Source organism: Chrysemys picta, chromosome 10, assembly GCF_011386835.1.
Source record: "Chrysemys picta bellii isolate R12L10 chromosome 10, ASM1138683v2, whole genome shotgun sequence".
Taxonomy (NCBI): domain Eukaryota; kingdom Metazoa; phylum Chordata; order Testudines; family Emydidae; genus Chrysemys; species Chrysemys picta.
The window spans coordinates 64199718-64711860 of record NC_088800.1 but is presented as its reverse complement, the minus strand read 5'-3'; the positions used below and the strand labels follow the sequence as shown (position 1 = coordinate 64711860).

Sequence of the window (512143 nt, the reverse complement as noted above, 5' to 3'; positions counted from 1 at the left end):
AGTTCTAAAATACACAAGAGAAGAGGCTTTCTTCAACTCCGTCTTATACACAACAGAATAGCTACTGTTAGACTCACTTTTGAGAATTATGTAACAGTGACCACAATATACAGTAGTTAAGTTCAACTTCTTAAGGGGAAATAAGATTCCAGAAATTGATACAGTAACTCTAAACTTTAGAAAGGGAGATTTCAAGATGGAGAGGGCTAGTCAAAGGTACTAAAGTAAAATTATTGGACTATTTTATGCTTTTCTTAAGTCAAATCCATACCACATCTAAGAAGGCATGCACACTACGAAGCAAAAAAGAGACAGCCACACAAGAAATATATAACTTAACGGCAAGATTGAAAAAGTTATTCAAGAAAAACAGATCTTTCAACATTTGAAAATCAAATCCTAATGAAGCTAATAAACAGGAACAAGTTACAGCAGCAATACGGTATCTCAGAGGGAAGTTGGGAGGTATAAAATAGATTCTGAAGAGTAAACAGCTAACATGATAAAATAAACAAGAAATTATTTAAATATATCAGAAGCCAAGAGCCTGCAAAAGAATCAGTGCATCTGCTGGGTTTGCAGGGGTTAAAATTAAGGAAGCTAAGGACCTAGCTGCAAAGCTAAATGTTATGGGTTGTTTTGTTTTGTGCCTGTCTTCACCACAGATAATGATAGGGAATTACCTACCCAAAACTCTTCTTTGTTGGTTAGTAAGGAGGACCTGGAACAAACTGATCCAGATTATATGTATCCAAGAGTTGTGAAGGAGTTAATCTGTGAAATGACTGAGTTGTTAGCAAAGATAGGTCATTAAAAAGAACTTCTATGCCACAGGAGTGGTAAAGTAGTAAGTGTTGTACCTGTATTTTAAAAGGTCTCTGAGGGTGTTCCAGGGAATTGCAGAGCAATAAATCTTACATCTTTAGCTAATCAACTAGTTAAAATGATGATAAAAAAATTTCAAAGGGACACAATATTATGGTAAGGTAGGGTCTAACCAGTATGGTTTCTGCAAAGGAAAATCATGCCTCACTAATCTGGTAGAATTCTTTTAATGTGTCAATGTAGTATATAAAATAGAAACTACTGATAATGTAGACTTTCAAAAAGTATTTGACAAGGTCTCTCATAAGAGACTATATAGGTCTGAGGTGACAAGCAAAGTATTGCGAGATAAAAACAGAAAACTGAACAGATGCAGAGAACACCCTCAGTGTAGCTAGAGCTCTATCATTTTACCTGATCAGGCTGAAGTCATTCAGGAGCAACCCTAAGCTACTTCTTGTGTTGAAGACAGAATGAGGGATCAAGCAATGCCTACCCAAATACTGTGTTAATGGGTGCTTACTTGTATTAAATCTTGCTATGAGTTAGCAAGATTAGATCCACCCATGCAGTTTAAAGTCCACTCCACTAGGGAGTCAAGCAGCTTCTGCAGCTTCCCGGGAAAGTATACCAATCTCTGAAAACTGCACGGCAGCTTCACTGTGATCTGGCCACACATCTACACAGTATTATTCCCTAGCCACAGTATTGGGATCCAATGTCTGGTTTGGCAGAAATTCAAATAAATTGAGCACCCATTTCCAACCTACAAAATCATTGCTTTTGAGTCATTAGAAGTGGAATACATGCAAACAATCACCCAAAAGAAAATGACTGTGAGCTGTTAGGTTGTTGAAGCAAGCTCCCCATCCCAAGGTGGGATGTGCTGCAGCCATGAAGAGATAGAAACACCAATTTTGGGAGAATTCGCTTTTACGTACGTGTTGTCTGAACTTGACAGGTAATTTATTACCAACCAATGTTATAGTGTTCTCATTCTGAGATAAGCATATGGAAGAATATATTACTGAAACCATAAGGCCTATCACTGAGGAAGAATATTACTGTTGGTTGGAATTATCTTGATGTTTGAGAATGGCAGACTTGCCTCTGGAAGGAAAGCCTTTCTTGCTTGAGAATCTAAAAATCACCCAGATAAAAGACTTTCTATATAAGGTAAGATTTCTTTCAATTTATTCTGAGTCCCACTTTCTCAAAACTAAACATATATGAGGACTTCTGTAAGGCCTTTGTGAGCCAGTCATACAAATAGGGATAAATCTAAATAGTCTGACACTCCCCATGCACTGCCAAATTCATTGCTGGATTTGACCACATTGTTCTGGCAGGTTGTAAAAGTCCTTTTAATGCTGGTAGAATGATCTTGGAATTAGAAGAGGTTCCCAGAATATCAAAGTCAGAATGAGCGATAACATCAGTTTCTGTGGAAGTAATCTTTTCATTTAAGTAGAAGCCCTTCTAGATACCATCTCATGAAATTTTATGGCATATTCAGACAGGGAAGACGTTGCAGCAATTCCACTGTCATCTGGTGATGTCTGGTCACCAGGCTTTAGATCAATGTCCTGAAATTCCACATTTCATAGATGGTTATTCTGATAAAATGTCTGGGACAATCAAAGGAAAACATTCTAGAGCATCGGATCTGGTGAATGGGGCTTCCCCTGAGGTCTTGGGGGGAATGACTCCTCTATAAAGGCTATTCTCAACTTCCATATAGTATCTCAAAGAAATAGTAGACCCATCCAGACCAAGGAGGAAACTGCAAGACACCAGAATCAGGTTCTCTGTCATAGAACCTACCATGATATAGGCACAGTCTGTGTCTGTTTGGACTATGTGGAACATTGGTCTAATATCTGCTCTAAAACAGTTTTTTGTCAGGTGACTGGAACTGAGGTGGTAGAATAACTTGCCTGTCCCTATCTGACTAATCAGACCTCAGATCAGAAGCAGCAGATAGTGGTGAAAGGTCTTGGCAACCTTAAAACTGAAAAGGGGGAAGTAATTTTCCCTTGTGAGTCCATAGAGATTTAGGACAGGGAAACTGGAGAAACTTGAATATGCTATACAATCTTTTCTCTCTCTCCACCCCACATCCCCCACAGGAGAAGCTATGGTCTTTCTTTTATCACCTATATCTTTCCCTTCTGGAGATACCGTAGTCCAAGTATTTTCTGGATCAGTTACTAGAAGCTGAACAAGCAGTGAATTTGTGCTACTGCTCCTACTGTTAGTTGGCGCTGGGGTGGAGAAGCTATAGGATCCTAAGAAATTTTATTTATTTATAACTTTGAACAAAACAATACAATTAATCCTAGCTAGCTAACTATGACTAAAACTAGCTAATGCTGTTGTCTTGCTTGAAGAGGTGGTTCTGGAGAGGTTCTAATCTAGTCCATCCACAATCCTGGCTGGAATGAACTGAAGTTTCCTGAGTGCCATGCTTTTATATAAACTCATCCTCAGAATGCTCAAAAACAGTGAGGGAAAAGGCAGGAGAGCACTCCAACAGGCACTGCTAGAAAACATTCCACCACTCAAGATGCACCAAGGGCACAACCCAAGAGTGGGAATATGTAGAGGCCATTCAAAGAACAGCAAATTATTGCAACAAAATGATCTTTCAAGTTGTTTTGTTAGAATTTTGCCATCTTTTAAAATACCTGTAGGTATATATGAAAACTTTTAATACTGAAAGAATCAAACTTATTGGGGTTTTTAAATATTGTGAGTAACCTACATAACATGATTTAAACTGTACAAGAAAAACGTACGTTGCTTGTAGTTTATTATTAAATTTAAATTAATCCAGGTATTGACTATTTCTTTATATATTTGCTGTAATGGACACACTACAAATATCACTGAATTCATTTCAATATGCATATTTACATAAACAGAAAGCCAACTGTCACCACACTGTTTTTGTAATTAATAATTTTGTAAACTAATATTCTAGAACCATCACTAACCTAAGTAATGGGTCACCTACCGCTTTGTGGCATTCTCAAATGTCTGTCTGGATGAGTAATAACTACCATAGTACCACACCTAAAGGCAAGTGAAGCCTCTTTAATACCAGAAGATACAAGCAGGTGAAGTACTTATACAGCACTGGAAAACATTTATTTATAAACACTTTAATCAACTTCCCCAGAAACTTAATTCTTGCCCAAAATGGGTGACAATGAAACAATCTCACTTGGTGTTCCTTTACAATGCAGCATCTCTAAAAAGATAATGGTCCAGCTGATTGTCTCAGGTGATGGTAGTATTTAAACACTATAGTTCCTGTATTATTATCATCCCCACTACAGAGACTTTCATCCTTACAAGCATTTTTCAGAGGCTTCAGAATAATGGAGATGCTCCTGTAGTACTGTAGGAGTACACAAGTACAAGAACTAAAACCTTCCGAAAGCTTGTGCACCATTTAGTGAAGGAAATGGAACACAAAAAACCCACTATCTTCCCCAAAAATACAAAAAGGGTGAGCAAAACACCACAAAAAGTTCATGACATATTAGATTTCTAATCTCATGATCGTCATCACAATTCAGAGTTACCAAGTAGAAACTTTTATTCCTTTATGTCCCAAGTACATCCTACATGAAAGGAATGGGAGGGGAAGGATTGAGAAGGAAAATAACTAAACTAAACACAGAACTGAAATTAGTTTTATAAACAGAATTCTCAGTGTCAAGTTATTAGAAACAACTTACAAAATGTATAGAACAATGCTCAGAATATAAATAACTGATAGTTGGCATGATAGATAAGAAACAGAACTGAGTGAATACAGTCTGTGGTACAATTAATTCCTTGGCTCTGGATTGTTTACAAGTAAAAATACAATATTTCAAATTGAAACAACCGTGTAACAGTTATTGAGGTAGCTTATGAGTTTTCCAGAGAAATTAAAGTAATTGATTGTATATCACAAAACGGTCCATAACGTCCACATACATCTTTTGATTGTATAGTAAAGTAGTACTTCTTGGAGGCTGTAAATTGTGATAAAGAACAAGCCATTGGTAGGGGCAAAGCCTTTATTTCTCCTATTTTCTTCCAGTGTGGTACAGTACTGTTATTGGAGTGTTCATGGTATATGAACAAGTGATAGCTCTCTACAGGAGCGCACTTGGGATCAATCTCTGTAACAGTCCATGAGAGTGCAATACCTTTTGGATTTTGCACCTGAGCCAGTTTTAGTTCAGGCTTCTGAGGTGGCACAGTGTCTCTGAATCCATCCTTGAGTTCTGGGTATGGAGGTATCCTTGGTAGCGGAGGAGGATGTGGAAACTGTTCAAGAACCTAGGGAGCATTAAAAAAAAAGGGGGTGAATAACTTAGCATTACTGTAATATTTCTGTAATATGAACAAATCAACCAGAGTGTGCTAACTTTTGATTCAGATTAAGTGTTCCCATTTTAGGAAACAGTTTCAAAAGTGTTAAGGAGTTCATTGTATCAGCTTTACCAAACAAGGTTTTTGTACTGTGGTAAAGAATGCTGCATTAGTCTCATTTTAGGTATTTCTTAGTTCAGTAGTTCTTAGAATGACTCTATGGATAAGAATACTAAATTCAAAACAAACAACAGTATTTTGTTAAATTGTTTTGTTTTCTGGTATGTCATGCTGTAATGCTTTATTTACTGAATTTATGTTACTTTACCACTTTTAAAAAAAAATCCTTCCAAAGACTCCCTCTAAACTAGCCCTATTTTACAGTCTCTAAGAGGTCAACAGACAAGAACAGTCACAGGAAATTATCTATCGCTGCTACATAAACGTTTACGTTTTGCTAACAGATTTTATTTTCCATAAATCCAATACTCTCCCCCCGCAAAAAGCAGAAGACACTACTAACAAACATTGTATTAAGATTATTTTTGGTTGTCCCAAAATGAGTGCTGTAGAGGTCAACATTATATCTAATTGAATTGTGACGATGCAAATCTATCAGTGTTCTGTTATTGCACTCTGATAACATTTCCAAAAAATACCTAGAGATTCAGCCAGACAGCAGCACATCCATAGGACGGAAAGGTTTTAAAAAAGTAAACTTCACCAATATGAATAATACTATAGGTATCTTGATCAAGTTTAATTATTATTAGGGAATTTTGACAGCCATCCTGCAATCAGATTGTTCTGTACAGATATCATACAATGTAAGACGCTGAAAGAAAGAGATTATGTTCCTATCTCACTGGCAATTATCAGAGCAGAAAGCTTGCACTCTATGTATAATGAAAAGTTTCAGAGTAGCAGCCGTGTTAGTCTGTATCCGCAAAAAGAAGAACAGGAGGACTTGTGGCACCTTAGAGACTAACAAATTTATTAGAGCATAAGCTTTCGTGGACTACAGCCCACTTCTTCGGATGCATATAGAATATATGTTCCATTCTATATGCATCCGAAGAAGTGGGCTGTAGTCCACGAAAGCTTATGCTCTAATAAATTTGTTAGTCTCTAAGGTGCCACAAGTCCTCCTGTTGTTCTTTTTGCACTCTATGTAGGTCTTCAAAAAGAAAGAAAAGTTAAATTGACCGATCTTTAAAAACTGCTGCTTAAATTCGATCTCAGAAGAAATCCAATAAGGCAGCTGTGAAGCGAGTCTGTCATAGCTATTTTAGAAGATTCATTCTGGTTTCATAGCCTTTTGAACATCCAGAAGAACAGAACAATAAAAAGCAGGACTGACATAGGGGTTCCACCCTCCTCATAGTACTATAGTCAGTTAAAAAAATCCCAAACCATAGAACTGCCTTTTCTCCCTGTACATTTTTCTTTTTGATAGTCAATTACCCCTGAGGATATATTGTAGACAGTTCTGTACATCTATTAACAAAATATTTTAGGCTGAGAACAATTCACTGCTCCTGGAAGCATCTGTACTGTTCCATTAAAGATTTATAGTCCTGACAGGTCACAAGATAGATCATAAAATCCTGTTACCACATTTGGTTTTATGCTTTTAGCACAAGATGTGCAAAAATTTCTTGGGTGGATAGAAACAGATTTTTCTCACACCCGGATGTCCCTGGCATTAGTCAATCCCTTCCCTACTACCATCAAGCTCTTCCAAGAATCACATTACCCTTTTTTCTTCCCCATGGTGCTTCCTTAGAAGGATTCTGGACAATCTCTTTGAGGTGAAAAAGACAGAAAAATGATTGGAGTCTCCCCTTCACCATGTGCTGGCACCTTCTGCAGATACCACTCTCCCATGGCTCCCAGCCCTAACCCAACGGAAAGCTCTGCAAGTCATACAAGTCACTTTCTCAAAAGTAGGGACATCATTTCAGAAAAATTCAAGGGAGCAAAGCTATGTCAGCATATACAATACTATATGTGACGATTGTGACACTGCACTCCATATTCTTCATAGTGATATTATGATAGGATTATGATGTATTTTATGCAAAATAAGTCATGGGAGGGATCATTGGAAAAGTTATGATTTGCTGAATATGATTATCCTATTTGTATGCATGTATCATTTTTGTATCTGAAGTTATGAATATTGGCTATGTATCTGTATTTCAAATGTAGTTATACTTGGGTAACATCCACTAGACAAGATGCTGTCAGTCTAGATAGTAGGTGGGGAAGGACCTATTCAGGGCAATGGCCCATTAGGAAAACAATAGGCCTTAGGAGAAGCTTATCTCCCACCTGGGGAGCTTTCCTGAAAATGCTACAGACAGCCTCCAAGTAATGGCTGCTGTGACTATACAATGACATGTGATTAGACCACATGTCTCTGGACTCCATCTTGGGATGTCAGTATTTTTCCACAGACTAGTCTGGGAACTAAGCTTTGGGAACAAAAAGGTTCCCGCCATATGTGAAAGCTATATAAGGTGGGGAGTGACATCATCTGGTGTTCTTCACTCCCCACTCAAGAAGACTCCTAAAAACATCCATGGAACAAAGACTGAATGGAGGGAAGTGCTGGACCCAGGCTAAAGGGATTTCTAGCCTGTGAATGAAACACCTGGGGATTCCAAGTTGTAAAACAGGTGAAGCTTGCCCCGTAAGAATCTGCAGCCTACTTGTATCATTTTAGGGTGAGAATCTGCTAGTCACGTCCAATATATTTAGTATATTAAGCTTAGTTTGTATTTTTTGTTTATTTGCTCAGTAATCTGCTTTGATCTGTTTGCTATCACTTAAAGTCTCTCTTTTGTAGTTAATAAAGTTGTTTTTGCTTTATCTAAACCAGTGAGTTACAGTAAAGTGTGTGGGAATCTTAACTCAGGGGAAAAAGCTGTATCCCAGTTCCAGGTGGCACCCTGGATGGAACCCATCACAATTATTATATAATATTCTAAAAAAGGGGACAAAAAGAGAGTGAGATAATCGAGCATATAGACCTATGGGGGGTGGGGTGGGGGGGGGGAAAAGAGGCAACTGTCACCGCTGTCCTATAACAAATGATGCTCCTGTCCAAGAAGGGAGCGCTCCATCCAGAGTTATATTTTCAGTCTCAGTGCTCAGAAGCCATCCCCAAACCCTTCAATAGAACTGAACTAATATTATTTGTTTTAAGATAATGGGCAGAATATGCTAGGCATAAACACAAAAGAAGACAGTACCCGTCCTGAAGAGCCTGTACTCTACAGAGCCAGGCTTCCTTTCATCCATAATGTGATGCTGCAGTTAGGGAGAGGCTCCAGCCTCTCACTTGTCATACTTCTTGTCCAGCTGCTGTGTGGGTTCCCTATAGATATTTAGATAGTTTTGTGTCTCCGCAGTGGATGGATGGGTGGGAGGCAGATGCTCAAATGTTATTAGGAGGTAAAGAAGAAACAGATGTCCCTTGCTGATGACATTTTGATCTGTCTTGCCTTTACAAAACTGAAGGTGCTATGTGGTGTACCCTTTATAGTGGCATGCCCAGGGCTCAAAACTGGGCTAGTATGCAGCAGTATGGTATACCAGCTCCTCTCCCAAGTTGCTATTACATATATATAATTTAAGAGACGAGTTAGCGGTTATGGTTGAAGAGAACCTTGAAAACGAGAAGTAACCAGTGACACCTATCTGTGTCTGGAATAACAATTCCAAGAAATGTGAGGTGACCCATACATCTCAGTGGGATGTTAACTCACATGCCCAATCATGATACTTTAAAGTAAGTATACCATTGCTAATTAAAGCATGCAAGATAGAAGAATGGGGTGGGAGTACAGACTGCAGATTTGCACTATCCACAGTGAATGATCTCTCGTTTTGGTACCACGAGTGGGTGATGTTTTAGAGATGCCATTGGTTTTTTGGTTTGTTTGTTTTTTGGTCCCCAATCAAAGAGGAGCAGAGCACAAGAAGCATCACAGACCCCAGTAGGGCATCTGAGCCCCACCACGGCTAAGCCAAGCCAAAGCAGCTTAGTAGAACCCAATGGAATATTCACATACCCCATATATGAGACAAACTCCTGGACCCCAGAGACCACACATGATCATGTTTTAACATTTGCACAGTCGATTGTGAACAGTACTTCATTCTGGCAACTCACATGAGTGGAACAGTAATAAAACATGCACATTTAGATACTTGACCTTTAAATTACTGCTCCCTCATTCTAGCACTCATTTTTAGACACTGGAGTAGGACTGAATACAGAAAGTCTTGGTCCCCCGATGGGTGAAATTTTCAACCCCCTTTTCACTCACTCAATTTCAGAATGGTTCCCTCCCCCCCTTGACTGAAATTTTCCTTGCTGGTCTTTGCCCCACGATAGATTTTCCACTGCAACATTTTCTACAATAATTTTTAGAAAAAGTTCATTTTAGCATGTAGCAATTCCTATCTGATTGATGTTCTTGCTTCAATACTGCTTCTTCTAATATTTAGATTTTTGTTAGAATCCCCACCATTTTAGGAGCCATTATTACAGTAAAAGTATTTCATGGTCACTGAAGACTTTACTACTTTTCATAATACAATACTACCTCCTTGTGGCTCAAAGGAGTAAACTTACCTTTGCCAAGGAATCTAGTTTAAAACAAATGTAATGATAATGTCTTTCACCGAAAATGTCCTTTAAAAGTCTGTTTTAATTCCCATTACGTTGTATATCATAGATTCATGAAGAGCCAGTCAGTTAGAATTTGTAAACACTCCAAATTTAAAAATAAAAATTGTAAAAAGCTTAAGAAAAAAAAATTACCTGATGTGATGCTTGTGCTGGTGGCTCAAGGCGATTTGATTTGAGGCTTGCTTTCTTTGAATTACTTTTGTTTGACACAGAATTTTGGTCTTCTTTTAACTTACCTGTAAACAAAATGCAAGTTTTAAATACTGTAATTTTCCAACTATTGGAAGTGAACTGGGTTAAGAATCTTATTTCACAGATTTGTGGTTTATGTTTACATACTGAGGATTTCTCAGGATTGTGCAAGGTTCTAGATCAGGGGTAGGCAACCTATGGCATGCGTACCAAAGGCGGCACGTGAGCGGATTTTCAGTGGCACTCACGCTGCCTTGGTCCTGGCCACCGGTCTGGGGGGCTCTGGATTTTAATTTAATTTTAAATTAAGCTTCTTAAACATTTTAAAAACCTTTACATACAACAATAGTTTAGTTATATATTATAGACTTATAGAAACAGACCTTCTAAAAATGTTAAAAATGTATTATTGGCACCCAAAACCTTAAATTAGAGTGAATAAATGAAGACTCAGCACACCACTTCTGAAAGGTTGCCGACCCCCGTTCTAGACTGAGGACCCTGGAGAATGAAATCTCCATTTACCTACAAAACACACAAGCAGTAGAGTGCAAACTTGTTCACACTATTAAAGTGCTTCAGCTGGACATGTATGGGCTATCATTAAGTGAGAGTAAGGGGGATAGTTCAGTCTTCATTTCATTTAATTGTCCAGCTTGATATTTCATCTTGATCAAAACAGAATTAGATAAGTTAATGGAGGATAGGTGTATCAATGGCTGTTAGCCAAGATGGTCATGGATACAACCCCATGCTCTGGGTATCCCTTAACCTCTGATTGCTAGAAATTGGGAGTGGATGACAGGGACAGATCACTTGATAAATTGACCTTTTCTGTTCATTTCCTCTGAAGTATCTGGCACTGGCCACTGTCGGAAGACAAGATAGTGGGCTAGATGGACCATTGCTCTCACCCAGTATAGCCACTCTTATGCTCTTACTTCCTATTCACACTACATGCAGACCACCAACTCAGTTAACAGAGTTTTAGCTGAATATCTCTAACTAAGATCTTACATTAAATACATCATCTTCATCCATTCCAAAATGATTTCTGAGTTTCACATATTTTACAAACTACTACACAAATACCCACCACTAAAATGCAACATTGTCTTGGTGGGATGCAAGAGCCTTTTAACAGGACAGGAACACTAACATGGCAGTTTAGAAGAAGAACAAAAAAGAAACCTGCAGGAAGAATTTAGGAAGTAGTAACTTATTTGTTCCAACTGGAATTTTTTCCAAGATACTGCCTAACAGCTATTCTATTGCAAAAAAGTGGCATGTGATCTTAAATTATTACAAAGATTCTGATCCAGTTTTAAAATTCATACAAAACACAACATCAACAACAGCACAGTGCTTTTTAACTCCAGGATAGAGCATTAGTTTTGTACACAGAAAGGAAGAAGGTAACCTACCAAGCCAGCCACTAATACTGTTTCCTGCAGCACCCTGAGTTCTCCCATCCAGGTCTTGACCTAGAACAAATACTGCTTAGTTTACAAAAAATTTATGAGATTACAAATCACCCCAAGGCAGTATATCGCCAAGTAATAACTTTTACTGAAACCAAACTACTTGAGTTCAAATCCTGAAGCTGGACAATTATAGATGATTTATAGCCAAAAGAATGTTATTTACCAGCAACTAGAGTTCTCCAAACATTTGACCCATGAAAGTCCATATTATCTCTCCCTTATCCTTTGTTACCACACTTCCTCCTCACCTAAACATAAAACACTCTGCACCTAATTGGGGTCTTCTCATTGCAGGAGCAGTGGTAGGCAAGTAGCCAGCTCATTCTGTGGTGGGGAGCAAGTCTTCACCCACACATGGATGAGGAACAGGAGTCTCTCCTCATTAGGGGGAATATTTAAGAAGGCAAATCAGGCTGTATTGTGACTAACTGGCTCTGGGTTCCTGGCTCCTATTTCAGTTGTTAGGCAGGTGGGAAGAGATTGGTCTGATGCAGCCTTCAATCTTAGTGAAACACCAGTTAATGACTGACATCTGCTTGCATCATTGAAGAGAGGGACTAGGAACAGTTGCAGTAACAAGGTCTTATATCATTACAGCTGGGACACTGGATCCATGAGTCAATAAGCATACATCCCTTAAAAAAAAAAAAAAAAAAAAAAAAAACAACTACTTTAGAACTGTTCTTGGAGTGCAAGGTACTCTACTACAGTGGAGATATGCAGAAGCAGTTCCTTTCAGGAGAAAGTTTTTTCTTTTAAGGAATGGGTCCCAATCTCACAACTCCACAAGATTATTTTCTCTTAGGTTTAAAATAAATTACTATCATTCATTCATACTAAATCAAATCATTCATACTTACACCTATTACATTTTAAGTTCTCATTTTCAGCATCTCTATAAACAAAATTATTTTTTCTTTCACCTTTATCAAAATTGTGCTTTTCTTCTTCTGTTAGATCAATCACTGCAGATTTTGTTTTTTCTTCAGTGCACTGTAAAAACAATGGCAATTCCAATTAAATTGTTTCTACAATGGCTTAATTATAAATGTGTGTATAAATACTTCTGTTAAAATTTATGAACTGTATGCAAACTTACTTGAAAATTAAACTACCAGAAATGCTCATTTTTATATAAAACTTCTTGTAGATGTGAAAAACAACAGAAATAAGTACAGTGTATAAGTGTCAGTATCTGTAAGAACTCAGACATTAAAAATATACTTGATAGATCACAGTAGATCACCTAGCCAATCAATCAACAGTACGAGGACAAACTATGAAAGATGGATTTTATAAACATTAATGCATCTCAATGGTAATTATACAGGTCTTGGCTCACTAGTTTCCTTCTAAGTAGATATGCTTTAGGATAAGTTTTCAGATAGCTTGCCAATGCACAAGACTGCCAGTAAACTTCTTATTTCTAGGATTTTCTGAAATAAAGCCTTTTTCCCCTCTTGCTAAGGGAAGATGTAGAATTGTTTATTATTTTATTAAATATAGTAATTCAATTGTAAACTTAAGGAATCATTTAATGTAACTAAACAAGTGTTTGTATAGTGGTTTTGTACAGATTTTAAACAATTAGGTCTTATATACACTTATATACACTATCTTCCCTTCCCCCCCACTAATTCCCACAGTTGTTCCCACTGGTGCAGTTCCACCATTGGTAGCAGAAGTATAGTGGGAAGAGAGCAGTTTTTCCACCACCATCTTGTCTAAATATTCCCGAGCAGGCTTATACTACATGGTAGTAAAAATAAACACCAGGTGCCCCATATATACCAGTGTTTGCACTTTTGATACCACAAGTCCCACTTTTCATTAACCAAAGCAGGGATTTTTATTTTTTATTTATTTTTTTGGGGGGGGGGGGGGGAGGGGAAGAAGAGAGAGTCAGGAAGCTTTGTGTGTAAACTGACCATTAAAGTGATTTAGAACAATCTGGACACAAACCATCAACAACAAAAAATGGATATAATTTGAACATGTTTTGTTGCTAAAGTCTAACCACAAGCTTAGCCTGCTTAAATAATATATTTACAAATTGGCTTATATAAAAATATTCTCTGATTTGAACTAAATAAGAAATGTGGTTTTGAATAGCATTTTCAAACTATGTTATGTGAAAGACTGGGTGTAACATTTAATCTACATTTTGAAAAGTTAATGTTAAATGAAAATCTTCAGTGATGAACCCAACCTAAAGTACTTCTCTACACAGTGGGGAAATGCACTCTAAGGAGATGTACTGATCATTAATTGGTCCACATAGACCTGCTGGTGCACACTAAAGATTCCCTAGTGTGCTTTAACATGTTTCAAATGGCACTATGTTAAAGAGCATTAGGAAAGCTTTAGTGTGCAACAGCAGAATCTACACTGACCAATTAATGCGTACCACAAATGACATGATTCAACCATATTAGAGTAGGAAAAAATTCCAGGAAAAAATGGCTAAGGTGAAGTTAAGGTTGAGACTATACATCAGTAATGTAAGAGCTAAAATCCTTATGTTAAAGTTTTTGAAGAATAAGTTCACAAGTCTGCTTTAGACTTTAGAGACCACTCTTGTTGGTCTCTTGTTGTGCTTTAGACTTTAGAGACCACTTTATCTTGGCAAACAATATGGTTTCCTAGTCCAAATTTTGCCTGCAAGATGAGGGCCTTTTGTTGGGTCACCAGTCCCATAGGAACACAGCCTCCTGACAAAGTGAGATTGAATTTCACCTTGCTTATCAAAAGGGAACCAAACATTAAAATATTTAATACTTGTTACATAGGCTTGGAAGGATTAGATTTTTATTGGTAAATGTCAATTTCATCGTGTACACACAAAAAGATGAAAAAATATTTCCATTGATGATGATCAAAATTTATAGACAGGAAAACAAAAATGCTGCTTGAAAACTTAGTAAAGTTTGATTTAAAGATATTTACTTTGTATATGTTGACACGTGATGTTGACAATTTGTGTTTTAATGGGGGTAAAGCTTTAACTTTTTGAATACCAGTGTCTACTATTATTAAAGTGTCAAATCCCCTCCATAAAAAAAAAAGCTTTAAAAATAAACAATTATCTGTCAAAATTATAAGCAGCATCTAATTCTGCCAAGTACACAGGAAGAGAGGAGGGTCTGCTTCCCCGATCTTTTCCTTCCTTAGCCCGCTTGTACAGCAGATCTCCTAGGAATTTCAAGAATAGATATTCCATCTGATGAGTTTTGTGTGTGTGTGTGTGTGTGGGGGGGGTGAATGCAGAGTCCTTAGAAGAAAGCAAAGAGATGAGGGACATATTTTCTGTGTGTTCTATAATCCAGTCGATGTTAAGGGTTATCTTTTTTAAGAATGCTAAAAGCGACTGCTACAGTTTTATGTAGGGAATACTTTCTGCTTTTAAAAGGTGACTTGTACATAATTATTTTAATTGGAATTGCACTTTATTTTGTTTCCTTCTGATGTATGAAGAGGGCCTAAAAAAGTTCCGCTTATTTTTTCCACATTAGAAATATGAATAATGTCAAGCCTCGTCTTCCCTGATTTTGCTTAGAGATCTCAAAGTATGCTAATGGTGAGCTCTTACTTCAGGGATGGCGGTGCGGAATTTTTAAAAAGTTATCCTTTACCCAAACTATTATTCACTGAAGTTGAATAGGTGTTTACAAAAAAACAAAGTTTTGGAACAGAGAAAAAATTCCTTCTCCCTTTCATATGCTGAACTTTTCTGTCTCTTGTGATCTCATCATTTCACCAGTTCTCCAGGTATTAAAGTCTTCCGGGTAGACAAGAACTACAGAGAAGAAGAAGGCAGCACAAACCCAATATTGTTTTCATTGCAGTTCACCTTTAAGATGTGAAAATGAGACAACAGCAATGTGCACAACAGTCCCTCCTTCTGCAAGGTGCCAAAGAGGAACCAGAATGTGCTGTATCTGCACAGAATGGTAAATGACCTGAAGTAACGACCATCACCACCACCACATTTGAAAAAAAAAACAAAACAGGCTTTGTTTCAATATTTTATGTACAAACAATTAAATTTAACTTTAAGTTTTAGCAGATGAGCATGAGAAAAACTCTTAACCTACCTTGTTTTTGGATTGAGCTTTAGTGGAAATTTCTGCTTGTGTAGAAACTAGTTTTTTTTGAATATCTGAAACAATTTTCACAAAAGATTAAAAAATTCAACTTTCAATTAATAAACCTGGTTGATGCAGGATGCAAAAATGTCCATCTAATAAGTGGAATGCCAGAAAATTACCAAATAGACTTGTAGGCATACATGCGGCAATCAGCCGTAAGTGAATGACACACGGACTCACTGAGAATGCCCAATATTACCCTCTCTGCCCCAATGCAATGGTCTGGCAATCAAGTCAGACAGCCAAGATTTCTTCTAGAGGGGCCCCTGAAGTCCAAAGACACCTCTGTAAGATTAGGGAGAAGCCTCTACACTACATATTTAGGAATGCTCACAGACAGTGGGCCAGCACAGATGTTAAACTCTTTTTCGACTGGATAGTGCTCTCAAAAAGCGCTAATTGTTAGTGAGAAAAATTTTCAAGCATGGTTAGTGAGACAGGTAAAGCAAATGGAAGTTTTAATCATAACTGATGGGTTGCTCTTACTCTTCTTAAACAGCAACCAAGGAAAATTATATTTTGATATAATTAAAAAGAGTAAAAGCATTACTTGTAGGCTACTATGGTAGTTTAATTATAGTAATCAAATCTGTTTGGATTAGGATGTATACATGCCAAGGTTAGTTTTGGATACCTGAATTGTTTGCAGTTGTTACTGTTGTTGAATTTCTGCTTTCCACAGAAATCAGTATAACTTCATCAGAGCTGACAAACAAAACAAAAAATTTATTCACCAAAATCAAAACGTTAGAGATGCATGAAAACAGGCCCCCCTCTCCTCTAATGTAAGCTATCAAGAACTAGCTACAGCACATTTAAAAGCCAGGAAGTTCAGATAGTTGATTTAACAAGAAATCAAAAACAAAATAAAACAAATGCATTTTATAGCACCCTGGCTAGCTGTAAACTCCAAAATAATAGAATAGGAATCATTCAAATAAAGAGCTCTCCAAATACCATGACTCAATATCTAATTAGGCAGAAACTTTTTAAAATCCCTTCAGCTTTGCATTTCAAAGTACTGATCTGACCATTACTGTATCTCCATCACATAACAGCAGAGAAGGTAAAATACTTCAAAAATGTTCATGTTCTAAGATCCCATTTAAAAACAAACAAACAAACAAAAAAAACCCTGGTTGTTTCATCTTAGAAAAACTAAGAGATTGGGAAGTCTATCCATTTCTTTATGGCAACAATCACCCTAAACGAACCCACAACAGAATAAATGTGCACATGCACAGACGTGTGGGTATCTGAAATTTGCTTATCAATTAGACATTTCTATGTACATTTTGAACCTGTAACCCTCAAGCCTCCCACACTAAAACAAACAAAAAAATCAAACACCTTATTATCCCAAGGTCCTGACCTATGATATATATCAAATATCCACTGTCCAAATCCCTTATCTCAAATCCCAGAGTCTTTTGAATCCCCATTCTAGAATCCTCTTTGCTTCTTTTAGCCAAGGATGAAAATGCTGTAATACATTATTTATATCCATTTTTCATTTTGCCATAAAGCTGAAGTAGAAAAACAAAGCTAAATATGATAATGTCACATGTAAAAAGAAAAAAGCATCATTTATACATTCATATTGAAAATTTCATGAGTTGCACATTTCTGTGTGTTTTGAATTCCTGGAGGATTACTATCAACCTAAATAAAAGTCACACTTGTCTGAAAATGTTAGAACAAAAAGTATTTAAGATTACTATAAAACTGAAGGCATATGGAGAAAAATGTTTGTTTTTTCAGGTTTACAACTAATACAGTCAGGTTTACTGCTTTCCTTATATAGTCAATTAGTTCCCTGTGTTCTTTGTGTTAATCTTTTATGTGGCACCAGAGGAGAGATAAAGAGTTTTAAAAATAAAAATAGGATTTTAAAAGCACAAAGATCAATACGGGAACTCAGGAACATGTATAGTACCTAAAACTACTATTCATGTTTTTTCAAATTTACTACGTTTCATGTTGACAGTGTTGCGTGAACACTGGACACCATCCAACAATATCATAAGTAGTTTTACGAAGTTCATATTAAGATCTATATTCACTATGAAACATTTCTTATATTACTATTTGGATGCAGATTATCTGTTTGATATTACAAACAGTAATCAAAATATTACAAGAATATATTAATTCAATTTCACTTACCTGATATTTTCACCTCCTGTGACTGGATCAATACAGAACAATCTCTGGGTCTGCCCCTCCTGCCTGGGAAAGGCATGCAGGATTGACCATCAATCAATCTGTAGCATGCTAAAGCCCTCTACACTCTCTCTTGGAGATCAGTGGTTTGTTCTTCCCCCCACAGTGAAGGAAAAAATGTGACTATCTTATCTCCTTAAATTATACAAATCTCCCTCCAGGAATCAAAATCCATGGGGGGGGGGGGGGGGGGGAAGGGGGAAGGAGGGTTTCTGTGCTGTACTGACCCAGTCATGGAAAGCAAATTAGCACCTAAGTGGAATTAAGGTTTGCAGTTTATAACCCCATTTATTATAGCACAAGCTTTGTGATCTGAAAAGCAATACCCCAGCTAGCACCCTGAGTGAGAAGGAAAAGAAAGACTCTAAGTAGTGAAGAAGGAGGAAGCCTCAGGAATGTGGGAGGAGAACTCCATTTCCCAGTCACTCCCTTTGAAAGATGTCTAAGTACTGATCCAATTACTTTGCAATTAAACGCTGCCTCAGCTGACAATTTTGCATTCAGATGATGACACTTTCTAAAAGGTACGGAGAGAACACCACGATTCCTTTGCAAAATCATCCAGTGATTCTTCCCCTCTGTGTCTAGAAGACAGAACTGTTCTAGTGTAATAGCATGATTCTATATAACAAGAGATTTTGTATGCCCTGATGCAGGATTTATTTAATTTGCCAGAGACAAATTTTTGAAACATTTTAGATTTTTCAAACATGATGAAAAGAGACTACTTTCCTGATGTTAACATCTCTAATTAACATGGTGCTTACAATTATGGCGGCATATAGTAGGGCTCCCAACTTTAGTAACAGTAAGAGCTGAACAGGTGATAGCAACAATGGCATATTTTTAAAATAGTTACCAGTGGAGACAGGTCCAAAAGGTTAATGGTCTAGAGGGCCAATGATAACCTGTTAGAAATATGAAGGAGAAAAAGAAAGAGACTGCCCTAAGAATTCTAGTGGGGATGCTCTCACTATTTCCACCGATCTATGGAAGGCATTAAAGGTTGATGTTTGTTCTGCCATTAAAGACTACAAGAGTCAGATATCAACAATTTTCTCTTGGAAGACATAGAAAGTAATTAAAACCTTAATTTAACACTTCTCTAAATCCCTGGTAGAAAGCTAGCAGAAACAGTCTGGCTGAACTTAGCTTGAGGGAGTTTATAAATAGTCCTTCTCTTCAGAATGCAGCCCCAACACTTACAGGCTGTACACACAGCGCCCATCCATTCAGACTTACACCAACTATTCAAAGATTATAAAGCTGAAAGGTACCACTATGATCATCTGCTCAGACCTCCTGTATAACACAGGATATAGGGTTTCCCTCAATTAATTCCTATTTGAACTAGAGCACATCTTGATTTGAAAATTGCCATTGATGGAGACTCCACCACAACCCTTGGTAAATTTTTCCAATCTGTTAATTACCCTTACTGTTAAAAATCTGAATCTTATTTCCAATCTGAATTTGTTAGGCTTCAACTTGCAGCCATTACATTATGTTATAACATTGTCTGCTAGATCGCAGAGCCCATTATCAAATTTTTATTCCCTGTGTACACTTTTAAGCTTCAAGTCACCCCTTAATGTTCTCACTGATAACTTAAATAGATTGTGCTATGTGCATCTTTCACTATAAGGCATGTTTTCCAATTCTTTTCTCATTCTCATGGCTCTTCTCTAATTTACCAACATCTTTCCTGAATCTATGACACCGGAGCTGAACAAAATATTCCACCAGCAGCTGCATCAGTATTAAATACAGAGGTAATATAATCTCTGTACTCCTACTTGAGATTCTCCTGTTCATACATTCAAAGATCACATTAGCCCTTTTAGCCACTGCATTGTAGTGAGAGCACACATTCAGCTGATTATCCACCATGACCCAAGTTATCACTTTGGATCCCCTGGATTATAAAAGCTGCCAGCGTAAAACTACTCTATCCCCAAAAAGGGAAGTTAGAGGTTGTTGATTACTCTGCATTATAGAGATACATTAGGTGGGGAAAGGAGTTCACTGTAGAAGTTGTTAGCATTTAGGCCAAATTTCCTAAAGCTTTGCGCAAACTGTGCTAAATGGAACAATAGAAAAGTATTAGCAGATAAATCTTATACTGCTAAGGGAAATTAGAGAGGCTATCAAAATTAAGAACTCCATAATAGTGGGGGATTTCAATTATCCCCATATTGACTGGGAACATTTCACTTCAGGACCAAATGGAGAGATAAAATTTCTCGATACTTTAAATGACTGCTTCATGGAGCAGCTGGTACGGGAACCTACAAGGGGAGAGGAAACTCTAGATTTAGTCCTGAGTGGAGCGCAGGAGCTGGTCCAAGAGGTAACTATAGCAGGACCGCTTGGAAATGGTGACCATAATACAATAGCATTCAACATCCCTGTGGTGGGAAGAACATCTCAACAGCCCAACACTGTGGCATTCAATTTCAAAGGGGGGAACTATGCAAAAATGAGGGGGTTAGTTAAAAGGTACAGTGACTAAAGTGAAATCCCTGCAAGCTGCATGGGCGCTTTTTAAAGACACCATAATAGAGGCCCAACTTCAATGTATACCCCAAATTAAGAAACACAGTAAAAGAACTGAAAAAAGAGCCACCGTGGCTTAACCATGTAAAAGAAGCAGTGAGAGATAAAAAAGACTTCCTTTAAAAAATGGAAGTCAAATCCTAGTGAGGCAAATAGAAAGGAGCATAAACACTGCCAAATTAAGTGCAAGAATGTAATAAGAAAAGCCAAAGAAGAGTTTGAAGAAAGGCTAGCCAAAAACTCAAAAAACACTTTGTTATTACCTTTGAAGTACATCAGAAGCAGGAAGCCTGCTAAACAACCAGTAGGGCCCCTTGATGATCGAGATACAAAAGGAGCGCTTAAAGACGATAAAGTCATTGCAGAGAAACTAAATGGATTCTTTGCTTCAGTCTTCATGGCTGAGGATGTTGGGAGATTCCCAAACCTGAGCTGGCTTTTGTAGGTGACAAATCTGAGGAACTGTCACGGATTTAAGTGTCATGAGAGGAGATTTTGGAATTAATTGATAAATTTAACATTAACAAGTCACCGGGACCAGATGGCATTCACCCAAGAGTCCTGAAAGAACTCAAATGTGAAGTTGCGGAACTGTTAACTAAGGTTTGTAACCTGTTCTTTAAATCAGCTTCTGTACCCAATGACTAGAAGTTAACTAATGTAACACCAATATTTAAAAAGGGCTCTAGAGGTGATCCTGGTAATTACAGACCGGTAAGTCTAACGTCTGTACCGGGCAAATCAGTCGAAACAATAGTTAAGAATAAAATTGTCCGACACATAGAAAAACAAACTGTTGATCAATAGTCAACATGGTTTCTGTAAAGGGAAATCGTGTCTTACTAATCTATTAGAATTCTTTGAAGGGGGTCAACAAACAGGTGGACAAGAGGGATCCAGTGGACATAGTGTACTTAGATTTCCAGAAAGCCTTTGACAAGGTCCCTCACCAAAGGCTCTTATGTAAATTAAGCTGCCATGGGATAAAAGGGAAGGTTCTTCCATGGATTGAGAACTGGTTAAAAGACGGGGAACAAAGGGTAGGAATTAATGGTAAATTCTCAGAATGGAGAGGGGTAACTAGTGGTGTTCCCCAAGGGTCAGTCCTCGGACCGATCCTATTCAACTTATTCATAAATGATCTGGAGAAAGGGGCAAACAGTGAGGTGGCAAAGTTTGCAGATGATACTAAACTGCTAAAGATAGTTAAGACCAAAGCAGACTGTGAAGAACTTCAAAAAGATCTCACAAAACTAAGTGATTGGGCAACAAAATGGCAAATGAAATTTAATGTGGATAAATGTAAAGTAATGCACATTGGAAAAAATAACCCCAACTATACATACAATATGATGGGGGCTAATTTAGCTACAACGAGTCAGGAAAAAGATCTTTGAGTCATCGTGGATAGTTCTCTGAAAATGTCCACGCAGTGTGCAGAGGCAGTCAAAAAAGCAAACAGGATGTTAGGAATCATTCAAAAGGGGATAGAGAATAAGACAGAGAATATATTATTGCCCTTATATAAATCAATGGTATGCCCACATCTTGAATACTGCGTACAGATGTGGTCTCCTCATCTCAAAAAAGATATACTGGCACTAGAAAAGGTTCAGAGAAGGGCAACTAAAATGATTAGGGGTTTGGAATGGGTCCCATATGAGGAGAGATTAAGGAGGCTAGGACTTTTCAGCTTGGAAAAGAGGAGACTAAGGGGGGATATGAAAGAGGTATATAAAATCATGAGTGATATGGAGAAAGTGAATAAGGAAAAGTTATTTACTTATTCCCATAATACAAGAACTAGGGGTCATCAAATGAAATTAATAGGCAGCAGGTTTAAAACAAATAAAAGGAAGTTCTTCTTCACGCAGCACACAGTCAACTTGTGGAACTCCTTACCTGAGGAGGGTGTGAAGGCTAGGACTATAACAGAGTTTAAAAGAGAACTGGATAAATTCATGGTGGTTAAGTCCATTAATGGCTATTAGCCAGGACGGGTAAGGAATGGGGTCCCTAGCCTCTGTCTGTCAGAAGGTGGAGATGGATGGCAGGAGAGAGATCACTTGATCATTGCCTGTTAGGTTCACTCCCTGTGGGGCACCTGGCATTGGCCACTGTCGATAGACAGGATACTGGGCTAGATGGACCTTTTGTCTGACCCGGTACGGCCTTTCTTATGTTCTTATGTTATGGTAACTTCATTATTCAAGTTTTGACTGATGGTGTTAATGCAATAATATAATCAATTGTTGATTCCGTTCCATATTACTGGAAATTTATTAAACCAAATTCCACTTATGATTTTGATTTGATAACTGTGTTGTTTAAACTTAGTTAAGATTTGTAATAGTTTTAGTTAGAAGTTTGTCTTTCAAAATTTCTTAAAACCCATAAAAATCATAAAGCCATTTTTTCTTTCAAAAAATAGCAACAAGGGTCACAATATCCTCAATCTGGGGCTGAAGGTCATTTGGTCAAATATCTCAAAGCTCCTTGGCTCTGTTCCTAAATTAATACCGTTATCCTCACACCTAATTTTAGGAGACAAACCAGTTGTCTTTGTGGAAGCCAGCTTCAAGTCTGCGGACATGCAAACTCTTTTTATGTTTATTTGGACCAACAGATGATCCCCCCCCAAAAGTAGTTTCTTGGCTTTCCAGTCCTAAGAACAAAGGCAACCCATTAGTATCCAAATTATTTGGTATAATCTCAAACCAAGTCAATATGACATCAGTTATTCCCAGTCCTCATGATAACCCTTCTTGCTGACTCAGGTGGAGGTATAATGAGACAGACTTTGTCCTTCTCTAAGAGACCAAGGGTGACAAGAAAGCTAAAGAGGACATGAACAAGGCTTAGCCTTCATACAGAGGCTTCCTAGGAAGGGCTTTATGGAAGACTGCAAATAAGCCACTAAATGCCGTAAAAGTATAATTATGAGGAGACTCACAGGGAGCTTCTCTCTGGCTTTAGCAATCTTCAGAAATCAGTCTACATCCTACTTGTCCGTGTTTTCATGAAGTACTGGCTTCAGGAAGCAACGGATGGGCTATTCAGGAGAATCTGCCCCAGTGTCCAAACACCTCTGTCCTCTTATGCCTGAGCTATTTCCAATCATGTGCCACAGTGTTTCAAACTGCAGCACTATGGCATATGACATGCAGCAAGAGCAAAGAAGGCTCACAGTACACACAGAATGTGTCCTCTGTACTGGAAACACAGCACTCTGTAATATGGGTGACCAGATAGCAAGTATGAAAAATTGTTGCCTATATATGACAAAGCCCTTAATAGCGGGACATCTGGACACCCTACTCTGTATTGCAGAAAGTGGAGGTTTTCGTAACAAAATTTTATAGTCTCCAAATTCATGCTGCTTGAAGAGACAAGGCAGCAAATATATGAGGCCAAATGTCTTTCAATTCCATGAGAGTCAGGAATCAACCTGGGAGCTCAAAGGGGGTAAGTGTAATATAAGCTGGCCATTAAGCCTGCCTGCCTGCTTGAGAGAGGAGGTAAAAACTCTGGGTATGTACTATGGCAGATATAGTCACAGTAATATTTAATTTTTTAAGATATGAGAATCCCCAAAAGCTAGTGGGCAAAAGTCAAAACGTCTACCTACAAAACTATCCACACAATGTAAATACAATATCTGTGTATGCATTTTCAGAAGCTTAACCAAAGTTTTTTAAAATTACATATTGAACTACTGAAAAGTAGGTGTATATGTTATATACATTCTACAACACAGAAATTCAAAATAAATTGTAATAAGGTGCCATATATTTAAAAAACCTGGCCAGAGCAGCAATTTACTTTTAAAATGGTTATTTTCACAAGCGAAAAAGACTAGAAACAAGTTAATATAGTAGTTTCGGTTCTTATTGATCTAAGAGAACCTTATAGAAAGATTCATGACTAACAGAACATTTATAATCCCCCCTGACATGATAGCTAGAGATTGCTGAATTTTAGAATAAATTTGATTATTTCAGGACTACTGACTCCTCCAACCCCTTCACCATTATTTCCTGGCTTATACAGCTGGGCAAATGTTACATGAACAGATACTAATTTTGTGAATTTCAGAAAAAACATTTCAAGTATTTTTATTATTCTCCCAGCTCTAATTATGAAGAAAGATGTGAACTGCTACATTAGCTTATTAGTTGTTCCTTCACTATGTATATCATACATGAATTTCACACAGCAGATATGCCACAAAACACTCTGATAACTACACAGGAGGTGTAGATAGATATAAAAATCAAGTAGCAGACCAGTAAACAAAATTATTGTGCATAGAAAATTAAAGTTTTGGATGCAACATATATCTGCCCACGTCCAATGCACGTACATTAATTGCCATATATTAAAAGACACCAATGTACTCAAATTATAGCAGAGATCGCAAAACAGGAAAAAATTCCTGATCGATGCAAAGACTTTCTAAAACTACAAGCACAGAAACTCAATGTCAAATGTAAGATATCTTAAAATTTTCAACTGGAACTTCACATCTCTGTTTCAAGTCCTCCAGTTCAAAATGTCTGGTTGATTCTGTTTGTATCCAACACACAGTGAAAATGTAGCCAGCTAATTACTGCTGCCCCTCTGGAAGAAGAGGCCCCACTGACCCTCATTTTCCCATGAAAAGGGCTTTCCTAGTTACCAAAAACTAAAGTTTATAAGGCAGACTTTTGGACTGGTGGACCCAAGAAAGACAAGACAAAAGATTAATCTACCCTTCCTAAAGCTTTAACCCACTGTTCTGCAGTAATTCATCACAACCGGGAGGTGCAGGGCCACATGGTGATGAGGGAGGGGGTGCAGAACTATACAGGGACAGTGAAGTGACTGGTTGGGGGCACAGAGACACATGGGGCGGGGGAGAGGGTACAGGGACACATGGGGATGGGGAGTCTGAGTGGGGGTGGACGGACACATGTGGACAGGGGATGTAAGAGCACATGGGGGTGCAGAAACACATGACTGAATGGCAGAGGCTAGGGGTCAGCCAGGGTCTGCCTGGGAGAAGCTTCTTAACACTCCCTCCCTGCCCCCCCAAGAAAACCTGTTCCGTACTTTTTTCACCCATACCCAACAACCCTCCAAGTTCACACCCAGGCTCCTTCCCAGCAATTTACTTCCCTCTCCCTCAGTTCCTCTGTTACCCCTGACTCCCCCAAGCCTTTGCACTGCTTCTGAGGAGTGCGGGAAATAAGGGTCTGTATTGTAATTTAAATGAATTACTCAGAGTTCTGTATTATTATGTCTAGTAAGGAATTTATTTGTCAAAAAACATTTCCTGAATCTTTTTTTGTTGTCTGTATTGTTACAGACATACTTGCTGACAGGTATTTTGAAATAAATGACCAAAAATAATTGAAACTTGTGTGATTATACTGTGTTAGTTTGACAAATAAAATATGCAAAATTTTAAAATACCGAGTGCAGAATTTTTAATTTTTTTGGTACAGAATTCCCCCAGGAGTATCCTTTTTGTATATAAGCAAGATCTTCACTATCCTGTTTTTCTTGGAAAAACTTTATGGACTGGAGACCTAGTCATTTGCCGACATGGAAATTAAGAAATGGGTGTAGTGTGTGTTTTCAATGGAAGGAGGATCAGGCCCTTGATAAGAAAACCACAGGAATCTATACTATTGACATCCATTAAACTAAGTCTACTCAGAATTTAGAGTCTTCAATGAGAATGAGTCAAATATGTGAGATTGCCTTGAGAAATTTAAGAATAGTAGAGGCACTTACTAGAAAATACCAAAATATAACCGTTACCTCTTAAATTAGTAGTCAAAGCAGAACCCTCAAAGCTCTCATCCAATCTTTCTTTAAAATCTAAGGGCAGTACTATCGGTCTTCAATTGGACAGTGAGAAGTGGATCTGCTCTACACCAGAGATTTAAAATAATACTTATTCAGTTGGTTTCACATTTTGCCTGCCATCATTCTGCAGATTTTTGGAGTTTACAAATGCACATACTAGCTATAACCAACACTACAGAAAAAACCCTCAAAAGACAGGCAAGCAGGATTGATCCCTAAGAGAATAAAAGTTGCTGTACCTGTCAAACTCATTCGTTATGGATATATGGACTGAAGGAACAAGCACAGCAAAAGTAAGGGCATATAGACAATAATTCAGTTTAATCTATATATGGATGACCCAATTACTAAACCAAACTAGCACCTTTAGGAAAAGTAAAATTTGAAGAAAAAAGTAGATTCTTCCAACTATACAGAATTTGTGGGTTATATTTATTGATTTTTTTTTGTGTGGTCATTATAGACACCTACCTTACATTTTCTTCTGCAACAGATTCAGAAGTGGAACCAGTTTGTCTATGGGATGATGATAAATGTTTAACTGAAGAAACTGATTGTCCATTTATGTTATCAGGAAGTGGTGGAACAGATTTGGTTCGATTAAGTATCGCATTTTGCGAGTTTGCACCTGGAAGATTTGCCTGAGAAAAAGAAAAGTCACAAGTCATGGCAAAGTCGTTCGTGTCCAAAACCAGTGCTGAGTTAGTCAGATGTCCTGGATTTCATGCACACCTTGTTTTCAGAGCAACAGATGGCATTTTTTGCCTCTGGGTGATTTGTGCCTTTTTAACCTCCCCCTCCTCTCCATAATTTACATTATAGATGTAATTGTTAAACCAGGGCCTATCTTTACAATAACAAGAGATTACTATTTACAGATTCACTAGACACAAACAGCTATTAAATGGAAGAGACACGGATAGGAAATTAAAATTAAATAATAAATTAACATGACTGTCAAATATCTAAACCACACAAAACCTACCAATCCCTTCTTATTCTGTGAGAAATAGTTAGTTCCACTATCGCCAATTTTGAGCTTGTATGAATCTCAAAACTGCCCTTGTAGACCAGACATTGAGGGCACGCAGACACACACACACAAAAATAGAATTACAACCTTCTTCCTGAATACTTCCCACTCCCTGCCATGGGGACTGAGTGATAACTGTCATCTTATTGTTGGATGATGTCACCTTTCATCACTCTCCACACCCTGCCACTGTGTGTTAGTAGCTCACACAAGCAAAGCACTCATTTCTTTCCCCAACCTAAACATTCCATTGTCTTCAGAGCAAACACTTAAACATATTCTGGGCCTAAGTTCTATTACACACATTGGTTCTTTTAGTTAATTAGAGAAAAACAATCTAGGTCAAATGTAGTAGGGATATAAGCATGGAGTAGCAGCAGACAATTCATCTATCAGGAGAATGTAAGAAGTCAGATTTTCAGTATCCATTACTACCAATTTTGCTATTTTCCTGCTAAACTCTCTTGTTGTGTAGAGTTACTTGTTTCTTACAGCCACTGAACGTTAAGTCAGTACAGAAACACTACTTCACTGTACATGAACTTTTCCAATTAACATTACATTATTTGCACATCCGGTCTTATGCTATGTTTGAATAGCTGACCTCAGTAAGGTATAGCATCTAATAATAATTTGGTTTGAAGAAGTTATCTGCTGTAATCTTCAGTAATCACTCATAAGTACCTTACTTGTAAATGATGATTTCCCTCTCTGCCTGAAGAATGTAAAAAATGCCAGACTGTGACCTGGTGCAACTCACCACTGCGGTGCCTTCTCAGTGACACTGCCCTCTGGCTGTGCTACACTCTATGCTCCCCCACTTCTGGGGGTCCTGCAGTCTACTGTCCGGCCACTCCCTTCTGTGGCAAACTGCAATCCACAGTCTAGCCACTTCCCATGTGGCTCCAGCACCCTCTTTGCCCTTGCATCAGGGCCTCAGACTGCAGATCCTTGCAGCCTGCCAAGAGCTGCCTTTAGCTCTCTGCCTGCAGCACTGCTCTGTCCAGGGTGCTTGCTGCCCTCTGCCTGCAAGGCAGCCAGTCCTCCTCCCTTCTCAAGCTCCAGGGAGTGACTGAAAAACTGTTCTGTTCTGCAGCCCTCCTTATATGGGCCAGCCTGGCCCCGATTGGCTGTTCTTATAAGCCTGTCTGTGATGCGCAGCGTCCCTAGGGCTGCTTTTAACCTCTTTTCTGCCAGTGTGGGGCAGACGCCCCATCACACAGACATAAAACCAGTTTTACAACACATTGGAATATTTACAATAAGGGTGAGATCTTATATTCAATGTACAAACAATTCTTACTTAAATTAGACTTTTGCATGTGGAAGAAATGTAGACTTGGACCCAGAGTTGGTTTCAGAAACCAGACCTTTTCCTTTTACACAAGCACATTTTCCCTAAAAATGAATGTGATTTCCTAAAAGATGCATCATACAGAGAGTCAATATAAAGCAAAGGAAAAAAAAAAGTGATATTTGCTATTCCCTTCTTCCCAAAGTTTAGCAAAAATCTTCAGCATGACACAAACTATTTTGCTAAGTGGTAAGCATTTGGCATTAAGGAAGTTTTTTTATTTGTATATAATATTTAATCTGAGTTACATTTTTCTAGAATACCATTGTGTAACAAAACAGTTTCTGAAACTTTTTCAGAAAAACACAACCGAGAAGCAGAGTAAGATATTTTTGCAATGAGACCTTTAAACCATGATTTTTAACATTTGTCATTGCATAAAGTTTATACATTTAGATAAAAAGCCAATTGTTTTATCAAAGAAAAAATAACTATGGCTCAGGTACATTTGACTAGTCCTACAATCTTTACTCAAATCCTTGGGACAAATCCTCATCTGTTTTAAACTGTCATAGCCCCACTGCAGTCAATGAAGCTATGACAATTTACACTAGCTAAGGAGCTTGCACCCACCCTTAACTTTAAAAGCCTGCTAAGGGATCTCAAGCCACCCCTGAAAACAGTCTGAATTAGCATCCCAAGCAGGTTTACACAAAGCTTGGCACAAGTCTAAATCGTGGGTTTTCTTGGCCAACAAATCTTCAATTTTATGCCAAGAGATGTTGTCCATGAGGAAGCAAAAATCCCCATACCTGATATTTTCTTAGGCTATCATTCTGGCAGTATCGTATCCAGATCTCCAAGTGAAATGCTTGTGTTTTATTGACTATACTATTGAGGGTCTAAAGTACTCAATCATCTATGGGAAGGGATGTCAGCTGATACCTCAGAGGCTGCTCCTCCTGTCAGAATAGAGGCTGCTTACCTATGACCTCTGAAGCGATACAAAAGAAAAAAATAATTGTATTTTATTCTACTGAAAAACAAAACTTCTCAATGTAACAACTCAATTGCAAGTAAATAAAATTCTTTTAACATTTTTTGAGTCCCAGTACCAGGTGTCTGTAGGAGTTCAGGTTTTTCTCTGAGTTGCTATTGTGTAACATAATACCAATACAATACAATCTCCTCCAAATCTATTTTGTTACGTTTTCATCTTGCACGTATTTAGTATAAATTGTTTGTAACTGCCCATGAGTTCATGACTAATTGCTAATAGAATCCCTACGTTGAAGTATTACGTATTATACTATACCTTACTAGTGACCATTTTCGATAATATTTTCTTCTGAAATGCTATCACAGTATTAATACGTCTCTCAAGCTTAGACACTTTCTTCTACAAGGAAAGAAAAAAGAGCATCACTAAGTGTTAACCTGAAATAGTACACACATTTATATATTTCCTACTCTGCACATATGATAAGCAGTAGCAAAACACCCCCAAACTGCAACTGAGATTTGCGTGCCATAAAATAAAAAAGTAACAAAACGTGCAGCCTCCAATTCATATTTTTCTATGAACGAACAGAAGTGTAATCTTCATGCCAGTGTAAGCAATTCCAGGGCAAGTTATGTACACAATGTAGGTGCAATTCTGAAAATTTAAGATCTTCAGCAACAAATAAATTCACACTTTTAGGATACGCACAATGCAAAGAAACTTACTAGAAATGTAATAGCTATTTCTTCATGTTTTTTTCGACATTGTGTTTGATCAACTCTTCCATTTAAACTTTCCAGTTTATGGTTAAAGACATCATTATTTAAAATATCCACACGCTTTTGAATCAAGTGTTTGACCTATAATGGAAAAAAAAAAAGCTACATTTCAAATCTAGAAATCATTCATTGCTGAGGTAATGAAAATATACAAATAAATTAATTTTTTTTATTTTAACAGTTTTATTTTTAAAAATATTTATAAATTTAACTGATTCACCAATCTTCTGTGAATTATAAATGTAATTTGTAAAATGTAGTATTTTGTGCTTTGGCATTCCCCCTCCCTTATAGCTCACCCAGTCTAGTGCAAGTCAACTGTTTGCAAGGACAATCATGCCTTCTGAATCTTAAGATACGGTTTATACAAAATTAATGATTCTCAATGTGGTAATGGTAACATATTGTAAATATTTCTCTAGTTCAGAGATAGCCATGGTTATAGTTGAATCTTACATGGATCTAGAAGAATAGTTCTCAAATTGTTTTTTTGTAGTGCAATAGACCATCATATTTGGGTCATAATAGGATTCCCCCCCCCTTTTTGTGGGTTGAGGATCAAAAGTGCTGAGGGGCTGCTGCTGCTGCTGTTGTTGTTGGGTAAAGAGAATTGATACTGCTCAGTGAGTGAAGATTGTATTCCTGGGAAACAAGCCTTTCCCCCACAACTACACATTTTACATTATATTAGCTTAGACAAGGCCAGGTTTACACTAAAGAGGTTTGCTGGTACGGCTATTCTGGTAAACATTTCTAGTGTAGAAGAGGTTTATAACAGAAAAAAAATGCTTTTGCTGATACAATTTACAGCTTCCACTAACAAAATGTTATGCTGGCAAAACAACTTTTATGCCAGTATAACTGTGTACACACTAATGACATTTCTATACCAGCAAAACACTAAAAAAATTACACTGACATTATTACAGTGACAAAAAGTTTCTAGTGTAGACTTGGCCTGAGTATGTTACCTGAATCAAATTTGTGCAGAGAGTAAGTCACTATATTTACGACGACAAATTAAACATTTGTTTTTCTTGCTATTACCAAATTGTAAATTCATTATTAACATCCTAAACACATGCAGTAGTCACAACAGATAAGTGACAATACAGCAGAGAGAAAGAAAGAGAGATTTAAATCTCTCCTTGATATTCTATTCCAGGACAAAAAAATATACATTAAAATAGGGTTAAAGCTGAGAGCATGCATCAGTAAGGTAGGGTAAAAAACCCCTAAACTTTATAAAAACGTAAGAAAGCAATGAAGCTTGCCTGGCAAAAATCTGTTACAAGCCCGTGCTGATACTAATTTTATGACTTAGTATCAGCACGGGCTTGTAAGTAAGTACCAGATTTTTACCAGACAAGCCAGAATTACTCTTTTTCTTTAAGATCTGTACTGAATCACTTCTGCTTTTCTTGCAGTCCTGCCAATTCCTCCCTCCCTTTTCAACGATTCTATTGCAATTGGTTTGGAAAGTTCCTTTAACATTCAAGGATGAACTTCTTACTGTAAATGCTGATTTTCTTAGCAGATCTTTATCAAACAGCTGTTTTAGGCCCAGAATCAGAAAAGCTTAACTTGAAGTCAATGGAACCGCTTTACTGAATTAGAGCGTTAATATCCTAACTTAATTGTCCAAACTCTAAATCATCTTGTTGCAGTCAGATAAGAAAAAGGAATTCCATTTCTCAATCATTAATTTTATCTCCTGTTTATTAAGAAGTCTACTTATTCCTTTAGAATTTATTTGTTCCTTGACATGATTCTAATACAGTAACTCCTCACTTAAAGCCGTCCCGGTTAACGTTGTTTTGTTACGTTGCTGATCAATTAGGGAACGTGCTCGTGTAAAGTTGCGCAATGCTCCCTTCTAACATCATTTGGCAGCCGCCTGCTTTGTCCACTGCTTGCAGGAAGAGCAGCCTGTTGCAGCTAGCTGGTGGGGGCTTGGAACCAGGGTAGACTACCAGCCCACCTATCAGCTCCCCGCTCCTCTAAGTTCCCTGTGCTGCAGCCGCCCAGCAGCCTAGCAATTGCAGCTATCCCTCCCCCCACTGCCATGTGCTGCTCCTGCCCTCTGCCTTGGAGCTGCTCCCCGAGCCTCCTGCTTGCTTTCCGGGGGGGGGAGGGGAAGGGAAGGGGAGCTAATGTCAGGGTGTCCCCCTCCCCCCTGCTCCTACACCCTGCTTACCCGTTCTCCAGATAGAGCAGGGTGGGGACACTGATGGAGAGAGACAGAGAGAGCCTGGGGCAGCAGCTGCTGTCTCAACTTCCTGATCCACTTAAAAAGACAATGCATTTAAGAGTGGGTCAGCTTACTTAAAGGGGCAGTGTGCATTTCTCTCTCTCTCTCTCCCACATACAAGGTGTGTCTCTGTCTGCAATGCTATCTCCCTTCCCCTCCATTCCTGCTGTCTTGTAGAGTGAGAGGCTACATTAACAACGTGTTAACCCTTGAGGGCTCAGCCGAGTGCTAGTTCATCATTTAGCACAGGTGTTCTCAAACTGGGGGTTGGGACCCCTCAGAGGGTCACGAGGTTATTACATGGGGGGTCACGAGCTGTAAGCCTCCACCCCAAACCCTGCTTTGCCTCCAGCATTTATAACGGTATTAATATATATAAAAAAGTATTTTTAATGTATATGGGTGGGGGGGGTCGCACTCAGAGGCTTGCTATGTGAAAGAAGTCACCAGTACAAAAGTTTGAGAACCACTGATTTAGCAGCAAGACATTCCCTGGGAAATATCCCACCCTCTTCCACCCTCTAACTTCACCACCTCAACCAAGCTTCACAATCATCATAGCTGTGAACAGTATTAAATTGTTTGTTTAAAACGTATACTGTGTGTACATCTATATAATATATAGTTTTTTGTCTGGTGAAAAAAATTTCCCTGGAACCTAACCTCCCCTATTTACATTAATTCTTATGGGGAAATTGGATTCGCTTAATATTGTTTTGTTTAAGTCACATTTTTCAGGAACATAACCACAACATTAAGTTTAGTTTCCCTTAGTCCCTTTGGATAGTATTAACTTATTCTGCACTTTTGCTGCTGTGACCCAAGGACCTCTTGGTGCCAACTGGCAGGGTGCACAGGGTTTTCCTGGTATCTGCAGTGTCAGATATATGAATAGCTGTTCACCAAAGGGTGGCATGTGATGTTTCTACCAAAAGCCAATAGCCCATTAGTCATTATAATCTTTCCAAAATGTATGTACAGATAATATTTAAGAAGTTCTGTATCTGTAATGTAAATTATGTTCTTAAGGATTTGGAGTTAAGGCTTGGTACCAGGTGGTGACATGTCTCAGACACAGCCTTGTCATGCAGGAAATAATTGTCATTACACTGTATTTCATATTCCAGCAGACCTGTGTACAGCATCAAGCAAACAATTTGTTTTGTAACCACTTAGCTTTCAGCTGAGTCCATTTTCAGTAGTGTCAAACATAGGTGGTTTAAAATGTTTTGATCAATTCACTAGATTCAGACAGGAAGTATAGTTTCGTGGAAGCCTTTTCAGTTTCAGATTTCAAAGCTTAATATGCAGTGTCATAAGCAATAAGGTATCTTTGCATTTTCATTTTCCAGTTACGATTATAACCAGAGTGGATTTAATTTAAAACAAATTGATTTAAATCACTAGTCAGGAAGACTCAATTTAATCATGGTTTCTACATAAAACTGCATTCTTGTTGGTTGTTATAACCTTATTACATATTACAACTCAGAGATAGATGTAGGTTTCATTTTTAGAAGGTACACACTATACATTTTTAAACAGTGATTTATTTTGAAATTGAAGCAGATATTTATGAAGTCATTGGGAGGTGAACTATCTCCAATTCAACAGGTTAATCATTAATATTTGGAGGATTTTCTTGCCATTCTGCATTAGGAGAAGAACATCACCAGACAGACATTTAAATTGTTTTATTTAACTAAAACAACAACGTTAAGTATTCTGGATTTTTTTCTTCAATAGCAAACATATAATATTTTAACAAAACAAACACATGTCCCTCACTTCTCACATTTATCTCAAGACTTCTTCTCCTTGTCCACATCTATTCCAATCCCAATAATCTTCTATTCATTGAACTTTTTGAAACTTTGCACTTTTGAGAGAGGTAAGTGACTGACTCTGTGTACACAAATTTGCAGAGGGACAATAGAGTTGAGGTCTGTTATTTCTCACTTCTATATATTATTTATTTATTTAAAAATATTTTTGCTGCTAACAAGCATGTTACCTCTGGAGACACAAATTCACAGTTTGAAAACTGCAAAACTAAGCATCTCTGATGGTATCTTCTAGATAGAGCACTGAGTCCCATTGGGTAGATAGAAAGATTAACCTAAATAATTTATACAGAAGCCTGTGGAACTCCATAAGATTGGGTCCCTAATCCATGAACTTTTGGAACTCATTTACAAAACTTTTCTTAAACATTACATGAATATATTGTCTCATACTATAGAATTAGAATTTATAATATGCTGTCTCATACCATGATGAGATATCTTTGAGCTATAATGTATCTTAATTAAAACTATCTTTAGATCAGATTTTTTTGATAAAATGCTTTTTGAGGGGGAAAAAAACTATTTAAATAAAAAAATTGGATTTTTTTTTAAATCATTGATTTTTATCCACCCTGATTAGAACAGTTAGAAACGAGAATTCCACCAGCTATGTCTCATGTCGTTTAGTTATGTGGAGAAACAAATGTTACAGAAAGCTCAAGGTTTTCAAGCTTTTGCCATTAGAAGCAGCTTTCCTTGCTTTCACCATTATGTTACATCACACTAGCAAGGCAAAGTGCTCCTCAGTCAGTTTTCCAGACACAACTTTGTCGCTTTCACAAATTAATTCGTACAAACCAACAACATTTTCATTCATATTCTCTCTATTCTCAGGTTCATACCCAAAAATCTCAGGCAGTCTCTATTTTTCTTTTGTGTGTTCTGTACCATTCCTGAGAAGAGTTCAGCTACTCCCAGTCAGCAGAGAGGCAGAACACAACCATTTGAGGTCATATTTTCACATGTAAAGGTCTAACTGTTTCTCTAGCAGGAAGAGAACACTATCCCGTTTCCACTGAAACCAACGGCAGGTTCCAATTAACTTCAATGATGTAAGATTGTGTCCCGAAATCCTATGGTATTTGAAAAAGGACAACACATGAAAATAGCTGGAGTTCAAACCACAGTTTATGATTTTTATCTGTTTTCTTTGAATTTCATGAAACTGAAAGTGTCAGGTGAAAGTCTACCATACGAATTGGGGTGAAATCTTGGCATCACTGAAGTCAATGGGAATTTTTTCCACTGACTTCGATAGAACCATGATTTCACTCTGGGTATTTCATTGTCTAAATACATAAATACATAAATAAATAAATGGCCTATCATGTTCTGTCTGAGCCACTTAAATTCAAGAGATGACTTTTTCTTGGTGGGAGTCGACAAGAGTTCAAAGTGAGCAACTTAATATATCTGAGGTTCTATGCTTTAAATCTCTAGCCCACCAAAACCTAGCAGCTAACACGGACACATTCAACTAAAACAGGAATGAAACAACTCAGATGAAACTTTCAGTTAGCAACTCTAATGGGAATGAAGTCACAGCTCTGATCAATTCTGACCACAATTTTTATCTTCTGGAAGATAGGACTGTGCCAATTTGTCTAAGCTATTTTAGCAAGTGAAAAAGGAAACACACTATCTGAAGTGTTCTCAGGTCACTCAAGAAGTTAAGTAAACACTGAGTTTAAATGAATGTTACTTCATCTACTAAGACGTGCAAAAATTGGGTGTATTTATAAAGTAATCCATTTTATTTATTTGTCTTTATATGGCAAGGAATAATTTTCAAATTTCCAGCCTAATGGAGGAACCAATTTAGAATTATTAAAGTTCTTAAGTTTCCTCAAACCAATCTGAATTCTGTCTAGAAAGACAATTATTCACATCCATAAAATTTGGCTTAAGTAGTTCAGCACAGTTGACAATTATACTGAAGTTAACATAAAAACTACTTTCAACAGGACAATAACAAACATTTAATGCATGAAAGATTTCAGCTTTAAGCATATAAAATAAAGCAAGTTACCTTTCCCAAAAATTTTTCCTCTTTTTCTGGCACTGTACAAATATTCTCTTTTTTGTTTTCATCAGCAGTTTTGAAGCGTTTACAATGACTGTCTTCCTTGCTTTCTGAACATACCCTCTTCCTTTGAACATTGTCTTAGAGAGGAAAAAAATGACAAACATTTACCTCACAAATTAATTTTCTTAACACTGCTATGTGAAGAAACAAACTTATAATTAATGTCTTGGTAATGTACAGTACCATTCAAAGTAGAGGTTACATTTGTAAATATGGTTCTATTCCTTAATTACATTACACCATAGTTTGGTCTTGGCATTGAGTGGGAAGAAGAATCTTACTACTTTTTTATGGGAGTGAGGGGGAAACCATGAGCCCAAGTAAAATGGAAAAGGCAAGGTCACTGACAGGGTGCCAGCCAGACACTTTTCCATAGCCAAGTGCTAAGATCATTTTTAATTCTCAGGATGCCTTGCACTGGGACAACTGCCAGGAGCTGGCTACATCTCCCTTTCCCCAGTAGTGATAACATGCTGTCTGCTACTCCCTAGAGACAAACAATTAAGAGAGAAGAATACGCTGCTCCTATTGCCATAGAAAAAAGGTAGATGAAGGGCCACTTCAGGTGACCAAAGGCTCTTTTCCCCTGCATTACCCTAGATAAGTGACAGACAGCCTGTTATCAACTATACGATCTCTACTTCTCAGACAGATGATTCTTCTCCACAACAGCCACTGGACCTCCCTACATTTTTTAAGTACAGAACTCACTTGCTTCTCCAAGCCAGATTAATTAAGAAATGAGGTGTGGGGGGAGAGAGGGAGGAATTCTGAAGCGTTTCAGTGAGTAGAGTAGTCGAGACTTATGAGAGTCTCTTCTTTAACTACCTGGAATTTAGAGGTGGATCTTCGAGAGAAGGGATCAATTCTCCACTGATTTATGAGATCGCACATGGTGTAAATAAATGTAGAATTTGCTTCAGATGCGTTGGAATTTCCATTGAACGTCTCCTATCTTCGCTTTGTGGAATTATAATCGCCCCTCTTTTTTTAGTTTCAAGATAACCAAAGGGAGCCTCTAGCTCAGCCTGACCTTTATTATATTTTCACTCTCAAGCTATACAGAGTCTGGGTTTTGGAGACAATCCTCCTGGAAATGTTGAGTGGAGTTGGGAAATATACATTTCAAATTCAGATCATAGACAGCAGCTCCATCTTTTAAGGACAATACTAAAAAAGTCAACATTTTTTCCTGATTTTCCTGTTTCTTTCTATCTCCCCGGATAAACTCAAAACATTTTCTCTCTCTCAGATCCCATCTCACCTAATAATGCTAAAAATAAAGTTTTTTCCCCCCTGGCAATTTTTTCTCCTGAGTGCTATAATTAACATACTGTCATTTGTTCAGCAGCTACTCCTAGACTTTATACCAGAACACTTGGAGAGAGAATTTTAATAAGTGAATTCTAGCAAGTGTTGAGCGCTTCCTTTTTAGCGTGGGAGAGGCCCACAGACAAAAGGGGAAACTGACTTACTAGACATGGGAAACAGGGAAAATGATGAGACACAAAGTGATGTCAAATAACCAAACTAAAAAAAAAAAAAAAAAAAAAAATCTTCTGGTTTGTTCCTCTGAACTTTCAGTTACAGCTATATTAAATGTTCCTTCTAATCGGGGGGAGGGGGGAAAGGGGGCGGTGGGAGGGGGGGGGAGGGTACAGATAGAATTGTGATTAAGTTGGCAATGTCCTTGTAAAAAAACAAAGCCACCCATTTTTCTATTTTCATACATTTTAAGCCCAGAAGGAACCATTTGATCCTCTAATCTGACCTGAAACATAACGTTCCAAATGCGACATAACACAGTACAGGTTTCCTGTGTCTGCAGAGACTGCCCAGGTTTTCCCAAGCTGAAGCTAAAATTTAACCAGAGTCTGGTCAGTTTTATTGGTGCTATTCTGAACCTTGACTATGAGGTAAGAATTGTATGCAGTGTTGTTGTAGCCATGTTGGTCCCAGAATATTAGGGAGACAAGATGGATGAGGTAATATCTTTTTATTGGACCAACTTTTGATGGTGACAGAGACAAGCTTTCGAGCTTACCCATAACTCTTCTTCAGATCTAGGAAACTTTACACAGCTAAATACAAGATGGAACAGATTGTTTAGTGTAAGTAGTAAACACATATTTCAAGGGACCATTCAAGGTGAAGTGGTCTATTAACACCCCTTCAGTCATAGGGAGGAAATGGGGGGGGGGATGGGAAGGAGATGGGGAGGTTGTTAGTGGGTTATAACAATCTATAACGCTCTATTTTTCTTTTTCCCAGCGTAAACAAGACTCTCTAACCATTTTTGTGGACCGGCCAAACGAGTTACCTCATCCTCCCAGCTGTTTGTTTAGTACACTATAGAGCATACTGCCTAATAGGTTATTAATTCTGCTCTGTGTAGGTGTCCTCCAACCACCTTACAATTGCTGAAGCACTATCAGACAAATCCCCAAATTTTCCCCAGAATGCACCCATGCGAATATGGCAAAGCAGTGGGCTAGATGCAGATGTACAAACAAGACTGTGATGACAGAAAAGTTGCTATGTGAATACAAAACTAAACCGTGTTATTTGTAACCAGTTAAGAGGACAATGCCCCTAACTGTCCTCTTAACTGGTTACAAAAATAAAATAAAATAAAATAAAATAAAAAAATGTTGAAGTGACACTTGTGGAGGTGGGCTTTAGTTTAGGGAATCTTGAGCACATTAGTAGTTATTATAGTTGTGAAATAACTGTTAAGCAGTTCTAGGAATTCCATCACAGTTATCTATTCCATACAAGCCCCAGAGATCCAAGCACCAAAGCCAACGAAGTTTATTAGGCTTCTTTATTCAAAAATTCTGCATAGGGCACCCTAACACAATCAGGGTTTAATCACAATTAGTGACAATACTTCAACACCATTTATCCTAGTCTATGTGTTCAGCATCATGTCAGCTAACATGGTTGTTAAACATGTTCAGACATGGTAACATTTCACAGTATAGGCCAGGCCTAAGTAGACAGAGTGAACTGGAAATGATATAGTAAAACTGTTTGGTCACAAGAGGCAACGCGTAGCCTGCAAAGGTTTAAAACAAAAAAGAAATAAAGAAAAGAGGTGCCTATGAAGTTGATTAGGCAGGATCACCTAACAGTTGACAACATACCAATTGGATGATTTACTTAAGAAAAAATGTCGTAACATTTTGATACATCCTCCTCTTCACCTTTGTTTCATTCTTGTCCCCTCAGCCCAGTGTATTCACCTTGGATAGGGCAGGCCAACCTCACTGCATTGTTTTTCCCTTCCACTTATTGATGCCTGAGCCTGCTTTTCTCGAACAATTACCTGTCCTATATTAGACAGCCTAGAATAACCGCTTCAGAATGGACTTGCTCATTTTCCTGTGTCTCTTGTTTTCTATTCTGAGTTTTCAGTAACCATTCCGTTCCATTCCTTCTCACCATTATCTATCTTATTTTCTTTTTCCATTTATTCCCGCCTTCCACTTTTCATTACTTAATTCACTCTTTGGTTTGGGAAGAGGGGAGTGGAAGAGAGGAGAAACCCAATCTCCTTCCTCTACTGCATATCCTAAATCTGTTACATTTCTCCTCCTGTTTCAACACAGAGTATGAACACTTCAATGAAGCAGAGAAAGTGGAAATGCTGCATCTGGACTAGTAGTGCTTAATCTATCCAAGATGCTTCAGCACTGCACATTGGCAGGTCAGACAGACTAAAACGGCACCAAGAATGGTGAAAGAAGAGAGAATGTGTTTGTTCAAACACACACCCACACCCAAGACCTAAAGAATTTTTATAACAAGATTTCTGTAAATTTAAAAGCTAAAATTTAAGAAGTTATCTTGGAAACAGTCAAATTTATCAATCATTAGAAGAAGAGAGTGCTTACCACCAATACTATATCCAGGCGATGTATCCTGCAGCATAACAGCAGCTTCCACATCTGGTGAAATATTTGGACTACCATTTCCATAGGATGTTTTACTCTCCGAACCATCAGCTAGTCTATCTGTCCCAGGCAGTGTGGGGGTAACTGAATTAGTAAGGTTATATTTGTGCTTCACATCATTTGAATCAGATATCACGTCTACCTTTTTTAATATGGGAATAACCTCTTCTATTGCACTATTTATTTCTGTTGTTGTGTCTATCTTTTCTAAAATAGGAATAATCTTGTTAGTTCTTTTTTCATCCCCAGAATCACTGTTAATTGGATCGTCTAAACAAGCACTCTCTTTTAACTGGTCAACAGGTAGGTTATTTGGTTTTGAATACAAATGCACTTCAACTGGCTTGGAGGATGGTGTATTTAGTTCATTTTCATACCATTTATGCAGTATATCTTGTAAACACCCAGCATTTAGGAACTGTTTTGCATCAGAGTTTTTGTTACAAGATTTCTCATGGAGAGGTTCTTGGGATTCTTCTTGACAGTTTTGATCAAAATTTTTGTCATAAGAACATTGTTTTACTTCTTCATTTACTTTTGAGTTAACACTGAACCCCTGTATTGAGGCTGTTATTTTTTGAGGTAACATTTCACTTTTTTCAGGGAACGTATCTGTTTTTGACTCAGTTAGTGAGCTTCCTGTTCCAGAATCATTACTTCTGCAGTTTATGTCCACCGTATTTAACTGAACATGGTGATCCTCAGTATGCAAGCCATTTAGAATCTTTCCTTGTCCTGAAATATTCTTTGTTTTACTCAGCATTTCCACTTGTTTTCGACTACTTGGAGTCATTGTTTTTCTTGCTCTCAAAGGCTTGTGGATGATTGTATTTGAACTCTCCATCTTTCATGCCTTAAAATAAGAAAAAAAAATTAAAAACAAGAATCAATCCTCTATCCAGTGTCAACCTGAAGCCACTGGAAGACTTTTGGCAGTTCCAGCAGTAAGCACAATAGCCACCTCTACAGTACTGTTCATATTTGGCACAAAGGAACTACCTCCCAGCTTTTTCAACATGTAAGTGAAATGAGAAGCTGGATGAAAAGCAGCAGGCTATACTTAAACCCAGGTAAGTCCATAGTGATGCTAGTAGGAAAAGAGAAGTACTTTGAAGAACGGGACTCTCTGCAATATCCCCCATTATGAAGGCCATCTGCCCCCAGATTTTTAAATCAGTCCATAAGCTAGGATTTCTTTTGTACTCTTCAATGCTACTGGATGTCCGAACAGCAGGATTGGCAAAGTGTATTTCCTTCCATCTGTAAGTGGTTGGGAATTTTTATCCCATCCTACTGGATGCAGCCATGGCTATGTTGATCCATATAGTCAGAACCTCCAGGCTTAAATACTTGGTACATGCCCTCCAACACAGACCTCTCTGAACAAGCTCCTATGCTTCAATCTCTAAACTGGTTGCCCACAGAATATAGTCTGGTTCAAAGTCTCTGACCTGATATTCAAAGCCATCCACAAAACTGGCCCTAGCTATCCAAAATATCACTTCTCCCTCCATGACTATGGATCTCCCAGGACAGTTACATTTCCCTGGAGCAATGAAACTGTGAGTCTCGTGAGCTTGAGACACAGAATTTCATGGGAATATTACTTTTAGACAATGGATTTCAATTCCACAGATTACAGCCACCACAGGTGTCATTTCATTTTATGAATGAAACAACTCATTTCTTATATTCACTTTCCTTCAATAAGTTTTTCACTCTTTCCTTCATCACACTCGCTTGCATACAAACCTAAAAATCCTTTAAAATAACTACTTTATCCTATGATTGGAAAGGGGAAAAAAAAAGACATATATATATATATACATACACATACACACACACACACACACACAATCAGAAGAAATGAGAAGGCTCTTAGGATCAATTTCTAAAAACTTTTATTCTGAAAACAGAGTACACAATATATTACACACACACAAACACACACACACTTCAAACCCAGGTTTAAATCAATATCTTTAAACATTTTCAAAATCATAAATTATGTACTCTGTTTTCAGAATAAAAGTTTTTAGAAATTGATCCTAAGAGCCTACTCATTTCTCCTATGATTTTTGGTTGAGAAAAAACGTTCTCAGACCTCCCACAACAAATGTGTACAAAGTCAGTAATTGACTTTTGTTATACAGAGCAGTGTGGGGAAAAAGAACTAGGTGGCCTTCTTTAGGACAGCCAAAGTAACACCGAAGGCCCAAATTCAGGCCCTCTGACAGAGGCTGACTATATAAACGGCCTTTACATAGAACAGTACAGGCCAGGGCCTGAACAAAACTAAGCTGTACAATTCCCTGCCAAATACGGTCATGGGCTATGACCAGAGGAGGGAGGGAAAGAAAGCAATGCGAAAGGCCTTAGCAACATGATAACCGCTTGTTGATGAAAAACATGATAACCGCTTGTTGACGAAACATAACAACGGCTTATATGAAGAAATTACTTCTAGTAAAGGCCAACTTCTCCTATAGTTCCAGCTATCTGCCAACCAGCTAATCATATATCATCTTTGGGCGTCCCGTAATAAACCCCTATGACCCCGGAAAAAAAAACAATATGTACCCTGACGAGAACAACACTCCAACTGGTGCCAAGTACCACCCATGTCGGAAACCACCAAGAAACCCCCCCACCCAATAGGCACCCAATTCTCGTAAATAATGAGGAAACTGCCAGGAAAAAGGGACAGACCCCAAAACTCTTATTTTCGCATAAATGACATATTATTTGTACTATACTTGCAGTTTGACGGAATAAAAGCAGCCTGCGTGCTGTGCTAGGTGTGGTAGTTTTCAGACTGCTACCCCAACGCGTTGGTATGTATTGCAATAAACTGGCCTCAGGCTCGAGTCTGTGAACTAAAATCAATGCGTGGGTGACTTTTTCCACGACAGCAGCTACAAAACATAGCAGTCCCCACGTTAAGAGAAAAGCTCAGTTTCCCTGTCCTATGCAACCAATAAGGCAATACCTGCCTCCAAACCTAAAAAGTTCTATGCTGATACCTACAGCCCATCAGATGACACACCTTATCACCAACATCCTCTTTTCTTCATGTCACTGAAAACATGCTAGCCAAGTCTGCTGAAAATTAACAATTAGCTACTTAGACCACAGGGTGAGATGATCTTGATCATAATATGGAGTGAAGTTTAGAGTCATACTGAGCCCAATTCTATTGTCCCTATTCTGTTGGTCTACAGCAGACTGGGAAAAATCCAGAGTTTTGGATTGATTAGATGTGCCAAACACTACCAAGAAAAGAATTAAGGCACTAGAGGTTTAGATCCATACACCAGTACAATAATTGTGGCTTGAGAGAAAAAAAAAGAAAAGAAAAAAAAGCCGGTCTGCTCTGTGATACAGTGACTATTTTTGGTACAAAAAGCAATGCAGCACTCTCACTGACAAATCTGCAAGTGTATTTAAGACCAAAGAGAAACAGCCACTACTGGAGGTAGAGGACAGTGACAGCAGTCATGACGTGGATCATGTTATCAAAGATGAATAGATTTTTTTTTTTTTTTTTTTTTTTTTTTTTACACACACATTTAAATTTACTTAGTAATTAAAGAGACCTCAGATAACTCAGCTTAACTGAGTTTATTAAACAACTGTTAGTCAGCAAATAACAAAGATATACTTTTCCAAGATGTATAGAACTGAGCATGCAGCCAATGACTGTTTGACTCTGATGCTGCCTGGTTGTTATAAGCATATTAAGCTGTAAGTAAATACTAGAGTTGTTCAGTTTCATTCTCATTATTTCCTCTTTTTTCCATACAGACATCTCTTATTTTTGGTATATTTATGGTTTTCAGTTACATAATCAAACATCTGTTATTTACTTATGTCTTATGTCTTTTTAGCAGGTACGTCATATGTTGCTAAATTAAGGATGTTACTTCATCACTAGAAGTATTAACAATTCTTACAAAGGTTCCATCTTTCTGGTAATTCTAACAAGCTAATATTTTTCTTCTTCTTAGAATAACTGCAAAGCATTATGGAGTCTGTCTCACAGACAACCTACAAGACTTTCACATCAGGTTTATAGGTCAACAGTATCAGCCTTGAAACTTTAAATTTATTTATGGTGATACTTAATTATGAGCAAAGAAGCTATAAGTAAGGCATCCATGAGTAAATTTCTAACTTATTATTAAAGTCATATAAAGGTAGCAAATAAAGCATCATAGGACAACAATTAAGAGGAGCAATCATGGGATAGGAACTATTTGCAAAAAGTTGCTGGTTCAATTTAGATTACTGATCAGCAAGACATCAAACCCAATTGAGCTTAGTTATCAGTCAGACAGACCAGCACAAACAGAAAGGTAAAAGTTAATACATCACCAACCTCAGGAACAGGTTGCAGCTTCACTTCTGTTCCAGCTTTTTCTCTAAGCAGGGTTATTGTAACGGTTTTTTTACAGTATTTTACTTGCCGTACTTACATTATCAATTCCTACACTGTCAAATTTGAAGGTAATATTTCCTATTTGCCAGCAAGATGATTCATGTCCACAGCACATTTCCATTTTATACATGATACAAAGCTCATTTGTGAGTAATTTTCCATGAGCTCACTTAGCATAACTACACAAAGCTTTTGGGAGTCTGGTTCAGGTTTGGTACCTACCTTAGTTCCTTCAATTACGTTGTTTACTACAAATCAGACTTCTTATTTCTTTCTTGTGGTTTTGTTTAGTTTCATAATTTGTTATTCAGGTAGCAGAACCAAAACACATTTTACTTAAACACATTTCTTATTTGTTAGACTGTGTCCACGTGGAGGGCCACTCACCGGTTTGCCAGATCTTGTTGCAGATCTTGGTGAGTACATCTATTACTACTTCTCCTCCGAATTTCATTAGTTTGTCTGGGATATTGCCAATACCTGTAGCCTTTCCGTTCTTGAGTGATTTCACAGCTGTCTCCACTTCTTCACGCATTATTGGAAAGTCATCCTCCTCTGTTGAATCTGGGCTGTCTAGGACACAGGATCTCCATTTGTCTGGTGGTTGAATAGATCAGAGCAGTAATTTGTCCACCTACTGATGATGTCCTTTTCTTCTGTGAGACTGTTCCATTCTTTGTCTTGAATTGCGTTAGCTTTGGTCCATCTCTCCTTTGTCAGATCTTTTACAATCTGGAAGGCTCATTTACTATTTTTATTATTGACACTCTTCAATTTTAGAGCATAGTTTTTCGATCCATATCTTCTTGGCCAACTTCATTCCTTTCTTGATCTTTCCGCCAATTACTCTGTATTTATCAGCTCCCTCCATGCTGTTCTTATCTCTCGAGTTCTCTTCTAATGTCACACATTTGTAGTATTTCATTTGTGACCCAAAGTTTTTGTCTTCTGACGGTGTTTCCCAAGGATGTCCATTGCTGCCTCTTTCATTACAGTGTTAAAATTATTGGTCATTGTTTCTACGTCTTCCTCTAGAGCAAGCAGCGGAGCAAATTTTCCACCAATCATTGCTTGGAATGACTCCGCAATGCTGCGGTCTCTAAGTCTTTCTAAGTCAAACTTGATTCTGGTGAACTTTGGCCTGACGATTTTCTTTAGACGCAGCCGAAAGTTTAGTATCACAAGGTCGTGATATTTCCAATATCAGCACCGGCAAAGTTCCTTGTTTTGCACCATGATGTAGTCAATCTGACTGTGATGTAAACCATCAGGTGCATGCCACGTTGATCGTCTGGATGCTTTATGTGCTCCTAATGTGTTTGTAAGAACCAGATTGTTAGAACTGGCAAACTCCAAAAGTCTCAGTCCTCTCTCATTGGTTACTACATTACAGAAAGGGCCTCAATAATCTCGCCAATCTGCCTGTGCGTCAGTACTCACTTTAGCATTCCAATCTCCCTGTACAATCATGATATCTTTCTTGTGTACCTTATCAATGTCTTGGAGCGTTTTTGCTTTTTCAAATGCAGTCTGTCTGTCTGTCTAGACTTCCTGTCATGTCTAAAAATGCAGTTTACAGTTTCCTGTCTGAACCACAAACACCAGAGGAAGTCCTCACTGATGTGAGGGACTTGCTTAAAGCTATATTACCAGTTGTATTCATGCTTATGAATATGTAATCAATATGTAAGGAATGAGTGAGATAGTGTGAGTGGAAGAAACCAATTGCAAGGCTTGAACCGAAATATTACCATGTAAGGATAATCAAGGTGTATATGGGAATGTATACAAACCTACGTCAGTAGCGGCCAGAGAGAGATGTAATCCACGACAGCAAGAACTCAGGACCGGACCAGAAGCAGTAGAGTCCTCCCGCAGACCTGAAGGGGCTTTGGGGACTCTCGTTGCCTAGCGGTTCAGTCTCTAGGAATCTGGAATCTGGCCAGTCTCAGTCACCTAAGATTGAAAGCAACATCCTCACCTGCAGTCTGTCACCAGTACGCATGGAATGTGTGTGTGAGTATAACTGTGCAAATAAGGAAATCAAGCAATAAATCAGCCCTCAGTACTGCTTTAATTCAACCTCTGTTTGTGATTCCAGGGAACTGGCAACAATATCTGCCTAAACTGTGTAGCTATACACCACATCATGATTTTGAGGTTTCATTTGCAATATACAGTGTGTGTCCAGAGTAAGCGGACAAAAGATAAACATTAGCAAATGGAAAATGAATGTAAGAATTTAAAAGCTTGTTCAGCCCTTTCAGTTATCATGTTACCTGTCCTTGGGACTAGCCAAGGAATGAGTCCACGCAAAAGGTGAACTTGAGGAGCACTGAGATTTGTTTATTGGTGTGAGCTGAGCTTGTCTAATACAGCTATACTCTCACACATATCACATTTATGCTGGCCGGCTGCAGGTGCGGGCGTAGATGGATTTAGATTTCGCAGGTGGCTGAGGCTGACCAGGCAACAGCTGCCCAGAGATCGTCCGCAATCCGCGGGAGGGCTCTACTGCTTCCAGTCCGGTCTGGAGTTTAGCGTGCTGTTACATTTCCTTATTGGTACCCCTGACCTGGCCGCCCATCTCGAGGTTTATACCTTCACCAAGATAATACCATCGTTCCATAAAAGGTGATATTTGCCTCTTTGTTTTGCCATTGGCTGTTACTCACACTATCTCACTCATTCCTTACATTAATTGATTACATATTCATAGGCATGAATACAATTGATTATATAGAGCAATGCAGCTTTAAGCAAGCATCTAACATCATTGGGAACTTTCCGCTGCTTGTAACGGCATAACAGGAAACTGTGCAGACTATACTCGAAAGAGCAAATTGGGAGGGAGGGGCACGTCCAGCTACAGAGGATGGAGAGTCTCTTATCTACTAATTTGGTTTCTTCAAGCCCCTTTAATTCGACAAGCATGAAGTCCCCTCACCAGCAGTGGGAGACGCGTTTAAAAATAAGGCTTTTTAAATGCTACTCCAGGGGACTGGTTATCAATAATCCCTGACTGGAACTTGACAAGAAATAGCAATGTAACCCTTCTGCTGATTGTCATTAGCAAGAATAAGGGCCAGGTAAATAAAATACTTGGCTTGAGCCCCAACCTAAAAACCTTATTCTTTCCCAGGCATTAGGAACTTAAATTTAACCCCATCACCTTTGCAGCTATTTCTTCCTGCTCACAAGGACTCAGGAGTCCCTGGGAATATAAAACCACAAATATTTTTTTGTTTTTTGAGGGGGGGGGGGAACATTTAAATAGTTAGCCAATTTCATGTATTTCCTCGAATGTCTTGTACTCATGCTAAAAGCTTTATTTCAAAAGTTGAACTGTTGTAGCTTTTGTTCTTTTTATGTGCAGAATATGTCAAAAACAAGATATGCTATCTTCTGTTGAGGCTTGCCAAATACGAACTGTGTGCTAGTTACAGTTACCACACATGTGTCTACAGTCTACTGATATCTGAAATGTTATGTACAAAACCTAGATAAGAAAAGGTGTGTAAGGGTAATATAAATATGAGCAAAACTGAGCTCAAAATTTGGAACAGAGTGAAGATATAATCACTGCAAGATGGTTCTCCAGATGGGTAATTTATTAATTTTGCCGATCTAACTTTCATTAATAAACTAATTAATTCTGGTTATCTGACATCTTATCAATAACCAAAACCCTCACAACTTAAAAATAAAATTAGCAAAACCCAAATAGTATATGAAGGGGTATCGCTGACCCAGTTATTAGTTGCCTGGCTTATTGAGGCAGCTCTGGAGTTTCTAATAATACTGTTAAACCAAACAACTCACTACAGCCTTACCTTTTAGATCTTAGTTCCTCTTTGCTGCTCACACATTGGGCACGTTACCCCGGATTTTCTTAACACAAAAGTATGGTACCTTATATTTTCCTATCTCCAGGTGGATTCAAGAAATAAATCAATGGGGACACAGCTCTTCTGTCTGATAAATGATTGGTACAAAACAAGAGTGCTTTCACCCAAAAATCTTTTTTATTGAGTCTAAAGCACACATCTAAAATAGCAATAGTCTAGAGAAACCCAGATATAGCAACCCAAAGTCCGAGATGCTATTGAATGGTCAGTGGCAGGTTTTTGGTGGCCAGCCTTCCTCCTAGCCGCTGGGGAGTTGGATGGCAGCCTCTTAGCTCAGAGAAAAGCTCTCCGAACTTCTCCAAAATTACTCACTGACTAATCTTTTTATAGGTTGCTCAAAACAAAGCTAATAACTCATAGTAACCCCTTGCTAACAATTTTCCTAACATCAGCAAGCAACTCCTAATCATAAAATCAGTAAAAACTCAGAATCAGTAACACCCAAATCCAAGATCAGCCATCCACGCTTCCACCCATTCTCATGAGTCTTCCAATTTTACTTTCCATCCTTATCAGCAAAACTGCAACTATTTCATATGCTTATATAACCCCCCCCCCCCCCCCCCCCCAGAGAAGGAAGACATCCGCGATGGACCCTGGGCTGTGATTCATGAAGGAGCAGAACAATTGACATTTTCTGTTGCTGCGAGTGGCGAACAGGTCTATCTGGGAAGAGCCCCAGATTGAGCTCGCTATGTCCGGCCAGAGGGACCACTTGTGGCCGTGAAAGGTCCGGCTGAGACTGTCTGCCAGCTCGTTCTGCACTCCTGGGAGGTACAACGCCTGCAGGTGTATCGAGTGCTCTACACAGAAGTCTCACAGCGCGAGGGCTTCCCGGCACAGGGGAGAGAAACGTGCACCCCCGCCCCCCAGTTGGTGATATAGAACATTGCCGAGGTGTTGTCCGTGAGGACTGAAACACATCTACCTGCTATGTGGGTTTTGAAAACCTGGCATGCCAGGCACACCGCTCTCAGCTCTCTGACATTAATATGCAGAGCAAGGTCCGCTTGAGACCAGAGGCCTTGACTCCTGAGGGCTCCTAGATGAGCTCCCCAGCCTGGATCCAAGGCATCTGTCACCAATGAGAGAGATGGCTGATGGCTGGCAAAAGGCACTCCCACACAATCCACTTGCGGGCCGAGCCACCACAGAAGGGAGTTCAACACCGGGTGGGGCAGGGTTATGATGCTGTTCAGAGTATCCCAGGCTGGCCGATACACCGACACCAGCCAAGACTGGAGTGGGCGAAGTCTGAGTCTGGCATGCTGCACTACGTAGGTGCACGCAGCCATGTGCCCCAGCAGTTTCAGGCAGTTCCTTGCTATGGCCGTGGAGAACTGAGGCCCCATATAATGTCCCCCAGTGAGTGAAACCTGGTTTCCGGGAGGTATGCCCCTGGCTTGAGTTGAGTCTTGGACTGCTTCTATGAACCCTATCCTCTGCACCGGGGACAGAGTGGATTTGGCCTCATTGAGGAGACGACCTAGTTTGAGGAAAGTCCTTCTTATGAAGTCGACCTGATCCTCCACTTAGGCTCTGGAGTGGTCCTTGATCAGCCAGTCGTCAAAGCAAGGGAAAACCTGTATCTGGCGCTTGCGCAGAAACACTGCGACGACTGCCATGCATTTGGTGAACACTCGAGGAGCTGCTGACAGTCCGAAAGGGAGGATGGCAAACTGTCAGTGGCCACTGCTCACAAATTTGAGGTAGCGTCTGTGATGTGGGACTATTGCAATGTGGAAATATGCGTCCTTCAAGTCGAGGGCAGCGTACCAGTCTCCCGGATCCAATGAGGGGATAATGGAGGTTAGCGAGACCATGCGGAACTTGAGTCTCTTTATAAACTTGTTGAGCAGCCACAGGTCCAGGATGGGTCTGAGGTCCCCCTTGGCCTTCGGTATTAGGAAATACCGGGAGTAGAACCTCTTCCTTCCCCCTTAGTTCCTGAGGAGCCTCCTCCACTGCACCCACCGAGAGGAGGGACTGCACTTCTTGAATTAGAAGTTGCTCATGAGGAGGGTCCCTGAAGAGGGACGGGGAAGGGGGCTGGAGGGAGCACAGAATTGGATGGAATATCCCCTCTCTACCGTGCGGAGCACCCAGCGGTCTGAAGTAATTTAGGACCAGGCACGGTAGAAAGGGGGTAGACATGATGAGAAGGTAAGATGGGAAGGATCCACAGTCCGTACTGGTGAGCCATCCTCGACCGCACTTTCAAAAGGATGGCCTAGGCCTGGGCGGAGGCTTGAGCTGGCCAGAGTTTTGCCCCGAGGAGGGATATTGTCTCCTCCTACCACTTCTGCTCCACCTACGCGGAGCGTCCTGGTGGTTCTGCGGCTGGTAAGGCCAAGGGGCAGGCTGAGGCCTAAAATGCCTGTGCTGGGTAGCCGGTGTGTGGAGCCCCAGAGAGCGGAGAATAGCCCTAGAATCCTTCAAACTCTGAAGTCTCTTATCAGTTTTTTTCCAGAGAAGAGGGAGGACCCCTTGAAAGGGAGGTCCTGTATGGTCTGCTGGACCTCGTGGGGCAGTCCAGAGACCTCCAGCCAGGAGCCTTGCCTCATCACCACTCCTGTGGCCAGAGTGTGCGAGGCTGCATCTGCCACATCTAAAGCCACTTGCAAAGAGGCTCATGAGAGTCTTGAGGCAGGAGCTCTGCAAACTTAGCTATCGCCGAGCAGGTGTTATGTCCATAGTGGCTTACAATGGCCTGCTGATTGGCTATGCAGAGCTGCAGGCCCCCGGTCGAATAGACCTTCCTGCCAAATAGTTCCAGCTTTTTGGCGTCCCTGTTTTTAGGGGTGGAGCCTTGGAACCCCTGCCGCTCTCTCTGACTGGCCACATCGACCACCAAAGAGTCTGGGGGATGGGGTGGGTATAAAGGTGTTTGTACCCCTTAGACGTAGGAAATAGCGCCGTTTGGTCTTCTTGGCCATAGGGGTCAGAGAAGTGGGGGTCCCCGCCACAGATTTTTGGACATGTCCATTACTGTCTTAATCAGTAGCAGAGCAACCCTCGATGGGACGGAGGGAGCGAGGATGTCCACAAGAGGGTCCAAGTCCTCCTCCACCTCCTCGGCCTGTATCCCTAGGCTTTGAGCGGCCCACCTCAATAGCTGCTGGAGAACATGATTGTCCTCGAGAGCCGGGGCCATCGATGTACCCGCGACCGCTTCCTCAGGCGAGGACGAGGATGAAAGGACCGGCAACAGACCCTGCTCGCTACCCTCAGCTCCCTTGGGGTCCCTCGGCACATGGTACTTGAGCTACGGTGCCGGTACTGATGGGGGATTCGGCACTGCAGCCAGTACCGGGGCTGATAAGTCTGGCGATGCTGAGCCCAACGGCACTGGCAGGGTCGAAGCTGGAGCCCTCAGCAGCATCGTTGCCTGAAGAGATGGTGCCGGAGCTGGTTGCACCAACAGAGCCGCTCCCTCGGACGACAGTGCTGGTGCTGTCTGTGGCATGAAGGATGCTGAAGACACCAACGCGACCGTGGACTGTGGAGTAGACCCTTGCTCTGGTGGTAAGTCCAGGGTATCCAAAAGGGCCATTGAGCAAACGGCTGCCACTGCTGCGGCCATGGTGCCGGGTATGGCTGGTGACTCCGTCATGACTTGGACCTCCTGCTCCATGATCTGCTGGAGCGATAAGAGTCCACCTCCGATGTCTCAGAGTAGGAGGACCACTGCTCACCAGCGAAGCCAGGGAACAGTGCAGCCCTTCTATCTGTGCGGGCGGTGCCGGGGATGGAGAGCAGTGGGCCATCATGGCTGGTTTGTCCCTGGAGTGGAACGGGGGACAGGTGGTCACCGGCAACTTCTCCTTCCTCTGGGGGGAGGACGGCACCGGGAGGCGCATCAGGTCTGTGGCCACCTCAAACGCATCCGGCGTTGACGGGAGCTGTATGTCCCTCTGGTGACCGAGGAGGGTTAGGGCTCAACTGGACCCCGGCTGGGGCAGGAGTCGACGAGACCATGGGAGGCTGCAGGGAGGGGGCAGTCTGTCTCGATACACTCGTGGATGCCACAGACCCCTTAGGTTTCGAATGAGGTGAACGACCCCTCTCCAGTCCTTAGTTGGTGCTGTTTCGGCCGCTATTGGCGCTGGAGCACTGCGCACCGATGAGGATGTACTCGGTGCCGGTTTGGCTGGTCCTGGGTCGGAGTGTGGCCTCAACGCCGCCTCCACCAACAGAAGTTTTAGCCTCTGTTCCCCGTCTTTGAGGGTTCTCGGACGGAAATCCTTGCAGATGCGGCACTTTTCCTTCTGGTGACTCTCACCAAGGCACCGCAAACAGGAAAAGTGAGGATCACTCTTGGGCATAAACTTGCCACAGTCCTCGCAGAGCTTAAATCCTGGAGACCCACGCATACCCCAGGAGAAGAAATGTTGTTGATGGGGGGGGGGGGGGGGGGGAAGAGACCCCTCCCCCCCAACCAACTAACTACAACTATAAAGAACAACTATTAACTAACTGAGAAACTATATACATGGTATGCTATCAGACACTGCTAAAGTGTTGCTATAGGAGTGAGCGAAGTTCCAGTTAGCTGTCACCGGTGGTAAGGAGGAACTGAGGGGGTGGAGGGTCAGTAGGGCCCACGCCGACACTATGGACGCTGCTAAGGGAAAATCTTCTGGCTGGCATGCATGCAGCGCGCACATACCTGGTTGGAATGGACATGAACAACCACTCAAAGAAGAACCATGTTTATCTTGCCTGCATCTCTTCTTTGTCTTTTTGTCCATATATTGCATATGCCTCTAACACTTCTACCCGCGTTTTGCACTGTTCCTTTTTTACCTTCAGTGCTGCCCATTCATCGATCACTGCCTATGTTCCAGATGTAATCCAAGCATCTTTCTTCTGCACTCTTCAGAGGACCACTACTTCCTCTGCTGTCTCCATACATTTTTCTTCCAGTTTGGTCCTCTGTCTTCCACACTTTTATCAACCTGGTCCTGTAAAACACTGGTACAGTTGCTAAGTGCAATCTGATCTGCATTTCTTTGATTCTGAACTTATCTACAGCTATAACACTAAATAATAATGATCTGAGCCAACATTGCTTCTCTGATGACTGAGACACCCCACAAAAAAATTCCACCTCTTAGATATACACCCAGTTGCATTCACTGGTGATGTCCTTGTGAGACTGTAAAACCTCTTGCTGGAAGAAACTGCCTCTTATCTTTAGAGTGTTTGTACCACAGAGATTTATGAGCCATTATCAGTTCAGATGCCTTCCGCTGTTGAGCTTATCACTCTTTCCAAGTCAACAGAGTTGTTGCCAATTTGTGCACTGAAGTCACCAATCATCAATTTGATGTCATGGTTAGACATGTCATCCAATACATTCTATGAGCAGGTGCAGCAAGTATCCTTTTCAGTATCATCTACTGTGTTTGTTGGTGCACAGACAAGGATTATTGTATATTTGAAAGGCCTTATTTCCAGCTGGCTGGTACTATTCGGTCATTCACTGGCTCCCAAGTCAACACGGTCTTCACTGTAATGTTATGCAGAATAATTCCTATACCTATTTTGTGCATTCCTCCTCATCAATAAGATTATAGTGCCATCAGACACCATCTTGCTACTCTCTGACCTTTTCATCTCACGGATGCAAAGTATCAGATGATATTTTTTCAATTCTCACGTAACATGTGCCAGCTTTCCATATATTCCACGTCCCTATTCTTGTTACAGACTTGGTCTTCAGGATTTGATGTCTCAAGATCTCAGCTTTCATTGAGATGTGACTACTTGGGTTTTGAGCTCTACCTGCACCTACTCCCCTCAACTTTTGGTTTCACTGAACTGTTTCTGGTGCAGTAAGGTTTTACATGAGTGGGTAGCAAACCCAGCTGCAGAATCCTCCTCTTGTATCTGGGCTTGGGTCTGGCATTGTTGCTAATCATGGCAGCTCTTTAAAAAGTAAAATACAAATCATCCCAATTCACAAAATACAGAATGGGATGTTATCGAAAGACTGACAACAAAATAGTAGGTAAAAAACCTACAGTAGAATTTTATCTGTATATTGTTAACATTTATAATTTGCACACAAATTACCTTTTCCCTTCATTTCTCTAATATTCAGTAGAAGTCTCTGTGAGGTCTCAAACTATTAACAGTTTACTATCTTTAAAATAATGTGCTTAAATTTACTTGTATATTACAAAATATCAAAATTAAATTGTGCCATGACTGCCAAATTATTGAATTTTGTGAACAAGGAAGTAAACAAGCATGTTTGTTTTCTAGGGTTTTTCAGTCAAAGTGCATTAAGAAGATTTTACTATGCCGTTCTCTGAACCAGCCCGGACACTGAAAACACCAACAGTACTCAGATACACAGAACTGTTTCCCGCCCAAAAGGCAAGTAGTATTAATGAAGCACAATGCAGAGGACTGGCTGGCCAAAACTGAAATCCCTGTCAAATTTGTAACAATGTGAAATGATGTAAGAGAACGTCCAAAGGGCTGCCTTTATAATTTCATAGAATTTGGGCATCCTTTTCTCAACCCAAGTTGTGGAGAATGCACTTGAGGAACAATCATCAATGGAAGACTTTTTTAGTCCATGCAACATAGATTTTTAATGCAGTCTTATACCAAAAGACACGGAAGTCTCAGAAGCTGTCTATTCCTTGCATCCAACTGTGATGTTCTCTCTGGTGTTATCTGGACCTGTGATCTGCCATGTCACTCCAATCCTTGACTCTGGGAGCCAGCCTTACCCTGCTCTGCTGTGAGAACCCTACTCCTGGGCTGTTGATGCACAGCCTCTGGAATGTAAACTGCTCCTAACTACTTGCAACCGAATGATACTAGCCAGTATCTTCTGTCCCAGACACAACCCTAGGAACCTGCATCTTTGTAGTATCCAGTTATGCCCTCTGGAGGCTGCAAACTTATATAAGTTTGTCAATTTAAAAAAGAAATTGATATGTCCCAGGCTTGTTATCTCAAGGGGAGTCACTGACACACTTCAAACCAAACACACAGCTTCGGGTAGAACAAAAACAAATTTATTAACTACAAAGATAGATTTTAAGTGATTATAAGTCAAAACATAACATGTCAGATTTGGTCAAATGAAATAAAAGCAAAATGCATTCTAAGCTGATCTTAACACTTTCAATGCCCTTACAAACTTAGATGCTTCTCGACACAGGCTGGCTGATTGCTCTTCAGCCAGGCTCGCCCCTTTGATCAGTCGCTTGGTGTGGTGTCTGTAGGTGTAGGTGGAAGAGACAGGAAGAGCATGGCAAATGTCTCTTCCTTTTATCATATACTTTCCTCCCTCTTGGCTCCCCCCCACCCCACCCTTTTAGAGTCAGGTGAACATTACTGAGTCTCTCCAAGCAAGGTTGAGCAATTCCCCAGGTGAGTCATTGCATTGTAGCTCCCTTGCTGGACAATGGCTGTTGATGGGTTGTTTGACACCCCATCAAGGCATTGGTTACTTTCCTTGCTGTTGCCTCTGGGGAGCCAATATCTGGCTGATTCCCCCAACTTACAGCATGTTTCAGTGACAACCGTATTACTCAATTCTCATAACTTCATATGCATTAATGATATATCTATATGGGTAGAGAAATGACTTTCAGCAGATCATAACCTTTCCCCGATACTTTACAAGGCATACTTTATACACAAGATCACGATTATATGAAAATGAGGAATATGGGGATTACAGCACACTCCCCCAAGGTATAGAATGTCACACCAACTCTAAGAAAATCAGGGCACTATCCTGTAATGCTTTACAGAAAGGAGAGGTAGCGTGTTTAGCAGATATGCACAGAGCAGCAATAAGTGGGGCAATACATTCTGGATGTCCTAGCAAAGAGGACTAGTAGGAAAGTCAACTTGCCTATCTGGTTATGTAGGCAGAAGTAGGAGCATCATTTATGCCTCAAAGTAAGTATGATGACCAAGTTACTAGCTAACAACCATGTGACAGCCTAGGACATTTGCAAAGTAGACAGGCAATTTTCTAAAGTTAATGCATATTAGCCAGGTGGGTGGCCACAGACTGTTAGTTGACAACAAATTATTAACTGGTTACAAACCCTAAAAGAATGAGGTGCTCAACTCCCACTTACTTTCAATGGGGTTTGGACACCTAAAGCCCACAGGCTACTCTGAAAATCCCAGCCTAAGAAATTGTATCTCTTTATCCAGAAGACATTCCTCCGCATTTTGCTGTGACAAAGGTAACCACATAAGAGGAATGTGGGGGAGAGGAAGGAAATATTATTCTAGCTCATGCCATTTTAATTCATGACGTAGTATAAATAGGTTATGCCACCTATAAGCAAATCTAGATCTAGACTAAACAGTCATTTTTCAACATGTTAGACAGCAAGTTAAGTTTCAAGGAAGAATAAAGATCCATAGATTCCAAGGATCACCTACTCTGATCTTCTGTCTAACACTGGCCAGAGAACTTTCCAAAAATAATTCCTAGAGCAGATATTTTTAAAAAGCATCCAATATTGTTTTAAAAATGGTCAGTGATGGAGAATCAACCACCACTCTTGGTAATTAACTTGGTAATTAACTGTTCCAATGGTTAATTACCCTTGTTACTCTGAAAATGGATGTAGGGTCCCCATAGAATATAACTAAATCTGTTCTCATTAGGTATGGGTCTCCAGGGTGGCTAAGGAAATACTTGGAAGACATGGATATAGCTTTCCGATAAACGACGGACACAAACAGTCACCTTTTTATTGGTGTAAACATCAATCCCTGACACAATAACCAAAAAACAAATCCCTTAAAATAAATTATAGAGCACCCCAAATAGCAACAACATACAGTTGAGATTATCCTAGGTAGCTGCATCTCACTTCAGATAGCCAATCTTTCACAGGTCACTGAGAGCAGTTCTTATATGTTCTTTAAGGCTTATATATGTAAATTCTTCCCACAATTAACACACATTCATACAACTTTATTAATGCCCTCACACACACATACACACTAACACTATAACAATGACTAACTTTGTCTGACAGACTTTCTCCATTTACTGCCTATGCTGCAATGTCTCTCCTGTGCTCGCTCGCTCTCTGTGCTACTGCACATCTCCAATTAGTGGTGAAGCTGAGTTGGCAACGTTCTGTGCAGGTGATCAGTCTCCACAGGAAGTTGATGGCAGCAGTTCTTCTCTCTCTCTGCTCAACTCCTGTGACAGGTCAAGACTCCCTCTGCTGCTGTTTTTCCAAGAGTATTCTCTTCTTAACTGTCAGCTATCAACTGACACACTGACCTTTATACCATTTCTCAATTCTGTTTTTAGACACATGATATCATCCTACTTGTTTACCTTATTGTGCTGTCAGTTCTATTTTTTAGCCTGCCATTGTTATTTACCTCACAGTGGCATGACCTACTCGATCACTGGTTGTTTCACACCTTTTCCCTCACCAATTTGGTTTTCCTGCCAATTCTATATCTAGTGCTCTGTGACCTGCAGCTTCCATCTACTAATGGAATGACTCTTGCTTATTTAAAATGGAAACCAGGGATCTAGGGATTTTAAAATAGAGTTTCCCTCGTATCGCCCTCACTGTCAATAATTTACGACTGATTTCCAGTCTGAGTTCGTCTAGCTTCAACTTCCAGCCATTTGATTGTGATATAAGAATAGAAAACTGAAGGTGTACTATGACTCACTGAGAGGGTGCTGTATTTTCTCATGGCTTTCTCATAAAAATTCAGCAGGTCACACACACACACACACACACACACACACACACACACACACACAGATCTAAAGAGAATGTTCCTCCTTGAAGGGGAATAGGAGTCAGATAATGTGGCTTCTATTTCCTAGTCTGCCAATTACTTGCTACTTTGACTTGGAAGTCTATATTAGTGACTTAATCTAATGTGTCCATGTTGGAATTATTAATATTTGAAATTAGGGCTGTCAAGCAATTAAAAAAATTAATTGCGATTAATCGCACTGTTAAACAATAATAGAATACCATTAATTTAAATATTTTGGATGTTTTCTACTTTTTCAAATATATGGATTTCAATTACAACACAGAATACGAAGTGTACAGTGCTCACTTTTTATTTATTTTTGATTACAAGTGTTTGCACTGTAAAAAGACAAAAGAAATAGTATTTTTCAATTCACCTAAGTACTGTAATGCAATCTCTTTATCATGAAAGTTGAATTTACAAATATAGAATTATGTACAAAAATACTGCATTCAAAAATATAAAAAATGTAAAATTGTAGCGCTTGCAAGTCCACTCAGTCCTACTCCTTGTTCAGTCAATCGCGTAGTCAAACAAGTTTGTTTACATTTGCAGGAGATAATGCTGCCCCCTTCTTGTTTACAATGTCACCTGAAAGTGAGAACAGATGTTCTCATGGCACCGTTAGCTGGCGTCGCAAGATAGTTACGTGCCAGATGAGCATGCTTCAACCACCATTCCAGGGGACATGCATCCATGTTGATGACGGGTTCTGCTCGAAAATCATCCAAAGCAGTGTGGACCAATGCATGTTCATTTTCATTATCTGAGTCAGATGCTACCAGCAGAAGGTTGATTTTCTTTTTTGGTGGGTCAGGTTCTACAGTTTGGAAGGCATTTCAGATTCTTAAATCTTGGGTAGAGTGCTGCAGCTATCTTTAGAAATCTCACATTGGTACCTTCTTTGCGTTTTGTGAAATCTGCAGTGAAAGTATTCTTAAAATGAACAACATGTGCTGGGTCATCATCTGAGACTGCTATAACATGAAATATATGGCAGAATGTGGGTAAAACAGAGCAGGTGACATACAATTTTCCCCCAAGGAGTTCAGGCACAAATTTAATTAATGCATTTTTTTTTAAACGAGCGTCATCAGCATGGAAGCACGTCGGTTGGAATGGTGGCCGAAGCATGAAAGGACATACAAATGTTTAGCATATCTGGCACGTAAAGACCTTGCAATGCTGGCTACAAAAGTGCCATGCAAATGCCTGTTCTCACTTTCTGGTGACATTCTATATAAGAAGCAGGCAGCATTATCTCCTGTAAATGTAAACAAACTTGTTTGTCTTAGCGATTGGCTGAACAAGAAGTAGGACTAAAGTTTTACGTTGTTGTGTTTTTGAGTGCAGTTAAGTAACAAACAAAATCTACATTTGTAAGTTGCACTTTCAGGACAAACAGGTTGCACTACAGTACTTGTATGAGATGAATTGAAAAATACGATTTCTTCTGTTTACCATTTTTACAGTGCAAATATTTGTAATCAAATTACAACACAGAATACAAGATATATATGAAAATGTAGAAAAACATCCAAAATATTTAATAAATTTCAATGGGTAGTCTCTTGTTTAACAGTGCGATTAAAACTGCGATTAATCGTGATTAGTTTTTTTGAGTTAATCGTGTGAGTTACCTGTGATTAATCAATAGCCCTACTTGAAATTGATATTAATATGGGAAATCACCAAACTCTAATGTAACCATAAATTCCTTTGTTAAATCCAATTGCTCTAAACATGCCCCCAACGCCTAAATAATAAGCAATTTACTACATCCAAACAGTAATAAAACATTTATAAGCATTTGATCAAGATACTTACAAACAGCCTAAACCCAGGGCTGCTTAGATCCATATTGGTTGGCTCCCAAACAGTCAGGTAGGTATTAGCAATGAACCCTTTAAGAATTTACTTTTTATACCCTTTAACAAATGATGTCATTGCCAATTACTGGCTTCAACTAAAAACCAATGTGAGACAAATAACCTTTATTTCTAATCTTAATCCAGATAAGATTTACAACCTCCTTTCTTCCCAAGGCCTTTCCTCCCTATCTCTTCCCCTCCTTTTTGCTGACCAACAGAACAGTAGGAAAGTTTGTGCTTGTTTCTTTTAAGACCGTTTTTATTTGTCTTGTTACTGTAGATCTTTATTTTACTAGTTACTTTTTGAACCAACATCCTTCCCACACTGCAAGTAATACTACTTATTATTATCTCGGCTTTCTTTTACTTGCTGATTGGGGCTTTCCCCTTACAAGCCACAAACAATAAGCAGACATTATTTTCTTAACCAAATTTAAGATAACTTTAATTCTTTTAATTTCATAACTATCCTTAGAGTCAGTTTCTCCATCTGTTAGGATATGGAATAATAATATCTAGTCACTTCAGAAGAGTTTGTAAAGTACAGAGATCAGGGAGATGAAAGGCACTACAGGAATGAAAAGTATTTTTAAGAGTGGAAACCAATGTACACCTGTTCTTACATAAACATGTGTTATGGTGATTGCATGGCAATTATTAAAACATTTCACAGGCTCTTCTGGAATAGGCTTACATGAGACGTTTTGTTATCTAACACTCCAAATTGTAGTCTAATCAACTTCAAGTGCTACACCTGCTGCTGAGCCCCTGTCAATTTTAGTCATTTGAAAACCACATTTTTAATTTCCTCATTCTGTGGAAATCCTATGCACACATGTTGACACATCTGTTAACTAACCAACTATCTATGGCAGTGCTGCTCAAAGTCAGGCCGCCGCTTGTTCAGGGAAAGCCCCTCGCGGTCCAGACCGGTTTGTTTTCTTGCCGCGTCCGCAGGTTCGGCCGATCGCGGCTCCTACTGGCCACAGTTTGCTGCTCCAGACCAATGGGGGCTGCGGGAAGCGGCGCGGGCTGAGGCCCTTCCCACAGCCCCCATTGGCCTGGAGCAGCGAATCGCGGCCAGTGGAAGCCGCGATCGGCTGAACCTGTGGACGCGGCAGGTAAACAAACCGGCCCGGACTGCTGGGGCTTTCCCTGAACAAGTGGCGGACCGGCTTTGAAAAGCACTGATCTATGGGGATGGGGAGGGAAATCATTGAAACTAAGTATACATAAAGTACTGTCAAAAGCAAAAATACCAAAATAAAATAAAATAAAATAAATAAATAAAAAAATTTCTCTTCTAATCTTAGGTGCAACCTTTAACATTAAATTACTCCTGGGGGAATTCTGCACCACTGCACATATGCAGAATTTATGTCCCCCGCAAAAGCAGTGATGCAACCCTCCCCAGCAGTATGTTTTGGGTGCCCAAGGCAGCCGGCAGAGAGGTAAATCACTGTGGGGCGGGGATGGGACTGGGGAAGACACGGCTGGTGTCTCCTACCCTGTGCTGGACTCAGCTGCTATTCCCGGCTCGGCTGGGGAGGACAGGACTTCCTCTTCCCCTGCACAGCATCCAGGGCCGGGTCAGATCACACCCAGATTTCTCCCCGCAGCTGTAGAAAGCTCTGCAAACTCTCCCCCCAGCACATACATATCCAGTGCTTCCTGCATCCATCACTCCTCAGCTGCAGGGGGAGGTATCTCTGTACAGGGAGCTGCTCCCCCATCCGTCCAACCCCTGTGCATCCAGACTTTCATACCCAGACCCTCCACCGAGCCTCACCCACCCCACACCCAGAACCCCCCCGACGATCCCCACTCACCCTGCACCTGGACCATCCCAACAAGCCACCCACACCCGGATCCCCACCCTACTGAGCACCAACCAGCTGAACCTGGAGCCAAACCCCACTGAGCCCTACTCCCCCAGCATCTGGCTTCCCCCACTGAGCTCCCCACACCCAGACCCCACTGCTGAGCTCTATTCCCCCCACACTCAGACCCCCCTGTTGAGTCCCAACCACCTTCACCTGGACCCCCTGCAGAGTCCCCTTACCGTTGCACTAAGACTCCCCCCAACAAGCCCCTGTGCAGCCACATCCCCCACACACACTCAGATTCCCCACTGAGCCACCCACACACAGACTGCCCCACACAGAACTCTCTCAACCCACACCTGGATTCTCCCCACACTAAGCCCCTCCACACTTGGATCCTGCCTTGCTGAGCCTGCCTGTCTACGCCTGGTGTACCTGGCACCGAGGGGCACGGCTCTGGGATGTTCCTGGAACAGGCCCGGTCCTTGCGCTGTTTCAGGGTTGGGTGCAGCCTTACTGCTGAGTCCATTTCCCGGGGGGTAGGAGGAGCTGCACAGTGATCTCCCACCTCTGTGCTCCCCAGTGCCATGCTGAAGCCTCCACATTTATTTGACGAATAAAATGTGCAGAATTTTTGCAGAATTTAAAATATTGTGCGCAGAATTTTTAATTTTTTTGGCACAGAATGCCCTCAGGAGTAATTAGTATGTAAAAAATTTCAAACCAAAAGCTAGTTTTAACCAAAAGCTGGTTCCTTTTAAAATAATACCTTAGGCCCTGAACCAATGAAGTGTTTGAGGCTACCATTAAGGTTTTGCATTAGAGAGCAAGTTGTCTTCACTGATGTAATAAAAATCGGTAACTTGTGAAATTGAAATTGAAAGCTAGAAAAGTACTTATCAGATGCTGAGTAATCAAATCCCAGGATCTTATAATTTTTTCCCCCCAAAAGTATTTAAAAAAAAGGAGAGACTCCCAGCCAAAAATTAAAAAAAAAATGTTTTTTTTGTTTTTTTCATATTATTCTGTATGTACCACCTCAAACTGCATCAATCCAGTGTGAAAATTTAAACTATCTGAATTTTAATTTTTATGTTCTCTTTTGTCACATTTATTTCATTTCCAAAAAATAAAAGTTTAAACACTCTTGTCAAAATGAAAGCTTTGCTTTAACTCTAAGATCACTGCCACCATTATGATTACAATCAATTTCAATCAATTTGAATAGATTTTTTTCTGCAGTTAGTAATGTAAATTCCATGAATTCTAACTTGTAGAAATATGTGCTCTATTAATAAAAAAATCCTGAATGAACCTAAAGGATCTACAAACTGTATACCAGAGGTTCTCAACTGTGGATAATGGACTACCAGTAGTTCACATTGCACTAGCTGTCTTCCTTCATTCCTGCTTCCAAACTGAATGGATACAAGCAAAAATGCCTTAAAAACTTAACCTTTCCATGTAAGCAATTAAAACACTTGTCACAGAAATGTGGCATAATCTTAAGTAGGAAGAGAGATGGTCCTCCACAATCTCTGTATTAAAATGCAAGCTACATTATGAAAAAGTTTGATAACTGCTCTATATGAAGTGCATTGAATTGTAGTCACATGGAGTGGTGAAAACTAGCCAACTGGTACATCTTGGGGAGGGGAAATTTTGTCTGAAGACAACAGGGCATACCAGTCCTCTTATAAAAAGTGCTATTGGATGTTTAACATCTATACTAATCAACCTCTCAATTCAATGGGACTCTGGCATTAGACAATGATCTAAGATGGACACAGGAGTACACAAGAGTTTCCATGCCACAGAACTATTTGAATGTGACCTGCAAAGTATTAAAAAAAATAAAATGGGGCTTGTACCTTACTTGCTTCCTTATGACCTAAAAAGAACAAAAGTTTTATATTGTTCTTTAAAGATAAAAAGCAAGCAGGAATATCAAGTTTAGTTTCCCACAATTTTAAGGAAGGACCTCGGGAAAACCCTACAGATGATTGTAACTTTTAACCCATTAATTTAAAGAGCAAGGGAGCTGAATCTTTAACACACGCTATCATAACCACAATACTAATTCGTTGCTGAAGTTAATGGTTATTATTATCCAGATCTGTGAGACCAACTGGAGTCACCAAAAATTGTAGATATTTATTATATTAACCATTAATATGGGTTAACAAATTTTGTATCATTGGGAGGAAGTGTATAACAATATACCCAGTTAAGGGGCAGATAAAATACTAATTAGCACAACATGATGTCATTTGAAATAGGATACGAAACTGCTGTATGAGTCTCTGCTAAAGTTACATTATTGTTTGATTAAATTTCTGGATTTAACACGTCTAATGATCAGGTGGTGGTTTATTAGTGGACATTAAGTGATTTATCGGAATATAAGGTTGAGAATGTTGAGATCAATATCTAAAGAAGGGATCACATCTGGCTCACAGAATTTTTAGCAAATGTGACCTAAGACACCATGATTTTTCAGAATGACTACACCTGGATATTATTGGACACTTGAATGGATCTATGACAGAAGTTATGCTTCTTCATCCAGGACTCTGGAGGAGACACTATGGACAAGCAACAGAAATCCTCATGGATAAAGACTATTTCCAAATGCCAAAACAATGCACCAGGACATCGTGTCTTGAGCTAAAAACCAAGATGTTGCTGTGATCACATCACTTCTGAGCCAAACACCCCAGAGAAAGATTGGAATAATAATTTTGGATGTGACCCCTGACGTATTACTAATCCTTTCTCTCAATGTTCTGCATGGAGGAAGTCTGCCAAGGAGATCCAGAAATAACACAGCATAAAAAGATGTTTACAGAACTCTGAACTGAGTTTCTACAACCAATTACTGCCAAACGCCCCCAACTTGAGCTGGGGAATACACTTCCATGCCGCTTTTGCCTGGTAAGTAGAGATGCTCATATATGTACTTTCTTTTATTAAGCAACAGCTCAATTAACTTAAGTTAAATGTTTTGCAGAAAGTAAGTCTGTGCTTGTCTATAGCAAAGATAATTTTTTTGTCAATATCTGCGACTTTGGGTTCCATGTGTGATGTGCCCAAGTGAGAGAGTAGAAAGGCATGTCTATGAAAATTGTTACCTGAAAGAGGTAATTCTGAATAATATAATATTTTTAAAAAGTAAACAGTCTACATTCCTGATTACAACTTTGGAATTGTTTGGTTGACACAGTGCAACCAAACTTTATTAGTGTGAATGACAGGCTAAAAAGAACCTGTCAGAGTTTATGTTGATAACAACATTCCCTTTTGTAAATATGTTAAAGTGATTCAATGATAAGAAGTATTGTGATAAGACATCGATAAATTAAACTAATAAATCAATTCTCAATAACATTTCTGTATTTCCTTATATTCATTCTGCTATAAACACTATTATTTAAACCATCTTTATTTTCTGTTCTGTAACTTCTAGAAGTATCATATTTGCTTTTGTTTAATAAAATGTATAAATTAATAAGAATTGTCAAGTCTGTACTTTAGCTAAGCCAACTGAGATCTTCAATAATAAATGATAAAGGTAGTTTATTTGTTACTTTACTTAACCAACATTTGTTCAGTCCCACATCTACTCTGTTGGTTCTTACAAAGAAGAAACAAAACAAAAGGTTATAAAAGTCTGGCAAAAAACAAAAGCACCCTGCCCTTGTCAATTTTATTTTTTGACTCTTGTGACATCACCATTTCACTAGCTCTCCTGTATTCAGAGAATCTTTCTGGATATACAGGACCTGAGGCCTGGTAAAAGCTCTACTGTGGAGGCAGTTATACCAGAACAAAGGTGACAAAGGCCTGTTCCCCACTAAGCCCCCACTTCGGACTAAGGTACGCAAATTCAGCTACGTTAATAACGTAGCTGAATTCGAAGTACCTTAGTCCGAACTTACCGCGGGTCCAGACGCGGCAGGGAGGCTCCCCCGTCGATGCCACGTACTCCTCTCGCCGAGCTGGAGTACCGGCATCGACGGCGAGCACTTCCGGGATCGATCCGGGATCGATTTATCGCGTCTTAACCAGACGCGATAAATCGATCCCAGAACATCGATTGCCTGCCGCAGGACCCTCCGGTAAGTGAAGACATACCCTTAAACTGTTAATTCCAGTACAGGAATAACTACGCCAGTATAAAGTACCTTTATACCAATGTAACTGTGTCCAAACTAGGAAGGGTTTTACTGCTTTAGCCATAGCTAGTACATGGTACAACTTGCTAGTGTAGACAAGCACTTAATTTTGAATGTTAAATAAATACAAGCCAAATCCCTTCCCCTCACTCTCTCCCTTTTGGGGGAAACAAATAAAATTCAGGCTTGGCACTTTTGAAAACAGTGAAATCCTGTGGCTCTTACTGTGGCAAGCCACCCATTTACCACTCTATGTATGGTGCCCCCCATTACAGTATCTTCAAGTCACCCTGAACAATTTCACTCTCACAATTTTGAGTGGCGATGATTTGCAGCGTAGGAGGGAGCTCCAGGTGCACACAGGGCAGGAGGAAAACACAGGGAACAGCTGTGCACGCTGCAGCCTGGGCATCACGCCAGGGGGCGGAGGGAGGGTGCTCCCCCTAAACACACCTAAGGAGCAGGGCTGCACGTGCGCCCCCTTGAAACACCCCGTCCCTTCAGGCATCCACTCCCCAGGGGGCGGGGCACAACGCTTCGGAGCGAGGCTGTACCATGGACTCGGAGGCCAGTGGCTGCCCGCGGGGGGCAGGGCCCGAGTCAGCCGGAAGGAGGGAAGGGGAGGAGCGGGAAGGGGGTTCACACGCCCGAGAAGGTTTAAACTCCCCCAAGGCCGGCGAGCGAGGCCCCCTGCGTGACCCACGCTGGGAAAGCCCCGGGGAGCAGCCTGGGCCGGGCGCTCCCCTGGGGAGAGGGAGAGGTCGGGCGCCCTCCAGGGACACCCCTCCCCCCCCGGAGTAGGGACGGGCTCTGCGCTGCGGGCAGCCTGATCGGCGCACTCACCGGGGAGGGGGGAGGGGCAGCAATGAGCCGCTGCTCCGGAATCGCCGCACAGCCCTGCACCGGACGCTTGCAGCAACACTTGACCGCCCCGCAGCGCGCGACCACACGGAAGGGCAGGATTACCGAGTGCGGGGCACGTCAGGGTGCGCCGCCGGCCAATCAGGGCCTAGCGACCGCCTGGAGCGGACCCCAGCGCCTCCGAGCCTGCGCCAAGCTCGTCCCGCTCAGGTGGCGGCGGGGACTCCCGCAGCGTAGGGAGAGAAGGTTCCACAGACCTCAACGCTTACCTCAGTAGAGAGAGAGGGCGGGAACTCCCTGCCAACTTTCGGGCAATAAACAAACACCCTGACTTTTGCACTAATCCCCAAATCAAGCTAATCCCATTTCAAAACAAGCCGATCCCTAAGAACCCCAAGGCTCTATGTGCAGTCTGGGACTGTGGTGGGCCCGCTGTGCACCCCGACTCTCTCCCCTGCTTGCCCCCAATTGCTGGAAGCTGATTAAAAAAAAAAAAGAAGAAGAAGCAACAAGCTACAAACCAAAAACTAGCCAACAAGCAACTCACAAGCCCATTAAGCCAAAAACAAGCCCAATTTCTGTGTTTTTTTCCCACAAGTTTGGCATGTCTGCTCCCTGTGTCTTTGCATGGGAGAGCAGCTTTGGGCGTGCCTCGTGGAGAGCAAGCTTCTGGCCCTGGGCCCTCCTTCCTGAGGGTTCAAGCTTCTCCCTGTGCTGAAGGGTTGTAATGTTGCTGTGTACCTTCAAAATCTCACTTTATTTAGTCATGCACCCGGCTCCCCTGTAGGTCTCCCCGTAATGCACCCGCTGAATGTGTGTGGGGTGCAGATCAGGCCTGCACTAAGGTGCTGCAGTACACTGGCCCAGCAGCGTGCAGCGTTGGGCCCAGGATATGAGCAAAACAAGGCGGATGGGGTAATATCATCTATTGGAGGGATGAACTTCGAGAGAGAGAGAGAAGCTTTCAAGCTTACATACAGCTCTGCTTCAGGCCTTCCCCATCTTTCCCCAGATCTAAAGAAGAGCTCTGTGTGGCTCAAAAGCTTGTCTCTTTCACCAACAGAAGTTGGTTCAATAAAAGTTATTACTTCTTCCACCTTGTCTCTGAAAGTTATGGGCTCATTTAAAAATCGAAGGACAGGGCCTATGTCCAAGAGTGACGTTTACAGTAGAATCTCAGACTTATGAACTGGCCAGTTAACTACACACCTCATTTCGAATCAGAAGTATGCAATCAAGCAGCAGCAGAGACAAAAAAAAAAAAAATTATAGTACTGTGTTAAACGTAAACTACTAAAAAAATAGAGGGAAAGTTTAAAAAAAATTATTTACTAAGTAAGAAAACTGTTTCTGTGCTTGTTTCATTCAAATTAAGATGGTTAAAAACAGCATTTTCCTCTGCGTAGTAAAATTTCAAAGCTGTTTTAAAATTTCAAAGTCGATGTTCAGTTGTAAACTTTTGAAAGAACAACCAAAATGTTTTATTCAGAGTTACGAACATTTCAGAGTTACGAACAACCTCCATTCCCGAGGCATTCTACTGTATATAGGCAATGTTTTTGTTGTTCTTATTGTTGTTTTTAAGTGCCTCCCTTTTCCTACCAGCAAAAAAAGTGTCTTGAGCAATAATGGCTTGAGCAATAATCATTCACTAGTAATGTTGCAAACACTAGGTGGACAAATATAGCAGCCATTACGTTATCTGCAGTAGAAGTTCTATGCAAAGCTTAAAACTAGGACTGTCAAGCGATTAAAAAAAATTATTTGTGATTAATGGCACTGTTAAACAATAATAGAATACCATTTATTTAAATATTTTGGATGTTTTCTACATTTTCAAATATATTGATTTCAAATACAATACAGAATACAAGGTGTACAGTGGTCACTTTATATTTATTTTTTATTACAAATATTTGCACTGTAAAAAACACAAGAAATAGTATTTTTCAATTCACCTAATACAAGTACTGTAGTGCAGTGTATTTATCCTGAAAGTTGAACTTACAAATGTAGAATTATGTACAGAAAATAACTGCATTCAAAAATAAAACAATGTAAAACTTTAGAGCCTACAAGTCTACACAGTCCTATTTCAGCCAATTGCTCAGACAAACTAGTTTGCTTACAATTTGCAGGAGATAATGCTGCCCGCTTCTTGTTTACAATTTCACCTGAAAGTGCGAACAGGTGTTCACATGGCACTCTTGTAGCTGGCATCACAAGATATTTACATGCCACATGCACTAAAGATTCATAGGCCCTTCATGCTTCAACCACCATTCCAGAGGACATGCATCCATGCTGATCACAGGTTCTGCTCGATAACAATCCAAAGCAGTGCAGACCGACGCATGTTCATTTTCATTATCTGAGTCAGATGTCACCAGCAGAAGGTTGATTTTCTTTTTTGGTGGTTCTGTAAAGATTTTTTTTTTCAGGCCTATCTGATCAGAAGACTTCGGGGAGCCTTACAGTTTACCTCCCATCGAGTCCCCCTTTTAGCCCATCTATCAGAGCTAGTTCCAATAAACACCACACACAAATGAACCACAATACTTGGTCCCACAGGACCCTCTGTTGCTTTTTACAGATTCAGACTAACACGGCTACCCCTCTGATACTTGACACAATACTTTATTTACTAAAGGGAAGGGAAAGGAGGGAAGAGGGATGGATTAATGACTCTGGAGATTTGGAATTAAATACATACACACGCACACATACACTTAATGATACAAAGATGTTCTTGTACCTTTTCCAGGGGCTGCCGATGGAGAGGCTTCAGGATCCGAATCACCGAGATCAGCCACGGACATCAACTGTGGATGGCAGATGGAACAGACGGGTACATAGCCCTATCTTAACCCCCACCCTATCCTGCTTTGCGTCGTCTATGAGTGTGAGTTTATACTAACTAATCGGACGAGGTCCATGTGTGCGAGTTTGCTTTCCCAAAATAAAATAACCAATTAACCCAAAACACTTACTGAGTGACTACTGCAGGCCAGTAGTCAGTGTGGAAAAGTATACCACACCGTCGAGAGAGAGTCTGGGACCTTCCAACCACTCCAAACTCCAAGGAGGTCAAAAGGAACCCCTGGCTCCTCCCTTCATCCACCTATATAGGGGCTTGTTGCCTAGCAACAGCAGGTTCCCACTCTCCCTGTTTCCCGCCTTTTCTTGGTGTGGGGGATCAAGAACCTGACACAAAATGTTACCGAAGCATGAAGGAGCATACGAATGTTTAGCATATCTGGCAAGTAAATACCTTGCAATGCCAGCTATAAAAATGCCATGCAAATGCCTATTCCCACTTCCAGGTGACTCTATAAATAACAAGCAGGCAGCAGTATCTCCCGTAAATGTAAACAAACCTGTTTCTCTTAGCGATTGGCTGAACAAGAAGTAGCACTGAGTGGACTTTAAGGTGCTAAAGTTTTACATTGTTTTGTTTTTGAGTGAAGTTATGTAACAAAAAAAATTACATTTGTAAGTTACACTTTCACGATAAAGAGATTGCACTACAATACTTGTATGAAGTGAATTGAAAACTACTATATCATTTGTTTATAATTTTTACAGTGTAAATTTTTGTAATAAAAAATAATATTAAGTGAGCACTTTGTATTCTGTGTTGTAATAGAAATCAATATATTTGAAAATGTAGAAAAACATCCAAAAATATTTAATACATTTCAATTGGTATTCTATTGTTTAACAGTGCGATTAATCGCAATTAATGTTTTTTGAGTTAATTGTGTGAGTTAACTGCGATTAATCAACAGCCTCACTTAAAACATAGTAGTCGTTAAGGCTACGGCTACACCAGAGAGCTGCCAGCGGCACAACTGCACCGCTGCAGCTGTGCCACTGTAAACTCTCTACTCTAGCTGCTCTAAGCCGACAGGAGAGAGTTCTCCCATTGGCTTAACTACTCCAGCCCCGGCGAGAGGTGGTAGCTATGTCAGCAGGAGAAGTTCTCCCACTGACATAACACTGTCCAAATCGGCACTTATGTCGGTGTAACTTATGTCGTTCAGAGGGGTGGTTTATTCACATCCCTGATGGACATAAGTTATGCCGTCATAAGCAATAGTGTAGACATAGCCTAACTTGCACATGAGCAACGATTAGAAAAAGAAGCTGTGCTTAAGGCTCGGTCTACAAACTTACATTAGCATAACTACGACATTCTTGTGAAAAATCCACACCCTTGAGTGACACAGTTCTACCGACCTCACCCCCAGTGTAGACAGTACTATGTCAAGAGGAGAGCTCCTACCAGCATAGCTACTGCCTCTCACAGAGATGGAATAACTATGCTGACAAGAGAAGCTCGCCCATTGGCAAAGTATCATCTTCACTAAAGCACTGCAGCAGCGCAGCTGCACCAGTGTAGCTGTGTCACTGCAGCTTTTTAAATGTAGACCTGCCCTAAGTCTGACTCAGATACTGCAGTACTATAAAACATTTATACTAACCATATTATTAAGGTCTATCCGAAAAGTAAATATCACTGAATGAATTGGGTTGAAATTACATATCAGAGGAGAAAGTGTAAATTCATATAGATTTAAATAATAATAATTAAAAAAAACTGTTGCTGTTCAGTAGATTTCACTCTCACTTCACCGCACTTACCAAGCCAAAACAATTTGCTGGTATTTGTCTTTGCTGTAGTAACATACAAAGATAAGAACACAGCTGTAAATAATTAACTCCCTAAAGACTGGCTGAACAGCACACTGAAGTATTGAAGAACAGCTTGACTTTTTACTTTTCAGAAAGTAAAATACATCTTTGCATCTTGTCACATGCCACAATCAGGGAGACTCAATCTGAGGGAATGGTTGTACTTTGAAGAAGCAAAACTAGATTGTTCTAGTTTTGTTTTTTTTATATACACAATGGCCATAATTGTTGGTGTTATACCACCAGATCTGGTTTGAAAATTTCCCTGGCCATGTTGACAGTGGAAATGTAATTATTTTGCTCATACTGTGGGTTTTACCTTTAACTCTTTTAATCCTGAATGAACTGTTCTCCAAAGTGCGACTGAATAGCTGCAGAAGTGTGGGATTTTGCCTGTTGTGTGTCTGAGTTAATGACTGTAGAAGAAAGAGAGAGCCTGGAGCACTGGGCCTGGTGCAATATCTGAGGCCTGAACCAGAGGCTGTGAACCAAAGTTAGAGCATGTATTAAAGTAGATGTTGACAAGTTCACTTTATGACCTTGGCAAAAGTGTTGCTACTGTGGCTAAAACACAGGCACTCCTAAGAATCAACAGATACTGGGTATAGAACACACTCCAAAAGATTAGCCCAAGGACATCCTGGCCTAACACCAGATTAGAGGGTCTGCTAGAAGTAATGAATAGGGATGTTGTGCCCGAGACACCTGGAGCATGATACAACAGGAAGTAAAAGGCAGATGTCATTAAATATGTAAGATGGTATGAGAGTTGTTTGTCTCAATCTGTAAATAATGGGTTGTCTCACCGTAACTCTTTGTGCGGCTTTGGGGACAGCAGAAATTTCCGCTGCTGACTGAGCCATTCCTTGTCACAGGGCACTCATGTGTTAACATACCTGTGGCTCCTATGGAGTACTAGAGCTGTGTCTTGAGGTCAATTAACCTGGCTGAGTGCCTTTGTCACTGAGCCATGCCTGTGGGCCCAAACCAACTATCTGCACAGGGCGGGGACAGCATACGGAGAGAGCACACATGCACCTAATTGACAACAGTGACGATTTGAGATTATCGAATAACAGGCACTACAGAATACAGAAAGAATACATACATTACCACCCTTGATGTAAGGTAAAGAGCTGACTCTGTGTCTCTTCTTCACTGTAATTGGTGGCATGAATAGTTTCATTTCCCAACTAAGTTCCAAAACCTCTGTCATTAAATAAGGTTTTTAGATAAAGAGACCCCTCTTTCCCAAGAATATTCTCCCAGAACCATATTTTCTGATGTCATTTATTTTAACGTACATGCATTCTGAGTTTACCTGATTGGTGTGTGAAGGCATGAATGTTTAGAGCTGAGAGGACAATGTTCTTTAAGACAATATCTTTCAATGGGTCCTTCTTCCCCCATAATTATTCTTCCCTGTTGATTCCCCAGTAGGAAACATCTACAGTACGAATCATCCCTCATCAATCTCCTATGTTTATATATGTGTGTGTGTGTGTTACCGGGATGGTTTCCATGAATATCTGGAATTCTATAGACATGGAAGTGGCAAGGATTATTAGATACAGCTTAATGCATAGAATTCCTGAATAGGGTTACTTATAAGTTAAGCAAGGGTGGCAGGTTTGTATAATTTTTGGTGGTGCCCAGAACGGGTTCAAGTTCCACTCCCCCAACACCTGCCTAAGGCTCTGGGAGGGAGTTTGGGCGTGGGGGGGAGCGGTTGGGCTCTGGGAGGGAGTTTGTGTGCGAGGGCTCTGGGCTGGGGTAGGGGGTTGGGATGCAGGAGGAGGTGCAGGGGGTGGGCCCTGGGAGGGCCTTTGGATGCAGGAGGGGTGAGGGGTTGGGCTCTGGAAGGGAGTCTGGGTGTGGGCTCTGGGCTGGGGCATGAGGTTGGGGTGCGGGAGAGGGTGAGGGGTTCAGTGCTTACCTCGGGTGGCTCCCAAAAGCGACCCGCACCTCTCTCTGGCCGTAGGCACCAACTTCTCTTGGCGCTGGTAGGTCCTCCCGCCTCCCCACTCCCGGCCCCACCCCAACTCCACCCCTGCCCCGCCCCCATTCCAAACCCTCCCCAAAGTCCCTTCCCCAGCTCCGCCCCCTCCCTGCCCCTATTGGATTCCTTCCCCAAATCCCCGCCCTGGCCCCGCCTCTTCCCCACCTCCTCCCTTGCGTGCGCCGCCTTCCCACTCCTCCCTCCCAGAGCTTGTTACGCCGCAAAACAGCTGTTTCGCGGCAGCAAGCACTGGGAGGAGAAGCGGGCACGGCACGCTCAGGGGAGGAGGCAAAGGTTGAGGTGAACTGGGGTTGGGGGGCGGGGAGCTTGGCTGCACCCACCAATTTTACCCAATGAGTACTCCAGCCCTGGAGCACCCACGGAGTCGATGCCTATGCCTCTGGCAGCAGCTCCTAGGCGGGGGCCGGAGGGGTCTCCGCATGCCGCTGCCCACCGGCACCGCCCCCAGAGCTCCCATTGGCCGCAGTTGGCAGAGTTGTCGCTCAGGGTGGAGGCAGCACGCGGAGACACCCCCCACCCAGGGCCGCAGGTTCGTGCCAGCTGCTTCTGGAAGTGGAGCAGGCGGGCAGGAAGTCGCCTTAGCCCGTTGCACTGCCAGTGGTGGCAGCAGGGGCCCCGGGCCCTTTTAAATAGCCCAGGGGCGGCAAGCAGGGCTGGGGGAGAGACCCAGCCCCGAACTTTGGTGGAGCTGGGCCTCCATGCTCTTATATTGGTGGAGCACGAGCACCACAGGCCCGTACAACTCGCCACCCCTGAGGTTAAGGACCAGTATTCTGAGCCTTAGAATTCAGCATACTTTTTGCTAGCATCATAAAGATTGTAAAAAAATAGTTAATATATAAATGAATCAAATAGACAAAAAGAAAAGGACTAAAAGGGTTAATATTTACTAACAGGTACTAACATGCCTCGTAGGAGGCCCTCCTGCCTCTGCCACAAGGGAACTTGTGTGGGTCCCTTTGGGCATAAGATGCTTATAGAGTTAACAAGAGTTCAAACTGGGGGACTGTGATGTTATTGACATGCACTGTGACCGTATAGTATCAGAGGGGTAGCTGTGTTAGTCTGAATCTGTAAAAAGCAACAGAGGGTCCTGTGGCACCTTTAAGACTAACAGAAGTATTGGGAGCATAAGTTTTCGTGGGTAAGAACCTCACTTGCATCTGAAGAAGTGAGGTTCTTACCCACGAAAGCTTATGCTCCCAATACTTCTGTTAGTCTTAAAGGTGCCACAGGACCCTCTGTTGCTTGTGACCATATAGATTACTGTTGCAACCAAGGTCCTATAGTTGAACCAAATCTTGTACAAAGGAGGTCAAGTAAGGTGTCTATAAAAAGGTTGTAATTTGCTAGCTATGATTATGTTGTCTGTACGTGCATATCATTTTTGTATTTGAAGTTATGAATACTGGCTATGTACTTGTATCTCAATGTGTTTGATTCTAAGTAGCATCAGTGAAGCATTTGGTCAGCTTCTTGAGAAAGGACTATTCTGAGTAAGTGCCCAATCAAGAAACACTTAACTGACAATAGTCTTTGGGAGACGCCAATCCATATCTGAGCTTTCCTGGGAACATTCAAACTAACATGTAAACTATGGCGTTGGCCTGCAAAAAGCTGAATCATTCATGGACATGTGACTTGCCCAGGTGGCTACAAACTCCATCTTGTTGCTGTGACTTTGCACAGAAGAACAAAGGGGTTTCCACCCACAAGAGAGACAATATAAAAGGCCCTGGAAGCCCCTCCATTTTGTCTTCAGCTGCCTCAAGAGATGGCCTCTCCACCCGAAAGAGATGCCTGAAAGAAAGTGGAACAGTAACTGGAACAGGTAAAGTGGAAAAGAAAGGACAGTAACTACGGGGATGTGAGTGATTGCTGGACCCAGGCCATAAACTACAACATTGGTCTGAAAAGGATTGGGCCCAGACTAGGAAGGAGTCTAGTCAGTGAAAGAAGCTTATTGGAACATCTCTGGGGGTGAGATTTACCTGTATTCAGTTTCCTACCGTATTAGGCTTAGACTTGAGTATTTTGTTTTATTTTGCTTGGTAACTTACTTTGTTCTGTCTGTTATTACTTGGAACCACTTAAATCCTACTTTTTATACTTAATAAAATCACTTTTTCTTATTAATTAACCCAGAATAAGTAATTAATACCTGGGGGAGCAAACAGCTCTGCATAGCTCTCTATCAGTGTTATAGAGGGCGGACAATTTATGAGTTTACCCTGTATAAGCTTTATACACAGTAAAACGAATTCATTTGGGGTTCGTATCCCACTGGGAGCTGGGTGTCTCGGTGCTAGAGACAGGAGCACTTGCTAAGCCATTTTCAGTTAAGTCTGCAGCTTTGAGGGTGTGGGTCAGACCCTGGATCTGTGTTGCAGCAGGTTAGCGTATCTGGCTCAACAAGACAGGGTTCTGGAGGCCCAAACTGGCAGAGAAAACAGGCTCAGAGGTAGTCTCAGCGCATCAGGTGACAGTCCCACGGGGCTCTGAAAGTGGTGCAGAGTATTTTAAGTGGGATCTTGTCTAGCCTGTGCTCTATGATCTTCAACTGTAGATTCCTGGGCAACTGTTAAGGTTTTGTATTTACTTCAAAATCCCTAAATGGCCTAAGATCTGCCTAATTGAGTAACCCTCTCTTTTCCTATCCTGTACTATCACAGTTAAGTTCAGCAGATCCCTCACATTATAAAAGGAAGCTGTGGGAAGAGTATGCTCCATGGAGGGCAACTAAGCCGTGGAACTTGCTCTCCTCTCCCCCATTTAATCTGAAATAGCCCAAATTTGGTGACTTTCACGATATACGGGAAGCTTCTTTTTATATGAGATTTCAGGGGAAAGATAGGGGATCGCTTTCCTTCATTTTTTCTTTTTTAAACAGTTTAGGTATTACCATTTTGCTTTTGGTGATCTACTTTATCTCACTTTAAGAATACTGTGAGTGCCTATACATAAGGTGTTGCTCAGAAGTGAGTTTTACAATCAAAATATCAGTCAGAAGCACAGTACAAGAAGTACGTTAACAGACCCAATGATAAGCACAGCAGTCAATCCTTTCAACTCTCCTCAGAGATACTCTCAGGAGTGTTTAAGCTATCGGTAAAGTCACCTAGAGTATGTGATTGGCACTAGGGCTGGATTAACCTTTTGTGGGCCCGACGCCAAACGTATTTGTGGGCCCCCATGGGTACAATGGAGCATGGTGTGGGGAGTTTGGTCCCCGGAGTGAGGGGCCAGCCAGGGGCATGGCATGGTAGGGACAGCCCCGCTCCGCCGAGCGTGAGGGCACTATTTACAAACTGTGTGTCTGGCAACTCCTGGGCCCTTTGCTGCCAGCACGCCTGCCACACAGTCCCTCCACCCAACATCCACCCCCAACTCCCTATAGCCAGAGCCTACCCAGACCTGCTATGCCCATCACCCGCCACCCCAGTCCCCTCACAAAGGCACAGTGCCCTGTACAACACCACCCCTGCCCAAGCGCCCCCCTGCGCACAGCCCCACCACAGCTGCCCAGCACCCCACACAGAACCCTCACTCCCTAGTGCCCCAACACACACAGATCTTTCCCATCCCGTCACAGCCCAGCACCCCCCCATACCTGCCACCAGAGATGCACTTCCCCATGCCTTGCCTCCTGGCCGCACTCACCAGCCCTGCTGGCAGGTAACTATGTCTGCGGGCTGAGCCGGGGCGGGGAATCGCTCTGGCCTCTCAGGAGGGGCGTGATCAGCCATGCCATGGCCTGCCCCAGCCGGGCACCCTCAGGACCCACTTGCCTGAAGGTTCCCAGCCAAGCCCCTCATACTGTCCCCCCAGCAACTGGCCGAGACGAGCCAGGTTTTTCTGCACCAGTCTTAGGGGTCTCTGGGGAGACAGGCGGGGCCCCACAGGTGGTGGGAAGCAGTGACTGCACGGAATCAGAGGTGCACTGGGGCCCGGGCAGGGGGCAGAGAGTAGCTGGCAGGTGGGGCCAGAGGGCGGAGAGGAGCTCTCGGACTGTGGGCAGGCTGAGAGGAGCAAGTGGTGGGTGGGGGGGAGCCAGCAGGTCTCAGGGCGCAGGGCAAGCGGAGCATGAGCATGAGCCCGGCTCCATGGCGCTACTGGTGCCATTGTAAACCCAGTACTGATTGATACTCTTTTTGCTCTTATAAATCCAATTAAATAGCTTATATCTCTACCTCTACTCGGGTAACTCTTCACACACACAGTAAAAAGTCATTTGGTTTATATCTTCTACATAAACCACTGGCACCGTTAAATACAAAATAAATGTAAAGAAAAAACTACAAGATCAGCAGAACTGAATCACTTTTCTAATAGATCCATCCTGGACACACAACTCAGCTAAAGCATAATTCATCTCATCATGTTCTTATGTTATCTTATGTTCTTATCATACAGTGAATGTGTATAATGGATCAATAATAAAAGTATCAAGTTATAATGTTTTGCCTTGACACATTGGTTACATTTACATTTTTATATACCTAAAAAAAAAAGTAATTTTCCTATATACACCTCTACCCCGATATAACGCTGTACTCGGGAGTCAGAAAATCTTACCGCGTTATAGGTGAAACCGTGTTATATCGAACTTGCTTTAATCCGCCAGAGTGCTCAGCCCCACCCCCCCGGAGCACTGGTTTACCACGTTATATCCGAATTCATGTTATATCAGGTTGCGTTATATCGGGGTAGAGGTGTAGTTTTTTAAATATTGCTCTGACTTCATAATCTTATTGTTAAGGGAGACAATGCAAAATGCCTAGGCCACTGCTAGTCATTGGAATATCGATTATTATACTTATTGCCACAAGCAGCTACAGGGCCTTTGTAGCAGCCTTAGCATAATGAGGCAAGCCAGAGGGGAGGGGGTTAAGTGACCACGAGAATTGAGCATGACCCTGCTGCCAACCAGTTCATCTTTCTTTTAAAACTGCTGAAGTATGCGACTTTGAAAAACAGCATGTCTAGCTATATTTTAGTGTTGCACAACTAATGGCTTTAAATTGCTTGCTTAACTTTTTTTTTTGATTGATTGACATGTTATTGTAACATATACAAACATAAAAAGGGTAAAAAGCTCTGAGTTGAGTGGACTCTTCTGTGTACCCATCTTAAAATCCCCCAGCAGCAGATGGCAGGCTGGCCACTGGAAACCAATCGAAGACCACTCCAGACCTTGGGTAACTATAGATTTGGATGCTCTAACCTGTTGTATATATGTGTATGTGCTGAAGACTAAATAAATAAAAGCTTTAAGTGAAAGCACTCATGTTTGTACCAATTGTTTATCAGACAGATGTGCTGTGTCCCCATTGATATATTTCCCGACACTGCCTCACAAAGAGTAAGGTTATCAAGAGCTTTGGGTTCAGAAAACCCCAGATAACATTACCAATGGAGCAATATGTATGTCACAAATAGGAAGTTCATTATCTGTGTTCAGTACAAAGAAGAAAATAAAATAGTCTAGAAAGCCATGGATTATTTTATTTCCATCTTGATAAGAAAATTTCACTAATATTTAGACATAAAGAATTTTATGGGTGAAGTACATCAGTTATCTATGAAGAAATTTTTCATGTGAAGCACTGATTGTTTATATCCATCTGTGCCATCACAATGGATCAGGGCCAGATTGGGCTCACATCTGCGTTATTCTCCCTACACCTGTAGAAGGAAATTCCATCTGGCCAACATTTCTTCAGGATTTAATGTTCTCTTTGACCAAGAACACTTCAGCTTTAGAAAAGGATGGGGAACCACAGATGTCGTGGTTGAGATAGAGAAGCAGCTAGAGTATCTAGGTTTGGGCTTTTTATAGACCTAGAAAAGGCATATGATAAACTGAACAGAAAGATGCTCACACCAATGCTGAGGAATATGGAGTGTCTGAGGATTTAATAATTATGGTGAATGCTCCATAGATCTTGTAAAATGGTGATTCAAACATGTTTTGGAACAAGTCTCTTTGAAGTGAAAGTTAGATTGCACCCACGGTTGGCCCAAAGTCTGGTGCTGTTTATCATATTGATGGACTATGTCAGCAGGAAGACCCTAATGGGAAAAAAGGTGAGAAGGTGTTATATGCAGGAGACATAGCAATAAGGGCATCCTCAAAAGAAGACTTAGATGAAATCCTAAACTAGTGTAATGACTAGCTAAAATGGTGTGGGATGAACATGAGCATTGTTGCCTGTCCTGGGAACCAGCCCAGGAATAACCACAACAAAGGGTGAACTAGAGCAGCACTGAGGGTTGATTTATTGGCATCCCTTACATGAGCAATTATACTCACGCATACAACACATTCATGCTGGCAGGCTGCAGATCCGGGTGTTGATTGCTTTCGATTTCGCAGGTGGCCGAGGCTGGCCAAGTGACAGCTGCCCGGAGATCGTCTGCGAGGTGACGAGAGTCCCCAAAGTCCCTTTGGATCCACCGGAGGGCTCTACTCTTTCCGGTCCGGTCCCGAGTTTAGTGTGCTGTTACATTTCCTTTTTGGTACCCTTGACCTGGCCGCCCATCTCGAAATGAATACCTTCACCAAGATAATACCATGGTTCCATAAAAGGCGATATTTGCCTCTTTGTTTTGCCATTGGCTGTCACTCACACTATCTCACTCATTCCTTACCTTAATTGATTACATATTCATAAGCATGAATACAATTGATTATAAAGAGCAATGTGGCTTTAAGCAAGTGTCTAACATCATTGGGGACTTTCTACTGCTTGTGGCTTTGTAATGGTATAACAGGAAACTGTGCTTAAGCAAGCATCTAACATCAATGGGGCTTGTGGCTTTGTAACGGCATAACAGGAAACTGCAGACTGCACTCTGTGGAAGCAGAGAAAGAAATGACAGGAAGGGGATTGTCAGTTCTTTCTCTGCTTCCACAACCCCCCCCTTTTGTACTACTAGTACAACAAGGAAGGGGAAGAGCAAATGGGGGCCCGTTCAGCTACAAGCATGACTAAAATTGAGGTCACGTGGGTCAGTAAAGGTGCCGTAGGGAAATTGGACATAGAGATTAACCGAGTGAGACTAAGTCAGATTGACCACTTCAAGTACCTTGGTGCCTAGGTCATGGAAGACCGCAAGCTTGAACGTGAGGTACAATCCAGACTGGAGAATGTTGGAAAAATATGGACTAACATCTCAGAGGTAGTGTATGAGACGCGTATGCTACTCAAACTAAAAACCCAATTGTATAGAACAATGGTGCTCCCCTCAGTGCTGTCTGGTGCAGAAGCCTGGGTGATAAAAAGATGGCAGGTTCAATGCCTACAGGTGTTTGAGATGAGATCTCTTCATGCCATAGGAGAAGTAACACAAAGAGACAGATTTTGAAATGAAGATATTAGGATGGAAGTCAAAGTCTGTGATGTGGCTGATAAAATCCAGGAAGTCTGACTTCACTGGTTTGGATGCATGCAGACAATGAGTGAAAGGGACCTGGTGAAGATAGCATGGCAGGAGAGGGTGATAGGAAAGAGACCCTAGGAAAGCTGAGGAAGCTATGGATGGAGTTGCATCAAAAAAGATGGTAAGCAGGTGTACCTTACTGCTGCCTCAGGCTGATGAAGATGGCAGTTGCTTGCACACAATCCAACCCCAGTTGATGGGATCAGGGGAAGAAGAAGAAGAGTGACATGTGACTCTTGTTTGGGAGGAAGGCACTTTGAAATCCTTAAACAAAAACTGCTGTAAATGCTGCTAACTTGAACATCTTGGGGCAACAATTAAATTGTAAAGTGCCTAAACAATATTTTCCACTCTAAGATCTTTTTGCCCTATTAGGACAACAACAATGCAGAAGAATGACAGAGGAGCATTCTACAGTTATAATTTCCTGATTCTTTACTTAGTGGGTCCAGTGGTAAATCCAGAGTTAGAACTACAAGGGAATATGTGTTTATATTTATCTTTGTAAAAGGGTTATATTATGCACATAGTTTGCATCAGAAATTTGAGTCTTGAAAAATGACTAATATATCAGAAGTCTTCCGAAAATCCAGATTTAGCATGATAACAGAAGAATAAAAGCATGACTCAAGCATATACCAGGTTCCATTGGTGGTAGCATCAATGAAAGGCTAGAGTAAAAAGAACTGCAGATGGTTGACACAATTTTAAGCATCATGTCTTCTTACTCTGCTCAGAGTAGGCTTTCTTGACATTGTGCTGTCACAGTCTCGTGAAAGCCTACTCTGAGCACGGTAAGAAGTGAACAGTTCTCACCCTGAACAGTGAACAGTTAGCAAAAAAGCATTCAACTTCTTTACCACTTCACCACCCCCTTAAAGGAGACCTACAAATGAAAAGTGTGGACTTTGTTTTTGCTTTTTGGTGTTGTGTAATAGAGCTAATAATCCTTTTTGTTTGTTTATTTACTTTAGAAAATCAGATCTTGTACAGGTTTGAAAGAGTAGGATGACTGGATAACAAGTAAATTGTTTTGTAATAGCGAAGAGTGAAAGCTGAGCAATTGAGATATGACTGTTAGTGTTTTTAGCATTATTTAACTTCAGTGGCTAGCTAACATTTTTGGATAAATGAAGAACATAAGAATGGCCCTACTGGGTCAGACCAAAGGTCCATCTAGCCCAGTATCCTGTCTTCCAACAGTGGTCAGTGCCAGGTGCCCCAGAGGGAATTAACAGAACAGGTAATCATCAAGTGATCCATCCCCTGTCGCTCATTCACAGCATCTGGCAAACAGGCTAGAGACACCATTCCTGCCCATCCTGGCTAATAGCCATTGATGGACCTATCGTTCATGAATTTATCTATTTCTTTTTTGAACCCGTTTATGATCTTGGCCTTCACAACATCCTCTGGCAAGGAGTTCCACAGGTTGTGCGTTGTGTGAAGAAATACTTCCTTTTATTTGTATTAAACCTGCTGCCTATTAATTTCATTTGGTGACCCCTAGTTCTTGTGTTATGAGAAGTAGTAAACAACACTTCTTTATTTACTTTCTCTACACCAGTCATGATTTTATAGACCTCAATCATATCTCCCCTTAGCTGTCTCTTTTCCAAGCTGAAAAGTCCCAGTCTTATTAATCTCTCCTCATACGGAAGCTGTTCTATACCCCTAATCATTTTTGTTGCCCTTTTCTGAACCTTTTCCAATTCCAATATATCTTTTTTGAGATGGGGCAACCAGATCTGCACACAGTATTCAAGATGTGGGCCGTACCATGGATTTACCTAGAAGCAACATGATATTTTCTGTCCTATTATTTATCCCTTTCTTAATTATTCCCTGCATTCTGTTCACTTTTTTGACTGCTGCTGCACATCGAGTGGATGCTTTCAGAGAACTATATGCAATGACTCCAATATCTCTTTCTTGAGTGGTAACAGCTAATTTAGACCCTATCATTTTATATGTATGGTTGAGATTATGCTTTCCAATGTGCATTACTTTGCATTTATCAACCTTAAATTTCATCTGCCATTTTGTTGCCCTGTCATCCAGTTTTGAGAGATCCTTTTGTAGCGCTTCGCAGTCAGCCTGGGTCTTAACTATCTTGGTGAAAGTTTTGACATCTTCATTTCTTCAGTGTGTTAGTTCTCACAGTGTCTGCTAGAAAAATTAGGAAAGACCTGATTTTCCAAGATAACACCAGAAAAAAATGTCACAGACCAATCTAATTACAATCCCTACCTCCTTGGTAGATTGTAGTGTGTATTCTAGTCACAGGTACAGACTTTTTCCTTCTAATATATTTGAATTTATCACTTTATTTTTACTGTTGAAGCAGCAAAGGTTAGTGACATTTATCTGCAAGAGTGTTCCAATCTGCTTGGTTACTCATTCACAATTTAAGTTTGAGACAATTTTAGTCCATATAAATATATGCATTTATCTATGTAGGTTTCTCTTCCACCTTTATTTCTCTTCCTCCCTCATAAACAAGTTGTCTGCACATCAAATGCTGCTTCTTAACTTCCAGACTGATTCTGTGACCTATTTTTTCCTCTACTTCAGAGTTTTGGACCATTGCTGTTACTTATTGCCCAGATTATGGAGTAAGAGGTTAAAAACAACAGTATTATACGTAGCCTTAGAGCCTTATCAGGCACATACCAAAGTTAGAAATGTTGTTACTGTGAACTCAGGCCATCCAGTCCTACTTGCATTCTTTGAATAATCTTGCTTTAAACTAGTACAAAGTTAGTTAATTAGACAGTCTAGGAAATCTTGTAAATTTGTGTGTAAAAAGGTGGCTCAAAAATATGTAAGCAGTTGATTAAATAAACACTATCGGGAAAATGTAAATGTGGAAAGCATGGAGTATCAGTAGCTCTAGAAACAGGAACAGGCATATTTAGAGGGGTAATAAATTATGTCCATGAATTCCAACATTTGATTTATGGAGACCAGATCCACAAAGGTATTTAGGCTTCTAACTTCATTGGATCTGGGACTAGGGCTTTGCTAGGAAGGGAAACTTGGAGGCTCTCTTTACAGGTTGGGAATCAATATTAGAATAAATCAGAGATAGATAGATATCTTAACCTTACCTGAGAGTAAACTCTGCTGAGAGAGAGAGGATTTATCAAAACCAACTGCAACAGGAATTTTGCTTGTTTATTCCTAGGAGCCAGGGTCCAGACTCACCCTAAGTTGGCGATACTGTCCAAAAACTCAAAATATCTAAGCAAGCTGTACTTTTAACCACCTTATTGCTAGACCTGCAGAACAAAGCACATGCCTGATTACTACTGTAACAGCCAGGCTGGCTATCAAAGCTAATATAAAATCATAAGTGAAGAAGGAGGTCAGCAGTTGTCATGGACACTCCCATGTGTTATTCATAGTATTCTATTAGGAACTAATAGAACACTTATCTTTGAATGATGCATTCTTTGCTCACGTTCCTGGAGTACTTCGTGCCCTAACTCAATTCCAGTTTTATTCTTGAAATTTTGGTATGACAACTGTGAGGCTGTACTGGAAACAGAAACTGTGTTACTTGATTGAACTATACTACTACGACTACTGTTTTTTGTTTTTTGTTTTTTTTTTTGTTTCCCCCATCTCCTCTTTGAAGAATTTGTTTTAATTAAAAGTCCATGTCATTTATTCAAGTTACAGCTTCCAGAACTTGTTTCTTCCTCATCAGCACACTTTTAGTTATGTACATTATAACTTAATAAACTAATACCACTTTCATAGTATATTTATGTTTTACACAATGCATAAATAACCTGTAGAACTCACTATATAACATTGAAGAAAATAGCTGAATTTTTTTAATGATTCTGTGTTTCTGTGTTTTTCAAAAGCACTGAGGGGAAAGGCAGTAGGAGTTGTGTTATGGCAAGTTTCACAACAAGGCTCTTTCATAGTCTCATGTTTTTTCATAGTACGCGAACAAATGTTTAGTCTTGAGAAGGCATACTATGTATTATTTTATTGGTTATGCAAGCTTCTTGGTAGAGAGAGTTGTGTGAGCAACAAGAGAGTTTGCTCTCTACATTGATCTCTGATTGGAGTCAATTCTTGGGAAAGTTGCTTCCTTGGAATCAGGGCTGGCTCTGGCTTTTTTGCCGCCCCAGGCAAAAAAGCCACCGTCCGCCCCCACCCCCCAGCGTGGCAGGGGAGGGCGGCCGGAGCCCTGGGGGGAGGGCAGCGAGCCCCGGCCGGGGCTCCGCTCTCCGCGGCGGCCAGAGCGCCAGGGGGAGGGCGGCGAGCCCCGGCCGGGGCTCCGCTCTCCCCGGCGGCGAGTCCCGGTCGGGGCTCCTCTCTCCCCGGCAGCGAGCCCGCCGCGGCTCCGCTGTCCCCAGCGGCCAGAGCACTGGGGGGGAGGGCGGCGAGCCCACCGCGGCTCCGCTGTCCCTGGCGGCCAGAGCGCCGGGGGGAGGGCGGCAAGCCCCAGCCGTGGCCCCGCTCTCCCCGGCAGCCGGAGCCGGAGCACTGCACCTCCCCCCTCCAGGTGCCGCCCCAAGCACAAGCTTGGTGGGCTGGTGCCTGGAGCCGGCCCTGCTTGGAATGGTGCATTGGTGTTGGGTTGAGATTCCTAATGGGAGGGATTGCCTGCATGCAATTTGATCACCTGTGTTCCAGGACTCGTGTTTATGTATAAATTATATTCTAACATTCTGTTAATGTAGTTTGTGTATATTTTGGTTGCAAAGTCAAGCACTTGAAAGTAAGGAGATGCCAGATTTAAGATTCTGTCCAACCTTAATTCATCCCCCTTTTGAGTGTGTATTATGATACTATCTAATTGGAAAAACAATATGATGAAGGGCCCTGCCTCATTATGTGCACAGGTTGGATGCAAAAGGGGAATGGAATTAAGGTTGAATATTGGATGAGAATGCCAGACACTTAGGAACGAGCAACTCAGTTTGTTAATTCAAATCTTTATTTGAACCAAAAGCATACCTTGTGGTTATATTTACTATTAAAATAAGAAATGACAGACATACAGGAAAAGATTACCATCTCCTGGGGCGTAGGTAGGTCACAATGGATTTTTCCTATAAACTTCATCTCTCCCTTTCAATCACATATTGTAGGCACACAAATGACATATTTATTAGTTCTCTTCCACTCTCCATTAAGCATTAGGAACATAAACTGTATTATGTTACTTATACAATACACATGCATGAACTTTAATTTGGAATAACTTGTTTGCTGTCATTGTTAATTTCATGCTATTATTTTCTTTTCTGATTGGTTTATAACCACTGATTGCATATTGTGCAGATTTTGGCTGGGTCACTTTGACCTGTTTCTTTGCATAAGTTTTCATTTTGGGACCCTTTCCACTTGCCTTTTCCCCTAATTGCGTTCGGCAGAACATATTATAGATATGCTATTACTCAATTTAAGCATATTTTGTTTTAAAACCCCCCCCCCTCTGTCCAACACAGCTATTATAAACAAGTTCACTTATTAACAAGGTCATTTAAGGCAGCATTTCATTATCAAGCAAACTACACCAAAGCCAGAATTTACTGTTTAAACATATGCCTCAGATATGACTATTTTAGCATACATTACTACTTCCCACCTTGAAACTCTCGATTTATTGAGGGCTTCACTGTGTTAATTCAGGGAGTTGGGTTATGTAGTTTATTTAGCATCTGTGCTCTTTTCTGTTTCAGTTTCCAATTTCCATCACATTTTGCAACACATTATAAGAATTGTTATGATTAATATAGCTTGCACCAATAATAATAATTTAAAGCTGAATGCTATAATTGGATGATTTCCAATAGTATTTAGTTCCCACCAATTAACTGCTTTTAGAACTTGGTTGATTTGCTTAGTAACCTGATGCAATTGTTCTCTCATATATACAAGATGAACTGGAGTTCATTACAAGAGAGACTAAATGCAAATCCAATTTTGCAATGAGTACTGTAAAATTAGGGAATGAACTCACAGCTTCACTTCCAAAATTTATCTGATTATTAACCATTAAAGAGTTAATAAATTTAGGTATAGATGTAATGTCAGCATTTTCAATTACAGTTTCAAAATCAGGAATAATACACCAATTGATCAATTGAAAACACTTTCCTTCCATAATAGTATTTTGTTTCCCACATAAGAGGCAATGAGTCTGGCATCCATTCTAGGCACTTAAACATACGGGACCCCTGTTCCTGGGGTTGTCCCCATTCCTGGGGTCCCATCTTGTTACTGTGATCAGTATTGGAAATTGGTTTTATAGTTCCAAAGGGCATGACACGAGGAATCCCACTTTGCCCACACCTCTCTGCAGCAATCCAAAGCAGGGGCAGCGACAGCCATCTCAGTGACAGTGATATACTAATTTTGGCAGCTGTACGCTGACATAACTTGTGTTAACCAAAGGTTGTAGTGTAGACATTGTTACCCCAAAATCTCTGTTATAGAATAATAAGGAGGTGACATATAAATAACAGGTTCGACTCCTACCAGCATCTATCAACTGGGAGAGTTAGAAATCTGTGTGCCTCCCACCCGTGTTTCATTGAAATAAAGGATAGAAAGAATATAGCCTTAAACAGAAAGAAGATTTTTTAAGGAATAGTTACAACTGGCGGGGGGGAGGAAAGGAGGGAGATCCACTTTCACTGCAGATGGAGGTCACCAGTAACTGATGTCCCGTCTCAGAATCTCAGGAACATCGGAGGATCTGGCTCTCTACCGCCGAAGCAGGAGATCAACAGATCTGGGCTGATGGCAAAGTCTTCACTGGATCCTTTAGTGGAATACAGGAATCAGATATCAGGTAAGTATCAAAGTATCAAAATACAGGTAAAACCCAATTTGTCTTGCTCCACATAAGCTTGTAAATTTAAAGAACAATATTGCTCTCTTCTTACATGCACCCATTTGGTATTTTCCATAGGCATCATTAGGGAATTGTTCACAAACATGCATGACACCAGGAAACCCACTTTGCCCACACCTCCATGCAGCAATCCAAAGCAGGGATAGATAACAATATCCACTCAGAGTATATGCATAAACATTCACTAGACCTGACAAAACATCTTAGCATGACCCAATAATCAGGCTCTAATGGTAACTTAGATGGGACAATACTAATGTCTTCCTGTTTTTTACGACTTGTTCTGAAACGTCCTCCTCCTACTCCATATGAATCTGGTTTCCAAGGCCTCTTACTTTGACCTTTTATCCATTTGGGAGGAACTTGTGATTGTGGTTGTCTGCACATCAGGCATTTGGAATTTCTCTACTCCTATTTCTTCATTAGAATACCATTGTTTTGTCGGGACTTGTAGGCTGGGTATTTGTGGAGTTGTTATTCCTTTTTCTGGCTCCCTGTCCTTTTCCACATTGTCCTCTATTTCCTCAGTCTCATGCTCACTGAATCAGGATCAACTTCTGGGAATACAGGTACTTCCCACTTATGTGCCAACTCATAGTTCACTAGACAATACCGAAGTTCATTTTCGTTAACCGGTAACATAGAAGATACCCCATTGGTATCCAATAAATGTATGTACAAAATTATGACCAAAAAAGAGGTCTTCATGTTTTTCTTCCCTATAGACAAACAGAGAAAGAGAAACAATTACAACCTTATGGTGGCTTAGCATCATCTTTTACTGCAATTTCCTTGCTCCCTTTCCATGACTTTAATTGCGAAGAATGAAACCATTTGGGAACCCTCTTTTCCCCTGTGGAAATTTCTAATAAATACACCATGGGACTAGCCTTTTCCAGTATGACAGCTGGACCTGCCCATCTAGGGGATAGCGGATGGTGTTTCTCTGAAAAATATTGGAAGAGGACTTTATCCCCTATATCCCATTCCACAAAAGATAAATTGTTTTTCAAACTTTGGTCCATTTTCTTGCCTTTAAATTAACAGCAACCTGCTTCTGCACTAAGCTGATGGAATTCAGCAGTTCTCTGATATAGCAGTCCAATCTGACCTGTGGTGCATAGTTATCTGGAGGCATCCCTCCTTCTAACCACCAGTATTCTGGAGTTCTCATCATTTGTCCAGTAAGGGCTTCACGAGGAGAAAACCCTATCACACTGCAGGTCGAACGAATTGCCATAAGAATTAAAGGCAGCTTGACATCCCAATTTTTTCCTGAGGCTTCTACTACTTTCCTGAGAGCATTCTTTAATGTGCTGTTGCTTCTTTCAATTTGACCAGATGCTTGGGGGTGTCCCGCAACATGAAATCTTTGCTTAATGCCAAGTACCACACAAAGCTGTCGCGTTAGCTCGCCTGTTAAAGTGGGTACCCTGGTCCGAATCTATAACTTTTGGTAACCCAAACCTGCTAAAAGCTTGCTCTAAAAGTACTCTGGCGGTGGTTTTTGCCGTGCAGTTCTTCATGGGATAGGCCTCTATCCATTTCGTGAATGGCTCTATAAGCACTAAACAATACAGATTACCTCTGCTCGTCCTCGGCAATGGATCTAAGAAATCTATTTGCACTCTTATCCAGGGACCATCAATGGGCTGGTGAAGTAATGATCCCTTTTGGATCCCTGAATCCAGGTTACACATGGCACAGTGAAGACAGTTGTATATCCAAGATTCCTCTTCCTTGACCATTGAAGGCCACCATCCTAGGGTGAGTAGGTGCTTCAATGTTTTCTCTGTTCCATAATGACCTTGCTCGTGGGCTAATTTAATTAGCTCTTGGCGGAGACAGGATGGGATTACTAACACAGGGATGCTTCCAATGCCTTCCTGCTGGCTTTCCTTTCTTACCAGGACTAATCCTGTCTTATCAGTATAGATGGTAAACCCTTTCACCGCTGCTTGCTCAACAACTCCATCACACTGGTGTCCTTCTGCTGAAGCTGCTTTAAATCCTGATGTTGCAGGGTTTTGGCGGGATGCACAGCGTTCACAACATCCGTTGGTACATTCCATTCAGCTTCTATGCCCAGTAAAGCAGCCTGTTTTGCCAGTTTATCCACAGCATTATTCAGGATAAAGATCTCTGACTGATTTTTCCTGTGGGCTTTAACCTTGAACAGGAAAGTTTTTCTTTGTCTTTCTTCTGCCAGCTTCCAAGCGTACAGTAAATACGGAGCATGAGCTATTGGCCGCTGATCCGCCAAACACATGTTCCTCTCCAACCAAACTGCCATCCAATTGATAAATGCCCTCAGGACCCAGTTTGAATCTGTACACACCGTGATATTTTTCTGTGGATCTGCTGATCTTAAAGCAGCTGTCACTTCTGCGATTTCTGCTGCTTGCTCTGAGTGATGGTGGATGGTGCCTTGCACTGTCTTCCCTGAAGAAGCCTGCATAGCTGCAAAACCAGTGACAGGGGATCCATTATGGTGATAACTGGATCCATCCACCACCCAGATTTCCCAAGAGTGTTTTTAGCATCCTCATATTTGACTTCAAGGAAAAGGGGAGTTTTAAATGCTGGTGCATACATTTCAGGTAATGGGCATTCATGAGCTTCTCCCGCAGTCATCAAAGCATAGGATACAGCAGCCAAGTGTGGAACCTTTTTGCACTTCTATATCCTTATTTAAAAGGGTTAAAGTCCACGTTGCCAGTCTCGGATTGATGACCTTCCCTGAATTCGCTTTTCCTGACAAGATTTACTGTACAGGAGCGTGTGCTGTTTTTAGTATTATAGGAGACATGCCTATATTATAAGCCAAGTGTTATTAAGACTTCTTGTTCACAACTAGAAAAACTGGACTCTGATAAAGTTCTTGAGCCATAAGCCACCGGTTTTAAACTGGTGCCTTTGATGTTGGAGTAACACTGCACTAATGGCTCTCTCCGTGGATCCCAACTGTAAGTAATAAGGTTTGTCAGGTTATGGATATGCCAAGGCAGATGCTTCAGTTAATGCTTCAATTGGTATACTGCTTCTGCCTTCTTGCCACCCCACTTCCATTTCTGATCTTTTCTTAACAAAGAATACAGTCACTTTGCAATGCTGGCATAGTCCTGTATAAAGTCCCTGGAAAATCCTACAAGACCCAGAAACGACCGGAGCATACTAACATCCACACGCACAGGCAGCTTGCAGATCAGGTTTACCCTTTCTGTATCTGGCCATCTTCCTGCATCCCCTAGTACTACACCTAGGTATGTGACTCTTCTGGACACTAACTGGGCCTTCGACAGATTCACCAAAAATCCAGTAGTTAGACTCTTGTTCAGAACTTCTTGGAGAGCCTCTATATTTCCCTGTCTAGTAGTGGTTGCAATCAGCACATCATTTACGTAGCTCACAATGTTGTTTTTATAGCATAGCCCTTGCCGCATGGCTGCTACTATTTTGTGGCATATCGTTGGTGCGTTATGATATCCCTGAGCTACTCGAGTAAATGTTAATTGTTTGTCCTGATAAGTGAATGCAAATTTGTTGAAATAGTCTGGATGGAGGGGAACTGAGAAAAAGGCATTCGAAATATCAAGAACTGAAAGTAGCTCCTGCAGTAATTAAAGACATAATTTCTGGATATCTCGCCACCATTGGCGTCAGTCTCGGTGTTACCTTATTCCATCCTCGATAATCTATTGTGAGATGCCATGTCTTGCCATTGGCTTTTAAACCCGGCCACACTGGTGTATTGCATGGGCTTTCGCATTCAACTAGTACACCCTGATCTTGTAATGCCACTATGGTTTCTTTTATACCCTCCTTTGCCTCTGCTGAACAGGAATCCTGCTTCTGAGGCTTAGGGTCAGGTCCTACAACTTTAACCACTGCTACCACCTTTCCACAGCTGAGTTTGTTTTTAGCAAAAACCGGTAAATAACTCTTTTTCACCATCTCTATATCGCTCTCCCATGTGGGAAGAACAAAGTCTGCAGGTGCCTTTAAAGCACATAGTCTATGAACTCTAGATATCACTGTACCATGGTTTTGTTCCAAGGATTCAATAAGGGATTGAATAGGAATGTCCACAATAATACTTAGCTGTTTCAGTAAATGAATTCCTAATATTTCACAGCCCCCTAGGGATTGTAATCCCCAAGAAGCTAATACTGATAAATCTCCTAAATTACTTTGTATGTCCTTAGAAAAGGGTACAATGCTGGTCTTACAACTGTAACTTTCAAGAGTCTTTACACTCTTGGCAGCAATTTATTTTGTGGTGAACCATCTGTGCACAAGATGCTGGTTGAATCCCCCATATCCACCAACACCTTTTGACAGAATGACCCAAACTTTCCTTCCAACATGATGTTAACTGTTGGTCTCCCCCACTCATCATTTATGATGGGAGCCACAAATCAGGGGGAGTGAAAGCTGGGTCCCTTCACTGAGGCTCCAGGCAGGGAGAATACTGTTGTGTATTTCCCTCTGCCTGCTGCTTCTCACCCTAATATTTAAACAGTCTCTGAAAGAGTTCAGTTGTAGGAAGTCGATCTAATTGCTCTCTGGTTTCATATTTTAAAAGTCTTTTCCACAATACGTTCCTGAAGGCCTTTAGCTTGCAACCAAGTTGCTGTTTCTTCCTTAAACCCGTTGCTCTGCTTATTATTATTGTTGCCAGGCTTATTGCCAAATTTCCCATTTTGTGAACTCAGAAACCCTTTTACTGCTGATACCTTCTTTTTAGGGAGAGTACCAGTTAATTTGGTTGCGTCCTTAGTTAGCTCGTAGGCCTCTCTCACTCTTGATTCCAATTGCTGGAGCCCTATGGTTGCTGGATTTACTGGTCCCATAGCTAACCTCAGCACAGGTGTAAGCCCTTGTATTACCAATTCACAAAATAGCTGGCACATTATACTGCACATTACCATTCTAGTCTATTGGTGCCATACCAACTAACCAATACAACAAGGTGTCTGAATGCTCTGTAGCTTCCTGTTTTTCTTTATACACTTTCCCCATAAAGTTATCATATGGAAAAAACATTTTATACACACCCATATATATATCTACAATTTCAGTGACATGTCCCATAGGCAATCCATCTGGTAAGGCATTGAAATCCTCTACACTCAGACATTCCCTGACTATCAGAAGGGAATCTTCCTTGCTACGGTTAAGTAAGCAGCTTAAGCATGCTAGCCAATTCAAAGCATTGTTCCTATCAAGCTGGCCCAGCTGCTTTCCTAAAGCTTTTGCTTGTCCTGCCAATAACACCTTTGTTTCATAGCGTGTCTCAGTAGGCTGTTGAGCCCCATGTTGCCTGACTACAGTAGTGATCTGGGAAATCGGTGGCTTACTTTGTCCCATCACCCTTGGGTCTTCATCTAAATTAAATGGCACTGATGGAATAAGGCCTTTCTCTGTGGTAGAATAACATGGTGGATCATCCCTATGTTCCTCAGTCTCTTCATCTGAGCCTTCCCCGGAAGTGACCTCAGCTAGCGGGTTAGTTTCCACCGCACTAATCATACCCCTAGAGATCTTTAGCTGCTGCTGCAACCTCTGAATCTTGTTCAAGCAGGCTGAATGATTTATTACTTCAGAACCTTGAGCCTGGTTGGTCTCCCTCAGGAGCTGTTTAATAGTAGCTAGGGCCTCTTCTAATTTTGTGGACAGGATTTGATTTTCTCTTTCTGCCCCTGCCCTACACAAATTGGCCTCCTGCAGCTGTTCTTCTAGCTGCATGATTTGCCTAGCTTGTTTTGTCATTTGGGCAGTATCCATCGGATGTTGTGCCGCTGCCTTCTCCAATTCCAACCCATTTTTTCCCCCTGATCTTTTGCCTGGTTGGCTAGGGCTTTAAGGTGACTCACCCTACCATCCAGTTCCCTACACTGTGGTGAGCCCATAAAACAATGCTCGCTTCTGTAATATTTTTTGGGAACCGGCTTGCTTGCCAAATACCGACCCCACAACATTTGTAATTTTTGTAGTGCCTCATCTCCCTGAAAAGCCCCTTCCTTCCAAGGGTTTTGAGATTTCCCAAAAACAGACACTGCATATGCCAAACTATTTTTATTAGACTGCTGGGACTATCCTTCCAGGCTGAAGACCTTCTCCATAATTCATTCACTTACCACGGGTAAAATAGACAGTAGTCATGTCAAAGCCGAAAAGTCCACCGTCCTAGACTTGTGGTGGTTATTCGCCTATGGTCAGTAACTCACAAGAACCCATAGCTGTCTCCTTTGGAACCCAGCAGTGCTCGGTCACGACCACGGACAGTTGTCCTAGAGATGGACGGTTAGGGCCTTACCCCCCACCTCTGCCTTAGATTAAGTGACTGGCCAGGTCCACTCAACCCAGGACTTGACAGTCTGCCTTGCTGCAGGCTGCTTGGATCCGCTCCCTAGGCTATGGGTGTAAGCAGAATCATACACTACAGTGAGCCTCGGCCTGTGGGCCTCTAGCTCACTCTACATAAACCACAACCAAATGGGGAGACAACATATGTCTGAACAGGCAGTGACCTGGAGAACCTGTCCGACCAACCAATCGACGCCCTCACCGACACTGTTCCAGACCCTTCCCTTCCTGAGTCCATGGACCATTAGCCGGAATCTATTCAACCTAAGGACCCCAATCAGAGAGCTAAATCTCTAAGGAGTCCTGCTGCCAGTAAATGTTAACCCAAAATCTCTGTTATAGAATAATAAGGAGGTGACATATAAATAACAGGTTTGACTCCTACCAGCATCTATCAACTGGGAGAGTTAGGCTTGGTCTACACTACCCCCCCTAATTCGAACTAAGGTACGCAACTTCAGCTACGTGAATAACGTAGCTGAAGTTCGAAGTACCTTATTTCGAATTAGTTGAAACTTACCTTGGTCCACACTCGGCAGGCAGGCTCCCCCGTCGACTCCGCGGTACTCCTCTCGGCGAGCTGGAGTACCGCAGTCGACGGCGAGCACTTCCGGGTTCGACTTATCGCGTCCAGACTAGACGCGATAAGTCGAACCCAGAAGTTCGATTTCCAGCCGTCGAACTTGCCGGTAAGTGTAGCCAAGGCCTTAGAAATCTGTGTGCCTCCCGCCCGTGTTTCATTGAAATAAAGGATAGAGAGAATATAACCTTAAACAGAAAGAAGATTTATTAAGGGATAGTTACAACTGGCGGGGGGGGGGGGAGGAGGGGAGGACCACTAAGGGGATCACTACAAATACCTAAGAATAGATTCTAGCAAGGGGCATAAAGCCCAGACTCTTAAACCGTGCCTTGGTTAAACTATTAAGTGCCTGAAAAACAGTTACTGTCTCTCTTTCACGGCAGATGGAGGTGGCTGCCTCAATGGTGGACAGCTCCTGCGTCATTGCTGACAGTTCCTTAAATGCTGTCTGTAGCACGAATTCCTGAGGCACACTCTGGCAGACACTGCCCCTAACCGGTTCCAGCCAGCTCTCAGTCCCTCAAGTTCTGTCGGGAAACAGAGTTTCGGCAGGAAAATGCCATGAAGAAAGGATACCAAGATGGAGTTCAAACCTTTCCTACCACATGCGCCATCTTGAATTCTTAGACTCTATTTTGAATTGCAGCAACATTTATTATAATACATAACAAAAGTATAACCATACACCAATAACACCTTACAACGTGACCTGACATTCCTTTTAGGAATCATTTAGTGGTTGTATTTATGATATGGTTTTGTCCCTGTTCACAACGTACTGGATAAAATTACTGAGATATCATTGTTACAATTACTCCTGGGACACTTCTTGCCTTCTTAAAGGTGGAAAAAGGGAATCCAGAGGTCTGGGTGTAGTAGGGAAAATAGTGTTTTAGCCTAGGCTTGCTGATTGGAACTTGGAACAACCCAGCAAATAGGTGATCACCCAAACACATAAATGGGTCTTTGAGGCTAACATCATGAGCAGAACAACTTTAGGGATGACATGATAGACAACTGATGGTCTATATGGCATCAGTTGTCCTTTTCATTAAACCTTTATGTTATTATTTTTATCATGATTAATCTTGGTGAAGGTGAAGTCCTTAATTTTCTTGAATGTCTTTCAGCAGGATAAATACAACATTAGAATTTTTTATCCCTGAAGGATTTGCTTCAGATTTCACTTTTCCCTGTCAAGATAAAATGAACAGTATATTACGTCGCTCAGTTCTGTTCATAGTAAGAGTCATCTTGCTTTTATTGAATTCACATAGTATGGCAATTTTCAAGATGTTGAAGATAATTCTCTAAACACAGATTCTTTAGAAACCCTCTCACTTTGTTCGTGTGTAGGATAGGTAGTTCAGAGGCCAAACAAAATGAGACACTGCTAATGATAGCTCTTAAAATCCTTGCCCTTGACTCAGCAAAGTTTCTGGTCATGCATCCAGGGAAAAGCTTGTACTGTTATAGATTTATATCTTGCCCATAATTCATCCTCATTTTGTCTAGAACTTGTTAATACTTGTGAAAAGAACTAGCTTTTAGCTTAGAACAAGTGAAGTTTCTAATAAAGCACAGTACAGAAGTTCTTAGACAGGTTGTTTTCATTTTTAGAGTTTATCCCAAATTAAAGTTTTTACACCAAATACAAATTAAAAAAAAAGAGGTGGTTGTGACACTCTGTACCTTGGGGGAACACCCTGCACCCCCATGTTCATCCTTATAATATGATTGTGTGGTATCCAATGCAAAGTTTGTCATGTCGGGTGTCTTCGGAAGGCTCATGATGCACTGAGCATTGTTGTTATAGTAATGTTATATGTTGTAATTTCACGTATATAGTTATGAGGCTGAAAATGTGTCCTCATGGCTTAAAACAAGCCCAGGAAAAACTCTCCAGGAGCAGAGAGGCAGTTCACATCTCATCAGGGCATGTATGGGACAAACCCAGCCCAGCCTCACAGGAACAAAGGACACTGACTTAGGCAGCAACAAAGGATCTGTTGGACTCTTGAGTGAGTCATCCCCCCTTCCCTTAGACAGTTTGGGACTACGATGAGGTAATGCTCACCTGACTCTGAAGGGGAGGGGGCAAAGCCAAGAGGGAAGAAAGGACATGATAAAAGGGAGAGACATTTGCCATGCTGGCTCTCTCTTCCACCTCCATCTACAGACACCACCACCAAGCGACTGAAGCGCTGATCAAAGGGGAGAGCCTGGCTGAAGGGCAACCAGCCAGCATGTGGTGAGAAGCATCTAAGTTTGTAAGGGCACTGAAAGTGTTAAGATCAGCTTAGAATGCATTTTGCTTTTATTTCATTTGATCAAATCTGATTTGTTGTGCTTTGACTTATAATCACTTAAAATCTATCTTTTGTAGTTAATAAATTTGTTTGTTTATTCTATCTGAAGCAGTGCGTTTGGTTTGAAGCATGTCAGAGACTCCGCTTGGGATAACAAGCCTGGTACATATACATTTCTTTGTTAAATTGACAAACTCATACAAGCTTGCAGTGTCCAGTGGGCATAACTGGACACTGCAAGATGGAGGTGTGATGGTGTACCCCATAAGGGAATATGCTTAGGAATGTATCTATGATATAACTGGAATATGTTTTATGCGACATATGCCATGTAACATATCTATGTAAAGGTTATGATCTACTGAATACATGCCTCCTATTTGTATGAATGTATCTCTCCACCCCCAAGGGTACCTGAAAGAAACTAGAACAAAGGACAGTAACTACAGGGGGTGTGAGTGATTGCTGGACCCAGACTAGAAGGAGACTAGTCTATAAAAGGAAGCTTACTGGGTGAGGTTTTTATCTGTATTCAGTTTTCTTAGACATAGACTTGCGTGTTCTATTTTATTTTGCTTGGTAATTCACTTTGTTCTGCCTGCTACTACTTGGAAACACTTAAATCCTACTGTCTATATTAAATAAAATCACTTTTTACTTATTAATTAACCCAGAGTATGTATTAATACCTGTAGGGGGGGGAGGGCAAACAGCTATGCATATCTCTCTATCACTGTTATAGAGGGTGAACAATTTATGAGTTTACCCAGTATAAGCTTTATACAGGATCAAACAGATTTATTTGGGGTTTGGACCCCAATGGGAGTTGGGCATCTGAGTGTTAAAGACAGGAACACTTCTGTAAATTGCTTTCAGTTAAATCTGCAGCTTTGGGGCACATGGTTCAGACCCTGGGTCTGTGTTGGAGCAGACAGGCGTGTCTGGCTCAACAAGACAGGGTGTTGGAGTTCCAGGCTGGCAGGGAAAGCAGGGGCTGAAGTAGTATTGGCACATCAGTTGGCAGTTCCCAAGGGGATTTCTGTGATCCAACCCATCACAGGAGGTTCCTAGGGGTGTGTCTGGGACCGGAGATATTGGCTAGTGTCATTCAGTTGCACAATACAAGCAGCGGCTGGCTAATAGTGCTACTCACGAAGCTGGGAGCAGCTTACATGCTAGAAGCTGTGCATGAACAGCCCGGGAGTGGGGGATCTCACAGCAGATCAGGTTAAGGCTGGCTCCCAGAGTCATGGATTGTAGTGACCTAGCAGATGACCGGTCCAGATAACACGAGGGGAACGTCACAATGGTCTCTTTTGAAACTCCCTGTCTAACCTAGAGAGAAGTGGAAATTAAGGCATACAGCTAATAGTTATAACATTAAGATGTCTTTAGCAGAGGTATCCTTTGTGGAGGGTGTGACGTTATTGACATGAACTGTGACTGTATACACCATTGTTGCAACCAAGGTCCTATAGTTGCACCAAATCTTGTACAAAGGAGGTCAAGTAAGGTGTCTATGGAAAGGTTGTAATTTGCTGGTTATGATTATGCTGTCTGTATGTATGTATCATTTTTATATTTGAAGTTATGAATATTGGCTATGTACTTGTTTGATTCTAAGTAGCATCAGTGAAGCATTTGATCAGCTTCTTGAGAAAGGGCTATTCTGAGTAAGTGCCCAATCAAGAAACAATTAACTGACAATGGACTTTGTGAGATGCCAATCCACATCCGAGCTTTCCTGGGAATGTTCAAACTAACATGTAAACAATGGCGTCAGCCTGTAAAAAGCTGAATCATTCATGGACATATGACTTGCCCAGGTGGCTACAAACTCCATCTTGTTGCTGTGATTTTGCACAGAAGAACAAAGGGGTTTCCATCCACAAGAGAGAGAATATAAAAGGCCCTGGAAGCCCCTCCATTTTATCTTCAGCTGCCTCAAGAGATGGCCTCTCCACCCCAAAGAGATGCCTGAAAGAAACTGGAACAAAGGACTGTAACTATGGAGGTGTGAGTGATTGCTGGACCCAGCCCATAAACCACAACTTTGGTCTGAAAAGGATTGGGCCCAGACTAGGAAGGAGACTAGTCAGTGAAAGAAGCTTATTGGAACATTTCTGAGAGTCAGATTTACATGTATTCCGCTTAGACTTGTGTATTTATTTTAATTTGCTTTGTAACTTACTTTGTTGTGTCTGTTATTACTTGGAACCACTTAAATCCTACCTTTTATACTTAATAAAATCACTTTTTCTTATTAATTAACCCAGAGTAAGTAATTAATACTTAGGGGAGCAAACAGCTGTGTTTAACTGTCTATCAGTGTTATAGAGGGCGGACAATTTATGAGTTTATCCCGTATAAGCTTTATACAGAGTAAAACGGATTAATTTGTGGTTTAGGCTCCCAGAAAGACTGAATACTGGGTGCTCGGAAAGTCCCTGTTAACTGAGAAGCCCCTGTGCTAAGTGAATCTTAGTTTCTGTGAACTGCAGGGGTTGAGGGGCAACCACTTGGTCTGTGCTGTAGTTGACTGGAGTGTCTAGCTCAGCAAGACGGGAGTGGAGGGAAGCCTTCTCTGGCAGAGGGGGTTGTTCTCAGTGGTATCCCAGCACATCTAGTGACAGTCTTGAGGGTGTTTCTGTGACCAAACCCATCACCGGGGAAAGTATCTTCTGTTTTGAAATATGAGGTAATCAGAGCTATACATTTAACTATAACTTCCTTAAGCCAAAGTTATTATACTTCAAATTACTGACATCGCAAAACCTGAAGTCCCTCAGTTCATGCATAAGAATACATTTGGATCTATCCTTATGGCTATATGGAGCCCTATTAACTTCATTGGGATTGTGTGTAGGCACAGAGGTTCTCTTCAGGGATCCAGTTGCAGGGTTGCAACCTTACTGAATTTCTGTTCGCCTTCCAATATATTCTGTGAAGATGCAACAGCCTGGAAAATACTCAGTTATGCCTTTTGTTATTATGCTCCATCTTCTGGAGAAAAGGTGATGTTTAATAAGTGTACAATGTATTCATTTACATCTGCGTTCATTAGCAATTTCTTTCTAAAAAAGATTATGTATCTTGGTAAACAGATTTCTCTCTCCGGGGTGGTTTTTATTGGAGTTTATTTCTGTTGAGTGGTTAATTCAGATGAAAATTATACTTGACTAAATAGGAAGTATTTACATTCTTCATTCTCCTCACTTTATGTCTTCATTTTGTTCTGATATCAACAAACTACATTCCTCATTCACACACAAAACAAAATTAATGTACAAAGAACATTCTGAACAGGAACATCAAGTTGCAATGCAAAAGAAAACAATCATAACATTCTTTTACTTATTTTAAAATGCTCAACCTACAACACATTGGTGACCCCCAAAGGTCTGTCACTGCCTTGAAATCAGCACAAACGCAGATTCTGGCTGATGTATCTCTACCAATGGCCCATTAGGCCATTCCTTTCTGCTATTCAAAAAGGGTGGCTGGCAGGATATAATCAAATCATATACCAATACATTTAATACATGCTACATTATTATTCTTTATCCTTCATTCTAATCTATATAAAATACAAACATAAAATCCTACTACTACAACTTCCTCCTGGCTGCTGTTCCCAGGGACCGCTCTCCAGACGGCCTCTGGGCACCCCGAGCTGCTGCTCCAGCTGCCCTGAGACCGTTGCTGCTCGGGTGGTCCCCAGGACACCCCCAGGACTGTTGTTTGGGTGCTTCCTAGAGCCAGTCACACTGGCCAATGTTCCGGCAGTCCCTGGAGCCAGCTGCCTGGAGCTGCCCGAGCAGCGGCTGGTGCGGCTAGCCCCAGGGCAGCCCCTAGGACTGGTGCTCAGATGCTCCCCGGGGCCCCCCCAGGACTGCTGCCCAGGTACTCCTCAGGGCTGCCCCCAGGACCACTGTTCGGGTGGTCCACGGGACCAGCCGCACCGGCCGCTGCTTGGGCAGTCCCCAGGGCCAGCTGTTCCGGTGGCCCTGAAGTCAGCCTCACTAGCCTCACTAGCCGCAGCAGAAGTCATGGAGGTTGCAGAAAGTCATGGAATCCATGACTTCTGCAACCTCCGTGAAAGAATCGCAGCCTTATTTATAATGTTTTATACTTTTACTATATTTTTATGTGCATTAAATCTTCGTATACTAAAACTATAAGGAGTTCTCTCTTCCAAGCTGACTGGGAAATATGAACACCTTCATTCAGGGTTATATATGTTCAGTAGCCCTGAGGTTGCACTCTCTGCAGTGCTTCCAGAAAAAACAGAGCTCTAACCTGTGCTGCAGCAAAGAGATAAGCTGAGATGAGGGGAGTGTAATAAGGTTGAAACATAGTATTGCCTCAGCATTCCCATATCCTGTTACCTAATAGTACCATAAATTGTCTTAATTGTCAATGGCTATGTCTACACAGCCAAGAAAAACCCGCAGCTGACCCAGGCTTGCGGGGCTGTTTCTTTGCTGTGTAGAGTTCTGGGCTTAGGCTAGAGTGCAGGCTCAATGACCAAAGTCAACACAGCAGTGAAACAGCCCCGCAGCCCGAGCCCTGTGAGCCCGAATCAGCTGGCACGGGCCAGCCGCAGATTTTTCTTTGCTGTGTAGACATACCCACCGTGCCTGTGGCTGCGCTTTTTTTCAAAAATCCAAATGTGTTCTTAGCTCAAGTGAGTTAAGAACATACCTTTTTTTCTGAGTGAAGACAAGACCAGTAAGTAAACCAACTAAAATAAAGCTTGGTTTTTGTGGCTCCCAACTTGTAATGATAATTTGGTATAGATGGATCAAACTTTCTTGTTTAACAGCAAATTCTTATTTCTTCTGGTGTGATTTCCCTGACATTGATAAGAGCGGTTTCAGGACTGAATTGGAAGCATTTTTTCTCGTGTGTACAGAAAAAATGTTTAGCATGTCCTGGGTCTAGTTAAGAAATATGAGAACTAGTTGAGTGTTTAGTCAATTCAGATTTCATTAGCCTTGGGAAATTTTAAGCATTTATTGCTATACATCAGTATTTCTGCATGTAGATGAAGTGCAGATGGAATAGGATAGCAAACATTTCTGGGTAAAATCATTCATTATTGCCAACTCATGATTTTATCATGAATCACGATATTTGATATTTTTCTGAAACAGCTCTTGGAGTGGTGGTTGTGAGATGTTGGCTTTCATTTTTAAAAAGTAAGTTTCAAATTTCTTCAAATTTGTATAATTCCTCTCTACCCTATTTCTAGATACATTTGGATAAAAAGTGTTGATGTCTCAAAGAATACCAGACCTCCATTTCACCTAACACCTCCTCTATTTTCCCCTCCCTTCCTCCCCATCCCTTACTTTATTTTCCCTATTCATGTACATCTTCTATTATTTTAATATGGTTATCCCCACTCTAACATGTTATATCTATGTAGTATTGTCTGGTCTTGCAGCTTTGACAAGCTATAAATCACATAATTTCATAATTCTATTGGAGATCCCACGAAGCATATAGTACTTGGAAAGATATACAAGCTGTAAGATATTTACCTTTTTGTACTTTTCAGAGTCTGCTTCTTTATGAAAAATCAATAAAAAATTAAACACACAAAAAGGTGTTGTGGAAAATCGACCACATGTTGAGTTTGGATTTGATCAGTCTGAGGCTCCTTCATTGATACAAGCTCAGGGGGGTAACAGCTCTCTTGTAGCTGCCCCCCGATACAAGGAACACACAAGCCTTTTAAAGCTTAAAACCACAGACAGATCACACATACATTTTGTGTTGATTACCTTATTTGGAATACAATTGCAAAATTCAACATAGGTCAAAAGCAAAAAGACACAATCATCTCCCTTATTTGGCTTTTCCTGCTATTGTTATTCCCTGTCTAGCTTTTCTGCAGTTTGACTTTTCTAACACTTCCGTTGTGGCAATAGAAAAACAAGCTTGGCTATGGCAAATTGTGTTTGGGGACTTTCCACTTCGCCTCCTCATGCCCCCTGTACACAGAAGGCCATTGTTCTGTTTTGGAGACTTTCCATCCCACTTTTGCCTCCTCATGCCCCTTACACACAGAAGCAAGCTCAACTAATATTTCAGGCCTACTAACTTGACCAAAGCACTAGCTTGAACAAAGCCTGAGGCCTGAGACGCTCTGTAAATTTTCCTTCACAAAGGTAAGTTTGTAGTTCTTATGATTGTGGAGAAAAGCTTGAAAGCATGAACCCTCATGGTTTAAAATGTCAAATGTATTACTTTATTTTAAAAATCAGGAGATTTTAAAACTTATCATAATTTTTTGTTTGGTGATACTACAAACAATATGTATGAACAGTTTGGAAAAAACAGAATAGCCTGGAAGGTAAATTATGGACATTCTAGACTGCTTTATTTTCAAAAGGGTGAAAGCCTATTGCTATCTTTCACAAGAATCACAAGGCGTTAAATCCATAGTTTGCTGTTTCTTCCATTGACACTTGTTGATCATCTAGTTGTAATGACTAACAGAGGACTTCCAAAAATAATAAACAAAATTTATTAAATGTTGTTCTTATATACGTGGTGTATGGTTTCATTCTTTTTTAAGTTAGGCTTGCAATTTTTCTAGTTTCTAGGATGGTGAGTAGGCTGAGACTAAATCTGACAATGTTATTCTAGCAATTGTACTCAGGCACATAGTAAATTTAAAATATTAAGCCCCCTTTTTATTAGTTAGGTAATGAGGAACACTCCCTGACTCACTCAGATTTTAAGTATGTTTAAGTAAAATATTGATCCATTATTGAAGTTGTATAGGTGTTAGATTTTATAGCCATAAAATAGAATTTTAAAAATAGCTATTTTAAATAGTAAATTCAGATGGATCGCTGTTCGATACAAATACACCTCTACTTTGATATAACGCTGTCCTCAGGAGCCAAAAAATCTTATCTTATCTTATAGGTGAAACCGCGTTATATCCAACTTGCTTTGATCCACCGGAGTGCGCAGCCCTGCCCCCCAGAGCACTGCTTTACCACGTTATATCTGAATTTGTGTTATATCAGGTCGCGTTATATCGAGGTAGCGGTGTACTTAAATCAGTTAAAAGTAAGATAGGGATATTATAGCTCAGCTACACATCTACTGCATGTGTAGCATCCAATTCCTTGTGCTCCATATGTACGTTATTTCTGAGACTGAATAGACTAATTATTGTATGTAAGGTCTTTTCTGCTGTTAGAATAGATGCAGATAACTAGGCTCTCTCTAATGGCTCCATCATGTGGTGCAGTTGCTGCATTGCCTCAATATAGTATTTTTCTTTAAATGGTTTGTTAAACAGGGATTAAATATGCATTGAAGAAGCACAACTTAAAATAAATGCTACTCCACAGAAAGTAAAATCATGAACTAAAGTGTTCTCTCCAATACTGAAAAATGGGTTAAGAGAGCATGTGGGGGCTAAAGAAGTTGCTAACACTGAAGGATAAACTAATAAAATTGTCTAAGGCTTGAAGGCAAAAAGACTAAAGGAGTGATGAACTTGCCAACTCAGCACTGGTGAAAGCAATTAGCACACCGAATAAAGTTAAAACAAGGGTTCATCAGAATGAATGAATTAATGAATGAATTGGTAACCAATACATCCCAACTTTGATGCTGAAATCAGGAATAGTCAATTTAAATAAATATTGTTGTGGAGGATGGGGCAGTACAAAATTGATTAGTTCATATTGTTCTGATCAGTAAAGGCCATTTAAAAGGGTGTTGCAAATAATAGTCTAATCTGGTTTAAGACTCTGTTTTTTTAAAATCCTGTCCCTAAAAAGAGGTTTTCAGTGGTACATTGCTCCAGTGTCAGCCTATTTATAGGGTTACCATATGTCCTGGTTTTCCAGGACACTGCCTCTTTTTTGAGACTCCATCCTCTGTCCTGGTGGGTTTTTCAAATAACAGAAATGTTTTACAGAGCAGATGCTGTAGCTCAGAAACAGCCCAGATTGGGCCAGATTCCCTATTTGGTCTCTTCTCTGCATCTGCAGCTGATTGGTCCATTCCCCTGCAGCCACACCAGACCCCAGCTCCCAGTCCTGATGGCTGTCGCTGCATCCTGGGCTTGTGCCAGCCACCTAGCCACCATGATAGGGAGCAACACTGCCCCCCAGCTCCCTCTCTCCCACAGTGTCGTCTTGGAACCTGAAATATGGTAACCCTAGTCAGTCATGGACCAAAAGAGTAATCAAGGAAAAACACTCCCAGGGCTAAATAAAATACTCTAAAAATCTAAGAAAAACTTGCTGTTTCTCTATGCTATCAAGCAATAGAGAACTCAAGAAAATAATTTTAAAGTCCTTGAGGAGGAGAGTAAGAGGAGAACCAGAGGGGAGAAAATAACATTCTACTAGCCCAAACTTCAGTCCAATGAAAATGGCTTATCCTGTCTGGTCTAAAAAAACATGAACATGATGTGATAGATTAGTATAAATCTATATCAATCTGCAAACTCCATTTTGATTGTAACCTGCACTGTACCCAAGGCCGGCTCCAGGCACCAGCTAAGGAAGCAGGTGCTTGGGGTGGCCAATACAAAGGGGCGGCACTCTGTGCGCTATTGGGGTGGCATGTCCGGGTCTTCGGCGGGAATTCGGGGGCGGATCCCTCCGTTCCTCTCTTCCTCTTTGAGCTGCCGTCCAAGTGCAGCTGAAGAGAAAGAGAGGGAGTGAAGGACCCACTGCAGAACTGCTGCCGAAGAATGGTGCAGCGCGCTAGAGCTGCCGCCAAAGTGCCGCTGATTGGCTTTTTTTTTCCCCCCGCCGCTTGGGGCGGCAGAAAACCTGAAGCCGGCCCTGACTGTACCCTTCTTTTCTGCACTGTAGCTTCCACCTTGGACTGGGACAGTGAGGTGTTAAAAAATTCCTTAGTCCTAGCAGAGGGGCTAAAATGGGGAAAGCCATCAGGAGTTCTCAGTCTTGATGGTCTTCCTTTTAAATTGGATCCACCCTAGAACAATAGGCTGCAGTCCAGGAGAACTAATTCGCCCTCTTTGGACTCTGAGGAGGGGAGCTGGAGCTAAGCAACTCAGCACCTGCTGGGGTGGGGGATGTCACTTGACGGATGGGCCAAAACTTTATTTTCTCTCCCTTCTCAAGCCTGTGGTTCTCACCCATCTTCCATCGAACACGAAGAGAAGAATGGAGTAGGAGGAGTGGAGTAAAATAGGGTCCTGGGATCCTAAAAGGATAGTAACCAAATCTGAAAGGCTCTTGAAGTCATGAGGACACTGGAGGGAGCAGTTTTTGTGTACAGGTATTTGTTATTTTTTCCTAAATCTGTTTATATATGGAAGAGTTTTTTTAGGAACTCAGTCTTGCTTTAATAGTCAGGAGATCTTTGAAATATTGTTGTTTTAAAATGTCTGTTCATTGTCCTTGAAACTGTAATGAACTGTGTTAATTTAGAATGTCTTGCTCTAGTGCAGTATGAATTCTTGATAAGAAAACATCTGTTACTTAACTCCGTACTTTTCAAGGCAAGAAAGTAAGCTTTAAAAGCTCTGTACCATTTGAATAATACAGTGAGCTACTACAATATAGTGCTTTGTTTCGTTAAATAACTCTCCCCCCGACCCTCACATACCTTGCCTAGAACTACTACTAGTTAATTGCAAATAGCCTAAATGCTGTATTAGCCTGGGAGGTCAGATGGGAAAACAAGGATCAAACTGCTTTTCTCACTCGAATTGAACAAACTTCAGGAAGTGTTAGCAACATGGTATATCAGCTGGCTTTGAAATACCCACTGCTCTTTTTGGAGTACACTATCCATACTTGGGATGGAAAGGCTTTGTTATGAAAGGTGTATGGGAGTGCCTCTGAGGGTACATCTACACAGGGATAAAAGGGTTGCTTCTGGAATGGGTCAGATAACTCAGGCTCGTAGGGCTTGGGCTGCGGGGCTGAAAATTGATGTGTAGACGTTTGGGCTCATGTGGGACCCTTGAGAGCTGGGACCCTCCACCCTAAATACCGTAGTGGATCTGAGCATAATTCCTGAAGAGCTTACAAACAAAAGACTCCTCCTTCAACTTAGATGAAGTCCATATTAGATTTGAGGACTTCAGTAACTCAGCCAGAGGTTATGAGTATATTACGGGAGTAGGTGAGGTTCTGTGGCCTGCGATGTGCTGGAGGTCAGACTAATGATCATGATGGTCCCTTCTGGCCTTAAAGTCTGTAAGATGGTTGCACATCAGTATGTAAAGTGTTAGCAGAGTTGCTAGTTATATTTGACAAAAATGTAATGATATTGCAAGGCCATACTAATGGAGACACACAAGGAGCAGAATTAAAGCTTTTATTTGCATATAGTTGATACACAAGAACAATTTCAACAGCCTAATCCAGGGGTAGGCAACCTTTCAGAAGTGGTGTGCCGAGTCTTCATTTATTCACTTTAATTTAAGGTTTCGCGTGCCGGTAATACATGTTAACGTTTTTTAGAAGGTGTCGCTCTCTAAGTCTATATTATATAACTAAACTATTGTTGTATGTAAAGTAAACAAGGTTTTCAAAATGTTTAAGAAGCTTCATTTAAAATTAAATTAAAATGCTGATCTTACGCTGCCAGCCTGCTCAGCCCACTTCCAGCCTGGGGTTCTGTTCACCTAGGCCTGCAGCAGGCTGAGCAGGGCCTGTGGCCGGGACGCCGGCAGGCAAGGGGCCTGCAGCCGGGACCCCAGACCTGGGGGGGTTCAGGGGTCAGGGCAGAGTGTGCAGGGCTGAAGGCTGGGTGTGCGTGGGGGGGTTCAAAGGTCAGGGCAGAGGGCAGTGGGGATGTGGGGGGTTCAGGGCAGAAAGCCGGGGGTATGGGGGGGATTCAGGGGTCAGGGCAGAAGGCTGGTGGGTGTGGGGGTGCAGGACAGAAGGCTGAATGTGTGGGGGGGACTCGAGGTCAGGGCAGAAGGCTGGGGGTTGGGGGGGGACTCGAAGTCAGGGCAGAGGGCTGGGGTGTGTGTGGAGGTGCAGGGCAGAAGGCTGGGTGTTGGGGGGGAGGTCAGGGCAGAGGGCTGGGGTGTGTGTGGAGGTGCGGGGCAGAAAGCTGGGGCTGTGGGGGTGCAGGGCAGAAGGCTGGGTGTGTGTTGGGGTGCGGGGGTTCAGGGCAGAAGGCTGGGTGTTGGGAGGAGGTGCAGGACAGAAGGCTGTGGTGTGTGTGGAGGTGCAGGGCAGAAGGCTGGGTGTTGAGGGGGGGTGCAGGGCAGAAGGCTGGGGTGCTCGGCTCATGGGGGTGCTCCCAGCCCCCTGCCCTGAGCGGCTCAAGGCAGGGGGCTGAAAGGGATATGCCCTGTTCCACCCCCTTCCTCCAGGCTCCGTCCCTACCTCTCTCTGCCTGCTCTACGGAGCAGCGAGCATGCTGCCGTTCGGCTCGGCTCTGCTCCGCTCCCCCTCCCCCTCTCAAGGGCCATCGCTGGCAGGGAGAAGGAGGGGGAGGAGGAGGAGGAGGAGGGGCCGGAACGCACCAAGCTGTGGGAAGAAGCGGGGGAGGGGGGAAGCTTGGCTGCCGCAGGACCAAGCTTCTGCCTCCTGCCCCCACAGGGGAGAGCGGTGGGCGGGGGGACTGAGTGGGGCGGGGGGCCAGGACACCTGCCCCCTCCACCGCTCTCCCCTGCGGGGGTAGGAGGCAGAAGCTTGGTCCTGCGGCAGCCAAGCTTCCCTCCTCCCCTGCTTCTTCCCCCAGCGTGGCGCTTTCTGGCCTCTCCGCCCCTCCTCCTCCTCCTCTCACCGGGCAGGCAGCGTGCCACTCAAAATCAGGTTGCGTGCCGTGTTTGGCACATGTGCCGTAGGTTGTAGACCCCTGTCCTATTCACTGCTAGTTATAATATGGCTTAATATCAGTACCCAAAAATTGGTATTAAGTTTATAGTAAAGATACATAGTGTTGTAGGCAACTCTGCCAGAGGAGACTAGCTTGCTGCCCTCTAGGTAGAGTGAGACCTTCCTATCTCTTTCTCCCTCTAGGTAGAGTGGCTATAAACATTTGTGTTGTAAAAATCCTTACCTCAATAACTAATTGGAAGGCATAGACTGTATACACATTCAGCCCAATCTGGAGACTTTTCTGAGTACCTGCAACTTCCATTTAATTAGCTGTTCAGTATCTCTCAAGATTTGGCCTATAGACATGTACTCTAGAGCCAAATCTAGAAATTCTTCATTTTAATTAAATTGTTTATTCACATAAGCTCCCATTGCCCAGATTTTATTATTTCCATTGACATCAAGGATCACTTTACTAAGAGTAGCTAATTGCACAGTTAGGGCTATATAAAGAAAAACGACTTAATTGTTTCAGAGTACAAGGATCCCGATCTGATTAGGACTCTTTAATCTAGCAAAGGAATTCTAACTTTTTAAAAATTGCATAGATAGTATATAAAGGCTTCTTTGAAGCACTGCACACTGCTCTTGCTATCCCTAATTAAGTAGTATGAGCTCACCCCAGAGTCCTTACCAACATTTTCTGCCCTTTTCCCTCTGGTGTGATCTGTCAGAGGCACTTGATTGTTGCACTGCATCCCAGAGTGGCTGCATTTCAGTATTAGTTTATGTACTGTGACAGACCCAGACCAGTGGGGTACAGGAGTCTGGTAGAGGACAAATATATTGGTCACTGGATGAGTAGTTTTCTGTTCCCTGAGTGACCAGACCTATTGGGATCCAGGAAGTGGGCGGGCTTTGCTAAAGGATCCCCCCCAGCCTAAGGGGGGGTCCACAGGACCTGGAGATCAAAACATTAAGGGGGACAACTAATAAAAGAACAGGGACAGGAGTGAGGACAAAGGGTCAAACGAAGCGAACCAGATGGGGACACCGAGCAGAGAACCCCAGACAGCGCCCACTGCTCCTCGAAGGTGTCAAGGGAGCCAGTGGACGCTGCCCAGAGGAACTCTGCCCGGATACGTGAAAGAACGGATGACCTGAAATATGCCCCACAGTCACAGGAAACTCCATCGGCCAACCTCCTCACTCTGGTTTTATAGATGGCCAGTTTCGCTAGGACCAGAAGGAGGTTGACCAGGAGGTCCCGTGACTTTGTGGGGCGACAGATAGGAAGTGCATAAATAAAAAGGTGAGGAGAAAAGTGCAACCAAAATCTTAACAAAATATCTGTGAGGAGCCGGAATAGGGGCTGCAGCCTGGCGCACTCCAGGTAAACATGCGCCAGGGTCTCCCTCACGCCGCAAAAAGGGAAGGTGTCTGGGATAGGGGTAAACCGCGCCAAGTACACGCCCATGCTCACGGCTCCGTGAAGGAGCCGCCAACTGATGTCCCCGGTGGGTTTCGGGATCAGAGCAGAATAAAGGCTGGCCCACCGGGGCTCCTCACCCTCCAAAGGTGGCAGAAGGTCCCGCCACTTCGTATCGGGGTGGGACGCGAGGGTGAGGACATGAAGAACATGGAGCACGAGCATGTATAGATGTTTCCTTGGCGCGGTCCGGAACAGAACCGGCTGCAGATGGTGCAGCCGGCTCATGGCGAATGGACTGGGAGGGAGCTGGTTGGGTCCACGGGGCAGGGGCCCGATGCAAAAGTCTGGAGGGCTCAGAGTGGAGGGTGGGTGGGGCGTGCCCTCTCGCAGGACCCGGTCGAGATAGTCCCGAGCAGCGGGCGGCAAAGCAGCCCTCACCTCCTGAAGTACGCGCCGGGGAGTACGAGGTCTGGAGAGCCCCATGCGCTGAGCGAGCATCAGGGGATCCAGCCAGTCTCCTTGGTCGTAGTCCAGGAGGTCTCCGACTTCTGCTAGGACCAACCTCTGGCGCACCATGGGGGACTCCGCCACCTGCACACGAAGCTGAGGGTCGTGTAGCAGGGGCTCCGCAAGGAGATCTGCCCCCACAGTGGCCGCCACGGACCTGGTCACTGAAAACAGTTTCCAGGTCCGGAGGAGGTCCTGGTAGAAGACCGGCAGCTCGGAGAGGCCTCGCGGAAGACCTCTCGGATGGAGACAAAGGAGCTGCCGGTCATATCGGAGCCCTCGGAAGCGGCGCAGGAAGGCGTGCGCCAATACGCTCCATGCCGGACTACCTGCACCATAAAGGAGCCTTTGCAGGGCCTGGAGGCGGAAGACGTGGACCTGAGCATGCAGACACTTCAGGCCCTGCCCTCCCTTCTCCAGGGGTAGATGGAGAACCCCCGCAGAGACCCAGTGCAGTCCTGACCAAAAGAACTCCAGAATCAACGTCCGGAGGGTGGGCAGGAAGCCCGGGGCCGGGACCAGGGTGTTGAGCCAGTACCAGAGTATGGACAGGACTAGTTGATTGAGCACCAGTGCTCTCCCTCAAAGGGAGAGACACCGGAGCAGTCCTGTCCATTTCTGGAGCCGCTCCGACACTCTGCCCTCTAAACCTAGCCAGTTCTCCAGCAGAGACGGATGCGTGGCAGAAAGGTAAATGCCAAGATAGAGCAGCGGACCCGCGCTCCACCGGATGGCCTGAAGCGCGGGTGGGAGGGAGCTCGCCTGCCACCCGTCCCCTACCACCAGGCCAGACCTCTTGACCCAGTTGACCCGGGCGGAGGAGGCCGCCGAATAGATGGTCTGGTGAGCCTCCACCCGCACCAAGTCGCCCGGGTCCTGGACCACGAGGAGCACGTCGTCGGCGTATGCTGACAGGACCAGCCGCAGCTCCAGCTCCCGCAGCACCAACCCTGCCAACCTCCTACGGAGGAGATAGAGGAAGGGCTCGATCGCCAGAGCATACAGCTGGCCCGAGAGGAGGCACCCTTGACGTACTCCTCGCCCGAAGCTGACCGGTTCGGTCAGGGTCCAGTTGAGCCTGACCAAACACTCTGCGGAGGCGTACAGCACCTGGAGAAAACCCACAAACTGGGGCCCGAAGCCAAATGCTCGTAGCGTGCCCAGGAGATACCCGTGGTCCACCCTGTCGAACGCCTTCTCCTGATCCAGTGACAGGAGGGCGAACGACAGACCATCCCTACACCCGAGTTCCAAGAGATCCCGGACCAGATACAAGTTGTCGAAGATGGTGTGGCCCGGGACGGTGTAGGTCTGGTCTGGGTGGATCACGTTCACCAGCATGGACCCTAGCCGCAACGAGATGGCCTTCGCTACGATTTTATAGTCCGTGCTGAGGAGCGAGATGGGATGCCAATTCCGTAAATTGCGGAGGTCCCCCTTCTTCGGCAATAAGGTGAGCACGGCTCGCCTGCACGAAAGAGGGAGGACCCCGCCCTGCAAGGACTCGGCCCAGACGGTGACAAGGTCCGGGCCAAGGACATCCCAAAACACGCGGTATAACTCCACGGTCAGCACGTCCATGCCCGGAGATTTATTGGTGGGCATGCGGCGGAGGGCTTCCGAGAACTCGGCCAGAGTGAGAGGCAGCTCCAGCCGGTCTCGGTCGCCCACACTGACCGTCGGGAGTTCATCCCAGAGCTTTCTGCAAGTGTTAGGATCAGTCGGATCTGGGGAGAAAAGGCCTGCGTAGAAGGCCCTGGCCCTCCCGCACATTTCCGCCGGATCCACGAGGGGGGTGCCATCCTCTGCTAGAAGGCAGATGACATGCTTCTTGGCCCCCCTCTTTTTCTCCAGGGCGTAGAAGAAGCGGGAGCCGCGATCCATCTCCCGAAAGAGGCGGATGCGGGATCGAACAAAGGCACCTCGGGCCCGATGGTCCTCGAGGGTCCGGAGCTCTTCCTGCTTCTCCTGGCATGCTCCGCAGAGGGATGGATCACCGGGACTGGCGGCCAGACGCCTCTCCAGCTCTAAGACCTCCCGTTCCAACTGCCCTATCGCCGCATCCCTCCGTCGGCTGGCACCCCAGGTGTAGTCACGGCAGAAGAGCCGGGCGCGCACCTTCCCCAGGTCCTACCACCCCCGCGCCGAGGGAAGGGCACGCCGCTGCCCTCGCCAGGCCAGCCAGAACTCCTGGAAGGACGCCACGAAGCCCACATCCTCCAACAAGCTATTATTAAAGTGCCAATAGGCTGGCCCCAGCCTCTCCGCGCAGAGAGAGGCTGTCACGGTGGCTAGATGGTGATCTGAAAAAGGGGCCGGCCGGACGCTGAAGGAGTGGGCCCGGGAAAGATGGAAGCGTGACATATAGATGCGGTCCAACCGGGAGTGGTACGACCGATGGACCTCCACCCGGACAAAAGTGAATGTCGAAACGTCATCCGGGTGGTGGTCACGCCAGACATCCACCAGGGAGTGATGTTCGACGATCTCCCGGAGGACGTCCGCGGTGGCCGGGTGCTGCTCGGTCCCCGAGCGGTCCCGTTCCTCGAGGGTGGCGTTAAAGTCCCCGCCCAGGACCAGGCACTCGCAAGGATCCAAGGTGCCGAGGAAGGCAGACACCTGCTGATAAAAACGCAACCTCTCCGGGCCCGATGTCGGGGCGTAAACGTTGACGAGATTGACCACAAGCCCCTCCATGCGGACCCGGAGGTGCAGCAGGCGGCCTGGCACAGCCGCGGCGACCCCCAGCACCTCGGGCCGTAGGTCGGGGGAGAACAGGGTCGCCACTCCAGCCGTACGAACTGTGAGGTGGCTAAAGTAGACCCTGTCCCCCCACTCCAGCCGCCAGCTAGCTTCAGTGGCCGGATCTGTATGGGTCTCCTGTAGGAAAATCACAGAGTACCCCCCCACTCCTGAAGGAAGGAGAGCACCTGGCTCCTGCGGAGACCCATCCTACAGCCTCGGGTGTTTAATGTTGCGAAGATGATCGGTGCCATAAGGAGGGCTGGGGGGGATTCTCGCTAGCAGAGACGCCCACGGCCTCCGTCGGGCCGCGCAACAATCCGTGACCTACCCCGTAGGCGATTAAGGAGTCACAGAAGAGGCGGACCCGTTGGTAGGCCACGGCGGCCTGCTTCACGGTCCTCTTACCCTCCCCCATGAGGGCCCTCGCGGCCCGGAGAATCTGATGGAAATCCCCCCATCGCTGGAGTGCAAGCTGTACTTTGTTGCGGGAGCCACGGACGTCCTCAAGGAATTCCCGTAGCTCCTCTCTCAGCATATGGGGGGGTGGGGTTACCGATCTATGGCTGTCCCCCAGCGGGGCCCCTGTCACAGCCCCGTGGCCCACAGAGACGGGCAAGCAGGGGGCAGACCCTCGATGTGGCGTCCGATGGGCTGGCACCACGTGGTCCGCCTCAGACCCTGGCTCAATGGGGCGCGGCGGAGGGAAAATAGCAGCCCCTGGTGGGTCAGGACAGGGAAAAACAAATTCCGTTCCTTGGGGGTCATCCTCTGGAATACGGAAGGAGACGGCCCCAGGCTAGACCCCTGACACAAGGATATGCCCCTTACCCTCTCACCTTTGGTCCTGTCCTCACTGTAATGGTGGAAGAAACATTCAGTGCATGCAGAAGGGTCCCTTCAGAGCACCTTCTAAAATCAAAGATGGTAGTTGTGGATGCAACCCTTCAGGGATGGGATGCCCACATGGATGAGTTAACAGTACGGGACCTGTGGTCCCCAAGAGAGAGGAAAATGCACATCAGTCTCCTAGAACTCAGAGCTGTATAGAAGGCCTGCAAATCCTTCCTCCACCTAACATCAGGACAGTCAGTCCAATCATGACTGACAATACGACCACTATGTTTTACATCAACAAACAAGGTGGGACCAAGTCATCCCCACTTTGCCGGGAAGCTGTCAGACTCTGAAATTGGTTCATTAACCACTGGGTATCCCTAGCAGCAATACACTTACCTGGACTGCAGAACACATTAGTGGACAATCTCAGCAGACACTTTCCCCCAAACCCTGAGTGGGAAATCAAGGACAGAATACTCAAAGACATCTTCACAACCTGGGTAAATCCCATAATAGACCTTTTTTCTACTCAACTGCAGAGATTCTGCTCAAAAGGAGGGATGAGTCTAGGTTCTGTAGCAGATGCGTTCCTGGTACTGTAGTCAGGAGGCCTGAGGTATGCTTATCCTTTGACCCCATTAGTTTCCAGAGTGCTCTGCAACTTCAAACAGGACTCGGCCAAACTAATCTTCATAGCTCCAGCATGGCTCTGACAATTCTGGTTCACAGATCTGTTGAATCTCTTGTATCTCAACCCAGGATCTTATCTCTGCTTCCAGATCTGCTGTCTCAGAACCTGGGACTTATGCTACACCTGAATCTGGTGTCCATGCACTTCAGTGCACTGGAGGCTGGCTGGATGTCACTGATATAGCAGGCTTGCTCCTCCCCAGTTACGGAAGTGCTGATAAACCATAGAAAAGAATTAATGAGAGAAATTTACCTGTCAAAATGGAGGAGACTCTCTCATTGGTGCCAACAGAAATAATTGATTCCCTCTATCATGCTTCAATACTACAGATTCTTACTAGAATTCAAGATGAAGAACCTGCCCCTCAGCTCTGTCAAGGTGTGCTTAGCAGTGTCTCAGCCCATGACCCACCAGTTGAGGACCCTATGCTCTTTGCCCACCCCATCGGTGATAAGGTTCTCAAAAGGCCTAATTAGAGTATTTCTGGCTATCAAATAACTATTTTTTCCTCCATGATAGTTGACTCTAGCGCTTTCAGCCTTCATGAAACCACCCTTCAAGCTCATGGCCTCCTCTTCCCTGCTACACATCTGTAATGGGCTTCCAGTCACTGCAAGAGCACCTCCTCCTGGCTAGACATGATGTAGTTGCTTTCTTGCCATATGGCGCCCCCTGCCATTGGTCATTCCATCACTGCAGTGCGCCCCCTGCCATTGGTCATTCCATCACTGCAGTGGTCTTTCTTCCAGTAATTCACAGTGTTTCCTCTTCGTGATTTAGCCCTCCGGCTAGGTGACTATATGGTCTCCCCTTCTGGGGTATCAGTATCACCAGACCAGGGGTCCAGATGGCACCTCCATGAGTCTTTTACCACTTTCCAGACTGTCTCCCTACAGCTTCCCACTACTACAAACCCTTTATAAACTGATCTTAGCGCCTCCCCCAGCAATTAGTGTTTGTAATTCCCCAGACCTCCCATCAGAGGGAACTGTAAGGGCCCTTCCTGGGCCACCTTAACCCTTTCAGGGCAGGCATGAGATAAAGATCCCATCACAATCTCAATGAAAATGTAATTTTTTTTATAGTTATAACTTCACCCAGAAGAGTAGGGGAGATTCAAGTCCTTATGGCCTACCCACTGCATACAGTACTCCATCGTGATAAAGTATCAATGAGGACACATCTTAAACTCCTTCCCAAACCAATCACAGAATTCTGTCTCAATCAACCAATACACCTATCAATATTTTTTTCTGAAACCTCACACATCCAGATCTGAGGCAATATTACATACATTGGATGTGAGGAGAGCCTTAGCCTACTACCTGAATACAGGTGGAAGATGATGACCTTCACACAGCCCACCCTGTTAAGTAGGAAACCATGACTAACTTCATCAACCTGGCAACCAAACATAGACTGTTGACCTCCCAGTCAAAAGAGCAACAAAATAAGCCTACCTTTTCAGGGCCAACATAGTAGGCAGATTGGACCTGAGGTAAATATGTGCCAATTGACTGTTCTACGTGTTTCACGGTCCAAATGTGACTACCTGGAAAAAATGCTGAAGATGACCAGCATCAATGTCCTCGCCCTCCAGGAGAGCCATGTTACAAATTAAAGAAATGATTTTGTAGCAACAGACATGAGCTATAAACTCATAATTGTTATAAATGTAAGAAAAATGATAACCAAATGCAAGAAAAACACCAAATACAAATGAAAATAATGCTGCTTAAGGTATATGGGACACTTTTGATCTCTGCTGGAATAGGGTTCAGTTTTTAATTGTATTTTGTTAAAAATGTATATCTTGCCTGAAGAGAGGGCATCCTATTACATTTAGAAGTTGATAAATTGAAGAATTTAATATGAAAATGAAATCAACCTTTGTAGCATAAGAACCGCTTATAACAGCATATCAGGAATATAGACCAAATTTGTCTACTACTTAAAGATCCCAGAGATAAATCTAGAGGAAAATACAGCCAAGTGTCAGTGTGGTAATTTATAGTACATACTATGCGATAAAATCATTTGAGAAAGTATTCAATATTACTAGCGTATTCTGCTTACTGACTGACTTAATAGGAAGTATCAACTTGAAAATCTCGTTATCTTTGCATAGGAAATAAGGCATTAGTTACATATAGTGTTGGAAAATCCATAAGCAGGGGTGGCAAATTTATATCCCCTCTTGGCTAAATCTGAATGGTATGTATAAAATCAGTGTTGCAATATTCAGAGTGCTTCTCTTTGAATCCGAGAATGAAACAATGCAGAAGAACTGTCATTTTAGGAGCAAGCTCTTTGGGATAGGGAGCATGTTTTCCTATGTGTTTGTACAGTACCTAGCACAATGGGGCTGTGATCGTGAATGAGACCTTTAAGTGCAACGTAATAGAAACATTTATAAAGCATGCCATGTTCCCTCCAAAGTATACTGAACAGTAAAAATACAATACAATTATAAAATCATTTTTTAAAAGTCTTTCAAAATGGCATCATGCAGGGTGAATAAAAATAGATGGTTTAAAAAATTAAAAGTGGATTTTGTAAAATTTAAATTAATTAAACAGTGGCTTTAAAATCAATTTGAAATCGGCAACCTATGCTAAGGGCCAAACTTATTATAATCAATTAAAATAATCTAAATTGCACATTAACATTTCTTTCTTTATCACAAGACACCAGCGTTGACTAGATTGTGGAGGTGCATTGGCTGAGGTTTGAACACGAGACCAGAAATCAAGAAGTTTTGAATTCTAATCCCTTAAGCAAGTCACCACTGCATAGCAGCTATCATGTGAGAAATCCATTCAATAATGCAAGGCTCTCTTCATTTACTGATTAGAACTCAGCCTTTTAGAGATGACTAAAGACTCAACCCATCAAACATTAAAGGATATCTTGATAGTGGTTAGAAGGGTGTGAAACCCTTTCAAGACTTCTCCCAGCACTTTTTTTTGGCTCTAAGGAATGTGTTTCAGAGCAGGGAAAGAAGCAAAAGCATTGCTAACTCTAAGCATGTTTCACTAATACTTAAGACCCCTCTAAAGCAATTTACCAGCAAGCTACAAGTGGCCTGAACTCCTTAGTCCATATATACATTAGGTGGAGCTCTATAACAAATATTCAGCTTTACAATTTTTTTATGAGTATATTTTATTACCTTTTTATTAAAGCACAACTCATTTTAGGATTTGGAGTAACTATGCATCTTGGGACACAGTTCATTGATCATTGAATGGTTGTAAAGAACTCCTCCGGTGAGGGTGAGTCACTTTTATGGCCCATTTTTTAGTCCTGTACCTGCTAATAGATGACCTTGTGGTAAGAGTCAAATACTTTGCCAAAAACTTACTAGCATTTCATAAAAGCTTAAATGTTCATTCTTTATTTGCACCTTGGTAGAATGACCAGACTTAGCATTAAATCCACCTTCTTTCTGCATTTACAGTACATCCTGTCATTAAGAGAAATGTCACAAGTGTTATGCTTGAGTTAGACACTGAGCATATATCACTCAGTTGAAGAAATGCCTTGTCTTTATTGCTCCTAATTTATGCAATTTTCCAAACATAGATTGCCATTTCCAGAACAGTTTTCTTTCTGCTCAATTTATTATTCTAATAATGTATCATGCAAACTGTCCAATTTACTAATCTGTACTAAAGCTAAGAAATGTAAGAGGAATGTCAGAGTAATAACAAAAGCATCAACTATAACCTCTTTTTTGTGCTACTCACACTTTTCCTGAAAAGTCCACAGTTCATGAGACGTGGGCTGGGGGGGGGGGGGGGGGAGGAGGGAAGGGGGATGAGAGAACTGTCTAATTCAACAAATGCATAGATGCTTATTTTAGATATTTGTATACATTGCAAATAAGTTAAAAATATTGCATTTCAATGCAAGCATTAATTGACAAATTGGCAACATCTCAGATGTTAATACTTCAGAACTTTTTTCTAGACTTCATTTACGTTATCATACCCAGTAGGTATTACAGAGAACATCTAAAGCTAATGTAGCCTTTATTTTCAGTTGAATTGAATTCATGATTCTGTGTAAACCTACAATAGGTTCAGCTCCTGTTACTACCGTTTCCAAATAAACAGGGGGAAAGTTACTCTTTAAGATTCTCTTAGATTGAGAGACTCTTAGGAGCACATGAAGAATGAATACAGTGACCACAAACACATTTACAAGTAAACAGTCTTGTTTGTATTATAAGTTATAATTATGTTACATTCACAAACACATCTACTCAAACTGAGAGAACCCAAAGCAATAGCCAATGCCATATTTATACTCACATCTCCAAAAATATTATAGTCTGGTAGATCTCTCAACAGGTGGTCATTGGTAGAGGAGTGGTTCCTGCTGGGGTCTTCCCACTTTTACCCTACCAGAGAACCTCTTTTATATTGTTGTTCTGACCATGGCTAACACCTTGTGCTCTTTTTTCCTTATCTGTACTTCCATACACTTTGGAGTGCCCCACTTTCCATAGATTGTTCTTAGTTCCCCTTTTCCTTATTAGCATCTTATTAGCATTTATGTCAACCTGTTTCCACGGTAATCTGCGGTCAGAACAGAAATTTTCATGATGTTACAATCGGTTGTTTTGTGATCTATTGCAGCCTGTTTTTCTATAACATCACCTTTGACAGTAATCTTGTGGTTGTATTGGCACAGGGTTGTCAGGGAGACTTTGGCAAACCAGTAAAGTGCCTGGACCACTACTGCTCATTGCTAAAAGTAGCCAAGTCAGGAGGCCGTAAATTGGCCATGCAGCAGCCTTAGCATAACCAAGGCAGGAAGGGAGGGGGTTTGGGGTGCCACAGAAAGGGCAGCTTGACTGATAAGGATTGTATTGAAACTGCTGATATATGTATTTTAGAAAAACAGGAAGCTTGTCTATATGTGCCCTCAGGAATGTCTGTCAGGGCCTCAAGGCAGGAACACTCTGAAAAAACACATCTGGTTAATTGATGATCAGAAGGAAACTACTTGCTTTACCTTTAAAAACTGCTTGCTTAGCAAGTTTTCTTTAAGTGACAAGTCATTGTATTATCAGGTATAAATAGGGGGGAGAAGTTTGAGGTTGGACTCTTCGGGAGGGACTCTTAAGGGACTCTCCCTCTGGACACATCTTGTGGTCCCCACCAGCAGATGGAAGTTTGGCCAACAGAAGACTGTTGCTGTGCCACTTGGGTAATTATCGAGGGTTGGGGGTGTTTTACTAACCTGTTGTGGACGTGTGTAAGTGCTTGAGACTAAGTAAAGTTTAGCTTTAAGTGAAAGCACTCTTGTGCAGTTCTGTTTGTGCCAGCCATCTATTGGTTGGATGGCCATATCTCCCTTGATTTATTTCCTGACACACCTCGCACAGATTAAAAGTTACCAAGAGCTTTGGGTTGAAAGAACCCTGGGTAACAGGGTCACCCACTCATTTCAAGTCTCCTTAAGCCTGTGGCCTAGTGTGGCTAAGCTGAAATCTTAACCTTAGCCTATAGGCCATCCATTACTGCCTTACCTTACTTATATCCTTAATACATATTTGTCACTCCTAAATGCTTTTCAGTCTTCTACTCCAATAATCCTATCCTACTTATTGTTGCCCGTTCCCTGGAATCAGGCCAAGAAATAACTACAAACAAAGGTCGAATTGAAGCAGTAGTAAGGGTTGATTTACTGTTTGCTTCCCTTATTTGCACAATTATACTCATGCACACATCCCATTCAGACTGGTGACAGGCTGCAGGTGCAGATGTTGCTTTCGATCTTAGGTGACTGAGACTGGCCAGTTCCAGCTTCCTAGAGATTGAACTGCTAGGCGACGAGAGTCCCCAAAGCCCCTTCTGCTTCTGGTCCGGTCCTGAGTTTTTGCTGTCATGGATTACATCTCTCTGGCCGCTACTGCCGGAGGTTTATATACAGTCCCATATACACCTTGATTATCCTTACACGGTAATATTTCGGTTCAAGCCTTACGATTGGTTTCTTACACTCACACTATCTCACTCATTCCTTACATTGATTGATTACATATTGAGACAGGGTCGGGCCAGATGACTACAGGAGAGTGATAGAAGGCAGATATATTAGCCTCAGATTAAGCAGGTCCCTTTTCCCTAGGTAAGGTAACAGGGGCGGTTCCAGAACAATCAGGAACTTGCTGGAACCAATTAAGGCAGGCAGGCTCATTAGGACACCTGGAGCCAATTAAGAAGCTGCTAGAATCCATTAAGACAGGCAAGCTAATCAGGGCACCTGGTTTAAAAAGGACCTCACTGCAGTCAGTGAGGGGCATGTGAGGAGCTGGGAGCAAGAGGAGCACAAGAAGCTGAAAGTAAGTAGGCGTACTGCTGGAGGATTGAGAAGTACAAGCGTTATCAGACATCAGGAGGAAGGTCTGGTGGTGAGGACAAAGAAGGTGTTGGGAGGAGGCCATGGGGAAGTAGCCCAGGGAGTTGTAGCTGTCACGCAGCTGTTACAGGAGACACTAAAGACAGCTGCAATCCACAGGGCCCTGGGCTGGAACCCGGAGTTGAGGACGGGCCCAGGTTCCCCCGAACTCCCTATTTGATATAAGAGGAGTTGATCTGGACAGTGGGTTCCACCGGAGGGGAAGGTCTCTGGCCTGTCCCCCGACCCATTACGTGGGCCAGCAGAGACTGCGGGGGATTGTTCTCCTCCTTTTCCCCATGCTGGCCAGTGATGAGGTTAGCTGAGTGAACGGCAGGTTTGTGCCACTAACAAAAGGAGCCAAACCGAGGACTGCCGAAAATCTCTGAGGCGAGCAAATCCACCAGAAAGCACAGAACCCACCACAGCAGAGGAGGAACTTTGTCACAATATTCATAAGCATGAATACAATTGGTAGTATAGCTTTAAGCAAGCATGCGACATCAGTGGGGACTTCTGCTGTTATTTGTGTTTCAGGCAGGAAATTGTGCAACTGCACTTTTAGACATGACAGGAAGTCTACACAGACACAGGCAGACTGCTTCGAAAAAGCAGATAGCGGGGGGGGGGGCGGGGGGGAGGGCATGGGCTGCCTCTTCTCCCCATGGAGCAGGAGCTGCTCCTGCCTGGCAGAGGCCAACCCATGGACGGGGCCACGTCCAGCTACATTTATCTATTCATCACACCTTGTTTACATATGATGAGTTGATCACTCAACTTGATTACATAATGTGAGTTGACTACAACAATAACACAATTAAATGATAAAATGAACTAATTGGCTACAATTATGGTGATTTTGTCCCTAATCCAAATCTAGGGGCTGATTCTGTACAGTAGTTGTATAACTGCTGCAGCTTCTCTTGCAGAGGTGTAAAATAAACTCCTGTGAAAGTACGAAAAGGGAACGTGCTGCAAAGTTGACTGATTAATTTTTGTGGCATTGATACTGTATTGCTTTAGCTTTGCTCATCTTTCCCCTTTCCCAGGAAACAGTAACTATTCTGAGTCTTCTTCCCTTCCCCAAGACTTGGCATGATGCCATACTGTTAACTGCAACCCCAAAGTCTACTTTTAGATACCGTTTGTTAGTGATGCTTCATTGATTAACTTACCTTTACTTTGCCAGCTCCATAGATTTATATTGGTTCAATATTATGGTCTATGTAGATTTGCAATAAGCTTGGTCATTTTTGTTTTACAATGTAACAGATTTATGCTGACCTTTATTTTGCATTTCTACATAATCAGTCTTGTGAGCTCCTGCTGTATCGTCATAGATGGCAGTGCTCTTGTCCTGAGAAATCGAATGAAACTGCGGGTTTGTCTACATGGTGCATTAGCCTACGCTATAGGGGTGTAAATTCTAGAGTGTACTAGCATGTTGCACACTAACCGGCCTGTGTGGACCTTGCTAGTGTGCACCAAAGTGTGTGTTAATGTAGTCATAGTATTGTTTGAAATAGAACTACATTAATGCACACCAGGGAATTTTTAGTGTGTACCAGCAGAGTCCAGAGGGGCCCGCTAGTGCTCAACATACTAGTACACACTAGAATTTACAGTAGGAGAGGAATTCATTGAAAACTGGCTACCAATTTTATTAAAAGCTGAAACACTGAAAGCAGTTAGTCTGCTTTAAAAACAAGAGATACCTATATCAATAGCTTACATACCCATTCAGTCAGTTATTTGATATTTGCTGCAGTATTACATCCAAAAATGAAGACTTTTCTTTTAGAAACCTACTTGTATTCCTGAATCGTACTAACTAGATTCTTTTACCTCAGAAGGCAAAATCCAAATGCCTAACTTTGAAGGGGAAGGAGAAATATCCCATCTTTGTATTTAATTTAAACTTCATATTTTATATTCTGTACTTGTCTTATGGTAGGGCAGGACTCGAAGAGACCTCAATAGGTCATCTAGTCCAGTCTCCTGTACTCAAAGCAGGACAACATAATAACAAGACCTTTCCTGATCTTAAAAATCTCCATTGACAGAGATTCCACACCTCCCTAGGCCACTTGTTCCAGTACTTAGCTATTCTGACAGTTAGGAAGTTTGTCCTAATGTGCAACTGAAACTTTCCTTGCTGCAATTTAAACCATTGTTTCTTGCCCTATCCTTGGAGGTTAACAAAAACAGTATTTCACCCTCCTCCTTGTAACAAACTGTTATGTATTTGAAAACCGTTATAATGCACCCCCCACCCCATCTTCTTGTTTTTCTTTAATTCCTTAGTTCAAATAGATTTTTACCCAGGTGTGATGGGGTATACAAACTGAACAGTGGGACAGAAGGGTTTAAAGGCCTTTACTGGGCCCAGATAGCTCTGCCCCTCCAACTATGCAGCGCATGCTCCAACTGGAGACAGGGTTGAAAAGGGAGCAACCCAGCTCAGAAGGAGAGTGCAGACCGAACCTGAAGACTTCTGCCAAAATGGCCTGGAGAAACCTCCCTGAAGGAACAGGATTGTATGTGGAGCCCAGCTAGGGCTGGCAGTTTGTTTTCCTTTTTCTTTCCTCCTTATCTGGGACCAGAAGCTGAGGGAACGAAGCAGTGGTAGGAAGCGACCCAGGGAAGATAGCTCAGAGGGCCCCTCCCTGAGACCAAATGCTGCTGACCTCCGTAGGACCCTGGGTCAGAGCCCAGTGGAGTGGGCGGGCCCAGTCTCCCCTACCACTGCCCCATGACTGAGTGGACACTAATCACTAGGCTCCTCGGCCCACTGTGGACCCCATTACACCACGTCTTTGATCTCTCATTCAGTTGTTCTATTATAAAGAGAGCCTTTTAAACTTCCCCTGACTATATTGTAGTAAGCTCTTAATACTTTCAGGTCCTGTTAAATAGGATGTTAAGCATGGTATACAGAAGATGTGATCATATTGTCTTTTATTTTTGGACCTTGGGCATCTTATGCAGTTACTTAGGTCACCAGTCTGGAAACTTGCAAAGTCCACCAGCAAATAATAATAAAACCTAGGGCCTTGACTGATTTTTTTGCAGTGTAGTTTAAGGTAAGATGAGACTTAAGAATCTGAGGAATTGTAGGGGTACAATATTAGTAGAGGATAGAAATTATTTAATTAACTTCTTTAAGTAAGTATAGACTAATGATCAGAAAGTGGCTTAAATAATAGACAAAAGCACCTAATCTTGTACATACTTACATGGTGCTCTATTGGGGTGGGCTATGGTACTTGATTTGAAATGGACTTTTCCTGGTAGCTGAGCATGGTTGAGCCCTTTTATGGAGAAGAAAGGCTTTTAATTATTAGATACTTTTGGTATTAATGTATCTGAGCAACCTCCTTTGTAAATTTTGTTTTTTAAAAAACTAGGCACATCTTGCTAAGCCACAGAATTTCCTTTTATCAGGCTCACCAGCTAGAGAGGTCTATATTTACTGCAGAAAAGACATATTTTATTCCAAACCTTGCTGATTCATTATAACTAATGATGCAGTGATTGGAATTCATTTTTAATGTTTTCCATTTACACTTATTTAATTATTCTCATATTTGACTCACTCATTAGTTCACTCACCTTGTTCAATTATTTTCATACACTTTGGGGTTTTATAAATTACCAATAACAAGCTGCATGTTACCTATTTTAAGACTATAATTCATTTTTAATGTGCATTTCAGTAGCATGATCTGTTCCTCATTTGTAACTAAATTTGAAATGACATTGTCTCTAAAAAAGAAAGAAAGATGGAGATTGTAGGTTGTATTATGTTTCCTGATGTACTGGACACAGCAAGTTTAAAGAAAATGCCATTTTTCTTCCTTTTCTATATGTTCTCCTATCAATTTTGGATTCTATCCATTCATTAGTGTTTCTGAATAATTTGGGGTTGAGGTTAGATATTAGGCACATGGCCATGGAAGGGATTGCTGCTATTTTTCAATCCTTTTTGATTCGCCTGTTCTGCTTTTTTAAAGAAAAACTATCTTAATTAGCAGCAGCAGCAGCAGCAGTACAGGAAGAACCATTACATCATGTTCCATCATTTAAAAATACATCCATGTGTGAGTGTGGAAAAAGAGTATTTTCATTCACAAATGAGCACTTAAAATATTGTAGTAACCTATATTTATATAATGTCTTTTCCACCCAAGGATTTCAAAGACTTTACAAACATTGATTTAACTTTAATGCTTAAAAGAAAGCAAATATTTAAGGCTGTATTAAGAAACAGAAGACTAATACTGATATGATGCCATTATATAAACCAATAGTACTCCCTGATATTTAATACTATTTTTATTATTGACAAGCTTATTACAACAAGGATATGGCAGAAACAGGGTCTACAAGAGGCCAGTGAATACAATTAGAGGTATGGAAAGTCGTCTTTGGAAGGAGATGTGACGGGTTGGGTCACAGAAACCCCCTTGGGACTGCCACTTGATGTGCTGGGACTACCTCTGAGCCTGTTTTCCCTGCCGGCTTGGGACTTCAGTACCTTGCCTTGTTTGAGACAGACACGCTTGCCTGCTGCAAACACAGATCCAAGTCTGAACCACATCCCCCACAAGCTGCAGGCTTAACTGAAAATAGCTTAAGAAGTGCTCCTGTCTCCAGCACTCAGATACCCAGTTCCCAATGTGGTCCAAACCCCAAATAAATCCGTTTTACCCTGTATAAAGATTATACAGGGTAAACTCATAAATTGTTCACCCTCTATAACACTGATAGAGAGAGATGCAGAGCTGTTTGCCCCACCAGGTACTAATACTTACTCTGGGTTAATTAATACGTTAAAAAGTGATTTTATTAGATACAAAAAGTAGGATTTAAGTGATTCCAATAACAGACAGAATAAAGTAAATTACCAAATAAAATAAAACACGCAAATCTAAATCTAATACAGCAAGTAACAATGCAAGTAAATCTTACCCTCAGAGATATTCCAATAAGCGTCTTTGACAGACTAGCCTCCTTCTAGTCTGGGCCCAATCCTTTCCCCTGGTACAGTCTTTGTTCCAGCTCAGGTGGTGTTAAGGGATTTCTCATGACTGCAGCCCCCTTAGTTCTGTATCACCCCCTTATATATCTTTTGCACAAGGCGGGAATCCTTTGTCCCTCTCTGGGTTCCCACCCCTCCTTCTAAATGGAAAAGCACCGGGTTAAAGATGGATTTCACTTCAGGTGACATGATCACATGTAACTGTAAGACTTCATTACCCACTTGCCAGCACATAGGTATACAGGAAGACTTACAAGTAAACAGCCATTTACAACCAATTGTCCTGGTTAATGGGAGCCATTAAGATTCCAAGCCACCATTAATGGCCCACACTTTGCATAATTACAGTAGGACCTCAGAGGTATATTTCATATTTCTAGTTTCAGATACAAGAATGATACATATGTACAAATAGGATGAATATATTCAGTAGATCATAACCTTTGCAGAGATATGTTATATGGCATATCTAGCATAAAACATATTCCAGTTATATCATATTTATACTCATAAGCATATTTCTATAAAGCATTATGGGTGCAACATCACAGGAGAGATTAAAAATACATAGTTGAGGAAGAAGAGGTGATTTGCTATAGGAACTTTAACAGTGAATAGTTAAGAGAAGGTAAATCAGGAGCTCCCTTAATGTTTGTACTTCACTGTCCAAGAGACACAGACAAGGCTTTTATCTCAAGGCCAAAAGACAAAACTCATCAAGACGCTTGATCATAGCCTTTAATAGGCAGAGAGACTACTTACACTTGATCTTAGCCATAAGGCCGAGAAGAGACAAAGTGACAGCAAATGAAATTGAAAGACAACTAATTTAAAACTGATCAAACAATACTTTTTATATAAAACATACACTAATCTGTGGAACTTGCTGCACTAAGAAGTTTTTGAGGACAAGCTTAATAGGATTAAAAGGATTATTACATTAGATGGAATTAGAGATTGATATGGGAAATAAGACTTCATGTTTCAGTATGTAAGCCCACCACAAAGTTCCTGTAGGTCAGAGGAAACTTCCCCTATGTGCATGATCTTCCATAACTGTATTAAATTCCAAATTTCTCTGAAGAGGTTGGATTGACCAATTTTGTACTGACCCATATTGTGCAAACACTTACATCTTATAGGTTCACCCATTGAAAATTCTTTCAGAAACATGGCTCATTGTCCTATCAAAATGTATGTATGATATGTTGGATCTCTGTAACTACATTGGGGATGGGTTGGGGGAAAAAGGGACATGCCAGGGAGGGGGAAGAGCTATTTAAGCTAAAGGACAATCTTGGCACAAGAACAAATGGGTATAAACTGGCCATGAACAAATTCAGGCAGGTTTCTAACCATCTGAGGAGTGAAGTTCTGGAACAGCCTTCCAACAGGAGTTGTGAGGGCAAAGAACGTGGTTTTGAGAGCTGGACAAATTTAGAAGTGGGATTGTATGATGGGGTTGCTTGTGATGGTGAGGGGCAGGGTTTGGGTTGCCTTAAAGGTTCCTTCCAGTTTATGTCTTATACTTTCTAAAATCTCATGCTTCAGGGCTTCATCCCATGACTTGTTGGGGTCAGGAAGACATTTGTGCCTCTCCTCGCCCCGATGTAGATTTCTTTTTTTAATATCCTTCCTCTGTAGCATCAGAGATGGCCAGAGCTGGAGATGGGACACTGGACGGGTGGGTTGGTGCTCTGAGATGGCACTGGGCATTCTCTCTCTCAGGTGTGTAGCTGGCTGATTCCTGCTCATATGCTCAGGGTCTAATTGATCATAATAAATTGGGTCAGGAAGGAATTTCCCCCCCAGATCAGATTGACAGTGACCTTGGGGTTTTTTGTCGTCTTTTGCAGTGTGTGAGTGTGGGTCACTTACCAGGATTATCTGGGTATATCTCACTTAATCAATTCCCTGCCATTGCAGGGGCCTTGGACACTGGTGTACTTTGGTCCCTCCTATTCTCTCTGGCATATAGTAGTTTAGTCTCCAGTGGGCTGTAATACTTTTGTCTAATTTCAGTTGCTGGGGTTAGTGTGCAGGTGCTAAGTGTTGTTGGTGGCCTGCGATATACAGGAGGTCAAACTAGATGATCTGGTGGTCTCTTCTGGCCTTAAACTCTAACGCTATAAGATGTACACTGCTCAGCCATGTCAGTTTTTTACCTGCCTCCTGCCCCTACAAAACAGATAGGGCCAGATTTTCACTGGTCTAAATTGTACCTTTGTTCAAGTCAATAGAACTATTCTGACTTTCACCAGCTGAGGATGTGGCCATTATTATAAATAATTAAAAACACTAAGCTTCGACAGTATTCCACTTACTGATGCTGAAGAGTGGGCCGATAGTGGCTTTTTGGACTTAAATTTGCTCATGAATTATTAAAAACACATGGCAAAAAGTCAACAGTGAATCTGACAGTGATGTCTTTCAAACTAGTCTGTTCTCGTTAGTTATGAATGACCCCCTAATCTCCCTCCCACTTCCAATCATGCCACTTCATTACCATGACCAGTTTCACAGCGCTGAGTGTATGGTTCTTTCATTTTCTTAGAGCAGCATCCTCTTCTCTGAGCCAGCAGTACCACGGGGCCTTTCAGGGAGTCACTGCACCAAAGGAATGTGAATGCTGCTGCTTCCATTTGCTATCCTGTAGGACTCCTCTGGTCACGGGCTTTATTCAGTGCTGGTATCATAGGCGCTGACTCTATGAGTGCCATGAGGCTGGAGTACCCACGGGAAAAACCACAGCTATTCGGTGGGTGGGGCAGGGGCTTGGAGAGGGTGGAAAGCAGCGAGCGGCAGGCAGGCGGGGGCCTTGGGGAGGGGGAAGAGTGGGGGGGGGGAAGAGGTGGAGAGAGGGTGGGGCCTCAGGGGAAGGGGTGGGACCTTGGGCCGAGCAGGGGTGGAGCACCCTTGGGGAAAAATAAAAGTCAGTGCTTATGGCAACTTCCTACTTGGGAGGACTGACAAACCTGACACCTCCTATCCCACCACTCATTCATCTCCCATCACTATTGCCCCTTCCATGACTTCCCTGTTGTTGTTGTTTTTTTTTAAAAACATACTTTATTATCATTTCGAGGGCTTCGCCGCAGGCAGGACACTGTGAGCAATGTGTTGTGCCATGTCCTCATATGGTTTACATATCCTGCTGAATGGCTGTAGCTTTCAGAGAATAATCAGTGGCTCAGAAAGATTTGGGGTGAGGCTCATTAGTCACTTTGTTTACATTGCATACCACAGTGAGATCTAGCTGGATCTCCGTAACAGCTTATGTGGGTTAACAGAAGTAGCACATTTTCAGACATTAAGGACGGTTTGACGATTTCATGCAGGTATGCTTCTTCTGCAGTGACAGCTAAAATAAAAGGGGTTGTCAGTTAATATGAATTTGTCTCAACCCTGTTTCATGAATATGACTCAGCACAGAGTAACCTAGTTGTTTGTCTCAAGCAAAGTCTTTAAATAACATTTCCTTGATTCTATTAGACAACATGTGGTATCCACATACATGAACTACATATCACTTTCCATTTTCCTTATAGTAATGCAGTCTGTGATGTCTCATTTTCTGTTGGAGAAATTTTGACTTAATCTGATCCAAGGGACAGATTAAACTAAACTCCCTTCTTCCTCTGATAGTGCGGACACTCACGTGAATAGAGTAGGGAGTGTGCCCATTGGCCTGGCCAAAGCACCATCTCCCAATGAAAAAAAGTTTAGAATCCAAAGCTATGTATGCATTAGTCATTGTGTTGCCAGGGCTTAAACTGATTTCAGTGGTGCTGAGTCACATTGTCTAATGAAGGTTCGTAACAATGTTGGGTCTCAGACCACTTATTTAAATATATTTCTGATATGTATTGATATTAGAATGGCAGTAGCACAAAAATATGACAGAGGCCTATGCACACTCCTAAGGGACAAGGCTTGTGTAAACGTGTTTTTTGGGGATGTGGCCACAATATTACGTATACCTTTACTACCCCACCCTTCTTACTACACCTCAGCTTGACTCTTTGCTGAAGTACAGACCAGAGTTCTGTCTTTTCAAGACATTTCAGATAGTATTACACAGTTAAACCTCTGGGCCATAGCATACCAAACCCCGATAAGTAGTTGTTAATAGTTCTCTATCAACTTCAGAGAGTACCACAGTTTCTTAGAAAAAGAAGCATACAGTTCACACAGAGAGCATCACAAATAGCACAAAACATTGCGTGGAGTAAATGTGCTGGTGTTCCTTATACAGACTTCCGCACTTTGTTGCTATTATATATATTTAAATATAAAGTTTCAACCTAATATTTGCACTTTTGTACTTTAGCACACACACACACACACACTCTAATCTTTCAAGATGATTTCTCAATCTTTATAATGTGACCATAATATGTAGTGTGTCCCCTGGACTCTTTAGCACTTGAGGTCAATGGCAGCATCTCAGTACCATCTAGGGTGACCAGACAGCAAATGTGAAAAATCAGGACGGGGATGGGGGGTAATTGGAGCCTATATAAGAAAAAGACCCAAAAATCGGGACTGTCCCTATAAAATCGGGACATCTGGTCACCCTAGTACCATCAAACACTATAGAACCCTGCCAGCAGACTAACAGTATGGGGAACTGCACAGCTAGCAGCTTCCAGCCCTTGAGTTAATAGTTGACTGGTCCTCTCAGTTGCTAGTGAAACAGAAATCTGTAGTCTGTTATCCAGAATGGTACAGGTATTGGAACCCAGCCTTCCCAGCACACATCTCTCTTGCATAGACCAGCTGCTGAGTCCACAGGACTGTCTTTAACTCCTTTATAACTACTCCCCCTTTCACCCACATTGTGATTAGCTCAGCTCTTGGAGGGTGAGTGGTGTGACCTGCCAGACAGATTGCCTACAATGAAAACTCACTGTCCAGTTTCAGAAACAGCTATTGAGCATGTCTGGTAACTGCCGCAACCTACCTCTAGCTGTTTCTGGGCCACACGAGCCAACTTGTCCTGCTCTGCGCATGTGCAGAGGCTGTTTCTGAACAAATCTATGTCTTTTCCCCACTTGTTGGCTCCCTTTCTTTGGTTCAAACAAAGTCAAATGCTGCAGTATCAAACACATGAGTTACAGTTGCGTTTAAGAGTCTGTAACGTAGGCCACTTTAATCCTAGGATGCTGTATTATCCTATATTTAACCTCACTACCACTAACATCAGAGGCTATAGGGCAGGGGACTGTTTGTCAGGACTTTCTGATTGTATTCAAATCCTGCCAATTGTATTGTTACAATAGGCAAGACTCTTAATCTTTCTGTGCCTCAGGTTACCTATATGTAAATTAATGATAGGGAAATCTGATCATGTGGAGTTTTTAAACACCTAGATTTTTTTCCCTTTAAATTTTGTGTTTGTCATCTTTTGAGTTTCAGAAAGTATTCCCCCTAATTTAACCACTGTTTTCCCCAAGGTATAATTAACTAGAAGACTGTTATCCCCCAAACAAGGCTGGAATTGTTAAAGGAGCCAAAGAGAATTAAGTACCTTGAATAGAATTTTCAAAAGCACCCAAATCACTTAAAAACAAAAGTTCTGGTGTCACTTAGGCACTCAACACCCGGGGGTGTTGGACACTTAAATGTCTTAGGCCCCTTTGAAATGTGTTGGGGTCCTACAGAAATTACTCTAAAACCATAGAATTTAATAAAAAATTACTACCTTGCTGTTACTTGGACTATTCCATAGCAGGGATATAATTTTCTACTATGAGGGTTTTTTTATAAAGGATTCTAGAATTAGTCAGGAAGGAGAGTGAGTACAAAGTCACATGGCTTGTGAAATCTTGGGAGAAAATATTTCAGTTGTCAACAACAGCTGTTTCTTGGGCCCTGAACACAGTGCTACTCAGTAAACTAAAGGCGTAACAAAACAGGAGGTCATATCATTTATCACAAATGATGAAATAGTTGGTGAAACTAGATTTTGAAAAATAAACTCCTATCAACATTTAAATGTGGGCAATGTCAATTACACTAGACATTCATCAATACTGGCAGGCATAATTAAAAGAAAATCAATATCAATTTTATTGCCTTCCCTTTTTTTCTGATGCTATCATCTGAGATAGTTGTACTTTATGCAAAGTACATGGGGAAAAATACATCAGACACATGCATACTCTAAAGACAGGTAATATTCATTTTTATCTTGTTAAATTGTATGAATTATAAAACCGTGTGAAAATTATAAAAATTGACATGCTCAAATACAGCAATTTGAGTATAAATCCCATAGTCACAGTATTTTACCAACTATTCTGATTCTTCAGAGGGCTGGCATAATTAAATCTATGAAATGTAAAGTTAGTCTTGAAGCATTCAGTTTTTGAATAAATAAACAAAATCCCAGAACAATATGATCATAGCTTTATGTTCAATGATATGGTATTCCCAGAAAACTTGTTTACAACATGACACACCTACAGCCCATTTAAACGCAGCAGGAACAGTTATGGACAACATTCAGCATATAGGACTGATCAAATTCTTTATTTTTAATTAATGTAAGCATACACATTTCAGGAAACAAAATCAAAATCAAACAATCAATTAGATAATAAATTCTGTTTAGAACTTTCATTCAATAATGTCAAACAAAAATCAAATATCGGGACATAAATTCAGTTTTAATGTTCCTTGCGAGCTGCGTGGCAAATGTTTTATATCTAGGAGAACAACATTTATGATTTTAAAATTAAATTGTGACACCAAGGGAAATAAGTTATTGAGTTTGAATCCCTTGATAAATGAGAAGAAACTCATACGTGCTCTGTGTAAGAACACTTTGTGACAAATCCTGCAGTAAGCAGTGTTGTTATAGTCATGTTGGTCCTAGGATACTAGAGAAGCAAGGTAGGTGAAGTAATATCTTTTACTGGACCAACTTTTCTTGGTAAAAGAGAGAAACTTTCCAGCTACACAGAGCTCCTTCTTCAGGTCTCGGTGTAGCTCAAAACCATGTCTCTTTCACCAACAGACATTGGTCCAATAACAGATATTACCTCACCCACCTTGGCTCTCTAAGATTCTTCAGTACTTAGTAAGGGCTGTTTTACCTGTCATTGAAGACAATGGAAGTTTCCCCTTGACTTTTGTCTAAATAAAGACTATAGGCTTTGGATCATGACTCCATTAGTTAAAAGTGTTGATTCTTTAATGAAGGGAAATCAAAAATTTACCTGAGGCTGCCAGAACTGCAGAAAATTATACGCACCTGACGTAAAATGCATAAAGAAAAGATAATAGCACTTTTGGACCTTTTTTTGTGGGTCTCGGATTTGGTCTCTGGTCTTGTATGAAATAGCATGGTCCAAAGATTAAGCTGAATACTTGAGCACACGGTGTCTCACTTTGCACAAGAGTTACCATGTCTAGTGCCACCATATGTAGCATCTTAAAAAGACACGAAGGTTTGCCCAGAAACCAGTGACTCATATTTTTGCCTCTTTCAGCATGATACAATAACCTGGCATCTTTACAGTAAAGCCCACATAATAAAGGTACGAAGCTAAGTGAAAGTAATAAAATAAATCACATTTCTCAAGACTAAAATTAGCTGCTCTCTCAAAAACAGAGCTCTAGACATTTAGGTACTTTAATATTGCCCCTGGACTCTGGTTACTTGGTTTTGACACATCATCACAAAGGAAACTAGGATCAGTTTCTCCAATCCTGAATATTCCCTTGCAACCTCTGGGCAGTCAAACCTCTGGAATAACCATAAAATAAAGCATGGAGACAGCCTTGTATCTCTCTTCTTGTAACTGCCACCTGAGGGCAGAAAAGTATAGTAGTTCATATAGTGCTGTCCATTGCCTGAACAATGAGACCAGGCATCAGATCACTTAATTTGAGTTGTTGCTGGGAAGCTACTGTTGATGGTTTAAACATAAATCAGGCAGAATAAATTTGTTCATTGGGCTTTGGTTTTTTTTTCAGTTCTTTCTTTGGGGAATTATCTGATAAACCCCCACTTCTCTGAACTCTCAGATTCCCCACACTTCCAGACCAACCCCTCTGCCCAAGAGAGACTGGGCATAGCTCCTCCCGAAGCAACATACCTAGTGTAAGCCAGATGTGGCTGGGGGGCGGGTCTACACTTAAAATGCTGCATCAGTGCAGCTGCACCGATGCCGCTGTAGCGCTTCAGAGAAGACGCTACTACGCCAAAGGGAGGGCGTCTCCCGTCCGCGTAGTTAATCCACTTCTGCGAGAGGTAGTAGCTATGTCGAACTAGCACTGTCTATACCACACATTAGCTCTGTATAACTGTGTTGCTCAGGGATGTGGATTTTTCAGACCCCTGAGTGATGTAGTTATACCTATGTAAGTTTGTAGTGTAGAGCTGGCCTCCGTTTCTAGACCACCAGGCAGCCTTATCTCATTTTCATGTGAAAGAAAACTACTCTCAGGCCTGGTCTACACTACGGGTTTAGGTCGACTTTAGCAGTGTTAAACCGAATTAAGCCTGGACACGTCCACACAACGAAGCCCTTTCTTTCGACTTAAAGGGTCCTTTAAACCGGTTTCTTTACACCACCTCCGACAAGGGGATTAGCGATAAAACCGGCCTTTGCGGGTCGGAATTGGGGTAGTGTGGACGGAATTCGACGTTATTGGCCTCCGGAAGCTATCCCACAGTGCTTCATTGTGACCGCTCTGGACAGCACTCTCAACTCAGATGCACTGACCAGGTAGACAGGAAAAGACCCGCGAATGTTTGAATTTCATTTCCTGTTTGCTCAGCGTGGAGAGCACAGGTGACCACGCAGAGCTCATCAGCACAGGTAACCGTGATGGAGTCCCAGGATCGCAAAAGAGCTCCAGCATGGACCGAACGGGAGGTACGAGATCTGCTCGCCATATGGGGAGATGAAGCAATGATAGCTGAACTCCGTAGCAGTAAAAGAAATGGAAAAGTATTAGAAAAGATCTCCAAGGCCATGAAGGACCGAGGCCATAACAGGGACACACAGCAGTGCCGCGTGAAAATTAAGGAGCTACGGCAAGCTTACCACAAAGCCAGAGAAGCAAACGGAAGGTCCGGGGCAGAGCCGCAAACTTGCCGCTACTATGCGGAGCTGCATGCGATCCTAGGGGGTGCAGCCACCACTACCCCAACCGTGTGCTATGACTCTCTCACTGGAGAAACACACAGGGAAGACGGTTCGGGGAACGAGGAAGATGACGATGGAGGTACTGTAGGTAGCTCACAGCAGCAAGGAAGCGGAGAAACCGGTTTCCCCAACAGCCAGGATATGTTTGTGACCCTGGACCTGGAACCAGTAACCCCCGAACTCACCCAAGACCCTCAGGGCACACAGGAGACCTCTGGTGAGTGTAACTTTGTAAATATTTGTAAACATTACAAAAAAAAAAAGCAAGCGTGTTTAATGATTAATTTGCCCTGGCAATCGCGGCCAGTACATCTACTGGAAAAGTCTGTTAACGTGTATGGGGATGGAGCGGAAATCCTCCAGGGACATCTCCAGAAAGCTCTCCTGGTTGAAATGGGGTGATTTTATTAAGGGGACATTCAGAGGCGCCTGCTCTTCTGAACAGAAATATTCCCCGCTGTTAACCACTCGGTGGGGGGAGGGGTGAAGTGATCATCCCAGAGAATCGTGTGTGTGTGTGTGTGGGGGGGGTGGTTTACTTGTGTTTGTGCCGCATGTTAACCGGGAAACCGCAGCCCCTCCTTTTACATTGAAAACCCATTTTAAATGGACAACCCAATTCATCCTTGATATGGGAAATGCACTGCTGTTTGCAACCTTTCCCGCATGTTAAGAAGGTTAAAAAAGCCAAAATACTGTGGCCTACCATGGCTGCCTGCAAGCTGAAATATGCGACCTTGTAATGAAAAAGTGTACCCATTGTTCTCTAAAATGTGTCTTTTTTAACCACCTCTCCCTTCTCCTCCACCAGCTGCAAATGTTTCTCCTTCGCAGAGGCTCGTGAACATTAGAAAGAGAAAACGTAGGATGAGGGACGATATGTTCACGGAGCTGCAGATGTCCTCCCACGCTGATAGAGCACAGCAGAATGCATGGAGGCAGTCAATGTTGGAGATGAGAAAAGCCCAATATGAACGAGAGGAGAGGTGGCAGGCTGAATCGCGGGATGAACAGAGCAAGTGGCGGGCTGAAGACGATAGGTGGCGTCAGCTTGCAGACAGACGGCAAGAGTCAATGCTCCGTCTGCTGGAGTATCAAACTGATATGCTCGAGCGTATGGTTGAGCTGCAGGAAAGGCAGCAGGAGCAGAGACCGCCGCTACAGCCCCTGTGTAACCAACAGCCCTCCTCCCCAAGTTCCATAGCCTCCTCACCAAGACGCCCAAGAACACAGTGGGGGGGCCTCCGTCCACCCAGTCTCTCCACCCCAGATGATCGCCCAAGCATCAGAAGGCTGGCCTTCAATAAGAGTTAAAGTTTTAAAATGCAGTGTGTCCTTTTCCATCCCTCCTCCCCCACCCATCCCAGGCTACCTTGGCAATTTTCCCCTACTTCTGTGAGGAACTAATAAAGAATGCATGAATGTGAAAAAACAATGACTTTATTGCCTCTGCAAGCGGTGCTCGAATTGGGGAGGGGAGGGTGGGGTGGTTGGTTTACAGGGCAGTAGAGTGAACCGGGTCGGGGGGGGGGTTTGGAGGGTTCATCAAGGAGAAACAAACAGAAGTTTCACACAGTAGCCTGGCCAGTCACAAAACTCGTTTTCAAAGCCTCTCTGATGCGCACTGCGCCCTGCTGTGCTCCTCTAACCGCCCTGGTGTCTGGCTGCGCGTAATCAGCGGCCAGGCGAGTTGCCTCAACCTCCCACCCCGCCATAAAGGTCTCCCCCTTACTCTCACAGATATTGTGGAGCGCACAGCAAGCAGCAATAACAATGGGGATATTCTTTTTGCTGAGGTCTGAGCGAGTCAGTAAGCTGCGCCAGCGCGCTTTTAAACGTCCAAATGCACATTCCACCACCATTCGGCACTTGCTCAGCCTGTAGTTGAACAGGTCCTGACTCCTGTCCAGGCTGCCTGTGTACGGCTTCATGAGCCATGGCATTAAGGGGTAGGCTGGGTCCCCAAGGATCACGATAGGCATTTCAACATCCCCAACGGTCACTTTCTGCTCCGGGAAGAAAGTCCCTTCCTCCAGCTTTCGAAACAGAGCAGAGTTCCTGAAGACGCGAGCATCATGTACCTTTCCCGGCCATCCCACGTTGATGTTGGTGAAACGTCCCTTGTGATCCACCAGGGCTTGCAGCAGCATTGAAAAGTACCCCTTGCGGTTTACGTAGTCGGTGGCTTGGTGCTCCGGTGACAAGATAGGGATATGGGTTCCGTCTATGGCCCCGCCACAGTTTGGGAATCCCATTTCAGCAAAACCATCCACTATTGACTGCACGTTGCCCAGAGTCACTACCCTTGCTATCACCAGGTCTTTCATTGCCCTGGCAAATTGGATCACAGCAGCCCCCACCGTAGATTTGCCCACTCCAAATTGATTCCCGACTGACCGGTAGCTGTCTGGCATTGCAAGCTTCCACAGGGCTATCGCCACTCGCTTCTCAACTGTGAGGGGTGCTCTCATCTTGGTATCCTGGCGTTTCAGGGCAGGGGAAAGCAAGTCACAAAGTTCCATGAAAGTGCCCTTACGCATGCGAAAGTTTCGCAGCCACTGGGAATCGTCCCATACCTGCAGCACGATGCAATCCCACCAGTCTGTGCTTGTTTCCCGGGCCCAGAATCGGCGTTCCACGGCATGAACCTGCCCCAGTGACACCATGATTTCCACATTGCTGGGGCCTGTGCCTTGTGAGAGGTCTATGTCCATGTCAATTTCCTCATCACTCTCGTCGCCGCGCTGCAATCGCCTCCTCGGGTGGTCCGGGTTTCGCCTTGGCATGTCCTGGCTCTGCATATACTCCAGGACAATGCGCGTGGTGTTCATAGTGCTCATAATTGCCGCGGTGATCTGAGCGGGCTCCATGATCCCAGTGCTAGCTATGGCGCCTGGCTGGTCAGAAAAAAGGCGCGAAACTAGTATCTGATGGACCAGGAGAAGGAGGGAGGGCAGGAGGGAGGGGGAAGATTAAACTGAAAACCCTGGGTTTAGCAGGCCGTTGATTTGACGGAGGGAGGGGGAAGCAAATGAATACAGAGCAAATCTATTTTTTACATCTTAAGACGACGGTGCAGCGTGACTGATAGCCCTCGGCATCTTTCTGGGTGCTTGGCAGCAAATACTGGGCGGTGTATGACGATGGTCTTCAGGTCTATTGCACGATCGGCTGCTCGGGGAACACTCTGCTAATGTGCGATGACCCGACTTGTAATAGGACGGTTAACAGTCATAATACACCATCTACTGCCAAAAGGCAAGCCCCACGGCTGCCAGCACCCAGATCGCCGATGAAGGCTACCAGTCTACTGCACCATCTACCGCCAAAAGGCAGTTAGCAGCTGCTGCTGTGTAGCAATGCAGTCCCATGTCTGCCGGCACCCAGAGGACATATGGTGACGGTGAGCTCAGCTGAGCTGAGCGGGCTCCATGTTGTCTGCACAGGTAACCCAGGTAACCCAGGTAAAAAGGCGCGAATCTATTGTCTGTCGTTGCTGTGATGGGGGAGGGAGGGGCCTGACGACATGTACCCAGAACCGCCCGCGACACTGTTTTGCATCATCCGGGCATTGGGATCTCAACCCAGAATCCCAAGGGGCGGCGGAGACTGCGGGAACTGTGGGATAGCTGTGGGATAGCTACCCATAGTGCAATGCTCCGGAAGTCGACGCTAGCCTCGTACTGTGGACGCGGTCCGCCGACTAGAGCACCTAGAGCATTTTATGTGGGGACACACACAATCGGCTGTATACAACCGGTTTCAATAAAACCGGCTTCTATAAATTCGAACTAATTTCGTAGTGTAGACATACCCTCAGCAAATTATTTTGCATGTGCCAGAAGGAACCTTCTAAGCAGTTTGAGGGAATGAATGAAAATAAAACCAGACTTATACAGAGTATTCCAGGGAGCTGAAGCATTCCTAATAGTTATTCTAGACTGCTTTCCTTAGGAACCTAAGAGTTGCCATATTGGATCTTTCTAGTCCAATAGACTGTCTCTAACAGTATTGTGTACAAACTGCTTCAGGGAAAAGAGCAAGGAACCCTGTAGTGAACAGCTAGGAAATAACCTGCTAATAAGGGAAGGTCCTTCCTAATCCCAGGCAGTTGGTGGATGGTTTATGCCCTGAGACCTAACACTTCAGACTCATTATTATAAAAATCTATTTTTATTCTACTAATGTGTGTACCTGTTGTCTCAAATGGGTACATGCCCCGCCTTTCACTGAATGTAAAGTCAGATGTGCTCAAATGACAATAATGATCTCTTATCTTATTGTCCTCTAGTGGCTGCATCTGATTGATGCTAAAAGCTGTTACATGACACATAGGTATAATGGTTTGCCGCTAGTTATTTCTAACATCATAATTTATTTGTTATACAGCAGCATTTATCATACCTACATTTTATATTGTCTATTGACATATTGTTGATTTGCATCTCTAATATATTCTAGTTTTTTCCCCACCCCATTAATAAAGTTTAATCCATGGGCAGATGTGTCTGTAATCTTCAACAGATATGTACAACTTTGTCTGGGGTGATGAACACAAGCATCCTAAAGTTGAAATTCAGAACATTCTGAGTAATTAATGTCTGTGGAAGACATATAAGAACATAAGAATGGCCATACTGGGTCAGACCAAAGGTCCATCCAGCCCAGTATCCGGTCTGCCAACAGTGGCCAATGCCAGGTGCCCCAGAGGAAGTGAACCTAACAGGTTCATATTTCAACCATATTTTAATGGCTTGCATGGTGTGTATGTAAAAAGATGTTTTATGCTGTTTATTTGCATGCAGAAATGTGGTTGTATGGACCCAAAGAAAATAGGGAAGCATGTAGTTCAGATTCTCTGGGGAAAATGGTGTCCTTAATTATATAAACTGCAATGCAAATTGTGACATTCCCCAAGGTACAGTCTGAACTGTTGAATAGCTGTGTCCCGTCAACTGCTCAATTGGGGTGCCTTTTATACTGCTTCGCTGTGGGAACAACCACTCCTGGTCTGTTTACACACAGCCTTCAGCATGCAAAATCACTTGCAGCTGAATTATATGAGTGCTTCTAGCCAGCCACTTCTGAATAATATTGCAGAGTGACACACACAAATTCCCAGTCCAAGATTTGTCCCCCAGAAATGTACATATTATACTGCCCATCTATTTCCTTCTGTGCAGTACAAGCTCATAGAAAGTCCATCATATCACTAATAGAAAATGATATGTACAAACCTTGTTATCTTGAATGAAAGTTTCAAACACTTCACTGCAAAGACACCGGTTTAGATAAAATATGTTTATTAACTGCAGAAAGATCAATTTTAAGTGATTACAAGTAATGAGGCATAAAAGCCAGAATTGGTTACAAAGAAATAAAAGGTAAAACACAAACTAATACCCAACTTATCAAGCTAAGTGAATTCAAAGCAAAGATTTTTTTTTTTTTTTTACCATATGCTTGCAGCAGTCTTACTGGCTGAAAGCTTTCCAGCCGGGACCCCACCCTCAGTTCAATGATGCTTTCTTTGTCTTTCAAACATTGTTGATGCCCTGAGGAGACAGAAGTGATTTGTGTCCTCTGTTCTTCCTTCTTATAGCATTTCTCTGTTTTGAGAATCATCTCCAGCTGGAGTTCAGGCATCAAGTCTGTCTGCCAAGATGTAAATTTCTCACTCACTCCCTTCTTCCTGCCAAAGAATGGCCGCTCACCCTGGTAATAGTCCACTTGATTATGTTGACACCTGGCTGAGGTGCTGGCTAACCTTTTGTCTCGGGGGAACTGATTTGGGCTGCTTTTCTAAACTTTGAGCATGTCTCAACAGTGTCAGACAGTAAAAAACTTAACTTTACATATAGTGTTGTTACACACAATTTGCCAGGACGATAATGTTCAATAGATTATGAGTTTTCAAACGATAGCTCATGAGGCATACTTTATACAACATTTATCATAGTCTTGTAAAAGTGGTGAACATAAGAGTACAGTCTGTCACAGAAATACAGTACAAACATTCTTGGAGTGTAGCTAATTGAATCAGTTTTTGTAAAGGAATTTTGTGTTCAAATTTCATACCTGCACCTATTTTGTGGCATGTAGTGTAAGAAACACAAAACATGTACTAAGCAGACTTTGAAAAATGTAGAGAAAACAAGAAGCAAATACTAGCTGCATTCTTCCTTTAGATTTCATAGAGGAATAGGTAATGTCATAGATTCTGATTAAACAATTACATATCTCTTGGTGAGCTAGTTAGGGATTTAATGTAACCAACAGAAAACAGAATTATTTTCTGTTATCAAATGACTTTTGGATGAGCTGGAGGCAGGAATTTTTTGGCCACAGTAAGTTGCACATTTCAAACATATCACTTACATGATCCAATTTTGGATTTAAAAAAATACTCATATTTCTTTTTTTGTAATCTGAAGTGTCCAGGAGAGGTCTGGTCTAAGGACATAATGGGGAGCCAGGAACACTTGGATTTTTAATTTTGCCTCTGATCCTGATTTACAGTGGTCATGGACAGGTCATAAATTCTCTGCTTCAGTATATCTGGTCTGTAAAAGGGGATAGCTAAACTTGGTACCGTAAAGATGTAGTGAGGATTATTATCTGAAGCAATATAAAAATGTTAAGTATTATCACATGTAGCTGCAGTATATGAATTGCATGGCAAAACTGGACTTCAGAAGTGTCTCTGCTTTATTCAACTAGTTCTGATCTATTTGAGCTCTGATTTGACTTGTTGCTATTGGTAGAGTTGCACACCTAGTCATTAGAATGTTTGCTTACTGTTTACAAATATCTGTGAACCCTGACAGTCTACCAAGCTAAGAGTACACCATCCTGTTAAGTTTCATTCTTCCAGTCAAGGAGCAGAAATAGCATGGTATAATGGTTCCCAGGATAAGTCAGGGAACAGTTTTTGAACAATCCATAGTAGGTACATTTATAAAACTGTTCACTGAGCACTTAAAAATGCCAAATGCATTCACAGCTAAATGTGATTAGCTCTTCAAGGATCTGTTGGCTCTTGTAGGATTTGTTACCCAATTCTCAGCCCAAAATTGAGTGAACTTTTGGATTGCTTTACTCGTCTGACAATCTGTCCTGGATTTCACTATTCTGGTGAAGTTGTCATCTACTTGCAACTACAGTCTGTATGCTCCAGCATGACTGGTATATTTCAGAAGCTATTAAACTGATCTGTTGTTGAAAGATAATCCTGCTAGGTCTGATTAATTCATATGAGGAGTAATCTGATTGTAAGCCACATCTAGAGCTTTTTATTTAAAAAAAAAATAAAATAAAACTGGCCTTTCTGAGCAGACTATTTAACAAGACTGGGTTAGTTTGGTCAGCTCTGTTGCCAAGCAGAAACTAATGAGTCAGTTTGTTCAAATGAATCAGGAGATACTACCACTTAATATAATTTGATTTGAGGGTATAATAAACCCTGAGCACCTGAGACAGTGTAACAGGCGCAAGTTTGTTAAAGTGGGCACCACCACCTATGGAGGGAGGGGAATACTTAAGGATGATCCTACAAAAATGTTGTTAACAAATATCCAGTTTTTTACACATTGAAATGTTAGAACAAAATCTATTGCAGGGTCCCAGTACATTTATTCATATACCTAGTACAAGGTCTGTGAAATGAGTATCATGAGAGGGTATGGCCCAATGACCTCAATGCGGAACAAGTAAAAATTGTCTCAAGGTAGCCTGCTATGCTTCTAGAGGAGTTGTGTAGGTCTGCCTTGTGGATTGGGAGCAGGCAGTGCTGTTAGTTAGGGAAACAATAGCCTGCAGCTGGCTGGCAGAAAGAGCAGACCCATTCAAAGCCTTCTCAGTCAAGCTTCAGGCTTGCTTGAACCCCAAGGATTAAAGGATGAGTTGCTCTGAGAATGTGATTGGATCTCATTACCCTATGTGTGCAAGTATCTTGCCTGAATGTAAGTAAACTGTGGAGGAGGAACTCAGTAGCTGGAAACAAACTACCATGTTTCATCAGGGATATAAGTAAGGGTTTCACTCATTCATTTGTCTGATCTCTGCTATTTTGAAGGCGTCTGTAACTGCAGCATTTAAGCACAATTTAGCATTTAAGTTAGCCACATTTGATCTTTTTTCACATTTCCTTTATTTTAATTCCTGTCCTTTCTTACTCTTGACTACTATTCCTGTCAGAAACCAATCAGGGAAAGATGTTACTTCCAGAGGAAGTGTTAGTGATGGGGGAGGGCGTTGTGATGGGGTGTGTACCCTACATAGGCCCTGAAGAGATTAATCTGGGCCTGAGGGGCCAAGTAGGGTGCCTGGCTGCACCTGGAGGGGGAGCCAGGACTAATTGAATAAGAAGCCCAGGTGGGCCTGAGTAGGCTGAATTTATAAAGTCAAGAAGTTTCTGGTAGAAGGGGGGAGGCCAAGTGAGTGTGTTGGAGCAGAGCGAGGGAGAGGAGAAATCCCAAGAGGGAGAACTAGTCCTGGAGGAAGGGACAACCCCAGAGGGCTGGGTAGGAAGAAGCCTAGGGAAACTGCATCAAGGGGTAGGACTGTGCAGACTTTGGCTACTTGTTATAGGGTCCCTGTGCTAGAACCTAGTGTAGAGACCACGCCTGGGTTCCCCTACCAGCCACTGGGAAGTGGCACAGGAGTGTTGGAGATGCCAACAAGACAGCTGGTGTGGAGAGACTTTCTTAACCTGGAAGGGGAGGACTAGGTAAGGACCTGGCCAGAGGGCCAAGTCATGAAGAGGGATCACTTGGAGTTATGAAGAGAGAGGGATTGCAGCTTGAGTAATGGATGAAAGAGGCCATCAGACCAGCTGAGAGCTGATCCCTAGAGCAACCACAAGGAGGCATCATCTGTGGTGAATGAACCTCATCGGACATCTTGCATTTTGATCTGAAAATAGAGCTCACTGTGGTCTCTAATAAGGAATTCCACAGCAGGGATCATCCTGCTGAGAGAATCTGGGCTTTTCCATCCCTATGGAGTGCGTCTCTTTTGTTGGGCCATAGATGGTCTCAGAGGTAGCTGGGATCTAACCTATTTAGGAACATGTAAATTACAGCCAGGATATAGAATTCCACCTGGAAGTGAACAAGTGAGTCAGTAGGGACGGAGGTTGGTGTCTTCTCCTTGGGCTTTGTTGCTTGAGATGGCCTCCTTGGGTGCTGCACAACTTGCAGCTTGTGTGGTGCTTTATTTATTCCTTAATAGCAAGTCTCACTAGACCAACCTGGAAGTGACTAATAAGATCTGGATCACAATGACAAGTGGTGAGGTCTCCTGACCATCTGGAGGCTATAGAAAACCGACTTTGCGACTATTGGAATCTGTGCCCAGGAGAAGGGATCAGCCAGCAGGATGTCTGGGATTTCATGCTGCCTTGACCATTAGAGGGCATATCTCCTTAATTGGTGATATTAGAGCAATGGCAAGTGCCTGAGTGTTTCCTAGGTCTTTTTCAAAACACTCTCACTTTTGTTTTCCTTGGATTTAAGTTTGAGCCAGCAACTCTTCATCCATTTTTATTTCCTCTGGGCACTGGCTACGAAGGAGACATAAAGCTGAATAATTGCCTACTGGTGACAGTATAGGTATGGAGCTGTGTCTTGTTTTCTGTTGAAAGCTAAGAGGAGGTTTGCCAATAGGCCCTATGTATGGTATCCTGGTCTGCAGCCAGACTTTGAAGGATGCTGGCAGAGGACAGTTAATGCAGGAGTTCAGTTGCCATAATCTCTCTTTAGTGTACCTGCACAGCAAAGGGAGATTAAAAACCGTGATAATTAGCAAGTTCATTGGCATCAAGTGTAAACTTTTCACTGCATCTAGTGGTAAGGGGCAAATACAAGGAAGATTTTTGATGTTTTGTATAGTTAAGAAAACAATTTGCTTTAAACTTTTTTTGTCGAATGATTTAGAGAAATACTGTGGACATTTAGACCAAGTTACCCCAGTTTTTTGAATCTCTTTCATGACACTTTGGAGTATTGAGCTCCCCTTGTGAGGTGTATGACATTTAATTGTGCCTTTCTGTGACCTGAATTGTATCTTTCTTGAATCTGGTACAAACAGTTACCATTTTAATTCAGTTCCTTTATTTTTATTTACTACTATTTTTCCTTTGCAATATTTTACTTCTTGCTTTCTATAGTGAGAATGTCAAACATGTCCTGCTGAGGAGTTTGGAAAGGCCACATTACACTTTCATTGCAGGCTGCAGTGCCTCTTGTCAATCTCTAAGATGTACAGAGAGGCTTCAGCTCAGTGGGGGTAACTGTCAGGTAGTGAAGAGATTTAAAAATGATTATTGATGTAGCTCGGGATATCGGAGCCTTATATCTTTTTGTAGACATAACCTTCCCCAATTTAATTGGCAGGTTGCAGATAACCTTTCTGGGAACTTGAGTGAACTGAGATCATTATCAATTGTAGCTGAGCCAAGGCAGGCTCTGTAAATGAGTTTAGCAGGATAAATACTAACTGCTCTCCAAGCAACATCTTCAGTTGAATTCTTTCAATACTTATTTATTGACATTAATTAATTTTTTTAATACTAGGTATTTTCCCCATGAACCTAGTTCTCTGGGAAGTGCTGGAAATTCAATAAAAAAATCACAGCGGATAAGCTGATAGGCTAATTGACTTAGGAGCATGAGTCCCATTGAATGTCACTCTTGCAAATCCCACTTGAGTGCTGTGTAGGGTTCATAGCTACTCTGCTTACTTAACCAACCTGCTTTGGCTGTCTGGGTTTCTTTGAGCTAGGGCTAAATTAAAGGTGAGTGTCTCCCCCTAGGGCAAGAGAAAGGAACAGAAGTTGTGCAGGAAGAAGCCATGGGATAACTAGCTCAGGCTAAGGCACTTGTTAAACTGCTAAATGTAGTATTGCCTCAAGGATTTGTTGCTTAAGTCTAAGACAGCTGATTAAAGGCAAACTTTAGGAAGAGGGTGAATTGGATAAGAAGCTATCACATGTGTGTGTATATTGTCCGACTCTTTCCACTTTCATCAGAGCTGAAGAACACAAGCAATAGAACTGGAAAGTCCCCTGTACTGGCCTGCTCAACATGTTTCTATCCTTATTTGGAAAGACCACCTCTAAGGATGAAGTGTAAGGAAACAGATCAGTCTCTATATCCTAGATCTTTGTACTGAGTGTGCCAACAATAAAGCATTTGGCACCAATTGTAGTGATGGTTTTTGCAGTGTGGACATCTAGACACAGAGGTCTAGATCGAAGACCCACCAAATCAATCACATTGGTCACTTAAGAGGCTACAAATAAGAATAATTCTACTCTAACTAGTGAACAAGGCTGGATTAAGGCTGTCCATCCTGAAGTGAAAGGTTTTCTATCCTGTCATTAATTCCCAGATCCATATAGCCCCCAAATCTCCTATAATGCTGGTCTAAAAAATCTAAATACCCAGACATCTGAATTGTAATGTATGTTTGCACAGGTCAGTATAAACTTGGATTTTCTGAAAAAGGATTAAAGTGGTTGGGGCCTGTGTGATAATCCAGATGAGCCTACAGCTCAGCAACAAAGTGTAATTTTTTTCCTGTATGGTAAATTACCATAATCTGATACTCCTGACTTGTGCCTTGTGTAGCAGTACTAGGAGATGGAACAGACTGTTCTGTCTAATGCCACTAACTCAGCCAGAAATAGACCTCTGATATTGAGCCTCACTGATAGCATACATTTTCTGTTCTGGATGAGGATAAATAGATGGAGAATGAAGGTAGTGAAGCTGCATTTTGTGACTCAGACAAAGATATTCAGCTGCAGGGTTAGACCACTTCCGGTCATAAAACACCTGCCTTGATCCTGAGGACTACCAGTTAGTAATAAAGGTAGCATGAAAGATGGCTAGCAGCCTCGTGCTCTGGTCACACAACTAGAGTTACTCCTCCTCCGAATCGTATAGGACCCTATATTTGGTTGAAAGAGGTTCAGGAAAAAGGCATTCAAAGAGCCCTAAATGTTTGGTTCTGACCCTCCTTTTCCCATGTGGCATGCTTCCTTTCTTCTCCACCTTGCAGATGTCCCCCATGTGGACACTGCAGATGGTATTTGGGATGTGCTGGGGCTAGAGGGGCAGTCAGCAGCCAAGCTACGTGGCCTGGAAATCCATCAAGTGTGGAGGGAGTGAATTCTGCTGGTTCTGAAGCATCCTCAATGTGGGGGATTATTAGGCAGTTGTGGTAGATTAATCAGTGGCAGCATGACTTGTGAGTGAGCTCTCTCAGGGAGGAAGGGCTCTAAGTAGCACATTTGGAGGGGGGAGAGGAGAGACTACATGTCTGGACAGGGGCCCAAGATCTACAGAAGTAGACCTTGACTTTTTTTGGCATGTTCTCAAGTTACAGATACAATTTTTAAGCTATCTCTAGCTTTTCCATGTGCCTTCAATCTCTGATGTTTCTAGAACACTCTCCCCCCCCCCCCCCCGGCCATTCTGCAGGAAGGAAGAGAGTCCATAAGTATTTTCACATCTCTAATGGTTCTAGTTCTGTCCTGAGGTCTTCATTTCTTACCTCTCATTCCCATTCACGAGAAGCATGAAACATGCCAAAATTTTCAAAATGACTTGTGATTTTTGGGTGCTTCCATTTTTAGGTGCCAATCCTGACACATCACAAAGGGATCTGATTTTCAGAAAGTACTGATCACTCAATTTTTTTCAAAAATCAGTCCTTTAATGCATCTCAGGTTGGGCACCCAAAATCGCTACTCACTTCTGAAACTCTTCACCATATCTGAAGGTGAACAATTATCTGGTATTTAACATACTGCAAGAGTTCTAGCAATAGTTTAGTGGTGGGGGAAATAAAGATGCCAGCTGAAAAATTTGGAGCAAGGTAGTCCTCCAAAGCTATTAAATACTACTGCTTTGTGATAGGTTATTCTAATAAAAGATCAAATTAATTACTGTTTGAACAATTCTTATATAGAAGTCTATTGTTGAGGATTGAGTCAGCCAAATTTGTGGTGTGGATATTAAAATTCCTGTGGTGCTCACAGGCCAATGAGAAACCTAATGTCTGCCAAACTCTTTGGCACACCTGCTTCATGCTAATTTTGAGAAAACCAGTACCTTTCCCGGTCTTCTTTAATTTTGTGCATAAAGATTGAGGCTAAGGATGACAGGACGGATGGAGTTTAAATAGACTGAAGCTGACTTCATAGAACAAGTGAGAAAATCAGTCTTGATATGCACATCAGCAGGTATTTCCATATCATGTCCAGTAGGAAAGAATAAAGAGTCATCACCCGTACTCCAGTGAATTACAAACAGAAATAGTCTCTACAATGTGGCTGGGAGACTCAGAAAGGGAGGAGGGGATTCTATTATTGAAGTCTTCCCTTCAATTCTTGCCCATTTCCCGGGCAGAGATAGGAGTAGGCAGCTGGCATGCTTCAGACTCTGTGTTCATATTACATTATCGAATAGTTACGTGCAGGTTAACATACCATGCTGAAGGTTCAGCTTCTGACCATTTTTCTTCCATGTGTCTGTCATAGACTTTTTCTAACCTTGTTAGGACCTTGCAGGCACTGCTACGTGCCCTGATAGCTCCAGATACTCTCTTCAAATTTAATACATGAGGGGAGTGCAACCTCAGATAAAATGACCATTGCAGCTTTTGATAGTGCTGCAACAAATGCACTATTGCTATCTGTCTGGACCACTTCAACTTTTGAGCACTACTGTACTTGTACTGTAGTTTTTTCGTTCCCACACAGATCATGACACTGCGTAACTTAAATTAGTCTATCAGAGCGTCAGCTGTTGAATGTGTCCTATGGTCCCTTTCTGGTTTGCTGAATTGTCAAAAATTCTGTGAACTACATATTAACCACAAAATATGCTTTCACGCACACAAATATTGTGAAGGAACGTAACCCACGAAATCTGTGCATTGGGGACCCTCTAAATGGAGAAAGGAGTCTGCTGTCTATGCCATTAACCCAGGCCTCCAAGAAGTGATCTCTGGGGTGTTGGAAGTTCATGACGAGGGGTGAGGAAGGATTGGAGGATTAGGAGGCTGTGCACATTGACTTGCTAGTGGAGGCAACTTTATATTTATGCAATTAAAAGTGCATAATTCTGCAAGTATCCCATTGTGACGGGTTCCCCAGGCTGCAGCCTGGGACTGTGGAACCACTATGCCTAGGGCGACCAGACAGCAAGTGTGAAAAATCGGGACGGGGGTTGGGGGGTAATAGGAGCCTATATGAGAGAGAGACCCAAAAATCTGGACCGTCCCTATAAAATTGGAACTATGCCCCCTTAACTGTCTCCCAGCCTGGGCAGTCTCTCTCAATGCCTTGCTAGTGACAAGCAGTAAGCCCCTCCAGGTGCTATTATCACATATGTGGAGCCCTTTCCTCCACATGTGGAGCTGCAATGCAGGAACTGGTCTCAACCAACCTCCCACCTGGAAGCATGTGGCTTCTCCCTGCTGCAGAAGAATCAAGGAGGCTCTCTCCCACTCCCTCAGCAGTTCCTGAGACTTTACCCTTTTATTAAGGTTTTATTAATTGGTTCACCACTTCATCAATGGAAAGTAGATATACACCAGCCTTTGCAAACCCAAGCAGATTTACCACACACTTCAGGCAAACTCACTGGTAAAGATAAGCAGTAAAACAAAGATTATAAGTGACAGGCAAAAAGTCAGTTAGTTACAAAAAGAAAATATAAGCACGCAGTCTAAACTCTCAACCCTATGAGACTGGGCAACATCTAGATTAGGCAGTTTTTCTCATCCCACCAAATATTGCTGTCCTTAATGTAGAGGTTTGTCCCTTAAACCTGGGCCAGTCTGCTCTGTTGGAGTCTTCAGTCTTCTGAGTGTCTTTGTTGCCTGCAGTATAGGTGGAGGCCCAGCATGGGGCCGCTGTGTTCTGTTTTATACCCTTAGTCCATGTGCTTGGAGAACACAAATCCAGGCATGTCTGGTGGGCATTGCTGAGTCCCCAGGCAAGGTTGAGCAATTCCCCCTGGTGCGGCCTTATGCAGGCGAGTCCTCGCATTGTAGCTCCTTGCTGGACAATGGTTGGTGATTTCTGTTCAGCACCCACCTGGGTGTTGGTTACCTCCCTTGGTGTCGTTTCTGGAGAGCTAGTACCTGGGCACCTCCCAAACCCACAGAATGTCTTATTGACAACCATACAACACAATTCTTATAACTTCATATGCATGAATGATATACATATTTAGATAGGTTATAATCTGCTGAAAGTCATTTTTCTTTCTGCGATATCTCACATGGCCTGCTTTATATGCGATATCACAATTCTATATAAACGAGGAATATGAGTGTTACAGGGTGCTCTCCCAAGGTATAGAATGTCACAACCATGTTATCCCTTTCCTGAACATACTTAGGGCTTGTCTACACTGGCACTTTACAGTGCTGCAACTTTATCACTCAGGGGTGTGAAAAAACACCCCCCTGAGCGCTGCAAGTTTCAGCGCTGTAAAGTGGCAGTGTAGGCAGTGCACCAGCTGGTAGCTATTCCCCTAGTGGAGGTGGATTTTTTTATAGTGCTGGGAGAGCTCTCTCCTAGCGCTATGCCGTGACCACACAAGCCACGTTAAAGCACTGCCATGGCAGTGCTTTAACATTGCCAGTGAAGACATGCCCTAAATAGGGAACACATTCTTATAGCATCTGATCAGCTGTGGTATATAGAAGTCCATTGCTTTTATTCTTGTTGAAATTATGACTCATTTGTGTGGGACACTTCTGAAGTTCTAATATGCAGTTTACAATTCTCTTAAGATGCAGCCTTTTTTTAAAAAGTCAGTCTACAATTAGGTATTTAAGCTTTGAAAATACCTTGGCTCCAGTGTACAATAGCAGAGTGAAGTGTGTAAAGTAAAATAAAATAATAGATTAGAAAGAGGCACATCAAGCAAAACCCACTGAATTTAGGTCACTTTGAATTTATGAAGTTAGGTAGGGATAAAAAGATACTTTTAAAACACAAGCCATGCTTCCCATAAAGTTTGGAAATGGTAAAAGGTCTTATTCTAGTTGTTACTTTCCTGGGGGGAATTTCTCTAAACTTTGTGAATGTAATCAATGCTCCAATGTTTGGTCAAATATACAGTTTTACTATCCCACATATTTTGAATTTGTTCCTGCTTTGAACACAACTGTTAATATTCTGACAATGAGTAGGATTATACACTGATATCTCTCCACGTGATGTGACCTCATCCCACAGCAATAGCTCTGCTAGAGACCAGATTTCTTTCGGGATGCACAGAGCTCACTGTCTTTCCTCTGTTGCCGGTGCATTTTCCTCTCTTTCACTGTGTGTATAATGCAGGACATCATTAATGGGAATTCACTGCATGGATCAACAGGATTATTTAACCCTTAGCATCTTGAGAAAGCAGAGTAAATTAAACAAGAGTCTGATCCATGATGTGAGTCATGCACTACAGCTACTGTGAATGCCAACATGCAAAGGAGGTCAGAATCTTTCCCTTTTATCTTAAAACATTGCTTACTCAACTCTGAACCTGAGAAGAAAGTGTCTGATGGATGCTGGAAAACATGCGTCAAATGGATTTAAAAATGCTAAAGAAACCATTAAAAATAAAAGAAACTACTACTCTGAAACCTACTATTAAAAATAAACTTATTCATTATGCAGTCACAGTTCAAAATCATTATTTGAAAATTCTTTGTATAACTAGTAATGACGAATAAGTGCTAATTAAAACAGCTAATTTGTATATTTGATACACAGCTGCTTTCCTCTTATTACTCAGTAAGTATGTCTAACTATTAATTCAGTAGTTTCAGTCTAGATCGTGGACACCTGAAACAATGTTATATCACAGAAGTGCCATAACGAAGACCTTTGTACCACTACATTTTGAAGATTACAGCTTTAACATTTACTATGTTGTAATTAACCAATGAGGGGAACAAGTAAAACAATTTGATTTACAGTAGAGATGGAGATGCCAGTTTGTGAATTTTCATGTAATGGGTGAAGATGCAGCAAGTTGACTTGGAGGCAATTAGCTTTTGTTCCTCACTCGAAATTAAACAGGAAATCAGGCCAATTATCAGACTGTCCAGTGCAAATGTAGGATGTGTTGATGGAATGTATTCTGATTAGTTTTAAACTTGGTTGGGGGGTGGGGAGTTAGTTGCATGTTTAATTTTGCATGTAATTAGAATTGCAAGCCCAGCCAAGGTCGGAGGTGACCTCATTTTGGAGTGTCTGACAGGATTGTTTAAAGGCAGCTTCCTATGATGCATGATTGATTGGAAAAGCAAGCTTGTTAAGTCTAAAAGTTTCTGCTTGGGTCAATTAATTCTATATATAACCTTCATAGATGTACAGCGTGCTTTACAGATAGAAAATAAGAGTGGGCTTCTACCCAGGGGGAGTTGATATGTGCATAAGTAGCAGGAGTAGAGAACACCAAGCATGGGTGGGATAATAGGGGGAATTTAATGGCATGATAAAACAAATGGAGAGAGGAAAAAGCACTTAAAGAATTGAATGTGATTTGGCTGCTATGAATGAAGGAAACTTGGGGGATGATTATTTTGTGCTATGCTGTTGGCTTTCTTGTAACTCTCTTAATCCAGTAGGACCAGTATGTGGGGAGAAGAAGTGGAGAAAGCATGAGATACTGACTGAATACTATCTGTGAGTTATCAAATGTGGAGAACCATAAAAGTAGAGTGTGACAAGATTAGGGAGGATGCGGGTGGGAGCAATTGGTGGAGCAGAGTGGAACGGTGGAGACCCATTTGATTTGTCAATAGTAGTGTTAGTGACCTTAGTGAGAGATTTAGTGGAGGGAAGGAGTGGAAAGTAAGACTTAAGTGATGTATGATGGAACTAAAGCTGCAGGAGTGAAGACAGCATGAAGATTCTAGGTACTTGTGGTGTTTGGGACCATATAGGATACAGGTCAAACTTGGAGAGGAAAGAAATTGAGGGAGGAGTATTTTTAGAGAGAGGAGTTACTTCAGCATTCAGGTGAGTTTCACGGAGGAAATAATAGAGGGAATGAAGTCAGGAATCAGAAGGGGATCCATTCAAGGAGGGCTGGCTGTTGGGTTGGAAGCAGGTAAGGCTATATCAGAACCAGACAGACGTGAAAGAAAGAGAGGGTAGCAGGAAAAGAAGAGAATGATGGGAAGGGCTTCTACCAGGTGGTGTCAATTTTTTTCCCACTGAGCAATAGCGCAAGACCATGTTTTCCCCACCTTCCTCTTGGGTTCTGTTTCTGGATAATACGGCTCTGTGGAATTAAGCAGCTGAAAGTTTCTTCTTTCATCTTGTTGGCACTTAAAGTAGCAAAAATGTCTCTTTTTTGGGTGTCTCTGTTCAAAGGCCTCTACTTTTTTCTTTTAAATTCATATATTTTACAGTAAATGAGAATGAATACCAAGGCAAAACAGAAAAGCATAGCAAGGCTGAAGTCTAATACAATTGCTTGGGAGATAAGACTGTATAGAGACAGCCACTATTGGATTGCCTTGTGTTCACCTCACAAGTCACTGTTGCAATGTATCAGAGGGGTAGCTGTGTTAGTCTGTATCCACAAAAACAATGAGGAGTCTGGTAGCACCTTAAAGTCTAACAGATTTATTTGGGCATAAGCTTTTGTGGGCATCTGAAGAAGTGGGTTTTTTACCCATGAAAGCTTATGCCCAAATAAATCTGTCAGTCTTTAGGTGCCACTGGACTCCTTGTTGTTACTGTTGCAATGGTCTCTTGTTGGCAGGCCCATCAGAAATGACAGAGCATGGGGCCTTATCCTTTCATCCATGAAATTTGTTCCTCTAAGCTACTATTGAGAAGATGAGGAAGAATCCACCACAGTTACTCTGCTTTAACACCTTTTGTAGGTAAAGGACTTCGGTATCCAAGTTGTTCAGCACTGGGCCCTTCAGCGGCACCAATCTGCTTTAAAAAAAAAAAAAAAGATTTAAAACACAGTCAAGGACCGTATTGAGAAAACTCATGCATACTAAGCACTTCAAGTAGCAACTTAGTAGTGATTTTTTTTATTGATAGTCCCATAAAGAGAATCTGCTGTATACATCAAACAGCACCACCATGCTAAAGGCAATGAAAGATGAATTCCCCTAGAGAATGTTTAATTCAGGAGGAAAGTAGTTTTTCATTCAAGTATGTCAGGTGTTGGCTAATCACACTAAGACTGCAATAGAAGAATACACATCATCTTGGCAATGGGGAAGTGCTATTGTTTTATTCTGTTTCATCCTCATCCATTGTAAGTGGGATGAAAATAAAAGAAAACAGAAATTTCTATGGTGTCACCAAGAATCAGGTGTCCCTACTCGGTTATTTGTAGAGTAGGGAGAATTCATATAATGGAAATGGACTCGAAATGGCCTATCCACTGGGTATCATAACTGTCCTATCTACTAGGTATTATAACTGATTATGTGAAAACTGACCTTGTCGGATGCCAGGAATTGGGGTTCTGAACAAGCCAGTCTACGGATTTTTTTTTCTGCAGTTCATTTACCCCAGAAATTGGTTATACCTCAATGATTATGGCTCTGAAAACAGAAAAAGCAAACCATAAAATAGGCTGTTTTATCATAGGAGCTGTTCTGGTCCTTCTTCCAGAAAGAAGCCTAGCCTGTATTGCTCTTACCTGGTCTGAAATACTACAGCCTAGGTCACTGCAATTAGGTGATTGGCAGACATTGCTAGGAAATTGTGCCCTTAGTGAAGGGACAATTCTGTTCTATTGGAGTTCTGCCACTGACGTCAGTGAGAGTAAGCATCAGGGTTGTAGCCGCATGCCTGCAAAGACTCTTCTCCAATCACATTAATCTGAATGTGTGGCTCAGAATAGTTGCTGTCACCGAGAAGAAGTCAGCATCTCTGAATTCCAGCTTGGAAATCTCCAGTTCCTTAAGATCTAGGTCAGAAGCTGATTCAAACGTAATAATTTATAATAATGAAACTAGGGCGAAACAAATGAAGCTTTCCAAGCATATGAAAAAAAAATCCACTACAAACAAAATAACCAGCATACCTTGAGTCAAGATAACGAATTGCTACTACTCCACAGAGTGGAGCTGTGCTGACCCTTCAAACAACTTTCTTTGGTAACCATTGGTGGGTTTTTGTATTGCTTAGTCTGTCACTTTCAATTTGTACAGAACAGTGACATCTAGAAATATTACTGCTGCTTCTAAAGAGCAGAAATGAATTTAGTAAAGAGAAGCTGTCTGACCTCCTTTTAATGCACAGAGAAGTGTGGTAGAAATAGTGAAAGTCTGCTTATCATTAGATTCAAATTTCCCACAATTTCTGCATTTAAAAGCTGTATAAAAGACTCGTTCATGCATAGTCTCTCCAGTAACATTGCACAATGCTGGTTTCTGTTCCCTTTCTCCATGGGTTTTACAGAGATTGTCTTAACTTGCAGTTTTCAGTATTGCAAAGTCACTATTTAAGATACCAGGTTTTTTTTAAATTTTAGGTATGATGAAATACACCTTTCATGGGTTTTCATAACACTGTGGTACTTGTTTGCAGCTTCTGATTTTTAATGGTGTCTGTGTCTCTGCTGTCATGGGTCCTAAGGTATGGAGCATGCACCCTACTAAAATCTAGCTCTTGTCCATCCTCTAACTTCTGTAAGGCATCAAACACTTCTCCTCTAAAAGATCCTTCCAAAAAGACACCAAGATTGCCCTTTGAGTGTAATAATATTCCTTCCCTCCCCTCAGTTCTTGTGGATTGGACCCTCCTCAAACTTATTTAAACCAATTGTAAATTAGGGTTTTTCTTAGTATACCTCATTTTGAAATACATAATGTGATGCAGCACATCAAGTGCTTAGGGGTGGGATTGGCAGAATGGGGCTTTGGAAATAAGTTTCCATGAGAGAAACTAAGCCAGGAGTACTAGAATTTTTATTTTTTTCACCCCTCCAAAGCGTACTAAGTAGCTCTCAGAGCATATAAAAAACTAGGTTCCCTTTCCCAAAAAATTCTCACTGTAAAGATAGGCTCATTAAATGAGGGGATTATTTGAATGAAAAGGTATGTTACATGCCAGTATAGTTTGTCTGCCATGTCTGTGTCCTTCCCTTCCCCTGACCCTCCGTCATAAGCTCTGTCAGGTGCAGAGAGAATATTCCAGCTAAAATCCATGAGTCCTCCTCACTGCTTTTCTCCCTTCCTTTGGGCCAAACAGTCAAATGATGCAGTATTAGAGCATTCAGTTGACAGTTACATTTATTTTTCAAACATTACTAGACAGGTTGGAGAGATGGGATATAGCTGTAGCCTTTAAAAGGAAAGGAATATATGTCTCAACTTGTTAAACATTTAGGAGCAAACTGTTAGTTAGAGTGTGTGCCAAAATCCTCTATGGATTGAGGGGAAGAGTAGCATTAGAAAAGAGCAATCCCAGGTTTGCAGTTGACACACGAGGGAACGTAAAATCACCAGGCACTTCAATGATAGAAAACAGAAGGTGTGTGTTCATAAAGGGTTCTGACAGTCTGCACCAACACTTCGACTTAATACTAGGGAAGCCAGGTAATGTACTTTGCTTGTGGATACTTCACACACATACTGTGACTGCATGCTTGAGGCGGTCTGTGAATGCTTTCCCTGCCCCAAGCATTCAGTCTGGGTACAGGCCTGCAGAAAGGGATCAATCCCATACTAGCGATGCCCTGGCTAATTTATGTTTCCTTTTGTCATGTGTTTTGGTTGCCTGCAAAGGGTTAAATATGCTATTCTTAGCATGGTTTGTTTGCTTGCCTGTTTTATTCCTACCTCTGATGCAATGCAGAGCTCAAACTGCAATGCAATGTCACTTTATACCAGATTACACCAGTAAATACTCCTAAATCAATCCTTTCATTTTGTTAGATGCATTCTAACTAATCAGAGATGCATACTAACTTTGCAGAGTAGCGATCATGCCACAACACCACAGTAATTTGACATGGATGGTATTTGAATATCTTCTTGAACAGTTTCTGTGTAAACAATTTAAATGTCGCTCTATACTGTATAGCCTCAACCCAGTTTTAATGTATTCTCCATGCAGAGGCATACCAAAATAACTCACTTATGCTGAACATGAACTCAGGATATTGGTTTCATGCAGGATAGGCATTGTATTTCAAAACAATGAAGTTGCTTAAAATCATCTGTCCTGCTTGCTTCTCTGTCCAGCTGACACTCTGTTTGCAAACAGTTGAATAGATTTAATCAAGTAATGGAATGTCCCATACGGTGACTGGACTTGTGGTATGGGAGCACATGTGCCCTCAATGCTGCTATAGCTGGGACATGAGGTAAGACCCTTTTTGGTATTTTATGGGAGAGCTGTAGGGGAGTTTCCCTCTGACTAACACAATAAGGGCTGTGAGGAACTGTCTCCTCAGGAAACTGTTTCTGACATACCTAAGTGTCTATAGATTGCACTTTCCTAAAACCAAATAAAGCTGTGATGTTGCAATACATAAGATGGGCCTGAGTTTTAAACCCAGCCTGCATTTCTGCAGACAATATTCTGCAGACAAGTTGAGCGCAATTGGCACTATTTAAATACCCTGTGTTCTTCCTCCCAGCAAATGTATTGTACTTCTACAGTACTTATTCCCATACTTATTCCACAGAAATGGAAATAACTAAAAAATGACCCTACCCTCTGTGTGGTCCATTTGGTATACAATCTTGAAATTCAGGTTAATCCCACTTCCAGTGGTAAACATGCTGCATCATAGCTTCTGTTTTCATCTTTTGTGTTTACACTTCACATAAAACCAGGGGTGAAAGTAGAAATAGGGACTTACCTTACCGGTACGGGGCTGGGTTGGGGCCAGGGCCTCGGGTGGAAGGGACAGGGATGGGGGGGTCAGAGCCAGCCCTGGCCTGCCCTGTACCGGTAAGTGCCCTCCCCCGCTGGGGGAGCAGCAGCAGCTGGGGGCTCTGGCAACAGTTTAAAGGGCCCAGGGCTCGGCTGCTGCTACTGCCCCGGGCCCTTTAACCCGCTGCTGGAGCCCACAGCTGCTGCTGCTACCCCAGGGCTCCAGGGGCTATTTAAAGGGCCCGGGCCTCTCCTGCCTCTACCGCCCTGGGCCCTTTAAATAGCCGCTGGAGCTTGCCAGAGTGGCGGCGGGGAGCCCCGGCCCTTTAAATAACAATAGCAGCATGGCCCTGGTGGCAATTTAAAGGGCCCGGGGCTCCAGCCACTGCTGAGAGACCCAGGCCCTTTAAATTGCTGCTTGGGGAGGCCGGGCCACCTGGGTATGGCACACCGACTCTTGCCAGTACGCCGTACTGGGATGTACCGGCTTACTTTCACCTCTGCGTAAAACCAAGAACCATTTAGTGCGTACATAATACACAAAGGTGCCATACTCTGACTTACAGCACTGATTTCCTGATAAAGAATTGTCATGTAATACAAAGTTTGAAATGGGCTTTTCGTCCCCATGGATCATCTGATGTTCTTTGACATTTCAGTCCAATGTTCTGCTCATTGTTAGGGAGTGGATCACTTCCTGCGTTTCCTCTTTTCTCAGAGGGAGGTCAAACACCAGGGTGCTGCACAGCTTGATTACAGCAGCCCTAGTGGAATCTTGGGATTTTGCCAGAACTTTAACTCTTCAGAAATCTTGTGAATGTTGCAGACTGTTCAAGGCATATGACATTTCAACAGAAGCATTTTTATACAGTGACATATATGTTTAATATTAAAATATTTGATTTTACATAGGTAGACTAATAATTATAATCTACAAAGGCAAAACACATACTACATGTTTAGTCTATATGTGCCTCCTTTATATGAGGTGACAAGGGCTTCTTTTACAGTTCTCTTCGGTCACTGGCATACTTCCCTATGTGACACATGGTAGTACAAGTTTACTTAGACAAACCATGCTGTGTCACATTTGTGATGTAGGTGTGTTCATGGAATCTTGATCTTGGGATAAGTGAGTAGCTTGTAGGTCCACCTTACTTATTGCTTGATTTTTAAATGTTAACTTTAGATTGCTGTGGACTACAATCCTGTCTTTATTTATAGAAGGTTGGAAAATTCAATCTGTGTTTACACTTTAGTCTACATAGTTTAATTCAGGGCAAATGTCATTCCTATCTCCAGTGTCTTTCCCAGGGCACTTTCTTCAGTAAAATGTTTCCTGTTTTTTTTTTTTTTTTTTTTCAGATTTGTCACTTGATGTTCTTCCCAGAAAGGATTTTTTTTTGTTATAAATTACCCCCAGCCTTAATAGGGGGTTTAAACTCTTCATACTGTACTGTCATTTAAAGTTGCATATGAATTAATGTTCCCTTCTTTTAGAGCCATATACAAAGATAAAGGTCCAACTTTCCAAAGTGAACGTCAAGGTTCCAAGCACATTGTTCTATGATTAGACGTGCCATTGTACCTGTGAAGATATTAAGCCCAGCGTTGCTCCCACTATGAGCTCAATGGCACAGGATTTGGCTGTAATCTGCTAGTGTCTTGACTGGTGCCAGCCTTCTTGCAAGACTGCACTAGGATCATTTCTAGGGGTCTGGTTTTATGACCTATTATTTCCTTTAGGAGACCCATAGCTGATCAATCTCTTCTTTCTTTCAAGATGGGGATGCAATGGTCTCACCAAAGGATAGTACAAACATGGTATCTACAAAGATCAGTTTAAATCAAACCAGGTCATAAAGAATCTAAAAATTACAGAAGAGAACAGCTTTAAAGGTTTTTATAATACAGAGAAATGACCATGCCAGTTCCATGGCAGTGTCATTACATCAGAGAGAGAGAAAAATATCAAGGCATTCAGTAATCTTGACTGGTGTGATAGGATGTATGTATGTCAGCCTATTTTGCTTATAATGTGCTTATAAAGAGCCATTTTTGGAAGCTAAATCATTAGTATAGGTGTTGTGAATGGCTAAGACAAATTTGGGCAGTATCTGGATTCCTTGCTGACTGATCATTTGCACAGAGCTCTTCTGATCTCGTTTTGGGTGAAGCCATAAAATTCCCATCACCAGAAGAGGAGCACAACATGAGTGGCTTGTCTTGAGCATCTGTACTGTGCTGAGATCCTCAGAGGACTTTAGTCTCTGTTCAAAATTGTACAGCAGTACCCAGGGGAAAATGTTTTGTTGGAGTGCTTTCATATTCAGCTGTGTACTAATTGTCTGTGTGTACTGCATTGTCATATAAACCTCTTTGTATTTGATGTGGCCCAAACTGAGCCAAGGTCATTGAAAAATTTCAGGAGATAAAATAATAATGGAATATCTTAAATATCAAAGCAGCAATTCCACAAAAATTCATGAGTTTAATGACCAATTATATTTCATATAAACAAACTGCTGAAATATAAATAGAGAACAGTCTTACTGTTGTTCCCTCATTTCTGACTCATTCAGGTTTACACAAAAAATCCCACATAGTCCACAGCTATTTTTACACTTAATTTCAGATTTATACCCATACCTTCTAAATATTTATCACCCACATATTGTGAAAATTAAACTGGCTGGTTTCTGAAAGGCAAAATTATTTTCTTTTGTGGATAACATTGTAACTGTCATTCCATATTCTTTATAAAATATGCGTATGATATGAATGATATAACTGAGATATACTTTATGCAAGATGGGTCTTGTAAGATATCATTGGAAAGGTTATGATTTACTAAATGTGATTATCCAATTTGTATGCCTGTATCATTTCTGTATCTGAAGTTAGGAATATTGACTATGTATCTGTATTTCAACTATGCTACTTTGGGTGGCACCCATTGCTAACACTTCAGGTACAACAATGGAAAAGGCAGACAGGACTGATGGCCCATCAGCGAGGACAATGACTGTGAAAAGGCTTGGCCTTCCTGTGGATGCTCCATACTGCCACTGACTCATGGAGGCTGTGATACTACAGAGTGAGGTGGTCTTGTCACCTGATACTAAACATTACCTGGAACTTCTTGTAACTTTCCACTGGAAGGGAAGGGGGGGGGCAAGATTGGGAAACAAAGGTTTCCCACCTTATGTAAATCCTGTGTAGGGGTGGGGGAGGAAGACAAATAGGACTCCTCCTCTCCATGGCCTGTCTGCCCAAGAGGAAAGACTGCAAAAGGGAAGGGAAGGGGAGAGTCCAGACTGAGACAGGGTCTAGTCTGAAAAGCAATGTAACTGGAACTCTGAATCACAGAAGCTTTGCAAACTGCCTGCAACAATGTCTAGGGAGAGAAATATTATTTGTAACCAATCTCTTTAGTGAAACTAGCTTAGTTTGCATGTTTGATTTCATTTGCTTAGTAATCTGCTTTGTTCTGTTTGTTACCCCTTTTATCACTTAAAATCTGCCTTTTATAGTTAATAAAATTTGTTTTTGTTTATTATTAAACCCAGTTTCTGTAATTTCTAATGCGGGGGGGAGAAGTGTGCACACCTCTCTCCACATTGAGGGAGGGGGGTGAATTTAATAATATAGCTTTGGGTCTGTGCTCCCAGGGAGGTGGACATCTGAGTGCTGGAGCAAGTCCCTTAAGCTGAGTTTTCCCTGAGCTGATCTGCAGTTGGGTGTGGCCCTGCCTGTGTGTGTGTTTTAGAGGAGGTTTTAAGAGCCTGGCTCAGCAAGACAGGTTAAAGGGGGGCCATGCTGGCAGAACAGGTAGATTCAGTGGTATCTCAGCACATCAGGTGGCTTCCCAAGGGGTCCAACCCTCACAAACATTTGAGCTTTAAATGACTGAAAATCACTGTCAACTTCTCAGCAGTGGACTTGGAATGGAAGTAAACTACATTAGAGATGTGATACTGAGCAGATATATTTCATATCTTGCTTCTGGCAGGATTCCTCTTGTTGTGTATGGGTTAGTGGCGTCACTGGATCTTAGAAAACGTTTCCACTGCTTGCCCAAACAAATAAATTCATGGGGCAAGCAGTTAATGAGAAGTCTGTGGACAAAGGCATAGTGATTTCATCTTGAGATGTTAGACTAAAGTTCAATATCTTGGATAAGGACTGTCCTAGCTACAAATAGATAGTTGTTTACATAGGCACTTTCTTGTAGGTCAAATGGAAACTACATCCCTTTGAAGATCTGCTTGTAGTATCTGAAGCCATATAGAAGTCTTAAACTTGGAAGTATGGACTATGTTGTGCACTGCACCTTTAGATAGGCCTGTTAAGTGACAAGGTTGTGAGGATTCAAGATGTAGGATGATAGTCAGAGACTTACCTTACCTATAGAGTTTACATCAAACAAAATGTATATAATCTAAAATAACTGACCTTGACTGAAACATCAATTCTGAAACTGTTTGAGACACACACACTGATGTAAAAAAGGAAAACAAAGGGGTGAGGGTCAAACCAACTGAAAGGAAAAAGCACAGGCTCTGGTTTACATTAGGGACACTACCAAAACATTTCTCCATTGCCAACACTGGCTTAGCGATTTTCAGTGTTAGCAACATTAGGAGTAAATGCTGTTACTTCCATTGTAAGCATTCTGTTCTCTTCCTCTTCTTAGTGTAGGTATGACTGACATTGCCTGCCCCTCTTCACTCGGACTCTTAAGATTGCTGACATCAGGCAGCTGAAGCACTGTTAATGGGAAGTGTTAAGAAAATTGTCTGCCTCTATACAAGGGCAAAGGAACAGAAGTGAGGAAAACTGAAGGTCTCAAACTGAACCAAAAACCAACTCCTCTGCATCATTGGTTGGGCTTGTGGTTGGAAGGGAGGGGGGGAAAGTGACAGCAAAATGGAAAGACTAAATGTCTGTCTACACTATGGAGATTGTACCAGCATATCATTGTCAGCATAGTTATGTTGGCATAGCCCCACAGAGCAGAGACAACTACACGGACAGAAGGGGTTTTCCTGTCAGTGTAAGAACACCACCTCCCTGAACAAAGGTAGATATGTCAAGGAAGACCTCTTCCATCAACACAGCTGCATCTACACTGAGGGTTATGTTGGCATAGCTATGTCAGTCAAGCATATGGTGTTTTCAGACCCCTGACTGATGTGGCTAGGCTGATAGAACTTTTCAGTATAGACCAGGTGTGATGCTCCATGGGGCACCCTGGGCTGTGAGTCACCTTGTTGCTAGCTGCCTCCAGTGTGAGAGAGTTGTGCCTGAGGTGACTGGGTGTCAGCTCCCTAATACAACCAGCCTGTCAGCCACTCAAGCACTCTCCTCTCCTGTCTTTACCCTGCAGGCTGACAATAGATACATCCCACCCTAAGTCCCTTCCAAATATCCCCCTCTTTTATCCATCACTGGATACCCACAGAAATCCCAGATCCTTTACTCTCAAAGGAGGAGTGTACCCCAGTTTTGTTAGACCACCGCTCCACTATCCAACACCCAATTAGGTTCAATTGTAGTAAAACAAAAGGAAAATTTCTAAGAAAGAATAGAAATGAGTAAGTTATGGAAACAAGTGGTTACATACAAAACAAAATAATAAAACATGAACAAGGACCTATTCTTAGTGATAGATACCTTTCCTGTCTAATAAAGGAGATTCTCACTCCAATGTTCAGTCTCTTGCAGTACTTGCTAGCCCCAAGGAGTTGAGACCTAGTCTTTCATGGAACACCTCTGCTCATCAACATACCTTCTCAGTGAATGGATCAAGTGTGTTTCTTCACCTGTGATATATTGAATCAGTCTCTTACCTTTATTCATGAACAGGGCCATCTCCCTGCTGTCACATTGTTTCTTTTCACTTCCAAGTGGTTTTGATATTGATAGTTTGTCTTTGATGGTTTCCATTTACTTTTCTGGGCTGCTGCAAAGGTGCTCAATTGAGCAATACATTACATAATTGGCTAGCTAGGGAGGGGTGACAACTCTCGCTAGCTTGAATAGGCCAACACAGACCCTGAGTCACCAGGGAGTAATGTCTAGTTGCTGCGTAGCCATATACATCTGTGGCTGTGCCAGCCAATTGGGGCTCCGGGGGCTCAGGCTGTGTGTCTGTTTCATTGCTGTGCAGACTTCTAGGCTCAGGCTGCCGTCCAGGCTCTAGGACCCTGTGAGGTGGAAGGGTCCCAGAGCTTGGGCTCCAGCTGAGCCTGGAAGTCTACACAGCAATAAAACAGCCCCATAGCTCCAACCCCATGAGCCCAAGTCTGCTGGCCCCAGCCAGCTGCAGGTGCCTAGTTGCTGTGTAAACATACGCTCACTCTCACTCCAGACCATAAGGGCATAATTCAGTATAATTACATTATTCCTTAAATATTACCCATTTCCACAGCTCACATTTATTATGAATATTGATAAGTTACACGCTCACATGCTATCCTTATAGATAAATACCATGACAGTGGTATATTAGATGTAAATATAAAGAAAACATGCTATTTAATTAAAATCCTATTAGGGCTCCAAAAAGAGTCACAACAGAGCTGGGCAGCCCTAAAGCTCTTGGTCAGAAGGGTTGGTATATGGAGTGCTGTAATCTGGCTGCCTAGTAGGTCATGGGATTCCACCCCAGGCAGGATAGTGAAGGCAAGAGGCCTGTCACTTGGAGAGGTGCACTCAAACTGGAGCAGGGTCAAAGACATTGGTAGCCTCTGAACTGTGATAGGTGTCCCCTTAAAAAGAGTAGCTGATTAATTCTCAAATGGTTAAAATGGGGTTTATGAGTATGAGTAAAAGATACAGAAAGGTAATAAATTTATTGCTTATTCTCAAACATGGGTGCAGAAATAGACAACAGAAGGTTCTGAGAGTCAAAGCCGAACGGTAGTTCAAATCCAAGTGGGAATTTTGTATCTGGATCTCTCCCTGGTGGACCACGTGTCTCTTACAAACTTTAGCACCTACTTCCGTAGAGCTGGTCACTACAGTAGAGAAATGAGTTGGAAGTGGTGACTAAAAGTACTTCTTGAATTTAAATACCTTCTCCTAGCATGAGGTGAAGTGACTCTCTGTTGATGAGAAGTTCTCATCCACCTTACTAAACTTTACTTTCTGGATTAAAAAAGGACTCTGATTCTCACCCCGCAGAAACTTGCTTAATGAAGAACTCAGAAGCAGATGCAGTGTAGGCATTTTGGTGCTTCCGACTCAGTACAACGCTCAGCCTTAGCCAACACGTATGACCAATGAAGAATGCGTGAAAGGTCATTGGGTCTGTTGTTTCAGTCATAACTTACTTAATGTAACTTCTAAAAACAAAACTTCCACAGAAGATTCTAAAATTATGTAACCCGAACACTTGGGTCAATGCTTCCAAAGAAAATTAACATGGCTTTCAAGAAATGTCCTGATTATTTGATAAGATTGTATTGCTCAGATGGATTTAAGATTCCTAAGGTATTTGTGACTTTCTTTAAACCCCTTTCTTAATGGACTGAAGAATCTTAGCAATCTCAAATCCATCTGAGCTCCATCCAATTGGCACATTTCTTATGGATTTAATGTTATAGTGGGTGAATAGAGCTATAATCAACAGTCTCTTCAGTTTCATGGATAAATACAGTTATACATTTTAGACCTTTTAATTTACTCATGATCAGAATGACCATGACTTCTGGTCTGTTCAAGAACATCTCTTTGAAAAATGTTTTATGTGCATCAGCTCTACACAAACAAGTGTTTTTTCTGGGTAAAGGTATGTCTACACTACAGTGGTATAGCTGTGCCACTATAGTGCTGTAATGTAGATGCTTCATACAGCAACAGAAAGGGGTTTTGCTGTCACTGTAGGTAATCCACCTCTCCAAGAGATAGTAACTAGGTTGACAGAAAAAATTTTTTCCATTGACCTACAGTGGGGTTTCGGTCGACCTATGTTGCACTGGGTGTGAAAATTTTCAAAGCCCTGACTGAGCTAGCTAGGTCAATCTAAGGGTATGCCTACACTGGCAGAGTTACAGCTCCAGCGGCTACAGCGCCGCTCAGAGAGCACTGAAGGAAAACTGCTGTTGTGTGTTTACTGTCAGCTGCCTGCACAATAGTGTATTCATACTTGTGGCACTTGCAGCGGTATTTGGAACAGTGCACTCTGGGCAGCTATCCCACAGAGCATCTCTTCCTCTTCTGCCGCTAAGATTAGTGGGAAGGCAGAGGGGGTTGCAGGGCATCCTGGGTCCTGTCCCAATGCCCTGTGATTCATTGCTTCGCATCCCAGCAATCCCTGTGCTTCTGTCCGCATTTGGCTCCATCTTTCAACGGTTTGTGTACTGTGTGCTCTGCTCTGCCTCTTCGGTCTGCAGGAATGGATCCAGAGCTGTTGACAAGAATGCTGTTCGCACTGACCAACATGTCACAAGTGGCAGTGGAGCTATTCCTTAAACTACAAAGGCAAGAGGAGTGTGACGTTGATCTCGCCACACATACTAGTTACAACACGAGATTGCTTGTGGCATTCAGGGAGATGCTGAACACAGTGGAATGCCACTTTTGGACTCAGGAAACAAGCACTGAGTGGTGGGATCACATCGTCATGCATGTCTGGGATGATGAACAGTGGCTGCAAAACTTTCAGATGAGGAAAGCCACATTCATGGGACTGTGTGATGAGCTCGCCCCAGCTCTGCAGTGCAAGGACATGAGAATTAGAGCTGCCCTGCCGCTGGAGAAGCACGTGGCGATTGCACTGTGGAAGCTGGCTACTCCAGACTGCTACTAATCAGTCGCTAACCAGTTCGGAGTGGGAAAGTCGACCACTGGAGTCATGTTGATGGAAATGTGCAGGGCCATTAATTGAATCTTGCTCTGAAACACCGTGACTCTGGGCAATGTGTGTGACATTGTGGATGGCTTTGCACAAATGTGTTTCCCTAACTGCAGAGGGGTGATAGATGGCATAAGTATTCCAATTCTGGCACCAGACCACCTAGTCACTGAGTACATTAATTGGAAGGGGTATTTCTCAATGGTTCTCTAGGCACTTGTGGATCACCGTGGGCATTTCACAGACATTAACACAGGCTGGTCCAGAAAGGTGCATGACGCACACATCTTTCGGAACACTGGCCTGTTCAGGAAGCTGCCAGCAGAGACTTTCTTCCTGGACCAGAAGATCACCGTAGGGGAAGTCGAAATACCCATTGTGATCTTGGAAGACCCCTTCTACCCTTTAATGCCATGACTTATGAAGCCATACAGGGGGCAACTTGATAGCAGCAAGGAGCGGTTCAACAACAGGCTGAGCAAGTGCAGAATGACTGTTGAGTGTGCTTTTGACCATTTAAAGGCCTGCTGGTGCTGCCTATATGGGAGGCTGCACCTGGCCGATGACAATATTCCTATGATTATGCTGTATGCGCCATAATATTTGTGAAGGGAAGGGTGAAAGTTCATGCAGGGCTGGCCCGCTGAGGCTTAGCGTTTGGAGACTGAATTTGAACAGCCAGAAACCAGGGCTATTAGAGGGGAACAGCGTGGGGTCATAAGGATCGGGGATGCCTTGAGGCAGCAATTTGAAGCGAAAGCCACTAATATTTGTTGCTATGATCAGGAGTGCAGCACTTGTAATGTTAGGAGGTGATTGTGATTGGTGCAGACGATGCTCTATGAAGGTTTAAGAAAACTGTCTGTTGCTTTTTGTTTTCTTTCAATTAATAGAATAAAGATTGCTTTCAAACCAAAACAATTATTTAAAAAAAAAACAACAACCGGAGGAGAGAGACAAACCAAAAAACACATTAGCACTGAGGGAGATGGGGGAAGAGAAGGTTCCAGGAGGAAACATGGTCCTGGGAGGGTTAAAGATTTGTGTATGTCCAGATATCATATCCAACCTTCTGCTTTGGAGTACAGTGCAGCGGGTACTGTACTTCAGCAGGGCTTAACTGCAAAGGAATGGGTGTTGAGTGCAGTGGGTACTGGGAGTTGGCAGTGCTGGACTGTGAGGGGAGAGGAGTGGAATGCAGCGGGTACAGACTGGAGCCAGGAGGTTGATAAGAATGTGTTGACGGTGTCTGGGGGGCACACAGGAAAGAGCTTTGCGATAGCAGCTGCAGGGGAGGGCAGGCATGGAGCTGCTTGATTTGCAGTGCTAATAGCACCTGGAGTGTGTCCGCATGGCACTCCATAACATTTAAGAGCCACTCCATGGCTTCATTCTGGCATGCCGTGTTCTCCTTTTGGTCCTTCTTCTCGCTGTCCTGTCACTCCTTTAATTCTTGTTTTTCGGTCATGGAGTGCATCATGACATCATGCAGAAAGTCCTCTTTAGTTCTTTGTGGCCAGTTTCTAATTCTGTGCAGCCGTTCAGCTGGTGATAACAAAAAGGGAGGCTGGGCTCCCAAAGCCATATCTGTGAAGCCAAAACGCAGCATTTTACAGAAACAGTATTGTTTGCAACACAGAGACCACTGATTCAGTGATTTAAGACACACCCAGTATTCACTCACCTGTCACTAACTGGCTGACCCCAGGCAAGCACACATGAGCCACAAGACCCCCAAAATGGTGAGTAGCTGCAGGGGCAGGGTAAATCAGTGTTCCCTGACCTTGCTGTACACTGGGCCCGTGGGGAGAGTCAGGACTGGGGTGGGGGGGAGGGCTGATAATCATTCCTGTCCCCACATTTTCCCCAGGCTGTGTTCGTTATGGAAGATATCTCACTGCTGAGGGTGAGCAGGGAATCAAGGGAGGATCTTCTCCAAGACTGTGGCTCCGCCCTGGCCCTTATGCTGCTAGCCTGTGTGCAGCAATGGTCCTCCCCCTGCCGTGACAGCAGAGTGGCGCGGGAAAGTTACCTTTAATGGGGCAAGAAACAAAGCTGCTCTGCCAAGGAACCTGCGGCAGTGGATTGCCCAGTATCTCCACGAGAGTTTCATGGAGATCTCTGAGGCAGATTTCTGTGAAGTGAGGGAGTCAATCAACACCCTGTTCCACCACTCAGACTAAGCATGTGGTGATACGCGCATCATACAGACACAAGCCTGCTTTCTGCAACCCGCCTGCCCCCAACAACTCGCTTCCATGATTCCCAAAATCAAAGCCACTTACCAGGGGCCTCCTCTCCCGTTTGCACTTCAGCAAGCTCCAACAGCTGTGACTGGCTACCCTCCTCTGGGGTAGAGAAAAGCTCCTGGCTACATGCATCTTTGACCTCCGAGTGGTCCTCTGCCTCTGGGTTCTCCTCCCCCTCCACATCCTTGTCCAAGATTTCCTCCTCCTGGCTCGGTCCACTTTCGACTGGCACACGAGCCACCAAAGTATCCACAGTGGCCTTCACAGTGGAGGTGGGGTTGCCACCAAGTATCATGTCCAGCTCTTTGTGGAACCGTCAGCTCGTAGTGCAGCACTGGAGCGGTGGTTTGCATCCTGCGCCTTGTGGTTCCGCAGCTCCTTCACTTTGACCCTGCACTGCAGTATGTCCTGGTCATGGCCCCTTTCTGCCATGCATCGTGAAATCTGTCTGGAGGTATCATAATTCCTACGGCTGGAGCGCAGCTGGGACTGGATAGACTCCTCTCCCGAAATGCTGATGAGGTCCAGCAGCTTGGCATTGCTCCAAGTAGGGGATCGCTTGGTGCGTGGAGCAGGCAGGGCCACCTGGAAAGATGCGCTGAGATCACTGCACGCATCACTGAGCAAACAGGAAGGGGAATTTCAAAATTCCCAAGGAATTTATGGGGTGGGGCTCACAGTTGACCACCTGAGGGCAGGACAATAGAGTTCAAACTGATGACCAGAGAGGCAAATACAGATATCGTGGGACACCGCTCAGAGGCCAATCGCAGCTCTGTAATCAACCAGGGTGTTTACACTGGCACCACGGCACTGTAGCCCCGGCGTAGAAAGCTGTACACCTCTCATTGGGGTGTTTTTTTTACAGCGCTGCAACTGCGCAGTTTCTGCGCACTAAGTGGCTTGGCAGCATCTACACCTCGGGAATTACACCGCAGAAAGCTGCTTTATTGTGCAGAAACTTTCCAATGTAGACAAGGCCTGAGTTTTAAAGTATAGACCATGACATAGTAAATACTGTTATAGGGAGTGGGGGTGTAGCAGCTGCTCTTCATTTAAGGCAATGGTTTTCAAACTTTTTTTCTGGCAACCCAGTTGATGAAAATTGTTGATGCCCATGACCCAATGGAGCGGGGGAAGAGGGGTTTGGGGTGTGGGAGAGGCTCAGGGCTGGGGCAGGGGATTGGGTTGTGGTGCGGGGGTGAGGGCTGTGGGATGAGGCCGGGAATTAGGGGTTGGGGTGTGGGAGGGGGTCAGAGCTCTGGGCTGGGGCTGGGGATGAGGGATTTGGGTGCAGGAAGGGACTCTGGGTTTGGGGGGACTCAGGGCTGGGGCAGGGGATTGGGGTGTGATGGAGTAGGGAGTGGGGAGCATTAACCTGGGAATCCTGGGAATGTTGCAGGGGAGTTTTACTGGTACTGTCTGCATTGGTGTTGGATGGTGGTGGGATATCAGGATGTGGCTTCACTTGAGGGATGATACTTGAGCTCATAACCTGAGCCCAGGAGGGGGTTGGGGCCAGGTGACACCTTCTGCCCGAGAAACTGGACAAAGCGGGAGGAGGGGGCATGGGGTGTGGCTGGGTGAGACTGCTGGAGGGGGTTTCTGTTTGGAGCTGGCCAGGGAAAAGGAGGGAGGCCCAGAACCGGGGTCTGGGCTCCCTGCCCCCCAAGATGGACCTGACGCAGGGGTCCCATTCTCTGTACCCAGAAGCTCTGTTTTAGACTGTTCCTGTCGTCTAATAAACCTTCAGTTTTACTGGCTGGCTGAGAGTCATGGTGAATCGCAGGAAGTGGGGGGTGCAGGGCCCCGACTCCCTCACACTCCATGACATGGGGCGTGGGGTTGGGGCATGGACTTATCTCTGGTGGCTCCCAGTCAGCAGAGCAGCAGGGGTGCTAAGGCAGGCTTCCTGCCTGTCTTGACATCACGGACCATGCTGCGCCATGGAAGTGGCGAGCAGTAGGTCCGGCTCCTAAGTGGAGGGGTGCAAGAGGCTCCGCACGGCTGTTGCCCGTAGGCACTGCCCCCCCCTCCTCCCAGGAGTGCCGAGCCAGTGCTCAGGGAGGGGGCAGAGTGCGGAGCCTCATGGCCCCCCTGCCTAGGAGCCGTACCTGCTGCTGGCCACACTCGGCGCACAGTGCAGTGTCAGAACAGGTAGGAACTAGCCTGCCTTATCAGGGCAGCACCACCGACAGGACTTTTAACTGCCCGATCAGCGGTGCTGACCAGAGCTGCCGTGACCCAGTGCCTTACATTCCGCGACCCAGTATTGGGTCACAACCCGCAGTTTGAAAACCACTGATTTAAGGTATTTGTAAGACACCATTAAACTCCCACTAGCTGTAACAATAGCATTCTCCTTCTCAAACACAAGCACAGCTCACTGTCCAAAACAAAGGCGCATGAAAGGCAGGTGGGGAGGAGAGGGTTTGCTGGGTATTGTCTTGTGAAGGTTTGTGTCTGTGAGAGGTCTGTGAAAGACCAGAGAAGCTGAGAGAGAAGGCAGCTCCAGCTGCAGCCACAGCACCGCTGGTAGTTTGGCCCTAAGAAAAAGTTAAGAGAACTTGTGCTCTGAATGCTGGTTGAAAGGGGCTTGGAGCTGTGAGCAAAGAAATTGTCTCCTGCTGTTTGATTCCTGCTGTGTTCAGAGAAACCAGGCTTTGCACATTCTTTTGTTTAAAACAAAAAACAAGCCAGGATTGTATCAAACACTCATCTGACTCACTCATAGATTTCTCCTCTTAACAGAAAAACCTGCAGGACTGTGAAGTTTAGTTAACTATTCAGTTTAACAGTATCGGGAGGAAACACAAGGAGGAGGATGCAAGGGGCGGGAGGGTGGGGGTGTCTCCTGATGCATACTGAGAAAACAGGGCAATCGGCTAGTTATCTTAGATGCATTTACACGAAGGCAAGAAGCCTGGGGAGTAAGCAGGAAGAATTGGAAGTCTTGGCACAGTCAAAAAACTATGATGTGATTGGAATAACAAAGACTTGGTGGGGTGGCTCACATGACTGGAGCATTGTCATGAATGGGTATAAACTGTTCAGGAAGGACAGGTACGGGAGGAAAGGTGGAGGAGTTGCATTGTATGTAAGAGAGCAGTATGATTGCTCAGAGCTCCAGTATGAAACTGGAGAAAAGCCTGTTGAGAGTCTTTGCGTTAAGTTTAGGGGTGAGATCAACAAGGGTAATGTCGTGGTGTGCGTGTGCTATAGACCACTGGACCAGGAGGATGAGGTAGATGAAGCTTTCTTCGGATAATTAACTGAAGTTTCCAGAACACCGGCCCTGGTTCTAATGGGGGACAATCCAGGAAGTTTTTGGTGAGTGTAGGGGACAACTTCCTGGTGCAACTACTGGAGGAACCAACCAGGGGCTGTTCTCCTCTTGACCTGCTGCTTACAAACAGGGAAGAATTGGTAGGGGAAGAAGTGGGTGGCAACCTGGGAGGCAGTGACCATGAGATGGTTGAGTTCAGGATCCTCACAAAAGGAAGAAAGACCAGCAGAATACGGACCCTGGACTTCAGAAAAGTAGACTTTGACTCCCTTAGAGAACTGATGGGCAGGATCCCCTGGGGGACTAATATGAGGGGGAAAGGAGTCCAAGAAAGCTGCCTGCATTTTAAAGAAGCCTTATTGAGGGCACAGGAACAAACTATCCTGATGTGCAGAAAGAATAGCAAATATGGCAGGCGACCAGCTTGGCTTAACAGTGAAATCTTTGGTGAGTTTAAACACAAAAAGGAAGCTTACAAGAATTGGAAACTTGGTCAGATGACTAGGGAGGAGTATAAAAATATTGCTCAAGCATGCAGGGGTGTAATCAGGAAGGCCAAAACACAACTGGAGTTGCAGCTAGCAAAGGATGTGTATGGTAACAAGAAGGGTTTCTACAGGTATGTTAGTAACAAGAAAAAAGTCAGGGAAAGTGTGGAACCGTTAATGAATGGGGGGAGGCAACCTAGTGACAGGTGATGTGGAAAAAGCTGAAGTACTCAATGCATTGTTTGCCTCAGTCTTCACAGACAAAGTCAGTTCCCACCCTGCTGTCCTGGACAACAGAGTATAAGGAGGAGGTGAGCAGCCCTCAGGGGTGAAAGAACAGGTTAGGACTATTTAGAAAAGCTGGACACGCACAAGTCCATGGGTCCAGATCTAATGCATCCGAGGGTGCTGAGGGAATTGGCTGATGTGATTGCAGAGCCATTGGCCATTATCTTTGAAAACTCGTGGCAATTGGGGGAAGTCCTGGACGATTGGAAAAATGCAAATATAGTGCCCATCTTTAAAAAAGGGAAGAAGAATCCGGGGAGCTACAGACCAGTCAGCCTCACCTCAGCCCCTGGAAAAATCATGGAGCAGTTCCTCAAGGAAACCATTTTGAAGCACTTGGAGGAGAGGAAGATGATCAGGAAAAGTCAGCATGGATTCACCAAGGGCAAGTCATGCCTGACCAACCTGATTGCCTTCTATGATGAGATAACTGGCTCTGTGGATATGGGGAAAGTGGTGGACATGATATATCTTGACTTTAGCAACGTTTTTGATACGGTCTCCCACAGTATTCTTGCCAGCAAGTTAAAAAAGTATGGATTAGATGACTGGACTATAAGGTGGATAGAAAGCTGGCTAGATTGCCGGGCTCAACAGGTAGTGATCAATGGCTCGATGTCTAGTTGGCAGCCGGTATCAAGCGGAGTGCCCCAGGGGTTGGTCCTCGGGCCAGTTTTGTTCAACATCTTTATTAATGATCTGGATGATGGGAGAGATTGCACCCTCAGCAAGTTCGCAGATGACACTAAGCTGGGGGGAGAGGTAGATACGCTGGAGGGTAGGGATAGGGTCCACAGTGACCTAGAGGAGGATTGGGCCAAAAGAAATCTGATGAAGTTGAGCAAGGACAAGTGCAGAGTCCTGCACTTAGGACAGAAGAATCCCATGCACCGCTACAGTGATAGAAGCTGGATATGAGTCAGCAGTGTGCCCTTGTTGCCAAGAAGGCTAACGGCATATTGGGCTGCATTAGTAGGAGCATTGCCAGCAGATCAAGGGAAGTGATTATTCCCCTCTATTTGGCACTGGTGAGGCCACATCTGGAGTATTCCGTCCAGTTTTGGGTCCCCCTCTACAGAAAGGATGTGGACAAATTGGAGAGAATTCAGCAGAGGGCAACAAAAATAATCAGGGGGTTGGGGAAAATGAATTACGAGGCGAGGCTGAGGGAACTGGGCTTGTTTAGTCTGCAGAAGAGAAAAGTGAGGGGGGATTTGATAGCAGCCTTCAACTACCTGAAGTGGGTTTCCAAAAAGGATGGACCTTGGCTGTTCTCAGTGGTGGCAGATGACAGAACAAGGAGCAATGGTCTCAAGTTGTAGTGGGTTGGATATTAGGAAACTATTTCACTAGGAGGGTGGTGAAGAACTGGAATGAGTTATCTAGGGAGGTGGTGGAATCTCCATCCTTAGAGGTTTTTAAGGCACAGCTTGACAAAGCCCTGGCTGGGATGATTTAGTTGGTTTTGGTCCTGCTTTGAGCAGGGGGATTGGACTAGATGACCTCCTGAGGTCTCTTCCAACCTAATTTTCTATGATTCTATGATTGCCAACCCCAAAGCTAAATTCAGTGTGATGGAGAGTGGATTAGGTCTTAAATTAGTAAGTAAAAGCAGTTAATACCAACCCCATCTGGATTCTGTATATTAAGGAAAAATCTGTGTTGAGGCCAAACAAAGCCATGAGATTTGGGAACATTTGTGCCACTTCTTCTTATAACTGTGAAATATCTAAACGCATTTATTTTTCATGGTTCCAAAAGAAAAGAGCTCTCTTTTGCCAAATATGGATGCTGATTTCAACTGAGGATGGGACTCTGAGGAAAGAGACCCTTGTGAATATAAGAGGGTGTGTAATAGGATGGCTGCCGACACAATCTTTATCATGCTGTTGCAGTTCATACTCCTTTGTAAATTGAGTAGCTTTAATTAAAAAGTAAAAAGTTCATAATGAAATTCTGGCTTGACCTAGGGCCAGATATGACTAATTTAGTGATTTCCCAGGGAAACAGATTTTTCCCTTGGGTGTTAAATAAAGCAGCCCTGGAATAAAGCTAGAGATTAATTTGACGGGGAAAATGATTACAAAGCTGGGGAGAGACAGCCACTGTAAACCTCAAATGACCCCCGCCCAATAACGAGGGTGAGGGAAGCTCAGAGAGGCCTGGTTCAAGAGTCCCTGGGGGTTCCCTGGTTGGGGTGTGCGGGGGGGGGGGGAGGGGGGAGCGCACTGCAACAGCCGCTGGGCTCAGGGTTGTCACTTCCTGTGTCAGGCAGCAGCCAGCTCACGTCCTTTGCAGAGCTGGGAGTTGCTCAAGGCCATCATTTCATGCATGGCTTGGTAAATTGTGCAAGAAAGGACATTGCCAAATGAATAGCTGAGCCAATTTTCAATAAGGGGACCATCTGTGATCAAATGTTTTAATAAGTTTGAAAACCAGTTTTCCCCCTTCTCTTTATTTCTTACACTTCACTCAGTGCATTTGTGTGTCATCCTCTGCCTCACAAGGAATAAACCACCCAAGTTTAGGGTTCTGTGTTTATCTGAAGCATTGTTTCAAACCAATAGGCTCATGCATGATATGTGTTTCATATAGAGCCTGATTCTGTGTGGTGCTGAGGACTATCAGTTCCCCTTGACTTCAGTGAGAGGGGAGGATGCTCAGCAGTTCACAGGGCTGGTGTATCAGCTAAACAAAATATACTTATGCAATAGGTGCAGTTAAAAAGTTAGTTCTGTTTTTTAGTGGTGTTCCTGGTCTCAGCAGCATTCTCCCTTTTTAGGAACAGGGAATGCTGCAGGAACCAATAACACTTTAAAACCTGGAAAAAGCTCTAAAAGTGCCCACTGATCCTTAATCTAGCCAGTTGTTTGCAATATCTCTTTACTGATTTCAGTTCCACAAAGCCGACAAAGTCTTAACATAATGCTGCTGCTTCTGAGTGTAGTGAGAATTGAGTTATTTGTCTCTTGCAATTCAGTTGAGAGATTTTTTGAATTATGGTTAAATTGTTACCGCAGTGGCTGAATCCTCTGAAAATAGCATGGCAATATTTTTATACCTAATGTCTATTGGGAAAGGTTTCAGGCAACTTGGGTATCATTATGCAAGAACTCTTTTCTTTAAAAAGGTCATAATTATACCTGATGCTAATATTGTTCTTCCCTGGGACGTCTGTGAGAGTTTTCTGCCTCAGTGTGAAAGCAGAATTTGACCCTTCATAATTAAACAGTACATCATCTGTGAGGTAGGTATATGTTTACAGATGAGTAAAGTGAAGCAAATTGAGAGAAAGTAAACTGTCTAGGGTCATTCTGTGAGTCAGTAACAGTTAGAAATAGACTGCTTGTCTCTCTGCTGTTAACCATTAGACCACACTTCCCTCAGGCCAGTTTTCTCAATATTTCTTGAACTCAATGTTGGTGTCATTTGCTCCTGTTGACAAATGCTCCCCAAAACCAGATAATGTTTTAGAGAGAAAACTGAGTAATATTTTCATATTTTCTTTGAAAGACTAAATACACCTCTACCTCGATATAACACTGTCCTCGGGAGCCAAAAAATCTTACCGCGTTATAAGTGAAACCGCATTATATCAAACTTGCTTTGATCCACCAGAGTGTGTGCCTCCCCTCCCCCCACCCCCCGAGCACTGCTTTACCGCTTTATATCTGAATTCATGTTATATCGGGTCGCGTTATATTGGGGTAGAGGTGTATTAATATAAAACATCCCATAGTGGTGGAAAATCTAAATCTATTTAGAAGTCTATAATTGTGGGCTTCTGGGAAAAATCCCTTTAATTCTCATGTTCTTCTCAGACATGTAATTTCACACTTCTTGAAGTTGTTTAGCAATTTTTTTAGGCAGGCTACCTGCTATGTATGTAGAGATCCCTTTAACAAGTTTATTTTTCAATGTATCCTCTGCCCTTCAAAAAGAAACCCTCTATATTTAAATACATAACAGATCAAAATTTTGATAAATGTCTACCTTAGTCTACTAAATCAGTGGAATTCAGTGTTCGTTATAGGGATTATTGGAATAGCAGTTCATTTTTCATGCATATATTGCAACACCTAGGCACTCTATTGTAAGTTAAAGATGTTTTAGTGTTAGTTGTGCTTTTCCTGCTTCTGCTGAGTAAAACTGGCCTGTTGATATGTTTGCACCTAATTTCCTTAATTTTAAAAAGAAAAAAAACCCCATGAAAATGCATGGAAATGTGATTCTGCAGCTTTTACTCAATTGAGTAGACATTGCTCACATGGAGTCTAATTGAAAAGAATGTGGCTACTCCTGTGAGTAAGGTCTATGTAAGTGCTTTCAGAATTAGACTCTATATATTTGGGTATTTTTTTAAACTTATTTCATTAAAATATCAATGCAGACAATATGTATAGATGTAAACCTATCAAAATGTAGATACAATATCTATATTTCAAAGTTAAAGACCTTAGACCTTAGCTATTTCACAATTCAGCTTTTTTGCTACCAAAAGCAATTAGAGCACATTATGCGCTAAGTATTTGCCAAATATATCTAAGCTGTTTTTGGTATTTAAAATGTTATATGCCCTTGTTGGGCCCAGATTTTTTTCTTGGGGATTTAACCTGTGACTTAAGATCTTGTATTTCTAGTTTCATCCACAGGTGACTTGCTTGGCTCAATGATAAACTCTTGGAAAAGGATTTATAACTCCAATGACACAACCTTAAGTATAGTAACATTACCAGGCATCTGTATAATCTTTATAGAAGAGAACTGTGTCAAGAAATGAACTAATGCTTAAATCTTCAAATATTTGTTAACAAATTACAGGGTTATATTCAAATGCTTTTATAGAGGAACTAAAGCAGGGGTCAGCAACCTTCGGCATGCGACCCATCAGGATAATCTCCTGGCGGGCTGCGAGACATTTTGTTTACATTGACCATCTGCAGGGACGGCTCCCCGCAGCTTCCAGTGGCCTCGGTTCGCCGTTCCCGTGGATTACCCTGATGGGCCTCATGCCGAAGGTTGCCAACCTCTGGACTAAAGCAATGTATATTGTGAAGTCTTCTCAGTATTTTAAGGCCCAAAGACCACAAGAAAAAGTATATAGCTACTGGAGGATTTTATCATGGAGTTGTCAAGGGCAATAAAAATGTTATGGGTCCAGGTACTGATTTTTGGACTAAGGTAATGGCAGGCAAGTCAGTGATTGGTTGGTTTGTACTGCAGTATAGCCCAGACACCCCATCTGAAATCAGTGCTGCACTGTGCAAGGTGGTGTACAAATGCATAGACGGTCCCTACTCTGAAGGGTTAACTGTCTGCATAAGTGGTTCTCAACCTATGGCCCAATCAGCCCACAGCTGCAGCCCATGTGACATCCTCAGGACCATACAGGCAGGGTATATATTCTGCGGATGCGGCCCACATAATGCATAGAGAGTTGCATATGTGGCCTACAGTGATAAATAGGTTGAGAACCACAGGTCTACATGGACAAGACGAAGGCTGGGATAAAGGCATGCAACATAAGAGCCGGGTGGTAGTGGGTAAATGGCATTTTAGTCCCACGTTTTAAAACTGCATCATGGCAGATGGAGTGGGATGAGAGAGAAAGTGAGGTGGTGAAGAGAATAGGAGCAAGGGACTGGGGAAGGGTGCACACTAAAAGTGGGAGCTAAGGAGAGGGAAGGATGGTGGGGTGCCTGGAATTCAGGGCCAGACTGGGGTCATAGGGGCAGGAAGGAGGACAGACTCGAAGCCAATCAACAGAGGGAAAATATTTAGAGTCTAAGCTAAAAGTTAGTCTGACATCAAGAGTGTCCAGAGGGATAAAGATGTATGGGGTAGGGCAGCACAGGGACATGGTGCCTGGAGTGGAGTGCCCCTATACTGGTTTGGAGGACAGGAGGGGAAGAGGGCCCACAAAATTGCCCTTCCCCAGGGTGCTACTGCTCCATCTTCTCTGGGAGGAGTCTCTCAAGCTTTCAGCGCTGGCTTAATCCTGGGAGCTGCTCCTCTAATTCCCCTGTGCTCCAGTGTCTCTGAATGACCCCCAGTGTAGGTCAGGAGGGATGATGGAGCAGGGCAGAGGTTCCCAACTGGGCTGCCATCCCCTGTCACTGGTGCTGTGGATGTTGTGGGAGTTCTCAGGGCTGCTGTTGCTCATGGCATTGATGTTTTTACCTCCCTGGCGAGAGGGCTGCCCTGATTTGGTCCAAGTCTGGTGACTGGGGGTAGAGTGTGGGGAGAGTGTGAAGGGAGGCAGAGGGTACCTTTTCAAGTGACATAAACCACTTAGATAATTTTTAAATGGTAAATATTTGTCTGGATTTTATTTTCAATATTCAGGTATTGTTGGGTGCAATTTCTTCTTCCAAACACCCTCTCCTATTGTTTTTGAATGGAGGGGGTTGCAGAGAGAGGCCCCTGTCTCGGATTGCTGGAAAGCTTTGCTGCTTGCAGCCTGTGTTACTACAGAATCAGTGCGTGCAGCTCTGAACCTGACTGCAGCTCCCTGCCTTCCCTCATGTGCAGGACAGTGTAACACACTCTCCCGGAAGGAGGAGAGGGGGAGAGAGAGAGAACCTGCTTTGTAGAATGCACTGTAATTCTCTACCACACTTTAAGGATGTAATGCTGACAATCTGCTCAGTTTTCAAGAAGCTGGGAGGAATTCTGAGGCTGCTGTCCAGTAGAATTGCTGCAGCAACCCATACAATTGCCTTTTTTTTTTTTTAAAGAGATGATGCTGAACGTTTTTTGCCAAGGGTAAAAAGCAAATCTCAGTTGCGAGTGGCTTTCTTAAAACTTGATCACGGGGGATTTTAAGCGATAAAGAGCTGCTGGGTTTCTATTTACTGCAGTGGGAACAAGTTGTAGGATGAAATCCAGGGATTAAAAGACCCATTTTCCACTTCGTCGTTTGCAAAGGAATCTACTGACATGACTTTGAGGATCTTAAGGTTGGAACTATGTGGCGGGAGAATGCAGTAAGTATTTCCCTTTCTGGATACATTGTTAGTAGTTGCAAATGGGCTCTTAGCTATGGAATGGCACACATGTAAAATGTTGCAGTCTCTCTCCGTCTTTAAAGCCTCGGTTTTACTTGGTAGTCAACACTTATGAAGCTTATCGTAAATGCTGCTTTTTTATTTGCAAACATGCCATCACCCTAAATGTAGCTATGGATACTTTAAGAAGTATCTTTATTTTTTTCCCCAGAAATATTGAATACCAAAGCAAAGCCAACGGAGCTTTTCCTGGGGGAATTTGCTATTCTGTATCTCGCTGGTTGTTTATGATGATCTGAGAAGCAGTCTGCTCCTTATCAAGATAAAAAAAGAACCATTTCCCATATTGATTCAGCTGTTCCCTCCGCCCCCGTTATGCTTGTTTTGAACCTGTCAAGAAAACTCCTGTCCTCGAGCTTGTGAATTAGTTTAGCATCCAGCTATTCATTCCCGGTTGGGTGTCTCATCCCCTTGTAGCTCAAAGCCAGCCCCTGCCGGTGGAGGTAATAACGGTTACTAGCACCAAATATTTCCCCAACCTGCATGAGTGGGAGGGGGAAGGACTTCCAGCGAAGACTGGCTACCCTGTCACTTCTCATGGGGGAGATCTTCTCGCATCTATTTTTACTGAAAGGGGGGGGACGGGACACAACAACTTTCTCAGCCTGTCACTTTGTTCATCGTGCTTGTTTCATGTGCACATCAGAGTCGGGAAGACATTTCAATCGCACTTTCGGGCTGACTAATATTCTTCATCTGTCTCCTCTGCCTCCCCCCCCCCTAACTCTTCCCCTTCAGCCCCCTTTCGCATCTCTTCCTGCTTGGGTAGCTGCCTCCCTTGGATGCGATGCGGAAAGCAAGCTGCAGCGAGCCTCCTGTATTTGGGCCGAGGGATGGAAGCAACCCCGGCCTCTTGGTGTTGAGGGTTACAAAGAAATGCCAAACTTCGCCGCGTGCCAAATAGCAGCAACTACATTTTCTGGCATCCTCGGTAGGTTGCAAAGTTTGTGTCCCGGCAGTGCGCCGTGCGGCCAGCAAGCGGCGCTACTGCCCTGCGCTGTGAATGGAAAGGGGGGATTCTGGCGCGGGTGTCATACGCACGAGGATGTACTTTGCAGGATTTCACATCCCATTTGGAGGAGGGGGGAAAGGGGTGCGTGTGCTTCCAGATGTAATTGGTGCAATTAATGCTTTCCAGTGCAGTCTCGTTTGTTCAGGAAACCATGAGTCCACGGGTGGGGGAGAGCAGCTTCTTTCCCGAGTCTGCCAGAAGATGAAGCAGCTTCACATCTGCAGGGGTTTGGGTTAATTTATTTATAAACCTTTCTTCGCTGCCTCTGCTGCTGCAGTCATCAGAACCTGGCATGCAGCATAATAGCTTGGGAAGCACAGTGCCGCTGAGTGGTGTCAGAAATTCCCACCCCCACACGGAGGGAAAGCTACAGAGAGACTCCTGGTCCTGTTGTTCAGCACCAGATGATGCTGATGGATACTGATTGACGATGGGGACATTATGGTTAGCGGGGTGAAAAGGGAGATCAGGAAAAGGCAGTCCCCGATTGGACAGCCTTGCTAGTCTGTTCTGCATGACGCTTCCCAGCAAGCCTGGCTTTGCGTGTTGCAGAGGGACACCCCTCCCGAGGCCAGCAAAGGGGGCTGGAAATCCCTCGGGAAATGGGGGCAAAAGGAGACATTGCGCTTGGCTGTCTCGGATCACCCTTCCTCTCCCTATTCAGCCCCCTAAAGCACCACTGGGGGCCAGAACAAACCAATGCACTGATGCTCAATTATTGAACGTGCTGTCCCCCAACACCAATGACAACTTGGTCGCTGAGATCCCCAGTTCAGAGATGCTAAAGTGACTGTAGAGTAAGGGAAGGAGAGTGAAAGAGAGAACTAGGTTAGAATAATGTGTGTCTGAATCTGTTCCAGACATGCAGAAGTTATGCATGAGCAGCAGCCATCTGAGAGATTTAAAAATAAAATTACATTTCTGGGGTCCTGCAAGATGGGTGGGGTGCAGGGGTGTGGGGTTCTAGTGCCCTTCTGGGCTAATTTTATGGGGAAAGTGCATCTCCCTTTTAGACTGTCACCAGATTACAAAATACAAGTTCCTGGTTTAAAAAAAGAAAATTTTTCCCCATGCTAATTGGTTCACTCATTTAATTTTAACTAGATCAGAAACATTAAATGGTGCCTTTCCCCAGAACTTGCACTGCATTTTTTCTAGTTTGCTGTAGACAATTCATAACACTGTCACTGGGGAGCTAATTTCACGGGATAGTTAAAATGATGTCAGACTATGGCTAAGGTGAAGAGCCATTGGAGGAAGCTAATAAGGATGCATTCTATGCAGATATTTTGCATCAAAAGCCTGGTGGGGGACTACATAGCATATTTTGCTCTTTTTTCTCATGCAATGTGATCACTTCTACAGGGGATAAAGCTGGCAAAGATGGGGAAAATTGGCTATGCTCTCCTGGTACTCCAAGCTCTTCTGGCGCAATTGGATCTTGTTCGTGGAGCAGAGAAAAGTTATCCCATACTCAACATTGCAGTGATTCTGGGGAGGACCAAGTATATCACAGAGCGAGACATCCGAGCTCTCTGGAGCAGGGAAATGTCGGCAGACTTGGCCATTGATGTCAACGTAGTGACCCTTTTGGTGAACCAGACTGACCCTAAAAGCATTATAACGCATGTTTGTGACTTGATGTCAGGCACCAAGATCCATGGGGTAATTTTTGGAGACGATACTGATCAGGAGGCGATAGCTCAGATTTTGGATTTTATTTCATCTCAGACTTTTATTCCAATTCTGGGAATTCATGGCGGCTCCTCCATGATCATGGCAGATAAGGTAGGAAATCTTTTTAAATTATTTAAAGCTTTTGTTGCACCAATGTAACTTCATCATGCATACTAACTTCAGAACATGTGCACTGCAAGCAGCTCAAAAGAGGATGCCTCTAACAGCCTATATTCTGATCTTTAAAAGGAAAATAATCATGAAGCTTCCTACTGAAATACCACCCAATGTCCTGAAAAGATTTTTTGGGTGTCATGTCTGTATTTTGTTTGTTTACATAAAGAATGTTCTTACCGACAGTTTAGTTACCACCAAGTTGGATTCTGATCAACCTAGGAATGTTACGTACAGTTGATGACCCCGAAGATAGATGACTTATTTAACCTAATTATGACAATAAAATGTTTTGTCCTGTTTTACATCATGAAGGAAAGGTATAACGTTATTGGCAGACACTAGAAACAAGTGCCACACTGGGAAAGATCGCATATAATGCACTTGATGAGGATAGTGCTAGTAGAGGACTTAGAGGTTTTTGATAAGTGTACAGATATTCAGGGTAGATTTGATTTCCCCCCCCCATTAATAGCTTAACGTGGGTGACATCAGTCTCATATGAAGAACCACCCTTTGATTTTTACTTAGTTACACCAATTCAGTGAGAACCTCCGTTACAGTTAATTAGACTCCTGTGTGGTAAACATGAGGTTATGATGTGCAGGTGGTTTTATCTATGAATTCTCAAGATAATGCAAACTGATTGTTTTTAGGAAAATGTTTTCCTATAAAACCCATCCTAAGGTTATGAAAGAATAGAACAATGACTAATACACCCAGCGCACATCCCTTACTCCAGGTGGCAGAAGCATAGCAAACTCCTACTCTATAGGACACAATCTTGGCTGGTGTTCAACGCTCAAACTCCTAGGAGTTGATCCTTCACAACCTCGTGCTAGAGGTCATGAAGGATCAAGCCCTCTAGCACGACCAGTTCCACTGTTAGCATTTGTTGGCTGAATGATGGGGTAAGAAACAATTGGGTGATGCTGAAGAGCCCTTATCCCAGCCTTGGTTGTCACTTATGTAAAGAGATGAGGATTATTCAACACAACATTTGCTGAGTAGAAAGTTATTTATTAGCTTTTCAGGAAATATTTTTTCAGCACATTATACCCTAAAACCATTATCAAGGGCAAAATTTTACTAAGAAATGAGGAATGATTACGATTCAGCTGTAAACAGCTTTTCTGTAGTACTAAAACAAGGGAGGTGGGGGACTGTCAAATATTGGGTAGTAATTCACACAGATTCAGAGAAATATAGAAAATAATTATTTAAAGTGGTCCAGATATATTTTTAACAGTGAAGAACAGAAGAGATGGGATTATTTATGATCTTTGAAGAAGGAATCAGGAATCATTCCTGACTTAGAAACAGCGGCATTTCACGCTTTTTATTAACTGGTGGGACTAAAGATGTTCTTTCAATCTCAGTATTCTGAGTGATTTTTATCGTTACAACTGACACTGTCATATAATGGTTCAGATAATAAGTGTTTGAATTGTAGTGGAAATTCTATAGGAGGGCCTTATGTCCACATGAATAACCACAGAGTTCATTATGATTGATGTTACTACCTTAAATACTAAAGGGAGATATACTGACTAGGTCATGGGGACTATTACTATAGCTATTGAACTATCCTTAAGGTTATAAAATCTTTATAAAACTAATACATATAATATATAAATAGATCAGCTGAAGTTGTTATATTAGTCAAAAAACTTGCAGCTGAGTATCCCACCTGCCACAAATTATAATAAACTAGAGATGGGGGTGAGAACTCAGTAGTTAATCTTATCCATGCCTCCAGTGACTGATTCAGGGTCACTAATCTACATACATATACATATATGTGCAATATAGAGTCAACTAGAATGTAAAATAAATACACATTAATTTAGATCACTAACACGGAGGTATTTCAGTAGTATGTTAATCCTGTCATTAACTATTTGCATTTCTGCTTTGACATCTGTGTTTTAGTGGTTATTCCTACTTGACATTTAAAAATGCTTGCTTTCAGGTGAAACTTAATTTTCAAGATCTCCTCTTGGAAGCAAAATAGTTCTGTGCAGTTTTTTAAACAAATCAGTGGAACCTTCTTAAAGTAGTTAGCCAGTGAAACAAAGCCTTTGCAGACAGATAACTATAAATTGCCTCAATCTTAGATTGGCTTTTGGCATGTACTTAATATGTTTTAAAGCTGGGCTTTGGACAGTGACAGAAATCATATTTATGTGTGTGGCTTTTTACACTCCTTTTGGGACATAAATTCCTGTGTAGCACAGGTGAAATTCACTACATTGTTGAAAAAGAATGAAAGGGCTGGACGTGTGAAACCCACTTCCCAAACCAATGCCAGGATTTGGGGCTGAAACCCAAACTACCTAATGATGACTATTGTAGTTTATGGAGCTGAATTAGCATCCAGGGTCTGTGCCCTTTTGTCCTGCGATATTGGAGGTCACTGAGTCTGCATAAATGAGTTTCCTTGTCCCATGTCCTACCCCACTACCGCTCTCTGCAGTAGCCTAGGGTGAGTCAGCATAGAAACCCTTTCTCTAGAGCAATGTGGCCATTCAGTTCCTGGACCCTATCTGTGTGACCCTAATGCAAGACTTCAGTGCTGCAGAGAGCCTTATGCTAATCTTCTAATGCTACTGGTGACTTTCACTTGCAGATGTGCATATATTCTTAATTCTCAGGCAGTTCAGCCAAGTTATTCAGTGAACCATAAAGGTACAAAAGGAGTCCATTAACTCAGTGATTTCTATATTAAGTATTATTTACGAGATGCTTAAGCGCATCAACATGAATTGGACATTAGACCTCTGAAAAGCATAACCTTTTGTTGTTTTGGTAACGATCCTGCAACCCCTAAGATTTCAATGGGACGGCTTGCACAAGTAAGGCTTAATTGCACAAGTAAGGATTGCAGGCATGTGCCATACTTTATATTGGCAATACCTCCTAAATGTGTTCATTGAAATATATTTGAAGCTCAGACTCACTCCTTTAACTTTCCCACTAGGTTCTGCCTCAGATAGCCTGTGTAACATTACGGGCTGATCTGTGATTTTTTGCAGTAGCGAGTTTGAGTTTCCTTGTTTGGTTGTCACAGTAGCAATGTCTATTATATGTACCATATTTACAATCACATGGCCATGCTGGGTTTAGTTTTGCAAAATAATAAGCTTTCTGTACTAGTTTCTTGGACAGTTAAAAAACAAACCCTGTAAACTATAAGAGCATTAATTAGCAGGTGTCCTCAGTAAACTGTTTGTTTTATATTCCTCTAAAAAACTCAATACAGACTTTTCTAGTCCTTTTGCTTATTAGAAACTTTTAATAATATACATACACATTTTCTAAGAGGCATTTCCTGTATTGGAATTACTGACAGCCTTAAAGATATGTGGCACATTCCAGTGGGATTATCATTAGAAAGTGGTACTTCTTGAAACAACTCTGGGAGTGTTGAGCTAAGGAGATTAACCCCCCCAAAAGAAAATCAAGCATTAATATATAATTATTGGCAGACTTTTTGAAAGCACTTTACATTGATAAATTACATTAATATAAGGTAGACTTCTTTTTCTCTAGTTCTGTGACGTCTGTTGTGCATTAGAACATTTAAAACCAGCTTGATATTCCTTTTTAAATGAACATTCTAATGTATTACTACGTTAGGAGTTGAAAGTATTACTATAAAGTGAATTTATAAATATTTTCCATTACTTTGTTGAGGTTTTCTTCAGGTGTTCCAATGGATTATTTGTCCTTGTATTTGCAAACTTTATATCATTTTAATGCGTCTATTATCCATCACCAGTATTTCATTATGTATATATTGTCTGTGATCTTTTCTCAGTGAGATAAAAAACAATATTTTGTGCAGCATTATACAAAACGTGGAATCACAGGCAGAAAGATACTTCCGTGTTTGAATAGTTCCTTAAAAAATCAGTGGGAATAACCATGTGCTAAGGACTATTTGTGTGTTTGGGCTTATAGTCTGAAGTATTTTCTTTATTTCCCTATGCATCATATTAGCATTAAATGGTTCTAATTATGCTGTAAACGCCACATCTCATTGAAGTTGAATAGTGAGATCACAAAATTTCTGCTGCTGTTGTTTGGGTGGAGACAGCGCTCTGTAAGATTGAGTTAACTAGGACACAGTATACGGTTTATATTATTCTTGTTGTATCTTCACAATAAAATAATAGACTTTTAAAAAGCCAAAGCTTAGTATCTGTGCGACACTGCATGAGTTAGCAGATCGAGGAAGAACCTTCAGTTCATGGGATGTGCATCTTACTCTCTCTCCTGTCCAATTAGAGAGACAAGGTGGGTGAGGTAATATCTTTTACTGAACAAACTTCTGTTTGGTGAAAGAGACAAGCTTTTAAGCTGCACAGAAAACTTCTTCGGGTCTATATAAGCTCAAAAGCTTGCCTCTCTCATAATAGAAATTGGTCCAGTAAAAACTATGACCTGACCCACCTTGTCTCTCTAATATTCTGGGGCCAACATGGCTACAACAACACCGCATACATATCTCCTGTCAAATGTTAAGTTGGCTTTTTTCTAGGATTTGGCTGCTTATTTCCAAGGAAGCTAAAATTTTCCTCATGAAGATTTTTCTCAGCAGAAGCCGCTCTACCAATCAAGCTGGGTTGGGGTGGAGGAAGGGAATGTTAACTTTCCCCAACATATGAGGGTGCAACGGATTGGCCAGCAAAAGAGCGGTAGTGCAAGCTGACACATGCTGCCTGGCTAACGTGCGGGAGTTGAAGGAGGACAAAATTGGTTTCATTTTCTTGACTGGAGGGGAGGATCAGCTTTCAGAAGTTTGGGAATTGCAGTCTATGTGATCTCATGTGCCTCAGTAAGGATTATTTACATTCTGTATCACTTTTGAACGTTTGCTTGATTTTGGTGTAGCTGTGGTTAGGACTAAATTCATCTGATCTTAGATTTGTCTGGTCTATGTTTGAGGCTACTACATTAGCGCCTAAGGAACATGATCCTGCAAGCTGCACTCATTTACGTGACTGGGCAATTATGCCTAAATAGGGCCCCAATCTTTCAGTGTAGGAACAATGTAATTTCTCTCTTAAAATGCCATTTACATTTACTTCAACCTGCCATTTCTTACCATGTGTTAAAATAGAAATTGGTAAGTGCATCTGGTGATGTGTTCAGCCAAACATTTAAACTATTAATAAACTGTTTTGTAGTCACTGCTGCATACGGTCCAGAAGTACAAAAGACACAACATTCACACACAAGCAATCCAAGTCATTTTAAATTTTAACTTGATGGAACCCCAGATTGCAAAACTAGAACACCAAACCTTTGGTTTGGCATTTAATCTCCTGCCTGCAAACATTCCCAGTAACTTCTGAGAGCTCTCTTTTTAAATACTTCTTGAAGGAAACCATGTTGGTTTTATATTTAATAACCTATAAAATAGTAATAGGACTTCTATAGAGTACTTTTAGCAATTACTTCATATATGCGGAACACTCACTCTTAGAAACTTACACAATGAGCTGAACAGAAGGGAGATCCATATTGTATCTGTCAAACATGTTTTCAGTTTGCACTATTTCTCATCCATTAACTGCACATGAGAACATGTTTACTTTAATTTGAACGGACAGTTTAATAGTTTTTTATTTTTGCTACCCAGCTGACCAAGCTTAATGAACAAGCAGCCTCACTTTATGAATTTTCTTGTTTTGTTTTCCGATCTGATTGTAATACAGGTGATGGCTTTGGACTGGCTTGAGGGGAGACCTGGGAATGGCTGTTTTGGTGGAAGTACCCCGTAGGCTATCTTGAAGAAAATAAGAACCTTTGAGGGCCACATTTATTCCTATTTCTATGTTGCAACTCTAGGAGTTAAAATCTGTGATCATCTAGGCCCAGCTTTGTGTTGTCTTTTCCTGAAGCTACCAAGTAATGTGGATTTTATCTGAAGGAGCCCAGCCTACTCAATTTGGGTTGTTTCCAAACCATCTGTCACACTATTGTTTTTATCAATCCTTGGGATGTTTTCTTGATTCTTTCTTCTTTTTTCCCCCCCTTTTTTTAAAGGAACATCATCACTGTCTTTTTCAATTATCTGTAATGTTTGTAGAGGGGGGAAATCTGTGCTTAAGATTTTGAGGTGCAGAAATTTACAGTCAGTTTATAAAAATTAAAATGCTTGAATTCTTCTTTTTTGGTTTGCAGCGCTCAAATTACACAGACCTCATCCCATTTTTCAAATGTGGAGTGAGAGCCATTCTAAATCTAATAGGGGAAAACCTGACTGCAAATTTCATGTCCTCAGATATGTGATATTTCTTATCATATCATTGGGGCTTCCCACCAATTTCAGTGAGACAGATGCTTTGTTCTTCTCCCTTGTGTAAATTTACACCTGAGTTAGCATGCAGCTTCTCCTGTCTAGCAATATGTGGGACCTGGGGTTGGGGGCAAGGTAGAGAGGGAAAGATACAAGGGAATGGAGTGGTGAGTGAGATAAAAGGGGTAGAGAAAATATAAGGTAAAATAAGAGCAAAGCTACTCTGCTCTCCTGTCCAGATGCACATTATTGCTGCTGGACATTATCTAGCTAATTTGTCTGGGGCTTTTAGCCCATCTGTTCCTTAACCCTGGCCACAACTTTCCTCTCTCTCTCACACGTACATGACAAGGGTCAAAGTGGTTAAACAGAAGAAGCTTGGGTACCCGTTGAGAATAGGAGTTCTACGGCAGAGCAGAAAAGACAGAGTCGGAGGAAAATCTATCCCTGTGTAAGTCACTGGATGGACAACTAAAAGGACAGGAGGACTAGCTAGGTGGGATGAGGTGGACTCTGCCTAAGACCGCATACTTGACCACACATTTGAAACAAGTAATAAAAGCAAATTGTCTCTTTCCAAGGCCCTGACTATCGTATTTGTCTGAATAGTGAGTGAATCTTCCAACTTCCCTGAAGCAACTATTCATAAAAATATAATTAACTACTAACAACAAAACAATATTCTGGTGCTATTCAGCATATTCCAGATCATAAACTGGTCCTAAATCTCCTTTCTAGTAATGAGTACATGACAATTAAACATTAAATTTGGTGACAAATTCAGGGAGAGGACAGCTTTTAACAAACTCACATCTGGAAAATGACAATTTAAAAAGAAAACCCACTGAGCTATAGTGTACAGAAATGTATAGTTCCAGGGAGAGTCTTTCTTGCTGCCACTCCATGGTTGTTGGGAGGCAGTGGGGGAGCAAAAGTGTATTGGAGGGTCATGGAGAGAGCTAGCTAAAAGTTAATGTTTTTGTGTGAACCTTCAAAATCACTTTTGTTTTGCATATTTTGAAAGAATTTTTTTATTTTAAAAATGTCACAAATGTATATAATTTTTTGTTACAGAAATTAGTTTGTTTTGACATATCTCTACTTGTCAGTCTGTCTTTTCCTTTCCCTTTTCTTTTCACCACTGAAAAAGGGAAGGGAAAATGAAGGCAGAAAATGGAATTTTTTCTTTTTTCAAAGGAACCTAAGGAAGTTGTTTGCTCTATTCCTGCTGAAATTATATGGGAGCTAAGGGCCCTAAACTAAGCTCCCAGGCTGATCTTTTGGAAGTGTTGTGCAGATTTCCTTTGAGAATGAGGACAGATAGGACAGATATAGAGTGATCGTTTTGTGTAACATGTTCACCCACAGGAGATAGGGTGTTTTTGTCTTTTATCATTTTCCATCCTGAAGGAAGTCTTCCCTGAATCCCCACTTCTGGCCTTCATACAACTCCCCCAACCTCTCCAAGCTCATCAAAAGAAAGCTTCTGCCAGCTGAGGCCACATCAACTCAAAGCAGCACCAGACTCTGCCAAAACAGCAGATGCAGTGGACATGTCTGCAGGTTTTGCGACGATCAACACCCACCACAACACATCTTTCAAGATCCACGGATCCTACACATGCCTATCATAACATGAGGTGTACCTCATCCTGTGCACTAAATATAGGGTTGCCAACTTTCTAATCGCACAAAACTGATCATCCTAGCCCCGCCCCTTCCCCGAATCCCCTCTCCCTTCCCTGCCCCTTCCCCGAGGCCCCTTCCCCTGCTCTCTACATTCCCCCTCCCTCAGTGGCTTGCTCTGCCCCACCCTCACTCACTTTCACTGGGCTGGGGCAGGGGGTTGGGGTGCAGAAGGGGGTGAGGGCTCTAATTGGCTCTGGGGTGGGGCCAGAAATGAGGGGTTCAGGGTGCAGGAGGGGGCTCTGGGCTGGGGCAGGGAATTGGGGTGTGGGAGGGGGTGAGGGTGCCAGCTGGGGGTGTGGGTTCTGGGGTGGGGCTGGAGATGAAGCATTTGGGCTGCAGGCTGGGGGGTGGGGCCAAGGGGTTTGGAGTGCGGGAGGGGTCTGTGGGTTGAGGCAGGGGATTGGGGTGCAGGAGGGGGTATGAGCTCTGGGCTGGGGGTGTGGGCTCTGGGGTGGGGCCAGGGATGAGGAGTTTGGGGTGCAGGAGGAGGCTCTGGGTCCAGGGGAGGGCTCTGGCAGGGGGTTGGGACTTGGGGTTGGGGCATGGGCTTATCTTGGGCAGCACCCAGTCAGCGGCACAGCAGGGCTAAGGCAGGCTCCCGGCCAGTGGGAGTGCGGAGCCGGTGCTCAGGGTGGGGGCAGTGTGCAGAGCTCTGTAGCCCCCCTGCCTAGGAGCCAGACCTGCTGGCCACTTCCGGGGTGCAGCATGGTTCCAGGACAGGTAGGGACTAGCCTGCCTTAGCCCTGCAGCACCACCAACCAGACTTTTAAGGGCCCAGTCAGTGGTGTTGACTGAAGCCGCCAGGGTCCCTTTTCGACCGGGCGGACACCGGGCAACCCTAACTAAATGCCCCAATTAGAATTATGTGGGTGAAACCAGACAATCACTGTGCTCTTGAATGAAATCACACAGGAGAGTGATAAAAGACAAAAACATCCTTTCAGAAAGCAATTACTGTCTATATATGTTGCCTGATTCCTTTTAAGGTTAATAATGTTTGGATTGATGGCCAATTGATCTCACTGCGATAAGGTTCTTACCCCAGAATCAGGCTATGCAGAACTAAAACTATGAAGTTCAATATCTTATGGGGAGCCTTATGGTGGAGGGCAAGGACACTCACACTGAGGGCAAAGTAAACCCTTAGATATCTTTATTAGAATAATCAACAAATCCAGAAAAGCTCCGAGCTACATCAAAAGATACAGTGTTGGGGCTAGCTGTGGTTCTAGGCTTTGCATAAGCTCTTAGATCTGCATACTCACACCCTTCCTTGAGGATCTGGTGGTAAGTGAGTCCGATAGTCCAGGTTCCTCGCTGAGTTGCAGGGTCAGATGGTAGAAAGCGCACAACAAAAGATGGAGAACTCCCTCCACATGATTGTCTTATTATGATTGATTGCCACTGCCCAACCCACCATGCCCAAATCTAGCTTTCACCCACATAATGTTGAGGTGTAGTTACCCAATAGGTTAACATACTGATATGTGTAAATGTCATCTTAGCTTATTTTCATATTCATCACCCCTTGCCCAAACGGATCTTGCAGGGTTCATGTTCCTTGTGGCAGCCATTTACCGTTAAGTTCCAACTCCTGCCATTGAACAAGCTCCTTACTTCCCACAAAAATCTGTGGGGTAACTGTCAGACCATTTATCTATGCCAAAGGTTACAGGCCTGTTATACTTAACATAAACTGGTATACATATAGTCAACTTACTTACTTAAGCCAAATGTCTTCCAGGATACAAGTCTGTAGATACTTTGTGTTATAGCTGAATATAATGAAAGCAGAGTCAAATAAAGACAAGGGAGTGAATATAATAAAGGCAAGCTAGCCCTGTGGGCTACAGACCTATCAGTCCTCATCCTCAAAGGAAACCTTTCAACAACACTTTAAAAAAAATGTCTGGGAGCTTAAATTCATTACTCTGCTAGACACCAAAAATCATGGACTGCAGAGAGACACTGGATTTATGTCTTATCTGTAACCCACTAACCCCCTCTTTTGTCCTCTGACTGCAATGGGCTACTCTATGTTGAATGGTCCCATACAATATGTGCTAACTACTTATGATAAACAATCTGATCCACGTTTCATTTTTCTGTGACTCTGGGAGTTCCTTTCCCAGCCCTGAAGGAGAGCTCGGTGTGACTTGAAAATTTCTCTGTCTCTCACCAACAGACGTTGGTCCAACAAAAGTTATTGCCTCACCCACCTTGTCTCTCTAATACCCTGGGACTGACGCGGCTATAGCTACACTGCATACAACATTCATAATGCTTAGATATCCTTGTAGATGTTCTTGTGGCACCTTAGAGACTAACAAATTTATTTGAGCATAAGCTTTCATGGGCTACAGCCCACTTCATCAGATGCATAGAATGGAACACACAGAAAGATATATGCATTCTATGCATCCAATGAAGTGGGCTGTAGCCCACGAAAGCTTATGCTCAAATAAATTTGTTAGCCTCTAAGGTGCCACAGGTACTCCTGTTCTTTTTGCAGATACAGAGTAACACGACTGCTACTCTGAAACTTGTAGATGTTGTAGAGCAGAGTGGATGTGTGTCTATATTACATCGGAGGGCATGTTGGGTAGAAAGTTTATTTTCTTTTACTCTAACTTTGTCATTTCTAATAGGGTCCCATTTATATTGTGTCTTCTAGAGTGTTTTCTTTAATTTCTGCTTCAAGACATTACATTTTACTTTGATATCTTAGTATAAAGTTTTGACCATTTGCATTGCCAGTTTGTGTCTTCACATGACAAGAATTAACAATAAGAATATTTCATTTTCACTGCATTGATTTTTGTCTAGTGGGAAGCCTGTGCACGTGTAAAACCACTATGAAATCCAAAAGAGCAAGGATTTTATAGTCACCTTCCAGCTCAACACAACTTACAATACAATTAGGACAGACAGTTATAATTGGATTAAACAGGAAATAGAATTAAGGTAATCTATTTTAAGTGCACAACATTCCTATAATGAGTTGCTTTTAGCAGTTGCGGAAACATATAATTACCAGATAAATTACATGTTGTTTTTTTGTATGACACTAATTATATGTTCTGGGTAAACTGTGTTGGCAGAAATATCTAAATTGTATGATGAACTGTGATGAGTTTAGCCCCATCACCTGCAAGGTAAGGGTAAATACCTAATTAGTTATGCCTTGCACCTGGGAAGTGGTTGATTAATTGCCTCCTGGCCAGAGGAGGTTGAGCAAGGTTGTCTAAGGAGCTCAGCTCAAAGTGTAGATCCAGGAGAGAGAGGTGGTAGGGACAGGGTCAGCTCTAGCGTTTTTGCCGCCCCATGCAGCAAAAAAAAAAAAAAAAAAAAAAAAACGCGATCGGTGGCAGCTCTACCGCCGCTTCATTCTAGGGCAGCAATTCGGCGGCAGGTCCTTCACTCCAAGAGGGGGTGACAGCCTCGCTGCCGAATTGCTGCCGGACATGCCGCCCCCCTCTTCATTAGCCGCCCCGGGCACCTGCTTGCTACGCTGGCTCCTGCCCTGGCTCTGTGCCACTCCCAGAAGTGGCTGGCACGTGCCTGCGGCCCCTGGGGGGGGGACAAGGGGTTTCCGTGCGCTGCCCCCGCCCTGAGCGCCGACTCAGCAGCTCCCATTGGCTGGGAACTAAGGCCAGTGGGAGCTGCGGGGGCAACGTCTGCAGGCAGGGGCAGTGCACGGAGACCCTTGTCCCCCCAGGGGCCGCAGGCATGTGCCAGCCACTTCTGGGAGCGGTGTGGTGCCAGGGCATGTAGGGAGCCAGCCTCAGCCCCCCTGTGCCACCGCCTGAGGTAAGCACTGCCGTGGCCAGAGTCTGCACCCCTCATCCCCTCCCACACCCCAATCTCCTGCCCCAGCTCTGAGCCCCCTTCTGCACCCAAATTCCCTCCCAGAGCTTGCACCCCCTCCTGCACCCCAATCCCATGCCCCAGGCTCAGCCTGGAGCCCCCTCCTACACTCCGAACTCCTCGGCCCCAGCCCAGAACCTTCACCTCCTCCCGCACCCCTGCCTCAGCCCAGTGAAAGTGAGTGAGGGTGCGGGAGAACAAGCAAAGGGGGAATGGAGTGAGCAGAGTGGGGCCTCGGAGAAGGGGTGGGGCAGGGGGTGGAGCAAGGGTATTTGGGTTTGTGTGATTAGACTGTTGACTACCTTAAAGGCAGGAGGAAAACCTGCTAGGAAGAACAGCCTCCAAGGGAAAAGCCCTTGGAAGCGATGCTTAGCTGAAGGAACAAAGAACATCTCTGCAGTCCCTGGGACCAGGGGCAATGAGCAGAGGGACATCAACATAGCCTGCAATGAGCAGAAGGATTTTCTGTTTGGATGTTGATATGGACGTTTTAGTTGGACTTTCGTTACCCCAGGAGGGATCTGAACTGGAATGACCTGTCCTGGCTGGAGGGCTGGGCCACGGAAGACATAGCCAGAGACAGGCCATTGCAGGGCCAATGATGCAGTTGGCAGCAGATGCTGGAGATGAAGATCCCAGGAACACCATAGTCTGATGCTAGGGGTCACTGCGGCAGTGAGTACAACTGCTTACACTGCCCTTCTTATCCACCCAGCTCCAGATCCTCTTTCCCCCAAATAGCTGTTTCCAAGACCTATCCTTTTTTCTCTTCATCCCACCCTTTCTACTGTATACTTGGCTATCCCTTTCTTTCATTTCACTAAGATGGCTTAGTCCTATTCTCCCAAGCCTTTTAAGTCTGTCCCCCGGCCTAGCCAGCTTTCCAATTTCCAATGCATGGCTTTATAGGAATATATCTGATGGGGAAGTGCCAGGAGTCTCTTGGCTACCTGAGCTTAGGACAAAGACAGCAGCTGCACCAAAATGAGAAGACTGGATTAGTTGGAGCAAATGAGAAGGATTCTCTGGGAGGGCAAACCAGATGGAGTTGCACACGTTTGAGTCAAAAGATATTTATATTTAGGGATAGAGGGTGGGGAATTAAAACAAATAAAGGCTTAGGATAAACTCAATAGAGAATTTAGATGGTGATAAACCCTAAATAGGAATAACTTATATCAAGAAATCATGTGGAAGTTTTATTGTAGAAATAAACCTAAGAAAAACAAAACACACACATCTACCTCAGAATAAAGCCTTCAGTGCTGAACCTTAGAGTACCTTCTATCCATATTCCTGACTCTTAAGCTTTTGGGAACCTTTATAAGAGTATTGTAAGCTCCTATTTCATTTCTCCCTGGTATTCTTTGTCATAGTCCCAGCTGTTGTACTGTCTCAGGGCTCTTCTGAATCTTTTGAGGCTTACCTTCATTATCTTTGGGAAGAAGCGTTGACTAACTTGTGGCTTACTTGTCCGGCACTAATATATTCTTACTCTCCTTTTTATAGAAGACCAAAAGGTTTTCTAACCATTTCTTCAATTTACAGGACATAATAAGCTTTCTTGCAACCATACCTCTCCTTCTCTAGTACAGAGTGCTGTGTATGTTCATTTAAAAACGTTTCTACTAATTAGCCTATCTAAAGGGGGGAGGGGCTATTACTGTGGCATCTAGGAGCTGTTATTTGAATGTATTTTTGATGCCTTTTTTCCCCTTACAACTACATTCTCAGTTCATAGGATAGGAATTTTGCTTGTTATGTTGGTTTACTTTCAACCTGCTGTTAGGGCTTCAGAGGATTTGATGGCAGAGAAGAATGCTAATTTAAAGAAGAAAAGTTGCTATTCTGGATATCAGACAGGTTGTCACGATTCCCTCTACAATCTCTTATGTCATGCATGAGAATCCAGGCTGAGTATCTGCCATTTCAGTAATGCAGATGTTATCCCAAGCCAGATGCTTACCAGCATTTATGAAATAAAATCCTTGTAAGGTAAGTAGTCATAATCTTACCAGAGTTTACGGACGAAGTATGAATCATGAACTAAATGCATATTAATGTTGGCAGTATGACCTTATGTTTTCTACCACACAGCACGATGATATATGCAGGTCTTCAGAGCAGGGAGTGTGGGAAGACTTTTTATTTCTTGTTGTAGGTTCAGTACATTTGTTTCAGGTGACAAGTACAGATTTGTGTGAATTTAATTTCTCACATTGAGTAAAGTCAGCAAGTGAGTTTGCAATGTCTGCTAGTTATGCTCATCTGGTAGTATATATGCTCTCTTCTTCTGTCGTAACAATTTGCAGAGCCTAAAAATAGCACACAAAACTCATCCTTGCATGCCTGTATCTCAAGACTGGATAACCCAATAAGCTAAAAATCTGATAACCCTGCTTCTCTGTAATTATCTAATACCATTGTGAAAGCATGGGAATTACTGCAATGTTTCTAGTGATCTGAGAGTAAGCAAAATGACACTGAATAGCGCTAATGAATTAGGGCAAGTAAAAATAAAATAAAAAATGAGATTTGAAGACTACTGCACAGTAGTTTAGAAGTGGAAAAGTAGGGGAGGATGGTGGTCTTTCTTAAGATGTGAAATTAGATTTTCAGACTCTCCACTCCTCAAAAAACCAAACACCTTAAAAAGATCCCTGAATTGTTTCAAAATTTAGAATTTTGGGGAAGTGACACAGGGACTATTTATACTGAAACGGCTGCCAGTTGAGATGGGCATCTTTTGGAGGCAAGGGAAATCTTTACAAATTTCTTTTACTGTGTGCTTGCTTATGCTGATACTATTTGTTTGTACACAAAGGCATATTCATCGCATTTAGGCCTGATTCTCCTCTTCGTTACACCATTGTGACTCTGACATGGGTGGAGTTAATCATGATTTACACCAGCGTCAGTGATCATAGCATCAGGTCTTATCGGGAGATATATCTGCCAATAATAAAATATCAAGGCCCTATATTGCAATCTGTTTTCAAGCAAAAGTCCTATTGATTTCAATTGGCTTCAGTGGATGCTGTGCCTCAAAAGATTGCAGAATTGTGTGGGGGAAGTGGGAGTGGGTAGATAGAATCTTTGTTTCCCTCATTACCTTGCACAGTAAGAAAGTGTGGGTGTGAAACACTTTGACATCCCAGAAGGGAAACTAACAGTCCTCTTGCCTTTTACAGCAAAGGCAGCTGCAGTTATCAATATATGAACTGTGCTCCCCAATGCTTAATATTCACTGTTGCCATCAAAGAAGGAGAGGACCCCAAATAGTGATGAGATATTAGCTCATTAAGTACCAAGTAAAGGATAAAATCCCTCTCACCTCGCTCACAAGAGTTAGTCCTGTGGGTTTCAGTGTGAATAAAGGGAGCAGGATTAGGCTCTGAGCAAACAAATGTTAACTGATTTGCAGTATAATCTTTTAAAGACTAAAAACATAAGTATAAAGAGGCAGCAGAATAACTTTTTGCCAATCTGTCTGATAATGCACTGAGTTCGTGCTTCCTGTAAACAGAACTTTATCAGTGCTCTAGAGACTGCATTAGAGAACATGGCAGCTATAAGAGCCTGGGATTAGAACATGTTTTGTGAGTGCTAGCTATTAGAATAAGACCTCACTACCTAGAAGAGCAGTCGTTAAAGAAATGCTTCAACATATTAGGAACTACTATGCTACTGGGGCTACTGTTTTTCAAATGACTGCACAGATCCCCGGTTTTATGTCATTAAAGATCCGGCAGTTTTTATAAATTGCTTGTGATAACTGTAATGTCCTGGCCAAACTTCAATTTCATTTTGTAATTAGATTTTGTGGTCTATGGTCTCTTGAAGTTTCAGTTGGATATTGGTCTTCATAACCTGTCATAAAATGCTGCTGTTAAATAGCTCTTCTGTTCCATCCCAGAGGTAGCTGGATTTTAGTGGAACCTAAAGTGTTCCTCTGTACCTGCAAAACCTTTTCCAGAAGGATGCAAAAATGTATTGAAATAATCAGTGACTACTTACAGAACCATCAGTGATAGAAATCTATGTGGAATAAGTACAGTAAATTGGTGATTTTCTATATCCAGCAGACAAGTTTGACCAATCCTTTTTCACTGACAAAGACAAATCCCAAAATGATTTCTATGAGAGACTTGCCTGAGTAAGGACTTCAGGATTCGGCCTAACAAACTGCAGAAACATGCTTATGAGTAATGTTTGAAGCCTCTGGGTATCCTGGTGTGGAGGTTAAAGATAGATCTGGCGCTGCCGTTCTGGTACTATGAAGCTTACAGACTTACGTTTTGAAACATTTTCTCCCACTTCTATTCTGTCTCCTGAGGTAATAGCATACAGCATCATGTACTATGGAAGCATGCAGATATGGCATTTATAAGCTCAAGGGAAACCCTGTTGTTCTGGGTCTTGAGGTGACCAGATATGATATTTCATCAAGAAAAGCAGACATGAACTGCAGGCTGTATGCCAGTTGTCCAAGGAAGGCTTGTGTCAGCAAATTCAGGACACTTGTTATCATTTAGATTTAATCCAGGTTGATCTGTGTAGGCTTAATGAAATATATGAAGGAAGTTCAAACACAAAACTGCTTTTGGAAGATTCGGTGACATTTTCCTAGTTCCCCTTTCAAAAGGGAAAAAGGAATTTTACAATTTCCACATTAGCCTTTTAAAATGCGTGACTCTTCAGTTTTTGCATGTTTGATTTCTTTTAATAGAAATATAAATACAATAAATGTTTGAGTACAAAGAACAAACATAACAATGAGGTGAACATTATATGTACATCTTCAAGTTTGCTTTTTAAAAAAAAGCAATATACTTAATGTCATTCTGTGGTCTTATTAATAGAAGATAGCTAATTTATCCTTTCAAAGGAATGATCTTGTGACTGAAGAACATGTCAAAATGTCTGGGATTCTTTTCTCAGCTTTGTCATGAACTCATGTTCAGTCTGAGGTGGCCTCCTAATATAGCCTCAGTTTCTTCAACTATAGATTACTCATGTGCGTTAAAATATCTGTCAGCAGAAATGGACTACTTTCATTTTAAAAGCAGTACTTTTTACTTCTGTCCTTACCCAAGACCTTAACTTTTGGCTTAATCAATTCCTTACCATAAGCAAATGTAACTTTGGTATGTTATTTAAATTGCACAAGCTTCTGGTTTTGACCAAGGATTGAAAGGATTAGCCCAGATTTTAACAGTTCTATCCTTAACTGGGTAGATAGGATTACAATCTGTATGCTGCCTGTTGTAGTTGCTTATTTTAGTTTTTAAGCATGCACATTGTTTACTAACTGTGGGTCGAAGATTATATGGGGTTTGTGAGTGGAGAGCGATGAAGCATAGTTTTTCCCTAGTGGATTTAATATCTCTAGTTCAAGATGAGTACTTATGACTAAAAACAAATTAAAAAAAATTGCTCACTTGCAGCAATGTAATAACTGGTATTTTATCATCTTCCTACTGATAATATCTTTAGTTTGAAAAAAAAAAAGTTAATTTCCCAGTTTGGAAATGTTGTCTTCTAAAATATCTGGTTTTATACTTTAAATGGTACTCTGAGGTGCAAAATAATTCTCATTTCTTACCCTGAGTTTGTTAGGACTGGGATCCTGGAGCTCCAGTTCCTGACTCTGCCACTGACTGGCCATCTGACCGCAAGCAAGTCCCTCAGCCTTTCTGTGCTTCAGTTCACATGTTTGTAAAACATGGATAATGATGCCTGCTGCACATGTGTGTGTTAGATTTTGTGGCGGGGTCTCTCAAAGCTCTTTACATAAATGCAAAATTATACTCTAAGTATTCTTATTTTACTGGTCTGGAAGTCTCCCCAAATCTAGCCATCATATTGGCTAAGGTTGTTGTGTCTCTGTCGATCTGCTATTAGCAGATCACTAATGACCAAATTTGGCGAATGGAGTGAAATGTAACTTAGGCTTTGGTAAATCTTGAGGGCAAGTGTGCTGAAGATAATCCAAATATTTCATTTGATCAGCTTTGGGAATGGTAACATACCCTGGGGTTCTTATGGGAGTACAGTAGACTGCATTTCAAGAGCTGCAGAAAACCCATTCTACTGGTAAACCCATAAAACGTATGAGATTACTGCCTCCTAGAGAAGTGTTAATTTTACATTTTAAAATGAGAGCATTTATAAGAGCTTGTGTTTTGGGTACTTTTACCCTTTTTGGAGTTTTAATTCTCTCTTCATACCTCAGGCAGACAGCTGAACCCTCAGGAGAGCGACTCTGAAGGCTTACATCCACGGCTTAAAAAGCTCTTTGCAATATGTCATTTAATTATATTAGGAAAAAAGTGAATCTGTTAAAACAATGTTTGCACTATACAGTTGAAAATAGCGATTGCAATATTCAGGAAATTGAGAGAAACTTTGAGTTGTAGTCTCCCCTCGATCTGTACATGTATCTTTGATAGAGGGACACGGTGTCTATGTGTTAAGATTTTAAACCTCTCTTTTCGGCAAGTTGAGGCTTATGACAATATATTCTTAAACAAAACAATCTCAAAACCAAAACCCCTACCTCAAGCAGAGATTTTACTTTTAAAATGAAGAAAGAGCCAGAGGCTACATAAAGTCTATTGCTTTTTGCTATTGACTTCATGTGGAAGGTTCTCAGATACTGTGGTGATAGGCAATACTATCAAACTCCTAAGATCTATGAGCCACTGGGGTTTGGCCAGGAATATATGTTCTCCTGCCTCTATAGTTGCTGGTTCAAATAATTCGTATCCAATGGCTATTTGATAGCCTGCATGACATGATTTTGTGATCTGTTTAGGTTGCAGGTGGGCAGGACTTTACATTACCTAGAACATCACAACTGGTATAATGGATCATCTTGTTTCCAGTCTAGGTGGAGAAAGCAGAGAGAGAATAGACTTGGAGATGGATATTTAATGTCTGCATTTTTAGTTATTGTAAAGCACCCTGATATAATGGTGATGGCAATATATATATATATATGTGTGTGTGTGTGTGTATACATACATATCTTCTAGGTTAGGGTCAACCCACCTAGATATCCATCATTTCTCCTGTAGTTGGGCAGATTGGGTGCTGCTTTCTTTGGGGTTTTGAAAGGCAAGACCCATAACATCCAGTTATATAAGTACCCATTACAGGATTTTTTTTCTTTGTAGCAGTCAGGCAGATGGAAGCCAGCTGCATCTCAGTAACATACTCACACCCTTCCAAATGGTGACTCCTTTCCAGTTCCTGGCTGCTACCCAGTTGCTGCCTGTCTCGTAATTATTCCACTGCCCTTCCAAAGAAATGCCATCCCAGAATTTCCAAACACTTTGCAAACATTAATACGTGCCTGCTCTTTCCCTTGGCAACACTGAAAAACCAAACTTACATTGTCAAAAATGGTGACTCTTGTTGGATGACTGTGAGAAAGTAGAATTTTGCAATTCTTCCTTACAAGAGGAAAACAAACTTAAAATAGCCTGGCATAGAAGCTTTCCTTCCGAGCCCATTAAACTGTTCCCACTTCTGGTGTGGTGGTTTCAAGTGCATACTGCAGCATAGGTGGATCTAATATATATTAATATATTAATACCAATATGTAATAATGGTATGAACATTGTGACCTTGTAAATTAGGTAAGTTACTGTATAACTGATTATTAAAACTTCTGTGACTCTATGGATCTAACTTATATTGGGGGTAGTAGAATGTTTGTTACATGCTTGCAATTCTTGAATTTAATGAGCATTGTACAGGAAGGTAACATGATGATTTGGTAGATAAAAACATCCCAACAAACAGCTGGGGGAGGGCAGCAATTACAGCACAATGGTTCACTTCCATGCTCAAGGCCAAAGTGATATAATTAATTACTTCGCCAGACTGGGTGCTTGGAGATCAAAAGAAGATTTGAATTACAAAATTCAGAGGGTAGGAAAGGAGGTGACGGGTTTTCAAGTGCCAGAAGCTATCTAGGAGGCCAGGCTGACTCAGACACTATGCAGAGAGAATCTAAAGGAATTGGGCCCTCCCGCATCCAGGGATTGATTAAACCGTAGGAAATAACTAGATTTGCATGAAGTCTATTTTTATTGTGTTTGTGTTTCTCTTAGATGGATGTTCTAAATAAATACTTTACTATAAAAAGGCTCTTTGGTCGCTGATTAGCACTATCATTTGTCCTGGAGGAAACTGCGTATCAGGGCTGAGCCTAAGTCAGACCTGCAGAGGTAATCGTGGTTAGTACTAATCATAGTACTAATCTCCGGCTGATTGGAACTTTGGGGGAGGTTTTTGAAGGCTCATATGAGAAGCAGGTGCCTAACTCCCACTGACTTACAATTTGTTGGGCACTTGAGTCCTTTTTACCTTTGAAAAACTCCCCTTTTAACTTTAGCAGTAGACCCAAAGTTGCTGTTTTTACAGCTTTTCCCTAGGGTTGGGTGGTCTCAGGTATGTGGTGGTGGGGGACACTGAGCAGACGAGGGTACTTGCTCCAACAAATATAATCAATAAGAGTTTCCCAGAGTCACTGTAATGGGGAAAGCACTATACTGATATTCTTTCCTCTTACCAGTACCTCAACTTTCCTCTCTGCTGTGGCCCAGACTGGAGTTTAGCCTTTTCAGGGTTTTGCTATATTATGCTCTAGCTTTAGTGAGACGAACAGAAAAGGCTGATGTATAGGGTCTGTACTTTAGCATCTCACCTTTTTTTTTTCTTTTTTGTTAATTTTTTTTCAGAGTCCTTTTTTGTATTTTAAAAAAGAAATCCATGGGGAATCTGAATCAAACAAACATGTGTGTGGTATCAGCTCTAATGTGTATCTTGTGTTCATATGTTCCTTTTATAGGAAATGTTGGACAAAAGGAACACTAGAAAAGCCTGATTTATTTTCCTCCCTCCGTGGCTACCTGAGCAGTAGTAATGTGACATCAGAGATAATCAGCCACTCATCCCTCCCTCCCTCCAGTTAGTTAGCATACTTGGGGAGAGTCATTATAGTCTTAGTTGTCCAGTCAATGACAGTGTGTGATAACTAATTTACCTTGGACAGCCATAAAGGGTCCTCAGAGGAGCTGTGATGAAAGCAGGCTAGGTTTGGATAAGTGCCTGCTGTGCTCCTTTGGATTTGTAACTGGGGTAAGTTACTCTGTTTCTTTTCAAAGGGTAAACATTTGTTACTTTCCTCAAAGGGTTAAATGCAAACAGGATACAAAAATCCAGCTTGCTTCCATGTATATTGTTCATTTGCTGCTTACAAATGTGGGGGCTCAACTCAGTTTTCAGTCACAATTTTTTTTAAAAAGCGTCATTTGCAGTAGAACTGACGTTGCATTAAAATGTTTTGTTCTGAATATAGTTAATTACTTTCCTTATATTGGTCAACATGGCACTGAGTGGTGAAATATGAAGCTTCACAAAGATACAAATGGCAATAATAGCTACATAGAAGACAACTAATATGCAAGTGCGCTTTATTTAAATAGCACATATATACAAGATTTTATTTCTGTTAAAAATGAAGGAAATTGACAAAAAGCTTCATTCAATTTTTGTTATGGTTGCTCTTATCAATAAACTAGACCATAAAAAATTAGGAAAAAGAAAGTTAAGGATTGAAAAGTTGCAAACTCTAGCACTTAAGTTAGGAAATGCCAGAATGAATGTTTCCTGTGAAACCTTAATATGCCCCCTTGCACATATATATTATGTTACAGCCTTTAATTTCATGATCCCATGTTTGTTTTTTACATAGGACCCTTCCCTATTCAGTGCACAAGGCAGATCTGCTCAAGGGATGAATTGACAAAGTGGGTGAAGTAATATCTTTTATTGGACCAACTTCTTTAGTGAGAGACAAGCTTCTGAGGTACAGAGAGGGCCTCCTCAGGTCTATATTTGCCCTCAGGTCTACCTGAGGAAAAGCTCTGTGTAGCTTGAATGCTTGTGTCGCTCATTAACAGAAGTTGATCCAATAAAAGATATCACCTCACCCACCTTTGTCTCTGATATCCTAGGACTTTCATGGCTACAACAACATTGCATACTAGGGATGAGTTGGCATTATCTAGGAAGTGTCTTATCTGTAGGAACCCTGCCTTGTTTGCTGAATCTAGGTTTGTAGTGACTGAGGCAGGGGATTGCAGGAAGAACAGGATTTGTCTTGTGGTTAGGGCAGTTGAATGCCCCCTCCCCCCGGAGACTTGGACTTGATCCCTACCGCTGCTACTGAGTTTCTGTGTGGTGCTGGACAAGTCACTTATACCATATCTTTCACAGGTAGTAACTTCTACAAGCAATTACAAGGAGGCCAAATTTCTAGTAGTCGTCTTTTCCCAGTGGGGTGAGGGAGTCTGCAGTCTAATCTGGTAAAGCTAGCCATGTCCCTGGAATGCAGTCCTTACAGTTGGCCCTTCTGCTCCTCGTACGGATCCACTGCAGAGTTCTTCAGTCTTCAGTCCCCCCCCCCGTCCTATTTATAAACTTCCCCCTTCCCACTAAGTTACCAGAGTTTCCATTCTTAGCGTGACTCTAGGTGGGTCCTGCCAGTCTGCTTGCCCATCGCGGAAATCACCCAAGGAACTTCAACGGGTTAATGAGTACACCTAGTACCTACCTTATTTCTGGATGATTTCAGCCCATCCAGCAGAGTGACCTCACTTGGCTCTGGCAAGTCTGTAAGCACAGAGTCCCCCAAAACATTAACTGTGTATTCTCCCCACTCTTTCTCTCATTTACACCAGAAAGGCTCTATTGCAAGCCTGTGCATTGCATCACCACACCTTACTCCAGGTCTTGCTGGGCAAAAACAGATAAAGGTTTTTATCTTTGAGGTAAACATGGAGAATTTGTTTCTATTTCTTTACCAGTAAACAATGCTCAGTAACAAATAAAGATGAGGGAATCCATCTCAGAATCCCTAAGAAATCCTGTACAAGTTCAAGCTGTGTAGGCATATGTTGCTAGTACCTGAAAAGCACTATTCCGTATTCAGAACATGTGAGTAATTACAGCAGGATGTTGGCAGGGAGGATTATAAAAAAAATTCATTATGGTGCATTATTTGTTTGCAGTTCTACTCAGCAGCGATAAATGGACTAAAATGCTGTTCTTACAGAAATGGCATGTCTTCCAAAAATAGACTTTAAAAGAATGACCTAAATCTTTACTGCTAATTTATTGTGCTTGAGAGTAAAGCTGCAGTGATGTGCTAATGAATGCTATGTACACTCTGCAACACATGGATAGCATTACCTATAAATAACTTTGTGCTTTAGAAATGGCTGAACAGTGAATCGGATGAAATGCTATTTCAAAGTGACCATGCCTTGTTTCGCTATTTCTTCCCTGGAGCAATTCAGGCTCTTCCAGAACTTCATTAATATTGGTATTAGCATAATCTATTTGGCTCTGCCAGCTGTTTTCTTTTTCAGGGACCCACAGAAGCCAATTATTTTGTCTTAATGTTCTTATTAATGAAGATATGCTGCTATATGCACCTTCCCTTCCATGTAAATGTGGAGGACCATGGGGGAAAAAATTTTGCCCCTCCCCTCCTCCCCAGATCTTTGGTTACATTTTTACTGTTAAATATTTTTTGTGAATTAGATTCACAGCATTTGGTCATATAATGTTTAGAAGCTAGGGAGATATTCCAGTACACAGCAGCTCCTTTAGGGTGTGGGCCTGTTTGGGTAGTGGTCCTATTATCCTTCCAATGGGAGGAGAATAAGGCGGATGGATGGAATTTGGGTAATAGGAAAAGTGGCTCATTTTGAACAATGGAATCAACCCAGATATAGTATTGTACTACATGTCCTACATACATGCTCAGTATATTTGTGTATAAGGCAGAATGAAGGGTCTGAAGATATTAGAAGTTCTGACTTGCCTTCTCCAAGTACAAACTGACTGTGGAGCATTCTTTTAAGGATAAAGTCATAACCTGTGTTGAATTAACACCACATACGTCCACTGGCTGTCTCTGCTGCACTTGCATTTCCCCCACCTTGCATCAAAGCTGGGGGGCAGGATAGAAGATGTGGGGTCATTAACTTCTGAAAGATTTTTCTACCTTGCTTTCATGGAAATGTGCTACAAAAAGATGCTGCTTGCCAGCTCTGCCCCCAGCCCTGAACCCCATCTTTGTGTTCAAGTGCAGGCTGTCCAGTGAGCTGCTAGTGAGGAAGGGTGAAAGATTGTTTGTTGTATTAGCTTCATTCCGTCACCAATGAAACCGAAATGTCAGGGGTCTTCCTGCTTCATGTCCCCCCCCCCCCCCCGCACCATGTCTACAATCTGTCCCTGATTTTTCCCGTAAGTAAAATGTTAATCCCAGATGGTAATTGTCTGTCTGTTCTGTGATGCTACAAAACCCTAGTATCCTCTGATAAACATGCAAATCTAAAGGTTTTTTCTTTCTCCAGTTCATCTAACAAGCTGCATTTCTTACTTTTCTACTCATCAACCCTTTCAGCTTTGTTTTCCCCACAATACTGCCTCCTTTCATGCTGTAACTGTCCTGGTCTGTTCCGAAACAACCCCAGCATTAGACCCAGGCAGAACCTGATAATTTGTTTTAAAATTAAGTTGTCTTGTACATCCCTCTCCTCAAGGACAAGCAGCTGATCTAATCTGACTGGCGCATAAAAATCCTGGCTGCATCAACTGACTAGCCATGTCCAGCCTGAGGCTGAAAACAAGAAGTAGCCCCCCACCTCAGTTCACTTGTACATGCCTCTGAAAAGCAGCTATGCCCCATACTGTGTGTCTTTGGGAGAACTTGTATAGAATTAATTCTGTGCTTTCCAAAGTGCAGTCTGAAGTGTGACCAGATGGAGCACCAGAAGTATTTTGCGCAGCAGCAAGCCGTGCAAGCAAATCATATATTCCTTTTCTCATTCAGTGGCGTTCCCAAAGAAATTGAGGTGGACAGGCAGTTTTAATTTTTAGCCAAAGGTTGAGCATGCTGGCCAAGTCAGAGCCCAATTTTCAAACTTGAGGGTTGAAAGTTAGACACCTAAATATTCCTTTTGGGCATCTAAGTGATCATATTGACACCCAGAGCAGCACTTAAATACCCTCTCTAAGGACCTAAGCATCAACATCTATGGTGTACTTGAATCTGGGCAATCAACTACACACTGTAGGTCTCAAAATTTGAATATGGGTGATACCTTTCCTCATCATACTAGTATTAGCACAGAGCTGAGTGTGTTGGTTGGCTCCCATTAACTTTGGCAAAGGATGGAATGCTAGAATCAGAAGGTTCTGGCATGTTCTTTGACAGTTAGATTTGGGCAGTTGGAGAGGGAAGAAAATGTAGCAGCAGGAATCCTTCTCTTGGGAATGCGGGGCAAGAAAGAGGCAATGAAAAGGCAAATAGAAAGCATGGTGAAGTGTGAAAGGAACAGTGTGAGGAGGAAGGAAGGATAAGGTCAGGAAAGAACAAACAAAAAAAATCAGGAAGAAGGTAAAAAAAAAACATGACTGACTGAAATCCACGAGGAAGATTGTGACCTTCTAGTTATACACCTTCAGAACAGTGGGTGATGAAGAATTCAAGATGCTAACTGGCCTGGTTCTTTCTTTAAAGAGACCCTGTTTCCCCTTAAGTAATTTTTCTTGTATCTGAGTCATAATTAGCTAGTTCTGGTAAATGGGCTTGAGGGGTAGTAATGCTGTGATGAGGTATTTATGTAACATAGTATGATATTACAAGGTTGCATGTAGATTCCCAGTAGAGTGCACTTTGGGTTAGCCCTAGTTACCGATCCACCCAGGCTTCTTAAGTTCAGCTCAGCAGCTTGTCTAGGGCACAATAAATACGTTACCACACATCTCAGCTGTGGTTTTGGTCTTGGAATACTGGATATTTTTCTTATATTTTTAAATTTATTTTTTTCTTGTACATTCAGTGTTTTCAGAATCTTCTGTCATAAATTGACTGTGGTCCTCCAGAACTGTGGTGTTTAATTTTGTAATATGCTCTTCTGACAAGAGCCAGGGATATTTTCAGATCTTCTTAGTTAATGCTTATCCTCCAGGAAACATCCAGCAATTCTCTAGCTACAAAAACTTTCTCTGAATCTGACTTGGAGTATGTTTAAAAACTCATACTCAACATTGCATTCACACCCAGTTTTGCATCTGGCTCAAAAGACTGAATGAGGGAGGCAACCTAGTGACCGAGGATGTGGAAAAAGTTAATGTACTCAATGATTTTTTTTGCCTCTGTCTTCACGAACAAGGTCAGCTCCCAGACTGCTGCACTGGGCAGTACAGCATGGGGAGAAGGTGACCAACCCTCTGTGGAGAAAGAAGTGGTTCGGGACTATTTAGAAAAACTGGACGTGCACAAGTCCATGGGGCCGGATGCGCTGCATCCGAGGGTGCTAAAGGAGTTGGCGGGTGAGATTGCAGAGCCATTAGCCATTATTTTTGAAAACTCATGGCGATCGGGGGAGGTCCCAGATGACTGGAAAAAGGCTAATGTAGTGCCCATCTTTAAAAAAGGGAAGAAGGAGGATCCAGGGAACTACAGGCCAGTCAGCCTCACCTCAGTCCCTGGAAAAATCATGGAGCAGGTCCTCAAGGAATCAATTATGAAACATTTAGAGGAGAGGAAAGTGATCAGGAACAGTCAGCATGGATTCACGAAGGGGAAGTCGTGCCTGACTAACCTAATTGCCTTCTATGATGAGATAACTGGCTCTGTGGATGAGGGGAAAGCAGTGGATGTGTTATTCCTTGACTTTAGCAAAGCTTTTGATACGGTCTCCCACAGTATTCTTGCCGCCAAGTTAAAGAAGTATGGGCTGGATGAATGGACTGTAAGGTGGATAGAAAGCTGGCTAGATCGTCAGGCTCAACGGGTAGTGATCAATGGCTCCATGTCTAGTTGGCAGCCGGTTTCAAGCGGAGTGCCCCAAGGGTCGGTCCTGGGGCCGGTTTTGTTTAATATCTTTATTAATGATCTGGAGGATGGTGTGGACTGCACTCTCAGCAAGTTTGCAGATGACACTAAACTAGGAGGCGTGGTAGATACACTAGAGGGTAGGGATCGGATACAGAGGGACCTAGACAAATTAGAAGATTGGGCCGAAAAAAACCTGATGAGGTTCAACAAGGACAAGTGCAGAGTCCTGCACTTAGGACGGAAGAATCCCATGCACTGCTACAGACTAGGGACCGAATGGCTAGGTAGCAGTTCTGCAGAAAAGGACCTAGGGGTCACAGTGGACGAGAAGCTGGATATGAGTCAACAGTGTGCTCTTGTTGCCAAGAAGGCTAACAGCATTTTGGGCTGTATAAGTAGGGGCATTGCCAGCAGATCGAGGGACGTGATCGTTCCCCTTTATTCGACATTGGTGAGGCCTCATCTGGAATACTGTGTCCAGTTTTGGGCCCCACACTACAAGAAGGATGTGGAAAAATTGGAAAGAGTCCAGCGGAGGGCAACAAAAATGATTAGGGGTCTGGAGCACATGACTTATGAGGAGAGGCTGAGGGAACTGGGATTGTTTAGTCTCCAGAAGAGAAGAATGAGGGGGGATTTGATAGCAGCCTTCAACTACCTGAAGGGGGGTTCCAAAGAGGATGGAGCTCGGCTGTTCTCAGTGGTGGCAGACGACAGAACAAGGAGCAATGGTCTCAAGTTGCAGTGGGGGAGGTCCAGGTTGGATATCAGGAAAAACTATTTCACTAGGAGGGTGGTGAAACACTGGAATGCGTTACCTAGGGAGGTGGTGGAGTCTCCTTCCTTGGAGGTTTTTAAGGCCCGGCTTGACAAAGCCCTGGCTGGGATGATTTAGCTGGGAATTGGTCCTGCTTTGAGCAGGGGGTTGGACTAGATGACCTCTTGAGGTCCCTTCCAACTCTGATATTCTATGATTCTATGATTCTATGACTGTCCAGAGAAATAAGGGCTAAGATTTGGAACTGAAGGTGCCAAAATCTTAAGACCTGTTTTCAAAATTTGGGCCCCAAATGGGTTGGAGTCTTGTGATAACAGCTGTTTTTGTCACATTTGGACACACAAACTACAACTAGAAAACAGATCATTTCTGCTTCTGGATCTGACCCAGAAACAAAATGTGAAACTAGATTCTGATAATTGAGACTGATCAGTAACTTAGGCCTTGGCTACACTTACCCGCAAGTTCGACGGCTGGAAATCGAACTTCTGGGTTCGACTTATCGCGTCTAGTCTGGACGCGATAAGTCGAACCCGGAAGTGCTCGCCGTCGACTGCGGTACTCCAGCTCGCCGAGAGGAGTACCGCGGAGTCGACGGGGGAGCCTGCCTGCCGAGTGTGGACCAAGGTAAGTTTGAACTAATTCGAACTACGTTATTCACGTAGCTGAAGTTGCGTACCTTAGTTCGAATTAGGGGGGGTAGTGTAGACCAAGCCACAGTCTTAAACTTGAAGGTGTTAGGTTCTAATTTGGACCCATCTCAAATCTGTTTAGTGTTGTTTATGTCCATATTTAATCTTTACAAAGACATCAGATATTTATAGACGTATTGACATTTTTGCTTTGTTATATAGTGGATCATGTAAAATGTTGCTCATAAAAGGTGGGTTCAGTACATTAGTGTGGGTAACTGTAATGGACCACTTTCATCTCTGGATCAATTTTGACCAAGTGTCTAACTCCCATTGAAATTCAATAGGATTTTGGAACTTAATTTCGTTAAACTCTTCTGAAAGTCCTAGCCTAAATTTTTTGCTTTTGAGTTTTGCACCCACTAACTCTCAAGTAGGTGTGATACAGAGATAATGTCCTTTTCTCAAAGAAGCATAAAAATAAGAGACTGATTTCCAAGGTTATTTTTAAAACTAAGTTATCAACTTCTGCTTGTAAAAAACTTTTTGGGAAAATTCACACGAAAGGCAAATGTCAAGCAGTTTTCTGAGAAGCAGCCCCAGGTGTTGCTCTGTAGTGTAACAGATAGTAAATCATTGTGTCTAGAACAAGTTCTCCAATACGGGCACTAAATTTCATCTTCACCATGACAAACTGATATATCCCTTGTATCATTCGAGGTTGTTGGGCCAAAAATTTTTATGATTGTCTTGATAAAGGGTCTCTGAACTGCAGACGAGATCACAACCGCCTCAAAATTCAGGGATGTGTAAACATCCAGATATGGGCCTGAATTTTTCACCTGAGTCCCATCTTTGTCAGGAACCTTGTAATCCTATCTATACATCACAAGCCATCATCTCCAATGTCATTTCTTCTAGTATTAACCTTTCCACCTTTTGTTTCTTTACTATGTAGATAGAATTACCCTCTGACCCCTTGATGTGGTCACTCCAGAACAGAAATGAAACTCACTTTTGGAACATTGTGGAAAGTTTGCATTATCATTAACTATAGTGTGTGTATTCTGTTCAGGGAGTCTTTGCTTTCCAGAGGATATCAATCTGGCACCTTTTGGCCACAATGAAATTCATTTAACAAAAGGAAAAATAAGCATCTTTGCAAATTACGTGGGTGGAAATGGTGGTGGTGGCATGATTTATGTAGAACTTGCTGCAGCATGCTCCCACCATTGTGTTTATTAAACTTTATATGGGGAAAAAACACTCACTCCCCACCCCAGGGGGGAGTTCTGTCACGCTGCAGTGTTGTCAAAACCCATGTATTCTTAGCTACTAAAGGAGTTTCCTGCTCTCTAATGTTTTGTGCTAAAGAGAGAGGCTCCAGCAAGCACACAGATTTGGAAGATAAAGCAGTAAACAAGTTTTACAGTAACTGGAGACTATTTTTCCCTGTGACACGTTGAGTGTAGGTATCAGTATCCTTTCAGTTATGGGTAGTGTACAGACAACCCTCTCTTTTCCACTACCGCACCAAAAATACCAACCAAAATAAACCATCGGCAAGAAAATGCTTCCCTTTTACACCTTATGGCCCAGTGTTATGAAAGACACAGAAGACTTCTGGGATTAGTTAAATTATAATGTTCATTCCTCTTTACCTTGACTTTTTGTTGTTATCTCTTTCTCAGTACACATTGTGACAGACCCAGACCAGTGGGGTACAGGAGTCTGGTAGAGGGCAAATATACTGGTCACTGGATGAGTAGTTTTCTGTTCCCTGAGTGACTAGAGCAGGGGCTATACTAGAGTAATCAGGAACCTGCTAGAACCAGTTAAGGCAGGCAGGCTAATTAGAACGCCTGGAGCCAATTAAGAAGAAGCTTCTAGAATCAATTAAGGCAGGCTAATCAGGGCATCTGGGTTTTTAAAAAGGCGCTCACCCCAGTTTGTGGGGGGAGTGTGAGGATCTGGGAGCAAGAGGTGCAAGGAGCTGAGAGGGTGTGCTGCTGGAGGACTGAGGAGCACAAGCGTTATCAGACACCGGGAGGAAGGTCCTGTGATGAGAATAAGGAAGGTGTTTGGAGGAGGCCCAGGGGGACGTAGCCCAGGGAGTTGTAGCTGTCATGCAGCTGTTACAGGAGGCACTATAGACAGCTGCAGTCCACAGGGCCCTGGGCTGGAACCCGGAATAGAGGGTGGGCCTGGGTTCCCCCCAAACCTCCCAATTGACCTAGACTGTGGGTTCTCCCAGGGGGGAAGGTCTCTGGGCTGTTCCCCAACGCACATGGTGAATCTCTGAGGCAAGAAAATCCGCCAATAAGCGCAGGACCCACCAAGATAGAGGAAGAACTTTGTCACAATATGCAGTTATGGAAAATGAAATTTGTGAAAGATTTTTTTACCATTGACACAAGCTAGTGGGACAAGCCAACCTGTATAGAAATAATTGTCCTCCACACAGCAGTAATGATATTGTGAGCTGTAGTGTTACTAGCCTCTACTTTGAAAATATTATTGCATTTTTAAAAAATGAGACAGTGCTTTTTAAATTACCAACCCGTACATGCCGTATATGAGAGAAGTCCTACAGAACTTGCAGCCCTGAATGATGCTCGCATGGAGGGTGCTGGTTACTCCTTTACAGTTGGTATGCTTATCTTAGGGACAATCACTTGTGAAAGGCCATGCCTCAATGTAATTTCACCCATATTTTGTGCTTTGCTACCCTGCATGATACAACATAGTGAACCTGTGGTTTGGAGAGAGGCTGCTCATACCACCTGTGCCATTAGCAAACAATTAACTGATCAACCAGTATAGTGCACTGAACACTCCCACTCATTAGTACTAATGCACTGACCAAACTTGGCATTACAAGAGAGGCCATTGCAGTTTTATATTCTAATACCTTAATGGGGGGGGAAGAGTAGGGTACAGGAGAAGCCCCAGGCTAAAGAATCAGAATCAGAGGGAGGAGGAGCAGCGTGCTTTGCATTCTGAAACAGTTAACCCTTCTCCGAAGGCTCTTAGCAAAAGCAAACCAAGTGGGAGGAAGCAATAGTAAATGTGTACAAAATTACAAGTGATACAAACACCCTTCTGCACAGACTTTTACTCCTTTTCACAAATTGTGCAACTCTCTTGGAGAAATAAAACCCCAACATAGGCAAAGTGAGCTCAACAGGGAGAATCCTGTAAGAAATCAGTCATTGTGCAAGGCAAGCTGTAAAACTAGTATACTACTAGAACAAAATGCTTTTTCATTCAAAAATATGACTATTAGATGGCCCGTCTATCTCATTACCAAGGCCTGGTACAGAAGCCTTTCTGTTACATTTGCTAGACAGTGTTAAGTGTCCTGATAATTTCGCCTGTCAAATTAAAGCTCAGATGGTTGTACTGGATGAATCTGTGGGGAGATACTCAGTTATGAAACAGATCAATATGTATCACATGCAAGAGTCTGTCAAGAAAAATGATCAACACTAGATACTTTCTTAAATACATAATTACATCTTCCATACACTTCTGTGTCATGGAGCGAATAGTTAGTGTGTTGTAGCCACAAACCCCGCAACTTGCTTTTTCGATAATTTAATATTATGAAATATGCATTGTTTAATAGAGTTCTTCTATAAAGCATGTTCACAAATAGATTATAATACATATGTAAATTGTACTTTCCACGTTAAGTGTGTTTTTTTCTCTGTCAGATTTTAAAAGGAATGGAGAACGTGAGCATGGATCGCACTCATATAAAGCACTATTAAAAGCATTAGAAAAACTGGAGAAGGATGAAAGTGCCAACTATCCCACCATATATGGCATTTTACATGTGCAGAGAAAATACTCTAATGCAGCATCTTTAAGTACTTTTCCTATTTATGTATGGTTGTAAACATACATGGTTTTCAAAAGACATAATCCCTATCCAGTTTAGTTTGCAACTACCTCTTCAGGTGCATGAAGGGATTGCTTCCTTTCCTCCAGAATAAGGGATTATTAACGCATCAAATTCCTTTTCAAGAAAGCTGCTTGCTTTCCTCCTCCAGATTGGGAATAATTTCAGGATCCCCATCTTGGTGCTTGCTCCTGCATTTTTCTCAGCCAGGTTCAAATACAGCTGAAATTCTTCCTCTGACAGAAAAGGAATAAGAGGCAGGATCCCAGCAAACCAAGTTTTGGTTCTCCCTTGTAGCAATGAGAAGGATTCCCTGTTGGCATGACAGTGTCAAACAAAATTTAAATAAGGTAGCAAAGCCTTTAACCAGTACTGCCTCTTAGCTCCAGTGCAGTAAGTTCCCAGTACCCACTGGCCAGCATGGAGGACATATCTGCAGGTCCATGTGTTCTTCAAATTTTTTTAGCTCAACAGTTCCTTCCCACCCTACACTTTATAGCTTGTGGCTTACTGAGTCACAGCTGAAGACCCTTTCTTGCAAACCTGATGGCTCCAGTGCAGTGATTTATCTCTGTCACTGCCCACATGGATACAGGGTGCATACATCATGTCACAGGGAAACAGTTTAGATGTGGAGATGAAGGCACCATTGTAGGAATGCTTCATGTTAGAAATAAGTTTAAAGGAGAGATTTGGAAAAGAGTCTTTTTTCTTTTTGGCTTTAAGGTTGCACTAGACCTGGAACATGGTAATCGTGAACTTTCAGTTACAGAAACCTCAGATCAAGGAAATAGAAAGACTTGGGATTTACCAATGCGCATGTTCATGGTAGCTCACTAGGTTATGAGGAGTATTGGAGGGTGGTAAATTATGAATGTAAGTTTTGATGCTCCCCTGATTAGTGAACTAGTGATTAGATACAAACGGTACAGTATACCTTGTGTCTTGTGGTTATTGCTTGGTTGAAGGATTTTGCATTTGAGTACGTATAGGGATGCATTTCTGCTATTGGAAAACAGATAGTGCTGCTATGTTCTTTGTTAACGTTTCTTTCTAGTGACTCAAATCAATGACCTGCAAAAATACATATTACAACTATGGTGACTTCAGCATAATTGCTTTATTTTAGTAAAGAGAGCATGCACAGAATGTGCCTGGTTAGAACTTGTCTTTGAAGTTAAATCTGGTAACTTTTATTACCTTAAATAATCCTCTGATTTCCCCCCCCCCCCACAGATTAATTTCATATCGTACCTTGTAAAAGTTAATTTGTCAGACACCTCTTGCACACACAGAGCTTAGTAGGATGATCTGGTCAGAGGAACTATATTGAATGGGGATATTCCCCTAACATGTGGCATGAATGTGTTGCTCCTTCACTTCTTTTGTGTTTAAATTATCTTGCCTTTAAATGTTACTTTTGTGTTTCTGGTAGCTTATGTAGAAGCATGTGTTGTAGGATGCAGCACGGAAAAAAATAAGTAGTGTCTGGAACTTCTGGAACCAGGGACCAGAAAAGGATGCCACAATCAAGTGTTGTGAAGATCTGGTCTTATCAGTCACAGCAAGGATCACCTGGAATCTGTTTTCTGAAGCAGAATGCTAGAATGCAGGAAGCTTTAAAATCTGTTTCTATGATGCCGAAAGATTGAAAGACCGAAGTCCTTTCCAAATAATGCTATTCTACACTGCGTACCTAACAATGACACCGCTGTGCCGCTACAGCAGTGCTACTGTAAGGCGTGCAGTGTAGTCACTCTTTGTTGGCAGGAGAGAGCTCTCCTGCCACCAAAATAAAATCACCCCCAATGAGGGGTGATAGCTTTGTTGGCGGGAGAGCGTCTCCCACTGACAAAGCGCTGTCCAAACTGGTGCTTTTTGTCGGTAAAACTTTTGTCGGTCAGTCGTGTGAAAAAGTTTTACCGATTGAAAGTACTGGAGACATAGCCTATGTCAAGTACTTTATTCAGAGTTCAGAACTAGAATTAATCAGGATCTTCCAGGATTTCCTGTGCCAATCAATGCATCAGTTTATACTTGTATTTTATACTTGCAGTATATACTTGTACAGTATTATTGTATTGAAGGATGTTTTATAACTAGCACTCCTGATTGTGAGAACTTCTTTTTTTAAATGACAACTTAGGTTCTGAAACAGGACCCTGAAACATCTTTGTGCTCACTGAAAAGTCATCAACTGTATCGAATCAACTGTAATATATGTTACAGCAACAATTAAACCTTCTCCCTGGCTTATTATCCTAATCACTTGTGTGCTCATGAGTCCAGTATCCCAACTGCATATGGTAGCAGTTAGGGTCTGGGTATTCCTGTTCTAGGGATATATACCTTGGCTTTAATTGGCTCTGTGGTTATACACTAGAATCTCAGAATTACGAATACTAGAGTTAAGAACTAACCGGTCCACCACACACCTCATTTGGAACCAGAAGTACGCAATCAGGCAACAGAGACCCTCCCCCCGAAAAGCAAGTACAGTACTGTGTTAAACATAAACTACTAAAAAAGGGAAAGGTTTTAAATTTTTTTTTGACAAGATAAGGAAACTGTGCTTTTTTCATTAAAAAGAAGATGGTTAAAAGTGGCATTTTTCTTCTGCATAGTAAAGTTTTAAAGCTGTATTAAGTCAATGTTCAGTTGTTCTTTCAAAAGTTTACAACTATATAAATGTTTTGTTTGGTGTTACGAACATTTCAGAGTGACAAACAACCTCCATTCCTGAGGCGTTTGTAACTCTTGAGGTTCTACTGTACCTCTGTCACCACTGGTCCTTCCAGAATTACTTCTCCCTTAGAAAAATGCAGAATGCATCTATTATGGACATTGAAGTAATCAAATCTATTTTTATAACTTCTTTGGTGGTAGCAGTTCTTCCTGTTACAGTCATAGGACACACAGTAGGAAGCTGTGAAAGCTGGACTGCTGCTTCTAGCACAATTGGTCTGATTTGCTGGCCTCATGTTGATGCACACACCCTTAAACAGTTGTAGCTCTAAGGGAGAAGGACCTCAGTGTAGATCATAGAATATCAAGGTTGGAAGGGATCTCAGGAAGTCATCTAGTCCAATTCCCTGCTCAAAGCAAGACCAATCCCCAGACAGATTTTTGCCCCAGATCCCTAAATGGCCCCCTCAAGGATTGAACTCACAACCCTGGGTTTAGCAGGCCAACGCTCAAACCACTGAGCTTTTCCTCCCCTAGGTAGTCTCCTCCAGTTTTATATAGGGAAATGCCTGCATCTTAGTTTTGGGGATGTTGCTTAAAAAGTAGGGGAGGATGAATCTTCCATCCCCGAAAGTGTGGTTGAAACTCACAATACCATTGTGTTAGCCAGTGCTCCAACCCTTAGTGACCCTATTCTGTATTAACACTTTACACTTCCTCATGATCCTATAGCTGGAGGAGAAATTTCCTGGGTGAGAGAGTATGGGTGACCGACCATACCACACACAGCAAAGTTCTCATTGCTGACCACCATATATGTGTGGGACTGCAATAGGAAGGGAGTAATGATTATGACAGAGACTGTGATCACTGGTTTTCACTTCAAATTTTAACAAACACAATGTGCCCACCACATATCAGTTACACAGTAAGAGCCGAGGTCGTCATGAGATATTGAATGTTTTACTCCTCAGCCACTTTTCATATCCGTCCCATATTTGTTACCACCCATAGCCTGCAGTTCAGTGTTGTACAGTATTAGAAATCAGTTGAGTGGGCAGTGTCAGTGGAGGACAAGGACCGAATGGACCATGGAGACTAAATTACCCACATCTGTAATGTGGGTCCTTCAAGGTCAATGCTGAAGCACATTGGATTTTAGCTCTTCTGTCTGTTAATCATTAGTGTTGGATTTGTTTGTTTAAATTGGCTATGCTTAGTGCTTGTGAAAGGTGCCAAACTGGCAGCCCTGGAGATTGAAGCCTTATAAGTGCCGTCCTGGGGCTCATTCCTGAACTGGAGGGCAACCCCTCAAACGATGAGGAGAGGTAGTAATTTAATCAAACTCTTGTTACTCATAAGCTCTTCTCAATGAATGTCCTTCTCTCCTGACTGTGTGGATGAATGTAGCCCCTGCAGCATGTTTCTCTGCACTGTGTGTGCACTGCACGCGTGGCTCTCGTTTGTAGAACACACTGTAGTGGAATCTAGTTAATGAATGCTGCCTAAAGGTACAACAAACAGGGGTCGTCACCTAGAAGGAGTTAATTATCTGGTTATGCATTTGCAGTGCACTGGTTGCTGGGATGCTTGCCAGCTTGGGTCATGGGTCTAAAACAAAATAAGGTCAGTTGTGTACATCCAAGAATGTAATTTATCAGAACCTCGATCTGAGCAGAGCTGTCTCCCTAGGCCCAGCAAATCCTGAGACACGCATGACACTTCATTAAAATTTTAATAAAACTTCATATCACACCAAGTGGGGAGCTATGCTACATCGTTCCTCAAGCCTCCAATCACCCTGTATGCCACAAATACATTCATCCTTCCCCCTCCAGTCTATCTATCCTTTCATCTAGCACCTAGAGGCTCCTTGCCTCCAGGCTTCTCTTCCCAATTGCAGCAGTAGCACCTTTTCCTCCTCTCTCCTCTTCCTACCAGATGGAGCAGCTTGCAGCTGTTGCAGGAGGAGTGAGCGCTACTATAAAAGAGGTTCTAACCTCACTCTCGTCTAAAAATCAATCCTGTTGGGACAATTCAACCATACTTTTGTTTTCAGACCCTGCTCACATGAAATCCAAAATCATGGGCATACTTCCACAGAAACTGCTGTCTGTCACATTAGAGCATCTTTTAAAATATATAAATAGTCTTTAATTTGTGGTTCAAATTACCTGCAGAGCCTATTTGATAATTATTTATGTATCTCAGGGGATCCCCCTCTGCATTAATTTGGCACTTAAAATGATGACAAAGTATACCAAAAGGTAAATGTTTACCTTGAAGAGAAATTCCCATGATTAACTAATAAGGAGCAGCAAGATTTGCCTATTGGAAACATGCTTAATATTTCAAGAAGAGGCAAAGCACATTCTCAGTAAGATTTTGGATTCGCTTAAGTTTGCAATCTATTGCAAAAGCCGAAGAATAGAGCTTTGGATTAGTAAACTTTTTGCAACTACTCAGTCAGTACCTTATGTTTACTGGATACAGCATCTTCCATCTCCGAAGGTCCTAACATGCTTTAAACCCTATATACTGACTATGAACCACTTCATCCATTATTGAGATGCACCCTTCTCACTGGTATGCAGCAGCTCTTTAAATGACCCAGCAACATTATGCTGTCCTGACAGTGTGGTAGTCTGGAGCAATGGTAGCTCTTCCAAAGCTAAGATTGCACCTTGCTTTAAATTACAAACTTAACTTTGGCCCCCCTCTAAAATCACCCCGTAAAAGCTTTTAGCTTCACATTTATGCCAAGAGACATTTCACCAAATTTGAAGTATTCAGTCAAGCAGTTTTAGATATAGGACACGGAAGATGTTTAAATCAGAGCTTATATATTTCTTGCTACATTCTAGCAACTGTGCCATATCTGAGAAACTTTAAAGGGGTTTGCTTTTAAAGACCTTTGAGAGATGATGCACAGGATACAATGAGGCATTATTCAGTGCTCAATTAGGACTTTCAGAATGGAACTACAGAATCCAGCAAACACTTCATGCTCGCCTGGGACTCTGGTTCTTAAGAAATTTGCGAGGCTGCTAAGATGTCTGCAGACCAGTTTTCCAACTCCAGAGGTTTTCCTTCTGAAATTGATATAGTCTGCAAGATGGAGAGAACCACTGGATGTAGGGAAGAGACTGCCTCTGGAAAACCTACATGTTCTTGTGGGATCTAAGTTCAGCAGGCCCCTGCTGTAGTGTTAGGCACCTTCAGGACTTAAAAGTTCTACATGGTACATACAGAGTTGCTGTTTCTACAGCCCTAGGTCCCCACTCTTCATGCCCTGGCTTTGCTACTCTGCAGGCATTCTGGCCTATGAAGACTTAAAGGCTGCGTGAAACAGCAAGAACAGGAGCCAGGAGAGTCTTACATGGCATTCATGAAACCATCCCAGCTTCTCCTGGCTCCCTTCAGTCACCCCACTCCTAAAGCCTTTCACATGGCTTCTCAAAGACCAGGGTCCCCCAGCATTCCCTTAAATATTAGTGTTGGTAACTTCATTGCAGTTTAAAGGGATATGATTACCTGAAAGTCTATAGTCAGCTATCACCCGAATCCCTCTGCCAAGCTGCATGTGGCTTTGTAACCATATTCTTTTTTTAACAACTGTCTCCCTGTTGCTGTTGGAAAGACTCTCACAAACAGGGAAATATTGATATGGGGAAACAGTGTAACTTAAACAGTGTCAAATGTATTAAGTAAATACATATATTTTCTCTCATCTTTCAGAAGCAGTAATCTTACATGTTACTTGTAACAACATTAGGTAACTTTTTTTATACAATGTGATAGCAACTTTAAGCAGTTGTTTTTAATTTTCTAAACTTGTCCTTTTTGAACCCATCTAGTCACAGAGAAGTAATCACACTCTTCAAAGTGCATTAAAGGCACCGTGGTAGTGTGATAAATGTATTGGGTACTAAAGAATTGAGAACTGATGATCGTAAATAGATGTAATATAAGAAATCTTGGTAGTTTACATTGCTCCTTGATAAAACTGCTGAGTCTCAACTTTAGTCTGATAATTGAATTGTGTGTGTATAGTACACACAATTGGTTGTGTCTACCCTTTGAATAGTGACCTAAAAAGAACCCAGTGTTAAAGAACCCAGTGTTAAAACTAGTAAGCTTATGCTCCCTGGACTTGCTAAAAAGGGGTTATCCCATTAGATTCATTACATTAGCAAACCTAGGTTGTTAGATTTTTAAATCTGAAATCTAACTGGCACCTTGGCAAATTCATAAATTGACCCCCTTTCATGTGTACAGGGTGTCTCCTTAGCAAAAATTTTTGTTTGGAAATGTATTTTTGTTTTGCAATTTCAAATATAACTACCCTAACTGGTATTCATCTAGGATGCTCAGTCTAACAACCGCACACTTGAGAGACGTCATGAAAAATACCCACAGGTTGTTAGGGGTTTTATATCTCATCTGAAAGATGATTCCCAACACTGCCATGCTGGAGCATTGATACTGTCCTGATTGATATGTACCGTAATCGCTAACATCACTTCCTGCAGTCCCTGGTATCTTTCTTGGTGGAATTATCAAGGTACTGAGCAAGATTGCTGGCCAGATTTTGCAAGCTAATTGACATCAATGGTATGCTAAAATGGTATGCTGTGGGCAAGTGCATTCATCTGGGTTGATGCTTTTTAGTGTTTTAATAAATAGTGTTCTGGAAATTAGCTAAATCTGAAAATTTATTGGAATTGAAAAATAACTGCCCCTTTTGCATGAGAAAACAAATTCACTGTCCATTAGTTTTCTGTTACTTTTCATAAGGGAGTAACAAGGAAAAAATGTGAGCTGGTCCAAGAATGGTTGTTCTAATTTGAATGAGATTACTGACATATGTTTAGGCAAACAGAGAAATTTCATTGCAGGAAAATGTCTTATGTTTCCATTAGCTTGAGTCATCGTTTTCAAATGGTGTTTAATAAAAAATCATTAATTGGCACAAGCTACTGTATCTGAGCTTTATAAATCTTAACCTTTCAGTTTAAGACTGTTACCTTTAAAGCCTGAGTGTTAACATTTACAGAAGGAATAAAGCAGGAGCAAAGAGAATTCCCTGTGTGTGATATCAGTAAATAGATAAAGACTTATATGGCACTTGATAAATGCTGTAGATTAAATGTATTGAAATTCAATTTAATGTTTCCACTGAAACTGGACAATGCTGACTTTCACTGAAGTTTCTTTTCACTGTTCTACAGTATTCTCTGCAGTACTGAATTGGCATAATTTCTCACTAGTGTGCATTTCACCTCATAGGCTAACATGAAGCAGCCTACCGTTGAGACTGGTCATAGAGATCCAGGCCACAGTTGCTGGAGGTTCTTTGGTTCCTGCTACTTCTCCTCATCCCAAGTCACATTTATTTATTTACATTCACACACCTCTGCAATAAGACCAGCTACCCAAAGCTCTGGGCACCCTTGATGATATTTTAAAAAATAAACTAAAATATTCACACCTGTCACCTACCCCAAGATACACTGGCAAAGACATAGATATAGCAAAATGTAATTTAAATCCTACACCAGAGTCCGATATCACTGCTACCCTGTCCCTATACGGCTCCTTATGCCAAAGGAAGGAAAGATGAGCCTTGCAGTATGCCTTTGATGGTTCACAGTGAATATCGAAGCCATTACTAATGACTTTATTTTCCACAGTTTTTAAAAAATGGCTTTTTACCATGAGTTTAAATTACTCAAAGCAGAAGTTTTGAGGGAGGGAAAGTGGCGTATTCACAACATTCGCCTAGAAGCATTTCATTTGACAGGCAGTTAGAGATGTAGATAGAACATAGCTCTAAGTACTGCCCACCATTAACTTTATGGTGGCCTTTTCTTGGGGGTACGTTTTCATATGTTCTGTACTGAGATTCCTAAAAGCGAGCCACAGAATTCAGATCTGGAACTGAACTCACGGAATTTTGGGGGTGTTCAGTTGCAGGGTTTTAGTCTGAGCCTTTCTTATGGGATATACAGGTACCGTGCATATGTGACAGAAAAGCGACAAGGAAGAGAAGCAATGAAGTGAATCAGCTAGGCTTATTTTCAGCAATTGCTATGAAAAGATTTGCTTTAGAAGGTAAGGAGAAGCTTAGTGGCAGAACGCTGGTGCAGAGAGAAGGGCTGTGAGTGTCTGGCTACGAGGAGGTCAATACATTTCTTGCCTTCAGTTAACAGCGGGGGTGAGTCACTCTAATCTTTTCTTTTAGACAGGGCTTCCACTTCAGAGTTTTGAGGGTAAAGAGACCTGGACTGTGCTGGAAATCTGCATGGAGATGTTAACTCAAGGTCCACCTCCCCATACAAACACCCCCCTTCCTCCCGCATGTATACGTTAACCTTAAAGAATAGCACTGGTTGGGGAGTCAACTGCCAGTGAGATGTCTGCTGCATCTCTGTGTAAGGCTATATCTGTACCTGCACATCTTCAGCAAACTGAAAAAGGAGGCAGCACTCAGAGGAATATTATTTACATCAAAATCTGTACAAACATAACAAAGGTATTTGCCTGGAATGTGGGTAGAACATAATGGGCCAAATTCATTCCTAGTGAGCTCCCTTGCATTACCAGGGACAAATTTGGCCCAATGTTTCATTTTGAGATTAAAATACTAGCCATATTGCTGATTAAACATGGGTATGAAAAATGACTGATTTCTGTGTCGTCCTACCTGGTGCATTACCATTTTCACAGCTGGAAATCTTTCAAATCAGAGAGAGAGTGAATAAGCTGTTACTTGCCCCTTACTGTTTGATAGATGAGGAATTTGGCTACCATGAGTCAGATTTATTTGCTCTGTACTGGAAACCTTACACTGAAAGCCTACTTATAGCTTCCCAAATCAGGTTGATTTTAGCTCAGTGGTTTGAGCATTGGCCTGCTAAACCCAGAGTTGTGAGTTCAATCCTTGAGGGGGCCACTTAGGGATCTGGGGCAAAATCAGTACTTGGTCCTGCTAGTGAAGGCAGGGGGCTGGACTCGATGACCTTTGGGGGTCCCTTCCAGCTCTATGAGATAGGCATATCTCCATATTAAAGCTAGGATTTGGTTAAGCACTTAAGCACATGCCTGCTCAGAATATCTTTGTTACATCCACCAGTTTAATATACCTGTTGAAATACTTACTGAGCTGTGGGTGGCCAATCCGAATTAAATAACTACATCTAGGAGATCAGGGATGAGATTCTTTCTACTTTCCAGCTCTCTGCCTAACTGGAAAGGCGGGCAGAAAGATGAGACCAAGAAGGAAGGTTATGCCTGCCTCCTGTCGTTACTGAGGCAGTTAGGCAGCCCTACTTCTCAGAAGAGCTTCCTAGTGGAGAAACTCGGTTATTGTGGTTAGAAAGGAAAGATAAGCCTGGACCAACCCAGAGATTGGGGCATGAATTTTCCTCTTCAGTATATTATTCTTGTGGTTTTTTATAATGCAGTGGCTACAAGGGGAAAAACAAAATGGCTTTCCATAACCAAGAAAATCCCAGTCTGAACAGCCCTGGCCTTATTAGAAGCCTCCCACTCCCTTCTAATTTTCATGTAGCTTTTCTTTTTAGAGTTTCTGGTAATCTCATTGAGACTTCAGTCCCCAGCCTGGCCTTGCTACTCTTCCCTGCACGTGTGTGTGTGTGTGTGTGTGGTCGAGGAAGTAGTAGCGCCTTTGTACTCTGTTTCAAGGACGTGACCCATTTTCCTGGAAAAGATCCATTTATATATTTTACACTTGCTAAGAGTGATACAATATTCTATATTCCAGCTTCACTTCAGTGTGCACTGTTTCCTTCCAAAGCTGAGTTCAAGGTTGAGGTCTTAAATCACATTTTCCAATTCAATTCACGGTAAAATATATTCCCCCTGGTTTCTTAGCACAGTCTGAAAATATGCAGACAATAAATGCATTTATATTCTACAACTACCTTCCATAAGATACCAATGGCATTTGTATTATTTGTTGCATAACTGCATTAGGACAAGGTCTACTAATTTGATTCATTTCAAAATTATTAGTGTTCCATGCTTCCCACTGCAAAATGTAAGGAGGAAGACTACAGTGGTTGACATTAGTCATGTACAAGTGGTTGACATTCTGCAGTTATTTCTATTTTAAATTTAGGGAAATACTATGGAAAACTAAGTCACTTTTTATTGATAGTCTCTGTAGCTTAAATTTCTTTTCAGTGTGCTTGACATCCCAACATCTCTCTCTCTCTCTCTCTCAAAAAATAAAATAAAAATCTAATGACCTTTACTCAATTTTTTTTTAAAGATTGTTGTGAAAAATGTTTGAGCCCATTAAGAGCAGCTATGAAACCAATGGATTTCCTGGCTGCCTCAATTTATGACTACTTGTAAAATCAGAACTTCTGAGATTGAAATACTGAGTCCTGATTCAGCCAGAACACTGCACAGACAAAAGGAGGCTGTTATCTTTTCAATCTGCAAATATCTATGGATGATTTTATTAAAGTGCGAGTTTATTTGGAAAAAAAAAGTAGAAAATGCCGTTTATTTGGTTGCTGATGGAGACAGTAGGCATAAGGCATGAGCAAAAACTCCAGTTTTTTGGACCCCCCCCCCCATTTCTATGCAGCACTGCCTGCAAACTGTCTGCCCCCTCTACATTGAGGAGGGTGGGAACATGATTTTTTCATCACTTGTTCCTGACCAGCGAAGACTTCACATTTGTTTTTTGACAAGAAAATGTTTGTCCCACTTTTCAGACAATGGTCTCACTTTTTCAAGTGAAATATTGGTGCAGCTTTGAATGGTTAAAAGCACTTTGCATTTTGCTTCTGTTTTAAGCTATTGTGCCAGGATTTTTTGTTGTGGTTGTTTTTAGCATGTCTGACTCTAACTTGGTCTTGTGATTCAATTTTGTCCTTGCACTACTAGAAGTTCTAAATTTAAGATGGATTAATGTAGAGGTTAAATGGGTGTTAGTAAATGTGTGGATCCAGTTTTGGTCTGACAACAAACAGATTAAAAATATTCAGATAAGGCAGATGTATTCAAGTCAGCAGGTCATGAGGAAATTCATCCTAGGGTGCTAATGAAACTAGTTGAAACACTCTTGGAACCATTAGTGATCATCTCCAAAAACAGACTCCAATGAGAAACTGCAGAACTAGAATTAATTTGCAAACTGGACACCATTAAATAAGGCTTGAATAAAGACTGGGAGTGGATGAGTCATTACACAAACTAAAAACTATTTCCCCATGTTAATTTCCCCCCTACTGTTACTCACACCTTCTTGTCAACTGTTTGAAATGGGCCATCCTGATTATCACTACAAAAGTTTTTTTTCTCCTGCAGATAATAGCCCACCTTAATCACTTAGTCTCATTAGAGTTGGTATGGCAACACCCATTTTTTCATGTACTCTGTGTATGTGTGTGTGTGTATATATATATATATCTTCCTACTGTATTTTCCACTGCATGCATCTGATGAAGTGGGCTTTAGCTCACAAAAGCTTATGCTCAAATAAATTTGTTAATCTCTAAGGTGCCACAAATACTCCTCGTTCTTTTTGCTGATACAGACTAACACGGCTACCACTCTGAAACCATCTTTGAAAACTTCATGGAGGACTGGTGAGGACCCAGCAGACTGGAGAAGGACAAACATAGTACCTCTCTCTAGGGGAAACAAAGAGGACCTTGGGGAATCATAGACCTGTTGGCCTAACTTTGATACTTGGAAAGATACTGGAACAAATTATTAAACTATCAATTTGTGAGCACCTAGGGGATAATAGGATGATAATGAATAGATAACATGGATTTGTCAAGAACAAATCATCATGCCAAACCAACCTATTTTCCTTCTTTGACAGGATTACTGACCTAGTGGATAAAGGGAAGGTTATTGCATGAATGAATTTGGCCCATTAAGTTTTAAGTTTTGATTTTAGTAAGGCTTTTGACACAGTCTCACAGATCTTCTCATTAGTAAATTTGGGAAATGTGGTCTGGAAGAAATTGTAAAGTGGGTGCCCAACTGGTTGAAAGACCATACTCAGAGTAGTTAGCAATGGTTCACTATCAAACTGGGAGGACATATCTAGTAGTGTCCTGCGGGATCTGTACTGGGTCTGATATTGTTCAATATTTCTGATAAAGACTTGGATAATGGAGTGGGGATTATACTCATAACACTTGCAGATGACACTAAGCTGATAGGTGTTGCAAGCGCTTTGGAGAACAGGATTAGAATTCAAAATGACCTTGACAAATTGGAGAATTGGTCTGAAGTCAACAAGATGAAATTCAGTAAAGACAAGTACAAATTATTACACTTAGGAAGGAAAAATAAAATATGCAAATACAAAATGGAGAATTACTGCCTGGGCAGTAGTATTGTAGTATGAGCCAACAATGTGCAAAATAGCTAACATTCTTGGGTATATTAACAGGAGAGTCGTATGTAAGACATGGGGCGGGGGGATAATTGTTCTCTTCTACCTGGCATTGGTGAGGCCTGAACTGGTGTCCTGTGTCCAGTTTTGAGCACCACCCTTTAGGAAAAATGTGGACAAATTGGAGAGAGTCTAGAGGAGAATAATAAAAATGATTTAAAAAAAAAAAGGGTTAGAAAACCTGACCTATGAGGAAAGGTTAAAAATACTGGGCATATTTAATCTTGAGTAAAGAAGCCAGAGCGGGGACCTGAGAGTCTTTAAATATGTTAAGAACCATTATAAAGAGAGTGGTGGTCAATTAGTCTTCATTTCCATTGAGAGTGGGACAAGAAGTAATTGAGCTTAATTTGCAGCAAGGGAGATTTAGGTTAGCTATTAGGAAAAACATCCTAGTCATAAGGATAGTTAAGTACTGGAATAAGTAAACAAGGGAAGTTGTGGAATCCTCATCATTGGAGGTTTTTAAGAATAGGTTAGAGAAGTACCTGTCAGGGATGGTCTAGGTGTACTTGGTCTGACCCCAGTGTGTGGGTGGAGGGGTTGGACTAAATGATCTCTCAAGGTCCCTTGCAGCCCAACATTTCTATGTTTCTATACTTGTTCTGTAGCCTACCGGTATTTGGTAGGTAAGGCATAGGTATAAGTTAAGATATAAATAAACCTACAAGGCCTGTAAGACAATAGCTTAGCTAAACAAGGCATAAGGCCTAAAAGCTTTAGTATAAATGGCTAAGCAAGAGTAACCCTAGATCAGAAGATAGAATGCTATGCTGTAATGACTAAACTTGCTGACACAAGATGCTAGTTTACACCAGGGATATTTTAAGTAAGGAACATAAGTAAATGTCTGACCACAAGAGTTTCATGGTAACTAATTGATGCATATGCTATTAAGCTTGAGGTAAAAGGACTAGTAATCTATGAGAGAAGGGCACCCCAATAATAGTAAGGTGAGGAAAGACATAAGGAAAAGGGAAGAAATCCCTACTGAATATGCATTAGGCATAGTGGCATTAGTGTAACACCTTGTAAAAGTTGTATGCTGGCTGTGTGCCTTAGGAGATGCCAGGAGGATGATGACTGATACTTCAGATCCTTTTGCAAGGAATGGTGTAAGTATATGGATGCCCAGGCACACATTCAGTATTATCTCCATCTACCTTGCTGGGTTTGGTGTGTTTGTGACTTTACTAGTTAAACTATTGCAAATTCAGAAGCTTTTCCTACCTATAAATGTTGCAACCATGCACATCAGGGTTCCCAACTGAATAGTAATTCTAATAATACTGAGCCTGATCTTAGGGCAAGAACCCACTACACCTTAGAGTGTTAACTGGGAATTTAAGTAATCAATACTATTAATACACAATCAATAGATCAGGCAACAATTATGTGATAGAAAAACATTGATGCCAAAGGATTCTTTTTGCAAAGATCAAGGATAAAATCTGGTTCTAATTTGGGGTGTATTCCTTTCCCATAAATTGTAGAGCAGCCTCCTGTCTTTAATGTGTGTTGCACTGAGACTATAACTGCCAGCTTGCAGTATTCCATTTTAATATGAAAATCCAGCTGGATCAAGATGGCACATTGCATGCTAGAATTTGTGATAGGTTGCACTTATGTATAAAAGTTAAGGACAACTCTAGTTCCGTTACAAGCCAAGTACATGTGGCCTCAAACTTCTAGTAAGTCAACAATGAAGCGTTCAGTTGCACAAAGTTTGGTGTCTCTTAAATGTAGCAGCTCTAATTTCAGGGAGAACCCTAGATATCTTATCTTCATCACCCTTCAGATTATGGTAATAAATTCTGTACACCCAGCTCAGTTTTTGAACAGGGATTTGATCTTGTAGATATTGGAAGCTCCATGAACCAATGACAGAATGAGAAGGAAGTGTTATTAACTACACTGTTCAGGAATAATCCTCCCAGTGATACTTTGTGGGAAAAAGAGACAGATTGAATGAAGCTAACATTCCTTCCAAGTATCAGTGTTTGTTAAAAACAAGGGTGTGTGATGCTTTTCAAGGTGTTGGTTCTTCCATATGTAGTGCAGGAATCATCACTATCCAGTGTGAGGCATGGAGTTTCATTCCCATTATGTGGATCCAAATATCTTCTAAAACAAAACAACCCTGATTTAATGTTCCCCATACACATTCCTGCTGAACCACTGATCACTGAAACTGTTTTTCTCCATGTAACATGTCCATCTGGTAGCCTCACCCATAGGTTACTACTAGTTAGGGTAAGGACTAGATAAGATTCCTTCAGGGTCCTTTGGTTTTCTATAGTAGTTTAGCATCACAATGAACTCCTACCATCACTAGGGGGCCAGCATGCTTACCTGGCCATGCCTGAGTCTGAGTTTATTTTAAAATAGCTTTATTGCAGCAAACTCATATTTCAGCAGTAGAAAAAATACGTATGGCTAAATACCATCTTTCACATATGCTTAAAGACTCCAGAGCAGGGCAATGCAATACTAGGTAGTCATGAAAGACTTCTGTGTCATGGGCTGGGCAGCTGAATTGGTTGGTGCTCTGCTCCAAAGTGAAAGGCCTAGGTTTATGGACAAGTCTTATAAGGTCATTTATCTTGGTTGCTGGAGGAGATGAGAGAATCACCCAATAAAGATCAGAATAAGCAAGCAAATTAAAATCACAAGGCAAAATACTCAATTTCAATGACTGAAACGATTAGTCATTCTGATGTATGTATATTGAAAACAATAATATGGTTAATTAGTGGCAAAGATCACAAGAGTCTACTTCGGGGCTATGAAAGTGGCCTGAATCTCCTGATAAAATATTTAAATTTCATTTGTGCTTAGTGGAATAGTTGCAAAAATAACCCTTTAAAAGAATACTAGAAAAGTCCTAGTTGTAAATAAAATTTTAACTGTCTGCATCTTTTAACTTCCGAGAAGCTCAAAACTGGAATTTGTTTACTATTTTTATCCTAGGAATATATTGGGTTGCTTTGTAGGTTGGGTTGGGAGTGTTAAGTTACTGGCACTGATATCTCTTGTTAGGTGTATGTAGGGAGAGAAAGATACAGGGTCCCTGTATTCCTGTGTAGTGGGTAAGAGGAGATAAGTTTGTGTAAAGTTTTTAAACCTGAATCAAGATGTTCACAGGTGCAATCTTCCATTGTTGCATCTGTAATTCTCTCACAATGGAGTATGAACTTGGCTTATCTATTTGAGAGTGGGGGAATGAGGATATGTGACATTGATGGAATTGTAGATTGTAAAGAATAAAGTATTAAATACTGACAAGTTTGCCTTGAGCCTTGGATAGGCTCTTTATATGTAGCATATAATCAAAATAAATATATACTGTATCCAGTGTTCCTTCTGTTTTTTCCATCCATGTGCGGAATAAATTTTGTTATGTGCACTGAGGTATGTGCGGATGTGCGCCACCAGTAGAAACAAAAAACCTAGATATAATATATATATTTTTAAAAAGTTACCATAGGGATAATTATTCCAGCCAGGACAGGTTAGGCATTTTAGAACTCACTACTCAAATAATTAAATTTAAGTGTAAGAGAGAAATAAAATTATGAAATGCATAGACCAGTCCAGAAACTAAAATAACACACTTTGAAAGAATAAAATTACAGAGAATACATGTGCATTGCAGGAAGTATCAAGAAGTAACAACCAGGGGCGGTTCTATGTATTTTGCTGCCCCAAGCACGGCAGTCAGGCGGCTTTCAGCAGCACGCCTGCGGGAGGTCCGCTGGTAATGCGGATTCGGCAGCATGCCTGCAGGAGGTCCGCTGATCCCGCGGCTTTGGCATACCCACCACCGAATTGCAGCCGAAGCCGCGGGACCGGCGGACCTCCTGCAGGCATGCCGCTGAAGGCTCCCTGAGTGCCGCCCCCACAGCGACGGGCAGGCCGCCCCCCGAAGCTTGCCGCCTCAGGCACGCGCTTGGCACGCTGGTGCCTGGAGCCGCCCCTGGTAACAACAACAATAATACAAGTATGTGTTAGGAGGGAAGTGTGAAAGACTGTGTGTGTGTGAGAGAGAGACACACACACACAGAGTGTGTATGCTGTTTGCTGTGGAAGTTTCTGAAAGACGCTGTGTGCTGTCTCTTTAAGGCAGTCACTGATAACTCTCCTGTTCCTGACTGAGCCCTGTCGCCCTCCCCCGCTCTGCGGAGATGGGGTACGTGGGCAGGGGGGGAGAGACTGTGTGTGAGAGAGAGAGAGTGTGAGCGCTTGCTGCTGGGGAAGTCTCTGAGAGACAGTGCGCTGTCTCTTTAAGGCACTCACTCACTGCCTGGAGGCTCCTTCAGACCTCAACAGCTCTCTCCTGCTCCGAATCCTGAACCCTGTCCCCTCTCCCCAGCTCAAAGGAGATGGGGTGCAGGGGGAGGGGGACATCTTGACATCAGCACCCCCCTGCTCTACACAGCAAGCAGGAGGGTCCCCGGAGCAGCCACAGGAGCAACATGGCTGGAAAGGGGGACACTTGAACACACGCTGCCAGATGTGTGTGGCTCTGCTAATCAAGTGCGCAGCACTTGAATCACTCCTGGGCGGCCACCCGACCACACAGCTTAGAGGGACTACAGACTGTATCAGAAAAAAAATGTGAAGCATTTGTTCTGGAAAGAAGTATAAAAACTGTGCTGGCTGGGTAAACATATTGGAAACAAATGTAATTCCAATTTTGGGTCTATCAATCTTCAGACTAAGTCTTTAAATAACAAGTATTAAGCAACAGTGCAGTAAAGCAAAATGTGTATGTGCAGGATTACAAACACGGCCATCATACCAACCAGTTTACTTTATTTCTAAATACCTACAACAGAGATGTTAAAGGAATTACAACAAAAGCAAGCCGAACATGCATTTCCTCAATTCTGTTCAAAATGTAGTTGTTACAGCACTGAATCTAGCACTCTTTGCTGCCCTTTGCCCATTAGCTCTTCTGAACAGCTGATTTTAAGACTTTTTATTTCTATTTTGTTTGACACAAAACTTTAATAGCAATGCTGCTGCCAATAGTGATGACACTTACAGCAGTAGTGGGCCTGTCCTGAATCAATTTTGCAAGTGCCAAACTCCCTAGGGTGTGTATTCTACAGTTTGTATAATTACTAAAATTGTAGCTGCCATTCAATTTATCAAACCATGCTGAGCGTAACTGATGTCTTGGAAATGTAGCTAGAATGTCTAGAATAAGAAGTGATTTTGTAGAGCGTAGCAAGACCTTGGTTGTGAGCGCTGAAAACCATGCAATGGCTTTCAGGTTTTCAGATGCAAGACTGATTTTCTTTTCTGTGTAGGGGTGAAAGAATGATTTTCGGTACTGGAATAAAAAGTCATGAATCTAGAGAAAATGAGAGGTTTGTTACAATTGCACAAGACTAGGTTATAGAAGTTCATAATTCTAATACTGTATTTATATATGGACATTAGCAAATCACTGTGTTTGTCTCAATTTCCCCATTTGTAAAACAGGATATCCTCTACTTCCTAAAAGGATTAATAATTGTTTTAATGGATCCGTTTGATTCAAGATTTGTAATGACAATGAAAAAATGTTCAGTGTTTGGGTATGGAGCAGAGCTGTGTAAATTACTTTCTCTGCTTTTTCCATATTTTAAGACTAAATCCGATTCTTAAGAACCTCTATCTGCAACAATGAATCTTGACATAGGTATAAAATATCCTTTCAAAATACATATGCTTTCATGTTTTAGTAGTGCCGTGTTTTGCATAATGATAAGCAGCAAACTATTTCACACATTGTTTAAGCCAGTTTGTTCTCCTTCACATGAAGATAGGATTTAATACTTTCAGGAGTTTACTTGGTTGATGTCTATTGTGTTCAGAGTAGCAGAACTTTTAGTTAGGCTACAGTTTTCTTATTGAGTTTGTCTTGAAAGGCAGCCTTTAGGATAGCCAGGTTTTAGCGTTAGACACTTTAGATTAGAACTAGGGTTTTAAAATCAGTGTGCAAATGAATTGGGAGACAGTGGAAGGATGAGTCATCATTTTAGCTTAATAGATGGGCTTCTCTGTTATGTAGCTAGTCTTCTAGGTTAGACTGTTGCAACTCTCCTTACCTAGTAAAGGAAGTGCAGTTTTCTAACCCGGAAGTGAGAGAAGCCTGGATCACAGGAAAAATAGTCATCTGATAGGGAAGTGTGCAGTCTCCTGGGAGAAGAAGGTATTCCTTGCTTACTGTAGTGATCTGTGGCCAGGAGTGGTGAAGAGTCTCATATGATACTGAAACTATGCTCTGACTTGATGAGTTGTATGGTGACAATCAATGATAGTGTTACTGTATTGGCAAGCTCCTTGAAGTGAAGTGGCTTCCTTGGCTTAAACTTGACCAAGCTGTTGTTCATTGTTCTGTTTGATTTTTCCAGGTAATAGGACATCTTAGTGACAATGGAGGTACATCAGTTGATAAGAACATGTCAGCATTCTAATGACATTCATGGCTTCCCAGGGTCTTCGTGAAAAGGAGTGGTGAGAGTACTAATCTAGGACAGTCCATCTAAGGGTTTTTGGGGGAATAAGAGCAGGTGCACATTATATCCATATACTGCTTTGTCCACATCTGCTAGATCAAATGTGTGAGTCAGCACTTTTTCACAGGTGTCAAAAGCTGCAGAGATCCAGCAGTAATGAAAAAAATTATGGAGGTTTAAGGCCATAAACAGATCATCCACTGAGTGCCAGATGGGTTCTGTGTGTCATATCCTCATGTGAAACTTGTTTGTGAAGAGACTAGGATATCAGCAGAGGTAAACTGTTGCTGGAGTGTGCATATCCTCATATTTAATATTATACACACACATACACATTATATAAGGAGGTTGAGGACATGGCCTCGAGAGTTAACCGTGTTTGAAATTGGAACTCCTGGCTACATCCCTGCCTGTTACAGGGGAAACATGCAGGTCAACCCGAGGCAGAATCATGCAAAAGCAGTGAATTTCCAGCTCAGTGGAGCAAGTTTCACCTCTTCTCCCAAAGGGGAAATGTAGAACATTTCCTCATAATTCAGGTGTGTAAATTTTATGAGTCTTCCCTCTTTGCTGCAGCTTATTTACAGAATCAACCTTTCAAAGGTTACATTTAGTCTGTGGTTAGGTCTGCATACATTATAAACAGTGTGTGTTTGTTCTGATTCATTTGGGTTTGTCTTGAACTTCAGATATGAAATTTAGATTACAGTGCCCACATTTGCAGTTTGTTTCACACATCATGGTAGCTTGATTTTTAGAGTGTAAATGATTTTCTACACCCATGAATATTGCTAGCCTTTGATTTCTATGCCTTATGTTTAGGCATTTGTATTGAGAAATCAAACGATTTCAGGTAGTCACATACTGTACCACCAAATAATACTAATATTTATTTTTTTTATAAAAAGAGCCTCCTGCAAGGTATAGAAAATGTAGGTTTTGATCTAAGTTGAAACGACAGCATCATCCTACATTTTATTCATTAGGTATTCTGAAGCAATTGCCTCTGACATCTAAACTGCAGAACAAATGTATTTTATCATATTATTGACAGACCTGCAGCTCTGTATAAATGAGCACATCCTGCAGATTAGCTGCTAGCCTAATTTGCCCTAATACTAAGTCTCCTTTGGCCTGAGATTCAGGAACCATAACTTCATAGCATTTGCCTTTCTCCTATGTTGCTTTCATTAGAGACAGTTTCATTATTTCAATGCTGCTGCACCATTAGCCACAGATCACTCAGAGAGATGTGCACATTTATTCTAAGGATTTGCTGGATCAGTGAAATACTTCCTGTGTTTTGCCAGTTTTGTTTCAAGAGTAAGATCTTGCTATGACACCACCTGCAGCTAATTCAGGATTGATGCCGGGCAGTTTTCAGTAGAGGAGAGGTGATATAAAAAGATTTGTTTAGTTTCAGGTCTAATCAGTTTATGCTTTTTGGTACTTGTGGAAAAAGTGACAAATTCATCAGAGGTAGCAAATGCCTTCCTTAGATCTGAATGCAAGGAAAGACCATGTATTTTTTGTCACTTCAAAATACAGTTTATATTCACTTTTGATGCAGTTTATATTCACTTTTGATGACAAACTGCTGTAGGGGTTCTTGTTTTTCTTGTTTTAGCATTTGTGTTAGTTATTGAGTATTTTCAAGGGTGAAGTGATATCTGTGAAAGACAGCAAAACAAGACTGAAATGCTCTGATTGCTGCATATCTATTGCCATAACAGAAAATCATTCAATGGAATACAACATTATCTAAGAAATTAATCCCCGTGTCAAGGGTAAGCAATGCATCTGTAGTCACAAGCTGTTCTTCCTTGAACCAAGAGTTTTTCCTTTCCTTGTCTTTCTCAAGTGAAAGGTTTTCTTTTAACACAGTTTTAGATGCATCAGGAACATTAATACAGTAGACTGGACACAAACTTTGAGACATGCATTTTTTTTTTTACAAAGACATATTTTCAATTTTTAGCCATTATGCCATGTGAAAGTTTACTGAGGTTGAACACTTAATGCAGAATTGTTAGGCCTGATATCCTAACCAGACAAGTTACAAACTGTTACAGGGCTATTACAATCTACAGGAGTATGGCTTGTGAGCTCAATGCAGCTGCGTAAATCTGTGGTCCTCTACAGAAATGATTAGGCTTTTAAAAACAGTGCTAAAAGTCTGAAAATAACATACACATACAATCTCTTGGAGGATCACAGAACTACCAGTAATCAAACAAATAACAACAAAGTCTTTATTCCAGTTTGTAGCAGGAGATACAGAAATTAAGTAAAAAACGTTAGTGTAAAGGTATCTCTGAGAGATCAAGATGTATTAATAACGTATCTGAATACATCTTAACCAATGATCTTACAAGTGCTAATAAAGTATTCTGTGATGAAATTCATATTCTTCCAAATTAAACGTTGTGACAGAATATACCCCCATGTCCAGACCCTACACACTATTTTAATAATCTTTGTACAAAGTATGTATTGTAAGATAACATTTGAAAGCTCATAATTTGCTGGTCAATATTGCCCTCATAAAATATGTATGGCAACACTGTATGTGAAGTTAGAAGATTCCACTGTATGGTGTTCTTAACACATATTCCAAACTGGTAATTGGCAAAGAGGCTGGTCTCAAACAGAGGAATGAGTGCTCTGCTTAATTTGCATGTAAGCGGGAAGGAAAACAAAGGAAGCTCAAAGAGGTGAGAAAAAAGCATCAGGAAACATCGTGCCCAATAATTTTTGTTTGTCTCCTGGTACCCAGCTGGAAATGTTTTTCAAGTGGGGTTCCAAAACTATAAAAAGGAGGGACAAACACTCCAAGACACCTTGTGATGAGTCCCTCCTGGGGTGCAACCTGGAACTGCGGTACCACTGAGCCCTCTGACTCACCAGCCTGGGTTCCCTCTCACATTGTGCTGCTGTGACAAGCTGAAGACCACTCCTGATCCTACACTCCCACCAGCATTCACACAGGCAGGGACACACCCAGCTGCAATTACATGCAGGCCGTAGCCAGCTATTGCATGAACCAACAATAGAGAGGCTACTGCCAAAATACGCCCAGCTCCCCAGGCTAGGACCGCAGAGCTGTACCATCCTACCCTGGTCAAAAACCCGACTAGTATGAATTTATTACCCAGTTCACCCCTCCCTCGATGTGGAGAGGAATATGCACAACACCTTAGTTAACTGAGCTGTGATTTTTTCCCAAACACTTCACTCAAAAACATTGGTTAAGATAAAACATAAAACAAGTTTATTAACTACAGAAAGATAGATTTTAAGTGATTATAAGTGATAGTAAAGAGATTAAAGCAGATTACCTAGCAAATAAACAAAATCACAATCTAAGTTTAATATACCAGATAGGATTTGAATCACCCTGACTGATAGAAGCAATCCACCACGCTGCCATACACAGACTAGAAATCCCTTTAGCCTGGGACCAGCACTTCCCCCAGTTCAGTCTTTGTTCCTCAGGTGTTTCCAAGTCTTCTCTTGTGTGGGGAGTGAGGCTCCGAAATTATTTCACTCCCCATCTTTTATAGTCTTTTCATATGGCTGGAGCCCATTTGTTCCAAGCCAGGTTCCCAACTCAGTTGTGGAAAAGTACAGGTACCAAAAAGGAGTTCAATATCATGTGATCTGATCTCAGGCTCTTGCATACTCCCGATCAGTCATGGCAGCCATTATCCACAGACTGTTTGAAGTGTCCTCAAGTGAGGACAAGCCTTTTTCATGGCCATTGTCTTTGTTGATGGGCCATTGGTATCATCTAGCTTCTTCATTGTTGTACCCGAAAGGCTAGTTGTGGGTGTTTCCAACTTCACATCTTTCAGTAACACATGCGTAGCAAAACTTCATAACTTCACATACAATGATAACACATACAGTCCAACAGGATATTAATTTTAAACAGCTCAAAACTTTTAGAATGATATCTCAGACGGCATATTTTGTACAAAACATATAATTATATGACAGTGGTGAATGTGGGAGTGCTAGGGTGTCACCCCTCCTCTCTCCTTGCCCATCTTATTCACAGCAACTGAAGCGACAAAAGAAGCATTAATTGAATTCTGGGATAAGGGATCCTGATCTACAAGGTTCAGTCAGTAAGACTGCTGAAAGCATGTCATGAGAAAACTTTGTTTTGAATTTAACATAGTTTCTTAAATTAGGCACCAGTTGTGTTTTAACTTTATTTTTCTTGTAACCATTTCTGACCGTTACTTGTACTCACTTAAAATCAATCTCTGCAGTTATTCATTTTTTTATTGTTTTATCTAATCCAGTGGGTTTAAACTGAAGTGTCTGGGAAACTCTATTTGGGGTGGCAACTTGTGTGCATATTATTTCTATTAAAGAGATAACGGACTTTATATAAACTTGTATTGTCCAGGAGAGAGCTGGGCAGTACAGGACAAACAATTCTGGGGGGAAATCTAAGATTGGGAGTGTGTAGGGGTTACTCTGAAGTATAACCAAGGTTGGTAAGAGCCAAGGTGCGGCTGGATGGCTGCAGCACACATACAGACGTACCTGGGAGTGACTTCATTCTGGAGGCTGTTTGTGAGCAGCTGTTGAGGTCAACTCAGCCTTTCAGCCATCCATAGGGGATTAATTGATTAATTTGGGTATTTGTCAGCTGAAACCTTAAACCAATTCTTGTCTGCTCTGTGTGGATAGTAAAAATCTTACAATACATTTCTGAATAGTGTATTCTCTAGTGTGCTTCCCTAAACTTTTCCCTTCGTTTATGTGGAAATGGTGATTTTCAGAGGCTTAACTTGGCCAAATTTGGATTAATTTTCATGAGGACAGTAAAAAAAAACCCAAAACAACAAAAAACCCTCCCACAATTCTGACCCCATAATCATTCTTCCTGCCAAATCTCAATTTTCTGCTGCAAGCCAAGGAAAGGTAGAACTTCTTAAAGGGCCAGTGAGGAATGTTTTTAGCCCTTAAAAACTGTCTTTTTTTTTAGCCTCATTCTTATAAATGGCTGAGTTTTTGCTGAAACATTAAAATAAATATATAAATTTAGCCTTGGGCAAGCATGGACAATTTTAACATGAATGATTGAAGTTTGGCAAAGGTATATGAACCTGAAAACAGGTTTATAATGGAAAGTGTTAGTCTGACTTTAGGGATAGGCATCATTGCCAGCTCTGCCTATAATCTGTCCGGAATTTTTAATGAAACGTATGTGAAACTATGTCTCCATATATGATGTAATAAATGAGACAATTCAGGCATATAAATTATCAAAAGTTAAGAACTGGACTTCACTGGCGCTACTGCTGGTCTCTTTTGTGGATTTAATATTTTCTTTAAGTCAGATACGATCTCTTAAAATAAATCAGACTTGCTTCAAACCCACTTAATGCAAATTGTGTGAAAAAGGAAAAGCATTTCAAGTAGGTCAACAGTAACCTTATGCAAGTCTGTTAGCTGCAGGTATGCTATATTTAAAGAAACTAAGGAGGCTGCAAAAGTTAACAGAAGGAGCCCACTTCAAAGAAAATGTATTTTTGGATTAAAGTTAGGAAAGGGAAAAATGTCTATTTTCAGCAATAGGAACCTTTTCTCTTAAAATGCAGTACTGTATATCAAAAAGGCAAGTCGCTAAATATGTACAGTCACTAACGACAGCATGCAAAATGTTTTAAAACAGGTATAGGTGAATCAGTTTGGGATGAATATAGATCTGACAGAAACCAAGCTCCAAAGTGACTTTTGATATTGTAAAAAGTTTGTATAACTTCTCCTTTTTTATCTTTAATTACTGAGCATCTTCCAGCAGTCCCCCAGAAATACAACAGGCAAAATGAGACCCTCAATTTCTGTGTACTCTAGAACTCCCCATTTTGGGGTGGTAGAGTCCCTGGCACCATCTGTCCACCAGTAGAGAAGAGCAGAGGCACAAGCCTTCTCCCATGTTGATGGACCTAATCTTTGGAGAAATCCCTGCGTTCCCTGGGCTAAGGAGGATGTTTCTGCATGGGTAGCAACTTTACTTCACCTGTTCCCCCAGTCTTGTGGGGAGGGGAGGATTCTTAACTCCAAGCTGTTTTCCTCTCCCTTGGTTGCCCCTTGAGGATTTACCACAAACACGAGTGTGCTAGGTCAAAATGAATATAGTACAATCATATATAGTGTGGTGGCAATAATATAGGGGTGGTAATATAATTGTATTAAATGGAGTACACCTATAGTAAGCTAGCAGTAAAGAAAATTGGATCAATGTCATCAAAATGTGGGAAGAATCTTTGGTGCTCCGTACAGTTCCTAGAATAAATGGAGCTGGAAAGTTACTTCTGTATTGCCCCTTGAATGCTGAAAAGATAACCAATATAAAATAAATGATTTATTCTCTATGTAACATATTGCCCTTGAACTCTAGCATAGAGAACCAGGATTTTAATTACATCAGATATAATACAGCATCTACTTTTGTCACCAACAGAAAAGTATTGGCCAATATGAGAGAAATTGGCAAAAATCAGAGATCAAAATGGCTTCCCAGGATTTATAAAGTCTGCTTTATGGTCTTCACAGTCGCTAAACTTTGGAATTCACTCTGCCCAATTGGCTATAATTCTCCCTGTGTTCTTCATCTTCTAATCTTTAACAAGTGCTTTCACAACCTGCCAAAGACAAAGATCTTTCTGCACTATTAGGTAACAGTGAGCTCCAAAAGTATATATAATAGGTAAGGTGAGAGTCACTCTCACTTTTCTTGGGCATATGTCTGATTACCAGGATAGGATAAGGTGCATTTCATTACCCAAAGAACATTACATAGCAATTTTGCTTAATCTATAAACCTTCTACTGGAAATAAAATACTTAACCTTTAAAGCTGTTTTCATGTGGAGTAATCTTATCATAGATTTATGTAATTGTTCCACAAATGTTATTCATTATGTTTAGTAATGTTCTTTGAATAGGCAGTCTGAAAGGGATATGATTGGTCATATGGAAAATATTTATTTTTCTGAACATACTTTTCTTAGGTTCTCTTCTGACCACCTTGTGTTCTTTTCTTTCTTCTCACTAACCCAAAGAGACTTGTCTGTCTTCCAAAGAGCCATTTATTTATTTTTCTCTGGTTGGAAATATTTTCCTTTTCAGAGCATATTTATCAATATTTAAGTTCTTGTATGGTGCCCATTGCTATTGTTGCTCAGACTCATTTCCATGCAGTTGAAAATGAAAATATCCATTCAACTACCTTATGGTGGATAAAATTCCAGTAGAAAGTAGTCAATAGCTAACAAAAAACCTCTAGCATCACCAGGTGCTGCTGGAGAGGCCACAGACATGCTGCCTGCCACACGCACATCTGAACCTGCCACAGATCCAAACATTCTGGTCACACACAATAAGTTTACAAAAAAGCTTCAATGTCCTTTTAGATAAAACCCAGATTATGATGTCCTAAGGGATACTCCCCCAAACTTCATAACAAAGGAGGAATCCTGGTTCAAAATACTAACAGCTGCAAGAAAGTGCTTCCCCATACTATGGCACCTGAAAGAGTCGTATAATTGAGATGTGGCTAAAGAAAATACAAAATATTAGAGATGGAATAAATCCCAACTCATATTTGACTTGGAGATCTCAAGTCAATACTCTGTACACAACATATAGGAAATAAGGGTATATAACAATAGCCCAGGGCTAAAAACACACTGCACTGTGCTCTGATAGACCTAATTGTTAGTCTCTGTTCGAGACTCTCTTTCCCAGTAAATTGATAACTCTCCTAATGAGCCTACATATGAATTGCATGAGGGCTGACAGTATATAACTCTGTGGAACTCCACATGAAAGCCATTGGAATAGAAAAGCACTTAACAACATTATCCTTTGGAATCTGAGAGACAGGAACGTACCCACTCGAAGCTGACACTGTCTGCTTCTGCCAGGGACTACAGACTTGTCAGCATGTCATAATCTGTGTTGGTAAAAGCAGCTGATGTAAGAGTAGCAGCATGATCTTGATCCACTGCTAGATCATCAACCAATATCAGCAGTGCACTCAGGTTGGATTCCTGATTGACAAAGATCAAGAAAGTGAGAGGCATCAAAGCACTGAGTTCGCTTCAAGAATGTTAACTATGTATAAAGTTAGATACCAGTCAACAGTTGGAAGAATTGTTGACATGGAAGGTTGTCTTTTTGAACAGAGGCCAAACACAAGCTTTCTTCAAAAACAGTTGGCACCCTGATCTCTTTTAAGGAGGCACAGATATCAGCAAAAGGACCAGTGGTTCCAGGCTGGCCTTCACCAGCCAGAAAGGACAAGGTTCCAAAGTACAGGTTGTGGTATGAGGCTCATCTGCTGGATCTGGAATCCAATACAGAAGTCCTAGCATTTGACCCCTCCAGATATTGCCCCACCTCCATAGCTGCAGACAACTTGGTGCATATATTCTCTTTTGTATCTTCAAATAAGTTGAAATTCCATCACCATGGAGTAGACTTGCATCAGCAACTGAATGGAGACTGTTCAGATTAAGCACACTATCCCTTGGAACAAATTCCATAATTGAGACTTTGCGGTCACTATGGTGGAGGTAGAACATGTTTTCTGTTTCCTGCTTAGACATGGCATAAAACTTCGAAAGTCATTTATCCAAAGCACAGCTTTCTCATGAGGCTTATGCACTACCACTGTACACAGAAGTTGCTTAATTTCTTACATGTCACCAATCAAATGACGGGCAACTGTCTCTTGAAGTTCTGCATCACCTTATATTCAAGTTGGCATCTGAAGTTACTTAATTTCATAATTTTAAAATCAAATAGTAAGAATATCTAAGGTTTCAGAGCATCCTTCTTAGCCGGCTTTTTGTCTGGGCACCTCTTCAGGAGTTAAACTCTTGCCACTAGTCGCCACTTGTGATTCTATGTGCCATTCTACATAGATACACAGTGCACACTTTCCATTTACAGAAGATTAAAACATTCTGATGACACTTCTTAGAGAACAGGGTATAGCAATAAAACTTGCTCTCCAATCTGGTTTATTGTTATTCCTTGAATAGCATATGTCAATGTTCTGCTGGTCTGGGTTTGCTTCTTAGCAACCTGTAGTGTTGTGACAGGTAGAGCTGCAGCCATATTTTCTAGCTTTGATCTTATTTGTAGGTTCCCCATGACTTACTGTTTCTCACCTACTCATGGGATATAGCAATACTATCGCCATGTGAGAACCAACTGCCGCTCATTTCAGCTAAATTACCCCAAGCAAGTAGTTGAAGCCATTATTAGTGAAGCCACCTGTATCTTTCACATCCTCCCCAACAACATCCATTATCAGACAAATCAGGGAGAAATCCCACAGAGCCAAATCAAAAGGCTAGAATAGTAAAATAACCTTAAAAAGTCCCTTAAAATGACTAAGCCACATTTTGGACCAAAGACTACTAATTCTAATATCTGCATGTTAATCTGGTGTAGTTACATTGATTTACAGTAACTGCAAAGTGGTCTGTTTTTCCTCACCCTGTAGAATAGTTCTACTGCTTATTTAGTAACAGTACTATTTAGATATCATTTCAATCTTCTAGAGAGATTTGAGTAAATGGACTTGCCCACAGAGTTTTAAAATCTTCCATTACAACTATATCTTACCAGCATACTCACTCATTTGACTAGTAAATGAACGTGCTAAGAATATCCAACAGTATTCTAGATGTTGCAGAAAATATCTTAAAACATTTAAATTTAAAATAATCTCCAAACAGATGTCTCTCTTTTTCAGTCTAACATGACACTTGTAGTTATTGTAGAAAGCTAAAAAGGAAAATTCAGGCCTTTATCCCCTTGGCTGGCTGGTTCTCTTGGGCCCAGTTTTGTAATATCAACAAAGACAAAACACCCACTTAAACCATTTGCAATCTTGCTTGATATCTAGCCGCTCAAAGTGACTATTTAACAGCCCATCTTTAACAACTATCTCCAGATAAGGGATTTCTTCCCCCCTACCATTATTGAAGTGAATCATAAAATAAATCTTAAACAATGATCTGTCTTGATCAAACTGAGCTCCTAATTCAGACTCAGAGGTAGTAATCCACAGATGTAGTAATCCCAATTTGTAAATAGCTGAACTGATATCTCGGAAAACACTTATTAGGTAGTTTGAAAATAAATAAATAAATAAATAAAATATATAATAATTTAACACCTCTACACAAGATCTACCTGAAATTCATTGATTTGAATTAATCAAGTTTTTATAAAGCACTGATAGAGCTTGGGATAACATGGCAGGTTTCTCATGTGAGGTGGGGGGAGATGTTCATTACAATAGTGCTTAAGGGCCAACTCAGTATGGGCCCCACTGTGCTAGGCATTGTACAAACACAGAGTAACAGACAGTCCCTCCCCTCAAGAGCTAACAATCTAAATTGATAAGATAGACATATGGTGAGGGAAGGGGTTTAACACAGAAGCAGAGTGAACAATGTAATGGTAGCTAACGTCATGTTACTTCCATGATATCTGGGTGTATTTAGTTAGGGGATAAGAAGATAAATGGAAAGAAAAGTGCAAAGAGAGTGGCTGTTGATGGAAAAGGGGAGAAGTGGGTGAGAAAGGCAGGTGTGGATTGAAGCTGAGGTGAAGAGACTGTGGGTTTAGGGGGGAGAGGTCTGGAGCAAACAGCCAATCAGTGCAGGGCAGAGAATGTCCAGGCAAAACTGTAGGAAGTTGTCTGAATGTCCAGAGATCCTACTTTTGGCTGCTTCTACAGCTGCGCCTACCGGCTGGAGTCTCTGGCTTGTTTCTCCCTGCACTTTCCCACCAAGGCTATATATGGAGGGGAGGGGATCCACTTGGATCACATTGCCTCAAGTTTGGGGGGCTTTTTTGCACAGTTATGGGTCAAGAGGTTTCTGGGAGGAGGGATGGTCCCAGAGGGGCCCTACTTTCCCCTTTCATAGAATCATAGAATCATAGAATATCAGAGTTGGAAGGGACCTCAAGAGGTCATCTAGTCCAACCCCCTGCTCAAAGCAGGACCAATTCCCAGCTAAATCATCCCAGCCAGGGCTTTGTCAAGACGGGCCTTAAAAACCTCCAAGGAAGGAGACTCCACCACCTCCCTAGGTAACGCATTCCAGTGTTTCACCACCCTCCTAGTGAAATAGTTTTTCCTGATATCCAACCTGGACCTCCCCCACTGCAACTTGAGACCATTGCTCCTTGTTCTGTCATCTGCCACCACTGAGAACAGCCGAGCTCCATCCTCTTTGGAACCCCCCTTCAGGTAGTTGAAGGCTGCTATCAAATCCCCCCTCATTCTTCTCTTCTGAAGACTAAACAATCCCAGTTCCCTCAGCCTCTCCTCATAAGTCATGTGCTCCAGACCCCTAATCATTTTTGTTGCCCTCCGCTGGACTCTTTCCAATTTTTCCACATCCTTCTTGTAGTGTGGGGCCCAAAACTGGACACAGTATTCCAGATGAGGCCTCACCAATGTCGAATAAAGGGGAACGATCACGTCCCTCGATCTGCTGGCAATGCCCCTACTTATACAGCCCAAAATGCCGTTAGCCTTCTTGGCAACAAGAGCACACTGTTGACTCATACCCAGCTTCTCGTCCACTGTGACCCCTAGGTCCTTTTCTGCAGAACTGCTACCTAGCCATTCGGTCCCTAGTCTGTAGCAGTGCATGGGATTCTTCCGTCCTAAGTGCAGGACTCTGCACTTGTCCTTGTTGAACCTCATCAGGTTTTTTTCGGCCCAATCTTCTAATTTGTCTAGGTCCCTCTGTATCCGATCCCTACCCTCTAGTGTATCTACCACGCCTCCTAGTTTAGTGTCATCTGCAAACTTGCTGAGAGTGCAGTCCACACCATCCTCCAGATCATTAATAAAGATATTAAACAAAACCGGCCCCAGGACTTGCTAAAGTCAAGGAATAACACATCCACTGCTTTCCCCTCATCCACAGAGCCAGTTATCTCATCATAGAAGGCAATTAGGTTAGTCAGGCACGACTTCCCCTTCGTGAATCCATGCTGACTGTTCCTGATCACTTTCCTCTCCTCTAAATGTTTCATAATTGATTCCTTGAGGACCTGCTCCATGATTTTTCCAGGGACTGAGGTGAGGCTGACTGGCCTGTAGTTCCCTGGATCCTCCTTCTTCCCTTTTTTAAAGATGGGCACTACATTAGCCTTTTTCCAGTCATCTGGGACCTCCCCCGATCGCCATGAGTTTTCAAAAATAATGGCTAATGGCTCTGCAATCTCACCCGCCAACTCCTTTAGCACCCTCGCATGCAGCGCATCCGGCCCCATGGACTTGTGCACATCCAGTTTTTCTAAATAGTCCCGAACCACTTCTTTCTCCACAGAGGGTTGGTCACCTTCTCCCCATGCTGTACTGCCCAGTGCAGCAGTCTGGGAGCTGACCTTGTTCGTGAAGACACAGGCAAAAAAATAATTGAGTACATTAGCTTTTTCCACATCCTCGGTCACTAGGTTGCCTCCCTGATTCAGTAAGGGGCCCACACTTTCCTTGATTTTCTTCTTGTTGCTAACATACCTGAAGAAACCCTTCTTGTTACTCTTAACATCTCTTGCTAACTGCAACTCCAAGTGTGATTTGGCCTTCCTGATTTCACTCCTGCACGCCTGAGCAATATTTTTGTACTCCTCCCTGGTCATTTGTCCAATCTTCCACTTCTTGTAAGCTTCTTTTTTGCGTTTAAGATCAGCAAGGATTTCACTGTTTAGCCAAGCTGGTGGCCTGCCATATTTACTATTCTTTCTACACATCGGGATGGTTTGTTCCTGCAACCTCAATAAGGATTCTTTAAAATACAGCCAGCTCTCCTGGACCCCTTTGCCTTTCATGTTATTCTCCCAGGGGATCCTGCCCATCTGTTCCCTGAGGGAGTCAAAGTCTGCTTTTCTGAAGTCCAGGGTCCATATTCTGCTGCTCTCCTTTCTTCCTTGTATCAGGATCCTGAACTCGACCATCTCATGGTCACTGCCTCCCAGGTTCCCATCCACTTTTGCTTCCCCTACTAGTTCTTCTCTGTTTGTGAGTAGCAGGTCAAGAAAAGCTTTGCCCCTAGTTGGTTCCTCCAGCACTTGCACCAGGAAATTGTCCCCTACACTATTCAAAAATTTCCTGGATTGCCTGTGCACCGCTGTATTGCTCTCCCAGCAGATATCAGGGTGATTAAAGTCTCCCATGAGAACCAGGGCCTGCGATCTAGCAACTTCTGCTAGTTGCCAGAAGAAAGCCTCGTCCACCTCATCCCCCTGGTCTGGTGGTCTATAGCAGACTCCAACCACGACATCACCCTTGTCGCTCACACTTCTCAACTTTATCCAGAGACTCTCAGGTTTTTCTGCAGTTTCATACCGGAGCTCTGAGCAGTCATACTCCTCTCTTACATACAACGCAACTCCCCCACCTTTTCTGCCCTGCCTGTCCTTCCTGAACAGTTTATATCCATCCATGACAGTACTCCAGTCATGTGAGTTATCCCACCAAGTCTCTGTTATTCCAATCACATCATAGTTCCCTGACTGTGCCAGGACTTCCAGTTCTCCCTGCTTGTTTCCCAGGCTTCTTGCATTTGTGTATAGGCACTTAAGATAACTCATCGATCGTCCCTCTTTCTCAGCATGAGACAGGAGTCCTCCCCTCTTGCGCTCTCCTGCTTGTGCTTCCTCCCAGGATCCCATTTCCCCACTTACCTCAGGGCTTTGGTCTCCTTCCCCCGGTGAACCTAGTTTAAAGCCCTCCTCACTAGGTTAGCCAGCCTGCTGGCGAAGATTCTCTTCCCTCTCTTCGTTAGGTGGAGCCCGTCTCTGCCTAGCACTCCTTCTTCTTGGAACACCATCCCATGGTCGAAGAATCCAAAGCCTTCTCTCCGACACCACCTGCGTAGCCATTCGTTGACTTCCACGATTCAATGGTCTCTACCCCGGCCTTTTCCTTGCACAGGGAGGATGGACGAGAACACCACTTGCGCCTCAAACTCCTTTATCCTTCTTCCCAGAGCCACGTAGTCTGCAGTGATCCGCTCAAGGTCATTCTTGGCAGTATCATTGGTGCCCACGTGGAGAAGCAGGAAGGGGTAGCGATCCGAGGGCTTGATGAGTCTCGGCAGTCTCTCCGTCACGTCGTGTATCCTAGCTCCTGGCAAGCAGCAGACCTCTCGGTTTTCCCGGTCGGGGTGGCAGATAGATGACTCAGTCCCCCTGAAGAGGGAGTCCCCGACCACCACCACCCTCCTCCTCCTCTTGGGAGTGGTGGTCGTGGAACCCCCATCCCTAGGACAGTGCATCTTTTGCCTTCCAATCGGTGGAGTCTCCTTCTGCTCCCTTCCCTCAGATGGGTCATCTAGTCCACTCTCCGCATTAGTACCTGTAGAGAGAACATGGAAACGATTGCTCACCTGTATTTCCATTGCTGGTGCATGGACGCTCCTCTTTCTCCTTCTGGAGGTCACATGCTGCCAAACCTCCTCACAATCCTTCTGTCCCTGCTGCGCCTGCTCTGAATCTTCAGAACATTGCGGCCGTAGAAGCATCTCCTGACGTCTGTCCAGGAAATCTTCATTTTCCCTTATGCAACTCTGAGTCGATACTCGTTTCTCCAGCCCTCGAACCTTCTCTTCCAATATGGAGACCAGCTTGCACTTTGTACAGACAAAGTCGCTTCTGTCCTGTGGAAGAAAGACAAACATGGCACAACCTGTGCAGGTTACAACAGCTGATCGCTCACCTTCCATATCACCGTCCTCTTAAGAGCTTCCTCAACTGTTGCAGGAACTACTCAGAGAAACCTGCAGATGAAAGCCTCGGTGCGCTCTCCCCACGCGAACTCCCAGGCAAACTCCCGCTGTTAGCCTCTGCTGTTCGCCGCTCAGCTGGTTCGCTGCTGACTGCCCTTATATACCAGTCAGGCCCACTCAAGGCCCACCAACACAGCCCCCCTAATGCAGCACTTAGCGTACCTTTCCCCTCAGTGCAGCAGTCCCTGCGGCTACTTTGACTGGTTGGAGTCTGTCTGGTTCCTCCCTGTAGTTTTCCCCCAACAGCACATTGGGGGAGGGGGAGGAGAGCTGATGGAAGAGACACCACCAGAATAGGTGTCTCTCCCCAGCATAGTTCTCCAGGTCTGCATCTGGGGGCTAGCTGATTGTTTTCAGTCATAGGTAGCTAGGAAGCTTTTTTTATGCGAACCATGTTTTTAGGAAATATCAGAGATTTGCTAAGCGTGGAAGGTTAAATCCAGGCACATCTCTTGTCCTCCTCCACCTTCCTTTGGGGGTGAAAAAAAGAGGAAACCATTTCTGAATGCAGGAGTCCCTAGATGTAGCAAAGTAGGCATGGTTCCAAACAACCTCCACGTCAGAGCATTCTGATCTGCAGGAGTTCCCTGCACCACTTCATGCAAGGTACTGGACAAAGGGTTGGTGGATAAGCAGCTACGGTGGTTAACTGGCCATTCTTACTTATAGATGGGAAATACAGTGGCTACTGCAGCCCTGAGCCTTTGGTAGTGGGTTTGCTGCTACTGTCTGTTCTGGGGAAGAGTAAGTCTCTGTTACTTTTCCCACAGTCCATCGTACTTACTTGGGCTATGTGAGGGACAGGCTTTTCCTCAGAGAGCATTTGATCTCAAACTGGTCAAGTGCATACTCTCTACAGGATTACCAAGATCAAAGTTACCAGCCATAGAAGGTCAGGTTTATAAAACAAGCAAGAGATTTAATGCTAAAGTAGCTTGTTTATCACTCGGAGTTCCATGCAGTACAGTGCTCCTCCTTACTGTTTACTCAGTTACAAATCTATGTAGTCATGTGTGAGTTCAGTGCTACTCAAATCTGGCTAGATGAAGTACTCACTGAGGGGGAAAGGTCCATTCTTTGCCCCAGGAAAAGATGTAGCACTAAAAAGGAAATAAAGAAAATACCAAAATGAAGGCATATAAATTACTTTGGATCAAGGCATTCATGATATTTTCAGCATTGCCTTGATGAAGGCTCTGCTTAACAGTTCTGTTCTTAACTCTTTCAGAGAATCTGTTAACTACAGTGTGGGATTTGGCACACAGAGGTGGATCTGGGGCGTAGCTACTTGCTCCACAGCATGCTTCCTTGCCTAACTGGCTGATTTTGAAGTGGCAAGCTGATAAGCAGTTAATGTTGCAAGGACTAGAAGGAATCTGGATACTGGCTCAGAGGGATAGCCAGTAGCAGAATGACTCCCTCACAGGGGGATGCTGCCAGGGGAGAGTGTGTGGTAAGCTGGATGGAAAGGATGGTTTTGCACAGAGGGTCTGGGTGCATGACCTCTGGCTTCCATGCATGTTTGTTCCTCTGTTCTTTCAGCTGTTCAACCCCTCCTCCCCCCAATCTGTCTCCTTTTGAGTGGAATCAAGCAAAAAATTTAGATTGAAACTAAATTCCTGCTGAACTTTTATCCTCCCAATTGTTTTTCTCCTGAGATGGTAGCAAGTAGGCAATTATCTTGTCAAGAACAGTTACTAAGATATTAGATTTGTTACTGCCTGTATGTTTTCTCTTTTTATAGACTGAGATGATCTCAAAAAGCAATGACTGACAAAGATGAATGTCTTAGGGGACTTAAGCATGGTTGTGGAACATTTTGTATTGTATTATGTAATTTAACCAGAACCAATGAACCAATAAAAATGTGATTCTTCTTTTAGCAGCATTGTCAGTGAGCAGAGACAGAGTTAATTATTCACTTTGGAGTATCCTCTTCTGTTGTTTTTGTAATAGTATTAGCTTAAAACAATGCATGTAAGAAATCCTAATGTACAGCATCTTATTTACCATATTCTAAAATGTCAAGGGGTGCATGCACATTTCTTCCCAATGTATGCAAGTTACTAATAAGTGTGGTATTGAGCACATCACTTTCATGTTAACTTATTTATGTAGCTGTACTGTCTGTCAATGGAGGAATAAAGTTGAGCACAAAAAGAAGCAAATGCCCAGATCAGATAGCTTTTTGTTTAAAATGGGGAGCTATGTTTTATCAAGACAGGTAACTGCAATGTATACATGAGTTGAAATTTTGGTGCACATAATTTGTAGGCCAGATGTTTCTAAATTACAAAATAGTGCAGCTCAAGATATATGAATGGTTAGATATCACTAATGTGACATTGCATTTGCTATGCATTTCTCTAGAATCTTTTCCAATCTCAGGCTGAAAGCTGGGGATTATGATGTACTAAAGAGTATCCCTAATGTTAGTGAAACTAGTCCTAGTAAAGATAAGTGCCTTGTTATAAAGTTAAGGAGTCCGGTGGCACCTTAAAGACTAACAGATTTATTTGGGCTGGGTAAAAACCCACTTCTTCAGATGCTTGGAGTGAAAATTACAGATGCAGGCATAAATATACTGACACATGAAGAGAAGAGAGTTACCTTACAATTGGAGAACCAGTGTTGACAGGACCAATAAGATCAGGGTGGATTTGATCCACACTCAATAAGGCTAGGTCTACACTACCCGCCTGAATCGGCGGGTAGAAATCGATCTCTCTGGGATCAAATTATTGCGTCTTGTCGGGACGCGACAATCGATCCCCGAATCGATGCTCTTACTCCACCAGCGGAGGTGGGTGTAAGCGCCGTCGACGGGGAGCCGCGGAGGTTGATTTTGCCGCTGTCCTCACAGCAGGGTAAGTCGGCTCCGATAGGTCAAATTCAGCTACGCTATTTGCATAGCTGAATTTGCATATCTTAAATCGACCCCCCCCCTGTAGTGAAGACCTGCCCTAATTGAGGAGGAGGTGTCTATGCCAAGAGAGGGATAATTGCCTTTGTAGTGAGCCAGCCACTCCCAGTCTCTATTCAAGCCCAAATTAATGGTGTTAAATTTGCAAATGAATTGTAGCTCTGCAGTTTCTCTTTGAAGTCTGTTTTTGAAGTTTTTTTGTTTAAGTATGGCTTCTTTAAAATCTGTTATAGAATGTCAGGGAGATTGACGTGCTCTCCTACTGGCTTTTGTATGTTACCATTCCTGATGTCTGATTTGTGTCCATTTATTCTTTTACGTAGAGACTGTCCGGTTTGGCCAATGTACATGGCAGAGGGGCATTGCTGGCACACGATGGCATATATCACATTAGTAGATGTGCAGGTGAATGAGCCCCTGATGATGTGGCTGATGTGGTTGGGTCCTCTGATGGTGTCTCTAGAGTAAATATGGGGACAGAGTAGGCAATGGGGTTTGTTACAGGGATTGGTTCCTAGGTTAGTGTTTCCGTGGTGTGGTGTGTAGTTGCTGGTGAGTATTTGCTTCAGTTTGGGGGGCTGTCTGTAAGTGTGGACTGGCCTGCATCCTAAGGTCTGTGAGAGTGCAGGATCATTTTCCAGGATAGGTTATAGATCATTGATGATGTGCTGGAGAGGTTTTAGTTGGAGGCTGTACGTGATGGCCAGTGGTGTTCTGTTATTTTCCTTGTTGGGCTGGTCCTGTAGTTGGCGACTTCTGGGTACCCGTCTTGCTCTGTCAATCTTTTCCCTCACTTTCCCAGGTGGGTATTGTAGTCTTAAGAACGCTTGATAAAGATCTTGTAGGTGTTTGTCTCTGTCCGAGGAATTGGAGCAAATTCGGTTGTATCTTAGGGCTTGGCTGTAGACAATGGATTGTGTGATGTGTCCTGGATGGAAGCTGGAGGCATGTAGGTAAGTATAGCGGTCAGTAGGTTTCCGGTATAGGGTGGTGTTTATGTGACCATCACTTATTTGCACTGTAGTGTCCAGGAAGTGGATCTCTTGTGTGGACTGGTCCAGGCTGAGGTTGATGGTGGAATAGAAATTGTTGAAGTCCAGGTGGAATTCTTCAAGGGCCTCCTTCCCGTGGGTCGATATGATGAAGATGTCATCAATGTAGCGCAAGTAGAGGGGGGCGCTAGGGGGCGAGAGTTGAGGAAACATTGTTCTAAGTCAGCCATAAAAATGTTGGCATACTGTGGGGCCATGCGGGTACCCATAGCAGTGCCACTGACTTGAAGGTCTAAATTGTCCCCAAATCTGAAATGGTTGTGGGCGAGGACAAAGTCACAAAGTTCAGCCACCAGGTGTGCCATGGCCTCATCAGAGATACTGTTCCTGACACCTTATAGTCCATCCTCATGTGGAATATTGGTGTAAAGAGCTTCTACATCCATGGTGGCCAGGATGGGGTTTTCAGGAAGATCACCAATGCATTGTAGTTTCCTCCGGAAGTCGGTGGTGTCTCGAAGATAGCTAGGAGTGCTGGTAGTGTAGGGTCTGAGGAGAGAGTCCAAATAGCCAGGTAATCCTGCTGTAAGAATGCCAATGCCTGAGATGATGCGGAGTCCAGGTTTATGGATCTTGGGTAGCAGATAGAATACCCCTGGTTGGGGCTCTAGGGGTGTGTCTGTGTAGATTTGTTCCTGTGCTATAGCAGGGAGTTTCTTGAGCAGATGGTGTCATTTCTTTTGGTACTCCTCAGTGGGATCGGAGGATAGTGGCTTGTAGAATGTGGTGTTGGAGAGTTACTGTGCTGCTGAGATCCAGAGAAATCTGGATGAGACATCAGGATGTGAGGTTGACCTCTGTAGCTAAACCATACACTGACACACCTCTGCTGCTCAACAATGAATGAGTGAAAAATTGTGCAATGCCATTGCAAAAATATACACTTGTATATTCTCAATAATATTTCCAGTGTTTGCCCAGGATCCGGGTCTTCATAGGTGAGGTACTGTATAAACACATGCACAGACATCATCACTACCCCAAAATGTTTATCTAATATGAGAAATAATAAATTGCTCTCTTGCCTTTTAAAAATTGGTTTAAGTGAGTGCATCTTGACCTGTGGTGGGAGATTGTCCACAGACACATCATAGAGATACTTAAGAGCAATAGAAAAAGAACAAAACACAAACCGGACCTAAACCAACTGTTTAAATTTTGTGGGGGGAGAAAAATAAATATTAATAGCTTAAATTAACATATTCTTGTTCCATTCCTGATTCTGAATGGGACTGGAAGTGAAATTTTATACAACTCAAGGCTGTTTTTGGCCCCTCATATTGGCTCCAACCAAACAACAGCAGGAAGTCGTGAATTTCGTGAGTTTGTTTTTGTATGACCTTTCAGCTCAACTTCTCAGATGCTCCGTATTTTGGTTTGCTTACCCAACCAAATCTCAGGATAGTTTTATAGAAGGTCTATGCACTGATTAATGCACCTATGTGCTAAAGGTGATTTACTATGTTTACTTGTGTGAGTAATTGGACAGAAATAGTAGGTGCAGCTCCCCTTGTGCTATTTTGGGATTTTAGTCCCATAACACGTAAGAACAAAATAATAATAATGAATGAATAATTAACCTATTTAATAAAAGCTAGGCCTTAATTTAAATAACATTTGAATTACCCAAACATCAATTATTTGTACTGTTCTTAAAGCTCAGCTAAAAGTCCAACTAAATTAACCTAGATGATTATTCCCCACTTAAAAAAAATACCTATTAATAGCTTTTAAACTAACTAGTTCATTGTTCTGTTGTAATTAAAATTAGTCAGTGCTATGGTTCTTTCAACTGTTTCTGTTGCACGCGGCAGGCCTTGTTGAGGGTAGCAAGTGGGATGGCATGGATGGACAGGGCCATAGTAATAAAATTATAAATATTCTTAATTCCTGACATGTCCTGGTTTTAGGATATTAATGAACCCTAGAAAGGACAAGGCTGGCAAATGTTCTTATCTTAAACTAACGGAGGAGAGAGGAAGGGTGGACTGATATGCAAATGATCTGACATTAATCAAATCAATAAATGAATAAACAAAACGAGTGTTCTACTTAACCTCCTTAATATAAAGGATACTGTCAATTCATGGCAGCTGCACCTGTATTTTCCCTCTGGTCCATCAGGGGCACCCACTTTTAGGCTTCTGGCTCCCCAGCTGTCACCTCTATTGGGCAGAGACCCATATCTCTTTTCCTCCTGACTGGGGTATTTCCAGGTTGCACCGTTGTCTGCCTACTCGGTGAATTCCCCACCAAGTCAGACTGTCCCAGCTGGCCTGCTTTGCCTTCCTTCCTCAGAGACTATAAGCAGTGTAATTGCCCACAGTTAAGTTACCGCAAAGCTATATCCAAGCAAGCATATTTATTCTTAAGATAAAAGCATTAGAGAAAACATATTAAAAACAATAAAAGGATTTACACATATGCTAATAAGCTTACCAGCATTCACTCTAACTCCAAAAAGACCCCAGGTAGGTGAGCAGTCCTTCAAACCCCATCCAGAAGTTTTTCTGTGGTTACAAGTTCGGAACTGCCTTGGCTCAGAACAAACACGCTCGTGAATCTGAGAGTCATTCCTTTACACAATCTGGGTCTTTGCTCTCGGAATAGGTAACTCATAGACAATGGGTTTTTCCTCAGGGCATAGTTTTAAAAGGCTGGGTTTTTGCATAACTGGAGGAGTTACATTTGTATACATCTCCCCCTGAAGATTTCCTGGGAAACCCTCTTAACTTTAAAAGTTCACATCGTTTCACAAAGTTGTTTGGAGAACAATTCCCAGGCTTACATTAGTCAGGTCTCCTCCCCAGAGGCGTTATATACAGTCCTGCAATAATATGTAAATCTTTGCATTTTAATACAATGAATTCCTAAGAAACTTAAATTTAATTCAAAAATGTGTTCAGGAAATTGCAACATCTGTCAGAACTTCTAACATCCCTTGTGAAGTACTATATGTCAAATGCTGCTGCTATACTGCCTGCGTTGGCACTTCATGTAGTTATTAGTGGCACCATGGGATTATGCTGTTTGATTGCCTGAGCAGATTTTTCTATAGTGCTTATCACTAAGGTATCCAAGTAGCACACAAGTTCAAATAATGCTGAAATTATATCATGCTGTAGGAAAAAAATCTCTGTGCCATGTATAAAACTTTGCTCAAATACCAAGAGCACATTTGAGCGGTAGTATAGCAGGGACTAACACTTTCCCATGAATGAATGTTAACAGAGGACAAATGAAATACCTTTAATGGACTTTGCTGTGTCTAAAATTCCAAATAATGTGGGTTTCAGTATTAGGCAGTTCGACTTCCCCCTCAAATGTTCTCCTCCCCAACTCTCAGATGATAAAGAAGAACAGAAATAAACTAATGGTATTCCTTCAGTTTTAATAATTTTTTGGCTATTGTAATTTTCACTTCTTCGTAGATTAGGAATGGTTTCCCCATGCATGCAGTAAACCTCGCTCATTTGTAATACCAGTTCCCCACAAACCATGCAGGTGAACAACCAGGATAAAATTGAATCCAATGAAATATTGTGACTCATGCTGTACAAAACTCACGTCTGCTTTGGCAGGCCAAAGCAGAAGCTGAACAAAGGAGTAACCTGAGACTAGTCTACATTTTCTTAATCTATAATGTGTAGGGATTTCAAGGCTGCACCCTTCTGGCTCTTATTCACAGCCCTACCGGAATTGGGAGTACTAACATTAAAGCTCATTTGTTTACAGTGTTTCTATGGACAGCTTCTGCCATTTCCTCAAGCATGTGAAACTGAAGACATTTCTATGTGCAGGGGATAGTGCATTACAGATGTGAGGCATATATGGTAAAATTTTCAGAAACACCTGTCTCATTGTCTGTCAGGGGGACTTAGGTTTCTAAATGAATTAGGTGCTTTTGAAAATTCTAACTATAGAACTGTACTCAGGAAAAAAAATCTTCCCACTCAGCCTGATCCACTTCATCTTCCTGCAAAATATTAACTGAGTCTGTTGTCATGAATAGGGCCCTACCAAATTCACAGCCATGAGAAATGCGCCACGGACTGTGAAATCTGATCTCCTCACATGAAATCTGGTCTTTTGTGTGCTTTTACCCTATACTATACAGATTTCATGGGGGAGACCAGCTTTTCTCAAATTGGGGGACCTGACCCAAAAGGGAATTGCAGGGGGGTGACAAGGTTATATTTTAGTGGGGATCGTGGTATTGCCACCCTTACTTCTGCACTGCCTTCAGAACTGGGCAGCCGGAGAGTGGTCGTTGCTGACTGAGGGCCCAGCTCTGCAGTCAGCAGCATAGAATTAAGGGTGGCAATACATACTATGCCATCCTTACTTTCTGGCTGCCCAGCAATGAAGACAGAGCCATTGCCAGCAGCAGCGGAGAAAGTAAGGGTAGCAGTACCGCAACTCCCCACCTCCCACAATAACCTTGCCACTCCCCACAACTCCTTTTTGGGTCAGGACTCCTACGATTACAGCACCATGAAATTTCGGATTTAAATATCTGACATCATAAAATTTACAATTTTTTAAATCTTGACAGAGAAATTGACCAAAATGGACTGTGCATTTGCTAGGGCCCTAGTAATGAATGATAGAGGAGCTCCATGAAACTAATTTGTCAGTATATTTAACCACAGGCAAATGATTATCAATTGCAAACAATACTTGTCTTTGACATATGTGGGGGTTTTTTCCATTAAAGGATTCAACCACTTGGGATTTGTGAAGCTGTTGACTTCTGGGTCGTGCTGACCAGAGCAATCCTGATCCAAACTCTGATGATTTTTTGTTTGGTAGCTTTTGTGAAATGATTTGATGTTGCTAGTGGGGATGGGGAGAGTGAGTTTTGGTGAGATGCTCATTGAGTCATAGCATGCTTTCCTTTTTTGAAATGTAAGAATGGTTCGCATATGCCAATATAAAGCAACAAATGGCACAAACATAAAAGTCCAGGAATTAGCTTTCCAGTTGCTGCTTTGTTGGTGATCAGCACACAGACCCAAATGAATGCCCTATGCAAGTCAGTGCAGAATTCAGGTCAGCACTGTACAGCTTTCATTGAACCAAGTGGCTAATATGTTTCTGACTCTTCTATTGAGAAATGGCTTGTTTGTTTCATTACTCCTAGGTATCTGCCCCACATGTTTGTTGCAACCTCCTTCATAAGTGGTGTTTTTGTGTGTTTCTTGACCTTGAATGAGAACTGTGGTTCTGCTGTCATTATGAATAGCTTTGAGGAGGTGCACACAACCTTTTCGTCAGGGGATTTGACCACAGGCGGATGTTTCTTCAGTGCAAACAGTCTTGACCTCACCAGGTCTCTGCTCTTTTTGCAATCTGTTCGGGGTAGTTTTTAGTTTGTTTTACAGTAACACTAGTTGTATCAAAATAACAGTAGGTGCAAATTAAACAATGTCTGTGAAGAGCTTCCTGTAATCAAATAGCATTATAAACCAATTAAGGATAGAGGTGGTGTGTAATGTTTTCTTCCCCAGCTTAAATACAGAGGAAACCAGGAGGACTCAGCTGTGAAGCCTATCGGATATGATATGTACTTGCTGTAAATCAAATGTAACCTATGCAGTTTGATCCCAATACTTATCAGGTTTTAGTGAAAAGAACAATTGAAAAATAACTCTCCTCTTGAGTAGCACAAGGGACTCACCAAGAAGAAGGATTTGCCCAGGAGTCTCTGCTTGTAAGATATTTCCAGATAGAAATCAATGAATGGGCATAGTATGAGAAGCAGATTTTACTTTGGAATGTCCATGAGGAACCTTTTTAGCATTGTCACTATCAAAAAGAAATCTCTGTAGCCATCTCTGTCCCTCCTCATTACAGAAGGAAATAAGGGATGGAGGAAGGGAGGAGAAGGGAAGACAGTAAGCATAAATAGAATGTGAAGACTAATATATAGAAATCCGATAAACAAACAAAAAGCCCTTAAACTAAGTAGTCTTGTGTGAGGAATTCAAGGAGTTATGGTAGTTTTGTACATTCCAGCAGGACTAGCCCTAAGCACTTGTAAATCTTCTGAATGCAGTGGAGAAATTCAGTAAATTATTCCAATATTTGACTAGCTCTAATTGGTTCTTATATAGACTTCAGAAAAGAATGCAAATGAGATTTTGAACACCCTGGGAAGATGTTGTCTGTGATAATAAAGAGCTTATTATGGTACTGAGTTCATGCTTTTCTAAAATATATCCTGACTATTTGAAAGATGGCCTGAATCTCCAAACTTCTACCTGGACCCAAAGTTGGTTGGAAGTCAGGCCTATTCATTGTCTGGAAAGTATCTTAATTGGTCCTACTGGAGAGGAGTTAGTTTTCAGAGTGCAGATCAGGTGCAGAATGATTGGCATTATTTCATGATTTTGCAGTTTATTCCACTGGAGGTGGTGACCACATAGGCAGTACAAACTCTAAGTAAAACCCAAATATTAAGGAAAGAATAAAATACCACAGGGTATAGCTTAGGCTATTTTTCATCACACAGATGCCTTTCTGAAAGCAGCACAGCACTTTCGTTTAAAGACTAATTACACAATGATTGGCAATTAGCTTTGTTAAATGCTGATATCCATGCCCAGGAGCTTGACTTTTGGGATGGAGTGGTGAATACCATTGGGAATGACATCAGAATGCAGCGCCCATCAGAGATGCCATCTACGTAATCTACTCTGGGACAAAGCTGTTGGGCACCTCTCTAGATAATTGTTAACCTGCTGCAAGTCTAACATTTAGAATCCAGAGAAAGTGTAATTGACAAGAGGGGCACAGTCCAGAAATCGTCTTTGCCATCGTAAGCTTTAATGTAAAAAGTTAGTTTGTATGTATTAAGTGTTTACAGTACTATCAATCTTCTTATCCTAGCAGTTACACACCAGAAACTAATGGGAAATCAGGGTTTTTATTCACAACATGGAGTAGGTGTCTTAAGGATATTAAATGTCACAATCCAGTGCCTTATGGCTTGGTTACACAGCAGCTATTACAAAACAGGTAGCTTTTTTTACTTCCGTTTTTGTCCCACACCCACTGCCACTTCTGGTTATGTCAAGACCTATTTGTAAGAGAATAATTTAAGCTTGCACAAAGTAATATTCAAAAGCTGGGGATTCTTTAAGTAGCTCATCACTTAAAACAGAGGCTTCCCTATTCTGGTAAGTTTACTGTAATGAAATGCAGGTTGCCTGGCACCTACTGCAATAACATTTTTTCATTTTGATGGTGCTGATATTCTATATTGTCAATATAACTGAGATTAAAATTCTTTCCCATTATTTACTGTCCTGATCTTTGTTAAAAGTCAGTGCTGTCAAAATGCACCATATGCAAGTCGACACACTATGAAACAGCGATTATTGTATACTTTCTTAATTTCACAACATGTGTTGTGCTTCATTAAGATGTATAATTGTGGCTTTGTTTTCTGTCCTGCACTCTGAAATCCTTTGGATTCTGCTCTCTGCAAAGACAGGGAGCCATTTGGTATTCAGTTCTGGGCAACATGACAGAGGAAAGGCATGGGGGCTTCCTCACTGAGCTGTAAATTTTTTTCATTTTTTGTTGTGGTGGTGTTTGAATCTAAGATCAAAACTATTCTGATTGAAAGTGTCTGATCTATAATTATGGGGGAAAAAGCCACAACAGTTACCCAGTTGGTCATTACTGAGGTTAAGAGCCCAAGGCATTCTCAGCACCTCCAGCTTCTCATTAATTGCCAAGAAATGCCCTCCCTATTGGTCATCATTGCTTAAAAAGTGCCAAATTCTAAACTTAGGTTTGTGAATTAATCATGCTTTGCTGACTTGCCAACTTTGTTAAGGTTGAGTGCCCTTTCAGAATTCACTCAAGAGAATTTGAAATCAGAAATGCAATTCTTATGTCAAGAACTTGGCCAAAAATTTTAATGCTCCAGTATAATTTTTCTAGGTATAAAGAAATTTTAAAGAGAGCTTCTAAAAGAAATCAAAGGCATGTTTGTTTGTTTTTTACTATGTATACCTAGTGATAGAAACCGCTCCAGTGATCAGAGTAAGAAAAATCTGGGCTTTAACAGGGACCTTTAAAGAGATGCATAAATATTGGACAAATACTTACACCTGTCTGGATAAACGGTGTGGAGGAGGACTTGTGGCCTATTCCCAATCAAGGATTGCATTTGCTGAAATATAGTCAAGTTGTGACTAACTGAAAAGCTGTGCAGACAAAAATGCAGCAGAGTTACTGGAGAAGAGGAACATGCTGTGACCATTTAAATCTTTACTTATGTAAAGAAAGATGCTGTAAAGTTTTTGATTCTCAACAAATTCATGTGAGGGTAGAACGTCAGAGGTCTCTTAAAAATCAAATAAAAAATTGGAGGTGAATTTTTATTAAGCAAGCAAAGGGGGGAAAAACATGGATTTTAGTGAAAAATGCACCTAATAACCTTGAAAGTTTTTTCCTTATGACAGAAAGATAGAGAATATAGTTATCTCTCAGAAAAAATAAATGATTAGACAGGCATGATCAGAGATGAGGAAGCACCCAAGGGACAACTTCACAAGCCTTTGCTCAGTCAACCCTGTGATGAAGTGCAACCTTGCGGAAATAAAGACACCCGAGAGGCAAAGGAAAGAAGCATTCCAAACTTCAGTCTCAAGTTTTTTCTGTAGGTGCAGTTTCACACTAAAAGAATTAAATATTACAGGAGATGTGATGTACAATTATTTCTAAAAACACCAAAGCCTGATAAATACTGTACTGCAATATAATGGAATTGGAAAAGTCCAGGTTATGAAAGCACGCAAGGGCCAGTTATCGGTTTGACAGTTTGAGCTTACATAAATCCTTACATACACATGGATCATTTTTATAAGGCAAAAGAATGAAAAAGCTGTAAAGGTCACTTCCCTGCAGTAAATCCTACATGAGGTGATGTGGCCATTTAATGCAGCACTATATGGAATTCTTGCTGACATTAAAGAAAATTATGTCAAGGCTGAGTGACCCAAAATTTGTCTTACCTTAAAAGCATCACTCCCCTCCCCTCCCCTCCACTCCCCCCAAAAAGGTGCTTTCCTGATGAGAGAAATCTGTCAGTATCACAAAGGTAACTTCTCAGCTTTTCAGTTGGGAAAAACCCATTCATAACTAACCTAGAGCAAAAGGTTTGTTGAAATATAGATATATGCATGACCTGCCACTGGTAAAGATGTGTTTTAATCTTCAGAGGAAATGAATGTGACAGTCACTGAATGGCTGGATGCAACCAATGACTGCAGGTGGAGTCTTTCACTTCTACAGTAGGTCTAGTACAGGTTTATTTTAACAAAATTCATTAGAATGGGATGGCTGTTTATTAGCTTCTATAAAATAAGTAGGTTTGCTAAATTCCTAGTGGGCAATGATTATAACAGTAGTTGGCATGTAAAGTACCTTTCATGTGGCGCTGTTAGAGTGCTTTACAAAGGTGATTAGGTATTACCTCCACGGCAGGAAAGAGGTTCATTGGCTTGCCGCAGGTCTCACAGCAAGTAAGTGGTAGAGACAGAAACAGAAACAAATTCAGATGCACTCTCCTACTCTAAGTCTTAGACCATGCTACCTGCCCTGACAAGGTTCACCAGGGGACTAAATTGTATTCATTGCATGTTCATAGGAGAACAACCCTCTCAAAGTAGGCACTACTGCAGTGTGCTACTACTGTATAGCTGGTCAGCACTGATAAGATCTTACATTTCTAAGATTCTAGTTGAGATCTCTACTGGCATCATTAGTTTCAATTCTTACAAGGACTGTCGCTATAGTGGCTTACCACTTGAAAAAGATGAGAAGACAAAGCAAAACTTTATTTGTTCAGGTCATGAAGTCCAGTATATGGAAGTCAGATGACTTAAGGTGACTTAAGATGGAATAGATAATGAAGCCATAAGCATGTGGATCAATTACTGAACATTCTTACAAGTTAATATGCAAGAGTTCACGCCTGGTTACTTCTTCACAGGTGGGATGTTGGAAGGTAGCTAGTCACTGGTACTGGAACAGTAGAAGCTTTGTAGAGTAGAAGACATTGGAATCTAGTTACAATGAGGAGAATGTAAAGAAAATAGAAAAAAATGAGAAACTCAACTAAGTAAAAGTATATGCAAAAGACCAAGGACAATATACAAGGTTTTAAATTGTAGCTATTCTGATAGTTCCTAGAGATCACAACCATGACCGGCGGCCTGGTTTGTTAAGCATTGTATGCATACACAACAAATGCTGCTCAAAAGCACTTACCAGTCAAGAAGTTCAGCAGATACAGCTAGTAGTAGGGCTGGGTGCATATGGAAAGCAAACTGAAGTGATTGAATTCAATTTTTTAATGTTCTTTGTGCCATGTTTAATAGACATGGTTTGGGCAATCACTTTTTACTAGCACAAATGCTCATGGAAAGCAAATTATTTGTTTGCATATTCTAATTCTCACCAAAAGCTATTTTTTGCCGCTTGTTTTTGATGAGCATTCGCACCACTCACTTGATTAAATGTCTGTGCTCATTCACTCAAAGGACAAAAATGATACCATATGATTTGTGATCAGTAGCAACTAAGCAGCTCAGTTCAAATTTCAAACAAAGCTGGACAGCAAATAAAAATTTCATCAAGTATAAATCTGATCAAACTGATTTCAGACATTCCTGAGTAAAACTTTATCAACTACAGGATTTTGTTATCCATTTATTCACTCCTCTCTACCAGTCAGATAGGAAACAAAGATGCTGCTCACTACAAAAAGAAGCTTCAGTGGATACTGGAAGAGGGGGAAGAATCAGAAAAGGCTGCTCTTTAAATGTAGCATCTGGTGTGTAGGCTTAATGTCTCATCTGACACCTTGATGAAACTGCAATTTGTGTAAATTTCCACAAGCAAAATGTGTATGTGTAAGAGGAGGTGAGGTGTAGTATACTGAGCTTCCTTACCACTTCATGCTTGTAGCAAGTGACTCTTACAAACAAATATTAGTACAGATACCTCAGCTTAGTAATTCTCCCATTATTGTAATGTTTTAGAATCCAATTTTTAATCTATTTCTTCTGCTCAGGTAGTTGCTTCTAAATGTTTGCAGTTCATACTCATGTCTGCATTGTACACATGCAAACCCAATGAACAAAGCAGCACCCTACACTCTACAATTCTTTCTGAGTTCTTTTTCCTTCAGTGTTGAATTTGTGACCTGTTTGGTAGTTAGCCTCTTCACTTCATCATGATGACACTTTGCACACTTATTTGTCACTTCATTTTCACATTCAGCAGTCGTGTTTGTCTCTCCTTTCTCCTGACAGAATGCCTAGCTTCCTCTTATTTGCCAACAAATCTCTGTTAGATATGTTTGTATGATGGAAAAAGAAATCTTCAAATTAATGGGGTCACTTACTGCAGTGTTGAACTCTGCATTATTTAGTTTATTCATGGTACAAGATTATTCATTTTTTATATATACAAGATACAAAGGGTGTGAGATCTTTGAACACTCAGCAGAAGAAGCTACTGTTGAGTGTATCAGCTACACTAACTCACTGAAAAGCCTGTAAGTAATTGAAGGTTATACTTAGTGCTCTAAATAGAAATAGTATTAGCTGTTTGCTTTTTCAAAGAAGTTGAAATCCAGTAACTAGTAACCCTAATGATTACAAATCAACATGGTTATATAAATAAGTTTTTCTATTTGGAGGGCAGTAGTTATCTGACAGTTTGTCCTTTTAAACTTGGTATGGTAAATGATAGTTACACAAATAATGTACAAATCAGCTCTCAAATTAAGGTCATCACTGTGAAGGGCTTGGCCAGAATGCCCAAACTTGGGTGTTCAGTGTCAGAGACCTAAGTCCATGTTTAGTGACCCTAAATAAGTGGCCTCATTGTCACAGGTACTGAACACCCGCAACTCGTAGACGCCTAAATGTGGAAATAAGTTCCCAAGTCAGCAGAGTGGGTGTTCAAGTGCCTAAGCTGGAATGTTGTGGCTGTTGTAGCTATTTTTTTGTTCATGCTGAGGCAGTTGTTGGGCTCAAGCCTTCGCTCTTTGCTCTGCCTATGCATGTGACAACATGTGAACAAATTGTGCAGTATTTTTGTGCATACAAAGAAAAAGCTGCCTATGAATAAATCACTGAATAAACTGAGGTCATTAGGGCATTTGTTTGTTCATGACTAAGCATTTATAGAAGACTTACAGTGGATGCCGTATTGAAACCAGCAGTCTGCTTCCATCTGCATTCAAATACCTTGCTAAATGAAATAGCCATAGTACTATCCAGGGAACTACAATAGTTCTTCTGCACCTGGCATCTTATATATATTGAGGGAATAGAACACATCACAATTCCTGATGCTCACCTCATTATGCACTGATGCTTTATTAGCCATTTGTATGTAGACTTCATCTCCCTAGGCAGATGGGAAGCCAGCAGTGTCATAGAATTCACGTGTTACTTGTTGGTACTTAGTTTCCTATAAAAATGAGCATTTAAATATTATTTTCTAGAGCTGAATCCATATATTGACCAATGGACTGCGATGTAGCGGACCACTTAATGATGTAATTACCATTGTAGTTGAAACAGATTCTGTAGCAATTAAATGCTAAGTTCATTTTAATTAAATTTCACAATATCTGTTGTGCCTAGATACTGCAGTAATTTGTGTTATGAATAAAGTACCTAGATACTCTTTTCACTGATTGCAGAGACAGCACAGTTTTTATTTTTATTATGCTACATTCCTGACCAGCAAAATGTGAAAAGGACTGGCCAAGTGGGAGTAGAATCTAATAAATCTTGGAAGAGCTCCAGTTGAAATGAGCAGATGTTCTTCTTAGAGTAGTGTCCCTCTTGGTCAGGGGTGCCCAAACTTTTCCTCTTGTGCCCACCCTCCCCACCTGTAATGGAATGGGTCTGCACCCCACCCTTGGCTGGGAGTGGAGGCGGCTGGGGCTGGGAGCAGGACTGGAGTGGAGCTGGGGGTGGAGTGTGGTGGGTGGTGCTCTCACCCTGTCCCCCATTGGGGGCTGGCCCAGGCCCTGCTGTGGCTCTCCAACGTTCAGGCACAGAGACATCCCGCATTGAAGTGGCCCCCAAGCAATCAGCCTCCGGGAGAATCACAAATGATGCAGAAAAGACTTTCACCAAGAGGAATAATACATATTCTCAGAAAGAGCATACCTCTAAGAAATCTGCTGGAGACCTCGTGCACCTCAAAGGTTTTTCTGGAGACTTCAAACGGTCTTGGTACTAAGAGTTCTAAATCAAAATCTTCAAGCTCATCTCAATAATGCAGTACCCACCGATTGGTCCCATTATAATATGACCGAGCTGGTAGAGTCTCCAGGGAGTCTAAAGCAGTCAGTACCTCCTGCAACATCAACTGCATATCTCAACCAGCAGTCCAGTAAATGTCTGCACCTCCCACATCTTCCTCAGTACCGCAGGCCTCCATGTCTGCAGCCCCCCGGATTCCTGTACAATTTCACCCAGTACCACAGGAGTTCATGTTTTCCAGCAATTTGGTGGTCTCCAATTAACCTGATTCTCCTGTGAGTTCCTGATACTGCAATCTCTGTTATCTCTGGCACCTCATCCATCGCTGATACCACCTGATTCCCTGGTACCAATGCATATGGAGACACAAACCATCATTCCTTCTTTGTTTGTTCCACCATTAGACAAAGCAGATGACAGCTTTTCAGAATCCAGGGCTGTCCAGGGCTCTTACAATTATATACCTAGATCACCCTCTCCTGAACCTGCTCCATCAGGGGATATTCCAAGGCTTGAGTGACCATGACCTGTGCAGCACTTTTTGGTATAATCAGTTCTGGATGCCTCCCCCATTCCCTTCTGATCCCCTCGTAATGGGACCCTTGGGCTGTTTATCACCATCAATTCTCCAAGATACCCAACGCTTGCAGGGAACACCAGGATCAGCACTCTCCAATTCCCTATGTTCTCCCACAACAATCTCCACCTCCAGGAGGAGACATTTGAGGAGGAAGTAAGGAAAGCTGATGAAAAGGCTACCCACAGATGAATATTTATCATCATGCCCAGGGGATATGTTATGACACCTCTGTAACAGAATACACCCCTATATTCACATCTTACACACTATTGTAATAATCTTTGTACAAAGTATGCCTGTAAGATTTCATTTGAAAACTCGTAATTTGCTGATCTCCATCTGTAGTAGATTACTTTAAACAATGTAGATTTGATTAAAAGAGTGGTAGACACTCTTCAGATCACATTAGGAGAAGTTCAAGAGACTCAGTGCAAGTTGCTGGACAGCTTTCACACATCACCTTCAGCACAGGTAGCCCTTTCTGTAAACAAAGGGTTAGTAGATGCTGCAAAGACCATTTGGCAGACCTCTGCCACTACCTCCAAAAATCTAAGAGGGCAGACAAAAAGTACACTGTTCCAGGTAGGAGTTCAGAATTTAACTTCCTAGTTGTGGATGAAGTAAACGAATGCAGCAGGCAACCTCATTCCAAGGCTATCCCACACGATAAAGGCCAGAAGAGCTTAGATCTTTTTGGAGGCAAAAATTACTCGTCGGCCACCCTGCAATTCAGAAATGATAATTACCAGGTGATTCTGACAAAATATAACCACACTAACTATTCAATGTGTAATTCCTTTATTGAACACCTCCCACAAGAGCAGAGAGAACAATTTTTGTGGCCTCATTGCAAAAGGACAGCTTCTTGCAAGGACAATTTTGCAAGCTTCTTTCTGCCACTGACACAGCAGCTTTCTCTGTCTCCACAGCTGTAGTCATGCTTTGAACTTTATGGTTGCAGTCCTAAGGATTCTTCATGAAATTCAGAACACCATACAGGACCTTCCCTTTGATGATCTTACATTATTCAATGAATTCAGTGATGACTCCATGCATTCACCAAAGGACTGTAGGCTGACCCTTTATTGTCTGTGCATATATACACCTGCAAATAAGAGGCGATTTATTCAGTCTGAGGCAGTTCAGGGATCTTACCCAGCCCAGTTTCCCACCTACCATTGGGTGCTGGAGCCACCAATAAAGAAACCCGGAATGCAGAATAGAAAGTGGATGCAGCAGCTATTATCTACAAAATATTCATTTCAATGCCTCGGACGAGCGCCACAAACACCCTCAAGAGCCAGATCTGTTGCTATACCACCCTTCCTCCTCCATCCTCCCACCATTTCTGCATCTCATGAGAGCAGTTTACCACCAACATATGGTTCTTGGAGGTGTTAATGTTGGGTTACTCCTTGCCTCCCTCCCACCCTCCTTCCCCATCTCTCTTCAGGGATCAGCCTCTCCTGAGACAAGTAATTCTCTCCCTATCCCGTGTAGTAGCCATGGAACCAGTTCCCACTCAGTACAGAGGAAGCAGATTTTACTCCAAGTCTGGGGACGGGGGATGGCAGTGGTGGAAGCTGAATACTGAAGGTATTGACAAAGGTATTCAGGATACTGAATACCTTTGTCAAGATACAGAAATTCAAGAGGGTAACACTAAGTCAGTGGTTCTCAATCTGCGGCCCATAGGCCACTTGTGGCCCAATCAGAACACAGCTGTGGCCCATGTGACATTCTCAGGGCCATACAGGTAGTGTGTGTGTGTGTGTATATATATATAGATATAGATATAGTGTGTGTGTGTATATATATATAGATATAGATAAAGTGTGTGTGTGTGTGTGTGTGTATGTGGTCCATATAACACACAGAGAGCTGCATATGTGGCCCACAATGGTAAATAGGTTGAGAACCACTGCACTAAGCTATTATTAAATTCCTGGATCTGGGAAATTATTTGCGACCCTCCACCTTCAAGATGTGTATCTTCATGTCATGATACATCCCTCTCAAAGAGATTCCTATACTCTGTTGTAGGTGAGGACAACTATCATTGAGTTCTCCCATCTGGATTCTCTACTGCTCAGCGTGTTTATAAAAGTCATGGCAGTAATTGCTTCACAGCTTCACCAATGGGGAGTAATAATCTTCCCTTATATTGACAACTGGTTTCTAAAAGGTTCAAACAGTGGTAAAGAAGGGTATGTCCCTGTTCTCCATGCTTGGACTTCAGTTCAACACCTCAAAGTCCTCCCTTTTATCTCTACAGCAGATTGAGACTGGCCCTTGTAAACTCTATGCCATGATATCCAGAGCTTATCTACCAGAGGACAAACTTCTCACTCTGACACACTTAATTGTGAGTCCAATTGAGTCCACACAGGTCGCTGGCAGATTGTGCCTGCAGCAACTCAGACACATGGCAGCATGTGCCTTCGTCATGTTACACAGCCACTTACAGCTATGATTCTTCCAAGCATGGCTCAGGACAGTTTATACCTCCAATAGAGACAGTCTAAACAAATGACTCTCTATTCCCACCCATGGGCTAGTCTTCTTCAACTGGTGAAAGAATCCAGACAAGATGTTTGTCACAATAGTTATGTGCATCCCCCTGGGATGATGAGCTCATCTGTAGGACCACAATATCCAGGGCAGATATTCTGCCCTGCCAATCAACATTCTGGAACCCAGGGCCTGAAGTATGCTTGCCACCACTTCCTCCCCATGCTAGAAGGTCAATCCATCTGCATAACGACAGGCAACAGGGCCACTATGTCCTACATAAATTGACAAGGGGCAGTGAGATCCCCTTCCCTCTGTTCAGAAGCAATCAGTTTATGGAATTGGTGCATAACCCACTGAATCCTTATCATAGCAGTTTATTTGCCCGGCCTCCAAAACACTATAGTTATCAACCCCAGCAGACATTTCACTCAAGATCATGAGTGGGAACTCAGCAGATCCATACTCAGGCAGATATTCCTTACCTGGAGTTTTCTGAACGTAGTCCTTGTTACCACTACCAGAAATGTGCAAAATTCTGCTCATGGGGATATCTCGGTTTCCATTCCCTAAGGGATGTCTTTCTTCTATCTTGTTTGAGAAGTCTCCTGTATGCCTTCCCTCCAACGCCACTAATCCTCAGGGTTCTAAACATTAACAGACAGGACAAAGCCACAGCAATCCTCCAATTGCTCCAACCTGGTCAAGACAAATGTGGTTTCCTTATTTACTTCACCTCTCCATCCAGCCGGCCATTAATCTCCCACTGATTCCCCAGGCTTCTCACTCAGGATTTGGGGAACATTTGTCATCCCTACATGTGCACTCTGGGTCAGGTTTTGTTACTTGGTTGGCTCTTGCGGTTAGAATTCTCCTGTTCCAGAGAGGTTCTACAAGTCCTGTTGCGCAGTAGAAAGGAATCCATCAGGAAAACATACCTTCAGAAATAGAAGAGATTTTAGAACTGGTGCACTTACTGTCCCCTATCTTCGAGGTTCTACAATATATTTTCATGCTGAAGCAATGAGGTGTCTCTTTGAGCTCCATGAAAGTTCACCTAATGGCTATCACAGGGTTTCATTCCCCTGTGAAAGAATTCTCAGTATTTGCTCGCCCTGCAACTTCCAGATTCATCAAAGGATTAATCAACTGCTTCCCAAATTTCAGATAATTCACCCCAACTTGGAACTTGAATTTTTGTTCCTTATTCTTTCTTGAAACTTTCCTTTGAGCCTCTAGCTACCTGTACCCTTTTAAACCTTTCAATGAAAGCCACCTTTTAGTGGCAATTACCTCTGCTTGAAGAGTTGGTGAATTAGGTTTTTTATGACTTACCTCCTACCCCCATTACACTGTCTTCCTCAAGGCTAAGGTATTCCTCTGACTACACCCACCATTTTTACCCAGAGTTCTCTTGGACTTTCATGTCAATCAGGCAATTCAGAAGCCAGTTTTCCACCCTAAACCTCATCAGACTAGAGAGGATGCTGCCCTTCCCACCTTAGATATTAGGAGAATGTTAGCACATTATTTTGACAGTACCACACTGTTTTGAGTTTCCTCTGAGGCTATTTGTGTCTATTACAGAGTTAAAGGGATGCCAGTGTCCACCCAGAGACTTTCTAAGTGAGTTTCTTGCTGCATCCTTTCCTGCTATGTACCTGCTAATGTGCGATGCCCTCCTAGGGACATAAGCCATTCTACCAGATCTCAATCCACATTTGCTGCCCTATTGAAAGATGATCATATTGCAGAAATCTGCAAAGCTGCTACATAGTAACCATCTGTAAATCCTTTAAATCTGATTAAATGTCCTTTTGAGGCATCTTTGATCCTGCCTTCAGCTGAACTGTGTTGAACACATTGGAACTTATAAAATACAGGCAGTCCTTGGACTTACGACACAATTGGTTCCTGAAAATTGCATCGTAAGTCAAAACGTCGTAACTCCGAATCTCAATACACTTTATTGTGGGACCAAGCGTCATAAAGTCAAAATCAATTGTTGCAAGTCGAATCAGGATGTCAGTTCAGAAACATCATAAGTGCCGTTCAGTGTAAGTCGAACATCATAAAATCAAGGACTGCCTGTATAGCAATGGTTACTCTGCAAGTGCTGGGTGAAGAATGTCTGTGCGCTTATTTGGTACATAGAATTCAGCAAAAAATCCTGACAACCTCCCTCCCCGCCCATAGGATCTTGCAAACTGCTCACTAGCTTGCACATGGATACAAGGGGGGGGGGGCATGATTACTACACCTTTAAGAGAGGGGTTAAGTGCTTCTTCTGAGTCAATTGCCTCCAGCACCCTTAGAACTCTTGTGCCTGCCTCTGAATTCCACAGGCAGAATGCCCCAGCCACCGCTCTAGTCTACCATATTTCTGCAGCACCCTCGCTTCCTGCCAGTGCTCTCCTGGCTGTTGAGATCACTACAGAGCTCTTAGCTGACAGCATTATGGGATTTCATAGTACTTGCTGCTTCTAATGATGGCATTAAAGCTGTATATAAATGATTGACAAATGTTTTTATTCCTATGTCTGTTCTTCTAACTGCTGCAGTAATAGCTTTGTTTAGCTTCAATAGCCGCTTGCACTTTACAGTGTTGTCTTAACCCCATATTTGGAAGAAAACTTTTCTTTGTAGGTTTGGTTGTGTTACCCGGTATATAAAAGACTTGTATGAGTCTAGCCCAATGCCAGATCTCTCAACCAGAGCACACAATAATTCAGGATCTGTGGAGCTGAATCGTCATGTGTTTTGTTGAGATTTAGCACTTAAATTATGTGAACAAATATACCTCTTTCTTCCATTAATGCTCATTGGGGTTACTTTTGTGCACTGAGGGGAGAACATGCTAAATGGGGTTTATTTGGGCTAAAACATGTTCTCATTGAGCGAAATCTAGTATTTAAATAAGAACTGCCTGAAGTGCAAAACAAAGCAGAGATGTCACTGCAACCAAATCTTCTATGGAGAGGTTGATCTGTATTGAAGGAAGCTAACTTTGTAGTATATGCATTTCAAAAATTCTTTAAAATTAAATACATCATTTACACTATTCTCTATTGTAAAATGTGCCTGTCTATTATTTTCAAACTCCTGTTCTTTTTCTTTTAATTCCTATATACATTTTAATTTTGATCACTCTTTTCACGTATTTTCCTTTTTGGTAGATTTTGTTTGTTTGATATCATTCTTTAAAAGTTGTAATATGATATAGAAACATATAATATACATATTCTAGAGGAGATACATTATTGTGAGATGTAAGGTATTTACCTGAGACATGATTTTTTTTAATGGAGAAATATGAAGGAAAGGCTAAAATTTCCCTGGGAATGCACAAGGTTTTATTGGTTCAGTTGAGCTCATCTGAAACTGTCTTCCTTTATTTTTATTCCCAGTAGTTCATCAATATCAGCAGCATCAGAGTACATGCAACTGGAATGTCTCAGTGGAAAGACAATGCTGTATCAGGAAATGTATATTACAGATCTCAAAAGCTTCAACAAATTGAAGTTATTTTTATAATTTGGCCAGCAATTCATGAAATTCATACACTGGGGCTAATTTCTGTCCATTGTATGAGTGGACATCAGTAACACTGAAGTCATTGAAACTTCTACTTATTATGCCACAGTTTAATTTTTCCTATTATTGTAGAGGAAAGACACCATATAGTGTGTAATTACAGGCACTGCTGCTAAGTGAAACTGGGGAGTCATGCATTCAGTTCCCAAGTATGTTTGTCAGGCTACAAATGACTATAAAGTTTCAATCCTGTTCCATTTCATTTGTCCTGTTATGGTGCAGTGCTCTGTAGATGGCAGCATTGATGAAGCCTCATTGTATTTAGCCATCTCAAGTGATAAGCAGCAAAAGAATTTTGCTTAGATCTTTACTTTCCAGCTTTTTATACAACTTAAAAAAGTGGCCTCTGCCATTTTGCTTACATAATAACATTTCAGTTGCTTCATAATCCGGTGATTTAGGGCTTATTTCAAAAAGATTTTTTTTTTTTTGGCAATTTACAGCTTCCACTTTTTAGCAAGAGGAAAAAAGTCTGTTAATCTTTTTGCAAATGTTCAGCATTTTGCAGGGTTTTATTTGAGAAACTATTTGGAAATAAAATAATTAACAAGATGTGTTATTGATTGTGACCTAGGGGCACCTTGGTGGCAACTGGCAGAGGTGCAGGGGTGCATAAGGGTTACAAGGATCCTTGGGGTCTGGTATCTACATACTAGTTCACCAAAGAGCAGTGGCAGGGTTAGGCACTTGCAACCTATAAAATCGCAGGGGGCTCTGAGGCAGTGAGAGACCCACTCATCTGGTGACTCAATTACTTGGATTCAGTAGTGGACTCAGAACGCACCCTACATGTGTGAGGATGTCATTTTGCTCTACAAAATGGTGTCCTCCATGTAGTATGACCTCACACGAATGGTGTATGTGAGGTTATGCTGTGCAGAAGATGCCATTTTGTACAGCAAAATGGCATCCTCTGCACAGGTAGGGGCCCGGGAACTGAGCTTTGCAGAAGGCCTTCAGGGGTCAAATGCTGCCACTCCCAAAGAAGCATGTAAGTTCTCTGCTGAAAGCCTGTGTTACACCGGTCCTCATAATCATTGTGAAATGTATGTATGGATATTATATAAAGAGGGGTGTGTGTGTGTATGTGTTTGTGTACGTACATATGTATGTATGTATATACACACTGAAAATTGTGGTTTTAAGGTCTGTGAGATGGCGCTAGTCAACATAAGTAGATAAACAAGGTTCTTTCAGGCAGAAGATGTTTATCTATCAATCTGTCTATATGTAAAGTGAATATTGCATACTTCACAGGGAACACCTATTTACAGTCTAAGAGAAATGCTAATCAAATGATTGCAAAGTCTCCGGGGGGGAAGGGGGAAGGGAAGGGAGACTAAACAGCCACAAGTAGTGGAGGTTATCCTGTTGGCAGGAAAAGACAATGGCATTTTTTTGGACTATAACTGTAGGAACAGAAACAAATGCTGGATCTTTTCACTCACGAAGCAAGAGGACAATGTGACATGAACAGAACATCACAGCCACGCCTGGCTGTAATACACTGGAAGAAGTTTCGATGAGCTTGTTCTCTATATGAGATGACTGTCCTGTTAGTTGAGTGAAGGCTCTAGAATGCGTTCTGATTTAATTTGATATGTAACCCATTGTTTCCAATATTCCTGCTTGCTATCATTTGAGTCTCTGTTCTTTAAGTAAACTTAAACTTGCCTTCTCTACAAACAAATCTAATTGCTGTTCATTGAATGGAGCTGTGTTCTACCTATGGTGAAACCGGTAAACTGTGGTGTACTGTTTCTTTGGGAACAGGACCTGGGAATGCTGAGTGTCCAGTGATTCAGGTCTGGGCACTTCAGAGAGATACTTGGGGGTTGGAGTGTGCCTGTCCGTAACCTGTAAAGAAAGAGCAGGGCTGTAAAGGTCTGGAAGGCAGTGTTTGTGTTGCCAGCATCTGATGGTGTTGGGGAACTGATCCATAGCAGGCACACGGATCCCAGGAAGCATCACATTGATCATTTCATGTGGTTAGCTAGAGTGCAAAATGTTTTCCAATTTAAATTTTTCGTCTAGGTCAACATACTGTATAATGGCAGTCTTCATTATTTTTTTTTTTTTTTTGCTTACTAAAGCTGAATTCTCTTTCATCAGTAAAGTTTCAGCTTCAGATGAAGAGATGGAGGATGCTGAAATCATTCTATATACTTAGACATTATGGGGTTAGTGTAGATTTTCCTGAACTTCAACTTCTGGCTGTGTAACCCTGTCCTAAATTAGCCATACTGTTTTATGTGGAAGCTAGGAAAGTAAGGTGGGAAAGAAAACCAGCAGTGCTTGCTTAGAATATATTCATGAATATTTACTAAAATCTATGCATACTAAGTGTCATTTTAATAAATTGCTCTTTCTCACTAACTTCGTTATTTGATTATACATTATATTTGATTGTATCCGTCTCTCCTGCAGCATTACATGATTTTCTTAGACTTCAAGTTATTTAGGGCAGGGTCCACATCTTAGATGTTTGTAAAGCACCATGATGATGACTGGTACTTCTGGGTGCACCTATTTCTGAGCAAACTTTCCAGATACAGATATTGAAAACCTTGCCAACTTTCACTCTGAGTTTCAACTTTGAACAAATGCAAACACTCAGAATGGAACTTGTACAAAGTTGCTAAGTTGTTTGTTTGTTGTTTTTTCTCAGTTTCAGGTTGAAATTTCAGATATTGCTCACACACATACTCAAGGACATAACCCAAGTAGGTTACATGGTTTCGACCTAAACCCATCAGTTGATCCGGTCTCTTACAATAAACCTGATGCAAGATTCTCATTTGAAATACAATGTGAAATTAGGCAAGTTTGATCTGGTTTTGAATCATGTAATGAAACATTCACATGGCCCTGATATCCTAGGAGGGAGGGAGACTGACAAAATCCAGCTCCTCAAAAGGAAAGCAACAAAGACTTCCAATGCTGTTGTAAGAAAATTGTTTAGATTACTTTATTTAACTTCACAGCAGTTAAGATAATGAAATCTGTCTAAATTTAAAAATAATGTTCAAAATCTTGAAGTCCTCACTTCAGTTTCTGTTTGGTTTTTACTTGGTGCACACTTGATTGACCTCAGTGTAAGTGATGAGTAAGGATATCAAGATCTGGCATAATAAGAAACTTGCTTTACAAAAAAATTGGAAGGTCTCTACTTCCTAACTACACCTCTACCCCGATATAACGCTGTCCTCAGGAGCCAAAAAAATGTTACCACGTTATAGGTGAAAACGTGTTATATCGAACTTGCTTTGATCTGCCGGAGTGCGCAGTCCCCCTCCCCCCCCCGAGCACTGCTTTACCACGTTATATCTGAATTCGTGTTATATCAGGTTGCGTTATATTGGGGTAGAGGTGTACTTCAACTGGAGAATGAGCTCTGCCTTGATGTATATAATAGATTGCCAAAATGACATAGTTATTCTCTTGATGTACTTCAAATTTTCAGATACTTCTTCTTTGTAATTGGATGTATTAGACTTTAGTTTATTACAGAGCAGAATTTGTTTAATTACATTGTTTCACAAATACATTTAGGAATATGTGGTGACACTTAATCTTTTAATGCCGGTTTTCATTTTAAAACTTCTAAGACAAGAAGGTGAAATATGTAAATTTAGGGCATGCCATTTAACCGGCAAAAATGTCAAAGGAAGCTAGATCTCTTTTTTCCCAGTATTGACTGGCAACCAGTATCTAATGTGGGACCCTCTTGCCAGCTTTGATAAATATGGATCGCAGTTCACTGGAAACTCAACTGTAAGCATTCAGTTCAGTTTCAGGACCTTTCACCATTATCTTCTTCAAATGATTTTTATAATCTCAGGTCCTAATACCCACAGTCTATTAACTATGGAGCTGAATAATCAAGTCCCTGGCCTTTCATAACAATCAGGCAACACACAGGCATGCCTATGGGACAATGTTATCTTACAGAACACTGGGAACACAGTTGTGCTACAGAATAACAATTAAAAACATTGATTTTGGTCTGAAATTTAGAATGATTTTACTTCTTTCCACTTTTCTCCCCATTTCCCCACAATTCCATTAAGACATGTATCTGTGTACATGCAGCTGTTAACATCCTCATGGAGGTATTTTGTCAATCTTCTTTATTACCTTGCCTGGTGATAAGAGTTACAATCCGTTTTTAATCCACTCTGGTGAAGGCTGTCTATTTGCAAAAACTTCCAGAAGGGTGGAGAGGAGAGAGAGGTGTGTGAGCCTTAATTCCTGAAAGAAAGAAAAAATTAATTTGGAGATTACATATATATCTCGAGGAGAAAGTTTCTTATGCCAATCCAGCAAAGAGGAGTCTCTCTCTTATTAAATAGGTTTTTGATGTGCCTTAGTAGTAAATTGGGGACTAGATTGGCTTCAGTGTTTGTTACTTGTCTGATGGGCTATGTGACACATTAAGGTGAGTGAGATGTTAGCATTGGTGGATGAAGTGCACATAAGTTGTCGAACACTGAGTATAATACTGTTTCGAATCCTGTTGGAGAGTGTTTGGTTTTCTGATGCCAGGTCTGTTGAAAACTGTCTGCCTAATGCAAACAACCCATGAATGAATGCAGCACAGCTTAAAGTGGAGTAAATTGAAGCCTTCTTGAGTGCAGTGGAGGCAAACTTTTCAAAATTTTTGCAAGCAGGATCAAGCTCCGCCTTGGCATCTTATACATAGTAATGCATTATTATTTACTGGTGTAAAATAAACAAACCACTTGTTTAAACAAAGTTCATTGAGGCTCCAGTGGCTAATGGGAATTCTAGTGCAACTCCATCCAGAGTATAACACTAGCTAAAAAAATACTTTTGGACATTGTAATAACATACTAAAAATGTATAAGTAAACCTACCAATCTTATAATTGTTTGGACTATTACAGTAAAAGATGGACAGCATTTCACTTGTAAGGGAGTGACTTATGATTCAATCTGAACAGCACTTGGAGTTTGTCTATTACAATCCAGGAGGCAAATGAAATGACATACTGTAACATTTAATATAAGACTTAGGGGAAGTCAGAAAGCAGTCCATACTCTAGTGGTTAAAACACAGCTCTTGGACGTGGGTAATGTTGGTTCTGATTCTGGTTCTGCCATGAAGTCCTGTGTTGCTTTGGATAAGTCCATGGTTTCAAACATGGCGTCTGATTCTGAGTGCTTCTGGTTTTGAGTGTCTGGCTTGAGAACCTAGCGCCTGATATCCAGAAGTGCTGAGGTCCTGCCATTCCCAATGACTTCAGCTGGAACTATTGGGTAGTCAGCATCTCTAAACGTTCACCTTAAGGTGTCTCAGGAAATGCATTCAGAATTATAGACCACTTTTGAATATGGCCCTAAACTGCTCAGTGCCTCAATTTCTTCATTTGTGTTTAAAAACCAAACCAAAAACAACCTTACCTCACAGGGGTGTTGATTAATTAACATTCACAAACTGGTTTGAAATTCTCAGACAGAACGTGCCATAGGAGTGCAAAGTATTAATTGCCATTAAACTAAATCTAATACTTTTATCACCAATGAAAATGCTTAGTCTTGTCTGTGCTTATCCTCAGTTTACTGGCTTATTAAAATGTAAAACAGTCTGCCCATACCTTCATTTGCAAGTGAAGCCTTTGTGGTATTAACTTAGAACAGACATAGCGTGTTTTGGCAAATGTTCATTCAATTGATGAGAGGAAAATACAGATATGAAAGCAAAATCAATATAGTAGCAGCTGCTGTCACAACACCACAAAACTGAGTGAATAACAATGTTGTACAGCGATTAAAAATAAAACATCTGTTAGTGTATGAAAAAAAATTCCTATTATAGATGGCTGATGTTAATGAAAACCATTTTAATAATGAAGCAGGGACAAGAGGTGATTTTATCCTAACATTGTTCTTATGGCTAGGTGGACTTACTGACAATTTTGAAGAAGCATTTAACACTTCACGTAATTTGACAAAAATCACTAAACATTAAGATAAGTTGAGTCATTGAGCACAAATATCTTCCAGTTCAAGGTTTGGATGGATACTTTACTTTATTCACTGCTCCATTTCTATCATCTGCAATAAATTCATATTATAGACTCTACTTAGTTTCTGCTTTTAGTATCTGCATTATGCAAACTACTAAAAAGCCACATGAATAAGGGAAGAACCCTTAAGTACAGATGAGGTGACACAAATGCACAATCCAAAAATAAATGTACTGTAGCTGCTGCTTATTGTGAAGTTAACTTTTTATATTGGTATTTGAGTTCGAAAATGTTTTATTCATTATTAGCTCTCATTTTTTGTTAGGTTATTCATCTTCATTTACATTATGCTTCCTTGTTGGGAAGAGTATATATTTAGCTGTTGGTTGCAAGTTATTTGGAGAAGAGCATTTGTGCCCATGACCTTTTTCTAGGAGTAAGTGCTTCTCTCTAAATGAGTTTTAATGCTTTTTAGGTGCTGGATTTGTCAGATTAAAAATGATCTTCTGTCACATGCTCTGCAGGCTGAATTCCTCTGTTAATTTACAGAATAGATACAACATAGGCAGAGACAGGACAAACTTTCCCGCCCTGACCTTTAAATGCTCCTCAAGTCTGACCTGGAAAGATCTCTTCTAATGATCATGAGTAAATACAGCCTCCAGGCCCACTGAGTCTTTGGCTTCCTGGCTGAGACTGCTAGAAGACCAGTATGTGAATTCAGCAGGCAGATTGTGTAAATTGCATATCTGACTCTTGGGGTGGACTGAGACCACCAATTCTTTCCGTGTAAGTGTTAAATTTTGATTGCACCAAGATGGTTCTACACCTTTTTCCTTGCCCTTTAATTTGCTGCATGTACCAGTTTGCTCTTTAGGGGGCATGTTTTTTTACTCCCCATAAATTCAGTATTATAGGGGAAGGTGTTTATCAGGAGGAACATTAGAAGAAATCACCAGAAATCTAATGTGCTATAGTTTCCCCATCAGTAAAGGGGAATAAATATTCACTTTTGTGAAGTGTCTAAGTGTGCAAGGGAAGGAAGAGAATGTTGCAGGATCAGGAGATAGAAATGGTCCAGGAAGTCAATGACGTATCCACTTTAAAGGGTATGATACTGTCCCTGCAAAAGTTTATTAGTCCCAGAGAAATATTAGTAGAGCTATATACCTACAAAATCAGTTAGAGTGGGATTTTTGAAAGGACTAACTGACTCTAAGTGGGACTTGTGCTCCTAAGTCCCTTTAAACTCCTGCCCTCTGTTCCTGTGCCTACATTTTCAGTTACTATTACTGAGGAATTGGCACTTGTGAAAATAGAAATCATCACAGTAAGGGACATTTTGCCACACATGTGGATAAGAAAATGTCAAACAACTTTTTTATCTATGGGCGTGGGGTAGCTCAAATTCTGAAAACAGCCACATTCTTGAGGTGATGCACCAAGATCCTTAACATTGTCTTAACTAGAAAAAGGAAGAATGTTGTCAGGAGGGTTGGAAACATTCCTGGAAAATAGTGGAAGAAAGTGTATTGCAAGACTGTTTTAGGAATATCAGTCTTTGCGGATATTTTTGTGGTTTCACTTAATACTTATAACAAGTAATAGATGGTCAGTACTAGCCTGAAACTTCCCCACACTGCTTTGACAATGCACTTCAATCTTGAAAATGAAGAAAAATCACTTCAGTTGTCAGGTAATCAGAACTTGAATGTAGGTCTTCAACTTAAAAACAATGGCCTCGTTCACTTACTTACTGCTCCACTGTAAGTATCTGAAATAGCTATCAAGTAGAAACCAAGACAATTAAATGGATTAGTATTTTTAGTGATTGTCACTCTACTGTTTATATTGCTTGTGCTGGCTGTCAATGGAGTATGATGTGAAATGTGGAAAATTTGTATTTGTTATATAACTTCCAGGGGTTAACTCAGGTATGGTTTAGTTTACATATAGGCAGGAAAGTGGACAAACATTTCTGATAACCCTCTTCGGTAATTAAAAGGAAAATGCAGGTGTCAGTTTCTTTGAAGCTTTATCACCTCCATTCTGGGATCAGCTAGCTGGCTGGTCCCTTCTTCAAGGAGCCCTGAAATAGAAAGCTAAAAAAAAACCTTTGGGACTGATTAAAAAGGCAGCCTCTGAACAACAGAGGGAAAGACAGGGGCTGCTGGAGTTCAGACGGACCACTCCCACGTCCATGAGGTTGGAGTACCTGGGGTAAGCTAGATCTATCTACTCTTTAGGTGAGACAGATGCATGTAGACTGTTTATTATGTTCAAACCCCTTTCCTACAATGTTTTTATTCCTATTGCTCAGATTAAACAATACTTTGCTTTGAAAAGTCTGGTTTGGGTCACAGCATTCATCGCTGGTCACAAGCTCCCAGAGGGAAGAAGTGTAGGTACAGAGCCCAGCCAGACCTGCTGGGCGATCACAGTTAGTACACAGGGTACTGCAGCCCAGGATCGGATCTGAGAGTGGAAGAATTGTGAGATTCTACCCCAGGGAGGTAAAGGCTCAAGGTCTATAAAATCTGAGAGTGTGCATTTGGGGAGAGGCCACAGAAAGGGATGTGAGGCACAGATTAGCTAGCCCTGAATTGGGACATATACAGTATGAGGGGAGACTTTGTGTCCAGGTGCCATTTGGAGAGCAAGCCTCCCATGGAGTAGGAGACATGAAATGAAAGAGAGAAAGTGGAAACTATGATGAGAAGGAGAAACAGGTGGAGGAAAGGCCTTTTTAATGAACGCAATATATTCTCTCAGGTTTTCACATTCCTCCACAGCATCTGTCACTCAGCTTGACATCTTCCCCTTTCCACTGAGTAAAAGTGACTGAGAGAACTCCGGAATGTGAGAAGAGAAGCGATCTGACACGGCGCAGGTAAACACTAGAGCAGAAACAATAGTTTTGCATAGGCGACTCTTACCCCTTCTCTGAATAATTGATGAAGAGAAAATAATAAAAGCAACTTCAGGAAACCATGGCACTCTTGGCAGCCACTGAGACAACAGCATGTTCAGCAAGTCTGGTGCTGACCTAATTCAGTGACAGCAAAGCTAAATGCTAGAACAGGGACCTTAATTTATTACGAAAAGACACATCGACTCTGACTGGCTTTCACAGTTCTTACTATTTAGAATTGCACTTGCCCACCCTTGAATGTTTAACACTGTGTAGTGTTAAAAGAGCAATTGTTTCCAGCCAAGGAGCCTACTTAGTATGCAGAGAGTTTGGCAGCTGGTTTTATTGCAAATAAATCACAAAGCCCTCCCATATAGTTGTCTGCATAGCTTTTGCTTTAATTTTCTTCCTGGATGAGGCATGGAGTATGGACAGCAGTAAGAAATGAATATTATGGTGGTGAATTGACTGATTTTGCAAACGTCCCTCTTTGCCGACGAACAAACCAGACGGTGACATGCCTCCTGTTGAAAAATAGTAGAGAGTGAAATATTCAAGTATTGTGTTGCTTGGAAGCCAGTTTGAGGAAATTAAATTGAATCATCTAGTGAGCAAAATGGCAAGTTTTGCAGTGGGAAGTGCTTTCCCCACTTTGCACACTGCAGAGCTGTACTGTGGAAAAGGAACCTGTGAGGTGTCTAATGTTTCAGTGCTGAAAAGTTATTTCAAAACTTTTCAAGAGACCATTATATGGCGGAGTAGTGTAGTGTAGTCAGCAATGAGTTCCATGCTTGCTTAATTCAAGGCAGGACAGCATGGTGACATTGTCACAGGCTTGGATCCAGACAGCTACTGTGTGTGCAATGTCCTGAATAAAGCGTCTCCTTTCTGAGTACACCCAAGTCCTGTCTCTTCTCCAGTGTAAGGGAAAGCGTGTACAGGGCTATCAAAATTATGTAAATACTGATTGTACCAGTGATACAGCTGCAGCATGTTATACCTTGAGACTTGGGTCTGGGACTCTGCTCCATCCGTCCCTCAGACACCTGCTACTGGGAATGAATGGACCAATCTCCAATCCTCAGGAACAGATACACTGGCAATAGGCCTGGTATACAAACGTAGATAGTAGGCACTGTAGACTTTTGCCACTATCGCCAAGGGCGTGACAAGGTGTGATCCCTGAACAACATAGCTATTCCAGCACAAGCCCTAGGGCAGATGCAGTTATTCTGGAAAAAACATGCTTTTGCCAGTATAGCTTGTTTTGATGGGTGAGGAGGCTGGAATATGTTATATCAGCAAAAGCCATTCAAAGCTGCATCCCACTAGGTATAAAATACTGCTATAGCTGTACAAGCAAAGCACACCTAGGGTGGACCTGGCCTCAGAAAGGGATTGGAGTATTACAGAGCTTATCAAACCTCATCCTTAGCATGCCTCAGATACTATTGCCATTAATGGTTTGCCCAGGCTCTTTGTCTCACTGCCTAATCGTGGCTCCTTCAGTATTACACCCAGTTCCTCATGGGACATATCTTTGTGGTCTAGATACCTACACCTAGGTTCATATGAAGAACAAAATCTCACTTTTTTCCCTCCTGAACTCCACTATTGAAAAGGGTAATAAACACAAACAAACAAACACAAGGCCAACCTTCCTCCTCCCTTCCCTCCCCCCCCCCCCCCGCCCCAGGTACCTCTTTGCTTTTTAAGAAAAGGCAAGCAGGTTTAATTGTGCACCTTTACTTCTCTCTAATGTCCTTTCTCTCAAAGCAGCGTCAGAAGGGAAAACTTTATGGATATTAGATTTCAGTTAGTTTTCCCCTGGGGCTTACCTAGCTGGAAAATGAGATCACTCTCTGCGGCTGTCTTTAAAAGCCTCCGTTGCCTTCACCTGTTTTGCTAGCTCATCCAAGGGAGGAGGGACATTTTGTTATCTATAATATCCATGGGGGAGGGGACTGGGAGCAGTTACTTCAAAAAAACAGCCTTCTTGGTTTTGATTACATCCATGGATGCCATTTATTGCTCCTGTCGGGCTGGTACTCAGAGGCTTGTGTGGCTTAAGTCCCAGAAGGCCTATATCCAGTCCTTATGCAGGTGACAGATGGTTCGATGAAGTAGCAGCTTAGCCTTCAGAAAAAAAGTCGCTATTAACCTTCAAGCAGTCTAGGAGGAGCTAGATAAAAGCTGGCATTAGTTGTAGGAGGCGTTCTCTTCCTTATACCGACAGAGAACATGTTCACACTCAAGAGGGAGATGGAACAAATCTGAAATTCTCCAGGGAACCAGCAAATTCAAGACAGATATTTTTAAAATCCATTCTATTTTCTGTCTTTCAAGGGGATTTCATTTCCTCCATCAGCCTGAAGAAGGTTGCGCTCTATATTCTTACATGTCCCTCTCACAAGAAATTTACTCTAGTCTGCATGTGATCATGGCTTCTTCAATACAAGGCCCTATTCATCAGCAGTGAGCATGTTCTGAACGGTGGCCTGTAGTATGCATTTCTCTTAATAGATCACTTAACTGAAACTCCAGCACCAATCCTCCCCCCACCACACCTCCCGGAAAGGATAAAATGGGACAAAGAAGATTTTAAAGGATTGCAAGTTGAGCCCTAGTGAAACTCAGAAAAGCCTGTGGGAAGACTGTATACTGCATTTCTTTCTTTGAGAAGCCCTTTCTCAGTTACACTAATGCCACAGTGTATTTTCTGTAACCTGATCACACCCTGAGCAAGAGACTAGCTCAGAGAAGGGGGCTGAAGACCTGGAGGAGGGTCAGTTATTGTTGAACTTTGTTACCCTCACCCCTCCTCAGGAAAGGGGCTGAACTATGAACAGTGACTCAGCTAGGGCACCAGGTGAAGAGTCCCCAGGGAGGAAGCCCTGGGGGCACTGCTCCATTCCAGAGTAGGAATAATACTTGTTTGAGCCCAGGAGAGGCCAAGAGACACTTTGAAAGCTAGCCCAGGAGTGGCAATAAACAGGGTACTATGATAGGCCCTGTTGGACTGATTGAGGACCTGAGCCCAAGGACAGGTTTGCAGGTGAAAGCACTGCCAAGGACAGTACTGTGATAGGCCCTGTAGGACAGACTGAGAACTAAGCCCAGGGACAGGGCTGCAGGCTGATACCAATAGAGGGTACTGTGATAGGCCCTACTGGACTGTTTACCCTGGACGGGGTGTGTTTTGTGTGCGCATTTCACATACAGACTGTATGTGGCTAGGCTGGAGGGCTGAGTCACGGAAAACCCACCAGATCACTGCAAGCAATGCAGAGAGCATGCAGGTGCAGATACGCCTGGCTGGTAGAGGCGCTGGCGAGAGGCAAGTGGACCCTGCCACAAGAATGCATCACCATAACTATTCTTAATATTTATAGAACTGAAGTGGCTAATTTTCCTTTATCAGATGGAACATGTATCACTTACATGAAAACAGAATGCCAGAACAGCAGAGAAAAGGAAGATGTATCCTTCAGACATGATGGCTATTTAAAAAAAAAAAAATCCCCAGCAGATACCTGGGGAGTCTTTCAGGAGAAGACCAAACTGTGATAGCGGAACATACAATGTTTTACAGAATAACGTTGCCCCTAGGCAGTCTTTCAGAAAGCAGGCAGCTAGCATGAAGGAACTTGCAGAAAGAAGGTGATGAAGCAGACATCACAGCTGTGAGAAGTAAGCAACCAGCCAAAGACATATAACCCATGGACTGATCCCTTGGCTAGTATTCAAGTGCACTTGCATGTAATGATTCTGCTTGAACTCTTTGCCTGTTCCCTGACTTTGGTGAGGTGGAGAAGCACAAGCGATATCTCCTTAATATCCAATGACATAGGGTAGCCAGTTCGGCACATCAAATGAAACTGTTAACAAAAGCATGGAAAGTATTTCCTGACCACCCTTGCCAGCATGCTAGACTTCCAGAGGAATAATGGCACTGACAGCCAGACACATGGAGCTGCTTCGGTGTATGGATATCATAGCTCTGCCTCCCTCACTGCTTTCTCTATGAAGATCATATATAGGATAATAGGAAAAATAATCTCAATCTTTCATGTTTCCTTTGGTGCAAGTCATCTTGTAACCATGGAAGTGATAGCAAAGAAAAGATGCTTTGGTGTCCGTGTATTAATCACGGTAGTTTTAGTACTCTTCTATTCTCACCCGTCCTCACCCTTTGGCTAGATAGTGGTACCCCTTCAGAGTTTCTGGATGCTTTCAGAATCCATCAGCATTTAACAGCAGCTCATCTTTCCACATGGAAGGGTGAAGTGCCTCCTTTCCTGCAACCTTTTTGTCCATATTAAAATCAAAGATTATGTCTAACCAAAAACACACAGCTTTGATCAGCTTATTGCTTTGATCTAGTTATCATTGTACATAATAATGCAGAGTAATAGAGCATGGCATGGAGCTTATTAAATGGTAACATGAAGTCAGGGAATATGACTGTTTCTTAAGCATATCAGTATAGGATGTTTTGACTGAATATATCTGTATTCATTCAGTCCCTTAATAAGCTGAGCGATAACACTCCAGAAAGATTGGGGAATTAATTGAGCTGCCACAGAGATGTCTCAGATTGTATGATCTCAATTTTTAATCTGTTTAGATTAGAGATGGTTCTGGGCCAAAAGCACAGGTCAGATTACTGGTGGGGAAGTTAAGATTTGGATCTAGACCCAAACAATGGCTTGGCCTCCCTTTTAATAATAAAAACATATTGTTGCAGGCATTGGTTATTTTATGTGCATACTGATCCAATAGTGTGAATGCAATATCAATACAGTGCAAGATTTTGTCCCAAGTGGCATCTGACCCCTCTCCAATTACTGCACAACTCTCTTTCTGGTTTTTGAGAGCTTGATAACTGCACACTTCTTGATGTCAGCATTAGCCTTCCACATGAGTGTGTCCTGAAAAGAGTTCTAGTACAAGCTAAGACTGCTGAATCACTTCCAATTAGAGCTGATTTGATGTTAATTAGCCTGATGCTGCTTGGTAAGCTGTTTAGCATGTATTATAGGTGAGAGACAAAAGTGGTAGGGAATTGGTAGGGAATTGTGAATTCTTCTTTTGAGTGAGCAAGTGAGTTGCAGCAAACAATAAACCTGCCCAGAGATCTGGTGTGGGTAAAGACTGGCTTCATGCTGGCCCAGTCAGTGCTTGTTGAACCCCTGGCCTGGGTAGAGCTGTGCGCCAGAGGCGGTTGGCTCTGCTGATTGTAATGTGATGTTACAGTTCTAAACAAGGTGGAAAGGAAGAAAACTCCATGTAAAACCTGGTAAAAAATGACATCAGCAAATATTAGGGAATCTGTATTGCAGCTTACAAAAATTTCTCAACAATATGTCTACATCTCTGGCAGAAGGTCCCTGTGAACCACATCATAGGGAAGGGACACTTCATCTGTGCACACAATTTTTTAAAACAAGAATGAAGTTAGCAACCCTTCAGTAAGAAGGAAATGAAGTCTGAGTTCAAGTTGGATGGGTCAACTTCTGTAAACTGCGAAGCTTTACAAAAAAAAAAATCTCACGTTGATATTTGGGGCTTTGCTTTATATAGGAACCTATTACCCCCTACCTCCGTCCCGATTTTTCACACTTGCTATCTGATCACCCTACGTGGCCTATGGCTGACACTGTCAGAAATCGTGCTTGTTCTGAAATGATCTTAAACTCCCTTTTGCTTCCCTGTAATTTAAATTGTGTCTGTACTCCCCACACAACATGCAAAGCAATACCACCCTCTGTAAATTTTAGAACAGATTCTGTTCAGGCTCTGGTCCATGGTTTTCTGCATAAAACCAAGTGAACTCATCTCATACTTGGCTGCATGCACTTCAGCTGATGAATGTGTTTCTCCCCTGCATTTTACCCTCCGACTTCAGTCAGCACAGACTCTCCCTTAGAGTCTTTATATATCACCCCTTTGTGCTCCTGGACACCTGATTGTCCATCTCTCAGTGCTTTGACATCACAGCTACATCCTTTTTTGTGGTGAGAAATTGAAAGCAAAATTTTACATCTTAGTACTGATGCATCAAAGACTCTTCATTTGGAGGCTGCCTGCATTGTTGATATCAATGAGTCATCATGCCAGGTACTTAGCAGCCTCTGGCTTGCTTTCTTGGTACTATCTGCTTTATTGGCTCACGCAGTGCTCTCTCCTCAAGTTTCAGGTTCAGTGTTGTTGAAGTAGGGTTACCATACGTCCGTTTTTTCCCGGACATGTCCAGCTTTTTGGTAATCAAACCCCCGTCCGGGGGGAATTGCCAAAAAGCCGAACATGTCCGGGAAAAATACCGCCGGCCGGGCACTTCCCCTCCCGCGGCTGCTGTGCTCCTCCCCTGACTCTTCGGCTCTGTTTAAGCGCCGAGCTGCCCGAGCGCTACCGGCTTCGGGCAGCCCCCATGCCTCCGGACCCTGAGCCGCCGGCCGGGCACTTCCCCTCCTGGGCTCCGGGGGCGCAGGGTCCAGAGGCATGGGGCCTGCCCGAAGCCGGTAGCGCTCGGGCAGCTCGGCACTTACAGAGCCCAGGAGTTCAGAGAGCACAGTAGCCGCCGGAGTCCGGGAGGGGAAGTGCCCGGCCTGGGGCGCAGGGTCTGGAGGCATGGGGGCTGCCCGAAGCCCGAGCGCTACCGGCTTCACAGTTTGCCGGGCAGCCTCCAGACCCTGTGCCCCTGGCTGGGCGCTTCCCCTCCCGGGCTCCAGCTGCGCTGGGGAAGCGCCGGCCGGGGGCGCAGGGTCTGGGGGCTGCCCGGCAAACCATGAAGCCGGTAGTGCTCGGGCAGCCCTTTTTGCATGGCTGGGAGGGAGGAGGAGGAATGCGCGGTGCTCAGGGGAGGGGGCGAAGGGGTGGAGTTGGGGCGGGGCTGGGGGTGGGAAAGGGGTGGGGCCAGGGCCCCGTGGAGTGTCCTCTTTTTTTATTTTTTAAATATGGTAACCCTAGTTGAAGGTTTTGGTGTTAGGGAAGAGCTCAGGCTGGCTTTTGGTACCAATTTCCTTTGTTGCTTCAATGTATTGCACTGTCAGTGTTGTCTGGCCTTTTGCTCTAATTCCTTCCAAAGCCATTGGCCTGTCTGCATAGTCATAGCTGAGCCACATTGGTGGTTTCCTTTCTCTTGTTTGCCATTACCAGTATGGAGGAAGGAAGAGGACGTAGAGGCTTCAAGAATTGGCAAGAGTGTTTAGAAGTCTATTTGGTGTTCCTTATAGAGTATGTGGCTGTGATATAATCTGTCATGGAAAGACCATGTATGGAGGAGGCTCTTCATGTGTTCACAGAATGTCACTCCAATTAATGAGCACTCTCAGAGAATGACTTCAGCTTTTCTGGTGTCCTCAGAGTGTACCAATTAGTCTGACATGTGGACAGCAAAATATGTCTTGAAGCCTTTGCCTTCAAAAAAATAAAAGAGAGTTGAATTTCCACTCTGTGCATCACGACTCCACATGAGTGACTGCTGTGACTCAGGACTGGTGCTGAAAAGGAGTTGGCCCCACAGCACTGCTTCTGCATCCACAAAGTATCCTGCTTAGCCCAAAGCATCAGGGCCTGCAAATCATGTTAAGGTTGCCTCTGTGCACCATTCTTGTGTACTGTAAACTTTCCTTTAAACTAAACTGTTGCTTCTTCAGAGCTCTGTTTCTGAGCAGAGTCATTCAGAAACTGACAATGCATCTGTATTGGCCGAGATGGGCATAAAGTGGTTCTTTCCCCCCATCCTATATCATTCCTTCCTGCTGGCCAGATGAGTAGAAGACTACAACAAAACAGATTACTAGTGAGTAATCTTCCCTCAATGTGTTCAATTTCATGGACAATAATAAAACTCGTAGTAGAAATCAGAGCACCTGAGTTTCTCCTAGAAATAAACTAGATGTAATAACTAGGGCTGTCAATTAATAGCAGTTAACTCACGCTATTAACTCAAAAAAATTAATCATGATTAAAAAAATTAATAGCGATTAATCACACTTATAACAATAGAATACCAATTGAAAGTTATTAAATATTTTAGGATGTTTTTCTACATATTCAATATTGATTTCAATTACAACACAGAATACAAAGTGCACAGTGCTCACTTTGTTATTATTTTTGATTACAAATATATGCACTGTAAAAATGATAAACAAAAGAAATAGTATTTTTCAATTTACCTCATACAAGTACTGAAGTGCAATCTCTTTATTGTGAAAGTGTAATTTAGAAATGCAGGGTTTTTTTGGTTACATAACTGCACTCCAAAACAAAACAGTGTAAAACTTTAGAGCCTATAAGTCCACTCAGTGCTACTTCTTATTCTGCCAATCACTAAGATAAACAAGTTTGTTTACATTAACAGGAGATACTGCTGCCTGCTTCTTATTTACAGTGTCACCTGAAAGTGAGAACAGGTGTTCACATGGTACTTTTGTAGCTGGTGTTGCAAGGTATTTACATGCCAGATATGCTAAACATTTGTATGCCCCTTCATGCTTCGGCCACCATTCCAGAGGACATGCTTCCATGCTGATTATGCTAATTAAAATAATAATGTGTCAATTACATTTGTGACTGTACTCCTTTGGGGGGGGGAAAGAAATGTATATTTCCTGCTCTGTTTTACCCGAATTCTGCATATATTTCATGTTATAGCAGTCTCGGATGATGACCCAGCACATGTTCATTTTAAGAACACTTTCACAGCAGATTTGACAAAACCCAAAGAAGATATCAATGTGAGTTTTCTAAAAATAGCTACAGCACTCGACCCAAGGTTTAAGAATCTGAAGTGCCATCCAAAATCTGAGAGGGACAAGGTGTGGAGCATGATTTCAGAAGTCTTAAAAGAGCAACACTCCGATGCAGAAACTACAGAACCCAAACCACCAAAAAAGAAAATCAACCTTCTGCTGTTGGCATCTGACTCAGATGATGAAAATGAACATGCATCAGTCCACACTGCTTTGGATCGTTATCAAGCAGAACCCATCATTAGCATGGAAGCATGTCTGGAATGGTGGTTGAAGCATGAAAGGACATATGAATCTTTAGCGCATCTGGCACGTAAATATCTTGCAACACCAACTACAACAGTGTTATGCCGCCTGTTCTCACTTTCAGGTGATGTAAACAAGAAGCAGGTATTATCTCCTGCAAATTGTAACCAATCTTGTTTGTCTGAGTGATTGGCAGACCAAGAGGTAGGACTGAGTGGACTTATAGGCTCTAAAGTTTTACCTTGTTTTATTTTTGAATGCAATTTTTTTGTACATAATTCTACATTTGTAAGTCCAACTTTTGTGATAAAGGGATTGCACTACAGTACTTGTATGAGGTGAATTGAAATTTTTTGTGTGTGTGCATATATTTGTAATAAAAAATAAATATAAAGTGAGCACTGTACACTTTGTATTCTGTGTTGTAATTGAAATTAATATATTTGAAAATGTAGTAAACATCCAAAAATATTTAAAATAAATGGTATTCAACTATTGTTTAACAGTGTGATTAATCGTGATTAATTTTTTTAATCACTTGACAGCCCTAGTAATAACATAATCAATGCACAGCATTTGGCTATAGAAATATAGAGCTGAAATGTAGTTCATAAATACAAAGACAAAACTAAGTTAAGTATCAGTAGAATTCCTGGGGTTTTTTTTCTTTCTTTCTTTCTTGTAGCTAGCAGCAAAATATATACCACTGTAGCGGAACATGATGCTATATCATTATTTCTTTAATTCATAAACAGTCATGAGTAGTCACTGACTCTCTTGGCATTGCACACGGTAGCCCATAAATGTAAAGATTCTATCTGTTAAGCTCAGATTTTTCAATTTAGCTTTTATTTACATAAAAAAGAATGAATTAAGTTTCAGCAAAAGCTGAGAAATTCCAAAACTATACTTCCAACAGCAATGTTAAATTGGCCACTGAAAATCCTGTATAAATCTTATTCCATAAAGTGATATATTACGCTACAATTTAACAGAGGGGGAAAAAAGACTTGAAAATACTATGTCCAACGTAGTGAACAAAGTGTGGGAACATTAACTTTTTCATTACCAAACTTCCTGTGCTTTTAACAATGCAAGTTGAATGTGATACTGTGTTTTACATAAATTTTGCTAAGTATTTAAGAGACAATATCTTGAATGTGACATATGCACTTAAGATGCCTCTGTGCTGCAGACAACGTAACCTGCAAGTGCCTTAAATATTTGATACTGTGAATGCTTAAGTTGCTTTAGTGCAGCTGAAATCCTTATAGTGATGCAGGGTTTTAAGGTACACAAAATCCTTAGAAAGCAACAGAGGGTCCTGTGGCACCTTTAAGACTAACAGAAGTATTGGGAGCATAAGCTTTCGTGGGTAAGAACCTCACTTCTTCAGAGTTCCACACCCTTGCATCTGAAGAAGTGAGGTTCTTACCCACGAAAGCTTATGCTCCCAATACTTCTGTTAGTCTTAAAGGTGCCTCAGGACCCTCTGTTGCTTTTTACAGATTCAGACTAACACGGCTACCCCTCTGATACTTAAAATCCTTAGAGGCGTATGTGTCAGAGCTACCTCAAATCCTTCAGCTGACATAACCTTTTAAAATGTCTTAAATACCCACAACTGAATAAATGAGTATACTGCTCGTTTATTAACTTTAAAAGTACCCATGATAGTCCCTAGATTCTGTGCACTTTTAATTAACTTGTGGACCAAAATCAACTTTGGAAGATTCTTGTAACCTTTCAGAATACCACCCATAACACTGGTCTACAATTTTTGAGAAGTCGTCTGCTTCAGAGAAAAATGTGCTATTTATTATGTATTTTGATGTGCTGAATTCAAATATGACAATTAAAACAACTGGCTACTGTTTCTAAGATATTTAAGTTTTTACATTTTATGTCTATGTATATTGTGTAGATAGTAGAGTTTTAATCATAAATTGTAAACCTAGGTCTTTTCATGTGTTTATGGTTGCTTTACATGAAAATATTTCACCTGTCCTGTTTATGTAACACTTTAAAAATCAGCAAAAGGGTTATAGAAATAAAATTTATTATGAAACAAAAGGCAAAAAACTATTATGTACATAGTTTAGTCCTATTCAGTGTCTACTCGGCGCTTCTTGGCTTGTCTCTTGTATTCATTAAATGGAGCATCTCTTGTCACTGTCCAGCAATAGTCTGCAAGCATTGATGGGCTCCATTTGCCCTGATAGTGTTTCTCCATTGTTGCAATGTCCTGGTGAAATCGCTCGCCGTGCTCGTCGCTCACTGCTCCGCAGTTCGGTGGGAAAAAAAATCTAGATGAGAGTGCAAAAAATGTATCTTTAGTGACATGTTGCAACCAAGGCTTTTGTATGCCTTGAGGAGGTTTTCCACCACCAACCTGTAGTTGTCTACCTTGTTGTTTCCAAGAAAATTTATTGCCACTAACTGGAAGGCTTTCCATGCCGTCTTCTCCTTGCCACGCAGTGCATGGTCAAATGCATCATCTGGAAGAAGTTCACGAATCTGAGGACCAACAAAGACACCTTCCTTTATCTTAGCTTCACTTAACCTTGGAAATTTTCCACAGAGGTACTTGAAAGCTGCTTGTGTTTTGTCAATGGCCTTGACAAAGTTCTTCATCAGACCCAGCTTGATGTGTAAGAGTGGTAACAAAATCTTCCTTGATTCAACAAGTGGTGGATGCTGAACACTTTTTCTCCCAGGCTCAAATGACTGTCGGAGTGGCCAATCTTTCTTGATGTAGTGGGAATCTCTTGCACGACTATCCCATTCGCAGAGAAAACAGCAGTACTTTGTGTATCCAGTCTGCAGACCAAGCAAGAGAGCAACAACCTTCAAATCGCCACAAAGCTGCCACTGATGTTGGTCATAGTTTATGCACCTCAAAAGCTGTTTCATGTTGTCATAGGTTTCCTTCATATGGACTGCATGACCAACTGGAATTGATGGAAAAACATTGCCATTATGCAGTAAAACAGCTTTAAGACTCGTCTTCGATGAATCAATGAACAGTCTCCACTCATCTGGATCGTGAACAATGTTGAGGGCTGCCATCACACCATCGATGTTGCTGCAGGCTACAAGATCACCTTCCATGAAGAAGAATGGGACAAGATCCTTTTGACGGTCACGAAATATGGAAACCCTAACATCACCTGCCAGGAGATTCCACTGCTGTAGTCTGGAGCTCAACAGCTCTGCCTTACTCTTGGGTAGTTCCAAATCCCTGACAAGGTCATTCAGTTCACCTTGTGTTATGAGGTGTGGTTCAGAGGAGGAGGATGGGAGAAAATGTGGGTCCTGTGACATTGATGGTTCAGGACCAGAAGTTTCATCCTCTTCCTCTTCCTCGTTTGACTCAAATGAGAATGATTCTGGTGCCTCAGGAACCGGCAGTCCTTCTCCGTGGGGTACTGGGCGTATAGCTGATGGAATGTTTGGATAAGGCACAGTCCACTTTTTCTTCTTTGACACACCTTTCCCAACTGGAGGCACCATGCAGAAGTAACAATTGCTGGTATGATCTGTTGGCTCTCTCCAAATCATTGGCACTGCAAAAGGCATAGATTTCCTTTTCCTGTTCAACCACTGGCGAAGATTTGTTGCACAAGTGTTCCAGCATATGTGTGGGGCCCACCTCTTGTCCTGATCTCCAATTTTGCAGCCAAAATAAAGGTGATAGGCTTTCTTAACCATAGTGGTTATACTGTGCTTTTGTAATGCAAAAGTCACTTCACCACAAACATAGCAGAAGTTATCTGCACTGTTCACACAAGTACGAGGCATCTCTGCTCACTTTGGCTAAACAGAAATGTGTCCCTTTGCAAAATCAAACACTGACAAATAAGAGAGCACGACATTGTATGATTTCTAGAGCTGATATAAGGCAATTTGTTCCGCAGAGTGATGTAAGCTTTGTTATGATTGCATCATCCATGACTTCTAGGAATAACCTGATGCAATTCATATCCTGTATGATGCAATACCAGCTTCAGATTGCATCATTCATTGTTTTGCCTAAAAAGCAAGTACTGTCCAAACCCAGTCATAGATTTATTCATAGATCCAGTCAAAGATGTATTTTAGTCATTTCTGGTTTAAATTGAGATCCCTTCTCTTTATAACTCATTTATCCTCTGCCATTCCCAAGGGTCGTATATACTGACCCAATAGCATATCTTGAAAAGTAGAGCCAATCAACAATTTTAAACATCATTTTCGTTCTCAGTGACCCAGAATTAGTAAAGTTTGACTACATTTATTTCAGAAGCATTTTGGCTGTAGAGCAGTGTAATTATCCACCTAAGGAATGTGTCTGGGAGAAGTGGTGGGCTTGACATCATGCCTTTTAAGTCAACAAACCTGGGCTCACCCCAAATTGCAAATAAAGTAACAAATATGCACTTATTGAAGAATTGAAATGCTGTAAATTCTACCATGTTCACACCTAAAAAAAACTTCCCAACTCCCTGCACAGAACTGCAGTGCATTTCTTTAGAAGTATGATCAATTATTTTTATTCTCCTCATGCTTACTAGACAATTTCCACTTATTCCTATCTTTATTATCCATCATGTGTTTTCTATCTACATAAGGATGTACTCCTCAATGAGGAATACTAACATGTGAGGCTTCAAAGTTCAGCCATTTGATTGACTTACATGGAAAAATGAGTGGCAATATTTTTAATAAAGATGCTTTTATTTAACGTTTTCCCTCTCACCATTTCAGAACTCAAAACAATGGCAAGTGGTTCGCTCAAATTCATAGGAAAAATTTAACCATGGGGCAGAGTCAAAGCATGGAAATATCATCCCAAAAAGGGAATTTTTATTTTTAGGAAAGTGTGCATGAGAGAAAAGGTGCTATAGTGGAAACTGATTTACAACTTTAAACGTAGTAGGAACTACCAGGGACTCACCATAGTACTTGGTGTACATATATAAACACACACACACGAAGAGAGTGTGGTGACTGATGCTTTAATAATTAATTTTGGTTTACATCTTTCCATAGAATTTTAGGACGTTTGCTTCAAAGTGGCTGCTTTTTCTATTAGTTAGGGCTATAAAAGTGCTATCAAATGCAGACCATTGATTTATAGTGAATGCGGTTTTCCATTTAATTAGCTTTAAAACTTTATTGCCGTAAAGGAACTATAAAAGAATAAGTTTTTATATTAATCTTTGGTAGATTCAGAAAGTTGATAAATGTAGAATGAAAATGCATAAGTCCTATGATATCAGATTTTTTTTAAAGCATTCAATATTCAGTTGGGAGCAATCTTGCATTGGCAGCAGGACTGACAAAGTAACTTAACAGATCTTGTTTGTCTAGATTTTATTGGCTTTTATTTTCATAGATGTGTGTCATCTCATTTTGTATTTTGGACTTTCAATTTCTCAGCTATAACGGAACTAATTAAAAATTAAAGTAACTTCGTATAATGTTTAAGTGAAAACTAGGGCTTCTATTTCACAGGACCATCCTGGTAATTTCAAATGCAATAAACATAAAGATCTCAAACATCGGTTTTCTGGATTACTTTGAGAAAGGGGAAAAACACACAAAGGGAGTACAGCTCAGCACTTATGAAAAGAGTAAGAGTAAGATGCTGGTGGTAAGTGCTGACCTCAATTTATTTTTTTTGTAATGTTCGGCTGGAGAAGCCCTGGAAAAAATAAGTGGCAGGAATTATTGTCAGTTGACAGCTGTGGTGATTTTTCTCTGTGTAAATTTGGTGTTGGGCTTTTTAGTCTGCATTTGATCTGTTGGTGTTTTTCTGTTATTGGAGTACAATTTATTGTCTGTTCTGGTTTCATATTTTCATACTGAGAACAACTTGTGTATCTGTAGCTATGCTCTGGATAACAAAACAACAGACAGGACACTGATCACCACACTGATCTAGGTTTTTGATGGTCATCTCTTGCAGTCCCTTCTAACCTTGTGGTTCTATGATTCTTTCTACTGTCATAGCTGTTCTTGATGCTGAGTAAATCATCTAGTAGTACAGGTGTAACTAGTTAGCAAGAAGGAAATTAGTTTGTCAGCTGGAAGTAACCTCCATAATGGTGGTTGGAGCATAATTGTTAAGTGTGATTGGAAAAAAATCAAGACAAGGCCCCGTAACAGAGCGACAGAGTTATTTGACTGATTTTCTTCCATTAGGTGTAACTCTGTTTTGCCCTCAGCATTCTTATTTTATCAGTGTGTGGTTACCATATTCTGAGCTTTTCTTAAATAATATTTCTTCTCTGAAGTCTGGACCAGGGTTTGACAGGAAATTTAACCTGTTTAGGCCAAAAAAAAAAAAAAAAAAAAAGTCCCAAATTGTTACAAATAGCGTATGTACTGACATGTGGGTATGTGACCTAATAATTAGAGCAGGAAGTGAAGACTCCTGGGTTCCTTTTACATTTATGACACTGAATCTATCAGACCTTTGACAGATCATTTAGCTTTACTTCTCTGTGCCTCAGGTTATACTGCTTACCATCCCACAGGAGAGTTATGAGGCATCATTAATTAATTTATGGTTGTTCTGCACATTGAGATCCTCCCATGAAAAGAATTATACAACTGTACTGCATTGCTGCTCCTTTTTTCCCTTTTATGTTGGAAATGTAATACAAAGCTATTTCATCAAATTAGTCTGAGCAGCATCAGTCCTGTTTCATTAAAGCTGCTGAACATTTGAAAGACCTTCAGGTAAAATAGATATTTTAAGTAAGTTCTGTAAAAGCTCATGCTCTGGCAGCTGCGGAAAGTGCTGCAGGCCCGCTAGACCTGTGTTCAAGATGGACTCCAGGATTCCAAACCTCAGCCTAGCAGGGAAGCATGTATTACAGAAGGGATGCTGACTTGTACCAGTGGCATATTTGGTACTGAGTGCTTTAATGAAATACCCCTGCCGGTTGGAGCACAGAATGGCAACAGAATGTGGTTCTTTGGAGAGTAGTGTGTTGTGAACAATCTCCCCAGCTGGTTAGATGATACTCTAGCCAGGATGGCATATACACAGGTGCAGAATACAGTGGGATCTCATGCAGTAGAGAGGGAATCAAGATCTTGCTTGTAGTATGTTGGAAACATTCAAGTATGGGAGGTATTGGACACGTCTCGTCAGAAATTAAGCTAAGGCTCTTGATGTAATAGCTGGCATTGACTAATAGAATGGAACAGCAAATGGATAAGTAGGGTGAATGCACAGAGAATTTTAAATGGAATGTACCAGTGTTGCTAGGTTGAGTAATTGTTGGGTGAAGGTGCTGAAGTCAAGTATTTAAAGTCAAATATTTTTACACAGATTTAGTCTCAAGATTACTTACTATTATACATGAAACATGAGCAGAACCCAGAGACTGCCAGGTTATACATGTCCCATTGTGACTACACCTTTATGAATGCAGTACTGTAAATTCATCGATCTTTTGCCAGGTAGTATGCCAAAAAAATAAAGTCTACTGTTCAGCTCTACTTCTAACCCAGGCATACCTGAGTTAGTGGTGTGGATTTTGTTTTTTAAAAAGTATCAGTAGGGATTTACAAATAATTTGGGGAAGAGAGAATCAAAAATGGGCTATACATGTTTTGAGGTTTGAGTAAGTTTGAATATCATTTCCCCACACTATGTTGCTTTTATGAGTTTGCACTTTCTCATTTCAGCAGGACACCAAAGGAGAGATAGTAGAAAATATCTTGAGAATCTATTGCTAGCTCAGGTCAGCATTTCTGGGTATATATTTCAAGAAGACTTACCCCTCCAAACCTTTTTGAAGGCTGTTTCTCTCCCCCCCACACACACTTTAAAATACTTTCTGAAATTGCTGTCCTGTAGAAGATTTGATGGATGGACATCTGTGATCAGTAGTGCTGGAGTGTGGAGCGCTATTCCATTTGAATTCTTGTTCAGTCTTCTTTCCTTATTTGTTTGTTGTTTGTTTTCATACTCTAATAAATAGTTTAGAAATCACTGCCTGCTTAATTGCAGACTGAATTCTTGCCATGACACAATCCTTTAAACATACCCAAGGCTTTTTTTAATGCAGCAGTACTTGCCGATTTCTTTTATTAGCGCACACACAACTAATTTTATTGTAAAGAAATTGCCATCGATCTTCCTGGAGACAATTAAATGTTGTAATCAGCAGAGCATGGCTTGCAGAGCTATGATACAAGCGCTGTGTGCAATATTTTGTACCAAAGTGACTTGGTGAAATTAGCCTTTTGGCCTATTTTCTTCACCAGATGGAGAAACTGCTGTTTGTCTCTTGGGTCAGTATTGCTATAAAAGGAAAGCTGTAGGTGAAGGTGAAAAATTGCTTTTCTTTTCAAAGCAGCAATGTATATATTACTTATCAGTGAATGACACAACAAATAAAAAATGTGCAATTCCTCAGCTCAAATCTAAGTGTAAATCAAACACACAACTTTTTAGCTTATATAAAAATGTGGATAAGCACTCCCTGTATGGTGTGAAAGTATGGGGGTCATGTTAAAGGAGAAAGATCCCAAAGGGTAGTGGGAGGAAATTGAGAGTTGGTGATGGATAAGATCAAAGTTCAGATGAATTTTCAGGATTTAAACTGAACTGCCAAATCCATTGAGGGCGAGATCAAAGCTAAATGCAACTTCGCATAGCTATGCTCTTGATTTGAATGCTATTTGAGGGTTTAGCAGAACACTAGGAACACAGGAGGCCATCTGGACCAGTATCCAACAGTGGCCAGCATCTAGGTGCTTGAGAGGAAGCTGCCACAAGGAAGAGAGACTGACAGGAAAGAAAGTTTTGTGGATGTATGAAGGGGCCATTAGGAAACATATAAAGGAGGGACAAATAAAAATCAATAAAGATCCCTGTCCCCCACCTCCCAATATTTGCATGAGAGAAAAGAGTAAAGATATCTTTCGGCGCCCGTCTTATCCATCAAAGGACCAGCTATTGCCTTCTGTGAGTTATTAACAACGAATCCTCTATTGAGGAAGTCCAGAGAGACTCACAAATGGGAAGTGTGTTCAAGGTGAATCTACTGTTTTCACTGCCAAAAACATGAGCTGCTCTGGTGAAGAGAGTCGCAGGCACCATCTGTAGCTGCATAGTGTTTGTGCAGGTAGAATTTCCCTCTAATCACTTTCCCCTTCTTCCCCTGCGAGTGCAGCGGGTTTGACAAGGAAAAGAACAAATGAGAGAGTGTAACTCAACATTGCAGAAATTACCAGCTTTACAGAAACACTGAGCGTCAGCTAGAGATTGGTTCATTCTTCCTCTAATCTGCTTCCTTATGTAAGCTGATTTTTGTAAATAAAAAGATACTAGTCTGCCAAGCCTAGTTTGCTAACCCATATAGTCCCAAATTCGGCACCCGTCTCTGAGAATGCAGTGCACTCTGCTTGTGCAGCAGAAACTCCGATTCCACTGTTTATGGGTTGTGAGGGAACATGGATTCAACAGCCTGCACAAGGGATGCACTAATTTCAACTGTTGGGTTTAGTGTAGGGGTGCTGGGTAGAGCTGGTGGCCTGTGATAGACAGGGGGTCAGACTAGATGATCTGGTGATCCCTAATGGCTTGTATTATTGATTAAACTCTATGACTATGTATCCTAAGTGGTTCAGAGCTCAGCTCCATAAAGCTGCTTGTATGGCCACATGCACTCATTTTTGGGAACAGAGCCATTGGATTTGCCTAGCTACTTGGGCTGATGGCTAAGGACAAATTTGCCCCTAGAGTACAATGTGAGTCTGGACATTTTTTCCATTTATAGATGTAAGATCTTCAGTAGCTTAGGTTAAATACTTTAACAGTTTCCTTCTAAGCATGCTTGTTCCATTTTTAGATTCCCAAAGATAGTGAGTGTGGTAGTCTCTGGGGTGAAGCTGACCTGCAACACTACAGAAAATTCTTATGAATAAGGATTCCTGCTCTTTATCAGAATAACCAGTGGAGAAGAATGGAACCTTCTTCACTTGAATTAGGGACAGGTAGAGGAAAGTGCTAAAAAATAAAAATAAAACAAAAATTAAAACTATTCATGTTCAGTGTAGAATGGCTAATCCACTGTCACAATTGCCTTTTGGCTCTTGCAATTAAAGCACATGTCTGGAGTCTGGACTTGAGAAAATCTGGGTTCCATTTCTGGCTCTGCTTTCAGCACAGTGGCCTTTAGTGTGGTGTTTAACCTGTCTGTACCTCTGGTTCCTTATCTGCAAAATGGGTATGATACTTTCCAACATCATAGGGGTGTTGAGGCTTAATTCATTAGTGTGTGAAAGGTGCGTTGATAGCCTTAGATGGAAGGTGCTTGTAGAAGTGCAAAGTATTAGTATTTCTATGATCACAGTGATGAAACCATTCTGGGATTGGTTTCATTTCAGAGTGGAGAAATTTCCATATCTATTTGCAAAAGCTGACATTAAAATGAGTTAAGCCATTTGATTGGGCCTTTGTAACCTTCACAAAGGCCTTCAAGGATCTCACTATTATTTGTACTAAAGATGCCTTGTTATCTGTTCCTGATACAAGTTCCCTTTTCACCCATTACAATCTTGGAGAAGTAAAGTGACTCGTCTCTTAAACTGCTTGTGGAGAATACCTAATGCTGTATGCAGTCTCTGCACAAACCCATGTTAACTATAAGGATTAATGTAAGGATACAAATATGTCCCATTCCTCACAAACACACTTTTGCTTGCACTCAAGTGTGCAGTATAACTGGGGTTGTAGCGTGAAGGCATCCCAGAATGAGAACTATCTTTATATCTGTGTTCCCTATTGTAAATTTCCCTTGCCACAAACTTCACAGGACTTCTATAGTGATCTTTTTTTGATACACATTTTTCCTTTCATACAGTAAATGTTACATGCAAGTGTAGCTGTAATGCCACAGACCCTGATCATCAGTGGGTGGTATCGAACCTGGGATCATAGTGCATGAGCTTCTACTGCATGAGCTAAAAGCCATATGGCCCTTAGCTAAGGCTGTAGAGCAAACTCTTTAATTTCTCTCTAAGTAGTCTTGGTGCCACTAGATGGGACAGAACACCACTTCCAGGAGGTGTGTGGGTTACATAGAACATTAAAAAAACATGAGAGGAAACGGCCGTGTGGTTAAAACATATGGCAAGGTTTCAGGAGATAAAGTTCAGTTCCAGTTCTGTGACACCTGGGGCAAATTGCTTAATCTTTTTGTGCCTTCTATTCCCACTTTCTTTCTCCCTCTTTCCTCCTCCCATCCCCCAGTCTGGTTTGTCTATTCAGATTGTAAACTCTTCAAGACAGGGATTCTTTTATGCATAAGCAGCATCACTCAGAACAATAGGGACTTATCTTGGTGTTACTCTAATAAAAACAATTAAAATAATAGAAACAAATGAGTATTTGCTGGATGGTTTGTAAAGAATCAAACTGACACAACTTTCAGGCAATGCTTTTTTAAAAAAAGAGTTGATGCAGTTGCTACATGCTCTCGTCTTGTGGCTACTGATCAAACTTACCTCTATTTCCTTAACCATATATAGAGATTATAAAAAAGCCTGTCAAATAATGAACCGAACTGTCAATCAGTGTGGACAGCATACACATTATAGAAGCATATAAATCACTCCACATAAAATATATATTTTAGGCAGGAAGGGTCATAGGAGCACAAAATAATGGTGTTTAATATTGCTTAAATGTCAATGTGAAGCTTGATAACAGCAACATCTATTTATTGTAGGTATATTCCAAAGCCATAACCATTTAGGGTGACCAGATCACCAAAGACAAATATCGGGACGCGGGGGTGGGGGGGGGGCGGGGCCAAAAAAAAAAAAAAACCTTCCTCCGCAAGTGCTGGAGGGAGGCCCGGGAGACTCAGGGGAAGCGCGGGGCCGGGGTGAGTAAGAGTCCGGCCTGGTCCCGAGCAGGCAGGACTCAGTCGGTGGTAGGGAGAGGAGGGGGGCGGCCCGTGGGGCCAGGCGGCGGCTGTTCTCCCCCCCGGGCAGCGGGACTCGGGAGCAGCCGCTGCTGCAGCTCCCACTGCCGCGGGGGAGGAAGCGGCCATGGCGCTCCGCGGCTGCGGCTCTGGCGCCCCCGAACCCCCCGAGCCGGGGCCTGCTGCGGGGACCCAGCAGCGCGCACGCTGCGCCCAGCCCCTGGCCAGTGTCTGGGCTGCTGCCCAGCTGGTGCTATCCTGCGGCGGCCCCGGAGTGGGGGCAGCAGGCCCCAGCCCCCCCGTCCCGCAGGGGAACGAACGGGGCTGGGCTGCCGATGCCTCCGCCCCGGGGCCGCCGCGCGATAGCACCAGCTGGGCAGCCCAGACGTGCCTAGCCAGGGGCTGGGCCCAGCGTACGCGCTGCTGCAGGCCCCGGCTCGGGGAGTTCGGGGGCGCCAGAGCCGCCGAGCGCCATGGCCGCTTCCTCCCCCGTCGCCTGGCCCCGCGGGTCGCCCCCCTCCTCTCCCAACCACCCAACTGAGTCCTGCCTGCACTGGGCCAGGCCGGACTGTTACTCACCCCGGCCCCGCGCTGCCTCTGAGTCTCCCGGGCCTCCCTCCAGCACTTGCGGAGGGAGGGGGAATGGTGAGCCCGGGGAAGAGGCGGGGATTCGGGGAGGGAGCCAATCGGGGGAGGAGGGGGCGGAGTCGGGGCGGGGGGGGGGGGGGCGCGAGCACTTCCGGGCTCGAGGCTCGGGGCATTTCCTTGTTTGTCCGGTTGTCCCGACCGCACGTCGGTCGGGACGCGGGACAAACAAGGAAATATCGGGACGGTCCCGATAAAATCGGGACGTCTGGTCACCCTATAACCATTCAAATTGTGACATGCACAAAGATACAACAAACCAAAGCATTAAAAGAAGTTCATATTGTCACTTGAAGGTTTGAAATTCCTGTGCTGCTGTTAATTCAAATTTACTATTGGTGGGATTTTATGCTTGATAAATTATTTACTTAGGGCTTGTCTACACTGGCACTTTACAGCGCTGCAACTTTCTTGCTCAGGGTTGTGAAAAAACACCCCCCTGAACTCTTCAAGTTTCTGCACTGCAAAGTGGCAGTGTAGACAAAGGTGGTCTACACCTCACGGAGGTGGGTTTTTTATAGTGTTGGGAGAGCTCTCTCCCAGCGCTGGTGCTGCGACTACACAGCCACATTAAAGCGCTGCTGCTTTAACATTGCTAGTGAAGACATATTTGGTACAGTCTATAAGGTGACCTACTCTACAAGGAAGTGACCCGTGTGGAAAAGGAATGCAGCATTAATAAGAATTTCAATGTCACATGTAAAAGTACATCACTTAATTTTTTTGGATGGCATGTGGCTAGAATTCTTCCCTTGTCATATAAACATCACTTTGTTCCTTATGGTCATTTAACTGTTTTGACTGCAATGGCTACCAGACTGTGGATAGCAGAGGCTTCTCAGTAGAACATGACTTGCCTACTGAGAGTTTATCCTATTACAATGGGACCCTGTGACACATGGCTAGAAAGGGTTAAGCATCCTGCAAAAAAAATGGCTCAAATTCAACACTTGAAGACATGTGGGGAGATAATGTTTGTGTTTTTGCATATTTACGTGTATATGTGTAATGGTCAATGTGATAAATGAAGGGGGGGGTAGTTCCCTTTTGTGGACACCCAGTCAGCCAGTTAGCTACAAAATCCCTGTTAGTAGCTATTCTCTACTTGCTTTACCTGTAAAGAGTTAAAAAACCAACACCCATAGGTAAAAGAAAGGGAGTGGGCACCTGACCAAAAGAGCCAATGGGAGGGCTAGAACTTTGTAAAATTGGGGGAAAAAAATCTTCCGTTTGTCTGTGTGTTGTGGTTCTCCAGGGAAGATGGGAACAGTGCATCAGTTATGCTGTGAGAAGCTGAAGGCTATGATATGAAAATAGATATGAAAATCTTCAAATTATATCTAGAACTACTTATTTAACAATCCAGATATGTAAATAGATCAGGAATGTTTAGAAAGACGCGATTAGGTTTATTTCTGTTTATTTCTTATTGGCTTGTGGACTCCTCTGTGCTAACCCTAAATGCTTTTTGTTTTGCTTGTAACATTTAAGCTGAACTTCAAGAAGGTCATTTTTGATGTTTAATTTTTATAAGTGGGTTTTTTAAATCTAGCAAAAGTGTAAGTTCCAGATGTATTTTCGTTCTTTTGTTTTTAATAAAATTTACCCTTTTTAAAGAACAGGATTGGATTTTTGGTGTTCTAAGAGGTTTGTGCATATGTTGTTTAATTAGCTGGGGGCAACAACTAATTTCCTTTGTTTTCTTTCTCAGCTCTTCCCCAAAGGGGAGGTAAAAGGGCTTGAGGATACCCCACAGGAAGGAATTCCCAAGTGTGCCTTCCTGAGTTCCAAGGGTTTGCATTTGGGTGATGGCAACATCTACCCATCCAAAGTCAGAGAGAAACTGTAATCTTGGGAGTTTAATACAAGCCTGGAGTGACCACTATTAATTGTTAGAATCCTTGCCAGCCCCCACCTTCTGCACTCGAAGTGCCAAAGTGGGGAATCAGCCTGGACAGTCAACAATGTAATCAACAGTTCCTGTCTATGCTGTATTCTGATAATTCAGAGATCAAAAGAATGTCCTAGCATTTAAATGAATTGTAAACACAGGATATCTCTGTATTCAGCTGTCTTTGAAATGTATAGCAAATTAACTGTGAACGGTGGAGGAACAAGGCAATTGCTTTATGTTAATTAGTATAGCCAAATACCAGTGACGGACCTCCTTCAGTGTCATCCTAATTACGTTTTGTTCCCCAAGGAACTCCAACTTGTCAAAAAAGACATGAAATTGTATAAAAGATTCTTGGGTCCTGATCCTATTCCTCTCAGATCTGCTTAAGGTTTCATGCAGGGGAAGCCTGAGCCAGAAGGATTGAGATCCCAGTTCTAACTGGATCGACCCAAAATATAAACATTGGACTTTAACCTATGGACTATTTCTTTGCAACTGCAAAGCTCACCATCTCTGCTATGAATCTGAACCTCAAAGAATTGAACTCATGTCTGTATGTATTTGATCTTTTAACCATACTCGCTCTCTTTTGTTTTTTAATACATTTTAGTTTAGTTAATAAGAATTGGCTGTAACATGTATTTGGGTAAGATCTGAAACATTCATTAGCCTGGGAGGTAATGTGTCCGATCTTTTGGGATTGGTAGAATCTTTTCTTTTATATGGTAAAATAAGATTTTCAGAAATCATCATATTTGGCTTGGATACCTGGATGGAGGCCCGAGGATGGATTACTTTAAGGGAACTGTGTTGTTTGGACTTCTGTGTAGCCAGTAGGTAATAAAGAAGCTGTTTTATGCTGTCTTGGTAAATCTAAGTATTGGAATATCCACCAGATTTGGGGGGATTGTCTGCCCCATTCTTTGCAGTTAATCCTAATTGAGTGACCACAGCTGGCCCCACTGAGATCCTGGTCACAGACCCCAATCCTGGTTTGGGCCTTAAGTCACTACCACAAAACAAATAGAACTGAATATGCAAAGCTTTATATTTGGGGTTAAGAAACAATTCAATCATCATATAGAAGCTCTGGTAAATCAGAACCTTCTACGTTAGGTATAACAGCAAGTTTGTTTATTTTTACTTCGCTTTTCCAGTGTTCTGACCTTGTTTTATGTCCTTTGCCAAGCATATTTTCTTTCTCTTAGGGCTTGTCTATACTTACGCGCTGGTTTGGTGGCAGGCAATCGAAGTTCTGGGTTTGATTTATCGCGTCTTGTCTGGACGCGATAAATCGAACCCAGAAGTGCTCCCCGTCGACTCTGGTAATCCTGCTCTGTGCAAGGAGTACACGGAGTCGACGGGGAAGCCTGCCTGCCGCGTCTGGACCGCGGTAAGTTGGAACTAAGGTACGTCAACTTCAGCTACGTGAATAACATAGCTGAAGTTGACGTACCTTATGTTATTCACGTAGCTGAAGTTGCGTACCTTAGTTCGAATTGGGGGGTTAGTGTAGACCAGGCCTCAGTTGACACTTTCTGGAAGTCACTGATAAGCAGTTTTAAGCAGAGTATGATTAACACTATATTTCAGTTATTTGCTATTAGCTGGGAATGAACTATGTTGGCAACATTGTGATATTGTGAGAATCTGAAGCAAAGAACTTATGGATAAATCATATCCTATGGTGTTGCTGTAACCTGTAAGTACAGCAAGATGATGGAGACTTGTATCCACAGAATGTCATGTTTTAAATGATTATAGTTAGATAGAGTCAGTGTAACATTTTTAGTAATTGCACAAAAGGCTGATAAACAGTCATCTGTACAACTCAGTCTACAGGTTCATGGGGAGAATAAAAGAATTCTAGTATTTGAGGGTGTTCCCATGTCTCAAAATAATCATGAAATATGCAGACTCATCCTAGGAAGGCAGAACTTCAATAAATTTGTTCTGCATTTGGGAAAAAGACAGATGATGATGGAATATTTTCAATTTTTACAATAACTCAGGAGATGTTAAATAGCAGCTACTAAATGTAAACATTTTAAAATCAGCAGGTCTGTATAACATGAATCCAAGAGTTTTAAAAGAGCTGGCAGAGCAGCTGTCTGGACCATTGTTGATTTTCAATAAGTATTGAAAAGGGTAAATGAGATGTCCTGGGTAATTATAGTACTGTCAGCCTGACATCGATCCTGGGCAAACTAATGAAATGGCTAAGACAGGACTTGATTATTAAAGAAATAAAGGAGACAATTATAATTAATGCTAATTAATGTGGATTTATGAAAAATAGATCATGTCAAGCTAACTTGATATCTTATTTTGATTAGATTAAAAATTTGGTTGATAAAAGTAATAGTGTTGATGTAAGTCACTTAGACTTCTATAAAGCATTTGACTTTGTCCCACATGACATTTTGATTAAAAAAACTAGAATGATATAAAATTAACATGCACATGTTAAATGAATTGAGAGCTGGCGAACTGCCAGGTCTCAAAATGTAATTGTAAATGGGAAAGCTATATAATATTTTTATCAATGACCTGGAAGAATACAAACTCATTACTGATTATGTTTGCAGAGGACACAAAGATTGGGGTAGTGATAAATAATGAAAAGGACAGGTCATTGTTACAAAGCAATCCACATATCTCTTAAACTGTGTGCAAGCAAACAACATGTATTTTAAATCTGACCAAATGTAAAGTCAAACATCTAGGAACAAAGAATGTAGGCCATACTTACAGGATGGGGGACTGTACCCTGGGAAGCAGTGACTCTGAAAAAGACTTAAGAGTCATGGTGGATAATCAGCTGAACATAAGCTGCATAAGTGCAACACTGTGGCCAAAAGGGCTAATGTGATCCTTGGATGTATAAATAAGGGAATCTAAAGTAGGAAAGTTATATTATCTTGGTGACTTGCCACAGTGCGACCGCTACTAGAATACTGTGTCCACTTCTGGTGTCCACAATTCAAGAAGGATGTTAATAAATTGGAGAGGGTTCAGAGAAGAGCCTCAAGAATGATTAAAGGATTAGAAAACATGCCATACCGATAGATTCCCAAGTAGCACCATTTATTTAGCTTTTCAGTCTAGCAGACAAAGATACTAGGCAATCCAATGGCAGGAAGTTGAAGCTGTCCAAATTCAGACTAAAAATAAGGCAAACATTTTTGATAGTGAGGGTAATTAACCATTGGAACAACATACCTAGGGTTATGGAAGATTCTCCATCACTGGACATTTTAAAATCTAAATGGGATTTTTTTTTCTAAAAGGCAAGCTCTAGTTCAAACAGGAATTAATTCAGGGAAGTCCTCTGGCTTGCGTTATACAGGAGGTGAGACTAGATGATCACAGTGGTCCCTTCTGGCCTTATCTATGAACATTGTTGAAGCTAGACAAATTCAGACTAGAAATAAGGCATGAAATGTTTAATGGTTAATTTTTTTAGGCACTTAGGCGCCTAAATCCCTTCAATAGGCTCTGAAATACTCTAAATCTAACAATTGGAAAGCCCACAATGTCCATTGAAGCACAGTCAAGCATATTACTTGTATTTGATCTGGATGGAATTTAGTTTAAACTGTTTCATTACTCATCTTATATGGGATAACAAAATCAGCTACTTATGGATGTCTTCATATAGATTTACTACTTATAATAACATGCAAGGGCTAAATGGCCTTTGGCCTGTTTATAAAATTATGAATGTTCTTTAAAATACACTGAATCCAGAAATAGCTCCAACCGGTTCTTGATGAAATGGCATAAACTGGCTTCATAATGCAGAGAGAGCATCTTTCCAGCACCACTAGCCATTCTCCTACTCCTTCAGCTTTTCAAACTTCTGCCTTAAACTACTGTACTAGGAACACTGCACAACTTTGGGTGATGAAACAAATGGCAGCTAACGCATTTGGTGCCTTTACTAAAAGTGTTTTTATTTCAGTGGAAAAGGTATGTTCCCTTGAGGTTCAGATAATAACATGGCCCCCAGCATATTGAAAAAAGTGTTCAGTCTTGTGAAAAAGAGACACCCGGTAATGCTACCACAATAAGTGTTGTCTCAGGTTAGTGCTAGTGCTTAAGTCATATCTGTAGAGGAACCAGCTTAATTTTTTAAGGCTCGGCTTTTCAGAACTTGTTAACAATGGATTTTTGAACAAAAACTTTATTTCCTAAACTAGACTCAGCTTTGTTAGCTGAAACCATGGCCTGCAATTAACTCTTGTTGATTATCAGTTTGTGTACATTTATATGGGGACTGTCATGGCCAGAGTATTTTTTTTTCTATACAGCTAACATGAGAATTGATCACAAACCGAATGTAACTAGCTAGTGACTAGCCCTTAATTTGGCAGAACATGTTGGGGGCCTTCCCTTATTGCTATCATGTATTAGATTATGTTTTCACCCCACTTTCCAGTACAGTGGGTATTTCCCTTGTAAGTAATGTATTAAAGTCAATGGTGAGCTGGAGCCAGTTCGCACCGGTTTGTGGGAACTGGTTGTTAAATTTAGAAGCCCTTTTAGAACCGGTTGTCCCGCGGGACAACTGGTTCTAAAAGGGCTTCTAAATTTAATAACTGGTGAATCTCCACCAGCTCCCCGCCCCACCCTGCCCTTGGCCCCAGCTCACCTCTGCTCCGCCACCACCTCCTCCCCTGAACGCTTCGCCCCACTTCTCCTCCCCCCCCCCCGCTTCCCGTGAATCAGCTGTTCGCGCGGGAAGCCTGGGAGGACTGAGAAGCAAGCGCGGCCCGGCTCCGGCCACGCAGCCCGGCCCTGGCCGACTGTAGCACCGCCAGCCACCTCCAGGCAGCGCAGTAAGGGCGCAGGGAGCAGGGAGGGGGTGTTGGATAGAGGGCAGGGGAGTTCGGGGGGGGGTGGATAGGGGTTGGGGTGGTCAGAGGGCAGGGAACAGGGGGATTGAATGGGGGCAAGGGTCCCGGGGAGGGGCAGTCAGGAAGGAGCAGGGGTTGGATGGGGCAATGGGAGGCAGTCAGGGGTAGGGGTTCCAGGGGCAGTCAGGGGACAGAGAGAAGGGGTGGTTGGATGGGGCAGGGGTCCCGGGGGGCCATCAGGAATTAGAGGAGGGGTTGTATGCGGTGATGGGGGGCAGTCAGGGGACAAGGAAGGGGGGTTGATGGGGCAGGGGTCCCGGTGTGTGTGTGTGTCAAGGAACGTGGGGGGGGGGGCAGGAGTCCACAACCTCCTCGTGGGGTGAGGAGGGAACCGGTTGTTAAGTTTTTGGCAGCTCATCACTGATTAAAGTCCTTATGTCCTCACACACCCTGAAAAACTCATTTGGCAGAGTGTAAATAACTTGACAGCCAGCTTTTGGGGTCAGTTAGAAATACTGCATTGCTGATGGGACTTTTCTCTTTAATATGCCTGGTGGCACCCAAAAATGCTTAGGAGACTGTCACAATGGTATATTTTTTGTTAATCACTGATTGACAGCTCTTGTGTCTGAGGCAACTTTGCTAAACAGCTGATTTCCCTCCCCCCCATTTTATACTTGGCCTGGACATATCTTTTCCCATCACTTCTCCCTTTAGTTCACTCCTCCCAATGACAACAGAGCTATCCATTGTTCTTCTTGTGCCCTTATTGACAGATGATTATACTAATGCATGGCTGCCTCTTCTACCAAAAATGATAATTTCGGTTCCATCTAGTTAGGCAGCCAACATCATCTTCTTGGTCTCCCCAGCTGCTCTTGTGTCTTGCTGAGGTGAAGAGGCAACCTCCGTCTTTTTTGGCTTTTGTTTTTCAAAGCTTTGTTAGTATGATTGTAGGAAAATTAGCAGCAGTGGCAAGGAGCAGGACTCAGTTTTGCCCAACTCCTTGTTTCTTAGCATTAAGGACCATTTGACTAGCTCCATTTAGCCGTTTGGTCTGGAAAGGGAGAAGCTTGAGTTAAGGATCTATCCTCAAAGTATTCTTCTCATTGTGCTTTCCTCACATACCATATATGGGCAGTATGTATTCTGGATATTATCCCTACAGTTTGGGCATTTCCATTTCCTCCACATTACTTTTGACAAAAATGTGTCTGAGAAAGGACTTTGAAATTCTTTTGCACTAAGTTCTTTGTGCTTCAGTGAAGCTGCAACAGTTAAAATGGGGTCTGCTTAGCTTGGCCCTTTTGCCTTTCCCATTCTTTATTTTAGCTCTCTTGGGAATAGTGTGCCGTACATTTTTCCAGTACAGATAACAAGTGAGACACAAGTGAGTTTCCAGTTCCATTTTCCTTCTCAATGCACTCTCCATTAGATCCATTGTGTTTTTCTCCTCCAGTAAATTTTCATTGTGCATTGAACCATTATTAATACCATTTTGCTTAACGTTCACTGACTCTGTGTCTCTAACAATTGTGAAACTTCTTCCTCATTCTTTACTGTGTTGTGGACTGTGAAAGGAAAAATGATTACTATATTTTTGAATAAAAGTCATTTGTCCATTACATATCATAGCTACCTGGAAGCTAGAGGGAAAAAAGCCAGCATTGTCAAAAGTGACTAGTGATTTTGGAAGTCTCAGTTTTTGGGTGCCCAGCCTGAGATGTCCAGTTAACCTATATTGTAGGTACTTTAAATATTATCCAGTGATTCTGGGACAGCTGGAAGAAAGGTAACTGGTACTACCCTGCTGTGCTCTACTGAGTTTTGGGACTGCGCAAATAAAATAGCAGGATGATTGAATTTGCTCCACAACATTCATGGACACTGAATGTGTGTGGTGTGTAACATGTACTGAAACTGAAAGAAATCCATCTGCTTTACATCCTGTTCACACAGTGCCTTAGCGATATGGCTCTTGTTCCAGGCGAATGTGCTTGTAGATGCAGTGTTAACTGCTTTGGCCTTGTCAGTATCTGTTAGCGCTTCAAAATTCTTTTCTCAAACTGGTGTCTTGATGGTTATAATGCTGATTTAACGTCATTGTATAAAAAGATATTGTGCTCCCCTGGATACTAGGCTCTCTTACTTTAGGGAGGTGAACTTGAAAGCAATGCAAAGATGTATCTACAGAAGTTTCTGGACATGCAAAGGAAAGCTAATAGTTAAAATGTATTCAGTAATATTTTAAATCCACAGGGCCGCGTCTTCCCAGCAGACTGTTTCATTTTGGCATTCAGATTATTAGCTGTTCATTTCCTTTGCAGAAACTGCGAGCAATAGTACTGAAGTGAAACTGTCAGGATTAATTAAATCAGATCTGTCTTAACTCTAGGAATGGATGCATTGTGAGGAGTTCCCTTCAGAAACCTTGGATGCTTTTTCACCTCCAGTTTTAATTCACTCAGACACTGTAAGGATTACTACAAACCTAAGCACTTATTATATTTAGCTTTAAGCTACTGTTTTGTGAACTGACAAGCAAACCCAGGTGGGAATTATGGGGTGGTGCTATAGATTTTCATGTTAACTTGCGCTATCCTAATTTTAAACAAGTTTGAAATAGTGAAGCAATATTTAAAAGTATTTGGACTCACTAACATGTTTTCAGCAGTGGCTGTTTTACGGGTACAAGTGACCTGCTGACTGACTTTTTATGAATAAAGAAAAGTGTATGAAGATAAACTCAATAATTTGTAGACATCATAATTTCCTAACAAGGTATCATTTAAATAGAACCCTCCTGCCCTTGGTGTGATACAGTGGAGGAAACATGCTTCACAATTGGCAGGTCCCTCTTTAAGTGTAAAAGCACAATGGATGCCAAACAGGACAATGCTAATCTGCACCTGGTTACTGAGGGGGAGTGTGACAAGGCACAGCCCACTCTTGTCTTTTCCAGCCTCAAACTGCTCAGAGATCTTCTGGTCAAAAACCCTGTACAGCTAATTTATAGTGTTCTCCCCCTAGCCTTAGAGACTCATGCAGCTCTGTATTTAAAGTAGCATACACTGCTTAATGCACTCAGCCAAGGATGGGAGAGACAGGAGATATCATCCCCCTAAAAGATCTCTCCTAGCTCCAACTCTCACCAATAGAAGTTGGTGCAATAAAAGAGATTTCATTCCCTTCCTAGCATGCTGGTGGTGGGAGGAGGGGAGTGCATGTGTGTGTCTTCTCCTTCCTTCCTGTGCCTTTTTCTACTTTCTGGGCTAATGGGTTAACTAGCCTTGTAGCTCTCTTCTACCCTTTCCCAATCTATCCATTAGGCACAGCTTTGCCCTCAGGTTTACCCTGGGGTGGTGATCCAGTGATCGGACTGCTGGTACACCTGTTGTTGCCTAGCCTTCCATCACAGGAAGGCAGGAGCCTGTGCAAGGGCATGTACTGTGGAACAGAGATCCACAAAGGCTCTGCTGCTAAGTCAGATTTTCACCTGTACCCAATGAGTCTGCAGGGGCTTTAAAAGCTATTCAAATCTAAGGCATGGAACAGTGCTCATGGATTTGGATTCAGTTCACTAGTTGGGGAGACTGAATTTGAGCTTCACTAAATCACAAAATTTCATTATTCACACTGGGTCCCCTCGTCATTAATGCACAAGTTCTGCTACACTCTATTGTGTAAAAGTTTAATCTTTGCTTTAATTTTCTTGTCCTCCTGGCTTCTTATCAAAGGTGTGTTTTCCCATGAAGATGATAATCATGATGCCTATTTCATACTTGGTCCTGCCAAAGTGATGTCCTAATGCTGAACGGTGATAACTTTTTTCTTGGCAAGGATTTATCAGAAGATAAGGCTTGAGAGGGAGTAATGGCTTTAAACATATATTCAAGCATTAGATGGACATTGCAAATAAAAGGTCTTTTGCAAAAAAAAGCCTTTTTTTACCAGCATTATTCCATTGTAAAAGCACCTCTTTAAAGTATAGTTTAGACCCACAAATGCTGCATTGCCTAATTTATCATGTTGAGGTTCATGCAAGCTAACAACTTGAAATGTATATGAAGAAAAAAGGCAACACTTATAACCTGCAGACTCAGCAAACATTTGGAACCTAAGTGACTAAGTGCTTCTCCTTACTGGCAGGCCAGGAAGGAACAGCTAGGAGATTTTGGCAGAAGCATTCTTTTGCACCTAGATAGCTAGAAATATGCTGCCTTGATTCCTCTCTTCCTGCCAGGGGAAAGAAATAGGACTTAATACTGTAGCTGATTTGCTGGGAGTTAAACTTTATGATTTCTGCTGAGTGAGCAGAATTTTGCTATTGCCTGCTGTATCCTGGGAGCAGCTGCAATCCCCAGCATCTAGAAGTGTGAGATTTTCTTGTTTGTTTATAATGTGAGTAATATGCATTTGTGATTCCCATGTGTATCTGAAGTCTGTGCCTTTAAAATTGCTTTTTCATAATGACCTAGGGTATGAAATGTCTGATTGTGAAAATAGTAACTATATATGCCTCTAGTAAATCTACATCCTTGGAAGCTATGTTGAGATTCAGCATTAATCAAAGTAAAATAAATTGGGAACAGATGATTCTGCATCTAATGGGGTTATTTAGATATTGTTCTGCCAGCAATGCTGCTCCTACACATTCTTGCACCTTTCTCTCCAGCCCCACGTTATTCCCTGCTCAAGCTGGAGATTGTGCTGCATGATGGGAGTCGGGATAGCAGACTATAGAAATCAGGTTTTTTCCTCATTGATATGCCTGTATTTGGTGATGGGTGGGGTACAGAAATACACAAAAGCATTGCTTCTGAGAGTCTTATACAGGCTCCTGTGCTCTCTGTTTGACAATGTACTTGGCTGAGAGGATTAGAAGATCCAAGAGACAGTTTATTATATGTATACACGATCTCAGGTCTGTTCTCCTCCAGGAAATGGGGAAGACATAGGGAGAGCTTTGGGCAATTGTCACTTTATCTGACTGCAAAGAGGATATTTTTCTGTGGGGGGTATTGTACTGTCCTCCTGGATAAATTGTTTACTGGCCACTTGGACACTAATCTGGATTTCCCTCTTCCCTAACGATCCTTTGCACATCCCCAGAAATGTGTATTGCCAGTTCTGTCTGCCAATGGCACATCCTACTTCTCATGTAACACACACAACTCGCTGCACGTTGAAATGAGACTGTAACCTAGCAAATATCTTTAGTGCTCTCGTGTCATATTATTGTAGAATGTTACATATGGAAAGTGCTTTATTAGCAGCATCTCTCTGGAAAAAAAACATGATTTCAGTTAAACACACTATTTTCAATTTGCTGTATAGTTGAGTATTTTCTTGACAATATGGTATGCTAATAGCTTTTATTTTTTGAAATTTACCATTTTATGATTACTGACATTTCATGCATTTTCTTTATTTGAAAAAGAAACTCACTCACTATTTTAAAAAAAATTGAGAAAAAAGGATTTACTGGAGTTTCTTGGGGTGACTCAGTTTTTAATCCTAATACGTATCTTTTCTAAGGGATTCAATTGTCATCTGAAGCATCTTCATTGCCATCTTTGGGCATATCCTTTTTTCTTTTGCACTTAATAATGATGACTTACATTTATAGTGTGTCTTCCATCCCACCTCACTTTACATGCTGCGGATTATAATTGTATGTCTGAATTAATTGCTTGTCCCATTGCTGACATGCAGCCAGCCCTGGACTGCAACTCAGCAACTGTAGTGCCTAGAACTAAGGATAGGTGCCCTTTTTATAATTTGCAAGAAAAACAAACAAACAATATAGGCTGACACTACAAAAGAGGGCCGGATGGAATGATGTCCTAATATCAGTGTGCCGGCTCTCACTCTTCTCATTCAAATTCTTCATCAAGGTTTATTTCTTATACAATGCTCACTCACCCTAGTCCTTGTCAAAATCCTTCTCCACCTTGTTGTTTGGGGGTGGGTAGTGGTAATTTAACCGAACTTCAGGGAAAAAATGTTCTGAACTGTCTCAGCCTGTGGTTGTACTAATGACTCTTATCTTCCATATATTTTTAGAATACAAGCTCTTAGGGTTGGGCATTTGTCTCTCTTGTATGGACCTGTAAACACTGTCATTATTTAAGGATTATGAAACAATAGAGCTAAAGTCTTCTAATGCTGATTGAAGAAGAACTAGTGATGTTCTGATGCACAAAGAGGGTGAGTAAGGAACATCAGCATATTTCCTACAACTTTTTCGCCCCCATCCCAGTCCGTAGGAGCCCTGCAGCGTGAGGGAAGGGTATGCGCTTGGCCAGTGAACTCATGATTCCATCCTTGTTTCTGAAGGAGCTTTGTAGCCTGCTGCAAAGAGGCGGTGTCCTGTCTTTTCTTCATTCCAATCCTCTGCTGAAACATTTTTCTCCTGTGAATGGCTCATATGCTCAGTCTGGGCCGTTGAGCAGGAAGTGCATGATATCTTATTCATTTAAAAGTGGAGGGAGTTTTGAAACAAACTAAATAATTGCATCACAATAAAAGAGAAAAGTTTTAGACGTTGGGAAGAAGGGCAACCTCAGTCCTTACAATATGCTACTTCAGCTAAAATTCCTTCTCATGGGTCACTACCTTTTTGTTGCTGGCTCTTCAGGGCATACAAAGTGAATTAATATCATTTCATTTTCTTCTGGACACATGCCCCTATCACAAATTGCATTTTGCACACCATCCACTGAATCACTATGTGATTTTATAATCCTAACTCTTGTGCTTTCACACCCTATCCCCCCACCCCCATATTGTTACACTCATTGTCACAGCTACAATTGAAAGCTCTTTGGGGCAGGGATAACTCTCCTGTTCTGCAGAGCCTGGGTATTCTTCTGTGCTTGGGTATTGGTAATAGTGGGTATTGTCATTCCTGTTGGGAGGGACTAAATGGTCTGTAAAGCTGAATTAACCTGTTACCCACGGGGGGGGGGGGGGGGAGGGGGGGGGGTTTCCAGAGTAAGGTGTAAGGATATTGGCGCTGCCCTTACTGTACCTCCTTTTTATGAGCAGAGAAAGAACTTCAGGCTCTGAGGTTTCCATCTGACATCTTTCATAAACACTTAAAAAAACCCCCAAAAGCTGCTGGCTGTGGGACTCATCTTAAATCCAGGGCATTTACGTGCTTAATTCCCCAAGGAGCAGGATGTGTCCCATGGGATATATATTTAACATACACTTATACATTTAACATATTTTTGTTGGATCTATTGAAAAATAATGAATTTACATGTTGCTTTATAAGGGAACTATTTAGCTCTGAGGAGAATTGAGGCTTAATTACTGTGCATAGAGCACTTTGATCCCTGGATGGTAGATGCTACCATAGATGTTGAGAAGAAACCAAGTACAAGTATGATATTTCTTGTGGGCCGGGCTGGTTTGTTTACTTGCCGTTTCCGCAGGTTCCCACTTGGTTAAATGATTTCTTTTCATTTTTCCAATTCAATGAATAGGCGGTATCCCAAATCACTAGCCTTTGAAGTGCAGGACAACAATGCCACATGTTCTGGGTCCTGATTATCTTGGACGTAAACTTTTGTCCTATCACAGATCTTGTTGAGCTCACCCTGTTGGACACTCACCAGCCTACTGAGGGGGGTTCAGTGTTGAATCCCACATGCCCTTAGCTTGCTGGGGCTGGGCAGAGTTTAGGCACTGACCCTGGGTTTGGGCCTGTAGGCACCCACTCCAGGTGTAGACCTTATGTTTCATACACCTCTTGGCTGTGGAGACTCATATGGTGCAATTGCCTAGGCCCTAAAGCTAGTGCTCTCTCTCTCTCTCAAATCTCCCCTGGCATGTTTCCCAGAATCCCAGCAAAGTTGGGACCTTTACAGTTTACCTCTTCAAACATACGTGATAGTGAAAGCAGATTGGCACTCTGACAGGCTTAGCACAGGATTCTAAAACACCATTTCTTTCTACTTAGCACAAGAAATACTGATCTGTAGCACATACGCGTGCACACACACCCCTATATGTATTTCCCTGCTTCCAGTTTCTCACCACTCAGAAGAGTTTTTTAGTCATGAAACATGTCTTCTGGGGAATCCAGAATACTTACTATGTAGCTCATGACTTGTCTTCCAAATCATGGAGTCTTCCCAGGCCCACTAGCTTTCTCTAAACTTGATCGGTCCCTCTTCCTGTGAAACCAGACCCCCTGCTATGAAAGCCTGCCTGTTCTTGTCGCGAGCTCAAACCTTCTTGTTCCTCCAAAAGCTTTCCCATTGCTCCTTCTGTGAGTCCTTTTTAAGCCTCTACTTTGTCATCTTTATCCTGTAAGGGAATTTTCCTCTCTTCGCTTTCTTTTCCCTGCAGTCAAGATTAAGGAAGTCCACTCTCCTTAGCATATCTGTTGTTCGGTCCGGAGAAGCTGTTAAGGTTAACAACTCTACATTGTCCCTGCACTGGACCCATTCTGTAGCCCATATCAGCAGCTGCTGGATTCCACATCCATATAGAGGCATTCCCCGACACAACAATTTGATAAACCACTTCATAACCTCAAACAGTTGTACAGGCAGATTCCCCAAATCATCACAAACCCCTTGCTTATCTCAGCCTGGGAGATCAGTGGACACATTCCAGTAAGCTTTCATGAGACTTAAAACTTTGGAGGTTAGTGCAAAGTTAGGCTTTTTTCATTGGCATGTACTTGACCCTGAAACATGCTCAACTTGTGCATCCACCATTCATTTTGCTGACTTGAGTGTGGTTCAGGGCCCATTTGTTTCACTTGCACCTTGCCAGAGTCAGGGTATGTATGAGAGAAAATTTGCCTAAGTGACTGGTTGGGGATTGTTTTTTGGCAAGTAACAATCATTTGATAGTTACTTTAATCTGACCATTATCTGGTTGTTGCAGTTTGTTTTACTTATATGTTTTTTAAGGAATTGTAAATGGTACAAGACTTTTTACAAATGCAGATAGTCATGATATTGTTTAAATAGAGACATTAATCATCAGTAGTCCTGGATTGTCCTGTTTATATAAATGTGCCAGATTTTTATAAACATTAAAAATATCAAAACATGATATTTTTATTTAATGTTAATTATTCAGAGCAACAATTTGTGAAATAAAAAATTAGTTCTCTATTCATGATGCTGTTTGTGAAACTGGCCCTAAAGAACAAATAAATTCTAATACTGCTCTATAAAATTACAACAGCACAGTTTTTAATAGCTATACTTGTGCATGCAAATTGTAGGTTTAGTATTAGAAGCTCACATCAGAAAATGCCCCCATCGATCTCCAATATAATTAATCTTTTTTTTAAATGTGAGTTTTCATATGGCTGTATACTTGAAAAAAGCTAAATCCAGTACTTACTCTTGGGAGAGTAAAGTTGTTCTGTTTTTATTTATTCATCTGTGTAAAGTTAGGTTAGGCTAACCTCATTAAATTCTGGCATTATTGAGCATTAGTCTAGTGTTTGTAGTATTATAGATAAACTTGTAGCTGCCTCTTGGAATTCTTACACTGATTTCCAAACTTTTTTTGGAAACATTTTTGGATTAATTTACAGTCATTGAATTGACTGGTTATGGTGATTATTTTTTGGTAATGACTATGGGGGAGGTTTCAAAAGCACAAAGTGGTGGCTTGCTGCCCTTTGTGTTTTTGAAAAAAATCTACCCCTAACTGTTCAATGTTTTCAGTTAATTAGAGGTGTGTATATGTTTATACACATACATGTATGTATGTACTGTGCATAGATAGCATACACATGTGTGTACTGAACTGGACTATTTTAGGCAGTAATCTGCCTGTAATAGCCAGGAAAGTCCAATGCTGCTTATTACTGCTCTGGGCTCAGATAGCAAGATATAAGTGCTACCTTTTTCATTGCAAGTTTGGGCCAATAAAAGAACAGTGTGTAGTAGCAGCTATCTAAATGTGGAAATGTGGATGAGTTTTATATAACCATGGGGAGATTAATTACTGTGGTGTTAACTGAAAATGCCTCAATTAGTGTTTTCACTACAAAAGAGAGATACAGTACAATATTTCTTGTATGCATATAGTTTGTCAGGCTGATTATAAAGAACTTTCATTTTAATTACACAATGTTGAATGGAAAAAGCTGTTCATCACTCATGATTTTTAAGAAGACAAATTGTTAAAATTTTCTTCCTGCAATTTGTTCATTTGTAAACGGGGAACTTTTGCTAATGGATTTGGATAGTCTAATGGGGTTCACTTTCATGGGGAAAAAAAGGATTTATTTCCTTATATTGCATATAATGCGAAATAGCATGGGAATAAACAAAGGAAATGATCCTTCAGCTAGATGCTATTGCAAGCAAGCAGAATTGCAGAGAGGTTTCTTATCAAGAGATTCCATTCTTGTTGATGATCTGTGCGTATGTGAATGTTCGGGAGAATGTACCTTCACAATATCAACTGTAAAATGCTTTGAACTCGTGTTATATTAAAATATTTTGGAAAGAACTATGAATTGGTGAGTGTAAAGCAGGTTTGAATGATACAGAAACAGCAACTCTACAGTACAAATGCAATAGAGAATTTATATACACATACATATATATACACATACATACACACACACACACACACAGTATATATATATATGTATGTGTGGGTATATATATATATGGAGAGATTGTAAAAAATCTAGTAGGTTCATGATGTTGTAATACATTACCATTAACTTTATCTCAGGGCAGCATTATCTCCTGTAAATGAACTTGTTTGTCTTAGTGATTGGCTGAAGAAGAAGTAGGACTGAGTGGACTTGTAGCCTCTAAAGTTTTACATTGTTTTGTTTTTGAGTGCAGTTATGAAAACATTTCTACATTTGTAAATTGCACTTTCACAATAGAGATTTCGCTACAGTACTTGTTTGAGGTGAATTGAAAAATACTATTTTATTTTTATAGTGCAAATATATTTAATAAAATAATAATATAAAGTGAGCACTGTACACTTTATATTCTGTGTTGTAAATGAAATCAATACATTTGAAAATGTAGAAAAACATCCAAAATATTTATAATACATTTAAATTGGTATTCTATTATCATTTAGCTGTGTGATTAAAACTGCAATTAATCACAATTAATTTTTAAAATCTAGTTAATTTGTTTTGCATTAATTGCCTGAGTTAACTGCGATTGACAGCCCTATTTTGAACATTTAATTAATACTAAATTTGAAAAAACAAATGAAGCTTTCAGAGCAATTTGAAAAAAATAGTCTCTACCTTCATTGCTTTCTAGTAGATCCTCTCTTTCTTCTCCTTTGGTCAGAGTTTGCAGGAGGAATGTCAAAAGGGAACTCAGTGGTGCCATCTGTATGCAGTCTTGCATTTCCCTAATGTGAGAGAACCAGCAATGTAAAAGGAGCTTCTTTCATAAGTTTCTAGGTCTTTCCCTTGGAAAGGGAAACTGTAAATCTGATTTCAAGGCTTGAAAGGAACAAGCACCTGAGCTCCACAGCTGCAGCAGGAGGGTGTGTGCGCGCTAGGGGGAACCTAAATATCCTCTTCACTCCCCCCCCATCTCTGTTTTATTTTTAAAGCATCATTTAAAGTAGTGGTGTTCCCTAGAGAACCATCTCCGTAACCAAGCCTCCTGAGGCTGGCTCACAGGATATGGCTTTGATTACTTTTTGGAGCAGGAGGTGTGCATCTGGGTGGCAGCTACTATGCATATGCAGCCTTAATTAAAATATCTGGTTAGCCAGGAGTCCATTTTCTTAGCGGTGCAGGGATGGGAATGACATGGGATTACCGAAAACAAGTTTTCTTTCTTTCATACTTGATAGATGATGACAATTTGGCAAGACTGGGACATGGTGGTCTAGACAGACTAATCTAATAGAATTCTGGTGACAGGAGAGCCTTACATCTAATTGCAACAAATAATACCCTTTAGGATGAGCTACTCTCATGATCAATATAATCTAATCAGTGTCACTCTTTTCTTCAGTTAAGAAGAATAGGATGTCGGAAAGTTCTGCTTGCTAAACAATTTGCTTCTACTTGGCAATTCCAGTCTGGATATTTATCTTAATTCTACAAGAAACAGATACCCATTCCTGAGACTGCTATTACTAAATTAACATTAACCATCTCTTTGAGTGCAATATTTGCTGCTGATCAAGTTAAAGCATTGATTTATGATGCACTATTGGTCACATCCTGGGTCCTGTGAGAAGCCCTAGTAAACGGAATTGAAATAGATGGGGGGTAGGTTTCAATCATGGTCAGGGGAAGTTAGAATTTTCCCATTATGGGTCACCGAGCAACAACACAGGCACTCCTCTGTTTGTTACTGCAGCATCATCGAGAGGAAGATGACTTTTGATGGTTTGGGATGGAGTGAAAGGTGCAGAGGTAAGAAATGGTGAGGCAAGAAAGGAGGAGGTTGCAGCAGCTGGTCTTGTGGTTAAAATACTTCCCTAGGAATGAAGCTTGGTTCAATTCTGGCTCGGCCACAAACTCCCTGTGTGATACACAAGTCACTTACGGCTTGTCTACACTGGCACTTTACAGCGCTGCAACTTACTTGCTCAGGGGTGTGAAAAAACACCCCCCCCCCCAAGCACTGCATGTTTCAGCGCTGTAACATGCCAGTATAGACAGTGCACCAACGCTGGTAGCTACGCCCCTCGTGGATGTGGGTTTTTCATGCCACGACTGTGACAGTGCTTTACCGTTGCCAGTGAAGACGTGCCCTTATTGTGTGCCTAAGTTTCTCTTCTTTGCCATTGGGATTCCAGGACCACCCAGAGGATTCAGGGGGCCTGGGGCAAAGCGGGGGAGCTGCGGCGGTCCGGGTCTTCGGTGGCATTTTGGTGGCAGGGGTGCCCTTCAGTGCTGCCGAAGACCTGGACTGCTGCTGGGCCAGGGCTCATGGGGCCCCTGTGGGGCCCGGGGCAAATTGCCCCACTTGCCCCCCCCCCCCCCAGGCAGCTCTGTGGGATACTATTGCTTCCTGGGGGCGGTGTTTGGGATAAACTTGTTAAGGTTTATGAAGCACTCATATGCTATAGTGATCCATTGTGTAGAAATGCCTATGTATAAAATAAATTTAAGGATTCAAGCGCTCCAAAAACCTCCACCAGGGCTCAGCAGTGGCATTGAGGCTCCCCTGCAAAGGGAAATATTGTCACAGAAGCCCAACTAGCTGCCATTTGTTTCAAATGAGGGTCTGACCCATGTAACATGGATCACTCAGGAGCTGTGACGCTCTCCCTTTTCTAAGTGAAATGACTCATTTAAAAGGGTAGGAATTTAATTTCCTTTTCATTATTTGTGGGGGGGAGGGGAGAGGGGAGAAACCACTGATTTCTATCTGTAGCCTTTTAATGACAGAAGAAAATGCGTTCCACAAATCAGCAAAATGCGAGAAACTATTCTTCCATGCCATTAATGTAAAAGTAATTTTCCTGATAAAATTTAGTTTCAAGTAGCTCTCTCACAGAAGCGTGTTGCCATGCAATTTCTAATGGGGTCTAGATCTAGAAATTAGCCAGTCACTTAGATTAAAGTCTGACAGAAGAGGCTTGCATAATTTGTCACAAATTTAAGAGATGGGTACTTGCATTCTATTATCAGAAGTGGATGTTTTACAGTGGTAAATTTTCCATTGGCTCACCACCTAAAATGCTGTGAGCCTTTAAATAAAATAGAAGTTTTAGGATGAATCTCAAACTTTACCTAAAACTGAATGGGGAGTAATTAATGGGGAGTAATCAATCTGCAATACTGAAACAATGCAGGTAACACTTTTTTTTTTTAAGTTTGACCCCTTTGGGAAAATAGCATAGACTGGTTTGACCTGGTTGAAGAGGCCTAAGAAGAAGAAGGACTTGAAACTAGTATAATATATTAGCTCTGACCTGGGGAGAGGGTCATTCACACTCAAAGGACTGAGACCCATGAGTCTGTGATCAGAGACAGACCCTTTCAGAGGGTCTGAACCATTTTAAACATGCCAGGTTCTCCAGGTGGAAGGATGGGTGACCACCCGGTAAGACAGGTATGCATATAAACTGTTCATAATTTTTAAGCTGTTTTCTCTCTTAATGTTTTTGTTCTGAATAGATGGTATTTTGCTTTATGCAAGCTAGCTAGTCAATAAATAATCCTGCTATTGCTCCTGAGAGTGGAAATGCAGGTGCTGAACTGAAGTCAGACTTACTTGAGGTGATCATAGTGAAGTGCAGGAGTCTGCAGCCTTAGACCCTGGTATGGAGAGAGCAAATATTGGGATTCTGCCCCAAGAAAGGTGATGGCTAGAGGTCTGAGATCTAAGTGTGGTGTCCTCAAGGAGGCCATAAAGGTGTCAGAATTGCATTTTACTTGGGGACTCTAATGCATCCCATGGGAAACAATATGTGTGAAAGGGTGTGAAAGGGTGTTCACCCCACACCATTCTCAAAAGGGTTAAGGAACTGAAAAAGGGTCAAATAGTGCGATAGATCACACATGAGAGATTTGGGCTGAGATGAAGGTCAGATGAGCAAGTGTGGGCTGGGCTAGTATAAAGGCAGGGAGCTGGCAACAAAAAAAGGGACTGCGGGGAAATAGTCTGTAGTCGCTCTTTGGGAGTAGGGAGGGAGGTTTGAGGCTATGAAGTTCAATAATCTACAGAAGGAGGGAGTTTGAGCTTGTACATGCAGAGATGGAGGAAGGAGTCCAGGAAAAGCACAGTTGCCAGGTACAGAGTCCCTAGGCTGGAATCGGGAGCAGTGGACAGGCCTGGGTTCCCCTATTAGCCACTGGAGAAGTGACACCATTGGGGCAGTGAATGAGAATACTGCCTGAGACTGTTTGAAAGGAAGGCCTTTGATATACAGGAAGGGGAGGACTACAGTGACCTGGCCAAAGAACCTAAGAGATCATATGATGGTACAGTGATGGTGATCCACTGATCATGGAAGAAAAAGCTCTCTGCATTTTAGAGAAAGATGGTCCAAAGCCCATGATGACTCTCACTGAATTCAATTTGGGACTTTGGATCCAAGAAGTCTGATTAGGAAGTCTCCTTTTTTGGTGCTTTGTAGAGAGGGAGAGAAACAATCCTAAAAACTGATGAAGATTTTAGTTCCTTAAACACCACCAGGGAAAGAACATCTCTAGATTCTTATGCGTGTATTGTATGCCTGAGCTGCATTATGTGTTATGTAATTCACTACTCCTTTCTGTAGTATTTCATTAATCTGCTTATGTGCATGTGTAGTAAATCTAGGCTGAAATTCTATCAGTACATAGAATATTACTGACATGAGAGACAGGGATGAAAGCAATGAGGAAGAACTGTAGCCTGAAGAGACTTTCAGCCCATCCACCTTCATTAACTTTAAATAGCCTTGGCAAGTCTTAGGTGCAAGTGGCACGGAAACTTGGAAAGCAGTGAGTTAAATGGGTAGGAATTTGGGAGCTAAGCGGGCTTTGGGTTCATATTAAAAAGGGGAAATATCAAACTCAAGAGGTAATCTGGGTACTGAAAAGAAAATGTGAAATGCTTTGACACTAATTGTTAACTTTATTAAAAGTCTTCCAAATTCAGTCTAGCTCAGTGTTCTAATTTCAGCACTTTAATTGGGTCCAGTGGTAAACTACTGGTGATGTAAGTCCTTAGGGCTAATGTACCATGTGAACTAGAAATAAATATTTCTCTCTTCCCTCCCACCCCCAATTGTAACTTAAATAATTTCATGTAACATTTTAATAAAGGGAGCTGTATAATACCAATACAGTCTGATATCCAGGTTTTTAATGACTAAAGAGGTAATGACCCTTGGCTTTGCCTTGGACCCTCAGTTCCTCCAGTCAGTCATCAGCTGTTTAGTAAGACATCATTTACTATGGATTCAGTAATTCATGATGAATCCTTTGCTGCTGCTGAAGGTATAGAAGAACTCAAACAGTCATTCAATAACAGAAGGAAATGCTTGTATGGTCACTATTGGAATTTTTTAGTTTCCTGATGTAGCTAAAGAAACAAGAGGGACAGAAGAATATGGACAAGAGACGGTTGGGACAAGACGGGGTGAAGATGAACTATATTATGTACATTTGGGAGAGGGAAGAAGAATTTGATCAAGGAACAAATGATTTCTGTGGATTTTGGTAACAGCACAATCTCCACTCTCCTGTTTACATCTCCTCCATCTGTCTGTGCACATCCACCTTGCTTCTTGAATTCAGTGCAAAAGTAACTAAATAGTGTCTATGAAATTGACCTAACTAATTACATTGCACTCATCACCAGTGCTTTGGGAGATTGTATCCATCTTGTGAGCTAACTGTCTTAATAGCAGTGCTGTTGTTTGGGCTTTTTTTTTATTTGCTTAGTGGTAAATGCTGTTCTCTGCCCCTTCCCCACCATTTGACTTTACATGTGCATCGATATTAAAATTCTCTGGCACGTGGTATGCAAATCTATGCTGACCAAAAGTTCCCCTGTGTCCACTGTACAATTCACTTAGAAAACTCAATGAAAGAAAACTGTGTCCTCTCACTGATGATACAGTGTGCTGATGCCGCCTCTTTGAAACATGCCATGAAGATGCTTATTTAAAAAAAAAAGAAAATGATGCTAATACTCATTGATATGAAAGTGTTATTCAGTGAGAGTTCAGGGCAATTATAGGTGACAAAACAAGAAAAAAAGTGCGTAACAAATTACTTGTGAAAAATGTATTACACAAAAAATGCAAAACTGAAGTGAAAAGTTCAGTTATGTTCTCAGGGAGTAACATACATTTAAACAGTTCCAAGCAATAGTCCCTTAATCCCACAGCTCAACATCAAGAATGAAAAGTATAAATCCGCTATTATAAGTTCATAAGGGAGTGCATGTCACTTTGCAATTTAAAGTACTGAATAAGAAAGTCTGTTTTAGCGGGAAGCTGATATAATTTCTGCTCTATGCTTATCAATGCATACAATTAGAAATATCTGAGATTATAATCACATGCCAACGTTTGTTGGTAAGTGAACAATTTTGAACTGCAACATGAGGCCCGAATCGAACCAAAACCTACACTTCTTTTTAACATTCTGGATCCATTTGGAGAAATACAAAAGTTTGTCTTTTACGGGTGAAATCGAAATAGGCCAGATAACGTCTCAGGAATTGGAAGGTTTCCCATCTGCTAGAGGAAGTATGGGAATATGTGCACGGATGTTCTTTATCATATCTAACTTAAATAAAATAGCCATCAAGTCTCTGCAAATAGGGTCAGATCTGAGACTGTTGAAGGTTGGGTAAGTCAATGTTCTTGCTGGAGTTTGGGGTAAGAGTTCTGGGTCAGGTGTTTAAAAAAAAAGTATCTTGGTTTTTTTTAGAGCTTTTTTGAACCAAACGTTTCAAGATTCCTGTTGTATTAATTTAGATGGAATATATAAACTAAAGGTGTTAACATAACTCTGTTTAATGTTGAACAGTGGCTGGGTTAAGCACAGTCTGAGGTTTGGTATACAGAAACCTTAGCCTTCTTAGTACCATGGGAAACAAACTACAAAATTAATGCCAAACATAGGAAATGTATTGATGTCAACGTACTAAAGGAAAAGAATCAAAACAAGGTAAAGAGCATTTAAACAGCAATTGATTGTTTATGTCAAACAAAGTCCCTTTTGGGAGAAGTGAATATTGGTTAAAGTCTCTTGTTCAGTCAAATAGTCACTTTCCTGCTTTAGACAAAACATATAGAGACAGACTGGACAGAAGAGAGAGCACAGTAAAGATGCGGGAAATACAGTTTTTGTTGATTTCAGAATACAGGCTCACGGGTCAGTCTCAGATGGATGCTATGGGCTGGTAGGTCAGTCTTGACCAGTGTCCAATCTAATTTTTCCCATCCATGTGCAGAATGAATTTTGTTATGTGGACCAATATGGAGGTGATGAGTGATACATTGTAACAATGTGCAGACTCACCCAGCAGCGTCTCCTCCTGGTCATCTCAGGAATTAGCTCTGCCAGCCTTGGCATGCCCTCTGCAGGCCGGTGATCCGCCTTGCCACTGGCCCCATGTCCCTCTCAGGACCCCGGTACCCCTTTCTCTGGGTGCTGCCCCCTGGCAGTGCCCCACAGTTCTGGGTCTCCCCCTCCCAGGGGAACCCCCACCCACTATCCCCACTTCGCCTCAGTCTTGGCTACTGCCCAGTCTCCATCTAGCCCCCATTGACTGGGGCAGTGTCTGCAGTATCAGCCACTCATCACAGGCAAAGGGGTTCAGACCTGCTGCCTCTGCCTACCCATGGGCTGCCCCCTGCAACCCAGCACCTAATAGGCCTTACCAGGTCTGGGGGTTTCCTAGACTGGAGCTCCCAGCTCCTCTGGCCCTTCCCCAGCCCTGCTCCCAATCTAGGTGTGTGGTAAAGCTCCCTGAAGCCAGGCCCTTCTCTCTCTGAGGGCAGAGAGAGACTGCTGAGCTCCTGGCTCCCAGCCGCTTATATAGGGCCAGCTGAGGCCTGATTGGGGCATGGCCCAGCTGCGGCTGCTTCCCCAATCAGCCCAGCTTTTAGAGCTGCAGCCCTCTCCAGGGCTGCTTTTACCACTGCAGCCCTCTTTCAGGGCTGATTTCAAGCCCTTCAGGGCTTACGCCCGCCCACTTCCCGGAACCCAATAGGTACACACATGACCTTCATATTGGTGCACATAACAAAATTCATGTGGCGGGGTGGGGCCAAGGGGTTCAGAGTGAGGGAGAGGGCTCAGGGCTGGGGCAAAGGGTTGGGATATGGGGGGTGCGGGCTCAAGGAGTGGGGCTGGGGATGAGAGGCAGAGGGTTGGTGTGTGGGGGGTGGGGAGGGGGGAGGGCTCTGGATGGGGGTGCAGGCTCTGGGGTGGGGCTGGAGATGAGGGGTTTGGGGTGCAGGCTGCCCTGGGGCTATGTCAGCTCTCTCTCCTTGCAGCAGCTCCTGGACTTGGTGGGAGGGGCGCCTCTCCTGCTGCAGCAGCTCCGGTGGGGCCTGGGCTGGGGGAGGGGCTCCTCTCCCTCACCGTGGCAGTTCTACACGGCCCTAAATAGCCTGCTGTGTTGCCATGCAGTTTACAGGGAACCTAGATCATGACAGCCGTTGCTCTGGCTCATCTCTCTGGTATCCAAGGTCTGGTGTCACAGCAATAATCCTTCCACCAGAGCCGTACTGATGGTAAAAATTATCTCCCTACTAAAGCCTTTCTTTTTTATAATCTATACTCTCGTTATTTTGTCCATCAATTAAGCCTACTTTCTGACATCTATTTTGGTTCATTGACTTCAAATCCTCTGCTCCTTTTGTTTACATCATAATCTTAACAGTCTTTGACTGGTACCAGTAGACCCTTTCTAATATAATTAATCCTATCTTTTCTGTCTCCTTCTCACATCTGTTCTTAAGCAGTTTTATATAACCGATCATTGTGACAATTCATGAAACTTTACCAACTTTTCACCAGTCAGGCTAACAAAGTAGGCCTGCTAGGCCTCAGGTATTACGGCAGTTTTCAATATTAGCTGGATGGTTTTATATAATTTGGGAATGAAAGTTAAATAAATGAGAACTGATTTTGTTCTATGTAAAACTTGAAGTACAAATTCTGAAGACTTGATAATGGATCTGTCAGGTTGGTACCAGTCTGAAGCACATTCCAAAGATGTTTGAAAATGTCTGCATGATCCTAAGAAGGTAAAATGCGTGTTAGCCACTGAATCACCAAATATGCAAACTCTGCTGCTTACCAGCTTGGCCATTGCTGCAGTGTGCTCCTTAAAACAGAACTTAGTGGACAGTTTCACCCTGTGCATCACTGTATTGAGGCAGGAACCGAAGGTAGCAGAATATATGGGTTGCACTGAGGTTTCTAATAACCATTCTTATCAGTGGAGGCTGAGGCCCAAGTTCTGTACCACAGCACAGCCAAGGCAGTCAGACTGTGCACTCGGGAGTTTAGCTGGGGCTTGACAGGATGGAATCCTCCATCCCCATGCTGCAGAGTGCCCTGGAGCTGCTAAAATAGCCTCCATGGTGCCTGTTCTCCCCATGCCATTCTTTAAATGTATGGAGGGAATGACCAGTTCATCCACACAGAGGTAAATCCACCAACTGCACCCTGTGCTGGCCAGCCTTGCTTCCATATCTTTGCTGTGCAGTAGCCTACCTTCTGTGCAGCTGGGCTGACTAGCATGTGTAGGATTATGCATTTCCTGGGCAAGCTCCCATGCTGCAGAAACACATGTTTTGCTACAGAAAAGGTCCTCTAGTTTCCCAGAGCGGAGGCAGGATTGCTCCTAAGAGTTGTCACTTTGGTTGTATGAGGTTTAAAAATAAAACCATTTTATTTAGGAGAGCGTGACTATTTAAGCATTAGTGAAATTGCTAGCGAAGGGTGCTTTCCAATTGCCTCTGTCAAGAAGGTATAGCTAATACAAGAACACTAAAGCAAAAGTGCAATAATTACGAACATCACTTACAGAAACTTCTATTTAAATGAGACATTTCATAATTAATTATAAATAGGTCCCTCATATTACCAATCGCATTTTTGGATGCTAATTGCAAAATGGTATTGCACATACCCTGGGTAATTTGTATTGCTGTTTTAATTCATTTTTTCTGCTAATCTAGGCCAGCGGGAATGAAAGAAAACAAAGGACCATTTTTTGGTGATAAGCCTATTCTATATAGCAAAATATTTATGACAAGATCCCAGCAGACAGACCAAATCTCTGTCTTTGTGCAGAGAGGTGGCATTGAAAACCACATGACATGCAGATTTGCGGGCTTCTTTCACGTATGGACAATTATTCCGTCTAAGAGGGAGAATACTTTATCCTACATGTACCACCCATTTAATCTTCAGGGTTAATTGATATGCTACCTTGTACATGGACCACAGTCACTTTTAACCAAACCTTGGCCAGCCCACATCCATTCTTTCTATGCTGCATGTACTCTCAGAGAAGTGACCATGTCCTCATGCCACATTTTCTGCTTGACAAACTTATTCTGTTTTTTCTTGTGCACACAAACTGACCACTTGCCAGAATTTAGCCAAAAATGTAAATGTGGATGAAAGTCTGTTAATGAAATAGACACGGCAGAGGCAATTAAGAGAATAAAAACTTTGTATACTGATTCTCTACCTGCAGAGCTACCCTTCAGTGAGGACACAATTAATATCCTGAAAGTGTCTTAAGCCATCTCATTTAAGCTTTTTTTTAAAGGCAGCTTTTGAAGAATTCTAAATGCGATTTGTCTGATCTCTCTCAATTGGACTGATGGTAAGTAATATAAATTTTAGCTTTTACAATAGTTTCAGGTCCTCTTATCTACTCTCATCCAAGTTTTCTGAAACAGCTTGAAATTAGATTTGTTTTTTTTGTTTTTTTGGTGTGGTGAGGGTTATGAAACTATGGTGCACATCTGAATTGCTGAATAACTAACTGCCTTCTGTACTCCAAAAGGAATAAACATATTATACTACATTGTGGAATCCTTAATCATACTGGAGTGTGTAACTCACACTCCTCCTGGGTGTTGTCCCATCTAGTGGGGGGAGGGGGAGAAGAGAGAGAGAGAGGGAGAAATGACTCTGCTCTACAGCCTTAGCTAACAGGCAGTTGACTCCAGAGTCTATTCTAAACTCCAGAGTTAGGATTACCAGATATCAACTGTGAAAAAACGGGATGGGGGTGGGGAGTAATAGGTGTATATATAAGAAAAAGTCCCCAAAAACGGGACTGTTCCTTTAAAAACGGGACATCTGGTCACCCTATCCAGAATCTATCCTCATCAAGGGTTATGCAATCAGGCCCTGTGTGTAAATCTTACTCTCACTGTCTGCAGACTAAACTACAGTCCTGTTTAGTGTTTGGCATGTTCAAACTCTTCTGCTCATTTGTCTGTTAATGGGAACATCTAGCAGCATACATTTAGATTCCAAAAAGAGAGGTGTGGCACCTCAGTGATGGCTCTGTTGGGCCCTCTTGCTGATTTAGTTGTCTCGTTTTCAAATAATAATCTGAGTCCCTTTTCATGGGCTGACATTCATTTCCCTCTCCACATTCATTTGTCACACAATTCTAAACACTTAAGTGGTGTTTTTAATTCACCATTTTTATTTATACTTCAGTCTATGCCCAAAGGTGAAGTTTGGTCATGACCAGCTCATGAAATCCACCGTGTTTCTCAGAGGGGTTGAGATGATGCTACAAGGAAAACAATTCCTCACACAAAGCAACAAATGGTATATTCCAGCTGTTCTATACCTGACACCTGGTTTCATGTTTCTGTCATTACTCTTCATTCAGAGTCTTTTGTTTTTGTGGCGAGATTGGGGATTAATAAATCTGACATGTTCACAAGACATATTGGCCAGGACATGAATTAAAGGAAAAAATGCTACCCATCTATTATAGGGAATGACACAGCCTGTTATCTTCACAATAGTGAAGCAATTAGTGTACAGAACTACACTATGTACTATGCAGTTTGAGTGTTTAATCACACAATATAATAAAATGAATGACTTTTCTGATATAGGAGACTTTTTTTGGACAAAGCAGAACAGAAACATGGAGTACTGTTTTAAATGTCATCAGCCTCTACACCTTCTTGTACTACGCTTTTCATTTTAAAACCACATCACATTTTAGCACTTACACACCCGTTCTGTCTGAATGTATTATCACATTCTGTAAATGCACATTTGTAACAGTATTGTTCAAACATTGGAGTGAAACAGCCTCTCTATTCAGATTTTAGTCATTTGAAAGACTCAGTTGGGGCCTCTTTCAGTAGGAATGGTTTCATGCTTTTTCTACTAAAGCCAGGTAATCTATTAGAGTGAAGTATGCCAAAAACATGATCTATAATTGAGGATAAATAATTCCTGCAATTAGTAAGAAGTTTATATTTTAAAAGATACTAGTTTATGCTTGTTTATTCTGAGCCTGTGTCTTGTTTTTACAAAAAAAAAAAAAAAAGCTCCAATGTTTCATATTTGAGAAATCGAAAAGCTGTTGAAAAATGATCTTTTATCAGGGTTTTATTAGACAGGTGAGGTTTTCATTGAAATTATTTGTTATTTGCTGCATAGTTTGGATGAATAATCTTTACAAATGGGTTAGTTTGATTATTCCATATATATGGTGTACAATTGGTGTCCTGTATAATATTTTTAAACTGGAAAATAGGAAGGAACAAAAATGGACTTCTGGTCCCAATTTTCAGAAAAAATAAACATTCATGCTAAAATTTGCAAAAGCTGTCAGAATCAATGCCTTATATTTTTATGAATACCCAGTGGTTGTCTAAATAATTGTGAGTAGTGGATGATCCACTAATCATAGTGAGCCCAAATTTCTGCTTTTTGTTCATGAAAATATTTGTGAAGTTTTGACTGTTTACTGAGTTCTAATGATGTCTCCAGTGTGTTGGTTAACTTATAGCTTCCTGGTAGGACATGTTAGAGCTAGCTGATCATCGTCAGAAGTAATGCCTTTCAGAGGCAGCCATTTGGCTGAGATTGCACAGGAAGCATGGTCTTTGTGAGCAGGCAGTGGGTCAGGAAGCTCAAGTTGTGGGTCAGGGATTTTGCAATTTAGGACCGTTCATATTGTGAGCGTTGCTTTATAGCAACATCTGTCCTCTCGACAGGCAAGAAGATTACAAATATTAATGAATCTTCCCATACTTCAGTTGATATTTGTTCTCCCCACTCCCACCAATGTAGCATTACTGTCTGAGGTGCCTTCCAATTGCTCGGTGTGGTGATGGTAGCACAGGGGCAAGCCGGCAAGGACTGCCCTAGGGCAGCAGAGGGGAATGAGCAGCATGTGTTGTGGTGATCTGTCCCACTGCCTGCAGCGGGCACACCAGTATTACCCTTAATTGCTTTTTGAAGCTTTTGGCTCTGCTTGGATGCATCTACCCTAACTTAGAGTGGCCATCTGTGGTCTGATTGACATCTGTGGGAGCAGAAGCGGCCCTTCTCTGGCTGATCTGATCTCTGCCCATTTAAATATTTGCCATTTCACTGAGACTTCCAACAAGGCAAATATTCACATTGTGGTGATGGATGCTTATCCACTGAGAAAAAACCACTGATCTCAGTTCATGAACTTTTAGTTTAAAAAAGAATTTAAATATCTCCTAAAGCATCCAGAACGGTGGCTGCAGTTTCACATTAGGCTGTAGTTTCACATGAGAAGCGTAGACAGAACATGAGTGGCAAAGGCATAAGAATTTTTAAAGATTAGATTTTTTTGCTTTTCTAATTTTAATTTCATAATTTGACCTGTGCCGCCTGCATGCTGAATACAGCATTGGAAAACAGTCGCCTAGAAGAGGAACCGAGTGGCAGCCAATACCATTTGATGGAGACTCTGTGATGCTGCTTTGACTGCTTTCCAAGCTTACCTGTTCTCTGTTACATGAATAAGAAATAATTGAATGAAGTTGAATAATACATCTTAGTAAACTGGATCTTCCTCTTTCTAGGCAGAAGGGATGGATCTGCTCATGGGTACGGGGTGAAGGGATCTTTGTGGGGAGGGGTTGTCCTATACCTGGGGATGGGTGCAGTATGTTCATCATCATGTCATCAACTGCTTTAACTTTAAGCTGGCTTCAGTCAGTATTAGCTCTTAAGCAATATGGAACCCTCCTTTTTGCGGGCTAGAATGATGGTTCCTTAGGCAGCTCTGTTGCCAAGGGATCAAAGGGGAGCTGTATAGCGGTCATATAAGGCCTGGGCCTGGAGTTTCATAGTTTCTAGAGGCTAAATGCTCTACTCCAGTGGTTCTCAGCCAATGGTACATGTAGCTCTGGGGGTATGCAGAGGTCTTCCAGGGGGTACATCAACTCATCTAGATATTTGTCTAGTTTTACAACAGGCTACGTAAAAGGCACTAGCGAAATCAGTACAAACTAAAATTTCATATAGACAATGACTTGTTTATACTGCTCTATATACAATAAACTGAAATGTAAGTACAATATTTATATTGTAATTGATTTATCTTATAATTATATGGTAGAAATGAGAAAGTAAGCAATTTTCCGATAGTAGTGTGCTCTGACACTTTCGTATTTTATGTCTGATTTTGTAAGCAAGTAGTTTTTAAAGTGAGGTGAGACTTGGGGATATGTAAGACAAATCAGACTCCTGAAAGGGGTACAGTATTAAATATTTGGCTAAGCTCATTAAGAAAAGTTATCATCTTTTTAGTTTTTGTCCACCATTGGAAACAAAGTACTGGATTTGCTAGACCATAAATCCAACCCAGTATAGCATATGTAATCCTCCCTAGAACTTTTCATTAAACATTGTAAGTAAAGAAATAATGAATGTGATGGGAAAATATTGTGATCTAGGCTTGGTAGCTTGAGTTCATTTCTAGCTTCCCTTCATTGTTTTCATGTCATGTATCCATCCTGCATATTGCAGGTGAAATTTTCTATTTTTTTGCTAGAAATAAGAACCACACCTGTGTATATTTTACCTTTCCTCAACTCGATACGATAGATATAGTTCATAGCAGAAAAATCCTTGTTATGCACATAAAGCTCTAAATAACATGAATCTATGTAGGGCAGAGATGCTTCTGCCCAGAGTACTATTTGCCCAAAGGGTATAATGCCTGAAAGGTCTCTTGAAGTATGACAACACTATTCTCAGAAGTATTGCCTGTGCAAGTCTATGCATCCTGAAATGAGATGCCAACATTGAAACATTGATTTGTCAAGGAAAAGGTGTGGGACTGCGTGGGTAGATTCAATAGATGCAGGTAGTGCACATTTTTATCTGCATATCTCTACATTATAATTATCTTCCCTACCATCCATCACATACTGTAGCATCAAACGTTAATGTCCTTAGCTAGGTCTCATCTTGGCACGTAGAACACTTCAGAGTCATTGTTATGTATCTGTATCTATCTGAATTTTATCTCCTCAGCTTCCCAAGTGAGAGTTCTGCATCTCATGAGGATGCTTTAGCCCAGGGTAATGGAACGTTTATTTTACATAACAAAGACTCCATTCCGCTTTCCAACTATGTAAAACAAAGCTTTTCTTCAGGAAGTTCATATTTTGGGCTATGATGAATCAAGACTCCACAGTGGGCACTAATATAAAACTTCTAACTTCACTGTTGTTCTTCAGCATACTGGTTACATTCATACTGTCAGATTTTATTAGATGACGCATTCTTAAAGACTCTCTTGCCTTGAGCTAGTTTGAGGTGCAAAATTTGATGTACTTGGTACTTGTGGGAAATCATAAGAACATACAAACGGCCAAAGTGGGTCAGACCAAAGGTCCATCTAGCCCAATATCTTGTCTTCTGACAGTGACCAATACCAGGTGCCCCAGAGGGAATGAATAGAACAGGTTATCATCAAGTGATCCATCCCCTGTCACCCATTCCCAGCTTCTGGCAAACTGAAGCTAGGGACACCGTCCCTGCCCATCCTGCTAATAGCCATTGATGGACCTAACTTCCATGAACTTATCTAGTTCTTTTTTGAACCCTGTTACAGTCTTAGCCTTCTGTAGAAGTTATTTGCATCTGAAGTTGCTTTTGAGGGGTTGGTGTTGGCCTGATCCTTATTATATACCCCAAGGTAATAAACACCCTCTGCCAGACTGAGAGGCTAATAGTTCGCTTGGAGAAAACACTCCCGCTTGTTAAACAAATCTGCTGGTTAAATATTAGAATAGTATTTCTTTTTAAAAAAAAATTCATGCTGCTTTATTTTTAGTGGAAGTTTTGATTAAACCTTCTTAGTTATCTGTATAAAAGGTGCGCACAGATTGAGAAGCCTTGGTTAATTACAGTTTTGAATTTTCTTTCACCCCCTACAAAAAGGCAATGAGAGAGATTTTGGAATTCAGCTCAGGCAGAATGTTTTCAGATGTGAACCTGATGTCCAGTGACATTTGTTTTTATAGCAATTCAATTCCTGATATTCATACCTTTTCATTAGTGCATATAGTACTCTTAGACAAAACTTATCTTAAGGAATGCCTTTGGGCCGGATTCTGTTGCCACTGAGGTCTGCTGCAGATTGTGTTAACTTGGGGAGTAAAATCAGACCCTTGATTGTAGCATACTTGAGTGTGAACATGGTCATTGTCTAAGTGTTTTTGACAGTGCTTACAGGGATTGCAACATGCAAGTTCAGCTCCTGCTTCTCTTAGACCCCATATATAATTCTTCACAAATAGATTGTCTAATTCAGATGTTTTTACTTGTAATTTTCTGACACGGTAATGAATATATGAAACAACCTTTCTGTAACTTCAGCTAATGTCTCAGATGTAAATCAGTAGCTTGACATTGGATAGAATTTTCTTTCCAACTCCATACCTTACCAGGTAAGAGAGAGGAGTAATGCTTTATATGATCTGTTCATTCTTCAGTGTCAAATATTTCATCCAGATGATTGACTATGCCCACAGCACCACTACTGAGATACTGAGAACAGTCTACTTTTAAGCCCCCTTTCTGAGTTTTAAGTTCATTTACAGTTGTTATGTGGCCTGGAATGCTCAGAGCTGAGTGACAGCTCTCTGACACTGCATACTACAGAAGGACAATTGTTTAACCAAGATTGTTAGCAGGAGGAGTGCTCGATTTCTTCACACAAAAGCATATTTTTTTCTTGTTTAATTGATCTTGGTAAATCTAGGCCAAAACAGTAGGTGTGACACTGAACTTCCCCTTAGTTGTACATGAGCTCATTAATTAAGAGCACCTTTAATGAAGTGCAGTGGTGGCAGCGACTGCTACTGCTTTTCAGCCCTCAGTTGGAAAGTGCCCATTTACAGCTGACTGTCTGCAGCACTGTAGCAGCTGCACCTGCACAGATTCTTCATACAGTTTTTCTGTTCCATGACATAAGCTGTTGTGAAAAGTGCACAGAATTGGTCTGCAAGGTGTATTTATTTTACCTGGTTTTTATGTTTACCTTCTTACGAATGGGTAAGGCTCTAGCTTCCCTAATGGTAGAGCTTCACTTTCTGAGATCAAGAGGGTACACATGTTAGTCTCTTTCTATTTTTTCTATGATTGAGAATAATGCTTAAAGCTTTTTAATGTCACCCCTTTTCGGTATTCCTTAACAATTTGTTTGCTTTCTTGATTGCTCCATAATGAATAGATATTGTCAGTGGATGATCTTCAATGACACCTAGCTCTTCCTCCTGAGATGTATGTTAACTTAGAACCCATCACCACCTATGAGTAGTTCAAACTATTCCTTACAATATACCTCTCACTCCTCTGCTTTTAATTCATATGCCATTATGTTTAGCTGCCTACCTTTGTTTCTCCTGACGTGCCTCAAAATCCTTTTGAGATTTGACTAATTTAAATACTTTTGTAATCTGCAGGTTTTAGTACCTCACTTTTAATCCCTTTTCCAATTCATGAATAAATGTATTAAATAGCACAGGTCCTAGTATAGCTCTTGGGGCATATTGCTGTTAACCTCCTTCCATTTTGAAAATTGGCCACATATTCCCTATGCTCTGTTTTCTATCTTTTAAATAGTTTCTAATCCACAACACAACGTTCACTCTCACCCGATGGTCTGCTTAATAAGCGTCTGGTGAGGGACTTTATTCAGAGGCCTTTTGAAAATCCAAATAAATTGTATATACCATTCCTCTCTCACGCGGTATATCGTTGACTCTGTTAAAGAATTCAATAGTCTGTGTTAGCGGGAGGTCAGTCTAGAAGATCATAATGTTCCCCTTGGGCCTGAACATCTGTGAATATGGATTCTAATAGATTCTCGTTTTAATTCCCTGCAGACAGCTGGCAATGGCAGTGTATTTTCTTTTGCTGGAGCAGCTTCATAGCATCAGCCCTCTCAATTTTTGAACAGGGATTAACTCTCCTCCAAACATTTGTAATAACTGATTGAAAAGTTATCAGTGAAAGGACATAATGTGCAAAACTTTAATTGTGTCCTCAATGAACTCTGAAGTTTGTTGAGGTGTTGGCTATATTGCTTGAAATAGAGAAGAAGCTGCTGTAAAGGGACTGATTTATTTCTCTCACTTTCATAGCATCCTAGATATGTAGGGCTGGAAGGGACCAGTTGAAGTCATCAAGTGCAGCAACCTGCAGGAACAAGTAAACCTAGACCATCCCTGACCGGTGTTTGTCTAATCTCATGCTCTTAAAAACCTGAAATGATGGGGATTCCAGAACCTCCTTTGGAAGCTTATTCCAGAGTTTACCTACCCTTATAGTTTAAAAGTTTTTCCTAATTTCTAATTAAATCTTTCTTGCTGCTGAGTAAGCCCATTATTTCTCGTCCTATCTCCAGTGGACATGGCAAACAATTTATCGTGATCCTCTTTACAACAGCCCCTAACATATTTGAAGACTGAGGTCTCCCCTCAGTTGTCTTTTCTTAAGACATGCCCAGTTTGTTTTAACCTTTCCTCAGAGGTCAGGTTTTCTAAACCTTTTTATCATTTTTGTTGCTCTCCTCTGGACTCTTTCCAGTTTGTCCAAACCGTTCCTAAAGAGCAGTGCCCAGAACTGGACACAGTATTCCAGCTGAGGTCTCGCCAGTGCTGAGTAGAGTAGTGCTGAGTAGAGTGGGATAATATATATATACAACACTCCTGTTAATACACCCCAGAATGATATTAGTCTTTTTGCGGCTGTATCACATGGTTGATGCGTATTCAATTTGTGATCCACTATAATCACCAGATACTTCTCAGCAGTACTACCACCTAGCCAGTTATTCCTCATTTTGTAGTTGTGTATTTGGTTCTTCCTTCCCAAGTGACTTACTTTGTATTTGTCTTTACTGAATCGCCAATTCTCCAATTTGTCAAGGTAATTTTGAACTCTAATTCTCTCCTCCAAAGAGTTTGTAACCCTCCCAGCTTAGTATCCTCCACAAATTTTATTAAACATGCTCTCCACTCCATTGTCCAAATCATTAATGAAAATATTGAAGAGTTCCAGACCCAGGATTGACCCAGCTCCCTCTTACTACTTGGAATTACTTTCATTCAGGAATGGGCCAGGGTGCCCCAGTAGACTTTAACCCCTCCTAAAATTTAGGGTGCAGTCAGTTCTCCAAGTTCTTTCTTGGACCTGCAAGGGTCAGCTGGCTGGTCCCTTTCCCTCAATTTATATCTTCAGGGTCTTTACTGCCTCCTCAAGGTATTGAGACAGTCCACAGATCCAACCTCCTCCTAAATCCCAGGTAAGGATCTTCACAAAGGCAGGGATGGTCCTCTCCAATCAATCTACAGCAGTGGGAGTGGAAAATTATCCTATAGAAGGATGCAGCCTTGCGATGCTCTTTCATCAAGTTCCCAAGCCCATCATTGCTGGGTCACCATGTATCTGACATGAGTCTGGCTGGGTCTGTCACCAGGTTCAGTAACAGGCTGTGTACTCCCTGATGTTCTCTTTCAGCCATCTTTCATTTTCTCAAAAGTATTTTTCACTTAGCCTTTTCAGTTGCACAGAAACTCTAACTTGGACTCCAGTTTCCATTGTATGAGCAATCACTAACTGTTCAGTGTGAAAACCCAGAAGGTGTGCACCAATTAAAAAAACATGATCACGTTCAGTGGCCAAAACGAATTTCTCTGCAAGAGGTGTTTTACATTGTTTCCCATTGTTTCAAGATGGTGACATGTCTTACAAACTTTAAACATTATATTCCTTTATTGGAGGAACATAAAGGAGCAGAGAAAAGTGAATTGTACAATGTGCAGAAGCGACTCTTCAAACTCATCCATAACGTGTTTTTCATTTGCTTGATTTTCTGCTATATATAAAACTAATGACAAAAATTAGTATTAACTTCAAACTTGAATGAGTGCTGTAAAATTAAACTTTACAAAATCCCTTTAGTTATTGTTAATTAGATAAGTATGTGAAAAGAACCCATGTTATGAAACAGGGCCGGCTCCAGGCACCAGCTTAACAAGCAGGTTCTTGGGGCGGCCAAGGGAGAGGGGCGGCACCTGCGGCAATTCGGGGGCGGCAGGTCCCTCCTGACTCCCTCTAGGAGCGAAGGACCTGCCGCTGAACTGCCGCCGCCGATCGCGGCTTTTTTTTTTTTTTTTGCTTGGGGCGGCAGAAATGCTGGAGTCAGCCCTGTTATGAAAGCACTAATCTCCCTTACAGACTCAATAAATATAACAAATTCTGCAAACTCCCACTAGAAGTTTTCCCTGTGTTTGCCTGAATTTTATCCAGAGATGTTTCTGACTGAGCTATTACTGATGTTCCCACAAAAATGCCCAACCTATGTTCAGCAATTTTATATTTTTGATAGGAATGTGCTTGATTAAGCTATAGCATGCTTTTAAAAATCCTGCTTCTCTGGTCTTTACTCCTTGAAGTAATAAAAGGAGATGTGGCATATATTTGTAATGCATGGGCGGGGGACAATTCCACCCCTTACCATCTTCAGACTTCACTTGGCCTTTCCCCAGTGCAAAGTTTTAAAACAGCGAAAGTAAATCATGATATAGTTCTGACACTAACTAAAGTTACACTCCCCTTATATTTGAAATGAATGGGCCAAGGTCAAGTTAATTCTATAAGCTACAATATCTGGTTTTTGAACCTGATCCTCCCCTTTGGGGAGTTTTGCATGTTTACGGACTATTGGATTAGGCCTACAATTTCTCAGCTTCACCAAAATGATAGCTTTTGCCAAATAAACCCTGTGCATGAAATGTCTGAATATTTTCCTTATATGCACATACGTATTTCTTGTAGGTACCATTGAATTTTTAAAGGTGTCTGCCTGCAACTTTCCATCTTACTGCTATCCTGAGCTGTAAATCTCCAGTTGTTCTTTAACTGTGCTATTAGGTCGTGCTCCCATTTTAAGGTAGTGGCAAAAATCATTCAGAGCACATTTGGCCAGATCCTTAGCTGGTATTAATCAACATATCCCCAGTGAAGACTATGGAGTTATGTAGATTTACAGCAGCTGAGGATCTGGTCCACAACATTAATGCTAACACACTGAATGCTCTGCAGCAAAGTTCTATCTTATCCACTTAATTATTGTTTTAATCAGCTGGACCATTGGATGCTATTAATCGCAAATTGCTTGTTTGAAATATCTGTGGATAAGTCAAGTCATGTTCAAAATTTGTTAAAAGGCTACCCAGTGTTTCTGAAATCATGAATGACCATGGAAGGGATTGTGACAGTAGTAATTATAGCTGGGGCTCTGAAGGTCTATATGTGCACATTAGAAAGGGACACATTTGTAAGTGTCCGTCTGTGCTGTATTGTGGCTGATAGTCTGTTCATGTAAGTCTCCTTGTTCTTTGGAGTTCCCTGATGTGCCCCCAGAGTCTATGTAGCCAATGGCCCTTGCACAGATCCTTCACTTGGAGAAGCAATTCCATTATGCTTATAGTCATGAATGGTACATAGGGATGTAGTGAAAGGATGTGATGGATTTCATCATCAAGTCTATTTACATATTCTAAGTGCTATTATTTATCTATTTTATTTGTACATAGAACGTCCTTTTGCCATTGCATCTGAGCACACCAAGGATAAAAGAAAATATCAGTCACAGTTTAGAAATCTGAAAAACAAGAAAGCAAAGAGAGTGCATTAGATTTAACTACTGGTTTGGTAATATTTCGCCAAATAGTTAATCACTTGGTTATTTACTTTGTATTGGAGAACTAATGTAAAATGAGATTAATGAAAATGGTTTGGGATGTTTAATTCCTTTTGGTGTAGTGATGTGAAATGCTGACTCTGAATATATTTTCAATGTGCTCAGTTTGTACGTAGCTGTGAGTATCCCTGAAAGGAAGACTTCTTTAGATTTATAATTGGAGTCCCTGGGGAATTGCTCGTATAAATGGTCAGCAGTAAAATATCCCATATTTAATTCTTTCCCCACTATGCCTCATAGTGTCCTTAATTCATCAACTTGGATTTTACCCAAATCTATTGGAAGGCTAGCACTGGCAGTCACAATACCCTTTTTGACATGACAATACCTGCCAAGGCAGATGATTTAATTAGCACCAGTGATGCACACATTGTTGCCCTAGTTGGCTTTTTTCATAGTTCGACCCTATGGTAGGATTTGTATTGGGGTTAAGCCCTAAAAAATCCTCCTGTTGGGTACTTAAGGCTCTAAAAGTAATAACACTGCTTGCCTCCTTAACAAACAAAAAGACTCAAACACCTGTGCAGAGGGTTCTCTGCATGGAGCCAGTATAGTTCAGTGGACGAGTACACAACTGGGCATTAAGGGTCCTGAGTTTCAATTCTGGTTCTAACACCAACTTGCTGTGTGATTTTGGTCATAGATGTATCTGTTTCAGTATCTCCTTCGGTTTCCCCATATGTAAAATAGAGATAATAGTTCTTAGCTGAATTCATAAAGCACTTTGAGATGAACTGTGCTATATGTTTGTATTAATAATTAGAGGAATGACTGACACTTTTCTAAATATAGTGTTAGAAGCCTTGAACAGCCGATATATATATTTAACATGATGGTCTATGCACAATATCAGTGTCTGAAAATGAAATAAATATGTCCTGTTGTACCACCGGGGATAAAGTAAAATTATATAACTGGTGGTATATGCTTTGATAATCTAGTAACCTTAATTTGTGTAAGTTTAGAATATAAAATCCAAATAGAAATTTAGAAAATGACCTGTCCATGTATGAAATATTAGATGCCTGTAAAAAGTTTATTTTAAAGTACACACAAGTATTGTGGTATAAGTGGATGTCTTTTGTTAGATGATATAAACACAATAGGCAGACATAAGGAAAATAGAATGGGCTGTGTCAAATGTTGTGACTGAGAATATAAACCTAAGCAAGGCAAACTCAAGGAAAGTGTCTGATGGCAAATTAAGGATGCTGTTGTGTCCACCAGGACAACACACACAGATGCAAGTTATAGAATGCAAGGCCATTCTTCAAATTTACTTCCATTTAACTAATCTCATGAGGACTGGAACATGTTGCTAGACACTCCTAGGTTATCATTATTATAAATCAGTAGTCATTATTTTATTACTGGATGTAATACTATTCCAATTTGAGATGGGCAGAGTGACCTGAATGTAATGTGATGAGTAGTGAACGCAGGGTATGTGAGTACAATGGGTCTGATTTTTAGAGCTGCTGACAGCTCCCATTGAAATAAATGAGATTTGTGGTAGCTCAGCACCTCTGTAAATCAGGCCTGTGTGTACAGTGTTGCTTCATACATATGCAATAAAGCTGATTTCCTTTTGATTCATAATCCATGTAAATAATCCATCTGGACTACACTGTTTCACAATTAGATTTGGTAAATCTACATCAATGTGGTGGAGTTAATTCATTCGAATAGTGTAGAGATCTATATGCTTAATCTGTAACAACTAGTTTGACTTATGTCCTTTACCTTCAAGTGCTTTGAGAAATTTCCCTAGTAGATAACTAGCTGCTCATGTCATTTTTCCTAAAGATTTAATCAGCCATTGCAATTACTGAAAGTTGGTGTTACTGACTACAAGAAAACAGCAAAATCTGCCTGGTTGCATTATATGTAAAATGTAAAAAAGATACTTTGAACTTCACACACTCACTGAAAGTTAGAGAGGTAACAAGGATGGGCCTTAAGAGGACAGAAGACACAGATACTCTCTCTTCTTTGCACATCAGTCCAATTATAGTAACCTTTCATTGTCTTTTGCATATTCTAGGATGTGATGTCCACATTCTTCCAGTTTGGGGCTTCTATCCAGCAGGAAGCCATTGTCATGCTGAAAGTGATGCAAGATTATGACTGGCATGTTTTTTCCCTGGTGACCAGCACCTTTCCTGGATACCGGGACTTCATAAGTTTCATCAAGACCACAGTGGAAAACAGTTTTGTGGGCTGGGACATGCAGAATGTGATCATACTTGATACTGCCATTGGGGATGCCAAGACCCAGATTCAGTTGAAGAAAATTCATTCATCTGTTATCCTGCTTTATTGTTCCAAGGATGAAGCTGTTTACATTCTTGATGAAGCCCGTTCCCTAGGCCTTACAGGCTATGATTTCTTCTGGATAGTCCCCAGCCTGGTTAGTGGCAACACAGAAATCACTCCCAAGGAATTTCCTTCAGGGCTAATTTCAGCATCCTATGATGAATGGGACTATAGTTTAGAAGCTCGGGTGCGGGATGCTCTTGGGATTATCAGCACAGCTGCATCAGCCATGTTGGAAAAGTACTCCTTCATTCCAGAAGCAAAAAACAGCTGCTATGGACAACTAGAGAAGAATGAACGACCATCTCACACGCTACACAAGTAAGACGTTCTACTTTTTTCCTAGACTGTACATGGTTTTGATGATTATTTTTTTCCAAATTAGTACCAATATATTTCCTTGTAGCAAAATAATACTTTTTATTAATCCCTTCAGCCTCTTTATAAAAGATATGCTGTATTTATTGTTTGTCAGAGATCTCCAGGGGAACCTACAGAAAGGTCTGGTATGTTGTTACTTGTACTATTCTATGCATGGAACTGATGCCATGTTCCTTGCACTAGAGAGCTACCATCTCTTTGGATCTGGTACCTTCAGAAATTTGGTTTCAGCATAGTGGGTTGGTGGGACATTAAATAATTATCCGTTGTGTCTTTAATCATTTCTCAAAAAATGTAATGTGGAGGTAAAATTGTCAAAATACTATGCAGGCCTTGACTGAGTCTGTGTGACTCCCATTAATTCTTAGAGTACTCTAATTAGTTCATACTTTGTACATCTTTTTACTCTGTGTTAAAATGGTGATGCAGGAAATTATACAAGTCCAGGGTTATCTAGGCAACTAATAACAGACAGGAACAAGATTCTAAACCACCATTAGTGACCCACAATTTGCATAATTACAATAGGATCTCAGAGTTATACTTCATATTTCTAGCTTCAGATACAAGAATGATACATGAATACAAATAGGAGGAATATATTCAGTAGGTTATAACCTCTGTTATGATACCTTGCAAGAGACCTTTTGCATAAAGCATATTCCAGTTACATCATATTCACACTCATAAGCATATTTCCATAAAACATATGGAGTGCAACGTCACACAGGGTGCACGTGTAAACCTCCAGATGTGGAAAACAGCTTTTCTTTATGTCCATTTTCATTCACTTTCGTCGCTTGCTACAGCATCTGTAGCCCAGAGCTCTGCGTTGTTTTGGCTGTGGATCAGAAAACATATGCTGGTCCAGTATTGCAAAGTCACTCATTTCAAATTAATATAGCACTGGGTGAACAGATCATCAAAGAACAGAAACCTAACTCTACTAAGTCTGGAGTATCCTGACCCAAAGCAGTAGATTCATAGTGCCTGCATGTTGGATATAGAAGGTTAATTCTAAACGGTGTGGTGAATAGTTACTATCTAAATTTAGAGCAAGACAGAGGGGATTGATGGCAACACTGACTTGTTTAAAACAAAAAATTGTGTATATTTGCCCTTTTATGGTAGAAAGCAGAAGAATCCTTAAAGGTATTTAAAACTCCAGTCTCCTAAAGGTGAAAGGGCTGACCGTTGTCAATGAGTGAATTTATCAGAAATAGGGAAATGTGCCTTTCAAGGTCTTCTAAGGCCCCTAATAGATGGCCACCACAGAAACATGTTAGAATTCACTTCTAAAACATCTATAGCAGTGTGTTTATAAAACTGTGTTGCGGGAGACTGACTGAATTAGCATGACTTTCCAATGCTATTTTAATGGTCAACTGGTTTTAACTTTGCTTGCAGAATCTGTGCTGCTTCAGATAGAGAATGTAATTAAATTTGGGGGGGATGGGGAAGTGGGGTTGAGAAAAGGAGATTGAGTTGTGCTTTCATATAATAGCTTTTTATAGTGTGGGGTATGTATGTGCAGAATAGGCGTGTGTATTTATATTAAGAATTGATGTGTAAAATTATGGCATCCAGGAATAGCTGCTTTTCCTTTCAAAATGACTCCACTTTGGTGCTGCTGCCGTATATGTAGACATCATCGCCGGCAGTTTCTGCTAAATGCCAAATACTGTATCATGTAGAGCTTTTCTTGCTTCATATCCACATTCCATAATTCATGTGGCCCTCGTGAGGCATTGTGGTAGGCTTCCTCTATCCCACCCTGGGCCTCTGAAAGAACTGTGGAAAATAACCAGAATTGCTGCGGAAAAATCTGTGAATTCCCCCTCCATGCAGAGGGGTTTGGGGGAGGAGGAAGGGAGGAGGAGGGAAAGGAGGAACTCACAGAAAACTATGCGGTGACAACCTGTTGCAACATAGCGACTGGCAATATGTTTCCAAAATCATTTATTCTAAGACAGAACAAATCTGAATCAATGTCAGATTCACTATAATCTCTATACCAAGTTTTTATTGCTCTTGATTTCTTCTTATATTAAGTATATGTCAATATTTTAAAAAAATCCGCCAGAACTACTGACACTGTGCTCGCTAAATCACACACTTTAATATTAGAGTTTACGCTGAAATGATAAATTCAGCATTAACTCTGCACCCCAAATTCCATGAATTTTGAAAGGGTCTTCAAAGTTAGACCCTTTCACTTTTAGAAGATCTTGTATTCAAAAACCACTGTTCAAGGTGGAAGTCTGCATTAAAGCTTGGATCTGTTTTGAAACATTTTTCCCTGTTCAGTCACTCACTGCTTTGGAGCTGAACTGGCTATTCAGCATTCCTCCACTGTGTGATCAAGTGCTGCCATTAAATCTGTATGACTACAAGGGGAATGTGTGTGTCTCCGCAATGCAATTAGGCTGTAACATGATATCCTACAGTATGTAATGCATAATGCACCTGCAAATTACTGATGGATGGAGCTGTAATATATTATGGTGAATAAAGCCACTTCCCTGTTTGAAGCAGTCATTTCTACCTATAACATGAGCATAAGTTTTCCTGTATGGAAGACAATTCATTCTCTTTCAAACTTCAGAATATAATGGGAGTGGGGAGGGTGCTATTTACCATTTATAGAAGACATGTCACAATAATAAGTAATTGCTTGACGTAGTTACTGTAATTAGTTATTTTTGTATTAAAAAATAATTCTTCTGGAGTACTCAATTAATATTTACTGTATAATGCCAGAATCAATATATACAAATGCTTAGCACTTCCATAGTGCTTTGGAAACATTAACTCTCTTAGCACCGTGGTGCAGCAGATAAGTTGAATGTGCTTCACTTTTCCCATCAGTAAAATGGAGGTTACCCATTTAAGTGCCTTGCCCAAGGCTACACAGCAAATCAGTGGCTGAGCTGGGATTAGCACTCAGGGCTTTCAGGACGCAGCTCATGCTGACTTGTTCTATTTTAAACTAAAATTTAAATGAAACCAATATTAAAGAACGGATTTAAACAAGGAGTATGGATGAACATTCTTGGGGGAAAGGCTAAAATTATTGTAAATAGTTGAAGGGCTTAAGGGCCACTAAATCATGCCTTATAGCTCTGTATTGAATGTCTCACCAGAACAGTGAATTACACACATGATACAGCTTGCAAACGCTGAAGCTGAGAACTCAGTGGAGAGTACTGTATCTTAAAAAAACCTCTACAGGGGGTAATACCTGATGCTAAATGAAAAAAAGCTCAGGAAAGAAGCAGAAAAAAGAGGCTTTTAGACCCTCACTTTTATCATCACTGTCAAATTCAGCTTGAAACCTAGCATTGTATTCTAAACCCATTTCATTATACCTAGTTTGTTTGTAAATGAAGATAGGTAACATTTTACACACTACTTTTTGCATCTAGATGATGACTTTAAACTCTGGATTTTTTAAAAAGAAAATCTGTTTTGAAGTGAAATCTATTACAAAGCAAAAACTCTCAATTTTTCACCCCTTGACTCCTGTGAGCAATGCACTGGCTGAAGGCATTTTATCTCTCTTGAGCACACACAGTCTGTCTCCCCCCTTCACTGCAACTCTAAGATGCTGTTATTGGCTTTTTTAGACACAGGAAAAATGCTGGTTTACTTGAATTTATTGGGATAAGCTGAGCGATGTCCATTTCTAATACATGTGGGAAAATATCGGCTTTCCCCTAGAGTACATCACCATATAGAAAAGATTTAAAGGAAAATTCAGAGTGACTAGTTTAAACATACATATTTTTCAAGTTAATATATAGCTTCTGGTCTAGAGGTTTACCTTGAGTAGCATTAAATTTAGGAGCATAGGTAACAATCTGCAGTTGAGAAAAACAGAATGGCCGATCTGTTGGCATGCTCCCTCCTCACTTGCATTACACCCATAATCTCCCATGGCAGATATACCATTACACACAATATGGTCACTAACATAACAATACAGTTAGAGCTAGCAGTGTATTAACACGATGTCTGAACAAAAACTCCCTCTCCCAAGAAACCCTGCTCCCACCATAAGAAATTCTGCCCTCCCATGAAATAGAATGTGTGTGTGTGTGTTTTTTTATACATGCCATTGGAGTGTTTCTAATAGGGTAAAAATGTATAAAGTTTTGGAACAAAAATCAGGAACAATTTTTTTTGCAAAATATTACCCATTTTTCAACCAGCTCTGATGTGTACCTTGATGAGCATGGCATAATTGCTGTTCTTTGTCCTCACTCTTGAATAGCAAAAAGGTTTGGAGGTGCGTCTATAGATACACTACTGAGGGTAGGTCTATACTTACCTCTGGGTCCGGCGGTAAGCAATCAATCTTCTGGGATCGATCCCGGAAGTGCTCGCCGTCGACGCCGGTACTCCTGCTCCGCGAGAGGAGTACGCGGAGTCGACGGGGGAGCCTGCCTGCCGCGTCTGGACCCGCGGTAAGTTCGAACTAAGGTACTTCGACTTCAGCTACGTTATTCACGTAGCTGAAGTTGCGTATCTTAGTTCAAAGTGGGGGGTTAGTGTGGACCAGGCCTAAGTGCGGGTGAAATGCATGAACCTACTTACAGCTACAGTGACTACATGGTTATGCTGGGTAGGTAGTGAATCTCCCTCTTATCCCAATCTGTGGGTCTGGAGCAGTGTCCACAGCCGCTGTTTACTCCTTGCACAATATAAATGCAGATTCTGCCCCTGTCCTGTCCTCACGCCGCATTGCTAGCTTGTGTGGGGGCCGGTTCAAAGCCTAGTACGAGTGGTCATTCTTGTAGTCTACTTCATCCAGCTTCAATGCAGAGCTCAGGCGGTGCAGAGGGCATTGTGCTGGAAAAAAGCAGTGCTTAGAAATACAGCACCTGATCCTACAAATCCTTAGAGAGATGAGGCACGTGAGGTAATACCTTTTAGTGGGCCAACTTCTGTTGGTGAGAGAGACAAGCCTTCGAGCCACACAGAGCTCTTCCTCAAACCCTGCTCATACAAGTAGCCCTTATTCCTGTAAATGGTCCAGTTGAAGTCAGTAGTAAGATTAGGCACATACATGGTGAAGTGGAGCCATTTTGAATGAACTTTGAGGCCTTATTCAATAAACAAACCAACAAAACACTGACAAATATCTGTCTATTTTCCTGTTTTGATTAATTTAGTTTGTATAGTGTGGCTTACAAAAACAAACCAACCTAACGACTTATTTGGAAATTTAAAATCAAGTGGAACTTAGTCTTCAATAGGATCCTCTCCCCACCTTCATTCCCTGATTTCACTCTTGTCTCTGACGAATCGATGTTGCCAACCTGCATCCTATCTGTGAAAGCAATGCATTCCTTACATGGGAAAGGCTTTTTATATAACAAGCCCTGATATTAATTCATTTTGTTCAGTACTTTGATTCCAGCTTCCAGCAATGCCAGATTAGTTCCTTTTTGAATTTGAGTCCATCCTAATTTTACATGGACACAATGGTTTGATGAATAATCTAACAAGTCTGTGTAATGCTTGTATGCGGCAACAGATCTCTTGACAGCCAGTTTACTGAAGATTTGCTTATTTCATTAAGTTCTGTCAAAAATTGGGATAAATAAACATAACACAGTTTACTACATGCTTGAGAATGTTTCATTACTTACCGGATTATGTCTGGAGCAAAATGTTTTGTCACTAGTAGCACACTTGCTGTGCAGTCCTAAATCAATATGGAAAGATAAAAGCATATTTGGGTATACTTTTATTTTCAGTCAGTACAAGAAATAATTCACTCCTTTTTCTCCTGATAATCCTAGAATTTCTTGCTAATGCTTCTTATTTCATTTCTGAGGTTCCCTTGACAGTTGAATTGGACCCATTTCATTTCCATTGATTATACCAGGAATTAATGTTACCCTCTGTGTTTGGTACCAGACTATAGTTTAAGATTCAGTAATTACAATCTATATTTACAATTACACAGATGGACAGCATACTTGATACCTTCTGTTTAGTTTCTTATTTTTTGGCAAGTCCAATGCCTGAACAAGTTGCCATTTTTAATGGCTATAATTAGCCCCTTTGAATGACAGTTCCTTACGTAAATTCTTTCCTATCACCTATGATATACTATCCCATTACTTTTATAAGGCAGCATTCATCACCGTGTCTTATAATGGATTTTTTAAAAAAGGAATCCAAACCTCAAGTGAAACTACTATTCTTCTGCAGTGATGGTTCATTAATTAAAAGCATTTATGAGGCTGTGAGCCTTAAGGTGTGACTGAAGATAATCAAATCTGGCCTCTGGCAGATCTTCAGAAAATGCTAGTTGCATAGATGAAGGCCCTCAAATGAGTGCCAGGCTGTCAGTCCTACCAACTTAATTTTAAACAACCCACTTCCAGGGTACCCTAGGTGATATGAAAAAAATTTAGTTCTAAACTGAACAAATGCCTGAGAAATACACTGCAGTGAACCATTCCCTGATGGCAGCGGATGGATTAGATGATCAAATAGTTCTTAACTGTCTCTAGTTTGTTTTTGCATGGATGATGGCTCCTGATTCGCAACCATGGCATAGTAATTAACTGATCTGATTGGTGAATCATTGTGTGGCAAGTGTAACTCACTACTGAAGAGCCTATTTTAAACACTGCAAGCTATATTAGCATCTTTGATTAATGCACACACTCTAGTTGTCCCCAATGCTCTCTGAAGAGTGCTGTTAATCAGCTGGAACTGAACTGGTGGAAGAAGTCTTATATTCCACCAGCCCAACAGGTGTTGCATGTTGTCAAGGCTGCTTCCCCACTCTGAACCTTAGGGTACAAATGCGGGGGCCTGCATGAAAACTTCTAAGCTTAACTACCAGCTTAGATCTGGTCCGCTGCCACCATTCCCAAAGCTAGTTCCCTTCCCTAGGAAGCCTTGAGAAACTCTTAACCAATTCCCTGGTGAATACAGATCCAAACCCCTTGGATCTTAAATCAAGGAGAAATTAACCATCCCCCCTCCTTCCTCCCACCCACTCCTGGTGGATCAAGATCCAAACCCCTTGGATCTTAAAACAAGGAAAAATCAATCAGGTTCTTAAAAAGAAGGCTTTTAATTAAAGAAAAAAAGGTAAAAATCCTCTCTGTAAAATCAGTATGGAAAATAACTTTACAGGGTAATCAAACTTAAAGAGCTCAGAGGACCCCCCTCTAGCCTTAGGTTCAAAGTACAGCAAACAGAGATAAACACTCTAGTAAAAGGTACATTTACAAGTTGAGAAAACAAAGTAAAACTAACACGCCTTGCCTGGCTGTTTACTTACAAGTTTGAAATATGAGAGACTTGTTTAGAAAGATGTGGAGAACCTGGATTGATGGCTGGTCCCTCTCAGTCCCAAGAGCGAACGAACTCTCAAACAAAGAGCACAAACAAAAACCTTCCCTCCCCCCCGCAAGATTTGAAAGTATCTTATCCCCTTATTGGTCCTTTGGGTCAGGTGTCAGCCAGGTTACCTGAGCTTCTTAACCCTTTACAGGTAAAAGGATTTTGGAGTCTCTGGCCAGGAGGGATTTTATAGTACTGTACACAGGACAGCTGTTACCCTTCCCTTTATAGTTATGACACATGTGATGACACTCATCGAACTAGGAGCTCACTGGATAGTGGCATATCATGGGTGCTGGCTGACTACTAGAGGTAGTGTGTTTTTATAATTACTCAAAATGTAAACAACACTTTTCTGTGCCAAATTAGGCCAATGTAGATGCCAGAGAGTATGGAAGAGTCACAACAAAAGGTTCTTTAGGAATTTAAAAGTAGGCCCATTTTATGGAGGAATTGCCACTTTTTGCAACTTAAATATGTGCCTCTTTTCCCCAGAATTTGGCACAAATGCATCCGAAGCTGGCATTGAAATGCAATATTTAAAAATTGGCACATTCTTGCTTTTTGGTATGTAAAAAAGATATATAATCTGATTTCACAGAAAAGCTATGTTTGGAGATGAAAAGTTATCCCAAATGGCAGAAAATTAATGTAAAAAATATTCACTATTTTTTGCAAAGCATGAATTATGGATAATAATGTTGGCTAACTACAATCTATTGAATTTCCAAAGTTTGTGACTGATAGCAGCAAATATTTCCAATGGCCGGTGATGGCACACTAGATGGGGAGAGCTCTGAGTTACTACAGAGAATTCTTTCCCAGGTGTCTGGTTGCTGGGTCTTGCCCACATGCTCAGGGTCTAACTAATTTGGGGTTGGGAAGGAATTTTCCCTGGGCCAGATTGGCAGAAACTCTGGGTTTTTTTCACCTTCCTCGGCAGCATGGGGTATAAGTCATCTGCAGGTTTAAAGTAGTGTAAATGGTGGATTCTCTGTAACTTGAAGCATTTAAACCATGATTTGAGGACTTCAGTAATTCAGCCGGAGGTTGGGGTCTATTACAGGAGTGGATGGGTGAGGTTCTGTGGCCTGCAATGTGCAGGAAGTTAGACTAGATGATCATGATGGTCCCTTCTGGCCTTAAAGTCCGAGTCTGAATTATGCTGCACTATTGCTAGCTTGCAATGACTGAAATTGGAGGCTAGAATGCTGAACCATCCTATTCAAGTTTTGTCCAGTTCCCCTCAGCTTATTTATCCTGTCCTATGCTTATGCTTTCATACAATCCTGGGTAACATGACTTCTCCAGAGCTGATGCAACTAACACTTTAAGGAGCAGCTGGCAGGAGGCGTAGATAGTTGGCTTGCCACTCTTTTTTCACAGCCACTGAGCACATTGTTCCCAAAATGGATTCATCCTGTGCTGGCCCCAGGCCTGGAATTCTACAACTCCCTCAGAACCAGGATATTACAGACGAGATGTACCCAGGGGAACACTTCCTGTTTACCACTCGGAAGAATTTGAAATTAGAAAGAAAAGAGAAAGGTCCATATTGTAAGACCTTAAAAATTAAAAAAAAATTCAAAAGTATACAGTTGTGTGTAGTTAAGAGCTACAGTCTAAAAATGCATCAGAACTTAAAACAGATCAAGTTAAATACAAAAGGGAAGAGTAATTAAAAGTAAACGAGTCAGGTCATTGGAGTTTTTCATGATACCCTGTGCAGCTTATATAGTATGCCATGTACAGTTCCCTGAGGTTCATTAGCTTACTTTTTAATTGCTTCTTTAATTGCTTACCTCAGATAATGTATATTTCTGGTGTACCTGTTGATAAGTATTTCCAGAATTACAAAAGTCTCACATAAAACCATATTAAGGAAGCTCAATAATTCATGGATTCAGTGAAATGAAGAAACAAAGATAAAAAGTGGGAGTAGGTCCAAGTTTTATAAGCTTCAGTACTGGGTGAATGCCAAGCCAAAACAGGCTGTCTTCCTTGATTTTTAAAGTGGCTGATTCATATTAGTTGGAGGAAACTGAAATATTGGCAAACATCATGTTTCCTGCAAGATGTGATCAACTTTGAAATCTAGAAATTCCTTCTTTTCCAAGAAAAAAGATTTTGATGCAATCCGTATTTCTTTGAGCCTCCACCCTTTCTCGCTTTCTGTGCATTGCCTGCAGTTGTTTTGGAATTGCAGTGCTAGGTAGTGAGGAAGACCGCAGATGAAAAATGATGATCCCAGATGATGGCACCTGAGACGTTTATTGAGTTTATCAGTTTGTTGGCGGAGAGATGAGGCCAGGAAATTAGTGGCTGAAGTTCAGGTAGCAAGGGATCCCAAGGACTCGTCATCTCTTTGAACATGTATTCTATTTCCTAATCATCATTGAATTCTATTAGTGCTCACATTTAGTTTAACAATGAGATATCTTGCTTTAGTAATAACTTTCACCCCTTGCCTGTTAAACTAGTTCTTCCCAGGCCAATGATTTATTTTGGAGTTAGATGTTACATGAGTTTCAGAATCCCTATTCATATTATGCTCTGAGTATTATTCTGAGATTCAGTTTTCTTCTTGAGCCCTGTGGGATCAGTGCTACCTCTTTAAAACAGCTCAGGCTGTTAAAATGAATGTTGGCAAGAAGGCAATAGGAATTTCCAAATGTCAGTTTTAGGGCAACTGGAAACCAAACAGAACTGCAAATTGTTGGATTAGACTGTAACCATCTTCCTCACTGTGACCTGTCATTCATCGCTCATACTCACATTTCGTTATAAGGCAGAACTGGAATTATATTATGGTTCTTGTCATGGATTCATGGCCCTGTGTATTCTTTTGGTGAGGATGAGAAGCCTAATCTGTCATTAACTCAACTGGCCACTAGATGTCCGTATTGCTTTTCTGAACTACAGCTGAAAGCAAATTTCTCTTGTAATTACAATAAAAAGACTCTTAAAGACAGAAGTTTTGAAATTCATAGTTTGAGGCTAGCAGGCACCATTTCCACAAGGCTCACTGTCGAGAGAGATGAGATGCTTTCACCTTCCTCGGGAATGAAGTACGCTATTGTCTCAGCTATTCCAATCCCGAAAGCAAAAATCATACCTTAGCCTCCTGAACTTATTTATTAAAGGCATTATATGGTGTCCCTTCCAGTGGCATCTGGCCATTCATTCACATAGAAATGTATATTATGTCACAAATATTGGAAGACACAATACAGTTACATACAATGAACCCATTCCTGTTACTATCAAAAATCAATGGCAAAACTCCTACTAACTTCAATAGACCCAGGATCCAGCTCAGAGATCCTTTTAATGGCTGCCCAATTAAAAGACTGAGGACTTATCTTCATGGTACAGTAATGCACACCAGTGAGGTGTGAATTCTATAGCACACAAATGTGTTGTTCACTAACTGGCCCGTGTAGACCCTGCTGGTGCACACTGAAAGTTCCCTAGTGCATGTTTACACAAAAGTTCAGTTCATAAAGAATGACCTTATGTAACTGAAAATTTGGGGTAAACTTAGGAAAGCAGAATGAAACTACTCAAATTGTGACTCTGGGGCTAATAGTTCACCTCTTGTGAAAAGTGTGATAGGGTCCATAGCAATCTCCCAGGCACTCACAACCTTGAATTTCATCTGAAAGATGGCACATCCTGGAGCAGAGTGACCTTTAACACAATGTGGGGAATCGGATGTGATTCTGTGAGATTTGACAGAAGAGCACCGACTATTGAACCAACCCTTCCTGCAACACTTTGCTTTTGGTGGTCTCCCATCCAGGCACTGACCAGGCACAACAATGGGGACTGGATATTATTACAGTCCAAGGTAGCCTGGCCTGCAGTCTCTTACCAGCATTTGTGCTACCAGCAGCAGTAAAAATAGCTATTGCTCACCTCCTTTTCTGACCATGGCACAGTGGAAGCAGTTTGTTCTCAATATGTCTGCCCAGTGGCTGCCCCTCCCCCCAAAAAAAGTCTCAGAGCCTGTGTCAACTGACTCAGGCTTGTGCTATGGGGCTAAAAATTGCAGTGTAAATACTCCTGCTCAGACTGGAGCCTGAGATCTGAAACCTGACAACGGGGGGACACTGAAGCCAGTGAGGGATGCTGAAACTATCAACTTGTAATGTAGGTAGGTTGTAGTGTGTCTGTTTCTGCACTACGTTGAATTTAGGCTAGTGCCCTGTCTCCTGTTGTCTGACTGGAAAGAGCTAGAATATTTTTTCTATAAATCACTTTCCTGGGCTGGTGCTCTTCAAACATTCCTCATAAGTGGCACCCAACAGGTTTATTTTTATTCTATTCCCTTTTGAAGTGCTTCTCCCAATGCTTTGGGTATAACGTTTGGCCAGTTGGGGATGAAATATTAAAAAGATTGAAACACTGAAGTGTCAGAAACCACCTCTTTTAACAGTGAGGTGAGTTCCACCTTGAAAGAACACCACGTTGAGTAACAGATCAACCTCTTGTGCAGTAATCAACTCAGAGCTTTCCTGAGAAGCCAGTTCTGACACTTTCATCAGGAACAAAGCAGTGTGAGCCCCACTGCTCATACTGTGTGTCTTCTGTGGGTAAATACGTGACTTCAGTCTCCAGGGGTGTGAATTTGATATCTTTCACAAAGGCTAATTTCACTTAAATGTGATTAAGAAATGGTCAAATCTAGCCAAGATGGATTGATCCACTGTTAGTGCCTCCCTTAGGCAAAGTGGGATGTCAGTGTCTAAATATTCATTTACGGTGGGATTTTCCAAAGTGTCTGAGTGACATAGGAGCACAAGGTTTATTTATTTTCAATGAGACCTGTGCTCCAGTGTTACTCAGTGTTACTCAGACACTTTGGAAAATCCCATCCTTGGCCTTTGCTCAGGAAATCTCATGATTTTGACAGGATACATGTAAATCAAAAGGTATAACATACTTCTTAGAGTCTATGTTCCCCCAAAACCATTGTTTTTGTCCCCAGGGTTAGTAACCCTCACAGTGTTTATTCTCTGGTGTCTGTTGCCTTCACATGTCCCTGTTTTTTATTAGCATTGAGTTCAAACAGATGATGGGATGCTGTGATGGGGTCTGCTCGCCACAGTAGCTCCTCCTTCTGGCTACCACCGGGATTAGCTCTGCCAGTTGCTTCCCCCTCTCCTGGTGGTGCCTCACCTGTCATCTTCTCCAACTGCAGACCCACCTCAGTCCAAGTACCGCAGCATCCTCTTCATGACTCGGGCCTCTGGCCGGTCACCATCTGTATTTACCCCTTGCAGGAGTGGGTACCTTGTCAAAGGCTTTCTGAAAGTCCAAGTACATTGTGTCAACTGGATCATCCTTGTCCCCGTGTTTGTTGACATCCTCAAAGAATTCTAATAGATTGGGGAGGCATGATTTTCCTTTACAAAAGGCATGTTGATTCTTCCCCAATGTATTGTGTTCATCTATGAGTCTCATAATTCTGTTCTTTACTATAGTTTCAACCAGTTTGCCTGGTACTAAAGTTAGATTTACAGGCCTGTGATATTCAGGATCACCCTAGAGTCTTTTTGAAAAATTGTCATTACATTAGCTATAATCCAGTCATCTGGTACAGAAGCTGATTTAAGTAATAGGTTACATACTACAGTTATCAGAGTAGCCTCTCAGAGTTGGTAAGACAACTCCCACCTGTTTATGCTCTCTGTATGTGTGTATATATATCTCCTCAATATATGTTCCATTCTATATGCATCCGAAGAAGTGGGCTGTAGTCCACGAAAGCTTATGCTCTAATAAATTTGTTAGTCTCTAAGGTGCCACAAGTACTCCTGTTCTTCTTCATACTACAGTTAGTAATTCTGCAACTTCATATTTGAGTTCCTGCAGAACTCTTGGGTGAATACCATCTGGTCCTGGTGACTTATTACTGTTTAATTTGTCAATTTGTTCCAAAACCTTGTCTACTGATACCTCTATCTGGGACAGTTCCTCAGATTTGTCATCTAAAAAGAATTGTTCAGGTATGGGAATCTCCCTCACATCATCTTCAGTGAAGACTGATGCAAAGAATGTATTGAGCTTCTCCCCAACAGCCTGGTCTTCTTTGAGTCCTCTTTTAGCACCTTCATTGTCCAATGACCCCACTGATTATTTGGCAGGCATCCTGCTTCTGATGCACTAAAATAAAAAATTGTGGTTAGTTTGTTTCTTTCACTAGTTGCTCTTCAAATCCTTTTTACATTTGCATATTTATATTTTTACACTTGACTTGCCAGAGGTTATGCTCCTTTCTATTTTCCACACTAGGATTTGACTTCCAATTTTTAAAGGATGCCTTTTTGTGATTCTTGGGATATATTTTCAGTATATACACATAACTTTTTAGGTATAATCTCTACATATATCTCACAATGATATTAATGACCAGTGTATCACTGGATTTAATTTCATATGCATGACAACATTCTTTATAGATAAATACTATGACAGAAATGTGTAGTGAGTTTGTCAGGCCTGTTAGGAGTTGAGGAATACTTCATCTAGAACCAGAGCTTTTAGTTCCCCTTTGTGCTGCTCCAGCCCAGTTTACGTGGCTTACCCAGGCTGGTGTAGGGATAAGGATCTGACCCAAGCCCATACAGGATAGGAAAAGTTATGATATATACTATTTCCATTATTGCATAAGAGAGTAATATACTTGTCCTCAGTGTATGGTTTGGAAGTTGATTTTTATATAGAGAATTTGGAGAAAAGGTCCCTAAAACATTTTTAATAGATGAGACCTAGATGAATAATACTGCAAGCATGTAAATTACTATCCAGGAGAGGGGCTAATATCAAATGGCAATGCTATAGTGTGAAACTGAGCAGATGTATGTTGTTGTCTTATAACGATAGTAAGTCTTGGTCCCATTATTCAGCATTTAGTAGTTTATCAAAAAGGGGGCAATGTATGGTTGCACATCCTTTGAATGGATTAAAGTATAGCTCAGATCATAACCTGTATAGTATGTTATGAAAATATATTATCATAGATTTGTTACAAAGGCAGATACGTCTAACTAACTGTCAGCTTTGCTATGTTATGTTTTGGAGGATTCATACTGATTTAGGTGGTGTGACAGTCCTCCGCACAGGTTGTGCTGTGGGAGTACAGTGCATCTCCAATCTCAGGGCCAGATTGTTTGTTTGTTTGCATTATGGTACTGTCCAAAGGCTCCAGGCAGGGTTAAGGCCCCATTGTATTAGCTGCTCTCCAAACACTCAGGAAGGTATGGTAGCTGCTCCAAAGATCCCTGCCTCTTTTCAGAGCCAAAACATCTGGCACAATTCAGTCTTCCCTTCTGCATGAGATGTGCTGTGGGTGAGAAGAGTGTGCTGATCACCTGAGGCATGCACTGTTTTAATCTTGCTGTTTTTACACAGCAGAAACATACAATTTCTACTGTTGCTGGGGATCTGCACATATAAGAATGGGGAAACAGAGATTTTACTTGTATTGAAGTTGTAATTGAGGGCTTAACAATCAGAATTTCTGTACATTAGCTCTTCACTAGAGGTTTGTAATTTATGTGCTTCAAAAGGGCTAATTTCTTAAAGCAGAGGAAAACTGAGCAAAATTGACTGGGCAGAAACATTTAGAGAAAAATTGTGATTGAAAATATAGAGCTCTTGAAGAAGAGCTTATTAGATGGCTAGAAAGCTATGGTTCCACAATGAAGAAAAAGGGACAACTTTGTCTAAAAGGCTTTCCTAATTCAGTAGTGAAATGAAGGCAGCAATTAGAAATAAAAAGCAATATATAACAAATAGAGAAAGAGGAAATAAATAACATCTGATTTATATTGACTGCTATAAAATGCAGAGAATTGATATGGGAAGCTAAGGATATGAGAGAAAAATCCATGTCTGGAAGGGCTAAGGACAATAAGGAGAAGTTTAAGCACATTAGGAAAAAAGAAATCCTAGCGATGGTTATAAGGCCCACTACTAGATGGAGATGGTAAAATAGTTAATGATGATGCAGAAAAGGCAGAAGCGGTCAATAAATTACTCTCTTAAGAATAATATGAAAATAATTAAGTATTTTCCAATCCATTAGTAGTTAAGGAAGATGTTAGAGAGAATCTCTACTAGTGATAAACACTTTTGAATCAACAGGCCCAGATAACTTGTACCCAACAGTCCTAAAAGAGTTGGCCGAGGAGATCTCTGGACTGCTGATGTTCAACTTTAATAGATCTTGGATTAAGGGGAAAATTTCCAAAGACTGGAAGAGCGCTAATGTTGTGCCAGTGTTCAAAAAGGGCAAGCAAGATGACACAGGTAACTATAGGCTACTTAGCCTGACATCAATCCAGGCAAAATAGTGGAAAAGCTGATGTGGGAGTCAATTGATTAAGAATTAATGAACAGGGATATAATTAATGCCAGTCAACATGGTTTTGCAGAAAATTGGTGTTGTGAAATAAACCTGCTCTCACTCTTTGGTGAGACTGCAAGTTTGATTGATAAAGGTAACTTCATAGATGTAAAATACTTAAGACTTTTGTAAGGCATTTTGGTTAATACTGCACAACACTCTGATAAAGAAATTAGTACTATGATATCAATAGAGCATATGTTAAATGGGCTAAGAATTGGCTAACTGACAGATGTCAAAAATAGTTCTCAGTGGGGAATAATCCCTGAATGGGGTGTTTCTAGTGGCTCACCACAGAGATTGGTACTAGGCTTGATGGTATTCAACATATTCATTAACGATCTAGAAGCAACTATAAACTCACTGCTGATAAAATATGTGGATGAAACAAAGATTGGTAGATGATGATGATGATGACAGGACAGTCATGCAGAGTTACTTGGATTGCTTAGGAACCTTGGCCCATTCAAACAAAATGTGTTTTAACACAGAGAAATGCAAAGGGAATAGTTGATAATGAAGGAGAGGGAGAGGATATTGGAAAGAGAGAAAATAGGAGATGGGGTAAGCTATAGAGGTCTGTTTGGGCCTAATTTTAAAGCTCTACCCAGATCCGAGACTGACCTGGGAACAGCTGACTTTGAACCCAACCTGAGAGTGTTAAGTCCTTTTCAGACCCAATGCTCCTTCTGGCGCATGTATCAGCACCACTTCCACCTCATCCTTGGGGCTTCACCTGGTGGGGACTTTCTGCTCCTCATGCCCACAATCCATCTCTGGTTGCCTCCTTCCTGTGGGGTAAGGGTGACAGTGGCTGCATGACCCACTCCTGCCGGCCACCATCACCTCATTGTGACATATCAGGACACTCACTCCGCAGCGCACACGGTGCAACAAGATGGTGGTGGTGAGCAGGAGCAGGGCACAAAGCCACTGTAGGAGGTGATGAGAGCCTACCCTATCGGAGGCCATCGGGTTCAGGTCAGGTTTCAAGGCCATAGTAAGGTATGATATTAAGTTGCTTTAAAATGTTTGTTAGCATGATCTGACATTCCAATTGATCTGTGTAACAGAAAGGTGGTAGCATTCCCCTATTGTATTCTTTTTATTGATGTAAATGGAGATAAAATGGGTGAGTCACATTTTTTGCATATTTCATTATAAGCAAATATAAAATATGATTAATGATAACATCAGTATTAATACAGTTGGAGCATATAGTTCCTCCCTGGTAACAGGTTTAATTAAACCACAATGAAGTCACAGCTAAGGATACAAAATATAGAAGCATGAGCAAATGTTAAATGTAGAATCAAATAAACAATTTGTTTCTTGGCCTAAACAATATCTAATAACAAAGCTGTATGAACTTATTTGAATTACGTTGAACTGGATGGTTTTCATCTACACTCCTCCTGTGCATTAAGAGGTCACATCATATCCATAATGCATTTTATTGTTCACCTACCTTCAACCAAATTATGATAAATTGATGGAAAGCAAATCCAATAACAAGGGGGAAATAACCGCCTTCCTCTGCAGTGCAAGTCAAGTGTATATTGTACTTTGCTTTCTCTTCCCTTCAAGGAATGCCCCAGAGACTCCAGCTGCAGACCTAGGATTTTCACAGCAGTGATGGGATTTAATGTGTGTGTATTTCATCAGTATTGTTCTGATGATTGAATTAGCTTGCTCATTAACTGTTGGCCAGCTCATTCATTTTTCACTGAACTTTTTTTTTTCCTGTTAGGTTTATGATGAATGTGACTTGGGAAGGTAAAGATTTGTCCTTCACAGAAGATGGCTACCAGGCACACCCAAAGCTGGTGGTGATAGTGCTGAACAAGGACCGGAAGTGGGAAAAGGTGAGCATTTATCTGCGTGTTAATGTACTGAAAGGCACAAAGAGAGAATTTCAGTGCAGCTCCCGCTCCCATGAAACACTTCTGAATTCCTGGTTTGTTGATGTCAATACATTGCTATTCTGACTGTAAATGTAGGCAACCCCCCAAAATAGATTGGGGACCTGGTATGTGTTCAATTTCAACAGAATGTATATATTAGGCTGTGTACGTGCAGCATATACTTTCATATGTGCATGCCACTGCCTGAAGGTAGAGGAAGGATGATCATGTGGCTAAAACACAAAACTGGGAATCTGGGCTCCTGGTTTTGGTCTGGAAATCTTGAGTGACCTTAAGTAGGTCACTTGTGCATTAGTTTTTCCTTCTGTAAAACAGGGATAGCGATACCTGTCTATTAGGAATGTTGAATCTTCATTCATTAGTGATTTGAAGTCCTTGGATGTAAGGCTGTCTGTAAGTGCACAGTATTTTCATGATAGATATTAGATCTGGCTGTTGGATCACCGTTCCATTTTGCAACAGCTTTGGAGGTTTCAAAATTTGTTTTTGTTTTGCATTGGAATGACAACAAACATTTTTGCAAAATAGAATTGTCTAAAAACATCTGATTATTTTTGGATCAAAAAGGTCAGATTTTCAATTCATGGGTGTCTGTCTGCCTTATCAAAAGTGACTAGAGAAGCCACCTCAGAAACCTTCCTGTCAAAAACTTGTCAAAATCAGTACATCTCTGCAAAACATTTCCGCTTTGATGAAACAGCATATTTAAGACAAAAATACACTGTGTCTAAAATGTTCCAACCAGCTCTAATAATTGTGTTAGTACTACTACATCCTGAAGGCTCGCCTGTTAACGTGGAACTGGTTGCTGACAACCCATGTGGTTGCAAGGGTGTGGCTATTATGCCAAGTAATCCACCATCTGTGCAGTCTCCCTCATATAACCAATGACATTATTGTATGCAAAGTAGCTGCAAAGTAAGGGGAGTGATCTGAATATACTTCTGATATCACAATGGTCTTGGACAGTTGGCATGGCATAGACACATGCCTTGCTGTTGTTGGGTGTCATTTGCAAAGTTAAAATGGCTGAGAATTTAAAAATTGGACAGTAGCAGACCGCAAAACCCAGTGATGATTTTTCTAAACAAAGAGATTGGTGATATTGGTGATATTCTAAACACACTTATAGCTGTTCCTATCATTTCATAGTGACTCAACAGCCATTTTAAACTTCAGAATGACACGCAGAGTGACACTCCTGGAATCTTATCATATAGATAACACACATGGCAATGTATAGGGTGTAAATATTTTTAAAGTGGAGTTTAGTATTTAAAATGGCAATTTAGCATCTAAGACTACATTTTTCTGTCATTTAACCACCATCTACTGCCATTAACATCAGAATTGGGTCCTTATTGTACAATAGTCTTGCTTGTTTTAGTTTCCTCCCTTTTTAAGATACTATTTCACAAACACTTTTTCAGTCAAGGCCTCTTTATTTCCTCATGTTCTAACTGACTTTTAAAATTATATCCTATTAAATAAACCCCAATGATACGTGGTTCCCAGCTTTCAAAACCGTAACAAATCTGAAATCCCCTAATATGGTGATCTAAGAGTGGGCACTAACATTTTCTATACTCAGTTCAGATAAGAAAATTGTCTTTTGTGACCTACAGCAGCAAATATACTCAACTATGATAATCTGCTTTCTCTGTATGGGCAATATTACCATTGATATTGGTGACACAAATCTATCATTTTGTCATCACTACTCATAGACTCATAGACTTTAAGGTCAGAAGGGACCATTATGATCATCTGGTCTGACCCCCTGCATGCTGCAGGCCATAAAACCGTCCCTACCCCTTCCCTGGACTCTGCTGTTGAAGTCCCCAATCCTGTTTTTAGTGACTTCAATCGGCAGAGACCCTCCTGCTAGAGATCCCTGCCCCATGCTGCGGAGGAAGGCGAAAAACCTCCAGAGGCTCAGCCAATCTGCCCTGGAGGAAAATTCCTTCCCGACCCCAAATATGGCGATCAGTAAGACCCCGAGCATATAGGCAAGAGTCTCCAGCCTGACCCCTGTCAGCCATTATACCATTTACCTACCATTGCTTGGTTTTCCTTGACTACTATGTTTTACCATTAAACCATTCCCTCCATAAATTTATCTAACTTAATCTTAAAACCAGACAGGTCCGTCGCCCCCACCGTTTCCCTCGGAAGGCCGTTCCAATATTTCACCCCTCTGACGGTCAGAAACCTTCGTCTAATTTCAAGCCTGAACTTCCCCACGGCCAGTTTATATCCATTCGTTCTCGTATCCACATTAGTACTAAGCTGGAATAATTCTTCTCCCTCCCTTGTATTAATCCCTCTAATATATTTAAAGATAGCAATCATATCCCCCCTCAGCCTTCGCTTTGTCAGACTAAACAACCCAAGCTCCTCTAGTCTCTTTTCATACGACAGGTTTTCCATTCCTCTGATCATCCTAGTGGCCCTTCTCTGCACCCGTTCCAGTTTGAGTTCATCTTTTTTAAACATGGGCGACCAGAACTGCACACAGTACTCCAAATGAGGTCTCACCAGCGCCTTGTACAACGGAAGCAGGACCTCCTTATCCCTACTAGATATACCTCGCCTAATGCATCCCAAGACAGCATTGGCTTTTTTCACCGCCACGTCGCATTGTCGACTCATAGTCATCCTGCGGTCTACAAGGACCCCTAGGTCCTTCTCCTCTTCCGTTACTTCTAACCAATGTGTCCCCATCTTGTAATTAAAATTGTTATTAGTCATCCCCAAATGCATCACCTTACACTTTTCACTATTAAATTTCATCCTATTTCTGATACTCCAATTCACAAGCTCATTCAAGTCTCCCTGCAGGATATCCCTATCCTCCTCCGAATTTACAACGCCTCCCACCTTCGTATCATCCGCAAACTTTATCAGCCCACTCCTGCAATCGGTTCCGAGGTCAGTTATAAATAGATTAAATAAAATGGGTCCCAAAACCGAACCCTGAGGCACTCCACTAGTAACCTCCCTCCAACCTGACAGTTCACCCTTTAATACGACCCGCTGCATTCTCCCCATTAACCAATTCCTTATCCACCTCTGGATTTTCATATCGATCCCCATGTTTTTCAGTTTAACCAATAATTCCTCATGGGGTACAGTATCAAATGCTTTACTGAAATCCAGGTATATTAGGTCCACCGCATTTCCCTTATCTAATAAATCCGTTACTTGCTCAAAGAAGGAGATCAGATTCGTTTGGCACGATCTGCCCTTCGTAAAACCATGTTGTAATTTATCACAATTGCCACTAACCTCCAGGTCCTCAACTAGTTTCTCTTTCAGAATTTTCTCTAACACCTTGCACACTACAGATGTTAAACTAACAGGCCTGTAGTTACCCGGATCACTTTTTTTCCCTTTCTTGAAAATAGGAACCACATTAGCTATTCTCCAGTCTAACGGGACCACCCCCGAGTTTACAGATTCATTAAATATTATCGCTAATGGGCCTGCTGTTTCCCGCGCCAATTCCTTCAATATCCTCGGATGAAGATCGTCCGGTCCTCCCGACTTAGCCCCATTAAGGCATTCAAGTTTTGCTTCTACCTCGGATACGGTAATCCCCCATTCTGAATGCCCCTCTGTAGTGGTGCTAGTATCCCTAATACCTTCATTGGCCTCATTAAACACCGATGCAAAATATTCATTGAGATATTGCACCATGCCTAGATTGTCTTTAATCTCCTCTCCGGCAATAGTCTTCAGCGGTCCCACTTCTTCTTTCTTTGCTTTCTTCCTATTTATGTGGCTGTAAAACCTCTTACTATTGCTTTTGATTCCCCTCGCTAGGTCCAACTCTACATGGCCTTTGGCCTTTCTCACTCTATCTCTACATTCTCTGACTTCACTTAGGTACATTTCCTTACTGATCCCTCCCCTCTTCCACTCTTTGTACGCTTTCTGTTTTTTCCTAATCGCCCCTTTGAGTTGGTCGCTCATCCAGCTCGGTCTAAATCTCCTGCTTAGTAATCTTTTTCCCTTTTTTGGAATGCAGGCCTCCGACAGCTCATGCATCTTTAACTTGAAGTAATCCCAGGCTTCTTCTGCCTTTAGATCCATTAATACGTTTGCCCAATCCACTTCCCTTACCAGTCCTCTTAAGTTGTGAAAATTGGCCTTTTTAAAATTATAAACCCTAGTCTTTGACTTAATTCTGTTACTCCTCCCATGTATTTTAAACTGAATTAGCTCATGATCACTGGAGCCCAAATTGTCCCCTACTACCACTTCCTCAACGAGGTCCTCACTACTTACCAGAATCAAGTCTAAAATGGCCTCCCCCCTCGTCGGTTCAACTACCACTTGATGGAGGAATTGATCAGCAAGCACATCTAGGAACATCTGAGCCCTATTATTGTTACTAGCGTTTGTTCCCCAATCTATATCCGGGAAGTTAAAGTCCCCCATAATTACACAGTTTCTATTAGTAATTACTTCTCTAAACACATTAAATAGTTCCTTATCCATATCCTGGGTCGATCCCGGCGGTCTATAGCACACTCCAAGCACTATCCCCGGAGAGGCTCTAGTAGTCCTATTACCCAGTGTGAGTATTGCCCAGACGGACTCCGTGTTATCTAATCCATCAACTATTATTTCTTTACAGCTTATTTCACTATTGACATACAATGCCACCCCCCCACCTTTACCTTTGTTCCGGTCTTTCCTAAACAGCGCATACCCCTCCATACCTGCGTTCCAGTCGTGACTGCCATTCCACCACGTTTCTGTTATTCCTACGATATCTGGTTTCAGCTCTTGGACCAAGAGCTCCAATTCCTCCATTTTATTGCCTAGGCTTCTGGCATTGGTGTATAAACACCCTAATGTATGTCGTTTAGCCTGTCTCCCTTTAGTAGCACTATATGTTGCGGGCCTCCTTGTGTCCGTCCCCCCTGTCCTTCCTATGTCCAATCTCATCTCCCCGGCTATGTCTCCTCTCATTTTACTCACCTTTTCCATACTGGAATCTGGCGTGGAGATTAACTGTGCATCTCCCAACCATCTCCCCAAACTTCCTAGTTTAAAGCTCTTTTGATAAGATGAGCCAGCCTCCCTCCCAGAAGTCTATTTCCTTCCCTACTCAGGTGAAGCCCATCCCGCGAGAACAGGTGTCTGTCCCCGAAAGCCTCCCAGTGGCCATACATCCCAAAGCCCTCCTTATAGCACCACTCTCTTAGCCAACTATTTATTCTCACAATCCTATCAGCCCTTTGCTGCCCTTCCCTCGGAACGGGCAGAATCCCACTAAAGATAATCTGGGCCTCTATCTCCTTGAGCGTCTTCCCCAGCCTGGCATAATCTCCCTTGATTCTCTCTAACGAGAACCTAGCTGTGTCATTCGTTCCTACATGAAGGATTATCAATACGATTTCTGTATGCATTGGGAGAGCAGAATATTGGTCAAGATATGCCATGTGGATCAAAGAATTTTTTGGAGACTGCAATTTCTTCCGAGTTCACTAATGGAACTGAGCTCACATTGGAGGAGTGAGTGAACTCCACAATCTTTCCTAAATTTGGATGTGTTTAAAAATCCAAACACAATCTAGAAACCCCTTGGCATTTTTATCAATTTGAATAATTTCATGTTTTAAAAGTTTTTTGAGTGCTAATTAAAATGTCTTCCCCGCTCTCCCTATCAGTCAAAATAATAATAGTAATAATACTAATAAGTAATAATCTGCCTGGCAGTAAAGTTATAAATGGTCAATATTTGTTGCAAAATATTTTTTATTAAAACACATTGGGTTACATTCCTTTCAAGTATTAATCTTAATCCTTTCAAAATTTGGCTTGAGGTTCTGAATCTTGACTGCATCTAGAATGCATTTAATTATACTGAGGGCTAAGCTCTTATTGGTGCACATAAACTTCCATGCCCAAGGAATGTGCTCCATGGAACAAAATGCACTGTAGCTAGTAAGTAATTCTGTTTTCTTTGATGAATGCTAATGCCATACAGTGTGATCTAGACCATAAATAAATATATTATGAGACTGATCCTATAAATCTTCACTTTTATAGTATTCCCATTGAAAGTGCATTTATTGAGGGCCAGATTCTGTCAACTTTTTGCACATATTTGAAAAGAGTGGGATTATTAATCAAGTTAATTGTGAGTAAGATGCCATAACCTAGAACTAAGAAAATGCTTGCTGTATCAGGGCCTAGGAAAAATAAACAGAGGTATGACAGATGTATTTTAAATTCTTAATGCTTGATCGTGCACTGCTTGGGAAACCTAAGCTCCCATTGAAATCCATGAAGTCCCATGAGATCCACATCCGGGGTACACACAGAATGCAGGATTGGAGCTCCAGTTTGCCTAAATGTTGTTGAATCAGTTTCCAAGCTGAATTTGTATGATCAAGAATGAGTTACTGTAGCCTCAGTAAACGTGATACCCCTACAGAGAGAGTTTCCCATATCGCATGACATATTTCTTTATATTCATTGACATGAATTAAATTATTTAATACTGCAGTGTGAACTAAACCTGTAAATCTGAATGTTGTAAGGAACATTCTGCTCAGTAACCATCACTTAAATGTTATTTTTAAATATGCAATACTCTACCAATTATATATTAACCTGTGGAAAAATCACTTTGATAACAACACACTGTGAGGTCAGTATTAGTATGAGACAGCTCAAGGGGAAAGTGGTTTAAAACATAGCCAATGATCCTCATAGTATCATAATATCATACATTTTATATAGTTGAATTTGTCTTAAGGGACCACCAAAGCAAGTGGTTTGATAGAGTTTTGAAAAATGAACTAGTAACTGCTTAAGGAAACTGACCAGGGGATGGGTCATCTCCAAACTCCTGGATGTGAACACTCTCCAAACTTCAAAGAAATACTTGGGTCTATTTCAACAAGTGACCACCATATGAGAGTGGGGAGGACTGAGTACAGGCTCTGTGTAATCAGGCATGTTTTGAAGCATTATAGTTCCATTGTGCAGCTTCAGACAAGGTATGAGAATTCATGAATTTCAACTTGGAGGCATGAGAAGGTATTAGCCTAACAGTTTATGTAAATCTTTTTATCATCTCTGCTGTACCCACTACAACCTTATAGGCTCTGTGGCAGTCTGGGAGCAGACACTGCATGCAAATATGGCTTACCTTAGTTTAAAAATAAAAGAGGGAATCTGTGGACATCAGGGGATCTAGTGGGGATGGGGGAGGCAGCCAAGCATTTTGCTTGCACCTTCTTGTGGCAGATATCCAGTGCATGTCCTCTGTAGGGAAGGGATATGGCTATGGGGTAAATTGGATTGGAAAAGAATTTTGAAGGAAAGCATCCCTTATGGGAGCTAGTAAGGGGAGTTTGTGGCTCCTAAATCTTGTCAGTGCAGAGCTGACCCCTGTTCTTTTCCTGGTCTTCTTAAGGGAGCTGAGGAAGGGGGTTTGGGTCTCCTATGTCTGGACCAGTGGGGAACTGACCCCCTCTTCCCTGCACTGTGCAATTTATTGCTGGGTACTCCCACATATTATAAGTGAATGAAGTTTTGGCCTAATTAAACCACATCCATGGCCTCCTGTCTTTCTTCTGGCATGGATAGACAGTGTTCCATGTGCCTTCCTAGAGTTCCCTTCACATACCATACACCTCAGTTGTTTCCTTCACTAGCAGGAACAAACTCAGTGTGGACACTTAAACTTGAATGATGCTGTACAGATCTATCTAATGTTTCCCCTCTTCTTGCTCTAGTAGGAGTTTGACAGAAAGTCTGACACCTTTCAAACAGTATAAATACATTATTAAACTTAGAGCCAACATCTTCCTTTTGTTGGTTTCCTGATGGGCACAATATTACTTCAACTGGCAGTGTTTCAATAGGTTGTATCACAGTTCTGTTTCAGTGGGATTTTATAACTCCTAGTTTCTAATTATATGGGTCATTCATGTAAAATACTGATAGTACAACAATCCAGTAGTCCTTGTAGTATAACGAATGTACATACAAATTGCAGTATAGTTACTTTATAATGTGAGTAATGAAGAGTAATTGCTTCTGTTTAATGTGAGGTGCTTTTATCTAGTTTTCTCCTGAAGGTACAAGTTTTAATATGAAACCCCTTGATTCAGTTTCCCTTTGCTCATAGTATAATCATCTGTTTTTACTTGATTATAACTTCCATAACATTTCTCTTTTGGGACTAAAAATACCTATGCTGGATTTAGCTGCAAGGTTTAAATATGCAGAAAATCCATTCAGCCATAGCTGAGTTGTTACAGGCTGAAAAAAGGTACATGTTCTCACTGTAAAAATAAAAAAAGAATCACTTTCCCTCTATAAATGACTCAGACATGCAAACTTTGAAACTTACACTTAGTGTATAAATAGTATTAATTGGAGGAGGGGGGGCGGAGGGCAGTGGGTGGTCCACAACCAAGTTTGAAAAAGGTTGGTTGAACGAATAATAGTTATAAGGCTGAAAATCACTTCTGGGAATGTTAATTAGGCATCCACCAAGATATTATGATAGACCTTAAAGAAGCTCCACAAGTATGTATTCTCCCTCCCATTCTTGCTGGGCACAGGGGCTGTTGTTCTCAGGCAAGACAGTTTACATAGAGTGTGTAATGTGTGTGCTTCATTGAAATGGTCTACCTGGATAAAAATGCAAGAGTAAGCAACACTACCCCTAGCTCTAATACAGTGTGATGTGCTGCTGCCCTGTTAAACTAGCCCTGCAGAAATCGCTCCATGGCCAAACAGTAGCATCTGTTCACCTCAATGAGGTATCGCCCTTTCCCGTTCAATTGACCTCACAGAGATGTGAACTTCAAAGGCTTTTGGGGCCATTTAAATACAAACATTTTAAGCATGACTCACATATCCTCTGTTTTTTTTAAAAGAAGCCAAGGAAATTAAATGCAAAAAACATATCAAAGTATAGTAAAAATAGATAAAAATATCAAATGCAAAATTAAGTTCCTAGAGAAAAATTAATTCAGCTACTTTGCATATGCTATACTAAACCTTATTTTATGGCGAACATTTAATAGCAAAAGCAGGAACATATTACACTTAAACAAGAGTATATTCCAGATATAAAGGTGAGCACAGGATAAAAACAATTGTGCTTTGTTACTATTCTGTAATGTGTAAAAGCAAACACATAGACTGATTTGTTAAAAACATTTTTCCTGCTTGCTATTTTACCTTTCTAAAATTAGCTACAATATCCTCAAATCCTTCTCTTTCTGAAGAACCCGTCTTCAGAGTAATGGTGCTGTACACTAAGAGTGAGACTTACCACTCCCTTGCTCCTAGATTGGAGGGAGGGAGTAGTACGGTTCAGGTTATAGCCTTGTGTGATATCGCTGTTCATGTCTGTCCACCTGCACAGAAGGGGAAGTGAGCATCTGATATCTCTCATATTTCTAGGGCAAGGGGGGGAAAAAGAGAAAGAAGACTTTTTAAAAATGCATAATAAATCAGTGAAATGTAAAACATTTTTTGCTTTACTCCTGCTTATCAAAATATTTGTAAAAAATATTACATTGTATGTACAACATAGCTGAGTCTGTTCCAAATCTCATGTTGCTGTAGGAACCTTCACTTCCACATTTCCAGATGTATTAAAATTCCAACTGTGCATTAACACTGCATTTATTGTATGTGGTCTAGGGCTTGATTTTGCACTTTGATTAACTTGCAGAAGCAGGAGTCAGCCTTGATGTGCAAGGTATGACATGCATATCATGAAAACGGGGGGCTTGTGGTGGAGGAATCCCCAGTCTGAGATAAGAGAACTAAGTTCTCCATGGAGAGTTCCATCTGGCAAAAAAAAAATCTCCCGTTTCATATAGTCAATAGAGGAAGTGTAGCATGTACAGCATTACAAACGAAGCAACACTATCTTTGTTGAGAACTGAAAACCAGAACATTGGTTCAGATTTTAGAAAGCTTTTTGCTGTCAAATTACCATGATGTTGAAAAATCACTGAGGTAATACAGTGCCGAGTATAATTTCTCAGTAGATGAAGTGAAACTGCAGTTTTGTTGACAATTCAGTCCACACAATGGTACTTTCAATAAAAAATATGGGGGAAACCATACACCTTTTAACTAGAACGGTTGAAATAACTGGGAACTAAATGTCCATTTGCTTACATATTCCCCATGTGAAATATACAATGGAACCTTCTTATACGCAACTCTGTCATGGGTCTAATATGTTCTAACATGATGTTAAACATGACTCTACACCTAGAGTAGACGTAGCAACACACTTTTTTGGCTACCTTAGTTGCAAAGTCCTGTTTAAAATCATGTTAGTTAAAATGTAAACACAACGTATTTCTAGATGTGTTCAGGACAAAACTGTATTCAGAGTAGAGTTAAAGTCCGGAACTGCATCTCTGCTTTTCAGTGAACCATGTAGCTTTTTAAAATAGTTTTTATTATAGTGAAATTTCACTTCTTTGTATTGGTGTTCTTCTTAGCTAATTTCCTTGGAATGCATCAGTGAATATCTAGAATTAATGTTTCCTGTCGTTAACATGTATATGTACTAATTGTAGCATGCTGTATCTTAAATTAATTGAGGAAACTGGGATCTAGAGAAAAGTGTCATGCAAGAAGACCTTCAAAAATATAAAGTGATTCCAGTATTCTGTATCCTGCCATGCGTCATATTTTGCAATGCAAGGTGTATGACAAATCATAGTTGAGTATATTTGCTGCTGTAATTTTCTCTCCTCTGCAGTGAGACAAGGTGGGTGAGGCAGTATCTTTTATTGGACCAACTTCTGTTGGTGGAAGGTATAAGTTATACACAGAGCTCTTCTTCAGTCTTGGGAAGGAAATCAGAATAAGTTAAATACAAGTAGGGGCAGATAGTTAAGCATAAGGGTCAATGCATGTTGTAGGAGGCCATCGAAATAGAGTGGGCAATAAGGGTTAGATTGTTATGCAATAGGAGTTTGAAGTGGGCCAATAAGGGTTAGCTGGCAAGTGTGTTACAAATTGTTGTAATGAGCCATGAAACCAGTGTGCCTGTTGAGTCTATGATATGTGGTGTCTAACATCATGAATTTAAGTTCCCAGGCTTGCCTTCTGAAGGTGCATGCAGGGTTTCTCTGGGGATGAGTATTGAAAGATCAGATACGGAATGATCGCTTTGTTGAAAGTGTTCATCCACAGGTGATATGGGGTTTTGTCCTTTATCATTTTTCTGTGAGTTCATTTGCGAGCTTTGTGATTGGCTGGAGTCACCCACATAATTCTTGCTGGGCACTTTTGATGCACTGGATAAGGTATACCACATGTTGTGATAGGCATGCGCAGGACCCATTAATTTTGAAAGGTTTGTTTTTAGTGGTAGTTTCCTGCCATTGTCTGTTGTTACTAAACGGACATGCTTAATTGATCAAATCTTGTAGTTTACAGATACTGACTTAAAACTAAGATAAAATATTCCCTAAGAGTAGTTGGAGAAGTCCACTAGAACAAAGGAAACAGCTAGTTTTCCTACAAAAAGTGTATGTCAGGCCATATATTTGCTTGGTATTAATTTCTTGATATGAGTGAGATACTCCAAGTTTGTACATCTTCACCACACCTGTTGGAGTTTGAGAGAAAAAGAAAGCATGTGCTCTATTATAGATTGCAATCGAAATGTGTTCTGAAGGGGAATGTGCCTATTTGAACCGTAATGAGAGCAGATGTAGCTATTCATCTCATTCTGTCACATTTTTGTTACATAATTATTATGAATAATAGTCTTGTAATTTAGCAAGCATATTATATACTGAATTATACTAATGCAAATTATTGTAATGATGTTTTTGCATTAGTTAGCTACCCGGTCATAGTGCTATTTGTTGTATAGTATTCACTCTCAGGTATAATCTTTGTCAAATATTTATTGTTAACATACTGTTCCTTTGATTACTTATGTTCTAATATCCTGAAGAGATTTAGTACTATAAATGTAATCTGACAGTTCATAGTACCTCACATAGATTGCAAAAACCTTTGAATAGAATCCTATTGTTAAAATGCCTTATTCCCACCACAACATCAAGCTATCCATTTCAATGATAATATTGACTTTCTACAAGTTGCACCTTTATATCTGATTATTCCTTTTAGAATTTGTTTGGTGTATGTGGCATATGTTTTTCTTTACTTCCCTGCAATTATTCCGGTCTGCAGCCAGGATGATATTACTAGTGACAGTGACTTGATTTATCTATTTTCTATAATATACAGTAATGAACTATTCTGTATGTTATGTTTTGTTGAGTTTTTAGTTGTTTTTGTCTAAATATGTTACATAAAGATAAATAATTTATCAACACCATCTTCAATTATTGCCAGTTGTAGATTGCAGAAAATGTACATATACAAAAGATGTTATCAGAAAATGTTTTTTTCTAGCCAATTCACTGGGTTACTTTGGTAAAGACTAAATGAGATGAGGCTCTAATAACTAGTATTTCTATCTGACATCAAACACGCTCCTGCATTCTCAGCTGTGTTGTGTATTTTCACTTGTATCCTGGAGAAATTAAGCCGAAACAAAAGGAAAACTTCCCAAATCCAGGTGAAGATGCAAGACGTGGCTGCAAGAATGCAGGAGCTTTTAAGTATATTTGTGTGTGTGTGCCTACAAATGTATACTGTATGCGGGTATTACGGAAGCAGTGATCACAGTTTCATAGTTAAAACTGTGTTGAGTTTTATACTTAAAGCAGAGATTCAAAATGTTTCTATACGGAAGTGTGTGTGTGTGTGTGTGTATATATATATATATATGGAAAAATACAGTATCCCTTTACTGTGTATTATCCTAAATTACAGACTCTACCTTAATGAAGTTTCTATATACACACATATGGTCCCATCACTACGATGTCTGCCCACAGTAATCTTACTCCCACTTGTAATTTCTCTGTTGACTTTAATTGGATTCTTAGGGATCTTTAAACAGCCTCTCTTTTCAGACACACACATTTCCATGCTCTTTGCCCTCTAAGCAAACTATTCTCCTTTCAATAGATCTATTTGCTGTAGACTGTAACTACATGTAGCTAATTGGATTTAGGGATGGAGCATAAATCAAATTTTTCAGACCTGTCTCTGAACTATTCAATAGCTTCATCTTCCAGGTTACATAATGCAGAGTTCCAAATGGTCCTTCTCTAGTGCATTTACTGCTCAATTAAATGGATGTCGCTCGAAAAAAAATCACATTACCACAATGAGAAAAGAGATTTTAAAAGGAATATTAGAGAAAAATTACTTGATTCTCCCCATGTTGAACACTAGCCCAGATTGCTTGGGTTATGAGACTCCCTTACCATCGCCTGGAGGGAGAGCTCATCAGATTTTGATTCTTGTGGCCCTTCCAATTAAAAGGAAAGAGACCCAGTGGGAATAGTTTATTTGTTAAAGCAATGTACTATTGAAATAAAGATGTCTGGAGAATTGAAAGTATTTTTGTTTGCTGGTACAGCAGTGTGCTTTAGCACTGTCTGCTTGGGACTTTGCACACAACTTTGTTTCCAAACGCATTTATGGTTAGGGCCATACCAAATTCACAGCCTTGAAAAAATGTGTCATGGACCATGAGATCTGGTCCTCCCCTGTGAAATCTGGTCTTTTGTATACTTTTACTCTATACTATAAAAATACCGTACACTATAGGGTAAAAGTATACAAAAAGTACATAAAAACAACAAGGAGTCCGGTGGCACCATAAAGATTAATAGATTTATTTGGGCAAAAGCTTTTGTGGGTAAAAAACCTCACTTCTTCAGATGCATGGTACATAGTATTTTCAGACTGGGGGTCCTGACCCAAAAGGGGGTTGCAAGGCTATTGTAGGGGGGTCACAGTATTGCTACCCTTACATCTGTGCCATTGTTAGCAGTGGCGCTGCCTTCAAAGCAAGACACCCAGCCAGCGGCTGCTGCTCTCCAGTCGCCCAGCTCTGAAGGCAGTGCAGAAGTAAGGGTGGCAACACCATGACTCCCTTACAATAGCCTTAAAAACAACGAGAAGTCTGGTGGCACTTTAAAGACTAACAGATTTATTTGGGCATAAGCTTTCATAGGTAAAAACCCCACTTCTTCAGATGCAGGGAATGAAAATTACAGATATAGGCATAAATATATATTGGCACATGAAGAGAAGGGAGTTACCTTACAAGTGGAGAACCAGTATTGAAGGCCAATTTAGTCAGCGTGGATGTTGTCCACTCCCAATAATTGATGAAGAGGTATCAATACCAAGAAAGGGAACAGTGCTTTTGTAGTGAGCCAGCAACTCCCGGTCCCTATTCAAGCCCAAATTGATGGTGTTAAGTTTTCAAATGAATTGTAGCTCAGCAGTTTCTCTTTGAAGTCTGTTTTTGAAGTTTTTGTTGAAGAATGGCTACTTTTAAATCTTTATTTATGCCCGTATCTGTAATTTTCACTCCATGCATCTGAAGAAGTGGGTTTTTTACCCACAAAAGCTTATGCCCAAATAAATCTGTTAGTCTTTAAGGTGCCACCGGACTCCTCGTTGTTTTTGTGGATACAGAATAACATGACTACCCCTCTGATACTTGTTACAATAGCCTTGCGACCCCCTTTTGGATCAGGACACCCAGCTTGAGAAATCCTGAGTCTTAAGAGCTTTACATGTTTATATTTTGCTGTTTTTAAATACATATTCATGTTTTGTTACAACACTGTGAAATTTAAGACTTAAATATCTGAAACAGTGAAATTCAAGATTTTTAAAATGCTGTGACCGTTACATTTATGAAAATGGATGGTGAATTTGGTAGGGCCCTATTTATAGTAGGGTTTCTCCTTCTATATTGTGGTTTCTCCTTCCACTTTTGCTCACTGGCTAGGTCTACACTGGGTGTGTCTGGTTCTGGTTCTGTTCAATATCTTCATAAATAATTTAGATAATGACAAAGAATACACTTATAAAGTTTGCAGAGGATAGCAAGCTGGGATGGGTTGCAAGTGCTTTGGAGGATGGGATTAAAATTCAGAATGATCTGGACAGATAGTCTGGAGTAAATATGATAAAATTCAATAAGGACAAATGCAAAGTACTCCACTTAGGAAGGAATAATCAATTGAACACATGCAAAATGACTGTCTAGGAAGGAGTACTGCGGAAAGGGATCTGGGGGTCATACTGGATTAGAAGCTAAAGATGAGTCAACAGTGTAACACTGCTGAAAAACAAACATTCTGGGATGTATCAGCAGGAGTATTGTAAGCAAGACATGAGAAGTAATTCTTCTGCTCTATTCCAAGCTGATTTGGCCTCAACTGGAGTATTCAGAGTAACAGCCGTGTTAGTCTGTATCCGCAAAAAGAAGAACAGGAGTACTTGTGGCACCTTAGAGACTAACAAATTTATTAGAGCATAAGCTTTCGTGGACTACAGCCCACTTCTTCGGATGCATATAGAATGGAACATATATTGAGGAGATATATATACACACATACAGAGAGCATAAACAGGTGGGAGTTGTCTTACCAACTCTGAGAGGCCAATTAATTATTTTTTTCATGAGGTTGATGGATTTCCATTCCATACGGCTAAATGCAGTGCCTTGCATAATGACAGGTTTCAGAGTAACAGCCGTGTTAGTCTGTATCCGCAAAAAGAAGAACAGGAGTACTTGTGGCACCTTAGAGACTAACAAATTTATTAGAGCATAAGCTTTCGTGGACTACAGCCCACTTCTTCGGATGCATATAGAATGGAACATATATTGAGGAGATATATATACACACATACAGAGAGCATAAACAGGTGGGAGTTGTCTTACCAACTCTGAGAGGCCAATTAATTATTTTTTTCATGAGGTTGATGGATTTCCATTCCATACGGCTAAATGCAGTGCCTTGCATAATGACAGGTTTCAGAGTAACAGCCGTGTTAGTCTGTATCCGCAAAAAGAAGAACAGGAGTACTTGTGGCACCTTAGAGACTAACAAATTTATTAGAGCATAAGCTTTCGTGGACTACAGCCCACTTCTTCGGATGCATATAGAATGGAACATATATTGAGGAGATATATATACACACATACAGAGAGCATAAACAGGTGGGAGTTGTCTTACCAACTCTGAGAGGCCAATTAATTAGTTTTTTCATGAGGTTGATGGATTTCCATTCCATACGGCTAAATGCAGTGCCTTGCATAATGACAGGTTTCAGAGTAACAGCCGTGTTAGTCTGTATCCGCAAAAAGAAGAACAGGAGTACTTGTGGCACCTTAGAGACTAACAAATTTATTAGAGCATAAGCTTTCGTGGACTACAGCCCACTTCTTCGGATGCATATAGAATGGAACATATATTGAGGAGATATATATACACACATACAGAGAGCATAAACAGGTGGGAGTTGTCTTACCAACTCTGAGAGGCCAATATATATATCTCCTCAATATATGTTCCATTCTATATGCATCCGAAGAAGTGGGCTGTAGTCCACGAAAGCTTATGCTCTAATAAATTTGTTAGTCTCTAACTGGAGTATTGTTTCCAGTTCTGGCCATCACATTTCAGGAAAGATGTGGACAAATTGGAGAAAGTCCAGAGAGAGCAACAGAAATGATTAAAGGTCCAGAAAACATGACCTATGAGGGAAGATTAAAAAAAAATGGATTTGTTTAGTATGGAGAAGAGAAGACTGAGGGGGGACGTAAGTTTTCAAGTACATAAAACGTAGTTACAAGGAGGAGGGTGAAAAATTGTTCTCATTAACCTCTGTGGATAGGACAAGAAGCAATGGGCTTAAACTGTAGCAAGGGAGGTTTAGGTTGAATATTAGGAAAAACTTCCTAACTGTCAGGGTAGTTAAGCACCAGAACAAATTGCCTAGGGAGGCTGTGGAATCTCCATCCTTGGGGATTTTTAAGAACAGGTTGGACAGACACCTGTCCAGTGCACAGGACTGGACTAGATGACCTATTGAGGTCCCTTCCAGTCCTTCACTTCTATGATAGCTTCACTTTAATTGTGTAGCCTACATTATACCTGCTTGGGGCAGGAACCTTGTTGTCTTATGTCTGAGGCACTGTGTGCACCAGCTATCTAAGTAACAAATGCTAATTTTATATCCATGAAGTTGGCCATCAGTTTTATTAACTGCACAGGAGAACTCACATTTCTTGAGTCTGCTTAGGCTTCCAATTCAAACTGGGCACACTCTAGCATAGTACTCCTTGTACTAACATCATGGCAATTCATTTGCATAGTCACTGAACGGCAAAAGAGGATTTTGCCTATTTATAATTACAACTGTTTGTATTACATTAGTGCCTAGAGGGCCCCAACCAAGACTGGGGCCTTGTGGTGCAAGTCACAGTACAAACACACGAGACAGTCTCTGCCCTGAAGAGCTGACAGTCTAAATAGCCAAGAAAGCCAACACATGAGAAGAGACACAGACAGAGAGATGTAGTAATGTACCTAAAAATCACTCAGCTGGTCAGTAGCAGAGACAAGGATAAAATCCAGCTTTCCTGACTCCCAGGGCCATGCCCTGTCCACTTGACTGACAGAGCTGCCCCTCTGAACAAAAAGTTAATTGAGAATAATGCAAAGTTTTACAAACCTTGGGTTGTCTAGAAGAGACACTTGATTTATGCATGGTTACAAATGACAGATAATGGTTTTGTTTTAACTCAACTTTACTTTTAATTAATTCATAGTTAGTTTAGTTGTATCTTCTGTTAAAATCCTGACAGTGTTATTAATCTGCTCTGTAATTTAACAACGGGGGAAGAGAAGCAGACACACAGGAAGAGAGTCTGGTTGCCAACAATCAATTATAATCTGTATACCACATACTGCACACTTTTTGTCCATTCTAACCTGCTGCTGTGAAATCTTGTCACCAGAGTTGTGATGCTCCCACACCACTTCGGTTCAATAAATGCTGCCCTTTCATAGCCTTCATTGGGAGCAGGGTAGAGTGATCATGTTAGATCTTCTATTCCAATGGGGGAGAGGGTAAAATAAGCAAAAGCAAAAATCCTGCAGTCCTTATTCAGTCTTCATTCATGCCACAATAAGGGACTAAGGACTGCAGGATTTCACACATGTACACTAATACAATGCTCAATGTTAGGATGAATTAACTATAGTAATAACTCTCAATGCAGAACCTTTCATTTTCAAAGCATTGTAATAATATGAACTAATGCACCTCTTCGAGTAGTGTCTCCCCTCAGATGGGGTCTTATCACACCTTCTGCTCAATGTATATATGAATTCATTAGGTGGGTTGGTAAGGAGACAGGAAATATGGTGCCTTCGGCATGCTGGCTAGAAAATGGATACCTATAACGAAGGAAAATAGTTAAATCCATGCACTTCCTGGACGTAATCAGAAAGGACATGTCACCAGCAGTGCATAAGAGAGTGCAAATTACATCTGACTACATTATAGATGGGCTTAAAAGGATTCGATTTTAGTTGGTAAATATCAGTAACTGTCAATTTTATGACACACAGAGAAAAATATTTCCATCAATAATAATCAAAATTTACAGATAGGCAAAATAAGAAAAATGCTGCTTGAGAACTTTTTAGAGTTTGATTTAGGGACATTTATTTTGTATATTTTGACATGAGCTGCTGGGAGCTTGTCTTTTAACGGTTATCAAGCTTTAACTTTTTGAATCTCAGATAGTCATTAAATAATTGTCTCTCCCATAATTTCCCACAACTGTGAAGAGGTAAATGGATAAAAATAAAAAGCGTAAGCCCCATAATTTTGTGTAACACTTAAACCAATAAAAATAAAGGCTTAAAATAAGCATCAATATCATCATTGAAATTATAAAATAATAAAAATAGAATTCTGCCAAGCCTAATGAGAGCTTTTACACCTTACAAATTACATCTCATTACAGCACAGCTTTCTGAACAAACCTTTAGAATAAACTTATGCAAATTGTCCCTAAGATTCCTGTTCCTTCCCACGCAAATATGTAATGAGTGCTCTACTTTTTCTGCACTATATTATCATTGTCCAGTGGCCGACAAGAGGCAGTGGGCATTTTAGGGTTGTAAAATACCCACTTCACTTGTAATGCTTCATTCTTCTCCGTTATACAAACTTGCTCTATTTTGCTTATGTGTTTCAAATCATCAGGACCTGATATAGATGTCTAGACTCTTCAGTTTTAAATTCTAATTCTGTCTATTGTGATGCCACCAAGATCATTAGGGAAAGAGAATTAGTAGCATAGGGCTGCAACTTAATCTGCTGATGGCAACAAGTAGCAATGCTCGCTATTTCTGTTTAGTACTTCCATTTATGTATTTGACAATATTTTGCATAGCCTACATTTTGGCAGTCGTTATGGCTTATTTATGCCCAGCAGGATGTACACTGGCAGAGAACAAATGGCACTGAACATACATATTTGTGTTAAGACTTCAGAATGTTGGATCTTCTGTTGAAATATCTTTTTATATTCCTATTAAGAATTAATGGTGACAATTTTCTTCTTGATGGTGATAACCAAGAGTTTATGCGTTCTCCTTATTAGTGCTTGTTGAGGTCTCGGCTGAGGTTCGGCCCTCAGCGGGGCTGTGGTGTATCCCACCGCCTCGCTCTGGTCTGCCGTCAGTCCTGGTCCGGCAGTAGTGTGGGACAGCAAACACACGGTTAGGGGCTCAGGTCCTTAAGCAAGGGCTGAGCCAATAGTTCAGGAAAAACCCCGGGCCCTCAATCAGGGCGTGGCAGCAACCACGCCGTCTGGGGCTCAGGCCCTTAAGCGGGGGCTGAGCCAATAGGTCAGGAACCTAGGCCCTTAAGCAGGGGCTGAGTCAATGAGTTTGTAGCAGCCCAGGCCCTAGGTCAGGGCGGGGCAGCAATCAAATAGTCAGGAACCCAGGCCCTTAAGCAGGGGCTGAGTCAAGGGGTTTGTAGCAGCCCAGGCCCTAGGTCAGGGCGGGGCAGCAATCAAATAGTCAGGAACCCAGGCCCTTAAGCAGGGGCTGAGTCAAGGGGTTTGTAGCAGCCCAGGCCCTAGGTCAGGGCGGGGCAGCAATCAAATAGTCTGGAACCCAGGCCCTTAAGCAGGGGCTGAGATAATGAGCAAGAGGTCCCAGCCTCTCTAGGCCAGGGAAAAGGGGGAGTCTGCCACCCAAGGAGTGGGTGGCAGGGGGGACGCAGGCCCTCCCACTACACTGCGTCCCAGCCCGGGGCCCTAGCAGCGGCGGAAACTCGCTGCTGTCAGTGGGGATCCTGGCCGCAACACACTGACATCGGCTCTGGCAGTGCTGCAGCCAGACTGGGGTCGGCTGCCCCCGGGCTACTTCCACACTCCCCCTCGTAGAGTACCTGGGTCGGACTAGGGTCCTCGTGGTCTCCACCAGCACCGGTTCCTCCGGGTAGGTAGCGAAGGGTAGGTTCGGCTCCTCCTCGGGATAGCTGGAAAGGGGCAGGCTCGGCTCCTCCTCGGGGTAGCTGGAACGGGGCAGGCTCAGCTCCTCCTCGGGGTAGCTGGAACGGGCCAGGCTCGGCGGCTCCTCAGGGTAACTGGAACGGGGCAGGCTCGGCCAGTCCTCCTCGGGGTAACGGGCAAGGGCTAGGCTTGGCTGGCCTGGTGAGTCCTCAGGCCGGTCGCGGCCTGCTGCTGTCTCCCAAGTGGGAGCTCGGCCACAGACGTCTGCTCTCTCCCGCAGCTTGTTCTCCACTTAGCTCTGCAGGTGGGCTTTTATACTTCTGGGTCAGTGCCGTGACCTCTGTGGGGCGAGCACCATACCCAGTGGCTCCGCCCATGTTGGTATTAGGGGAGGTTTGGCCCTCAGCAGGGCTGTGGGGTATCCCACTGCCTCGCTACAACCCTGCCCCTAAGGCTGGCTCCTGTCCATCGGGGCCAGACCCGTCCAACTCTCCCAGGTGGGACAAGAAGTCCGCATTTGCGTGGTCCTTACCGGCTCTATGACGGATGATATAAGCATAGGGCTGTAGTGCCAGGTACCACTGCGTTAGCCTCATATTATTGTTCTTCATTCGGGCCAACCACCGAAGCGTGGCGTGGTCGGTGACCAGTATGAAGGGGGCCCCTAGGATGTAATAACGCAGGGCATCACAAGCCCATTTTACTGCCAGGGCCTCCTTCTCTATTACAGCGTAATGCCTTTCTCGCGGGAATAATTTCCGGCTGAGATATATAACGGTGCTACTCCCCATCCACCTCCTGAGAAAGGACTGCCCCTAGTCCTACCTCCGAGGCATCGGTCTGGAGGATGAACCCTCGGTTAAAGTCGGGGCTGTACAGGACGGGTTCGCGGTAGAGACAGTCTTTGAAGGCCCTGAAGGCGCTGTCACACACCGGGGTCCATTCCACCCATTTGGGACTGGTTTTAGTCAGGAGCTCCGTTAAAGGGGCTGTGATGGAGGCAAAATTGGGGATGATCCCCCGGTAATAGTCCGCAAGTACGAGGAATTGGCGTACGTGGCACTTCGTAGTCGGTGGTGGGCATGCTGCTAGGGCTTGAACCTTTCCCACAAGTGGTTTCACTCCAATAGTGTAGCCCAGGTAGGTGGTCTCCTGCCACCCGATACGGCATTTCTTTGGGTTGACAGTTAACCCTGAGGCTCGTAGGGACCTCAGGACAGCCGCTACCTGCTCCAGGTGGTTCTCCCACCGGTCGCTATAAATGACGACATCGTCCAGGTATGTGGCCGCGTACTCTCGATGAGGAAGAAGGAGGCGGTCCATGAGCCGCTGGAACGTCGTGGGGGCACCATGGAGACCGAAGGGCATCCGGGTGAACTGGTAGAGGCCTGTGGCGGTGGCGAAAGCAGTCTTTTCCTGTGACGTGGGGTTGAGGGGAATCTGCCAGTACCCTTTGCTTAGGTCAAGGGTCATGAGGAAGCAGGCCTTGCCTAAATGGTCCAGCAGCTCATCTACCCGAGGCATCGGGTAGGCGTCAAACTTCGAGATAGAATTGACACGGCGAAAATCAATGCAAAAGCGCTGTGTGCCGTCCGGTTTGGGAACCAGGACTACTGGGTTGTGCCACTCGCTTTGTGACGGTTCAATGACGCCCAGCTGTAGCATCGCTCAGACTTCCTCCTCGATGACCTGCCGCATACGATAGGATTTGGGTCTAGTTGACTCTCGGATCACCACCCCCGGCTCCGTCTGAATGGTATGGTACACGAGGGTCGTGTAGCCCGGCTGGGCGGTGAACGTCCCACGGAACGCCTGCAGGAGGCACCTGGTCTGTTTTCGTTGTTCCACAGTTAAGGACTCTCCAAGCTGAGGTGTTGTGGTGTCTTCGCTCGGGGTAACCCGAGGCCCTAACTTGGGCTCTGGTGGACAGGGATTAATTAAGAGGCCTTCCCGTTCCCGCCAGGGTTTCAGGAGGTTGATGTGGTACCGATGGACTTTTCTCCGACGCTCTGGCTGGTTAATCTCATAAGTGACCGGGCCGATCTTCCGGATCACCTCACATGGCCACTGCCACCGGGCCAGTAGTTTTGATTCACTGGAGAGTAAGAGAAGTAGAATCCGGTCGCCGGGTTGGAACTCGCAGACTCTGGCATCTCGGTTATATGTTTGGGCCTGAGCTTCCTGCACGGCCTTCAAATTCTCTCGAGCTAGAGTCCCGGCTTGCGCTAGACGTCCCTGAAGCTGGAGGAGTGGGTGACGGGGCTCCCAGGTCTCTCTCATGAGATCCAGCAGTCCCCTCGGACTACGGCCATATAACAGCTTGAAGGGAGAGAATTTTGTGGAGGTCTGGGGTACTTCATGGACAGCCAGGAGCAACGGTGGTATCAATTGGTCCCATCGGCGCAGGTCCTCGGGGGAGAACTTGCGCAGCATGTCTTTCAGGGTGCGGTTGAACCGCTCGACCAGGCCGTCGGTTTGCGGGTGATACACAGAGGTGCGTAGCTGCTTAATCCCAAGGAGTCTGCAGACCTGCCGCAGCAACTGGGAGGTAAAGTTGGTACCCTGGTCGGTGAGGATCTCCCGGGGCAAGCCCACGCGGGCAAAGACCTTGATGAGTTCGTCGGCAATGGTCATTGCGGTGATGCTCCGGAGCGGGATGGCTTTGGGGAAGCGGGTAGCGTAGTCCACCATGACCAGGATGTATAGAAACCCGGCCCGGCTCCTCGGGAGAGGTCTCACCAAATCCATGGCCACCCGCTTGAATGAGGTCTCCATAATGGGCATGGGGATTAGTGGGGCCGGGGCCGTCCATGAGGGAGAGGCTAGCTGGCACTCCGGACAGGAGCTACAATAATTTTGCACCTCCTGGTGCACCCCAGGCCAGAAAAACCGGGACAGAATCCGGGTGAGGGTCTTTTCCTGACCCAGGCACCCAGCTGCGGGGACGTCGTGGGCGAGCTTCATCACCGCTCGCCGGTGGCACCAAGGCACCATCAGTTGTCTCTGGACCTCCCCATTGCGGGAATGTCGGTCCACCCGACAGAGGCGGTCGCGTCGTAGCTTGAAATGGGGCCATACCTTGGCCCGGGTGGGATCAATCAGAGCGTCGTCTACCGCCGCCAGCTGTTCATATGCCCGACTCAGGGTGGGATCCTCCCTCTGGTCTCTGCAGAAGTCTGTGCCGATCTTAGGGCCATCCGCCGACGTTGGTGGGGGGCCTTTAGGCACGCCTTCCTGCCTCTGATGTCCCACCTCTTCAGCCTCCTCTGCGGGGTCCTCGCGGCAGTTCCCCTCCAATGCTGGGGTGATATCGGGGCTCTCCTGCACATGGGAACCCAGGATGCACGGGAACTCTGGCCAGTCACGCCCCAAGATCACGGGGTAGGCGAGTCGCGGGGCCAGGCCAACCACCATGGTTCGCGTGACACCGTCAACGGTTAGTGGGACTCGGGGACTGGCGTAAGCTCGAACGTTGCCATGGATGCACTGCAATAGAATGGTTCCCAGCTGGAGGTCTTCAGGGAAGCCCAGGCTTTGGCGGACTAGGGTCTCACAGCCAGAGTCAACCAGGGCCCGCATCTGGCAGTCTCCGACAACTACGGGCACGGTGACCTTAGCAGCCTGCGGCAGTTGGGCACGATTTTCTCTGGCACAAACGTGCCCAAAGCTGCAGTCCATCTCTGTGAAGTCCCGTTGGAGATGCCCACGCTTCCCACAGGAGAAACAGGGCCCGATTTATGGTCACCCTGGTCTGGCTGAGTCTCCCCCCTGACTCCTAGGGGGCCTCCGCAGGCCGCGGCCAGCCCCGGCCTCGGGCCCCTGGGGGTCGGGCCGAGGGGGACCCTCAGGACGTCTATACTGGGGCTCCTGACTCCACGGGGAATTCCGTGGTTCGACTCAGGTGCTCGTCCATCTCTCGGGGTTGGGGCGATCGAGTCCTGGAGGGTGGCCAGGCATAACCGGCCTGACTGGGGCTTCTGCCGCAAGGAAGTTCTCCATGAGGGCGACAGCAGCCGCGACTGTTGGAGGCCGGTGATGGAGGACCCAAGCCCTCCCCCGTGATGGGAGAATGTGGATGAACTGTTCCAATAGAATTTGCTCAGTGAGCTCTTCGGGGTTCTGCCTGTCGGGCTGTAGCCACCGCCGACACAGGCCTCTCAGCTCCTGGGCCACCAACCGGGATTGGGCACCTGGGGTGTAGGACAGACCCTGGAACTGCTGCCGGAAGGTTTCCAGGCTGATGTCTAAGGCGTCTAAAATCGCCACCTTTACCCGGGTATAGTCTCTTGCATCCTCCGTGGATAACCCCCGGTACACCGTTTGCGCAATCCCCGTCAAGTATGGTGCCAGGAGGGTGGCCCACTGGTCTAGCACCCACCCGGCAATGTGTGCGACCCTTTCGAAGGTCACCAGAAAGGCTTCGGGGTCATCCTGTGGTCCCATCTTGGTCAGTCTTACAGGCGGGGTGAGTCGGGGAGCCCCGTCCGGGTCTCCCGGCTGGGGCCAGGTGGGCCAGGGCAGGGCTGTCGCCAGCTGCTGTAAGCATTGTTGCTGGAACTCCCGGTTTTGCACAGTCAGGTCTTGTATCAGCTGCTGCTGTTGGGCTCCCAGTTGCTGGACGAGCTGCTGTTGCTGTTGAAGCTGGGACACCTGCTGTCGCTCCTGGCTTTCCCTCAGGAGCATGAAGAGCTTGGTCAAATCCATGTCTCCTATGGGGGACCGCTCCCCCCCGGACCCCTTCTCACAGGTGTCTAGGGCTCATGCCCACATCCTGGGCAAAGGTCCCCACTTCTGGTATCACGTGTAGAGGTCTCGGCGAGGTTCGGCCCTCAGAGGGGCTGTGGGGTATCCCACCGCCTTGCTCTGGTCCGCCGTCAGTCCTGGTTCGGCGGTAGTGTGGGACAGCAAACACACGGTTAGGGGCTCAGGTCCTTAAGCAAAGGCTGAGCCAATAGTTCAAGAAAAACCACGGGCCCTCAATCAGGGCGTGGCAGCAACCACGCCATCTGGGGCTCAGGCCCTTAAGCGGGGGCTGAGCCACTAGGTCAGGAACCCAAGCCCTTAAGCAGGGGCTGAGTCAAGGGGTTTGTAGCAGCCCAGGCCCTAGGTCAGGGCGGGGCAGCAATCAAATAGGAACCCAGGCCCTTAAGCAGGGGCTGAGTTAATGAGCAAGAGGTCCCAGCCTCTCTAGGCCAGGGAAAAGGGGGAGTCTGCCACCCAAGGAGTGGGTGGCAGGGGGGACGCAGGCCCTCCCGCTCCACTGCGTCCCAGCCCGGGGCCCTAGCAGCGACGGAAACTCGCTGCTGTCAGTGGGGATCCTGGCCGCAATACAATGACATAGGCTCTGGCAGTGCAGCAGCCAGACTGGGGTCGGCTGCCCCCGGGCTACTTCCACACTCCCCCTCGTAGGGTACCTGGGTCGGACTAGGGTCCTCGGTGGTCTCCACCAGCATCGGTTCCTCCGGGTAGGTAGCGAAGGGTAGGTTCGGCTCCTCCTCAGGATAGCTGGAAAGGGGCAGGCTCGGCTCCTCCTCAGGGTAGCTGGAACGGGGGAGGCTTGGCTCCTCCTCGGGGTAGCTGGCACGGGGCAGGCTCGGTGGCTTCTCAGGGTAACTGGAACGGGGCAGGCTCGACCAGTCCTCCTCGGGGTAACGGGCGAGGGCTAGGCTTGGCTGGCCTGGTGAGTCCTCAGGCCGGTCGTGGCCTGCTGCTGTCTTCCAAGCGGGAGCTCGGCCACAGACGTCTGCTCTCTCCGGCGGCTTGTTCTCCACTGAGCTCCACTGAGCTCTGCAGGCGGGCTTTTATATTTCCGCGTGGGCGCCGTGACCTCTGAGGGGTGGGCGCCGGACCCAGTGGCTCCGCCCACGTTGGTGTTAGAGGAGGTTCGGCCCTCAGCGGGCCTGTGGGGTATCCCACCGCCTCGCTACAGTGCTGTACTAAGTGATGTAGGAGGATTACTGACTGCTGAAGCGGTACTTGTTGGACTCAGAGGGTCCTCACATATGAGCTGTCTGTTGTGCTTGGAGGCCAGCATGGTTAACTGTGAATGGAAGCTGAAATAGCTGGGGTGGAGAATGGAGAAAGGAGGAGATAGCTACAGAGCAGCTGAGAGTGGAGAATACAGAATGTCCTATGACTAAACCATATGTCTTGAACCAGAGATAAGCGAAGAACAACTCAGCTGGACTCTTTCCTGTAGTGCATGGTTTGATTAGTAGAAACAATCTCCTCTTGTTCCTATAATTGATCACAGTGATGAGCAGATTGAACTAAATCAAAGTCCTGGAACTGAACTACACAGCTTTCTCCTCTCCCTGTAAGGAATTGGCAACCAAAGCCTTGTTGCAGTGCTCCTTATTGTAGGACCAGATTTTTATTGCGATGTTTTGTGCTTCTGAAACCAATCTTTTGCAGCCCAGGTCTATCCGAATGGCAAATTTGTCATACTACAAATACCTCTGCAATAGATTGGCTCTGGGCTCACCTTCATGGGCTTTTGATTGTAAACCCATGTGCTTCTAGCCACATGGAGTGTGTTCTCCTGGCAAGAAAGTAAATCCTGTCACAATTCAGCAGAAATGAAGCTGAAACTACTGTCAGGCTCTAATCTCTGCTGGCCTCAAATGTGGAAAGGGGAATGAAAAATGTCCCTGCTGGTCTTCTTGTTTTCCCCTTTGTCGTCTTAAGAGGAGACAGTCTCTGAAAGTGTCCTTTGATAGAGTAGCAACATCCCGCATGCTCTGCTCTCCTCTTCTGTTGAGGGAGGAGTAGAGGAACCCAGCAACCCTTCACTGGGGATGAGGGAGAGGCATTGGTGGAGGAAGACATGGTAGCTGTGGCAGCAGGCTATACATTTGTGTTTGTGAGTCTTGATTAGAATCCCCTCTTAGAAAGTCTTACAGCAGAGCACTTCCATTGCCTTTCATATTGCTGAGAATGCAGCATCTCATTCACTCATTGACTAGAATTATATGCGTGAAATCATTGTCATTTTTTTCTTTCCTACAATTGCTCCTTTTTTATATTAAAAAGGGAGATTTTTAAACCAACATCTAAAGAAATCGCCAGAAAAATCATATACCCACCCTCTGAAATGAGCCCTCAGTACTTCTCTGATATTTATGCTTAAACTTATAAAATACACTCAATTTTGCAACTTGATATTTTATCCTACAATACCAAACCATTATTCATCCACCAATTCTGATTAGTATTTTGCTTTGCATAATATCTTCATGGATTTGCTATCTTCACTGTGCAGTTTATTATGTATAGCCTTTCTCCTGGTTAGTTGTTTAACTCAGATAATTCTTGGAGCATATTTTCTTTCAATTTAAATTCTAATAGTGCGCATTAGAGTGCCGGAATTGGTCTGTGCAAAGAGAGAAACTGTTATAGCGCCTTAGTGATTTGTTTTCTTCTTAAAAGGCCCTTTGGCAAATGTATGCTAATTAAGAGCAACAAACCTATAACAAATATACTGGTAATACATGTCCCTTTCCCCATGTTTTAGATTGATAGCTAAAATGCCTATTTTCATCAGAATATATTATATGTTTGCATACAAACTGCACTCTATAAAATGTTACATTTCCCATTGCATTGATAAAGATCTAGTTAAGCTACACTTTAAACCAGCAGAACATGTTTCTTGACCCAATATATTTCCAGAGGTCCTTGATGGAAGACTACTACCGCCTACTTCCCAATGTACAGTCGTCTCCCTCAAGCACTGCATTCCTACTGCTACACTATTGAAAAGCTTTGAAGTTCATTCATTCATAGCTGAGGGAGATCATCCCCTGCTTTTGAGGTTCTAGTATACATATCAAATGTAGTTCAGCTTTTAGAGAATATAAATTAAAATAATGTTGCATCAGAATATACAGGGTCAGTGTAGTGTACCTTTGTCAGTGATACCAATATACATCAATCAAATTGTTTTGGTTTTTTTGTCTTTTTAAAAGACTAACCCAATTCAGCTCAATAGTAGATTTTCAGACTTGATTGGAGGATGAAGTTTCAAACTCCCTTTAAATCAGTGGGTATAGTTAAAATCAGGCATAATCAGGTGTTGAGAATTGTACAAAAAATCAAATCTGTGCATTATTGCATTGAATTGCAAACCATTATATGCAATTGCATACAAATTGCCCAGCTTTGGCAAAACATTTCCCTGTATAATAAATGCTCAATTATTTAATTTTCTATTACCCAAGATGCGTTTGTTCAATGTTTGTAAAGTACTTAAGTCCCTCACATGAAACCTTTTAAGTGCAAAGGGTTGTTAATAATAATAATTAATAAATAAAAATCTGATTAGAATGACAGTCCAACACACTGAGTTTCCCCCAATAAAAGTTTAAAATTAGTCAAAAATATGGCTTCAATATGAACAGTTTTTCCTCACTGAGATGATTATCTCAAAACAGTTACAAGATTGTATTTAAACCCAAATTAAAGTACATTATTCATCGCTACCGTATAGTAAACAAACAGTGGTCTCTGAGTAAAGATACTTTTTAAAATGGTCATATTTTGAGATAGGTTTTTCAAAAAACAAACATCCCTAGCATCATACCTTGAAACTTATAAAATACACTCACATTTGCAACACGATATTTTATCCTACAATACTAAACCATTATTCATCCACCAATTCTGATTAGTATTTTGCATTGCATAATATCTTCATGGATTTGCTACCTTCACTGTGCAGTTTATTATGTATCTTTTGCATATTTCAGTTAAAGAGGAATGCATCCAAGCTGGGTATCACTATCAGGGCCGGCTCCAGAGTTTGGGCCGTCCCAAGCAGCCAAACAAACAAAAACAAACAAAAAGCCACGATGACGATCGCGATCTGCGGTGGCAATTCGGCGGGAAGTCCTTCGCTCGGAGCAGGAGTGAGGGACCATCAGCCGAATTGCCGCCAAACAGCTGGACGTGCCGCCTCTCTCCGAAGTGGCTGCCCCACGCACCTGCTTGGTAAGCTGGTGCCTGGAGCCGGCCCTGATCACTACTGTGCAGAGGATAAGATCCAATACATCAGGGATCGGCAACCTTTGGCCCGCGGCCTACCAGTGTAAGCACCCTGGCGGGCTGGGCCGGTTTGTTTACTTGCCGCGTCCGCAGGTTAGGCCGATCGTGGCTCCCACTGGCTGCGGTTTGCCGTCCCAGGCCAATGGGGGCTGTGGGAAGTGGCGCGGGCTGAGGGAATGTGCTGGCTGCCACTTCCCGTAGCCCCCATTGTCCTGTGACGGCGAACCACGGACAGTGGGAGCCGCGATCGGCTGAACCTGCGGACGTGGCAAGTAAACAAACCGGCCCGGCCCACCAGGGGGCTTACCCTGGCGGGCCGCGTGCCAAAGGTTGCCGATCCCTGGTCTTGGTTATAAACAGAGGTGGGTGTAACCTACAAAGTAGAAAGATTTGGATATTATTTTAAAATATAGGGATGTGTGGTCTAGTGGTATGAGCACAATAATGGGAGCCAGGAACTCCCCAATTATAAGACATCTCTGATGCTAACTAGTCCCAGTGTTGGCTTTGGTAAATCACTTAAAATTCTGATCTGGGAAAGCAGTTACATGCTTAAAGTTAAGTATGTGCATAAGTTCTTTGCTGATGTAGGAGCCTTAACTTCTCTGCCTCAGTCCCTCAGTCTGTAAAATGAGAATATTTATCTACTGCACAAGGATGTGGTGAAGAAGAAATGTTTAAAGATTTTTAAAATAGTATTTAAAATTCTCATTCGTACCATCATTCAGATTCTTGTTAACAATACTATAATTCAACTTAATATACAAAAATGCAAACCAGAAAACTTCCAAAGTTAATTTTAATATTAAATCCTTCCTATTTTGTAATTAAACACTTTAATTCTGTAAAAACTAAACAATATGCATGCCAAATGAAAATAAATAAATGAGAAGAAAATGTGAATTTGAAATTCAGAGCTGTGGCTGATTTACATAAATTGTGTGTTTACATTAAAAATGTATACTGTTCAGCCATCATACTGCTCAGAAGTCTAAATATCATGTGAAGATGGAAGCTGTTCACTCATGTGTCTAGCATCTTTGACAGAGCAAATCCAGTGTCTGTGCTAACCAGTTCTTAATTAGAACTAGCAATATCCAGCCCAAACATTGCTCAAGAAGGGCGATCTGCAGGCATTTTCTAATTAACATTACACATCATCTACCATTCTCAAGTCACCAGCAAGATTTCCTGAGCATTTTTCTACCACTTCCTCTCATCATTGTCCCCTCCTGCTTCGATACAGTATAGACTGACAGTGGCTTGTTGCTGTTTGCCATGCTGGTCAGTGGAGAGCTTTCCAATAGACATGGACTAATTCCCCGATACCACAGAGCCCAGCTGAAGTCAATGGGACCTTTTGTGAGTATAGCAATCCATCTGGATGGGTCACAATGTATGACTGAGACCTAGGAGTGTGTCTTACTTGGTTCCATTGATGAACAATGCTGACATACAATGTCATCGCTAACTTTCAGGTTAGTTAGTTAATAAGTTACTAGGCTGACACTGTTAGAGTAAATCCCCTACCTGAATGTGGCAGTTGTTATAGATAGTGGGCCCAATTTTGGGGGGAGCTCAGCACCCCGCAGTTTGCACTGTCTTGATCTGCAGTTGTAAATGATCAACACTTCTTAAAAATCAGTCCCCCCCGCTTTTTAACTCTCCTCCTCAGAACAGTAAGATGGCAATAACCATAATTGAAACATAGAACACTAAACTATGAAACATTTTCTTTAATCCTCATCTTTATATGAACAAATAAGCTCAGATTCCAGCTGGCAGCTTGTAATTATATTTCCACATATGACAGAGATTCAGCAGAATAATAGGAAGAAGCAGTGGCTTGCCAAACAAGAAATCTTTTACAATTATACATCATGTTGTCTCTTCACGTAGCTATGTCTACAGATGCACTGCCATATTCATGAGTAGGTAAATGCAACAGAATCCCGGCCATGTCCTCTTTCTATTTTTCTTACTGCTGTGAATAGACAGGTGGGAGGTAGATGTTGGGTTGCCAACTTTCTACTTGCAGAAAACCGAACACCCTTGCTCCACCCCTGCTCCACCCCTCTTCCAAGGCCCTGCTCCTTCTCTGAGGCCCCGCCCTGGCTCACTCCATCCCCCCTCCCTCTGTCACTCACTCTCCTCACCCTCACTCACTTGCTCATTTTCACAGGGCTAGCTCAGTGGGTTGGGTGCAGGAGGGGATGAGGGCTCTGACTGGGGTTGTGAGCTCTGGGGTGGGGCCAGGGATGAGGGTTTCAGAGTGCGGGGGGGCGGGGCTCTGGGCTGGGGCAGGGAGTTGGGGAGCGGGAATGGATGAGGGCTCTGGCTGGGGGTGCAGGCTCTGGTGTGGGGCTGGGGATGAGGGGGTTGGGGTGTAGGAAGGTGCTTTGGGCTGGGACTAACTGGTTCAGAGGGTGGGGAGAGGGATCAGGGCTGGGGCAGAAGGTTGGGGCACAGTAGGGGTGAGGGCTCCAGTTGGGAGTGCAAGCACTAGCGTGGAGCTGGGTATGAGGGGCTTGGCATGCAGGAGGATGCTCTGGGCTGGGATTGAGGGGTTCAGAGTGCTGGAGAGGAATTGGGGGGCAGGCTCTGGGCTGCACTTTCCTCAGGCAGCTCCCAGAAGCAGCAGCATGTCCCCACTCCGGCTCCTACGCGGAGGCACAGCGAGGCAGCTCCGCACGCTGCTACATTCACAGGCTCCACCCCCACAACTCCCATTGACTGCAGAGCTACAGAGCTGATGTTTGGGGCAGAGGTAGAGCGCGGAGCCCCCAGCTGCCCTTACACCTATGAGCCAGAGGGTGGACATGCCACTGCTTAGGGGAGCCACATGGAGCCAATGCAGGCAAACCCTGCTGCGCCGCTGACCGGACTTTTAACAGCCCAGTTGGCAGTGCTGACTGGAACCGCCAGGGTCCCTTTTCAACCGGGCGTTCCGGTGGAAAACCGGGCACCTGGCAACCCTAGGTAGATGCTGCTACTCTGTGCAGTTTGAAATTCTGATTATTTTTATTGCAATGTTTGCCACTTCATTTGACTGAAGTTTTAATCCTTTTGGAACTCTCCCAGTACCAGCTGGTGGAGTTCATAAAATGGTTTCACCCTGGGCAAAAATGTACATGATGTCTGTGTGCTAACACACCCAAGCACAGACACTGCTGCAAATGGGATTATATGCTGTTACTCGGCAGACAATCCCTTTTTGAAATGCAGCTCTATCATACAGATATATAGGATTATTTTCATGCACGTGAAATTGTTTTTCTCCTAATGGCCTAAATTCTTTAATGGAATCACATGGGGATAGGTTGTATTTTTATCAAATTTCAGGCCGAAACTTTTAAAGTAGGATACAGAAGTCAGGCTCCGAAATCCCCTTGATTTAGAATTGGGCACCTATTAGGCTACTTTGAAAATTTTAGCCTTAGTGTATAAGAAGTAGCCATTCTCATACTTCCTTTTGATTTGAGTCCCTGTGCATCCCAGGAAGCCAGAAGCACAAACTGAATAGAAATTAGGCCAGGAAGAGCATGTGCTTAAGTGCTGCCCTGAATGGGAATGGATTTAAGCATGTGCTTTGACTTAAATTATACTCTTTGGTGGTGACGACAGTCTTTTATATCTTTGTTTGTACAACACTTAGCACAATGGATCCCTGCTGGAGCCATTGGACACTACTACAATAAAATTTAATAGTATGTGGGATGGGTCTCTACAAAATTAAATATAAGTAATTTATGGCTTGAAAAACAGGAGAAATAAATGTTTCTAAGAGCAGTATTAACTTCTACTGCACACTCTGATCCCCATCCGTAAGGTCACAGAATGACCCATGGTAGCACAGCTGAGCCAATGATTCTGCTCATGTTGGGAATGGGTCCCTGGAATTTTCTGAAGATCCTCTTCCTGCAGGATTTTCAGGCCGGGTGCCTGATTCTCCACTCGAGTCAATTGAGAAAAGCTTCACTTAAGTCACTGCAGAGAAAATGGTGTAAAGCCAGGATGACAACAGGCCAGTTCTCCAAAAGGTGCATCCCGGTAGTTTTGGGGGGATTGAATGTTGTGGGTTTTGCGTTGGACATCTGCAGTGTCTGTAGCTGGGGAAATTGAATGTAAGACTGACTGTGCGTAATTCATACAACACTGATACTTCACTAACTATCAGATTGTGATCTCTATCCCTCAAATGATCAGTTTTCAATTCAAATTGAAATTCAATGCTCTTTGCTCCTTGAACTATTAATTTAATTTTTAAAGATGACAAAACAACAATAGTATTTATTCTTTTAATTTCTAAAAATGTAGAAGCATCACCAAACCCTACTTTGCTTTCATGAGTCTGGCCTAACAGATTGTACTGTTAATTCCAACCTGTTTTTTTAGAGAAACAAATGTTTGTCAGATTCGTGATTATGTTATTAAATGGTTTTCGCTAAATTAGTCAGGAATTGGGAAAAATTCCTAGGATGCATAAGTGGCTTGATAGCTTATTTGTACTTTTCATTATCATAGGGCTCAGGTAAACTGTGCAATTATATTTGAAGATACAAAGCAGTTATAAACATTCTGAAGAGGGAATGCTATAAAAAGAGTTCACAATGTATTGAAGTAATATGTAGAAATACTTGATGTTTGGATAGCAGAAAGAGCCAAGATTGGTTGAGCAGAGACAGATATTGAGCCTGATTTTAATCTCTATTACTCTATTTTAAATCACGACTTAACCCCACTGAAGTCACTTAAGTGTAAAATTTATGCAAGATTGATCAGGATTGGGGCTATTACCTTAGGAATGTGTGTAATTTTAAAAAATGTAACGAGGACAAATTTTTTAAACAAAATTTAAATTTAAAATTTGGCTTGAGTCTTCAAAATAGGCCAGAAATGATAGAATACATTATTTATTGTAAAGTTAGAGGCTTTGCTTGCTTGTTAAGCTTTTAAGGCTATTGTACTTCTAAATAAAACAAGTTAGAATGCATTATTTGTAATGAGAAGTAAAACATGCACAATTGGAATTTGTTCTTGCCAAATATGACAAAATGACCTGGCCATTTTTACAGGTCACAGAAAAAAGCGAAATGCTTAGTGCTTTACTTCAGTCAGCTCTAACAATGTTTTAATAAATGACTCTGCACTTTTGAGAACAGTAAGAATATGAGAACATAAGAACAGCCATGCTGGGTCAGACCAATGGTCCATCTAGCCCTGTATCCTGTCTCTGACAGTGCCCAGTGCCAATGCTTCAGGGGGAATGAACAGAACAATTTCAAGTGATCCATCCCCTGTCATCCAATCCCAGCTTCTGGCAATCAGAGGCCAGAGCATGGGGTTGCGTCCCTGACCATTTTGGCCAATGATGGAGCTATCTTCCATGAATTTATCTAATTCTTTTTTTAGCCCAATTAAACTTTTGGCATTCACAGCATTTCCTGGCAATGAGTTTCACAGGTTGACTGTGTGTTGTGCGAAAAGTATTTTCTTTTGTTTGTTTTAAATCTGCTGCCTATTAATTTCATCAGGTGACCCCCCAGCTTTTGTGTCACGTGAAGAGGTAAATAACTCTTTCCTATTCGCTTTCTCCATTCCATTCATGATTTTATAGACCTTTGTTATTCCCCCTTAGTAATCTCTTTTCTAAGATGAACAATATGTCCTCTTAATCTCCCCTCATATGGAAGCTGTTCCATACCCCTAATATTTTTTGTTGTGCTTCTCTGTACCTTTTCCAATTATAGTATATCTTTTTTGAGATGAGGTGACCAGAACTGTATGCAGTATTCAAGGTGTGGGCATACCATGGATATATTTAATGGCATTATATTTTCTGTCTTATTATTTATCTCTTTCCTAATGGTTTCTAACATTTTGTTAGCTTTTCTGACTGCCGCTGCACACTAAGGCTTGGTCTACACTACCCCCCCTAATTCGAACTAAGGTACGCAACTTCAGCTACGTGAATAACGTAGCTGAAGTTCGAAGTACCTTATTTCGAATTAGTTCAAACTTACCTTGGTCCACACTCGGCAGGCAGGCTCCCCCGTCGACTCCGCGGTACTCCTCTCGGCGAGCTGGAGTACCGCAGTCGACGGCGAGCACTTCCGGGTTCGACTTATCGCGTCCAGACTAGACGCGATAAGTCGAACCCAGAAGTTCGATTTCCAGCCGTCGAACTTGCCGGTAAGTGTAGCCAAGGCCTGAGTAGATGTTTTCAGAGAACTTTCCACAATGCTTTCCAGATCCTTCTTGAGTGGGAACAGCTAATTTAGACCCCATCATTTTATCTGTGTAGTTGGGATTATGTTTTCCAATGGGCATTACTTTGCACTTATCAACATTGAATTTCATCTGTCATTTTGTTGGCCAGTTTAGTTAGATCCCTTTGTAACTTTTTGCAGTCAACTTTTGACTTAACTACCTTGAGTAATTCTGTATTGTCTGCAAATTTTGCCACCGCACTGTCACCCCTTTTTCCATATCATTTACGAATATGTTGAAGAGCACAGGTCAAGTACAGATCATTGAGGGACCCCCTGCTATTTACTTCTCTCCACTGTGAAAACTGACCAGGTACTTAACTGTGATCGCTTTTATCCCATGACTGCTTATTTTGCTTAAGAGCCTTTGATGTTGGACCTTGTCAAAAGCTTTCTGACAGTCCAAGTACATAATATCAACTGGATCACCCTTGTCCACATGTTTGTTGACTTCCTCAAAGAATTCTAATAGATTGAAGAGGCATGATTTCCATTTACAAAAACCATGTTGACTATTCCCCAACATATTATTTTCATCTATGTGTCTGATAATTCTGTTCTTTACTACAGTTTCAACCATTTTGCCTGGTTCTAAAGTTAGATTTACTGGTTGGTAATTGTCAGGATTAGCTCTGTAGCCTTTTTAAAAATAAGCATTATGTTAGCAGTCATCTGGTACAGAAGCTAACTTAAGTGATAGGTTACGTTACAGGGCTAGTAGTGCTGCAATTTCATTTCTGAGTTCCTTCAGAACTCTTGGTTGAATACCATCTGGTCCTGGTGACTTATTACTGTTTGACATATCAATTTGGACACCTTAATCTTGGACAGTTCCTCAGATTGTCACCTAAAAAGAATGGCTCAGGTGTGGGGATCTTCCTCACATTGCCTGCAATGAAGACGGATGCGAAGAATTCATTTAGCTTCTCTGCAAGGGCCTTATCTTCCTTGAATGCTCCTTTAGCACCTCAATTGTCCAGGGGCCCCACTGCCTATTTGGCAGGCTTTCCGCTTCTGATGTATTTTAAAAAAATGCTGTTAGTTTTTGTGTCCTTAGCTAGTTGCTTTTTGATTTTGGGGGGGGGGGGGGGAGGGGCTACACTATTATACTTTTATACTTTACTTGCCAGAATTTATGCTCCTTTCTATTTTCCTCACTAGGATTTGACTTCCAATTTTTCGAGGATGCCTTCTTGCTTCTAACCTCCTCTTTACTCTCTTTAACCATGGTGGCATTTCTAAGTCCTCTTACAGTTTTTTTTTTTTGGGGGGGGGAGGAAACAATACATTTAGTTTTAGCCTCTATTATGGTGTTTTTAAATAGTCTGCAAGCAGCTTGCAAGCATTTCATCCTTGTGACTGTTCCTTTTAACTAGCATCCTCATTTTTGTGTAGTTTCCCTTTTTGAAGTTAAATGCTACTGTGGTGGGCTTCTTAGGCATTTTTTCCCCTACAAGGATGTTAAATTTAATTATATTATGTTTGTTACTGAGTGGCTCATTTATATTCACCTATTATACAAGAATAACATTCTGATGAATTGATAATCAGTCCACACTTGTAATACCCAGAGAATGCCACTGCAAAGATTTCCAGATTGTAACTTGTCTGCTGGTTGTGAAGTTTCATTAATACAACTCTCTATTGTATTAGTGTTAATTTGTTACCTAGAAGGTGGCATTCTTAATAAAAATGCCAAGCTTTGAGGTGTGTATGTTGCTAAAGAATGCCTAAAGGAGAGAGGTGTTGGTAAGTATTGTTTTGTTTCAGAGAGTTATGCCAATAACACTCTATAAAATTGACATACATACATTTTGTTCCTAGATAGGAAACTCTTTGGAGCAGGGACAATTGCATGTGTTTTAGATAGCACTGCTGGGGGTACCCGTTGCTGCTGTAGTGCAAATATAAAATATTATTTTCAAAATGTTAACCATGTTATAGCCAAGGATTAAATAACAATCAATGTTGTCACTGAGACTAGCAGACCTTTACCTACATTTTTCCTCTTAAAAATTATATATCCTCAGTTGACTTGACCCTACTGGTTTTTCTCTCTTAGTGTATCAGCTGAATATTTCTAAACCAATTCTGATGGAAAATTAAGACTCTCTTTCCAATATAGTTTGTGGAAACTATGTACCAGTCCCCTAAAAGCGACAGCCCCCAGCAAGCAGATGTCAGCAGTGTGTGTCTCTCCATGTTTCAGGTGGGAAAATGGGAGAACAAGACTCTGAGCCTGACGTATTCCGTATGGCCAAGATTTAGTTCTTTCGCAGACAGTGACCCTGATGACAACCACTTGAGTATTGTTACCCTGGAGGAGGCCCCCTTTGTCATCGTTGAGGATATGGATCCTTTGACAGAAACTTGTGTAAAAAACACTGTGCCATGCCGTAAATTTGTCAAAATTAAGTAAGTACTAACTTTTCTTGGGAAATATCTTTGTTTTCAAATACACCTGAGCTTTAGCTTCTTCTTTTTCTTCCCATCAATTCTCTCCTTTATTTCTTTTATTTTGCATTTTTTAAATATATTTCAATTTTCTCTATTTTTCTTTTTTCGTTCCTTCTGCATTTCTTTGTTTTGTCCCACTATTCATGTCTTTGTACAAGTTTTTCCTTTTTGTGATATGGACTGTTACACACTTTTGCTTCTGATTAATGTTATGTAAATCATATTAAATCAGTGACTCGATAATAAATTCACAGCAAATTCTCAATCATGAAGACTTAGTTGTTGAGTCATATGGAAATAGATTACACTACTGGGGAAAAGGTTATAATTTAACAGAAGCTTTTAAAACTGATTTAAGAATGTCCAGCCATTTTGAAATGTTACTGATTTGATGAATCCTCTGACAGTGGCAGATACTGAAAAGATGTATTTTTTTGTATAATATTCTGTAAAGAAAGCTCTGTGACACAGAATGCCAGTGTGTTGTACTTATCAGTGTGTCATACTTACCAGGCTCTATTCCCACCTCTGCCTCTGATTTTCTTTGCAATATTGGACCTGTCACCGAGGCTGAACCAGTGCCCATAGAAGTCAAGTGGGAATAAAAATCTCATTGATTTCAATAGGTGTTGAATCAGGCCCTTAGCCATGCTGTGCCTCTGTCTACACAGCTGCAAAATGAGTGTAATAATAATGGCATTTACCTGCCTCACTGGGATGTTATGAGGTTCAACAATGTTTGGAGATACTGGGAGGAATGGTGGTTTATAAGGATCCATCCAGAGCCTCTTGAAATCAAAGAAAGTATTTTGATCGATTTTAGGAAGCTTTGATCAGGCTCTAAACTTCTTGTTGTTGTTATTATATATTCCTACAAAACCCTTAGTGTTACCATGGTGTCACAGGGTCAATTTACAGCTAGGTGTCCTAGCCACTCTGGGGATTAGCTCCTTCCAGGTCTGGAGCCCCCTTCTGTTGCTCCTTGCACACCCAATCTACTGCTCTCTCTCTCTCTCTCCAGCTGCTCCTTCTTTGTGACTTGACCCTCCACCCAGGCCACTATATATGTTTCCCCCTTCCAGGGTATCAAAATCTTTCCTTGATAGCAGTCTCTGGCAGTCTTCCCATTCAGTACCCCACAGTGCCACTTCCGCAGTGGCTGGCAGGGGAACCTGGGCCCACCCTCTACTCCAGGTTCCAGTTCAGGGACCCTCTAATCAAGAAGCTAAGATCTGTTCCCTCCTTGACCTTAACACCTTTTCCCTCAGCTCTTTCCTTACCTCCTGGTTTCCCCAGGTTTTCCAGCTTCACAGCTCCTTTCTCCTAGAGAGTAACTGTAGCTGCAAAAACACCTCCCTTCTCCCAGGTAGTGACTGCAGTCTGCTTCCCTGCAGCTCCCTCCGCTATCAGTTTCCTGGCTTTATAAACTCAGCCCAGTTCCTTCCTCCTCAGCTGGGCTCCCTCATTCGGGCAGGGGATTACTTATCCCACCACTTTTCAAGGGGCAGCACTCCGGCTCTTTGAGGGCGGCACTTTTCAAGGGGCGGCACTCAGGCCTTTTATTTATTTGTTTGTTTATTTGCTTCGGCAGTGGCACTCCGGCCCCTTTTGGTTTTTTTGCTTGGGGCAGCAAAAAACCTGGAACCAGCCCTGCCCTCATCTGTGGCCTGTTTGGTTACCTGGCTTCCTTCTTAGCTTACATTAACCCTTTCAGGGCAAGTGTGGGGTGCCTATCAGACATGGCCTATCAGAACACTCACATTTTTGTAAATTGCTATGGTCACGAAATGTGCATTGAAGTAAAATAGAAGAGCAAAATTCTCCTCTTAAATCCACATGGCTGATCTGAGTTTCGCTATTCTGCTTGCTCTTCATGCACAGAACTCTGCTTGATGCTGGTGGGAATTCTGTGTACTTATAGGGGGCAAAATATAGGGGCCCAGAGCCACCTTTGGAACTGCAAGGAGATTTTTCTCCTCACTTTCAGATTAAAATGGATTGTAATGATTTAATATAACTCTCATGTGGGAGAATTACATAACTGAAGGCATAAGTGTGTCTCTCTCACCTGTTGGAGCTATTGTACTTTTGTCTAAATAATTAAATATTCATTGGGCAAGGGAGAAGGGCTGGCTCCGTAGCCTGGTGGTTAAGGCATGTGGTGACATGAACCTGTGAGTGCCTTCACAAACAGGTTATTTGCTATTCTGGCTGCTCTCTCTCTCTCTCTCTCTCTCTCTCTCTCTCTCTGTCTCACTCACTCACACACTCCCACCCGCCCACCCCTGGACATGAGAAATCTTTCCAATGAAAGTTTCATTGAAACTAATTTCCATGAAAACTTTTGGTTTTGACTAATTGACATTTTCTGAGGAGAAAATTAATTGAAAATTTCCCATCCAGCTCTAGTCAAGACCATACAAACCTCCCTACATAGGAGGACAGTATATTCCAGTGGTAAGGTTAATGGAATGGGAGTTATGAGGCCTATGTTGTATTGCAGGGTCTGCTGTTGAACTTCTATATAACCTTGGGAAAGCTACTTCAGTTCTATATTTCAGTTTCCCCATCTGATTGGGCTAATAATACTTGCATCCTTTTAAGTAGTGTGACATTTATATGTGAAAAGGTCTCTATAAGAACTAGGTTTTATTTATTATTATATGTTTGAAATGAGCCTTGTACTAGAGACATGCTTTTGATGTATGTAACACTTATTTATAAGGCTCAGTTCAATCCTGCTGAGTCTTTTAAAAATAAGAATTTTATTGGCAAGACCTGCTAACACCATATAAAATGTCATATGTGCACTATTATTTCTAAATTGATCCAAGACAACAATGGTCCTTGTCAATTGCTTCGTAGTATGGCAAAATGTTTATTTAAGCCTCTTTTGCTCATTATCTGACCAATTTAGCCTCAATATACAATTCCACTACCACCTCCATTGAAGTCATCCAGTACTGAATTAGCTCAGTATGTTAAGTCTCCTTTTCTTCCGAGTGCTATTTCAAGTACATCAGTAGTTTTAAATTGGATCCAGTGCTACCTTCAAATATATGGGTAGCCATCCCCCTCTTGTAAAACTAGTTACAGGAATTTGTAGCTGGCTTACAAGATACATGGCAGAAGTGTGATACCAAACAATCCAATCTATTGCTAATCAAATCTATCTGTGGTATTTATAAGGTACTGTCACCATCCTACGTAAATGCTGAACAAATTTATGAAAAAGCAACACATTGGAAGGCAGAATTTTACCCCACTGTCTATGTCTCACTTTTGTACAGACTCTCCCCGACTTACACAAGCGTTCCGTCCCACAACGCCTTGTATAACTTGAATTTTACGTAAGTCGGAAACGTATACCCGACCATTACGCAAAAAAATGAAAACAAAAAACTATTTCTAGCTTACGGAACTTTTTCTGTAAATGCGGATTTGCATAAGTCGGGTTTGCGTAACCCGGGGGTCGTCTGTATTCCACTTGACTTCTGATAAATACAGTAAAACTTGCTAGTATGTAGCCTCTTCTGTTTTTCGTAAATGAACTGGTTGGTTCTTTCTCTCATGTTAACAGCAACTCAACTAATGAAGGAACTAACATAAAGAAATGTTGCAAGGGATTCTGCATTGACATCCTGAAGAAGTTATCTAGAACTGTGAAGTTCACGTATGACCTATATCTGGTGACGAATGGGAAGCATGGCAAAAAGGTCAATAATGTGTGGAATGGAATGATTGGTGAAGTAAGTTCTGTTAGGTAAAAGAACTCTTAAGTAAAACCTTGGCAAACAAGCGTTTTGAATTCATTTGGAGAAATATGGTATACCATATATGGGTAACGTTGTTGGTTTCTTCTCTTTCTGGATCAGGTGGTCTATCAGAGAGCAGTTATGGCTGTTGGTTCTCTTACAATTAATGAAGAGCGTTCAGAAGTGGTTGACTTCTCAGTGCCATTTGTTGAGACTGGGATAAGTGTCATGGTGTCAAGGAGCAATGGCACGGTGTCTCCATCTGCATTTCTAGGTATTTTTTTTTCTCCTTCCAGATCAGTTTAATTGCATTTCCATAGACTTTGAGAGCTTTTGCTATACATCACAAAGAATCTGATTGCATTGTTCCTCATTATTTGCTATATTATATTTCCAAGTTCTAGTGTCTTTTACAAATGTTAGCTCACATTTCACCCAAAACACATATCTTACCAATAGTCGTACAAACTAGATCTTACAAGTATTTAGTGAAAATCTACACTGATTGCACTTAAAAAGTTCCTGTTGTTTAGAATATTCCTACCTTTTTCAGACCTCTTTTAGACCTCTTTTAAACCTCTCTTAGATTTAAACCTGAGAATCAGCACTATCCCTCCTAATGGAAAGCTCTTTCTTTGTAAGCATGACTACTGTGGGTAAGTTACATCCACCACAGAATTTCTTTTGCTGGTTTTATCTTTGATGAAATTCAAGTTTGTTTCTTCCCTTTCAATAGCCCATGTTCTTCTTTCCAAACAAATTATACACTTGGTGGTATCATTTAACACACAGAATTTTTTTCTAATATATTTTTCCACCACCCTGTAACTTTTGCTGAGGCTGCTTTACTATTAGCTGCTCCCCTGGGGGGCTCCCCTGCTATCCACATGACTGGGTTGGACCCGTTATAATGTAACTATATGTGAGGTGAAGATCCACTTAGTTATTTATTCTATATTTGTTGTTCAATGCTGCTTTTTGCTCTTTTTAGTTTGCTTCTGTTTATTTTTTAATCCTACACCTCATCGCCAGACTGTTTATATTATTTAAGAACATTCTGCTTAAACTATTGTTTTTAGCCCAGCTTAGCTGCATTGTCCTGTTTTGCCCTTTGCCTTATTTCTATTTTAACTAGTTTAATTTGAGGTGTAGTGTTGCTGACAGTCTTGGATGTTTTCTGTCTAATATTTATTTCTGATCAGAAACATTCTAAGACGTTTCAGTACCTCTAAGAGAACTTCTCTAATATTGTACCACATCTCCTTTGAGCTGTATTTCGAATTGTATCTTAATAGGTTCTCCCAAATTAAAACTTATTCAGCCTATGTCTTTTTTTTTTCTTAAAGCAACATCTAAAATTATCTTTGGGTTCTGAGTACTCCTTTGCCTTTAAAAACACATCCTAATCCCCTTTAATTTTTACGTAGCTCTTATGCCAATTAATATGTGAATAAATAACACAATATTTATTATAAACACAATCTGGGTTTCTTAAAAGGGCTCCCCTTATGTCTGTCTACTTCCAAACTGACCTGGAAGTCTCCAATACCCCTTAAGAAACTCTTTTTTTTTTTGCATACTTGCTACACTATTCCAGCAAAAATCTTCTCATTACAGATGGGTATGATCCATTTTATTTAAATAAATAAATCTCAGTCCATCACTCCCTCTCTAAATAATCTCTGAAAACATGTAATTCAGATTTAGTAAAATTATTGCTACACTTACTAACAAGCTAGTCAAAAACTACTACTACTTACCTTAAGAAACCTGTTCCGGAGATTAAAAACATAACTTGCGAAAGGACATCTTTGCATGGTGGAAACATGTAGAGATGCGTGCTCAATGGAAGAAGAGGAAAAAGTAAAATAAAAAGCTCTCTTCACTGTACTACCCTCAAAAGAGTTGAAGGTAATCTTCATATTGTAATAATTATGGGTATAAACTGGTTCTCCAGGCAGTAAATCCTTCCATTTTCTGAGCATGGTAAAAGTTTTCCTTAAAACTTCAAAGTTGTCTGTAAAGTCAGAGATTTACCTTTTTTCCTGACACTTTGGCTTAGATAAAATAAGTCTGAGAGAGAGAGTTGGATTTGTACATCAGCCCTGATTTAACTGAATCAGGACCTTAATGGTCATGTTTATATAGGCACATATAACTGAATATATAATAAAAAATTACAAGATACTTATATAATTGAGAACCAACTAAGCAGTGGATATGTGATAAATCAAACTAAAATTTGCTAATTAATGTGAGTGCAGGTTTTGCCCAGTGAAATAGGGAAATGCAGCCTTCATTCTTGAATTGCAACTCAAACTTAAGATGAATTATTATTTTTAATTGTATTTAGCCTATTTAGAAGCAGCAATCAAGGACAGGTTGCAGGTTTTCCCTCTTTCTTTCAATCTTCCAGTCAAACTGACCTCACGTTACATATCATTACATAGCTAGTGTTTTGGTGGTAAAAGCTAATTTACAAAGAGTTGCTAGACATTAGAATTCTTGTTGTGCTGTGACTGGTTTAATGAACTGTGTTTCTGTTTCTCTTGTCTGTTTTGCTGCAGAGCCTTTTAGTGCTTCTGTCTGGGTGATGATGTTTGTGATGCTTCTCATTGTGTCCGCCATGGCTGTCTTTATATTTGAGTACTTTAGTCCTGTAGGATATAACAGGAACTTAGCAAAAGGGAAAGGTAAGCTTTACATTTTACAAAATCAAGGACTATGCAAAATTGCACACCTCCCTCCCCTCACTCCTCTCAGAACAAACAATAAAATTGAAGCACTATGAACAGCTCTACAGCTACATTTACTTTTAACTAAAATGTTTTATCTGGTTGAGAGCTTGTGTTGTCATGTTTCACATTAATATATTGTAATAAAGAAGTTGGTGAATGAGTGATATTATGGAAAATCACACTGAAGTAATGTGGTGGTCAAGATACCCTAGTAGGCCTAGAGTATTGATATGGAAAATATTTGGAATTATTAATAAATGTGTATCTTAGCACATAAGAGTCTCATTCTAGTCGTCTTGCACTCCAAGCCCCCATTGACTTCTGGGAATTGACTGGGAATTCAAACTCACTGATTTAAACTACTGTGGTTTTCTGGTTAATTTTTAAAAAATGTGGGGATTAAACAGGATCTAATACAGTCCTTGTAGAAAAGATAGGATTCCCTTGCAATAGTTTCAGTTCTGAAAGGGGAAGTTTGGAAGGGCCATGTTCCTTACAATTGAGTGTGCACAGCTGTATGTTGGACTCGCTCCCTTATTTCCAAAAATATTTGATTATTTCAAAATATACCACTACATCAAATTATTATAGGGAATGTACTTTTCTCGATTAAATTATTTTAGTAGCATTTTTGCCCTAAGAATCAATATTTCTTGTAAGCATTTATACTGTGCTGTGCATCTCACTTTGTTATTTACTTTCAGTGTAATAGGTTAATTTTTTTTAACTTGCTACATCACACATACTTTATTTTATAGCTAAATATCTTTCAACTTGGGGAATACCATGGACTATTATATGCTGACAGTATATTCTAGTGTGTGTCATAGGTCTGTCAGGATGCTCAGATACTATGAAGATGGGTACTCATAAGAAGCTGAGAAAGTAGGTAGATTACCCACTTCTTTGGTAGATTCTAAATATTCATGGTAATAAACTTTTAGGAACAGATGACATTTTTCTTCTGGGTTTTTCTCAAAAGAATTTAGGATGTATTTTCTGAAGAGGTTCCCTATGAAAATCACAGGCAAAAGAAGCAGTTTAGGGGCAATATTTCCACACTTTCCACCTAGCCACTTTTACCTAAGTCTTTGATGTCATGTAGCTTTCATAGTGTCATCTTTATAAAATATTAACAAACGCTAATAGATTTAATAATCATCATCTATCTCAATATATTAAGTGTTATGAATGTTATTTGCAGAGGAAAGACCATATTGTATAACAATCATACATCTGCTGATGAGCAAGGATCTTCACTCTTGATGTAACATTAAAATAAAGCGGGCTTGACTTCCTCAGGTCCCAGTGACTTGAACGTGATTTGATGACTTTGAAAATCAGGCCATGTAAGATTAAACAGATGTCACTATGTAATTATCTAAAACTCCTGGAGCCTTCTCAGTAGTATACATTCCTGGTTTCTAAGAACATTAAATACCATAGCTTATGAAGGCCAAATGATTTAATGTAGCATTTTTTGAGTATTAATCTATCAGAGAAGTAGCACGAGCCATAGGCCAGATCCTTCCATCTTCACTGAACCTCTGCGAGTCCTTCCATTGATTCCAATTACATGAGTCTTAGAACCATGAGGATATTTGTGTGGGATAGTCCTACTCACAGGAGCAAGGGTTGTAGGATCAGGCCCCATAGTAGTTCAGCTTCCAGTGACAAAAAGAACAATGATAAAAAACCTAAATTTCAGCTTTTATACCCCGCTTCGCTTTTCTTGAATGGCTTATGCTTTTCTTATCTCCACTGTTCATAAAGTACATTTTATCCACACTATCAGCTCAGCTTATAATGGCCTGGTACTTTCATAAACCAGAAGTCAGTCCCAATTGCATATATTCTCATAGTGCCACCGCAGTCAGGGAAGCAGATCATCTTTTCAAAAGTCATTCTGTTTGAACGTAACATCAACAGTTAACATTGTAGTAAAGGAAGAGTTCTGTTGAAATGAAAGTATAAATTAAGTGTATACCCATTGTGTGAGTAGGAGTTTATTGCTTTAGAATGTTTCTTTTACCTCCTATTTGTTTTTCTTTCAATATTTCTGTATATTGTTTAAGTGTTTAAAATGGTTGATAGTGAATCTTGCATTATACAGAAATTAATTCTTGTAAATCAGGCTTTAAAAAAGGCAAGTACTATTAATTCTAGTGGTTGGTTGGGAATTTTTTGATTAAATTGTTTTTGCATTAGGAACCCCAGATTCTTTAAATCTGAAACTGTTTGCAGGAAAGGTCAGTTTTAGCTAATTTCCAGTTTAAAGAAAAATAGAAGAATTTTTTTTGAAATTGTAGTGGTGTCCCATATTGCCATTTTTTGAAACAATGTTTGATTTTTTTGGCGGGTTCAAAACATTATGTTGATAAATTTAAGTTATTTATAATATAAAATGTTGAAATCAAAATGAAACATTTTGATTGATCTGTCCTGAATTTTTTTTTTTTTTAATTTTAGGTTGGCAAAAGTTTGAGACTCCGACTTTTTGTGAAAATTTTTCTACATTTCAACACTTCTTGCAGGACAGGAAACAGTTTCCTACCCAGTTCTAATTAAATCTAATTTTCTAGTAGCCTATTGACACAAGGCTATACAAGTAAATTATTTTTAAATGGATAATATCCTTGCTGGTCCCCTTCTCTTGCTGTTTGAGTGTAGGGGTTCTATGTTGGCCATTTTTTCCTGCATCTTTCATCTGAAGCGTTAAATCAAATCTGATCAAAAACATAACTAGTTGGGTCAGATTCTTCCCAGTAATACCCCTCTAATCAAAGTCAGTGGGAACTAACTGTGCATTTTGAGGAGACAATGTATCGTGTTAGCCCTGATTCAATAAGGTACTTAACATGTGCCTAACATTATGCATGTCAGCAGTTCCTTTGTAGCCAATGGGACTACTCATGTTTTAAGTTAAGTACAGGCTTAAAAACCTTGCTGAATATGGGCCTTAATAATTATTCAGAATGGAAACTTGCTTAAGTGTGATTAAACTATTCAGCTCAGAATTTAATTTTCTGACTGTAAATAATTAAGTGGGAAAGGCTTTGCATTGAATTAGTCAGAGTTTATAATGTCAAGAAGCGTCATTAACATAGAGCAGAGAGGACAAAGACTTGAATAATATAACAGAAATATTTGTATTTACTTATAAAACACTCACTCCAATGTATTGCATTTAAAATTTGATTGCCATATTAGACCAACAGTATGGTAAATGCTGTGGCATAAGTTTATGTGAGAGAGAGATCCCCTTCCTTTGCATCTCATCCAAAAAAACTTACAGTCCATTTTCATTTTAAAATTGATTTTGGGTAAACTCTACCTTGAAAAATGTTGGAATAATGTGGAAATAACTGCAATTACAGTATTCAGTACAGTGGTTAAAGAACTGAAATTATTCCATCAGGAATATAACGGGTTCATACTGAAAGGATTTAAACCACTTATTTGAGAGTATTTTGTTAATATATATTGTATTTTAACCTATTTGAACTGCAGTCAAGTAAAACTAAAATTATTGTGTTTTTTGCAATTGCAGCTCCCCACGGGCCATCCTTCACCATTGGAAAAGCAGTGTGGTTGCTCTGGGGCTTGGTGTTCAACAACTCTGTGCCTGTTCAAAACCCGAAAGGGACAACCAGCAAAATCATGGTGTCAGTTTGGGCCTTTTTTGCTGTCATTTTCCTGGCTAGCTACACTGCCAACCTGGCTGCATTTATGATTCAAGAGGAATTTGTTGACCAGGTGACTGGGCTAAGTGATAAAAAGGTACGTGTTCAAGCTCTGAAAAGAGACCCAATCTCCATTTTCCCATTCATTGTACTCAGTTAATCACAGATATGCTAGATGCCAAAAGTCCCTATCAAGATACAAACTTGCAACCTCTGCTTTCAATGAAACTATGTGGCTTCATATTAAACTTATTTCTTTATTTAAAAACCCAGGGTCCAAATAATAAAAACATATAAATCTATTTTTATAGAGGCTTCTTATTCTTTTTCTGAAGGAAAAATATGCGGTGAAATGAAGTCATGTGAAACTAAGTTGTGTGAGTCATTAAACCCATGTTCTTTGAGTAGATGCAGCTGTGTATTATTCCATATAGGCATGCATTTGCCCAGCACACTGAAGCCAGAGAATTTTGCCTATCAATACCTGTAGAGGCCATGCTCTCACTTGTGGTGCTAGGTTCTCCATTTACTGTATAAGGGCAGCACCACTCCAACCCCTCTTAGTTCCTTCTCACCGCCTGTGGCTAGAATCGGAGCTGACTGGTCTTTTCACCTCACATTTTGGTCTCCGCTTTCTCTGAGTTTTTTCTCTACATGATAGTTAAATAGTAGTACCTTAGGTTGAGTAGTTTGCTGCCCTGTGTGATACCCTCACCAGGGTTCAAGCATTGCCCATAATATGGGGGCCATCCCCAATGGTGATCATCACATGAGGTGCTTGTGTCTTGGTGAGGGACACATTAAGAAATGGTGCTCCATCTGTAAATAATTCAAAAAGAGGACTCAGGTGGCGGAGACTTATGGCTGAAGCAGCACCTTCTAGAGCAGGCTGTGACACCTGCTTCAGCACCAAGCCCTCACCTGATCAGCAGTTGCCTTCAGAACTGGCAAGTGCTGCTGCTTCACATTCAGACCCTGCTGTTTCCCCCAAGAAGAAGAGGAATCGTTCTCCTTTCTCTGAGGCAGCGAGGAAGGGGTCCCATAAGATTACTTGGGACCATTCCAGGGCTCAGAGAGACTCTTCCCCATCTTCAAAGAGGAGTGATAACCAGTACCATACTATGGGAAGTCAACATTGGTTCCAACTCATATAATCAAGTTCATTGACTCTGCAAACAAGTTCATAGACTCTACAAGTTTGAGATCAGTTCTGCTGTCTGACTAATTCCATCCAATTTGACATCTATGTCTGGAATTGCAGTCTCAATCACAGCCCGAGTATGCCTGAAGTTGCTAGGCCATATGGATGCATGCACACAGGTAGTCCACTTAGCTAGACTTCATCTTCATCAAATATGGCTGAAGTCAGTCTATCATCCAAATAGTCATCCCTTGGGAAGACTGGAATCCTCCACTGATTCTGGACTCCTTATGGTGGTGGATGGTTCAGGGCAACATGTGCCAGCGCATTCCTTTCACTTGGTCCCCAGTGACCAGGACTATTGTCACTGATGCCTCCTTAATAGGTTGGGGAGCACATCTGGGGTCACAAAAAGTTCAATTCCTGTGGTCAGAACCGGAAACATGTCTGCATATCAATGTCCTGGAGCTTTGTGTCATCTGCAATACCTGTCAGGCCTTTTGAGATCACATCAGGTACTCAGCAGTGCACATCTTCACTGACAATACCACTGTGATGTATTATGTGAACAGATGGGGATCACACTCCAGCATGATGTGTCAAGAGGCAATTAGGCTTTAACATTAGACCTGTGACTAATCATTTACCTGGGATCCAGAATCACCTGGCAGATCACCTCTGCAGAAATTTCTCCCTGAATCACAAGTGGTTTCTGAAGCCCAACATCCTGCGGTCCCTCTTTGCAGTTTGGGGCATTCTAACAATCAACCTGTTCACCACAAGAGACAGCAAGAAATGCCAGCTGATTTGTTCCTGAAGGGGTCTCAGTCTGGGCTCTGAGCTGGAAACTGTCACTTCTGTATGCACCCCTGTATGCTTTTCCTCCAATTCTGATCATCTGCAGGTCATTCTCAAACTGAAACTGAATCGTGCCAAGCTCATTCTCGTTGCCATCCTGTGGCCAAGACAGTGCTAGTTCTCAGCCCTCCTCACATTATTGGCTGGCCCTCCCATATACCTTCGTATTATCCCAACCTCCTGATTCAGCATCATGGTCAGGTTTTGTATCCAGCACTCAGCTCCTTGCCTCTCATAGCATGGATGCTGCATGTTTAGATGATGATGAGGAACGATGTTTGAAGGCCGTCTGGCAAGTCTTACTTAACAGTAGAAAGCCCTCCATCAGTGCTGCCTATTTGACCAAATGGTTCTCAATGTGGTTGTTGGCTCAGCTGAAGATGGCTTATATCCAAGATATCTTGGAGTACCTGTTACACTTTCAGTCTTCTGGTCTTTTACTTAGTTTGTTGAGACGGCATCTGACAGTGATTTTTGGCATTTTATCCACTCATCCATGGGAACAGAGCATTTTCAAATTCCATGGCAGTGAGGTTCTTGAAAGGAGTCACTCATCTCCATCCGGCAGTGAAATAAGTGGTTGCTTTGTGGGATCTTAATATTGTCTTAGCTGCTCTTATGGGGCCTCCATTCAAGCCTCTTGCAACTTCTTCTTTCTCTCTCTTGTGTCAGGAAACCACTTTCCTTGTGTCAATAACCTCTCCAAGGCAAGTATGTGAGTTACATGCTTTGATAGCAGAGCCTCCTTATGTGCATTTTTCCAAAGACAACAGAACTCTGTGGCCACACTCTGTTTTTATCTAAAGTGGTTTTTCAGTTTCACTTGAACCACAAGTGGTCTTCCCTAAGCTGCATTCTACTCCACATGAGCAGCATCTTCACACATTGGATGTCAGGAAATGTTTAGCTTTTTACCTGCATAGGACTAAACCTTTTTATTCTTCATCTCATCTGTTTGTGTCATGTGAAGACCAAATGAAGGAGACAAGCAGTTCCTTCATAGATGATTTCCAGGTGGATAACTTCCTGTATCATGACAGCATACAAAGTACCTCAGACTGCACCTCCTCAGAGGGTGTGTGGTCATTCCACATGGGCCCAGGCAACACTGATGACGTTTCTAATTGATGTTCCTATTTGCAGAGCTGCTACTTGGTCCTCCGTACATCTGCTTACAAACCACTATGGTATTACTATTGCATCCAGATATGATGCAAATTCTGCAGTCTTTGTTTAAACAGGCTCTGAGCCCCACCTCCTGAGAGTACTGCTTGTGAGTCACCTGCATAGAATACATGGCTGCATCTACTCGAAGTAGAGAAAAGGGTTACTTACCTGTATTGTACCTGTTGTTCTTCAAGATGTGATTTGGACATGTAATCCACAATCCACCCTCCATCCCCTCTGCATTGGAGCCTGCACTCTTGACGTTCAGTGGAAGGAACTTATATCCCTAGGGGACGGGGCTATAGCCACAGTGCTCAAGTGCCACCCTTACAGGTACTGCTAGGCATAATTCTCTGGCTTCCATGTCCTGGATGCGCGTCCACCTACATGTAATACATGTCAGCATCCCATCTCGAAGAACAAAAGTTACAATACTGGTAAGTAACCGGTTTTTCCCTTTTAGATAAAACAGATACTTCTGCACAGGCGTAGAAGGATGAAAAATTGCACCATGAACACATGCAATATGTATTTTGTTAAAGGTAGAACATTTGAGAACTATTTCTAAGAATAGTACCAACAATGTAATTAATTTACAAAACCATTACCAAAAGTCAATGATGGGAATGGGGAAAAAGAGAAATTATTTTAAATTGCAACACATATGAAATATTTGATGGAGACATTTTTTTGTTTCCCTTTCTTAAAGTGGAAAGAGTGAGTGGGTGATATGTGGCAGATGTGTTTTTGTGATAGCACGCTGTAGTTGATGTTTCAGAGTAGCAGCCGTGTTAGTCTGTATCCGCAAAAAGAACAGGAGTACTTGTGGCACCTTAGAGACTAACAGATTTATTAGAGCATAAGCTTTCGTGGACTACAGCCCACTTCTTCGGATGCATCCGAAGAAGTGGGCTGTAGTCCACGAAAGCTTATGCTCTAATAAATCTGTTAGTCTCTAAGGTGCCACAAGTACTCCTGTTCTTTTTGTAGTTGATGTGTAAATCTTCATAAATGTGAGCTAGAAAGAGTTAATTGCAGTCATTGTAGATGGCCATAGGAAAGACTGATAAGAAACAAAATGAGCAGGACTAATTTTGTTCTCATAAAGTCATGGTGTCTCAAAATCTTTTGGAAGAATGTAAAGAAGTTCCTTAAAGCTACTTTTATTTTATATAGTATAAATAATTAACAGTGAGACAGATAAATGACATTTTTCATTTGAGGAAAAAAAGTGGAATTGGAAAAAGCTGCTCTCCCCGCTCCACTCCCCATCCCGCTTTTGGTGCAACCTGGAACTGAAAGTGTCAAAAGATCTTAGATTCAAAGTTCTGACTAATATATTGGCAATGGGTAATATAAATGTCACTGGACTTAGCCATCAGCTAGTGATTTCAGTACATCTATGATTTTCTATATCGGTTTTGTCCTTCCCTTCCCCCAATCCTCCTCAAAAAAATAAATAAATCTTGAGCCAGAAAATGACAGTAATTCCTTTCCATGTTGCTACTAAAAATTTACTTAGCCTATGGACATGATTTTGATTTTTCAATCTTTAAATTCCCTTTTATCTAACCAATAGATATTAAATAAAAGAGGAGCTGCATCTTTTCAGTGAATTTGTGAAAGTATCTAGAAATCCTGAAAAATAAAGGATTGCTTCAAGATGTTCTTTTAGATACACACATTTCCTCCCATCCCCAGCCTCCTGAAATGTTCTCAGACTTTAAAGATTTAAAATAATTAGTGTTTAAAAAAAGTAACCATGAGTTATGAGGGCAATAATCCTAATCATGTTAAAATAAATATATTTTTTCTCTCTGGCCCTTTGGCACTCATTGCTAGGATTCCCTAATGCTTTTAATATAATAGCCCAGGAATTATCATTAGTGGTTTTCTTTAGAGAATTCAGACCCTCAGCAAGATTAGATTCTGGGCGGGGGAGAAGAACCAACCAATCCTGAAACTCAGTTCAAATGGACACTGCGTAATGAGCTGAAGAAAAACTCAAGTAGTTTTAAAGACCCGTTAAAGAGATGTTCTATGATTCTGTATTTGTAAAGAGCTGGACATAAAGAAACTCATAAATCCCTTCACTATCTGAATTCTTGGCTGGTGAATCAATACATTTTTTTTGGGTTTTGTTTTCTCTAGTCACAGTTAAAAAGTCAAGCTCCTTTGTCAATATTGTCACTGCAATGAAGTGTTCCCAGCCAGGCACTGGGGTTGTTACTGTCAGTTCTCTTGGTGATGTATTTATAGAGGAGAGTCAGGAGAAACCTATCCCTCTTTTAAGCAGTTGTCCCTGACTCGCAACATTCAATAACTTCCCATCCAAGGAATGTGTTATTTCTCCCTCCTTCTCCTATTGCTTTTGCTAAATATATGGTGACAGGCGATTTACCCTTGTCCTCGGCTTTGAGACCTTTGTGACTCCCTTCTCTTTAGCAATCTTGCAAATGAGTCACTGAATTCCATGTGATTCTTGTCACACCAGAAGTACCCGCACAGAATGTACTGGAAGTGGGTGTTCAGAAACTTCTTCACAATGCTTCAGGAGGCTAGAAGAAAAGAAGAAATTATGTTTTGACATCCTTTTTTATTTAAAAGGATTTTTAAAAGCCTCGGTGTACTTTTTATATAAACACAAAGTAAGTGCAAAAGGTTGGCATTCCAAGCAGCTGTTACTTATTATACCATAGGATGTCTTTTAAAAGCAATATGGGGAAGATTATTGAACAACAGTAGGAAATTATGGATATTTTTACTGATGGGCACCTTAAGGGGCTCTAGCATGTGGTCCCCTCCATGGCTGGTGGCTCCATTAGTTTGTGACCACACTGCCTTTGTGGTGGCTAGTTCCATATGGGCCTTGTGCTCAGGGGAGGCCAAGGACTGAATGTAACTGGCCCTTGCACAAAAGATACAAGATGGGGAGAAGGAGAGCCCAGATTTCTGCAAGTCATGCAATCTCTTTTGTAAGATGTAGCGAAGACTTCCCTCCCATCCCCAAGTGTAACTATCCCAGTTTGCTGTAGCCTTGGCCAGAAAAACCACCACTGGGTTGGTTGGGTCAGCACAAGTAGGTACTGTTAGTCATAGGCCCACTTCCTCTGAACGCTAGCTCTATGTGGATGTGATGGAGAAGCCCTGCCCCTTCAGTGCATCTGTACAGGTGAGAGCATAATTTGGAGATTGTATTTTAGAGACTGACGTTATACTATTTGTTTAGATGTTGGCACCTGTATTTTAGAGATTGACATTGTACAGTTTGTTTAAAAGTTTTCTTTTTACAATCAGCACTGTGTAGTTACTCATGAATTTCCAGAATTTCATGTCTGATTCATGTCTACTTCTCTGTATGTACAGAGCCCCTGCTACAGCAGGGCCCCAATCCTGTTCAGGGTCTCTAGGCCCCACTGTAATATTAAACATAGAAAAACAATAACTTTAACATTTTCAAGACTTTGAGACCCATTAAATGCTCCAGACACAATAACAGACCTGTGGAGAGGAGAGATGATGATAGCTAGATTGCCTTTATTATAGGTAGGCTTGGCAGAATTAGATTTTCTTTTTATAATTTCAGTGGATAATATCGGTGCTTATTTGTAATCATTTAATTTTTTTTTATTGATTTAAATGTTTGCAGATGCGGGGAATTGGGGGGGAGGAGTCAGTCAATAATTATTTAATGGTGGTAGATATTAAAATTCAAAATGTTAACGATTTATAAACCATTAAAACACAAATTGTTAAAATGATATGTCAAAATATACAAAGTAAATATCCTTAAATCCACAAATCCTATCTGGTTTTACTTTTCATTCATCCGTCCATTTGTAACCACCCTAATTACAAAAATCTAAATCACTGGATTTTACCCATGAAGTCTTACTTTGCCTATGTGTAAATTTTGATTATTATCAATGGAACTATTTTTTCACTGGTTTGTGTGTACAGTGAAATCAAGATTTACTGACATTACTGATAAAAATCAAATCCTTTCAAGCCTAATTATATGTAGGACTTATAGCACCACTTATTATTAAGGTTGCCCAACACTTCCCAATATAAGACCCTGTTTCAGCTGCTTTTAACTTTACCAAAACTTCAACTATTCAAGCTGAAATTTTGTGTGTTGGATTGTTTTGTCCCAGGTTGGATTGTTTTGCACAAGCAGCCTTAATTCTGGCATTTCCTAACACCGGAATCCTTGGTTTTTCAACCAAGTTCAATGCAGTTCTTCTAACCTAGTTTTCTTTGTGTGGAATAATATAGGGCATACATTTGAGCAATTATTTACTGATATATGATTCATTGCATCTTTGTTAGAGTACAGCAGAGTTAAGTCAAGAGGCATCCTGGCTGACTGGCCAGTTAGAGTAAAAGTTTTGCTCTGTCCCCTCTCTCCCTGTCCTGCCCCTTCCACTTGCTATTAGAACAACACATGATATGTCTACGTAGACAGCCTGGTTAGACAGATATGCGCTACCTCTGCCTGAGCTAGTGTGCTAAAAATAGTGATGTGAACATTGCAGCATAAGTAGTGGCACAGACTAGCCACTCAAGTACAAGCCCACCAGATGCCCCAAGTCTATACTAGCCCATGCTGCAGCGACCATGCTGCTATTTTTAGTATGGTAACTTGGCAAGAGCTAGCAAGTGTCTGTCTACCTGGGCTGGGAGGCATGCTCCCAGCTGCGGTATAGACATTCCCACAGAGTGTCCTCAGAATTTTCAGATGAAAGCTTCTATATGAATTTTGATAGCTGTGACTTTAATTAAACTTTTTGTAATTCCACTTTGTGCTGTAACTGTAAGAAATAGACTGATGGCAGCATATCTGGAATCCATCTCTACTGTGATGTTGGAGAAGGAAGAGAGTTCAAATGTGGGTATCATCATGGAGGATCAAGTTTCTTGTGAATAATGGCCTGATATCAGTCACCTGAATGAAATCATCTGGAGCAGAAAGGCATATCGATAAAAACAAACTATAAAAATGAGAATAAGACTATTCTCTCAGCTCAGACCATTATACATGTGTCATGGGGGTCCTAGGTCAGTGGATGAGCATTTTTGGTTACTGTATATGCTGCAGTGCTAGTAGCAGGCATAATATGGAGAGTTAAGAATGGATTGATAGCCTTTTGAATAATAGCAAATGTCCTTTTATGATCAAAATTGAATTTTTCTGCATTTAATTTAGAGATTTTTATTAACAATAAAAAAGAGCTGAAAATACTTCACAAAAGGTCTAAAAAGAAAATTGCATCCTGACAGCTACCATATATTCCAATTCCCATCAGGGTGCTTCAGAATGATTGAAAATATGTGAGAACTTGAGTCGAAACGCAAGGCTTGCCAGAAGGGAGGCTTTTGCTGCCTCCTCAAACCTAAGCTTCATGGATCTTTGATGCAATCACAGGTCCTATATTCTCCCTCCAACCTATGTCAGTTCATAGAATAGATATTATTAAAAGTATCATTGAGATTTTCAAATTCCTCCTTACAGCTGGGTGAACTATTTGCAGTACATTTATTCATTGCATTTAGCTCTTTTCCTGTTTGCAGAGCATGAACAGACCATCACTTTTAAAAAAATTCAACTCCTTTAAGAATTTGCTCATGGCTAGCAATACTTGGTTGACTGTATTGTGGTGATAAAGTCCAGCCTATAGATTCTTCTTGAACGATTTGCTTCTTTTGAGTTTTTAATATTAGCATTTCAGTATATGAGTTGTGTGATTGGTCTGCTAAGTCACATGTTATTTATTCTGTTCTTTGATTGAATTACCTGTACTTTATAAGCCATTTCTGCCCTAAATAAATGTTTTGGAATTGAATTTTGACTGTCAGTCTGAAATTCATTTCCTGAAAACATTCCTATGAACTCAGCTTTGCTCATATGGATCTTCATGAAAAGTGAAAACAGAGCAAAACTTCTTGAGAAGTCACCAAGGCATTCAAACAATTTTTTACCTTTTTCCCAACTCTGCTTTTATACATTAGTACTATGAATAGAGCTTGCAAAAACTCATCAAATTTGAATTTTCAAAAACATTCAATTATTCCAATAACAGCAAACTTTTTTTGTAAAAAGTTTTGTTGAAATTTTGAAAATGTGAAATTTTTTGACCAGGAAATCATACCAGCCTTAGTACTTGAGGAACTAGTCATATTAATTTTAATACACTAATTATAAGTCAAACAAATACCTGGACCTAATTCTTCCCTTAGAATTTGACTCCCACTGACATGTGGGCATATATCAGGGAGCAGAATTTGGCTGAATTCTGCTTACAAAGTGCAGAAAGGAGAGAGCAAGAATCCAGTCACACAAAGTATGAACTAAAGTGTAAATGTCTGATTTTAGGGTAAGCCTGAATCAACCAGCACAGATAAGGTAGGGAAATAATCCTTTAAACAGGAATGCAGTGTGAATGTGCAAAGAGAGCTATACAGGAAGAAGCATATTGCAGCAAAATTAAATGAAAGTAAAGTTAGTTTCATTCTAGTTTGCCATAGGCTTCATTAAAATGAAGTATTCAATTGCAGTGTCATCCCATGAAAATTATACTGCAATAAACAAACTATTTTGAGTCTAAAATCAAGGTTTGACAGAAGTGAAAATGTTCCTATAGCAAATAGTTTATAGGCAAGCTTATTTGCTGCTGTCTCACAGTTGGCATTGGAGCCTGGGAATTCTTGCTATACCAAGAGCAAAATTTATGAAGGGAAGCACTACCTCTGTGGCCCAAAGGAAGCAACTGCTGTATAAATGAATATTAGCTGACTCTCGCACTATATGGGAGACGGATTGGGAATCTAACCTTCACAGTAATAATACAAAGAGCATTTTACCACTGAAACTGTGGAGTGAGGATCCTAGATAATGTCTTTCCCACAATGAATTGCTTTTAGTCATATTAAATTGAAGTTCCTCATTAGTCAAGTTACTTCAGTTTAGGGCCAATTTTAACAAAACATTTTAATTAACCTTCACTTCTGGTAACACTTCCTTACAATGTTATCCAAATGTTTACTCAGTCTGAAACCCAAAAGCCCAAAGGGCTACTGCTAATCCTATGGAAATACTGAAACGTTCCCAGTGTGGTGCCTGTACATTCTGCCTTTCCTAGCTGCATAGCTTGTTCATTTTGTAACCCTATCCAGAGTCCATTTGAAAAAAAAACTCCTCACTGCCAGTAAGCCACCTACCCCAGGCTCAGAAATGAATTACTTTTGTCTTTAAGTTATAGGTCAGGGGTGGGCTTAGGTGTGCACTATCTCAGCAGGGATTGTCAGAGGCATTGTTCAGGGAAACAAGGCAGCTCCTGCTGTACTTTTCAAAGGGTGCAGAATGAACTTCCATCCACACAAAAGCAGCTGCACTGGTTCAAGCCAATTTCCCCCCCTCCCCCTTTGACCTTGCCCTCTCCCTGGGATGGCAAGCATGCTGCAGGTGCTAGTCTGGTGCAGTCTTTGTGGTCCCTTGTGCCCTAGGCCAATGAAAGAGAAGGCTCCTTGCATCCTATGCTGTCTTTTGTGCAAAAGCTCACCTAAAACTTACAAAAAATAAGAGAATGCGGATGGCGAGGACTTCATTTCAGGGTTGTATTTTCAGTGTGGCTGGCAATGGCATTATCACCTGTCCATCCCACGACATTGCTTGCTCTTTTTTTAGTTTTTGTTTTTTGATGGAGGGACTAGTTTTCGAGGGAGGGACTTCCTCCTGGTTCCAGTGTCTCAAGCCTCCTGTGGTCAACTCAGCTGCCATCACGAGACACCCTGGAAGTTGTGAGGGAGCAATATAGAATGTCAGAAATATGCTGATGTCACTTTGGGCGTGAACATTTTCATACAGCTCCACAAGAGGGGCTTTTGCAGGAGGTGTCGATTTTATAGGGACAGTCCTGATTTTTGGGTCTTTTTCTTATATAGGCTCCTATTACTCCCCCACCCCCTGTTCCGATTTTTCACACTTGCTGTCTGGTCACCCGAAGGAGGTGTCAGTCCAGCACGGCAGAAGCACAAGTTGTCCTTGAAACAGGCAATTGTGGAGCTTTTAGCTGGACAAAATTCAGGCCTTCTATGCAAATTATTTAACAGGAGATCAATCTGTGCTTACATGTCTCTTTTGAGTGTTTCTTTCCTTCTCTCTAGTTTCAGAGGCCACATGATTATTCACCCCCCTTTCGATTTGGAACCGTTCCAAATGGGAGCACAGAGAGAAACATCAGAAACAACTACCCAGATATGCACCTCTATATGACAAAGTATAATCAGAAAGGCGTTGAGGATGCATTGGTCAGCTTGAAAACTGGGTAAGCTATTTTTTATTTATTTTAATGAATGCTGCAGGCTTTACAGAAACTGAGGAATATTGATCCACACTTATAAGTGACTGTCAGATACCAGGCCTTGGTTCTGGATGAATGGTTCTTCTGCTCAGAGATGGACTTTGTAACCACAGGGGAGCAAAAACTGTCTGCACATAATGTGTGTGCCATTTTAATCATGTTGGAGGCTGTGATACCAAACATGCGGTAGGTTCAAAATGTGGAATTAAAATTTCTCAAATTGAGATGAAAAAAAGTACAAATCTATGTGAAAACCCAAACCATAGTATAGTGGCAATATGCCCAACACTGAAGCAGCATGATTTGTGACAATCTGTTCTCTACTCTCTCCCCTCTCTCCCAGATGCCTTTTTGGAACTAGCCTTTTAAGTTTGGCAAAGCCAAGCAGATACAGCCTTAAAGTGGCCATTTTGTAAGCAGCAACCTCCCCTTCTTCTAGCTAGTCTATACCTTTTAGATGTTCCCCTTCTTATTGCTGATCACCTAGCATTGTGCATTCTCACAGACACAAACCATTTGATTTTATTCTTCATAAAATCTATTGGGATGGGATGGACCGCAAATGTCACTTAATTCATCTGCCAGCATCGTAACAGCATCAATGTCCTTATTCCTTAAATAGCTTAACTTAGATGTTGTTGCAGGGTATGCACACCCCATCCCCATTTCGGGTTGTGATACCACTGCCGTTACAGTCTCCCCAACAGCCTCTAGGCCGAAAGCGGCCAGAGTCCCTGCCAGCAGCCCTTACGTTCAGGGCAGTGCGGTATAGTGGCTAGAATCGATATAACTGCCCTCAGGTGTAGGGCAAGATGGCCTACCAACCAGGGTCAATATAACAGCCTTCGGGTACAGGGCTGTGCAACCCAATGGCCAGAGTCAATATCGCAGCCCCTAGGTGCAGGGCAGTGAGGCCCAATGGCCAATATCCAGGGAGGAGGAAGAGGCCGCGATCAGGGTGGGGTGACAGCCCAGGCAGAGAGGCCTGGGCCCACCTGACTCCACCAAGCCTTGACCTAGGGCCCTGACGGTGGCAGAGTGGTCCGCAACTGGTAGGGTGACCAGATGTCCCGATTTTATAGGGACAGTCCCGATATTTGGGGCTTTTTCTTATATAGGTGCCTATTACCCCCCACCCCCGTCCCGATTTTTCACACTTGCTGTCTGGTCACCCTAGCCACTGGGTCAGCAGGGACTCCGACCAAAACACGCTGACCTCACTTAGGTGGGAGATACCACTTGCGCACCCTCTCTGGGTCACTTGCTACTGTGTTTCCAGGTGTTGTAGTCCATTGAGCATCGAGGTTCCAAGGCTCTTCAGTGTGGGTGATTCCCTGAGGCTTCATCAGCCGCAGCCCTCCGGTCTGGCTCTCAGGGTCTCCAGTTCCCGCAGACAAAGGCTGTGATGGCTCTTCAGCTGGAGCATTCACCCAAGGTCCTTCCCCTCTAGCAGTTAGCCTAGAATGAGCTGGGCTGCTCCCTTTTATACTGAGGCAGTAGTTGGAACATGCCCAGCATGGTCTGAGGGGCGAGACTTCCGTCACCCATAGTGTGGGGTTAACCCCCTCTTGTCCAGTGCAGGGTATGTACATCCCATCACAGATGGAAACACTGTATACTTCCTTCCTGGCTTTGAACAAGTCTTTTCCTCTTTGAATGAAAGGTTGATCTCCACCTGTTTGCCCCCTACGGGTGTGTCTTACTGCTTGCATATCACATACCAGTGCATATTGCTACAATAGCAACTTCTGAACAACACAACACTAGTTGTGATCATCTTTTATAAACATATTGGTCATCTTCAGAATTTGACATTTTCTTACTAAAACCTGATTAAAACTATCAAAATTAAGTATAATAGAAGATGGAGATTGTTCACTTTTTTTAATGATTCAACTCCAAATGTATTGATCAAATGAGAGGCTCAAGTTAACCAAAGATTGAATTAAGTAGCAGTATATCTCCACCAGTGGCAATCTCACATCTTACTCTAATGCATATCTTTTCTTATAAATATTTAAAGTTAGTATGGAAGCTAATTTTCCTGCTACTGTTTTAACCTGTTACTTTTGTTTGGGCTTCATTGTCCAATAAGAATAACAGGTGCATATCATTTTAATATAAATCTACTCTGTGTACTGGTAGACAGTTGTGTTATGTCTCTTCTTATGTCCAGATGCTCAAGTCTGTCTTAGCCTTTACTTGTACTCTAGATCCTGTCCTATAAACTTTTATCATTTTATTGCTCTTTTCTGAACTGTTTCCAATTTGTCAATGTCTTTTTAAAATGCAAGATGTCCAAAACTAAAGGCAGCACTGCAGCTTATGCCTAACCAGTGCAAGTTATATGTTTGTTAGTTTATATGTGTGTTGTGAATCATGACGGGACAGCCAAGCCTTACTGCTTTCTGTATGAAACTTCCTGAAGGTAGCTACACTCAGCAAAAGTCTTTACCTTGGCCAAAGATTTGGGTTGTTGTGTGTATTTGCATGGTTTTTTTGTACACATTTTATGCAGTCTGGTTTTTGCTCCACCTGCTTGCACTATAAAAGACTCTAAAACACAAATAAAACACCATTCAGGTGATGGTGTGTGAAGGCAGTTGGCTGGTTGCAAGGGAATTCTGAATATCCACTGAAACTCAAAACTGATTCCTGTTGCACCATCTGTTCCTCCTCTCTACAAGATTTAATCCTCTTGACAGCATGAACTATTCATTTTCATAGACTTTTCCCACTGGAGTTTCTTTTCCTCCTCTAAGTGATTTCTCATCCTGGACATTCCTAGGTGTCTACCCTGCTTCCCTTGAGTGACACTTTTGCAGCAGATGGTGCAAATAACCTGCCATGTACAGTATTTTTCAGATCAGTATAAGACAACTGTTACATACAGCTGAGTTCTTTAGTGTTTTGTTTCATGGCATCTAAGGAAGGATTAAAAGACAAGTAAAAATCACACCATCAGCTGCTGACGTTTCAGACTACAAAAGTGTCACTTTTTCTTTGATTATATCCTAGTATCTATCACGCCAGCAGGATTATAGCACCGCAGTCAGAAGGGGTTGGATATTATTTCCCCTTAGACTCTGCAGAACAAAAGCTGCAAAGGGTCCAAATCAGTGTTATGATTGTGGACACTCACTCTGTTACTACAGAACACTGTATTGAAGCCCAGGCAGCACATCAGTTGCTTCCTGTTATGTTCTTGAGTTATATTTATGTCACCTGTGGTCAAGAGGGCCTCTGTTACCACATCTCTGCTGTTACATACTCAGTATACAGATGGCTCAATCTCAGTGAACTGACCTGCCCCTTTGACTCCATTCACTCTTGTTTCCTGGCTTCTGTTGCTTCCCATCTGAACTCCTCTTTCTGTTCATGTTTACTAAATAAAATGTCAAAACAAAATCTACAATTTACAGTCACAATAGGCGTACAGCACACAAATACAAACATCCAAACTTTTCATCCCCTAGACTCTTTGTCCTGAGAACTAAAAGGTCTATTTGATTGCTTTTGCTGAAGTCATCTGTTTTTTCTCAGCCATTGCTAGCTCAAGCCTTTTCTGCAACTGCCCCATCTCTCTCTACCCCTTTGTCTGCCGATGTATTTAGGGCATGAAGGCCATGAGGTCTATTCTCATGGCCTTCATGCCCTCATTACTGTTTTAATTCATGTGCAGTCCAGTTTCACTCCTTTCCACTGAAACCACTGTCATTCAGGTCACAGGTCAATACCTCCTGGCCAAGTTGACGGGCTCTTTTCTTCATATTCATCCTCTCCAAATCCAATCTATCTCTCACCTTCATCACACTCCATTCCTTTCAGCTTTTCTTTACCCTGGCAATGTGGACTATGTGTTGTGGGATGACATTTCCCTTGGCCAGCAAACCAGGGACTGAAGCCTGGGGCCCCCAGAGCTAAAAGCATTAGTTGCTTGAAGGTTTAATGTTCAGTTTCTTTCTTTCTTTCTTTCTTTCTTGTCCCTATATTTGTATTGTACTGTCGGTGTCTAATTTAGATGGAAAGCTCCTTGGGGCAGGAGTCTGGTCTCCCTTTGTACAGTAATGAATACTTAGTACTCAATAAGTATCTAACAATAATGGTGTGGTACTTTTGGTCCACATAGAAATCAAACTAGAAAGTGGCCTCTTGTGAGATATCAGTTTGGTTTTTTCAGACTCTGAAGCTGCACATTGGCTTTGAAAAAGCATCAGCATTTTTTGTATAATTTTCTGACCTGACCTTCCAAATCATTTGAGCTTTGACCATTGCTATTAGAAATACCATTGAAACAGTTTTCATGTTGTTTTGGTATTGACATTTGTGGCCAGATAGCAAGCCAATTTCCTCATTCAACAACTGTCCCTCCCTCTCTGTGCCATGTCTTTTTTTATTAAGCAGCCAGCGGACCTTATGCTTTTGGGTGTTGTCTATAAGTATGTAGATATTTGAACAAGGATGCGATGTTTTATTTTTCAGTTTCAGTTTCAGTCTTTGGGTATACAAATGGCACTACCACTTCTACAGGTATAAAGAATAATGTGGTAGTTCAGAGGAAATTATTAACCCTAGGCACTATGACTGACTTTTAATTATCATCATGGCATGATATAGAATACGTGTTGGGACATTAGTTGTTCTGGGTGCCTCTTGTACCTGCATGCTGAGTGGAATGCTGTGATGAATCATATGCTAGCCTTTGGGACCAAGTCCTCCCACACAGCGTGCATCACCAGTGTGTGTCTATCGTCTCAGCAGGTATGCCACAACATGAGACAAGGGTGCTGTAACAATTTTTATAGTGGGGGTGCTAAGAGCCATTGAACCACATTGTAAACCCGGTATATAATGGAAACCACTTCAAGCCAGGGGCTGTGACAGCACCCCTAGTTCCAGCACTTATGCCAGGAGCTTTTCCTTACTCCTATTTCTCATGGTTTATGGTAGCTGAAAGTCCATCTTTCCTTTAGAAGCACTGGCAATTAGAAGTGACAACATGGGTGATTGCAGGAGAAATACAATCTCACTTTATCCTGGAAGATAACATGTCACTGCTCTAATCTGCCTCACTGGAGTTCTCTGCCTTAAAGCAGCATACGAAGTAAGTAAATGTTCTTGGTGACAACAGAAATCTGTGGAAAATTCCCCCCAAACCGGCAGAATTTCTGTGATAGTTTTATTTTCTAGTCTATTTGGCTCAACTCCTACTTTAATGCCAGATATTATAGCAAGATGTAAGGCTAATCATTTAAGTGGTGTTTGATATATTAGGTTATTAAAGCGAACGGCTGCAGTCAGAGGCTGATGCAAAGGAGGAATCAGACATAGAACTCCAGACACACAGATGTCTATAAATTTATTTTTCTGCATTAATAATTGTGTTTATTAATCAATACAGGATGATAGACTAGAAAAGACCTGCAAAACACTAAGGGATGGTACTCTAGTACACCAGTTCTGCTCCATTGTCCATTAACTTCAATAGATTTTTACAAAATGGAGATGCCAGTCCTTCATTCATTTTAAAATGAATTATAAGAAAACAAAAGAGGTTTGCTACTTTGCAGTCTTCTACAATAGTTGTGAAAAATAGACTCCAAAGGTGTTGGTTCAAATCTCTTATTTGGACAGGCAAATCACCATAATGAAAACTATCAGTCTGGGCATCCATGACACTCAGGTGTATATTGTAGTCAGCAGCCCATTCCATTAATCTTGTCAAGGGCTTTGAGTGGCAACACTGCAGTACACACACAGTCTGTAAATGAGAGGGGCCAGGAGTGTTGTAATGTGTGTGTGTATGTGTGCACACAGTATCCTGAATTTTTAAAAAATCCACTTTGTGTTTGGTACAACTGAATCCAGTCTTTTTTCCACCATCTGGGACACTACAAGGGCTGGAAGAGCCAGACAACAAAGCTTTTAAAAAGTGATTGCAAAAACCCCCGTTGTGGTACTTGAGCTGACTGGTATTGGTTTAGAATCAGGTCTCATGATATTTAATTGACTGTAGTGCTCACTCACTGGATGGAGGATCAGAGTTAGGATTGAGGTTCAACGTGAGACCTGATTTACACAGAAAAATGTTTATTATCTCTATCAGCCCTATTGTAATTACTGTGGGTACTACTTGGAACTTGATTGGAATAATTTTCATAGCATGGGCAAGTAGTTACAAGCCCCAAATAAATAAGTAATTAAATGCTGGCTCTGAAGAGACTACATCCCAGATGTCTTTCCACTTACTCAATACAAAATGAAAAAATGAGTAGAAATTCAATGTATTTGTCACTGTAGATATACAGGGCATGAGTCTATCCTTGTTTACATGGGTGTAAATCATGAATAACTTGATTTACCTCAATGGAGACACATCAGTGTAAAACTGGTATAAGATCAGATTCAGGTCTAAGGCTGCAGTAATGGACCCACTAAACTGGGAATGGTGTTTGCAGGACAATAGCAGTACTCTGGGGATGGTCTCTTTGAGGTGACTATTCAAAAAGATTTTGAGAGAAATGAATGCTAAAGGGTCTGGAGGACTAGGACCCAGACAGCTGAGTTTAAAGAGACCTAAGTTGGTAGTTCCTTATCTATATTTTGATACAGTCAGATTCACAATAGTTATTTAAAATTCTGCTGTTGTATACTTCCAGACTGTGACTCTTATGTACTTCACTCAGGAGAACATTGTTACTGTAATTGGGAATTTCCCTTTGTGTCACCAGAGTCTTTGTTAATAATGTACAAACACCAAATTAGTTTTTCTTTTCATCCACTTTACTTTGTGCTATTTGTTAGATATTAGAATCCAAAATAAATCTCTCTTCATTATCTATCTCATATACTGAACAGTAGTTGTTTCCTATGCCACAAATGAACTGGAGACGTGTAGGATGGTCGCCATGGAATAACTGATTATGATGGTTTTCTTAATCTCTCCCCTTCCCCCATTTCTCTGGAAACCTCCTTACCTTGAAGTACAACATAGCGAGCTGTGACAAAGCTAGTCAAAACAGTGGAATAAACATGTGCAAGTTTCAGTTAAAGCAGAGAAAACCCATTTTAGGGTTTAGAGCAGTTTGAGATGTGCAGGCTGGCAGAATGACCCAGCAGAATCCCAGTTCCAGTCAGCAAAGGCTTTTCTTCAAAGGATAGTGCTTACAACAAGAAAGTACAAAGTAAGTTATGAGCAGAATGTGAACAGAAAGCTCCTAAGCCTGGAGTTCAACCTAGTCCTATAAAAACAATGAGGAGTCCGATGGCACCTTAAAGACTAACATATTTATTTGAGCATAAGCTTTCATGGGTAAAACCCCACTTCTTCAGATGCATCTTCTGTATAAAGAAGTGGGTTTTTTACACACGAAAGCTTATGCCCAAATAAATCTGTTAGTCTTTAAGGTACCACCAAACTCCTCGTTGTTTTTGTGGATACAGACTGACAGGACTATCCCCTGGTACTTGACAACCAAGTCCTATGACTCTTGATGTGGAATCTGGTGCTCCCAAAATGCAGTCTTTCAAAGCTGACTGCATCTATGCTTGGAGGTTGGGATATGATTCCCAGCTCATATAAAGACACTTGTGCTATCTGTCATCAAGTTAGCATGCTAAAAATAGCATAGCCATGGTAGCATGGGCAGCAGTGAGTGACTGCATGAGCTAGCAGCCCCACGTACAAACTCACCTGGATCCCATGGGTACATCCTCAGGGCAGCTAGCTTCTGTCACCACTCACAACTGCCCATGCTATCATGGCAGTAGTAGTAGGATGGTATACTACTATCTTTAGCATGCTACCTCGATGAGATGTGTAGACATAGCTAGACTCTTCTGATCAGCCACTTCTATAACTCTTCCTCCAAGTGCATGTTCAAGGGAAGGAAAAAACATTGCAAGTCCTTATTAAGCCTCCCTTCTGCATATTAGGAGGCATCTATACTGGCTGAAGTCTTCTATGCTCCTAATTTCCTTCAGTAATCCTATGATTTTCATCTCGCCTTTGCAATTTCAAAGGCTGAAATTGACTCTCTCACTTGTGCTGTCTCCACACCACCTCCACTCAGGTTTGTCATGTGGTTGAAGAGCTTGAGAGAGGACAGAGCAAATGAAGGGTCAGTCAGCTGTCCTGGCCTGATAACTTCCGCATAGCAACGGAGCCCTGCAATCCTGTAGTTGTGCATCTATAGGCATCAAACAGTGAGCTCCATGAGTTGTAGTGATGGAGGGGGCCAGTGCTGTGTTAACCAATCTAGAGTTTTAGGGCCAACCGTATCATTAGAGTACGTGTTGATTTGCATTATATAGATCAAAACCAGAATAATTCCTTGAACAGAAAATAACCAGTCACTTGTGTTATGTTTGCAACCCGTGTTCCAATTTTTGTTTGCTTTAATTTTTTAGGAAGGGGTAAGTAAAGAGGAGGTATCTCTTTGCAAACAAAACAGATTTGAGATGGACAATCTTTTTTGTTTCTCTGGTATTTGTTACTACTGTTAATAGTTTTTCAATCTGCATGTAGCCATTTCCCTATGCACAGCTCTCCTGTGCATTATTGAGATGTGAAAATGACATATGGGGCGGAGACTTGGAGATTGGGAACAGCATGAGAGATGTATTTATTTTCCTGGTTTAGGCCTTTGTCCAAGCATGCCTACACCTGAATTTCAATAGGGCTTTTTATGGCTAATGGCTTAAACCAGAAGCCTTAATTAGGGAAATCTCTTCGTAACATAGAAATCAATTAGAATACATCTCTCTTACACAAACACACACTTACTAATTGAGCACCTTGTTTTAATTTGTTATTTTTCTCATTTTCTTTTCCACCACACATGGCTGTTGCTTGAAGAAGGGTGGTCACAGCGTCTGTCTTATCTTACAGAAAAAAGCTGATAGATCAGAACCGTGGCAGGCCCATTTAAGTGGGAGTTTCATTGACTGGATTAAGTTGTCAATATATTTTATTTTATGTAGGCTACAGTTACAGGAGTCCTTTGTATTCCATTAAGCAATAGTCCCCTTATATACAATCCGCTACCCCCACACCAACATGTAAATCCATCTGTGTTTATTTGCAATAATTTATGTGGCTAGATATCCAGGTGCCAGCTGTTAAGCAGCTAGGCTGATGCAGAGGTTTGCACAGGAGGGAAGCTGCCTTCTATTTAAGGATGCAATGTTTGTCAATTTGCACACATCCAGTTTAATGGCCTAGTCTGTAGCTGCTAACAGACTAAGGATCAGCTTGGAAATGTAATTTTATCTTCTTTGTAGTGCAAGACCTTTGGCAGGTACAGTCCACAATTTATTATTAGACATTAAAAATCTCAGAAGTAGATGCTATCACTTTGCAGATATGTTTCGAGTTACTAGGGTGCTTCAACAGTGTCACTTGAATATTTGTTTGTTTAAAATTTTTTACTGGCAGATAAATTATTTTGTAATGATGCCAAATAGAAAACTACATCATAAACAGCCAACTGAGAACAAGCTGGGTGGAAATGGCTTGAAAGTGATGTTTCCCCATGTGAAAACAACAATGTGAAAATATTGATCCAAAATCAAATAATGTTTAACATAAATAGGGCTGGGCAAAACTCCAGATGCTCAAATAATCCCTGAAAGTCCTTGTTTGTTAGTCATTTTTGGATTTATGTTATGTTTTTGAAATGTATCCCATTCACAGCGTTGCAAATTCCAGTTATCCACTAACAGATACAGAACGGCCAGAAGCAGTTCTGGCTCCCTCTGCAATGCGTTTTAACCATTACCTGGAGGGTAACACCCTCTGGTAGGGAAAACATAGTGTGTGTGTGTGTGTGTGTGTGTGTGTGTGTGTGTGTGTGTGTGTGTGTATTTTGAGAGAGAGTTGAAAGAGACCTGAAAGGGCTAGGGTGTACAGGGAATAGGGATATGAGACTTTCTTTGTTTTAGATTATAATGACATTTTTAATGCCTCGGAATTTTCCTGTTTGCCTTTCATGGCCTGCCCATTGCTTGAGAAACACTGCCCTGAGCCATCCAGTCCCTCTAACTTTTGTTTAGCCAAATTTGTTTGAATTTTGTACAATTTATTACATTCCTGCATACCTTCAAATAATAGGTATAACCTAATAACCTAATCTCATCCAAAAAACAGAGATCTCTCCGTAGAGTGACTGATTTTCCCAAAAGACACTTGCCCTGTGATTCTGTTCTTCTCATTTCCTCTTTCTACCCCAGCACTACCACACTTACTCTTTTTTGTGTCTTTTAAAATGTCAAAATAGAATTAAAATAGAGTAAAAGAAGCCACCTAAAATAAATGATTTTTTAAATGGTTGAATCCTTGTCCCATTCATATTCTTAACATTTCATTAAAAGTATAGCACGTTAATAGGTATTTGAGGTGCTTAACATATTGAAAAAGAAAATCTTAGCTTCCAAAGTGTTATATTATAAGCACTCCTGAATGTCCTGGAATGCTCAATATTCCATCAATTTTCAAATCCACTTTTGTACCTGACACTCCAGTTCATCACGCGTCATTTGGAAGCGTGAAACAGTTAGTTTGCTATTTCCACTTAAACTTTAAAAGTGTGCAGCCTGGGACATGTCTATCCTTACAGTGATCCAAGCAGTAGAAAAATATAGGGATCAGTCCTGTGTCCCCAGGGAGATGGTTGGGGTGCCAGAATAGGCTTTTTCCATCAGTTAATTTCCATAATTCTATTAATTTGGAGGTGTTTGTTTTTCTGCATTGTTGTTTCACAGAGTTATTATCTGTTTGCTTTCAAGATTGTATAGGCTCAGAATTAAACTATTGTACTTAAAGTGCAAACAAATCCACGGGAACTTCTGACTTTTCTATTTTCCAGGGTGATGGAATGGTTGCAGATAAAATGGTGAGTCAGGAGACAAAGGAGAGAAGTGTTCCACTTTTCTTGTTCATTATCTTTACAAGCAGTTGTCTGAGACTCTGGGAAACCCTTGTCAGATTTTTGGTCTGTCTGAAAAAAAATCCATTACTGGTTGTCTTTTATCTTGCACCAAATATTACCAGCCACATGATTATTGTTATAAAGCACAGAAATCAATGTCCAGTGGCACTACCAGTACACATTGTATTGTGGCCCTGTAGAAGGGGCACAGTGTCCTTCTGAGCACCTCCTTGAGAGGGAATGTGGCCTTGCTGATGCTGGCCTTGGTTTCCATTAATAAGGCCAACCACCTCTGGCCACGAGGAAGCCAAATACTCTATAGCAGTTTATCTCCTTTTGGCAAAGCCTCCGGAAAGGAGCACTTGTACAGGGTTTAAAGGCTCTGACCTCAGAGACCAGCTAACACTTAAGTCCCAAAACAAAAGTCTCTTGGTTCCTTCAGCAGCTCCTTCTGCTGTAAGGCCTCAGGCTTCTCTGCTGCCTGGAAATACCTGCAGCCTTTCTCCTGCTTGTTCAGAGTCTCTCCCTCAGGCCTTGTTGCATGGGGAGCATTTGCCTAGTTTCTGCTCCCAAGGAGAACCCCTTCTCTGGAGCTTTCTTTCAAAGGCACTTTTTATAACTGAGCTCTCCTAAGGCTTTTATTAGGCCCCAGTGCTCCTTGCTTAATTAACTGCCTTCCAGCTACTTAGGCCGTTAACTATACCCAGGTGAACCTGGGTTGGTTCACTACCTTCAGTGGAGCCCATCACAGGTAGGCTGGATAGCTGATGCCCTTAAAGGGCCAGTTCTGTGACAGGCTCATAGCAGTAACCATAAAATGCCTTAAAATACTTGAGAACCTTTTGAGTTGCAGGTTATACTCTACCGTATATTGCATTTTAGTGCATGCCCTAAAACACTATTCTGTAAAGGAGGAACTTGCAGGAAAATTACTGCACATTATTTCTTTAAGGCTTTAGGAGATTAGTACATAGAGATTTTTGTGAGTCTAAATACCAAGGTGGGTGCACCAAGTGTGGTGAAGAACAAATTATTGCACCTAGTGATCTTCCTTCTAGGAGCTGATAAAGTTATATACTGATTAAACCCAAAATTTGAATGTGCAAAGAGGATGGGTAGTTGATGTCTCAAATAATTGGCTGTCAATGTATTATAGGAAAATGTGCAAGAAACATAAAGTATCCCATTACCTAACTAGTCACTGGATGGCTTTAATCCTTACAAATCATCTGCCAGCCCATTTATCTGGCAATAAATTGGAGACTTTCGGAGACTAAGAATCCATTTCTGCTGTTTACATCTGTAAAACAGAATCAAAATTTCAGTAGAAATATGAGACAGGGAGAAGCAAATGAATTCAGGTAAATTATATTATTTGAACTTTAACTTACAACTCAAATCTGGACCTGAGTTTGTCTGAAGATCAAAAAAATTCTGATTTTTTTTTTCATTAAGCAAATATATTCATTTTCATTTCTGTGCCTGTCTATTTTCTGGTTCTGGGCTGAACTGGAAGAAGACATTCTGAAAAAAAAAATCTGTCTCTGTAGTGTTCATGATTGGAAAAACCAGAAAGGTAGATCTCTCCAAATATTGTCAATCCAGGAATGCAGCTCTAATAACTGTGACTAGTCTGGCTAAATCTACCCGCTTTGGGGTACTTGCCTGACCAGAACTAGACCTTTTAAAACCCCTTCTACACAATCCTCATCTTTGTGTGCAGGTGACAGAGTCCCACTTGGTGTGCTGGAGGTTGGTCCTGGCGGGAGTCACCAAGATCGGAGACCTCCTGGACTACGACCTGGGGGGTTGGGTGGATCCTCTTGCGTTTGGGCGGTGAATGGGGCTCTCCACTCTTAAAACCCCCCGGCATGTACTCCAGAAGGTGGAGGCAGCCCTGCCCCCCGCGGCTCGAGCTTTCCTCAAGCGGGTCCCGCCCGCCTCTCACTCCAGGCCTTCCGGATCTTTCCATTGGCCCTCTGCCCCATGATTCCTCCCAGCCTCCCCCTCCTTGTACCCCAAGCCAGCTGCGCATCTTGCAGCTGGTTCGTTTTCAAACTGCACCAAGAGACCATCTATATGCGCTCGTGCTGCACACACTTCATTTCCCCACCCTCGTGTCCTGCCCAGATACTAAGTGGTGGGACCTTTTACCAGCTGTGGAGGGTGGGGAATCCCCGTGGGCCATCTTATATTCCATCTTAGTCCCGCGGCCCGCTGGGGATATCAGCTGGCAGCTCCTCCATGGAGCTGTGACCATGAGGGTGTACTTGGCACGGTTCACCTCTGTCCCTGAAGCCTGTCCCTTCTGTGGCGTGAGGGAGACCCTGGCGCATGCATACCTTCAGTGCGCCAGGCTGCAGCCCCTCTTCCGGCTCCTCCAGAACCTCTTCTTGAGGTTCTGGCTTCACTTTTCCCCGCACTTGTTTTTTTATGCACACCCGATCCAAGGCCCCATGAAGTCGCAAGACCACCTCGTCAACCTCCTCCTGGCCATGGCCAAGGTGGCCATTCATTACACCAGGGAGAGGAGGTTGACAGAAGGGGGGTTCTGCGACTGTGGGGCTGTCTTTCATTCTTTTGTCCGCTCACGTATCCAGGCAGAGTTCCTCTGGGCAGCATCTGCCAGCTCTCTCGAGGCCTTCGAGGAACAATGGGCACTGTCTGGGGTTCTCTGCTCGGTGTCCCCTTCTGGTTCCCTAGTTTTGGCCCTCTGACCCCCATGCCTGTTCCCGTTATTGCCTTTGTTGTCCACCAAACTTGGTTGGGTTCTGGGTTTAGTAGCTCCTCCCTAGGTTTTAGCAGTGGGCAAGCTAACGCCGCCCATGTCCAGGCACTCAAAAGGACTAGACCTTTTAAGGTTCACCTGTGATTGACAAGATATTGTATTGGTAAAGAAATTCTCTTGGACATCTCTGGAGAAATGCCCTAGGAACGTCTAACTCAAGATGCTCTAAGCAAAGTACCCAGTCACCTTAAAGATGCTTTACACTTTCAGGATGCACATTTACACCTGAGAAGTGTCTATTTAGTTTGACAATAAATGTAAAATCCAAATACGGATTCTTTAAAAGATCTGAAAAGATCTTTAAAAGATGTGCGAGCAATGACTTTATGGGTGTCATTCTGTGCAAATACTCCACTGAGCAGATCAGCCCCCTCAATCTTTTTTCTTCTGGTCGGGTAAGTTCAGTCAACTCCCACAGTCAATAACTTTGTTTAGTTTGGTTTTCTATGGCTGTAGTACTTCAATTTCAATTTGCATTCTTGTACTTTATTTTGAACCTCCAGTTCACATTCATGTATCTGCACAGTGAATGGAGTTATTCTCAGCTGATGAATAGTTTGATTCACACAAATTGGGGACTGGGTAGAAAGTTATTATTGAATAAGTGTGGGGTTGGAAGGGTATTATCCATAATCTTGCTGTTCCAGTAGGAAGCTTTATTCAGAGTTCTGTTTGTTAAAATACCAGTTCTGAAATCTAATAGGCCTAAAGATTTTCACCTCAATTGGAACTAATTTTCTTCCTTTTTACTATTACCACTATTATTATTGTCTGAAGTAAACAGAAATTGTGCATAAATTATAAAGGATTAAATTGTACTCAACTTCATGGCAGTTTCCTCAAAACTTGTGAAAGCTGAGGCCCTGTGATTGGATGGACTAGGCCCAAAGCCCCCTCCGCCCCCCCTCCCCCGCTGGAAGTCTCAGGTTTCTTCCACGCCCATCCCAGGAAAGGAACAGTGAAGAGATCCTTTAAGCAGGCTAGAGTGGCTGCATGGGAAGCAGCCAATCAAGGCCCAGGAGGGCCATATACAAGGAGTTGCAGCGCAGTAGTTAATTGCTGCTTGGAGCAGGAGAAGAAAGGACTCCAGGCCTGGCTGCCTTGAAGAGCAGCAGGGCCACGGACAGCTCAGAGTGGGCAGGGACCAGGGGAGCGAGAAGCTCCTGGCTGGCTGCTAGGACTGAGTAGGGACTGAGCCTGGGGAGGGCTGCAGGAAGATAGTGTCTTCAGGGAGGAAGCCCTGGGGATACAGCCCCATACCAGGGCTGGACTGCTTAAAGACCAAAGCCCAGGGAGTGCTAAAGAGAGACACCACCAGAGGGGTACTGAGATAGGCCCCGGTGGACTGTATACCCTGGAAGGGGTCTGTGATGGTTAACATGCAGACAGGGTGATTTGACTGGAGCGCTGTCTCTGAAAACCCCCGCATGAGAACCAGCAAAAGGGGTCACCAGAACTAAAGAATGCAGACTCACCCAACCAGAAGGGGGCACTCGCGAGAGGTGGGTGCCAACCTCATTACAGGCCCCTTAATCTACTTTTCAGGAAAATGAAACTAGTCACACTCCCTGTCATTCCTGCTATGTGATAAGAATGGTAACTCAGAGTAGATTGTGTAGCACTTCATGTGATGTTTCCTCTCCTTTCTTACATGCTTTAATGAGTGGCAAACTAGTTAACAATGCTGCCTGCAATTTACAGTATCATTGGTATCTGACACAGCAATGGCTCTCAACCTTTCCAGACTAGTGTACACCTTTCAGGAGTCTATGTATCTTGTATACCCCAAGTTTCACCTCACTTAAAAACTATTTCCTTACAAAATCAGACCTAAAAATTAAATAAATAAAAATCAAAGTGTCACAGCACTCTATTACTGACAAATTGCTTACTTTCTCATTTTTACCATATAATTATAAAATAAATCAATTGGAATATAAATATTGCACTTACATTTCAGTGTATAGTATATAGAGCTGTATAAACAAGTCATTGTCTGTATGAAATTTTAGTGACTTTGCAAGTGCTTTTTATGTAGCCTGCTGTAAAACTAGGCAAATATCTAGATGAGTTAATGTACACCCTGGAAGACCTCTGCATACCCCCAGGGGTGCATGTACCCCTGGTTGCGATCCACTGTGATATAGCACCGGTTGGAATGAATGAGGGAGTTCACACCTCATAATTATTATTTCAGGTGCTCTATAACCTCTGACGTCGTCCTGTCAGTTACAGTCGAATCACATTTTTAAGATTTTCTTCACAGCAGTAACAGATAAACTTACTTTAAAAAAAAAAAAGAAGTGAAGAAAAGCTGAGAACAATTGTGAGGTCTGTACTCCTCAGCTAATTATTCATGCCCTGCCCTTCGGAAAACACTAACTTATGGCCATTTATTTCTTTGTGCTTTTAAATTCCTTTAGATGGTATGTGGGTGTTTTTTATTCCATTTCTGTCTAAATCACGCTTTACTAATGTAATTCTATTTAGTCTTTTTTTAAAACAAATTGGAAGCAATGTAAAAGGGCTGGCAATTGAATTGGTTAAAGGCCTTGTTCCACTCCATTCCATCTGGGAAATCTCTCTTGTTTTTCTTGAAAAATTATTCTATTAGTGTTACTGTCAGTTTGATTTGATGATGAAGACAGACACTTATTGCAATGAGCTGTATTTATCCTTCACTATGCTGCTTTAACTGTGACAAAACCTTAAATCTAAAAGCATATTTCCTCAACTAGATACTTGTTTTCAGTTTCTTGTTTTAATAAAGTGAAGCTTTACAAGTACTTCATCACCTGGCTTCTGAGACTTGAAACAGGACTTATCCTATCACATAATACAATAATAATAATTAGACCTTTTACTTTCAGTCATTTCTGTTGTTGAGAGAAATTTTATATAGATTGGGAAGGTAGTTGGAGGGACTGAGAAGGATGTGAATGGAATTAGATTGAGAATAAGTTATGTGAATATGTCAGTTCAGGTCACAATAGACAAATGATGCATAAAGATTCATATGAGCTTTTCTGGTAGCCTGAGGTTGGCCTGGCAGATGAGGTAAAGCCTCTACAATGAGTCAAAATGCAGTATGGTGTCACTGCTCTAACAGAAATTTGCTTTTAGTGCGGTCTCTGCATGTTCCATGTATAAATTTGAGTGAGGGTATTTTGAGGCAGAAGAGAGATAAAGAGGGGAAGAATCACTTTTCCCTAAGGATCAATCAGAATAATAGGTTAGATTCTCTTTTAACCCAGATAGTCAGAAGTAATGGGTATGTAATGTTCTCCCTAACAGGCGGACAGCTTCAATATGTCTGAAAATGCAGTATACATAACTTCTGAAAAAATCTATTGTTTTTATAAGGGTCTATCTGGACAGGTACCACAGTCTGGAGCTACTGAAAACAAAAACATCAGATAGCATAGCAGATAGTTTTTGTTGAACAGTTGGGTAGGAGACACAGTTTGCAGCTGGGATTTACAATGGGATCTCTTTCTCTTCCAGCCACAGCATCAGAAGTGTCATACAGGAAACAGGACATCCAGTGTGATCCCTGTTCTGTTTCAATTGCAGCCTCATCCCATCTTTGCCCCCAGCATTTCAACAGAAGGATATGTCCAAGTCAAAAATACTGCTATATATCTAAAAAAGCTTAAAATACAGACTGGATTATTTTCTAGGATTCCTTTAGACCCACTCGTTCTTGGATTTTTTAAATTCTGCATCATGTCTTTTGCCTCTAGGTTGCCTGCTCAAATCTAGCCCAAGCTGGTAGTGACAAAAGTTGTAATGGCCGTGTGATGAGTTTTGTCTGTTTCCCAGTGGACAGGCACTAATTGGCAGGACTTGCAGGTAGGCTGTAGTGGACTAAGAGTGTGTTTACAGTACAAAATTAAGTCAACCTAATTTATATTGGTATACAGCTGCCACAGTCATTTCATCGCTTGTGCATAGCTACATTCTGCTCCTTGTGTCAGCGGTGTGCATCCTCACCAGGAGGCCTTGCACTGATTGAACTGTGTGTGGGGCACTGGGGGATGGCTTCTGAAAGCTATCAATAGTTGATGTAAAGCACCACAGTGTCTACAATGACACTGCGTCGACCTTGTGTCAACCTAACTCTGAAGTGTAGACCAGGGCTAAGCATTGAATGATGCTGGAGACTGAGTTATCTTCTCAGCCTTAAAAATAGGTCTTCTGGGACAGGTTTCAAAGGCACACTTATGAGATTGCATGGCTCATCTGCTGCTGCTGTTGCACGTAGTACCTATTTTATGGATAAATGAAAGATTCATTCTCCAGGACTGTAAATCCAGCATCCTTTCTGAGCAACATATTCATGCACACAAAATGTGAAAAAGAAACTCCACAAAGAACATCTTGAGATAGCTCAAATATATTCTCATGTTTCACCCAGCCTTGAGCAGATTCCAATAGATTCTCTAAAATAAAACAATATAAACAGTCCCACTTTAAGGGTTGCTGTAAAAGTGACGGCTGTTCTGGCTACTATTAAATTTATTTTAAAAGGCAAAAGAATTTGGATAGAATAGATATAAGATATCTGTAGAGGTCATGTAGAAATTATGCAGTCATCCAAAATGAGTTAGTCACAGAATCATGCTAATGATGCCAAGTCAAAAGAGCAAGAACATTCTTGGTAAATAACTTTGTAAAGTGTTAGTGCTTGAAGAATCACTAACTGTTGCTCTGATCTCTGTGGTGACTCAATAACCCTAGCCAATAAATTATGCCACAGACACCTCTGTATCACATGATGTATATGTTAATGCACATGCCTACACCTTTGTTAAATACATATCCCATTGGCTATTCACATTGCAATTCCTTTGTAGTGGAGTCATTCTGTCAATCACTTACAGGAAATCTGGAGGAGTTAAGGTAACATTTGGTCACTTCAGGTATAATCTAGGTAAGCTTCCAAAATAATTAAAAAAAAAAAAAAGGATCTGTGATTTCATTAATTAATCTGCACAAGTCACTGAAAGAAAAGGTGGCCCATTAACTGCCTTCCGTTAATTAGCCTTAATTGTATAATTTGCCTTTAAACAGATTGCACAATACCAAGAAAGAGAGACACATAAGAACATAATGAGAGCTAAAAAAGAAACTGTTGATCCAAGTGAGAAAGCAAGTGTTCATAGAATATATAGCTGTTTACAGAGATAATACTATGCATTAAAACTGTGATATAGTTGCACACTTTGTATATTGGGGTGTACTCAGCCTTTGTGCTTGTGGAACCATAATATGCATTAATAGTAATGATACCTAGCTTTTATATAGCTATTTATAGAACATATTAAGGGGTGCTGGACAGAAAGCATGTAGAAATAAGAATGAGGCGCTCTGGATCTGAAGTTAATGTCCTGTATATGACAGATGAACACTTCACTTAATGGTACCCATTTAATAAGGAATTCCTGGTGCGTGTGTGTGTGAAACTAGGGCACTAGTCGAGAAGGGGAAAGTAACTTCAGTCAGGCACCAATCCCTTTGATCTGCAAAGGAACCAGAATATTATTTGTTCAAGAAACTCCATTTGACAGAAAGGAAGATTAATGCAAATAACTATGGCCACATCAAAGCGTCTTCTAACTTTTCTGAATGTCATGACGTACTTAGACATAAGAGTTATTGAAGGAAATCTGTTTCTCCTTTGCTGGTTTACTGCTCCATGTTCTCGAGCATGTACTGAGCAGAATCCACGTGGCCTTTTTAGGTTATTTGCATAGTAAGGACAGGGGACATAGGCAGCAACTCCATGGGTGTTCCAGGGCTGGAGCATCCACAGGGTAAAAATAGTGGATGCTCAGCACCCACTGATGACCCCGCCAATCAGCTCCTCCCCTTTGCCCCTAGTGCATCTCGCCTGTTGGCGGGCCCTGCTGATCAGCTCCCAGCGTCTCCCAACCGCCACAATCAGCTGTTCAGCGTTGTGCAGGAGGCACTGGGGGGAGGGGGTGCAATGGGGCAGGAAGAGTCAGGGAAGGGGAGGAGCAGGGGCAGGAAGAGGCAGGGTGGAGCGAGGGCAGGGCCTGGGACAGAGCAGGGGTCGTTCATCCCCAGCAAATGACAAAGTCGCCACCTGTGACTCTCAAGAAACATGTAAATGGTCAATTATGCTAATTAGTATTTTAATCTGAAATGTATTGCTGTCTTTTAAGGTTTAAGCCATGACCAATAAAGGGCCATTTTTTCCCTCCTTCGAATACATTCATTTCACATCCTCTGATTTCAGTGGCAGTTGTGTGCCCATATTGAAGACCAAAATTTAGCCCAAAATAATTGTTAAATTGGGTCAGTATTAGCTTCTCAAAGAAGTATTTTTCCTACCCCCAGATAATAGTCTAAGTTTATCTGGATTCCACTAGCAATGTATGTCATTAGTGAAGTGCATGATGCTTCTCTATTTCCTTCAGGAGATGGTGTGTGAAAGTCACTTCATAAAAGCTGGGTGGCCTGAACTAAGCACTACCAGATGTGTTTTTCTGCTGTATGTTCTATAACCTGTTGTTTTCAGGCAATAGTGGGAATGTGCACCATTGCAACATGTACCAGTCAGGACCCATGAATTAAAACTTGGTTAGCTCACTGTTTGTTTGATGTGTTGCTTATCTGGATAACTGAAATTTTCAAATTGTAGGCTTGTCGGCGGAGCATCAAAGGATATTAAATTGTATAATAAAATAGGATCAGATCTTCAGCTACAATGGAGCTATGCCAATTTACCTGAGCTGAGGATTTCAGCAATGAAGTTTTAGGAAGGAGTGGGTAAAGAAAACCATCTAAGCCTCAAACTTTATCCCTTTAATTATTGCCTGCAGCACCTTTAGTTTCTCAAGCTCTGAAACTGGGCTTCTCCTGCTTCAAAAAGTTCTCTGTACACAGACTCAGGGCTTGGTCTTCACTCTGGGGGTAAGTCGACCTAAGTTATGTTACTCCAGCTACGTGAAAAACATAGCTGGAGTCTACGTAGCTTAGGTCGACTTACCCTGGTGTCTTCACTGTGCTGCGTCGACGGGAGATGCTCTCCGGTCGACTTCCCTTACCCTTCTCCGGGAGCTAGAGTACCAAGGTCAACCAGAGAGTGCTCTGCTGTCGATTTAGCGGGGCTTCGCTAGACCTGCTAAATCGACACCTGCTGCATCAATTGCAGCAGCGTGGATCTCCCCATAAGGCAGACCAGCCCTCAGCCTGTAACAGTTGAGCTGATGACCATCCTTAAAGAACATCTAAAACAATGCAGGAAGCATGGGGAATAGCTTCACTTTTTATAGTAGCAAAAGACTGCGGACAATAACCTCAATCTGTTCCAGTGCTTCTGTGATGTTTGACTGACTTTACATTAGCTTCATGTGGCTTTTCTATAATGCCTAATTTTGGCATTCATCGTTCCCTGGGTCCTAATTACATTTGCAATTCTAGACAATGTCAGGATCACACACTGATTAGTCTTTGTATCCCTGGAAATGACTGGCCTGACTCTCACCTAGACACCTGCTTTTTTTAATGGTACCCAAAACTTACTTTTGATTTTACCTCTGAAAATCAGGTGCTAAATATTTATTGAGTGTTGGAGTCCACCATGCACTTAAGTAAGTTGCTTGTATTTTGTTTCTAATCTATTTTTTATAAAGAAACTTAAACTGTAAAGCCTGTCAATGTGATCTTATTTGGCAGCAAGATGATAGATTGCTACATATATGAAAGTAGCGATAAAAACTTCTGTGTAGGGTTATGTTGTGTTGGTTTATATGGAGCAGCTTTTTCTTAAGGCAAAATGGTCTGGAATCTGCACTGCAGGTTTTTTTTTCTTCATTGTGGTCCCCTGCTTCTTATTCTGCATTCAGATCCCTGTGTGGCATGCCCATTGGCATCAGGAATTTTTTGTGTGTATTAAATGGAGAGATGAAGTGTGGATCCCAAAGCCAGATTTGGCCCACAGTTTTATGTGCATAAACAGGCACACCTCCATTAACATAAGTGAAGGTACCATTTTAAACCATAGGTGAATTAGTTCCAAGAAATTCATCAAAGAGCAAATTCACTACTTGCGTAAACCAGTATAACTTCATCAAAGCCAGTGAAGTTCTGCCAGTTTATACCGGGCAGATTTGTTTTCTTGTGTTCCCTTTCCTCCTCTTCCCCCAAAAATTGAATTAGAAAATAATTACACAAACATTTCTGAGGATGTTTTATATTTCACAGGCATCAAACTGGACCAACTTTCTGAATTTAGCAATATTTTATTGAATTTTTATCAATCTTTGTAGAATAGTTTGTTCACTGACAGAATATCCAAGATTTTGAAAGTATTTTGATAAAATTTCTATTAAATATCAATGATAAATGTTACAGAAAATTTCACATATGGATTTTTTTTGCAAAAACTTCCATTTTTTCCATGTAATTTTTGACAGATTTTAATGTTAAATACATTGACCAATTCTCTCCTCTCACTATCAATAAAATGTGAAGAAATATAACAGCTTTGTGTAATGTACTTAATATTAGATTGTGAAAGTAGGGAGACAGTGATGTCTAGTGGTTATAGCAGGAGTATGGGAATTAAGCCTCCTGTGATTTCTGGGGCCTACATTAACTCCCAGTGATTTTAGGCCAGTCACTTAATTTTTCTGTGCTTCAGTTTATCCATAGGCTGTTTCTGTGTCGACATATACTCAAAAAGTCTCACCCATTTTCTTCCACTTTTTCAACCTTCAGAGAAAACCTGGCAATTTTCAGGCTGATTTTTTTTGTAGCCAAAATTATTGAGGGTCGTAAAAGATGGCTTATTATGGCTGAAATCTTACCAGAGTCAACAATTGTCTCTCTTATCTAGGCTTCCCTGGTTTTGTTTTCTTGAAGCATACTGCAATTTTATTGTAAATCCTGGCACGTTCTATACAGAGTGCTACTATAGAAAGGCTATGAATGTTGCCTGTTGAGAGCTGTCATAACGCTCATGCTTGAACACAGCTGTCTACAACTCATGTACTAAATATAATTGTTTGGAACTGAAATGTTTGGCGTAATGGCATTACTCTAAATTGCCTCCTGGGGCCTGTTGGTGATATGATTTTGCAGCTTTTGTCCCCAAGGAATCATTTAATTTTTCTTCAAAGACTTCTGGCTTCAGTTCAACAAACAGCTACTTGTTGCATAATAGCTGAGTCCAATTCACAACAAATATACAGTATGAGTCCAAAACACTGGGTGCATACAGCTAACTGCTGTACAGACAGCAGCTGTTTCCCAGTACTTTTCAGGCTCTTCAGTTTTCACACACATCCAAAAAATTCTGTACTATATATGCCCAAAATACTCACAAGCAAGAATCTATCTGTTTTGTGTATCTTGTTTTTTATATGGGGCCCGTCAGTGTTGTGCTGTGAGTGTCAGTGTGACCAATTTAGTCCTTTTTCTCAACACATTTAATTTAAAAAAGCACTGTATTTAAACCTATTTAATATTTATAAGCATTATTCTGGGGTAGGAGAGGAGGATTTGAGTGTACAGTGTTAATTAATATGAGTAAATGCTTTGAAATTCTGTAATACCTTTTACCTGAACACTTCGAAGCACTTTATTGACAATAACCCTGATAATTACCTATATGAGGCAGGAAAGCATTATTAGAGGGGGAGCTGGTAATGACTGTACATGTAAGTTGGCTAACACTTTTCATTAGAAGAGATTCTTTTTTAAAAGCTGTAAAACCTCAGCTGCTTTCAGAAAGTCTTTGAAATTTGTGAGGGAGAAAGCCCTTTGACTCAAAGTCTTTTCTTTATTCCATGAAATTCCATTCAGCTAAGTTATAAACTGTTAAAAAAATCAACATATTTCCTGTTGGTTGCGTTCCTGAGGGCAATTTTGGCAGCATGCCAAAATAACTGAACATGAACAGTCTAAACAGCTGGGGCCCATCCTGCCCCCAAAACAGCAGCCCTGGGAACACCTGGGAGGTGCCCAAGAAGCTAGAATACAAGGGAGGAGTACAAGGTTGGTCTCTTCTACCCCACTCTGAGCACTGGGACACGATCTCAGCCTCCAATTCTGGCAGGAGCTCCGCCAAATGAAGAGACAGAACCAGACTGGGGCAGGCTTTTCTGGCCATCCCCAGGATCCAGAACATGGTGCCAGTAGCCCATGAACACTCTGAGACAACAGCCTTCCTCTTGTTGCCAACTATGCTGCAGTGCTGAAGGTTCAGGCTTCAAATCTTGATGATGCATGATGGAGGGGAGGGGGACTGTTAGAGCTCTTTATCAGTGGTTTGTAACCTGGTCCATGGACCCTGGGGTCTGTAGACTATGTTTAAGATTTCCAAAGGGGTCCACACCTCCATTCTAAAACGTTAAGGGGTCCAGAAATGAGGAGAGGTTGAAAATCACTACTCTACAGAACAGAATTTGGTTTTACCCTTTTCCTTTTAAAAATCTATGAAGTTACATACCAAAAACCGGAGGTAAAAGAACTTTTAGATTACAAAGTCAAGCAGCCATAAGTGAAGAAATGTCACATTTTTGGTTGCCTGTGCATCCTTAATTCTGCTCCTTTGTCTATATTTGTTATGATACAGTCTTTAGTTACATTATCACATACTAGAGACAGAAGGTGGGTGAGGTAATATCTTTTATTGGAGCAACTTCTTCTGGTGAAAGAGACAAGTTTTCTAGCTACACAGAGCTCTTCTTCAGGTCTGGGTCTGATCACATACTGTCTTTTCCATAAGACTCCTGCTTCATTCGGTGTACAGGTTGGAGACACGAGGGGGCAGAATTAATACTGCACGGGTCACCATAAATCTGGCACTTCCTGACTTTTGAGTGCTTGTATTTGCAATCTAAGCAATTTATTTATTTATTTATTTTTAATGTAACTATACCCATTTGACAGTTGAGGAAAGTGAGACACAGTTTGATTTTCCCAAGGTCACCCACTAAGTCAATAGCAGAGTTAGGGTTTGGGACCCTGAAGTCTTGACTACCAAACATTCTCTAACCATTAGATATACTTTCATGTTCTTTCTTAGATTCAGATCCTCTTGACTGGCCTCTTCTTCCATGTGTGTGCATACTCTTGCTCTATCTGTGAAATGATCCCTTTCCCCCCACTACCTCTAACTCTATCCTGACTGCACTCCTTACAGGCTATCCCTTGAGGGTGCTACTTTCCTTCCTTTATCTACTTTAAAAAAACAAAGAGGAGTCCTTGTGGCACCTTAGAGACTGACAAATTTATTTGGGCATAAGCTTTCGTGGGCTAGAACCCACTTCATCCAATGAGATTTTCCTTGCTGCATAACTGAAAGACAATGTGGTTAAGTCGTGTGGATTCTGTTTTTTTTTTTTTTTTAAGGAGATGACTTAAAGACTTAAAATTGTCTGTAGCATCTTCTTCTATTTCTACAGTGCTATGGATATAGAAGTAATGAGGATGTGTGTGTGTATATATATAAAATATTTTAGGCTGTATTATTTCTGTTGTCTCACAAGGGGCTTAATTTCCACCTTCATTCTTTGGTGCACTTTATTTTTGGAAAGAAAGAGAAAGATAAGGAAGTGTCAAGAAAAAGCAGCTTAGTCAGATTTTCAGACTCATTAAATGTTTTAAATAAAGCTCATTGGTCATTTTACTTCTATTCTAAATTATTTACTGGCATATCCATTGTCCTTTAAGGACAATGGAGGGATGGATTGCTCATTTTGAATCCCAAAAGTGAAACGTGTTGGCCTTTGACATTATTACAATTGTTTACAAGTTTGGCTAATCATGTTCTTTGTATATTTTTAACTGTGTCTCTTAAAATAGAAGTGCAAAACTGTGTCCTATTTTGCCCCCACTAAAAATAGATGGCTTTTTTGTTAATATCGGACTACACAGCACAGCAACTTATCATATGGATTCTTTAATATCATTAATGACATTCAACAGGGTCCTGACGTCCAGGGTGAAAGAAGCCAGACAATTGTTGTCCCTAATGATTTGGTTTGTAAAATGCTGTCTTTTATTTCAGGAAGTTGGATGCTTTCATCTATGATGCAGCAGTGCTGAATTACAAGGCTGGAAGAGATGAGGGCTGCAAACTTGTAACAATAGGCAGCGGATACATCTTTGCCACTACGGGCTATGGAATAGCTCTCCAGAAAGGGTCACCTTGGAAGAGACAGATTGACCTAGCACTCCTTCAGTTTGTTGGTGATGGTAGGGCCAAACATTTCTTCATTTCTATTTTGTGTGCACTGATCATTATTTTACTTGGTTGCTATGAGTCATTTTGTTCAAGAAAGAATTTTTTTTAAAGTTCTTTCTAGGTGTTGAGTCGAGTAGTTTACACCCCAACCTAACCCAGCGATTCCCTTCAACTCACTCCACTCACCTCATTTTCCAAGACCATTGGACCATATTTTCATGAAAAGGCTACTTCCACATATCACACCCCACACAAATATACCAAATCCACTGATTTTGATGCTTTGCACCTTATGAATCAATTATACCTATGCAAAGTGGATGTAAATCAGAAGGCTTCAATTTAATCTCACTCTATATTTGGGGTCAAATGACTACACATAGTGCAAAGCACTGGAGAATCCGATCCCAAGATGAGTGTCTTAAGAGGGCAGCCAGTTCTGTTTCCTTCCTGATCAACAACAGAAGAGGAATAGCCCCTCCCGATGAGATGCTTCCTTTCCAATACACTTTTCTCTCCTCCTCCATGCTCTTAATGACTGCTCCTTAAGGGACAAGAGTGGATCACTCTCCTCTTCAGGTTGTGACGCTTATGGGGCTATCAGAATCTCTTCACCAGAGTGAAAAGTTTAACCCTTCCACTGTCTGGGTGCACAATATACAATATCTCAAATGTACAAGTGTTATGAAAATTCCTGCACTCCGGGGCCATTATCAGTCATTCATCCAGTCAGCGTATAGGAATGCTATGTGGTTATGTTGAATTCACTGTTCAATCACTTATTCCCTTATTCTTATTTAGTCACAGATTTCCTGCCCCCATCCACATTGGAGGGAATGGCATAACTGAGAAACAAATATAGATTTATGGGTCACTAACTGAGAGTCTCTGATAGGTAAAACAAATACTTTTCAGTATAACTAAAGAACAATGTAATTGGAATAGAACAGTGTCACAGGACAGTGGCCCCACTTCATAAATATCAAGGCTTTAATTTTCAAATGAGGGGACGTTGGAAGTGTGAATGGTCCAGTAGATTGATTGAATTTCTGTTATATGAAATGGCTGAAATAGATGTAATCATCTTGTTTCATTAACTTTGTCTGCAGTAGAGCGACAGTTGCTCATGGCACCATTACTGATCTGTTGGATTCAGAGTGGCCTACAATAGAAACATTTACTTCTTCCAGCCAGTGAGCAAATAAGCCATAAAACCCAGTGTAAAACAAAATGGCATACTCTATTTTTATGAATTACCTAGACTTGAACAGATTACAATATGTTTATTTACATTTTTTTTCTTTATTCAGTGTGCAATGGCCAACTGTTCTAAGATTGCTTAGATGTTGTAGTATTATTCCCATTTTATAGATGGGGAAAATGAGGCAGAGTGGTTACATTAGTTACGCAAGGCCACAAAGGCAATCATTGTCAGAATCAGGATAAGAATACAGGGTTCCTGTGTCTCACAATCTGGGGTTAATACTATTGGACACTGCCCTGGTCCAATGCAAAGTCATTCTCTGAAAATGTCCCTTTGTAGCCTAAAATCTAACTCTGAGTTCTTTTACCTTTTTTATTGTCATCCTCCTATGTAAGAGAATAATTTGTTTTGCTAACAATTCAGTTTCTCTATTGAAAATTAGTAACTAAGATTATGTGCATTTTTGGAAAAATAAAGAAAAAGCTAACAAAGATGTTGAAAATATCTAGGCAAAACTCCTTTCTCCAAACACTGAAAATGCTATTGCATCTATATTTACCACTCTGTCTACAATTATTTTAAAAGGAGGATTTTCTCAAATCTAAAATAGGAGTGTGATGAGAGACAGTTAGTCTGTGTGTGCATGTATGTTGGGGCGGGGAAGTTAGAGTTAAAGGGATTGTCTTGTCTAATCATGTACCACAGTTAGCCAGCTTATTGTGTCATGACAGGCACTACATATGCTGATGTGGATGGGGTAAAATAAGTAGGATTTTCTTGTAGCTGCTTTTTTTTTTTTTTTTTTTTTTGACCTGTGGATCGGTTTAGATTGTGAATACTCATGTCCAGAACCTTGGCTTTTATTGGTTTAAAATAAAAGAAACAGTTAAAATAAGCTTTAAAACTTATTAGAAATTTCTTGAATATGATTAATTTACGACATTTCAACATGAAATAGACCATGGTATAAATAGTACTTGGCTGAATGCACGTCGATGCAATACCGGCTGTCTCTAGTAGTACACGTTGTTTGCCCATTCAGTGCTTAGAAACTAAGCACAAGTTTCATAAGTAAACCATGGAGAATATGAACATATTTGCAATATTGCTTTATTGTTTTGTAGTTTAAGAGGATTTCTGGGCCACTCAGGGTTTCTGAAATGTGCATTTTCTGTTCTGAAGAACCCGGTTAAATTTGTAAAAATTCTTAAAGAATTGTTTGGTCACAACTTAAGAAGTATGGTGGTTAGCAATACAGAGTTACAAGGAAGGAGGTCCAGCAATACCCACTTCCTGCAATAGGAGGATATAATTTGCGTGATGTACACCACTCTATCCTAACGTATGTTACCTGCCCAGGGCTCTAGAAGAAGTTGAATTATCCATTCTACCAAAGATCATTTCCGCTATACCCTGCGGGACTATTTCTTCCTGTCTCCAAGTTTGGAGATGAGAAAATATATATATATACTTCACTCACTCGTGTAGGATTGTCTCTTTAAAATGAGGCTTATGAAAGAGGTACTGCCAGATAATTATTCATTATCAACAAGAGAATGTTTATCTGTTGTTATTGAGGAACATCAGTGAATAATTATAAATCTAATGAGTGTGAGAAGCATAAGAAAAAATTCGTAATGAGTTGTACATGCATAACCTTTTGATCTGAATACTTTGTTAATAAGAAAACATTTTGGATAGTTATAGCCAGACATTTGCATGGGAGTAAGTCGCTGTATCATTTATGTGCATATATAAACATAACTAGCATACATACTACATGATTTTGTGTGCTTCTCTGATTTAGCCTTAACAATTAGATGGATTCCTGCAGTGTATTTTGTGTATGTAATTTTTAAAGCCCAAAGGTGGCTTTAATTTTCTGTCATGATCCCCAATTTTGATTGCATTCAAAGTAACGTGGCACTATGCTTGGGCACTATCCTCACCTTGCTTTGTCAACACTGAACATGAAAGTCTAGCATGAACGTGGGGTTTACACTGCAGCTTTTTTCAATGCCTTTCAACATGCACAGATTTTCTCTGTGACCATCTGAATTATTTTGAGTCCCCCTTTTGTTAATAGAAACAGAAAAAGAGCTGATGCTCCCTGGTTACTAGGGCAGGTACAAGAAGGATGAGAGTTTGTGCTTACGGGTGGCCTGGACTGGATAAGCTGTATTAAACTACATGATTAAACATTATTAAACTACAGCACCCTGATTGTAGGAAGAGTTCCACTGCAAAGACAAGTCATGCTGCCAAGAATCACCTACTCTGGGAGCTCATCTCTGAATTATGGGTGGTAAGGAGGAAGTAGGATACTAGAGGACCAATTCCCTGTCCTAATAAGGAATTGGTGAAGGCAGCTGGTTGACTGGACAGAGTTGGCAAGGCCAAGAGAAAGGATAAAAGATGAGAATACCTACTTTGTTGTGGAGTCCCAAATATTTCATCATGTAGGTTGCCCATATATCTATGGCTAGCCATGTTTCTAGAAATAGAAGATGAATATTCATTTGTTAGGAACCACATCAGTTGCTATGGATCATTGGACCTTTTCTTAATATACTTAGGTTGGTATTTGTGTTTTCCCATTTGTTAGACACAATGAATTAAGCATGCTTAACAATAACAGATGTCCATTTTTTGTCTCAGTAGCCTCATTATCTATGCACAGACTCCAGCCTGGTAATTAACACTTGCAGTTTTATTTAAAATAATTGACTATTTCAAGATACTTCCCTAAAATGCAGTGCAGTTTGGTGCACAAAAGGGGCTCATTTTATTCACTAGAGGGCACGCTTACATTTATCTGCTACCCAGAAATAAAATATCCCTTAACCCTAGTATCACTAAGTTTGTAAGCAATGGAAGATTTGGTATGCCTTTCTACGCTGCTGTTTGCTATCAACCAGCTCCATCACTGGTAGGATTATATTCCCCTAATAGCAGGGATCTGATTACACAACATCCACTTTGATTTCCCTTACAAAATAGTTAACTTTACAGAGCTCAGTAAGGCAGTCTAACCAACCTATAAGTCAGCCCACTACCTTAGCAACAGTCAAGGAGAGCTGGACAAATAACTGGCAGTTTTGAAATAAACAAAAAACAAATCAGTTTGGGTTGAACTGAACCTGCAGTTTCCCAGGATTGTTGACGAATCAAAAAAGTCAGAAAAAAAATCATTTGGGATCAAACTAAACTTTTTGTATTGACCCAGATGAAAAATTTCTTTTTGACTTTGGGCATGTTTAACAAAAAGAAAGGAAATTCTTAGATTCATAGATTCTAGGACTGGAAGGGACCTCGAGAGGTCATCGAGTCCGGTCCCCTGCCCGCATGGCAGGACCAAATACTGTCTAGACCATCCCTGATAGACATTTATCTAACCTACTCTTAAATATCTCCAGAGATGGAGATTCCACAACCTCCCTAGGCAATTTATTCCAGTGTTTAACCACCCTGACAGTTAGGAACTTTTTCCTAATGTCCAACCTACACCTCCCTTGCTGCAGTTTAAGCCCATTGCTTCTTGTTCTATTCTTAGAGGGTAAGGTGAACAAGTTTTCTCCCTCCTCCTTATGACACCCTTTTAGATACCTGAAAAATGCTATCATGTCCCCTCTCAGTCTTCTCTTTTCCAAACTAAACAAACCCAATTCTTTCAGCCTTCCTTCATAGGTCATGTTCTCAAGACCTTTAATCATTCTTGTTGCTCTTCTCTGGACCCTCTCCAATTTCTCCACATCTTTCTTGAAATGCGGTGCCCAGAACTGGACACAATACTCCAGCTGAGGCCTAACCAGAGCAGAGTAGAGCGGAAGAATGACTTCTCGTGTCTTGCTCACAACACACCTGTTAATGCATCCCAGAATCATGTTTGCTTTTTTTGCAACAGCATCACACTGTTGACTCATATTTAGCTTGTGGTCCACTATAACCCCTAGATCCCTTTCTGCCGTACTCCTTCCTAGACAGTCTCTTCCCATTCTGTATGTATGAAACTGATTCTTCTTTCCTAAGTGGAGCACTTTGCATTTGTCTTTGTTAAACTTCATCCTGTTTAACTCAGACCATTTCTCCAATTTGTCCAGATCATTTTGAATTATGACCCTGTCCTCCAAAGCAGTTGCAATCCCTCCCAGTTTGGTATCATCCGCAAACATAATAAGCGTACTTCCTATGCCAATATCTAAGTAGTTAATGAAGATATTGAACAGAACCGGTCCCCAAACAGACCCCTGCGGAACCCCACTTGTTATGCCTTTCCAGCAGGATTGGGAACCATTAATAACAACTCTCTGAGTATGGTTATCCAGCCAGTTATGCGCCCACCTTATAGTAGCCCCATCTAAATTGTATTTGCCTAGTTTATCGATAAGAATATCATGCGAGACCGTATCAAATGCCTTACTAAATTCTAGGTATACCACATCCACAGCTTCTCCCTTATCCACAAGACTCGTTATCCTATCAAAGAAAGCTATCAGACTGGTTTGATATGATTTGTTCTTTACAAATCCATGCTGGCTATTCCCTATCACCTTACCACCTTCCAAGTGTTTGCAGATGATTTTCTTAATTACTTGCTCCATTATCTTCCCTGGCACAGAAGTTAAACTAACTGGTCTGTAGTTTCCTGGCTTGTTTTTATTTCCCTTTTTATAGATGGGCACTATATTTGCCCTTTTCCAGTCTTCTGGAATCTCTCCCGTCTCCCATGATTTTCCAAAGATAATAGCTAGAGGCTCAGATACCTTTTCTATTAGCTCCTTGAGTATTCTAGGATGCATTTCATCAGGCCCTGGTGACTTGCAGGCATCTAACTTTTCTAAGTGATTTTTAACTTGTTCTTTTTTTATTTTATCTGCTAAACCTACCTCCTTCCCATTAGCATTCACTATGTTAGGCATTCCTTCAGACTTCTCAGTGAAGACCGAAACAAAGAAGTCATTAAGCATCTCTGCCATTTCCAAGTTTCCTGTTACTGTTTCTCCCTCTTCACTGAGCAGTGGGCCTACCCTGTCTTTGGTCTTCCTCTTGCTTCTAATGTATTGATAAAAAGTCTTCTTGTTTCCCTTTACTCCTGTAGCTAGTTTGAGCTCATTTTGTGCCTTTGCCTTTCTAATCTTGCCCCTGCATTTCTGTGTTGTTTGCCTATATTCATCCTTTGTAATCTGTCCTAGTTTCCATTTTTTATATGACTCCTTTTTATTTTTTAGATCATGCAAGATCTCGTGGTTAAGCCAAGGTGGTCTTTTGCCACATTTTCTATCTTTCTTAACCAGCAGAATAGCTTGCTTTTGGGCCCTTAATAGTGTCCCTTTGAAAAACTGCCAACTCTCCTCAGTTGTTTTTCCCCTCAGTCTTGATTCCCATGGGACCTTACCTATCAGCTCTCTGAGCTTACCAAAATCCACCTTCCTGAAATCCATTGTCTCTATTTTGCTGTTCTCCCTTCTACCCTTCCTTAGAATTACAAACTCTATGATTTCATGATCACTTTCACCCAAGCTGCCTTCTACTTTCAAATTCTCAACGAGTTCCTCCCTATTTGTTAAAATCAAGTCTAGAACAGCTTCCCCCCAGTAGCTTTTTCAAATGGTGGGCTAGATGAATGAAATAGAGTAAGGAGATGTGGGATTGGTGATTCCCTGTACCCAGTAGTTAGGGTCCTCCCGTGGTATGTGGGAGACCCAGGTTGAATCCCCTCTCTGGAGCAGTGACTTGTATCCAAGTCTTGCTCTCCCTCTCTGTGAGCAGTCTCACCATCAGGCTATTGGGTATGCTGGAGTGGGTCTCTTTCAGTCTCTTCCGTTTAAGCTGTTCCTCTTTGCATAAAATGCTTGAATACCATTGGGTCACAGAGACTGAGAATGACTCTGTAGTTAGGGCAGTCACCTGTATTCAAGTCCCTGACTCAGATCAGGGATTTGACCCTGCGTCTCCCATAGCCCAGGTGAATGTCCTAATCACTAGGCTATTGGGAGTTTGTGCTTAGAGCAAAAGCACATTTAAGCCTGATAGAAACCTGCTGTGATTAAGGGTAAGCTTAGGATGTGTAAGAAAATTCAGAATAATCATGTTTGTGATATGAAAATGAGAAACGAATACATATGTGTGAGAAAAGACAGTCAAAGTTCTAAACAGTTAGCCTAATGCAGGGAAGCTGAAGCTGTGAATTTTCTTGTACCGGAGGAGACTGTGTGGTGAGACCCTCTTAATACACTTCCCATTTGTGAGTAACAGATCATGCTTGCTAGTGTCTTGCCTTAATAAAGATTTGGTGAGTGGTGAATTTTGGGGTGGGGGAGCATCTCCTCCGCTGCGATTTTGTGCATCGCACCTAAATCCCCTTGCGAATCTAGCCTGAAAAATTGAAATGAACTGTTTCAACTTTTCTGGATTTTTTTTCTTTTTTTGTTTAGACCAAAACAATTAGCAGAAATTGACACAAATTTGTTTTGGTCAATCCAATCTGCATTTTTAGGTGGAGAAAAGGTCTGCTGAAGAAATTGCCCCCTGTACTCTCAGGTTGTTCTTTTCTATTGATTTTTCGGTCTAATCAGTTAGGCTAAGCTGCCTGCACCTGTATTTATGTGCATAGATTGCATAACTCAGTAAGTCTTTAGTTGCTGGATTGCAAAATTGTGTAAGCACCTATTTACCACTAGTCTCCTTTATTTTCAACCTCCTCTCTAGGCCCTGTGAAAACTCAAGCATCTGAAAACAAATCTACCCACCTGCTGCTCCAGTTTTGACTGTTTTTCCACTGGTGACAAAACAGTAATTTTAGAAAATATGCAGCAAGTTTGCAGCATAATTTCTGAATCCTTTTATAGCGCCGGGGTGGGGCTGGGAGCAGAACCACTGCCAGCTGGCAAATTTGTGAGGAGGCATTTCCTTGGCTGAGGGACAAATGAGTAGAGGGGCACGGGGGTTAGGACAGCTAGAGTGATGGGTAACATGAGGATGTTGTAAAGAGAAGAAGCAGAGAGCCACTAGACAAGTGGGGATACGAACAGTAGGAGAGAAGATAGAGAAGGGCAGAAAGTGGTAAGATGTGGAGGAACAGGAAGGCAGTTAAGAAGAGGCAGGCAGACAGACAATGGCAGAAGATAGAGGGAATCAGTAGAGAAGGAGCTGGAGAAGAGGATGCGTGGCTGGGCGTAAGATGTGTGTGGGAAATGGATTGGAGAACTACTAGCTGGGCTGCCTAGGTAGAACCTCAGCTGTATGCCAGGCATTTGAGGAAGGGGAGGAGGCTACTATGTTAGCTGGCATTAAGAAAGGTCAATTGAGTGAGGATCTGGGAAGAGGCCTCCTGGAGAGCAGCTGTCCTTTAAAGGTTGGCTGACATGGCAGTGTTAAGGTTTTGACCCTTAGAACTGTAGCCTTTGAAACAAACTAGTGGGAGAAAAGATTTTTTTGCTCAGATTTCCACACAGTCATTACCCTGCTAACAAAATCTTCCAAATTTTCGTTAATTTTCCATGGGCTTTAGAGCAACTTTATATATTGACTGAGAATCTCAGTGAGTAGGTGTGTGTTTCCCACCCCTATCGGGGAAAATGCAGCTGTAGAAAAAAGACTTCTCATTAAATCTCTCGAAGAAAACCCCTAACCTGACCCCTGCTTCTTTTTCTGGTATGTAATTGCATAAGTCTTCCAAATTGATATTTCACTTATAATACATTGTGACTCATGCTGTACATTAAAGGGCCAGGAAAAAATGCGCTGTGATTAAAAGTACATATTTACAGTGCGTGCTGCTTTGGCAGAACACATCCGTGTTCCCAGTGATTTTCTGTTTATATATTTAGTGTCCTCCTTAAGCAGTGGGTGGAACAAATGTGACCGGAGAGTATGAGTGGATATGTGGGGGCGTGTGTGTAGCTGAACAGGATGAGTGAGAATGTAATGTTGGAAATCGTGCTTAGCTGTTCTGGTTTTATTCATCCTTGAATAACAGGGCCACGCATTAGCTCACAATAAGTTCATAGCTATTACTCAGTCCTTTTGTTCTTTTTAGATTTTTAACAAGTCAACATTAATCCATAAATGACATATATGTCATATGATTTTGTGGGTGCTGGGGAAAGAACCTCAGAATTCTTAAATTCAGTAGTTGCAGACTGTGTGTGTGCATGTGTATAATGTATTGCATACAACATATTGTACATGCTGTGTAACTAGATTAAGGTGATACTTATGGGTTCTAAGAACCAAGCATTGATACAGGGTCAGCTTCTGATTCCCTTGCTCAGAATGTGAGTAGCTCCTTATTCCATAAATAGCTTCATTAATTTCAGTGGAACTACTCACATAGTAAGTGCTAACTGGAGTAATTTGGCAGAATCTTCCTCTAAATTTTGTAAATTGTGTATAGTTTGTATAGTACCTGTAAGTGGATGAATCCACTGTTGTGGGCACAGGCATGAATGACTATTGACAGTGATGCCCAATTAGAGGTTTCTGACTGGAATAGAAATACCCTATATTACCTATATGCAGTGTTGTTGCAGCCATGTTGGTCCCAGGATATTAGAGAGACAAGGTGGGTGAAGTAATATGTTTTATTGGAACAACTTCTATGTGTGTGAGAGAAGCTTTTGAGCTTACACAGAGTGCTTCTTCGGGACCTGAAGTTACTAAATATGCACCTTCATGTCCTGAAGAAGCGTTCTGTGTAAGTTTGAGAATTTCTCTTTCTTACCAACAGAAGTTGGTCCAATAAACGGTATTACCTCACCCACCTTGTGTCTCTAATATTTTATCTGATCATTCTAGAAACATAATTTGGTTTGTGCGGGTTTTCATTCATGTATCACCCTGGAGCTGCAGCCCCAGTTGCTGAAGTTAACAGTTGCTGAAGTTGTTGAGAATCTTTAGATTATTCTTATTAGTAGTCCATTTCTGTTTCTAGCTTTTCTTGCTCTGTGACCTCCTCATTCAGGGAGGATTGGTCAGGCCTTTAGATGACCCTGAGGAGGTATTGGAACAAAAGATTCTGCCAAGTTTAATGGATAAAACAGAACCCTAAAATATTTAAATTAAATTCTGCCCTAATTTACATCCTGTGCAACCCCATTAATTTCAAGGGTTTATACGGCTGAATTCAGGGTCGCTGAAGTGAATGTTTTCAATGTGGAAAGCCTGGGGGTTTTGTGTGTGTTTACTGCAAAAGGTGTGGGAAGCTAGAGAAATTCTCAATCTCCTAAAACACTGAGAATGGAATGAAATCAGTGGAAACAGACATCAACTGTGCATTCCTCTGGCAAATGTAGTGAATAACCCGCCTGAGTGCTCTCATGCCATCTACTGTTTGCTTAGCATTCTGCCGCACCACCCCACTGAAGGTTCATGGCAAAGAAAGAGGTTAGTTATTGCTTTTTTTTAAGTTGCAAATCAGACTGTTGTGGCAGGTGGTGCATTTGAAAGCGCTAGAGAGCCAGCAGTGCTGCAGAGAAATAAGGAAGAATTCAGAATGAGATTAGGGTACACAACAATAGGTTTTGTTTTGATTTCTAGGCTGGCTGCAATCTGCCTCTCTCTGGTTGCTGAAACTTGCACCTCCTCGATGTCAAGGAGTTGGTAGCCCTGTGGAAACTCCCACAAATAATGCAGACCCCCCCTAAGAGCTTAGATAGGGACAGCTACAGGACAGGCAGTAGAACAGCATGGGAGGCAAGGAATTATTTTTTCCAAATTTTATTTCCCCAGGCAACAATCCACCTTGCAGGGGGCAGGTTTTTTGGTGGAAGGAAGAGGATTAGCCCTCCACTCCACTGCAGACTTTTTCTCCCCCAGGGTAGGTCTGCTGCTGTGTGCTTGCATTGCAGCATTTAGTGGTGTAAATAAGGGATGGAATAGTGAGCTCTTGGTTTTTGTTTTGGGGAAATCAGGGCAGCAGGTTGGGGTGCAGGAGGGATGCAGGATGCTGCAGGGGACTCAGGGCAGGGGGTTGGCATGCGGGGTGCAGGAGGGGATGGGGTTGCGGGCTGCAGCCTGGCACCACTTACCTTGAGCAGCTCCGGGGTGGCAGTGGCGCCAGTGGGGCTAAGGCCGGCTCCCTTCCTGCCCTGGTCCCGCGCCGCTCCCAGAAGCGGCCAGCACCACATCCCTGTGGCCCCTGTGCGGGGAAGAGGGGCAGAGGGCTCTCCGTGCTGCCCTTACCTGCAGCTACCTCCCCCAAAGCTCCCATTGGCCACAGTTCCCCATTCCCAGCCAATGGGAGCTGCGGGGGGCAGTGCCTGCAGGTGAGAGCAGCACGCAGAACCCTCTGCCCCCCCCAGGGGCTGCAGGGACATGGTGCCAGCCACTTCCGGAAGCGGCACGGGGCCAGGGCAGGCAGGGAGCCTGCCTTAGCCCCACTGCGTCACGGAGCTGGCAATCCCGTGGGCCCGATCCAAAGCCCTGATGGGTCAGATGCGGCCCGCAGGCCATAGTTTGCCCACCCCTAGACTCTAGTTGCTGTGTAGACATACCATATGGGGCTATCTCTTCTTTCCCTACTGTAAGGAGCTGGCATATCCTGCAGAAGTTTTGGGCACCATTCCACAGAGACAGAGACGGGTAAGGAGGACATAAAACTGACTTCCTGTTTCTTTATATTTAAGGGTAATGATATGGATTAAAATTAAGGAATGAAATTGTTCCTGGGGACATGTGTAGAACACTTTGTTGTGGGACCACACTGGCTGGAAGCAGGAACATTCTGCTGCCAGTGCTGTCTGTGGCAAGAGCTCTAAGACCTGACATCCCCTTGTGATTTAACTCAGTCTCTTTTCTCCACTATTTTTCCTTAGTGGCTTAATTTAATCCTGTGGTGGCCCAAAGGAGGCACCTCAAGGATAGACCTCAGCTGAGCTCATGATACAAATTTGTTGATGCAGTGTGTCTGCACTCAAGAAGGGAGGATGCTGAGAACTGAGGCTAAATCTGATGTTTTGAGTAGAGCTGGGCAAATAACTGATTTTTGGTTATTTTTAAAAAAAATTGTTTTGGTCAATCTGACAATGAAACTTTTTGTGAATTGAAAATTCAACAAGAAGATTCATTTCGGATCAAATGAAACAGTTCATTTAGATTTCAAGTGCTTTTTAAAAAAAATGAAATGAAGGAATTCTTTAAATGAAAATTTGTTTTGATTCAAAAAATCAAATTTGCAAAATGTTTCAGTGTTGCTGCATGGTTGAAAATGTTTCAGATGAAAACTTTTGCTCAGCTCTCATTTCGATGAAAATTCGATGATTTAAATGTTGGACTGAAACTGAATTAGGTCAATTTGCTGTTGATCGGTTTCAGAAAAAGTGGAAGGAGATTATCTTTACACTAGTCTCAAAATTCTATTTGAATCCACTCTTGATAAGAATTTTGGCTCTCCACTTGAAATATTGACGGTTCCATTTTATTTCCATCAAGGAGCGAGAAAGTGAGCCAGTTCCTGATACAGAGATTTTTCATGCTTGTATGCTCTCTATTGAGATTTTTTTTTTAGGATAAATGAGACAGGGCTCCATAGCCCTCATCCAATGCTTACTTAATTGTGCAAAATGTTGAATTCAAGGATCATTCACAATGCAGCCTTTATCTTTTCTATCATTGCCAAAAAGCACTTGTAAACCTAGGCCATGTGCATTGTGAATAGGCAAATGGTGGTTTTCAAAAAGCACTTATCAATCAGGACTTTTCCCCTGCTGACTTTCACTTTTGTACCCGCACCTAGCTATTTCACCACTAGTCATTAAAATAATCAGTATGTTTTTTAAAAATCACCTTTGACCAGGGCAGGAAAATTTGAGCCAGCAACGGTAGAGATTCCAGTTAATCAGTTCTATCCCTTATTCTCAGTTAGATGCATTTTATTGTATCTGTGGAAAATGTGGTTTTATTAGTCTTTTTTTGTCTTCTATATTTCTTTGATCATTAGCCTCTGTAGTTTCCCATGATGTTGTTATACACATAGGGAATGGACCAAGTGGGGGGTTGAGATATAGAGCTAGAATTTGGGATTCAGGTTTTAGGCTACAATTTCTGATTTAGGTTTGAAGTTCTAAAATCTTGTCTTGTGCTAAAATCTTGTCTTCTTTTCAATCAGATTTTTGTCCCAAATGGCTGAAATTTTACAAGATCTGTTCTTGTGAGCTTTCTGACAACTTGGGCTGCATCCAAATTCTCTTTGGAAAGTAAGCCTTACCACTCTGTATCTGACACAAACCCAACATTTTAGGGGTGGGTTTGACTGCAGGAGTTTGAATCCAACCTCTTCAGTGAAGTTTGTGGAGGGAATTCACTTGTCAGATTTAGTTTCCAGCTCATGGCTAATACTCTGTGGTGAAAAATCATAAATAAAAGGTTTTATAAAGATTAAATAATCTACTGTAGAAATATGTGGCCAAAGTTCTGATATGATTTCATTACTAATCATTTTTTGAACCTAGGATACACTTAAGCGATTCAGAATACACACCCTAGTTCTCAGAAAACATCCCAATGATTAGAAATTGTCTAGTGCTCATGCAAAGCAGCTCGGCTATGCTGGGCAATACCTGGTGGTGCTTCAAAATAAAACTGTATTTCGTTTTTTTGTAATCAAAATGACTGGGACAACTATAAAATGTTTTAGTTGATTACTGTGCTAGTTTAACTAATGGAAGTTTAATAGTCTTTATGAAAGATGACTAAAATGAACATAAGTCTAACTGTGAGGAAAATAAAACTACTTGACTGTCTTCAGGGCCGGCTCTGGCTTTTTTGCCACCCCAGGCAAAAATGCCTCCCCCCGCCCCCCGGCGGGGAGCGCGGCAGGGAAGGGCGCCAAGCCCGGCCGCGGCCCCGCTCTCCCCGACCGGCCGGAGCGCCGGGGGGAGGGCGACGAGCCCGGCCATGGCCCCGCTCTTCCCGGCCGGCTGGAGTGCCGGGGGAGGGCGGCGAGCCCGCCGTGGCTCCGCTCTCCCCGACCGGCCGGAGCGCCGGGATAACTGTTTGTGGGCCCCTTAACTCATTTTTCATCCCTACTCTGAGCTGTATCAGCTTTTCTACCCTTGTTTGTTACAATTCTCTGCAGTGAGTGATTTGGTTATACTACTTAAGCATATGCTACACTTTTGGAGGAAAAGGGGCATTAAAACCCCAGCCACCATTCTGAACTGCTGTACATCAGTGCATAGACACAACTGAAGGATTCCCACATATCCTCTCCTGACAGAATCATTCAATAGCTACTGAGCAGGTTAAAAACATAGGAGCAGGGCTCCCTACAGATGGCAGGGGTAGGAAGAAGAAGAAAGGCAAGACAAGGTACCAAAGATTCTACCTTTTTCTCATCACATTCCCCTCCCAGGAAGAAGATGCACAGAAAGTACTCAAACATCAATAAATCAGCAGAGCATTCCTTTCTCTGAATGGAATAGTATGACCAGTTTGGAAACTAATTTTTGTACAAACGATTAGCAATGGACGTTTTAATGCCTTTCTTTTTGGTCTCAGATGGAATTACAAAAGCTTGGGCTTGCTTATTTCCAACCTCTTTTTAACTAGGGAGCAGTTTGGGCTGTTAATGAGGAACTGTTTTAATTAAGGTTGAGGAAAGCACCATACATTTACAAAAAAGTTGTAACTTCTTTTCTTGTTGAAAAAAGCCAAGGATTTTATCATTTTTATATCAAAATTGTGAGGAAAATGAGTAAGTAGTGTATTATTTTTTGATAAATATCATAATATCTGCATTTATCTGTGTGGTAGTATCCTACCTGAATATCCAGAGTTAAAACAAAGGATGCTGTCAAGGGGGAATCAAGAGGAAATAAAACAATGACACCTGTGGTAAATAGTGTCAGAGGGGCTGGGATAACCATATTTGGCCATCACTTGGGAAGAGGCTATATGGCCTGGCTCCTTCCAGGCTGGAATGGTTTACTCTTCCCAGGGCTGAGCCTAGAATCCAAAGGACCATTGCAGCATCCCAGAAAAGGGAAGTAGTTGAGTGAGTTGCCATGGGATACCCATGGCATGTCAGTGAGAACTGACAGACATGCGTGGAGACAGAGAGAGAGAGAGGCTGCATCAGAGCTTCTCCCAACCAAGAGATGGAGGTACCTGCGTTAGGTGAAATGTGCCAAAGCTTGTAGGGAAAGGTTAAGGGTTGGGTGATGGGAAATATGCATATAGACCTTTATTATTTTACCCTTTGCTCTGCAAGCTTTGTATCTTCAGGGGAATGAATGAATGGCTCGTTTTGAAGGAACTGTTTTTCAGTCAGCCACTGTCACAGGTCCCCAGAGTGAAAGGGCTCACAGGTGACACGTGAGAGGAGATCAGGCCCAGAGTGGTTGAATGACATAGTTCTGCCCTGAGAGGTGTGCCAGTAACAAGGCTTATCCCCAAAGGGATTCACTTGAGAGGAACTAAAAGGGGTCCAAAGTGCAGTTCAGCCTGTGCCCGTGATACACCATAAATAGTTTCCAAGTGCTGGTGAGACAGCTAGTTTCACTATTTAATACAAAGCTGGCATCATTAGAATGAAGTTAGCAGTGCCACCCAACCCATGATCCGGGGAACCCAGTGTCATGAGAACTTTTAAAAACTGAAATGAGAGGTACTGAGTGGCTTGCTGATAAATCTAACACAGAAGAGAACCCTCTCTTATAAGCATTAAGAGGACTTCCCTTGTATTTCTAGTTCACTGTCAGGATATTTCACACATAAGAGAAACAGATGTTGGGGAACCTGTGATGTGCCCATTCAGGGCCATAATAAAAGAGATCCTGAATCACAAGGGAACTCAAGCTGTTTTCAAGAGCTCAGTCAGGATCAAGCAGCTCACATGCCACACCACGTGGCACTGAAAGATAAGCAGTAAATGTCATGCTAGTATTTATGCCTGTGTCTGATATGGTGAGATCTGCATGGCCTCCTATGACTGTTGGTTTGGCAGCTTTGCTTGAAATGGTTCTTATGGGTAATTACTTAGTGTTAGATTTTGCTCCCAGTAAAACCAGTACAAACCAGGAATAACTCCACTGAAATCATTGACGTTATTCCCCTTATGCACTGAGGTAACTGAGATCACAATCTAGCTCTTTGGACCTTATTCTGATTTACAGATGTTCAGCAGCTGTAAGGTTTGGGCCTTTAAAAATATCTACTTGCACTATTCTCTGTGCTATGGGTGAGTCAGGTTTCTATAAATACAGAAGGGTAGAAATCAACATACCACCTACTGCAGTCACTTTCTATTTATTTGTGATTTTTACCAAATAGACATGCTGTGAATCTGTTAAAGTTGAAAAAAATATTGCTGTTATCCCTTTTGTAAATCTGTTCAGAGCTGTTTTATTTTCTAGTCCTGTTTTTTTCATCATGTTCTTTGATACTGAAACTTTTACTAGTCCATAAGCCTTTTAATCCTACCTGCATATGGTGTATGAAGAATAAATCAATAACAGAATGGTCCTGCTGGCAAGTTTCTGATATTAAAACAAAAATCCTTAAAAATTTGAATTATAAATTATAAGTAACTTGAGACCAATCAGCAGACTGTGGTTCAGGCTCCAACTGCATTGATGCCAGACTTCACAGATGCCTGTTTTTTATATACATTAAGCTTACTTTCACAGGTTTCCAAGAACCTCCTGATGCTATTCTATCAGTTATCCCCAAACTTGTTACCTCGTGCCACCCCTTACCCTTGTCTGTGCCACCCTCCACCCTGGATCCAGGGCCGGGAGTAGGGCCACGGCTCCAGGAGCAAGGGACATGGCTTAGGGTAAGGGGGCCACAGCTGGGCATGGGGGAGAGGCTGGGAGCAGAGCCTCGGTCAGAGGTGCGGGGATCAGGGCCAGGAGTGGAGCTGGCTGGCACTCCCTCCCCATATCCTGTGGGGGCTGATCTGGGCCCCCCCGAACATTCCTCAGCGCCTGCTGGGGGGGCACACTTCACAGTTTGGGGACCTCTGCACTATCAGCTTTAGACGACTAACCAGATTTATACACACAGGGAGAGCATATGCAGACTACCAATTCTTTACCTGTAGCTATATGCATATGCCAAGACTGTTCATTACCCGTGGCCACCTCCAAGTCAGGGTACTGAAGGATCTGAAAAGACAGTATCTTTATCCTGAGCCAAAATTAAGACCACCCCCAAACTTCAGTGTTTTGAATTCAAACTCACCTAGTGTTGCAAATAGCTCCTCTCTCCATAATGACCTAACCAAACCCCGTGATCCAAAATTTGGGGTATTTGAAATCAGGATTCCAGAATTATGACTTAGCTCATCTCTATATATGTTAACATACATAAATTGCAAATGTTCATAAATGGTAAAACATGAAATGACATGTGTCCTCACAGTACCTTGCACAGATGAAAGTAATTGACATAAAATTGCACAATCAATGGTGATGAGATAGTTGTCAATGAATATAAATTGTACAGGTTCAGCCTTACAATAACTTTACTCTAACCTGATCGTAATTGAATAACAAATTGTAAATGCTTAATATACCAAATACATCTATGTGAACATATCAAACAAACCACACACATCTCAATAATAGAAACCTAATATATATTAAGCTAAACCCTGACTTGTAGCAGTCTGATCTATACTCAGTCTGACAATGTCCTTTCATTCGTATGTCAACTTAGAGTTTAACAAAATTCCGAAATGTGTGCCCTATATAGTTTCAAAATGAGGTAAATTGTTGTGGAGTGTATATATTAGGTATCTGCTGGAAGTGATTGCACTCTTAAACCTCTCCTTATACCTGTCCTGCTTGCCCCAGGAACAACTTACACGTTGTTCCTTGTAAGTTGCTAGGGCATTGTCATATCTCAGTTTAAAAAAGCCTGGGTTGTTTCTGTGCTGTCATTTTTTCAAAAGGTTATCGGCTTATCACTAGTTATTTTAGGTGTATATGCCGAAGGAAAGGAAATGCTAAAATAAACAGTAATAAAAAAGAGAGTTAAATCCCTCCATGAAATTTGTTGTGAATTGTGAAAGAGCACAGCAGCCAAACCAAGCGGACATCTGACAGTCTTGGGCGATGCGGATTTTACTGTGGAAAGCAGTGCAGGCTGATTGTCAGAACCTTTGATGGTAAGACACATGCAGGCAATATTACACTTTCTCTGGACTTTCATTTTTCTTTTCTTGAGTCTTTGTGTGTTTTATTGGTAGATCTTAGGGAGGACTATAAATGAGGGGCAAAATAACCATCTCATTGAAGCTCTAAATCAGGGGTAGGCAACCTGAGCCTACGTGAGCTGATTTTCAGTGGCACTCACACTGCCTGGGTGGTCCGGGGGTCTCTGCATTTTAATTTAATTTTAAATGAAGCTTCTTAAACATTTAAAAAACCTTATTTACTTTACATACAACAATAGTTTAGTTATATATTATAGACTTATAGAAAGAGACCTTCTAAAAACATTAACATGTATTACTGGCACGCAAAACCTTAAATTAGAGTGAATAAATGAAGACTCGGCATACCACTTCTGAAAGGTTGCCTACCCCTGCTCTAAATGTTATTGGGATACAAACCAAAGAATAGAAATCCAAACGTTTTAAGGTAAGGAAGTGCATGTAAGCACCCTGAGCACAGGCAATAATTCTATAATTGTGATGAATGAATGTTAGTGTTTATTGTCCCACTTAAAAAAGTGATTTTTAAAGACAATTTAGAATTGTTTTTCCTTGTGGTGGTGTTCTGAGGTCTGAAGTGTAAGCACTGTAATTTTCGTGAGGATACATTATTCTTCATGCATAGAGGCTGAATCTCTGCTTTAAGTGTAAAACTCAACTAAGGGTATGTTTACACTGCAATCACGGCTAGCTCACTCGGGTACTGTACAAGCCTGCCCAGAACCCAAGGCAATTACTCAGGTGGGTAGCCTGTGCTGAAACCCACACCACTGCAGCTTCACTGCTCCGGTACCTGAGTTAGGTAGATTAACAATAGCTTGGATAGGTCTACGCAAGCTGTCATCACGATCCATGCTTGCATTGTAGACATACCCTAAGAAGCCACGACTGGTTCCTCTGACTTAGGAACTTGTAAAATGCTCATCACTGAAGTATGTAGGCAACCTTTCTCTTCTGCCCTGGTGTTTAATTCCCACTTACGTCTACTCTAGCCCTCATAGCCCAATTATTTGTGGCCATCAACTTGTCTGTCTGCCCTTGGACTCTATATGCTGTGAACTATTCTTACATGCCAGATCAGTGGCGTTCCAGTTTGATATGTGGGTAACTAAGATGTAAATGCATCTTCTTTGCAGCTCACACCAACCCTCTTCTTGATTACAGGCCTTGAAGCGCCTTCTGGTGTTTCTCAGAAGACCAGGAAGATCCCACCTTCTATATTACAAAGCTCATTGGCAAGGAAGGGGTAGATTAGGAAATCTGCACAAAAATAATGTATTGTTTACTAAATGGTGAAGTAGTTGAAGCTAGCTAACATGATACTTCTCTGTAGGTCCCATTTCATTCTTGATCATTATTTCCAGAAGCAGACAACTCATGTCATTACAAAATAAATTAGAATTATGCCACTGCATATCTCTGAGAAGTCTCTCTTATTGAAGAAAAGGTAAAGGGCTTAGAATCAAAATGCATTTTGCATGTAATCCTTCACTAGAGGAACACTAAGGATGTTTCAAGAGTAGTCACATTGTACAATATAAAAACCTTTCCAGAAGCAATTTCATTAGTTCTCCTGTGTGCTTACAGACAGAACTAAACAAAATGTGGTGTTAAAAAGGGATAGAAACTATTTCTGCTGTTCAGGGAACATAAATAATGAATTTAGAGAGAAACAGTTGCAATGAACACTTTGCCAGCATTTCAGACTCTGAGCAATGCTATGAGGTCATTGCCCTTTCTCCTGCAAGCTTAGCCCCTTCTTAAAAGCCTGGAATAGTGTGATAAGTTAGTCAGTAGCTTTTCTATGAAAACCTCACTGCTGCTGACATGCCTCTGGCATGCTGAAAAGTAAGAGAAGGGAGATCCTGAAATATATCTGGATCTTATACTGAGCCTCACTAGTCTTTTGCTTTGGTCCATGTGGTGACTACATCAGAGAGCAGAAAAAATGGGAGGTGTGGAGGATGGATTGCCCCAAAGATGTTTTTTAAGTGATTTTTTTCTCACCAAATAAGGTAATATTCGAGAGGAGATGGTGATGGGGGAATTGAATGCTATAAGTACTCGCAGTAGTTTCTGTCCATGCACAAAGTACAACATACCGTATTTTCCGGCGTATAAGACGACTGGGCGTATAAGACGACCCCCAACTTTTCCAGTTAAAATATAGAGTTTGGGATATACTCGCCGTATAAGACTACCCCTCTTCCAACGCACACCAAAAAAAAATTAAAAAAACATCAGATTTGATTTCAATATGGTAATTTTGTGAGATCTGAGAGGCAGAGAAGGAGGTACGGTAATAGGATACAAGGGCGGGCCAGACGGGTGAAAGAGGCGTGTTTTTCTGGGCACAGCGCCGCTCTCTCTCTTTTTTCCATACCCCGGGCGTCCCGGACGCCTGCAGCTTGCTCCGCCCTTCACTTACACCTTCCCGGTGAGGCGCCCCCTCACCTCGTCATCGGGCGGGGATGCGGCCGCGGCCGTTTTTGAGCTCCCCCCACCATATGCGGCGACCGCAGATTCTCCAGTCCGGCTCGGAAGTTTCAGCACCCGCCCTATAAGACGACACCCGGCGTATAAGACGACCCCCGACTTTTGAGAAGATTTTCCTGGGTTAAAAAGTAGTCTTATACGCCAGAAAATACAGTAATTTAAATCATTTTTATATATTGCTGGAAGAGCTCCATTTAGAGTTCTAGACCCTATAACACTTTTATTTGTTTGGATGAGTGTACTTAGTTTTGTGTATTTTAAATAACAACTTACCCAACAAAGTCAGACTGTTCTGCACTAGCTGTCTGCATATTGTGATGACAGTAATGATGAGGAACTCAAAGACCTGTAAACTACAAACACTCAGCTAAGAACCACCCAGCTATGGGAGATGGTATATCTGTTTTGCTGGGTATGACTGAGTAAAGTGAATTGCTTGACATCCCCTGACAAGGTTGTGGCAGACTCAGGAATAGAAGCCAGGAAGCCTGCATTCCAGTCCTGTTTCTGCCTACTAGATTACATTCCTTTTGGCTAGTTCTATAGAGTACAATCCTCCACTAGATACAGACATGGCAAAGAGTTAAAACACGTGAATAGAGATATCACCATAGATATCTATTTTTAAAACTCTACTTATTTGAACAAATGACAATGGAAGTTAAAAATACCAAGAAATAAAACAGGATAGGGAGATTCTGTCAGATGTCCAAGAGCTCAATAGTTGAAAGTCTGTTTCCACAGAAAGAGAGATAATATATGAAACACAGAACGTCTGTTTTTGAAGACTGTGCCATATTCAGATGTTTCTCTCCTCTTCCTGAAAACCCAAGATAGGAAGGGCTAATCAAGTCTAGCTAACATACGAAATCTGATGAAGTCACAACCCGAGGTACTGTGACCTGAAATCTATTAAAGTAATGTAGTCCTAAATTAGCAGATAAGAATAGAGTCACTTTATAAATGAGATATTACAGAGTGATGTATTTTTAAAGATGGAATTACTCTATGTCCTAGATTTTCATTTTTGCAATATACTATGAATGATGGTTTTCAAATCCTAACTGTATGATTTCTTGTTTTCTCCAGGAGAGATGGAAGAATTGGAAACACTGTGGTTGACTGGTATTTGTCATAATGAAAAGAATGAAGTCATGAGCAGCCAGCTGGATATTGACAACATGGCAGGCGTATTTTACATGCTCGCAGCAGCTATGGCACTCAGCCTAATAACCTTTGTCTGGGAACATTTGTTTTACTGGAAACTCAGATTCTGCTTCACTGGGGTCTGCACAGATAGGCCAGGATTGTTGTTCTCAATCAGTAGGGTTAGTATAACTTTCATAAACCTCTTTTATCCAGTAGTTAATATAACAACTAATTTCTTAAAACCACTCATCAACATCCTGTGAGGCAGGCATATTTCTTCTCATTTTATCCCCTTACTGAATATCTGAAACATTTTTAAAACTTTGATAAGATGTTCCACTGGGCTTCTATTATAGTTGCATTTCATATGCACTCCTAGGGATTTTTTGTTTTATTTTTTTCATTTGATCGCTGTGACTGCAAGCTGTCTGGTGGACTAGCACATGTCAGGATAGTCAATAGGCAAATACAGAAATCACAGGCTATTGATTCTTCATTAGGGACAGGTTTAATGGAGAAATACAAGATTTGCTCGTTAACAGGAATTGGGCTAATAATTGGAATGAAGCAATTTTAAAAAACCTGCTTTAATCAGATGATAAATATTAACTCTCAGTACTGTGCATAGAACATCTGGGGTTCTAAAAGTGTTAAATAGTATAGAAGGTATTTCTCAGCTACATTTTCCTAATTAATTAGATTCCTTCAATAAACCCAGATTAGACACAAAAAATGGAATTTATTTATATGGTTAGAGATTAGGTCAATTTCTAAAGATAATTCTACCAAATAAAAAGTGGATTTTACATCCAAATAAATGATTGTAGAAGTAAAAGCAGGAAATATGTTTAGTCTTACTCTTTTTGACAAACGAGGGTTTTTTTTATGCATCAAACATTAAATAGCTGATGGACTCTGTAATTTTTTTAATGTAGCCAAAGTAAATAGAAAACCATGGCGATATGCCTAATTGCCCCAAAACATGTTGAGGCTACTCCCTAGAGTAAATCCAAACTCTATTGGGCCTGCAGCTAAAAGGAGTAGCATAGAGTAAATGTTCTGTCCTATTCTGTTAGTAAGGGATTTTGCCCTGTGATACCCTATGTGGAAAGCTTACAGTTGTGGCCCATGAGTGTTAGCACCAAACGCGGTGTGGGCATTTTAAATGTTTGTTTTGCTTCTTTTGAGACTGATCCTTGGACACATTCAAATGTACACCAGCATCAGAGGGAGTTTGGGGTGGTCAAGGAATGTGGCCCTTATGAATTTAAAGTTGTTTTGTTATGTCTGCATCTAACCTTAAAAAAAAACAAACACCTTTATATATATATATTTTTTTGTTTGCGATATTTATATAGAACTGCAAAACTGCAAGAGGGGACCTTTAATTTTGGTGCTTCTTTGTAGACCTGTTATACAGACATCTGCAAGTAAAAGCTGTTATTTTCACTGAATACTGTCCTGTCCTGGACCAGATACTTAGAAAGTTGGCTTATGCATAAGTTTGAGCTTCCTAAACAACCCCATCTTTAAAAAATGCACCATACACAATCACTACTCCTTTTTCATGTTGGCTTCTTTTCTTTTTCAAGTGAGATACACTGTATACCTCTTTACCCCCCACCCACCTTGCCCCCACTCAACTCCTGTCCTCCCAGCTGGGCAAATCAGAGATGGACTTTGGAGTTTGAAGATGTTTCCAAACTGAATTCTATGGAGAATATTTTCTGTGCGGAAAATCATGCTCAGTTGTGTTAAATATAATACATTTTAACACCATTTGGTAAATTTTGCAGTTTGCATGAAATGTTAAGTTGCTGCCATTTTTTTTTAAAGGTGATTTGTTTTTGCGGTATGGTGGGAGAGCAGGTGTTTGGTAAAGGAACCAGGATAACGGACATAAGCAGATTGTGTACACTGCAAAGCAATGTTATGCTTCTGGCATCTTTCTAGCTAATTTATCCTGAAACACTTTAGAGTTACTCTAATATGATTTACAGAATTAAATAACTGAGGGGAGGCGAGGGGGGGAAGAGAGAGAGGTCTGATGAGTAGGCCAGAGAGAAGAGAGATGTTTTCAGCTAGATTTGTAATGAGTTGCAGAGTTGATGAGGCAGAAAGAGAGAGAAGCTGTTTCAGATGATAGTAACTGCAGAGATTAAGGCTCTTGCTTCAAGAGTATTGAGGGTTTTTTGAGGGGGAAGAGAGGGAGTGTGGGAGGGGAAGGTGGAAGAGAACCAATGCCTGCTAAGTTAGTAGGACATTGATTTTAATGGATCCTGAAACGAACAGGAGGCAGCGGAGTAGTTAGAAGATGAGGAGGATACTGTAGTTATGTTTCTTTGTGTATGGGAGGGAGCAGGCAGCAGCATCCTACATGTATTGGTGCACAAAGATTTGGCGCAGTGTGAGGCTATGGAGAAGAATATGAAATAATCAAGGTGAGAGGAGATGAAGTCTTGGAAGAACAGTATTTGCTGTGCTCTAAAGCAGTTTCCCAAATTGTGTCGCATGGACCACTGATGGTTTGATGAGAGATTAAAATGATCACATGGTGCTGACTCACCTCCTTTGGTTTGCATTAAGGCTGCTGAAAATATTTTACTCTTCCACATAAGCCATAGCTGCTGTTATCTAGGGGATGTTATGTGGTTGTCAGTGGGTGGGGAGGTGGTTCATATGATTGTCTCATGGGCCATCTCTTCTTTCCTTTGCACAGTCTTCTAATTTGTGAGCCACCCTGTGAAAAGGTTTGCGAAACTATGCTCCAAAGGATCAGCTTGGTCCTATGGCTTTATTGCTAAAGCATCTAGATATGCTGTAGACTAACGTAGATTTATCTTCTGTTGTGAGCCCATCCAGTCTTCTTAGAAAGACCTTAAATAGTAACCATAATTGAAAGCTATGAAATCAACACCTACAAAAATGACACCAACTTTAAGGCTGAGATTCACAAGAGTGAGAGTAGCTAAAAAGGAAAGTTCTTATTTACTTTGCAAAATCTAGGCGCTTTAAAGGGGAATTGGCACATTTCATCTTCAGTTGTATTTCCTTGGTGTGATAGGTTTGTTATGGCTACAATGTTCCATTCAAGTCATCTGCGAGTGAGAGAGGAGGTTTTTGCTGTGACACAGCAATAATGATTTTTTTTTGTAGGGGGGGGGAGGGCTACAGTGATTTCATTTGCTTCATGAAACCATTGCATTAATAATATTTTGCAAACATCTTTAGAATCCAAGGGGACTCCGAGCCAGTCATACTTCCCTTTGATGAGTCTGTAGTGTCTGCAAGGAGTTACTGATGTTCATTCAGGGTTTTCTTATCCTGGTTAATGCAAAAGCTTTCTAGGAAGCCTGCTATCTCTCCTGTTCATTTCAATATTTTTCTGTCGTGTTCAGAAGACAGGCTTACTACATTCCCTTGAAATGTTAGTGTAATCCTGCAACAAAGGTCTTATGTTTTTGCAACGAAAGAGCTGCTCTGTTTTACAGCATATTGTAAATCTGCCTGTTATTTTCCCTTATTTATATTTGAAATTCTCCCAACTACTTTGAAAAAGCTACTCCTTTCACAAGCAAATTCACAGCTAATTCATCCTAAAGGAGCGCTTAAAAGTTAGTAGAACCCTGCTACAGATGGGTAAACACGTTTAAGTTAAAATAAGAACTGATTTCAATCTTCACTAAAAAACTCAAACCAAATCCAATTTCAAAAGGTTAATTTAACATTTTAGAACATTTTATTTTTCATGATTGCAATACTCCACACTAATTCTGACTGGGATAGGAAACAACAGAGCTGAAATACCATGTGGGCTGACTTTTTCCATTTGATTGGAAGTGGGGAAATAGAACAATTTTCAAGCAAATGCCTGTTCTTGCTCAATTCTAGTCTAGTTTTGTAGACCGACAGGTGCAGGTATTTCAGATAAGCATCCAGTCTTCTGGGTCCTCACTGAACTTCTGTGATTTCCCTATTGATGGCTAGGTATTCTCTGTAGTTAACACCCTGTCAAAAGAGAAGGAGAAGGGAATGATGGGTAGGGACTTTTAAACAAGTAAGAAAAGAACCATAAACCCAAAAGACATTATAAACAGGTCAGTTGCAAAAGAGCAAGGCCATTAATCTTTGCTCTGTATGGATGTTACTATGGCTAAATTCTGTTGCTATTGCTCATGTTTTGCTCAGGCAAAATACCTGCTGCAATCATGAGAGTTTTTCCCCAGTAAGGGATGAATAAAACATTATTGACTGACCTAGACATTTGGCCCATTCACTTTGTTGGGACAGTTGTCTGACCAATGACTAAGGAGTTTAGGATTTCAAAAGTCCTTTTAACAATACAATCCATACATCTTAACATGCTACATAACTTCTAGAACTTCGCTTGGATTTTGTATTTAAACTAAGTCATACCCAAATCCTTCATTGACCTATTTATTTAGCATCAACTTTATAGTTCAGTTTAGCAGATGTCAGCAGTCTGTGAGGCCTTCTTCATGAACTAGGGCATTCCATTGCTATTGCACAGCTAAGAGGCTGAAACAGGAGTAAGCAAAAATGAAGACTTTTTTATGCTAACAAGAATATTGGGGGGAAAAACAGCTAATATGCATTATGTGCATTATAATTATGCTATGTTCATAATTACTCCCTTTGCTGATAATAAGCAGCAAATTAAAAAATAACAGTATAAAGGTATCATACGTAAAATGCATTTATATTATATTTACATTCTGTTTTCATAGATTCTAGGACTGGAAGGGACCTAAAGAGGTCATCGAGTCCAGTCCCCTGCCCTCATGGCAGAACCAAATACTGTCTAGATCATCCCTGATAGACATTTATCTAACCTACTCTTAAATATCTCCAGAGATGGAGATTCCACAACCTCCCTAGGCACTTTATTCCAGTGTTTAAGCACCCGACAGTTAGGAACTTTTTCCTAATGTCCAAACTAAACCTCCCTTGCTGCAGTTTAAGCCCATTCCTTCTTGTTCTATCCTTAGAGGCTAAGATGAACAAGTTTTCTCCCTCCTCCTTATGACTACCTTTTAGATACCTTCCTTCATAGGTCATGTTCTCTAGACCTTTAATCATTCTTGTTGCTCTTCTCTGGACCCAATTTCTCCACATCTTTCTTGAAATGCGGTGCCCAGAACTGGACACAATACTCCAGCTGAGGCCTAACCAGAGCAGAGTAGAGCGGAAGAATGACTTTTCGTGTCTTGCTCACAACACACCTGTTAATGCATCCCAGAATCATGTTTGCTTTTTTTTGCAACAGCATCACACTGTTGACTCATATTTAGCTTGTGGTCCACTATAACCCCTAGATCCCTTTCTGCCGTACTCCTTCCTAGACAGTCTCTTCCCATTCTGTATGTGTGAAACTGATTGTTCTTTCCTAAGTGGAGCACTTTGCATTTGTCTTTATTAAGACAAATGGAGGCTTTTTTGTTTTGGCTGCTTAGGATTTGCAGAACTTTACTGAATTTAATTTACAGAAATGTTTTATTGAACTTAATGTTTCAGTTGTCTGTGGACATCAGAAATGAACATTTCTCTTTGTTTTCATTGTTACAATTGTTGAGATCTTGTAGGCATAACCCTTGTAACACCAAGTGGTGCCCCTCTACCTATGTGTATGGCACCTATTTACCTAGCTGTCACACCAATTGCCCAGCAGGAAGTAAAGAATAGTATTCAAGCAGACTATAGGAAATCTTCAATGTTTTCACCAGGGAAGCCATGGCCACTAGAATTCAGACTCACTTCCGATGTTGCACTATATATTAGCCCTTTGTAAACTGACTGTTGTGAAGGACCTGTTCCTGACATACTTAAATTGAGTATTACCCTACTGTGTAAGTAGTTCCATTGATTTATATAGGATCACTCATGGAGTTAAGTACTGTTCAGTGTTTGTGAGGGTAGCAGTCAGGCCAAAGCGTAATCATTTTTCTACGATCTCGAATGGACAGGAGTTGCTGTGGCAAGGAGGAGGATGCTAGAAAAAGAGAGGGGTCAGAATTTATGATGGTCTCAAGTCCTTGTTTGTCCTGTCTTCATTTTCCCACCAGGAAACCTTCTTGACATGCCCATCAGATTGGGAGCAGCTGGTGGCTTACATATGGCTGGAGGCAGAAAACTTTTTTTTTTTTATCCAGAGCTAACAGTATAAAAGTATAACTTTCTCCTTTTTAATGCCTGAGGCCTATGGTGCCAAAGAATGATACAGTTTGGGGAAAATGTTTTGTTTGATTTTAGCAATACTTTTCTTTTACTGTTACATAGATGAAATCAAGAAATATTTAACATCACTGTCTTATGTATGAATCTAGAAATATGCTGCAGGAGGAAGGCATGCCCTTCTGCTCTTTGTGCTCATTAAATAAGTGATGTCCAATTTAATTGTTTTGCTCATAATGAAATATGTAAAATTACAGTATTTAAAGTTTCCAGTTGGTGATATAATTTGTTTTATGTTACTCTTATTACAGGGTATTTATAGCTGTATTCATGGAGTGCACATTGAGGAAAAGAAGAAATCACCTGACTTTACTTTGACCAGCTCCCAAACCAACATGTTAAAACTACTGCGAACAGCCAAAAATATGACCAATATTAATCCTTCAAGAATTAATTCCCCCAAAAGAACAGGTGATTTTATTCAAAGGGGTTCGCTAATTATGGATATGGTCATGGATAAGGGGAATTTGATATTCTCTGAAAACAGATCCTTTCAGCCAAAGGACAACCTTTTTGGTGACAATATGAGTGAACTGCAAACATTTGTCAGCAATCGACACAAAGACAATCTTAACAACTATGTTTTCCAAGGTCAGCATCCTCTCACACTAAATGAATCAAATCCAAATACAGTGGAAGTTGCTGTTACAGCAGAAGCAAAAGTAAACTCCAGACCCAGGCAGCTTTGGAAGAAATCTGTGGAATCTTTACGTCAAGAATCGATTCGTCAGAGCCAAGGATCACAGAGAGAAAATGGTTCAGAAGAAAATAGGCAGCATTCTGTAAAGGGCCAGAGATACCTTCCTGAAGAGATTGTCCATTCGGATGTATCAGAGACCTCAAGCAGAACCACTTGCCATATGGAACCCGAAAACAATAATAAACACCACAAAACCAAGGACAATGTTAAAAAAAGATCAGTGGTGTCAAAATACCCAAAGGACTGTAGTGATGTGGAGCTGACATTCCTGAAAGCCAAACAAAGCACTCCTCGGGATAAAATTTACACAATCGATGCTGACAAGCAGCCAGGTCTCCACCTGAACCCACCCCCGTATATTGAAAATATTGTCCTTCCAGAGACTATTGAATTCCCTGCTGCTTACCAAGATCACAATGACAACTACAGGAAAGCAGAACATGGTAACAGGACTCCTTTGCATAATGAAGACAGTCTTCCAAATAATGACCAGTACAAACTTTATTCAAAGCACTATAGCTTAAAAGATAAAAATGCTTCCCTAGTCGAGGTGAATGATAGATACAGACAGAATTCCACCCATTGCAGGAGCTGTCTTTCCAATCTGCCCAGCTACACAGGCCATTATTCAAGCAGGTCTCCCTATAAATGTGATGCTTGCTTGCGGATGGGGAACTTATATGATATTGATGAAGATCAAATATTGCAGGAAGCAGCCAACTCCGAGCATCCTGAAGAAATGTATGAACATGACTGGGTTCAGAATAATGCAATCCAGCATCAGAAAAAGGATAAGCTGAGGATCAGCAGGCAACACTCTTTTGACAACATCCTCGATAAGTGCCGGGACATAGATATTGGAAGACCTGCTCGCAGCATAAGCTTGAAAGAGAAAGAGAGGTTTCTAGACAGCAGCTCATATGCAAACACATTTCATTTCCCCCCAAGCAAACTGTTGAGTAACAAGAGCTCACTTGTAACGCAAACTCTGGAGGACAGTAAGCGGAGCAAATCCCTGTATCCTGATCACTCTGCAGATAACCCTTTTCTGCACTCCTATCGTGATGACCAGCACTTCGTTTTTGGGCGAAGTCCTGCTGATCTTTACAAACAATCATTAGCAGCAAAAGCAAGAAATGATAATTATTCAAAGTCATCCATAAAGTCCACAGCATCATACAGTTCCCGAGATGGCCGGGTCCATAATGATATGTACCTTTCAGAGCATGTTATGCCTTATGTTGCAAATAAGAATAGTGTGTACTCAACTCCAAGAGTTTTAAATTCCTGCAGCAATAGACGTGTGTATAAGAAAATGCCTAGTATTGAATCAGACGTTTAAGTTTTCCATTTACACTTTATCTATAGGGAAACATAGTTGCCACCATCTTAGAGGCAAAGAGTGTATTCTTAAACAGTACTATGCTAAATGATAATATGCAAAACCCACAGTGTACCCTCAGTACTTGAATAGGGAAGATGATATGACATCTTTTCAGATGTATCCAGGGTTTGTTGAAAAGTGGGGGGAAGCCATTTATATAAATGGAGGTTGAATTGAAGGGCCCCAAGATACACAGGCACTGACTTTTGTTTTTCCCAGTGAGTGCTCCACCCCCCACTCCACCCTCCCCTGAACGCCTGTTGGCAGCCGTGCCCAACAGCTGTGGCTGGTGGGGGCTGAGCACCCCCTATTTTCTTTTCCGTAGGTGCTTGAGCCCCAGAGCACCCACTGAGTTGGCACTTAAGCCAAGATATGTTGGCAACTATGCTATTTTGTATTTTGATTATTTTACTATTTTAGTTATGCTAAATTCTGTTACTGAGCATCACTCAATGTATTTCTGTCATCAGGAATGTTTAATGGTTTTCTAATACTGGATAAGCAATATGGTATGCATGTAGTTTGACAGACAAAAAAAAGTTAAGAGCGCATTTGCACTGTAACTAAATACAGACTTGTAAAAGAATAGAGAGTTAGACTTTCAAAACTATATTTTAGTTTCATATTTGTTTTCAAACAGTCAAAATAATTAAAAAGAAAAAAACTCAGGGCCCTAAAATGGAATAAAAAACTGTGTTAGCACAAAAATGTTATGCTCATTCTAATCTCATAAAGATAAATGTGGAAAATATAGGCCCAAACTGTTATGTATCAAAAGGAAGACATATGGATATTGGTTAATGCTGGTGTACAAATGCTTTCATTATATTTCATAAGCACTTACAGTTACAAACTTAGTTACTAAAATATTCTGCAGTTTCATTGTGCAGTCAAAAACAAGCTGCATAACCTAGAATATATATTTTTAGATATCAATATATGGATCTTAAATCTGCCAAGCTATGGACCTCATTATTTATCTTGAAACCTAATATGTATGTAAGTTTGCATTTCCCCCTTAACGGTCATTACTCAGGGCTGTATAGTATCTCTTTTATCCCTTCATTACAAAACAAAATAATAATGAAAACACTTGTAGCTCATTGTTCACAATGCCGTAGTGGTGACATTTAATTAATTGTATGTTAATATTATTACAGTTGTTAATATTGTATCAGACACCAACATATGTTTAATGTAATCAGTAAGGAATGCAATACCATTTTTGCATATACCGTATTATGAAAGATTAACACCTTTTTAGTGACTTCTTCCTTCTAGAATATCTTGTATATTTGTTGAACATCAGGCTAGTTTTTTAAACCTCTCTAACCTTTCATAAAGATTTAATGTATCCACACATAGTAATGTAGTTATAGCGAAACTAAAGGACAATATCTTTATCATCACTCATGAGGCATATGTTAAATAACCCATTGATGGTTCAAAGCCATTCACGAGGTATAGATGCATTCTTACACAACATTTGTTTCTGGGCTCACCAGATTATTTCACATATATACATTATACAATCTGCACTCCAGAAATATACACCGCATTTTAACAAGTGGGAAAATGTATACCAAAGTAATGTGTGCAATGGAAGACATTCAACAAGCTGTGCTCACCTATTCCCTGAACTATGCTGAGAGCTGTTCCATTTACTGTGCTGGGGGCAGATAGTTCAAATTTATATGAATGCAATTTCCTTAAAGAGTTCATTGAAGATGTGGCTGAATTGGAAAATTCTAGTGGAAAACAATGGAATTGAGTGGAGAAAGTCAATTGGACTGGAAAATGTAATCTTTGCTGGGCAAAAATAACCTTAGCCTTTTTCAACCCAAGTGTCCATAACTCTCCCCTAAGCTCTGACTCTCTGAAAGAGAAGTATCATGTTCATATCAGATAAAGCTATAATATCTATATGAAATAAGTACAACGTACCAATTGTTGTCATGAATCGTGACAGCATACTTCACAGGAGAGAAAATATAGACAACAGTCTTGTGCTCTACACATTTATAAAGTGTATTCAGAATAGAGGGCCAAAAGTAGGGATGAGACAAAATTTATTCCTGATTACAGCTGCTTAAATTATTTCTTGAAAACAATGTATTAAGTAGATTTGAGCTTCATTTCAGTTAATGAATTGTCCACAATGAGCTTTTTACAAATTTGTTGATGGTGGTTGGTATTTTCAAATGTTCCAAAGGGAATTGGGCACTCAACCCTCATTGGAATTCAATGGGAATTGGGGGCCTAACTCCCTTCAGCTCCTTAAAAAATCTCAATTGAGATTATTACCCCCAAATATGTTTATAAAATCTGTGAGGTTTTGCCAGCTGTTCACAATGAGTACTCCCTTGATAATTCTGTATTCAAATTTGGTCTTTGTTAGGGTGACCAGATGTACCATTTTTAAAGGGAGAGTCCTGGTTTTGGGGAGTTTCTCTTATATCGGTGCCTATTACCCTCCACCCCATCCCATTTTTTCACAGTTGCTATCTGGTAACCCTAGTCTTTGTAATAATCCCTAGTCACACAGTATGGTTTCAATTTTCTGATTAGATGAGCTAACTTTTATGAGTAGGAGGCACATGCCAGCCAGGATCACTGAGGTGTTGACTTTCTCAGAAAGATGCTGAGAGGAGCTCTTAAGGAAGAGAAACCTAGTCTGAGCTAAGCAGGGCTAGGAAATTCTAGGTCACCATCTTCTAGCTGTTGTCCACTTTACTGTTGTGGAGCTTGACTGGCTCATCTGTTTCCTGGTTCCCCATTTCTCCTTGATGATGGTGGTAAGGTTAATAACCCTCTTGTGTGTATATGGATGTGCTTGGACCACAAGAAGAGACGTTCCACAGGGTAGTTGTCCCCAGAAACCAATCCCTTCCACCTTAGTATCTCAGCACACTGCAGGCACCTTACCCTGGGCAAGGACACGTTCTGCTCTTTCAGCATCATCTGTCCTACTCTTCATTACTGCTCAGTGTGAACTTTCATGTAGGGTGTTTTAAAATCTCTGCCATTCTTTTTTGCTTTTCCCATGCTCGCTCCCAAACACCTAAACTCAGAGCACATAGGTGGCTAGGTAAGTGCTTCTTTCAGAACACTCTGTTCTTCCCACACAATCATCTGGACAAAAACTGGCTGGCCTTACGTTTGTGGGAAGGTGAACAAACCAAGGGTATGAATGCTATTATATTGAACCACAAATTGGTTTAGCAAATATATTTGTGGCAAATTGTTTCCACTGTTTGTCCAATGCTAGTCACGCTCTAAAGGCTTAGATTATTTTGAAGCAGCAGAGTAATTCTTATTTAAATCAAACCAATTTGCCATCCCTACCTGTGACATTGAATTTACTGGGAATTTTATCACAAGATGAATCATGAACTTTGCAATGACTCCATCTTAATCATTATGATTTGCAATAAGTCTCTCAAAATCTGATAATTCTAAGGTTGCTGTGTCATCTGTTTCTATATATAGACCCACATGCTTTGCATGTTGTGTATATATACATGGATACTGTGCTTTAAAATCTTGATTTTTTTTCCCATTTGCAAAATTTTCTAGGTAACTGGAGGTTCAAATGTAAGTGTCCTGAAAACAGGTGGACTTGTACTTCTGTGAAATGTACAAGCAGATTAGCTGTAAAATATATTGTGGTGTGTTCTTTTTCTGAGGTGGGTGGAATTTTGGAGATTATTGTAATTGAGACAGCATTCATCATAGTCACTACATAGATGCAATGTAAATGTGCAGCAGAAAGAAGCCAAATTTAAGAAGCATCAGGAAGGCTGGGTAATATAGTAGCACAATTATTCACATGGGAATGAACAATGATGCCTTAATGGGAGGAACCACATACATTGTGGTGATAAGAATCTGACTGTATTTGCCATCTTGATCTTGTGGCATACAACATGAACTAAACAGAGAAGAAATGTAAAGGCTCATCTTCAGGGACAAAGGTGGGGTGGTTACTGATGGATCTGTGTAAAGAAAAGCAATTTAAAAAGTTGAAGAAAAGCTTTCGGCAATAGAGCCAAAAGCCACAGCATGTAATACTGAGCATTAGAACCCTGGGGAGGTCTGGCTTTTGTCTGCCTGTAGTACTCTCACATTGTTGATACCATTGCACCAAGAGTCAAATTGAGATCAAGGATTTCTTTATCTCCTTCCTTTCTTGGAGAGGGAAAGGGAAACCTCATGCATGTGACCCCCATCTCTATACTTCCATGGGTAGTGCCTATGACTTGTTACACGTTCTCAATTACCACTGCAGTGTTATCACCAAAGAGTTGATCCAGACCCCAGTGACGTTAATGGAAAGACTCCCATTGGCTCCAGTGGGAGCTGGATCAGACTCTACATCACTATGACCATTGTTGTCATTGGTGCTTAAGACTGTTTACTGTTACATACATTAAGACTGTTACCTTACATAGCTCAGGTACATAAAGGTGAAAACAGCTACTGCTGATATATTTGCTTCTTGTTCCTTTCCTGTTTCACAGAAATTGTAGAAGTATCTTCGTGGCTTTGCCCCTCCCATTTCATCCCAGTATGTTTTTCCTTTATTCTTTTTTTTCAATTGTTTTCCCCCTCTAATTACATGTCCTATACCACAGTCTCCACATTTGCTATATTCTGCAGCCACCCACTAACTACCACTCCCACAACAAAAAGGGAAAAACATGATATTTAAACACAAGGGGGGGGAGAAAAGAAAAACAGATGTTTTTTTTCCTATTTCTGGCAAATTTCATTTGATATTTTGCCTATTCTCTCTCTGACATCACTATCTCCCTACTCAAGAATCTCAGATATGAGCAGGTGCTCTGGGGATGAATTGAACCATGTCACACGTAGCAAACTGTGCTCCAGCATAATCTCCTAGTTCTCCCTTTCCTTTCTGCATGCCAGCATAATCTTTCAGCTGCCCTTGCATGAGAACACACAACAAGGTTTAAAGAAATCAAGAGAGTCTTTTCCTGCTAAATTTTATCCACATGGTTTTGAAGGTGGCAAAGAGTTGGATTCTGCTAGTTTCATTGTAGGTAACTACGATTTCCAAAGTATGTGACAGTATAAATTAGTGCCTGATTCTAATACCTTACTCCCCAGTGTTCCCACTATTTTCCTGGTGACCACACATGGTCTAAAGGAACAATTCAATGTAAAGTAAGGGTAGCAGAATCTGTCCCTTGTAGAATAACTTAATATTAATATCATTACTATACTACTATATGTGTTTTTTAAAGAACAAGGTAGGGGAAGATATGGAATTACTCAATGTGCTTTTATCTCTAAATCAATCAATCGATCAGGAATTCCTGGTTTGAACCATAACAGAGGCAAAGGACTAAGAATCAAGCTCAGAATCTGGAAGAATTAATAGATGAAATCTTTTGCTGTTTGATTCACAATTATTTCATTAAGAAATATGGTAAATAAGAGCTAATAAATACGTTGATCATTACGGAATATTCCTCTATTGCTTAATATAGAGTGATAACTGCTCTACATACTTGATGGACAATATCAAGCACTGGTCATCAGTATGTGCTCCGTTCAATCTGAGAAAAAACGTGCATGAGGTTCTCTCCATCCTTAGAAATCCAGGGTTAGTACTTAGGATCCTTATGACAGATTGCATACCAGAACAGTGTAATGTCCATTACAATTTAAACTAAATACAATAGCATTATAATGGTAAAGTAGTCTTGGTGTAGAAAGTATTTCCTGCAAGTGGATGTAAAGGGCTGTCTTTTTTGACTAGCCATTCTCTCTGGTGTGAGACTCTTCCAGATACTGTACTACCCTTTCCCTATCTGAGCAGTGCGTGGAAGAATAGTCACTTTAACATTGTAGAGTATGAACCATTTTCTTAGTCAATCAACACTGTACTGTGTTAGTATTTAATTATATTAGCAAAATATTAGTATTTATTGTCACTAATAGGAAAGAAAAGTAATCATAACTGCATACTTATATTTGCGAATATAAACACAACTGCATATGTACATGTGATGGAATACAAAAAGATCCACCTGCTTTCATCAAACCCAATTGCAAAGCTCCCATTGGCTTCAACAGAGGCAGCACCAGGACTCACATGCTTGTTACATAATTTTGATAATTTACAGGAGTGTTCAATCTGAAATAAGCATACTGTACATATGGTAAAGTCATGGTTAATGGTTAGCTTTCATTGTGGTGTTAACAGAATACCAATTCTTCTTCATTATAATGCAGTCAGAACCATGTTTGTGAGCTTAAGAGATGGTGATCTATATTCATTGAGGTCTAGTCCCACACTGACCTGTGGGGAGAGTTGTAGAACTCACTTCTAACACTGCTGGGGAACAGGCCACAGTGTTTGTAAATAAGATCCCCAATGATTTCACATGTCAACAATCAGATTCACTTTGCAGCATTTCCCCAGACCCGTGTACTGAGTATCTTCTGTAGAACTAGACGCTCTTCCAAAACCCTGCATCTTTTAAAGTTAGGATTATAAATGTGCAGGCTCCTCCAAAACAGTGAAAACACTCTTACTTGTTCTTGCATGTTCATGAGTTGTTGGTTTTTTTTGTTCCGTCTCATATATAGCATATACCATGTACTGTACAGTCAGTGGTTTAAATGGTTTTAAAATTAGTGTTAGTCTAAAGAGCTGTCAGGATTCCAATGCAGATCACGCAATAATGATCTTGCTATATAATCATATCTATAATTTAAGAACCAAAAATAATATTAAGGTGATCACCGAGTTACCTCTTTGCTTCTTAGATCTTTTTTGTTTTGTTTTGAAATATTTGAATTCTCCTTTTTAGTCCTTTTGATTAATTCTTTATTTGTATTAAAAGCAAGGCTAAATTAGTATAGAATATAATCATGCTGTAACATTGTCATGCAAGACCTTCATTAATAGATTAACCCATTACGTGTATTATATATATTTAAAAAGAGACGCTTCTGATTCTCCACAACTTAAAAAGTAGTGCTGATAGCTAGTTATACTCTCCAATATTTTTTGTCCTTTCCCTTTTGTATTAGTATTTGTTTTTACTAATATAGTTCAAAAGTATATTTCTATATGCACGTTATAAATCTGTGAAAATAAATACCAATAAATATAATATTGTGATACTAATACAGTGCAATGTAAAATTACAAGTAAGATTATACTTTGTTAGGGAACTAATAAAGTTTCCCTCGTTTCTCATAAATGGCACTAAGCTTTAATGTGGGGGAATGGTTGCATTTACATGGACATGAAATTAACATGGAGAGGATCTTATTTTGCATTTATGCTGCTATCAGGAGTAGGGCTATGTTTTCCCTAGCAAATGCATAACGAGAATAAATAACAATCTAAATATTGTATATTGCAGTACATCATATGCTTGGAAAACTCCTTTTTTACATATTTTTGTCAAAGGACAAAACCATCATTTTTGGATTCTTCTATTATAAATCATTTGCTGATCAGGTCTTCTGATGATGAATCAGAAAAACAACTTATGCTATTTCTTGGGGAGGAGATTCTGCTTCTGAGCTTCAGTGTCGAGCTGACTCGTGCAGAATCTTTAGTTATGCAACTTATGTTAGGAGTTGTGCAGCTAAAGGCCCACACACCGTGCCAAGTTTTTGCATGTGTACACCAATAGCAGTGTTATCGGGCTTTTATATGAAATGTTTCTTGAATGGATGGAATCTGTGAAGCATATTTACTCCAAACATTATCAATAAAATCAGAAGGGTCTTAAGAGCTATTGTTAGGGATATGGCATACAGAAGGTAAAATGAACATTATGTTCAGAACTGGGAAAAGGAAACAAGTGTAAGATTTAAAATGACATGTATTGGCAGGTATCCTGCAATTTGGATACTGGTTATCAGAGAGAGTTTTTTAAGCATACAGAAATTGTTGACCTGGAAGTTTCAAGTGCTGTTGAGTTTATAATGCTAGCCCATCACTAAGAAAATGGGAGAAAAAAAGATGAGGGTTACACGGCAAAAAGGGGTCAAGGAATGAAATTAAATAGGTAGAGGCTGATTTTATGGAAAAGGAAATCCTATCATCTTGATATGCACAAGTGTATTAGTGGTAATAGGAACAAAATGTGTAATTTTCCTGCATATTGCTACTATTGGATGCACTATTAAATTATATGAGCCCGCTATTTTAATTACCATACACCATAAGATTTTTTATTTAAATTAAACATGCTAACCTAAATATATATACACACGTGTGCATACACATGCCAACATGATGGTGTGTGAGCATTCTCCCAAAATAAGTATTGTACTACTGGAAGCATTTCCAGAAATGCTTTATTTTTAAATGACTGCATTCTTCCCCCTCAAAACCCTCTTCTTTATAATGTCGCAAGTACTGACAAACATTTATTGTATTGCTTTGTTTATATTACGATAGCGCTTAGAGGCCCCAATAAGGATCAGGATCCCATTGTTGTAGGCTCTGTAAAAACACATAGGAAGAGACAGTCCCTGTCTCAAAGAGCTGACAAACTAATTACATGCTGTTCTTTAGTAATGCATGTGAAAACTAGTTAGACAAAAATAAAAGCAGATTTTGCTCATGCTGATTATATTGTAAAGCCAGTTCCTCAGCTGGTGTGTCAGTGCAGCTATGTTGACTTCAAGGGAGTTATGCTGATTTGCCCCAGTTGAGGGTCCAGCACCTAGAGTTTGATATACTACGGCAGTTATTAAACAAAGTTATTAAAAAGAGGCAACTAATAAACATTTCTGCTGCCTGCTAGTACATCTATCTACATAGTCTAGGCAGTCGTTATTTGGTCCCTTCTGAAACGGAGAGACAAGGTAGGTGAGGTAATACCTTGAAAGTGGTCAAAGTCTGTACTGACAACAATGAATGTCATGTCTGAGCAAGGACTGAGAGAGGACTGCAGTATTTGGCTCTAAAGTTATATAATTTTAACCAAAATCTATTACAGAAAATGTCCAGTTCTCAGCATGCTTTTTCATTAAACTCCCACAACTCCTCTTTTGGAAAGGTCATTCAAGGCATTCCTGGCATAGTTTTTTTTTCCCCCTCTTTTTTTCAAATGAGAGTTTTAATTGTTTCTATTAACCTTTTCCCCTTCAATCCTAATGGGGAAAAATCCTTGGAGTCAAATTTTGCTTACAGCTGAGTGCATGCATCTTTCATTGAAGGACTTGACTTCAGGTCCTTTGTCTACAATAAAACCATCTTTGATTAATTTACTTTTATCTGGCCCAGTCCTGGATTCCTTATTCCGACAATATCCGATTGACTTAAATAGGAATGTTTTGGACAGTAATGCTGTATCAAATCCATTTTTCTCAGTTTTTCACAGATATGATTTAAACAAGTGATGTGCGGTAAAAGAATGAAAGTTGCATTATGTGAAATTGTAGAATTTTTAATAAGAGCCGTTTACAATTTGTAGTTTACATTAGCTCGCCTATGTGCACTTTTGGATGGAATTTATGATAACATTTTAAACTAATATCTCATTCATTCCACAGCCAGCATTTTGCACTGGAAAAGACAATCTGATCTGTAAACTTGTACACATACACATGAGCTATCTTTTGTCTGCCCTATTATCATTAGCATATACAAACAGGATTTGCGTGTGTTAGGAACATGTCTACCTGATTTGAATGCATCCATCCTGTTTGTATGCACAGTTTTACATGTGTTGCTTTCAAGTGCTGTCTCAGGCCCATAATTTGTGAGTTAATAGCATTAATTTTAAATCATCATATTTTAATGCCTCTTTTCATTGATTTGACCTTTTACGGTTTAATGATTTTGATTGATTTAAATGACTGTGTGCTACCAGGATCAAAAACACTTGAAAATATAATTATTTAAGATAAAGAAAAACAAAAACTTCAGTTAAAATTTAAAAAAAATGTTTTTTTCTAATTACTTGAATTTAATTTTAATATGTAGCCCCAATTACCTTCATGTACAAACAATTATTATTTTTTGGAAGAAAAAAAACTACTACTATGATTGGAATCCTACTGTAAAATTTACAGACAGGTCTCAAGAGCACAGATTAGAATTTTTAGCCTTGGCATAAGTTATTTATAATACTCTAAAGGCTGAGCCATAGTTGAAAATTAATATTGGATTGTGCCTCAAAATTTTGAGTTCAGATTATTTTGTTTTTGTTAGTAACATTTGTTAGTGTTCTCAGAAAATACAAATTCACAATAGTAGCTGAAGGCTTTGTTCTTAAAGGAGACTAGCTATTTGTACCTGCTTAAAAGTATTCCCAGTAAGATAGAAAAAAAAATATCTGGAGTTATTACACAAAGTGGTAATCTTCCACCCCAGTAGTAGAAATATGTATTCCATCAATAAAATCTTACCAGAAATCTTAGAACTCTTCTGTTTCATATGCAGGAAATTAAATAGTCTATCATTTCTAATATTTACTAGTACAATTTGCTGCAGTTTTGAGATAGTAATATTTCAAGCCAAAGTGTAAATCATAAATTGAAAACTGCTAGCAAAGAATGGTAATGGCTTGACAATCTCTTAACGCCTGGGGAAGTAAATCAAAATATTAGATTCGAAATAAAAGCTTATTCATCACATGGGAGAAGGGATAAATAATTCATTTGTAAGCAAGATTAGAATTTGGTGTTTAATAGCCTGATGGATTGTCCAAAAGGAAAGGAATGGAAAAATAGAATGAATAAAAATAGTTTTAACATTCCAATTATAAGCCTATTTATATCAGATAGGATTGATTTTAATGAACTCAAAGAAAGGTTTTAATACAGACACACACACATACACACACACACACACACACACACACACACACACACACACGCACCCCTTTGTACACAGCTGTCCACTCCCCCCACCCACCTCATCATGTCTTTAAAACCCTGGTTGGTAATTTGGTTTTATCTAATAGCACACACTACAACCCAAAGGAGTTGTGAAACCTATAATTTTTATTTCCTTTGTTATGTATTGTCTCCAGCAATCTACCCCTTAACATATTTTAACCCAGTGCATGACTAAGTGCTAATACTGTATAAATATTTTCAGACATATCTAAAAAAATGTTTGCTTCAAACTTTTTATGATAGAAAAAATATATAATTACTATGGTTGTCTTATAAATTGTATTGTGTTCTTCATTTTTGTTAAACATGTAGAAAAATGTTAAGTGAATGAGGGACATGAATGTCTGGGTGAACTGAAATGTATATAACTATTGAGGAAAACACACGTGCCAAGTATAACATGATGTAAAAAAATGTAAATACATGAAAATTTCATTTTTCTAATAAAGATAATTTCTGCCAATTGATATGAAAATGAAAAACAGTCATTGTTCTTGTCTACGTTGCTTATTAAATGATACGAGGTTTAGGATTGCCTACAATTTAAGCTTTCCTGGGGTATTTTTACTCAGTTGTTAATTTGATTTGAAAGGTGGTAACAATCATATAGTTCGAGTCATTCTTTTGCTGCGACAAATTATCAAACGGTGAATAAGCCTGAAGCTAAACATTATCTACTCCATTTTGCCACTTTAATGTGGTGGGGACATGAAAGGAAAGAGCCAATTAGCTTATGAAAAATCCATTCTGCATGAGAAGTCCTGGCTTTTGTGATGCTCCTCAATGGGAGAAGAGTTAGGAACTACATCAAGTAAGGTTTGTAACATGTTGCTGGGTTTTCATGCCTTCTGAACTATGACAGACAAAAAGCAAAGGCTCCTATCCAGACTAAGGGTAGGTCTACACTTACCCGGTAGTTCGGCGGCAAGCAAATCGAACTTCTGGGTTCGACTTATCGCGTCTTGTCTGGACGAGATAAGTCGAACCAGGAAGTGCTCGCCGTCGACTGCGGTACTCCAGCTTGGTGAGAGGAGTACACGAAGTCTACGGGGGAGCCTGCCTGCCGCGTCTGGACCGAGGTAAGTTCGAACTAAGGTACTTTGAACTTCAGCTACGTTATTCACGTAGCTGAAGTTGCGTACCTTAGTTTGAATTGGGGGGTTAGTGTAGACCTGCCCTAAGAGAGGAGGCGATGAGCTGCAAGAAAGGTCCAGACCCCTGGCCTTGTTGTGAGTTTAACTCTTTCTCCCTCCTTGCTGTGTACCTCTAGGCAAATGGACAAAACATCTGGTTGGAAGGAGCTCTGTGAAGCCACTTTTCCCAGGTACCCAGAGATGATTGTCTTTCAAGTACCAATTGCAGTTGGACTAGTCATGTTAACACTATTGGAAACAGGAAGTCTGCCACCCTGGGATCCAGTCTGCATGGTAAAACAGAGAGGGAAGGGGTTCCACCTGGAGAAAGGTGAAGGTAATGAAATTGTCACCTGTGGGGATGCACTCATGAGGGAGTGCCAGGACAGTGCAAGGCACTGCATGCCCTGGAACCGTGGCAGCATGGTGGGAAGAGGGTGTGTTGTAGCCTGGTGATCCAGTCCAAAGTGGCATGAACCATGGAGTTCCACTCTGCAGAGGGCAGGTAGAGGCCTGTCACTTGGAAGGAGTGCCAGCAGGAGACACTGGGAGAGTGATCACATGTACAGCTCACCCCTGAGGATTTCCTCTGAGATGCGGATAGGAAAGCTCCTGAATTAGAATGGGGTTTGCAGGCTTTGCAGAACAGCAGAAGGCAGCTCTGCATACCCGTAGTCTGTTGTCTGGGCTTTGATCCTGAGGTGATGGGTATGCAAATGATGCAAATGCTGAATTTGAAAAAAGGACTTAAACCCAGAACAACTTTGTGCTAGGAGTACAGTTGCAGCAGCAGAAGCAATTTGCGTGTGACCTCTTAGAGTCTCACCTTGGTACTTACTAACCTGCACAGGTGGTGCAGAATCTGGGACTTATCAATTTAACATAAAAATTATAGAAGATCTGAAAGAAAGATGGGTGATGGAGGAATGATGAGCCAGGAAGATCTTGGTGGTGGTGTTTTGTATGGATTTGGAGGGAGTGGGTGGGAGAGATGTGATGACAGAAAGGATGGAGAGGAGGAGGAAGTGGTGGTGGTCCATATGCTACATGAAGGTCTGAATGACTGTTTTTGTTGTCACGATACAGAGCAATATGTGGATCTTGGAAATGTTGGGGGGAGGGATAGCTCAGTGGTTTGAGCATTGGCCTGCTAAACCTATGGTTGTGAGTCCAATCCTTGAGGGGGCCACTTAGGGATCTGGGGCAAAATTGGTCCTGCTAGTGAAGGCAGGGGGCTGGACTCAATGACCTTTTGGGGTCCCTTCCAGCTCTATGAGATAGGTATATCTCCATATATATATATATATATATATATATATATATATTATAAATGTTCTAGAGGAAGAAATGGCAGCATTTGGCTGAACAGGGCAAAAGAGAGGGTTTCAAAGGAGGATGCCCAGTGCCAGAAATGATGGTGTTGTGGGGAAAGGAGCAGAGATATCAGCAAAAGAGTCAGAGAGCAAATGGGTAAAGGAATGGTAATTAAAACTGTGACAGAATGAGATCATCCAAAGCCCAGCTGTAACATGAGGAGTGGAAGAGGCCAGAAATAGAGTGCTTTAAAACCCCCATAGCTCTGTCATCCTCCTGGCTCTGGTGTAACATGCAGCTCCAGGAGAGGAGTATTGTGGCTAAGGCAAACCCAAATTAATCCCCATCTTGTGGAATAGCTCTCTGGAGCCTTGACTAGCCAAGAGTAATTTAGAGCAGATCTGAGGCTGCTGTAACTTAATGAGCGATGTTCTTGTCACTAACTGTCTTAGTTGGGTTGGTGAGGCATGTGCAAAAATAAAAGAATAAAGCATTGGGACCCTTTTTGTTTTACTAAGCAAAATATGACAGAGCAGCTCCTGTTGGCACACACTCGCTTTCTGAAGCTGTCTTTTTTGTGCAGTTGCTGTTGCTGCTCAAAGAAAAAGAAACTGCTGCTTTACGGCCTCTGATGGCTCAGCTGCACCTTGAAGCAAACTAGTAGTCCAAAGGGTATTCGCAGGATCCTTTCATAGCAAGAAAAGAAAGCCAAGTCCCCACTTAGGCTGCTGGAGTACTGCTACACAAAGTTGTCAGATGCTATATGATCCTCTAGGTCTTGGAAGTAGAAGGTAATCTGCCTGCCAAGAAGAACAAAATATCCAAAGGCTGCTACACTTCCTTGATGTTCTTTAGTATGGCAAATTGAGGGAATCCAGTGAGGGAGTGACGGGACTTTTAGTAGATAATGAAATAGAAATTAAAAGAACAGATGAAGCAAGCAGCTATCCACATTCCTAGACACCAAACTATGTCACCTCAAACCACTACCGGGATAACAAAATCCCCCAACCAAAGCACTGCAAATCTAAAAAAGATGAAGGTTAAAAAGATTTGGAAGAGACAATCATAGCTTGTTTGATTACTTTCATATTATGTCTATTGCTTATGTATGTTTTTTCTGTTTTTTTTTTTAGTTTTCTGACATTTTTGTTTGTGATGCTTTAGTATAATGAATATTCTTCGTGGAAGGTGATCTTGTAGCCTGCAACAACATCGATGGTGTGATGGCAGCCCTCAACATCGTTCACGATCCAGATGAGTGGAGACTGTTCATTGATTCATCGAAGACGAGTCTTAAAGCTGTTTTACTGCATAATGGCAATGTTTTGCCATCAATTCCAGTTGGTCATGCGGTCCATATGAAGGAAACCTATGACAACATGAAACAACTTTTGAGGTGCATAAACTATGACCAACATCAGTGGCAGCTTTGTGGCGATTTGAAGGTTGTTGCTCTCTTGCTTTGTCTGCAGACTGGATACACAAAGTACTGCTGTTTTCTCTGAGAATGGGATAGTTGTGCAAGAAATTCCCACTACATCAAGAAAGATTGGCCACTCCGACAGTCATTGGAGCCTGGGAGGAAAAGTGTTCAGCATCCACCACTTGTTGAATCGAGGAAGATTTTGTTACCACCCTTACACATCAAGCTGGGTCTGATGAAGAACTTTGTCAGGGCCATTGACAAAACACAAGCAGCTTTCAAGTACCTCTGTGGAAAATTTCCAAGGTTAAGTGAAGCTAAGATAAAGGAAGGTGTCTTTGTTGGTCCTCAGATTCGTGAACTTCTTCCAGATGATGCATTTGCCCATGCACTGCGTGGCAAGGAAAAGACGGCATGGAAAGCCTTCCAGTTAGTGGCAATACATTTTCTCAGAAACAACAAGGCAGACAACTACAGGTTGTTGGTGGAAAACCTCCTCAAGGCATACAAAAGCCTTGGTTGCAACATGTCACTAAAGATACATTTTTTGCACGCCCATCTAGATTTTTTCCACTGAACTGCGGAGCAGTGAACGACGAGCATGGCGAGCGATTTCACCAGGACATTGCAACAATGGAGAAACGCTATCAGGGCAAATGGAGCCCATCAATGCTTGCAGACTATTGCTGGACAGTGACAAGAGATGCTCCATTTAATGAATACAAGAGACAAGTCAAGAAGCACCGAGTAGACACTGAATAGGACTAAACTATGTACATAATATTTATTATGAAACAAAAGGCAAAAAACTTTTATTTCTATAACCCTTTTGCTGATTTTTAAAGTGTTACATAAACAGGACAGGTGAAATATTATCATGTAAAGCAACCATAAACACATGAAAAGACCTAGGTTTACAATTTATGATTAAAACTCTACTATCTACACAATATACATAGACATAAAATGTAAAACTTAAATATCTTAGAAACCAGTAGCCAATCAGTTGTTTTAATTGTCATATTTGAATTCTGCACATCAAAATACATAATAAATAGCACATTTTATCTCTGAAGCAGACGACTTCTCAAAAATTGTAGACCAGTGTTATAGGTGAAACCGCGTTATATCGAACTTGCTTTGATCCGCTGGAGTGTGCAGCCCTGCCCCCCTGGAGCGCTGCTTTACCACGTTATATCCGAATTCATGTTATATCAGGCCACGTTACATCGGGGTAGAGGTGTAATTCAAAAATCCATTGGCCTTCTTGTGGTTAACAAGGGCAAAATCATGCTTGATGTCATGTTATTTAAAATGTGTTAACATATTTTCTGATATTTTCTCAGTGTAGACAAGACCATATAGAGAAGTAACGTTAAGTGGAAAGAGATTTTTTGATAACCCATATTTAGACAATATCACCTAATATATATCAATGGAATGCATTAGGGCATTTGCCACTAGTTCACTCCAAAAATCTACTTAGGTGAGATTTTAAACCAATATTATTTTTTTTTAAAGCAAACACTTATTGAAATCCAGTGAGGGGACACAGTTAAAATATCTCTCTCCCCTGTCTCTTCACCACGGTGTCTGAGCATCTCATCCTATATAGTACATCTCATCCCGGACTGTATAATTAAAAAAGTGCCTTTCTGTTGCTAATATGACCTTAAATTATTAAAGCTGACAGGTTTTAAAGGCTGATTTACCTTGCACTGTTTGGTCCAGGTTTTTGCTTTCTGCCCTTCACGTGGACAGAGGAACTAAACTGGCAAGTTTCATGTTCTATTTATAAGCACTTTAATGTTTTGATTCTTCTTTCAGTATTGGTCCACATGGATCCCCCTCTAGGTGCCTAGGTATCATCTCCTTTTAAGAATTAAGTCATGATCCTCAGAGTGATAAGGAAGTTCTCACCAAAGGATATAAATATTAGCCTGTTCCACTGACTTTTTCATCTACATAACCAGATGAAGCTGTTCCACCATCGGCATCTTCCATGATTGGCAACTTCAAGGCCTTTCAGGATCTTGTAACCTTAATTCAGCCTGCTCGTGCATATGTATTATGACAGTCTTTAATTATATAATCACATTATTTTTCCCCACAGGAATTTTGCCTCATTAAGTGCACTGAATAGCTGGCTCTTACTTAGTAAACAGTTCTTCAATATTTTGTTTTCTCTGCATAATTCCACATATTCACCACATATTATTCAAACCCTGCTCTGAAGACAGAATTATTAATTTTCTTATGAGCTTTTCATGACACTTGTTACTATAGTATCTGAGAGCTTTACAAATGTTAATGAATCTGTTTTCACAACACCCTCTGAGATGGGGGGGGTGTGGTATTATCCCTATTTTGCAACTGGGGACCTGAAGCACACAGAGATTAAGGTCAAAAGTGTCCACTAATTTTGGATGCCCACTTTGAAACACCTAGGACCTGATTCTTCAGAGTACTTAGCATTATAATATGTTCAAAGCACAGCACGCATTGACTTCAGTTGCAGCTGTAAGCACTCAACGCTTCTACAGATCAGAACCCAGGGTATCAAGTTGGGCACCCAGAAAATGGGGAACACACATTTAGTGACTATGTATGAAAAATTTAGTTGACGTGACTAGCTTGACTAGTATCACACAGGAACTGTATGGCAGAGGCAGGGATAGAATCCAGTTCTCCAGGGCATGAGAACATCCTTTCTTTTCCTGCAGTCCTCTGCCTCGCTCAGACAAGATTTGTGAGGTAATATCTTTTATTGGACCAGGTTCTGTTGGTGAGAGAGACAAGCTTTCGACATCTTTCAACTTCTGCTATACATGAAGCAAGGGTCCTACAGACAGGTCTTCTTTACTACACAGCCCTGAATTCATTCCCACAGTAGGTCCTGTATGTGCACTGAATGAGGCAAGAGTACTGTGGGGAAAATGGGATGTGATCATGTTTTTAAAAACTGTATCATCATGCATACACACAAGAGAGGGATGGGGGGGCAAATGAAGCTTGCACAGGAATGGTGAGACTTAGGGATCTTGGGTTCCATTCCAGGTTCTGGAGGGAAGTATGCCTTCTACTCGGCACAGGCTCTTCTGCCCATTCCCCCCAAGCATGTCCCCTTCAACTTGTCCCAGCCTTGTCTTTTCCCCATCCCTGGCTTCTCATCCAAGTGTTTCTTTACCCTCTGAAGTCTAGTCTCGATGCTCTGGACTCTCTTTCCCAGTCCCCGCCTCCACTTCTAGTCCTAGTTTTCTTGCCCACCCAGTCCCTATTTCCCCTGGCACCTCATCCAATCTTTATCTCTCCCACACACTAACCTCCTGTTGTGGTCCTCCCCACACTCACGTTCCCTCTTCCCACTGAATCTCAGTCCCAATCTCCCTTCCTGGGCCCTGGTCCAATTTTGGTGTCCTTCCCCCACACCTTGTCCCAGTTCTCTCCCTGAATTCTAGCTCCTCATCAGATCTGTCTTCTGTCATTCCTCACATCCTTACCCCATCCCACTGGTTCTCAGTCCAGTCTCCATGCCTAGCCAGTCCATTCTACCCCCCTTCCTGATACCTCATCCAATCACTCTGTCCCCTACCCTGGCCTCCAGTCACCTCTTACACCCTGCCCACATTCCCCATCCCTGCTGGCTGGCTTCCTGCCCCAGAATTCCTTGCCTGGGCAACTTTTTCAGCCTCAGTGTCATTTTCCATCTGGGGCTTCATTTGTCCCAGTCTCCTTTCTCAGCCAATCCCAACCACTGTCCCACCCTGTCCCCGCACCCTGGCACATTGTCAGATGTGTCTGCCCTTCCCCACCCACTTCTTTATTCCTGTTCCACTGGTTCTCAGTCCCAGTCTTCCCCTTGGCTCCTCTTCTGATCTCAGTCTCCCACCCCTTTTCCCTCCTTGTCTCCCTATCCCAGTGTCCTTGCCCAGATGGTTACAGTTCCTCCCCAGCTCCTAGTCTTCTTGCCTATCCAGTCAGCATCCACCCAACTCCCAGACCCAGTTTTCCTCTCCCCCACTAGCCTCCAATTCCAGTTTCCATGCCCCCTTTGCAGGTTCCAGTCTACTTCCCTCAATCCCCCCAGTTCCACCTCTTGTTACTTTTGCATTCAAATCCGTAAGCTTCCTCCTTTGTGTTGCCTGGGGCAAGCAAAGGTTTCACTGAAAATTCAGGAGTTACGAGCTACCTGCTCCCAGTTGCATGGCGTGCTGCCTCCCAAAGATTTGCAGGACAAGTGCTGATTGTCGGGGCCACCCAGAGGATTCAGGGGACCTGGGGCAAAGCAATGTTGGGGGCCCCTTCCATAAAAAAAGAGGTTGCAATATATAGAATACTATATTCTCGTGGGGGTCCCTGTGGGGCCCGGGGCAAATTGCCCCACTTGCCCCCCCTCTGGGCAGCCCTGCTGATTGTCCCCAAGCTGTGGAGCAGGCCCAGTGTGGATAGAATATTTGAGGAATTTAGCTTCTGAAATCTAGAACCACATATGAACTGTGATTTTTCAAGGGCTTATAACTTAGCCAAATTTGGGAAGATATTCATCGGGATAGCAAAAGAAACATTCTAGATACAAAGGCCACCAAATTTCAAATCCACACTCCAAAGCTTGCTAGAAGCTGTTCAAAAGTAAGGTCACCAGATTTATTTTAACATGGACAAAACAACGTACATTTCCCTAGCCTCGTTCTTGGAAATAACTGAACTGTTTTGTCTGAAAAGTTCCTTTAAAAAGCAAACAAAAACAAAGCCCGAGGCAGACTCCAGCATGGAAAATTCCAGTCTAAATGGTTAAAGTTTGACAAAGTTCTAAGCAACTAAAAACAGGGATTTCCATAGGAAGTGTCAACCAACCTTAACAATAGTCGTTGCTACCAGCCCAGTCTATAATCTTCATCTACCTCACAGGACTATTGCTAGATTCCTGAATTCCAGAATTTTCAAAAAAATTCACCAAACATTTAGGCACCAAAATAAGTGGCCACATTTTCAAGAGCTCAATATGTTTGGAGCTTAACTCTTGAAAAACTAGCCGTAAGTGTCACAATGGGCATTTCTGGGTGCTGAGCTCTTCTGAAGATCTGCCCCAGTTTTGGTTGATGAACATTTAAAATCTGGCTGCAAATGCTTTGAGAGTCTCTGATAGGAAGTCCATACCCATGTAGTCATCTTATAAGTATAAATGTATTTGGGCATATTTAGTTCCAAAACCTTTTATTTACATCCGCAAATCCCTAAATCTGACCTGAGCATATTTGTTCTGGAGAATGGAAGGTCTAAAAAAGCTAGGTAGGTACAGATTATGAGTAAAGTAAGTGGTAAAACTGTACATCTCTTTTTAACATTAGTCTTGGTTTATCCCTTAGAGGGTGATATTGATTCTGCATGAACATTAAATCCAGCCCCTTCTTTTAAGGAACAGATCAAAGGAGATTCAATTGTATGGTCATCTATGAACCCCTCTGTCATGAATAGGGCCCTACCAAATTCACGGCCATGAAAAACACGTCATGGACTGTGAAATCTGTTCTCCCCCCCTTGAAATCTGGTCTTTTGTGTGCTTTTACCCTATACTATACAGATTTTACAGGAGAGACCGGTGTTTCTCAAATTGAGGGTCCTGACCAAAAGAAAGTTGCAGGGGGTTGCAAGGTTATTTTAGCAGGGAGTCACAGTATTGCCATCCCTACTTTTGTGCTGCTGTCAGAACTGGGTGGCTGGAGAGCAGCGACTATTGGCCAGGGGCCCAGCTCTGAAGGCAGTGACCTGCCAGCAGCAGTGCAGAAGTAAAGGTGGCAATACCATACCATGCCACCCTTACCTCTGTGCTGCTGCCTTCAGAGCTGGGTGGCCGGAGAGTGGCAGCTGACTGAGGGCCCAGTTCTGCAGGAAGCAGCGCAGAAGTCAGGGTGACAATACCATATCATGTGATCCTTACTTCTGCTCTGCTGCTGGTGGCAGCTCTGCCTTCAGAGCTGGGCTCCCGGCCAGCAGCCACCGCTCTCTGGCTGCCCAGCTCTGAAGGCAGCGCCGCCGCCAGCAGCAGCACAGAAGTAAGGGTAGCAGTACCGCAACCCCCCCTGCAATAACCTTGCAACCCACCCCCCGCATACAACTCCTTTTTGGGTCAGGACCCCTATAATTACAACACCGTGAAAGTTCAGATTTAAATAGCTGAAATCATGAAATTTATGATTTTTTAAAATCCTATGACCGTGAAATTGACCAAAATGGACCGTGAATTTGGTAGGGCCCTTGTCATGAAGCTGTAGCTTTTGTAAAATTAGCTAAAAATGTATGCCCAGACTCTTGAGTCTTTACTAGATAACTTTCTATCATATTGACAAGCCCATATCTGATTCCATTTTATCTCACAGAACAATGCAGGATTAACTGGTATGCCTTACTTTACCTGATTTATGGCCTATCAGGCCAAATTCAAGAATGTTACATAATTTAAATAATTAAATAAATTCAATCCCTTTAAGAATTAGAATAAGCGGTGCTGGAAAATTAAATATGGTTTGCAAAACTATTTGATTCCAACCTGAAAAATGATTCAGTTCTGATTCCTTTTGTTTTCTGTCTGAATGTCCAGATTGAGTACAGTATTATGTCCAAACTAGTTTTCTAATCTCTTGCAGTGACCTTGTTCTCTTTCTAACTTTTCCTTGATGACTTGGCTACACTTTGGCTTTGATTCCATTTAGGATCTATTTCAAAGACATTCATATTTTCTAATATTATTCTCTTGATCCCATTACTGGGGTGACAAAGAAAGTTGTCATTCTTCTATGGCTCCTTTAATTCTTATGTAAGAGGAGACTAGGAAACCAAGCAATTTTAAAACAAAAACCTCCAGCTAGTGTAATGCATTTAATACAATCAGCATATTTCACAGTAAACCAAGTATTATAATGTAAGTAGTTTCAAAGTATTCACCAACAAAAGCATAGTACTTTTTCTCTATGATATAAAAACCATCTTGGTTTTAATAGCAATTGCTCAAGACAGTACATCCTTCTGCTTGGGCACAACTTTAGTTACCAGACCCGATTTCTCTCAATGGCACCCAGACTTTCTCCCTCTGCTGCTCTCAACAGCTTACACATGGCATTAGCTTCCAGTTTTAGCCATACAAAACACTCAGATTCAAGCAACTGGTCTGTAACTTAAGTCAAAGTTGCTGCAGACTTCCTCCTCTGACCACTCAGTCCACTGCCGTAGCCTCGTTCACTAGGTGTATTACTACACAGAGTAAAAGTAGCTCTCTTCCTTTTCACTGGAGCGACCATGAAAAAGGCAAACAAAAATAGTAAAGTTCTCCTCTGATTTGTTTTCTACTTTCTTTTTCTTCCTAGTAAGTTTCTTGGATTAATTCCCAAAATCTTTTTTATTATTATTTTTTTAATTTATATTTTGGCATTTTTTTCTGACAAGGTAGCCTTACTGGAACCAGCATTTTAACAGTTAACTCATGTTCTGTACACATCACTGTTTTTCTCCCCGCCTTAAACCTCACGTTCCAAAAACAATCCAACTACAATGCAATGCTGTTTCCTGATGCTGCCATAGGAGATGAGGGAGGGCAATGTATAGCTGATAGTCAATATTAATGTCAGTTATGCCAGATCACTGCAAGACATTTTCTGATGATCTGTGTACAGGTGCAGCTACTAGTTTCGTAGCTACAGTCCAGAAGCACTAAAGTCCCATTTGCTCTGCAATAAAGGCAGGTGCTCTTTTTTATAGGAACTCAGTGGAATTCACCCTGCTAGTCAGGTGCGCTGTGAATGGCCCAGGGACTGATTCTCCACTACCTTGCATCCTGGTAATCAATTATACCTGTGCAAAGAGAGTGTACTGGTCAGAACGGTAGCAGTTTATATCTACGTTGCAAGGCAGTGGGGAATCTAATTCCAGGACTATAGACAGAAAATAAATATTTTAAAAATACTTTGAGAGCCTAAAGGCCCTGCCCTTTCTTAAGCGAATAGTCCCACTGCTTCACTAGAGTTGAGGATGTTTTGAACCTCACAGGACTGGATCATTTTATGAATGAATCCCCCCATTCCCTAAAGTCTAACAGGCAGGGCCGGCTCTGGCTTTTTTGTTGCCCCAGGCAAAAAATCCTTCTGCCGCCCCCGGCGGGGAGCGCAGCAGGGGAGGGCGGTGAGCCCGCCGCGGCTCCACTCTCCCTAGTGGCCAGAGCGCCGGGGGGAGGGCGGCGAACCCGTCCGGGCCCCCGCTCTCCCCGATTGGCCGGAGTGCCGGGAGGAGGGCGGAGAGCCTGGCCGCGGCTTCGCTCTCCCCGCCCGGCTGGAGCGCCGGGGGAGGGCGCCGAGCCTGCCGCGACTTCGCTCTCCCCGGCTGGCTGGAGCACCGGGGGATGGCGGCGAGCCCGGCCACGGCCCCGCTCTCCCCGGGTGAGTGCCGCCCCCCTCCAGGTGCTGCCTCAAGTACATGCTTGGAGGGCTGGTGCCTGGAGCTGGCCCTGCTAACAGGAATGGTAACAGACAATGTTTCACTGCAGTGGGGTTTATCTGTGCTCAAAGGAAAAACAAGAAGCCTCAAAGTTGTAGGTTTGCTTCCAATAAAAAAAAAGTATTGTCAGTTTGAAAGAAATGTAGAAAAAGATTCTGCAGTTACATAAACACAATGCTGAATTTTCCATTCCTCTTCAATCCAGCAAGTGAAAAATTGCACCTTGTATAATTCTGCTGGTAGCTGAACTTCCTCTGAGTTCTATTATTGCTACTGCATTTATAAAGAAGCAATATTTGGCTGTGCTTTGGAAAAAAAGACAAGTGAGAATTAGAATGTTTACACTAACTTTGTTTCCTGTTTGGGAGCAAAGCTGCTGCTATATTTATTTGTGCTTTGTGAGTGTTTCACGAATTACATTCAATGTTCATTTTACAGTAACATTTTTGGCAATGTGTTTGCTTTATATTCAAGTAGCTTTTCAAACATTTTTGCTCATAAAACTCCAGCCTGGGAGACAGAGATACAGCCTAAATATTGATATATTATGTGTTAGTTCACCAATCATCTCAAAGACCCAATCTACTGCATTTGGCCAAGGTTTTCAGAAATGACTAACGTTTTTGAGTGCTCAGCCTGAGACCTCTTATTTAGGGGCCTGATGTTCAGAAAGTGCTAAGCACCCATCCTTTGAACATCTTGGCTCATAATGCTAATGTTTAAGCAAGCATGCTGCCTCTATGTAAGCAATCTTCTTATAACTCTCAGTAGTTTAAAAGGAATATATAAATAGAAATCAATGGGTGCTTTGCATGTGAAATAAGTGCAGGGCTTGTTGCTCCCATCTCTCCACCACATCTTAACTAGAATATCTTCTCTTCCAATCTATTTAGGGCGGTGTAGGAACAAAGGAATGGGAGTGGTCTATGGGAGCCGTCTATGGAACAAACTTCCTGAGGAGATCAGAAAATACAGAGTGACCTTCTTCAGAAAATAGTGCAAAACTTTCCTCTTCGAAAAGGTCTTTCTGATATAAGAATGATTCAGAAAACTGACACTCTTCTACCTAATAACCCCCCCCCCCACTCAACCAACCAAAACAAGAAACTTATTAAAATTTAAAAAATGAAAAGCAAACCCCCTACCCAAAGCAAATTTCACCTCCACCAAAAAGTGCCAGAGGCTCCATGAAGTGCACTAAGGGTTGCACTATTGCTATTGATTTTAAGTAGAAGGTGCTCTGATACTATGTGGATGGGTGGCTGTACTAGATACTAAGATAGAGAATTGTCATAGCAGGTCAGACGAGTGGTCCAGGTAGCCTAGTGTGCTGTCTTTGACAATGTCCATTATCAGATGCTTCAGAGGAAGGTGCAAGAATCTTGAAATGGACAATTATGAAATAACCTGTCAATACAGAAAGATCCTTTCCAACCTCAGGCAGTTAATGGTTGTATGTGGATAGATGCATCATTTTATTTTTTTCTCCTTATATAATTGTGGATATTGCCATTATTCATATAAATGCCCAGTGCTGTTTTGAATCCTGCTATACGATCAAGCAGCAATGCTATATGTTAACTATGTGCTGTTGTCTCAATGTCAATTGCATTGGATGCTTCTTTGTTTTGGCATCCTGAGAGGAGAGGATAAGAGGCAGCTCCTGATATATCCTTTCCATATGTTCTCCATCATTATTGTATGCTTCAGTTATGCCCCCTCATACTCCGCTCCACTCTCAGCTAAACAGCCCTCTCTTCATACAGAAGTCTCTCCATGTCTCTAACCATTTTGGTTGCTCATCTTTAGACCCCTTCTGTTTCTGTTAGAACTTCTTCTAGATGGGAGACCAGCATTTCAAGGTGAGTGCATACCAAATGATTTCTAAAATAGCATTACAATCTCAATGTTGTTTTCTAGCTTAGTCTTTACACATGCTGAGATGTTGTTGACTATGCAGTGAGCAGACAATTCCATTAAGCTGCTCGTAGTGCCACCCAGGTCTTTTTCTTGAGAGGTTGCAGTTACCTGGCATTTCTCTAAATGTACTCTACTATTGAGTTGCCCAGTGGTCTCCGTTCGTTGGGTCATTCTCCATTTCTTTGTAATTTCATTTAGCCTCAAATACCTAAATAATTCTGTGTAATCTGCAAATTGTGGCTAGGATTTCCATGTTTTCAAGGACACTGGATAAATTCATACTTCTTCACTTAACCAACCATTTTGTTGGTTTACCGAGCTTCGTTTAGCTGTCAAACACAGAGAATAGGGTTCTCAGGTATTCTCCGACCAGAATTTACACGCAGCAGTCATGGAGCACGTTTGTGCTGGGACACCAGAGGCACAACAAATGAGCTGAAAGTCTGTTCTGCACAATAATTACTTTACAAAAAGGTGCAAGTACTGGTATTGTGACTCGTGCTGGACTATGTCAAGTCACATTCAACAGGAGGCTGATTTTCATTATGGTACATGAGTTTTATGCCGGAGTAAATCCATTAAAATAATTGGTGGTATGCATTGGAGAAAGAAACCCCTGCAGTTTGGGGATTGGCAAATTGGGGGGTGAGGGATGACTCTACAGTGCACCAGCTTGTGTGGACCCTCCTATTGCACACTAAAGTCTTGTAGTGCACTTTGAACCATCAGTAGATCAAAGTGCACTATGGAATTTTTAGTGCATGCTAGCAGGATACAGGTGGGCAGCTTGCTGCGTGCTAACTCTCCATATAGATATGCTCTAGGTTGCCAAAAAAAGCATTACAGATTAGTATCTTGAGACAATGGCCTGCATGTCCATTCATTCTAAAAACATCTCATATGTGGCTCACAGAGATTACTTGAAGGGTACGTCACACACCCCTCACTTTTGATGGTAGAAATCAGTCCTTTAGTGAAGAGACTGAGTCAATACTTATAAAAACCTGGCCCTAGTCACTCATGGTATTTCTGCAATTTTATTTCAGGGGCTGAGAACAGCACGTGGGTGTGTATGAAATCATGTATACCAGAATGCTGTACCATATGTACTGCAATATTAGGTTAAAAAAATCCCATATTTTATGGGTCAAATTTTATTCTCATTTACCTGTGTGCAACCCCATTGAATTTACTGGAAATTAACTGTGGGCTGATTCGGCTCTTCTATACCAGTGTTAATCCAGAGTCACTTCTGGCCTTAAATTAATGCTGGAGGGTGCGGGAGAAAGGTCGCCTGGATGTAAATGAGAGCAGATTCTGGCCCCCGTGTTCCTAGTTTATCCTAATGGCCAAATTCTGCTTATTGGCTCCATTGCATGAATGTAACCAAGGTAGAATTTGGTCTGACATTTTTAATTTCTTTACTCCACATTACAGAATTTGTCTCAGACTAGAAATATTTCACTGTATTACTGTGAGTTGAATTAGGCCCATTCATTTCAATACCTTTCTGTATGTTTTTTAAAGCAATAGGTGTACAGTATATCCTCTCCTTAGTGTGCTTACAAACCTCCCACAGATACCATACACAATCATGTCAAATCATCAAACTCTCTTCTACTGATTCCAGTAGCAATTCTTGTTGCCTGATTTTTTTTTTCAGAGCAAACACAGCTCCTGTGGAAGTCAGTGGGGGCTGCAGGTGCTTAGAACCTATGAATATCACACCAAAAATGCTCAGAGATTCCCAGGTTAGCTAGCAGATTTATGATTAGTAAGATAGTGTAAATATCAAATTAATTATCTGAATGTATATCAACCAGGCATAGGTATATATGTCAGAGCTCAACCATATGCCGAATGTGCTATTTTTTTTCTTTCACACTGTGGCAGTTGGAAGATGATGCCAAAACATCTTATGCTTTCTAGACAATAAGATGTTTACAAAATTAATTGCTTTGATTGCAATGGGGGAAGAGGGAAGGACAATCTAGAGATTAGAGCACTGGACTGGGAGTCGTGGGATTGGATTCTAATCCTGGTCCTGCCACTAACTTGCTGTGTGACCTTAGTCAAGTCCCTTCACCTCTGTTTGGCTTCCAACTCTGTCTGTCTTGTCTAACTAGAATGTGAAATTTTCATGGCAGGGACTGTCTCTTGCTATGTGTTTGGACAATGCCTAGCACAATGGGGCCCTGATCCTGGTTGAGGACTCTAAGTACTACAGTAATACAAATAATAATACTACGATACAATGTTGATGCATTATTCACTTTTTCAAAGTCCCAAGGTGGTTGGCTATTTTCACTCTTGCATGATTCAAACTGGGGTTATGAAGATGAAAACATAATTGATTAAACTGAACAAGTTCCTCCGTAGCCATCCAAGATGAAATATGATAATGAAAATTAAACCTCCAAATCTGTCTGGATCTATAACTACAAATTTTGAAGCCTTGACAAGATCAGAATTATATTATTCTGTATACCTGACGAGTTCCATTCATAGTGTGAGCATACAGTGGGAAGCTATCCTTCACTTAAAAAATAGGCTGGACACTACTAGCAAAGTATGCAATTCACCAACAGTTTGCCCTTCGATGTACTGTGGGTTTGGCCTGTATCCTGCAAAGAAATTTCATTTTTTATTAACCTTGCATAAGTTACATTTTAAATCATATTTATTGAAAGACTTTTCACATGACTTTTTTTAATGGATCATGCATGCAGATTTTTATATGCATTAGAGCTTCATGGAATTGCAGAAGTGTCCTCAGGGGTCTGTGAATATAAATTTCTTTTCTGGCTTCATTTTTTCTTGGTTTTGCAGGCTGGCTGAGTGTGCATAAGGCAGTGCCGCTGTACTGAATACTATCACTCTGTCCTCCTTACAATAGGCACAGGAAAAACCTATGGAGGGAACAGCTTTGTTTCCCCTTAAGGGTTTCAGCATAAGAAGAATGATTATAAGAGTCCTTAATGAGAGGAGTAAAGTATAACAAGAGTGGTCAAAATATTTTTTTAATGAGATGGGTTATAAAAAGTACCATAATAATGATTTCAAAGATTGAGTCAGAAGAATAGTTCCCTATACCAAAAATGGTCTTTCAGCAGCAATTACAACTTTATTAAGTAGCAGAGGTATAGCCATGTTAGTCTGGATCTGTAAAAGCAGCAAAGAGTCCTGTGGCACCTTATAGACTAACAGACGTATTGGAGCACGAGCTTTTGTGGGTGAATACCCACTTCGTCGGATGCATGCACTCTATTTTTAATGGTTAACCAGTTACACTGAAGACCTCTTTCTAGAAGTTAAACAGTGCCAGTCCTTTTAAAAATATCAACATATTTTAATTACCTAAGGTTTTACAGACTCTGTGCCATAGAAATCAGATATGTGCCGTCACGTCTGGTGGGTACAATGGAAAAGGAGGAAGAGGAAGGGTATCACTGGATAATCTGGAACACTAACAGAAGCTGTCCATTATCTTGGTGTTTAATAGAAAAACAAACCTCAGTGCAGAAGTGCTGAGTTCAAGGATACTAAAGCAGTAAAGGAAAAGGAGATTAATAGTTAATATGTTCTACCCAATATTGTTTCACTGGGACAGGAAGAGAGGGACCTGGAAATACAGTCTAGAGTATGACAGTGGACAAAGATGGGAAAGATGCAGTTTAGGGCTTCAACTTGCAATTCTTGCTCAGGCAAAACTCCCATTGAAATTATGTCTGAATGAACATAAGAACAGCCATACTGGGTCAGACCAGTGGTCCACCTAACCCAGCATCCTGTCTTCTGACAGTGGCCAATACCAGATGCTTCAGAGGGAATGAACAGGCAATCATCGAGTGATCCATCCCTGTTTGTCCACTCCCAACATCTGACAAACAGAGGCTAGGGACACTCAGTGCATGGAGTTGCATCCCTGACTTTGCTGGCTAATAGCCATTGACAGACCTATCCACCATGAACTTAGTTCTTTTTAGAACCCTGTTATAGTTTTGACCTTCACAACATGCCCTAGCAATGAGTTCCAAAGGTTGATGTTGTGTTGAGTGAATAAGTACTTCCTTTTGTTTGTTTTAAACCTACTGCCTATTAATTTCATTGGGTAACTCCTGGTTCTTGTGTTATGTGAAGAAGTAAATAACACTTCCTTATTCCTTATTGAGCTTTTGTGACCAGGGCTGCTAACAGGGAGTTTCGCAAGGGAGTTCTCCAGGTGAAGGAAGAGCAAATACAACAGCACCCTTAGAGTAAGTGGCTGTCTGAAGTGTGTGTTTGTGTTTGGGGGTTACTTGCTGTGTGCTGAGCTTGTGTTTGTTTGTTTGTTTGTTTGAAGGACCGTGTGCTATGGCTGGCAGTTGGAAGCTGTGAGCTTCAAAGTAAGGTTTGAAAGCTAGACGCCTCTGTTAATTGGCTGAGCCTTAGTCAGTGGGCGGGGCTATCAAGAAGGCCAGGGCTTTATAAAGCAGTGAGCAAGCGACCAGGGGGCTTTGCAAACAGGGCTGCTAACAGGGAGTTTTGCAAGGGAGTTTGGAAGGGGAGTGGGACGGGGGCAAGGTTCACTTGCCGTTCTTTAAAATCTGTAAACTAAACTATATTCACAACTTCTTGATTTAAACAAAACCCTTTCATTAACTTAGGTAGCTGTAGGAGAGAATGCAGGCAGAAGCCCAGCAGCCGAGGGGGGGGTATCCAGTTTATTGCGCTGAGTACAACATGTATGATTACCTGCCCTGTGGGCGGGTGGCATATGTGTGCATTCGGTGCAAGGAGCTCCTGGCCCTCAGAGACCGCGTATGGACTTTGGAGGCCAGGGTGGCGGAACTGGAGGAGCTAAGGGAGGCAGAGAGGTATGCTGATGAGGCTTTCCGGGACACTGTAGAATTGTCCCACCTCTGGTCAGACAGCCCCTGCGCTGTTGATGAGGATGAAAGGCCCAGGGAAGTAGAGCAGTCAACGGGAGCAGAGGGAAACCTCCCCATAGTTGGGACCCTTCTTCCAGATGGTGTTGGGGTATCCTCTCGCACTGAGGTTACCTCTCAGGGGGAGGGAACTCCAGTCACTAGAAAAAGGCAGGTGTGAGTAATGGGAGATTCGATCATTAGAAACATAGATAGCTGGGTTTGTGATGACCAGGAGAACCGTATGGTGATTTGCCTGCCTGGTGCGAAGGTTGCAGATCTCTCGAGGCATCTAGATAGACTTATGTGTAGTGCTGGGGAGGAGCCGGTGGTCATGGTACATGTAGGTACCAATGACATAGGGAAGGGTAGGAGAGACGTCCTGGAGGCCAAATGTAGGCTGCTAGGGAAGAGACTGAAATCCAGGACCTCTATGGTGGCATTCTCAGAAATGCTCCCAGTTCCACGCGCAGGGCAAGGTAGGCAGGCAGAGCTTCAGAGTCTCAATGTGTGGATGAGATGATGATGTAGAGAGGAG

At 41.6% G+C, this 512143-nt stretch overlaps 3 protein-coding genes across 9 annotated transcripts; 2 read left to right on the top strand and 1 right to left on the bottom strand.

The window, feature by feature from the left end:
- Positions 1-4512: 4512 nt before the first annotated feature.
- Positions 4513-67704, bottom strand: ATF7IP2 (activating transcription factor 7 interacting protein 2). Of its 6 annotated transcripts, none has more exons than XM_042861615.2 (13): positions 67577-67704; positions 40544-41456; positions 36591-36724; positions 30410-30544; positions 29997-30080; positions 26826-26995; positions 17889-17951; positions 16357-16427; positions 15669-15733; positions 12498-12567; positions 11515-11574; positions 10031-10134; positions 4513-5163 (listed from the first exon to the last, which is right to left on the bottom strand). In XM_042861615.2, exons 2-13 carry the CDS (start codon positions 41445-41447, stop codon positions 4747-4749), a joined length of 2277 nt encoding a protein of 758 aa, XP_042717549.2. In that variant the 5' UTR covers positions 41448-41456; positions 67577-67704; the 3' UTR covers positions 4513-4746. The 6 variants fall into 6 exon arrangements, with proteins under 6 accessions (XP_042717549.2, XP_042717548.2, XP_042717547.2 ...); XM_042861614.2 differs by having other exon boundaries at positions 67454-67674; XM_042861613.2 differs by lacking the exon at positions 67577-67704 and adding an exon at positions 57973-58692.
- A 67986-nt stretch (positions 67705-135690) lies between these two features.
- LOC135974053 (uncharacterized) lies at positions 135691-137805 on the top strand. The gene is made up of 2 exons (XM_065559943.1): positions 135691-136613; positions 137208-137805. Exons 1-2 carry the CDS (start codon positions 136076-136078, stop codon positions 137708-137710), a joined length of 1041 nt encoding a protein of 346 aa, XP_065416015.1. The 5' UTR covers positions 135691-136075; the 3' UTR covers positions 137711-137805.
- A 43125-nt stretch (positions 137806-180930) lies between these two features.
- Positions 180931-492888, top strand: GRIN2A (glutamate ionotropic receptor NMDA type subunit 2A). 2 transcript variants are annotated; one of them, XM_005295240.5, is made up of 14 exons: positions 180931-181441; positions 182261-182453; positions 183900-184322; positions 346954-347546; positions 365141-365255; positions 403288-403493; positions 407116-407284; positions 407411-407564; positions 409858-409983; positions 413579-413808; positions 425044-425204; positions 451000-451187; positions 473124-473362; positions 479687-492888. In XM_005295240.5, exons 3-14 carry the CDS (start codon positions 183918-183920, stop codon positions 481475-481477), a joined length of 4377 nt encoding a protein of 1458 aa, XP_005295297.2. In that variant the 5' UTR covers positions 180931-181441; positions 182261-182453; positions 183900-183917; the 3' UTR covers positions 481478-492888. The 2 variants fall into 2 exon arrangements, with proteins under 2 accessions (XP_005295297.2, XP_023956401.2); XM_024100633.3 differs by lacking the exon at positions 182261-182453 and having other exon boundaries at positions 180932-181441.
- The last annotated feature ends 19255 nt before the right edge of the window (positions 492889-512143 follow it).

Excerpts from the sequence above, each read along its gene's own strand:
- LOC135974053 (XM_065559943.1), top strand. The coding sequence starts at position 136,076 with ATGGAGTCCCAGGATCGCAAAAGAGCTCCAGCATGGACCGAACGGGAG. Across the intron at positions 136,614-137,207 it reads GGGCACACAGGAGACCTCTG|CTGCAAATGTTTCTCCTTCG; the intron begins GTGAGTGTAACT and ends CTCCTCCACCAG.
- ATF7IP2 (XM_042861615.2), bottom strand. The coding sequence starts at position 41,447 with ATGGAGAGTTCAAATACAATCATCCACAAGCCTTTGAGAGCAAGAAAA. Across the intron at positions 16,428-17,888 it reads ACAGGAGGTGAAAATATCAG|CTCTGATGAAGTTATACTGA; the intron begins GTAAGTGAAATT and ends TTTGTTTGTCAG. Across the intron at positions 12,568-15,668 it reads AAGCTCAATCCAAAAACAAG|TGCACTGAAGAAAAAACAAA; the intron begins GTAGGTTAAGAG and ends TTGTTTTTACAG.
- GRIN2A (XM_024100633.3), top strand. Across the intron at positions 347,547-365,140 it reads CCATCTCACACGCTACACAA|GTTTATGATGAATGTGACTT; the intron begins GTAAGACGTTCT and ends TTTTCCTGTTAG. Across the intron at positions 473,363-479,686 it reads TGTTGTTCTCAATCAGTAGG|GGTATTTATAGCTGTATTCA; the intron begins GTTAGTATAACT and ends CTCTTATTACAG.